Genomic DNA, 568745 nt, shown 5'->3' on the forward strand with positions numbered 1-568745 from the left:
TTTATAACTCTGTGATTCTGGGCTAGTGATAAAAAGCTTTATTTGTGTCTGGTTAATAATATGTGTCAGGAAAGACAGCCTCCAGGACAAAAGAAAAAGTATTCTCTATAATGTGAATTTTACAAAAGATAAAACCTTCCGTTAACATACACTTAAGCTGCAAACAAGTAACTATGGCAAACCAATATTCTCTGACTACGGAGTCAGGCATTCAGGACAGACAGTAAATCTAGGTAGGAAAGAAGGGCTCAATTGTCTTTGAATTCAAGGAGACAAAGCATTTGGCTCAACCAAACTGCCCCAAAGCAAAACTGTGAGCCCCGTGGACATTGCAGAGATGTCTAAGCTTCACTTGAGTCTGCCGCCTTCTTGCTCATATTTGCAGTTGCTAGCATGTCTGTGATCCATGGAGAACACACAATAAATACTTCCTTAATAAGCACATGAATAAAAGATGATAACAAAAGGAGATAGTAGAGATTCCAGTTATGTTATAGTAATTATATGATCTACATGAAAGAAATCTCAATGGCCCAATACAGTATACTTTATTTATTATAGCTCACAAAAAATGTCAACGTATGACAATGTCTAGGGTCTGTGCTATGCAGCAATTCACAGACCAAGTCTAATATAAATTCTGGCTTCTTCTTCCATGGCAGTCCACCTCTAACCAAGAGCAGGAGGAGTAAGAATGGGGAAAAACATGAGAAGTTTGGTTTGGACACGGCATGCCATACTTCCACCTACCTGTCGTCAGACGGTCAGTTCTCCATCACATGATTCCACTTACCTACAAGAGACTGGGAAAAGTGTAAGAGCTGTGTACTCAGGAGGAAAAAAATAATGAGTTCTCATTGACGATGAGCTTGTCTCTGCCATGCCAGAGTAGGGCCAACTCTTTCCTTAGATAGTAAGAACCCATATAAATAATTCCAATCAACTCATAAACAACTCTAAGTTTCTTACACACATAGTAGTCTCTGCAATGAGATTTTTTTCACCACCTCTATCCTAAGTAGTAAAATCAACCTAGTTGTAATCTTGAGTAACTAAGATGCCTACTAGCCAACTGCAAAAAGGAGGGACTTTCATAAAATTTGTTAGAAACTACTAACTCAATGACTTGGCATTTTTAATCACTAAGGGAACAAGCTGTTTGTTATTAAATTGTTTCTGATTAAGACTGCCACCCCAGTTTTGGAGCTCTTTCTAAAGAGACCTAGATATTCTAATACAAACCCTCCTAACTCCCCTCCTCTTCCCAGGAGGATTCATTAAGCAATGAACCTTCTCTTCACACTGTTTGACAGGCACAACGTATGAAAAACGTGAACTAATGGAGTTACCCGCTTCAATCTCATATATCCACCTTTTTGACCCTGTGGGGCCATTACTTAATGAGATCATCAGCCATACATATCAATAAGATTTGGATTTATGCAACTACCTCTCAAATTTCAGGTACTTATTAGCAACCACCTCTTCAGCAGTTAAATGAATTAACCATTTATCTAAGGAGAGCCTTCATTGCTTTATCCATTTTTATCTATAATTTTAATTATATCATAATAATATGCCCCATATTCACTACTGCTCACTGATTATGAGCAAGACTTTTTTTTAAAGAGATGCTAAAATTCATTTTTTGATTAATTGTAAAGTCTTTCCTATTTGCCTCCCACTCTCCTCCCCTCATTCCATTTTTCTGTATTTCTCCAATGTATGTGCTCTGTGACAACAAAAAGTAGTTAGCCCCAAGCTCATTAACAAACCTGAAGATACATTTTATCTTTCTTTAGTAAAGGATCGCATCTCTGGCAACCCACATGCATTGGCTTACAAACTTGTTATCAGAGAAAAAAATCTTGAATTGGAATATTTACGTGTTTGAGAGTATTTATATTAACATTACTGAGGAAAAAGTGGGGAGAGGCTAGCATATTCTACCGTAGGGAAGAGCTGTGCATGAAGAGTGTTGAAAATGAAAGCATCAAAAAAATTGAAAGATCTTATTTTTGAAAAGTTTATGTATAGGAATTACATTACAAGATATAATACTCCTGAAATATGTTATCCGTGTAAAACAGTTTTAAAAATGCTTGGTTGCTTCAACTACCATATGTTTCAGCAAATGACTTTTGTTATTCCTCTGTGATATGTTGCTCCTGCAAACATGTTGGATTTATACATAATTGGGTCAAAACAGGAAAAATTTCCATTTTTCCACAAAGCCCCATACCTTGACAAATGCCTTATATGCTAATATCAAAAAACAAACAAACAAAAACTATGGATTGCAATGACAACCTTCTTTCTAAGAAATTTCTTTAAATTGCAATGAGAGAGATGTTTTTGTAACTGGCATCTTTTTATTTCCTCTCTCCTTACTCCTGCTGAAAGTGTAGTCTTTATTTTAAAATGTTATTGACTGTATCCTATGAAAAACATTAAACACTGACAAAGGAAAGCTTGCCTTAGATGCTCCATTCTGGACAATCTACTATCATAGAAGTTTGAGATGATTGTTGTCCAAAGTGGTCCACCGTTGCCATCCCCAGACACAGCCGGCAGGAAGAACCGTTTTCAGGATGGAGCTGAGACTCCAGGGAACTGGGAAATACATAGAGGAACTATAAAAGGGAAATTGTGGGAGGCTGGAGAATAAAGAACCCAGAAATTCACCCAAGGCGACTCTGCATGCACTGTAACATTGCCACTGAAAGAGCAAAAACATATTTGATACCAATCATTAAAAATTCTTGCATGTTTATAACTGACTTCTAATAAAATTATTTTCATTCAGGGCAATAAACTGTACCTGCCCACCCTTCCAGACACTGCATTAGCCAAATAATTGATGTTATTTGCAATGACCAGTAACAATACCTATCAGTGGTAAATGTAAATTGGACATAATGTATACACGTATATGACAAAATTAATTAGTGGAGAAAGTATTCAGGAATCTCCTGGATGAGCTTATACTCCCTAATGGGATGATCGGTTTTGATCTTCTAGTGACCCTGAGAGCAAACAGATTTAAGATACTTTTTATACATCTAAAACCCAATCATTCTCATTACAAGCCATTTTCCCAAAGAAGGATACTTTGGTCACACATGCTCCCCAAAATCATCCAGAAAATAACAGTGTGAATTCCAGATGGCAGCTGCTACTTATTCCCAGGGACAGCATTAATATTCCCCTCAAGCTTTCTCAAGTTGATGGCTCTATGATTCAGAGGATGATTTTAGTGGTTTCTTGTATCAGCCTTTCCCGCATGCCCTATTTTGCAGCTTCCTCTAATCATACTTACTTCATAATCAACAGACCTGGCACAGGAAAAATGGACAGGATTTTGGTTCTCTCTCTTCCTGTGACTTGCCCATTAAATCAGCATTGGTAAAGTGATCAAGTGAACCTGACCTTAGAACAGTTCTACAAGGAAATTATCTCATAACATTTTTTCCTTAAGTAAACATAGCTCTCACTTCTTGAATAGAATAAAGATCTAAATCCTAAGGAGTTTCGCCTAAGGAGAACAAAATGTAGCTAATGAATTTTCATTCCATTTTTTCAAGTAGTACATTTCAATCAAATCTTACATCATCATCTAGAATCTTAGTGAGATACACATAGTGCTGGTAATACATGGAGAAAATGTTTCTCTTTGCATTAAATGGTTTACCTATATTTATGTTATTACTAAGTCAAAACTATAGACACACACACTACACAAACTCATATATATATCACTAGTTGAAAATAATTTATATTATTTTGATTATTTTATGATTATTTTATTCTAAATCAAAATTCCAGCAAGTCATTTGTGGATATCAACTGACGTTCAAGTTTATAAAGAAAACTAAAAGACCAAGAATAGTCAACACAATACTGAAGAAGAACAAAATCAGAGGGCTGATGCTGACCAACTTCAAGACTTACAAAATTGCCCTGGCTGGCGTAGCTCAGTGGATTGAGCGCGGGCTGAGAACCAAAGCATCACAGGTTTGATTCCCAGTCAGGACACATGCCTGGGTTGCAGGCCACGGCCCCCAGCAACCACACATTGATGTTTCTCTCTCTCTTTCTCCTTCCCTTCCCTCTCTAAAAATAAATCAATAAAATCTCTTTTAAAAAAATTAAAAAAGAGAACAGAAAAAAAAGACTTACGAAATTGTGTTAGGTGGGGTTGGCAAAAGAATAGACACGTAGATAAGTGGAACATAATATTAGATAGCCCATAAATAGAGCTACATAAATGCAGTCAAATGATCTTTGACAAAGGAGCAAAAGCATTTCACTGGAGCCAGAGCTGTTTTTTCCACAAATGGGTGCTGCAACAATGGCATATGCGTATGCAAAGAAATTAAAATCTACACACAGACTACAAGTTTCACGCAAATTTAGTCAAAATGAATCATAGACATAAATGTAAAATGCAAAACTGCAAACTTTCCAGAAGATAACATAAGATAAAACCGTGATGACCTTGGTGTTGATAACTCTTTAGATATATCATCAAAAGTATGATCCATGAAATAAAACAATGATACGTTGGACGTTATAAAATTTAAAATGTCTGCTCTGTAAATGAACAGACAAACCACAGGCTCAGAGAAAATATTTGCAAGACAAATATCTTATAAAAAACTTGTATCCTAAATGTACAAAGAACACTTATAACTCAATGATAAGAAAACAAACAACCCAATGGGAAAAAATCAAAATTATGAAAAGATAATCAACATTATATACTATTAGGGGATTGCAAATGAAAACAAGATAACATTATCCACATATTTAAAAAAAAAAACCCTGACAATCCCAAACGTGGATGAGGATGCAGAGCAATAGGAAATCTCATCTATTGCTGGTGGGAATGCACAACGGTACAGTCACTTTATGTTGGGGACCACCCTGCCTGGTCTCGGGAAACTGTAAACCCCTGTGACTTAGGCTGAGTGAAAGACCTCCGGACCAGGAGCTAATAAGGAGACAAAACTTATTTCCCTGGCATGAATGCTGCTTTTTCTAATGCCTGGCTTCCCTTTTGCTTGGTCAGTAGTCAATGATGGGTAATAATTCTCTAAGAAAGAGAATGAATCTAAGACAGACGCAATCACATGGGAATGCCCTGAGGGAAGCGGCTGTGAAAATGAAGGAGTAATGGACATCAACTCCTGCCCCCTCGGCTTTGTCAAAGCCTGAGTCTTTGTTCTTAGATGTGAGAAATCCAAGTCTCCTGGCTGCCTCTGTCTTCTGCCCTTCTCAGGCCGGCAGGGGCGGTGCAGCCCAGACCAGAACAGTGGGCCCCCGGGGTAATCAGTCCTGAGACATAGCATATGCAAGATCCTGTGAGATCTGTTTGCTGGAGGATGTTATTAACTTGGAATTTTAAGGCACAGGCAGGAAACCTTTGGAACCTGTAGTCCTTTCATATTTTAAAACCCCAAACTTTGCCCAGAATCACAGCAGGAGTTCTGTCTGCACATTTGTAAGGCACCTACATCTTTTGATCTTTTCTGCCAGACTGTGAATCCTCAAACTAAGTCTGTTTTCTCAATAAAAATCTGCTTGGGGATGGATACAGGGCACTCCCCACTAGAGGGAGTGGCCATGGCGCTCTCCACGAGAGAGAGTGGCCCTTCTGTCCCTATTCCCCCACAGGACCTGGTTGTCTCTGTGTATGTTTTTCTCATGTTTCGACGAACATCGCAGCCGAGATGGATACTGCTGGACGGTATCCTCCACAACTTTGGAAGATGGTTTTGAATTGCTTAGGAAGTTAAACATAGCCCCTACCATAAAGTCCAGCAATCACACTCTTAGATGTTTGTTTTCACAATCAAGTTGAAAACTTTTGTACACACCAAAACTTGCACATGAATGTTCACAGCATTTCATAGGTGAATTAATAAATAAACTACATGTTTATGCATACAATGGAGTATCTTTCAGTATTAATGGGAAATGAGCTATTGAGACATGAAATGACATAGAGTAACATTAAATGCATATTGCTAAGTGAAAAAGTTACATGTCATATGATTCCAACCATACGACATTCTTTAAAAAGGCAAAATTATAGAAACAGTGAAAGGGTCCATGACTGCCACAGGTTCAGTGGCTCCGGTGGAGGGAAGAAAGGGTGACGTACAGGGGATTTTTAGGGCAGTGAATCTTCTTTTTGCTACAGTTTGGGAATATATGGGAATTTCCTGTATTCTCAATTTTTCTGTAAATCCAGTATAAAGTAAGTACCGTATCTAAAACTGACTAAAGAGAGTTACAACAATTATATAAGGAATATCCAAAAATAAAGCTGAAAGACCAAAACATGTAATAGAAAAATAGAGCAACTCACATAATTCACAAACATTTTATTTACTAGATCACCGGTTCATTATAAATGAACAGAACTCAGGAAGAACCAGAGGGAAGGGATGCACAGGGAAAAGCCCCCCAACTCCCTGGACTTCCTCAGTCTCCCCTAACCTCGCTGTGCTCACCAACCCAGAAACCCTCTGCACCTCATCCTGTCCTCTGGGGGCTCCAGCGAGGCATCATGACATAGACATGGTTGATTACTATTGATCACTGGTGCTTGAATTCAATCTCCAGCCCATCTCTCCTCCCCAGAGGTCAGGGGGATGGAACTGATCATTCCAACCCTCTAATCACAGGGTAGGTTCCACTGGCCACTAGCCCCCATCCTTAGGCAGTGCTCAAAAGCCACCTCATCAACATGATAAAAGACACCTGTATGCTCTCATTATTTGGGAAACCCCTAGGATTCCAGGAGCTCTGTGCCAGAAACAGGGATCCAATATGTTTCCATATATTTCCATAATATTTCATATTATGAATCACAATATCACAATACCAAATAGTGTTGAATTATTTAACTGATTCTCAATTTTTTGTATGTTCTATTTGCATGCAAAAGTAACTTATTGAGTGCCAAGTATGTGTCCAGAACAATCTTACAACATAAACAGCATTATTTTGAGTTGACATATAAGAAAATAGAGGCTTGAAAAAAAATTTTAAATTTACCCAAAGCCTCACAGTTTACCAGCAGATCAAGGATTATTCAATTTCAAGTTGAGAGCTCTTCCAACCACATAAAACACATTTTACCATTCGGTGTTATTGTTTGAAATTGCTCCTCATGAGCGTTTTGTAGGATGAAGTCTGTCAGGATGCGGGGAGCAAGGCTGCCTGAAGGAGAAGTTCGCCAGGAGCACCAAGATTACTCACATTTGGATGCGTGGCCGGGAGCAACATCTGCTGCCCCTCCACGGCCCAGTGCACAGAGCTATACACATGCAAAATGTTCTTCCTCCCTCTCCCTTTTTTTTAAAAAAAAAAATGAACACCCAGTCCCAGAGGAATCCCTGAAGGGAGAAAGCAGACTTGAAATGTGTACCTCAGAATCATTTCAAAGCTAATTAGAAGCCACAAACGAGGAAAAGAAAATTTCAATGCAGTGCATTTAGAGCAAGGAAAGAATGAATCGGCAGACTGTGTTCCATCTATGGCCAAACTATGTTTTCCAACCCAGCGCTACTCACCCTTTTGTTCGACAGTCTGACTAGCAGGGCCTCTACAGCACTCATGAAGTGACGTGAGGAAACGACCATGCCTCTTCTCCCTAATCGTTGCAAAATGCCCCTTTGGATGAGGCAGTCATTACATGAAAAGCGGTTTCCAAAGGCCGAAACAGGTGGTGAGACCGCAGCTGAGTCCTTGCTGTGGACAACGGGCACCACACAGTGAGAGGAGCCCCAGTCAGAATCACACATCAGCATCTCTTTTCGGTCCAGCCGCTACTATTCCAGAACACAGAGCCACACAGAGTTATGAGAGAAGAAGGCTGGATAGGAGGAGAAATAAGTGAAAAGTGGACACGAAAGTAGAAGCTCAGGATATCTCTGTGGGGCCACAGGCTCCGCTCACAGTCCACGGTTTTATGCCCCGTCTGCAAGAGCTGATTGTTGCCCACCACACTGCATCTACGGAAAGCTGCACAGGAGCACTGAGGGCTTGGGAAACCACAGGACCTGCCATAGTGAGACCTCTTCCGATGCTTCCTCAGTGAATTTGCTTCCGCTACGGGTCCAAGAAAACAATCATTATTTAGTTGTCCTCTTACTCCTGTGTGCCTAAACCAGAACTGCCTTCGCTTAACTTGACCCACATTATCTGTACTTAAAGGATTAAGGAAGAGGACATTTTCTTTGAAGAAAATAAGTAATTATATTAAAGGGTGTACAGTTAAATTACAGGTGACCAACTGATATATGCAAATTTAAATAAATAAAATTACTAGCAAAAATAGCTTATGCCAAAAAATGCAAATTGGAATCCTGAAGTTGCAAAAGCCACAAACGCTTACCCAAAGGTCAACCTTGGTTCTCTGTAGCATAATCAGAGGTCATTTGTTTAATCTTTGGACATAATACTCATCACTAAACACTTCACAGACAACTCTGTATTCATCACAAATTTACTGATACTGGGGAGAACATGTTTAATAAGATTGTAGCAGAGCCTGTGTTTGCTTACTATAGCATCTTTCCAACTCTTCCCCCTAACCAGCCCTTAGCTGGGCATGTTGCTGGGCATGGTGCTGATCATAAAAAAAGACTACATTTCCCAGGTTCCCTTGCTGCTTGGGGTGGTCCGGAGACTGAATTCTGGCCAATAATATTTAAGAGGAGTATGGTCTAGAACTTCTGAGAAATGTTATCAAAAGGAGAAGCTAGGCCTTTCTCCATTTACTTCCTTTTTCCTGGTATCAATTATATGAAAAAAAGTGACTGAAGTTACAATAGCTATTTTAGAATATGAAGTGGCATTAAAGCCATTAGTGCCATATAGCTTTAGACTCTGTGGGTCATAAGGCCTCCATCATAACTACTTAACTGTACCATTATAGCAAGAAATGCCTGAAAAAAGGACATGTTCCAGTAAAACCTCATTTACGAAACAGGTAGCCACCCCACGGGCAACTAGTTTACCAACCCACGAAAAAGAGAGTAAAGTAGGAAGGTGGAAGAAGTGTGTGTCTTGACAACAGAAAAGATATTGTATAACCCTTAGGTTTCCTATCCTCCATGTATTTATATAAAGAGAAATCCATTCTGTTTAAACTACGTTTATTTGGGTGTTTCTCCATTACAAAGAGTGAGAACTAAAGCTAATGATTACAAAAATAAGGTTCCTATATCAAAATGTTATAATTTTGTGGGTCAGTCAGACAGTTAAATATTACATTTCTAAATAGTATGAAAGTTTTCATGATAATGAAATCAAAGAATAGAGAGGAGAACTGTCCGGTCTCGATGACAGTAGGCAAGATTAGGAAAGGCCTTCCACAGCAGGAGATATTGCACATAAGTTTAAAGAATGGTGGGGAGCTATTCAAATGAAGAACAGGGAAGAGAGAGCTCCAGAAAGCACCAGCAATGTGTATGTAAAAATGTCCCACGTGGTAGACCCAGATCATGAAAAGCCTTCTATGCCAAATAAAAACTGTATCCTAAAGGTGTCAGCTCACTGAAGTGTGTTTAGGAGGAAGTGACTCCATCAGGTTTGCATTGTAGGAGGATCAGTTTAGGGGCATGTATCAGATGGTTGGGGATGGGAAGATAAAAGGTGGTGAGAGCATCGTGAAGCTTCTGCAATAACCCACAGGTTATTGGAAAAGGAAAAGGGTGGGCCTGGTTAAGGTGACAGCAACAGGTCTGGGAAAATGGGTTTGACTGGAGAGAGAATTAGAAGGTAAAATTTCTGCAGTGGGGACGGATTGGATTGAAGCAGGAGGGTGGTAAGCGACAGAAAGAAGTTCAAAATGAGGCTGAGGGTAGTGGCTTGACCGACTGGAAGACTTGGTACCATTCACAGAGGTCCTGACAAATGGCAAAACAAGAGACAGATACGGAGTGGAAATTTCCAGATTGAATTCCCAGCCTTGACACAAACAAGCTCTCTAAACTTCCACAAGCCCTCTCCTTTCTGAGTCTCGTCTGAGTGTACAGATAGCAATGCCTGAATTATACAGGACTAATGTAAAACTTGTGTGAGGTAACAAGGTATTATGGACTGAATAATTGCATTTCCCTCAAACTCACATGTTGAAACCCCAGCCTCCAATGTGACTGTATTTGGACATAGGGCCTTTAGAGAAGTCATTGAAATTAAATGAGCTCATAAGGGTGGGGCTTCGATCCAGTAGGACTGGTGTCCGTATAAGAAGAAACACCAGAGAGTGCATTCGCTCTCTTTGCCTTTGGAGAATAAGAAGCCATGGGGAGTCAGAAAGGGAGATTTCACTGACCTTGATGGACCTTGACTGGGACTTCTAGCCACCAGCACTGTGAAAAAGGCGTATCCATTAAGTGGCCCAGCCCACGGTATTTCGTTATGACAGCCTGAGCAAATTAAGACACAAGATAAGAACCAAACACAAAACCTGCCGCATATTAGACACCCAATGAATGTTTGTTCATCTCTCCAAAAGTTAGACCTTTTAACCTAGCACCAAATATTAAAGGCTTAAAATTAATGGTTTACCTAGCACTGCAACTACACAGCAGATCAGAAGCAGCTAACTGCAAGGGGTGTTAAAAGTGCTGTTGGCAGCTGCTAACCCAACAGAAGTAGAGACAGATAATGGTTTGCTGTTCAGAGAAGGGCCAAAGCTGGATCAGGGGTAGGGAACTGACTGGAATTCTTCATTAGGATCCTGGGAGAGCCACAGATGCTAAAAATGCCTTCAATTATCTTCTACTTAACCAGGCAGGAAATCAAGCTATACATTTTAAAAATACATCATAATAAATATGCTTAGATTTCAAAAGTGTTGCTGTTGCAAAGGGCAGTGTTGGTTTAATTGGAAATTTCACTTTTATGGGATCTCTTATTCTCCAAAGATGTTAGCTAAATGAGGCGCCTATCTATTAATAGCCTCCTGCTAATTTAGGTTTTGAGTTCTCTAGCCATTAAGTGATTTTTTCCCCAATTTTCTTATTAAGTAGTAGAACTTTGGGGAAATAGTGAAGCGACTTAATTATATTGATGTGCTTAGCAGTGCAGGGTCAGAGAGGACCTTTGGAGGTCAAACCACCGGGAAGGGCCTCCTCCCCCTTGCTGCCATTACTCTCCTTAGTCCGGATGCTTGGTACTTAATCTTTTAATCACAGTTCTGCCGTTACTTGCCTTAGCACTACCTTAATGCTCTGTGCTAACATCTCACATCGCATTTGTCCCTTCATGTGGTAGTTAGTTGGTAATGAGCCGATTCCTTCCACTACACTGTGAGTTCTTTGACAGCACAACAGAGTCTTAACTGTCCTCTAAGTCCAGCACAGCAGCAATACTGGGCACAGAACAAATGCTCAGTAAATGTGCATTCAGTAAAGGCATGAATTAAACCCAGCTTTTGCCCTCAGCTACAATATTCTCTCAAACCATTGATGAAAAATTTGTACGCAGCCTATTTTGAAGGAATGGAATATCATCCCGTTTACACTTTGTGTCAGTGTCAACTGCTAAAAAGCCAGCTACATGAATGCTTAAAACAGAAAGCACACACTTGCATTCTCAAAACCTTTCATGGGACTCCAGGGGTCTGATCCCACAGTACTTTCCAGTTGGGAAATCAGGGGGAAAACCCTGTGGCCTGTGAACTACAAAAAGACAGATTATATACTAATTTCTGGTGTTGGGTGGTTGGGGGCTTGTTTGTTTGGGGCCGTTTTTGCCCTGCGTACTTGTCTTGTTTTTATTTAGAAGCAATGGGCAGTCAGCACTTTTTACCTTACATTGTGTTCTTGTCGAGAAAAATAATCTCGGCAATCTTTATAAAGATATTAATTCACTGACCATTCCATACAGATACTTCTTTTCCAGAAATATATGAGTGATATAGTTGACTCAGCCTTTTCTTGACAAAACTAAAATAAACATCCCAGGATTCTGCAACCTTCTGCTATTTCTTTAATGAGGGTACTTAAAAAATACATCTGCTCACCTTAATTGGTTCTGTGCCTTCCAAAGAGTCCCTTCAGAAATGCATCTCGGAGCTGACCCTGCAGGTCTACTCTGCCATTCTGTTTGTTCTTTCTAAAATCCACACAGAAAGAATTGTTCCCTGGAGGAATAAGAAAGGCAACATTTTGTAGAATGTAATTATCCAAATAGGACACATTTCTTAGTAGGGAGATACATGTGATTCCTCCCTGAACACTGGACATTGTTAACAATGGGTGAACTGTCCACAATAATAAGCATTGCAATGTCCCCTGGTTCCCCTAACATATTGGGTCGTCCAAAAAGTTTGTTTTGTTTTTTTCCATACCATGGCTCCAGTAGTACTTAGTTGTCTTTAACTGCATTTAAAATGATTTCGTTAGACTGTATTGTGACAGCTGTCATGTCAGTGTGCATTTTTAAAAAATCAAAATTGGTGAATTTTTGTGCAGCCAATTTAGTATTGAAGATGCAGGAAAACACACAACGTTTTCTGCATGTCATGCATTATTATTTCAAGAAAGGAAAAAATGCAACCCAAAAGCAAAAATGAAAAGATTTGTGCAGTGTATGGAGAAGGTGCTGTGACTGATGGAGCGTGTCAAAAGTGGTTTGCAAAGTTTCTTGGTACTATTGACATTTTGGCCAAATAATTCTTTGCTGCGGGGCTGTCTTATGCATTGGAAGATGTTTAGCAACATCCCTGGTTTCTCCGCACTAGAAGCCAATAGCGGGAGACAGCTGACATTCTCAAAATATCCAAATCAATAAAGTTGTTGGTAAAAATGAAAACTGTGTCTTTTATTTTACAGAAAAAACTAAACAGACTTTTTGGCCAACCCACTATGTTCTCTCTCGGTTCTGCCTAGGGCTCGCCCTAGCCATGCCTTTTGTCCTCACTTCATAGATTCTGACCCTCATTCTTCGTTTCTTCTTTTCTCTGGATCTAACACAAGACCAGACTGAGGAGCATCTGTACAGCCCCTACTGAATGTATTACATTCTAAAAAGATAAGGGGTGGGGGATATCTTTCTGCCCCTTCTTCCAGGTAAATCATTCACTTAGAGAACTATTAAATTGACATTTTGGAGCAGTTTCACATTTTCATTAGTTATTAAAAAAGACATTGTTGACTACTCAGTGGAGTCAGTTCAGAGAGACCTAAACTTGGTCAACGTATGTTAGCTTTGGAAAAGAAGAAAAAGAAAAAGACAATTTAATTAATAGGTCCTATCATATGAATGCAATAGTTTCTTGCACAAAGTGTCATTTTCACAAGTGCCGCACATGACTTTTTTGCATGCCTTTAAGTCAGTTTGTTCCAGTAGTATTTAAGAATCAGTGCTGTATTCACAAAAGATGCTCATGGAAGCTGAAGTTGGTCCAGAAGTGATACAACTGATGCTTAATATTATTTCCATTACTGGATGGATCTACTTATTGCTTTAAGAGGTGACAAAGAATTTTCATATAAATTATGACCTCCTTACATATTTCCTTTTTTCTGCTTCTGAAAATCAGAATAGCTGTGTAATGTTCTTTCTCATCATTTTATCCACATCTCTTAACTTCTTTTATTTTCAATCTCACTATCTCTATGGGCTGAATTCTGGCCAAGCATTTTTAGTCGTGTCTTTTACTTAATTATTTCTCTCTTCAGCTCTGCCTATTATGCTATGAAATACATCCATAAAGTTCTTAACTTCAGTAATCATATTTTGTTTTTCTAAAAGTACATATTTATAAGTATTTTTATTTTTAAAAAGTCTGTGGTCTTCTTTTGGGTGGTTTGTTATTTCCTGATTGTTTTTATTTTTTTATTTTTACTTTTTAAATATTATCTGTCAGCCCTGGCTGGCATAGCTCAGTGGATTGAGCGTGGGCTGCGAACCAAAGTGTCGCAGGTTTGATTCCCAGTCAGGATACATGCCTGGGTTGCAGGCCATGACCCCCAGCAACTGCACATTGATGTTTCTCTCTCTCTCTCTTTCCCCCTCCCTTCCCTCTCTAAAAATAAATAAATAAAATATTTTTAGAAAACTTACAGAACAAACAGGAAAGCAAACTAATATTAAACTGAGAGTATTAAAGTGATAAAATAAAGGTTCAAAATTACAAATTAAAAAAATTATCTGTCCATATTTTATATCTGTATCTGGTATAACTGCTTTTATTTGAGCTCCTAAACTACTGCTTGTTTCTTCTACTGAATTTTACTCATGTTTATACTTTCCTCATTTGTTTCTAATGTTTAGAACAACTTGAGATTTATAAAAACATTGTGAAGCATGGGACATGGTCCCCACGTACCTCACACCGGTTATTCCTACTATGAATACCTTGCATTAGTTGGGTTATTTGTCACAAATAATGGAAAAACATATTATCATTAACTGAAGTCCATACTCAGTTCAGACTTTCTCAGTATTTTTCTGGTGTCCTTTTCTTGCCCAGTGTTCCATCCTGGATAGCACATCACTTTTAGTGGTCATGTCTCCTTAGGTTCTTCTTGACTGTGACAGTTTCTAAGAATCTCCTGAGTTTTGATGACCTGGCTGTGTTAGGAGCACTTGTCAGGTGTTTTTGTTTGCCTGATATTTTTCTTGTGACTAGACTAAGATTATGATTCTGAAGAGTGAGACCACACAGATAGAGTGACATGCTCATCACATCACATCACATCACATCACATCACAGGTCCATGCTCTTCCCATGATTTAACATTGTTGATGGCAATCTCAGTCACCCGGCTCAGACAGCATTTGTTGGGTTTCTCCACTAGAAAGTTACTCTTTCTTCCCACTTTTCATACTGAAGTCTTTGAACTCAGTTTTATGTCCAAGAAAAGTCATTGATTTTAAGTATGTACAGTTTTTCTTCCTGTACAAGTGAAAGCGATGACTTCCAAACTTTGTTTCTCATTTCCTCCTGCGTTGTCGTTACACTGCATAGCGAGAGCAGAGCGAAGCCCGTTGAGCGGCACGCCAGCCTCCGATGCAGGCAGGCAGGCACCTCTGCTGTCTGACCGCCGCCCGCCAGTTCTGCCACCGAAGTCCCTGCACATCACCTCCCAGGTCTCCAGCATGAATTCTAGGCGTTGCTTGTGCATGAGGAACATACCAGTGACACAGCTAAGAATAACTAAAGGAAGTTCAGAGACCACTTTGAATTTCAAATACTTTTTTGCTATAAATATACCTCTAAAATTGCATGTGTGAGATATATGTATACTAAAAAAAAGGATCTTTGTTTATAAAAAATTCAAATTGAACTATGTTTCCTGTGTTTTACCTGGCAGCCCTATCAATAGAGTAATGATTATCTCCAAGTTGCAGTTGAGGAAATGGAAGTTAAAAATTGTCACTGAGCCATTAAAGGGAAAGCAATGTGCATTAAGGACACAGCATTGATTCTATTTGCCTGGCAGCTGAAACCAGAGCCATGGAGAAATGACACAGTGTTACTTTTAGTTGTGCTTAAACTTCATGAGGAGAAAATGGCTGTAACTCCATAGCCCCCTGCCCACCTGAGTTGTCTCAGAGCTGCAGACGCTTAGCTTTATGAGATTTCCCTTCACAAAGGTCTATTCTCTCGGCGTCTCTTTCTCTCTGCCTGAGCATCCTCTCCAGCACCTCAGGGGCATGCTAGCCTGCACTCAGGTGCAGCCTGCGAGTGCCAGGAAGCTAACACCCCTATAAGCCATGCTCAGGCAATGGAAGAGGGAAAAGGGGAGAGAGACGCTCAGCCTCCCCATCCTTCTGGAAGGTCGCCAGAAGAATCGATGCCCTGGGGCCCACACACTGGTGCATGGATGGCTTCTGTTCTAACCTCCCTGTCTCACTCTCTCCTTTCACTTGAGCCTTCTGAGTGCACCCAGCCAAAACCTGTGTCAAATTCTTGCCCCAAAGGCTGTTTTTATAGGAACCCAAGCCAAGATGTTGGCCTAGTACATAAATTGCTGAGAGGGGATGGAGAAGGCTGTATTTTAACTAACAAATCTATGTCAACATGACCTTGAAGAATTGAAAGATTCTCGTTGCTCTCTTCATAAGGAAGTATAGTTTGTAGCAAACCACCTTCAGATGGAACTGGGAGAGCAGTAAAAGCAGGCCTTCCACAAGCAGAATATTGGAGAATTAGGTTCAAAGCACGAGCAATTGATCAAAATAAAGCTTATGCCTGGCGGTCTCCTTCAGACTCACCCTTTGTGTTTTCACGACTACTTTCTTCCCCAGGCCACAGACACCTGCCGCCCTGTCTCCTGCTCTGGCTTTCTTTTATAACAGGTTCAGTCTTTAGTTTCAATGAAATATTGATGTGCTCTCCTGCAAGGGCAGCTCAGGCTCTCATACTTTCTTTGAATTATGTGCCGGCCACTGTAGAGCTGCAGCTCCCAGGATGACCTCTCTTGTACCTCCTCGAGGAAAGCAGTTAATGTGCCTTCCGATTTCATGGGTCCGTTCTTTCATTGACATTTACCCTGGAAGCCGAGGAAAGTTACATGATCTCACTAATGACATAGTCACCCCATGAGATTGTGCGGGACATAAATATTCATTAGAACCAAGCCCTGTGTCTCCCTGAAAGTGGACTCGATGAGGTCAGTCAGAATTCATGTTCGAAATGTGTTCATCTGAGCTAAACAATGAATTCATTTGTCCTAATGATTAACTTGGTGAGAGCAATTTTATAGGAGAGAAATGTTTTCTTTTTATCAAACTTTTATTTGCTTATAGTTTATCCTGCCGATCAGCCACAGAACTCATTTGTATGATAATTACCAGAAATGCAGTTTTCTGCAGAAGGAATTTTATACTTTTTCATAATTTATAATCCCTTAAGCTTTTTGATAGCCAACCCCCTACTTATCATTCAAAAATCCCCATCCTTTAGAAAGTGGTGAAGGGAGAAGTGATTTCCTTTATTGGAAATTTCCTAGTTTTCCCAAGATGGAAAGGAGTCATTTTCATAGTCTTTTAAGTAAATTCCACGGGAGAACAAGGTGATGCAAAATGCCCTGTGGAGAGCATTGCAGTAGCATTACAACATCTAATCAATAAACCGATGTTCAAACTATGTCCTTTTCATGGAAGAAATATTTTTCTACTTGAGGCATTTATACATTTCTGTTGTGATATTTCTAAACAATTTTTAAAAGGTTTTAAAGTTTCTTAAATAGCTCTCTCTCTCTCTCTCTCTCTGGAGCAAAACATGCATCTGACAATAGTGAATACTATGTCATGCCATTTAAAAAGATTATATAGTTCTGCTATTAAATGTGTGTGTGTGTATATATATATATATATATATTCATAACCAAACTGTTTTAAGGATCTGAAATATGAACTAAAGCTTTTTAAGATAAACTTAGTCCTGTTTCAAAGAAAAAAATATGTTTTTGGAAGAAGTAAACATTTTCAGTTGATTTTTAAGAAGCTATGATTCCCAAACTTACCACATATAGAATCAAGATTTATAGTTACCATGTACAAAATCAAGTAGAGATTATAGAGAGAAACAGAAGATATCCTAATGATAGATATTTATTATCTATATATGGTTCCAGATTTTTCTCTCTTTTCCCATCTTATAGCATCTGAATTTCACTATCCCTGAAGGAAATTCTAGGGGCCATTTTGATCTACATTCTCTGTGAAATATGTGACTAAATTTCTGGAAGAGAATGGACAAGTCTGATTTAAACTTTTATTCTCCCCAAACTGTATCCATTTAACTATTGTTCATACTCTGTCACATGGACTAGCAGATTGAAACTTCAATTTTTAATGTCATAAAAATCAGTTACTCTTTCTTCACTTTACAGTGTACAAGGTGCTTGTGGCATATATTAATATGGATATTAATTTCCCTCTAGGCAATGTAGTATTCATGACATTGTAAAAGCTGTTGGATTTTTCTCTCATTTAATATAATGAACCAGTGAGATATTCTTAGATCAGGTAGATGCTGCCAGTGCACCAGGGAATTTTACTCTTTGTTCTAAGTCATTAGCGGTCTGCCCCTCTGTTCTGCATCAATATATCTACACCAATATTGTTGATATGGATATAGAGAAATACATCAATATTGCTAGAGATGTAAGAGGTCTGTCCAGAAGGTTTCCAGCTATGTAATATGAAAAACAGAGACATTTATTGAAAAAGATAGAAAATACAAGAAACACTGTACATAGGACAAGGATGTCTCAGTCCCATTTGAAGTGGGCACCTTGGGACCTCACACAGTTCTCCCAAAGCCGTCAGCTGTCCCATCATATTTTCCTGAATCTCATCCATGGTCTGAAAGGAAATCTCTTCCCCTTCAAAGGTGATTTTAGTTTTGGGAAAAGCCAGAACTCACAAGGCACCACATCTGGGTTGTATGGGGAGCTGAGTCACCTGGGTGATTTGATGTTTCGCTGACAAACTCTGTACAAGACGTGAGGCTTGAGTGGACACATTGTCCTGATGAAGCTGCCAATTTCCAGTTGCCCATAGGTGTGGCCTTCTGAATCATCCCAATAACTTCTACAGAGGAATGTTGAAGCTTAATGCAAATCTGATGCAGATTCTTTGTTCTACTCGCTCAGTCATTTTGAATATGACAACCACACAGTACGCATGCTCGTTCAATGGCACCTACAGCCCCCACTGACTAGTACAGTGAAGTCATCACTATTAACACATTGCACATTCCAGTCCACTCTCCTTGGCTGTCAGGTTACTTCAATGTCATGCAAAGCATTCTTGTTACATTAACAATGGCTGGACTTTTTTCCAGATGGACCGTGTACATTGGCAAGAAGACCAATTTAAAAATATAAGGATTTTATGTACAACATTTTTGTAAATATTTGCATTCTATGAAATACTATGACACTAGAGTTTCAGTAAGAACATATATCATATATTTTTGCTATCAACTACAGTACTATGGGGGTTTAAATATTGATTATGCAATATTTTATTAAATTACAGCTTTTCTTCTTCTACAAGCTAAGTGATTATTCTGTCAATAGAAATGGCTGCCATTACAAATTAGCCTAAATTATAAGACTTCTTTATTCCAAAAACAGTAATTCACATGCCACAGCAAACTACCCCCTAGTGACCTGTGTGACCTACCTTTCCCAGGGTGTGGCACTGAAGTCTCATGAGGTTTGGTGTTCTATTTTCTAGCTCTTAATTTAGGTAAATGATAATAACTGAGTAACATTCACTTCTAAATATGTTTGTTGAGATGAAATGTGAATGGTAAAGTTTGCCATTATATTTTAGAGGGTAAGTAAAATACATTTTACTTCTTAGAAAGTCATTTATATAGCCCTGGCTGGTGTGGCTCAATGGTTGAGTGCTGACCTTCGAATCAAAGGGTCACTGGTTCGATTCTCAGTCTAGGGCACGTGCCTGGGTTGCAGGCCAGGTCCCCAGTAGGGGGCCAATGGCAGGCAACCACACATTGATGTTTCTCTCCCTCTCTTTCTCCTTCCTTTCCCCTCTCTAAAAAATAAATGAATAAAATTTTTTTAAAAAAGAAAGTCATTCATGTATATATATACATTTTGAACCATACGTTAAATGATTTTACAAGGAAAAAATGTTTATGATCAAGATTACACATTAAAACAAAAGGAATATAGTGCTATGTTCAATTTGGACTCTAGAAAAATGATGAAATAGCTGAGAACTCTCTTTGAAACCTCTCTGCCTCCTTCTCCCATCCATTTCCAGCTTCCAGAGTCCTTTCCCCTCCACCCTGGGGACATTCATGGTGCTCCCCAGCTGCCCACAGTCAACCTCATGCAACAATGTTGAGTGACCTCCGCTGTCTAGCCTACTCTAAACCCGACTTCAGATTGAGAGAGAAGGCAGCTACTCCATATTACAACTTCCCAAATGTGCCAGGAAGATGCTAACATATTGATGTCTAGAAAACAATACCAAGCTTCTCATCATTTTTTCATTCAATAAAATAAGTCATTACATTCTACAAAATGATATCTAACTTGTAACAATATCCATTTTTCCCTGTTAGATTCAGTATGACTATTTTTATTTGTAATGGGAAAAATGTTGCTCATAAAAATGGTTATATTTTTAAATGGACTTTCATCCAAATACATATAGAGACAAAAAGAGACACAAAAGCCTGTAAGTATAGGTATAAATATAGTTAAAGGCATACGCATAAGTCACAATCACCCTATAGTATTTTATATAAGAACTTGTCTCTACCCTTTTTCCAAAGTAAAACCCTCCTTTTCATAGATATCTGCTGTCAGCTAGTAGTATCAGGAAAAAAAAAAAAAGAGAAGTTCATTTTAAAAGCAGCTTTAGGAAAAAAAATGATATTTTGACTAAAGGAATTTGAAACAGCATGACAAAATTAAGTCAGTATGTAGATTGATGGGCAGTGGTAAGCAGGTATTTGGGTAATGGGACAGGTGTCTTGTTTAAATCAAACTTGACACCACAACTTTGAGCACTGAAGTGTTACATAAGTGCTCAACCAAGCACCAGAATTCTATCACTCTTAGCTGTCTACTCATTACAGCTCCTAAAATTCTAAAAGATTGAAAAGGATAAGGTATTAATATGCCTACATTAAGAAGAAAACATTTTTCTTACATGTTTTAAAATACCAATTCACCCACTCTCTCTCGTCAGGAGATATCATTTGCAAAACATGTGGTTGAAATTGAGATTTTCATTTTCTACTTCTTTGTGGAAATGCAAATGGATTAACATTCATGGTCACTGAGTTTTGTTTCCATAGATACAGTTTCAGTTGTAGCAACCGGGGACAGATTGTGTATTTTATGACTTTGTTTAAAATATCAAATATTTTTAAAATATCAGCACTACACAACATCACATGAACATCATGATAATATTTCATCTACTTAAAGCCATTTGAAGGTCCCTGTGGCATTTAAATAAAAATGTGTACCTAGATGGTAATGCTGAAAGCCTATTACTTTAAGTCAGCATTTGGCTGAGCCTCCAGGGAGCTCCTTAAGAAGCGAGAATTAAATGAATTTGTGATCCCATTAGAGAAGAGTTAACCAGGTAACCAGATGTTTCATTTACTACAATTCTAAAATGCCATAGAAAAGATAAGGAGAACAAATGTTTTTGCCTGAACTCCTGAAAATAGATGCTATTTTATTAGTTTTCACAATGGAGAACTACAGCTAGAAAGAAGAAATATACCAGTCTGATAAATGTGAACATTACGATATTCTTCCCTACTAGACCAATACATTTTAGAGACCATATTTTTATATTATTATAGTCCTCAGGATACAGAGGTTTGAATCTACTAAATACTTAATATGTCATTTCAACTTTAATGGCATCAACTCTTAAATAACAACAACAGTGAATTCTGAACCCGTATTGAATATGCACAGTATTTGGGGGAAGGGCTGAGGTACACCCAGTGGCATAAAAATTTTGTGTGTGAGGTCTGTCCAGAAGGTATCCAGCTATGTAATATGAAAAATAGAGACATTTATTGAAAAAGATAGAGGGTACAAGAAACATTATACATAGGACAATGATGTCTCAGTCCCCTTTGAAGTGGGCACCTTGGGACCTCACATAGTTCTCCCAATCGCCATCCGCTGCCCCATAGTATTTTCCTGAATCTCATACACAGTGTGAAATCTCTTCCCTTTCAAAAGTGATTTTAGTTTGGGGTAAAGCCAGAAGTCACGGGGCACCAAATCTGGGCTGTAGCCAGTCTGAGTCACCTGGGTGAGTTGATGTCTGACCAAAAAACTCTGCGTGAGGTGTGATGCATGAGCGAGCACATTGTGGTGATGAAGCTGCCAATCACCAGTTGCCCTTAGCTGTGGCCTTCAGAATCATCTGAATAGTTTCATGGGAGGAACATTCAAGCTTAATGTAAAATTTGATGCAGATTCATTGATCTACTCATATTGAATGCAGCGGCCACACAGCACATATGCTCAGTCAATGGTGTCCACCACCACCACCGACTAGCACAGTGAAGTCATCATTGCTCATGCATGCACATTCCAGTCCACTCTCCTTGGCTGCCAGGCGACATCGATGCCATGTGAACCATTCTCATTATGTTAATAATGGCTGGACTTTTTCCAGACAGACCTTGTACAGATCATAACCCAAAAGTTCATTATATAATGATAAACTTATTTAATAATAATTCCATCCTGTGCATTTTGAGTACATTAGGAAACAAAACAGTCAAAAACATATACTCTCATGGATTTCATATCCTAGCAAGAAGATACAACCAATAAAAAACTGATAATAAGTGATGATATGGTGTTTTAGAAAGTTACAAATGCCATGAAACAAATGAAAAAGGAGAGCAAAGTAGGGGGATTTGAAATCCTGAATGGCAGGGGTGTGGACTCTTGTCAGGTTGCAATATTGAAAGAGGTGGTCAAGGTAAGCCTTCTCAAGGTGAGATTTGAGCAAGTATTTGAGAAGTTGAGGAAGTTGGCCAAGCAGATGTCTGAGGGAAGAGCATTCCTGGGAGAACAACATCCAGAGCAAAGGTCCCAGGGTGAGAGTGAGCCTGATGTGCTCATGGAAAAGCAGGGGGCAAATGTGGCTCTCTGGGGTAGTGGCAGCAGGGAAGAGTTGGAGAGAAAAAGGTCAGAGAGATAGACAACAGGGGAGCAGACTAGGTCATGTGGAGCCTGGCAGATGATTGCATGAACTTCGGCTTTTACTGAGGAAACAGAGAGTTATTGCAGAAAATTCTGAACAGAGAAATAATCTACTTAGATGTGGGGTTTGAATGGATCACTCTGCTGCTGCATAGTGGACAGATTGTAGGAAGACAAGGGTAAGTGCAGGGTGACCAGCTAGGATACTGCTGCAGTAATCCAGTGACTGTCGATGGTGTGTCAGATCAGTGTGGTAATGGTGAAGAAGTGCTTCAAGTTTTTGAATTTTATTTATTGATGAGAGAGAGAGAGAGAGAGAAAGAAAGATTTGTTGTTCCACTTATTTATGCTTTCATTGATTGCTTCTTGTATGTGCCCTGACTGGGGATCAAACCTGCAACCTCGGCATATTAGGATGATGCTGTAGCCAACTGAGCTACCCAGCAGGGCAAGAAGTGCTTAAAAGTGGTCAAATTCTAGATATAGTTTGAAAATAGAGCAAAAGGTCCCCTCAATGGATTTAATATTGGGTATGCTGTAAAAAGGAGGAGCAAGAATAACTCCAAAGTTTTGGTCTGGGTAATTCCAAGGATGAAATTTCTCATAATTGGTATGAGGAAAATTACATGAAGGAGGTCAGAGGTCTCTCCCTCCTAAGGAAGATTAGAAGTTCAGTTTGGACATTAGGTCTATCTAGAAATATTGGGCAGTAGGGTATATGAGTGTAAAGTTCATATGAAAGATCTAGAATGGAGATTTAAATTTGGAAGTTGTTAGCCTGTAGGTGATATTGATATTCGTCAACCTGGGTGACACCAAGAGGTAGTGTGTGGACCAAGGACTAAGCTTTGGGCACTCCAACATTAAGTCAGCATGAAGAGGAGGAAAAAGAGCAAAGAGAGCACCTGTGAAGGAGCATCTAGAGAGCAGAGAGAGAAGCAAAGAGTGTGTGGGGTTCCTGGAATCCAAGAGAAGAAAGTGCATCAAAGCTGCGTGATCAGCTTGGTCAAAACCTGTAACAGGTCAAATGAAATGAGGACGTAAAATCGCCTATTGGATTTAGTGCCATGGGTTTGTCTGTAGATGTAAACACGCATCTGACAATGCTCACTATTTTCTGTACCATTGCCATTTTGCTTTTTACATAGATATTTCCTCCACCCAAGACTTCTTTCCCTGACTTCAACAACATCTTTCTTTACTCTTCATAACTGTGCTTCTCTTTGGTGTGTGGGTCATATGGGCTTTGTCTTACATCTTTTAATTTCTTGCATTCATTTTATATGCTTTCTCTGCACATGCTGTTTAATGCCCCCAATTTTTTTCATTTTAATTTCACATCATGCTATAGGACTATGTTTGAATTCACCTTTTACTTTTTTTATTTCTTAATGTACCTTAACTTTTTTTAGGATTCTTGACATTCATGTTTAATTTAGCTGCTAAATTTTGCAGATCATCTAACATTTTTTAAATTTTATGTTCATTAAGGATCATAGGCACTGAATTATAACTGCCATTGGCAACACCGTTCTACTTCTCCCTAACTGTTTCCCTGTTAGCTTGACAGCAGCTATACTTTTTCCTGCTGCCTTCATTTAGTCTTTCTAAGGAAATAATGTGATCCATACCAAGACTTTGTTTATTCCTCCTCACCATCAATAACCTCCACATGATGTGCATTTCTCAATCCTTTTATTTGTATTGAAAATTGCATTTTTTGCTTTCTTTTATTAGTGGGAATTACTGTGTTTTATTTACCAGTTCTGACTTTCATTCTGGCTGATCTTTGTAATTTCTTATATATCCAGACTTCTGACATCCTGCTACTGCAGGTACCTTTATACATATTGGAGTTGCAGTCCAATTTAGTCAGCATTCTTAAGCCGATAAATGTCATATCCCACTGTGAAAGTGAAACCAATATAAAATGACTCCACAATATTGATTGCAAGAGGTTGCAAGATATAGGTTACATGTGAATTGATAATTAAGAATATTAAAAGTAGAGTTTAAAGGGGGAAATTTATGAGCTAGCTGACAATGAAAGTCTGGAAAAGCCAATTCAAAATCATTTTACATATGCTAGTCCAAGGCACTACATAGCCAAACCATATTTCTATAGAGTTCTCAAATCTTTCCTATTTGAATAGACAAATATGCACAAAACACACACATGTCACTTAAACATCATGAAACAATAATGAAGCACAGAGGCATAAATTAATAGATAGTCATCGTGCTCTTATTCTTTCATGCTGCCTACGTTTATGTACATGGACATTCGCTTTTGATAGACCATTTATGTCAACAGATTGAATTAGCAAGTTACTCCAGGCAGTCAGATTGGTTTGGAAAAGATGTGAATGCCACTGAACACTTCTCTGAACAAACTGTCTTCAAGTGGTTTTTATTTTTCAAATAAATAACGACCTATGTGGTATACTCCATGATAGTATTTTCTGTATTTTAAAATATTAATGAAGGGGAAATATCACTCAGAAATTATTAATGCCTTGGAGATTCTTCTAAGGATTTAAAACATTTAAGTGACCCCTCTCTTTTTAAGAAAATAAAATAACAATATTAAATTTTACTTAAATAATTACTCTCTGATAAACTCAAAAGCATTCTAACTATCGTAGAAACTCAAAACAGATAAAATTCAGCTAAATTTGTATGTTATTTTCAATTATCATCACATTCTTGAAGAATTTTCTGGAGGCCCCAAATGTGCTAGATCACAAAACATGACCAATTAAATGTGAAATTGTTCCAAGTATTTTCATAGGATGTGCTAATTGCTTCAGGGTTTATAGAATTTTCTCTGGAATAACAGTAAGGCAAAGTGCACAGCATTAAACTGAGTTTTGAGACATAAATTCTACCCATAGTCGGTGCAACTGGCTGATTATTTTGGAGCTCCTCTATTATCCATTTACCCATCTCCTGAGAGCCACTTCCTGCTTTCCCTGTGGGGAAAGACTCCTCCACACTGAATTTCATAATACGCAGCATTCTTTATGTTGCAAGTGAATAAATATCCAAACTTACCTTCCCCCTGATGCTGACAGGTGCCATCAGGTACTTGCTGCTTAGAAAAAGGGATGTTCTGGGTGGGATAGTCCAGGTTATAAGACTTATTACATTGGAATTTGTGTCCCCAGTCTGGAAATTAATGAAGCATTCCCTCTGCGTTCTTTGCTCATTGTTTCTTGTGCATGCATTTCCTTGTGGCTTGGCCAGACACAGCATATTTCTGAATGCAAATTTATAAGACCATCTTAATAACAAAACAAAAATTTTACCTTTTTCTAAAAACTGCACGTAAGGCTGACTTCCAACTTTTGGATATTGATATATACAGTCTTAACTAAAAGGGCATTTATCCAGGAATTGATTTCTAACCCAAATAGGTTAGGGATATTTTTGAGAATTCAGTTTTGGAAGAATATCGTATTTGGGTTACACTCGCCCTGAAGAGACTGAGGGTATCTATGCAGCACTGACATGATACTGAAATATCTGAATGTCTTTGTAGAAATTAGCTTTGACCTTGAAACTTGTTCTTTAAAGCCAGAAAATCCACATTTAGAACATTATAGAGAGATAAAAGGAGAGGCAGATAGAAAAGCCTAGCGAGTGTATTATAGAGAGAAGATAGCATGTTTTAGAAATGTGAATCATTGAAAATAAATTAAAAGTGAAATGTCTATCACTCAAGTTTCAACTTTAGTCTCTGCGTGATTAATAAGACTTTGCATTTTACCAAGACTTAAAAAATATTTTATGGTGTTTCACTCTCTATTTCCTGTGCTATACAGAACAATGAATTGTTTAAATCAATGCCATGAGTTGTATTTTTGTGAAAAGAATCCATCACTGATGGCTAATGCAGATAATAAAAACTTATGATTTGGAGGTAGAATTCATTAATTAGCTAATGAGAATGAAATTCAATCAATAGTAGAGAGGAGAAATATCTTTGGATGTTGAAGAAACTCATTTAAAAAAAACATATTCTTTTTAAATATTTACATTCCATTCACTATGATAGCTATTGTTTCCCATTTAAAGAATAAAATTAATAGTAATGGAAAAAATACAATAAATATTTTTAAAATTAAAAAAATAAAAATAAGCTTTAACTGAAAAAAGAGACTTACATACAGCCTTGAAGGAGCAATTAACCCTTTATGACTCTTTCCAGGAATGACATATTAGAATTTGCTTCCCCTGAGGTATGAATCCAATTACTTCCATTTAAAATCCATTTTTGTAATCTAGGAATACTAGGAATGTTCTTATGATTCTAAAAATACTTTTACCTCAGCAAAAGCCTTGGGATAAGAGCAAACTGAAAATTTTAGTGTGATTTCAGTCCATAATGAAATGATGGTTACCAGGTGAAAAATATCTAAAAAGTTGGTTATTTTGTGATAAGGAAAACATTTTAGAGGCTGATAGGTTTTGAACTATAAAACTCTCCTTAAATGTTTTGAATAAATCAAATATTCATCAAGTTTCTTTACATTTTCTTAAGGACCTTCCTAAGCATAGATATCAAATGCTTCTCTGAATTGTTAGATCCTTTGAAAACTGCTACATTTTGCTACTATGGTATCACCTTTTGGTGTAATGATGTTGGCTTAAATTAAAGAGTTTTATAAGGAATTGGAATGTGAAAATATTTTATTTACTTTGGATATATTGTTGAGGATACTTCTGACTTTATTAAATAGTTTTCTATTTTTTTATTTCTGCCAAAACTTGGCAATCAAATGATACCAAGAAAACACCTATAATCACATAAAGTATAAAGTACTTTGGTAAAAATAAAAAGTACAGAATTGTTTTATTTAGTCTGCTATAGCAAGGGAGAAGACACCCAGAGGACCATGGGGAGCATCTTAGCAAAGGAAAGTTAAAAGGGTCTTCTTATGGAGTTTGGGTAGGTGCTGGGCAATCCTGAGCACAGATTAGGAAAGTGGGTTGCATTTATCTGGAAGTAGGGGCAATTCAGTGACTAGGTATCTTAATGGTTTTTTTTCTCCAGAAAAGGCATAATTAAAATAAAGATCATGTTGATATTGTAAGAATGCAGAGATCACTTAAAAAGGGGCACATGCATCATTTTGTGGTTTTGGGGTACAGCCTTGCCTACTTTTGGTTAGAGTTTCCTCTGGCCTTGTCTGGCTCCACCAAAAGGGCACTTGATTTTGGTTAGGACCACCACTGATGGAAGCAGGGAACCTTCTTATTTCCTCACATCCACAGGAAATTTTTTGTTGTTGTTCTTACTACCAGAGATACCTGTGTTTCTTCCCAACTGCCAGTTTATTCTCATTTTATGCATGCTGGAAATAAGGTTCAATGGCTCAATCTTCTCACTAATTTCTAGAAAGCTCAGCAACTGATTTTCAACCCTAACTCTGTCAAGTTCATGAGACAGCACAGCAGTAACACATACATTTTAGAGCAATGTAACCACTAGCTTTATCTGATTTTTCCTACTACTTTTTTCTCTTTATCCAATTGTCTAGCTTACTTCTATTTTTTATTTTACATACTTTGAAAATCATGCCAAATATTTTTATTTGGAGGTAGGATATAAGTATCAAGCTTGGACCGCCTAGTTTACTAACACATGAGAAGCAGGAAGGACACAGGAAGCCACTATGGATGTAGGCGGGGTCAGTGAAGAACATGCTAAGCCTGCACCTCGGGCTCTCCACCTGGTTCTAGTATAGACTCGGTCATTAACTGGCCTTGTGATCTACAGTGTCATTGACCTTCATCAAGTGTTATTTTCCTCAACTTTGAAATAGAGATCGTGATACCAATACATTTAAGGTAAAATGAGAAAAGCCATCTGAAAAACTTCTAGTAATTTGACATGATGTTACATGAAATTTTGTTAATAATTTAGTGCCAAATGCTTTGTGCATAGAAGGCATATTGTTTAACAAATTTGTATTCACTTATTTTAAATATGTTACTTATTAATTAACATCTTTAAAACCAATTTTATTATAATATACAAAAGTAGAAAGAGATTGAGCTTCTAAATATTCTGAAAATAGTTATACCCAGAAGTTCTTAAGACAAATGAAAGACCATTGAGTTTGTGATGGCTTTGAAAATAGTAAAAAAGAAGGAATAAAAAAATGTATTTTTCCTTGATGGTGACTATAATAAAATCTTTTACATTTCCTTCATTTTAGAAAGCAAGAATCACAATTATAGAGCAATTATGTAAAACATCACAGGCTCATAAATGTTAATTTAGTGAGCCCTGATTCAGATTCTAAATCACCCAATTATGTGGTAATTTACTCATTCTCTTTAAAAGAGTTTACACTATTCTATCCATTTTTTGACATATGGAGTACCGTTTTCTTGATAAAATGGAATACTGCTAGATTGTGTGAGCTCCTAATGAGAAAGTACACAGATAAACTACCACAGAATTCTGTGGCCAATGTAGCACAGCAGTGTCTACAAAGGAATGAAATATACTTTTTAGCATATACACCTGGATTAGGCATTAAGATACAAGAAAGTATCCAGTGTGTCACTGGAGACACACTGTGCTCATCGCTATACTGCCATCACTGATCAAAATTTATATGCAGTTCATCTTTGGTAATTGCCTTTTTAGGCAATTGAGAAGCAAAATATAATAATCATTTTCATATCAAAATCTCCTCTCTGTATCAACCACACATTGTGATCTTTCCTCCCCATGGTGATGGACACCTATCTCATTCCATTAAAATGGCTCTGAATGAATGACCTTGAACACATTAAGATTTTCCACCATTAAAGACATGCAGAACTGAGCTCTGAAACACTGCGGTTGAGTTTCCCATGGTTCATCCCACGGCAGGATCCTTGGGAAAGGGATGACTCTCCCACAGGGCATCACTCCCCGGGAAACGAACATGCCCCCCTGGCTGGTAAACAGCCCCCTGGCTCCAGAGTCGCGCTTTGAATATACTATGTACAGTGTGCACCGAAAGTGAATATAAAGCATTTGCAAAGACACCAGATAGTTTCTGTTCTTTGACTCGAGAATTTAGCCCACTTTATATTATTAAGCAATTTTAAAGTGTTAAGTTTGCTGAAGCTTAGTATTACAAAAGACTAATAGTCAACAGAAGCAGAGTGAATTGCGACTAGAAAGTTGCTTCTATTCCTATTCTCTGTAAAGCCAAGATTTTGCAGGCCTAGCTAGAAGACTTCATTTTTCCCCAGTTCATCACTTTTGAAGGTGATTTACACTAGCGTTTAGGGCTGTGTTTATCTTTCTGTCCAGCCAACTTCAGCTTCTGTGGGCAAAGTGAAGCTAAGGAAGGGGGAAGACTCTTTCACGAACCTGGCACATAACATTGAGGTCATTTAGACTGTATAAAGAGATGAGAGACAGTGGAGTCTGGGTGTGGCCTATCTAGTTGTTGTAAAGCCCAGAATGAAACAAAGGTCCTGGGCAACATACATTTTAAAAATCACTCTTTTTGGCTCATGTTTCAGTAGGTATTGTCACAGTGATGGGAAGAGGGAGAATTGGGAGGACACTCTAAAAGATAATAAAATGCTGGGTTTCATGAAATCTTTGTGAGATTTTTCTAACTAAGTCAGGCCTTGACAGGACCTTGCCAGATGCTCCTGGCTCGATAGATGCCCGGTGGTTACAAAAACTCTCAAAGTGCCTGTGAGCCACACCAGCATCCTCCTACGAGAAACACTGGTTTTTCTAGGGCCATGGCTTCTAGGTTGATGGGTCCTGGTGTCCTGATGCCACTGATGTATTTTAAGGCCAAGGCCATTTTGAGTATATGCCTATAGGTGTGTGCATATATGGTTGAAATTGCCATTTTTATTTTATCTTCTATAATATGCTCAATAAACATAAAAGCAACTCTTAAAATGTGAGCCCAGAGTATTAACTAGGTTTATCAGAACATAATTAGAAAAAAAAGAGGACATATCTATTTATAGCCATATCAGTAACTATACCTGGAAGGTGATTTTTATACATCTATATCTATCCCTTTCTCACTTCTCTAGTGAAAAGAGACTAAGGATTGTTTTTTGTTGTTGTTTGTTTGTTTAGTTTGGTTTTTGGTGGTTATGGTTTTGTTGTCATTGTTGTTTTCTTTGTTCATTTCTGTTCAAACATTAAACCATGTGCATGGACTACAATGCTACACCGCTCTCTAGAGAATCTATGGAGACACAAAGAACAGAAGCACTGAATCACTCAGCCTTGCTCCCCTTTGCCCTGCCACAGGGATGTGTCTGAGAGACAGGTCTGATCTTGTGTCCCAGCCCAGCCACTCCACCCTGCTCACCAGCCCAAAGTCGCTACTTAGCATGACACACACGTCTTGTTGCATACAACAAATAGACGAATCTTAGAATTATAAGTTATATTATATTTGTTACATATAGAAGAGGGAATATGAAATATGTATCAAATATATCCTAACATATGTCAGAAAGGAAAGGACACTTCTATTATCAATCAATCAATAGGTGCTGGGTTATTATTTTCACCATCAATACTGCTATCACTACCATTACTCTTATGAGCAGCTATTGTTATGGAGCATTCATTCCATGCTCACACCACTAGATAAGCACTTTGTATGCATGGTCTCATTTGATTTTATTTTTGAATTCTTCTCTCCACTTTATAAATAAATAAACTAAGATACAGAGATAGTAAATGTCTTACCCAAGGGCACACAGCTAGTTAGTGCTGAAGCCAAGTTTCAATCCTGGCCCTAGCTGGTTCCAAAGCCCGTATTTTCCCAATGGACTATAATCATCTACAATATCCCTTAGCACAGATGCACTGTGTGGTAAATAGACTTTAAGGTGGGCCCTCATGATTCCTGCCACCTGGAGTTTATACTTTTGTATAATCCTCTCACTTTGAATCTGGGCAGGATTTATCACTAACTCATAGGATACATTCTACAAGATTATGTGGGACTATATTATATAGGATTCCCACTTGCTAGCAGAATTTCTCTAGAGACTTCTTTATTTCTAGATTTAATGAGGTCCACATGACATCCTCTAGGAGTCGGGGGTAGACTCTAGCCGACTACCAACAAGAATCCAGGGCTCTTAGTACTACAGATACATGGAAATGAATCCCGACAACAACCAAAGTGCATTTGGAAGGGCATTCTTCCCAGTTAGTTGGGTTCTCAGATGAGAACCCAGCCCATCCATCCTCTTAATTATAGCCTGGTAAGACTCAGGTTCCAGCTAAGAAGAGGTTCTAGCTAAGCTGTTCCTGGACCACTGCCCCAAGAAGCCATTAGATAACAAATGTGCATTACTCTCAGCTACTATGCTTGTGGTAATTTATTATGCAGCAATAGAAAACTAATTTATTATTTTTAATTGTTTCCTTGAAGATAAGTTGTGCAGCTTGTTTGTTGAATATTTGTTCTATAAGTTTATAGAAAGCCTAGCCTACAGAGTTTGGAACTGAACTGTCTAACCAATTATGCAATTATACTAATCATATCAAAACATGGTTAGTAATCTTATTAAACATCTGAGGGTAATGGAAAAATAATTAAGAATTCAAAATACCGCCTTTCTACCTGGTGCCCATCTTGAAACTCGGCTTAGTGGTACTTTGACCAGGCATGGTATTATTGAAACTTGAAATGTCATACCCCCCTGGAAGAAAAGCATCCACTGGTCTGCATTAGAAAGCGCAGCAGTTTTACATCCTACTGTCTTCAAAAGCCAAGATCTATGCATCCCTACATGAATAGCTTTTAAAGGTTAATTAAAAGCAGAGAGTGATAAAAATTTATAAGCTTTTGCTTATAATTTTTTAATAGTATCCGTTCTGACCTTTCGATTGTCACCCTGTGTTGTGTCTTCGAGACCCCAGCTGTTCACCACTCCCATCAGCTTGAAGAGCAAACTCAACAGACCAAAGTGTCCTTAGTGTTTTTAGGACAAATTTTCTCACGATCCGCACTGGCGTGCACCACTTCCTCACGCTGTTAGTGGGCTTTCTGCTGTCGATGAAATACCTCTTCTTGGAGGTGCATAACCTACATTAGCATTTTATAAACACCTAAAAGTTTCACAGCTAAGAAAAATAATTAACTTCCTTAAAACTCAGCTTCACATATGCTTCTTTACCCTCAGAAGCTTTTCTTTTTTTCAAGTATCTTCCAATCTGAATAACTTCTTCAGGGCAAAAAGTGTATAGGAAAAATAATTAATTTTCAAATCCTTCTTCAAAGCAATACTTTGAGTAGCCTTGGTAGTTGAAATTTGAAGCATCAACTCCATGACATAACAAAATAATGTCGACACCTAAAACTAAATGTTCGCATGGAATACTTTTATAATAAAACATAATTAGAGACTAAATAGTGATGTGTGAACCCAACTGGCGCAGACATAAACTTGGACATCCTATTGTTGTTACATGTAGCTTCTTATGTTTCAAATTTAGGCTAAGAAAGAATGAGATCAAATATTAGAAAAAGGCAATGAATACATACCAGTATACTTGTATTGTCAATTTGAATATTTTACTGGAATACCACTAAATGATATCCCTTTGAATGTGTAATAGCATTAAATTGTCTTCTGTCTTCAATTTTTATTTGCATTCATTAACCCGGATATTGGAGGGGTATGTTCCCACACACTAACCCAGCTATAGTGATCTCTTTGCAGCTTCATAAACATGTTAACCATCCCCCACCTTAGCACTAACTCTTTCTCCCAACCGAATTTTTCTTCCTCCAGATGTCTAAATGTCACTTGCTCTTTCATTTCATCTGGATATTTGCCCACATGTCACATTTTCAGGAAGCTCTTTCGTGGCTACCATCTATAAAAAGAGCACTCCACCTGCCTTACTTGTAACACACTCATGAATACACCCTCCTATATTTTTCTTAATAACACTTAGCAGTACTTGATATAGTGTATATCTGTTTACTTACTTATTGGCTATTTATCCAACTAGAATATGGTCTCCCTGACAACAAACTTTGTTCTGTGCTATTCACTGTGAATCTCAACATCTAGAATAGCACATTATTCTCAGAAGGCACAAAGTAAATAGTACATGAATTAATGAAATAACAGATGTTCATCCTTTAGCAAAAAACTGCAAGCAGTTGTCTAAGGCAAGATTAACATATGGGGATCAATGTTACTCACTGCACAAAAAGACTACCCCAAAACCATGTGTTATTATCTCAATAGATTCTGAAGAGCTTTGATGAATCCAACATCCATTCTCAATGAGAACTCTCAGCAAGGACATTTCTCAACCTGACATTTGTACCTACAAAAAAAATATCATGCTAATGTCACACTAATGGTGAAAAGACTGGGTGCTTTTCCCTAAGGCTGGGAGCCAGGCAAGGATGTCCACTGCCAACACATACTCAAAATTCTGGTCAGCACAATAAGGCCAGAAAAGTTAATAAAAGGCATATAAATTGGAAAGAGAGCAAGTAAACCATCTTTATTTACAGATGCCATAATTGTCCATATAGGGCATTATATGAAATCTATTAAAATGCTACTAGAACAAAGATGTGAGCTTAGCAAGATTGCCAGGGTAAAGATTCAAATACACAAAATCAACTGTATTTCTATAAGCTAGTAGTGAACAGTCAGAAATTCTGGGTATGGTGAATACATTCATTATTTTCACCATGGTGGCAGTTTCACTGGTATGTAACATATTCCCAAACTTGTCAAACTGTGCACTTTGGACATGTACGGTTTATTATATATCTTTTGTATTTCCAGAAGGTTGTTAAAAGAGAAAGGGAGAGCAAATTCAAACAGACAGGAGAAAGAATTAAATTGCTTCCTGCTTGCTTCTACCAAGTCGACCTCGTTCGATACGCTGGTTCTATTTCCTCACGGGTTTGTGTGGGATAGAATGAGAATATATATAAAGTGGTAGCACATGTCTCCTTTTTCTTACTCTCTTGGCTGGTTCACGAACATGTCTCTTTGCTTTAAATTATTCCCAGCCTGAAATAGTTTATAGTTTTAGGATTTCTTAGCCTTAACTCTCTTCTCCTCAAAGAAACTTATTTATAAAGTCTGTGGCTTATTAATAGTAATTTCAAAGGAGAGTCGCCTAGTAATGTCAATCATGATTCTCGTTTCTAGGCAACTAGTCACTGAATTCAAGAAGCAAAGGTAGACGATCTCAACTCTCAGTTTATCTTAATCAGTTACCCATGAATAAAGCCTAGTTATAGTGCTATTTTTTTCTGACATATATTTCAGAATTGATTAAGAGCCAGTCATGTTTTCTGTAATGATCTTTAAGTGCTAATGAGCAATGATACTCAAAACCAGTATATCAGGACCCTCGCTTTCAACAGCCTTCTACACATAGGCACTTAGATGTTTTCTAAAACAGGAGATGTTTTCTAAATCAGGAGATGTTTTAAAAACAGTGATTACGTTCTCCTTCCAAAATTTTGTTCTCCTCTCACTTCCCTGCTTTGAAGTGATTAATTATAAAGCCAGAACATATCCCAAGTGCAGAGAGATGAAAAAGAGAAATGATGACATTATGTTCAGGGCATCAAAGGAAACTTCAATGAAGATGCCTGAACTGTGTCTTGCAGGAAGAGGAATTGTTGTCCAGGTGGACAGAAAGATGCATCTAAAACCAGAGAAAACTACATGAACCCCTAAAATAGAAGCAGAGGCATGGAGCCCTGGGGCACTGCAAGGAATTCCATATGGCTGTTGCACGGCTTACGGTCTGTAAGTAGGAGGAGGGCACAGAGTCATGGGGAGGGTAGGCAGTATAGCTTTGTAGTCTACTTAAATAATAGAGCGTAGATAGTGATCATATATATATTGTATGCAAATATATATATATTTGCATACAATTTACTGTATAGCTACACTGTTGGGTAGTTTGTTAACATTTGAAAGTACCACTCTTAATAATGCAGGAAACGGACCCTGAGGCTGTGAGACTGCACGCAGGAGATGATTGCCAAGCTTTCTCAGGATGCACAGCTGAGGGAGGTGAGGAAAGCACCCCTGTGATGCACCACCACAGAGGCCTTACTCTGCTCTACGGGTGTCTCCGAGGCTGGGACAGTATTTCAGAGTTACATAACAGAAGCAAGCGGGCTGGGCCAGCTCTTTGTGCTGCCAGCATTGAGCAGTCATTGAGCAGTGTAGGGGGACAGATTTGGTCTTTTGTCATATGCTACTATTGCACTTTGTTGCAGCTTGATTTCTCCAAGAAACAGACGCTGAGACCTAGTTAGGGGAGTACAAAATTGGATAGGGAGTAACCCCTGTGGGAGAAAAGAGGCAGGAGGAGCCAGTAGACCACCATGCAGAGCTGACTTGGTCTCTGCCGGCCCATCAGAGAGTATCAGGGCAAAGATTATTTATCACAAGAATCCCATGATGGGCGGAAATGGCCATTATACCACTACCTTGTTCAGCCATCGTCCCAGAGCTACCATTGAGGGGTGTGACCTTGGTCCAAAAACTGAGGCAGGAGCAAGCTGAAAGAGCCAGCAGTGGGAGGCCATCCACAAACCACACTGCTCGCAGCTGCACAGCAAGCACTGTACTGATGAAAGATCTGAGCCGCACGCCTCCTGTGTGCTCTATCTTTCTGTAGACATTTACCACGGCTGCCTCATTAGCTTCTAAGATCCATGGTTTGGTTATGAAGCCTCATCCTTCTGTGTCATCTCTAAGGCTGGTGCACGGGGACATACAAAAACACTCATCGTTTGCTAACCATTCCTTGAAATTTCTTCCAGGGCAGGGATTCTATTCTTTGCTTCGGTTGCCCTGAGACGCGGCTAATGCATATATGCCAAATAAACACACAACGAAGTCACTAATTTTGATCTCTAAATACTGCACCTACTGGTACCTCTGAGGTTGTTTGAACTGCTGAGTAGAACTAACTTTTATGTTTGCAAATCTTGCTAATGAAGAGAAACAATTGCCTCTATATTAATGTTGGATTTTAAAATATTTATAGTTGACCCTCAAGCAATGCCAAATTTAGGGGTGCTGACCCCCACAGTCTAAAGTCTATGTATAACTTATGAATCTCCTACAACTTACCTACAGTCAGTCCTTAGGCTCTTCGTACAGGGTGTTCAACCAACCACAGATGGAGAAGAGTATATTTTCCACCCATGGTTGTGAATCCGCAGTTAGGAATGCAAAAGTACTGTTTTCCATCTGCGGTTGGTTGAATCTGCGGATGCTGAAAAGAGGATACAAAAGCTGGCCTTATTTATTGAAAACAATGGGCATGTGAGCATGATGGTGCAGTTCATACCCTGGTCAAAGGGTCAGTTGCGCTTGTTTTAAAATACCATTCAGTATGTTTCAGGTTTGAAATTATATTTTATTTATCTTTTCTATTAGGATGAAAAGAAATAAGGAAATCATTCTCAATTTTTTTTTCTTTTCCAGTTCATTTCCATTGAAAACAAAGATGACTACATCATTGGGAAGAAAAAGGAATCCAGTATGGATTCTGCACCATTTTATGGAGTACTCATTAAGTCCAAGGCACACAGGGACACATTGAAGACCTCACTTCTGCTCTTAGGAACCCAGTCCCATAAGGAATACCGGCCACATACATCAGTCAATCACTGTCATTTAAGGTAAGCTATTGCAATAGCAGTATGAACCAGATGTTGTGGGAATGGAGGAAAGGAAGGATTCAGTTGGACTGGGCAGTGCTGGAGTATTTCAGGACAGAGGAATAATTTGGAAATATTGACAGAAAGGCCATTTTGATTTAGAGGCAGCAGATAGAAAGGATGACACCATCTAGCAACCTGCTCTGAAAGGACAAAGGGCCGTTAAACATGCAGCGAGCATCCTTCATTGCAGAAAGCCGCACGTAGCCTAGTTTACTTCTTTCCTGTCTATTTGTCAGCCCCCAGGTGTCTCAGATCATGTACAAGGTCAGACCCACAGGTCTACTACACAGGAGGAATATCAGACCTGTTCAGGGTTGCCACATCTCTGATGTTATCTGATATTAGTATTCGTGAATCATGCTTAATCTAAGATACTTGCTGCAAATAATGCTTTGAATCGATAAATGTGTTGAACTCCAGAAAAAATATAAAGACCCAAGAGCCAAATCCAGGAATGAGAGATCAGGGAAATTGAGAGAACATATACTATTTAGGAGATATCCAGGCAGGCCTCTAGTGGAAAGGACAGTTATGAAATCCTGCCAGCTTCTTGAAATTAGCTCAGTTATAATAATCTCAAGAAAGACATTAAATAATTAAATCCTGCTAATTGTTATTTAAAGAGAATTTTCCTCAAGTTTAAAAAGGTACTGGATTTGTTGAATCACTGTGTCTAATTACTTTAAAGCACCCAGAGGGTCAAATCTTAAGAGTCAGTCTCCAAGTGTGGGATGCAAAGGGAAGTAACATTCATACATGCTATCCGGTACGTGTCAAAAATAACTTATTTGATGACTCTGAAGTTCCAAGAGCTTCATACAATACAGAGTCATAAAACTGTGTTCTTAACACATGTGAGAATCTATTAAAATGCTGGGAAAGTTATATTTGTATAATTCCAACTCCAAAATGAAATATATCTGCTGTTGAAATCAAGTGACAGAAAAAGTAATTAATAATTCAGTTTTTCTTTCTGTTAGCCCTAACAAATGTGAAATAATATATTTGATCAGTTGTTTTACTAAAATGTGGAACTGGTAGAAGCAAAATCTGAATTTATATGGAAAGAAGTGGAAGGAAATGATGTAACTGTTCTGCTCTAAGATGATTTAAGCCTTTGGATTATGAAAGTTTAAGATGATGCCCTTGTGGTTATGCGGTGTTTTAACTTGAGGGCTGTTGTGAACATCAATTTTCCCTTGTGAAACAGAGCACTGGCCAACCGAAACCTCTATTACTTCAATATTTCCCGAAGGTGTCTTCCATTCCCAAATTGAGTAGATAAATTGCAGCCTCATAAAGGTACTAGAGAAGTGTAACAGTCTCATTTGGAGACACATCTTATGAAAGAAATAGGTCTTTGGGTGGTGACTCAACCCCACAGATCACTGAGAGGGGGAAATGACAGAGACATTGGACACCATGCACCCCAGTGTCAGATTGAAAAAGCAGTTCATTGTCAATTGCCTGTACAGGAAAGCAGTAAAACTCAGAACTAACAGATAAAGACTAATAACAGATTTCAGAAAGAGTTTCTGAATTTCACATTTTCCAAAAGCTAGTTAAAAGCTTAATATTTTATGTGTTCAATCTCTTTTTTGTATGTTTATTTGTGTGTTTGTTTATTGAACTGAATGTGTTAACTGGCATTTAAAGTTATGCTCTTTAGTTCGTTTAAAGTTATGTTCTTATAGGACAGAAAGTCACTAACTAGTAGTAGCTATTATACAGTGCAATGGAATCAAATTTATAACCAATTTAACTAATATATTAGTGAAAATGTATGCTTATCCTACAGTCTCATGTTATTCTCTGTCTCGTCAGTGCCTAGTACCGTGCTTAACATGCTTCAAATATTTGAGCAAAACATAAATGAGCAGTCTAAAAGCTCACAGAACATTGACTGATGTTATTATCAGATCCCAGAATATGACTATGACCTGTATTAGAGCATGGTTTAAATATTATTGTGCCATACACTGTTATAACTTACCCAGTATCTATTTCCCCACCTTACTTTATTAGTAAAACCTAGATTTTGACTGGGACAGCAATCAAAATTGGGACAGCAATTTGTCCAGATGGAAACCTCACTTCTTTAATCAATGAAGTGCAATTCCAGTCCATAAAGAGGGCACCCCTCTAAATAAAAAGGCAGACTCTTTGGCCTTTTATTCTTCCCTTTTTTTCTGCTTGTAAAACAGGTGCAATATCTGGTGATGGGGCAACCATATTGCAACCATGAGGATGAGAGGTCCATGCTTGGGATGGTGCAGTGAGAATTAGGAAGAGAATGTAAATCCTCGATAATATTGCAGAACTACTGCTCCAGTCACTGACATCTTACTTCTAGACTGCTCTTTGAATGAGATGGATGCATCGTTTAAGCTATTGCTTCTGTTTGCTTGAAGTCTAATGTATTCCCTCTTTGTGTGAGCCTTTGACAATGCCTTTAAGCCAACAAATGTCATAAAAGCATAGCTTTTCACCTTTACTCTATTGTTACATCACCTCAGTGCCAGAATATTGAATTAGAGTGAATGAATGGTTAATATTTGTAAACTTCCAAAAGTTTCTTGCCTCTAACAAGGGCTAGAAGAAAGAATTATTTACATATTATTTGTGTCTTGAACCAGATTTCCAATTCCTCCAGACCTAATTCATTACCTTATGGTTATTGATATTCAGTTTCTGAAAATGAATATACCACAGGTTCCATCTTGCTAATCATACGTCAACTTAAAAGTCACCACCTCCTGGCTGGCGTAGCTCAGTAGATTGAGTGCGGACTGGGAACCAAAGTGTCCCAGGTTCGATTCCCAGCCAGGGTACATGCCTGGGTTGCAGGCCATGACCCCCAGCAACCGCACATTGATGTTTCTCTCTCTGTCTGTCTGTCTCCCTCCCTTTCCCTCTAAAAATAAACAAATAAAATCTTAAAAAAAAAAAAAAGTCACCACCTCATAGGGCCCTTCATTCAGACTAAAAGCCACCCAATTATTCTCAACCAGGTCTTATTTTAGTAAGAATAATTAGCCCTTATAGCTCTCTGGTATTTTTCTAATTTGTTTATGTGTTTTTGTATGTATGTACATATTTACTTTTAATATCCTCCACCTCACACTAGGAAAAGAGCAGAAAATTTGCTGTCATCAGAAATATATGTAAGGGACAAGTAGACATGTTCGATGGGTATTTTCTTGGCTGACTGAATGGATGAATCAGTAGGTACTCTGAGAGAATCAAGGAACTGTTAGAGACAGTCACTGACCTGAGGAAGTTTCATGTATAAATAAGGAGATGAGAGACTCACTGGAAAATATAAAAATGTGGAAACTGATCAAGTAATCAGGTGGTCGGGACAAAGGTACAATCAGGGCTCAGTGAAAACAGGCAACGACTTGGATTCCTTACTAGCTCTGTGGACCGCGCCTTCCACCTGGAGGGAGGTAACGGTGAGAGGAAAAGCCCGAGAGGGGAGCTAGAGCAAAGCACACTGGAGCACAACATCTATGGGACTTTAACCAGGAAAGGTTTGGAATTTCTTTTAGGATGTTTGTGTTGTAGTAAAAAAAAATGCAAGATTTAGTTCCAATACAGGTTTTAGGAATGGCTGTGTTGAATTAGTTGCTCCCTCACATTGCTGAGCCTCAGGTTTCTTATTTGAAAAATGAGGATGAGAATGCCTAGCCTGCGAATAAATAAGGATTAAATTCGGGCCTGGATGAAACAGTTTGGGAAGCAGGAGTCATTAAAAAATGGCTAAAAATTCTTGAGTTCTTATCATGTGTCAGACAGCGGAGTAATCACTTCACTCAGATGATAGCTTTTAATTCTCAGAACAACCTGGAGGAAAAGGTATTAGTCCAGGTTTTAACATCAAAGAGAGAGACCTTAGCAGGGACTGGGGCTCTGGTGGAGGTAGAAGCAGCTTTTACTGAAAACACGCCTTTTCTTCCACCACCTGCTCCAACAATTGTGCCCCAGTTACCTTGGCTCATTTCACACTTGAACTAGGATGATGACACCAAAATGTGTGGTCACCTTGTGAGATGTGCGTACCTCCCATTCACACCAAGCACCTCCTGTTGTGCTTTAACAAAGAATATACGTGCAAGACCTCAGAGGAATTTCCCAATGTCCTTGATGAGGGTAGTGAGCCTCTTCGAATTCACTTTATGTATTTGACTTTTCATATGAAAAGTAGTTTCTTCAACTGCCATCACATGTAGGGTTCTAAGGAAATTACAATGCCAAACATTACAGTGTTCCCAAAGACTTGGGTAACTCTAGCACAGAGAGAATGCATATTATAAATTATAAAAAATGCTAAATTGAGCTGCAAATATTCCAATCAGGGTGGACCTAAACAGTACAGTATAGGGAACAGGAGTACAGGTTCCAAGACTGGCACATCTGTTTATAGCCTCACTCTGCCACACGTACATTGTGTGAACCTGGGGATCTTTATTCACCGCATAGAACCTTTTTTATCATGAATGAAATGGAAAACGTAAATGTGTCGCTCAGGTACTGTGACAATTAAATGAGATGATGTATATGAATCAAGGCATAGTTAGTTGGATGCTCAGAGAAAGAATTGGGAATGGGAATTTTAATCATTAACTTGTTAAGTCTTATCATTTTATGTCTTCTCACTTGGTACTGAGAAATTACAATTGTTATTACACACAACTAGTGACAAAAATCTGAAACATATTACCTTTTTGGTAACTGTCCTTTCAGTGTGAGTTGTCAGTCAGTTCACATCAAAATGGGGGAAGGGCCATCAGGGACCTTGTACAAAAGACACATGGACAAAGCCAAACGGGGTAGGTTCAAGTGTGGGAGCTGGGGGTAGGTGGGGCAGGAGGGCATTGTGGGGGGAAAATGGGCAACTGTACTTGAACAACAATAAAAAAAATTAGGTCTTATTTTACTATACAGAAACAAAATATAAAAGTTATAAAAATTTTAAAAAATTATAAAAACAGTAAATGCTAGAATGGGTTTCTTTAAAAATTAGCTTCCTGTGAACTATGTGATATTTCTCATGGTTTGGTAATAAGTCCCCAAAAAGAGATATTGCCTGTGTGATCTCCTTACTCAGAAAATCTCAGCAAAACCTATTATTTAATAATAAATAGTAAATATGTACATTCCATACATTTAAGTAGTTCTAATCAGCATGGAATCATGAAGCTTTGATTTTCTCTGTTCTTCATGTAAATTGTGTTGTACCTCTCAATTAGGATTTTTAAAAAATTAACTGGATTCATTTCCTCATTTTCTTAAATCAATATATGCCAAAGAAATTTCTTTATCAGAAAATTTGCGTAACATATTATTCTTCTAATTTATGGATCTCAGTGCCTGTGGGAAAATGTGAAGGAAATTTTGATTTAATTGTCGTTCTAAGGAAATGACATTCATGTTCATTACTGATGCTTTCCTGTGGATAATTTTAAAAGTGAAATTGGTCCTTTACTTAAGATCCAAGATTTATTTACTCTGTCTTAAAGAGATAGATGACACCTAATTGAAAACTAAACTTGCAACCTAGTTACTCATTCAAATATTTAATAGGCTCTGCAGTGTTCATTTTGAAACTTCACTCTAGCAATGGCATTTTATATCTTATCTTAATTGTAATCACAATATCTGAATTTTATATCTTATCTTAATTGTAATCACACCCTATGTGATTAAATAACACACCTGTGTTATTTATTACATATTTAGTAACTCATGCTTGTTTCCCCAACTAGGCTGTGAACACTTTGATCATGCGCCGTTTGAGTAATCTTGGGAATATCCACCTCTACTCACAGGTCATTGGTAACACAGCCGATCTCCACATACACTTAGAGCAGGTGAACGGACTTGACGGTGTGTAAGTTACACCCTACCGAAGCCATTTAAAAGGAAACGTTCAGTTTAATCCAGTTGTTCTCCACGAGTGTGCTCCTGCACACAGTGCAGGCGCTGTCTGCAGGGGATGTGGTCAGCACAGCGCTGTGATTCCAGCTGCAGTCCTGGGTGTCGTCAGGCTCAGCTGCATTCCCGCTCATGGCGCTCGGGCACAGTGACCCGAGCAGGTCACTCGTCCCCTCGCCTGTGACACAGAGGTGTTGTCCAGATTAATTGCAGTCATCCACAGGAAGCTCTTCACACAAAGCAAGGCACATAGCACACAACAAATGTTAAGGTGAAAAGTATGATTATTGGGTAAAATAAAAAAATAAATAAAAAAAAAAAGAAAAAAGTATGATTGTTATTAGAGCATCATATATCTATATTTAACCTTAGGGAAAATTAAATGAGAAAGTGAGCTTTCATCAGAAAAAAATTCTATTATTTATTCTAACATGTTACCATTATGAAGAATATTGTTTTGAACTTTAATTACAAGATGATAGCACATCAATTTATCTCTCTTTTTGCACCCACATGAACTCATCCACAAAGCTAAAAAAAGAAATTAAATGGAAGAGCTTATAACAAATGTCAGTGGTCTTCCACCCACCCTTCTCCTCCTCATCTATAGAGTGGATCTAATTTTTTTAATTTCCAGTTCTTCTGAGGGACACTATTTTACTGCTACCTAGGAAACCTGCTTTCTTTTGTTTTATTTATTTTAGATGCTACTACCCACATCCCACTGTGAAAGATGAAGGATCAGTTCACAGATACCACCACCGTACCCCAGTCTCTCACACCCCTTTTCCCTCAAGCTAGTGGTGGTGGTGAGCCGACAATGTTTCATTTCTACTTCCAATGGTTTCTCCCATGGGCTTGGGGCTCCGCTGACTTTCCTGGACCCTCTCTGCGTTTTCACTCCACACCAGAGGAGGCAAAGAGAGAGGTCTGGTTGGCAAAATCGAGAAGAGCCAAGCCAACTTGGAAGCGTCAAGATGAACTCTCTAATTTTTACTTCTCATCTCGGTGAACTTTCCAGATTACATGATATACTTAATCCCCTATTTCATTCCAAGAACTTTCATTACTTTAAGGGCCTTCTGTTGAGCCCTCACCTATGTGCTCCCTTTACATACTGCCTTTCATCAGCAACATCTCTCTCTACTTTGACATTTTAAGGCTTGTTAACATTTTGGTTCTGTTCTATATTCATAAGTAAACCTTCATGCTTTGTCTAGGGAGGTGTTCCAGGAGTTGAAAGCTAATGGAGCAGCTGCAGTGTAATGACTACACAATCAGGGGATAGCTCACTAGTGTGCTAAGATCTGCTGCCTTCACTTTAGGGCCGATATTTCCACCCTTGCGCTAATTAGTGTGCAATGATCCAAGTGTCTGGGTCAAATGGATTCTCTGTAACTATACTTCACTATTTGTTCAAAATAATGCCTATGTAGCATTTCTCAGATTTGGGTAATGACTTTCTTAGGCACAGTTAGTTGATATTTTTCCAGGAGGTTCTATTTGTCTCACTTATTCTTTTTTTTCTCCACTGTGTCACTACCATCATTCAGCTCATTTGTCATTCTGTTTCGGCTTAGAATTCCCATTCATCTTCCTGAGGGCATCCTTGGAGGCTATTGAGTTCCAGTTCCAATTTGGCATGGATTGCTTTCTTCACCTGCTATCCACCTGTTAGCTGGAATTTTTTTCCCACTGAAGTCCTAGGCTATTTCAGCTGGTCTTAGTAGCCTGTAATTCTCTGGTATTAAAACACAAGCATTATTTTCCCCTATGCCTTTACCGAGCACTTTCTTGTATAAAGCATAGGGTTATAACCTATGAAAATTCAAGACAAATCAAGAGTTTATCTTGCACCAGAACAGTTTATAAGCTGGAGTTTAGACACACATAAATAACCACATTAAAATAAAAACTGCAATTAGGAGAAGAAAGAACAGAGAAGAATCAGAGGGAGAGAGGTAGAAGGGAAGTGGGCATGGTGAGAGAAGGCCAGGGCAGTTCAGAGGCTTCATGAGAAAGGAAGAAGGGTCTCACCATGTGAAGCAACAGTAGTACCAAAACATAGGCACTCTGATAGAGAAAACGGTAATCCAAGTTGTGAATAAAAAGTTACAAAACTCAAGCCCTGGCTGGCATAGCTTAGTGGATTGAGCACAGGCTGGGAACCAAAGCATCGCAGGTTCGATTCCCAGTCAGGGCACATGCCTGGGTTGCAGGTCACGGCCCCCAGCAACCACACATTGATGTTTCTCTCTCTCTCTCTTTCTCCCTCCCTTCCCTCTCTAAAAATAAATAAATAAAATCTTTTTAAAAAAGTTACAAAACTCTTAGACCAAAGAGGAACTAACACCAAATTTGTCTACTTAAAAACAACAAACTAATTGTCAAAACCTATGGGACACAGCCAGGTCCTTCTCAAAAGAAAAGCCATAGCAATATATGTTGCATTATTAAATGGCAGTAAAAACTGGGGAAATGAACTTAGCAGTCACCTCAAGAACATTGAAATATATATTTACCAAATATGTGGGAGTGATAAATTAATAAAGATCAAAGTAAAATATAATAAATTAAAAATAAAATTGAACACCAAGTCAAGAGTGGTTCTTTCATCTTACTGGGATTGTCAGATTATTTATACACACATACACACACACACACACATATATATATATACACACACATACACACATATATATATATTTAAGTATAGGATACACCTAGGCTGAAAACAAAGGGCTACAAAAAGATATTACATGGAAATAGAAGCCAAAAGAAAGTATAGGTAGCTATTCTTATATCAAACAAAATAGACTTTAAGCTAAAAACTGTAATGAGAGACTAAAAAAGGTCATCATATGATGATAAAGTGGTCCATTCACACAGAGGATATAACAGTTATGAATACTTATGCACCTGACATTAGGACACTGAAATTTGCAAAGCAATTGCTAACACATTTGAAGGGAGAGATAGGCAGCAATATAATAATAATAGCAGATTCAATATCCCACTTTTAACAATACATTATCCAGACATAAAATCAATAAGGAAACATCAGACTTAAACTATAGCCCAGATGGACCTCACGGAGGTATGTGAAACATGCCATGCAGCAGCAGCAGAACATACATTCTGAAGTGTACATGGGTCATTCTGCAAGATAGATCATATGTTTAGCCTGAAATATCTTTTCTGACTATAATGATATAAATCTAGAAATGAATTACAAAAAGAAAACTGGAAAACTCACAGATTATGCGGAGATTAAACAACATCCTGCTGAACAACCAAGTCAAAGAAAAAAGTAAAAAAATATCTTGAGGTAAATGAAAGTGGAAACACAAAATATGAAACTTAGGGGAAGCAGCAAATACAGCTCTAAGAGGGAAGTTGATAGAGATAAATGCCTATATTCTATAATTCTCAGCCCCTTTGCCATGAGTTAACTGATTATATAAGCATGGGTTTATTCCTGGGCTCTCTGTTCTGCTCCATTGACCTATGTGCCTGGTTTGTACGCCAGTACCACACTATTTGGGTTACTGTAGCTTTGTAGTACAGTTTGAAATCAGGGCACATGATACCTCCAACTTTATTTTTCTTTTTTGAGATTGCTTGGCCTAGTTAGGGTCCTCTGTGGCTTCATACAAATTTTATGATTGTTCTGTTTCTAAAGTGTCAAAACTATTCAACTATGGAGTAAGTATTGGTTTGATTTTAGATAAAACCCAGAGAGTAAAATGTATTGAAATGTACTATGTTCTTTATATGCTCTAAAGCTTTATATGCTTTATATGGTCTCAGGTAGTTATCAAAACATCAGTGAAACAACTGTTTTTCCTATGTTGCCGATGCAAAGATCAAATCAGAGAGAGCTAAATCACACACCAACTCCAGGGAGTGTCCCAGCTGAGAGGAAATCGAATTTGACGCTAAAACCCCTGACCGATCCTGACTTCACCAAGCTACCTCCTTCCCCTGCTCTCATTTATTGAGTTATTCCATGAGAACCTTTCATCCACAGAAGATTTTTCTAAACTGTTGACAGTACAAATTTAGATTGGAAATACCATAGTACATACAGCTGAGATCCCCAAGCTCAGGAAAATGTCAGTTATGTTTCCCAGAGATTAAAATTTCTGTATAAAACATGGTCAGTATTGTACCTCTTCAAACTGTCTCTCTCCCTGGGATTCCAGAAGTCCCCCCAGATCTCAACCATCTGAGTCAGTTGACCACTCCCACCCTTGCCTTAAAATTCTGACAGGTGGACTAGAAGATATTTAGGTAAAGACTATCTAATTTCTTTAACATTTATGAGGAAAGTATCCTGCCCTTTTTTTAATGTGATAAATTAAGTAACCATTCTAACGATAATGTCGTTCATATGAATCTAACTTTTCTGACATTGCACCTGACACAAAGGACTCTTGAGAAACCTCACTGCCCAGATGGCCCCAGAGACATTAAGTAAGTAATTACAGTGCAATGGATTACATGTGCATATCTGTGAAGAGAGGTGTGCAAAGGGATGAACTCTGTTTGGGGAAGCGGTGAATGACTACTTCACAGAGAAAAGATGTTTACACTAAAAGATATACCCCAGCAGAGAAACAAAGGCCATTCCAAGAAGGAGAATAGCATTATTTAGACAGAGACTTACAATTATATAGTGCTTGCCCCTTAAGTATCCTCCTCTATCTTCTTTGCCTAGCCTATCAGGGACCCAGATAAGTGATTTGACCTGTTGTCTGGCTCTTTAGCATTTTTCTTTTAGCCTTTATTGTATTTTTTTACAATAAAGTTAGTCCCCTTATACCCCTTCTCCCCAGGAATCACTACACTGTTGTCTGTGTCCATGAGTTCTTTTTCCTTTTTGCTCAGTCCTCCACTTCCTCACCCGCCTCCACTAGCTGTCATCCTGCTCTCCATCTGTGAGCCTGTCCCCATTTTCCTTGTTAGTTCAGTTTGTTTAATAGATTCCACATATGAGTAAATCATGTGCTTCTTGTCTTTCTCTGACTGGCTTATTTCACTTAGCATAATGTTCCCCAGGTCTATCCATATTGTTGCAAAGGGTAAAATTTTCTTCTTTTTTAGGGTCAAGTAGTATGCCATTGTGTAAATGTCCCATAGCTGTTTTATCCACTCATCTACTGACGGACACTTGGGCTGCATCCATATCTTGGCTATTGTAAATAATACCTCAGTGAACGTTGGGGTGCTTATTTCTTTCAAACTAGTGTTTTGGGTTTCTTTGGATATATTCCCAGAAGTGGGATTGATGGGTCAAAAGGCAGATCCATTTTTAATTTTTTGAGGTATCTCCATACTGCTTTCCACAGTGGCTGCACCAGTCTGCATTCCCACCAACAGTGCAAAAGGTTCCCTTTTCCCATATCCTCGCCAGCACTTGTTTGTTGATTTATTGATGATAGCCATTCTCACACGTGTGAGGTGATATCTCTTTGTGGTTTTGATTTGCATTTCTGTGATCATTAGTGATGTTGAGTATCTGTTCATATGCCTGTTGGCCATCTGTATGTCCTCCCTGGAGAAGCATCTATTCAAGTCCTTTGCCCATTTTTAAATTGGATTGTTTGTTTTTTTGGTGTTGAGTTTTGTGGGTACTTTATAAATTTTGGATATTAACCCCTTATCAGATGTATCAGTGAGTATGTTCCCCCATTCTGTGGGTTGCCTTTTTATTTTGTTGATGATTTTCTTAGCTGTGCAAAAACTTTTCAGTTTATTTCTTCTTTTGTTTTTCTTGCCTGAGGAAATATACTGTATTTTGCCATGTATAATGTGCACTTTTTTGCCCAAATTTTTGAGAGAAAAATAAGGATGCACATTATACATGAGTATACTGATTACATGCCATGGATATAGTAATGGGCATAATAATCCCATTAATGCACACAAAAACATGGGTGCACAATATACATGGCAAATACAGTATGTGATAAAATATTATAGGAGCACTATCTGAGATTTTGCTACCTATGTTTTCTTCTACAATTTTTATAGTTTTGAGTCTAACATTTAAGTATTTGATCCATTTTGAATTTATTCTTGTGTGTTATATAAAAAGGTGGTCTAGTTTCATTTTTCTACACATATCCAGTTTTCCCAACACCATTTATTGAATAAACTATCTTTAGCCCATTGTATGTTCTTGCCTCCTCTGTCAAATATTAATTGACTATAAAGGTGTGGGTTTATTTCTGGGCTCTCTATTCTGTTCCAGTGCCATTTTATTGTTAGACTATTTTCCTCTGGTTTTTTTCTTTCTCCTTTTCTTCTTTTTATTCTTAAAGCGAGCCCTTTAATGTTTGCTGCAGTCCTGGTTTGGTGCTAACCAACTCCTTTAGCTATTTCTTGTCTGGGAAGATTATTTCTCCTTCGATTTTAAATGATAACTTTGCTGGGGAAAGTAGCCTTGGTTTTAGGTCATTGCTTTTCATCACCTTGAATATTTTACACCACTCTCTCCTGGCCTGAAGTGTTTCTGTTGAAAAATGAGATGACAGTCTAATCAGTTCTCCCTTGTATATAACTACCCACTTTTCTCTTGTGGCTTTCAGGATTCTCTCCTTGCCTTTACGCCTTGTCATTTTAATTATGATGTGTCTCAGTGTAGGCCTCTTTGTGTCCAGCTTGTTTGGGAGCTTCCTGGACTTGTGCGTCTTTTTTCTTCACTCTATCAGGGAAGTTTTTGCTCATTATTTCTTCAAGTAGGTTCTCAATCCTTTGCTCACTCTCTTCTTCCTCTGGTGTTCCCATGATGTGGGAGTTATTATGCTCCATGTTGTCTGAGATCTTTCTTAAACTCTTCTCATTTTTTAATTTTTTCATTTTGCCACTCTCCCTGGATGTTTGTGTGTTTGTTTTTTTTAACTCATTTCCAAATCACTGATTCGATCCTCTGCTTCATCTAACCTCCTGTTTATTCCTTCCAGTGTATTACTTATTTCAGATATTACAGTCTGTATTTCTGACTGGTTCTTTTTTATGGGTTCTATGTCTTTTTTTCATGCTATTGAGAATCCTTATAATTATTATTTTAAATTCTCTATCTGATAAATTGCCTTCCTCCATTTCATCTAGTTCTTCTGGAGAATTGTCTTGTTCTTTCATTTGTAGTCCATTTCTTTGTCTCCCCGTTTTGGCTGCTTCTTTGTATTTCCTACATTAGTTGTTAAACTAGTCAATGTTATAGTTTCAAGCTGGAATCAGCAGCCTAAGCTCCATGGGGTAAGGCAGTGTAATTCCTGCAGGGAGGGCTGTTGCTTCCCCTCAGGCTGATGCTACTTTGAGAGGAGAGCTCTGCCTGCAAAAGATGGTTTCTGCAGTATGGGGAATGGCTAGGCACAGCATTCCTGTAGCTCTTCCTTCAGTTCTCTCCCCAGGGCCACGGACCCCAGGCTGTCCTCAAGCATCTCTAGTCCACTCTGCCCTCCCTCTGCCAGAGCCCAGGGTAAGTGGCTACAAACAAAATTTTGTGTGTTGGCCCCTCAAGAGAGCTCTCTGCAACGCCAGCTGTGTGTCCCTGGCAGACAGAAACCCTGCTGCTTTTCACAGCTGGATGTGATCTGGGTTCCTTTGTGGTCCGTTGCTGTAGGCTGGGGAGCAAAGCTTGGGGTTTAGATTCCACATTTCTCAGGGGCAATTCCACCAAAATATCCCTACAGATGTATGTGTCTATACCTCTGTTTCTATTTTGTTTGTCAGTTTATTTTCTTTATTAGATTCCACATGTAAGTGAGATCATACGGTATTTGTCTTTCACCAACTGGCTTATTTCACTTAGCATAATAATCTCCAGGTCCTTCTGTGCTGTTTCAAAGAGCAACAGTTTCTTCTTTTTATGGTCATGTAGTATTCCATTGTGTAAATGCACCACAGCTTTTTTATGCATTCAGCTACTGATGGACACTTGGGCTGTTTCCAGATCTTGGCTATTATAATAATATAATGCTGCTATGAACATAGGGGTGCATATATTCTTTTTAATTGGTGTTTTGGGATATTTAGGATGTATTCCCAAAACTGGAATTACTGGGTCAAAAGGTAGTTCCATTTTTAATTTTTTGAGGAAACTCCATATGGTTTTCTCACTTAAGATTTTTAATTCCAGAAAATAATTGGGTTATAATTTAGGGGTTGCCTGTTTTGGGTGCTTTACAACCTTCTTTCAAATCAGACTCTCTTTTTCATTCAGTCAAAACATCTGAATCAGTTAACATTTGTTGTGGCAACAGGGGTCATATTAACACCTGGCCAATTGGAACGGACACCATATAAAAAATGTCAGCTGTTCAAAACAGCCAGTATCAGCTTTTGTTGCCAGCAATAGGAGACAATTTCAGAAAGGGGAGAGGAGGAGGCAAAACAAAAGAAAATTAAGGGAAAATAAGGTAGCTCTCAACAAATGACAAAGCCTTTGGACGGACAAGAATAAGGGCAGGTCTAGGAATCTTAGCAGCAAAAGATCTTCAAACTTCTCTCAGGGCACTGCCATCAAACAACTTAGTTCTAATTACTTTCTGCCTCTGTGTATCTTGTTTCAAAACTAAAATTTCCCAGGAAGAAGAATCTGATTAACACAGGCTCTTCATGCTCCTCTGACCAACACTCAATGAATGAATCACTATGGCCAGAAAGACTATTCTGATGATTGACCAAAGCTCAGTCATCCATCTACCCACCCACACAGGCAGGTGGAGGGATTTCCATAAGGAAAAGAGGTAGGCAGACCAAATGGAGAACATCCTTTGCTGTCACAGAAAATTCGTGTCCTGACTTAAAGAGCCCTTTCCTTAGCGTTGTAAAAGGAGAGAATATCTGTTTCAGTCACAGAGTGCAAACAAAACTGTGGACCAAAAACTCTTTGATTTTTCTCCTTCAATTACTTTATAAATTCACTTTGTCCTGGTTCTTTGAGCTCTCTGGCCTTCCCAGTGCCTGTCTGTCTTCCTGTTATTGTTGTTATTACTGCCATTATTACCATTACTCTGAAACCCTCCCCTTACAATCTCATCCACGCCCTTGGCTTCGGCCTCCATCTATCTGCTGACCCCTCAAACTGCAGCACAGTGGATCCGTTGAGTTCCAGATTCCTAAATTCAGCTAACTATCTGACAGCTCCCCTTTTTGTAATGTGAGGAAATCTCCCGCAGACAACACTAAAGTTTCCAAATGAAATCCACCATCTCTCCCCCCTCCATGTCACTCTGCCTCTCTGTCATTCTGGCCTCCTGCCTGACATCACCATCTTCTAGGAAATCCAGGTCTGAAATCCTGGAATTTTCCTAGTCTTAACCCCTCTCCCAAATTTTCACATATAATCTACTACAAGTCATGGAAGTTCTCATGACTAATGCTATGGTAAAAACATTCAATATTCTTTCTTTTGAATTTTTAATTAATTAATTTATTTTTAGAGAGAGGGAAAGGGAGGGAGAAAGAGAGGGAGAGAAACACCGATGTGAGAGAGAAACATGGATCAGTTGCCTCTCGTATGCACTCTGCCCATGGACTGAACCACAACCCAGGCATGTGCCTTCACTGGGAATCAAACCACTGACCTTTGGCTTTGCAGAGCAACACCCAACCAACTGAACCACACTGGTCAGGACTCATCACACTTTCTTAACATATACTCCTGTTTCCTGCACCAGCTTTCTCCAATATAGCTTCCAAAATGTTGCTAAAACTAATTGAATACAAATTTGGTTATGTCCTTTTAAAGACTACCTACAGAATAACATCCAAACTTCTTGGTCTGCCAGATAAGAGCCTCCAAAGTCTATGATCTTCTTCCCTATCTAACCTTTGCTTGCCACCCGGATAGTCAACCTACACACCAGCTGTACCAAATAGTTCTGTTTCTAGAACTGGTGAGTCATGTGGACAGACAAACCATCCTTGCTCTGCCTTGTGCAAGTATCTGCCCCAAGTATGTAATAAAAATGCATGCAGTTTTACACTACTGAGTTTGAGTTTATGTAATGCACAACAATATATAACCAAATAGGTAGTTTTCTGACATATGATCTTTGCATGATGAACATATCCTGATGAAAGCATTAGGTAGAAAATAGTCTACCTTTTTACTGAATCTGATATTTTCTTTTGGAATTATATGCTATCCTAAAAAAAACACATGAAATTGGAGAACAAATCTGGGTTCAAAAAATATTTCCTTTAGTAACCTTAGGTGATTTTCCCTTTGTGAAATGTGGATAGTAATCCCATTTTGTAAGGAGTTCGGGGGCTCACTTCAGAAAACGGGATTAAAGCTCCAAACATTTCATGTTGACTCAGAAGTTAGAAACCAGGTACTCTCTTTCCCCATGGTGATTAGCTGTAAACCTCTAAAAAGAAATAGGTAAGAGAATAAAATATGAAGCATAAATATTTGAAGATCATACTATGTACTTTGAGAACCCAAGGGAACTGAGTGAAAAATTATTTAAGACAGTAAGAGAGAGTATGTGGTAGCTGGCTACAAATTAATATAAAAATGTCAATGGCTGTCTTATATTCCAAGAATAATTAAAATGAAAATATAATGGAAAAAAAAACCTTAATTACTAAACATAAAATACTCAAAATATGATTAATAAGAAATATGTATGATTATTTAAGACAACAATACAATTATTCTGAAGCATATCAAATAAGACTTTAATTGATGGTATCCAGCAAAGAGTAATTGTTTCAATATTAGTTCCCTTCCTGGTCATTTCAGGGATAATAGGGTGAGAGAAGGTGGTATTTGCCACCTCAAACCTTTTATTCTAAATATATATTCCACCTCAATATTCCAAGTCTACCTTTGGAATATTGATTATTTTAAGGTGGTTATTTTCAAGAAACAAAAGACTCAGGAAAAACTTTGACCTTTCCCCTAACTGCCTAAACACACCCAGTAGAGGACCAGCTCCAGGAAGGGAGATACCATCACAGATAACTAGGGTTTGATATCAACGAGTGATAGGGAGGAACCTAGTAAGGCTTTTTAAAAATATAGTTTATTGATTATGCTATTATAGTTGTCCCATTTCCCCTCTTCATTCCCCTCCACCCTGCACACCACCTCCCACCCATATTCCCCCCTTTTAGTTCATGTCCATGTGTCATAAGTTCTTTAGCTTCTACATTTCCCATATTATTCTTGCCCTCCCCCTGTCTATTTTCTACCTACCATTTATGCTACTTATTCTACGTACCTTTTCCCCTTCTCTCCTCTTCCCACTCCCCTGTTGCTAATCCTCCTTGTGATCTCCATTTCTGTGGTTCTGTTCCTGTTCTAGCTGTTTGCTTAGTTTGCTCTTGTTTTAGGTGTGGTTGTTAATAACTGTGAGTTTGCTGTCATTTTAAGACTTTTTGATCAAAGTCTTCTCTGTGTCATATTGTTAAAGATGACCCAGCAAACATTTGTTTTACCAAACATTTGCTTTTTTCATCTCCATGTGAATTGCCTTCCTCCCCTTTGAAGTCTCAAACCGCATCACCCACCCAACCTCTATTTTTCCTTAGTTCAAGATGCTATGTAAGCTTTAACCACCAGATCCATCCTCAGATCCCATATTCTTAAGGAACCCCATATATGCATGCATAATAAATCTGTTTACTTTCTTTTTGGAATTTGTCTCATATTAACTTGATTATTAGTCCAGCCAGGAGAACTTAAGTAGGAGGAAAGTTATTTATCCTCCCTACAAAGGCAAAATAAAGACAGCATTACAATCCCCAACAGTCTTTCTCCCAAAGCAGGTAGGGTAGATATCAATTGAGAGGCTGGAAAGTGCCAGAAATACTGTTTGTAGGGAAATTTCAATGAACGAAAGTTCCATGTGGAAGTCAACTACAAGGTTCCCGTTGGCCATTTCTTATTAAAGAAGATCAAAGGAAATCTAGAGACTGACCACCTCAAATTGACTAGAGCTCATGATTAGTTGAGAAATGTATAACACTCTGGCTTTTGGCAAATTACCCAGCCCAGGTTTAAAGACAGAGAAGTAGTTTACCTTTCTGGAAATGTCAAGTTCAGGAGGAAAACCCAAGCAAATAGAAAAGGATAATGTTCTTTAGACTTACAGAGGAAAAGCATGCACCTGTTCAGGGAGTATTGGGTTCATTTTTAATTGTTTTCAAAGGTTTACATTTGGTTTAATGATATAATCTTGATATTATTATGGTAATAGGATGCATTTGCTAAGTATGCTGCACAAGATAATTATTGGTTGTTTTTAGAAAAATGCTTAATCATATGCTAACTGGATCATAATTATGTACTTTTTAGGAGGAGTTGTAATATGAATTTGGGTTTACACTGAGTTTTGGATTAGAAAGAAAATGACAGGCTTCCCACAGAGAGGTGGGACATTTGTCCTACTTACAGGTCACTCACATTTTTACACTTTAGTGAAAATTTTGTTTTGCTCATCTTTTATGACAGAACTTGATATTTTTCTTTCAATACATATCTTTTCATCCTAAACCTGAGTTTTAGCTGGACACATGGCCAAGGGAAAAAAAGACACTTTCCAGCTTCCTTTGAATTGGGTGTGGTCATATGACTAAATTCTAGCTCATAACTCACAAATAAACTTTCTACAAGGGGCTTTGCCCTCCTTTCTTCATCCCTCATTCCCGCTAGCTGAAAAATCTCTTTCACACAGGTGACAGAGAAAGTTCTTTTGAGTATTTACTGTCACTCAGGCTAACTTAGTAGCAGCTAAAACAAAATTAAAGAAATAGGTATAAAATAATAATAAGGCCACCTTTATGTCAGGGAAGAGAAATTACATAAAAGCAAATACTTTTCAAATCTTATTAAAAGGGTATTTTTGGACTCTACATTTCTCCTTTTTTGCTTATCTAAACTGCTTAAGTTTATTAGTCTCGCTGATATGACTCAGTTAATAATTATAATAATGTGATCAGAAGCCTCATTTTGAACAACTACTGCAGTGCACACTTGCTGAGTTTTTTAAGAAACCTCAATTCTCGCACAGGATAAGAACAGCAAATGGGCTAGATGGAATTCATGATATGCTTAGTAGCTCATAAAGACAGGAAATACTGATGTGTTGGGTATATAATGTCAAATACGTTAGGAACCTAATAAACATGTAAGACAAATAGAAAGGAAAAGAAGTTCTTAATTTTCATGACAGGTGAAGAAAAGCCTTGGAAGGATTATTGGGATGTTATTTAACCCCTCACATGCTCTACTTCCTGGAAAGAAAACAGTAAGAGCTTCAAATATACCCAAGAGTGGGCATCCTGAGATCATCGTTACGCACTGACTAGTCACACGGTCAGAACTGTCTTTTCAATCTGCTCAGCTTTCCTTTTGGAAAGTCTCCCTCATGCTCTCACATCCATGCCCAGGTTCCAGAATTGGTTTATACAGTGTGTGCCAATCTTCTTTGCTTGCTCAAGGGCTTACCGATGAATTTTATTATAAAAACAGTTTAACGTTCAATCGATGCATCCGTGCTCCCGCTTAACACAGCTCTCCGCTGCAAACTTCAGCATAGGCGTCTGATGAGGTTACTGATCCTTGAGCTGAAGGAAACATTGTAGGATTTATGGGCTGCTTATAATGAATGTGGCTGTGTACCATCAACAGAACAATGAAATATTAGAGCTCTAGATTCACTACTTTGGAGCAAATAAAATGGATTAACTCCTCAGAAGAAAATAATAGGATGGCCTGATATTTCGTTCTTCCATCATGCCATCAATTGAAATGGCAGATAATCTAAAAACAAATTTATCAGTAGCTTGGTAGAAGAGATTAATGTCCTATACGTTAATGAATTAAAAATAAAAGTCACCCATTCTAATGATTCATGGATAGAAACAAACAAAAAAATTCTAAATAGGTCCAACACAGAGATGTGAATATTTGTTACTTTTTAAACACGTATGTGCTTTTTTACTTCGAGGGAGAATCTATTGAATAGCTTTCCTATAATTATTATTTATTTAATGCAGAAAATTCAGTCAAGTATTTAGGAACTGGCTGCCACTGTCTACCTTAGGTTTGTAACAATGGCTCCATTTTCCCTGTCTCTGGTCTTCCTTTTCTCCAAACTGTTCTCCAACCTGCCCCTGATAACTATTTTTTCTCAACTTTATTGAGATATAATTGGAAAATAAAGGTTGCATAGATTTAAGGTATACACACTACTTGGTATTTTGATATTTGTACACCTTGTGAATTACCACAGTCAAGCAAATTAACATAGTCATCACCACCAGATCATTTTTTAAATTAATGATGTGATTGTTTCTGTCATTCCTCTGCTTAAAACTCTTCAGTGACTCCCTACAGGATAAAAGCCAAAGTCCTTTACATGACAAATAGTCCCTTATTGCCCCTCTCTCTTTCCCAGGTTCTCCACGCTCCACTCCCGTGGCGCCACCATCCGTCAGCAGACCTGGCCTCTAGCTGGTGCGCACTCCCAGCCGGCATGACCTCTGATGGCCCGTACACCCTTTCCTCCGCAGGGGCTTTCGCCCCGCACTTCCCAGACAACAGCCTCATTCTCTGGCGACACTTGCAGCTTTGGGAACTCTGGTGTTCTTGCTCCTCCTTCTTTCCTATCCCAATTTTTCCAGCATTCCCTCCACTGCCCTTTCACCAGTTACCACAAGAAAATAAAAAAATACTTTAAGCAAGTCATTGGAATCACATATGTTCTTCTTCCTTAATGACTGAGCCTTTCTAAAAAATAAATAAATAGGTGTAATGATAACACACATCCACACAGTTCCTCGCTCTTCAGTCCCTTGCCGTCGGTGAGGCTGATGCAGCAGAATATGCCTGCCTTGTAAATCAGCAAAGGCTGACATATACACTACATATATACTATACATACATATACACACATATATTTGTGTTTATACTGAACATTTATATCTTGTTACGGAGGTAAATATTGTCACATAATGAGAAATAAACAGCCAGGGAATGAATTTATAGGAACATGCAACTTTCTCTCTCTCTCTCATTTATTCACTTGGTAAACATTGTTCCAGCAATAAACAAAAGACAAAGTCCAGGCTGAATTTATGAACATAGAATTTATGTTTTAGAGGAGAACAAACAATACACATAAACAAATATAGAAAGTTGGTGCTAAATGCCAAGCAGATAAATAAAGCAGGGTAAAGTGACAGGCAATGACCACAGCGGGGAGCAGGGAGGGCACGGCTATTGTGAGTATATTTCTCAGGAGGCGCCCCAGACTGTGGTGCTGAATAAAATCTGAAAGTTGCCTCTGACTTTTGGAGGACAAACCTAGTGCCTTACTTTATTTCCTTTTATGTTTATTAATCTGTAGTGCAACTGTTTTCAACGTGCTGAGGCAGTTTGCCATTTCACTCCCCAAATGTTCCACAAAACATTGAAGCCCATTAATATAGACCTGGAACATGAAGAGGAAAAAATAAGGAAGGAGGTAGGACGTTAAGGGGAGACACTGTCACGTGTTCTGGCCAACGTAGGCCGAAGAGGGTTGTTGCAACTAATTTGGCTCTAAAGAGTCAAGGCCAAGGAGAGAACCGAAGGCTGCATGGTCCTGCACATTCAAGTGGATGAAATCTCACCACTTTATTATGTTTTTCCTTAGTAAAGCTTTTCCCTAACCAAGTTTGTTCTTTATTCTGCACTCAGAGAAATTCATAAATGGTTTGTGTGTGTGTTTTACATTAAACAACAGAATAAATAATATTTTAAAAATCATCTCCTTAATCCTCTGTAAAAGCTACAGATGTAATATTTAGTTGGAGCTGTGTAAGTGGCTGGCTTGCTTTATTAAATTATTGGACTTCGTCATTTTATAAATGTGAATGCACATTTAGGAAAATTACATATTTTAAACTTTTTACTTGGAAATAATTTTGAACATGCAGGAAAGTTACAAAAATAGTACAAAAAACACTTGGAACACTGTGTTTTACACAGATTCACTCTTTGTTAGTATTTTGCCCCATTTACTTTATCTTTATTTGTTATGTATCTAGAGTTTTTCTGAACCTCTTGAGTATAAGTTATGTATAATACGAAATTTTACCCCTCAGTGTTTTGGTGTACAAGGTCTGTCTGGAAGAAGTCCAACCATTGTCCATATGATGACAGTGGTTTGTGCAACATTGATATAAACTGGAAGTCAAGGAGAGTGGACTAGAATGCACATGCGTGAACAATGATGACTTCACTGTACTAGTCAGTGGGGGTGGTAGATGCTGTTGAGTGAGCATGTGCACTGTGTGGCCATTGCATTCAAAATGACTAAGCAAGTAGAGCAATAAATATGTATCAAGTTTTGTGTTAAGCTGGAACATTCCTTCACAGAAACTATTCAGATGATTCAGAAGGCTGCAGATATGGGCAACTGTGATGGGCAGTTTCATTACTTCAATGCTCCTGCTCACACATCACATCTTGTACAGCATTTTTTGGTGAAACATCAAATCACCCAGGTGACTCAGGTCCCCTACAACCCAGATTTGGCCTCTCCAACTTCTGGCTTTTCCCAAAACTAAAATCACCTTTGAAAGGGAAGAGATTTCAGACCCTCAGTGAGATTCAGGAAAATATGATGGGGTAGCTGATGGCACTGGGAGAACTGTGTGAGGTCCCAAAGTGCCTACTTTGAAGGGGACTGAGGCATCACTGCCCTGTGTACAAAGTTTCTTGTATCTTGTATCTTTTTCAACAAATGTCTCTATTTTTCATATTACGTGGCTGGATTCACTCTGGACAGACTTCGCACATTTCCTGAAAATTAGGATAATCTCTTACAAAATTATTATATAGTTTTTAACTTTTAGTGATTTACCAACCATGCTGCTAGTTTATCAATAGATGAAACAAAAACCCAAGTAGCATTTTTTCTTCAGTGCAAGATCCAGTCTGGGATCACATAGTACACTGCTTTTCAGGCTCTTGAATCTTCTCTAAACTGGACTCATTCTCCTTTTCTATCTTTTATGACATTGACATGTTTGAAGAATACATACTTTCCCCTTCCCCTTCTTAATAAAAGGATCATCAGCTGGAGTTTGCTGATGATTCCTGATGAATAAATTAACATTTTTAGTATTATGAATATTATATAAGTAACTTTCTGTCCTTCTTAGGATATCACATGTGGAGGAGGCACATGGTGTCCATCTGCCCCTCATCACTGATGTTTACTTCAGTCACCTGGTCAAGGTATGGTCCATTTATTCCACTGGGTAGTTACTATTTTTAGTCTTGCAATTAGCAAGCAATCTGTAGAGAGATACTTTAAGACCATGCGTATATTCTGGTCTCCATAAAAATTTTCCCCTTTGATTTATCATTCATTGATGATTCTTGCATGAGCTAATCTTTACTGTGATTGTTGCAAAATACCTATTTCCAAACTCCAGCATTCTCTGCACATTTATCCATAATCGCTTGGTTTTCATTTTTAATCAAGAGCCCTCCCTTCTCCACGACTATTATTTATGTATAACCAGAATGTACTCATGGATTTTCATTTTGTTCACTATCTGAGTTTATTGTTATAATTAATTATTTTGTCATTCAAAATGTTCAAGATTTGGCCTTTGTGAACCTTTGAAACTGACTGCTAAGCCTTTTTGACTTAGCCTAATGGTGTTACTCAGACCCTAATATTTGAGTCTGTCTGCTGGTGTGTACTGGCCCAAAAGGAATGCATGAGCAGGAGTTTGCTGTATAGAAAGTAAAACAGTTTAATACTGAATTGGCTACTCTGGGATAAGGGGAGCTAATGCTCTAAAGAGCTGACTTTCAATGGCACGTGGGTTACAGATTACATAGGGCAAAATCACAAGACACTGGGTTAAGGGTTTTGGGGTTGTGCTGAGAGCTCATTGGTTGCAAGTGAAGTCAGGGTAATAGATCACTTCCTCAGGTCTTCAGGACAGCTCTGATGTCTGCTCTGGCATCCCTCTGTCTGGTTTCATGGGAAGTAGCCAGGGGATAGTTCTACCTTAGGGCTTAGGAGCTGAAAGATAACTTATGTCAAGATGTTACCTTAAGCCTGCCAGAGGTCCAGACCTTGTGACCATTAGTCAGGTCTGAGCTATTGTCTTCTGCTGCCGTGGGGTTGCTGACTGGGGCGGGGGTGGGGCTGGGGCACGGAGGCTAGGTCTATGAGGGAGATATATATATATATATATATATATATATATATATATACTGAGAGAGAGAGAGAGAGAGCTAGGGCTTAAAGCTAAGTTTAATCAGAGTCATAAGGACTTTTGGTTTCAACAGTATACTCCTTAATGCGATGTGTGATGGGACCATGGGCACCAATGTTTCTCCATGTCTGGTCTCTATATTTTGCTCATCTCATTCAGGTGCACAGATTCCTTGTTTATTCAGAAATCTACTGAATTAGCCAACTCAAGTGAACTTTATGAACAATAAAAGTCAAAATTGATGACATGGGTAATGTCAAGGAAGACTTTATCAAGACTATTGAAGTAGGGGCCAAGACTGAGGTCATAACCTCAGGGGTGGAGGTTGAACTCAGTTCTGCTAAAATAGAAAGCAGGAGGTTTTCAAATCCCGGGGCGAGCTCATGCAAAGGAGCTGCAGGCTGTTAGGGAGGAGGTTGGTCAGTGGGGCCAGGTCATCTGTGTGTGCTCACTGGGCTTTACCCTGGGTAGCCCTCTGTCATCCTGCGGAAACCGGCAGAGAGGGGCCCTGTCCTTCTTGCTGATTTTCCTGCAAAGTGATGGCTCCCAGCTCCTTCAGAAAGAGATTCCAGGGTTTCAGAATATTTATGCCCCAAAGGGGCAGAAAAATAATTTGTAATTATCCATTTTCTGAAGTAAATGCTGTAAGACAAGGGAGGCCAGGGGCCTATAGTCAGGAAGAAATCCGTTTCAAGTTTAGTCAAGTCAAGGAACTGATAAGGCCATCTTGATCAGTAACAGTCTCCGTGAGGGAAGAGACCAGAGCTGCTTTGCTCCCCACTTGTTCTCCGCCTGTGAGTAACTCAGGTCTGCAGTAGACTCTCAAGAAGTGTATGTACAATGAATGGATCAATTAATTGCTCACTTTATAATCAGCATCACTGAGGAAATTGCATTTCATTTACAGAAGCTGACTTGAGTTCCATAAGTATTCCACCATTTCTTTAGGCAGTATCTTCCAGATCTGTGTGAAAAGCTGAAATCTGGAAGTCTCCTGGGGAGCTTCACAAAAACCTAATTCCAGAGCTAGAGCTTAGATATTATGGAATCAAAATGTCAAGAGTGGGGGTTTAGTAGAGCGGTCCTCCTTATCTGTGGCTTGGCTTTCCATAATTTTAGTTACAAATGGTCAGCTGGGGTCTGAAAATAGGAAACGGAAAACTTCAGAAGTGAACCATGTCATAAGTTTTCGAATGCACTGTTGTTCTCAGGAGCGCGATGTAGTCTCTCACTGCCATCCCGGCCCGGCCCACTCCTCCCTGCCCAGGACACACAAATCATCCCTTTGCCCATCTACCACCCGCCCATCAGTCACTGAGTAGCCCCCTGGGTGATCGGCTTGCCTGTCCTGGTATCACAGCATTTCTGTTCCTGTAACCCTTATTCTACTTAATAATGGCCCAACACCATTCACGTAACTTTTGTGAAGTTATGTTGTTATAATTGTTCTGTTTTATTACTACATGTTGTTAATCTCTTCCTCTGTCTAATTTATAAATGACACTGTATCATAAGCGTGTCTGTGTAAGATAAAACAGTATACGTGGGATCTGATACTACGGGAAGTTCCAGGTATCCACTGAGGGTCTTGAAATGTATCCTTTGTATCTTAATGCTATACCTGTATTTTAATGCAATTTAAAAGGCTTCCAAGGGAGATGATTTAAGTATCTATTTCTTTAACAGCACCACAGAACCATATTTTTAAAAGCCCCAACCTGTCTTTATTTTAATGCCAAGTGACTCTTCTAGGCTGAAATTGAAGGAAAGGATTCAATTGCCATTTCCTAACGTGAAGGTGCCTGTGGTGTTACTGAGCACAGGTCTTAATCATACCCTTTCTAGGGAGGCCCTCAGGTTTATGGGGAGCGAGCGAGCAGGGCCTGCTGAGATTTTAAATGCAGCCTCAGCTACCGCTGTGTTCTAAAACCTAAAGGCTTTGAGCTATTAGCATTTGCATTAATTACTATTAAAGTGAAACTTTGGCCCAAATAGACTTTCTTGACTAAACCTGTGATTAAAAAAAATTCACAAAATGCTCTCCTTTGAACCCATGGCAGACCCTGTCCCTGCATCGGTGGGCACTGTACCATCCCAGGGAGGCTTGCAGCATGTGTTCCTTCTTGAAAATTAGTTGGAGAAATTAATTGTCTCTGTAATTATTTTAACTGAGATTAAAAAGAAAAAAGTACCCACTCATTAGTATCAGTTATATAACTCAGTGGTTGTAGAGAAAACCTTTAAACCTTGCATCACTGTGACAATTAAAGTTTTATTCCAAGGCTATGGGGATTAGAATGGAAATAATTTACAATGCTTTACAATAATTTACAAAGGGTTTACTATATTCCAGGCACTCTTCTAAGTGAATTTTCTACGTCAATTCATTAAATCCTGATAATGGCCCAGTGATGATGAGTAATTATTACCCTTATCTTACAAATAAGAGGAGCAGAACTTCAAATGTGTCTGTGCCAGGCTGGGGGGTGAGGTGGGGCCCACCTGCCGAGTGAGCACTGGTGCGATACTTCAAAATGGTGGTTCTCCCCTGGGGACAACTTTGCCCCCTCCCTCCAGGGGACATTGAGAATGTCTGGAGACATTTTTCTGGTCACTCTGAGGAGCAGAGGATGTGTGTGCTACTGACAACTAGTGTACAGAGGCTAGGGATGCTGCTCAACATCCTTCAACGATACAGAGAACCACTGACTCCTACAGGAAAGAATCATCCAGACCAAAGTGTCGGTGGTGCCAAGGTTGAGAATGCCTTTAACAAAACCCTACAGTTAGTTTCAGTAGTCAGCTATACTGGGATGTTTGACATCCTGTTATAGAGCAACAAGGGGGGGGCCTCAAAGGACAATATACTATTCCCCGAAGGAACCCCCCAGGTTCGTTATGTCTGCCGCCAAAGGAAAGATATCTCTCAATGCCTGAGATTCAGTGAAAAGGGAAGGAATGTATTATTCACTTGAAATAACACAAACTAAAGTTCCCCACAAATGCACACAGTCCTCCCAGCACCCTTCATGTGGCAAAAGGAAGCACTTCCAAAGCCTCGTGGTCCTGACTCTCAGCCAAGCCGCATGGTCCCAACCAAGACACCAAAGCCATGTGGTCCTAAACAGACATGTGGTCCCAAAAGAGACACCCAGTCCCAAAGAGAGACGCCAAATGGCTGCCTCTCTGGGTTTAAATCCCAGCGCCACTCTTCCTCTGCAGCCCCATTTCCAGCTCCTCCCACAATTGGCCACAGCTGCCAGCATTCTGGGCAGGTGTGGCCCTGTGGTGTGGAGCCCATTATCTCCAAGCTCTTCTGGATCCTATTACAAATCCCTATTTGGGGCTCCCCTCTTGGCTGCACCCTGTTACAATCCTCAAGAATCCTTCAGGTCTAATGGGTTAGTGAGGATCTCTCCCCATCGAAGTCTAAAGAGCTGTGACACCTCTCTGGTTGTTCGTGGGGGATGAGGGTGAATCTGAGTATACCATAGCAATTGTTCTCCTTTTTGAGAGAAGTGGATTGTTTTTGAGACGGATTTTTTTCATGTAAACTGAAGCAATAAACTTAGCTCATTACTTAGCTCATTAGAAATAAAACCTCTCGAGTTTTACACTTAATGAAAAGCACACATATACACATCTGTATTTCACTTTATGAGAATGTCTCATGTCATGGAAGAGGAAACTCTGTATTGCCAATCTTGAGCTCTTTGTAGTAATAAGAGCCTGGAGAAAACGTTGAAAGCAACTAAATCTCTCTGGAATATTAAAGATCTTTATTTTAGTTGAGTATTTCATCAAAACTGCTTGCTAGAACTGTTCATTATAAAGACATCTTTTCCCACAAAGAATCACTGAGTGGACTCTACCATGATTCACTTAATGAATAATTGTTTTCTTTGAAGACATTTTCATTTCAGGGCAAGACATATTGAGATATTAATTTCTGTGAAATTGAGGTGATTTAGGTACCATACCTTTAAAGTTATATTCGTTAAAAGCTAAGATTCCATTTAATTGCAATTCAGATGACTTCTCTGAATTAAAATTAAATTTGGATAGAAGTAAGCAATTCAAATATGGCAAAATCTTAACACATTATTTTTAAAAAATCAACATAATTTTATATTTTCTTGCTTGATTTTTTAAACACATAAATTAAAATATATTCCAACTGGAAAAGGAATAAAAGTGAATTAAGAGGTTTTCAAAAATTAAATTTAATCTTTCTTTTTGAGGAATAACTGGGAAAATATCAAAGAAATATTTTAGATTCCCTTAAATTATAGAACTACATGAGTAGTTTCCCCAGACGTATTTCAAAGTCAATAAACCTAAGTTACAGGCATTTAATATATATTTTAAATTTGAGTGATTTCTTTCTAAACCAGTGTCTGAGGTCTTCTGATACTTCTGATAACTAAATTTTTTGTAAGGAACCCAGATATTTTTAAATATATCTTTCTAGTTGCTAACAATAATTTTCTGTCAAATGTAAAATGCCACCTATAAAATATTTCTCAAATTTAAAAATGATTGTGGATAAACAATAGGATGTCATTACCAAGTAAAGCAATTTTAAAGCATAAGGAGTATTAAAAGTTCACCTAGTGAATTCCATTCCTTTCAGAGCGGAGAGCACCTATCAGAGAGGGTGACTTCTCCAAAGTAACACAAAGTGGAGCTGGAATTGGATGCCAGCTCTGGATTCCATGCCAACCCTTCCACCACTGAGGCCACTATTTCCAAGGAATGAAAACTAGGTTCATCCCCATGCAGCACCTAGAATGCCAGGTATGGTGTAACGTACTGAACTAGCTATCGGGGCCAGCAAATGCGAAAGAGCCTACAATCTGATTGGAGAAGTAACAAATAGAACAGACGGGGTATGGTGAGTCATACGTGGCACAAACAATAGTAAAAAAAAAGATCTTTTCCAGTCGGGAGGAACAGGAACATCTTTAAGGAGATGGTTTATTTGAGCCAGCTCTTCAAGTAGGTAGTGTGATTGTGGGAGAAAGAGCTGAAGAAGGACTTTCTATGTGAACAAACATACCGAAGTAGGTAGGACATCATAGGCATCGTTGGAAAAAAATAAGAAAGACTAATTTTCACAAGGCATACGAGTTGCACGCAGGATGCAGGGGTGAAGTTAGTCAAGGAAGACGACGGCTGGAGCACGGTGATTCTGGTGCACTACCACCACTAGTCCACAGCTGCCGCTAGCAGCAAGGGATGAACAGGATTCACGAGGCTGGCTCCTTACGCGTCGTCCTCTCTCAGGCTGCTTTGTCACCAGAGTATAAGCCAATGATATAAAACATGAAATAAATCTCTCTATTTAGTGTAAGAGGAATTTTTGTTTGTATATTTCTAGGGGTTTTTTAGTCAGATATTGTGGTACCCGGGCAACAAGATGAAACTTACGGACCTACTCAATATTGATCCACATGAACTTTCGAAGTAAAGATTTTTAAAGCTTCTGATGATTCTTGATGTTAATTTTGTAGTATTTTTGACATTTGTAAATAACTTTTGGAAAATCAAATTGGAAAACTACAGAAATAATGAATTATGGTTAGAATTCAAGTAACTTCGAGTTGTTAAATATTTGAAGTTCAACAGAGAGCATTTTGTTGTAGAAGATAAAGGAGAAAAAGAATAATTAAACATCCAAGAAAATAATTTAAATGAATATATTAAAATCCTAAGAGAGCACATTTGTTATTGTTCTGTCTTTTGTTAGTGTTCTTATAATAACCCAGGGGCTCTAGTACTTTGCAGTTTATATGCCACCTTCTAAAAAACTTAAGACCCCTTTCTCATGTTAAACCCCTATTCTTTTGACACTATGGTGGCAAAGGAAATCATCTACATCAACACATGTTTTTTTCTCTAGTTCAACTTTATTGAGATATAATTAACTTATAAAATTGTAAGATATTTAAAGTGTGCACTGTGGTGATTTTTAAAAATTGGGGTAACATTACTTAATATCATTACGTAAATTACAAGTGTACAACTTTATATGTCAATATGACATCTGACCCAGGAACACATTTTTTAACCACTGTTTCATGTTTCATTTTGGGGTATGGTAGGAGAGAAAGCAAGGGAAATTCCAGCCCAAAGAAAAAAAATGGGGAGAGAGCAGGAAGGATTATTAGATTAATGAGCCATTGATCTAAAACAAGGTCAAAAGAAACTTAAACTTAACAAAGATAGAAGTTGATTAGAATTCATGACATGAAGGTAACTTTGTCACTCCCCCTGGAAGTCATTAGGACTCCTAGGAGAGTAACTGACTCTATTTGGGGCAGAAAATCTCAGAGTTAGTCTATATTTTGTTATGGAAAAAGCAAGCAAACAGACCAAACACAAGGATGCCTCTGAAACTGTCTGTGGCCAAGTGAAGGAAGCCAGGCTCACGGGCTTCCATTGCCCCACTGTTATGATGGGAACCCAGGGTGGCACTGTGAGAAAAGCCAGCCAGGTTAATTATTGGAACCAGTTCAGACAGAGAACAGCTATTAACTCATGATGGTGCTCAAAGTGTATAAACAACATAAAGCATGCCAGAAAAACATCATGTACAAGTGAGAGCTGTTTTACGAGTCGAAAATCACCTGTAACATAAGTGTGTGACCAGCAGTGGTGGGAGTGATGATCACGTGACCTTTCCATCAACGTTTAGAGGATGTACGAAAGACGGGAGCACCTGTCACAATAATGAAAGTGCTTCTCACGTTTGCACAGTATGTGCCATCTAAACAGTCCCGTCAGCAGATTTTAATTTTGTCTTCGTTCATACTGTTCAATCAGTTTTCATCAGGGTGCCACACTACCGAGTACGCACATTCTACTTACTGGAAAATGACAATGATTTTTTGATCCACTGTTATTACGACCTGCCTCATGCAGTGACTTTGGAAATACTCTATTGTCCTGTCATCCCCAATTTTACAGCCGTGGTGTCCTCCGTAAATGTGTGGCCAAGGAAGACTGGCAGAACTGGAGAGTGAGTCTGGCCTGGGCGAAAAGCTAAGCAGGGTAGGGAAGCTACCCCTGAGTGGCCCCTCCCCGGCAAGGAAACATACTACTTTAAAGATTAAAGGCAGCTTTAGCAACCCAAATCACATATCAGATGAATGTGTTAATGACTTGTCAACAATTTCTTTAAAATTCCACTTCGTCTCTTCTGCAGGGAAAAAAAAATAAGTTGGGACACTCTTCATTGGCACGGTCATTAGGTGTCCCTTCATGGAAAACACTCAACTGGCTTCCGTGAAGTGAAGTGAAGCAAGACTCGGCCCCCCACTTAACGAGCTAAGCATCTGTTGAGAGTCACATGAAAGCGAGATCAGGGATAAATGCAGCATCGCCATCAGGAATGTGGAAGACAGATGTGTGTGTACTTGCATTCTCATATTGCAGAAAAATATGGGTTAAGGGTTTGGGCTAAAAAATGACTAGGGATATATTTACATATATTGTGCTGAAACTCTAAAATTGACTTTATAGATATGTGCTTAAAAGCAGGAATTCAATTCAAAATATTTACCAACTAGCACGATTTGGGTGCCAATTCAGCACACAGTACAGGGTCCTAAGTCCAAGGAACTGATCTGGCTTTACCAATGACTGCCAGCAGGGGGCGCCCTGCTCAAGAGGTAAATTGAATACAGATTGTGTCAAGAGAAGGCTGGGCTGAAACAGAGCCTACAAGAGGCTACGTAGACAGACGACTGGATGAGAAAAAGAACCAAAAACTTGAAGATAATGTGTTGCCTTTGCTCTGCAAGACCAACCCTATTGCTGAATCAGGAGATAGGGGCCGGGTAAAATATAGCCACTAGCCACCACCTAGATGGCCATGCTGTGATTTCCTAGGCCGTCGGGATGCTCCATGTCATCTCATGGTGGTCGGGGTATTTTTAAAACACTGGGGTGTCGATTGTAACTGAATTCCTGGAATGTTGAGAAAAATGGTTGTAATGGGTTATTTTAAAAGAGTACAGAAATTGAAACAAGGAAAAATGCTGAATTCTGCAGGATGAAATATTTTCACGTGAAGTGGGCAGTGTCCGGTTCGCACGGTCATCCAGCTGTTCTGTGCAAATGAAGCAGCGCGGTTAAGGTGCTGGCCTTACACTCCCCCCACCCTCCCGCTGCACACACTCAGCTACCTTTCCCCCCGACTTCCTTCCAGTCTCTCTCATTGTCTCTCTTTTTTCCAGAATGTATGTTATTGTCCAAAATTGTACAGTTTCTTAATTATTTTCTCCCTCACTAAAATATCAGCTTTATGAGATCAGGGTGTCATTTTATCATCATCGTTATTACTTACCGCTGCACAACTCTCCCCCAACCCATGCCGAGAACAGTGTTTGGCACATAGCACATGCTCAACATAAATAATTAATAACCGTAGTTGTCATTCAGTCAAGGGTCAACCTGAATTTCAGTAGTAGGCATTTTATAGACATTAATTCATTTAATTAGTTTTAGCATGAAGGCTCTTACAAGTTTTTGGACTGAAACAGGGTGGCACCAACAATAGTAACCTAACTTCCGTCACCTCCCCCCTACAGCTGGTATTTTCACCACCCATTTACCCACAGTTTGGTCCTAATCTCTGACGCATTCTGAGGCAGATTTCTCCCGTGTTTTCTGCCTCACACCCCTTCTCCGTCTGGGCAACGCCCACTTTCCTCTAAGCCTGTGATTTCCATCTCCTGGCACACATAAACTAATTACTAAAATTCGGTGGCATACCAAAAAATATATTTTTTTGCCAATCTGATGAAAAAAATAGGCATCATTTCGATTCATTCACACTGGACAGCTATTGTGTTGGCTGTTGGCATTTTTTTTTAATTTGACAATCTAAGGAAGGTCAGTGCCCCTGACGAAATAAATAGTCAGGTACTGCATGTTTTAAAAAGTCTTGTGCCACACTGGTTGAAAATCGCTACTCTAAGCCATGAGGGAAGGACTCCAGTTCCCACATCAGGTTGTTCACCAGGAAAACACCTTCCTAGCGCTATCTCCTGCTTCTCTCAGAGCCAGCGGTCTTCAAGGTGCCCCAGCGGCACGGAGGCCCACGCAGGAGGAGGCTGTCCCATCCCCCAAATAGTGTCCTGCTGCAACCTGGGCTCCAGGTAGTGCTCTCTGTTGCCTTCCGGCTCCACGCTCTCTGTCCACAGCGACCAAGATCAAATCAAGGGACTGGGAAGGTGACACAGAGCATGGCACCTTCTCCATCCGCCTCATCCAGCCCATCTCTTCTTCCACCTGCTAATTAGGCATTCCCTGGAATGTTCTTTTTGCTCCTTTTGGCAAAACCAAGTCTCATTTACAGGGGTCAGTAACTCACCATTTCCTTATTCAGATACCTTACCACCCTACAAATAACACTATCAGGTAAACATTATTCCCTTTTGAAAGATTAAAAAATTGGCATTTATTCACCTAGAGTAACTTGCTTGAAGTCACATAGGAGGTGATAAAGATCAAAGTGAAATTCAGTCTCAGAATTCAACCTCAAGTCTGTGTGCTGAATGGCAAAACCTTCTCTGGTTAAATAAACATGCTGAGCAGCAGGGCTTTTTTTCGTGAAACATGCTAATAGGGAAGGAAGGAAGCAAACTACTCTTGCGGGGCTGGAAGAGAGAGGTCAAGGCACCGGAAGAACAAGGTTCCTATGGAAGAGGGGCTAAACTGGAATCTCATTTCATTTGGGACAAGGCGGACTCTGATTTCAGTTTCAGTCCTAGCCTCTCATTGTTGCTAGGCTGTTATCAAAGCCACAGGACAGACTCCCACCGGCTGTGCTTCAGAAGGACCTGCCACCTCAACCCTCCTGCAGCCCTCTTCCTGTTCAAAACATCTGGTCCCATTGTCAGGCTAATTAAAAGCTGTTATGCCTCATTATGTGCAGGATCTTATAAGCATGAAAAAGCCTAAACGGATCCCACGTTGTTGTTTTTCAGTTCTGTAAACTGTGTAATCTGGTCCTTTGACAGTGTGGAACTGACTAGTGATTGCTGAAGGAGGGGACTAAGGCAAAAGCTGTGAAGCTGTTAACCTAATCAGAACGAATAGTTGGACCTTGCATCCCAGAGAGGCATTCCTTCTCAGCCCAGGGGCTTGGAGGCGTCACACCTAGTTATCCAATGCACATATTTACCTAAGTTAGAGTCTTAGCCCAGTACTTTCAATGGTAACTCATGTTTTGAATTAATTTAGAAATGACCTGTACTCATTGCATCCATCTTTTCGTCAGTAAAAGATAGTCTCTGGGTTATGGTTCTTTTTGTTTTATAACTTTAAATTTCTCAGATTACGGGCAGTTCAACAATTTCTTTAGAAATTAAAATAGAGAAAGAAACACATGTATATGAAGTAGCAACGAAGCCTAACTCCAACCCAGTTCTTCATAGGTCTCCCCAAATACCTTGCAAATGCTGTATTTCAGGCAAATTTAGAAAGCTGCTTGTACCAGTGCATGTTGAGAGTGTCAAGGGAAAAAATGCAAATGTGTGTGCCTGAGGCAGAAACGGTGCCAGCATGTATGGAGGCTACAGAGAGATGCTAAAGCCGGAACAGATGCTAGCTGGGGCGCATTAGCACAGAGCGGCTCCAGTGCCTGGAGAGAGGAGGGGGAGGAGTTAGGACGGCCCTTTTCCTAGTCACCCTTCAGGGACTGGCCACGTCCTTCCCTCTTCCCTCTGGTTGGTGCCTGCACTGGCCTCTGATTGGTCTCCATCCTCTTCTCTTTTCTCCTCCTCCCCTTGCTTTTGGCTTCCTACTCTCAACCCACAAAACATTACAAGCACAGGTAGCCGTGGGAAAAGGTAACGAGCTTCAAGTCCCATTCCTGCCCCAAACCCTGAGCAGTGCTCAGGATTGCCAAGTTAGATCTGATAAGGCTGAGCCTTAAAATGTAAGATGCAGACAGAAATAAGAATCGATATGTGGGAGATATATACATATATATTAGGCCCTCCGTGTTAAGGTATTGCCATTTGCTTTTGTTTCCAAAGATGGTCCCTGAGAATTCAGTCTAAAGCTTTCTAATTCCTTTATTATGATGACATCACATAACAATCTGTAACATTTTTGGAAATAGGATTTGTTATAAAATGTAACTGCTGTGTGAAATGTCATTCCTCGGAGTTTAGGGTTGTTGAAGAACATCCCTACATCAGTTAGCAATGCACCAATAGCCTTAAAATGCGGCCTCAGGCATACTGAGAGGGCCTTAGGAGGCCCGACCCTAGCGTTGTACACATATGGTTTCATTCAGGCCATACAGCAACCTTGAGAGATAGGTTATGTGTTGTCCTTGATTTTGGTGAAAAAAAAAATTGGAGCCTAGAATGATTAAGTAATTTATTTATGTCAGATAATCAGTGCCAGAGCTGGGATTCAAACCCTTGTCTGCTGAAACCTTTTTAGAATGAAGCCATATAATTAATAATCATCCAAAATTTTTCTCCCCATCATCTATCACTAGCTTCCCTATTGTTCTTTATTTCTAACACCCCAGAGCAGGGCTGTCAAACCCCTTTCATGAGAGGCCACATCAGCCTCATGGTCACCTTCAAAGGGCCAAATGTAATTTCAACTCCTTAACAGTCAAAGAGTAGTTACATTTATCCAGTCCTAAAAGTATTTCAGCCCTTTGAAGGCAACCTTGAGGCTGATGTGGCCCCCTGGTGAAAATGAGTTTGACATCACTGCCCTAGAGTTACCAGTCACTCAAGTCCCATAGATTTTTCTACCCTTCCCCCTCTTTCTCTTAAGGTTGCTACTATCTAGTCTCCCTGGATGACCTACTCTGTGAGAGACAGAGGTAGCCACCCAGTGCCTTGCCTAAGGCAAGAGGCCCATGAAGCCAATCGCTAAGGAGGTTCTGACGTGTGGTCCAGGATTTTTAATCAGAATTTGAGTCTCTTCAGTTCCATCATTTTAAATCAATCTCCAGCAAAAAAAATGTAGATAGACTAGACACAGTAACCAAGTGACCAATGGGAAGAATGACTCATCTTAATAGTTGGAGATATACATCGGTTAGTCCAACTGCCATTCAGCAAGGACGAGAGAGAGGTGAGCCTTGGGAATAGAGCAGAAAACAACAATATCTGACTAGTGACCTCCGCACGAGAAGCGTGGAGTTCACTTTCAGGGATTACAGAGGTGGAGGTAAACGCAGCTGGCTTTGTGGAGGCAAGGGCTCCTAGCCCGGCTCCCCACTTCTCCTCCCCTTACTCCACTAGTGATAGAGGCAGTAACACCACCTATAGAGGATGTGTAACCCCAACTGCACAGATTCTATCGTGTTTACATCCACCCCACCAACTATCACACAGAGTTCACACCTGCTGTGGACTGAAACTTGGGTCCACTCCCAACATTCACATGTAGAAGCCATATCCCCAATGTGATGGTATTTGGAAGTGGGATCTTTGAAAGTTAGTTAGGTTTAGATTTGGCCATGAAGGGGGAGCCCCATGATGGGACTGGTATCCTTATCCGAAGAGCTTGGATTTCCCAGCCACCAGACTGTGGGGGGTAAAGAACTGTTAGGCAAGCTGCCAAGTGTATGGTGTTCTATTAGAGCAACATGAGAGCCTATAACAGCATCCAAAGTCTCAGGTAAGAAGTAGCTCCAGGCACGGAACCTGGTGGATACTCAGAGACATAATGACCCAGGCATCCTGATATGATGGGGTTAACACAAGAAAACATCTGGATAGGGAAGAGAAAAAATGGTTGGAGGGAGGCCCATTAGGGAAAAGCTCTGAGTGAGCTGAGTCCCTAGTGTCCCTGGATTGTAATAGGATAAAGTAATCCTGTCCTAGAAACACAAGGATGGCTGCAGTTGAGAACCATCCCTAGAAGGGCAGCTCACATACCCAGCAGGCATCGGCAATGGCCTCAGACTGCTGGACCACTGATGAGTCTCTGCAAACACAACGGCAGGTAGGCTTCCCAATGTTCTCTCCTCCTGGTGACAAGGACCTGTACCGGCTGGTTCTCAGGTGGAAAAGTCCCAAGATTCATGGAGTCCTCAAAAGACCAGAGCCCAGACTGAGGGAAGAAAAGCTACTTTTGCAGTTGCATTTTGCAGTTGTGGAGCCAGCATCATTTGGATTGACTGGCTTACATGAGTAATGGCTCATTTGTACCCCAAGCTAGAGAAGCTCATGCTCTCCTGCCCAGGACTATTTCAAAGCTTTTAGGTTAGGATTCTAGGGTCCCACCCATAAATGTATCTCCATTAATTTATGATAAATGTAGCAGACAGTATATTATGTATATAGCAGGACCAAATTCACAAGTGTCTTGATGATAAGTTTACCATTTGTTTATTCTTTTCCCACCTTCTTCTAAGGTATACACAGGCAGAAAGCCTCTCTTTTACTGATCTTAATTATCTCTTTTTTTTTTCTTTTCTTTCCTGGAACCCAAGAGATGCCAAGCGAGTCCTTTTTTCTCCACTAGATGAGGGTGCCAAAAACCTCGGGTGGGCTTTCCCAGTGCTCATGCTGCCCCCAGTGGCATAGGTTGGTACAACAGCCTTGGAGCTAGCATCCCAGAGTCCTCTAGTTCCTTACACCATGTACACAGAAAGCCTCACCAAATACAGGGCTGAACAAATGCCGCATTTACACACTTCACTTAAACCCCCTAAGAATAAAGCATTTCCACACTGGTTCATAATAAATCTCTTTATTTGTTAGATCTCATAGAAGTAAAGGCCCAAGCACCCAAAAGGCCCTGAGAACACAGGCCTCCTTCTTGGAACCAGTCAAGCCCCACTTTCTAGATGCTGCTTTGCCACTAAATAGTTGTGTTTCTTTCAGCACGTTTACCCTCATTTTTTTCTTCTGTAAGGTGGAAATAATAATAAGAGTATTTTCAAATGCCAGGATTTTTCTTAGGATTGTTATGAAGATGATAGGAAACATCAAGCACTGGTCACAGGTATCCAGTATCTGGTGACACCTCAGTCAACGACACTGATGAAGACAGCCTAAGGGGCCTACCTGCCAGGACCCCAGCCCTGGTACCAGGGTGGGCGGAGGGAGGCGAGGGTCTGGGCAGCATGACCTCTTGTCTCCCGGTGAGGTCCAACCCCTGTGCGTCCCTGGCTAACGGGTGATAAAGGTCCACGTAGATGAGGGAAACCGGAAAATCCAGAGCAAAGGGACATCCCTCGTCAATGGCCCCCTTCCCCCCCCACCCTTAGGAGAGTAGGCGTGGTGCTGGAAACTCCTGCTGTGACACAGGTAGAGGGCTCTTTATTTAAAAGTTAACAAAAGGAAAAAGATCTCTTTCAGAATTGTGCTTATCAGCCAAAATAAAAATAGCCCAGCTATGCCAGCGCTAAGTTTGGATTTCTTTCTCTATCCTGCCTCTCTCTCTATTGTTTACCCAGTCCGCAGCCATCCTTAGCTCCACCTTCAACATTTCACGGAGAATTGAAACTTTTACTTTAGAACTGGACTTCAGCATTGCTTACAAAGACAACCAGAGCTGCTGTGAGCAACTTTAGACACTGGAGGGAAGGATGGCCTTGATGGAGACAGAGCTGGTCAGGGTTTGGGGACCAGCTGTGACTCAGGCCCCCCCGCCCTAGCCCCTAGCACAGCGCTTTCCTTAGTTCCTTTGGTTAAGACTCTCTACACTATCTGACTTCTCTATGATCACTCATAGTGCACAGGTCATTGCCCCTTTTTAACTACACACTGGCAGTCAGGAAGGCGGCGGCTGCTGCCACCGATAAGGCACTCCTCTGCCAATCAGGGAAAAGCAGCGGCTGACGTCAGTGCAGTGCCGCCGCTGGGCCCGTGCCTTAGCCTGCAAAACAGTCTGTATTTCACCTCCCATGTGCTCGCTCTCTCCCAGGCACCTGTGTGCAAACCAGAAAAAAAAAAGATATCACCCTCACACCCTCATATCAGTCCTGGTGCTCGACAAATAGTTCTAAGATGTGATACGCTGCTCGACTAATCTTTTTCCCCAACTGTTTATGTCTCAAGTAGGCTGTGATTATAACAAGCATCTCAATGAAATCTTGAGTGGGGTGGGGAAGGCACAATTTTATAACTACAGTTACAAATCCTGGTGTTCGCAACAACAACAAAATAGAGTGCAGAGAACCTAGTGATAAGAGGTTCGTTTTTCCCCTGAACGTTTACTGACGGGTTTGTTCAGGGCTTTTCATTGTACTATCACATTTAATATTCACAACAACAGGAGGTACATTTCCATTTTACAAGTGAGAAAACATTGGGAGAAGTTCATTAACTTGAATCTGTTGGAGCAAAGACTTGAACTCATGTCAGTCTGTTATTTACCAAATTTCTAGATCAGTAAAATATGATATATTTTAGGTTTTACTGATGCACAGGTGCAGCCTTGAACACCGTGGAATCACCTGGTGAGACTAATTCTCTTTTCCATTTTCTCTCGATCCTCTGGCTGTGACTCGGCCAAGAACTGTTGTGCCTTGAACACATACCCTCGCTGGTGTTCCTCTTTCGATTGATAAGAACAGCTCTCGGTCTCAGAGCCTTCCACAAGCAGTAGTTAAGGTAAAATTAATTACAGTTTCAATCATAATATTACCTTCCACTTATGGCAAGGGATACTAGTTCTTTCTTTTCCACCTACTATTCAAATTTTTCTTTTAAAATAAAAATAAGAAACATTTAAAGAAAACGACTTAAGTCAATAACAAAGTGATACATTCACCATGACAGAAATCATTAGAATGGTAGTCAGGGATGCTTAGATATGGCCAAAAATCTGGGAGATGTTTCTAAGAATTGGGAAACAGTGCCATGTACCGCTGGGCTGAGTGCCTGGGCTCTGATGTCTAGAAACATGTGCTTGCATTCCAGGTTGGCTGATTACTAGTTGTGCAGTCTTGGAAAAGCACTCAATCTAAGTTTCAGTTTTCTCATTAAAAAAGATTCTTTATACCCAAGTTAAAGGTATTACCGTGACAGGTAAGTGAAATAACTTTTGTAGCCATACCTTGGTAGTGCCTGGCAGATAGTAAGTGCTCAGGAAACACTAGATTTTCCTGATCTCTCCCTTCTCTCTAGTTACCAGAGTTGATGTAAGAAATGCTAATCATCCTCCTCATCTGTTGCCAAAAGCTCTTTTTAACTTCTTTTTTTTTACTCCAGATAGTTTTTATTAAATAATGAGTAAAGTATTTATGAAATGTATGTTTGGCGTAAAGCAGAACAAGTCAACTAACTAGAACCTGACGTGTCATACCTATATGGCTCCTAGAGGGCCCTTCCCTCCCCCTCCCCCCACTCAGAGCTAAGCAGTTTTCCAAATCTTGGGTTCTTGTCCCTTGTTTTCTTTATAGTTTGACTGTCCTTGAATGACCACTCGAGAGCACCATTCTCTTAATGGCTCCCCTCAGCACTATTACATCAGAGAGAAATGACCTTGAATTTGCTTTAAGCTGTATATTTTGTGCGTACACCAATTCACACTTAAGTTTAAATACTATACTCTTGGCATTTCCCAAAGTAAGATCATGCCACATAGATTGTAACTGAAATACTTATAAAGCATCAGTAACCTGCACATGGAGGTGTCCTAGGGAGGCTCAGGGCCTCACAACTAGAATGAAAAGGTCCATACAGACATAGTACTTTAGGGATCAAACATATCCCCATATTTGTCTTTTTTCACCATCCCTGGGACTTTGTCCTTGCTTGTATGGCCAAAGTTGCCTTCTGGGCACATCCATATTTTAGCATGCAGAAAGGGGAAAGAGAGTAAGTCCAGAACAAGCAACGGAAAGTAAGCCTCCAGTTCTGAAGGAATAACCGTGGAGGTATGATTTAAGGAGAATCAAGTCCCTGCTCCTTAATGGAAGGGGTTAAATCAGGAGTTGAATGAGGGATACACCTTGGGAACCTCAGTCAGAGAGTGGCTTAGGTTGCTGCAAATCTGGCATCTTTAACGGACACACTGAGACCGCATTCACCTGTGACTCCCCTGTAAGCAAACAACTAAAGATGGAGTCTAGGAGTTACTGCCTAGCTGGAATGCGAGAGCTTTCCTCACTGCCATCTCTGTTCTGGCCACGTATAATCAGAGGGAAAATGCCAAATAATTATTAATAAATATACCAGTCTAAGCCTGAGAGGGGGAAATTAAAACAAAAAGTGCTTGGATTCACTATTTCTTATTTCTTTTCCTAACCAAATTAGAAGTTTTATTTTATTTCTAAGAGACTGGTATTTGTCTGTAAGTACTGAGTGTACTTTCTAGAACTTAGAAATTCCTTTGGAATTTTTATTTAATGCAAATTACACTGAATGTTGCCCAGTACCCTGGGTGCTTACAAAGCATTTATTTTTCCTAATATACCCCTTGTATGAAACTTGATAATGGTTCATATAGGAAAAAGTTACTTGCAGAAAACATTGTAGCAATTTCTTATGTGAAACTGTCAGAGGATTTTTGTTTGTTTTTGCCTCCATTGTCAGCACCACAAGTTGAAAATAACTTTCTAGGCAAAACGTTGGCACATGACTAATCATGAGATTACTTTAAAAATTGAATGATGGAGAGCAGCTATGTGAATTGATTGAAATATTCGTGTTGTCAGAATATTATGGTGCTAACAACTGGCACTTAGTTCACTTGGCATGTGGGTTACCGAGAAGAGTAAGGGGAGCAGGGCATAACGGATTATTGTTAACCTGTCCACACGGACTGATCACGTCGTTTTAGTGGTGGGTTACAACAACGAACAGAACGGACTGCGCCTGTGCCCTTGTGGTGCTTCTGCAGTTGGACGAGGTCAAGGGCTGGGCTCTCTGCTTGGGCGGGGCTTCCAAATGTACTTCACAGAAGGCAGTGCCGAAAATGTTCTGGAATTAGATAATAATGGTGTTTACTTAAGCTTTTGAATGTATTAAAATTAGTGAATTGTACACTTTAAAATGGTGAAGTTTTGGGTGGGTGAATTGTATCTCAATAAAAATAAGAGAAAAAAGAAATCCTTTGGTAAAGTAGCATTTGGACAGAAGTTTGAAGGAAGAAAGGGATCAGTTTGCTAGACATCTAGGGGAAATGAAGGTAATGCAATTGCCAAGCAATGTAAATGGCAGAACTTATTCCAGATTTCAATATTCAGCATTCCTGTTCTGACTGTTAAATCTTTGTTACTGTCGCGGCATGGTTTAATGTAACCACCTTTTGTGTGAATAATGAGGAGAGTGAGTAAAGGTTAAGAGGCTTAAGAAGGGGAGATTTAATTATTGAGTCATATAAAAAGGAAAATGGAAATTTGAAAAAATATGAGAGCAATTAGAATAAATTCAAAGGAGCTGCAAAGAACAGGAAAAGGGAAGGTGAGAAGCAATGATAAAGTAATAAAGAAATTAAGCACTGGAATTGACAGATACGGGTTGTACCTCATCTCTGCATCAGCTAGCAGTTTCCTTGGGAAATCTTCCTTATTCTCTGTTCCTCAGTCTCCCAGGCCCTATATAAGGCATAAGAACTGTAGCATCTACCTTAGTGGCTTGAGTTAGGTAATTTGTAAAACACTGAATTGACACGTGGTAGACTCTTAAATATATATTAATTATTCACAATAATCATTGTAATGGATAGTGTATAATTCTGAGGGGTTCTAATTTTTGAAAAGTACAGCTATGTGTTCAAATATATATTCAAGTCAATGCATGAGATATATAAAATGTATATAGCTAAAAAGTCTTAACTCTCTAGTTACTTAAATATTAATTTCATCTTAAAAGTTTTTATTTTAATGAAACTGCATTAAAGATGACACAAAGAATCATTACCTACATTCACAAGGTGTTAATTGGTTAGAAACAGACCTTTGTTAGGGAGGTAAGAATGTGCTGAAACTAAACTAGATGTTTTTCACATGCACTCAATATTTTTAGAAAACAAGCATGTTAAGGCTTAAAACTACGTTTAAGAGGATAACACATGGGTGAAAAATAATACTAAAAGAAATGCTGTGCTAATTAAAGCCTATGAAACCAAACAAGCGTTTTTGGGAATTGATCTTGTTGGTTTGCGTGCTAAAAAGAAGTACTTTCCATGCTTCCTTCAAGTGAGATAAAGTTAGTGAAAAATCTGGCTAGGGGAGGATGAGCAGAAGTTGACATATTTGCATAGTTTTTTTGGCATATGCAAAAACCTTTAAAAAATGCTAGGGAGGTTGGAGTCTTCTGGGAATTAAAGGCAACTATAAATCAAAAAAGTAGCATGGGATTAGGGGTCAGGGTCAAGGGCCAATTGCTGACCCTGAACCTGCTGCAGCCAGAAGATCTTGACAGGTTAACTCTGTGTTTCTCAATTTCCTCTTTTCTAAGAGGGTTTTACTTGGTGGACTATGTAGTCCTTCTCATTTCTAATATTGTATGGTTCTGTGTAATATTTCCTCTTGCAGAAAGAAGTTACAAGGCTGAGTGCAGCTTTTTCCCTAAATATCATTAATAAGTTAACTGTGGGTTCCAAAGTTTGGATCAACTTTACCTTAGTGGGTTCGTTGGCTACTTCTCTCTCCAGCTTCTTTTTCTTCCTGTTGTGGTTCCTCCTGTCATTGAGAAAATGCAGCTAGAACTCCTGCTATGAGCCTCTTACTACACCTAGAGCCAGAGAGAGATTCAAAACCAATACAGCACGAACTTAAAACAATAAAAAATCAGGACATGGGCCATACAGACACATATTAGCCCTGCCTAAAGCTGAGGCAAAACCTGATCAGTTTAGATGCGTTACATAAGTATTTATCATTCTTTAATATATGTGTACATGTATATACATACATTTATTAAAGCGGACTATATTCATTTCAAAATACACTTATTTTATCAATTGAATTCTATTTAAGATGCTCAAAGAGGTGAATAAAGGAATAATACTAACACTGAACAAAAAGGTATTTACTAGAAAAGGAGATCAATGAAACACAAAGAGGTAAATAGAAAAAAACAAAATTTAGAAATAAGAAAATTATCATTGAAAAAATCAAATATTTATTAGATAGGATAAACTCTAAACTGAAAACAAAAAATGAATTAATGAATTGGAAAGTATTGGTAGTAATTTTACCCCTCAAAAATACATCAAAAGATGAACCAATGAAAAATATGAGTGGTATGAGGTAACAGGGAGGACAGGTAGGAAATTATAATATAAATCTAATGTCAAATTTTGAGGAGAATGGAGCAGAAAAAAACACAATGTTTAAAAACATAAAAACAAGAGATTTTACACTTAAAAAAAGACATGAGTCCTCAGATCAAAAGTACAGTATGATTACAGAGCAGGAAAAATAAAAGAAGGAAAACACCAAATCTATACCTAGATCTATTTTATTGATCTATCTCACTGGCAATACAGAACATTAAGGAAATAGGTTGAGTTGAGGAAGGCAAGAGTCTTTCTGTACATTTATTTTTTTTAATGGTTTCCCATCACCATTTAACTTCCCTATACCCCTTCTACTTCCATCCATCCTTCCCCCCAGCCCGCAATCACCACCCTGTTGTCCCTCTTCATGGGGTCTTTCTCTATTTTCTTATTTTGTCCTATCTCTCTGCACTCCAGTCCCCCACCATAGCTGCCAACCTGCTCTCTAACTTGAGTCTGTCTCTATTTTGCTTCTTCGTTCAGTTTGTTCATTAGATCCCACATATGAGTGAAATCGTATGGTATGTGTCTTTCTCTGACTGGTTTATTTCACTTAGCACCATGTTCTCCAGGTTCATCTATGCTGTCACGAAGGGTAAAATTTCCTTCTTCTTTATGATTGAGTAGTACTCCATTGTCTAGATGTAGCACAGCTGTTTTATCTATTCATCTACTGATGGACACTTGGGCTACTTCCAAATCTTGGCTATTGTAAATTATAGTGCAACGAACATAAGGGTCCATATATTCTTTCGAATTAATGTTTCAGGTTTCTTTGGATAAATTCCCAGAAGTGGAATCACTACGTGATAGGCAGTTCCATTTCTAATTTTTTTAGATATCTCCATACTGCTTTCTGCAGCGGTTGCATGAATCTGCATGCCCACCAACAGCGCACAAGGGTCCCCTTTCTCTGCACCCTCGCCAACACTTGTTTGTTCATTTATTGATGACAGCCATTCTGACAGGTGTGAGATTGTATCTTACTGTGGTTCTAATTTGCTTTCCTCTGATGATTAATGGTGTTGAGCATCTTTTCATATGCCTGTTGGACGTCTATAAGTCCTCTTTGGAGAAGTATCTGTTCGGGTCCTTTGCCCATTTTTTAATTGTTTGTTTTTTTGGTGTTGAATTTTATAAATTCTTCATACACCTTAGATATTAACCCCTTATCAGATGTATCAGCAAATATGTTTTCCCATTCAGTGGGTTGTCTTTTATTTTGCTGATGGTTTCCTTTGATGTGCAAAACCTTTTTAGTTTTATGTAGACCCATTTGTTTCTTATTCTTGTTTCCCCTGCCTGAGAATATATATCAGAAAAAAAATATTGCTACAGTGATGTCTGAGATTTTACTGCCTAAGTTTTCTTCTAGGACTTTTATGGTTTCAAGTCTTACTTCTAAGTCTTTAATCCATTTTGAGTTTATTCTTGTGGGGGAAGAGGGTAAGAAGATGTTCTAGTTTTAATTTTTTTTTGCACATATCTGTCCAATTTTTCCAGTATCATTTACTGAATAGGTTATCTTTAGCCCATTGTATGTTTTTGGCTTCTCTGTCAATATTAATTGACTAAAAAGACATGGGTTTATTTCTGGGCTTTCTATTCTGTTCCACTGATCTGTATGTTTTTGTGCCAGTACCGTGATGTTTTGCTTACTATGGCCTTGTAGTATAGTTCAATATTAGCTTGCATTATTCCTCCAACTTCGTCCTTCTTTCTCAAGATCTCTGTTGCTATTCAGGGTTTTTTTGTGGTTCCATATAAATTTTTGGATCTGGCACAAATAACACCCTTTTTTACTACAAAATCTTTTATTGTAAAATCATAATCATGTCATTCTGTAACATAATAATATCACATTCAAGCACAACATATGACATTTTAGGTGAAATGTCCAAATTAAAACTATAAATTACTGCATCCATATTATTACCCTACCAACCACAGTCAAACAGGCCTTACTTCTGCCAGACCCTGTGTGTTCTCGTTCTGTGAAATACACCATTGGAATCTTGATAGGAATTGTGTTGAATCTTACAGATCCCTTCGGGAAGCATAGACATTTTAATGGTGTTAGTCATTCCTATCCATCAAGGTTACAAAGTGAGAAGAGAAATTAACTACAAAAAGTGACGGTCAGATTGACACTGGACTTTTCATCAGCAGCAATAGATGCCAACAGGCAAAGGAGAAATGTCTTCAATGTGCTGAGGAAGAAATAACTCCCAATCTTGAGTTTTATATCCAACCCAATGTTATTCAACAGTAAGAGCAAAATAAGGACATATTCAGGCACGCAAAGAGAATTTACCTACCAAACACCTTTGTTAAAGGAATTAATGAAGGAAATATTCTATTAAGAAGAAAACTGACCGAGAATGAGGAATAAAATCTAATCAGAGATCACTGTAGTCAGTAAAATAGGCAGTGAGTTTAATTTTAAAAATCTTTTTGTCATCTGATCTCAGAAGCTAAAATCTTACTTTTTTGTGTTAAAAAGATAATGACTAAAACTCTAGAAAACAATAACATTAGAAGATATTGAATGAGCAGTTAAGGTGTGCTGGGTCGTTGACAAAAATGCAACATTATGATATAGTATACATTTTAAAAACAAGGCTATTGCCAAGAGAATGGAAATATTAAAAAATACAATCTGTGAATTACAAACCATAAGAAGGAAGAAAAAGTACTATAAAATTATTTACCACCCTACAGAAAACATAAAGGAGATTTTTAAAAATAGTAAAGACAAAGGCTGGTATATAAAGTGCTTATGTTAATATGGTAGAAAAAACATAGAAACATTTTTCACATAAAGTGAATATCTGGTCCATAAAATCAGATATGCCACATAAAATGTCACCCACGAGTCTATCTTGCTTTAGTTTAAGGGGAAAAAGAATGTAAAGTAGTGCAGTTCAATTGAAAACTTCTCAACCAATTTACAACTTTTTAAAAATGAACCTAACACAATAAAATGCCTATTTGTATAAGTAACAAATTATAATGATAGGACATGAAATGCTTAAAATATGCCTGCTCATTGTCAGTTGATATGATTATTAGCAAACAGCCCCCTTACATCCGGTGAGAGAGTCTCCCTCGGAGCCGGGAACTCGAGTTGTGACTCCCATTTGCTGACACTGGTACACATCAAGATGCCCACCAGTGATTCCAAAGTTCTACTTACTGCATTTGGAATATAACACATGACTCTTCTCATACATCAAGTTATAAAACTTTTGGTATTGGACTAAATATAATCACAAATTTTTCATATGTAGACATCATCCACAAAGCATAACATTGAGAAATATGAACATTTTAAAAAGGCACTGTTAAGAATATTTTTGTGGGAAAACATCCATAGGAAAAATGCTCTGTGGAATACAATTCACATAAATTATAATAATTAAACATACCAATTAAAAGATAGAAGTTATCAGAGTGTAAATGAAACAAAATCTAGTTATATATTGCAGAAAAAATACACCTAAAACAATCACACATATGGTAGAAAATAGAGAAGATACATGTGTTAGATGGGATTCTGCTGTGAGTGACCATAAAACCAAACTGGTGGTGATTAGCCAAGTTTGAGGTTGATTTTTCACTCCTAGAAATACAGCCTGGAGGCTGGTTTCTAGGGCTGGCAAGGCAGTTTCATTCATGGAATCTCAGCGACCCAGGATCCTCCCTGTTCACAGCTCCCTCATCCCTGGACCTGGGTCCTCACTCTTCTCATCCCTGGTGATAGAAACGACACCCATCTAGGTGACAAGATGAAGAAAAGGATGAAGAGACAAAGGGAATACGCCAGCTGTTTTAAAGAGCGCTCCTCATGCTTTAGGCATAGTGATTCGTTTCATCCTCCTAGAAACAACTGCTCTTACCACAGCACACAAGAGGCAGCCGAGGCCCAGAGAGCTGACGTGAGTTGCCCAGGTTGCATGACTATGAGGTGGTGTAGGCAGGAGTGGAACCCAGGGTGTCTGACTCCAGAGCTTGTGTTCTCAAATGATACGCAACATTGATAAAGAACTTCTCTGGGCCTGTATTCCCCCATCAGTACAATAAAAAAAAAAATTATCTAGATCAGGGGTCCAAAACTGATGTCAAGTGAGTCAAATAACATTTACAAAAGAGTTTTCTTTGGACACATTAGATTTTTAGTTATTTTTATTAGAATGCCTCCAGGTAGGATATGCATTGCCCAGAGGTCCAAGGCCCTACCACCTCCCCTTGCTTTCTCTAATACTAGTTTTTCACATCATTAACCTCCTGATGCCAGAAGACATTGAAATTGGGGGCCTCTAGGTAAGATGCTTTCCTTTCCAGCTCCGTAGTGCTGTCATCAAGAGAGGGAACACTTTTCTGAGGGATGTTCACCAAAACGACCCATAGAGCATGCGGGATTCAGGCATACATCACTAAAAGAGCTCAGAGAATAATCAGACACCTCATTAAAACAAAATGGAATGAACAAGATATAAGCCACTTGAGCATACTTTACTAAATTTATGTATACTAAATATACATGGCAAACTCCAAACTCTAGAGATTAATACAACATGATTCTATTATTGGTTTTCAATCCACAGTCACTATGATATGGGGGACCCTTGGGACAGAACAGATTAGCAAAGAGTCCCTTTGATTCGTTTGTTTGTTTTAATTTTTTTATTGACTTTATTTTTTAAAGCAGTTTTAGATTCATGGCAAAATTGAAGAAAAGGTACAGGATTTTCCATTACACCTTTGTGCCCCCCACCCACCCACATTCACAGCCTCCCCCATTATCAACAGCTCCCACCAGAGTGGTACATTAGTTACAATTGATGAACCTACACTGACACACCATTATCACCCAAAGTTCACATGGTTTCCTCTGGTCCACCTCATTTTACATTCACCTCCTACTGCATTACCTTGATTTCATGCCTCTGGCCTGAGCCACCTGAGTCTGCTTCCTAATTAAGGTTATGCTGGTCCAATTGGCTGCTTGTTTCAGGAGCAATATGCTAATCGAGGGCAGTTCCCAGTATCTGTATCTGCAATTGCTTGAGCTTGAGCAGGGCTACCAGGTCATGGCTCATGTGTTCACTGTTTTGACACCGGTCGTTTCCTGTCCTAATGGCTAGTGCGATCCATTTCACAAGCTATTTGGCTGCAGATACAGATAAAGAAGAGGGTTAAGTTTATAAAGGTGGTGGCTTAGCTATACAGTGTGACAGAAAGGACAAAGGAGCAAAGGGGCATTGCAAGAGCATCCTTCTCAGGACAAAGGTTAAGTCTATGTTGGCAAAGGGGGAAGCAAAATCCTCCCCAAAAAGGCTAATGGACAGGAAAAGTTCGGGAAGCATCCTCTGGGACTGAATAGGTTATGCGGTACTTCTAAAAATCACTCAGTTAAGGAAATTAGGGTGAGAGTATCGGAAGGTAACCTCTCACAAGGAGAAATTATTTGAGTTGATGTTATCTTTGCTTTCTGTAGAACTGTTGCAGTTGATTAATCCATAAATCAATAAAATGCTAAGAAGGATGAAAATCACATTGGAAATAAATTAATTAATTAGAAGATTTAGATAATCTAAAAATTGAATTATCACAAGGAAGTAGGTTGTCATTTCTCATTAAGCCTTTCAACAATTTTCTTTTAAAAATGTGCTTCTGTGTTTTTGGAGACAAGAATGTGCTGCAAGAATTTCATCCAGAGATGGGCGTGGAAGTGAGCAGCTGAAAAGAAAATGAATGTTTTCCCTCCTTTAATCTGCCCTAAATGGAGTCATATAATGATGGATCATTCAATTCACTCAGCAGGCTCCACATAGCAGAAGCCAGGTTAATTTCCTTGGATATTTACACCTTTAGAAATCTTTGGTCCATCACTTAAAGAAATAACACATCACCAAGTATTTACTTCTTCTACAGAAATGTGGCTCCTGACTCGTGTTATATGATGTGAAAGGGGGAGAATAAACATCAAAGGAAGTCTAATGTGTTCTAAAACTTTTTACAAGAAACACACCTAAGTATCAGGGACATGTGTAACAAAAGCATGTGCGTCTTTATTACAGTTAACAGTTTAAAATATGGTCCAACTTTTATTACAGAGTAACAGTTTAAAATATGAATGAGTGTGTCCTACTCCCCCCCAGCCACTTCCTAAGGCACTTTCTTGGACCATCTGGCCCTTCCCCATTCAAGCTAGATTGACACATCTCTTGCCACAAGGTAGGTTATAACAATTGAACACATCACATGGGAGTCGACTCCATGATGTTTGAAAAATCTGAAGTCTCCCAACATTTACGACAAAGGCACTAGTTTGAAAGAAAAGATGTTCTGAGAATCACAGCAAAACCCTGATGGATTTGAGACATAAAGTTTATACCATAAAAAATATACATTTGGGAGGAGAGACGAAAGCCAGGATAACCTTGCCCTGACTGAAGATTCCTTAACCTGGCAGAGGAGGAAGAGCTGGCAAGGGAAAGTAGAGAGAACATCAGTGCGAGAACATCAGTGCGTCCCCCATGCGGACTGAGGATGCTGTGTGTTACCCCCTCACCTGAGGTCCAGAAGCAATTGACGAGTTTCTGAAACATTTATGCAAATACAGACAGGTCTGTAATTTATTATAATTACATGTTACAGGCACCAAAAGTGTTAGGTTTTTTAAATCCTCAATTTTATGAGGATACAGTTTTGAAAAATTGAAAGCAGAGGTTTGGCACCTGTACCTTACTTTGCAGGGGAAAACAAAAGTCCCTTTGTTCCTCGAGACTGAGGAAGAGTCAAGTGAAAATGGCTACAAAATGCAGCCAGGCAAACACACCTAAGGCAACCCCCACAGAGTTCTCCGGCTTCCCAGTGTGGCGAAGGAGCTTTACCAAATGTGACGGGAGCATGTCCTGGAGAGCGGAGCACCCCGATCCCAGGACACCCTGGTGATTGAGAGGGCGAGAGCTGACGTCATCTACGTGGTCTGACCAGGGAAGAAGGGAGGGTGTGTCCTCAGTGTGGATGCCTGAGGGCCAGATGTCCCTCACTCCCTGCGTGCCACGCCTCATCCCCATACACGGCCACTAGATCAGATCCTCAGGAACTGGGTGATCTGTTGGCAACGCGGTGAGTAAAGCTGATTCACCGAGAGAACCAGGAATTGACGATCAAAACCCAGAAGTGGAATTAGGGGACATGAGATACAAATTAAAATCTTCCCTAGTAACCATAAGGTAGGCTTTTTTTTTCTATTCTGCAGTTTGTTCTCAAGAAGTTAGCAGTACCTTTGGGTACACGCTAAATCCAGATCAATAGGAGAGCTGTATTATGGAACAAATATTCATTTTTATGAAAGAATTCTTCACTGTATAAAATAATGCTATCAGAGAACACTTGTAAAAATCCAGCAGTCAGTGCATATAATATATCATTGGAATTACAGAGATGTAATTGACACAAACTTTTTTTAAAATCCTCACCCAAGGATATGTTTAATTTTAGAGAGAGAGAGGAAGGGGTGGGGGGAGAGACGAACATTGATGTAAGAGAGAAATAGTGATCAGCTGCCTGCTCTATGTGCCCCGACCAGGGATCGAAGCCACAACCTAGGTAGGTGCCCTGACCAGGCATCTAACCTGTATCATTTTGGTGTCTGGGACAATGCTCCAACCAATTGGGCCACCTAGCCAGGACTCCATAAACTTTTGAGGAAATCATCAATTATCCAAAACAAGCCCATCTGAGACCTGCTATCCTTTTGGAGTATTAACAAAACTCAAGTATTCTCATTCCTGTACAACAGAGGGTACAGGTACCTTTCAGTTAGCACACGGATGAGCAAATGGATGGGCCCGTGTGTACAGGAAAGGGGACAGCCTGCTGAGAGGTGATGGCAGTTCTGAGCCCTCCACTGGTGGCATCTGGAAAGAAGTTCAGTTGAGGATGGGGAGGATTCACTTCTGGATGAAAACGTAACCACATGTAATACAGCGGGGGTATGTTCCGTGACAGGGAAACCCAGGCTTCTATGTGACTGTGTTGGAGAAGAATGTGATTCTTCTCCCCCAGTGTTTAGATGGTCAGAGGAGGCTTCTCTGGGGAAATAGCACTGAAACCGAGGCTGGAAGAACGTAAAGAAATTAGCTAGACAAATAGGGTCATAGCAAAGGGTGTTCCGGGCAGCCAGAATGTGGGCAAGCACAGAGGCAACAGGAAAAATCACCAATATGTTTTAATATGCTAGGCCATATGCTTTCCATACAACTTCATTCCATCCTCATAACCACCCAGTGGGGTGCACATTGTTACTCATTCCATTTCCACACAGGAAAACTGGGCAACAGTATGTATATGGATCTTGCTCAAGATGATGGAGCTGGTAAGGAGTTGATCGTAGACTGCCTTGAACCCCAGGTCAGTCTGGTCTTAGAGCTCCCATGCTTAACCACTATTCTGCACTGCCTCTTACTGAGTTCTAAGCAAGCAATCCAATGGCTCATTCCAGGATCTGAAGTAAGTTCCTTATGCTAGGAGCTGAGAATGGGAAGGACAAGGGAATTGGACTCAGCAATGGCAGGACATGAAGCAGGAGATAGTATTTATGACCAGATCAAAGTCATGTACTCTCATATACGCCTAGTACTGAGGATTTCACCAGTCTTTGCCGAGGATCTGGAAGCCGTGGGATTTGGTGGAATGGGCATAGGCTTCAGTGCCGAACAGATGTGAGTTCCAGTCCTCTCACTCCTGCTTAGAAGCTAAGCAATTTAACTTAAGCAACTTCTTTAAACTCCCCACATAGTTTCTCCTCTGCTACCATCTGTGCCTCGGAGATTATAATAGCGACTTTGAAGAGTTGTTGTGAGGATGCATGGTGCGGAGGACAAAAGTGTCTGGCATATAGTTAGTAGGAACTCAGACGTTCAGTTTTCCCCTTCCTTTCTCCTGTTGTGAGGAGCAGAGCAGGCCATCTATCTGAATATCTCCGCACGGTTCAGCCAACCCAGAGCAAGAATGTGAACAAAAGTGGATACTGACCCACAAATTTTAAAATATGACACTTGATTCAGAGTCCAAACCTCAAACTTTATTGAACCACAACGGGAACACGGAGGACAGTGGGGCATGGAGCACGGCCACCGGAGGGGAAGTCAGGAAATGTGAGCGTCTGCCCCACCATTGGCGCTGCGGCGCCCCCTCACTGAGCCGCAGCTTCCCCGCCCCCCGCCCCGCCACCCCAACGAACAGCAGGCTAGGCCTCCTGACCTGTCTACTGCTCAGAGCTCCTAGTTAGAGATGCATCCTAATTTATTTTTACTATTAATCATTACTTCTTTAAATTTGTCTCTTCATCTATAAAATAAAAATAGTAACCTTCTTTCAAAGAGTTGTATTAAAATGAAAGGCCATTTACAAGTTCCAGTATACTCTTCATCCACCAAGAGAAAAATAAAATTTCTATTTTTCACAATCCTCCAAGAAAAGTTAAGCACTCCCGTTTCGTTCCCAGCACTTAGGGTCCACATTTATTTAGCCCGCTGCCTCCTGCACGAGCGCTGTCCTCTATTTCGAGCCCCTGAGAACAGATTGTCATAGTCACATTTGTGTCTAACTAGAGCCTAGACTAGTGCCCAGCACATGGCACTGGTATTTCCATGAATGCTGGTTGTTTAAACTAATCAAGAAATAAAATTAAAACAATAAAATTGCATTTTTCATGTAGTAGATGGGTGAAGATTTTTAAAAGATTTACACTTAATGCAGGCACGTTCAGATGAATTGATGCAACTTTCTTTGAAGTAAATTTGGTAATATGTTTCAAGATTCTTAAAATCTCTGGACCCTTGGACCCAGTAATTCCACTCTGCAGACTTCATCCAGTGGGGCAGACGGGCTACTTGCCAAGGGAAAAGGAAATGCATGGGGGGAGGGGGGGCATGGCGGGGGAAAGACTGTAAGTAAATGCGCCAAAACATTACAAGTGGTTTCACTTTTCCATTTTATGCTTTTCTGTGTTTTCCAAAATGTGTTTAGTGATCATATAAAATTATATAGCAGATAATATGGTACTTTTATTGTTATATGAGAGACTTTTACAGATTTAAATATGTAATCCTAAGTACATTAAAAATGTCAATGTTCCTCAAATACATAGTTTCTTTTATTGACCCCAATATCCAATGTAACTTAACATCTCACATGTTATAAGAATGTTATAAATTCATATACACATATTATATATGTATATAATTTTACATAAGTATCTACGTGGGTCCTTAACTAATCTTGCTTCACTCTCTAAATTTAGAAGGGTCACATATATTTCTTCTGGTCATTTAATTTCCAGAGACATGTAAGTGTCAGCAGATTTATTTTTCTCCGAAACAGAGTATTGCTCCAGTTAACTGCTGTCCAGATAGTTTTCATTAAAAAGTAGCACAGCTCCCCCTGTGAGATTTCAACGTCACGTGCCAGGAGGAACGGAGAAGTTAACTAGGTTACAAGGGTTCGTTGGAGTGTCTGCTCAGTGCTGTGTTATTGCTGAGGCAGACACAAATGAAGTTCTCAAGTAAAAATAAATTGTTTTTGTGGCTCTTCCTTCTTAATGGAGTTCTTTTAGGTGGAAAATTTACATCATAATGTTTTTCCTTGTTAAAAACACCAGTGTTCACTTGGCCAAGTTTATTTTTACTGGGTGAAGATTTCATCCCTTAACCCTTGCATCTTTTAAAATAGACACGCTTGAAAACTTTTTCCCTGTCACCTCAAGGCCTTCTCCTGGAGTTTGTCACATCACATACCCAACTTCTTGTATTTTCATGAGATTTCCACTATATTCCTACTTCCCTCAGGCCCCCACATGAGAAAGTCTCTCCTCCAATAAAAATAATGTTCTTCTCTATTATTCTTGTGAGCTGTGATTCTGCTTATCTCATAGCCTGAGTATCAATGTCTTTTTAAAATAGTTTATACTCAGCTGAATAAATACAACAATCTTTACGCCATACTTACTTAAACTTCTGATTTCTACTCTTGCCATGGTACTGAAAATCTTTTTTTCTCCTTTTAAAGTCACCAGTCAACTCATTACCAAAGCAATGGATCCTTTCCATTCTTCGGCTTCCTTCAGTTCTCTGTTTAATGTTGTTAGCTCTTCTGTCTCACGGGAAGTGATCTCTTTTCACTTAGATGCTTGCAAGGGTAGGATGTCAATGACCAAGGAGTGGAATTTCCCCCTTGCCCCCCCATTCTCTGTGAGTAGCAAGCAATAGATTAAAAGTGCATGTAGTTTTGTAAAATGTTCACACAAGTTAAGCATGGGTGTGTTTTTACTGTAATGTGAAAAATAAAATATGTACCTAGAAGTCTGTTTTTATAACCTACCCTCTACACCAATGCCTCTCACTCCTTCTCTGGTCCTAACCTGGTGAATATTCTTCCAGTGCTGTTTCTGTGTATCCGTATGAATACACTGGCATGTGTTTAGAAATAGATACTTCACAGACATTAATGGTGCATGCATGGACACATGAGCTCATTTTTTTCTTAAATCTGTGTATTACTTTAAAACTAAACGGAAGAGCTACTAAGGGTAGGAAGGAAAATAGCATGAAGAAGGGGGAGACACAAAGACGGGCAGATGGCTTGCCTTTATGCTGAGAATATCTCGTGAACACACAGGCATACTTAATGTTCATGCCACACAAAGCTGCTTAAATTTAGCAGCGGGTGATGAAGTGCAGAATTTTGGATTTTGATTTCTTTTTTAATAGTCTTTTTGTTGCTGTTGAAATGAAACTACTAATTTCAAGAGCATAAACTACATTCAGTTCCAGTGTTTATGAGACACTTGAAGAAGAGAACTTGTAGCTATCTGCCTTTATTTGAGCAGTAGGCTTTGATTTTCAAAAGGTATGAAGGTAAAAGTAGTTACAGTCAAGGAATTGAAAGAGAACATCTTAATTTTAGTACTTTTTTTTTACATTCTGCCAATGTTGCCCAAGACGATTGGATTTCACAGCCCACTCAAGCTGTAAATATCTTTACATGTGGTAAGTCTCACCTAGCACTGTAGTAACGTGCCTTAAACAGAGAATTAAAAGCTTTGGACAAGATGATATCTCAGTAAAAGGAGGTTTACTAGTCTTCTAGAAAAATGAAACATCTTTTGAAATGACTTTCAGACGATGAAGGAAGCCTTGTACTACAAAGGAGAGGATTTCAGTGCTCAGGTTAAAAAGAAACGCATGTTGACAAGACTTTGGGGGATTTATTTTCTATGAACTAAATGACTAGATATTGACATCTTGTCAAACACTTGGTTGAAAAAAGGAAAAGATTATAGAAGGACAGATACTAAAAATGGCAAGGGAATTTAAAATAAAGATAAGCAACATTCTATTATTACAGAAATAGTAGTTACCAAAGAACTAGAGTTACTATTAATCATGTTACATTGAAATAAATGAACAATTGATTTGAAAATGATCATTTGTTATTACCTGTAGAGATTAGAAAAGATTTAAATAAAACATTTTACAAAAAAAGACACAAAAGTGAATAATACTTTAGAATTTAGGGACCATGAAAGAAGAGACAAATAATGCATTAATACATGTTTAATGAAGTATTGAGGAAACTGGTACCTTTTCCTAAGGGCTTGAAGACTTATAAGGGCCTAATCCTCAGATGCATTTAGTGAAAAGATTACTTTTTTTAAAGATTTTATTTATTTATTTTTAGAGAGGGAAGGGAGGGAGATAGAGAGAGAGAGAGAAACATCAATGTGCGGTTGCTGGGGGTTATGGCCTGCAACCCAGGCATGTACCCTGGCTGGGAATCGAACCTGGGACACTTTGGTTCCCAGCCCGAGCTCAATCCACTGAGCTACACCAGCCAGGGCTAAGATTACTTAAGCAAGATAGCATTTGTTGATATTTTTCTCTCATTTATTTCTACAAATGTGGCTAGAAAGACCTAGCAATTAATAACCTCAAGATTATTAATTCTCATTTCACTCATTAATGTTCATCATTTTTAAAAAATGTGGCAAACAATTTATTTGAGTTTTAACGATGTGTTACTTGCAAGATTTTGCAAGACAAGTGCTAAGAGGCTATTTATTTTTTCCTATGTGAGGCCCTACCATGCTAACAGGAATCCTTAATCTGCATAGACAGGCTTTCTAAGGCATGGTTATCTAAAACAGGAGTGTGACACACATATATTTTCTTCAAAATAAAAAGACAACATTATTAAAACCAAGAAGCCTTATATTTACCCATAATTTATCACTGTCCAATTAAGATGCAATTTAGAGAACATTTTGAATAAATTAAATGCTAAGTACAGATAGGTATCTCTTGAAACTTGGAATGTAATCTTATACTGTCAACACAAGGTTCTAATTATGGCAGTTCAGTCAGTGCTTATGCAGGTGAATGTGTGCTTAAATATCCCTCCAGGAGATTTCCATATGGACACATCCCATCACCACAACCAGACAAAAATTACCACTTTGGTAAAGTGTGATTGAGAAGAGAAATATCATTGTGTAGTTGCATCTCCTATGCCCCCAACTGGGGACCAGGACCACAACCCAGGCATGTGTCCTGACTGGGAATCAAACCAGTGACCCTTTGGTTCACAGGCCAGTGCTCAATCCACTGAGCCACACCAGCCAGAGCTTGAATTGAGTTTTTAATCTCTGGCAAATGAAAAGGCCTAACATGCACATTGCACTATATTGGGTAATTGCTTAAATTATTTGGCTTACTTTTTTCAACGATAACATTTGGATAATAGCATCTACCATGCCCATGCACCACAGAAATAATGATCAGACCTAACATTTAAGATGCTAAACATCTATTGTTTTATAATAGGCTATCCAAATGATAAATGCCATATGCATTCCTCCCTAGTAAGTATTTTGTCCAGACTATAACCGTAATCCAAACGGACCACTTAGCATTATATAAAAATATCTTTTGCTACATTTCTTAATCCTTAATGAGTTATTTTGTTCCCATGTAAATTAATCCTTAATGAGTTATTTTGTTCTCATGTATCAGCCAAGCAAAAACTTCAATTTATTTATAAACCAATAATTAATAACAATGAATAATTATTTACTTATTCTCTTTGTTTAATCACATAATAGTTATATTCATAACTCTTTCCTTTGATACTGAAATTATATTTTAAATTTCTAATTTCCTGATACGATATGTATCAGTGCCTCTCAAACTTGCCAGTCACCTGGGGATCATGTTAAAAATGCAGAACCCAATTCAGTAGATCTGGGGTGGGACCTGACCTATGGCATTTCTCTACTTTTTACCCTTCATTTTTTTCAGCTTTATTATAATTCGCATATAACACTGTGTAAGTTTAAGGTATATAGTGTGATGACTTGATATGCATATATATTGAGAAATGAATACCATGATAGGGTTAGTTAATTGTTCCATCATCTCACATAATTATGTGTGTGTGTTGAACACATTGAAGACTTACTACCTTAGCAGCTTTCAAGTATACAATGCAGTATTTTTCACTGGAGTCACTGCGCTGTAATGAGATCCCCAGAACTTCATGGTTCTGCTCTCTGCTTCTAGGAGTCTGGCATTTGCAGGTTACACACGTTTTTCTTTCTCTGTCTGACTTATTTCACTGAGCATGTTTGTTGCCTTCAAGGTCCATCCGTGTTGTCACAAATGGCAGAATTTCCTTTTCTAAAGGCTGAATAATATATGTGTGTATGTGTGTGTGTGTATGCATGTGCTTAAACTTTGGGATGTATTCACATTTCTTTATCTATTCATCTATTAATAGACAACTTAGGTTATTTCCATGTCTTAGCCATTGTGAATAACTCTGCAGTGAACACGTGGTGCAGCTATCTCTTCAAAGTAGTGATTTAATTTATATTCCCACAACTGGAATTGCTAGGTCATATAGTAGTTGTATTTTTGATTTTTTAAAGAACCTCCATACTTTTTTTCATTTCCTTGATGATTGGTAATGTTGAGCATCTATTATGTACCTCTTAGAAATGTACGTGTCTTCTTTGGGAAAACGTCTATTCAGGCCCTCTTCTCATTTTAAAATCAGATCATCTGGAGGTTTTGCTATTGAGTTACATAAGTTCCATATATATTTTGACTATTAACTCCTTATCCAATTGCTGGTTTTCAAGTGTTTCTAACAAGCTCCAGGTGACAGATGCATATTTGGGCTACAGACCAGCTTTGAGCATCAGGGGGTATAGAAGAAAACCTTCCAAATCATACAGACACAAAACAAATGAGGTGTGAGTTGAAAGATTTAAGATATAGTCTTAGTTAGCTCTTTTTAAAAACTGTGTGATTATTAGAAATGGCTCCCCGGGCTTTTGTTTCCTTATCTAAGATGAAAATATTAGTAAGTTATTGGCTGACTGACCTCGGAAAATACCATAGAACCTATTGTCTTAGGATATTTTAGGGCTAAGTGGAAAAAAAGAATTTTTTTATTGGGTAACTGCACTAGAGCTTCCAGATTTACATTCGATCTTCATTTTCACATAATGGACAATTTGACAAATAAATGTATAAGATCCCATCATTTTCAATGAAGAATTGAGCCTATAATTGAATGTTGTTCACAGCTGAGTGGCCTAGAGTTCATACTGAAAAGACAAGTTGAAACGGTAGGTGACTAATGAAACACATTTCTGACCAAGTGACTTTATAAAAATATGCACTGGACTGTGATGGTCCATTAAAGAGGTGTCTTAAAGACAGCCTACAGCAGAGGGGTTTGCACATTTCCTGTCTGTTCCTTGCAGTGCCTCTTCAGAACAGTAAACATAGCATTTTAATGTGAAATAGGCTTAACAGTTCAAAAGTCGTAGTATGTAGGTGACTTTTCAGCTAAAAGACATTGAATTAGACTGACAGACAACATTATTTCACCAAAAAATACACACAATTCATTAGAATTCAGCTATGAAATTTCAGCTTAGGAGTATTCATTCCTTCATGGCATAGAAGATTTTGACATTTTCTGTTTAAGAAACTGTTAAAGTAATAGTAATTCAGTGTATTTCTCATAATGTCACAGTGATTGATGAATGAGGTTTTCTTGTTCAAGGTACACTACCAAGGGTTTAGTTGAATTGTTGGTGAATTGATCTGATGCAGCCTTAAGGACATGCCTGAAAAAACAAAATTATAAGATCAACATTTTTGAGGGTTGGTTTGTTTGGTTTTGTTTGTCCCTTGATCAACTGAGTCATTTTGACTTTTAGCCACTAATCAGTGTTCCCACTAACGCCTGTCAGAACAATTCAAAAAGACTTAACAGAACCTCATAAGTATTAATATGTTTGATTTTTCCCTTACATAAGTAAATGAGATCAAATGTATTTTCCCTTAGTGGAACCTGAGGTGGTTTTGGATTTTTGCAGTTTGTGGGCAGGTTTTTTATGAACCTGAGTGAGCATTTTGTGCTGTCTGCAACATTTCCATGAAGTATATCTCTAAACAAAAGAAAAATCTGACAGTTGATTTGAGATCAGTAAACCATGCTAAATTTAATACAAATTCCAGCACAAAGTTGTATGCCATTTGAAGGATACAGATGACCAGTCTCAAAAGAATTGCCCGCGTGGTACAGATGAGCATTTGTCCGTTCAGCTTTAAGTGGTCATGATTTCCAAGGTAGCCCCACAGAAATCACTATTCTCACTGGCGGTTTTGGAAACTGAAAAAGAAAATGCAGTTTTCAAAATGTGAATAGCAATTCGAAAAAAGACCATCAACTATCAACATGGCACAATTATTGGTGACGTTTTTAGGACTCCTATTATTTTTGCTCTATGTTGCCTCTTTCTTAATCAGGGTTTTGAAAGTGGGCTGTTGAGTTGAAAGGGAAGAAAAGCTGCAGGAATGACATCACGAGTTTAGCTCTGTGTGAAAACCTCCCCTAGGTATCTCAGCACATGCCCTGGACAGCAATGATTTAATTTAGAATAAATGGGATAATTGGTATTGAAATACAAGGATAAATAATGAATATTACCGTATTTCCCAATCCACAAAAACTCAGCCCTTTAAAGTAGCTAAATATCAGGTAAAAGCATTTTTATGTTCCTTTCTCTGTCCTTTAACTACTGTGTTGTTGTCTGAAGATTTAAAGTAAACTGCTGAATCTCTTGGAAGTTTCTCAGTCGGGGTAATCCCATGGGGCATTTTTGCCAGTTTCTCATTATCTTGACTGGGAAGTAAATATGAGGCAAGAAACATGCGAGGCATTTAGCATGACACCTGGCACATAGCATCCATTTGGCATTTGCAAAATTATGCATGCCATACTCTATAATTTCTACATTCAATATTACACAAATCAGAGACATTTTGCATGTAAAATAAAATGTCTATAATTCCCAGCATAGAAAATTGGTCTGCAGTCCAAACTTCATGGTTGCAAAATATTTAGATTTTTTTTAAACCACTGATGAAGAAGCACAATCTTTCGCCCTTTTAGCAGATGTGAGTAATTTTCAAGACAGCTATAGTGGTAAGAACTAGGAACTTACTCCTTCAACGCACATGTGATGAAACGTTCTGTTTCCCAGCTTTATAATTAGAGATTATTTCACAGTGGTTTTCAGCACGATAAAATTTAGCTCACTTAAGCTATGACAGCCATCATCTCTTATTTTCATTAAACATGCTCTAGAGCGAGTGGTTATAGAAATAAGATAGGAATTAGCATATGAAAGTTTAAAGATGAGTGCAAAAGCTCTTCCTTAGAAAATTATGGGTTTCCCTTGGCTTAGCTTTCCTAAAATAAATCAGCATTGCTCCAAGTGGCAGCCTCTCCCGCCTGATGTTATCACATGTAAGTGTTCATCTACGTTCACAAAAAAAAGGTCTTGATTTCAGTAGTTCCAAAATATGAGATGTTTCTGCTCTCGAGATGTGAGGACAATTGGCTGAGTGTGTTGCCAGAGCTCCCATTCCCATGCATAATTTGCCCACTTTTCCCTTTTTGAATATGCCTTGGCTTAAATACATCTGCTTCACCACACAGCTCTTCAATGGCTTATAATTTCCTATGCCTGGTAGCAAGCTTTCACAGTGAAATAAAATATTTTAAGAAATTACTTTTACTTTTGTTTAAAAAATAAATAATGTGTTATCTATACAGGACCATCAAACAAATCAAGTTAGTTCTTTCACTGAGGATCATTTCCTGCAGGGGCCACTTATCAAGAGAAAGGGTCAGGCCGTGTTGGCTGGCTGCCACATTCAGTGGTGGTACATCGGCATTTGGAGATTCTGAGAGTTCTTGGCTTTGCCTCCTTGGAACCAGACACTGATCCTCTGTGGAGGAACTGAGGTGCTTAGGCAAATTCTCCTAGGTCTCTGTCTCCCACTTCATACTTGAATTATTTCCATGCCTCATTGCTGTGATATTCAAGGCCACTCCAAGGATATTCCTACCAGGCATGTTTCTGATGGAGTGGTCCAATAAAGGACCTTAAACCAGAGACATTAAGATTAAGAACAAACTGACAGTAGCCAGAGGGGAGTTGGGAGGGAATAATGGGGGGGAGGAGGAAGGGTTTTCAGAAACATGTATAAAGGACACATGGACAAAACCAAAGGGGGGTAGGATCAAGGGTGGGAAGTGGGGATGGCTGGGATTGGGGGGGGGTGGAAATGGAGACAACTGTACCTGAACAACAATAAAAAATGTGAAAAAAAACATAAATGATTCTATATTTTATCTGAGTGTCACAGCTCCTTCTATTGGCTTCTGGAAATTCAAAGGGGTAGCCATAGAAACAAAGGCATACATCTCATTGTTTTCTTCTTCACTAATTTCAATATATGGGGCCACAGAATTGTTCACTAATGTGTCTTTATCAATAGAAAGATAGTTGGGGGGTGTAAAATGAATAGGATTTAGTGATTAAACAGAGTGTTCAGGAAGAAAAAAGGAGGGAAGAAATAAGGAAGAAAAAAGATTGACTCTTGGGTTTCTGGCCTGAGCAATTAATTGGTGGCTAGTGACACCATGACTTGGTTTAGGGAAGAATGTCAGAAGAGCAGGCTTTAGAAGGAGTGCCGTGGGAAAGGTGAATGCCACATTGAACATCTTGTTCTTGAGATGCCTGCACGACACTGAATTGTCTAAGCAGTTCTGGGGCTTAGGAGAAAACATAGGGTGATGTTAAACACTTAAAAGTTGTTATGGGAAATAAATGAGATACATCACATAAGGAGCTTAGTACTGTGCCTAGAACATTGTAATAATTTGATAAATGCCTTATTATTGATAGTGCTGGCATGTAGACAAGTGTATCGTGGAACAAGGTGGGGGGAGTTTCTGGGAGAGCTGGTGGTCAATATCTGATGCTGCTCTCAGTTAAAGTAGATTGGGAATTAATTTTCTTCAAATGAATTTGGAAATGAGAAGGTCATTGGTGACCTTGGGAAATGCTGGTTTCATAAAGCAGAGGGGAGAGATTGGAGTGGGTTGGGGAACAGAGAAACGAAATGTAACTTCAATGACTCTTAAGAAGCTTCATTGCAAAAGGGAAGAGAAAAGAACTACAGCCTGAGCAATGCATGTATGCTTTATTATTATCATTATTGCCTAAGTTAAAAGGTAGTTGGTATGTTTAAATATTAATGCCATGGTTAAACATCAATGGAGGAAGGGTGAAGATACAGAGAAAAAGAAAATAAGAATGAGGGCAAGGTCTCCAAGAGGGAAGAAAGAGAAAATGACAAAAAGTAGGTAGCTGCCATAGCCCACAGAAGAGCTCACTAATTCGGTGAGTCATTTCCTTTCTGTAAGTGGAGACAGATGGGAGAGTCAAGTTTCTAAGGACTTAGAAGTGAGGGCCCTGCTGAAGGGAGGGCTTGCTTGTTTGCTTTTCTCAGTTTAATGCATTTACACATTTAGGGACATTAGAAGTCTCTCTTTAGTATCTCTCCACAGCTGTTTGTTTTATTTCATTTTATGAACTGAGGGGATAATAACATGTTCTAATTCATTATCTTGCCTGTGGCCATGAAAATGAGAAATGGTGACTCCTGCTCAGAACTGCTAATATATTCCCAAATTTGGACTTTAAGAGGAGCATAATAACTTTGAAACCTTTTTAATGCAATAAAGGGCTTTATAAGGTGTATGAGAGGGAGTACGTGGAGAGAGGGAGAAACCGTGGATACATATTTTTACATTCCCTTGTGAGGTTAGTGATGGTGGAGCAGGTTGGAAGACAGGGTGTAGCATGTGAGGAGGATGCCACTGACCAGCTACACAATCTTGACCAAGGTATGTGATGTCTATTTTCATATGGGTTACCCAGAGGATTAAATTAGGCAATGCATGTTTGGTCCTTGGGAAATATTACTATTCTTAGAATGGACTATTTGTCCTTGCTAAGTCTGTGATATGAACATGCTCTTTATTTTTGTAGTCACAAATGTATATAAGTTTCTTAAGAGAATGTATATAACTTTCATTCTCTTAAATACCTAACACTTCCAAAATCATGGAAAGTGGCTTTAATACCTCGAATAACTGAGCAGTAAAGCATGTTCCCTTTTGTTCCATACGGTATTGTCCATCTAAAAGCATCTACCTAGATCCTAAAGATGAAAGGGAAGTCACACCGTCTGTTTGCAAGCCTTTTGTTGTCCATCTTGGTGAGCTGCCCTCTCGATTGTTATCTCTCTGCCACGAAAAAAGGACAAAGAGAAGCAAACAAAAGTGCTCTCAGTAGAAATACTTGACAATAAGAAAACGCTAGCTCAGTCATCAGTGCCATATATTGAATGGCCACTGTCTTTTGGTCACTCACTTTGGCATTTTATGCTTTCATTTAAGACACTCAGAAAAGAAACAAAACTCAGAAGCAATAATGGCAGAATTGTGAGATCTGTGTTTGGAAGAGCAGGAACAGGGCAAACGCCATGATCCTACATTGCTCCAGAACCAAAAACTAAGGAGTCATATTCACCTCTTTGCTTCAAACATGCATTGTCTGAAGGTTAACCACATTAATTCCTGTGAGTCAACATAATCATTATTCTGCCAGAGCAGAAAAAATGCCAACAAATGCCATAGTTATAGCCCCATGTGATAATGTTCAAATGTTCTTGAATTATCAGGACCTCACCAATTTTATATTTCTTTTGGGCTGTTTGTTTTTCTGGGATTCTGAGGGTCTAGAAACTATTGATTTTGCAAATCAGGGATTTTAAATGAAGGAGCATGGGAAATTGCAGAAGAATAAAGGAAAGCCAGAGTGTGACTGCAAAGAAGACTAAAGACAGTGGAGATGAGAATTGTGAATGAATGCTTTCACATCTACTAAACTAAACTAAAATGAGACCCCCGGTCTTTTTCCCCATTTTCCTCTCAGACTAGCATTTTACCTAAAAAATATCAGGGATCACATATGATCAACTCATCTCTAAACCAAAATCAGAAAACCCAATGCATGTTTTATGTGAGCTCACGTCTCAATCCATCATAAGACTTAATTTCTATAATGATGACCTAGACCAGCACTTCTCAGACTGTAATGTACATACAAATTCCCTTAGGGTCTTATTAACATGCAGATTCTGATTCAGTATATTTGGAATGGGGCCCATGATTCCATATTTCTAACAATTCTATAGCCTTTGGTCAAGATCCACATTAATAAGTTCAAAGTCAGATCATTTCTTAGGATTCATCTCATTGCTTAACTATGTCAAAATGTTGTGATTCAAATACAATCTGCAATTTCAGTCCATCAGACCCATAATAAAAGTAAGTTTTTTACACAGTATATTGATGATTAGCTAGTGTTCAATTAATCACAAAGATTGTTCAGAGCTGTCCAATTACCCAAGTCATAATTATTAAAGGTTTCCTGGGATGGGTCACTATGGTGTATACAGAATTTTTGTTTGAGTCTGCTTTTGATTTTTTTTTCAGATGCCAATTTTAACTTTTTAAATTATAAAACAAAATTGGAGATATAAATTTAGGGTCTGTTCAAATTATTAGAGCACTAACATTTTTTTTATTATGGAGTTGCATAAGCGACATAAAAGAAATCTGAAAATAATCAGTAATTGGACCTTCTAAACCAAGACAGAGTAAATAGGTAGGCCAGAGCAAAGGCACTTAAATATCCGATACACTGCTTTCAGACAAAATCTCTGGCACCACTGGCATGAGTAGTAGATAAACATCAAAGCCCTAGTTCAAAATGCCTGTCACATAGCAGAGGCTAGTGTATACTAAATTTTTTATAACCGTGTGTTGAACTTAGCTGAATTGTAAGTCTCTGCTCTGTTCACCAAAGGCCTTTGCCAGGAAAGGCCAGCGAAAGAAAAAAATACTACCCTCACAGAAAGAGCTTTTTCTCAAAAGGAAAAGACTCCCCTAAGCTTCTTCCCCTGTAGAATATTGCAGCCACCCTCACTCTCCGTTGCCTTTTTGTCACTCTGCCACACCCGGTAAGTCCTAACCTTAGAAAAACCCAACAATCCGTCTTCTCTGTGCCCACGTTCAAGTAGATTCTCTGGAGCAAATCACAGCACCAGGTTGATTGACAGCACTTGCAGTTTGTAATTCCCAGCCTCAGCTGAGCTCTCTCCATCCCTTATGATCTTACCCCATGATTACAATCAGTTTCTGCAGAGACTCTTTCTGCCTTTCACTCCCCTTAAACATCGGCGGATGGCCTTAGCTAAATATGGCTTGTATTTCGATTCTCGGCTCTAAAAGCCAACTGTCTAGGTTTGCATTCAGGTTCCAGAAATTTGTCTACAAGCAACTTTAGGAACAGTTCTGCATCTTAGCTCCCTATGGGTAAAATAGAGAAGAATAGTTCCTGCCTCATAAGGTTATTGTATGTAATAAATGAGTAAGTTTTACACTTACATTGTGTAAAACAGTGCCTGCTGCCAATAAACCATCAATAAAAGTTTACTATTGTTCTAGTTAAATTTTCACACACACAGAAAAATAGAAGCCACTGAAGAGAAATTCCTTGAACCACCCAACACCATATCAACAAATTCATCTACACTGTCACAGCCTCATCTAAACCTACTTTCCTCCAAAAGGCCCCACCTCCTAATTAGCATCACATTGGAGCTTAGAGTTTCAACATATGAATTGGGGGAAAGATACAAATATTTAGTCTATAACTGAATCAACCTATGACTCACTGGCTCCCAAAAGTCCTCTAAGTAACATTACAAATAATTTCTGTATTCTTAATTTCAGTGATCACATCACTTGAGCTTTTCTCAGCATTCAACATTGACTGCGTTTTTCTTTGAATTCTCTATTGTCACACTGTCCTGGTTTTCTTCTTAACTTCTTACCTCCTCTACCATCTACTTCATAGCTCGTGCCAGAAGCGCCGCAATATTCAGTCACCAGATCTGATGATTCTCCATTCTAGATGTTGAAATGCATCCACTTTCCCTAATAGCTAATGATGCCATTATAGATGAAATAATGTTCTTCCACCTCTCCTTCTGAAATCCCCTTTATTTCCATCAGTTTTTCTCTCTAAATGACAACCAATGATAATCTTAAAACTTCATATAGATCTTAAAATCTTTCTGTTCATAGTTTTAAGTTAAAATTACACTTTTTTCCATTTATTTTAACTTTATTCTAAAAAAATCAAATATACTTCAAAGTGGGGAGACTACTATAGTAAATTACCATGTACCTGTCACCTAGACTTAAAGATTATTATAATCATAGTCCCTTTATCTCTTTTCTCTTTGGTCAATTATTTTTTATTGTGGGAAAGTACACATAACAAAGTTTACCGTTTCAAGTGTATCATTCTGTGGCATTAAGTAAACATTGCTGTTCATCTCTTACCACCTCCATCTCCTGAAGCTTAATTTTTGTTGCATGACAAGTATGAGGAGCATGAACTGTTCTCCCCGCTGGGTTGTTATAGTCAAGTCATTTTGGCCTTTACGTAGTTCCTTGTATGTGCCAACTCATGCCTTACTCAAACCCTTCAGGCATGCTTTTTAATTCTGCCTGCAATGCTCTTTCCCACCCACTCTACTAGCCATATTCTACTCATTACTGAAGACTCAGCTTAAACGTTAGTTCCTGCCATAATAACGCATACTAGGCAAGCTCTGCAGCTACAGTTCTTGCAATACTCCCTACTTACGTACTTAGAGGCAGCAGAGCATAGGGCAAACTCTAGAGCCAGGCCTCCCGGGTTTGAATCTTGGCTCTGTGTGACTTGGGGTAAGTATCTCTCTGTGTCTCAATTTCTCTCTGTAAAATGGGGATAATTAGACCTGCCACTAGGTTATTTTGAAAATCACTGAAGTATTTAGAACATGGCCTGAAACGTAGTCAATGTTGCAAAAGTACTCACTGCTCTTATCTCCAAGTACCTACGGATTTTGAGGAAGTTTTATTAAATGTCTGTCTGCCCTGTGGGACTTTTCTTGGTTTCCACTGAATTTGCAGAGCTTAGGTTGGTGCCTAAATCACCAACCTAATTTTGCCAAATCAATATTGGTTGAAAAATTATATGAAGCCTTCAGGTCTTATCTTATATATTACCAGCTCAGGATATTGTTGTTGTGAAGATCAAATGAAAGAATTCATGGAAATTTTCCTTCTAAGCTTTAAATCTCAATGTACATCAAGATACTGTTGTTGAGATGATCAGGCAGAAACAAATGAAAGTAAAGAGCATTTGAGATGACAAGGAAGCACATAAAAATGTGCCATAGTGTACAGTGCATATTACTGTAGCCCAGAATGAATTCTCTGAAATACTAGTTTATGAAGTAGTCTACAGAAAAAGAATAGGGATTTTTTATTTAGACTAATAAATTTGGAAAATGTTTAAAATAATTGTTTCCCTCCACCTTTGAAGCTTCACCATATATTTTACACTATGGAACATTGGAAAATTAAGTGATCTAACATTTTTGGACCCAGAAATTCACCAATTTATTTTTTATGTTCATCGAACACCTTTTTTTTTAAAAGAATACCTATTAGCCGTTGGGACTAAGCTTTACAGAATCTAGCTGGGTAAATGCTGGGGTAAAAATGATATGATTTCAGCAAGAGCAAGATCACTGTAGACTCAAGTGATCTAAGAATGCTTCAAGTGCAAGTTGGCATGTGAGCCAGGAACTAGAGAGACTAGAATTTGGACGTGCAAAGAGAAAGAGGAAAAGCATGCCACAGATAGATAATGAAATGTGAGCCACAGAAATGGGATTGATTTGGTAAATAGGCCGCTGAACTTGGTTTTGATAATAGATTTCCTGGCCTTGTCATTTTTTTCAGGATGTTCAGGAAGCACTGTAGAATTACTTTTCAAAGTTTCGCACAAAAGATGAGAATTGAATTAGCACTTAAGGAGGGGTGGGTTGGATAAGTGGCGTGGAGAAGAGAAGGAAAAATGTAAAGGTTTCTGAGAGGGAGAGAAAGACACAGACAGGCAGATTTGCATTCACTGAGAGCCCTCCACTCAGTGCTTTTCTGTAATTTGATCATTACATTCCTCAACAGCAATCCTCTGAAGTGCTTATTACTAACTCCCTTTTTACAAATAAGCAATCTGCAGCTCAGAGAGCTTATGTAATGTGTTCAATAATACACAGCAGAGTTTCACTCGTAACCTAAATTACATACTCTTTCTATTACTCCACTGTGCCTCTTAAATTCAATTAGGAATTAAACATACACACACTTTCCGATCCTTTGTTGCCACCGAGACTGTCATCTCATTAAACTCTCCGTAATGTCCCTCACACACACATACCGCCCCCTTCTGCTGTATCTCCACACAGGCACACCAAAAATGTGCTCATTTTTCTGAATACAATTGTGCTGTCCTATACAGTATGTGGCTATTGAGCACTTGAACTGTGGCTAGTCCAAACTGGTATGCACTGGGGGTATAAAATACACACCAGATTTCAAAAACTTAGAATAAAGTGAAAGTAAATTACCTCACTAATAATTTTTATGTTGATTGCCTATTTAAAGGATAATATTTTGACTATTTTGGGTTTAAAATGTCATTAAATTTCATTTCACCTGCTTCTTTTTCCTTTTTCAGGTAACTACTAGAAAAATTTTAAATTACCTATGCAGATTATAATTATGGCTGACATATTTCTGTTGTATACTTTTGGTACATAATAAAAAAACTTTTTATTCTTTTACATAGTATGCTTGAAATTCCCAAGATTCCTCCCATCACTTGGATTAGTCCCTTAAAATATAAGTCTTCTTAAATGTCTAACACATTGTCATTATCTTTTTTGAACAGATTTATTATTTTAAAAATATTTTATTTATTTATTTATTTATTCTTAGAGAAAAGGGAAAGGAGGGAGAAAGAATGGGAGAAAAACACTGATGTGTGAAACATCGATCAACTGCCTCTTGCATGCACCCAACCAGGGAGCAGGCTACAGCCCAGGCATATGCCCTGACCAGGAATTGAACCAGTAACCTTTTGCTTTGTGGGCTGATGCCCAACCACCTGAACTATACCAATCAGGGCTTGAATAAATGTATTAGATATTAGTGCAATTACCTGGAAAATCCCTGAATGAAAGGGAATGAGACTGGGGGGAAAAGGATTTGATTTCGATCGAGTCAAGTTCAGGCAGAGAAGAGAGGAGGCAGTGAATGGGTGCTGGGTGCGGTGCTGCAGAAAGGCACCTTGGTTGGCAGCCTGCCCCAGGACGAGGAGCTTGAGGATGTTCAGAGGGAACTGCAAAGTAAAATTACTGCCAACCTGCCCATGTATCCAGGATGGCATCCAGGATGGGCCCTGGACACTCATTTTCAGGACTTCTCTTCAAAGGACCAAATTTTGTTTTGTAAAAGTTATGATCTTAATGCCCAAGATGGACTCTGGTCCCATGACCAAGTCAGGCTTCAGCTCTGTGGTCTGACCAGGGCTTTCAGGCAGGCCTCAGACTCACCAAAGACCATTTTCGGTGGGTGTTTGGCTCAACAGAGAGTTGCAATGGTCACACCTCTGACAAACAGTTATGAAGGCCCAGTGAAGCTATTGTTTCAGCATCTCAGGGCTTGGAAAAGAAAAAATAATAACAAGCAGTACCCTCTTACATTAGCCATTTTGAGGAAAATTATTACTATTCCTAGTATAGGGAGCTCCCTTTCCATCAGTTTTCAATGAGCTGTTTCCTTGTACCTACCCATCTGTCCCGGGTGTGGAAACATTTTCTCGGGACATGTTACAGCCACGTGTTCATCTGGGGCGACTTGAGCACTGTTCTGATTGAAGCTGAGAGATTCAGCGTGTGCTTTCATTGCAATGTCAAAACATACAGCAAGTAGTGAAGAAAATGGCACTATTTTAGGCTCTTCTGTTTTATGTAATTTAGGATTTTTATACCATTGCATGTGACTTCCCAAACAGGGGCATTTAAAGGACAACATGTGATTTTAAAAGAGGGGGCCTAGAATCTTACCTTTGGAAATATTGTGTCTACATAAATGACAATATGTTTTAAGTGTTGTAAAAATGAAATGAATTTAACTCCTTAAGCTATGGGAAAATAATGGGATAAGTGTTTCAACCCTGCATTACTAACTGTGCATCTTGGGTCAATTATTTTATGAAGCTTGTTTCTCTTTTGTATAATGAGAATAATTCAATCCCCCTTCTGGGGTTGGAGTGAGGAAAAAAACTGATGCACTACAAGTTAGAACCCCTACACCACCTGGAACAGAGTAGACTTTAACTTAGTGGTGTTCTCACTTCATTTTTAAACTAAAAGGCATTAATTCCTTCACCCAAATGTCTTCGTTCATGAATTGGAACGTCCTAGAGCCATTCAAAATCTTGTGGATGAATTCCCAACTCTGTTCTTGCAGCCACAGAGCTTCCCTCTCTGGGCAAACCTGTCACAGGGTGCTGCATCCCCGTTCCTCGGATGCACTCCTTTTGTCTCTCTTGCTTGCAAAAGAAGAAACTGGCAATGTTTCCTATTCCAAATGAGCTGTCAGCTTTGCTCTTTCAACATTTGCATTTCTCTCTATCTAGTAGCCCTTCTTTAAGAAAGCAATCTTCATTTTGCACTTGAGTCGTTAACTAGGGAGCCTCTCCACAACTGGGATATGAGGGCAGGAGCAGAGATCTTGTCTCAGCTTCAAAGACTGTGAGCCATTCTGTCCTGGAAAGTTACAGGACTGCTGATTGCAGCTCATTAATCAGGAAGAGCTTTCCAATGAGTAGAATCTTCCAAAAGGGATCTGGCAGCCTCAGGAGGGAGTAAGTTTCCCATCACTGGAGGTGCTCCAGCAGATGCTAGAAGAAGACTTACTTATCTACTGAGTAAATATTCAGTGAGTTTCTGCTTTGTTACCGTAATGGCAGATGGGGGAGAGAAAGTGAACGAGAGGATGGAGTCAAGGTGCTGCTGGTGCAGTAAGGGAGACAAATACAAAGGCAAATAACATCATATTTTCCTAAATGTGTGAGAACAATAACCATCAGGTTCTAGAAACACATCAAAGGGCAACGAATACCTGGTAAAGACTTCCCATAGGAAAGTACATCCAAGTGAGATCTAAAAACAGTATGAGGATGGAAATGGCAGAAGAAAATGTGTCTAGACAGAGAGACAGCGTAAGGAAACTGGAATAGAGGAAGATAAAGCTCTAACAGCAACAACAAAAACCTGATATAAAGGGGCTAAAAGAGATGGGAGTGGCGGAAAAAGGAACCTTAAAAGATCAGCAGAGACCCAGGCGAGGAAATCTGAAGAGTCCTATGCCCTCGTGGAAGAGCTGAGATTTTATCCCACCTGAAGCCGGATCTGCTGGAGCTTTTCATCTGACCCTGGGCTGGGCTCCTGCTCTACACTTCAGTCCAGGGGAGGGCTCTCTCTGGCAGAGGGATGCTGGCATGTCTGGCGTGGGTGAGGGAGGGAACAAGAAGGCTGTTCTAAACTTTCCGAGAATTGTTTCTTCATTATCATTTCTCTTAAAAAGCCAGAGGGAAGGAATTTTTCCCAGCAGCCCTCACAGAGTCTATAGAGAAGGGAGTGCCCCTCAGCCAGAGATCCAGTGAGTGTTTATTGCTGTGAAAGGAATGCCCTCCCACAGAACTCACTGGCACCCCAAGGATAAATTTACACCACCAGCACAAAATTTTCAGAACAATAAATCCTGATTTGAGTAAAGAAGTATACCACTAGCAAAAAAAAAAAAAAAAAAAAAAAGAACACATAAGAAAGATACACCAAAGCGGGGTGGGGGAAAAGCCTGTATTACTGACCTTTCCAGGAATAGGTTAATTCTTTCCCTCACCCCCACTTTCATAGCCACAAAGATGTAAAAATTTTTCTAGTCAAGAGAATAATTATTTTTTTCTCTAAGCATCTAACTTCTCATTAGTATAATGATAGTTAATGTTAACTGAGCATTTACTTTGTGCCAGAAACACATTAAATTTTACACAAATGGTTTTATTTAGTCCTGACATGACTGAGAAGTAGGTAGGTGTCATCATTATGCCCATTTTATAGATATGTAAACTGAGGCTAAGAGAAGTGGAGTAGCTTGTTCACTTAAAGCTAGTAGGACAGAGCCAGGGATTCAGACTCAGAATTTCAACCTCTACACATAGGTTTCAAGGGGCAGAACTTAAACTACTTGCATCAGCAACATCTGGAGTCCCCCATGAAGATGAAAATTCTTCCGGCCCACTCTAAGCCTACAGAGTCAGAATTTCTAGGCTTAGGGTCCAGGAATCATATAATCAGGTACCCAGGGTGATTCTTATCAACATTGAATTTTGAGAAACACTCCACTCCCTCTACCATTCAAAAAGACACTAATTGATTAAATTAACTGTTTCAGTCCTCTAAGGGGAAAAATGACCTAAGGTAGGAACATTAGCTTTTGTTATCTTTGAATGATTGCTTAGAGCAGCAAAACTGTCCATCTGATAAGGTGAAATCTGGGACTTCACCTCCATGTTCTGTATAGGTCTAATTAAAGCAGGGGCTGCCCCCCACAGTTGGCACCCCACAACACCCCAGCTTTCAGACCTGGGTAGCCCTGTGGTGATGTTTGAGGAGCAATATCTATGGGGCCTGGCCCCCCACCTCTGTCCCTTACTACCTCTGTCAAAATGGAAGAGTCATTTAAATTCTCTGGGCCTCGGTTTTATTTGTGAAACGAGGATAATAATTCTCAGGAAACAACTTTACAGCAAAGAGTAGATTAAATTTTATCTGGTATTTTATGTGAAACTGATCTAGCCTAAAGCCTAATGCTTAAGAGGCATTTAATAAATGGTGATGGCAATTTTAATAAATAGTCCAGCACCCTGGGATATTTCTTCTACTTTCTGCTCAAGTTCAAAGGCCCTTGGCTTTTTAGTTGGACAGATGGGGGTTCAAGTCCTTACTTACTCTGTCAATCACTCACTGTAAGACCTTGGGCACCTTACTTAAGCTGTCTTTTACCTTCTCATTCATGACACGGGGACAAACATCTACTTCTTCTAGTTCTTTTAAGAATTAAAAGAGAATATAGTACAGTCAATGATATTGTAAAAACTATGTGTGATACCAGCCAGGTGGGTACTAGTCTTACTGGGGGAATCACTTCATAAGTTATATAAATATACACCTGAAATTAATATAACATTGAATGTCAACTGTAACTAAAAAATAAGTAAAACAACTGCCCTAAAGCACCCAGGAAAATGTAATACAAAAGAATGAAAAGAAATGAAGTACATAACGTTCCTCCCACGACGCAAGCTCTCCACATCTGTTGTTTCCCTCTCATTTTAGAGCCAAATCACCTCAAAAGCACTTTGTTATAATTTTAGCATTGCATATTTTGTTGACTTATAAATCTTTTTAAGTCAGTAATATAGTAATTCGGTACTTTCTTATTAACTTATTGGCCAAAACTCAAACATTATGTAGATATTCGATATGAAGCATTTTCTATGCACCAATTTCTAGTCCTTCCTTATTAGCCTAGTGATAATTTGGCCAGAATCTGTTCCCTTGGCGACCGTGTAGCTCAAGCCGCATCCTTTCCAGGCAAGATCTTGGCAGCCAAAAGAGGTGAGGTGACAGAAAATCCAGGTCAGCCACAAAGATGATTAAATAGTTGGAAAATGAGATTTGTGGGGGGCAAGGTAATTATAAAAAATAGAAATTGTTTCTTCTGGAGATAGTGAGGACAACACAGTGATGATCAGCAAACACTCCGACGTTTGTGCCACCAGACAGGTGCTGCAGCGTCCTTCCACTCCGCAGAAAACAGGGGCTCTGGGCCTAATCGCAGCATGAGGGGTTTAGAGTAAACAAACACATGAAAGATGATGGCGGGGACAGAGCTGGCAGGGTTCTCTGATTTATTTTCTATTATCCCTTATAAATCTCCCAGAATCATAATTCAAATGTCAGGCTTTGGCCACATGTAATTACTTCTCTAAGCTTCAGTCATTCACTCAACACGCAATGGGGGCGTGTTGCTGTGTGGGCTCTGGAGACACGAGAACCAGGCGGGCGTGGTCCCTGTCTTGGTGGCATTACATGGTATGTATGGGGTCCTAGAAAAGGTGGTTCCACAGTGTGATAATCATGTCCTTATTCAGGAACTTTGGAACTTTTTACATCATCCTATTTGGTAAAGATAGTGTTTCAAATTCCCTAGTATGTCATTCTAGTCCTTTCAAAGATTTTACTTTCCTTCCTAATCTCATCACTCAACATTTCTGTGACAGGCCCCAGTGCCACACAGTTCCTCTTGGACCTTAGGGTTTGGGCCTCAGCTGTTTCTCCATTTGGCATGCTCTGATCCCACCACCACTGAGCCCCAGGGAGTACAGCGGTCCTCCTATTAAGTAATGGACACATTGCAAATTCTGCATATAAGCATCACTGATACGTTGTGAGCCCTGAGAAGGTAGGAAGCATGGAACATCATAGAGGTCTAATGATTAGCAAAGAGTGTAGCTCCTATTATGTGATCAACATGTGGATAATCAATATAGGAAAGGAGGAAGGGGAGGAAGGGAGAGAAGGAAGGAGGAGCAGAAAGGGGGGACATGAAGGAAAGAGTCTCATGTGGTAGGATATTTCTAAGTCTTAACTGTATTTCTTTCCCAAAGGCCTCTTCCCATTCTCTGCACAAACTATCCACCCCTACATCTGCCCTCAGCTTGTAACCCACTAGAGAAATTAAAACAAAAATAATATCAGATTGAGTCGAAAAGACTCAGACACATGCCTACACAGCAAGTTGTTATACTAGCAGATTTAGGTAAATGAGCCTGGCTGAGAAAAAAGGAAAAGGCATAGCTCTCAGATCAGAGAGGAAGTCACCGAAGAACCTTAAGGTGGGTAGGACTAGGGTTTAGAATGGGAGGGAGAGGCAAGCCTTGGAGTGCACCTGGGAGCTGTGGCCAGACTGGCTTAGTTCTAAGTTGTCACGCTTTCTCACATCCAAGAAGGACCCATTGTCCACAGTCAGTCTCCTGCCCAGAGAGCATGTGTTTGGACAGTAATCAGTAAGGGTAGAGGAGATGCCCCTAGCTTCTGCCCACCGAGAGCATCCTGGACTTTTGCAACCCAGAATCTTGCATAAGGGACATGGTAGGGTAAACCCTGACAGTTAGCTTTTCTTTTGGTAATGTAGTGCCTGATATAAGCTTTGATTGTGAGGCATCCTCTTCAAAGAGGCATTCACTTCAAAGATGATTATCTGGAATGAACACAAAGACAAGATCAAGGCCAGGTTCCTTTGTTTTAGAGATCTTTGTTGATTTTCATAACTGAGCAGCCCTACCTAAAATTCTCACTCTTTTAAATTCACCAATAAAGAGTGAGCTCATGAAACCCTAGGCCTCCACCCTTGACCCCAATAGAAGCAGAACGCCAGGCCTATACTGTGCCTGCAACCTTACAATGTGACCCCAGGTCTGCCATGTAAACACCAGGACCTGTAAGTAATAAACCTTTTTTTCCCAAAAATTTCCCAATGGTTATTGCTAAGGGCATCTTGCAGTCCTAAGAAGAAACACAAGGGCTGGTCCAGACCCGATATGGGTTATCAGTAGGCTGAAATCAGGACAAAGCAGGCATGGACACCTAGGCATGAGAGTGGCATGAAATAACCCAGAACTGTCTATCCCGGGTTGAGTTCAAAATACTTCCTCATAGGAGCTCAATTACTGAGACTTTCTGGGTAGTCCCCTAGGTCCCTTTTAGCATCGTCCTGCAATGGATTTTATGAAATGTGAGAGGTCACACCTATGGCCACCAGAACAGCCATCAAGAAAATTAGTTTAGAACTTGTATTAGTTTTCTAGAGATGCATTAACAAATTGTCACAAACTGGGTGGCTTAAAACAATAGTAATGTATCATCACAGTTTTGAAGCCTAGAAATCTGAAATCAGGGGACAGCAAAGCTGTGCTCCAACGGAAGGCTCTGGGAAGAATGTCTCCTTGCCTCTTTTACCTTCTGCTGGTTGCTGGTCATTCTTGAGGTTTGTTGGTTCTGGCAGCAGAACTCCAATCTCTGCCTCTCTGGTCACGTGCCCACTTTCTCTCTGTGTGCGAGGGCACCGGTAATTGTGCTCAGGGCCCACCCTGATCCAGTGTGACCTCATCGTAACTTGCATCTTAATTCCATCTGCAAGACCTCATTTCCAAAGTCACATTCACAGGTGCCAGGGTTTAGGACTCGAACATATCTTTTTGGAGAACATAATTCAACCCACAGCAGAACCCTAAATGCTGTTTCTTCTTATAGCTTACAGTGAAGTGGCAAATGAGATGCCACTACGTGATAACTTACTCTAACACAACCATCAGGAAAATCCCATCCAAATAAAAGTGACTCAACTACGTTAGAATTTTCTAATTAGTGTTAGGCAGAGTGCTATTTCTAAAGATGTAATTAGCTGTGCCATGACTCAAGGGTTATGTATCTGTTAGGGTCTCAATTAGAGAAGTAGAAACAATTGGTGAGATATGCTATGTTTAATGTTATATATATTATTTTTATTAATTGCACATAATATATTATATGACACATATATCATAAGTTGATATACAAGGGATTTTATCTTATGTAATCATGGGAACTGTTTAAGAAATCTCTGTAGCCCTGGCTGGTGTGGCTGAGTGGATACAGCACAGGCCTGCAAACCAAAGGGTCACCAGTTCAATTCCTGGTCAGGGCACATGCCTGGGTTGTGGGCCAGGTCTCCAGTTGGGGGCGTGCATGAGGCAGTTGATCAATGTATCTCTCTCACATCCGTGTTCCCCTCTCTCTCTTTCTCCCTCCCTTCCCCTCTTTCTAAAAATAAATAAATAAAACCTTTTAAAATAAAAAAAATATCTCTGTAAAGTTGCTGTCTGTTGTTGAAGCTCAAATTCCACAGCACAGGTAATCAAGAAGGAAAGCCCGGTGTAGGTGGGGAGAACAAGGGTGAGCGGACATCCCTTAGCACAGCTGAAACCCATGTTTGTGCTTACTGCCTCTGACCTTGATGGCATGGGCGTCTCCTAGGAGAAGCCGGTGCCCTTTGTCCAGGAGCTAAACAAACACCTGGCGGGTTCACATCCATGACGTGAGCCAGCAGGGAGCTACAAAACGCTGCTGCTTCGTTTCCTTCTTCCACATCTTCCACGAGAATGTCTCTTGTGGCCTACCCTGACCAGAAGCAGACAGAGAAGGGAATTCTGAGATACGCAGTTTGGCCTGGTCAAGCTGGCACATGATGAAGCCGCCATAAGTTCCATAGCCAACAAGTTAAAAACCATATGCTCATAGAACATTAGTATATTAAAGGCTCAGCGATGTCTAAAATAAATGAACTATTCAATATTTATCTAGGATTTAACACATTTATTAAAGTCCCTGATTTTGAAGATTATGATTACGAACTTATTATGGAAACTTAGTGTTTGTGTGGTGGTGCGATGTCTATTTTTGGTATATTTCAATGATTAAATCCCAGAAACACTCTGTAATGAGATGCTGTGTTTCTTCAGAATGTCAATGTAAGCACTGGGTACTAAGTAGAAAACAGTTTCTTCAACTCGCAAAGCAGTATATCCAACCCTTCTCAGCTTCAAGGAATTTCTCAGACCATCCTTAAGTAACTTATTTGAAACGTGGCTGTTTTATTTTTATTAAAGGCCTAATAATAAGTAAAGCTTATTTGATTTCCTGTATGAAAGTGACTTAGTTAAACCGCCTACACAGTCAATGTACACACAGTCACATCTTGTGACATACAATCATTGTGTTCAACATTTTAAAACTAGATGATAAAAATAGCTACCATTTGAGGCAGCCTAATAACAGTTAAGAGTATGGACTTTGGAACCAGACTGCCTGAACTTAAAACTGTCATTGTATTTGGGCCACTAGAATGGCGTACCAGAGACGGGTGGCTTATAAACAACAACTTCATTTCCCCCGGTTCTAGAGACCGGGAAGTCCAAGACAAGGCACCAGCAGGTTTGCTGTCTGGTGAGAGTCCTCTCCCTGTTTCATAGACCACACTCTCTCCTCGCTGTGTTATCCCACGGCGGAAGGGGTGAGGGAACGGAGGTCTTTTTTATAAGGTGTTAATCCCACTTATGAGGGTGCCACGCTCCTACCCTAATCACCACTCAGGGGCCTCAGTTTCTACAGCAGGCACAGACCCTGCAACCAGGCTGCTTAAACTTGAAATTCAGTTCTAGCCCTTACTAGCTCTATGACATTGGATGAGTTACTTAACTGCTCCAGACCTCCGTTTTCCCATATGTAAAATGGAGTATTAATCTTTTGCCCTTCATAAAGTTATAATGAGTATTAAAGGATATAATATTTGTAAAATGTTTTAAACAGTGCTTGGCACATTGCAAATGGGGTGTGTGTATGTGTGTGTGTGTGTGTGTGTGTGTGTCCAGCTCCTCACAGCAACCCTTGCAGAGCCTCTGCTATTTATTATTCCAATTTTATAGATGAGGAAACTGAGTCAGACAGAAGCAAAGCATTCTCTGGGGTTCCGTGGTATGAGGCAGAGTCAGGACAAATGCCCAGACGGCTCTGACTCTGAAACCTGGTCTCACTCCACAGAGCCACGCACCTCCCAAGCCCTTCTACCGCATTCTGAGATTTCTTCCCCAAAGTCTCAAAAGACACGATCAAATTCTAGGTCCAGAAATGGAATTAGTCCCTCTCCCCAGGGACACTAAAGTTACTGCTGTCACTCATGCCTGACCTAGACTAGATGTGAGCGCGGAACTCAGAATGAGAGGCTCCATGGGTTTGTTTTGTCCTGAGCTTCGATGGTCCCCGGAAAGTTCTTTAAATACTTTCAATTAAGGGCTCAGAAAATTTTTTAAAAATAACCTTGTACATATAATTAGAAACTGGCATGTGGGGAATTAAATATTAAAGGCGAGATTGGCTATGATTATCAGGGACTACTGGAAGGGAGGTGCTTTGAACAAAGTACTACCTCAGACTCTCAGACCCCCTCAAAGGGGTCTCACATGACTTGTTGACGACAGAGCTCACGGGAGCCCAAGGACAGAGGCTGAGCCAAGAGACCCCCCTCTTCTAGCAGGTCAGAGACAGGGAGACACCGGGCTACACGGGCCTGGGACAGGCGTAGCTGTGTTCTTATGATTACAGTATGACTATTACAGAAACCAAAGTCAGGAATATAGTTTAAAAGCAACTATGAATTTATCCCTTTTACATAAAAATCATGCATCTGTGTGAGTGTATTTGAAAGACAGATCAAAAATAAATATTCACCCATGTCTATAAGAGTCCAAGTAATTCAAAGGATGCCTTCGGGACACCAGACCATACTGTCTGGTGTCACAGGAGGTGAAACAGTGGAGAGGAGACAGGGCTTTTGCTCCCACTTCTCCAGGAGGCTCTTCTGTTCCTGCTGGCCCCTCACACCTCTGTGCTCCCTGCTAGTGCAGTCAGTGCTGCGTGTTTCGAATCTGCGTTTCTTCTACTTGTTAACTGAGTGACCTAAAGCCATTTACCTAGCTTCTTCCATCCTCTTTCCTCAGTGTCAAGATGAGAAAACTAATACCAGCCTCACAGGGTTGCAATGAGAAGGCACTTCCACAATTGCAAAGGCACTCGAAACAGCGTGGCATGTGATAAGCACCCAATAAGTGGTTCTCAGGCTCTCTGCCTCCCTCCCTCCCGTTCCCTACCCCCATCTCCCTACCTCCTGACCGTGGAACTCAATATGCCAATTGGTTAATATTGTAAGGACCACAATAACTTGGAAACATCTATTTTTGATATTCTACCTGTAAAATGATCACAACATGGGTCAAATCACAGATATTCAAAGTCAGCCTGGACAGAGAAAATAACTCTCGAGGCAGAATAAAGTCCTGATTTATGATGCTAATTTTAAGCATCCATGGAAAGCAAGTCAGTGGCTTCATTCAAACTCATTTGGATGCAGGTGACAGAAGCCCAACTCCAGTAATAGTAATAATAATAATAATAATCTTTCATCTTATTTGGCTAAAAATCAGGGCAATCTCACTTTAGGTACTTAAAAAACCAAGTGCTCAAACAGTGTTGTCAGAAATGTTTCCCTCTCCATTTCTGTTTTGCTTTCTTCTGTATTGGCATCAGTCTAAGGCAAATCTTAGTTCACATGGCTTTGGCTAGCAAAGTTATTACCTAAGTATTTCTAGTGTTTGATCTTCTGACATGGAAGCCCTTATGATATCTCTAAGGAGGCCACTTTATAATAAAGCTGGCAATGCTGCGAAACATGGTAATGAGATGCCATGTGGTAACCATGGTGCAGCTGGTCTGATAAGCAGTGACACGACCATTGGAAGGCAGTGCTGAGGCACTGGCTTGGGATAACAGCTTGCAAGGATGAAGAACCACCTAACTACACTGCAGTACACCTTGTATGTACTGAATTGATGACCACTATGGGTGCTGGTGCTATGTCCCTTGTCAGTAGAATATGTGAATCTAGGAGCCAAGGGGTCGAAATAGAAATGGCCTCACTCAATATCACTCCAAAAGACCCATTTGAGGAAATTTTGCTTCCCGCCCTTCCATCCAAAGGATCTGGTTCCCAAGTAGTATTTGTGCTTCCTGTTTCCATACCTTCATGCTCTATGGGTCTCTAGGTCCTGGTTTCTAGAAGGCGATGCCCCCACCAGAGGCTAGAGTAAGGGCCTCATTAAACTTTAAGCTACAGCTTCTGCCAAGTCACTTCAAGTCACTCATGACAAAAGACTGGAAGTCAAAGAAAGAAGCTGCCATCATGGCAGGTCTGGGATCCTAATCATTAGGAGGAAGCTGTCACATAGAAGAGGTGGGGAAGGATGCACTTAGCACCCGGTGGCCACACAAGGGTGTTTCTTGGCATTCTTCCGCCCTGTCTTGATGTTAAATGGACTAGAAGAGCAGCCATGGCCCAGTGGGCATGGAGACAAGGCATGAGGGCCTGGGTTGCCACCAGGTGTGCCATCCAGACCAGGAGAGATGTGAACTGAGGGTGAGGGAACTCTGAAATGTGTGGCAGAGGGGGCAGTGAGGACAGCTGCACTGGTGAGAACTGTGGCGGGGGCGGGTACCCAGCTCCCCCAGGACTCGTGCTCAATCCCAGTGCTGCTGGGAGAGTTGGCTGCTTATTCCTCCCACTGAACTACTTTCTGGGAATTTCCTCTCAACAGAGAGAGTTATAAAAATGGTCTGATTCCCTTGCTTCATTCAGGACCATCTAAGTGGCCATCTCAACACCAGACATCCCTCCCTGGGCCTCTGTCACATCCACACATCTGACTCCTTCCTCGACCCAGTTGTGCCTTCCTCATTTGCTCAGAGATGATGTTCCTGAGAGCATGGCCCCAAACAGCTCCTGCATCTGGGGATAAGATATGCCCCTGACTTCAGACAATGGCTAACATCTATGGAGAATGCTTCTCATGTGCTAAGTACTTAGTACATGTGAACTCATTTGGTGCTCACCAAAAAGTAATATTACCCTATATGACACATGAGAATTTTTAGGTTTAGAGAGGGTTAAATGACTTATGTAAAGCCTAATAGGACGATTTGAAAATTAGTTTGGGGACAAGGTTGATCTCTTATGGAAATTTGGAATTCCTCCAAGGTTTTCCTTCTCTGCAGGTGTGTCTGGTAATCTGTGATGTTGTAAGTTGTGATGGCCTAGGCTCCATTTCTGTCACACATGCTCTGGGCATCTGGCAGCAGTGCTGGGGACACTGTCCAGTGGCCACTTCTCAATGGGACTTTATGGTGCCCTTATACATACCAAGGATCAGCTGTCCTTATTGTGACCAAATTCCAGTATACATGCCTAGTAAAAGGCAAAATAAGCAAGGAAAAGAAATGTGTTGATATTTATTGGCTATAATCTTTGCCCTGTACTAGTTTTCTTCAAACTTTTTTTACCCCAACCCGTAATAAGAACTACATTTTTTATAGCGACCTGGTATATACAGGTGTGTATATGTATGTGTGTGTGTGTATTAGAAACTGAAGCAAAAACCCGAGCTATCCAATACACACCCTCAGCGATGTGACACACTCTGATAGTTTCTATTCTACATGCTTGTTTTTAAGTTGGCTACTACCCACGATATTAATTTCATACTAAGGGACGATGAAGAACTGTTTGATAAACACTGCCCGCTGCTCCAACTCTTGAAGTTGTAGGATCTTAGAATAAATATCAGAGCTTGGATTTTTTTTTATTGTTGTTCAAGTTCAGTTGTCTCCATTTCCCCCCACCGCTGCCCGTCCCCCAGCCATCCCCACCTCCCACCCTCAATCTTATCCCCTTTGGGCTTTAAACAGATTAAACTACTAATTTGTTTAATACATGTTTCAATGTCCTAGTCAGCATGCAAAATGCTTAAAAAGAAGAGAACAGAAGGGAAAAATGAAGAAATATAGGTGTTCTCTCCATCTATTTCTTTGGCCTTTGTATCAGCTTCACTATTGGCTCTAGGAGGGGGGTCAGGGCTGGAAAAGCCCCACTCTCCGTGGGGGCGTGAGTGGCTGACAGCAATGGCAGCCACCTTGCCATCTCTGGTGAGGATTTGCAGAATTGCGGATTCAGCTCAAGAACTTTCATCTTCCTATCGAGTAAATGTTTTCTAATCTCTGTGCAGCAAGACACAGAGGTAAGAATGGTATTGTTTCTCATCATTCCAGTTTTTTTATCTTTATTGTATTTTCCCCATTACCATTCCATCCCCCTACACCCCCCTCCATCATTCTAGTTTTAAGCACCATTTCTTTTGCTTCTTCAGAAGTAAAAGAACTGTCAAGTCAATCAGTCCTGCTATCGACTTTTTCCTGGAAATCAATAAAGTGAGAACATTTGCTCTGATGTAACTTGATGGAACTTAAACACTCTATTCACTCTGGAGTCTTACAGATAAATTCAGGTGAATCGTGATATATTCTCTGAGCATGCTCCAGTTTGAGTTTTTATTAGCATTTATGGAAAGGATGAATTTGAAGGACAAAATCCCCTTATCAGTCCTCAGCTTCTTTAGCAACACGATGCTCATAGCCAACACACTGATGTAAGACGCACAGAGCATCGTCCTCTCTTTTTGTTTCTACTGTTCCTCAAATGTGTATTGACAACGAAAATGTATATACCATGTATAAGAGAGCTATAATTTATGTTTCTGCCAGTAGAGTAGTGGGGCAAAAACCAATTTATAAGGGATCATGTCAGGAAAAAGAAATTTTAGACACATGTTCTTACAAAATAACCTATAGATTTAACATTACCCCAAGTAAGTCCCAACAGAATTCATATAAAATGGGCTGTTTTTAAAAATTAATTAATAAAGTAAAAGGCAAGAATAGCCAAGTCATTCCTAAAGACTAAAAGATGCCCGCGTGTGTTGGGGAAGGGTGGGCCGCGGCCGCAGAACAGCTGCTCTCGAATGCTGGTGTGCATTGATCACCCGACGAGCTCATGAAGAACACAGAGGCCTGGGGTGTGGGCGTGAGTTGAGACCCACACCTCTTATCTTTACTAAAACATCCACGTGATGTCCATACCCATCAAAGTTTGAAAACTATGCGATATCCTTTTGCCCAAGGCAGCAGTTTATGGAGAGGTTATTGCTCCCCGAGTAAAGAGTCATAACCTCTCTAGAACCTATTGCACCACTGAGCTGCTTGCCCCTTTGTCCGCCCCTTCTCAAGAATGCGGAAGAGAAGCCAGGGAGAGTAGCAGCCTTTGTGCATTTGTGAGGACACAGGGTGAAATTCTGCATCTGTGGATGACAGAGTAGAAATATGCAAAAAGATGGGTTTCCTGATACTATCCTTGAGCAACCTTACACGGCCTCCCTCCCAATCACATGAGACAAATAAATTGCAATCTGTTTAGGCCATTGCTGAGACAGGCTATGACAGAAGAATGCCTCGTGTCCTATAAAACACAAAGGAAGGGGCAAAAGAAAGTTTTCACAAGACACATTGGCATTTGAAATTTGAATATCAGCTACGTGGAAGGAAGGAGGAGGCAGTAGAGCCTATTGGGGGTTAAAGGGAACTGGGGTCAGAATGCTTCGGCTCATGAGTTTCTGCCATGTGCCAGCACTTGTGCGTATGGAGACCAATTGTTTAATCCTTCCACACCTCAGTTTCTTCATCTATTGAGAAGAGGTAATTATTGCATCTACGGCGCAGCATAGTTGTAATTACAAAAGTTACTGCTGGTGATGGTGTTAGAACAATACGGCAGGTGCGTGTGGGCGTACAGGGGGCTGTCCTAATAGCTACCGTCCCAGAGGCAGCTGCACATCGTGTGTAACTGGCTGCCTATTATGGAATTTTTCTAGACAGATCTGTATTATCAGTTAATTCTCTCAGAATTAAGACAAATTGATCCAAAAAAACCCCACTTTCTTTAGAGATATGCAGGTTGCAGATTTTTGCAGCTGTCATATATGGGCCATACATGGATGCCTGAGTGGACCTGGCTTTAACTTTGGTGATGCCTTGTCATCCACACGTGCCTTTCCTCTCCCACGCCCATTCTGTTACCAGACAGTCCCTGTTGGGTCGCTCCCTGTTCAGTGACTTCCTCTGTCTGACCACAGGTGTTTCTGACTTATTCTACTTCCCCCTGAGACCACACCTGAAATCCCGTGACTGTGTTTTAAATGTACACAGGATGTTTTGTACTCAGGTATGGTGAGGCCGGCAGGTCAGGATACCATTGCCACTGAAAAGTGTTAATTACAATTCTCAAGGGGAGGGGGCGTGCCACAGGATTTAGGGCCACGTGCCAAAGCGCCAGCCAGGCAGGATGCAGAGGGGGTGAGGGGCAAGCATGGGCAGAAGCCGTTCCTGTGGTTCTGTGGGAAGGAGTGGGTGAGGCAGGCCTGGCAAGAGCTTACGTTTGGCCAGTTTGAATCATTTCTGTGGACTCTGCCATCCCTTGTCTTTGTCTGGCGCCTGGCCAGGGATGCTCAGGGCAGAAAAGATTGCCTCCTGGACCAGAGAGGTCAGACAAGGAGGTGGTTTGGAGTGTGGCTCTGGGCTGGTTGGTTTGCATAGCAAAGGTGTGCTCACAATCAAGTCATTTATTATTTCTAGGAATTCACTTACCCTGGGAGGGGCAGTCTCTTCTTGGTCAGTGAGCCCCTCAAGATGTCAAAGTATCCTAAGACACAGAAAATAAAACACTGACCCAGACTTAGTCTTCAGTTTGTTGATTTACAGTATTTGAATTGTGGGTGTTTTAAATTTCCTTCTGTGCTATGTAAGGGTCTGATTCTAATACTCTTACAAATGAATAAGCTATACACTTAAAAACATGTTTTTTTTTTTCAAAGTGAAATTACTCCAGTACTCAAGTTGTTTTGGCTAGACTGTTTAGGGTTCTTTATTTTCCAGGTAATTGCTAAGACTTCCTCCTGCGAAGAGGCAGGCTTAGTCAATGAAGCCTTTGAACAGAGAGATACTTTCCAGTTTGTGTTTAAATAAGATTAATTGTAGTGCTTACACAGTCACAACCATTAGTCTAATATCTATAATTATTCTGTATCACACACACCCCCAAATTCTGATCATCTTACCATCTTGCTCCAAATAACTCCACCTTTTTTAGAAACTATAATGTATTTTAGTAGGGGAAAAGGTACAGCAAATCTGAAGAAATGTGTTTCTTCAGTAAAATGCCATAATCCTTTAAAATGCCCTTAACCTTCACTTTCCCCAGACTTGTAAGCACCCTGTAAATATAAAGCATGTCTCCCTCATGTCCTAGTACATAACTCAATAAGTACTTCATGAAAGAATGAATAGTGAAGTAATGCAAATAATACATTAATTAATGAATGAAAATATGAACATTAGCATATTTTCAGTCTGTGAAGAAGAAATTTCTCCAGAATTCTGTTAAATAAGTCACTAAAACTTATATCACCATTTCTCGCAAGCACGGGAAAATATGTCAAGAACTGTCACTCTAACCAATATAACGCTACACAAATCACTGCTCTGAGGGTTAACCTACAAAAACTCCCCAAACTTCCAGATCACAACCCAGCCAAAACTCTCCAGGCACAAACACATATTAATTTGACCTTAGTTTGTATGACTGCGTGGTTTGTAAAGCTCTGAACCCTCATGCGCTGTTGGTGGGACTGCAGATTGGTACAGCCACTGTGGAGAGCAGTATGGAGATTCCTCAAAAAATTAAAAATAGAACTGACTGAGGACCCAGTGATTTCGCTTCTGGGTATTTATCTGAAGAAAATGGTCCTGGCTGGTGTGGCTCAGTGGATTAAGCACCAGCCTGTGAACCAAAGGGTCACGAGTTCAATTCCCATCAGGGCCCATGCCTGGGTTGTGGGCCAAGTCCCCAGTGGGGGGCATGTAAGATACCCACACATTTATATTTCTCTCCCTCTCCTTCTCCCTCCCTTCCCCTCTCTCTAAAAATAAATGAATAAAAAACCTTTAAAAAAAAGATTTGTTTTTAAAAAATAAAAACACTAATTTGAAAGGATATATGCAGCCCTATGTTCATTGAAGCATTATTTATAATAGCCGTGACATAGAAGCAATCTGGATGCCTACTGATAGATGAATGGACAAAGAAGATATACATATGTGTGATGGAATGTCACTCAGCAATAAAAAAGAATGAAATCTTGGCATTTATGACAACATGGATGGACCTAGAGGGGATTATGCCAAGTAAAGTAAATTAGACAAACAGAAATAAATACTGTAAAAACAAAAACAAAAACAGACTCATTGAAAAGAGACCAAGGAAGGGATGGTTGCCCGAGGGGAGCAGGGGGCTGGGTAAAGAAGGGGAAGGGGAATATATTCAATCATATTGGGGTAAGTTTGCACGGTAACACATGGGTACTGGAATTAGAGAGGGGTGATCATATTGTAGTGCATAAAAATTCCAAATCACTATACTGTACACCTGAAACTAATATAATGAGTAACACATGGTATACCAACTATGCTAACACACAAAACATCTTTAATCTTCACGACCATCTCTGAAAGACGATTAGGACAGCCCCATGTTTCTCCATCAGCTCTGGCATTTACACAATCGTGAGTCCCAACATTTTCAGCCTCAAAAATAGTATCATCTTAAAGTGAGTGAAATTAGGTACTTCATTATGCTATTGCACTCAGAAATCTCAAAATTTAAGAAGCAGCTCAAATTATCCTATCTACATCTTATGTTTAAAAAAAAGATTTTTTTTCAGGTAAGGTGATTAAGCAAACAAACAAAAAACTCATGGATATAGATAACAGTATGGTGATTACCGGAGGGAATGGGGGAGGGGGGAGGTACCAAAGGTACAAGTGGGATAAGTGGTGATGGAAAGAGACTTTACTTGGCGTGGTGAAAACACGATACACTATACAGATGATGTATTATAGAACTGTGCACCTAAAACCTACATATGTATTTTTTTACTACAGGGTCATTTATTGAACATGAATGAACAGATTCATTGCCTCTGTTTTTTTTTTTTTTAGTTTGTCCAATGTCACCTCACTAAATTCAATTAAAAATAAAATATAAATTTAAAAAGAGGACTTTTGCTCTAAAGTTTAAATAATACTCACAAACAGCCAGAGCACCAGGGAAGTGATTGAAGTTCAAATTGCCTGCTTTTTCTAACCTACCTGGTAGAAAGAGATCTGTTAGAACTATTAATACAGTAATACATGTGCTGACTTTAGGTTCTTTGAAGTCACTGATATAAGAGTTTAGCCATTTTGTGTCCTCACTCCCGCTGTGTTTCTTACCTGGTGGTGGGGGTTGGGGGGGGGGGGGCTCGTTCCCTATGGGATCCTGCCCTCAACCTTTCTCTACCTTCCCTCTTCTGTAACTTTTGTAAAGCAAACTAATAAAATCATTCATTGGCTTTCCAGTAACAAGAGCCTTGTTTGGTAGCATTTGCCAGTTTCTGTGATGTAAACACTCCTTCCATTGCCAATTTCAAGGATTTATATCTTTAACAATGGGATTACAAAGTTCCTGAAAGACTAGCCACTAGTGACTGAATCAACCAGGAAGGTATTCATTACCCTCTGAAAGGCATGTGTATTTACAAAGGCAATGCTACTCCCCAAAGCATCGCTCCACTGGGAGCATCACACCACCTGCAAAATGACTCGCAATGTAGATTCTTGTGCTTCACTCCACACTTAACTCAGAAACTCGGGAATCTCTATTTTAACTTCCAGGTACTTCTTGTGCACACCAGTGTTAGAGAATCACCATACTACATGATAGCACAATACCTAACATATAACTGGTGTCTGTATCAGTTTGTTAAAAGTCTATCATAACAAAACACCAGAGATGGGATGGCTTAAACAACAGAAATGTATTTCCTTACAGTTCTGGACTCTAGCAGTCCATAATCAAGTTTGTCAGCCGCTTTGGTTTCATTGGGATGTATCTTTTCCTGGCTTGAAATCCTTGTAGATGCTCCCTTTATCTTTACATGGTCTTTTCTCTACATGTGTCTGTTTGCTAATCTTCTCTTCTTAGAAGGACAATAGTCATATTGAATTATGGCTTGTGCCAATGACCTTATTTAACTTTAATTACTTCTCACATTCTTAGGCACTGGTGGTTAGGACCACAGCATACCATTCTTCTTGGGGTACACAATTCAGCCCATAAGAGTATCCAATAAATATCCATTATATAAATGAACAAAAATAAGATAGGAGGGAGAAACAGAACCAATTCATTGGAAGACAAAGACCACAATGCTAATCAAACTTCTGAATATGGGCTTCATCTACCGACTTAGTGGACAGAGAATGGTAGCTATTATCGAAAGCATTCAGTATTATATGAAACATTTCGTATCATCATGTGACTTTAGTTTTTATTAACTAATCTGTTATTCTATTTTAAAATGATAGAGTTTATTAAATGATCAAATATTCTCTCCAATACAAATATACAGTGACAGCCATTCTATAGTGAAATTGAAAATATCAATCATATGAGGTAGCCATGTAAATTAGAATTTTCCAGTTAGAAAGCTATTTGGATGTACAAATAAGGAGTTTAAGAATATTCAAACATTTGAGCCAATGAATCAACTTTTGAAATAAATCTAAGGCAGTACCCCTAAATGCAGAAAATACATAAAGAACATATATGTTTATTTCGGAGTTATTGACAATACACTAGAAGCAACTCAAATGTCAACTAAAATCACAATTCCAGACACATAGGCAAGACTTGACATGTAGACCCAATTTCAAAAGGAAAAAAAAAGTTGAAAACATATAGTACCTACAGAGTTGCCTCATATCTAAATTCCGATTTAGTAAAGAAGCCTGTACTGACAATGATTTATGCTGAAGTGGTAGCAAGCAGACCGTGAATAAGGAAGGGAAACTTGGTTCCCCCCGTCTAAATTCTCGAAGAACTGGTTATTCTTATGAAATCTAGAGTTACATATACCACCTGGAGATCCTTGCACTGAGCACATCTAATTGATAGTCGACATCACCATTTGGGCATCATTTGGTGCCCAAATTCAGCAGACCAAGTGAGCCAGCCCTGTGGCAGAATGGGGGCCACAGAGGACCTCTTTCTGTCTGGTATCGTTCCTATCACCATGTCAGGCACTAGGAGCTGTTTCACAAGGATGATATACACCCAGAAACACAGACACAAAAAATAAAAGTGTGAAGATAATATATTATTTCTTTTTGATACAATGAAGTCTGCTATGTAGGGTCACCACTGAATTATTAAACTCTGTTTTTGAAATATTTAATAATCCTTTTTTGTCAATTCACTGAGATTGAATTTGTCAGATAGAGGCATTTTGGGTACTTTATTCTAAAAGTAACAATGCTATAAACATATATTTATTTTTGCTAGTGCCATCTCACATTCTGAAATTGTGCGAAAATAACCACTTGTTTTTAAAAGTTCAGGTAAAAGTAGCAAATATCACTCTATGATCTCAAAATTTGATCCCAGATGGCTTCAAAGACAGAAAATAACATCGTAATTAGCATATTCCCCAGGCAGAAGCTCTGACATAATCACCTTTGATTAAACTCAGTGCATCACATGTTGTTTGAAACTAGATGTGACAGGCAGTTCCCATGGCATATCAACCCCAGACTATCCAAACACTGCTTGCAGTGCAACTCGCCTTTCTGAATTTAGGGCACCAATTTCCTCAAACGAGAAGGACAAAAGCTTTTCTGATTCTCCCTAGGATTTCCTGAAAGAAAAAAGAAAAAAAGAACCATAGCATCCCAGAGGTGAAAGGGACACTGATGTTCACGTGTCACTTAATTGGGAGCTCCCTCTCCACCGCCCCTAATGAGCTGCTCCCACTCTGTGCTCGCACGCTTCCCGTGACTGAACAATTCCCGCCTTAGCAGGATCCCCGTGGAAGCTGCTCGGCACTGCAGGGCAGCACCGAGTCACTGACTCTCTCACAAATTACAAATCAGACACTTGAACCCCACTGTCAGAACATTTTACGTCTTCTCTCCTAAGTTAAGACAAAGAAATCCCTAAGTACTCCTCAAGTCACTGTTCATGCCTCTCTACCGTTGATACAGAAACATATTTATGATACAGCAATAAAAAAATTAAAATAAAAAAAAATGCTTGCCTTGAACCTATGCCTTCGCATGCTATTGTTTTTACTCTCTTCTTCCATAGCATCCAGTTTCAGGAAGAGAATGCGGTACACTTAATGTTACTTCCTCACTTGTTAATTTTGGAGGCAATTGAGCTTCCACCCCTACAGTGTCACTCCACTATTCTAAAACATCTGAACGCTCCTGATTGCTCATTTCTTTTCAGAATTCTCTCCTGTCTTGTTTGTTTTTCTTCTGATGCAATTCTTTAGTCTCACTCACTATCTCTGGTTAATATACTAAAGTATCCTTTTTAGACTGAGCTTGCTCATGTATTTCTTTGTACTTACCCAAGTTTATCTCCTCTGTTTTCTTACTATTTTTAAGCAAAAAAATGGCTTTCAAAATATCTGTGAACCCCTTAAAGTTGTATTCAAAATTTTCTGTCTATACATGTGTGCATACTCCTAGAACTAGGAGAGTTCACTGAACACCCAAAGGAGTCTTGCATGAAGTTCTACATCTCTTTTTGCACACATGCAGCCACTCCTATGACACACGCTGCCTCTGGCACCCATCGCTAGGCAGATCCTCTGATATTTTTCAAGTGCCTCAAACACCACGCTACAAAAGCTTATCGCAATGTTACCACCACCATGAAATGTGTCTTCTTGTATTCTATCTCCTGACTTCAGGAATTCCAACACTATTCCATCCAGTTGTCTAAAGTATAAATCAAGGACCAGTCCACAGCCCCTCCCTTCTATTTTCCAAATTTAATTGGCGATGAAGTGCTCTCAATTAGACCCCTTTAACATCTTCAGAATCCGTCTCTCATTCATATACACCTGCTGTAGTCCAGGCTGCCATCATTTCTCAAGCCAGTTGGTCTAACAGATTTCTAATTGGTCTCCCTATCCCAAAACTTGCTTCTCTCCAATCCATTCTCTATACTTCTCTGCTAAGTATTTTATGCCCAAGCCCAGATCTGATCCAGACACAATGGGGAGCAGTAGTGGGGGGTGAGCAGGGTGGAGGAGAGCAACAGGGGAAAAATTGGGACAACTATAACTGAACAACAATAAAAAAAAGGAGTGACAACACCAAATGCTGGAGAGGATGAGGGGAAACTGGATAATTCACACTTCACTGGTGGGGATGTAAAATGGTTGTTACCAGTACTCCAAAGAATAGTTTGGCGCTTTTTTATAAAAGTAAATGTGCAGCTACTGAATGACCCAGCAATTGTTCTCTTGGGCACTTATCCCAGAAAAATTAAACTTATGTTCACACATACACCTATATGCAAATGTTTATAAAAGCTTTATTCAGAATAGGCAAAAGCTGGAAATAACCCAGATATTCTTCAGTGGGTGAATAGTCGAACAAACTATGGTATGTCTGTATCATGCAATACTCAGCAATAAAAAGGAATAAGCTATTAAAATAAAATAAAATAAATTTCTTTTATAGCTTTCAACTGTCTTCAGGGTAAAATCCACATGTCTCAGAGTGGCATGCAATGCTTTTCATTACTTCTGCACAAGTCTCAACCTAACCTCTCACAATTGTCATCTCCCTACATCTTGCATTCCTCTTTCTAGTGCCCCCTTACCTTCAGCATTCCCTGCTACCGTCTGCAACTCTAGACACATGACTACCTTCTCTATGTTCTTCAACACTCAAGTCGGTTATCACATCATCCATTCCTTTACTCACCATTGAGCAAATGTTTATTAGGAGTCATCTCTTTGCTGGACATCATGTAGATGCTTGAAACATAGCATGAATAAGACAGACATAATCCCTGCCCTCCTAAAACCTAGCTTTTGTCTGGAAAAGCATATATGCCAATAAAATTAAATCAATACATGCATAATTAACTGTTTTGTTAAAACTGTAATAAGTTATTTTGGAATTAAATATAAACTATACTGAGAATAAGAATATGGCCCTGATAAGGGAAATTTTCCAGTGGAGATCACATTTTAGCGGAGACCTGGAAGATTCATGGATGTTTCTGAGAGAAGGAGGAGAAGGATTCCAGGTGAAAGGAATAGCACACTGTGCAGAGGTCCTGAATCAAAACTATTTGTGTTGTATGGGAGGAAATGAAAGAGGGCCAGTGTGGCTGTTGCCCAGAGTATAAGACATAGATTGAAAGAAGTTGACCCTGAAGACATAGGAAGGGGGCCAGATTACCGTGAGATATTTGGAATGTTGTTAATAACTTAAATATCATCATAAGAATCATAGGTAACCCCCAAGGGTTTCAGGTAGGCAAGTGACATGATTAGATGTGCCTTTGCATTGTTCTGACTTCTGCTCACAAAACGGAGGGGCTAAGCAGGAAGAGCAGATGCAGAGAGAGATTTTGGGAAATTAGTGCAATCAGGAAAGATGTGACAGTGGCTGATACCAAAATAGTGATGTTGTAGTTAGGAAACAGAAAATTATTAAAGTTTTTGGAAGGCAAAACTAACAAAACTTGATGAAGGACATATATGGCACTTAAAGGAAAAGGACATTAAGGGTGACACCAATGTTGCTAGCTTGTCCTAGTAGGTGGATGATTATGCCGTTCATTAATATGAGCAACACTGGCAGAAGCAAGTTCAGGGAACAGTCCTAAGTGCAGTTACAATACGTTAAACTTGGAGGTGATATTAAGTGAGCAAATCTGGAGGGCAAAAATGGTAATATCAAAGTAAAAGGTGTTAATTAGAGTCAGTATATGGGTAGTAATTAAATTCAGAGATGTCGTCATCCCAGAATATAAAAATAATGGTGACAAAATTAATAATAATGGCCAACATTTATCAAGGTTTTACTATACGTCTATCACTTTCTTAATGGCCTAACAGATACTAAATTCTGACAAAAGCCTATTGATAGATGTCCCTATTATCCCCATTTTATAGATAATAAATGTGAGGCTTAGAAAGGCTGGGTGAATTGATTCAAGTCACAGAGTAAGTTCAGTGACAGAGCATGGATTCAAGCACAGGCAATGTCAGTCATTTAGGTCAACAAGATATTCAAATAAGAAGATCCAGCTCTCCTTCCCCAACACAAACACTGACGTAACAATGACATATAGACCAAAATACCTTTATAAGAGGTCCAGAATCCAGTTGAGAAGTTGTAGTACTCCAGACAAAACCAACCCAGAAACAGCCACATTCATGTGGGTAAAAAGGGCAACTTATATCAGCACCTCCTCCAAGCCAGCACAGCTCAGAGCTGAACAAGATTGCTGCAGCTGGCAGAGTTCGGATTGACTGGGGGAAGGTAAAGAACTTGGGGCTTCTCCCCTTGTAGGGAGAGAGGAGTGGAGCTTACTTCCAAAGTCCCAACCTTTTCCTGCACTGCCTGAGGGACTGATCTCTGTCTCCCCTCACTCAGGGTGCTGACATACATGCAGTGAACTTGCACAACACAAAAACAATGTCCCAAAATAAGGCGTGTTTCCTTGTGATTACAATGAACTATCTGAACAGGATGTTAAGAAAATAATCCCATTTACAATGCCACCAAAAGGATAAAATACTTAGGAATGAATTTAACCAAAGCCGTGAGACACTCGTATACTGAAAACCATAAAATATTAAAAGAAATTTTCAAAGACATCATACATTGAAATACATCCCCTCTTCATGGATTAAAAGACTTAATATTGCTTGGAAATCCATATTACCCAAAACAATCTACATATTTAATACAATCCTTATCAAAATTCCCATTGTATTTTTCACAGAAGTAGAAAAAGCTATCCTAAAATTCATGCAGAAATGCAAAAGATTTGAAATAGCCAAAAAATCTTAAGCAAGAAGAACAAATATGGAGGCATCATGCCTCATGACTTCAAAATATATAGCAAAGCTACAGTAATTAAAACATTATGACACTGGCATAAAAGCAGATATATATGGAACAGAATGGAGAATCCAGAAATAAGCCATGCTTATACAATATAAGCCCATGCTTATACAATATACTGATCCTCAACAAAGATATCAAGAATACACAATTGGGAAAGGATAGTCTCCTTAATAAATCGTGTGAAGAAAATGGATATTCACAAAGGAATGAAATTGGACTCTTACCTGACTACATACCAAAAAATCAACTCACAGTGGAGTACTGACTCAAACATAAGACCTAACAATTTAAAACTCCTAAGAAAACATAGAGGAATATCTTTATGATGTTGTTCTTAATGGTTTTCTCTGATAGAACAACAAAAGCATCAGCAACAAGAGCAAAACTAGACAAGTGAGACTACATTAAAGTAAAAAGTTTCAGCACAGCAAAGAAAATAATCAACAGAGTAAAAACACAACCTATGGAATTATAGAGATATTTAAAAACCATATGTAAGATAAAGAATTAATATTTTAAAATGTAAGGAACTCCTACGACTTAATAGAAAAAACAAGGAAACAACCCAATTAAAAAATGGACCAAGGACTTTAATAGACATTTCTCCAAAGAAGGCATAAAATGGACAGCAGGTTATTAAAATATGCTCAATATGACTAATCATCAGGCAAATGTAAATCAAACCACAATGAGATTACCTCATACCTGTTAAGATGGCTACTAAATAATAATAATAATAACTTGGCAAAGGTATGGAGAAATTGTAACACTTGTACAAGGTTGGTGTGAATATAAAATGCTGCAGCCACTACTTTTAATTTTGAGAAAAATTATTGCTACCATATGACCCAGCAATCCCAGTTCTGAAACATAGCCAAAGAGCTAAAATCAAGACTCCAAGAGATATCTGCACTCCCATGCTCACAGTAGTCAAGATATGGCAGCAGGCTGAAATATCCATGACAAATGGTTAATAAAAATGAGGTAGATACACGAGTTCTATCTGGAAAAAGTCCAACCATTGGTAATATAACTAGGACAGTGTACAGACATCAATGTAACCCAGCAGCCAAAGACAGTGGACTCAAATGCACATGTGTGAACAATGACGACTTCACTGTACTCATGAGCAGGGGGTGGCAGACACCACTGAGTGAGCATGTATACTGTGTGGATGTCACATTCAAAATGACTGAGCAAGTAGAACAACAAATATGCATCAAATTTTGCATTAAGCCTGAACATTCCTCTGCAGAAACTATTCAGGTGATTTAGAAGGCCACAGCTATGGGCAACTGGTGATTGGCAACTTCATCATGACAACATGCCTGCTTTTGCATCACATCTCACGCAGAGTTTTTTGGCTAAACATCAAATCACTTAGGTGATTCATCCATTCTACAGCCCAGATTTGGTACCCTGTGACTTCTGGCTTTTCCCAAAACTAAAATCACCTTTGAAAGGGAAGAGAGTCCCCTTTCAGACAGTCAAGGAAATTCAGGAAAATAGGTTGGAGCAGCTGATGGCAGTTAGAACTGTGTGAGATCCCAAAGTGTCTGCTTCAAAGGGCACAGGGGCTTCATTGTACTATGTACATTGTTTCTCGTATCTTGTATCTTGTATCTTTTTCAATAAATGTCTCTGTTTTTCATAGTCTGTGGCTGGATACCTTTTGGACAGACCTTGTATACAGTAAGCTACTAGTAAGCCTTAAAAAAGAAGGAAATTCTGTCATAGGCAACATGATAAACCTGTAGGATGCTATGCTAAGTGAAATAAGCCAGTCACAGAAGGAGAAACACGACGTGACTCACTTACAGAAGGTACTGAAGTAGTCAAACTCACAGGAACGGAGAAGAGTATGGTGGTTTCCAGGGGCTCAGAGAGAGGGAAATGGGGAGCCATTGTCCATGGATATGGTTTCAGTCAAGTGTACTGTGGTTTACAATAATTTGTGTGAAAAATTACATAAGGGTTTGATTTTTATCAATAAATACAGGGATTGGAAACTACTGCAGGATTCTGAGGGTGTGTAACTGGCATGTTGAATGGCTTGTAAGAAATATTACTTCACCCAGCCAATCAGAAAATGGTACTCTAGTGTCTTGCTCTGTGCCAGGACTGGGTTAGCATTTTTGAGCTTGGGCTTTGGAATGACACTGCCTCTGTGTGTGCCTGTGCCTGTGTGTGTGTCTTAAGAACACAATGTGAGAGATCCTTTAAAACATTTTAGAGTGTACAATGGAGTAACATTCACTGTAATTAGTGTTGTAGAGCAGACCTCTAGAACTCGATCATCATGTACAAGGTGCCAATCGAATGAGAATATTATCATTTGATGATTACAGATCCCCTCCTGAGTTTCACTGAAATGGGTGTAAACAAAGACGGCACAAACCAATGTGTGCACACGTCTTTGTTCACCTTTGCAATGATTTCTTCGTAATAAATTTCTAGAAAAACATCAATTTAAAGAGGTATTAGGATCAGTCTTATAAGTTTTACATTTTTGATGCCTCCCATTAATACACATATATACTAAAAATATCTTACATTTTTTTTCAAAGCCCAACTGGGGTTTCTATCCTTTTGTGAAACTTTCTGACTATGACTCACAGCTATCCTTTTTTGAACTAAGCCATGGAGCTCTGGGTTATAGCTTCTATTTGTTGTTCTGTTCCTTATGTAATAGGTGTAGGGGACCGTTGCTCATGGCAGTGGGGAATGTAGCCCCTGACTTGGAAAACCAGTGGCACACAGGACCCAGGCCCATGGATAGGTTCTCCTGTGGGGAATCAGGCCTGTATTGTACCTAGGCTGCTTTGAGGCTTGCTTTTTGCTAAAACTCCCTCACCCTGAATTGAGGCAGCAAATGTTTACTGCCTATCTTTAAAGTAACTTCCTAAAAACTATGCTAAACCTCCCAAGGATGGAGTGTAACCAGTTCAACCACTTTTTCCTTTGCATTTGCAAATATCCTTTTTCTTTATAATAATTAGCAATCCTCTCCTTTGTTACCTGTAAAAGGTAGACACCTAAAGCGAATCTGTGCATAGTAAATAAGGGCCATCCTCGTTGTAATATGCCCAGAAAAGCAATAAAAGCCTGTCCAGGCAAGAGTCAGGGCCCTCTCCCTCACTCAGAGAGTGGCCATGCCGTGCCTTTTTCTCCACAGGATTTCTGCAGTCCGTGTGAATTTGTTCGTTACAGGCACAATACATAGACCCACTGGCCAGAGTCTGCATCACATAGGTTTCATTTTCCAACTATTTTGTAAACCTCTAGAAATTACAAATATAAACATATTTTCCTTGATGTGATCCAAACACAGTAAAGAGATTAGACAAAGTTAGCCCAATTAGAAAGAAAACAAAATTAGTCTAAAATTGTCTTCCCAGATTCATGTCATTTGCTTCTCTGCCCTTTTACCTGGCTTATTAATGCATTTCCTGGCAAAGGAAAGGTAAAAAAAAATTTAAACCTCTAAGACAAAAGGTTATTTTAAAGGTTACCCAATCAATAATAGGCTGAAGTGTATTCTCTACAAGTTTACTCTCAGCTCTTTGGGAGAGATCTGCACACACACACACCGTGGGTTTGAAGAGAGCCGGGCAGCCCATGCAACCCTGCAGGAGGCCACTGGCAACTGTTGGCCAGATCTGCAGCCGGACAAATGAGCTCCTTACAGACTGGGGGACTGCGATGAGAGTGCCCCTGCACTGTCAGAGGAGTGCCCTTCATTCACTTAGCCTTTTTCTGAACATACTTAATTTTCTTCCCTGTGAATACTTTTAAACATTGTGCAGGACCACAGGCTCTCAAATTTTACTAAAGTTCAAGAGGCTAGGAGTCATGCTCCCACATTGGACATGGTGTTCCGATTAATTTACATGTGGGATTAAAATATTATGTCATAAAGTTTCAAACACAATCTTTTGGAAAAAACATATCTTGCTTACAAGATATGCTTACAAGATAATGCTATGATTCAGGAGAAATATATAATATTCAAATATTGTGTTTAAACTAGATTATTCAATTTTTAAGAGTGTTACGCACAGTTCCTTCATTTGTATTGAAAAGGCAGGAATCTCAATTATATAATTTTTATTGGACCTATCTTTCAAATTAAGAAGATTGTGAAATGCCTTTATTTTTGTCTGTAGTTAGTTTAAATAAGATTTGTGGGCTTTTCAGTGGTACAAGTATCCTAGCTGATTGCTTCTACATCCAGGAAATGGTGTATTTAAAGTCTGTGGAGACAACTGCTGATAAGCAAAGCTGTTTCCCTGGAAACGTCTAAGCAGCATCTGACAGCTTGCGGAACGTCTGAAATTCACAGCAATTGATCTTGGTAGCCTGTACCCAGGCAAGCCGACTTGTGAGGAGGAGTGGTAAGCCGAGGTGAAGAGCCAAATCGGAACATTAATTGGGCAATAAATTTCTGTCCGTTTTCTTCAAAACTTTATTTTAGCTCATTTTATTATCTTGGAACACATTTCAGTGACTGAAAAGTTATATGCAAAATCACAACATTTTAATTTGGGAAATGATATTTTCTGGTTTGCACTTATTAAGTGTGAATTGTTGTGATGCCTACTGAGGGCCTAGGCTCCCTTAAGTGTGGAAGCCAGTCAGAGGGCAGACAGGGCAGACCTTGGGCATCACTGAAAGGGACGACAGGTCCCACGGTTGCCTGTCTGCCCTAGAATAAAAACTGGGGCAGAGAAAGATTGTAACTAACCCCCAAGCAAGTATTATGCATCAACACAGTGTCATTTTAAATAAGCAAAAAATGCGTACTAAAATATGCTCATCATATGTTCTCATTTACCTAAACTGTACCGAACACTGCCCATTTGTGTCACTGAGAGACGGCCTTCAACCTTGGGTAGACTCGGGCGTGGCAATAGGGAGAACACCAGGCTGAGCGATGACTTGACCCTGTGTTCTGGCCGAATGGTCCTCAGTATATTGTCCCTAGACTACCAGCATCACCACCCCCCAGTGCAAACTTTCAGGCCGCAGCCGACACCCACTAAATCAGAAACTCTGGATTAGTATCCAGCAATTTGTGTTCTGAAAAGCCCTCCAGGGAATTCTGATGTGGACTCAGTTTTGAGAACAACTACCTTAACATAAAAATTGTGGGGTGGTTTCCTGTACCTGACTATTATTTTCATGTGCCTCTGGGATGACTGCCTACAGGTCGTTGGCCATGATGATGACCTATGCTAAATGTTATGAGAGGTCAGAACTGTCTTGGCAGAGTATTGAAAAAGAGATCAGTAGGCTGGGAGCAGTGAGCAAACAAAAGCATATTATTAGGTGAGACCAGAGAACCTACAGGCTGTATGATCCTGAGTGAGAAAAAACAACAGTTACTTCATGAGTCAGTGAGGAATGCATTAATGAGGGGAACGGTGGCATTGCTGAAAACCTGAGTAATGCCTGTCCTGTGTAGCCCAGGTTGATGATAGGGCATGTTGCTATGAAACTGGGTCCCCACTCTCAAAAGGGCAATGCAGAGGATGGTATTCTGAAACAGCATAGGCCAGATACTGCACTTACTCATCTGAGGCAAGGTGGATATAATTACTATAATAGGCAGAAGCTAGGATGGAGCTAATAGACCACTGGGTTCCTAAGGGCAATGTAAGTTGAGCAGTCAACGAGAACGTAGCATGACTTACACAAACAAATTGGTTCAGAGCTGATGAGTTACTGCTGCATGGAAAAATCATGATCCCTCTTCCACTTCCCAGCCCTGAGCCAGTTTTTAGTTCCAGAGACCATGGGTTGAAGGGGAATCTGGAACCCACTTAAAGGACCATGCAACTCCACAGAAGGTATGTATGATTAAGATTCCCCAAATCTTTCCCCAAAGCTATACATATATAGCCACTCACTAGACGAACAAAATTAGGGAGAGAAAAATAAGTAGTTATTTCTAGGACTATTGTATACACAGAGTGGTAACACTGGGGAATTAAATTGCCGTCATGACTTATTTGTTAAAAATGGAGACCAGCAGAGACAGGCTATGAATAGCGTCTTAGCCCATGTCCGTGTCATAATAGGTCCAATAGTTGCAAGGAATCATCCTGTTGTCATATTCCTAGTCCATGCATGAACTAAGGTTGTATATAACTGAGTTGGATACTTGTAGCTGCAATGCGACTCTCCCAGTAAATCCCTGATCTGCAAAGCAATACTCATCACAATAAAAATGGTCAAACCCTCAGCCAACGTAGTAAATCTGAAGCAATGCCAAATGTGAGGTAAATTATCATAGATTAGTAGCACTCTCAAAAATATAAAGGATATGCCATGTAGCCTCTGCATTAACCCAGGAAAGCATGACAGATGATTGGAGACTACCTGTGGCAGCCCTTACTGCAACTGTCACACCAGATGTGATGTCTTCACTAGAACAAGCCAACTGGGTCTTTGGTGCTGGTGTATGCCAACTGATCTGGTAAACACATAATTTTCAGTACCATCAGGAAGAAGATCAAAAAGAAGTTCTCATCAGCACAGGCCCATAGCAGTCCACGTTTGTTCTCTTTCCTCAGTTGCGGTCCTCCCTCATTGTCAAACTAGAGTCTGAAGAGAATGCCATCATCTCAGTCCTGGAGAAAACATCACACTGATCGACTATAATACATGTTCATTGACTAAAATGTAATCCAACTACAGTACTTGGGCCCTAAGTTCTGTGACAATAAAAAAATAACTGATTCAACAGACATAAATGGGTGAGGATATTCTAAAGGGACAGCTGTGATTGATTCCCCAATATTGGCTGCCCTTCCCCGGGTGAGGAGTCTCATTCTAGTGAACTTAGACGAGAACATTGGAGCTATAACTTTTCCACTAGAAACTTCAAGAGCCAGTATGGGCTTCTCTGTGTGCTCTCCCCCCTCTCCTGCCCTTACCACCACAATGGGTATTATTCCAGATAGAGGCTGATCCATCAGGCTGGGTCCCAGAGTGAAGATGAGGGGCAGCAGAGCCATAATGGACATCGACCATGATGGACATTGTTGTCACCAACCAGAGAAATTATTTGGTATAATTTCTTATGCTATGTAACCTAACCCCTTCTGGCCAAACCAACATCCTCTTGGGATTAAGTTGACAAAGACCAGTAGGAATGAAATGAGGTGCCTGCAGGAAACCTTCCCAACTGTAGCCACCATGCAATATGATTGGTTCTGAGAAAATTAAGGACTTTCCCTATATCCCCACTAAAGAGATGATCAATGTAAAAATTATAGTGCGCCATGAAAGTCTACTGAAATGTTACATGATGCTGCAAAGCCTTTATAAACAAAATGGGGCAGCACTCCTGGAATCTGCAAAGAGCAGAGTTTAGTGGAGATATTGTTACTTCTGCCAAAAACATGCCTTGGGAGGAAGTTGCTCTATTTGACTGAGAAAGAACATATACCAAATAAGCTTTTTTTCATTTAGTAGGAAACTGATTCACTGGGCTCCCATACTCCGGTAAAAACAATCCTTAACGCCATCCAATTCTGTTTTGTCTGATTATATATCTTTAGTATTACTTTCTAAATTAATATCTATGTTTCCTGTTGCTTATTAGAGAGAATACATTGGTGAGCCAACGAGAACATTTTGACCACTTGGCAATCACATCTCATTATTAATTTATGATTGGCATTCTGGCCATAATGGAGGCAAAGCCTCTTTAAAAATAGTAAAATACCCTCTGAGGGGAGAAGAGAGGGAATTTCAGGGGAATTTCAGGGGGAAAGGGGAAGGGTTTATAGGAACAAGTATAAAGGACACATGGATAAAAACTAGGGGCTGGGTGGGTGGGTTGGGATGGGAGTAAAAGATAGAAAATTGTACTGCAACAACAATTAAAATAAAATTTAAAAAAATAGTAAAACACTTTATATATTTGGCTTCAATTTATTCAGTATCTTAGGTTTTGGCAATCTCACTGCAAACAATTGATCATGTGAGGGAACTCTCATAGTTGTGTCTCCAACACTGATAACTTTTGCATATTCTAGTCCTGATTAATGTCTTGTCAATATCTCAAATGCATATAAAGAAATTCCATATAAGGTAAATAGAATTCATTATCCCCCACCCAAAACCAATCCTACACTTTTTTCTGTCATTGGTACCAACTAGATGATAATCCTCCTCTCCTCTCCCTCCCTCGTTTCCTCCGATACAAACTGGCAATGCCTCTTTTCCCACCTCAACTGTCTGCTTTTGTTCTCCCTAGATTTTTACTCCTGCATCCACAGATGTCCTCACCAATTTTTTCATCAGTTTCAAAAGAATTCAGAAACATGTTAAAAGTCTCTAGCTCCCGCTCCTTCTATAATATATTGGGTCTTAAAATCAATGTTCTTTCAACATGTAGGAATAGTACCCAGGCATAATTGCTGAATGTTTAGATTTCTGCCAACCAGACCTAGGACTCAAATATGCAATGCCAAGCTATGGACATGCATGTGACCTACAAGTCAAGTCAGAGCACTTTTAGGTTTCACAATGATCTACCTTGCAGGAGTAGAGCCCATCGGAACCCCAGTTCCCGTGAAATTGGTTTGCATACATTCCTTGTCTTCTTAGTGCCTTCCATGGACCTCAGTTCATTCCCGATTCCTCTACTATGTGTTGTTGGATATGCCACAGTCTCACCATTATCCTAGCTATATCTGAATTCCATATTATTAAGCTCAGTCCACAGGCTTTGATGCTCCAACAACAGCTGCTACTTCTAAAGTCAGTTCTAAGGTCAGTGTTTCATAGGTACTTAGTGTATCAGTGAGTTTATAAAGATGAGATCCATAAAGACAGAGATTTTATGTTATCTTCAGTCCTACGCCCCAGAACCTGAACTGGTGCACTTTGTAAATATTTATTAATAGTTTGAATAAATAGTCATACAATTAGAAATAACATTAGTAAATATCACCTTCGCTTAAATCAACACTGGAGAAATTTGCCATCAAGTTTCTAGATATTTTAAAGTGAGAAGTATGCTCTTGAAGTCCACAGCATCACACCAAGTATTCTCAGACACTCAGAATAAACCTGTAGAAGTGAAGTGTGCCAGTTCTTAGCCAACTTGGTTCAGCTTTCTAGGGAGATGGTAAGCTTTGGACCACAGAATCACCTTCCTACTGTAGTTGTGATAAACATACCCACGAGGAAGTTTTACATGCACATATATTACAGGATGGATAGTAAAACAATTACCTGATAATTCAGACAGAATGAAAAATCCTTTGCCTCAAATATAGTGATTTCCGAAGTAAAAGTCTTTTTATTATCTTTTAAAATTATTTGATTATTTTATCATTCTTTATTTGCTATGTGTATACAAGAGCCCAGGCTGGAGATATTTCCCCACTCAGGGTCCCTTCCTTCTCTGTGTCACCACCTCCCATGCAGGTGATAACTGTTTGACTTCATGGTCCCTGCAGCTTCTGCACTTGATCTTTTCTCATTATTCCCATAGAAGGGATCCGACCTCTACCCCATGTCTACTGGATATTGGTGTCGTGTCCCTCTCTATCCTGTTTCTGCTCTTTGAGTGTTACAGTAATAGAATATGATTCTTATGATGCACTAAAATGTACCTAATCAAATAGGGCATCTGTTCCACAACACAAGCAATAGATGCATGCCATTACCTCACCCTTCAGGGAATCATCTTTTATGCAATGCTCCCTAGCTTCTCCATCAAAACAGCGTTCTCCATTCAGCAGCACATTGGGAGAGAATGGCCACGTGTCTTGTATTGTTAAACTTACTCTAGCATCTTACGCCCTCTCACCTAGAGCAGATTCTTGACATGACAAGCTGTTAGCAGGCTGCATGGCTAAGATAAATTGTGGAGGCTTAGTCGCTAACCTTGATCCCTTTCTCTCATGATCTAGTCTTACCACAAAATGCTTTTAACTGATAGACAATATGTATCTAAAATTTTCAACAGATGTCTAATTTGGTTATTTTCTGTTATGGAAATGCAAATACAAAACTTTAAATATCACAGCCAATTATATGTGTTTAATTTCTCAACAATGCATGTTCTTCAGAGGCAAGCAATAAATACCTGTCAGAATATTTTTGTATTCATTTATTCTTACTAACGGAAAGGGAAAGAACTACATGGTGTCCTTTTCTCTCCCAAATGGAAACGTGATGCTCAAGTAACGAAGCAATCATTCTGCAAAAAGAAAAAGTCTGTATCAGAAGCTCAGCTAAAATTTAAAGTTCACTGAAGAGCTCACATTATTTTTTAAAATCTTATTGATAAAAGTGGGGAGTAAATCTAACAAAGAAACTCTTACCTACTCTTAAACCTTAATATTTGTTCTGTTCAACTTAATCATTTTGCTTGTCTTTTATAGGGGACATTGGCTATTTCCAGTTTATATTTAAATATGTGGAGGGAATAGAATTCAAAGCACAGAGCTCTTAGATATATTTCTTCTCTCATTTCTCACAGTTTTCCCACAGGTAAAATAACAAGGAAGGCCTATAAATTTTGAAAAGCATGACATCACCAGAAAAACAGACCTTCACCCTGTTCCTGAAGAATCAGCTTAGCTTCCTGCCAGATGCTAGGTTGAGCTCTAGGGATGTAATCCAAGTGCAACATGGTCCCCGCTCATGGTCTCATGGAAAAGACACAACTCAGCTCTGACACAGGTGATGTATATACTAGCATCATTCCCAAAGTCCTGTAGGAGCAGGAAAGGAGAAGCTTCTATTATTCCTAGAGGGTTGAGAAGCATAAAGCAGTGAAGCTTTTTGCCTTGAAGAATGAGTGTAATTTTACCAAGCAGTGGGACAGCCCTTCTCAAATCCAAATGCAAAAGAAAAAAGACTTAAGAAGGAATGAGGAAAGGGAAGAAGGAATGGAGGGAGAGGAAAGAAGAGAAGGAGGAAGGGAGAGGGAGGGGATAAAGAGAAGGAGGGGTGGAGGAAGATCTTTGATTTCAACTGAGTTGTTTACTCATTGAAGACTGATTTTCTCATAATAAAATCACATGATTGGAACTTGGAAAAAGGGTCTGTTAAACTCATCATTTGGCAGTACCTAATCAACAGAAAATGATGCTGAAAAAATATTTTAAGCAAAATCTTATTTTTATTTTGACTGGATGCTATCCACCTAATGTTCGGTACAGTTTTCATAAAGCTTCCCTTTCAGAATGATCTGGCAAAGTATTCCCATGGGTCACGAGATTAGTGGCCCCAGTGAAACGGCGGATGACAGTCAGAGCTGCTCTTCCCACCCCAGATGCGCTGCCTCTGATGATTCTCTCATGGTTCCTCAGACTTACCAAAATAATATCAAGCATCAATATTTACTTATAACTTCAAAAATACCTTGAAGACTCCTAACCCAAACTACTTTATGATTCTTATAATTAGGGCAATCAGAAGGAACCTCAAATGACAAGCATAGCACAGCATCTTAAAACTTTGATAGCTACAAGGGTGGGAAAAGAAATGTCCTAAGATTATATCAAAAAAAGAACCAGGCAAGTTTGGCTCTTCACCATTCCCGATTATGCCACTATCTCAGTTACTTCTCTTGATATCAGTGAGTAGAAGGGGAGAAAAAGAAAAGTCAGTCTTACAGTGGCCTGGTTAACGCCCATTCATCCAGGTTGAATGAGGCCCTTGTGCGTAGTGGCGATGTCCGCCTTTGCACTAACGTTCTGATTTCATTATTCGAGGACACAGGAACAAGGGTCCTGCATGCTAATTATTGACATAACAATTTTGGTAACTAAAACTAATATATGGTCATTGAAGAAATTTTGGAAAAATATGTAAAACAAAGCAGAAACAAAACAAATATCCAAAAATACTAGAGGAAACTTTACAAAAAGATTGGGCTCCTGCTTTTTATCTTACAGGGAATTATTATTTGGAAATGTAATTTTAATGACTTAACTATATTCCTTCCCACGATATTCCATAATCCAATTTCTTCTATAATAATTTGTGTTAAAACAAATGTCTTCATGGTAACCTAATATATTGGCCATTTTTCTGCATCTCTGCTTATTTCTTTGTAACAAATTCCTAGAAGTGAAGTTATTGAGTAAAAAAGTAGAAAATTTTACTCTTCTTGATGGACATGGACAAATTACTTTTCAGAAAGCATGTGCCAGTTAATACTTCAGCTGGTATAAAATAACATCAGTCTCAGCAAATACTGATCAACATCAAATAACACTATGTTTTGATCTTTGACAATTTGATAAGTAAAAATTTATAATGATACATTTATATTTCCATAATTAATAGTGAATTAAAAATTTTATTTTAGTTATTCTCCACTAATATTTTAATCATTTTTTTGCCCACTTTTTAGCCTCTTTGTACTTTATTTATATTGGGGGGTCTTTATATTTTAATCATTGATTTATAAGAATTTCACATATTAGGAGTTATAACATTCATGTTTGTTATAGATATCTCAACTTGTAATTTGTCTTTAATTTTGGTTATTGTGTAGTATAGGATAAATTCATATAAATGATCAAATATGTTGATGGTTTAGGGTAAATCAATTTTTCTGAATGGAAAAACCGTGCCTATATTGAAATCAGGCTAAAAGTTAGAAAAAATATATAAGTGGCAATCTTTTTACATTTAACTCTTTGATATAGTGAGGCTGAGAATCAGCCACTTAATAGGATTTTAATATATTACTACCATAATTTAAATATTTGGTCATATGATATCTTCTTTCATGCTTTTATTTTCAATGCTTCCCTACTATTCTTTTGTCATTACAGGATTTTTTCTTCTCCAATCTTTTGAAAGTTACAAACTATGTTTGTTTTTTTGCCTACAGATTTTTACCATTAAGGTATTCCCAAACTTTCCTTAACTAATATTTGAAGTTTAAGATTCTAAAGAATGAAATACTATTTTTCACTATCCACTACATAAAGTAAGGATTTTAGCCTACTTTAATTTCCCTCCCAGCCCACCTCAGTTTCCCATTTACCTTAAAACAACCTAGGGTTGAAACTATTTTTCTGATACTACATAACTTCAGTTTCAAGAATATATTTGCATTCAGTTTTGCAACCTTACCTTGACCGCGAGACTCACTGGATGATTATAACAAGGGGTGACACTGATATAATTCCATGTCTTTAAGTATCATTTATTTACATTAATAGAGATTTCTTTTTAAATCTAGCTTTTTATTTTTTTTATCTCCTTGACTCACTAGCAGTTCTCAGCTGATAACCCGGCTTAGAGGGGTGCTCTGCTACTGAGGGTTTGGAGTACATTCTTTGAGCCGTCGGGACAAAGAAGGGCTCAGCACCAACGCAGGGGCTGTCAGAGTGCTGCCTGTCACTCCATTCAGGAGTCTGAGACTCGGAACACCCCCGACAGCACCGTCCTTTCCTCAGATTTAACACCAGCCATTTTAAGGAATTATTTAAAGTTATGTCTTTATTGTGCTTTCGCTGAATTAACTCTCTTAGCTCTATATATCTCCGCTTCTCAGTAAAAGATGCTAGCAGTCTAAAATCATAACCATTTATTTCATTGTCCCCTCAGGGGGAAAACAGTTTGCTGTTATTAAATAAAAGGCATGTTATGAAAAGAGTGGCTGGCCAGCAGTGTGAATTGATTTTTTAATAAATCAAGTCATATACACACACACACATACACACACACACACACACACACACACACATATATACATATATCACTAAAGAAGTTTGTTATTTTTGATTTGTCACATAATGAATCCCTTTGGAAAAGAATCATCAGTCATTATTAGACCTGTTTTATACATGTGAACTTTCTTTTTTAAATTAGTTTATTTTCCAGTTACAGTTGACATACAATGTTATATTCGTCTCAGGCATGCAACATAGTGATTAGACATTTATATACCTTACAACTAGTACCCATCTGACACCATACATACTTATTACAATATTATTGACTGTATTCCCTATGCCGTACTTTATGTCTCAGTGGCTATTTTTATAACTGGCCATCTGTACTTAATTCTTTTCACCTTTATCACCCATCTCCCAAACCCCCTTCCATCTGGCAACCACCAGTTTGTTCTCTACATCTATGAGTTTGTTTCTATTTTGTTTGCTCATTTATTTTCAAGGTAACGTACCACCAAACCAGTGTGTTCTTCCTCCTTTATAATATGTTACCTTTTATGAATGAAAAGCATAGTCATCCCGCAAACAAAAGGAAAAAAAGCAATTACATTACATCTTCTCTCAACTAGGTAAGTTTTTTACTATTAAGGTAGGGATAAAGTAGATATTGGCTTAAATCCATGAAGGAAAAAGCGTCCAGAAGATGGGACCTTGGAGATGAGGGGTGGGATGGCACATCTTACCCGAGGAATTCCAGGGACAAATATTACAAGTCTTGAAGAGGTGCCAAGGGCACAGTTACGGAAACTATTGCAAATCACATGTCACATGTGTCCAACAAGAAAGCTAGGTGAAAGGCAGAAGATAAAATACAGAGCCAAAGTGACACTGAGACCAAGAACCCAGGCAAGAGGAAGCTGGAGAGTCATAAACAACAGAAGAACAGGAGGTAGGTTTGGAAGAGTCAGTGAGAAAAGCTCAGCACAGGAGCCTTATACAGAATGGCTCCATCGATATGTGCAAAATATACAAAATTAAGAATTGACTGTTTTGAGACAAAATCATGACTCATGGGAAAACTTAAATAAATGCAAGTGTGATGGGAATGTTGCCTCCAGTAACAACATATTAAGTAATGACATATTAGTTATATCCCTCATAAGGATAATGGGGAAAACTAGACAAAATATATAAAAGTTCAGCTTCAAAATATTGCCACGCTAATGAGTGAATTAAGTGTTACTGTGAGAAGATAGAAATTTGGTCAGAAAATCTCAGCATTTGGGACATACGTTGATAAGGGACCAGAAAGACACACGTGGAAAGTTTAGGTGGCATAATTGATGAGTGGTCTGTGGAGATACAATTTACACGGGTGTGGGTCGGGTTAAGGGAAACCAGGGAGAGACAGGAGGGTAGCTCAGAACTTGCAGCGGGTTCTCAGGCTGCCGCCATCAGCGGTGACCCTGTAGAGGCTCAGGAAAAGGAAGTCACCACGGAACCTGGAGAGAGCTGTAGAACTTTGTGGCTTCAACAGAATGTAGCCACTGCTCATTCAGGAGCCAGCAGAGAAGAGGCTGAGAGATTACACCTCCCGATCTCATACTCCCTCCTCCCTCCTTTCTCCTGATGGTGCCTCCATTGTCTAAACCCAACCCATATCCAGAGGGAAAGGAAGCCCACTGATGCCACTTGTAGAGGACCAGTCTTTAAGAATGCAAAGTGGGGCAGAAAGGAGTGTGGAGTAAGTCTAGAAGGGCGAACCCAGAATACAGAGCACAGTAGATCTGGAAGAGGTGATGGATGGACTGAGAGCTTGAACAAGGCTTTCCCTCACAGGGCTAGAAGGACAAAGGTAGAGTCCAGGACCTGCTGGGGAGTTTGTGATAACTAACTCCCATGTGTTGGGAGTTCTTTCTAGAATGGTTGCATTCTAGAAATGAAGGTGAAACAAAAGTAAAGCCATCTCAGCCCTGGCTGGCGTAGCTCAGTGGATTGAGTGCGGGCTGCAAACCAAAGTGTCGCAGGTTCGATTCCCAGTCAGGGTACATGCCTGGGTTGCAGACCATGACCCCCAGCAACCACACATTGATGTTTCTCTCTCTCTCTTTCTCCCTCCCTTCCCTCTCTAAAAATAAATAAATAAAATCTTTTAAAAAAATAAAGCCATCTCTTGCATGTTTTGTATACTAGCTTTGCGTCAGCTGAGTGGCCTTGAAAATCTAAGTCGCTGAAGTTGAATTAAGTTCCAGAGTGATCATTTTCTAGGCACTGAGGAAAGGATGGATAAGTGCCTTCTAGTGTAAGATCACATTACACTAGGCCCCAAATTACTTCTGTAAAGTATTCTTCAACCCTTAGTTCAGATACTCCCCTGCTGGCAAATGCCAACTTATCATTTAAACATCAGTGCAATGCCACTTTTTCTGTGAAGTGTTCACTGACATTTCACTCTGACTTAATGGCATCTTCCTTTTTCTTCTGACATTCTTTATTCATGTCACCATTTAGGAGACACAGGACACTAATCCGAGGATCCTTCTCTTTCCAGCTGCCTCTGTTGAAGGAATCTGATTGCCAATGGACAACCCTCTCCCAAAGAAAGGGCACACAATATTAGAATTCTATATTGCTTATGGCACAATCTAAGCTCTTACAGCAAGGAGGATACAAAATACATAGGTTTAATAAGACAGAAGTTCATTTCTTTTCCATGCCGCAGCCCAGGAATTATAGGGAAGGTCTAGGAGAGTAACTCCACCATTGTCAACCTTGCTGTCTCCATCTCTGCCTCTCTGTCATCATCACATCGGCAGCCAGCAAGTGGAAGGCAAGAAGTCCGAGCACACTAGCTTCTTTTTTTTTACAGGGCATTTGGTAGAAGTTGCACAGATCACATGCATTCGCACTTCATTGTCCGGAACTCAGCCAGATGGCCTCAGCTAATCACAGGAGAGCCTCAGGAGTTCAGTCATTACCTGGTCAGCAATGTGCCAGTAAATTCTGAGAGGCTGCATCACGAAGGGAAAATGGGGAGAAATGGATTGTGGACATAAGTTACCAGTTGGTGCCTCAAACAGAAGACACACATTTCTCTGTTTTACCTACATTTTAGGCATGAAGATCAAAGGTTTTATGGGGAAACTGTTGAATTGTTGGTCACAGTAAAGTTTCTGGTTACTCTGCTAGTTTAGTCACGTATGGCCTCCTTTATTATCGTTAGTGCTGCAGTTTCTTCTATAAAACCAGGCATATATATTATAATAGTCCACACATAAATCCTGCTGCTTTATGGGACCTCTGAACTTGGGTCAGCTTGTGTACATGCTTTATTTATATGGATGGGAAAGTAAATGAAGTCAACCTTATTTTTCTTATTTTTCACACCAATATTATGTATCTTGCTTCTTCCTACAAATAAGCCCTCTTCCAAAAATACAGTTATCGCATTGCTTTTTAAAACCATGTACATAGCTCTAGAATTATCTACAAGCTCTTACCTTAAAATGTTTAGCTGAGTCTTAACTTTTTGCAACTTGACTCCATTACAGAAAACGATGCAATAAATCTGAGCAGGAAAGTATTGCAATCAAAGTACCCATTCAATTTGCTAAGCATATTTTCCAAACAGTGCTCTGTTGGGCATAATAGTAAAATCTATCAAGCTTTCCATCTGGCCTCAAATTAGGCCTTGGGCCCTTGCTGGCCTACCGCCCTCAGCAAGACGGTAGCAAAGCTAGGGTTAAGCAATCATAATGAGATACAATCATAAACTGTAGGTGTTTGGCTCAAAGCAATAATATATTTTGGTTTTGTATGGGAGAAAGATACCTTCATTTTTCCCACTGGGGGGTTCTTCTGTCTGGACTGCTGAGTATGAATTACTTTAGAGGCCAAACCTGTCCCTTAGCGAATATCTGAGCATGACTGAGAGCTGCCTTGGTGAGCCCGCTTACATTAAGAGCATTCTCCAGTGCAAAATTAAATTAAAACTAATAGCCTTTGATGATTCTCTGGATAATGAGAAACGGAGGGCCTGTGTGTCAAAGATATGTAATACTGGAGTGAAAAATAAGATGGCCAACTGGTGTCCAAGTGCCACCACAACTCTGTCTGTGCCATGTGTGGGGACAGCTGCCCTTCCTACCCTCAACCCCCCACCCATACTTCATGGGCTGGAGGTCAGCAAATGCTTGTGTTGTCAGAAAAAAGGTATTAATACAAGAGTTTTTCCAGGAATTTTCTTGAGCGGCCTACTAAGGAGGATTTGACCTTGACCCTCTCATTCTATTTGCATCTTCCACCAAGAAAGGAGGAGCCCTGCGATGCAGAAAAGGGGTTAAGAGGGAATGGACAAGCATATGTAGACTTAGGCTAGGAGGCCCAGAGAGAATTTGGAAGAAGAAAACATGGCAACAGCTGTAGTATATGAAGGCAACGTGTGGGACAGGAAATTGCAGATGCTTAAAATCAAGTGGGGATTCTAAAAATCATGAGGCTTAGGAAATGGAAGAATACATATAAAACACTTGAATTGCTTTGAAATTGATTTTGTTGGCTAAAAATATGATGGACTGTGAGACTGCTCTGGCACTGAATAGTATAAGGACTAGTTTTAAGGCAATAACCTCTTTTCCCTCAGCACCCTATATTACAGGATGAAAGAGAAGGACGAACTTTAACATCATAAATTTAAATTCCTGATCTCATCATTCACCACTTTTGAAAATCACATTTATAGGTAACTAAAAGAACGAACTTGGTTACATTGTGTATGGTGGCAGTATCCACACTCAATAAGAGTAGTCAAACAGAAAGCAAAGAGCCAGGACCAGGAAAGAGCTAGAGGTGCTCCATGTTGATGGATGAAATCAGACACAGCCACAGGACAATTTTACCTTCCTCACATAATCTAGTGGAACTCTCTGATACTTATGCATTCCCTTAACTGTTCCAGTTTCATTTCTTTCCTGTCTTATGTCTGATCTCTGTGGCTGTTTTGAAAAATCCAAGGACTCTTGCAACCTCATCAATATGGAGACAGTATAGCAAAGGGAGGGAGAAGGAACAGAATTCATAATCAAGCAGAGCTTAGTTCACATTGTAACTTTACCATTTACAAGGTCTGCCCAGAAGGTATCGAGCCACATAATATGAAAAATAGAGACATTTATTGAAGATACAAGATACAAGAAATATTGTACACAGGACAATGATGCCTCAGTCCCCTTCAAAGTAGGCACCTTGAGAGCTCACGCAGTTTTCCCAATCATCATCAGCTACCCCATCACATTTTTCTGAATCTTATCAATGGTCTGAAATCACCTCCTGTTCAAAGGTGATTTTAGTTTTGGGAAAAGCCAAAAGTCACAGGGCACCAAATCTGGGCTGCAGGGGGACTGAATCACCTGGGTGATTTGATGTTTCACCAAAAAACTGCATAAGATGTGATGCATGAGCAGGAGCACTGTTGTAATGAAGGGGCCAATCACCAGTTGCTCATAGCTGTGATCTTCTGAGTCATCTGAATGGTTTCCATGGAGGATGTTCAAGCTTCATGCAAAATCTGACACAGATTCATGACTCTACTCTCTCAGTCATTTTGAATGTGATGGCCACACGGTACACATGCTCACTCAATGGTGTCCACCATCCCCACTAACTAATACAGTGAAGTCGTCATTGCTTGCACTTGTGCATTCCAATCCACTCTCTTTGGCTGCCAGGTTTGATGTTGCACAAACCATCGTCATTGTATTAACAATGGCTGGACTTTTTCTGGACAGACCTAGTACTCCCTTGGACTGACTTGAAATTGAGGAGCTGGAGTTTTCTTGTCTATAAAGTGGGGCTAATAATAGAAACTGTCACATGGGGTTATTTTGAAGATTAAATGAGATAGCAGTTATAAAGCACTTAGTATGTCACCCAATGCATAATGTATCCTAAATAAATGCTAGCTAGCCATTTTTATTGTCATTAGCACATTATCATATGGTAGCTCTGTATTTATTTACTGTAATTATTATCATTATTGTCTTTCTAAATCACCTTCTAATACTTCTGTCTCTCTGCACATTTTCTTTCTTCAAGACCATGTCCTGAACCTAATCCTCCCGGCCAAAATTTGTGCTACTGTATTTTGGCATGGCCAGAATTCATCTCAACTACCATCTGAGGCCTTTAGTGCATCACCCCTGATGTCCATGTCCTGCCCAGCCAAAGTTCCTCACCTGCCTCTCCCCGATCAGTGTCTGGTCTGAACTCACAGCTCTTCCCTGATACCACTGAGTCTAGCCTCCAACAGTATGAGTTCAGATTTTAATCAGAACATCTTTTTTTTACATTTAACCCTGCATTTGGACCCCCCAAAAGAAAAAGTAATCAAATGTTACCTTTAATCATATAATTTCTAAGGACTTCTAAGGAGAAAGAAACTAGATTTTTCCCTTAAGTCTGAAATATTTTAATGAGGCATAAAATTTTAAAAGAAGAACTTTTAGAGAAGAATTTTAGAAGAATTATTCCCTTCTTCAAAAAATTAAGAATGAAACTTTTGACCCAGCAACTCCACTGCTATGAATATACCCAAAGAATCCCAAAACACCAATTCAGAAGAACCTATGCACCCCTATGTTCATAGCAGTGCTACTTACAAGAGCCAAGTGTTGGAAGCAACCTAAGTACCCATCAGTACACTGGTGGATCAAAATACTGTGGTACATTTATACAATGGGATACTATGCAGAAGAAAGAAGGAACTCCTACCTTTTGTGACAACATTGATGGAACTTGAGAGTATTGTGCTAAGTGAAAGACAAATACCATATGACCTCCCCTATAAGTGGAACCTAATCAACACAACAAACAAGCAAGCAAAAGATGACTACAGATATTGAAATTAAGAACAAACTGACAGTATCCAGAAGGGGGGTGGGAGGGGATAACAGGGGGAGAGGGTGGAGGGCTTTTCAGGAATATCTATAAAGGACACATGGACAAAACCAAGGGAGGGTGGGATCAGCTGTGGGAGGTGGGGATGGCTGCGGTTGGGGGAAGTGGTGGGGTGAAAATGGAGACCACTGTAGTGGAGCAACAATAAAAAAAAATAAAAACATAGAGGAGAAAAAAAGAGAGTAATAAAGCAAATAAATCTCAAATTCTCACAATTTTTTATCCTCACAGAAATCTCATGGGATCCGTTATACCACCTCCACTGCACAGGTGAGGAAACAAATGTTGAAGGAGGGGAGGTGACTGAGCCACCCGACTAGGAAGTGTTGAGGCTGACACAGAAGCCCCAGGTGTCTTCAAAGATTATTATAGGGCAAAACATTGTACCCAGCATCAGACCCAACCCTGTGAAAGGGGGTTTTTCCCACAAGCCTCCTCACTTCCTTGTTACACTCACTGAATGTCCATAGCAACCCAATAACCACACAGAGGAAGTCACATTTCATTGGCTGCTACTTGCAGATTGAGCCATTTATTCACCCCCCTAGTGTACCAACAACTTGTGCCTTGAGTCCACACAAAAGCCTGGTGTTCTGAGTCACAGCTCAACTCAATTCTATTACTCGACTCCCAGAGACTTTTAAAAATCATGTTACTGGAATTGCAGTGATGAGAAAACAAGTTACACGGAAGGGCCTGCTGAGAGGGCAGCTGGAGAGGATCCCGAGCAATTGCAGATCAGCAGCATGTCTTCCCATTTCATCTTTGGAATCAAAGCAGATCCGAAGTTTAGAGGAAAATCACCAGTGGGTGAGTGAGAATGTCTCCAAGTTCCAGTGTGTCATGTCACTCAGCCACCTCACACCTGCTTTTATGCCAATTACTAGCAAATTCTGCTCTGAAATAGCACCATTAGGACAGATAAGAAGATGGAACTGGAAGATTTTGCTTTTAGCATACCTGTTTTATCAAATTATCTTAACACCTTTGCCTGACCATGTTTTCAATAACATCATTCCCTTAGTTTTCACCAGCCAAAGACCTGTGATGTGTGGGAGACATTAGTGCTGCCCACCCAGCCTCCTCTTTCCAGGTCTAGAAGGACACTGTTCTTCCTACACTCTTTTGGTTAGTCCTGGCCCGCTGATCTGGCTTGGCCCCTGTAGGGTGTGCAGACAGGAAGTGGGTTACTTCCAGCCAGATCATTTAACTGTATTTGATTGAATCTCTGACTCTGTGTCTTTCCCCGGCCGCAGTGATCAGGGGCACGTGTTAACGTGGAACTGCCATCACTAAGCCTGGGAGGCTTAGCTAACACACGGATATCAGCCCCTTCGAGAGTCACCTGAAACCATAGGAGATGCACAGTGAGCAAGAGCTAAACTTTCGTGGTGTAGCCACTGAGATTTCCAGGTTGTTTGTGTGCATTAAAGTGTAAGACAGCCTGTTTCCATGTGAGATGTTGCTTTGGTTCTGTTTGTCTTTGGCTGAGAAGAGCAGAAAATTCCACTGCATTGGCTTAAACAAGTAAGAAGCCTATTTGGCCCACATCCTAGGAAGGCCCAAGGAAAGCAATCATGACCAGAAGGACAATTCACTGGTATCTTCCATGGCCCGGTCTCCTTCACCTTCCTCCTCTGCATCTCCGATGTGGCCTTCGTCCAGGTGTCATGTGGCTCCTGCTCCTGCAGGCATCACACCCACGATCCACGCAGGAAGGAGAGGCAAGGCTTATTCTTCTCCGTGAGAAGGGAAACCCTCCTCAGAGGTTTCTGCCTTTGACTCATTGGCTAGAAATGTGTGATATGGAAGAAAAGGGAAAAGAGGTTTGGGGAGCAGAGGGGGGACCCCGTCCGCAGTTTCCGTCACTATGTGATTATGAATACTGTTGGGCCTTTTCAGGTAGTACCTAAATGTGAATTGTTTCTATAGAGCTAACAGCTCACAAAATCAAGTTACAGATGCCATATGAAGATACTTTATGCAATAATACATGTTATAGCAAAATATATACATACCTTCTATTTTTGTGTGGCTCACTCTGCATCCATTATCCTGGGCTCAAGGGACAGTATCACAGAATCACAGAGATGCAGAATATGAAGACTTTTCAAATATTCTAGTCATATCCAATTAAGTTACAAATGGTAAAAACAGGCCTTTTCCCACTGCAACTATATACATTATATATATTTACACCAAGTATGAGTCTTGGCTTCATATCCTTCATGTGAGTGAAAGTTCTGAATAAGACAAGTGCCTTGTAAACTCCATGAAAACATAAGCCACGTTCTCTCTGCCCTTGTGCACTCCTGTAACTAATCTAAGACATGCACCTGTGGCATCACAAGAGCTGATTGGCTAATTGGTTGAATGAGTTCATAAATGGCATTAGAGGCTGTAGAGTTTAAGATAAAATAGCAGACAGTCATTTATTCCAATGATTTGTATTATTGCAAAATCTTACAGAAATTATTCATGGGCAAAGAAAATACAGTTGTTTCTTTGGTATCTATGGGGGATTTGTTCCAGGACCCCTGCAGACACCCAAACCTGCAGATGCTCTAGTCCCTTATATGAAATGGTATCGTATCTTCACATAACCTGTGAATACATCCCCTTGTATGCTTCAAATTGTCTGAATTATTTATAGTACAATCTAACCGCCACATAAATAATTTTATATACTGTAATAATTGGCATACTGTATTGTATACAGAACAGTGACAAGAGGCAACCATCATAGGCCTACCTAATAGTACATGTCAACAACAATGTAACATTTGTTTTTCCAATATTTTCAACCTGCAGTTGGTTGAATCTGCAGAACCATCAGATGCAGAGGACTTACTGTAACAGATTCAACGACACACATTAAGTGCCAGGCAGGCAATGTTCTAAGTGATTTACATATCCTTACACTAACTCACTCAGTCTTCCCAACACCTCTGACCAAGTGTTTATGGGTAGGATTAATTACCCAATCCCATGTCTGAGAACAAGGGAATTTTTATTTCCTGAAGGGAAATTGGAACTCTGAGTAATAGATGCTCAGCGCGAGGAACGTCACCAAGACCGAGCCCACGTCTTCTGTCTCAGGCTCACAAGCCCTCACTACAAGCTGGGATCTGCTTCCCAGAACAAAAACATACATGATGAGTCACTAATACATTAGTGTTCTTTCTCATTCATACAATAACTGTATCATTCAACTAACATTTATTGAGCAAAATTACTATTGTTTTTTTAACGTAGGTTAAGAAATCATGCCCCAAAGGCGTTTCTCACATGAAACAGAGAAGCTTTTAGAAAAAATTCCTCAATATGCTGGAAGCCTCATCTTTTCTCCGTGCAGCTCCTTTGGAGTGACCCCACTTCAAGCTCAGGGGTCCGGGGAACGTAACGTCCACAGATGTGGCATCGATGTTTGCCAGCGGTGTTAGGGAAAGACCACCACTCCTGGAGACTCATTTTCAGTCACATGTTAGGTTCCATTCAGCCTAGGGGATAAGAGCCTCCCAAATTCTAGCTGAAGGTGAAGCGGCTTCAGAGACTTGCTCTTAGCGTTTCCACAGCAAGCAGCCCTTCCTGTGAAGGGTGTTTGTGGGTTATCGCCACCTGCCATACCAGCTGGGGAGGGGGAGGGCGGAGGGGTCCTTCAAGCTCAAGCCATGCGCATGGAGACATGGTCCTATGCCCTCTCTTTCATCAACTTTATACACCTTTTAAAATTCTATTTTAGGGTAAGGAAAAGTCCAGTGGGACAATGAGAAAAGGGGCTGGGTGGGGGAAGCCCAATAAATGTCTCACCTCATCCTTTTATTTCTAGACCCTGTTCTTCCAACACGTATGCATCATGCCCCTAGCACGTAGCCGGCCCTGTTCTGCCTTGGCATACAAAATATACATGCAAGTCCCTGTCCCTGTGAAATCTGAGTTCTCATGGACCTCATATTCCAGTAATATTTGAGGAAACTGGCTGAGGTACAGAAAACAATTGAAAAGCTTCATTAATACTTTCATAAAGTCGAACTCAAATTGCCGACGGTGAGTCTTCTCTATCCGCACACCAACCAGCATCAGCAACATGATGATATTCTAAGATGGAAACCGCACATCGTAGGTGCCAGCGTAAAGGTGGGCCTGGAATGTCGGAAATTCCACATTTGGGTGAAGAAAAAACTGGGAAGAAGCTTTTCAATCAACACTAGCCTAACTCAAGAATTAGGTTAAAAAAAAAATAGTCCAGAGCCAGCAAGTCGGACTGGAAGAGTTTTGGAGGAGAAAAAGATCATGTCTGAGACCCCGGTGGAAAGACGTCACCCGAGGAAGGGAAGCTGAATTCGGAATTATATCATGTGCAAGTAACACTGATGAATTAGATTGAGGGGACATTCTGGCTCGCTCCCTGTCAGCCTCTGTCTAGACCTGGAGGGCTGATGAATTGTCCAGACCCTGTCAGAACCCTATTCTTATTTTGAGCAGATGCCTCATTATACAGGGTAATTTGTTTAACATTATCAGTGGAGGAATCAACCAGGTAACTCATGGAATGTGTAATGAGCTCAGGAACTCTTGCCTGTAACACCGACAAATACAGCATCAAGTTGGGGTACGAGTTTGCTAATGATCGTGTGTTATTAATCACAAGGGACATACTTCCCAGATTTCCCAGATAGAAGATCAAAAAAACCCTTTGATTTCTGTGAAACCAAAGGGTAATTCGTGCTGCAGCTCACTGAATACAGGCTCAGAGTCGCAGCGGCAGTTCAGTCGTGCAACGTCTCACTCTGGTCCCAGTGACCATCACATCACCCCCAGTGTCACCATCGCTACCAGGTCACTGTTTCAAAAACATCATTAGTGAAATCTGTCATTTGATAACACATATTAGCACCAAGATGATTTTTTATTATTTGATATTTTAATTTTATCTATTTATTTCTAATGTTCATTTTTATTGTATTTCCCCTTGCCATTTATCCCCCCATACCCTCTTCCACCCCCACCCCCTTGCAGCCACGACACGGTTGTCCATGTTCACGAGTTCTTTCTCTCTTTTGCTTGATTCCTCCACCCCCCCAATCCACCCCCAGAGCTGTCAGCCTGCTCTCTACTGATGAGTCTGATTTTCTTCTACTTGTAGATAATTTGCAAGTTTTAATGATTAAAAAAATCATATCTCATCAATGACTTGAAAAATATGGTTTCATTTAGTCTGAAAAAGAGAAAAAGAAATGAAGACTCAAGTGGTTCGCTACTCAGTGATTACATAAGTAACCTAACAAGAAAACAAGAAGGGTGGGAATTAGAGGAAGAAGTATCATGCTTAACCAAACCACGCCAGCACGACCCCTGCCAGCGTTTCTGTGTAAGCCCTTTCTGTACTTTATACCCATGTCCATATGGATGGCTACACTCAGTGTGCCTGTAAAATGCAGATCCTGTTCTTAATTCACAACCCTATACCATCATCACTTCATAACCTTTGTTATGGGCTGCACTGCATGTTATTTAACAACAGCTTTATTAGTAAGTTCTAATTTTTCATAATTACTTAATGACACGATAAATTGTGTCATTTAACAAAAATACTTTGCAGATATACTCTGTCATTTGAATTTTTTAGGAGACACCAGCAAAAAACTCTATACAAGAACAAATTTGTGGTTTCAAGCTCATTCCAACAAATATTTTTCCCAAAAGTCTATACTAATAGGCAGTGCCACCAACAATAATTAGAATGCTGATTTCACTGCATATTTGTTAGTTATTATACTACTATTTAAACATTTTTACTAATTAGCAAGAGAAAAATAGTGCTTCTTTATTCTAAAATACATATCTTTGCTATTAATGGAAATAGATGTTTCCCATATGTTTATTAGTTGTAGTTGCTCCTTTTTAAAAGTTGAGATGGAATTGAAATATAATACTGTATGAGTTTAGGTTTACAACACATTGGTTTGGTACATCGCAATATGATTACCACCTTCCCATTAGCTAACACCCCCATCACGTGCAACGATGATCATCTCTTCTCTACAGTCAGAACATCTGATGAAACCTCCCCTTAAGCCCCTGACCCGCTGACCTGTGCTGTCCTTAGTGGTTTCACCTTAGCGATTCGTACAAGCTCTTTTTCTAAAGGCTGCGTTTTCCTGACCATAAACACTTGGAAACATTTCCCTCCATTGGATGCTTGCCTTTTTGTTTTGATTGCTTTAACAGTCAAAAGATTTAGTTCTACCATTATGTAAATCTCTGTGTTACAGTGTTTGGTTTTTTGTTTTGATTTGTTTTGTTGGGTTCTTTTTGTTTGTTTGTTTGCCATTACTAAGCTTAGAAACCTAGAGCCTCTGCAGAGGCTTAATAAATATTTGTTTATTCCTTTCTGCACATTTCTGTAAAGTATAATTTTAAAATCTAATTACCTGGTCAGGTACAACTGATAGTTCAGGGATATAAATCTCTCAGGTTGCATCACATCAACTTGGCTCACCTTCCCTAGGCTTTCTCCCAAGTTTCTCGTCCTTCTTCTTGCTCTGTCCGCCCCTTCAATGCTGGTGCTTCTCAGGGACCTGCCTTGGCGCTCCTCTCTTTTCCCGTGTCCCATGCCCATTTCTTCAGTTACTCCCAGTACAACCTTGACCTCCACTTCTGTATCTCCAGGCCCAGGTGTCTATGTCAGAAACCTAGACATCACCTGTGGCTCCTTTCTCCCATACATCCTTGACAATCAGGTTCTGTGGGCTCTGCCTCCTTATTTAGCTCCTCCTCCTGTGTCTCCTCCCCATTCCCATCACCATTTTCTTAGTGCCTCCTTTTGTCTGTACCATTGCCTCCTTACCAGTCTTCTTGCCTCCATTCTTGTTCCTTCTGAGACCTCCTCGTCACATCTACAGGTGATCTTATTATCAAGCACATCCCATGCTGTAATCTTCCTGTCCCAAGTTGAATGTTTATCAGCAGACCAATGAATAATTATTACCACTGATTATAATAAAGCCATGTGAAGGAGGTAGCTAACCAAGACTGAGATGAGGGACACAAGTGAAAGGGTTGATGGTAACTGTGGATAAAAAAAGAAGCCAGAAGGAGTGAAAGCAAAGAATTAGTCACAGAGGAAGATATCAGGATAGGTTCTTCTATCTAACATGTATTTAGGGCCTTACTATAGAGTAAGAGTAAGGCCCTAAATAAGAGTAAGAATGCCTAGCATTACCTATAATTACCTATTTCTTCTTCATAACAGCCATTGAAGTAGGTACTATTATTAGCCCCACCAGAGAGATGAGGAAACTTTGGAACATGTTATCAAAGGTTGTGCCTTTAGTCACACTGCCAAGGAATGGGAGGGCCAGGAATTCTAATTCCAAGAAGGGACCTCTTAGGTCATTGGAATGACCTCTTAGCCATTAACAAAAACTGCCTCTTTTTGGGTGGGGGTGATGTGGAAGGTCAGGGGAGGAGAGAGATTGAAGATGGACAGAGATATGATATTAGGTATCCTGTTTAGGTGGGCCATGAGACCAACAATCAGGAATCCTGTGTTATGATCCTACACTATTGTGTTAACTTTGGAACAGTGACTAAAATTTACATGCCTAAATTTCAATGTTGGTAGAATGAAGTAATTGGCACTTATCTCTTCTAGTCTCACACGAGTGAAAAATCATTGCATACCTTCATGGCATTACTAGAACTAAGTGCTACCAGATCTACTAGCATGGGTATAGAGAATGAGAGAAATTCATCATCTTCACAAACATTTCGAATATTGTCCAATCTCCAAACACGTGGAGGAAGCTTCATTTCCAGAGCCTGTGAGCTCTGCCGTTCTTAGCATCTTCTGCAATGTTGCCTGAACGTGGAGTCCGCTGTCCTCCTTCCCAGTTTTCGGACCTGCTGGAGAACTTCTCAAAGCTTCTGAGTCTCATTGTCAAATACTCTACCCAACATTAAAAAGAAGCTTTGGGGACTACAGTACAGGTTCCTAAAAGCAAGGGCAAGCATCTAAAAAAAAAAGGTCTTTTAATTAACATTTTTAAAATCCTCACCTGAGAATATATTTATTGATTTTAGAGAAGGGAAGAGAGAGAGATAAAAACATTGATGTGAGAGAGAAACATCAATGGGCTGACTCCTATTTGCACCCGACCAGGGATTGAACCCGCAGACTTTTAGAGTACAGGGTGATGCTCCAGCCAACCAAGCCACCAGGCCAGGGATCTAACAGGCACCATTGTTCACTCAGTTTAAGGTTTGGCTCTGGACCCTACTGGGAACAAATGCTACCCATGATTTATTCTGAAATACAGAGGGCCTCTGTCTCCAAGGGTACCCGTTTAATGCAATTTGCCTCCCAAACATTAAACATGTTTCTTTAAATTGAAAGAAAAGTTTGTTGAGAAACTTAGGTTTAGTGACAAAGTTAAAGGTGTGAGGATTTTCTTTCCTTCAGAAAGGTACTGTTTTAACTAAATTGATATTCCATCACCTACACTGTGTCTACACTAATCCCTTATTAACGAAGATCTCTTAAAGCCAAGAAGTAAAAAGCCTAAATCATCAGCTACAAGAAAAATAAGAAATTCACACATTATATGTGAAGCTGTACTTTTCCTGGTTCCTTTGCTTCAGTGACTTAAAATAATCGTCGAGTGATTCCGGGCCTCTCTTTCTCAACCTGCTTGCCGGAAAGAACCGCAGCAAAGGCTGTGGCTCCGGATACTGTATCAACCTTTGAGAAGAAGGCAATTACAGATCTGGCAATCTCTCCTCCCATTTGGGGATCCATGTGTTGATCTATGGAACAGTAATTTAACCTACCCCTCTATCTCATTAGACTTTTATTTTCCATTGAGTGCTATATACCAAAGAGGCCAGAGCAATCTGCAGAAAGATAGTGTCAATATTCTAAAAAGAAAATGTTGTCAAACCATTAAATGAAAATTAGTGCCTTATATAATGGATCAATATGAATGATAAAAACAAAATAAATCTGAGCATTTGGACAAGAAGTTAAAATATTTTAAGGGTGAGAACATAATTTTTCACCCTAAAACCAATATATAGTTAGGTTCTTAAAAGTGTAAGGGAAAAAAATACAAGGAACAAGTTTTAGTGAAATTAATCTTTCAGGGTGAGATGATCTACAAAGAGGGAGGAAATGAGTCTTTGGAAATCTGTTTGTCATTATTTACCTTCCAACCCATTTTAAAGAAACTGCCCAGTATGCGCACTCCAAATGGCCTTAGCTACCTACAGGCAGGAAGGCAGAAGAGTATCTCTACAAGGTTGCAGTTGATTGGAGGTGGTTGCCTGTGGAGCTGGGTTGAAAAGAATTACAAGGCTAAGCCTGCATTTGCTGGGAAAGACCACTGGGGTCACTTAGTGGTGTCTGCCATAGATACTTAGGGGTTGGGGAGGAGATGATAGAAAACATGCAAAATAGGTGCCCATGTTACATGGTCAAGGCACGTGCGTGGGACATGAGTGGGATGTGTGAACATTCTCATGCATGTCTCCTAGCTGACATCAGTATGTCATCACTGGGTTGTCGACAATGCAGATGTTCAACTTTACAACAAAACACCCAAGTGCTTTTCAAAGTGCTTATCTAGTTCACATTTCCACTCACAATGAGAACTCTCCAACATGGAGAGATTTGTCCAAGGTCCCACAGCTGGAGTGATGGAGACAGAGGTGGACACAGGCATATTGCCTCCAGAACCTTCTCTGTTCACAGGTGGATTAACCACAGACAGATATATGTTTACCTCACAAAGCCTAAGGAAAAGAAACTTGCTAAAGAGGTGTTGAGTAGACTTGAGGATGTAAAACAAGTCCAAGTAAAGTTCTAATGGCAACAGGCAGAACAATTTTGACCAAAACTGAGGTTTACATCTAAAGGATAGCACAGAAAGAATGAGAAGGAAAATAAGGAGATAAACATCCAGTTGGTTGAACGAATCTAGCTTTAGAGAACAAATTATATACTTTGTAAGAGTACAGTAAATACTAGTTCCCAGCTTAAAGATTATTTGCCTTCAATAAAGGGGACTTGGCAGGCCTGAGTGTTTTGTGGGTACAATGAAGTTCAACAGTCCTCAGAAGAGAGAGGTAAGCATGTTTTCAGAATCCTGTTCCAGGAGGATGTTTCTGAGCCATTGGCTGGGTAGAGAGTTGCCCTGCCCAGGGGGACATGCTGATTGGTTTGGTTGTAGTGTGGAGCCACATCAGCTTAGATTTATTAGAAATGGTTCTCATCTAGGTCTGCAATTAGCAAGTGAAGTGAGAACATCAAAGAAATGTTTTAACCTGAAATATAGTAAAAACAGATGAAAATGAGAAGGCTATAGGTTAAGTTCATTGCCTCTAATTTATGGCTTACATTTATAAATATCAACCTCTGCACACTTAAGCAGGACTTTAACATCGCTCGACATTGGAATAAAAATAAAAGCAGAGTTTTCCCAAGCCACAGTATGTGAAGCATATTCTAAGTTGCTTCTTTTGTATTGGTTTGCTTTCTTAAATATTATAACATAGGATATAAAATATAAAGAATTAAAACTAACGTATATTCACTTCTCAGATACATTATTCTTGCATCTTAAAATGAGTTCTAAATTTTGAAAGGAAATTGCCACTCTTTCTTAATCTTAGGGCAACTGTTTAAAATCTGTAATCTCACTGAATTTATTTTATTTCAATTTTTAACTTTAGCGTAACTTAGCTTTACATTTGAATTTGATTTCAATGAAATATGCTAGAATTCTTAACCTCTTGCATAGTTTGTCAGATTTTAGAGTACAAAAATTGCAACAGATCCTTAGTAAATTCTCCTTAAAAGGTAATATCAGACTGAGAGCTACTATTTAAAGATATGTTTCAAAAGTAGCATCCATAATTTCTCTGACTTTTATGGTATCATATTCCCTTGATGTTCAGCCAATAACATATTGTTTGGTCTAGGATTGCATTTGTTTTGCTTTAAATGGCATCATTTGGTTTCTTCTCTATTTAAGCTAGCATCAACAGCTCTTAGAGCCCCACAATGACTCCTGTATTCTTAGTGTGAGTGTGTGTGTGTGTGTGTGAGAGAGAGAGAGAAAGGATGTAAGTCACCTCTTTCATATTTCAAGTCACTGTTGAAGACAGGGCACTCATTATTCCCATGTCTAAATCGCTAACAAGACCCAGAATGTCGGGGCAGGGTTCCTATAGGCTGTTATGAAGCAGGTCCTCCATCCTAGCCTGTCCAATGCCCACCTCCCATTCAGGCATCGCGACTCTGCCTCCCTCTTCCCACTGCTTTTGCACAGATTAATCTGCCCCCACCCTTCTGAGTCTGCAGTGTCATTTGGTCTGGGTTTCACAGGATTGTCTAGATCAGTTCGTTAAAGTTCTTTAATCAGTGGAGCGCCTTCTTCTCACACATCTCTTGCCCACTGCCCCAGTGCCACCAGCCACACGACATCTTCTCATCTGTTACAAAGAGAAAAAAAAAAGATGTGGAGAAATCAGGAGTAAATCCGAAGTGTAGACCTATTCAGTCGCTTTCATTCTGATTCCAGAGGTGCTCTCCTCGGGAGCCGATGGTAAAGGAGATAGGGTGCCTGTGTGGTGTGTGCCATTTGTCACTCCATAGGCAGGACCTCTGCCACAGCTGTTATCACGCAAGGTTTCTGTATGGGAATGTGCAGCTCTGTCCAGCCTCCCTCTCCAACCTCGCAGGAGGTCGTATACTAGGGTTCTGAGCCAATAAGGGTTGCTTACCAATTAGCAAAGCAAACCACACTCTGAAATGTGTAAATGATCCTTTAAACTGGGCAGATAGCCCAGGAATAAAGCTTCTCTGACCTCTTACAACTAATGTTACCACCGTTAGCTCTTCCCTTCAATTATTCAGACTTCCCCCAGGCCTGGACTGGATTCCTGACGACAGTAATGTGGAACACACTCATTAATCACTTTCTTGTCACTGAACTCTGGCCAGGGGGGAGAGAGGGATGCTACTACCAAATATGGAATGCCTTCTCTCTCTCTTCCTGATAAACAGAAGAAAACTCTATGATGAACATGTTATCTCGTCATGGGAAATTCCTTCTTTAACTGTCTTGACAAGAAGCATGTAACACTGGTGATGTGTATCTGTATATCATAGACATACAATACTGAAGACCTGAATAGATACTAAATTAAAATAAATGCTTTCTAAGAATAACTATGTAATCATAAACTCTCAGTTTTGCTAATAATTTCCATGTCATAGAACACTGAAGGGGTGTCCCACCCACAGCCTGTGGGCTGCTTGCAGCCTAGGACAGCTGTGAATGCGGTCTAACACAAAATCAGAAATTTACTTAAAACCCTTTTATTTATTTATTTTTGTTGTTCATCAGTTATCATTAGTGTTTGTGTACTTAATGTGTGGCCCAAGACAAGTCTTCTTCCAGTGTGGCCCAGAGATGCCAAAAGGTTGGACACTCCTAGGGGGAGTGTTTGGTACATGAAGGTGGACATTTGTTTTTATCACGTATGTATGTGACAATGACCCACCCATTCATGCATGTGTATAGACAACAGGAAAGAGTTCCATCTTCCTATATGTGTTTGCAAATTGTATCATGCCGGGTCACAACTTTCAAGGGTTTCTAGAAGGTTGTGGTTGCAAACAAGGCCAACATCATCAAGTGTAACATATTTGAGAACTAAAATTGCTGGTAAGAGCCATCGAGTCCCATGTCTTCATTTCACAAATGAGGAGGTCGAAGCTCAGAAAACTGTTATTCGAGAGCTGGAAGTCCTTCCTGACCCTTGCTCCCTGAAAGGATTAGTTCCGAGCCCTTTGTCTCAGTCCATGGTGTGTAATGTGAGGTCTGGAGGGGCAAGGAGGGGAGGTAGTGAATGCGCCCCGATCACTCTTTCAGATTCTGCTCCACTGCACTTTCGGTTTAATGAATGAGCATTGCCTCATTTTTCAGCTGAGAGAGCAGAGTTAGAAAAGTTAATTAGAGGCAGACCGGTGCGTTAGAGTTAGGCAGAGGAGGGACTGGCATGCAAGCTCCCTGACATCTAACATCTAAAGCAAGCAATATTGTCTGCTTTAGCTTTAGATGCCTAAGATTTAACTCCACTTCTTTTCTTTCATTCAGAAAAACAAAGCATTTCTTTTTGGCTGACCTGTCTACGTGACTGTGCTTGCCTTCCTACGGCTGAAAGATGAGGGCTAAGTGAGCGTGGGAGAGGCGTGAGTTGGAGCGCTCTCCCGAACGTCCTGTTCCCAGGCTCCGGGAAGGTCTCTGAGAGTCAGCCTGGGGCCGTGTGCTTGGTGGAAGGATCATTCTAGCACTAGTCCAATTATCCAGTGTAACTAATCCATCCATCACCATCTCTCATCTCTACAAAATAACAGAGTAAAATCAAACAATACTTGTGGTTTTCAACATAATTGGCCCATGGATAAAGAGTGTCAGCTCATTGATTTAGTGCAGTGAGGACGGCCTGAGAGAGGTCAGCCCTGCCCACTGGGCCACACAGCAGCCAGTGTGGGTGAGGGCGGGCGTGGGGAGACTGGACAATCACCTGCTGTTTAACAGGCACTGTTGTTCTGCAAGTTATTTTTTTCTTTCGTCCTTCTTTCATCCACCCTTCCTTTCCTTTTTCATCTTTCATGGCTTTTCTTCTCCTGCACACAGTATCCTCTTTCACAAAGCAGAGAAACCAAAATCTATTCTGTAAATTAGCCTATCATGTTCCCTAAGTTAATAAAGTCCCACAGATTGACAAACCTGGGATTATAGTTTGAGTCCTGATTCTGCCCCAAATAAGGATAAGCTGGGCTATTTGGCTAAGTCACTTGACCCCTCTGAGCCTATTTTTGTTACCTATAAAACTGACGTCCTCAACTAGAATAATTACAAAATAAAAAAAAGACCACATGCAACAGTGCTTTAGTAAATTAAGTCCATATAAAAATGATTTTTGACACTATCAGATTTTAATTAGTTTCTAACCTTGTTTTACTTGAAAAGCTAGAACCCATGACAATTGCTGTAGATTGTACTATGAAGTTTGTATACTCAAATTTTTGCAACAATATAACTTAAGATAGGAAATTCTGGCCCAAGTCATGAGAAATGATTTCAGTATTTGATCCCTAAAACATGTTAATAAAATAAATCACTGTAGCCTGCAACTCAGTTCACATCTTCGCTGATTGCTTTGACACGGAGTTGCTGTGACTATGGACAGAAGATCTGTTTGCTGAATTGAAGTGAAGATTAGGGGGAAATGGGCCCAAGTGTGAATTGTATTTATAAAGTTTATCTGCCATCAAAAGCTGTCTAAACTTCAACTAAAATGCGTAACACTTGAGGTTACTCCATCTCATCACATCCCACATTGGGTATTCTTATCTTTGGGTGTCTTATCTGATCCGCCGGAGCAGAGAGAGAAATTGTGTTCTACTTCCTGCTGTCCTGCCTTTCTGAGCTCAAAGACTCTGGCCCAGGGGTGTCACCATCCGTGAGCCCAGACATTTCTCAAGCCATTAAAGTGCCTTTACAATATGAGGTATCATCAAGTGATACAGCATTTGAAAAAGTGTGGTAAGAGACGTGGCGCAGGGGAAAGTGAAGTTTGTGAAGAGGGGAGGCATTGTTCATGTTAAATAAAGCTCTCCACGTGTTTTTATAACTTGCAGTGACTCTCCCTGGCTCTGACGATGAAATTCAAACCCCTGCACAAAGTATGAGTCACCTGACAAGTAACTGCGGAATACTTTCCGCCAGGAAGTGGAGAGGCCACGGCAAGCCCCGAGCTTCTGGGCGTGGTTCCCTACACCTTTCCTACTTCTCGCCCAACATAAAAATTCCATACATCTCTAAAGTCCCACGAGAGTCCACTCATCCTTCTGATTCCTTACCTTTGAAATCCTTCTTATCTTTCAAGGCTCAGGTCAAGGCACTGCCTTCATAAAGCCAGGGCTAATCCATGAGGCCCATTTCCAAAGCACTTGATGATACCTCTGTCTTACCCCATTGGGACTACAGCAAAAATACCATAGACTGGGTGGCTAACAAAGAACAGAAATTTGGCTCTCACAATTTTGGAGGCTGAGAACTCTAAGATCACGGAGCTGGCAAATTTAGTGTCTGGTGAGAACCCCTATTGGGCTGTCTTCCCACGGACACCTCACAATGCACAAGGAAAGGGAACTCTCTGGAGCGTTTTCCGTAAGGTCACTAATCCCACATATGAGGGCTACACCCTCCCAAAGACCTCATCTCCTAAAACCATCGCACTGCGGGTTAGGTGTGAACTTGTGACTCTGGGGTGGACCTCAACCTTCTGTCTAGAGCAAACTCTAGGATCATTTCATTCATCATCAGTTAGTAAACACATTAATTCTTTGAAAGCATGTCACAAATGGAGGGAAAGTACACTTTGGAGACATGGAGGATCCATGGAGGATCACAGAGGATCCAACGCTTAGCTCCTTCTTCCCCAGCCCTGGCCCTCCGAGGGAGGGATGACAGCCCCGAAGTCTGCCAGCTGGGTCAGCGAGGCGGAGCCCACAGCCCCTCTGGCATTTGAGGCAGAGGAATAAGGAAAGTGAAGGCACAGTGATGGCACCCCAGTTCTATTCACAATCGGTTATGAAGCCAGACGGATAGAATAAATATCTCATCAATCAATGGGTGTGGATTTCTGAAAAGCTTTACACAGAAGGCAGTTTTACTATGGTGGGCACTACTTCTTACAAACGGCACCAAGAGGAAGCGTCTGCTCCGTGGTGACTGCCGAGGCGCATTTGTCGCCTGTGTCCTTTCGTGGCCAAAGGGAAATCCTGTCCTGGAGCCTTCAAGAATCATCGGCTCAAACACAGACCCCAGGGAGAAAGCCAGCCATGAAAGAGATGTAACCTGCATTGGAGACTCGGATTTATCATGCCTCTTCAACTTTCTCTTGAGAGACATCTGTATGTAAATAATTAAAATTAATATTTCAAAGGCATATTCTTAAATCTTGTTGGATGTCTCCATTTTTCTCTACTATTTCTTTATATTTATGATAAGCAACTACCCTGGACCCGGGGAATGGGAAGCTCATGGTACATATTAATTTATTCTTACTCTCTAGGACTCCTCAAAAGAGGAAGTTGGTGTTTTTTTTTTTTAATTCATTCATTTCTGATTTTCAGTTGTAGTGGGGAAATACTTACAAATAATGCTGATGAACCAGAAGCTGCACGTTCTCTGGTGACGTCAGTAAGAAGCCAAGTCTGGCGTGAACACCACCATTGGCAAAATAATTTCTGTGGAAGAGCCCGAAACGGCGGTTACATGTTTTCACTTTGCCCTCTATTTGGTGAGAAATTGCTTCCAGTAACAGGCAGGGCTGTCTGCCCAGTGTGTAGCCCACTGACAAATTTCACTCTGCCTCCTTTTCCAAAAAGTATGTTAGGCAGGCTAGGCAGCTCTCGGGTTCTATTTTGAAGTGGGAAGAGGGAACTTTTGCAGAACCTCCGGGCAAGTTGGGACTCGGGAGACAGTCTGCTGAAGCCACAGCGTTTACCCTAGACAAGGAGCCTCTCTCCCTGGCATCTCCAGCCCCACAACTGCATTCCGGAAGAGAACAGAGGGTTCAGTTATGGTTCATAAGGAGTCGACAAAACAGAACCAATTGATTGAAGCAGAAAAGGGACGTGTTATAGACTCCGGGCAGCTTTGGCAACTCTGGGAGAACAGAGAACCAGGCGCAGAGCCTTTGTGACCAAATACAATGTCCACTTTACTGAGCAGCATGGCCCTAACAGACAGACACTCAGCGTATGGGCATCGCCGCCCTGGGCCCTGGACACACCTTCAGAACCTCCCCCTCTGCTGGTCTGGAAGCCACGCATTGCTGGGGCCGTCTTCCCCACAATAGGTTCTGCTCAACACCTGCTTTTCCCCATGATACCTGCCAGATGGGCGACTCACATGCAAATCTCTGGTTGCAGCACCTTGGTCATTGCTTATACCAGAACCACACACACAAAAAAACCCCTGGAAAAAATAGTTTCTAATATTTTCCATAGGGAATGTAGATCCTTAGAGAATTGTCCAAAGTAGGCATGTTCAAAGGCGCCAGACTGCTAAAAACAATGACAAATGGCCACGCCCTTGGTGTCTAGGCAGAGTTGGAGTACCAGTCAATGTTCTAGGTCAGGAACACCATGAGAGTCCAGAGGGGAGGGTGTGTTTCCACTCCTCTGCTTCCACTGACCCTATGCCCTGGTTTTGGACATTCTTTGAGTGTCTTCAAGCAAGTTGTTTCCCGTGTCTAGTCCAAGCCATTCACCCACTGGGGTCCCTGGTTCATGCTTGCCCTCCACCACCAACTCATTCCCATGTCCAGCTGAGGTTTTTTCCAACATACACTTGATGATGTTATTTCCAAGCTTAAAGCTCTCCAGTGGCTGCCTTAACACCTTACTCAACCTGCAAGACCCCATAGGAACTGGTCTTTGTCTTTGTCTAGATTCCCTTCAAGGCATCTAGGACCATCCTCTGCCCCACTGACCTTCCACCACAGTCAGGCCTGTCTCAGCACAGGGCTCCTCCACCAGTGCTTTTCTCTGCCTGTAATGTTCCCCCCCCCAGATCACTGCATGGGTGGGTCCTTTCCATCATTCTAGTGGCTCAGATGTCCCTTCTTCAAAGGCAGCTTCCCTGACCGCCCTGTCTAAATTGAACACCCCTCCCAAAGTCTTCATATAATACCCTCTTTAAAAAATCACAGTTCTTGTCAATACCTAGGTCATCTTACTAATCTATTTATCAACTGCTTTCTGTTTGCTCCACTGAAAAACAAAGTTCATCTTCATCTCAGTATCCCCAGTGCCTAGAACAGCACCTAGATAATTCCCAAGTCTTAGTCTGTGACAAATTTCTGAGCTTCTGGCTCAATACCTCCCACACCCTGCCCAACTCCAGTCTTCCCTTTGCCCCTCTTCTTTGTACCCTAACTGGGTTTCCTGTCATGTGTTTGAGCAGATGGGACCTCCCACTTCCCCTGAAGCAGCCGGTGTCCTTCATGGCTAATGTAGGCAGAGTATCAGTAGACTGGGAGTTGATCAGTGTGTACAGAGGGCCGTAGAGTTTGGAAGAAACTGAGTGGGTGTGTGGGGAAGAACACTGGAGACATCAGGCCGGCTGGAAGTCAGATGGGCAAAGGTGTGACAAAGGTGGCTATGAATACAGGGTTGGTAGCAAAAGCTGCAGACTGTTTTTCCTGGATGAGTACAACAGAGAGAACCAGACAGGGCCAGCCACACAAGTCACGTATCTCATCAAAGATCAGTTTCTTAGAGACACAAAGGTAGCAGGATTAGCTAAAATATCCAAAGGCTTGTCAGTGCCTCTTGTTATAGTCTGAAGTGCTGAGGTAATCCAAATGCAAGAGGGTTGCATTGAGACATGAATTACTCCAGTGATGTCTGAGTTATCTGCTTCCTCAGCTATAGCTTCAAAACAAGGAGAGTATCCCTTTTCCCTTCAAGCAAAGTTCTATTCTAATTGTTTCCTCTTAATATTTAGCTACATTGGCTCAACTCCAAGTATACCAGCAAACGAGCATGTCCTCAAACAGAAGACAGGCATCCACTAAGAATCCCTACATCATGGACCTTGACCTGAATTTTGTGATGAGTTGGGTAATAGTTTTCAGTCTTAACTACTTTCCTTTTAATTATCTGAAGTACCTAGATAATCACTTGCATTTTACTCTGCTAATGAAAAAAAAATAGCCTTAATGTTGTGAACTGTGGTTTGTATTAGTTATGATCCTTTGCAGTTGTATTAGTCCAGCCCAACCCTACACAGAATTTCAGTTCTACTCTCTAGCCAAAGGACTTACCAGGACTCAGGACCATTGAATGACAGGAGATGAGAAAGCAGACATGGGGAGTATTCAACCTCTTATTTCTTCCATTCTGCTTTCAGTCCTCCAGACTAAATGCTTTCGCTCTCCATCCTCCAAACCATCCTTCCTCTCTCACTGATTGTCCGATAAGTGTCTATGTCCTCTCTCCCTTTCCTGGGGGGCAGTCATATCTAATCACTACCCACTTGGAGACAAAAGGACCTTCAGACAAACTTCTTCCCTGTTACTTTGGTAGAAGACTTGTTTACATCATTGTTCCTACTTTTGTGTGAGGTGGTAAAGAGAGATAGTGTCTTCTGGATTAAGTGAGAGAGAAGGGGAGCTAAATACCCAGGCACAACCACATTATAGCTTGGAGATACAACATCGATGTGGTTGCAGATAACAGAAACCATTTGAGGTACTCAGACAAATAAGAGAAGATTAATTGTAGAAAAAGGTTTTCCCATGGGATCATTAGGCTGGGGTGCAAGCAGAGCTCAAGAGGAACTGTGACTTAGGGATCCAAGCCCTGTCTGAACCCATTTTCTACCTCTTGTGTCTTGCCCATGTGTTGTTGCATTTCTTTCCTTCTCTCTCAATCTCTCCTGCTTCCCAGTATTTCGCGCCTTCTGTGCTTACTGTAGTTCTTGACTTCATCTGATTCTGTCTAAACCAGCTTCTTGTGCTTCTCTGGTGCGTATAGAAGAAACATGATCACTGATGCCTCCTGGATTTACCTGCTGTAGATCCACCCACAGAGATTCCCAGGGAAAGTTCTTCGATGAGTCTACCCTTGAACTGGTCAATAGGGAACGCATTGAGTTAATGTTATATCAACATGGCAGCCTGTGCCAGTCCTACAGCCACATGAAAGGAAATCTCAGAGTGGTGGAGCAAGGGATGAAAGATGAGGGGCACAAATAATGAGTATCCACTGCATTACTTACTTGTCGTGCATGGCAAATGGTCTTCCGAATTTATGAGTATTACACCAGTTGACTAGTGTATTTCATCTCACTTAAAAACAGAAAAGGGCACTAGTCCCTTAGAAATATTTGCAACTCTATCTAGGAGAGATCCTCTAGAAATCTGTATCAGCTATGTACAAGTAAAGAGGGGATCCTACTCTTACCATTTCAATTGTGAGGCATTTCTTGGGGCTCTGCATGGTTACCCACAAGACTAAGTGCCTTATTCTACATCCCTAACAGATGGAGAGCTCTCTCCACTTACTGTAATTCTCATGTCACCGAGCCAGATGGGATTAAGGGAGTTAGCAAAAGAACGATGCATAAAGTAAATATTAATTTCTGCTCCTTCTCTTTTTTTAGGATTAAAATTTCAATGTCATTTTTCCTCTCTCTGTCTCTCCTCAATGTTCTAATTCAAACGTCTATCCCTGTGGTGACGTGTGTGCATTTCCTAGTGCAAAGAAGGTGTGTTTGCTGAAGTGAGCCGTGTTTACCAGGTAGTTGCGAAATGTCACGTGACTGATTTTGCCCTCTCTCCTCTGATGGGACCCGCAAAAGGGTAGAGATAAATGTTTAAGTACACATCAATATACTTGAGAGGTCCTTTATGAATATTTCTGGGGTATTATTCATTCTTGTCTTCGCAACTCTAGGCTGTGAAGGTTTTTTTCTTTTCTTTTGTTCAGAATTAGCAGTGGATGTGGTTCCCTTGGGGAGGTACCAGAAATATTCTGCTCCACATATGGCTTTCTCAGTGTTCCCCAGGTACGTGTGCTGGTGCGGGATGCGACAGCCTACCTGCTATTTTGAAGATATTCTAAGATCATTGGACAGGTTATGAGCAATTCATTCTAGAAGTGTTTTTAAAGAAGTGTGTTCCTCTGTGCTAAGTGCTGTGTAATTCCAGTAAATACAAAGCTAAGATAAATGGTTATGGTAAGAAAAGAGTTTTGATTTTTGCTCCCAAAGGACATTCTACGTCTTTCCAAAAACCATAACTACTAAGACAGGCTGTATACATTTTAATTTATGACTTGTTCACTGTTTGTCTCCAAATGATTCATATTCCCTTATTCTGTCCAAAACCCTAAGAGTTTTTGAAAATTGAAATCTTGTCCCATATTCCTTAGTTATTTTTTCTCATTAAGCAAAAAGGAAAAAGGACTCATGGACATGGACAACAGTGTGGTGATTGCTGGGGGGAGGGGTTATAAGGAGACTAAATGGTAATGGAAAAAGTATAATAAAGATTAAAGTAAAAATAATACCAGTGATAAATAAAATAGCTTAAACTAAAATTTACATGTACTAGTGGTAAGTGGTTTGCTTTTGTGTGCGTATTTTATTTTCTCCCCATGACTTTTTAACGGATATTCTTCTTTTGTAAACAAGTTAATACTTTTATTTTAGTCTCTAGACAGTTTAATATGACTTTGTATAACTTCAGTGCAACAAGCATCTTAAAATATATCTCATCACATGACTTTTAACTAGTATTCTTACTATTCTTTTCTTGTGGTAGAAAAAAACAAATATTTTTAACAAAATCTTTTTTTAAAAATAAGGACTATTTTCTAAGAATCTGTTAACTGTTCTCTCCATGCTTAGAACTGTCCACAAACAAGGTAGGGAAATGTGGCCACAGTCTCAGGTTAAAGTGGTCACTGTTACAACCTGAACTAGTAATGAAAACATAAATACCTTCCTGGAGGGAAAAGGTCCTTTCCTGAGGAACAGAAATTAGTGAAGATGTATGTCAAACAGAACCATAAACGGAGCAGAGATTTATGAGGCCTGTCCATAAAGTATCCAGCCATGCACTATGAAAAATAAAGGCATTTATTGAAGAAGATAAAAGATACAAAACACATGGTACATAGGACAATGACACCTCAATTCCCTTCAGAGTAGGCACCTTGGGACCTCACATAGTTCTCTCAATCGCCATCAGCTGCCCCATCATATTTTCCTGAATTTCATCCACAGTCTGAACTCCCTTCCCTTTCAAAAGTGATTTTAGTTTTGGGAAAAGCCAAAAGTTGCAGGGCACCAAATATGATCTGTAGTGGGACTGAGTCACCTGAGTGATTTGATGTTTTACAGAAAAACTCTGCAAGAGACGTGATGCATGAGCAAGTGCATTGTTGTGATGAAGCTGCCGGTCACCAGTTGCCCATAGCTGTGGCCTTCTGAATCATCTGAATAGTTTCCATAAAGGATGTTCAAGCTTAATGCAAATTCGATTTCAGTTTGTTGCTCTACTCGTACAGTCATTTTGAATGCGATGCCACACAGTACACATGCTCATTCAATGGTGTCTACTGCCCACAGTGACTAGTACAGTGGAGTCATCATTGGTCACGCATGCGCACTCCAGTCTGCTCTCCTTGGCTGCCAGTTTACATCCATGTAAACTGTTCTCATTATGTCAACAATGGTAGGACTTTTTCCGGACAGACCTTGTAGGTATCTGCCAGCGAAGACAACAGTAAACTTTTGCTTGAGAGTCCACGTGTAATGGAAAACTGGCAATGCCTTGAAAGCACTCTCAGCATTCCTTTCAACTTAACAACCTCTCCATAATGTAAAAATGACTCCAGTGTATGTATAATTGAATGACCTAAGGAGTTTCTGGAAAGAAGGGGGTCTTCATTAAAGCATTCATGTAAAAGCTCTGAATTCAGCAGAATACAGGGTTGCCTCCAGACTGATTATTAAGGCTTTGACATATTCAGCAATTCCATATCCATGAAGTACCATTTTGCTCTCTGATAGATTTTACACAAAATGCTAATAGCCTCTTTTATCACAAGTCTTTAGGTGCTATACAGCCACCTTTTATGATCTTGGTTTGCAAATGGGGATTCAGGAAGGTTAAGTGATTATGGATGCTATTCTTTTCTGCCCTCATTAAGTTTGCAGGACTCTGCCCAAGACATACCTGGGAAGAAAACAAACTGTGACACAGATAACACGGTCCATCTGGGTCACTGCAGCAGTTCTCCGTGATCCATCTGTACTGACACCAGAGATACAGGAGAACACCGATTGCTGCTCCGCTGCCGCCTCGGCTCACCTTGATCTCCTCTTTCCTGAACTCCTGCTGTACTCACCCTTAATTCACACAATGGGCTCTTCATCATTCATGATTCTGCTCTGTGGCTTCATCAGTTCATGTTCATTTATTCAACTGGCACACAATTATGAAACATTTCCTGTAAAGAAAGTACTATTCTAGGTTGATGTGTGTGTTTTTCTTTTCTTTTTAACCTTACATATATATATACATATACATATGTATATGTTAATATCTCCATCTTGTTCAAGAAGAAAACGAAAGAACTTAAGGAAACTTGGTTTATTATTGCAGTGAGGGGGCATTGTTCTCAGGAATTAAAACCTAGGAAAGAAGACAGGACTTATGTGTTCATTAGGACTCTCCACAAATATTCTAGTTCTTTTCTCTTATGTACATAGTTGAGTTGAAATTACTCGTCCTCTCTGAAGTTAGGTGTGATCACATGACATCTTTTGGCCAATGAAATGAGTTCAAATGATGTATATAATTTCCAGGTAGAAGTTCTAAAGGTCAATAGGCAATACGCCACATGCCTTTTGTCCTACCTTGCCTATTTCTGTGAATATATAAATATGTGTGTGTGCATATATATATATGTATATATATATGTATATATATATGTATATGTATGTATATGTATATATATGCTCAAGTATAGCTTCTATCAGCCAGGGTGTTAGAGTCCACCACAGGCAGAGCCCCTCCCCCAACCTCCAGTGATTATGTAGCATGAATGAAAAATAAACTTTTGCAGTATTAAACCACTGTGATTTTTAATAGCTTTATTGAGAGGGAATTTACACCTCACAAAATTCCCCTGTTTAAAGAGTACAGTTCAATGATTTTTAGTATATAAAGTTGTGTAGCCATCACCATAATCTAATTTTAGAACACTTCCATCAGAACACAGTTTAGAAGATTTCATCAACGAGAAATCTGACACCCATTAGCAGTCACTCCCCACCTCTCCCTCATTCTCTCAGCCCTAGGCAATCACCATGAACTTCTACTTCAATCTCTATAAATTTACATATTTTGGGCATTTCCCATAGCCTGATGTAAGACAGTATGTGTTCTTTTGTGACTGTTTTTTAACACTAGCCATAATGTTGTGAGAGTTGGTCCCTGTTGTCACATCTCCCAGTGATGTATTCCTTTTCCTTGCGCAGGGCTGTAAGTTGTATGTATGTACCACGTTGTGTTTGTTTATTCATCATGTGGCGAACATTTACATTGTTTCCACTTTTGGCATTTATGAATAATGCTGTTACAAACATTTGTGTGCAAGTTTTCTGTGGATATGCATTTTTTGTTTTGGAATTTCTCTAGAATTGAGATGGCTGAATGATATGGTAATTGTATTTAACAATTTCAGAAACTGCCAGACTATTTTCCATCATAACGTTCATACATTCATATCACCAATACAGAAAGATTCCAATTTCTTTACATTTACCCATTGTTCCTGTCTGACTTCTCTATTATACTCATTCAGGTAGGATGCAGTGATATCTTAGCATGGAGCTGATTTGCATTTCTCTAATGAAGAGTAATGTTGCACATTGTTTTATGTACTTAGTCCTCATTTGCAAATATTTTTTGGAGAAAATAAATTCTTTACTAAATTTTTTTTATCATTTATAATTGGGTTATAAAGAGTTCACTATGTAATATATATACAAGTCCCCTATTAGATATATAATTTGCAAATATTTTTCTTAGCCTGTGGATTGTCTTTTCACTTTCCTGATGACATGTATGCAAGACAAAGGTTTTTAATTTTGGCGAAGTCAGTGTTTCAATTTTTTTAGCACTTGTGCTTTTGGTGTTATATCTAAGAAACCACTGGCTAAAACAAGGTCACGAAGATTTACGGCTATGACTTCTTGTAAGGGTTTTATAGTATTAGCTCTTAAATTAAATCTAGGATACATTTCAAGTACATTTTTGTGCATAGTGTGAGGGAAGGCTCCATATTTATTCTTTTGCATGTAGTTGTCCCAGAACCATTTGTTGAAAAGATTCTTTTTTTCTCCCATTGAACTCTCTTGGCAACTTTGTCACAAAGCAATAGACCATAAACACAAGGGGTTATTTTTGGTCTCTTAATCCTATTTTTCCCATTCTATTCTACAAGTGTATGCCTTATGTCAGTACCACAACATATTAGCTTTGTAACAGGTTTTGAAATCTGGCTGTGTAAATCCCTCAACCTTTCCATTCTTTTTTCAGGATTAATTTGGCTCATCTAGGTTTTTGCATTTCCATAAATTTTAGGGGTCAGCTGGTCAATTTTCTCAAAAAGAAATTTAAAAGGCCAAGCTGGAATTGTGCTGGGGACTGAATTAAAATGGTAGATCAGTTCGGGGAGTATTGCCACCCTGACAACATTGAGTCTTCTGACCCATGAGCATAGGGTATCCTTTTTATTTAAGTCTTCTTTCATTTTTTCAACAATTTTTTTAGATTTTATTTATTTTATATTTAGAGAGGGGAAGGGAGGGAGGAAGAGAGAGAGAGAAACATCAATGTGTGCTTGCCTCTCATGTGGCCCTCACTGGGGACCTGGATCACAACCCAGGCATGTGTGCTGTCTGGGAATCGAACCTGCGATGCTTTGATTCACAGCCTGCACTCAATCCACTAAGCTATGCCAGCTAGGTTTTTCAACAATGTTTTGTAGCTTTTAGTACATATGTCTTGCACTTCTTTAGCTAAGTTTACTTTTAATAAGGTTTTAATTTTGGGATACTATTATGAATGAAGTTGTTTTCTTAATTGTGTTATTCATTGTTAGTGTATAGAAATGCATTTTTTAATATTGAGCTTGTACCTTGCAAGCTTGCTGAATTCATTTTTTAGTGGATTCTTTGGGATTATTAAATAGAAGGTAATATCTGAAAATAAAGATAGTTTTACTTTTTAATTTCCAATTTAGTGCCCTTTATTTATTTATTTTTCTCTTAATTGCTCTGTCTAGAGCCTCTGGTAGAATACTCAAGAAGGGAATCCCTGAGATTTTGAGGTTGGTTGTTATTGCAACATAATGTTGCTTTTATATCCATATGCAAGTGTTAAGAGGAAAGAAATAGAGAAGATTCCGTCTAGTTGGCAAAATCAGGAAAGGCTTTTGTAAGACTGATTGCAAGGGGTAAGTCTTGAAGGATGGAAGTCGGGTCATGCAGTATGAAAAAAATATAGAGTTCTATACCTTGACTTAAAGACTAAATCTGTAAAGGAAGAGTGGAGAGAAGCCGGGAAAGACAAGTTAGGAACAGAGTGTTTGTGAAAAGCTGCGGTGGAGAAGTGAGACTGCAGATAGCACCATCCATCAGGAGGCTCTCGCAAAAGCCTAGAGAGGAAAGAGCAAGGTCCAGAGCTAGAGAGTAGTTCGTGCGTCCTGTTCCCCGCTCTCTGCTGTGTCTGCATGCACAGCATTAGTAGCACCTATATGCAACTGAGGCTTCCAGGGTGCTCCAACTCTAAGCTAGAGGATATTAATTAGCTACTGAGCATTAATTTAACGGTGAGCCTTGTTCCTGGCTCCATATTGATCTTGGCCCCTGACATGAGGAACAGTATGGTTTTTCTGCCTTCAGACTGCAAGACTGCCTTTGAGATTCTGTGGTCTCCTTTCTGCCTTTTTCATGTTGCTCTAGCTCGTTCCTTCCTCGATGTTCATCATCTCAGCTAGGCGGGCCATGGAGTGAAACCCAAAGTCTTCAGCTCTGCCTGGCAGCCATGCAACCCTTGTCCCAACCACACCAAAAGGCCAGATTCCCTTAAATAGAGTTGTGTTCATTGGTTTGTGTGTGTTTCTATGTTTTCACAAGATCCCATGGATATAAAAAGGAAAAAACAAAAACTACAGAGTTTTGATCACCGGACATAGTTTTTCTGTCATGATCCCCTTTTGAGTTAAGAACGGTGAGTAGCAAGGTCTCTCCTCCTAACAGCAGTTACTGGCACTGAGTACCCAGCACTGTGCCAGGTCCCTTAACATGTTTGCCATTTGCCCTGGCACAGTAAGCATCTTACGTCCATTTCTCAGAGGAGGACACTGAAGCTTAGAGATTTACTAGCCAGCAGCGAGTCAATTAAGTGTTGGCGCAAATACTGGAACCCACATTTATCAGTTGGTCTCCAAACCCCACATCCTGCTTGTATGGCCTACTACCTCTTTAAGTAGAGCTCATCAAACCCCTGCTCTTGTGTCGTTGGTCATTGTGACCTTCTGCTTCCATCAGCCCTTTTCTCTAGAGTGTCAACTAATCTCTTCAGTTATGTACTTATCTTATTGGGCTTATGTGTGCTTGAAAAATCTCTAAACCGACTGATCACTTTATTAGAGCTTGCCCCACACAGGCACCATCTTTTTGGAATCCTGTATAGGATTACACATCCTGAAAACAAGGTTTGTCCTTGGCACCCATACGTGCTTAACGAATGCTTGATGAAGGAATGAACAAGTAAGTGAAATGGATGCATATATGAATGGACACACTTAATAGCTTGTTCTTACAATCGTCATTTGCACAGTTTACTGGCAATGTCACCGTGTAGCAGAAAGTGCATGGAGTCAGGCCTGGAAATTGAGTCTCAGTTTCATTGCTTATAAGATCTGCAAGGATAGATACATCACCTAGCCTCTCTAAGGCTGAGATTGTTCGTCTGTAGAATGAGCAATAGTATCAGAGAGCATACAGGAAGCCATGAAAGACAGTGAAGGAAATAAATGCAACACAGAGTGAGTCTTCATTGAATTTTACTTCCCTTCCCTTTCCTCCTAGTTTCCTTGTCTTGAGCAGGTTCTCTCCACCTGGGTAATTGTATTGGTATGCCACCTAGCACCTAGGGATGGAATGAGTATACCATAATGTTTGAAACTCAAATTCTGGAACCAGACTGCCTGCATTAAAGTCCAGGTCACACCACATCCTAACTGTGTGGTGGAGGCAAGTACCTTGACATTACCTTGCCTTCATCTCCTCATCTGGAAAATGGGAATAATAATAGTGCCTTCTTTTCAGGAATGACAGCTTAGAATTGAATAAATTGATCTCTATAAAGCTCATTGAACCACATCAAGCCTAAGGAAAGTCTTTTAATGTTTACTGTATTATTGTTGTTGTTGTTATTGATATTATTACTATTACTACTACTACAACTATTACCATTACTTCGGGGACTTAAAAGAGTCCTACAATGTTCTCCTTGGAGGTACGATTCTATCTGAATGTCCACCTACTTGATGTTTACTACTAGATATAATGAGTGCCAATTGTCTCTTGGTCTAAATTCTGAACTATTTGCTGCTGAAAATTGTCCCAAGTACAGTGGTATCTCAGTACTCGTTAATTCATTCCAACAAGTGGCAAGCAAGTGACAATGGATGAAACACGTTTTCTTGCAGGGTGGTGTCATGACCCACACAAATTCTAGCAAGTGGGACAAGAGGAGAGCAAGCACCAAGTGCTGAAACATTTTTTCTACTCAAAATGCGATGAATACCAGGTTTGACGAGTTCTGAAGCTGACGAGTACCAAGGTGTGACTGTACTTGCAGTATGCAATAGCCTGAAGTTAGTCTGTCTCAGCATCAGGATCTGCTCATTCTTTGTCTGACCCACTCTGAGATATGCAGAGTCCTGTTGCTTCCAAGTTAAGTGGGCCCTAGATCACTGAAGTGTGTGTGTGTGTGTGTGTGTGTGTGTGTCTAATACCCATCACCCCTGCTGTCATATGTTTTCTGACTCTTTTCGGTGAGCGGTAATTTCTCATTTCCACATGGCAACCCTCTCCTTCTGATTCATTATCTAATCTGCTGTAGTTTTGCCAAACAGGAAAACCCAGCTTGTCGGAATTGTGTATAAAGTAAATTCGAGGAGACCAGACAGAACGCCTCTGAGGATCTCATGTGAGTCCAGGGAACGAGTGTCAGCATGTGAACATTGTAACGCATAGTCTGGCTGCTTAGAAGATTCTTTTTAGATCACATTCATATTCTCATCTGTGGTCCAAGAGAAGTGAGTTTTGCCAGGCATCTAAGACTTAGAGATGTGGAATATCATTATTCTAATTTTATCACCAGGAAATCAAAAAGCATCCAATTCATTTCTTATCCATAGCATCAAGTGTTCTAAGCCGTATCAGAACAGGAGAAGTGTATTACACATTTGCTGGTTGGAGGTATGTGAGGGTTTTGACACTCTAATGACCTCTGGACCTCTTTGCAGTGTTTAGAAGGTTCTGCTCAGCCCAGGTCTAGATGGAGACAGTCACACACCCTGGCTCCCTGATCCAGAAGCCACAGTGAAGCACTGTGCAGGGCAGTAACGATGGCAGTATCCAGTGCCCAGTGGTGCCAATGATGGCATCCGTCAAGGTTGTGGTGACAACAGGGTCGTACTGCGATGTCCAGGCTTCAGCAGCAGGGTCCACATTCTCCTGGGTGTCTGTTCCTGTGACAGTGGGTGTGGGTCCAATGGGCTGACCTCTTCTGGTCCCTTCCCATCTTCCAAGTCTGATTCTCCATCCCTCCGACAATACTGTTAATAACTAAGAATTTTCCAGTCAATTGCTTTTATGCTTACATCAATCAGCACGTTTCACTGTTTTTAGCTAAGAACTCTGCGTAGGACAGATGTGAAATTTCTTATTTTTCTATCTAAATCATATATAAGCCAAGCACTTGATTTCAAAGGATAGTTTATCCATAGAGTGGATACACACAGTAAATTTTATTCTCATATCCTTATTAACACTATCATTCCAAGAAGGTGGCAAAATTCTATTTTGACCTACTACTTTCTATTTACTTTTAATCCCCAGAGTATCTTATAACCTAGCAAATCATGTTTAAATCATCTTTAAAAACACTTACTTTCCATCCTAGGAATTTTATGGTTTCAGGTCTTATATTTAAGTCTTTAATCCATTTTGAGTTGATTCTTGTGTATTGTATAAGGAACAAATTTCATCCTTTTGCATACGGAGAGCTGATTTTCCTAACAATATTTTTGAAGCAGCTACCTTTTTCACTTTTTGTATTCTTGGTACCCTTGTTGAAAATTAGATGACCATATATGGGTGGATTTATTTTTCGGCTCTCCACCCTGTCCCATTAGTCTGTGTGTCTTTTTTTTTCCCCAGTATCATACTGTTTTGATTACTATAGTTTGTAATAAAATTTAAAATCAGGAAGTGTGATAATTCCAGCCTTGTTCTTCTTGTTTAAGATTGTTTTGACTATTTGAGTTCTTTTGTGGATCTACATGAATTTCAGGATTGTTTCTTCTATTAGTCTTGGCAATAATTTTGGGGGTATGTCACCAGGCAAGTAAAGCAAAAATTAACAACTGACATTACGTCAAGCTAAAAAAATCTTCACAGAAAAGAAAATAATCAACAAACCTCCAGAATGGGGAAAAACACTTGTAAACCATGTATCTGACAAGGGATTAATATTCAAAATATAAGGAACTCATGTGACTTAATAATAATAGCCCAGTTAAAACATGTGCAAAGGATCTGAACAGATGTTTCTTCAAAGATGACATACAAATGGCCAACAAGTAAGCGAAAAGATGTTTAACATCACTAATCATCAGGGAAATGAAATCAAAACCACAGTGAGATATTACTTCACTTGGATTAGGAAGGTTACTATCTAAAAAACAAAAAAGATAACAAGTGTTGGCAAACACATGAAGAAAAGGGAATGACCTATACACAGTTGGTAGAGCCTATGTCACTAGGTTAGAATCAAAATGAGTTTACATGTATGAAAGCGCTTTGTAAAAAGCAATGCTCCACTTAAGTATCAGATGACAGAACAAGAAAAGAGGGTGTTTAAGGTGCTATAGTTGGATTAATGTCATGACATGAAAGGGACACAAACTTGGCCATCATACAACAAAACAAAACATTAAATTTAGAAATATGAAATAATCTACAAATCCAAAAACTTCCCTTCCCTTCTTCCACTTTGTGTGGTATGCATAGTGCTCTCATAACAATGGGAGTGTTGGAAGGTTGTGAGAAATAGACTGATCAAAAAATACATTAAACAGATTTGGAAGGGGGTGGATATAAAGTTAGCATTTCTGAGTCACGGAAACATCAGATAGCAATTTCAGAAAGGTGTAACTTTATTTAAATCCGAGCTGCTGTGAATTCTATCCTGCTGCAGACACCTCTGACTCAACAGTCTCTGTGGGCACATTGTTATGCTGGCAAATTCTCACGTAAACTGAAAATTCCCATTTTGTAAACAAGTAAGTGGGTTCCTGATGGTCTAGCTTATATCCTGACGGAGACGGAGCTTTGGAAAGTGAAGTCCTCCCTTGACTGACCCTGTACAGCCCACTTTTCACATTTGCAAAGCAGATTCGAATATTTTTCATCCGGGGAGTCACTATGAACATGAGTATCAAAGGAAGTCCGGTACTCTTCTTCATGGTTGGGTAACACAAAACACATTACTGGCTTCCTTGACTAGATGTCCTGAGGCAGAGTAGTGTAATGTATTAATTTGGTCGTCTTTATAGTACTAGGGGCTCTATTTCCCCTTCTGTCCACAATGGGACAAATAGGGGATACTGGGCCAGAAGCATCCGGGCCAAGATACTAGATGTACACAAATGCGAGTGCACCTGCAGGCAAATACAGGTTAGGCGATGGATCTTCCTTCTGCTGGGGCAGAGACGGTCACATGGGCTCTGGTTATATACTTTATGATCACCACTCGGTCACCTAAGCAGAATCAACTAGATAGGTGATACAGCCATGCAGATCGATGAAAAGTCATCAGCCATTGGAGGGAAGGGAGTGAATGAGATACATTTGCACATCATGGACTTTGGCTGAGGCAGCCTGCCCGTACATCACAAAAAGTGACAAGAGGTGTTGGGCCCCCACACCAGATCCAGCAGGATTAAATGTGATACCTATTGAAGGCCTAATACAGTACCCAGCTTATGGATGCTCAGTATGTCATTGTTACCAGACATTTGTTTTCCTTCCTTCTAGATTTAAAATTTACTTTGTGGGAGGGGCGTTATCAATATGTCAGGGGGAGCTGCATTCTAAGATCACAATGTTCCTTCTAGCTCAACGAATAGGATGAACCTGGCAGTACTTCTACCTCTGAGCAGCACTGATTTATCGAGGGCTGGCAGCACTGTTCTATAAAGACAGGACACCTCTCTGTGGCTCTCTGGCCTGCTAGTGGGGGAGGGAGAGGATGGAGAAGGGAACGCCTGGTTTTGATCATAATCATGGTCCCAACCCTATTCCAGGTGCTTTAAATTGCCCAACCCACTTCGGGGATGAGACACATCTGCCTGCGGTGCTACAGGGAAGGAACAGGACCTGGAGAAAACAAGGCTTTGTCACCCAACCAACTTCGACGAGTCTGAAGAGTCTCATCCTGTGTGATCCTGTGGACATAGACCTTTACTATTTGGAAAGTAGAAGTGATCATTGGACTTCCACACCTGAATACAGGCTTAAACATCTATTTTCCGGGTGACTAAAGATGTCAGCCAGGGCCCGACCCAGGAAAAATTAGAAAGGAGAGGGAGTGTATCGCAAAGAGTGTTGGGATGGGCCACCATACCTGGGTCCTGGCTCTAGCATTCATTGGTTGTATGACCTTGGATAAGTCATTTATGGGTTTTTGGGGGCCTTGGTTTTCCCAGGTGGGAATCGTAATAAGAATGGGAATCATAATAAGACATTCAGTGTTTACTGAAGGGAACATGTAAAGTGTTTTAAACAGATATAAAAACAAAGCCATAGGTCTGGGTCTGCCTTCCTGATTCACACTTGCTCCTTCCCTTCCCTTCCAAGTTTCTTCCCCCAGCCCCCCTTCCCTTAGCCAACAGTTCCCCAGGGTGGAAAATAAATCTAGTTAGTTCATAACGAAGTGTGAGCGCCATGGGCGACTCTTGCCTATTCCACCTGCATGCAAATGAATCTCTGGCTTTAGGACAGCACATGTTAGTAAGAGACAGGATGAAAGAAGGTAGGAGAAGCCGGTATGGATGTGTGCAGGGGGTAGGTGAGTGGTCAGGTATCCGTAGGTAGAAACTTCCCTGACAACCCAAAGAACACAGCCTGCTCTACCTGATGCAAAGCTCCCTGCACATTATCTGGCCCCACAGATAGTGTGAAATTCTCTCTGCATCCTTGGTCTGCAGTGACACTGGCAGATGCTAAACTTCGGCCTGTCTAGAACAGTTAATTAGGTTATAGAGGCTGCCAAAAATCCCAAAGTCATCCTAAGAAAGGGCAACACTTTCAGATCCAAAGCAAAGGTCAGAAGACACAAATACTAATCTGAGTTTTAAGAGAGAAGCCACCCTAATAAACAGGGGGCAGGGAAGAAAGCAAGGAAGGGGGGAGCTCAGCAACATAGCAATGCCTTATCAGTCTCTTTCAGACATTGAGATCAGGCATAAAGGGGTCCTGTCTGCCTTCTCCAGTGATAAGTACAGTATATTCACACAGGATGCTACTGTAACAGATACTGTATGCTCAGAACCTGTTCCAGAATTCTCAGTCCACACCTCCTGGGACAGCAGGAGGGCTTTTGGAGACCTCCCTCCTGCTGGAGACCATTCCCACCTGAGAGTTATGAGGCTGGAGAGCAGAAGGAGTTAATCTGCTAAACGGAATCGGTTGAACAAATGCCTGGGGAAGTTCAGGGCTTCTTCATTGCTTGCATTAAATTATTACAAAGAACGGCTGTCTGACCCCTGGTTCTCAGCAGTGAAGGTGCAGCCTTAAAAACACAGAGACCCAATTCCTGCAAAAAGATTACCCCAGGAAGTGCGTGTTGGGGGTGTGGTAGCAAAATAAACAGCAGTGCCTAGGACTTCACTGCCACCAGCAGGGCCCAGAAGAAGTGCAGGCCTGGAGGGAGCTGGGAGCTGCCTACGGAAGCCCCGGGTGAGAGGATGACACTTGCAGCTAAGCTGCTTCTGACCTGCGCCCACCCACCTTCCCCCCAGTTTCAAAGATTTGTAAGAGCCACTCTTCCTCTCTCAAAGGTAAGAGTTCCTGCCCTAAAGCTCAAAATGAGGGGTTTGGCGGACAAACTCCAATTAAGAGACAAAACAATCCCTCCTCCCTTCCCCCCAGGCGTCATTTCTGTTCTGGGATTTGCAGTATTTCCATGGGTGCAGTGGAGTGTGACCCGGAGATGGCAATTTTACGGCTGTGTCCATCTGCATCTTACTTCACCCAGGGCGTGGGTCAGACCCCTCCAGCCGGCCACCTCGTGCCACCAAACCAGGTAGCACTGTCCTGCATCCACTGTGGCCACACCTGGTAGAGCCAATTCAAGCTTTGCATGGACTTGGAACAGTGGCCAATCGCCAACTCTGATCTCCAGCACCTCGCCCTAATCCGTGGTCACCTGCATATTGCCGGACCTTGCGCGGGGCGGCGTGCATCGTCAAGGCCCGTGGGGGCCTGAGAGAGGGTGGGCCTGCGGAATGGCCCAGGAAAGCTCCGACGCTGGAGCAGGATGGACCCCATGGAGGCTGAGAGACCTTGGGAGGGCTCCCGGCGGATTTCCGCTCTTGGAAAGGTTCCACAACCACGCGACAGAGAGCACGTGAGTCGCACCGCCTCCCTATAAAAACCCCCGCTTTGCTGAGCGTGAGGAGCGGAGCGAAAGGAGCAGCAGAGTAGGGCCACCTGCTCCACAAGAGACAGGTTGGCGGTGACACTCCTTCCAAGACGCCCCAAACGGCGCCACGTTTTGATGCTTCAGACTCGCGGGGTTCAGGCCCAGTGCGTGTGTCTAACTTTGATGCCGTATTCCCGGCACTTAGGCAAAGACGTGCAGACGCCGGCACCCGTGTATTCCCGAAAATGCTCAGGGCTTCTTTGACCTTTAGGATAGGTGGCGGAGTAGCAGGGACCTCGGGCTAATTTCTTTCCTGCCCTCCACCAAGGAGGCAGCCGCCTGCGCTCGGGATCGTCTTTAGTGAAGCCCAGAAGTCCCTGAGTAGTCGGAGGCCCCAGCCCCTGCCGCCCTTTAAACCGCGGGAGGCAGCTTCCGATAAACTCCGGACGCCTTTCGTAGACAAAGTTTGGTCTCCATCCCACGCCCTCTCGGTCCCACCTCCTGGGCAGCCCCCTCCTCCCGCGGCGGGCACAGGCGGGGAGATGGCCGTGGACTCGGCGACAGGCGCGGGCGCTTCCTGGCGCAAAGGGGCGCCGCGCGCGTAGCCGCCGGCACGCTGACCTCCCGCTACCACCAGCTGCTGCGCCGAGCCCCGGCAGTGAGCGAGGGCGGACGCCCAGTGGGGCAGGAGGAGGCGGCGGCGACAAAGGCCGGAGGGTCCGTATGGCCACTCCCCGCCGGCCCCTAGCGTGCGCCACGGAGCTCGCCGGCGGCACCTCGGGCTCGGAGCGGCTCTGAGCCGCGCAGCCTGCGGGGATCGACCTCGCCGTTCCGCGGAGCCGCCGGCTGGAACCCCAGAAGCGGAAGGCGGCGGCGCCTATTCCTCCAAAAGGCGATGTGGTCGGCCGGTGCGGGCACCAAGCTGCCCTGCCCCCGGGACTCTGCGCTTCGGCGAGCGGCTTTCTCCGGAAACCTCACCGCCCTGCCTTCTCACCTCGTGCCCGCCGGCCGCAGCGTCCGGGTCTTCATCAGCGCCAACCCTGAAGGTAAGTCGCTCGGATTTGTCTGTCCTTCTGTCCGTCCTCGTGGCGGGATCGGCGGAGAGTCACCGCAGCATCGCCGGGTGTGGCGTGCGTCCGCCGCGCTCCCTTCCTCCAGCTAATTTAGCCTCGGCTGCCCTGAGCGCTTGGGAATTTCATTTGAGTCACTTTTACTCACCTCGCTCATCCCCTCCGCCTGCTGACTGCCCCTAGGACACCCATTCTCACCCCTGGGGTTACTCCTCCGGGCTGCGCTAAGAAACGTCCCAACCATTAGCAGATGCTTCTGGAAGCTCCAACCTGGCCCCGCCGCCCCTTTTCCCTTTCCTTTAGCGGTTTCTTCTCCGAGGTTGTCACAGACCGGTACCTCTCCGCGGCCGGTTCCGGAGTAGGGCACCCTCCTTCGCTACTTGCTCAGGCCGAGGCGAAGTGTTCCCCAAGACTCGCGTCCTTGGGGGACCCAGAAGACCCCTGTCAACTAAAGGCCCGCAGAGGTCGACGGGAACCAGCCGTGGGGTCCTGGGATCGACTGGAGCGCAGCCGAGAGTTGGTTTTGTAGTGGAGCGCTCCCCGGCTTGATCTCCCGGGTCCAGAACTCGGCCTTCCCAGTCCTGTACCCGCTTTAGGCTGCTGAACACCTGGTCCGCGGGCGCTACGTGAAACTTGTTGATTTATTACATTCACAAATCACAGCGGCTGAGCGCCGGCTGGTTAATCCCTTGCTCGTCACTGCATTTTAGTTCCCACCCTGAAAGTTAACTTTCATTCCTAATAAGTGAAGAAAAGTTGGGTGCATCTGACGTGAGCTGGATAAAACTGCAGGAATTGCCTTTTCCAGAACAATAGATGTTCAGCTGTAAGATGAGTTTTTAGGAGATTGATGTAAGACGTGCGAGGTCCGAAACGAACTTCTTCTGTGCGGTGATAAGCCTGGGGTCTGACAGAAAAGTAAAAGGACAAAAAGAAAGTTGACCAGCAATCATTGGATAGAGTCATTTGAAAACCCAAGGCTCTGGTTGCCAGTAGAAAGTATGCAAAAAGGACCACCACCACCAACAAAACTTTCTTTAAAAATTGCTTTTAAAAAAGCACTAGCAGAAACTAATTCTAATTAGTGTCAGAAGGACTTTGTACTTTTTAGGTGGGGGCACCGACTGGACTTCTATCAGTTTACAACTCACTTGCACAGAACTTAACAGCCAAGGAGGTTTTTAGAAAGCTACAGTACACCCCCAAAATCTTGTTATGTCCAATATGTCTTCCAGGATTTTTACTTTAATCTGGATAAAGAAAACCATGGAGATTTGCAGCCTGTTTATGGGTTACGAAAACTGCTCAAATATATTTGTAGTGTTTGAGAGAATCGTGTTAGAAAATGGTTAGTCTTAAAATTTTCGGTTCTCCTGAGTTTGAAAAAAAAAATCTCATGAAGTATTTAAATCTGCTGATGTAAAACTAGCTAAATGACTGTTTTTCTTTAGATAAGTTGCTTCTAAAATACAGTGAAAATTGTTAGTATCATCAAAAGTTAATTGTTTTCGTTAAATCCGTAATTTCTGGGATAAAAACCAACAATAAATTTAAATTGAATCAGCTAAATATTGGATTATTCTTCAAGATTAATGTCATTTTTCTTAAGCCTGTCCACGTGATTCTTTAAATTCTCTAGTTTTTTAAAATAAAAACTTGAACACATGTTGAGCTTAGGAAAGCGAAGAGGAGAGAGTTGCCGATCATGTCTTCTGTCCCCTGAGCTGGGCAGCTTGCACGTCAGCCTTTTAAATCACATCAGAAATGTGGTGCTTACCTGAGAAGTTTCTGTAGGGCAGGGACCCAGGGACCGCAGATTGTATCCCAGAGAGCCAAGGGCGTGTTAAATAGGAAAGACAGAGATGGGCATTTTTTAGAACCCGAACGTGAAGACTTGCAATCCTGGTAAATGCTCTGTCAGAGGCAGCATTTTACTGTGAGACCTTTATGGATACAACTCAGGAAGCAAATGGTGTGTTTTGGTACAATCCAATATTAGCTTCTTGGCCAATACTCAAGAGCCTCTCCACTGTCAAATTAAGACGAAGAACATTATCTCATGCTTTCCTTTACAAGTTGAAATCCAATTTATGCTCTAAATAAAAGCTGCTTTGTGTTGAACTCAGAGCAATACTTTTAAGGATGCAGCTAGGATCCCTCTCACAGAGATGATGGTTTTTGTAGGTGTTGTTTCACAAGGCTGTGTGGAATTTCCCATCAGTAATAAAGAAAACACATGTCTTTAGAATGGAAAACTTACCTTTCTATAGATTAGCTCATTCAATGATTCAATTTTGACTTCCATCAAACCCTGTGAGGAGGGTGGATCAGAGAGTGTTCTCCCTGTTTTACAGATGAGGAAACTGAGGCTGCCTGGGGTAAGCGCTTGCCTGAACTCACATGGCAGAATGAAACAAGTGTAGAGCTTGCAGGAGACTCAGAACATCTCTCTTGGTACTCTCTGGCCAGGGCTACGTTCATGCCAGATTTCTATAACATATCTTACATCTGTATAGACAAGAAAATAAGCCGGATGCAGCAGATAAGTGCTGTCCTTACTCTCGAAGCCTCACAACCAGGAGAAGCTGCGTAGCGGGAAGGGCACATGGCTGTCCCAACCCACCTGACCTGCACGAAGAGGTAGCCTTAGGGGCATTTCAAGATAAGTTCAGTACATTCTGAACAGTAATGGCAGGTAAGGGCTGTGGACCTGCATTGAGGAACGTGGGCTTTAACTCTTGGATTGCACAATCTTGCCCTCCCAGTCACTATCAGCAGTAGACAGGCAGGGCACAGACCTGCCCCACCCCACCAGTTGACAGGGTTGCCCCTTTAACATTTAAGATGTGGAGGAGCAGAGAAGAATGACAGGTTTACTTACAAGAGAGAACAAAAGGGCTGGTCTCTTTGTGCTCAGATTTTCCTTCCAGATGCATCCCTCAGATTAAGACACGTCTCCAGGGAGGAGTCGCGGGTGACCCCGCCCAGGGCTGCTATACTGGTGGATCTCCCTCTGTGTGTCAGCAGACATCTGGCGTGGAGGAGGAGATACTCAGACACTTATTTTTGTACGTTCCACTCCCCACACAGATTTATGCATCTTTGAGGGTGGTGTACTTTGTCCACAGTAACGATGATCAGATGCTCAGTCAATGCCCAAGTAGGTTTTTTTACTTTGCATGCCTTTGCATCTTCCCTGAACACTCCATGTCGTTGGAGTCTCAGTAGAAAAGCTTGCTCTCCATTTTGGCAGAAGCCACCGTGAATAGAGAAATGTTTTCCCGGCAGTTGCTGCAACCAGTGGCCATTTGCTTTAGCAGATGCTCCCAGACAAGAGGTAGAAGGATGTGCTGAAGAAATTCATATGAAACCTATGAGTGCTCTTCACCATGGTTCTTCTTACCATTCCTACAATGTTACTTCCAAGTATCCCTGGCTTTTTTTTTTCATTTTGATGAGTAATCAGAAAAGAAAATACAGTTGAGCACAGCAAAAAAAATATGAGTATGTGTGTATATACACATACAACTGTTTTCATGTCCCAGGAACATCTTAAAAAGGTACGAGTCTTGAAGGAAAATATCCTAAAGTGCTATTTTATGATAAATGCAAGTAAAATTATATACGAACTGAGTTCTAAAATTGTAGGGGTTGTATTTTCAAGCCCTTCAGCAAACTTTTTTCAGGCAGGAAGTGGGTACTAGATAGAAATACAGACCCGAGAGCAGACTGCCGGGGTTTGACATCTTGGTCCATCATTTAATGCTGTGATTTCTCAAGGGTTTGTTTAGCTCTCCTGTTCTCAGTTTCCTGATCTGTGAAAGAGAGCAATAACCGCACCTACCTCGCAGGGTTATCGGGTGGATTAAATAAGTGAGTGGATGTAAGGCACTTAGAACAGTGCTGGCCACTTAGTAAACATGAAGTAGATATTTATTATTGTCCTTATTATCTTTATTGTTATTAGTTTCCACTGTGATCTAGAGACTGTGCAGGGTTGGGTGTGCAAACATGAATAAGGCATTTCCTGCACTCGTGGGAGGCGGTCCCTAGAACCCTGTCAGTTAGAACTCAATGGTAAAACAGAAACCACTCAAGATACTTTGAGGAACTAGATGCTCATTGTAAAAAAAATATTGTAAGGGTCTGCAGAGTGAAGGGGCATCACCAGGCATTTAGGTAAATTGCCAAAGCCATCTCTCAGAGGACAGGAAACTACAGAAGCTAGTATCACAGTTGGTACTGGGTAGCTGGCCAGCTTCTACAAACTCGCGCATCAGCTGAGACCACGGGACACCCAACACAACTGGTGGCCAAGGAACTTCCCCATCTCTCTTGGCCTTCATGTCCCACGCAGCTATTGAGTACAGCCCTCTGGCAGAACCAGAATTGCATTGGGACCCTGGCAATTTTTTTAAGACTGGGACTTCAGTCTTCCAGCCCATGTATCACAAAGGAGAGAATGAGTGGAAGTGCTCATGGATGCTCAAAACGAAGAAACAGTGGCCAACCCCGGGGGAAGCCGGGACATTCCCTCGGTCACTGGTTTAACAAGTAAATCTGCATGAAGCACCTCCTCCATATGCAGTGCTGTTTAGGGCTTAGAAAACAGGCAGGGCCCTGCTTTCACGGGGTTTATGTAAATAAGGTAATATGTGTGATGAGCACTGTGCTAAAATATGAATAGAACATTAAGGAGACGCTGAAGAGGAGTTAAGCCCCTTAGGAGCTCAGAGTGAGGGCCTGGGAGGACTCCTCAGGGGAACACATGGAGAGCCAGGGCGTAGAAACTGTTCTACATCACGATCAAACAAGAAGCAAAGTGAGGAAGGAGGAGATCTCTGCCGGCAGTAGGAAAAGGTTACCATTCAATGAAGAGCTTTTATCTCTTTGAGTAGGGGTGGAGCTGATGTCTTGAGGTGATACTGTCATTTGTCCTCTGAAGGTGGCTCATTTAGAATGACATTTTAAAAAAAGCATGACTAGGACCATACAGGTATGCTACATACCAATAGGCCGTGATTTTATGGTTTAATAAATCATCAGCAGATCTTTCAAGGTTCTTGTCACACCATGGCAGTGACACACACACCATTTGCCATTTTAAAGGGCATCTGTAAGTTTGTATTTTATTTCTGTTGTCTTTTGCTGGATATCAACCCACCCCAAAACTTAGTGGCTTAAAAGAATGATTTATCATTTCTCACAGTTGAATGTCTGGGAATCTGGGCCAGGCTTGGTCTGCAGAAGCAGGGAGTTTCCTCTCTTCCCCGAGGCATCGGCAGGAGTCGCTCAGCATTCGGCCAAGCCCGGGAGGGCTGGACAGTCAGGGCTCACTCGTGAGTCTGGCTCCTCAGGGCTTCTCCACAAGGGCTCGCTCTCCCCAGTTTTTCTCTCCTCACGGAGGAACCTAGCCAAGGATTCATCATAGGGGACTGGCTTCCAGGGAAAGGGAGCTGGCAACTGCTGGGCCTCTTAAGGTCGGGGCTGGGAAGCCCAAGAATGTCCCTTTGGCTGCTTTCTGTCTGTGTAAATCATAGGCTAGCCTAGATTCCAAAGCAAGAGAGAGAGCCCCCCAGCTCTGGATGTGGGGAGAGGCATGTGCATGCTGGGAAGGGCAAGGATTAATGGAGGCGGATTTCAATAGCAGCAAAACCCCAGGATATACAGTATGTACTTTCTTTGACCTTTGTTGTAATTCGATTAAGTGGTAGAATGCACGGAAAGTGAGTAATCCAGTAGCCTGGCACAGCGCTAACCCAGTACCAGTAATCATGGTTGATGATGATGATGATACGCTGTTGAGGATGGTCGTTGGCTTTGTGAATGGCACCCTTCCAGAACCTCCCAAATTCTAAGCTAAGAAAAAATACCAGAGGGTCTTTGGACAGGAGATCAAAACATCCTGTCTGGACTGATAGATAACAATGGAGAATGCTTTGGGGCCTCCTAATACTAAACACCAGAATTAGACATTCTTCCACGCCCACATTGGGGGACCTCCAGAGGGCCTGCCCCATGGAGCATGCGGCCAGGGGGAGAGAGTGTACCCGCACTCCTGTGGACAGATCAGTCCCTGGGGGAACCAGGGAACAGGCGAGTCAAGCTTGCTGGTTTACTCTTCCCACATTTTCTCATCAAATCGATTGCCCCTTATGCCCTTCACTCCAGGTCTGGAAAGAGCAAGTGGGGAGGTAAAGAAAAGTCCCAGGAGTCTTATGTTCTAGGAGAGACCTCCAGTTAGAGGAAGCCAGGCTTCTCAACACTGACATGAATATTTCAGTTTTAACATTTGTGTACAGTGGATCCTTGAATTACTCAGGGTCCTTTCAATTAGATATCTAGGTTGACATAACCCAAATCATATCATAGCCAAGTGTCTTAATACAAAGAAGAGAATACAGTAAGGTATAAGATATGATAATAACCTTATGAATAAAAGTTAGACCTGTATCAAATGCCAGCATCAGAATACTTTTATAGGAGAAATGCTTGGCACAGCCTTGGGAAAAGTCAGCTCATTTCTCTAGAAATAATACATTGTTTTAAACCACTAGGTTTTGGGGTAGAGTGATGTGCAGCAATAGACAATTGAAAAAATTAAGTGCAGACTCACACACTCCTTTGAAAATGTGAAATGACTCAATTCCTACTGAGTAACAGGAATTCGTCTACCCAGTAATGGGGTTTGATAAGCTTAACGTTTTTTCAACTCAAAAATTCTTTTAAGTTTTGTTCTTAATGGTCATATGATTTAAATAAATGTAACACTTGTAGTAGGTGTCTCAAAAGGATACACAGGTGCTGAGTTATGTACAATCAATTGAGAAGAAAGTCTGGTGTTACTAAAAGGTAGACACCTTTGTATTGCTTCTTCAAGGCTTTAGCTTCCCTTGTGTTTTTTGTTGAAATCAAAGAAGACTCATTCAAGAAATTAAAGTTGGCTGACGTATAATTAGAAAAAGGAGTTATGTGATAGAAAGTTAATAAAAGAATAAATTACAGCTTTGGATGCCATTCAAATGGAGTAATACCCACTTCTAATGAAATACTTCCTTGAAATCTCATTTTCAATCCAAACTAGATCAAAGACTTTGACATGGATAACACTCAAAAGAGCAAAGCCCAGATGTCAGGTGTCTTATTCCTAGAGTGATTACAGAATCTAATTCAGAAATGAAGCCACAGAATTGAAAGTATCATAATGCTTAATCTGATCCATTATGCGCAATGTCATTCAGAGAGATTCTGGCCACCGAGTATATTTCCTTTAGATTTTATTCTAAGCGTCAGCTGCCATATTTATTAGATACCTGTTGTATACAACCAGACTCCTGACCGGTTGGTGTGGAGCGTTACAAAGGAAGTAAGAGATACGCACTGCTGTCTTGAGTCGTTAGACTCACCCATCCGTAAGGCGGGGCAAACAACAGCTACTGAAAGTCCAGGCATTGTGGCTGTGAGGAGGATGTCTACATGAAAGGCCAGTTAGAATAACTGGAATCAAGCCATCCAGTCTGATCCCCAGTAAGGCATGAGGTGGCCAAACTCAGTCCAGAGGCAAAGACCAAGATGTGTCCAGCCTGAGAAACAGACCATTCTACGGTAATGGCTGGAGGGAGCTGGTCCAGCTGCATGTGATGAGAACAAGTCCAGCCCCAAGAGAGGAACACAGTTTTGGGGCTTCCAGTCAAGCTGGTGGCGTAGGCAGACGTGGCTCGCCTCCTTGCACAGCCACCTCAAAATGACAACTACATTATAGAACCACCATCACTCAGAAACGTCGGAGATCCAGTTCAATGGAAGGCTGAGAGCGACAGATTTAAGAAGCCACCTCCATCAAGACTTGGCAGGAGGGGCACAGAAGGGAACACAGTTTTTGAAGAGAAAGCGTTTGTTACCAGAAGATCTGGTATCAGAGAGTACTGAGCAAATGAGCAAAGCATATGCTGACATTTAGCTTCCTGGAGTGTCAGAGGAATAACTCAGGAATTTACTCAGATAGTGATTGGAGGAGTTCAGGGAGGTACACAGAATGAAGGTAAAGCAAGGGTGTGGCCCCAGACCCCCGCCCTGAGGTGGAGAATGTGGGGGTGCAGACAGGAAAGGGAGTATCTGGTAGAATTCCAGCAAAACCCAGGCCCCTAGTCACAAGGTGGGACTGAGGTCCTGGGGCAAGATATGTATGTTGCCAGGACTAGAACAAGGCCAGGGTCAGAACTGCTGCCTGAGGGATCTGTGCCTGAGTCCCAGGGGCTTGGGGGAGAAGTGACGAGACATTTCCTGGCTGAGGTCACTGTTGGGTCCAGGGACGAGGAGCAGCCAGCACTGCAGATGGTGTGAAGTATGACTTCAGGTTTCTCGGAGAAGAGATGCAGGGGCTGGGCAGCAGGAGGGGTGATTGAATAAAAATGAGGAATTCAAACAATATTTGAGAGATCAGAAAGACTTGATTATCCTAACAGAAGGTGTTCTAAAGAGAGAGGGAATACTATATATCCCAGAAGTCTCATTGCTGGATCAGTAGTGGCTGACTAAAATGTTTCGCAGCCACAAATGCTTTGGGGCCACACCCGGGCTTGGTGGGAAGGAGAGCAGTGATTGGTCGGGGATGTCTGCCGGGTGAGGACTGGTGCACCTGTGTCTTGTTTACACAGTGCCTTTGTGCAGTAGAGGAATGAATGGGCCAATGTCAGCAACAAAGAGCAGGAAGGCTCGAGTTATGTTTTATTTTGGCAAAGGTAGCGAGGGCAAGCCTGTGTGAAAGGAAAGATTTTCCCAAGAAATAACTGGTGAGGAATTTTCTTGCCCCAGCGACAGAACTGGTAGAATGAATCGTCACTTCTAAAGGAGGAAGACGTGTTGAACCTGTTACACAGACTGGCAGTCTACTGGCGTGTGGTAGACCCTGCGCACTAGTTAGCTGCCAAGCCGAGTGTAGCTTCAGTAGATCGCACTCAGATGACAGTATTCCAGAAAGTTCTCTAATTAAAATGCAGTTCAGAGAGTGCTGAGTTCCCTGTGTGATAAAAAGTGATCGAGTTGGCCAAAGATATCCCTTGTTAAAGAAAAACAGAAACTCCTCCTGAGAACACTGGAAAGAAGACACGGAGAGACAGAGTTCCCTGAAGCCCAGGGTCTCCATGCACAAGCCCAAGTTGTCTGTATAGAAAAGGAATTGCAAAAACAATGGGGAGAATTTGTAGGGAAATTGAAAAAAGATCCAGACCTTCCCACCTCCAAGAAGCTGCCTACCGTTTGGAGGTTTTCATCTGAGAAGTTACGGGGGGGGTGAGAGCATTTATAAAATAGCAATTTCACAGGTTGATGAAACCGCTGCTGAACGGGAAATCCTACCAGGTGTGGGGAATTTGTCACATGGCCCCACGTTGTTGGTGCGCTGGCCACGGAAAGGTGGAATCCATGACTTTTCTCTTTGAATCTGGGCTCTGTGACTGTGCTTGGCCAAAGAGGTGGTACAGTACTGTTTCTGGGTTCAGACTCTTAGAAATGGGCCACTTTCACTTTTGGTCTTTTGAAACACTTGTTCTTTAGAACCCACCCACGCCACAGAGAGACCCCAGCCAGGAGACTGAGCCCTCTTGGAAATGGATCTCTAATACACATGCACATGTGCGCACACACATGCACACACACATGCACACATGTGTACCGCCCCACCCACGGAGTCTGTATGGGCAGACACTCGCCTTCTGCAGGGAGCCCCACCCAAGTTGCAGATTCAAGAGAAAAATGAATGATGGCTGTTGTTTTAAGCCAATGGTTTTTCTTTGTTATGCAGTAATAAATTACCAAATTAGTAAAATAAAACATGCATTGTAGTGTATTAATAGCTAAGAGTAAAGAATTTGGGGGTTAGATCTGGATTTGAATCCCACGACTTGTTAATTGGGTAAGTTATTTACGTAAGCTCCACTATCTCTGAATATTGGGCATGATGATGACTACCTCGCAGGGGTACTGGGAGAAATAAATGAAATACTAAGCCCTACATCAATACCTAAGCCCTACATCAATATCTGAAAGGCAAGAACCCAGAAATTATAGATCAGTTTGTTAACAGCCATGGGAAATAAAGAAAAGAAAAGGTATAGTGGTTATGAAGGAATGACAGTTACTTAAATAACTTCAATTTTTTGTAAGTTGTGGCATGAAATAGGTCATTATTTCCAAGTTATGACACCTATACGATCATGTGTACTTTTCAGCCGGAGGGGACTCCATAAAAACATCTTATGAAGGGGACTCAAAAAAACACGGGATTTTCTTCTGGAGAGTGGGCCCCTTGTAGTACAGGCTTCCCCCACTAGTTGAGTGTGCTACGACCCCACCTGTATCAGTGTACCAGCTGGGGTTGTTGTGAGAGGCTGCATTCGGCTTCACTAAATTGTTTTCTGGAGCCTCTTTCAACATGTTGGTCCATTTCATGATGGGTGCTGTACGAGTGCACCTGCCCACCCCATGTTGAATGTTCAGCAGTTTTTGACCAGAAAGGGCATGACCCCCATCTGTGCCCCACTCTCCCTACTTCCCCCGATCTTCCCTCGAGTCGCTTTTTTTGTTTGTTTCCTCAGATGAAAAAAGTTCTCCAAGGGACACATTTTTCCAATAAGGAAGAGGTAAAACAAAAAATGGCAGAAGCACTAAAACGCATCAAAATCGACCAGTTCAGAAACTTTTGAGGAAGGGAAAAAATATCTTGATAGGTGCATTGTATCAAATGGAGAGTACTTTGAAGGTGACAAATTCAAACATGTAGGAACTTGTATAAACAAGTTTTATAAATAGATCGTATACACAATTTTTTATGAGCAAACTTTGGGGGGGGTTTGATCCCCCATATGAGTATTTTTAGAAGTTGATTTAACACATAAATACAATTTCATCTCTAAATAATAGAGCAGAAGCTACTGTTAACTTTTTTTAAAAAATTAGTCCCAAACCCCTTTTAAAACCATAGAGCACAAATTGATTTAAATAAAATGACATTCAGTGAGAATAAAAAGATAGCACTTTCACCTTTTAATGTAAAAAAGTGCTAAAGTCATGTACTAAAAATCGTAATTTCTCTCACACAGAAAGAACCCCTTTAATAATGCTGTAAATCTACAGAGACTCATATATCACTTTTCCAACTGCTGTTAATCTCCTAGACCTCAGTGGCCAGTTTGCTGGCCACAAACAATCCAAAGAGCCTGTGGCACTCACGTGGACATGGGAGGGGCCACTCTTGGTAAAAACACGCAGCCCCCTTTTACCCAGGACGGATTTTAATAGAAATCTCATGTATGATTAAGAACTCTTTCATTCCTAGTGGCTATTACGGTGGAGTGACCCAACTCACGTAAGTTGCTTGTAGGGTACCTGCAATGGTTGTTGTAACCCCACCTTCTGTTGGGGAACAATGCGGGTGTTCCCGTAGATGTTGGTGTTCGGGCTGGAGCCCGGAGGGATGTGAAGGGAGGGGAGGAGATGGGTCTCTTGAGTGAATGAGTGCATGGACCAGGGATAGATGGATGATAAGTCGAATGTGAAAGGCTTCATCATTCATTTGTTCATTGATTCCGCCCTGCACATCTGAGAGTGGAATCGAGTCAGAGGGAAGGCCCAGGAATCTATGACTTTGGAAACAGAAGGTGTTTGATTCTTAAGTTTGGAGTTTGGTGCTACTTGGGGCTGCATTCATGGAGTGTGGTCTGTTGGGAGAGCTAGCTTCAGGGGGTGAGGTCTCTAGGGCTGGGTCTCTACAGCCATTCCCTCTGGGGAGCCAGTGGCCCTCTGGGTGAGGCCCTGTCAACCTGGGGGTAAGGGAGTTGAGCAACCATGCAGGCAGGAGGAGTTTGGGCATACTGGTGGGCAGTGGGACTGGGAGATGACAGGGGCAGGGCGTAGGGGATGGGTTTTGTGGACTAGAGTGGATCCTGGCAGTAGTAGGACCTGCAGGAATGCCTGGGAAGGAAAGAAAGGCCAGCTCAGGAGGAAGACTGCCCCCTGCCCATGTCCCCGTCCACTTTTGTTTCTCTTCGGCACCCTTAGATTCAGCAGGCATCTCTGAAGACTCTGGTTTGTAGGAGTGCTGACTGTTAATTACTTTCTTATACAGTACTGTAATATGATAACTTAGTACTGCCTGAGAAGTCAGTTTAAGACTCAGGTATTGGGAAGAGTTAAGAAAAAAATAATGCTTTGTTTCTACAGGGTGGGGCAAAAGTAGGTTTATAGTTGTGAGTACACAAAGCAGGGTTTATTCTTTTATTACTATTTCATAATAATTGTATTATTTTCCATACGCACAACTCTAAACGTACTTTTGCCCCACCCTGTACGTGTGTAGAGCTCACAGTAACTACATCGGAATTTAATCCTCAGAATCCCTGAGATATACAATACGGGGGCGGGGGGGGGGGGGTTGTTTTTGTTTTGACAGAAGGGAGGAGTGAGACGCAGGGCTCTAGAACCTGCTCCCGGCCACACGTGTGGTAAACAACTGGGCAGTGCCAAGTCCGGAATTCTGCTGGTGTGGGTCTGGGATGCCCCGGTAGCAAACAAAGCCCCGGGCCCAGGAACCTGCAGGCTGTCCCCCGGCCCACCCAGGTGCAGGCAGGGGAGGGAATTTACACCCACAGTGTTAGGTCGGCAGAGTGTTCCAAGGGAGGTCCTCCTCGCCTGCTGACACACCCACCCCAGCTGACCCACGGGCATGGGTGGCTCTGCTTACATCCTACTCCCGATATCAGCCAAAGTGACACCTTTTGATCAGTCTTGGACATAGTCGAGATAAACTGTCATCTTCTAAAGGAAGAAAGGTAAGGAAAAACAGAAAGAAAAGATTATATACATTAAGTACCACATTCAAAAATGAGTTTCAAACACTTTTTTTTAAATCTCAGGGGAAAAACAAAGCCTTGAGCATTTGGCCGAGCCCTCCATTTGCTGGCCTTCAGGTCGTCGTAGTGAGCTCCTGCAGGATGGCAGCCCCACCGCTCTACTCTGCCCAGCTGATGCTCGCCTGCTGGCACCCCCGCCTCCCCGGGGGCTCCCAGTAAGCCGTGCTCCGGGAACACAGCTTCCCATTTTCTGCTGAAGCCACCAAGGGAGGGGACAGTGGGAAGCTAATGCTGTGTCACTCCCAGGAAAGCAGGGACTGGAGAAGGAGGTCAGAAGAGATTTCTGCCATGAAACCAGGCGACAGCGACGCGGTTTTTCACGTCCTCGGCTTTCTCAGAAAAGCGAGAAGAAATGAAATACTGCTAGCATTATGGACCAGCTTATGAGTCCGGGGACCAGTTAGGAACCCTGTCATTCGCAGTAACATTATTTTTATGGCAAGTTTCATTTTTCCATTTCAGTCACATCCAATCAGGCCATGTAACAGTCATATGGATGAGTGTTCTCCTAAGAGATCTTCCTCCCGTTCTCTGATGGCGTGGTGCGTGCGCTCCCTGGTTCTCCAGGCACCCGAGGTGGTGGTGGTGGTGGTGCGGGGGCGTGCAGCAGCCCAGATGGCCTGGCTTACATGTCTGGCTCCGAGCCTGGGCTCCCTCTCTGGGGCTCCCTGTCCTCACCTGTAGAATGAGGTGGATGAAAAACTAGGCTTCTGGGGCCTCTTCCAACTCCAGTGTTACCTTATTTCATTTCTTTGAAACTCCCCAGCAGTTCCATTTCAGTTTATTTCTTTCCGAGGAGAGGAAGCCTGGGCTCTAGGTCTGTATCCTGGCTCTGTGAACGTGTCTGCACCATCGTCTGAAAAATATCACCTGTCCTCTTGGCGCAGAAGTTTGTTACGATAATGGATGTACTAGGTAAATGGACACTGTTGAATATTTGAATGTAGCAGGTATAAGAGAGTACAACAAATTCCGTGGGAAGCTTCAGGAGTTAGAAACCCTTCCCAGGTGTTCAGTATTAAAATCGGACAGTATGAGCCGGGTGGAACAAACACAAAGGACCACTCTAGGTCCACGTGTGAGACTTTTAGGTCGTCAAGGTCACTGGGCTGTTGGGTACGGTGGCTGCAGGTGACCTCTGGGACAGAGAGCACTGACTGTCTCCCGTGCACTGTGCGGTGCAGTCCACTCTGCGGGCACACACAGCCCGCGACACACACAGCCCGCGACACACACAGGGACAGTGAGTGAGAGAGCCGAAGGGCTCAGAATCTGGAGCTGCAAACAGTTGAGTTTTCGACCTCGCTCTGTGCCGTTTTGTGACTCAGTGACCGTAAGCAAATTACTTCAGTTTTCTAATCCTAGATTTGCTTACTCTAAAATTGAAAATATCGTTGTCGTCTTAGGGAGCTTAAATGAGACGAAGTTTGTGAAATGTTTATTACACGCCTGGCACAGAGTAAGCTCTGATTAACTGTAACTAGGATTACTATCATTATTATTAGCTGCATTGCCTCCTTACCTGGAAGATGCTGACAACTCAGCTGGTAAAGAAAGCGACATCATCCTGGCCGGTTGGAGCATCATCCAGTAGACCGGAGGGTGGGAGGTTTGATTCCCTGTTGGGGCATGTGTGAGAGGCAACCAGTCGGTGTTTCTTTCTCATATCAATGTTTCTCTCCCTCTCCCCCTCTCTCCCTTCCCCTCTCTCTAAAATCAATAAGCATGTCCTTGGGTGGGGCTAAAAAAAAGTGGCACCAAACCTGGCTCAACTAACTGGCAATCATTTAAAACAAGAAATAGCCCTGGCTGGTGTGGCTTAGTAGACTGAGTGCTGGCCTGTTGAACCAAAGGGTCACTGGTTCAATTCCTAGTCAGGGCACATTCCTGGGTTGTGAGCCAGGTACCCAGTGGGGGATGTGCAAGAGGCAACCACCCATTGATGTTTCTCTCCCTCTCTTTCCCTCTCTCTAAAAATAAATAAAACCTTTAAAAATAAATAAATAAAACAAGAAATACTCATCTGCCAGTATTGTCTTTGTTGCCCATTCAGTAGGACAGGGAAAGATGAGTGATGTGATACTACAATTAGAAAACATTTATATTCTGTTTATTATATTAAGCCAGAATGTTTATTTCCAACTGCCTGTCAAGGTCGACATCTTAAAAGGACACAATTGCAAAACAGTTTCAAAAGCGCCTTTGTAGAATTATCATCAGAAGTAAGTTTACAAGCCACGAGAATAGGCATGCTTTATTACATTACAGTCAGAACCCACTTTTAGTCAGGAATTCACAATAGTCATTTAACAAATATTTATTGAAGGCTTTCAACAAGCGACACATTGTTCTAAGCCCTGAGAGCTGGACCGTGTTAAATGACTGTGTTTATTTAACACACACATTGCCCGTACCATCCCCGCACCACATCTGATGGAGGAACCATAATGTAAAAAAGCAAATAAAATAAATTTTGTGTGTAAAGTTTATGGAAGTAATGATATGTTTTGTGAAGAAAAGTACAAGGTAAGGAGAAAGAATAACGGGCAAGAGTGTCGCTCTCACAGTAATAATAAGTGGCCAGCGGAGGGATGTCTGGTGAACAGTATTTGAAAACAGACACAGAGTGAGGAAGGGAGCCACACATTCGCGCCAAGAAGTAAGTACAGAGAAGCAGCAGGAAGTGCAAAGGCCCTGAGGCAGATCATGTCTCGGGTGTCCAGGGACCTCTGCAAGGTCAGCGTGGTAGAGAATAGATGGAGAGAGAGCAGTTTGTACAAAATTTTGACCCACGTGGCAACCAGCCAGCACAGATGCCACGTATAAGCAGCCAGTGGAGTGTGTCTCTGCTGGGCACCAGCCTTGGCAGGAATGAGATCCCGGGACTCACAGAAGCCGGATCCTGTGGGGCCGGTGTGTCCTCTCTCTCACTGTGATTTCTAGGCTTCGCTCCAGAAACCCACTTTACCCACAAAGGATGGGGGTTATCACTATTTATTTTGAGAGTATATTCATTCATTGATTCAGTGTATTTTTAACAGTGAGACTTAAAAATTATTTCCAGGGGGAAGACGGCAAAGGAGTGAATGGAAGTCACACTGACCTCTTCCCAGGACCAATCTGGAATCACAACTCAATTCTAAAAATTATTTCCAGTGTTGTTGGGAAAAAGGGCATGTCCACATCCACTTGGGTGTGTGTGTGCTGGTAGGTCTTTGAGCAGAAGCCTGACCTGTGTTTCTGGGCGGCTCAGCAGTTCCTCAGCGCCCTGGCCGGGCAGGAGCATGGGGAGCCTAACCTGCACTCCCGGCCCCCAGCCCCCAGGAACCAAGGTGGCAGGGAACAGAGAATGGGAATTGGATCTTTCAAGTTGGCAGGTGGCAAACTGCCCTAAACTGTGGGAGTGAGTTATACAGGAGAGGAAAAGCCACCTCACCTGTGACCCGAGTAGACAGGAAATCCTCTCTGAGGTGGCAGAGGATAGGACCAGTCTTCGTCCCTGGGTCCTGAAAAGTGGCCCAGGCTGCTGCTTGGTATAGCTCCAGGGGGATTCCCTGCCACATCCTTTAACCAAAGCTCCTAGAAACCTGTTAAACCTTCTTTGAGAGGTGAAAGTAAGGCGACGATTCAGGAGCCCAGGATGAAGTTGACAGGGCTAGGACCGCCAGCACTGCCATATCTGTGTCAGCGAGGGTGCAGTGTCAGCGAGGGTGCAGTGTCAGTGAGGCTGACGGGGATGCGCATCAGGCCTAAGGGAACGTCCCCTGGGGCATCTTGCAGCCCAGCAGCAGCAGCAGGAGCAGCTGAGATGTGACTCCCATCAGGGACAACCGGGAGCTCCATGGTACAGTTTTTGCTGTTGCTAAGATCCCAGGGCACTCTGGATGCCTTAGATGCCATAATAGCAGCAGGAAAATGCAATGCGCCTCGAGGAGAACACGTAAGCCACGTGTTTCGTAGCAGGTTCCCGAGGTGACCAAGAGTCTTGTGGTCCCTGTGACTTTTTCAGTCATTCATGACTCCATTCACTCAGGAAACACTTCTGTGTGGCTGGAGCTGTCCATCACTCTCCCTGCACCCACCCCTCCACCCCGGGGCTGGTTTGGAAGCAGAGGGAGCATGGGTGACAAAAGCTTTCTGGATGTTCACAATAACAAAGAATTGTGTAACCTCTGCCTCAGGACTCGGAAAGTGCTAGGTCTGGTCTCGGGGCTCCCCCATGTTGTAGCAGTGTGTCTTCTTCCTTAACTCCTCTCTGAGCCCTGCTTTCTTCAGTGTCGTAAGGGGGGCAATAATAGTATTTGACTTGTAAGGTTCCTATGAGGATTCATGAGATAATGTATGGACTGCACCTACTGCGGGGCCCGTGTAATAGATACATTCATACTACTTGTTGTGATGATTCAGAATGAAAGTGGAATTATAGTGTGGGTGGCGGGGGGGGGGGGAGTTGGGGGGAGGAGGAGTAAAAGGAGGAAGGAGGGAGGAGAGGAGAGTATCCAGGAAAAATACAGCAGGGGAAAAAATTGAATGAGTGTGCCACGCTGTGCAAAGACAAAACATTCAGGTTCCTTCCAAATTTTCATAGAGAAATTATGACAAGAGAATGATAGACTGGAATGAACCTGAAGTTACTTAAAACAAAAGAAGAAGTAATGTTAGCAGCAGGGTTCTGGATGGACATTGAGCAATTGCGGATTGCCTTCCTTCCTGACCATGGGCTGTGCTCCTGTAGACAGAGGGGAAGGGGGCTGCCTGAGCACCCCTGGAACAAAGCAGCAGCGGAGGAGAGTGCCAGGGTTGTATCTGATGGCTGTTAAGATGCAGATTCTCGAATGGGGCAACAGGGCAGTTAGTAGCCATTCCATTGGTTTCAGTTTGAACTAAAACCATTTCCAACCAAGAGATTTTAGACCTTGACTTCTTTAATCTGTCCACTCCCAATCCTAACAGATAACTGTAAGCTTAATTTAGTGCCCGTCTGAATCCAAATGTGATAAGTGACTTTTTTTTTTTAAATCAGCCCTTTCCTGAATAATAGGAAGAATTTGAGTGGCTTGCTGAAGGTTGAGTAGCTGGCATAAATAAACCACAGAGGTCCCTAGCATTTCAGAAGAGCTTGCTTTACTTTTGTTGGATGTGTGATTTGGATAGTTTCTCTCCCTTAGGTCAAGTGACGTGTCTTTAGCCCCCCCTCATCCTGGAGTCGGTTTTATCATTTTTATTTTTAGAGCCAGCTGACCTTTTCCCTAAATAGGTCATTCTGTATACAATACAGCCAGTAAGCTCAGCGTTCTGCAGCTTTTCGCCCAAGGAGGTGGAACGTGTTTCCGTCTGGACGTGCCCATATGTCAAACAGATCCTTCAGCCTGCATTTCAAAGCTGTCAAGGTTGTAGCGCCATGGAATTCTCCGCTCCACACAGTGAAGCGAAAACAAACGCCCTTAACACGGAACCAGATGTTTGCGAAGGTTCACAAGGTGTAAAAACGAAGCTTTGTTCTATTGGATAAGCAGTAAAATCAGAAGCAAAAGTATATACAGGATCTAGCCCTTTCCTTACGAATACAGTTATATTCTACATATACATGTAAATATTTAGTTTCTCATTTAAGTTCTATAAAAGATTGTTTATATTTAGATTTCTATAGTATGTTTTTAATGTTTTAGACATTTTGTACTCTTTTCTAACCAAAATAATATCTGCAGGATAACAAAATAAAATGCAGAGCATCTGTTTTTGGCATAACTCTTCTGCCATAACAGTTATATTATCAAAATATGCTGGAGGGCGTTCACTGCAGAATCTATAAGGTTGAAGGAACCACAAAGTAGGTCTCCCAGCCATTTAATGCTTAAATTTACATACATTTCAATGTTAAAATCAGACCAAAAGAAACCACTGCATTTCGAGCCCAAGTCCAGCTCATCTGTGACTTGCCTGTAAAGTTTTCGATCCCCCAGAAAAGCGGAGAGGCAGAAGGAAAAGAAGGAATACCTTGTGATGGTCGTGGCAATAGTGAGTAAGTCTTTTCAAGGAAAAGGTAAGACCTCTTTTATGTTGAGATAGCCAAGGATACACTTCTAATAAGGTAGCTTGAGACGAGTTGTATGAGCTGGTGAGATTTAACTGGCCCTCCCCTGCACAGTCTCTGGAAAGACCCACAGGAGCGTGAGACATGGGGTGTGTGCCCAGGAACCTGAAATGTAGCTGACTGACACTGACATCTGAAAAACCAGAAAGCATCTACCAAACATAAAGCATTTGTAGTGGTTTCCTACTGCTTCTGTAACAAGTCACCACAACTAGCGGCTTGCAACCACACACATTTATTATGTTACAGCTCTGGAGCTCAGAAGACTGAATTCAGTTTCACTGGGCTGACGTCAAGGTGCCAGCAGGCTTGCCTTCTTTCTGGAAGCTCTAGGGAGAATCTGTTGCCTTACCTTTTCCAGCTTCTAGAGTCTGCCTGCATGTTTTGGCTCACGACCCCCTCTTTCACCCTCCAAGCCAGTAGCAAGCGTCTTATCTCCTTCGCTGATTCGGCTTTCGTACTCCCATTTCCTCCTGTCACTCTGACCCCTCTGCCTTCCTCTTATAAGGACCTTTGTGATTATACTGGGCCCTCCCAGGTAATCCTGAATACTTTCTCCATCTCGGGATTCTTATTTTAATCTCATATGCGAAGTCCCATTTGCCATGTAAGGTAACATTCACAGGTTGTCGGGGTGTAGGATGCAGACATCTTTGGGGTTCATTATTTAGCCTACCACAGCATTGGAGGCTTTAAGAAGAAAATGTCTTTGCAGCCTCGATTTCAAGATTCTACAGTAATGCCACAGTTTCTTCCTCTAAGTTTCATCTTCCACCAAACCTCTAAGGGCATCCTTTCTGGCTACAGGCCTGCCCTTTCCCTCCTTCCAGCCTTTGTTTGTGGACGCTCTTGTATCCTGTTCACTTCTCAGAATCCTGGCCATCTTCCAAGGTCAGTCTCAAGTGCTCTGCTCTCCTTTCAGTATTTCTGATTTTCCCAAATGAGCCAGGACACTTTGTGTACAGGTGACAGAAACCCAGCTCAAACTCATTTAAGCAAGAACTGGAGACCTGATTAATTCAAGTAATTGAATTGTGTAAGGGCACAGCAGGGTGGATCTGGCCTAGAAACCGCTGGGATCAGTGACCGGTGTCTTAGTCAGCTCAAGCTGCTATAACAAAATACCATCGACTGGGTGTCTTAGGCAACATTTACTTCTCAATGTTCCAGAGGCTTGAAAGCCTAAGGTCAAGGTTCTAGGAGATTTGGTTCCTGGTGAGAGCCTACTTCTCCTATTAGAGATGGACCTTTTCTCTCCGTGTTCTTACGTGGCAGAGAAAGGGGACTCTGGTCTCTGCTTCTTTTCCTAAACGGGCACTAATCCCATCATGGGATTACCTCCCAAAGGCCCCACCTCCACATACTACCACACTGGGGACCAGGGCTTTAGCCTATGGATTTTGGGGGGACAAAAAGTTCAGTCCATAGCAGTCAGGAACTTGAGCACCATCAGGACTGGCCACTTGTTTCTGCCTCTCTCCCCCGGCCTCCCAGATTCTCTCAGACCATCTTTTCTTGCCTGGGCAGACGTGGGTGTGGCCACAGGTTACTTCAAGCTTAGAATTTGAGAGCTGTGACCAGATTTTGAAAAAAACTTCTGAGTGAACGACTCCGCCTGGCTTGGATTAGGTCACGTGCCCAGCCCTTCGACAGGTCACTGTGGCCAGACAGTCCTGTATTAAAGCTGGAGAGTGGAAATGGGGAAAATAATCCTTTAACAGACGAAAGGAAGGGAAGGGGGTTGGATACAATACATAGTACTTGCTGCAGCTACCAATCCAGTATGACGTCGTCTCAAACCCCATTATAGTCTATTTATAGCCATCTTAACTTGGCATGAGGATTGCGTCTTTATTTTATCTTCCCTGGTTCTCTTCCATGGCATCGATCATTTCTTACATGCCTCGGATCATTATACTGGCATGCTGAGTCCTGACGGGAAGTGTTACATCTTCCTCGTTTTCCCCCACCTGGCACCTAGCACTGTGCAATCCTGATAGTGAATGTGTTAAATTGGGTTGAAAATAACACTGTAAGAGAAGAGATGTCTTAAGACAGCTTAAGGTTAATTGAAATAAGGGCTAAAACTTCAGAGAAATGGAATGCGCTATGGAGCTTAATAACTTGAGAAAGTGTCAGAGCTTGCGCTGGGGCTTCAACAATGAGTAGAGCTCAGGTAGAAAAGAGAAGACAGATAGCAGAGTATGAGGTCGTTACAGAACGCATGCGACCATAAAGAAAATACGGGGAAGCGGATAACTAAATTCCAGGTAGAATGGTCTCCTGGCTCTAGCACCTCCTTCTCTGACTCTGTTGCTCTAAATCATAAATATTTCATGTTCATATTAATTAGAATTTGTCATTGCAGAATAACAGTTTTACCATATCTTGCGATGGTTCATTTAACCAGTCATTCATTTAATTAGTTATTGGGGGCTTGCTGTTATTATTTATGCATACTGAGAACTGTCACTCATACTAAGGAACCTACTAGGGCTTCAAGGAGGGAGGTAGGATGAACTGGAGGAAAACAGTGTCATCTCTGGCGGTATCACATCTATGAGAGCCTACAGCTTTAAGAATTCCTGAGAACCTGTCAGTCTGGTAAGAATCTGTCGGATAAAACTATCTGTAACCTTCCCCGCAGACCCCAGAGGGCCCTGTGTATTCTTGGATGTGGCTGATCTCTAGGAAATGTGGTGCCCCTGAGGATGAGGCTGAGGCCTCTGAGCTGAGGGCTAGACATTGGGAGTGATAAAAATTCTGGCACCACAGTCTTGAACTACCTCTTGGTCATGACATGTTTTGCTTTGTTTTGTTTTGTTTTGTTTATTACATTGTTAAAAACATTTTTATTGGAAGAGCATTATAGATTCAGTACAAATATTAAATTTATAGGGGAGGGGGATGCCAGCTGGATGATGGCCCCCCAAAACATCTAGATCCTCATTCCTGGGACCTATGAATGTTACCTTATATGGAAAAATAGGCTTTGCCTAAGTGATTAAATAAAGGATCTTTTCCCCCCATTTTGTTGAATTTATTGGGGTGACCCTAGCTAACAAAATTGTACCGGTTTCAGGTGCACAGTTCCTTCAAATATCACCTGCACATTGTGCTGTGTTCATGGCCCCAGGTCAGGTCTCTGTCTGTCACCTTGTATCCCCCTTTCTCCTCTGTCCCCTCTCCCCATCCCCCACCCCACCCCCGCCCTGGGCAGTCAGCACACTGTTGATTGTGTCCGTGAGTTTTTTCTTTTTTCTTTCTTCTTTCATACCCAATCTCTCCACCTTAATGTATTTTTTTAAAAAACAAACATTCGAGTCCCTATCATACACCAGGAATTAATAGTAATTATCATTAGAACATAATTAAAAATAATAATTGGTAAAGGTAAAACAATGAATAATAAATAGGTTCTGCCTGTAAGGACTTTGTGTCTGATGAGCAGGAGAAGCACAGAATAGAAGACAATCGGCTGTGGTGAGAACTGCGAGCCCAGTGTCGTGAGCCCCCTGAGTGGCTGCCTCCCATCCTGATTCCTCCCTGTTCACTCTCCTCAGTCTGCTCCACCCTTGCCTGCTCCCCTGGCCTGTCTCCTTTCCTCCAGGAGCCCCCTATGTAAGGAAGATAGCTTTGTATTCAGAAAACAGTTTCCCTGCACTCCTCCTCAACCCAGAGACATCTGAGCTACCCCTCACGTGACACCTGTGGGGTGAAGTGTGAACTCAAGAGTGACTTGCCAGAACTTCCACATCTGGGCATCGTCAGCCAGCTGACTTCTCTCTGTACACCACCTGCCCTCACACGTTCACATGCTTCTGTTTTCAGGTCTGCCTCCTGCAGGAAGCTGTCTGTCTTGAATGCACTCCTAGGGAAATCATTGCTTAAAGAGTGATTTTTAATGAGAGACTTTTCACATCATTTCTTCCATTATTGAATGTCTACTCTATGCCTTGCTTCCCAAATTCATTGTTAGCTAATAAAAAAACTCTGTTACAGTCCTCGATCGATTCCGAGCAGCTTCGGCCAGTGCCTGTGCAGAATTCCAATACCTAGCTTCAGTGCTGAAATTACAAATGTGGATGGACACTTGGTACTTTTCTTCAATAAGATTAGTCATTGGCATTAGAAATGGCTAACAGCTTTGAAAAGGCTACTTAGTGATATTTAGGGAAAACAGACTGTTGACCTGAGAAAGTCAGTTTTTAATAAAATTACCCTGGGAGCCATAAGCATGGTGGGCTGAGAAGGTGGGGGAGACTGGAGATAGGTGGGCAAGCAGGTAGACAAGGCAGGTGCAGTAATGAAGCTTAAGAGGCAAGGGAGTGTCTGGCCCAGGGTTATCCCAGACTCCTGGCTTTGCCCATCAGGATCCATAGTTGCTCGTTTGACAAAGCATAATACATCATCAGGCTTTGTTTCCATTAACTCATGAGAGAAGAGTCCATTTTTAGCTACTCAAGTCAGAGTGGATTCCTGATTTGCCAAAGCAGTGACTTTTAAGCCCAGCGTTTAAAGAATTCCTTTGCCATTATGAGATGTATTTCATTAGTATCACATAGATGTGTGTACTGATGTTTTCATAGGAATTAAATACCTTGTATCTTTGGCTAGAGTAAAAAACACATAACTGTGTTACAGTCACAAATAAGATTTTTAAAATGAAACTACACGTACTGAAAATAGCGATGCCAGTCACAACTTGGTTTGATTCAGGACGCCCAGATTCTTGTCTCCATGCTACTCTCAGTAGTTGTACTTTTAGTTACAGAGAGTGTGTGCCGTGCAAAACTGCGGTCTAGAATATTAAAGTGAGAAATGGAAGGTTAACCCACAATCTTATTGCTCCCAGTCCTTTGTGAGCAGTGAAATGCATGGATCTTATTTGCATAATTTGAGGAGCTGATTTTAGAGAGAGAGGAAGGGGCAGAGAGAGGGAGGGGAGGAGAGAGAGAGAGAGAGAAAGAGAGAAACATTGATTTGTTATTGTACTTATTTATGCATTCGCTGGTTGATTCTTGTTTGTGCCCTGACTGGGGATGGAACAAACCTATAACCTTGGCATACGGGGACAACACTCTAACTACTTAAGCTACCCATCGGGGGCGACAGTTTGATGAGTTTTGACAACATACTCACTTGTTTAACCACACACTGATCTAACTATAGAACACGTCCATTAACCCAGTGGTGCCCAACCTCTTTGGCACCAGGGACCGGTTTCATGAGGACAGTTTTTCCGTGGACTGAGGTTGGGGGGATGGTTTTGGATGATTCAAGCACAGCACATTCAAGCTCACCTCCTGCTGTGCACCCCCCATCCCGGTACCGGACTGGTACCAATCTATGACCTGGAGGTTGGGGACCCCTGCATTGACCCATACCTGTGTTCCCCACCTGTCAGTCTCCACCTACGTAAGCATCCCCGTTCTGATTTCCATCACCAATGATTGGTTTTATCTTTGAACTTCATTCAGATGGAACCACACAGTAGGTACTTTTTCACTGGGGTTCTGTCCCTCAGCATAAGGCTTTGGAGATTTATCAGTGATTCTTTCACAGATTCCTTAGCATTTCCTAGATGTGGCACACAATCATGTCCTCTGGAAGTAAAAAATTGTATTTCTTCTTATTTCTTGACTTAATTGCACTAATTGTAATCCAGAATAAGTTGTTGAGCAGAAGTGATGAGAGAAGATGTTTTCCTTGTTCCCAATCTTAAGGAGAGAGTGTTTAGTATTTCACTATAAAGTGTGATGTTAGCTTTTGGTATTTTTGCCGTTTCTCTTTATCAGATTTAGAATGTTCCAGTTTATTTCTGATTTTCTGAGGGCTTTTATTATGAGGGCTTTGAATTTATCAAAGGCTTTTTTGTATCATTTGAAATAATCATACAGGTTTTTTTCTTTTTAATTCTGTTATTGTGGCAAATTACATTTTTTTCAAATGTTAAACTACTCTTTCCTTCCTGGGATAAACCTAACGTGGTCATGATGTATTACCATTTTATGTATTGATGAATTTGATTGGCTCATATTTTAAATACTGTCAGTCAGTGCTCACAGAGGATATTGATCCGTAGTTGTCTTTGGTTTGAGTATCAGTACGGCTGGCTTCATGAATTGAGTTGAGATTGTTACTGTCACCGCCATTTTTTAAAAGAGTTTGTGTAAGATTAATATTATTTCCTCATTAAATGGTTGACAGAGCATACTGATGTGCAATGGGCCAATGTTATCTTTGAGGGAACATTTTATAATTCAGTTCTTAAAACAGATGCAAGTGTTCTATTTTATCTTGCATCAATTCTGGTAGACTGAGGTTTTTGAGGAATTTGTCTATTTCATTGATGTTATTGAATTTATTAGCATAAAATTTTACATAATATTTTGTTATTTTATTGATAACTGTAGGGGCCCCAATGGTAACCCTTTTATTTCTGATATTGTAAATTTGCATTTTATCTCCTTTTTTCTTAATTGCTCTAATGGTAATCGTCATCAGTATTATTAATCTTATTAATCTTTAAACATCTATCTTTTGGCTCTGTTAATTTTCTCTCTATTTCATTGCTTTCCATGCTTATTTCCTATACTCTACTTACTGTATTTTGGGTTTAATTTACATTTTTTGAACATCTTACAGCAAAACTTAAATTACTGATTTAAGCCTCTCTTCTTGTCTAATATAAGCATTTTTGGGATAGCATGGTCTGTCCTGGGGAGCGCTCCACACAAGCTTGAAGAGAATGTGTAGTCTGCAAAGACTGGGTGAAGGGTTCTCTAAGTGTGGGCTTGAGCTAGTTGATAGTTTTATATCCTTGCTGCTGGCCTGTCAGTTATTGAAACCTCCAGCTCAAGTATTAGTATTTCACTAATATTACCTGTTTTCCTTTTGTCAGCTTTTGCTCTGTTGTTAGGCTCATGTATTTATTACTATTAAATCCTGGGACTGTATTGACCCTTTTATTTAAAACATCTCACTTGGTATCTAGTAATAATTTTCGACATGGAGTCTGTTGTTCTTGATGTCAATATAGCCGCTCTAGCTCTCTCATTGCTAATGCTAGCATTCACACCTACTTCCACGCTTTCACGTTCAGTTGAGTTATTTCCTCGAGTCTGCAGTGGATCTCTTGTGGATAGCGTGGAGCTGGCCTTGCTTTTTTTTTCACTCAAGTCTGGTAACCGCTGCCGTTCGATTTAGACCGTTCACATAAAATGCAACAATATAGTTGGATTTAACGTAGTGTATATTTCCCATTTTGCTGTTTGTTTCCCGTGTTCCTCCTGTCTTTTTTGTGCCTGTTTCTCCTTGACTGCCTTCTTTTGTCTTAAGTCAATATTTTAATTCCTCTGTGGATTTTTTAACTATATTGTAAAAATTATTTTCTTAGTGGTTCTAGAGATCATAACATGCCTTTTATTTTTTCCACAATCTCTTTCAGATTAGCACTAACTTAATTCTAGTAAAACATAGAATGTTTGTTCCAAAATGGCTTCACTCCCTCTCCATTAATCTTAATGTTATCATATATAGTTACATCTATTTAATAGATAAAATAGTCTTACGATTATAGCTTTATATAACATATGTCTTTTAAAGAATTTAAATGGGAAATGAGAAAAACATACAGAGTTGTGTATTAACATACAGTTACCATGTCTCGTGTTCTGTGTTTTACCCGGTGCACTTGAGTCAGTGTCTACAGTCAGCTCCTTTCAGCCGGAAGGACTGTCTGTAGTATTTCTTACAAGGCAGGTCTACTAGCAACAAATTCACTCAGTCTTCATGAACTTTGCTTCCATTTTTGAAGGATAGTTTTTGTAGATATAGAATTTTGGGTTAATAGGGTTTAAAATTTTTTTTCAGCATTTTGATTTTGTTATTCCCCTGCCTTCTGGCCTTTATTGTTTCTGATGAGGAGTCAGCCAAGAATTGTATCGATCGTCTGCTGTATGGGATGACCTGTTTTCCTCTTTCTGTATTCAGGATTTTCTGTTTTTGGCTTTTCATAGGCTTACTATGATGTGTCCAGGTGTGAATTTTTTTGTATGTATCTTACTTGTGGTCATTGAAGTCATAGATGCATTTATTAATACTCTTCATCAAAGTCGGGAAGTTTTGTCCATTATTTCTTCAAGAAGTCTTCTGCCCTTGCCTCCTCCTCTCCCTCTGGGACTGTCCTGTGGGTTAGTGTGCTTGATGCCCCACAGACCTCTAAGGCTCTGTCTTCATTTGTCTTTACTGTCAGCTCTTCAGATTGGATTGTTTCTGTTACACAATATTAAATTTCATCGATTCTATGTTTTTCCATTTGAAATCTGCTATTGCATTTTCTACTGGATATTTATTTCAATTATTGTAGGTTTCAACTCCAGAATTCTTTTTTATAATTTCTGCCTCCTTCTTGGTGGGGTCTATTTGTTCATTCATTGTTGTCATACTTTTCTGTAAGTTATTAGAAAATGATTTCTTTTTTTTTAAAGATTTTGTTTATTTTTAGAGAGAGGGGAAGAGAGGGAGGAAGAGAGGGAAATATCAATGTGTGGTTGCCTCTCTTGCACCCCCTACTGGGAACCTAGCCTGCAACCCCGGCAGGTGCCCTGACTGGGAATCAAACTGGCAGCCTTTTGCTTCGCAGTCTGGCACTCAATCCACTGAGCCACACCAGCCAGGAGAAAATGGTTTCTTCTACTTCTTGGAACATAATTATAACATGAGCAGGGAATGGGCACCACCCACCATTCCAAATCAAGTGAGCCCCTGTGCCTGCAGCGGAGGAAGCGCCAGTCCCGTGGTCTGCTGGCCCTGGCTTTCCCTGTCCTGGTGGTACCTCCGTGTCCGCCCTGCTGGCCAGCCGCAATTGTGAGACACCCATAATTTTAAGTGACATTTTCCTTCAAATATGCAACTAGAAACTGATGAAATGTGATTATATCAGTTGAGAAAGAAGCACTTAAATGATTCCTGAAATACTTCGCTGCCTTTGCATACTTTGCTCATTCTGCCATTCCCTGACCCTTGGTGAAAGCCAGCGTTCACGTCCTTGGCCATTTATCAGTTTAGTGCAGCTTACTCAGCCCCCGATAAAGGTCTTCTGACTACTATTGTCAGTTCTGTCAAAACATTAGGACAAGGGGGACAAACCTGACTGACATTATATAGACATTTACCCCATTGCACTTGTTTTTTTAAAAAGATTTTATTTATTTTTAGAGAAAGGGAAGGAAGGGAGAAAGAGAGGGAGAAAAGCATCTATGTGTGAGAGAAACATCAATTGCTTGTGTCTCACAGGCCCCCCAACAGGAGACCTGGCCCACAACCCAGGCCTGCACCCTGACGGTGAATTGAACCTACAGCCTTCCAGTTTGCAGGACGATGCCCAGTCCACTGAGCCACACCAGTTGGGGCACTCTTGACTCTTTTGCATAATATCAAGAATCATGGCTCCCAAAAGAAGAAAGCATGCAAAGGGAAATGAAAATAAGATAGAGAAATATACAGGGTTAATATCAAACCGTAACTTTTAAATAGCAAAGATGCAGAATTCACTACTAGTTTTTTCATGCTTTAGGTCTGCTTGTGGCAAGGAGCTTTATTACCCACCTACTTCCCGTTTGAGCATCAGTCCTTTTGGAAGCCAAAATAAATAGAAATGGACGAAAACTTTTCTGGAAAATCCTCCTCACCATATGGAAGGGTTATTTACAAACACTGAAGAGTTGTGTGACAATAAGACTACACCTACGGAAGAAAAAAATGGGCATAGTGATTTGCTGTTCATTTTCATACTCCATAGTGAAATCTCCAGAAATACTGGCAATCTGTAGGAATGGAAGTACCTGGCAAATGAATATCAGTTTATTTCCAAATGTGTTTTAAAATTGTTTTAACATCTGGACTAGAATGCAAGAAATACACTGTGAAAAGTAGAAGCATTTCTATTATATCCATATTATCTCAAAAATAATTTATTTTACATTGTATTTCCTGTTAGTGGCATGTTTATAAGTGTATCTAAAACACTTATTCACTGAAAAAAATCAGCTAAGAGCAAGGTTTCATCTGAAAAATTTACTGCTTTACACTCAGATTATATTGTCACCTATGGCTGAATTTCAACATGGACAGTAGAATATAACGACATCAAACAAAAAAAAATAAAAACAAGAAATAGAACATTATCCCTAAGTTTTGGCAGAGATTCGTTTTCTTAAAATAATTCCCTGAAGGAGAAGAATGAGAGGAGAGGCCTTTATCATTTCAGAATTCACGGAGAGATTTATGGGAATCATTTGGGAGCAGGGAGGGGAAAGCATTTGGGTGCCAATTGGGCATAAAAGAGGAGAATTAGTTGCTATCTGGCCTTGTAGCCAAGGAAATGTGACAATTGTTTAATGGTCTCCCCTTTTTAGAGCCAAAGTACTGTATTCATCAGAGCTCCTGCAGGAAGCAGATGGCACTTTCAAACTAGATTATTTCTACAGGGTCTAAGAAAGGGACTTTCAACAAAACTGGGAGGAAAGTGGGGAAATCACAAGTGATAGTGCAGCGCCCTGGTGCCAATAATAATAGATTTGTTACCACCCCAGGTCCAAAGGACCCAGAAAAAAAACACAATTTACAGTCATACTGTGAAGGCCCTTGCGGGGGCGGGGGGAGCGGGGGGGGACCTTACAGGTCAGAACCCTGGGGATGTAAAGACCCTAACTTCTCTCTGTTTTCCTCTAGCCTGATGCAGTGGATCCCAGTGTCCACACACCTCAGGAAGCTGGAGGACTAGGGGCCCTTTGCTGTAGTTTCTACAGATCAGCCTCCTGCTTGGGGAGAGAACAGGTGCAGAAGGGTGGGGAATGCATTTCGAGGAGCAACTGGAAGAAAGCTGACCCATTCGTTATTTTAGAATGCTGCTCTTACGGAGCCTACAGTCCAGAGGAGAGACCTCTGTGAAAACAACTACAACAAAATTAAGTGTGAGCACCAGTGAGGAAGGCATAAATGCCAATTGCAGGACTCTGATCCAGACTTTTTTAATGAAGGATCCCTGACACCCGCCACCTGTCCCCCATCTCAGATAAACGACCCACAGGGTATCCTCACGGGGGCAGTGTGTGGCCCCCTCTCATTTGAACCATACCGGTATTCCTGGGTCCAGCTGAAGAGTTTAGTAGAATTCTACAGTTTTGAAAGCTACCATGTGCCAGACATTTTGTTAATAGTGTTATTGGACCAAAGGGGTCCTTCACTTGCTTGCATCAAAGCCCAGTCAAGTGCCAGCAGGATTTTGCAGCTAAGAAAGTTGAGGTTTTTTAGTTGGGAAAATGGCGCCAAGCCCGGAGTCACAGGTGAGCTGCTGGTGCACAGAGGCCTGACTCCCCGAGGGCTTCCAGGGGGTGGGTCCTGTGGGGCAGAAACTAGTAATCCTCGTGGTTAGAGGGGTGGAGGTGGGGGCAAGGGCTGTGCTGATTGGTCTGGGTCAGGACAGGGGCAGCTGACCATTGTGTCAGGTCCTGATGTCAGCCACTGAGTTGCTCTGTCTGGTTTCCTGAGGGTGTGGTGTGTCGGGTCTTCCCCTTCCGCAGGCTGGGACTGAAACACAGCCGAAGTCAAGACTGTGTTCAGCTTGGCCAGAACTCTCTTTCTGCGGGCAGCAGGCCTGAGGCTTGGTTCTGAAGACAGTTTGATGCTGACTGGAATCTGATGTCCTAAGGGCTTACTGGTTAAGGAAGGGAGTGGCTGGATAGAGAACAGAAAAAAGCTCGTGTTAAGGAATGAAGTTTCTGTGTGGCTACAAAAGTTGCTAAAATAAAGGCTCAATTCCAGCCCTGAAGAGCCCCCAAGGATGAGACAGGCATCGTTAGACAATGTCCGGAAGGACCTATCAAGGGAGAGCAGAGCACACAGGCATGGGGGACGCAGAGGCCTGGGACCCGTTTCTTCTCTTACGTGTTTTATGTGTATTAAATCACTCTTTCTCCAACTAACCCAGTGGGATTCATTCTGTTATAGTTCCATTAGCATTCCCATTTTACATAGGGGAAGACTGAGGCACAACAAGTTTAAATAGCATGCCCACTGTCCCAGAGTGAGCAGGAAGTGAAGTGAGGACTTGAGCTAGGTGGGGTCACGTTAGCCCCACTCCCACCCTAACTCGTCCAGGCCCTTCCGGCCCTCTTCTCAGCTCTGAAAGTAACAAAAAGAGGAAGAATGGGAAGAAGGAGATTTTTAGTGATAAAAGCAGTCACTTAAAGAGGAACTTCTGGGTCCCTTCCTTGTGTTAACCACTTTTAGAATATCCAGTCCTAAATGATCAGCTAATGTTTATTTAATGTCATCAGACTTCCTGTGCTGTGAAGGGGTCAGAAGCGTGGAGTAATGATTCTAGTCTCACACTGAGTCTCCATGAATGCTTTGCAGTGGGCACCTTACATCCCCTATATGTGATCGTATAATAAGATTCGTCATGGTTGAGAATAGATGTTAGTAATACCAATATAAACTTCTATCTTCTTATATATTTTTATTCTATTCTGTTATCCAATATTGTAATCTTCATGGGTCGTGTTAAAATATTTTCATTTTAAACTAATGTATGTATATAAAAATCTTAGTTAACTTGAACTCTCTCCTTTACACACGCACAGTAACACCCTAGTAGCTAGCTGAAAGCAGTGCGACTATTTCTATTGTTTATTTATTTTGCTCTTTAGATTCTACATTTAAGTAAAATCCTGTGGTATTCGTTTTTCTCTGTCTGACTTATTTCACTTAGCAAAATACCCTCTGTGTCCACCCATGCTGCTGGAAATGGTAAGATTTCATTATTTCTTTTACAGTTGAATGTGTTTCAATAGCAGACTTGACAGGAACAGCACAGAAGACAGACACCATTAAACCCGTACGTGCACGGAGGACGACTCAGTTAGAAGAGTACAGTGAGTGGATGGGGTCTGCTGTGTGATAAAAGTGCTGTCAACACCACTTAGTTGCCATCAGTAAGAAATTTACTTGTTTAGGAAAAAAAATCCAAATGCTGGCATTGTCCAGAAAAATTTAGCAGGTTTACTTATATTGTTACAAAGTTGAACTGCTGAAACTTGACCGAAACTTCTGGACTTTTATTAATGTTTTATGTCTCCGCATTTATATTTTAAAAATTCATACACAAGTGAAAATGGAAAAACTTCCAGTACCTGATTTCTGTCCCCTATTTTCCACTTGCAATCATACACTTAGGTGCCTTTTGACCCCACGGGGAAAAAGTAACTAATATTCAGAACTACCATAACAGGAGGAAGAGAATTTCTTTTAAAAGAATGAAATGTTTCCCATCATAGTGGATTCTTAAGCACGTTCTCCAAGTATGCGGCTTGCAGCTGGATGTCTTTTGGCATGACTGTTACGTGTTTGGCGTGGGCAGCATGCGGGTCGGTGTCTGCAAAAAGGCCAACCAGACAGGCTTCTCTTGCCTCCTGCTAATCACCAGCAGCTGCACTCTGGCAGCACAGGTCTGTTTTGAAGCCCTGAGCAATTTCTCACACCAGACACTGGAAGGGAAGTTTGTGAGTCAGAAGTTCAGTAGACTTCTGATAACATCTAACTTCCAGAAGTGCCACAGTATCAGGCCTGTAACAGTGAGGTTTCTTCACCCCTCCAGGAGAGGGCGCACTCTTACAAGCGGCTTTGGTAGCCAGTTGCTCCCTCAATGCTTTACCACCAGTGGATTTGCGGGCAGACCGCTCTGTACGAGCCATGTCATAGAGACCTCTTTACTTACCCGCCTTCTGTAGCTGGAGCTCGATGAGCCGGAGGAGAGAGAGCAACAGTGGCTGCAAACACAACTGAGATTTTGTTATTTTAATGGCCAAGTAATATTCTATTGTATATACATACTACTTTTTTATCCACTTATCCACTGATGGGCACTTGGGCTGCTTCTGTATCTTAGCCATTGTCAGTGATGCTACAAAGAACACAGGGGTATGTACAGTACATTTTTTTGCATTGATCTTTTGGATTTCCTCAGATATATAACCTAGAAGTGAAATCACTGCCAGGGGAGTGGGGCTGAGTGAAAAATGTGAAGGGATTAAGAAGTGAAAATCGGTAGTCACAGGGTTGTAAAGTACGGCCTAGGGGATACAGTCAATAATATTGTATTGGAATAACTGTGTATGGTGGCAGGTGGGTACGTAAGTATTGGGGGGGCACTTTGTAAAGTGTGTGATTTTCTAACCACTGTGGTACACCTGAAACTGATACGAAACAGCACTGAGCCTAAACTGCAATTGAAAAATAAAATTGTTTAAGCAGGGAAAGAAAAGAATCTGCTAGAAAGCATGCATTTGCATAATTATAATCCTACTTTTTTAAAAAACTTCCTACCGAAGCAGACAACTGAAAATTCTGACAACTTGCACGTTACCAGAGCCTATGTCTGTCTGGTATGTCTGTCTGTCTGTCAGAGAGGCTCTGATGTCGCAGGCATTGTCCTTCCTGATCTGTGCCACTGTGTCTGTATCAGGTGATTGGGATTCTGCGACACATCACTTCAGCCAAAAAAAAAAAAAAGTCTGGCTAAACTCAGCTTGGTAAAGTCTTTACAACATTTGTGATTGCCTGGAGGGAAACGGAGAGAGCTGGCCTGTCCACACACACACTGTCTTCAGGACTCTTCTTCAGCACACTGAGGAAATGCCGCTCGTCTCAGGCAGAGCGTCGAGCAGCTCTGCATAGACCTTTAGTGTTCGATGATGTAAGTTAATAGCCTCTCAGTTTAAAATCACCAGCATATTTCTTTTAGAAGCCACAGCTCCTTTAAGGGAAGGCTGTTAAAAATGAAAAACAAACAAAACAAAGAAAACAAAACATCTCCAAGATCTTAAGCTTAGAGTGTGTAATCTACCTTCAGACTGAAAAAAATATCTGTGTGTATATTGCTTATAAACTAAATACATGATCGCTCTATTTGTAAGCGGGGGGAGGGGTAATGCAGAACAACACTGGTTTTTCTCCATCGAGCCTGCTTTATAGCCCGGCTCTGAGATCATTTCGGTGGTTAGGAAAGCATGTTAAGACTTTGTCTACTCGGACCTATTTCTTTGCAGTGAACGCAGCTTTTGGACGCAGAAATAGTAAACCCTCTCCTAATTGAGTGAGACCCATCGACATTTCAGTCATTCTGAATCCTTGTACAATGTGAGTTGTGGAAATAGTCAGATGCAGTTCCATCACACTTAGGCGCCATTGACGAGTTTTGTATTTGGCTGCAGCTTTTATGCGCGGCGTGCTTGCATTATATATCCCTATTGTAGGTTTGAGCTATTGTCTTCTCCTTCCCTGAGTTCTGCTTGTACAGCATGTACTGAGCATTGTGGGTAGAGTTACACCGTGAGGACCCTTGGAGAAACTACTTAACCTCTCAGTGCTCTCACTCTCATAACTCTAAAAGTTGTGTCATAGCTCCTCCTTTTAGGGTTGTTGTGACAAAGAAAGAAATTGACAAATGTCGACAGTGTAATTATAATACTTTTAATTAACTCAAGATTTTGCATGATTACTAAGTCACTTACATACTATTGCAGATTATTAGGAAGTCTCTACTAATGAGGAAACTGAAGTTCAGAGAGGTTTAGTAACTCGCCCAAGATCACACAGCTAGTGTGTGGAACAGGCAGAACTTATGTCCTCATCTGCCCGACTCTCAAACTCCAAGCCACTTGCTGTTCACTTACTGAACTTGCCTCAGATGCAGCCTTCTGCAGTCAATGACAAGCCTTCCCCCACCCACAGTGAATAAATTAGCATTCATATCAGGAATATTTTAATATGCAACAATCTGTTCTATCCAACTGTGGACACATGTTAGGCTCAATACATATGGTCTTAGGAGAAATTCTCTGTGAGGACCACCCATCTTTTTTGACAGAATAACTTCTAAAAGGTAGCACTCACATTCTCTTTAATGTGTGTGCTTCGTTTTTAATTCAGTGTGCTTAGGTGTGTCCTCTAAGAGTTCTTAGTGATGCTGGAAGATACCAGTTCTGTCTTACGGTAACTGTAGGTGAGGTTCACATCCCTCTCTGCCCACACCAGTGAGTCCCTGGTGCTCAGGGCACACTGATTGCCCTTGTGGTGGATTTACCCCCAGAACAAAGGCTGCACATTTCTGTCTTTGCCATTACTCACTTTGTGTCTGTAGGAGACCGTTCTGCATGGTGTGGGCCCAGCTCCCACTCAGAGATGCACAGGACCCAGGCCCATGAATAGGTTCTCCCGTGGGGAATCAGGCCTGCAATGTGCCTAGGCTGCTTTGAGTCTTGCTTTTGCCAAAACTCTCTCACCCTGAATTGAGACTGTAAGTGTTTGCTGTAACTTCCTAAAATCCATGCTAAACCTTCCAAGGACAAGTATAGAGTGTAACCGGTTCAACTACTTTTCCTTTTTCATTTGCAAGTATCACTCTTCAGTGATGTGATTAGCATTGTCGGCTCCTTTATTTTCTGTAAAAGGTAACCACCTAAAGGGAACCTGTGCATAGTAAATGAGGACCATGATGTAATATGCCAAGAAACCCAATAAAGGCCGGTCATGGCAAGGGCCAAGGTTTTTTCTTCCCTTGAAAGAAAAACCATGCTCGCCCTTTTCCTCCACAGGACTCGGTAGTCTGTTTGAGTGAATGTCTCATGTCTCATCCATAATGATGCGGACACTGCGGGCCAGTGTCCGCGTCAGTGTCCTTCAGGGACTGGAGACCTGTGGTTGGGGGTTGCAGACAGAAATGCTGGGAGCCTGTCAGCCTTCAGGAATGGCTCTCCATCACTCTCAGTAGTTGTTTCGCCAGGGAAGTGCCTCTCTCCACCAACTCCACGCTTACACATTTACTTCCATGTCTAGGGATGGGTAGGACTGGTTTTTAAAAAGCCAGGTAACTGTGTATGCACTTGGGTACCATATAATTTGACACTCCTTCCCTTACATAGCACCACCCAGCCCCGCCCACCAGTACACTCATTTACCGGTGGGTAACAGAAGCCTAGTGAAGCTACAGTAATTATTGGCAAAACTTCAATTTAGTCCATGTGTCTCCCTTTTCAGCCAACTTTACAGCAGATTTTGTAACTTTTAAGGAAGTAGATTTTTATTTTGTGGGGTTTTTTTAATGATTTCTGATACGTGCTCCCTGTCCTTCAGTAATACTTGGTTATTTTTCCAAAGCTCTGGAATTGTTAGGGGGGAAAACACTAGGGTTGCCAAAACAAATTGGTGAATAATTAACCTTTAGGTTAACGACTATGCTGTGCAAGACCTTCTGGAAATGCACAGTATAATAGTATATTTATACTAATATGGATGAGTGCAGTAAAGCTATCCTGATTTATGATTTGTATAACTTAGCCAAGAATCAAATGAAAAAGATAATATAGGCATTGTTTTTATAAATTCATTTTTATTATAGTAGCTGATGCTATTGGCATGAAAGATGGCATTTTCTAACATTTAATTAATATTCTTTGAGAAAGCATACATGTTTTGGTTTCATTTGAACTGGATAGCATTTTCCAACTGATCTTTAGTTAATTTATTTTTACTTTATTTGGAATTCCAATATCTCTGTATTTTATCTTCACATTAGCCTCTGGAAAGTTTTATGTAGAAGTTTACAGTAAGTTGCTTTTTCTCATCGAAAATTTTATGTGCAGAAAATTCTCTCCTCCTTAATGCTCATAATATAGGGTATTTCTGTTCAATAGTATCAATTATGCATGCCGCTCCAGTGATGGCATTTTGTATAAATTACTTTAGCATCAAACCTATTCTGAAGAGAATTTCACTCAGATTTCGTGAAGACTGGTCAGACGCGTGAGGACTGAAAGCACTTGTGTTGGAATCACGGCATCACCGGCCTGCAGCCTGTGTGTGTTGGGGGCAGGGGGTGTGAGTCACTGACCGCTGCCACGAGCAGAAATCTGTGGAGACAATGTCCCTGCATTTAGTTGGCCTGACAAAAAGGATATAGCATCACAGAGTATCATTTAATGCGTAACGGTTATTTTCAAATAAAACTTTTATTGCCATCTGTAAAAAAATGTTAACGTTCTGCTGTGATTGGGTAAGTTTATCATTTTTACGAGCTGTTGTGTCTTATCTGGCATCAGCTTTGGAGACTCCTGTATCCTCAGCACTTTTGTTAACAGTGGCAACCGTGAGAATGAAGTCCCCATGATCTCCTAGTGGTGAAGTATCGGCCCAATTACACTTGCCCTCGCTGGGTCAGGAGTCCCTGACGTCTGGGCTGGAAAACACATTTAACTCTTTCTCGCCATGTTACATGACTGAACCAGCCCTTACGTCCCGGAATGGGAAAGTACCTTCAGAAGATACTAACTTGGATATCAGTCAGATAGAAGCCCAGTTTGCATTGAAGGAGGCATGTGCAGTGACAACTACACGGGGTAGAGAAGGCAAAGCTTTAGATTCAGTGTTTTGGGCAGTTGGAAGAATGTGGACTCTGGTGTGCAGAGCCCAGGATTAAATGATGAACTGACCAGTAGAATGTGTGGGCACCTGGGCAGGTCACTCAACAACTTTGAGTGTCCTCCCGTGTGAAGTAGAGGTCATGGTGGTCATGGTGCATTCACACGACTGTGGGGAGGTTTAGTGCAACCAGGTCAGAGTACCTGGAGCACTCCTGGGAGGTCTCCATAGCTGTTAGTTGAACATGAATCTCTACTGCCTGTATCCTCACAAAGCTGAGCTTAGTTTCATGATGCTGAAAGAAAAAAATCAATGTAAAGAAGATGGGGTATTTTCTGGTGTGAAATGTTCTGTGTGGATCCTTTGTGTCGACACGAATAAAGCCAGTGAGGGGAAGGAAAATTAATTTCGCACATGAGCCTTCTGCAAATGCCTCCCGTTCCGGGATCACTTTAGCCAGTATCACTTAACCCCGAGGTGAAAATGAACATAGCAAGAGGGAGAAACAGTTGTTAAATTTATTACAGTGGCCAGGCTATCAAATCAAACGTGTTATTTACAGTGTTTCTAATTACCGACCTAATTTATGTATTAATTTTTCAAGATAGCATGTGCAGAAATTTAATCAGCCTGCTGTTATGTCTGTGGAGCCGTAGTGGTTCTCGTCTGGCACAGAATCCAGGCATCAGAATCTCTTCTGCCTCCTCTGGCCCAGTCCATATGCACAGCAGCAGGGCTGGTGGGAGAGCAGAAAGTGCCGGGAGCTGCCCATTGTCATCTGTTACACAATGCTAAACAAAGGAGCCGCATCGGTGGTTAGTTTTCACAGGATTAACTGAACCCTGCTGTTTGGAACATAAAGAAACAGACATGGTCACATTGGATCAATCATGTTTGTTAGCTGTTTCCATAAAACCAAGCTCTAGGAAAAAAGGGTTATGAAATGGTGCTGAGTTATTAGGCATTGGTTGTTTATATTGTGTTTCTGTCCATTGCACATGTGCTTTACATTGGTATTTTAGTCTTGCCTTATTTTCTGTTTAATCCCTGAGGTGATCAGTGACTTTTCGTAATGAATCTCTTCAACCAGAATTCAAGCTGTTGAGCAGGTATTGATGGATTTTGGGACAAATACCTTCAACGTGGTTGCAATATTCCTGCTTTATCACCCCATATAATCTGGTTGGAGGGATGACATACAGTGGAAATTTCCGCATAACATCTGTATTTTTTCATGAGTCATCATCAGCAGTTCTCATTTGTGATGTGCTTAAACCACATATTTGCATAGAAGAACCATTTTTCAAAAATAAGCAACTTACTGACTAATAAATGAATTAAATCAAAGTGTTAATTTATGTCAGGAATTGCAATACCAGTGAGTTTTGGTTCCTGATTAATAGTGTCATTTCACCTATTTTCCCCCGGTATATTGTTTTGTAGGTAGGAACACTTTTGTAATGAATCTATTATGGAAAGACTTTTTACTTGGGAGATACATTTTTATTTTTAAGGTTGCATTTGCCTTTCATGCTTTCCTTTCCTGTTAAGTGCATTGCAGAGAACCCCATTTTGTCTGTGGTTAAGTGACATCATTGGGATGCCCATTGTAATTTCTCTGCATTTTTCTTGTAATTATGAAATTTGTAATTCTGAAAAAATTGTAACATGCAGAAAATGCACTACCCAGATATAGCAAATGTTTTGCTATATAGGCTTCAGATTTCTTCTTGAAAAAAAAAAAAAAAGCCATTCATGTGGTGAAAATCCTGACCGCCTCTTCGCTTGAAGGAGCAGAGCGTGAGTTTGTATGTGGTGTCGTTACGTCTGTTTTAAAGGCTGCCGCGTGTAGGTGTTCCACGTGACACAGTCTGCCGGCACAGACTGTAACGTAAGTTAAGAAAACCAGGCCCTGGCTGGCGTAGCTCAGTGGATTGAGCGCGGGCTGGGAACCAAAGTGTCCCAGGTTTGATTCCCAGCCAGGGTACATTCCTGGGTTGCAGGCCATAACCCCCAGCAACTGCACATTGATGTTTCTCTCTCTCTCCCTCTCTCTCTCTCTCTTTTTCTCTCTCTCTCTCCCTCCCTTCCCTCTCTAAAAATAAATAAATAAAATCTTAAAAAAAAAAAAAGAAAACCAAAGACAGTGATTCTTTCTCCCTTTGGAGGGCAAGCTAATTCACCACTATAGACGAAAAGGGTCTCTGCTGAAGGTGCCGGTACCCTCCGTGCATTGCCAGTACATTCCAGATCACAGTGCCTTCACCCACGTTATAGCCACCTGAGGGATTATTCCTTTCAAAGCAGTCTTAGACCTGAGCAGAGTCACCACCTGGTCACCTCTACCCCCCCGTCACCCCACACCGCCTGTCTTCTCATCTTTGGAGGAACCTTTTGGAAATCATGATGGAAATCTGATCTCCAAGAAGGCCAGACTTTCTGTCTATTTTCTTTAGAATCTCTAAGTGGTTTCGTTGCTGGTAGAAATAGGGTCCTTCCATGGGTTCCCAAGAAAAGCATCCCAGGGACCTACACATAGGAGGATGAGATGTAGTGGCAAGGTTTATTGGAGTGAAAAAAAAGGGACTGTCCCCAGGTGCCTGGTACCTCATTCATGACTAGGTGTCCCGTCTCCGTCTGGCTGTGGAGGAAGCCCAGTCTCTGCAGCCTGCACCCCGTCAGGCCCAGGAGGGCCGGGACCAGAGGCAGAGCTTCTCTGCACCTCGTTTTCCCACCCGCGTGTCTGCCGCCAAGGCAGCGCTTGGGCCACAACCAGCCCTGCACTTGGGCACAAGAACAAACAAGTTACCAGATGAACCCTGGGCCTTTGTGAAGCTCTGATTATATTATCTCAGGCTTGGGAAAGAGTGAGCTTTTTTTCAAACTACCCAGTGTCTTTCCTGGCTCCTTCTGGGCTGGTGCAGGGCCCACCCCCTGCATCATCTTGGCTTTGACCGTGCAGGCCTCAGCACAGGAATTCCCCTTTACTGGTCCTCTCTCCCCCTCAGTAATCTGGGGGAATGAACTGGTTGTTGCCGGGAGAGATTGGAAAGCCGGTCCTTCCTGCCTGCTCCCCTCTGGGGAATGGAGGGATGTTAATCCCGCCTTGGCAAGGCAATGCAGCTTTCCCCTGGAGTGTCTGGAAGCTACAGCTTCCTAGTTAATCCTGCTTAATTAGATGTTGTCTGGCTCCATTTGTTCCCCTTCTTCATCAACAACTAACTAGCCGCCTAGGCTAACGGTTTCTGGTACAAACTAGAGTTCCAAAAATATTTATTGAATGAATGAATGAGTTGACCAGTAGTACATAATGAAAACTCATATCATTTTCCTGAGAGTTTTAGAATTTCTTCATTACTCTATCCCAACCTTTGGTCCATGATTTTAATTTCTGATTTTGCATAGTTCAAGGGCTCCCTGGAGATCAGCACTCAACTTTTGGTTGCTAATACCCTTGCATCTAAATGAGGCCAAGCAACCATTTTCCCCAAGATTCTTAATGAAAATTTTCAAACATACAGGAATGTCGAGAGAAAGGGATAGTAAACAATCATCTACCTACCGCCTCTATTCCATGGTTAATATTTTACACTTTTGCTTTATTGTGTTTCTTTCTCGATCAATTGTTTTTATTATATGCATTTCAAAGTAAATTTCGATCATCAGTATACTCTACACTTAATATATCATGTCATGCATATCATTTAACAAAGTTCAATATTTATTGATGGGTCTTTCATTTGCATTTTGAGGTGAAGTTTACATGCTGTGAAATGCACAGCTCCTGAGTGCGCCATCCACCGAGGTTCGAACTGTCCGTGTCAGTGGAATAAACTGTCAGCCAAGTGTAGAACAGTCTTATCTCCTGAGAGTTCCCTCATGGCCCTTCCACTTGGTCCCTGTCCCCAACTCCAAAGGCAACCGCTGTTCTGATTTTTTCCACCATAGATTAGTTCCACGTAGCCAGTTACTAGCAAATGCTTTTTTCCTCTTAAAAAAAAAAGAAGCAATGGTTGTATTTGGCCATGTGCATAGGTGCCCTGCCTGAAGGTTGAGTGAGCAGTCCATTTTTCGTTTTCGCATCAGTATAATTTTCCAAGGATGTTATTTTATTTCTGCTTCTCTTCCAGCCATTGTCTGATTTCTCTTTTACAGTTACAGGTAAGCTAAGGGAGGAGGAAACTGCCCTTGGTAAGTTAGTTACACACCATTTCAGAAATAAATTCAGCCAGCATTTATTAAGGGCTTATGTTGTAGCAACTCCTGGGCTAGATGTACAGGGTACCAAGATGAATCAAGCACGTAGAAGTCACGTACATATTAGCCAATAACTATTAATCATTCATTTATTATGCTCAAAAAATGTTTCCTGAGCCTCTTCTATGTGTCAGGCAATGAGGACACAGCTCTCACAAGATTAACAGGGTCCCTGTCCTTAGGAGTGTCAGCCCAGAGTTGAAAGCCACCCTCAGTGGTTACAGGTATGCCGAGTATCGCAAAGCACAAGTGCAAGGTATTACAGGAATATACAGTGGGAAGGTGTAAGTTAGGTCTTTAAGGAGAATGTAGGTAGTCAGAGAAGGCTTCCTGGAAGAAACTGCCTTTAAGCTGATTAACCTAAAGGACAGGCAGGGGTGAGCCAGGGTAAAGGGAATATGCAGGAGTTAGCGTTCAGGCATGTGGACACAGCATGAGGCAATGTCTGGTATGTCGGAAAGTTGGAAGCAGAGCAAGGAGGAAAAGGACAGTGAGGGCTGGAGGGAGATACGGGGCAAATCCAGTAGGTTCTGACCGTGAGACGGTAAGGGTATTAGTATGTAGGGCCGTCATCATTTCCACTCTTCACACCCCAGATAAATGATGGATGTATTGGATTTGCTGTATGAGTGTAATCTAGAATTGGCTGTGCTGCTGTTTCAAAAAGAAACAATTCTAAGAGCAAGACTTAAGGAGCCCTAGAATTAAAAATGACATGAGAAGGTTTGGGTCTGATCAGACGTGTCTGAAAATAGGCAGGTCTGTCTAGTCTGGAAACCCCGGGAGCAAGCCTGAAAGGGATCACAGGGCTTTCTCGACCAAAGGCCTGAGTTCAGCCGCCTCCTTCAGAAGCTCCAGACAGCCCGGAGGCGCCGCAGCGGCGGTACCCAGACTCGCTCAACAGCCTTCTCCAAGCAGTCAGTTCAGCAATGTCTAAGTCACTAACTGTGGCCCAGTTCTTACGTATTGCTTTGATTTTCTTGCATTATTTAGTACTTTATAATCAAATGAAGTCTCTGTAACAAAAAAAGTCCAATCTAAGGATTGCTCTAAGACGTGAAAAACTGCAACATTATTTTTATACCATGTAAGATTGTATAGGCAAAAAAATCCCGTGAATCACCTGATGCATTTGATTATATGCTGTTGCTGATAAAATCTCCAATACCTTTTTGTAAATTTCATTTTAATTACATCAACCTAGTGGGCTCCTCGCAGATACTTACTTTTAGTGTAATGGATTTTTAAAGGGAAAATGTTCCATGAAGGCATTGAGTATTGAATATTTTATTTGAAAGCAATTGTTGAAAGGATTTTGATAACATACAATATTGACACTTTCGGAAAAAGTAAAGTGAAAAGATCCTCTAATGGATTACAAGAAAACTTTTACAACCTTTAGCTGTGAGTAGCGTTTAGAAGTTCACACTAATAATAATATATTATTCATGACAGCATTAGCGCGAGAAGGTAATTTTGCTAATACTTTGTTTTGCTGTTTTCTTCTATGTAAACTATATTAATGTTCTTCATTTGATGTGATAGCACTAAGATAGTTCTCCCCTGTAGTGATGCAACCAGGTAACCACATCCTAAATATATAATGATCAAGATATTTAAACTTATATCAAAACATTAAAATTAAGACACCATCAAATTATACCTTTGGTGTAGGTAGCACCTTAAGCTCTGCTGGAATTATGTTATTTCTTGAAAATATGGGAAATGTTCTCTGAACGTGAGCTTACTTCATGCACACGGATGCCTCAAACTGAACACTTATTTTACTGAGCTATTTATCTGAACGGGATCACACAGCATTAGTTTGTTTCCTGTTTATTTTTGTTGTTGTTGTTGTTGTTTGTTTGTTTAATGTTGCTAAAGCTTAGATCTAAGACTCCTCAATTACACCAAAGGGAATACATTGTACATACCTTAGCGTGCTTTAACAAAGGGAATACATTGTACATACCTTAGCACATTGATGACTTCTCCCTGTAGCCCCACCCAGGAGGTGCATTCCCTTCAGGGGTTTCCAACCCATGGCCCTCGGGCCGCATGCGTCCCAGGGTGGCTATGAATGCGGCCCAACACAAAATCATAAATTTACTTAAAACATTCAAATTTTGTTTTTGTTTTTGTTAGTGTTTGTGTATTTAATGTATGGCCCAAGACAACTCTTCTTCTTCCAGTGTGGCCCAGAGATGCCAGAAGGTCAGACAGCCCTGCTTAGAAAAGGTCAGCACAGAGGAGCAGGGCCAGTGAGTCAGTCGTACCTGCTCACCCCACCCTCTGACCCCCGAGGCCCCCGAGCTCCTGACGGAGCAGGTATCAAGACTCTGAGGTGTCCCAACAGACGCGGAGACCCAGACTGCCTTGTCTAAAGTCGCTGTGCTTATGAAACAGATTCAGTCCGTTTCTGAACTATTTTTTCAAATGACTACTTGAGACTGGTCAGTGTCTAATCAGTCGTCAACAGGCTAGCCCTGGGACTAATGTTAACACTATTTCTCCCTCCCCCTTCCTCTCTGAAACCGTAACAAAGATTATTGTTCACATTTACCACCACCTGCTCTCTAGATTATAGCTGTTTGTACCAGCGTCAGTTCAGACGTTTGGGGGAGGGCAGATTTCCCACACCCTCCACACCCGCAGGACAGTGCTCTCCACGGGGCAAGGCTGCAACACGTATTTGCTGATAATTTAACTCGTTAGCAGCATCTAACAAATCAATGTTTGTTCCAAAAAGCGGCCATTATGGGAACTACTGCAATACCTAACTGATATCTTCGTAAGGATTTTTTAGATCAAAGATGTCAACTTAAATATGGTCTTCCAGTTTGCCGGTTGTTAATGAGACATATGAATATATGAATGCTTCTTACTTCGGTATTTCATATGTGGCCAAAATGGATTAATCCCCTTCCTCTCCATCTCAGATGTCTCTACATTTAGTTGATTTTGTAACCGTGTGGTGAATTGTATGTTTATTTGGAGGATTGTGTTGACAGTGTACTGTGAAGGAAATTTATATAAAGAAATGAACATTTGCTTTTGCTAATAACGGTGTTAAGGACTTTAAGTGCTTTCTTATTAATGTGGAAGAAGCCTTCATCTATTATTTCTACCAGCTGTTGCAAACCATGTACTATTGGTTAATACTTGCCAAATGTCAAGTCTAGGACACTGCATTTTTTAAAAAAGAGAGAAATTTGGACTTCAGAAACCAGAGGAGGCTTGTCAGTGAACGTGCTTCCCTATTCTAAGCTACTCAGATGCACAGCTGAGGTTTATAGGACTGTCAGAAGGCAGGTCACAGGAAGCCTCTTATTCCCCTTGACAGGAAGCAAGGCTCTCTGTGTTGTCAGGTGAGGGAATGTAATGAGGGAAACCGCAGAGCTGGCGCAGTGAGACAGGTGTGCCATGCACAGGCAGGGATGCTCGGCTGTTTCAGAGAAATCCGTGGTACCCAAGACCATCACCTAGGATGGAATTTTCAGGACTGTCCTTTTTTGCCCCACTCCCTGCCTCAAGGCCAAGCACTTATTTATGCTGCTGGAGTGCTCGTTTCATGCTGGCTTTCCATAAGGAGCATCTATGAGGGGTGTGTCCCAGGCTCCAAAAGTCCACCTCACGTGTTGATTATTCGAGAAATAACAAAGCAAACTAGGGAGGAGGATGGACAAGGGTGGTGAAGATGTGGCTTCTGCCCTTTTCTCTGTGTTCCAGACATTCCAGGGATGTGGACCATGGCTTTTTTCTGTGACAAAAATTGGCTCAATTTGATAGCCAGATTTGACTGTGTTTATGGATGTCGGACCTGCTTCATGATTGGTGAAATGCATGGCAATCATTTGTCACCAAAGAAGAGTCTGGCAAAATCAGCCATAGAATGTTAGAATTATGCAGGTCTTAAAGGATCATCCAGCCGAAGGATTTCAGAGATGCCGCCACTGGTAACTGACCCAGCAGCCTGTGTTGGAATGCCTCCAACAGCAGAGAATCCACCTTTTAGTGCAGTTGGTTCGATCTGGAAAGCTCTGACTCGTCAAATTTGCTTCTCATTTTGGAATGAAACTCTCACTGACTCCCGCCTGCTACTGCTTACTCAGCTCATGTGTTCAGTAACCTTTGCCAAGACGAAGGCAGGTCCCACTGTGTGTCCCATTCCCATTCCGTTAGCCCTGACTCTGCCTGTCTTCCTCCCCATGAGCTGACCCTCGTGTGGGCTGCGGGTCAGGCACCAAGCCTGGCTCCTGTGTGCTCAGCCGGGAGTCTGTCTGCTGGTGGCACCGGCTAGCTCTGTCATCAGTAAATCCCATGACCGCGTTCCCTGCCCTGCCCTGACCTTCATCAGCTCCTGGATTTCCAAATGTCTTTAAGGCGTTTCTGGGACAACCTTTCAAACCTGTAATATCCTGAATTAGATGGCATCTCCCCTCCCAGAATGACTCCCCTGCCCAGTGATCGCAGTTCATTTGTTGTGCCACTGTTTCCTAGTCTTCCAGGTCCAAAGTATAGTTTCTTCACTGTTTATTTTGATGTACAAGCAGTCCTCATTATTCACAGATCCCATGTTTGTGAACTCATCCACTCAGTAAAACTTACGTGGAACCCTCAAATCAACACCCCCCAGGGCCGTCACGGTCATTCATGGGCTTGCACAGGGAGGAGAACCTCGAGCCGCCCCGCAGTGCAGTTGTTGAGGTTGAACAGGTGATGGCGCTCTGCCCTTGCGTTTCCACTCTCACACTGGGAACAAGTGTGGTCTTTTGCACAGTCTGTGCTGGATCAGCTTCGTTCAGGCATGACTTACAGTGCTGTTGGCCAGCATTAATGAACCAATACAGCAATGTATTTTAAATAAGGTGTCTTTAAACAGAACACACGTGAAACAAAGTTTTGCATTGATCTGTTCATAAAAATACGGTGACCAGAGGCCACCAAGAGTCTTAACTGTGTATTTCTTTCAGGAGCAATGCTTCAGAATTCACTAATCCTGTACTCGCAACAACGTGGTGGAACGTAACTACTGAGAATCATGAGAATCAGCTGTAATTTCAGACTTACAGAAAATCGACAAGAAAAGTATAATAATTTCTGTAGACCGCTCACCTAGGTTCTGCAGATGTTAATACTTTGCCACATTTGCTTTGTCCCTCTGTGTGTACATGTGTATGTATACACACATATACAATTCCAACATGTATGTCTATCCTTTGCACCTAAATGTTTTAGTGTATATTCAGTAAATAAGGACACTCGCTTCTGTAACCACAATACAGTTACCGAAATGAGACCAGTACGAGTTCCGTGGTCACCTAAGCGGTGGATATCGTAAGGGCTCACCAGTTGCTGCAGTAACACTGGACCACGTGTTGCATCTGGCTCCCACGTCCCTCTAGCCATCTCTTCCTTCAGTGCATTTCCTTCGTGGTTGACTTCCAGGTTTTCTAAGTGTCCCTCAGTTATTTCGTAGAAGGTCTTCAGTGTGGTTTGATGTTTCTTCATGGTTATGTTTGTATTATGCATTTTTGGTAGGAGTAAAAGTGATGTGCTCTCCTCAGTACATTTTATTGGGAGGAATACGATGTTGATTTGTTCCATTTCTGGTCATGCTAATTGATTGCTTGGTTAAGGTGGTGTCTGCCAGGTATCTCCACTACAGAATTATCATCGCTGTCCTCCAGCCAGCGACCCGCCCCAGGAGTCCCGCAGGGGCTGACCAAAGTTGGGTGAGCTGGCTCGCTGCGACGAGGCAGAGCCTGCACCGGGAGGGCTGTGCAGCCTCTCAGCAATGACTGGTCGTGACCTGGTTTGGACTTGTGTTCCTGCGTCTGGGGGAGATGTGCGGCTTTGTTCTAGAGGGTTGCTGTCAGAAAGCAGTTTCATTATTGACTGTGCTTGTAATTTGTATCTAGGAGGCAAAAGGAATGGAGCAAAGCTAAGTCTGTATTCGATGAAGAAGCAACAGTCACTCGTGGTGGCCTTCTGATGAGAAATCAGCCATTAATTGTGTTGCTCCCCTGTGTGTGATGAGTCGTTTCTCTCCCTCTATTGGGTTTCAGCTATTTGACTGTGTGTCTAGGTGTGACTGTGTGTCTTAGTGTTTATTTTACTTGGTTCCTTCGAACATTTTGAACTTGACTTTTAAAAAATTTTTAAAGAGAGGAAAAAAACATTAATGTGAGGGAGAAACATCAATTGGCTGCTTCCTCTACATCCTCAACTGGGGACCAAACCCGCAACCCAGGCATGTGCCCTGACTGGGAATCGAACTGGTGACCTCTCAGTTTGCGGGACACCACCCAACCTACTGAGCCGTACCAGCAAGGGCTAAACATTTTGAATTTGTACATTAATGTTTTCCAATAAATTTGGGATATTTGGAAGTTATTTCTTTAAAATATTTTCCCTCCTTTCTCTATCTCTTATCCTTCTGGGACTCCCTTTATACATGTATCACTGCCCTTAATGTCCCACAGGTATGTGGAGCCCCGTTCATTTTTCTTTAATCTCTAAACACAGCGACCTTAAGTTCTTTGAATATATTTATAATAGGTATTTTGAAGTCTTCATCAACTGAATCCAATATATAAACTCACTCAGGGACAGCTTATTTCCCCTGAATGGGTGTCCCACTTTTCTACTTCTTTGTATATATCATCGTTTTATTTGAAAACTAGACATCTTAAGGTAATACATCATAACAAATATGAAGTCTGACTTTTACCTCAGAGTGCTGTTTTTTAATTTGTTCTTTTCTTTGTGGTTTGTTTTTTTTTTTCTTTTTTTTCTTTTTGGTTTGTTTAGTACCTGGCTTGGACTAAGTCTGTGGAATCAGTTTTCCCACTGTGTGGGCTGCTGATGTCTCTGTGCAATTATTTGGTGATGATGATGATGAAGGTGATGAGGATGAGGGTGCCTGGTTTCTTAGCAGTCACCCACTTATCCGCATAGTTTGGTGTTAGTCAGCGATTTATCAGAATTTCTTTTCAAATACGGCACCTCAAGCCAGCAAGGCCCCCGCCCCTCCGCCAGTGGGTCCGTGTGGGTGGGGAACAAATGCAAAGTTTAGTCAGCACTGAAACCTGCCACAGCTCTTACTTTCCACCAGGCCTCCTCGTGTTTCCACCGGCCATGAGTCAATACAGAGTCTCCAAGGCCGCCAGGAATATATGGATACGCCGTACGTTTTCAGTGTCTATTACATTTGCGGGTAGCCTTCCCATCAGCCAGGAATTTCCCTGTGGGTAGCCTTCCCATCAGCCAGGAATTTCCCTGTGGGTAGCCTTCCCATCGGCCAGGAATTTTCCTGTGGGTAGCCTTCCCATCAGCCAGGAATCTGTGGAGAGCTTGTCAAGGTCCTTGATGGCTGTTTATTTCCTTGATCTCCTGATGAAATATGGATGACGCCGCAGGCTAGCAGAGCCACCACACCTCCCCATTGTCTACCTCTGCGACTGCTACTGCTGCTAACCACACCGATGGGCAGGGAGATTCCCACGCTCCGCCCTGAATCAGGATAAGTCCTCTCTGTTAATAAGCTGTTTCTGTTCACAGCGTGACCTTCTCTAAGATGGGGCTGTGTAGCGTGGTTAGGGGGTGGTGGGAGAAGCCCAGGCAAGAATCCCATAAGACTTCACTGTTGTTATCCAAAATTCAGTTGTTTTCCATGAATAATCACTTCCTGATTTGGTTTATGCTGCTGGTCCCAGGTTGATTTACATTGCATTTAAAACCTTATTTTGACAGTTTTGTTCAGTTTTATTACTGCTTATTGGGAAGAGGACCTCCTAAACTCTTTACTGCGTCACACTCTGTCATGTATTTTGTAACATCGCCCCAGAGTCACACATGACTGTTAATGCTGTCAACATAAATATTTGAAAATGACATTGGATTTTGATTTTTTCTTTTTCACAAACTTTTAAAAGTTTTCTTATTTATATATAATATTTATTATATTTCTTTCCATTACCATTTATTTAGTCCCCTTAGTCTCCCCTCCCCCCAGCAATCACCACACTGTTGTCCATGTCCGTGAGTCCTTTTTCCTTTTTGCTCAGTCCCTCCACCTCCTAACTTCCCCTCCACCCCCACCCTTAGCTGTCATCCATTCTCCATCTATGAGTCTGTCTCTGTTTTGCTTGTTAGTTCAGTTTGTTCACTAGATTCCACATCTGAGTAAAATCATAAGGTATTTGTCTTTCTCTGACTGGCTTATTTCACTTAGCATAATGTTCTCCAAGTCCATCCATACTGTTGCAAAGGGTAACATTTTCTTCTTTTTATGGCCAAGTAGAATTCCATTGTGTAAATGTCCCATAGTTTTATCCACTCATCTATTGATGGACACTTGGGCTGCTTCCATATCTTGGTGATTGTAAATAACACTGAAGTGAACATAGGGATGCTTATGTTCTCTTGAATTAGTGATTTGGGTACCTTCAGATATATTCCCAGAAGTGGGATTGCTGGGTCAAAAGACAGATCCATTTTTAATTCTTTGAGATATCTACACACTGCTTTCCACAGTGGCTGCACCAGTCTGCATTCCCACCACCAGTGCAAAAGGGTTCCCCTTTCTCCACATCCTCACCAGCACTTGTTTGTTGATTTGTTGATGATGGCCATTCTGACAGGTGAAAGATGGTATCTCATTGTGGTTTTTATTTGCATCTCTCTGATGATTAGTGAGGTTGAGCATCTTTTCATGTGTCTGTTGGCCATCTGTATGTCCTCTTTGGGGAAGCCCCCTATTCAGGTGCTTTACCCATTTTTTAATTGGGTTTTTTGGTTTTTGGGTGTTGAGTTTTGTGAGTACTTTATACATTTTGGATGTTAACCCCTTATCAGATGTATCAGTGAATACGTTCTCCCATTCTGTGAGTTGTCTTTCTATTTTGACAATGGAGGCAAATTAATTCTTTATTTGGATTTAATTAATGTTTTCATTATAACAGAATCTTTTTGCTCATTCCCTTATTGAGTTCTAATTGTTTTCTGGGGTCTGCTCTAATTGTTGTGATGCAAAGATGTAGAAGGAAGTCCCTGCCTTCCCTGAATTCACAGGTCTAATGGGAAAACAAAATTAAAATAGTTATAATAAAGTGCAATGCATGATGTTATATAGGGGTGCACAGAATGCTGTGGGGTCACCCAGGGAGAGTATATGTGTCCTGACTAGTAAGAATTCATAAAATGTGCTGCTTTTGATTGGGACTCAGGAGGGTGAGAGTCTGCTAAGCAAAGGGAATGCAACAGATAGGGAATTTGGAACCCAGTAAGTAGTATGTGTTGAGACGTAGTTCAGGTCTAATTCACATCTGAAAAATACTCTGGAGGGTAGGTACATGGTGAAGAGCAGAAGGGGGAACTTCACTAGGATACACATGTGCATCTGCTGAGCATTCTGGCCTTCATCCTCTAGGCCACCAGATACCAGCCAGCGTCTTTAATGCACATGAGACTTTGCTTTTGTCTTGTCTGTGATGAGGAGGGACAGATATATGGTCGGTCAAATAGGAGACTGTTGGGCTCTCAGGGTTCAGAGAGAGTGAGTGCAAAAATAGTGGCCACATTCAAAAGATGTTTATGATAACGTTGACGGAATTTGGTGATACTGACATAAGGAAGGGGGACTGTGGGTGGTTGGGCACAAAGGACTGAGATAGCACTTCGAGGGAGAAGAGACAGCCTCTGGGAAGCCACCAAACAAGAAATCAACCCAAACGATAAAAGCCAGGTTGATGTGCACATGAGTGACTGACTGGCTCAGCGGACCAGGTAAAGGGAGAATCCAGGCAAGAGCAAATATATAGAACTCTGGAGACCAGGCTGCAACAACAGTCGTAAGCAGATGGTGTGTGGTGGATCCAAAATAAATTTTCTGAGCTGCCAAGAAGAAAAAGACTTAATCTACCGTTCATGGCCTTAACTGTGGGTGAGGGAAGGGGCAGTAAGAGGTTCCAGTCCAACACGATCATTTTGGCTCCCTTATTTTTCATGAAATTTTGTAATCTAAACCCTTCTTGAAGTTGGGTAAGGGTATTGATTAACAATTCCGCCCCTCCCCAGCTAATGTTCTTCCTGTGGGTAACTCACACGCTTCAGAGAGACCTTCATTAACTCTGCAGTCATTGAGGGATTATTTAGAAAGCCACACCTTAAAGACCCAACAGTGCTGCCAAAGTGTTAATGTACCTTTTCCCGAAGCATGAAGGAGCAGATACAAATGGATGCATTGGCTGCATATAAAGAGTAAATGACGACCGACCTTGTCTCTGAACCACACTTTTTTAAGAGGTCCCTTTTTATGTGTGACATTCTGTGACTTAATTTTTCCTGTTCATGACGTTCTAATGTTTTTTAATTGCCAACATCCGGATTTGCTGTCAGTATGAATCAGGCTTTTTTACATAATGAAGCCAGCTTATCTGTCAGCCATCATAATTAATCCATTCTATCTTAATTACCGTTCTATTTCCAGAGCCGATCCTTCTCTCCTAAAAACGCGAGGGAAAGTCTGAGTCATTTTTGTGATGATGATCACACAGAATGCCTTTCAGACATGCACAGAGGCTCCCTTCGCATTCTTAGGAAGGTTCACAGAGACTTGGTGAAATGTATTAGTGTTCTCCCAGGAACACAGAAGCCAGAAACAAAATCAGTATGTCAGTTTATTCACTTACCTCATGCAACCACCTTGTCCCATGGTTTTATTTCCCAGAGTTTCACCTCGTCTTGATTCTGTGTCTGTCCAAGGACACGCTGCAGTGTAGGGTGCCTGCATCTCTCTGGAGTAATTACAGGGAAGCACTCACTGCCTGTCAGCTCATCTTGGTCACTGGTGCCTGTGTGTGTTGGGGGGGGGGGGCTCTCATTCATTCATTCCTTAATGGAGCAAACTCTAATCACTGGGGGCGTAGCAGTGAGTGAGACAAAAGAAAGTTCTGGCTCCCGCTGAGCTCATAAGGCAGTGGGGGAGATAGTAAACAAACGCCAACAGTAGTGATGAGTAATGTGCAGAGAATTGAAAGAATATGGTGTAAGAGGTGGCGGTGCTGTAGACGGAGGGCTCAGGAGGGCTCTCTGAGAAGGTGGCGTTCAAGCTGACCCTTGAATGGCTGGAAACACCATCAGATGGTCACAGGACTAAGCATTGCAGGAGGAAGGCACGGGCAGAGCAAAGGCCCTGAGTGAGAGCGTCATCTGGAACCACGTGAACTGGGCACGCGGTGAGAGATGCACTCAGGGGGAGGGAGAACACTTGAGACGGGGAGTGTGGGTTTCATTGAGTTCCCTGGAGAGCTGCAGGACGGTGTTAAACAACACAGTGATGTGTTCTGATTGACGTGTTGTACACACTCTGCATGTGTAGAATGGACGGGAGGGGGCAGGTGTGGCACCAGGGAGACAGAGGCCCGCTGAGAGATGAGTTTGGCTTGCACCAGAGGTGCAGAGAGGTAGACGGATTCGAGATTTGTTTAGAGACAGATGGAGAAAGTCCGTTTACTGGTGAGCTGGCTGTTGAAGGTGTATTATCGAAAGGGATGAGTCCATGAAGGGCAACCCAGGTTTGTTTTGTTTCATAAATATTAGAACTCCAACATCTTTTAACCATTCCCTGAGGTTACTGCATTTATCATCATTTTCAAGGATTGATTCCTTGCACAGTTGCATATTTTCCGTGGTTAGAGCAAACTATGACATAGGACTTTCTAGATTCGAATCTACAATCTCTAACTTACTGGTCATACGACCTCAAGTAAGTCTCCTTATGTAGCTTCTCAATGTTTTAATTTCCTCTTATAAAATTAAGGAATAATACTTTTACCTGTATCGTAGGGCTGTGGTCAGAGGGACTGAGGAATTCACATAGCAATACTCAGCACACAGCTAGACCGAGGCAAGCACTCGGTGCCTGCTAGTGTTGGTGAGGGCGCTGTGTTCTGCAGGCCACCTTGCTAGTGCACGGTCAGTACCTAGTTACCAGGCTCCCAATAAAAACGTTAAGCAACAAATAATTTCTGCTCCTTGATTCGTAATTTTTCATGTATTATTTTGATACTCTTAAAAAGACTACCTTAACAATAATCCTGGCTTAATAGAGCCCTGACTTCCACATCTGATCATATTTGTTTATTTTTGAAGTAAATTTTTTTATAGATTTTATTTATTTTTATTTTTAGGGAGGGAAGGGAGAGAGGGGGGAGAGAGAGAGAGAGAGAGAGAGAGAGAGAGATCAATGTGTGGTTGCTGGGGTTATGGCCTGCAACCCAGGAATGTACCCTGGCTGGGAATCGAACCTGGGACACTTTGGTTCCTAGCCCTCGCTCAATCCACTGAGCTACGCCAACCAGGGCTTGAAGTAAATTTTTAATTATTTTGGGTTTAAACATCTGAAGCCTGTTAGAGAGAGTGTTTGAACACTGTCAGCTTTATTATAAAGTTAGTGTTTTCAACCCTTAAAATGGAGTGAGAGGGGATCAGAGTCTGATTCTAAGATTGTATAAATTATATGAAATAATAAAAGCTTCATAGACTACTTCCACCAGCGCCATGACAGCCTGTGGGCACTGCTCGGTTGCCCCGCTCCTCCACATGGTCCACCTGCTTCCCTTCAGACGTAGGTCCAGGTTGGATCTGCTGTGGGAAGAGGCGCTGTTTGTTTGGATCACAGGGTAATCCAGAAGCCCTTGTACCGAGTCTTTGGTTTCCATGTAAACACCAGTTCCTGTCACTCTGACAGGCTGCAGCTGCATTTCAGACTCTGGAGATTGGTTATTTACATCTCCAAATAGGCTGCTGAGCAGTGGGGAAGTAGAGCAGGTCAGCGCAGCATATGTTTGAATTTGCATGGGCAGATGCGCTTGAAAATAATGAGGACATTCTTTTAAATTGGTTCCTCAGTTATCAATGTGGCAGGCAAATGTTTCCTAGTTTGGGCTGGGACTGACGTATATGGAGCAAATGGTACTTTTCATGAACAAATGGTACTTTTCATGAGATAACACATTAACCTGATTTTTCAAAGCTCTGCGTTTCATCTTCCACGGAAGGTGGCGGGGCAGGGCGCAGCCTGTCTTCGCTGGAGGAATCTCTGTGTCGTCACCGACGCGCAGCTCTGCCCAGCACGGGTGGCTTTGCTTTGGAGTCCCTTTCTGCGCAAAACGTTCAACGTTGAGTGCACGCATAGCCCCTGGTTCTTCTGGTCTCAGATTCTTTGTTTCTTCTTGCATTTTTGATGATGTGAAAAATGAACTTAATTCAAAGCTTTTTATACAGTGTGGCAGCTGTAAACTACCCCCTCTTTGATACAACAGGAGTCCCTACGCGCAGGGCAGAGATGGTACTCTGTCAAACCACTGGCCAGTTGAATATACAGTGTGTAGAATCTGCTCATTTGGGGTGTTGGCTCCCACAATTTGCCTCTCCTAATCATTGTGCTGACTGCTTGGATGCTGTACTAAATTTTTTAAAAGTCATAGTATTTCTAAGTACTGTATAAAATTGGGATAGAGTGTGGACTTTCTGGAAGTCAAAAACTAAGTTTGTGTGTGTGTGTGTTTTGAAACTTACACTTGTTGGGGTGGGGAAAATCAACTGATAACCCTACAGTTGTCCTTCTACATTGTCCAAAGACAGGGGGGTCGTGGATATTTCAAAGCTCCATGCAAGGGTCTCCACGGACATAAAGAAAGAATCAGCTGTGGGTTCTCAGCTCTGTTGGCGTGCTGACCAGTGACTGTCGGGCTCCCGTCCACCCTCAGGGCTTCCTGTGCGTGCCCGGTGGGGATCTCTGCCCCCCACTGCTGGTTTAGGAGCAGGTCTCCCGGTGAGCAAAAAAGGGAAAAAAGAGAGGAAAAACTCAAACAGGCACAGAAACAGTGTGATGATCCCTGGAAGGAGGTAGAAGAAGGTATGGGGGGATAAATGGTGATGGACAGAGACTTGACTCGGGGCAGTGAACACACAACACGGTGTACAGATGATGTGTTGTGGACTTGTGCACCTGAAACCTGTATAATTTTGTTATTAGTGTCACACTGATAAAGTCAGTAAAAAGGAAAGAGAGAGCAGGTCTACCCCTGTGGTAAAATATCTTATTGTTTTAAAATGCAGCCCCCCAACTTGATTATACTAATGTTAATGTTTATTTGTAAGTTTTTATTTTTTCCCAATATATATATATATTGACATAATTCACTTTGTTTGTGTTGTTTTTTTCTACCACAGACACGGGGGCAGAAAGACAGACACTAAGAGAAAATGTGTATCCTAAATTGAGAGAATTCTGCAGAGAAAATTATGGATTAGAATTTCAGGTAAGCCTGATACTTATTTCATTTTTCATTATGTCAGCTAAATAACTAATATTTGTTGTTTGTTTCTGGTTACAACTTGGGTGCTATAAATGACAAATTTTAAGCCCTGGGAAATGTCAGTCCTATAAGAACAGGTAAGAAAAAGCACTGGAAAATCTAGATAAAATATTTATTTAGTCACTTTGCATGATTTTGCACTTTTATGCTCTTTCTTGGACCTTGCCTTTTATTGGCTTGTCTCTTTCTTTGAACCATGTTTATTTGCTTTTTTGACGATTTCCACCCTTATCAAGACAGGGCTGTTGAGCACCTGTCTGTGAGCCGCAGTCTCCAGAGATGATTTGCACCTGACGGTCGGGGCCAGCTTCCTCACAGGCATCTCCTTGCAGCAGTCCGGCAGCTCTCGCCTTCTTTCTTGCCTTTTATTTTACTCACATTGCAGACTGAGCTTTTCCCCAAGCATTTCAGGGATCTACCATTTACCAAAAAAAAAATTATATCAGCCTTCCAAGAGAGAGTTTTAGCCGTTACTAAAGTTTATAAACGCTTTAGTAGACACCATTGATTTTGCCACCTAATAGAAAAATACTTAAGAATGTGGATATATCTTGGACATCCAAAAATTGAGTGTAAGAGTGCAGAACGCACACTCACACCAGTGGTAGTGGAAGAAAATGCCACCCTTCATTTGTTTCCTCCTGCATATACGTTTCGTCTTGGCACACCTCAGGATGCCTGCTACTGTAATGCATAAGATAGTAGTCTCAAATGACTCCTGTCTCAGTGCATCGTGTCGGTCAGCAGCGGGGCATTGACGTACTTGCTGAACAGTCACTCATAAGGTACTGACTGTGTGCTTGATAACTTAAGAACCAAAATTAAATTTCTTGTTGTGAATTTAGCATTATCTTTTTCGAGGAATCTACTGGTGGTTCTACTGATAACAGGGTCTCAACTGTTAACCAGAGTGTCCATCTGTCAAGATTCCCAAAGACTCAGACAAACAACCTTGGGGACCCAGTTACTGGGGAAATGTGCCCAAGCATGTTAATCCCACTTAGAGGGAGTTTGGGTTTGCATCTTTGTTGTTAATGGTCATTTCCCCTGGTCACCTCTAGGCAGGGAGTCTTTGGACTATAGAACAGAGTCCATAACACATGGTATTGATTAGGACTAGCTGAGGAGAGATATAGAGAAAGTGTATTTTCTGAATGACAGGCAGGCACAGGAGAGGACAGATGAAGCTAAGAGAAAACTATGGCAAGCAAGGGGCGTAGAAGGAACTGATGGCAAGGATCCTTCTAGGCAGGTTCAGTGAATCGGCTGATGAGACGTGCTGGGCAGCAGTGAAAACGGCGGTGAGCAAAGCAGATGTGAGACTGAGCCCTGGCTGTGTACTGCAGGTGACTTAACCTGCCAGTCCTTCAGCTTGGCGTCTAAAATGGGGGTGGTAACGGCTTACAGGTCTGAGGTTGTGTTCAGAATAAAATATACAAGGTTGCATTTGCTTTCCAGCTTCTCAGCTCAACAGGAGCTCAGTGAGATAACTGAACCTTCTAAGAATACACTTTTTGATGTGTTCTTTTCTGGTAGGTCGATTATAGATTTCCATGAAGATATGTTTTCTAGAGAGACAGTTCTCTTTTCAACTGCGACAAAATATGGTGCCAGAAACCTCATGAAAAAAACCACTTTACCCATATGGTAGCTTGGATTCTACCCGTGGTTGTGCTGTGAACCCCGGAAAAACGAATTTCCTAGAGTGTTTTGAACATCCCAGTCATGCCTCTTGCCTTTGCTTATGTCGTCCTCTCCACCTACAACGTGCATTTTCCACTCTGGCTCTTCCCCGGCATCACCTCCTGAGTCCTACTCATTTCTGAAACTCTTCCTATCTGATCTTAAGTCATGCCCTCTCCCCTTTGCTCACTGCCCTTCGGCTGCATGTCCTCCATCTGCCTGCTTGAACGCTTCTAGCCCGTTCCTGTTTAAGGATTCCCCCTGGATGTTCTCTCTCTGTAGCAATGGCTCGCCTCCCCATCTTCTGATTGTCCTCCAGATCGCCACTGAAATGCTACTTCCCCAGTGGCCCAGTCCAGAGGAACCACTCAGGCACTCCTTTCCATCGCCCCGGTCTAGTTGTTTGCATTGCATGTGTCCATATTGGACACTTCTGTTTGCTCATGTGTTGGCTTGCTTTTTGTCTTTCCCCCTGTAGAGTGTGAGTTCAAAGGCAGGGACTTGTCTGCCTTTGTGACAACTATATTCCTGGTCCTGGAATAGTTCCTGTCACATAGGAAAACTCTGTAAAAATGAGTTGAATGAATAAATGAATGCCTGGATGAGCATGTGAATGAAGAAAGTCTCAGGCCAAACACTAGTTGCTTAGGGAATCCTTCTCTGATCCCCCATCTCTCCCAAGATGTACCTTGTACCCTTCTCTTTACCCCCCTGAAATCCTACATATAACTCCCAACCATTCATTGAGAATGATTCAAGATATATTAATTGAACCTTGGCCATCTTCCAGTCAGTGTCCCAGGTATTGGGGATACAAGAGCAAACCAAATAACTGACTCCCAAATATCTACCCCTTTCTACTTCCTGAATTCTTACAAATCTACCCCACCCAGCCCCCACCGGTCCCCTGAGCCCCCAGTAAACCTGCTTAGGGCAGAGACCTCTAACAGGGTTCTGGACTGATCTGGGCACTAGGATAGCTCCATTTCAAAAGCAGTTTTCATTTGAGTCCAACCACTCAACTTAGTGTCATTTCTTAAGGCTACCTTCTGATGCCAACTTCTTTAGTGGTCATCTAGTAATTGTCTCACTTCATCTCAGTCACCGGAGCTCATACACCTGTTCCTTTCTCTTCACCTTTGACATCCCGTGAATCCCGAAGACCTGTGGATTCCACCTCCCTAAACATTTCTCCAGTCTGTCCCATTCATTCCAATCTGCACTCTTATCATCTTGACTGTCACAACAGACACTGTGCTGGTCTGTTCACCTTCACCTCTTCCTCCTTCTCTCCAGCACCAGCCTCCCACCCACCTTGACCACCTGGCCCAGCCCCCATAACATTGCTGCAGTGGGGATTCTGAAATGCACACCTGACTCTGTCATCTCCAAGACACTTCTTGGCACTTCTGCACTTCTTAGCACAGCACGCAAAGTTCTCTTTTCCACCCTAGCCTACAAGTGAGGTCTCACCTGTCGCCTCCCCACAGGCAGGCTAGTTTAGCCTTTTGGAACTGCATTCATTTTTTTTAAACAGGTTCTGTCTTTTTCCTGAGTTTTAATACTCGCCTTGTCCTCATTGCAGGGTGACCTTGAATTGCCCACCATACAAGTGACTAGAAAAAGTTCTACTTATTCTTTAGTAAACAGTGGACTTCCTACTTTAAGATTCCATGGTGCTTTATTTCTAATATTTAATAGCATTTGTCATATTGTTTTTAATTACTGTTATTTTTATTATATTTTATTGATTATGGTATTACAGTTGTCCCAATTTTTCCCCCTTTTTCCCCTCTCCACCCAGCCCCTCCCACTCCCTGGGGCAATCCCCACACCATTGTTCATGTCCAGGGGTCATGCGTATGGGTTCTTCAGCTGCTCCCTTTCCTACACTGTGCTTTACATCCCCATGGCTGTTCTTTAACCATCTATTCATACTTCTTAGTCCCCTCACCCCTTCACCCATTCCCAGACCCCCTCCTCCCATCGGGCAACCATGAACAACTCTATGTAGCCATGATTCCGTCTCTGTTCTTCTTGTTTGCCTAGTTTGTTTTTTAGATTCAATTGTTGACAGGTATGTATTTATTGCCATTTTATTGTTCATAGCTTTGGTCTTCTTTTTCTAAATAAGTCCCTTTAACGTTTCATATAATAATGGTTTGATGATGAACTCCTTTAGTTTTTTCTTGTATGAGGAGCTCTTTATCTGCCCCTCCATTCTAAATGATAGCTTTGCTGGGTAGAGCAAGCAATCTTGACTGTAGGTCCCTGCTTTTCATGACTTTGAATATTCCTTGCCAATCCCTTCTAGCCTACAAAGTTTCTTTTGAGAAATCAGCTGACAGTCTGATGGGAACTCCCCTGTAAGTAACTAACTTCTTTTTTCCTGCTGTTTTTAAGATTCTCTCTTTATCTTTAACCTTTGGCATTTTAATTATGATGCATCTTGGAGCGGGCCTCTATGATTCCATCTTGCCTGGGTCTTTCTGTGCTTCCTGGACTTTCATGTCTATTTCCTTCACCAAATTAGGGAATTTTTCTTTCATTATTTTTTCAAATAGATTTCCAATGTCCTGCTCTTTCTCTTCTCCTTCTAGCAATCTATGATGCAAATGTTGGACCTCTTGAAATTATCCCAGAGGCTGCTTACACTATCCTCATTTTTTAAGATTCTCTTTCCTTCTTGTTCTGACTGGTTGTTTGTTTGTTTTTTGCATCCTTATGTTCCAAATTATTGATTTGATTCTCAGCTTCATCCACTTTATTGTTGTTTCCCTATAAATTATTCTTTATTTCAACTAGTATATCCTTCATTTCTGACTGGATCTGTTGAGGTCCTGACTAAGTTCCTTGAGCATCCTTATAACCAGGGTTTTGAACTCTGCCTCTGATAGATTGCTTATCTCTACTTTGTTTGATCTGTTCTTTCATTTGAGCTGTGTTTCTTTGTCTCCTCATTTTGGCAGCCTCCCTATGTTTGGTTCCATGTATTAGGTAGAGCTGCTATGACTTACTGTTATAGTAGCATGGCCTGATGTAGTAGGTGGCCTGTAGGGTCCAGTGTCACAGCCTCCCCTATCACTCAGCCTGGGTGCTCAAGGTATGCCCTCCATGTGGGCTCCATGTGAGTACCCCCTCCTCTTGTAGTCGAGCCTTGATGGCTGTTGGCCAGTCAGTGGGAGGGATTTACCTAGGCTAGTCATCACTATGACTGGATGTGACCACTGACCACCAACCTCTGCCTTCTGGAGGATCAGCTGCATAGGGGCAGGGTGGTGGTGCTCCAGCGTAGTCTGTAACTGTCCACTGGGTGTGCATGCTCTGGGCCATGGTCAGCCCCCAGGGTGAGCCCCCACTTGTGTTCTGCCCAGGGCTACCCTGCATGAGCTATAAAGCAATCTTAGGTGGCTGCTACTTGTGCTGGGCTTGGAGATTCCCAGGCTCTGAATCCAGGCTGGCTGCTGCTGGTGCTGTACCTAGGGCCACATAGCAAGAGGTATGGAGGCTAGGGACTCACTGAGGCTGGCTATTGCTTGTTTGACAGGATTTAGGAAGTTGTGAAGCATGAGCCAAGACCAGTCATTCATATGGAAAAGCCACTGTTAAAACTTTGGTGGGCCCATAAGTTTGATGGAACAGAGTCTCAGGGGATCTCCAGGTAGGGCAAGCAGTGTTAGCCAGGTTGATGGAGTCTCAGATATGACACTTATCTGCCAGCTCTGTGGTTCTGTTGGGGGAGGGTTCAGAAAAGGAACAATGGCCTTTGTCCACCTTTCTGTCTGAGAGAAAGCTGCCCTGCAGCTCTTGCCTTGATACCAGACACTTCAGTTCCCCAGTCTATGCAACTGCTGCTCTTCAAGCTGCTACCTGGCACTGGGGCTCAGAGGGAGTGAGTCTGAGTCAGTCTGTGTGTGGGTTCTTTAAGAGGAACTGCTTGGGACTCCAGCAGTTTCTTCCACTGACTCAATCCACGCTGGTTTTTGCAACCATAAGTAGTGGGGACTTACCTTCCTGGCCCTGGAACCCTGGTCTGGGCGGCCTGGTGTGGGGCTAGGACTCCTTGTTCCCAAGATATCCCTCCTGAATTTTCATCTACCGCCCATGGATATGGGACCAGCCCGTTCCACCTCTCTGCCCCACCTACCAGTCTGGATGAATGTGATTTCTTTAATTCTGTAGTTGTCAGACTTCCATTCAACTTGATTTCTGTGAGTTCAGAGTGATGGTTGTTCTATATTTTAGTTGTAATTTTGATGTGGTTGTGCAAGGAGGCAAGCTGTGTTCACCTATGCCTCCATCTTGACCAGAAGTCCTCCTTGTCTTTTAATTACTTTTAAAATGCCCTCACTCCACTAACTAAAACTCTCAGAGGTCAGAAATGATATTACTTCTATCTTCATATCACCAGCACTTTTTTACAGTACCTGGCTCATACTGTACACATAATGAATGCTGGCTGATTGAAGTGAATTTAGTGATTAAATGAATTAGACCCAGAAGCTGAAATTCTAAAACGGTGCTGCACAGAAATATAATATGACTCACAGATAAGCCACAAATGTAATTTTAAATTTTCTACTAATTACATATTTTAAAAGAAAAAGAAAAATGTATGAATAAACTTATTAATATATTTCATTAATAAATTTGTGCCTAATATACTTTATTTACTTAAGCCATTATATCCATAACATTATCATTTCAACACATAAGCCAAGTAAAGATTATTAAGGAGGTTACTCTCCATTCTCTTCTCATACCAAGCCTTCAAGTGCAGTGCGCATCGGCACACCCCCCACACATCCCCATTCTGACCGGCTACATTTCGGGTGCCCAACGACCAGATGTGGCCAGGGCCTCCTGTGCTGCGCAGAGCAGCCCTGAGCGGGAGTGGCAGCAAGGTCGTGCCATTCTGACAGGGAGAATGAGAGCCTGACTGCCCAGTGACAGGTGCCCAGCTGCGAGTGACAGAGAGACAAGTAGAGGAGTTACAGTGGGAACGGAAATTCATTCATGCATTTAAAAAAAAAATCCAGGTAATGATTAAGAAAATGTTTCCACTTATTGAACTAGGAACTTTTTCTTTTCGTTGATCATTTCCAGACATTTGATAGGGCACATAACCTCAGATAGTTAGTGCAACTTCCAGAAGTGCTGTGAAATTGTGACTGATGGCTCTGATATGTGAGGCAACAGACTAGAAGGGGTGGTCAGCAGTTATTTGCCAGCTGTCTTAACACTGAAGCTGTATTTGAAATCAGAAGAGGCAAGTGATGGAAGCGCTTACTTCCCAATCCTACATGACCAGTCCTTGTCATGGTGGGTGCCATCTGTTACCTTTTTGCAATTCTGTTAAATATAACTTCTAAAAAATGTTCTTCTGTATACCCTTGCCATTATGTGTATCAGCTTGGCCTCCTAGCAAGTTCTCTGGCCCCCAGCCCCTTTCCTTCTCTCTGCCAGGCTCATCTTGGGATCCTAGGTGTGTAGGGAAGTGGGAATGTGAAACCTGCAGCTTCTGCCCTTGGGAGGACCTTGCAAACCTGCTTTCTGCCTCACAGTGACATTGTGATGCCACCCAAAGACACCACAGGGATGGGTGCTCCTTCCAAAGATGTGTCCTCCTGTCTGGAATTCATTCTCTCCTTCACTTCAGAGTTTCATCTCTCCGTGTTGGCTTTGGTAGCAGAAACCCACACCAGCCCACCTGGGTTTTTTCCTACCCATACCCCCAGCAAGAGCTTTCTCATCTCCTTAGCGGGTGTCTACAAGCAAGTGGGCCCATACCCGCATCTCCAGCTCTCTCTCCTCCACCGTGAGGCAGATAAGTCTCCGGTTTTTGAATGTTAATATATCTAAAACAGAACCCACCTTTCTTTCCCCTTTTCCTAGCTTCTCACTTGCTACTATTTCGCTGTTTTCCAGACTTTAAAATCTTGGCATATAATTCATTCTTCACCCTTTACAACCTAGATCTAAACTGCCACTGTTCCTTTGGATTTACCTGCCAACGTGTGTCTTACAATTTTGCCTTTCCTCTCCATCTCACTAGGCTCTGTGTTTACTCGGGCTTCCTTTCTCAACAGCTGAGTGACAATTGGTGACCTGTTCCCAGTCTTTCCTTAGGCTGGGCGTTTTTGTGTTCTGTACACAGCTGCTCAAATAATCTTCCTTAAACAGTATTTACCAGATTTCATTCATTCTGAGATGCACGGGTTTGTTTTCTTTTTTTTTACATCTCAGAAATTAAGATTCATCTTACCAATAATTGGTGTGTCTGTGTTTGCTTCGGCAGCACATACACAAATAAGCAGTGTGTCATATGTCATGATGTCATTGGCAATATTGTACAATATAGGAGCAGGCTGCAACTGATATTTTAGAGTCAATACATTGCAGCACACTATGTCATTTATGGGGTCTTGTGGAAACAGCGTAAATTTTTTTTTGTTGGATTAGGATTCAAATTCTGGGTCCACCAATACCAGTCCTGTGACACTGGGCAGAGTGCCTGATCTCTGACCCATAGTTGGCCTGTCTGTTAAATGAATGGGACAGTGGTTATTTTCCAGGATTGTTATGAGAGTTCAGTGCACACGGAAGGCCCTCGACCAGAGAGGATGGATGGAGACCCGGGCAGGAGGCCCGTACCCGTTTCAGACCACAGAAAGTAGCTCCATCCTCTGTGCCCGTCAGTCGTAGGTGAAGGCAAATTACGTGGGTTCCGCATTAGCCTGACCTTCCTGACACTTACTGAACAGTTGCTTCGCCTCACACTGAAGCTGCTTCATTCACTGTTTCCACCTACATTTCCTCCAGTGCTTCTTTCTTCGCCCACCACAGCCCTCCCGCTCTAAGAGGAGCCCGGTCTCCTTCTTTGTACGCACTTTTTCCTCCCACCTGTCTGCCTACTCAGGAATTTCAAACTGCATTTTGCCTCCTGAGTTGCCAGAATACATCGTGGGCCTCATAATTGACAGGGTATGTTGCGGTGCCCTTGGCCTTTTCTCCACGTTGTCAGGGAACCAGCACCTTCCCACTTCCTAGTGGTCCTTGTGCGCCTCCTTCTGCGGAGAAAGGCAGGTCCCTCCTTGAGTCACTCATGGTGTCACTCAGGCCAGCACTTCAGTTTGTCCGGCTCTCCTCACATTCCGGTTCTGTCTGCCAAAGCCTGAGCGGGTCTTACCCAGTTAGTATCATGTAAAAATGTTAGAAGCACGTGCCATCCTCTTTCTCCCATCCACGAGCCAGTTCATAAAAAAGGGGGAGGAAGATGAACAGGGATGGCAAAAGGGAAGGGAAACGCCGTCATGACTGACCAGCAGCCGCTCCAGTTCCACTGCGAACAGCGGCCCTCCATTCGCAGCAGGGAGTGGCTCTTCTGGAATTCTCGTGCCTGGCCCCCCCAGACAGCATGGTTGTTCAGCCTTCACTTTGTGTATATAGACGATTTGCTGCCTAACATGTATCCGAAATGTAGAGCAGTGGCATTGCGGGGAGGTCCAGAAGCTACCAGAGGAGCTGTACTTCGCTGTACGTTTAATTCTGCGGAATTGTGGCTGTCTGATTGCCCCAGCACTGGAAACCACCCAGTAGGATGACTCCCTCAATAAAGAGGAGGAGGGATCCCATTTGCAGTGGCACTGAAGTGTCCCATTGGGTGCAATCACCATGAGGCTTTTCTCAGATTCTGAACACAGAGTAGCAATATTTCCCCCATTCTCACTTTTTATTTCTTATAGGAGGGAGAGGAGACCTTTTGTTAAGTCTTTGCACAGGAAAAAGAGCACTCATTTAAGAGGTTGACTTTGTCAATAATTAGTTATCCACCGTTGAAAAGTAACTGGAACTTGGTTTTCTTCTACCTGATGTTTCCTTTCGCCTTCCACAGCGATGACGCTATGACCCTGTCTCTCTATGGGCAGGCCCTGTCACGTGTGTGGTGCTGTTCTGTCTAGAACCCCTCTCACCCTCACTGAAGAACGCTCTCCTCTGTGTGCATCCTTCAAGTGCAGACTCCTTTCTTCCTCACCGATGCCTGTCCACCCCAATTCCCCTGGGTCAGGGGCAGGTGCTCGGTGCCATGGGCTTTATCCATTTATCCACTGACTTTCTCAAGCTCCTGCTCTGCACTGGGCAGAGCTGTGGGTGCGGCGGGTGCGTGGTGTTGGAAACAAACGTGGTTCCTGCCCTGATGGAGAGACAGTCTTCCGGAGAAGACAGTCATAAACAGCAGTGACCAGGGTGGTGCTGGCGGCAAAGGAAGTTTGGATTTTCACTCAGTCACATACTTTGCTGGAGGTCAGCTGCCCCGCCACTAAGGGAAACTGGTACCTAGTCACAGCCTGGCTGAGGTTCCTTTGTGCACTGAGCTCCTCCAGCTTATTACATGCCACACAGATGATACACTGTGTCTTCTGGCTCGTGGCTCCTTCTCTGCCCCCAGCTCCTGGTACCGTCTCTCTACTCTGTGTTCATTAAACCTTGATAGTCAGAGGTCCTGCCTTAGTTGGTGGCTTAGTTCTTCCTTACCACCACATCTTCCAAGACAGAGAGACATCAGGCCTGAGCAGTTTGTTGTTTTGGTGAGGTTTTGGAGGAAGCATTATCCTAACTCATGCTATGGGGCCCTGTTTCTTTCTGGTGATGGTGTATGACTGCTGGGGCCAGCCAGTCCTTCCTGGGCTTAATGTAAGATATGATTTTCCCAGAAATGCGTGTCTTCGTCAGGCTCCCATATAGCTCATGACCAACAGATAATTGCAGGAGACCTAAAGTCAGTATTTGCAATAGCTCTAGTAAAAGTGTAGATATGGATGACATGGACCTGAAGTGGGTTTTTTTTCCCCTTGTGTCGCATTAACCTGGGGAAAGTCATTCTAACTAGTGCAAGAATTACCATATCTATAAAGTATAACTCACCAGTGGTAAACGGTATCTGACAAACCTAGTCTGAGGTTTAAGACTCCTTCCTGTGAGTCTTCCTTACCTTCTTCTCCTGTGAGGTGAACATTCTAGTAACGGGACACAGCTACTGAAACAGATCCAAATGAGTGCTATTGTCACCTCTGCATTGACCTTGAAGGTCATGCCCGTAGCACACTAATGTTGTTTCTGTTCAGGTCTTTCTGATCCTGTCCTATGTTCTTCTGAATTTTTTCTTATAGTGGCAGATGTAATCCCTTTAAGAATAGACTTGATTTTAAAAAGAGCTAAAGGTCTCTTCAAAGCCATGTCTTATCAATATAAAGGCCAAGAAAGTAGGAGAAATAACTCACAGTAATAGAAACAAACTCCACCTCTGAAGTGACAGAAGTTTTTTCCATTCAAAGTGTGATGATTCCTGCAGAGGAAGGGCCCCTGGCAGTGGCAGAATCTTGGAAGGAGGGTGCGGCTTCCCCTGGTAATAACTTTGAGGAGCAGCCTTCTCCGCAGCACTTACTGCCTTGGTTTGAAAGCGAAGTCAGTCCTGTTGTCTCTCTGGTCACATTTTTGTTCCACGCTTGGCAGTGTCATGTGGCGCGGGAACATCGAGAAGGAAACTACTTTGGAAAATATGTAAATGTAAAAGCTCTTTGAAGAAATGATGGTGTGAAGATATTATGCGCTCACATTTGGGTTTTGTTTCGTCTCCTGGGAAAGCGTGAGGTTCGTGTTTGTTTCTTACAGTTTGCTTTATCGCTTGGACGATAATCTTGGTATTTAAACGGTTATGTCTGATTTCAAGTGGTTAAAATCCGTGAGGGCTTTCATTGGCTGCCTTTTTGTTTTCAGGCCAACTCAGCACATTAAAATAAGCATGATAAATTAGCTCCCCTAAGAAAATTTTAAAACAAGTTAGATGGTTTTAAGTAGAAAGAGATCAAATCAAAGCACTTTCCTGCGCTTTTGTGCTCGATGATTAATTAAGTCCAGGCACATAAAACGTGCTGTCAACAGGTTCGTATTCCAATAAATAGTGAATTAGATCGCAGCGTCTGCAGGGCCTGGACATGAGGCTAAAAGCTAAACTTAATTTTTTAAGTATATAATAAATCTCGTCTCGTTGAGCACTTTGGGTCCCCACTGTGCTTTCCAGCTATCGATCACTCGGGTAGATGGGATGTCTGTTTGCCCAGATGGTGTTTCGGTTGCATAAGTTAGACGTTTCGTTTATTTATTTCCTCCATGTCTTCACGGTAGCTTGATTTTATCTTTTTTCATCATTCCCTGCCCATAAAGTTGTTTGAGAAAAAAGTAGTTTGAGGGGAAAAAGCTGGAAACGGGACACTGTGTAAACCCAGCTCCTGAAGTGAGGAGACGTGGGGATGGAGGCCTGGGGGAGGGCGGTGATGGCCAAACCTAAAGGCATAGCAGATGCAATAGCTATTACAGAAGACTCCCGTGTGTAGCAAGTAAGTGAGGTGACACTCAGGCTCTTATATAACATATAAGGGAAGGCCTTGTTTCAACTCTGACCCTGGTCGTTTGGTCTGCATATAGGAGTATAAAGCTAGCTCTCACTGTTTAGCTCTTTGTTAAAAGTTTTGTTTATTTTATTTTTAAAGTATATTTTTGTTGATTATGCTATTACAGTTGTCCCAGTATTTCCCCCTTTGCCCCCTCTAGCCAGTACCCCCCTTCCCTCCAGCAATCCCCCTCTTAATTCATGTCCATGGGTCATGCATATGAGTTCTTTGACTTCTCCATTTCCTATACTGTTCTTAACCTCCCCCTGTCTATTTTGTGCCCACCATTTATGCTTCTTATCCCCTGTACGTTTCCCCCCCATTCTCCCCTTCCCCCCATTCTCCCCTTCCCCCTCCCTGTTGATAACCCTCCTCATAGTTTTGATCTTCTTTTTCTAAATAAGTCCGTTTAATATTTCATATAATAATGGCTTGGTGATGATGAACTCCTTTAACTTGACCTTATCTGGGAAGCACTTAATCTGCCCTTCAAACCTAAATGATAGCTTTGCTGGATAGAGGAATCTTGGATGTAGGTGCCTGCTTTTCATCCCTTTGAATACTTCCTACCAGCCCCTTCTTGCCTCTAAGGTTTCCTTTGAGAAATCAGTTGATAGTCTTCTGGGAACTCCTTTGTAGGTAACTGTCTTCTTTTCTGTTGCTGCTTTTTTAATATACCAGGTGCTTGATTACACTGTTCTTGCACTCAGCTCTATGAGTAGCAGATGGAAGGCCTATAGACAATCACAATACAGATGAGATGTGCAGTGTCATTGAGATATAATTCAGTCCACATACCATAAAATTTTCCCATTTAAAGGGTACAATTTTTAGCAGATTCGCAGTTGTGTGAGCATTACCCAAATCAGTTGTAGGATGTGTCATCGCCCCTCAAAGAAGCACTCTGCCTTTCACTGTGACTCCCTCCTTGCCTTATTGCCCTTCCTCCCAGCCCCAGGCAACTGCTAATCTACCTTTTGCCTATGTAGATTTGCCTGTTCTAGACATTTTATGTAAATGGAATGATAGGACAAGTGGTCTTTTGTGACTGGCTTCTAGCACGTCGCAAAATGTTTTCAAGGCCCATCCTTGCTGTAGCATGAGCATTTCACTACCTTTTATTTCCAAATAATATTCCATTGTATGACTATGCCATTTTATTTATCCATTGGTCCCTCGATAGACATTTAGATTTTTCCCACTTTTTGGCTGTTATAAATAATGTTGCTATCAACACTCAAATTCAAGTTTTGTGTGGGCATGTGTTTTCATCTCTGTTGGGTATGTACCCAGGAGACTTGCTGGACCATGCAGTAACTGTGTGTCTACCCATTTGAGGAGCTGCCAGACTGGCTGCCAGACTGGCCGCGCCACTGTGTGTTTTCACAGCAGCGTATGAAGGTTGCAGTTGCTCCATATCCTCATCAACACTCGTTATGTCTTTCTGATGATCGCCATCCTAGTGGGTGTGAAGGGCTGTCTCGTCGTAGCTTCAGTTTGCATGTCCCTGATGACCCATGATACGAGCCTCTTTCATGTGTGCTGTTGGCAGTCTGAGTATGCTCTGTGATGATATGTCTGCTCATCAAATGTATGATTTGCAGGTATTTCCTTCCCCTCCAAAGGTGCATGCTCTTTTTGCTTTCTTTATGTCTCCTTTGATGCACAAAACTTTTTTTCACTTTGAGGAAATTCAATTTACCTTTTTTGTTTTAATTACTTGTACTTTGCTCTCATGTCTGAGAAACCACTGCCAGATCCAGGGTCACAAAGATTTACTCTATGTTTTAAAAAAACTAGAGTTTTATAGTTTTAACTCTTTATGTCTATGATCTATTTTGAGTTAATTTTTGTATATGGAGTGAAGAAGGGGTCAGACTTCACTCTTTCACTTGTAGCTATCCAGCTGTCCTTGTACCATTTGTTGAAAAAAAAAAAACTATTCCTCGTTGAATTGTTTTGGCACCTGTGATTAAATCAGTTGGCTGTAAGTGTGAGGATTTATTTTTGGATTCTCAGTTTTATTCTATTGACCATCCTAATGCCAGTACTACACTCTCTTAATTACTGTAAGTTTGAATGCTTTCTAGTGTAACATTTTAATTCCTCTAATGATTTTTCCATTTTTTTTGAGTTTTGTCTTTGTAGTTATTTAAGGCATATATCTCTTATCAGAATCTCCTTATAATTTATGCTAACTTAATTCCAGTAAGCTATAAAAAGATTACTCTGATGTAGCTCCATTCCCTTTTCTTCCTTTTGTGTTATTATTGTTATGTGTGTGACATCAATGTATGTTACTCACCCAGTGACATACTGTGATAATCATTACTTGATACAGTTTTGTCATTAAAAGAAGATGTGAGCAGAGCAGGTATGTATGTATAGCTTCTGTTATAAAATCTTCATATCTACCATTTCTCTTCCTCTTCATTAGTTGTAAATCAGACCTTCCGTCAGATAGACCCAACGGTGCCAGCCGACAGGATGGAGACCCGGTTCTGTGTATAGTGTTAGTCTATGCGTGGCACAACTAAGCATCACCATTAACATTGCAGTAGATGTGGACTCGTTTTGACAGCTTATTGGCAAATGGTCGGAATGGCTTTTAATGATTACAGTGTACGAATCTCAGTACTTTATAGTTCTGTCCAATTAAACTGTCTGTGATGGTGAGGTATTCTGTATCTCTGCTTTCCAACACGGGGGTCATAGCCACATGTTACTAATGAGCATTTGAAAAACTGGATTTTTTAATTTTAACTGATTTATATTTCATTTTAAATAGCCACAGCTAAAGGCTCTCATATTGGACAGTGACATTATCATCTCAGATGTCCCCTTCTTTAATATTGTGATTAAACCTTGTAAGGCAGATTAAAGGGAGTATTTTTTAAAAGAAGCTTGTATATCTCTGCTTGCTGTCTAAAATCTTAAACGCAGACAGATAAAGACACCTGTGTGGTACAAGCACACCTGTGCGGGGCCATAGCCTGGGGAGTGCACAGCGCCCCCGGGATCTGCTCGGGGTCCAGGGGAGGACCACGCTCTGTGCTTCCGTCTCACTGGATGCCATGCAGACGGTCAGTAAGGAGCAGAGGGGTTTTTTTTCCTGCTTGTGGGAAACAAGGGAAGGAAAGGAAAAGAAATCTTCAAAGCTGCAATTAGAAACATTTGCCTTATGCAAATAGCGGTTGAGTAAAGGGGACAGCGAAACCCATACTGCTCTCCATAGCGAATTTTTCAAAGAGCACACTTGTAAAAGTTTTTACAGACTCTCAGAGTCTCCCCTGCAGTCTTTGAAGTCAGGAGATAGAAGCTCCCATTATCCTCCCTTCTTAGGGAGGCATACCTTTCACTGCTTTCCAATACCTGTTCTTCAGATACGTATTGATGAAAGCCAAATGCGTATAGATAACACAGACATAAACACAATGGCTGTTCCCTTACAACAAACCACAATAATAATGGTTTGGGGGTTTCTTTTCTTTTTAAAAAAAAGGCAGAAAGAAAGAAAGGAATGTAGATGTTTAAGTTCAAGTCAGTATCTGTTAACGCCTATTGTGGTTTTCCCTCCTCGTCTTCATTCAGTAGCATACATTCTCATTCCGTCATCTCAGGTGATGTGTGAGCGCCTCCCAGCTGCTTTCAAACTTTGTTTCGAAGCCTTGTTACCACTTCAGTATAATGAAAGCCTGCACTGCAAAGCCTCTGACATTTAACGTTTCATTTTCTCTGGGCCCATGTCAACAGCATAATCAGGAACATACGAAATCATAATGTTCATTCCAGCCCATCACAGGATGGAAAAATAAATCTTGTTTGGTGGAACTTAAAAATCACGTTCCCTCTCTAAGTGAAAAAAAAGTGCTGCAAAGAGAAAAGCGAAAAGTCATGTTAGGTTAACATCTCGAATAAGAATAAGGCCCCCAGGTACCTACAGATGGCCCCCAGTGGATTAACGCTGCCTCCTGCGTTGTTCCCAGGTGATAGACCTGTACTGGGGAGTGGACGAGGACGAGTGGGACAGCCCGGAGCTGCAGAAGACGCGCATGAGGCTGCTGGAGGACTGTCTGAAAACTTCTGCAGGTCCATGTTTTGTTGTGGGTATAAAACACTAATGCTTTCTATTACATTCTAGAATGTGAGAATTCTTGCTGACTCGTGCTCCCTCAAGGGCTTTTAAAATAGGGAGAAAATACTTGCTTTTCTACTTCTGTTTAAAACTTTAAACTGTCTCCTTGCCCTCAGTGTGTGAGAACAGAACGCTCAGGTTCCCTGTAAAGAAAGCACTGCAGATTAACAGGGAATGATATGAAATGGTAATTAAAAAAAAAAAGAAATGGTAATCAAAGAGATGGCATGGATTTGACAGTTCCCACAACGCCAGTGATCGACAATCAAGATTACTGAATGGAGTCCTAAACTAATTATCCTAAATTTTCTTATATTGTATAATGTATTTAATCATAGTGTCTCTATTTACCAACATTAGAATTTCTGGCATTTTTTTTAAGCATGGAGGCTGAAATGTTGTAAAAGTAAACCAAATATACTATGTCAAATCTGCCAATAGGAAATGATGCCCTGTAAAAATTTTATGCAGTGATTTCCAGCTAGAGGCTCATTATAAGCTACAAATTCAAGTGGAACATTGCTACTAGTTTGTCATTATTTTCTAAACAATACCCACTCCTCTGTGTAAACACAATGGTAATAAATTAAGAAGGTCAGTCTATGGCAGGGGATTGTGCAGAAACTGTCTTAATTTAGGCCCTTATCTTAAATCCAAACTGATCCTGCCAGTTGATGGGAAAGTCACCCCTTTGAACACAGGAAGTTTTGAGTCTGACAGATGAGGGGTAACATTACTAGTGAATGCTATGAAGAAAATGCCGAATCATGCCAGTAAAAGCTAGGTTCAGCATATGAACAAAGGTGCTTTTAATACTTACTAACTTGCATATCCATCTATACGCAGCTCCACATAGGATTAAGATGACAAAGACCATATCAGAAATCTGACCAGTTAATCAAGTCCTTACCAAAGATAACAAAGTACTTGGGAGCTCTACAATATGGTATTTTTAGTATCAGTACATGGATCAATTATTCATTTATTCCCCAAGTACTCACTGACGCTACTCTCAGTGCTGGGGGTGTGCTCCGGGGGAACCATATGAAACAATCACTTTGTAGTACTGTTTCCGATGATTTAACCTTAGAACCGAACTTAGGAAATAAAGCTCTCTGCCTGCATGGAGCTTCCATTCCAGTATGGGGGCGGGGGTGAGAGCAAGCAGAAATCAGAGGGTTAAGTGGAAGCAGCACACCAGGTGGCGAGCAATGCTGTGGGGGAAAACACAGAAAGGAAGGAGGAGAAGGGGTAGCAGTGAGGTGAGAGGCTTGTTTCTTTCCGTCACATAGCTGGGCAAGGCCTTACGGAGAAGGTGACCTTGGAGGGGAGATCGGAAGCGGGGTGGGAAATACCCAGATCAGAGCCGTCCAGGGAGAGGAGTTGGGAATGTGATTGGCAGTTCAGGGGGCACTAAGAACAAAGGGTGGCGGGGGAAGGATGGGGATGCAGATGCAGGCCATACCTCGGGCTTTATCATCTCAAAGTTGTCTGTAAAGGTTTTACTTTTACTTTGAATGACGTGAGAAGCCACAGAGTGTTTTAAGCAGAGCGCTAAGGTGATCTGATGTAGTTTAAGGCCTTACGGTGGCGGCTGGGGGTGTGGCAGAAGGCGGAGCAGGGAGACCCATTAGAAAGCTGTTGTATCAAGCCAAACAAGACAAATACATGGTTTGGACGGTGGGTGAACAATGGACATGTAAAACCAGCATCCTGTGGTCTGAACAGAATATAAAAAGTCCCGAAAGCCATGTTAGATTTCTGAAGAGCAGGTGTGGCAGAGGAATGAAGACTTTTCCCATGCATCTTCAGAAAATAGAGCTAGGCCCAGTGGATGGAAACACAAGGAGACAGATTTTAGCCCTAGCTGGAGAAATTGGAAGATGCAGCTCTGTCTGGTTTTAGGGTCATGTATCCCTGGGTCCTAACATGTCATAGCTGGTGTGACATTGGAGGACTTTCTTTACTACCCAAAGCCTTGGTTTCTTTATCTGTGAAATGGAGGTATTGATAATAGTTATCTACCTTCTGGGGTCATTTTGAAGATGCACTGAAGTTACAGGGTGCTTACAGTGTCTCACGCAGCAAAACCCACAATAGCGTTGGTTGTTATTTGTTGTGATGATTTTGATTATCTCTCAAAGCTGTCTAAAGGCGAAATCATCTGCCTCAAATTGTAATGACTTTGTCACCAACAAGATTGTCATTAAAGTAAAGGATGCAAACCTCTGTGGTGGAGAGTGGTGCTGTGGAAGAGATCCAAACACTGGAAGGCAAGCTCGAGCAGATTTCATTATGCTTAGGAAGCCGGATTTGGGAGGTGTGCGGTGCTGTGGGTGTGCCTGGGAGTCGCGGCTGCTGTGATCTCCACAGCTCTGTCCTGATCCAGCCTCAGACACTCAGGGGTGAGAGAGACATTCTCCCCCATCTATCGCTCCAGAGTGCCATACTCAAACCAACCAAAATTAGTCATGGCCATTAATTTCCAACCACTTGCAGGTTCTGAGAGTAAAGGTTAACTGATAGAACATCAGTAACAACTTTATTGAGCGTAAACAATTAATTTATCCCTCCTCTTCTCCCTGTTACTTGTTGAAACTCAGGGCACCCATGATCCCATCCTATGGGTAGAGCTGGGATTATTCACCCCAGTGATCCTAAATCACACAGGGCTTATCTCACTGCTTGTAGGAGAACATAGTGCTCTTTATGGCCTTTCTTGTTGTAACTATGGTAACAGTGGGCATACACGTGTCGTTTTTGAGCTCCAGTTCCTTTGCCCAGTGCTTCCTTGTGATATTTTTGGAAGTCATGATGACCCCTGTGGGCTGCAAGGCATGACATGTTAGCTCACCTGATGGAGAGAAAATTCACCGTTGCTGGATGAAAAAATGTTTTTGTGTCTTCAAAGTCTTCACAGATACTAGATCTTCCGTTAGATACAAATAAATTCAGAAGCAAGCAAACTTTCCTTTTAAGTACCCAGGGAATTAGGGCCCAAGGGGAACTGGGACTTAAATGTTGGATGCATTTGGCTCTTTTTAACTTCGTTTCCTGAAAGTTGTGCTTTGGGATATGGCTCAAGCTGCTGGAGACACGCGGGCTGTGCCTGCTGACCCTGCACAGCTGCTTAAACACAAACGTGCTTTTTGGTGACGAGGACGAGAGGGTGATGGAGTAAGGTGCCCAGACCTGTGTCCAGGTTTCACTTTCAGAGAATTAACTCAAGAAACATTACATATGGAGAATACATCATCGCTACGAAGGAAGAACAGAACCTGTAGACACAGGTAGGGGAACAAACATATAGTGGGAAAAACCCCAGCATTTTTATTTTACAGCCTGAGTTAGAGGCCTGGTTCTGATAGGACACCAGGTCGCTATCCTTACCGTGCTTAACGGTCACAGCTGCAAAGAGGGGACATAATAACAGTTAAACTACAAGGAAAAGTAAATGTTTAATAAATATCAAAAGTTTGTTGTGGGACTTATGTGGGAGTTCTCTGTAAACTATAAAGGGCTTCGCAATCATTAGTTATTGTTAACTTATGATTTAAGGTATTTCAAATGAGAATAATATGTTTTTATTGATAACTGGAAATTTTTCCCTTTGAAAATGTTGATAGTATAACTGTAGAAAGTATTAACACTTGATTCAGACAGTCAAGAATTAAAGTCAGATGAAGGGTTTTAACTTCATTCTTGACCAGCATCATAAATGTAGAGTATGGATTTGCTAGATAAGAATTTTCTGGGACTTACTTTGTAAAACCTTTATCGTTTTTAAGGAAGAATCTTGACCAAGATTTGGACTCACACTTGAGTCCAAGTCACGATCTGCTTCTCCTCGTAAGTGCAGAGAACTGCCTCGGCCTTCACAGTGTGTGGAGAGTTCAGCAGACTCTTCCCCACTGACCGCGTAGACCATAAAAAATATCCTTATGAAAGGGGAGAGGAGCGTTGCCTTTGGAGACATCAGGGTCCGTGTGAATGCTAACCATTCACACCCCTGTCCTCCTTTTGTTATAAGAGGGACACGCTTCTGTTATAACTAACACACAGGACAGTGTGTCAGGGGGAGAGAGGCTATTCTTCTGAACCATTCCTTCAAACTTAGAGTGTCCCAAAAGAATTGCTTGTGGAGTTTGAGCATTGACCATGGGCCTTGAGCAAAGTTCTGCCTCTTGGAAGGAGTTGATAAAAGCAAGCAATTGGTTGGTTTCAAGAACTAGAGTTTAAAAAGCTTAGTTATATGTAGCATTGCGGGGCTGCCCCTAGGTGCATGGGAGCTCTGGGGGATCCAGACAGTATATCCCACCACATCCCCTCACTCCACAGTGTGGGTGTGTGGAGATTCACTGAGGGCAAGGCCCTGGCAAGCCAAGCCAGGCCCATGCACCCAAAAATGGGGCACTGGTTACTACTGTTGGAGATGGGTGAGAGGTTCAGTGACTTCATACTCAGAGGGACATTCACCATGTCTCAGAGTCAGGACTAAGAATGCTGCCTGCCATGTGTTTTGACAATTTCCAGAAGGCTTAGAGAGCCAAAACCTGTATAGCATCCTCCTTGGGGCTACTGGATCACACAGACGTAAACAGACCTAATTTATCCGCATCCGATAGAGAAGCGGCCAAGACCAAGAGTGAGGCTGCTGCCATCCTCCTTACCGGAGTGTCAGCAGACACCAAAGCTGACCTGCAGCCCTGCCCCCACGTGCATGCACACACACTGTGCCGACAGTGGCACAGATGGCTCGGGACAAAGAGCGGGCCAGGCTCCAGCCCAGCACAGGCAGCTCCCGGCGGCTGCACTGCAGACCAGTGTGCGAAGTGGGAAGAAGGAAGCTTAGGATCCATACATCCATATTTTGGACAGAGCTAGATTTTAGACCACAAATACGAGAATTTTAAAGGGGTGGGACTGAGAAATGTATTGTTACTGAGGAAGTTTAAAATTTTCCACTAGGCACAAGAGTAAAGACAAAACAAAGTCCATAGCAGTTCCTGGTAAAAGAAAAGAAAAAAAAAAACATCTATTTGTACATCACTATATGACACTACTGAATTACACCCACAGCACAGAGATCAGTTTTATATCACCCATCTGGGCCACCACTCTCCAGAGTTAAGTTATGCCTCTTTGAAGTTAAGACTCAATTTAGGTTAAAGAAAATTGTACAGTGAGAGTTCTCAAATCACTGAATTTAAGGAAAGAATTACAGGGTTTTTATAACAGTTGAGCTTTGGAAAATATTTCATTTTATCCGCAGCCCAATATATAGTTGGTTAAATATACCAAGTAAGTATGCATGTTAAGTATACTAAGTAAATGCACCTATGAAAAAGTAATACAAGTGTTTAATCTTGGTTAGACCTTAACAAAATGTCAAAGTATTTTTCTATGATTTAATTCTCACATTCAGAAATACAGTTTTACTAACCAAAAGGTACTAAAATGGGAAAGTAGTCATTGATTTGAACTGATAATTGTCTAAATTAAAAAACAATCTATATTTTTAACATCCTTATTTAAAAATCTAAATAAAAATTAATCTAAAACCTCAGATTTTCCAGTTACAATTTGCTTGTAATATCAAGAGAAGCAGAGACTTTTTTACATGTCAAATTAAGCATGTCCAATTGAAATCAACTAATCATCCATCGTAGTTCTAAAATAGGTTCCAAGTAGGTTCCCAATATAAGTTGGTTCCAGTAATAACTTACTTATCACTAGCAGAGGGTAGAATGGATAAATATTGAAAACTGTTGTTGAAGAGAAAGCTACTTATCACTGGTAAGAGCCAAAGAGGGCCATTTAGTTAATGGTTGCTAGTATATAAAGTATTTCCACAGTAAGTTTTGATAAATATATAAGCTCCTTCCACAGTTTAAGGCATTCTTTCTCATAACACAGTATATTTTTGTGTGGTGAAATGAATTATGGAGGAAAATTGAACTGGAGAGTAATTAACTCTTTATAACTTAATTTGTAAGAAAAATGTTCACTTAAGACTATAGTCCTAAGGACTTCCCCTTCTGAATAGAACTGCAACAACTTAAAAAGTTAAATTGAAACATCCTATTTTTAAACAAAATAATAGAGCTATAAAGACAAAGATGATGAGACAAATTTAATTTGCAGAGACAAGAGTTCTGTGTTGGTATTCTGACTTTGCAGACAGAGGAGCCCCAAAGGCACCAACAGTTTTCTCCATCAGGTATTTGCGAGCATGGGGTGATGGAAAGCTGGGCTAGAAAAGCAGAGCAAAGTCTTCCACAATCTCTTTGATATTTAGGAGACAAAGTTCACTGGAACCCAACGTGGATATTTAACAAGTCTTACCTTTGAAACATCGTAGTTCAAAGTAAACTGAATCCAACCAAAACTACAACCACGCTGTAGCCAGTTCAAATACTGAGGGAATTAGCCTCTTGTACTATCAGTCAACAAAGGAAAAGGAACCCCTAAGTAACAGCTCTTTTAAGTACATAGCCCACTATAAGTGGAACCTAATCAACAAAATAAATAAGCAAGCAAAATATAACCAGACATTGAAATTAAGAACAAACTCTAATCAATAAAATAACAAAAAAATAAATACAATGCCTAGAATACAATAAAAATTATAATACATGCAAAGAATCAAGAAAGTATATTTAATAAATAAGAGAAAAAGTACAAAACAGAAGTCAACCCCCCAGATGACCAAGATGATGAAATCAGCCGTCAGAAACTGTTAAATATGTTAACGAAAACACAGGAAAAGATGGGTAAAATGAATGAGAACATGGATTTCAACAAAGAAATGGTAAAAAAAAAAAAGGATCACATGGATATTTTAGAACTAAAAGATACAATATATAAAATTAAAAATTTATCTTATGAGCTTCATAGTAGACTAAACAAAGTCTACTATTGAATTAGTGAACTGAAAAGAAGATTTCTAAATTTCAGCACAGATTTCTTTTAAATAGGAGAAACAGAATAAAGTAGAAGAAACTTGAGGTGTTGTCAAACAGCCTCACATAAGTGCAACTGCAGTTCTAGAAGAAGAGACAGAAAAGGATAGGAGAAAAGTAACAAGTGAGAACTTTCCAAAACTGTTGAAAGACATCAGCCCACCGAGAGTCAAGAAGCCCAGCCAAGTCCAAGCAAGAAAATTGCACCTGAGCACATGACAGTAGACTGCTTAAAACCAAAACTACAGAGAAAAGAACCTTAAAATTTAAAATTAATCAGAAGGGAAAAATCATTACCTTCAGAAACACAACAGAGAGACTGTCACGTGACTGTTTTAGTGGAGAAGCTCTAGAATGCAGAGACAATGGAGTGACTTAAAGTGCCGAACAGAAAACCACAGCCAAGCTCCAGCATTATACCCAGTGAAAGCATCCTACAAAAGGAAGAGGAACTAAAGACGTTTTCAGGCAAAACCAGGAAGACTTTGTCATCAGCTAACCCGCATTTAAAGAAAAACAAAAAGATTTTTTTTTTGCCTTGGGGAAAATGACCACAGGTAGAAGCTCAGATTCATAGGCAGGAGTTAAGAACACTGGAAAGGCTAATGTGAGAGAATATTGACTGTGGATAGTTATGTAATAATGCTTTGTAGGGCTTATAACATATAACATACAACTTTTCACTTTATTATGCTACACAGATGTTGCTTTATTCTGTGTTTGTTTGTTTTTTAACACAAACTGGAGGCAAGGCCCTCCACTAGCAGAATGATTATGCCTCATGTTTGTTGTGATATTTGCTTTGTTGCTGTGGTCTGGGACTGCTCCAAGGGCAAGAGGGGCCAGTGTAGTTAGCCACTTTTAAAGGTAGTCTTGCCTTATTTGGAAAGTGATAAAAGTACAAATTTAAGCTGAACTCTTAAGTCATGGGTAAATTTTGTCATACTACATATAGGAAAACCACTAAAGAGGAATACATACATACATACATACATACATATCTCATTGAACAGATAAAATAGAATAAAATAATTTTTCTGAAAGAAGGCTGGAAAAGAAGAAAAAAGAATAGATGGAACAAAAAAAAAGGTAATGGCCTTGAACCCAACTATTTCATCAAATGTAAATAGAGTAAACACTCCAATTAAAATAGAAATTCAACTATATGCTGTACACTAACCAAAACAAGTGACATCAGTATCACATAGTAGGCGTTAATAAGATAATTGGATATTTCATTAATAATGAAAGGGTCAGTTGAGTGGGAAGATAAAATATTCCTGCATTTAAAAGTATCTAATAACATGGCTTCAAATTATATAAAGCAAAACTTGTCTGAACTAAAATAGAGACACACAAATCCACACTAAATACAAGATTTTTAGAAGTTTATTTTAGTATTTGAGTGAATAAGCAGATAACAAAAATCACTAAATACATAGCTTTAAATAACATGATTTATTGGCAGTGACCTAATCGACATTTATACAATGCTACAACCAGTAACCACAGAACATACCATTTTTCAGTGATACATAGAACATTTGCTAAAGTATAAAGAATGATTCATCCATATGGTGGGTAATAACGCAGGTCTCAACAAATTTCAAAGGACTGAAATCATATTAAATTTTTGAGCTGTCCTCAGTGGGATTAAAAACTGAAAAACAACTGAAAGACAGCACAATCACTAAATATGCGGAAGTTAAGCAACACACTTCTCAATAAACCATGGGTCAGTGATATATCATGGGAAATTTTTCTGAAAAATTTTGAACTGAACTAAAGTAAAAATACAACATATCAGAATGTGTGGGATTCAGTGAAAGCAGTGCTTGGAGAAAAACAGAAGGAACTGCACAGTGTTAAATGTGTGCTAGACGAGAGATTTTGGAAATCAATGACTTAATTGTCTATCTCAAGAGACTAGAAAAAGAAGAGAAAATTAAACTTAAAGAAGTTAGGAGAAAAGGGCACATTCATCAGAAGCAACAGATTTTAAAACACGTTCAAAGATCCTGAGCATTATTTGTACCTCTCAGGATAAAGGAGGGTGGGACTTGAGCCTGGGAAAGAGCCTCAAGATCATGAAGCCATTGAGTAGTTGAAAGCCCTGCATTTTACAAGGTAAAACTTGAGACCCACAGAAGTGAAGGAATCCAGTGTTTCCCGAACTCTCGAACACGGCAGGTGCTGTGCTGAGCACTTTTCACATGCGACTCCTTATACCCCTCTCTGAGGCCAACGGTCTTCCCGCTCCATCAGTGAGGATGCTGTGGCATTAGTGGTTTCTGTCATTGGCCCAAAGTCTTAAAATAAGTAGCAGTTGGAGGCAGGATTCCAACCAAGGTCTTTTTCATTCCAAAGCCCATAATCTTCCTACAACACCACCCTAAAGGGTTTAACAAGAGGCCATTGTGAGGTCCAAAACCAAAGTTCCTTTTTCCCAATCTAGTTCCTCTTCCACTACAAAAGTACAGAAATTGTACGATAATGTCCTGTTTCAGTTTTGTGGAGTTCTTTCATGTACAGTTGAATGAATCAGCTAAAATAGTCGTTGGTCTGCTGTGCAATGTACTTATCCCCAGTGGGGAGAGAAGCTGTGTTGCCCTAAGCTTTACTAAGATTCCTTAGGCTAGCCATTAAATTCTATGATAAACTTCAACTTTTTTGAAAAATTTTATTTATTTTTAGAGAGAGGGGAAGGGAGGGAGAAAGAGATGGAGAGAAACATCATTGCATGGTTGCCTCTCATGTGCCCTCTACTGGGGACCTGGCCTGAAACCCAAGCATGTGCCCTGACTGGGAATCAAACCAGTGACCCTTTGGTTTGCAGGCTAGCAGTCAATCCACTGAGCCACACCAGCCAGGACTAAAAACTTCAAATTTTAATCTAATCTCCCTAGACAGACAAACTCAAAGCTGCCAAAATCTGTGCTTGGAAATACCACACAGACAAATTGTTTTTCCCCTCATGCTTACCCTGTATCTACTCACACCAAAACCTAAAGCCTCCCTGTGGGTCTGCAACTGCACATTGTACAGTGTTGTTCAATAAAACAACCAGCAAATTGAAGCGATGCCTGTCATGTATAAGACTCTCTGCTAAGTTCCCGAGCAATGCCTGAGTACTCTGTGCTCATAGGGTACAAAATTAAGTAACATCTATCTCTGTTGTCTTAAGCACCCACCTAAATAGACAGATGTATATGCAGTTAGATGTGATACATCGTAACCAACACAGTAACACAGTGTTATGCAAGCGCCAGAAAAGACCTCCAGAAGAAGTGATGCTTGCACTGAACTTAAAAGAACTAAGAGCTTTGATCCAGGGCAAGGGATGTGCAGGTGCAGTGAATGTCCAGAGACCAACAGAGCCTGAGTGTAGTTAGAACACAGGGCATTGAGGAACAAGAGGCAAGAAGAGTGGCTTGAGGACAGACCTCACAAGTTTCAGCTCACACTTGTCAGCAGTGAGGAGGACACTGTCAGATCTGGAACTCTGGAGGTAGCGCTGTGAAGAGGCCAGAGGTGGGGGCCTGTCTAGGAGCCCAGCTAATGCCATGATCCAGGCAGAAACTAATCTGGTGAGAGAGAAAATAGAGACGTGGGCATAGGTTATAGACAGGTAAGAGAGAGAGTTGGTGTTGACTAAGACAATGTGGGGGTAAGGAATAGGGTGAGTCAAAGGTGATGTTAATACCCAGGGTATGAGCTCCTCCATCCATCCTTCTATGCACCTGAAAACACCTGTTACAGAGGAACCTACAATCCAGAGTTACAAAACACAATTATTTGCTCAAAATGAAATCTATATTAACCCATAACAATGTGTAATATTCTTCATAACTAACAATCTCTGTGTTTTCTTTCTCATTCTTTCTGCTGGGCCGTATGGGAGGAGACTGAAACCAGTAACCAAGAATGAATAAGGACCAAAATCAGTGTGGACCATTCTAATTCCATGAACATGTACTTCTCTTACTGGTTTTTACTTTTCTTCTTTAAAGTATCAGGCACAGATCAAATTTGTGTCTGTCGTGGGCCGAATGCAGATTCAGTGCTGAGAGCAGAGATCCCAGTTGGGAACTATGCACGGATATGGGAGAGTTTTGTAGGACTTCCCTGTTTTATGGCCCCTTCTATATTCTCAGCGGCCCGTACCACCCCCAGAAGGAGCAGGAGGTCCTTCTCTTCTTCCTGCTCTTTCTCTCCCTTCTGTAGCACCTGAGATGCAGGGGGATGTACAGACCTAGTTGTGGGGTTACCTTTGCTCCTGATCCTTTTCTCGCTTTGCTGTAAGTTGCAAAACCATTTTCCCAGCCATTCTTCAGATATCAACCGAATGGTCCAGAGCAATTTAAATTTTTCAGCATTTCTATTTATATACAAATAAATCTCTGATTATAGAAGAGGTAATAGCTTTAATTATTTAATTTTAAATTGGGGAAAGGGCATCTGCTTATTTTTACTTAGTTCGGCATTTATACATTGTCTGTTATACAAAAACATATTATTAATAATGAATGTTCCAGGTTTCCCCAGCCTATCATTAAAATTAGTGTTTCTAGTCTAGAATTAAATACTCCTACACCACCAGCAATATTACACATAATTTAAAATGTATCTCTTTATGCAAATGGGTTAATCAGTATGCTTTCCCTTGACCATAAAATTATTTTCTCACCCCCACATGGGTGCAGGCTTCTGTGTGGATTTTCACCTGGCCTTGGGTGAGGTGGCTGAGTGAGCACTTGAAAGAGGCCTTAAATTGTGTCCCTGTGAAAATGGATATTAATTGGTCTCCGAGTTGAATCAGAAATATAGAGGTGACCCTGATTAACCAGCAGCAGGAAGCTGTGACACCTTCATTACCTGTAGCAGTCTTGGTGAAGTACTGGACTCAACTTTCTCCAAAGAGCAGCAGATGAGATAAGGGTAAAAAGAATCCAGATGAGTCATTAAATCTGTCTCTAAACCTCATTTCTTCAAGACAGGAAGAATAATGAGACTAAAGCTTAATTATACCATGTTCAGCTTAGCCTTAGTTTTTAACCAGCTTTGTAACTACGTTATCTGGCACGAACAACCTACAGATTAATTTCTTCATCTACCTGTGGGACCCCACACAGGGTAAACCCAGGGTCCAGCTACCCCTCCCCCATGGGCCATCACACTTACCTTTCTTGACTTTCGCACTAGCCATAATCACTGCATTTTCTTTTCTACCTTCCTCTTAATAGGTGACCAAAATAGACTGTCAGTTTTTTAAATAAAGTTTCAGATGGGAAGCTGTTCCTATTTATTGTTATCAATAATGGGATCATGATTTCTGCTTTTATTCTTACTAAATGGGGAAGGAATGTTGATGGACACAAATCGACAGAGATCAGGGCCGGAGAGCAAGCCAGGCATCCGGTGTTTTCACCAGCATATGGGAGGAAGGCTTTTGAAAACCATTTTACAGATTAAGAAAAAGGAAATGAGGGGAAAGTAATGTATCTGATTTGCTACAGGAAACAAAATAGAGAACATGTTGGCATCTCAGTAGCATGCAGAACATTCTTTTGAGGCTAAAACTCATATGGTGGGAATAAACTAATGTGAAAAAAAATGACCAAATGGTAGGGGTGGGTGACTTACAAGGGAAACCAACAATAGAATTAACATAGTAAAAATCAAGGCATTGCTGCAGAGAATACATATAATACAGTTCCTTGGCATGCAGGAAAAAAGAGAAAGATGAAAAATAAAAGGGAAAATAGAGATAGAAGGCAGCGAACAGAATCCAACCCTAGAATTACAGGTATTTCCAAGGAAGGTACCAGGGTCTGAAGCAATCATCAAAAATTCTGGACAAATGATTTTACTAACAATAAAAACATAGATCTTTGATGACTCTAATAAAATAGGGAAAATACATAGAAGCAAAATTGGGAATAAAAGATGACTTAGCCACAGATACAGGAGTAATACCAGTAACAGCACTGACACGTGGCCCCGACGAGGTACCATGTGTCTAAGTTACACAAGTTTTAAACATGTATAAGTAAACTTTTAAAATGAAAAAAAACACTACGTAAAACTTGATGCTGACAAAGTTTCAAAGCTGAATGATATGAATACTTTCCTGAGACATGTTAAATACAAAAATAGATGGAAGAAGATCTGGATACGTTGGTAGTTGTAAAAGAACTTGAAAGTTCACCAAAGCATAACTTCTAAAAATAAGCTTCCTCTTGCTTTCAAAAAGTAGACAAAGTGCTATTATCTATGTCTTCTTCCAGACTTCCAAGAAACATGGTCTAGTGCTGAATAAATCATTCCATCGTAAAGACAGACAAAGGTGTAAAAGCCATCTTATTCATTTTTTAAACTAGCATAATCCTGACGCCAAACCCGAGACAGCACAAAATTAATGCTCTTTATTGACTTTAACATAGATTCAAAATCATTATGAAATTACTAAATCAAATTCAAAAGTAGGTTTAAAAAGATCTACCAACCCTAACCAATGTGACCCAGTTGGTTGGGCATCACCCCACAAAGTGAAAGGTCGCCAGTTCGATTCCCATTTCGGGCACATTCCTGGGTTGTTGCTTCTGATCCCGGTTGGGGTGTGTACAAGAGGCAACTGATGATGTTTCTCTCTCACATTGATGTTTCTGGCCCTGTTTCTCCCTCCCTCCCCCGCTAAAAATAAGTGAAATCTTTAAAAATATAAAATAAAATGCCCTGGCTGGCGTAGCTCAGTGGATTGAGTGCGGACTGGGAACCAAAGTGTCCCAGGTTCGATTCCCAGCCAGGGTACATTCCTGGGTTGCAGGCCAGAACCCCCAGCAACCGCACATTGATGTTTCTCTCTCTCTCTCTCTCTCCCCCTTCCCTCCCTAAAAATAAATAAATAAAATCTTTAAAAAAAAAAAATAAAATAAAATAAAATAAATAAAAATAAATAAAAATATAAAATAAAAAGTATCCACCATACTTACTTATCCTGGAAATGTAACAAAGATTTATTATTACACAGTCCATTAATACGTAAATCAATGTGAAAAATATGTTAATCTCAATCGATGCCAAAAACTCACTCAAGATCCATTTCTAACCAGTAATGAATAATGTAATAAATCTAGCAATAGATTCTTTATAGTTTAAGAATATCTATCCTGTGTTGATAACCAACTTTATGAATACTATTAGCGTGCCTATTATAAGACTAAAGCTTATTGACAAAAATTTGGAAATTACAGATGATTATAAAAAAATTTAAAAATCACCTATAATCTCACCACTAATATTTTAACTACTATTTTAAACACGTGCCTATGCTAAGGGCTTATATGTATGTTTTATTTAGTTTCATTAAGGATCTTATGCTACAGGAATTACTGTTGTGGTCCCAATTTCCTGATGAGACTGATGCATACAATGACAGGTGGTCATACAGGTGAGCTGCACACTCGGGCTGTGTCCCCCTAGAATTCACTCCCTTAAACCGCTGTGTTCTGCCATCTCTTGGGAGAACTTGTCTCCAGTATTTCATCCTGAGCATTTTCCAGTGATGCCTATTTTAAAATGATTTTAATGATATCCTAGTAGATGAATGAGCTCACATAAACATTGCCTATTTTTAAATATGTAGGCCATTTCTGATTATTTTATAAATCCTAATACATTTAAAATCTTTACATTTTTCCAATTTTTTTCTTGAAGGATACATTCCAAGATGCAGCATTAGTAGGTCAAACTTGTGAATGTTTGTGAACTGTCCCAATTTTATCCTTGTTCAGTGGAAAGATTTTGTGATTTGCATTTCTAACGCAATGAGAATGCAGATGAAGATGGCTGTCTCTTCAGCTCTGCATAGACCTCTGTTGAAAACATTTGTAAATTTGACAGGTGAGAAAGGCTGTCTCGCCTCACCTCTCTGGCCAGTAGTGGTGTCTGAGGACATTCTCACGTGTTCATCAGCCTTAGCCGTCGGAGTATTGGTGTGTGACTTCCCTGTTAATCCCTGCCTCAGAGAAAGCAGCGTTGCTAGTGGTTAAGAATTGTCTTTTTATTTCAGATGCTCTGGACCTTTCAACTTTTAAGAAATAGAACATTAAAAAAAATAGAGCATCACTATACTTAGATGCATTGTTGTTGCACAAAGGTACTCCTAGAAATCCAGGCTAATCCTGATCCCGCACACCTTGACCTCACTGAGCCTTAATCTTCCCATCTTAAAGTGGTAATAATGATAATGATACTTCATTAGTTTATTGTCAGTAGGAAATAAGATAATAGATGCAAAGTGTTTCTGTAGAACAAAAGTGTTTAGTCTCCTTATAGTACCTATTTTTAAATATTGCTCAATGCTCTCTTGCCATTTACTTGGGGTTCTATTTAGACTTGTCTTATAGTTTGGTGTGTACTCACCATTGTCCCACAATAGGCTGTGAATTCTCAGGAGGAATTTGTGTCCTTGCCCTCTGTCTGCGGTCCCTAGCAACAAAGCCTGAGAGGAATTAGGACGATGTAGCTCCTACCTAGGGCTGAAAGTGAGATTTCTCTACTTCCACAGGGCACTTTGTGATCAGATGCCATGATTCCATCTGACTAGCCTCTACAACATCTTACCCTTTTCCTTCTGTAGAGTTTCTTTTAAAAGAAATAAAATTTACATTCTCAAAGGCAGCTTTTAGAGGTTTAATTATTTTCTAGCCACTCTCTTCAAGGCACACTGAATTAGAGGCTGGTGCCACCCAGGCCCAGCACAGGAGTAAATGCCAGGGCAGGGACAACCTGGTGAGTGGGATTGGATGGGCAAAGATGCAGTGACCAAAGCGGGGGCCCGGGCAAGTGGAGAAAGTACTCATGCTCTTCCTTGTTTTTCCATTGAAGGAGAAATGCTTTCAAAAATATCTCCCAGTGTTTGGTGTAGTAAAACAAAAAGTGAAACTCACTGACTTCGTTTCTTAAATGATTGTTATCATCAGACCAAAGTTATTACAAAAGATTGGGGAGAAAATATTTTCCAAATAAAATAAAGCACATGTTAGGTTAGAGAATCTTTGTATAATAAAAATATACACTTGTAAACCTGATTTTAGTTATGATTAAGCAGATAATTTTTGCCTGTCTCTCTAAGTTCTTTATCCACCCTTAACTCACCCTCCAAAACAACGTGCCTGAGTTGGCACCCTATCCTCGTTAATGATCATTTCACAAAACACTGACAGCAGTGACTTTGGTTTGGAGAATGTTAATGTTCTGTTATTATGCTCTTCTGTACCACTGCCTGAATTGAAATAAAGGCCACAGACAACAGTTATCTTTATGGGAGTATTTGAGTTTACATTTATTATGTAAGCTTTCTCAAAGAGAAAAGTGAAACACAGGCCAAATAATAATAGCAACAAGGCTCTTGGTTAAGGACGTGGGCAGTGTGACAGGGTGCCATTTAGTTCATTTAGCTGCCACTCACTTGGGGAGACAGCGTACGGTTTCAAGCACGTTAGCAGGGAACTTCATTTTCCCTTGAGCTGTGGCTGATGCCAGACAGACTCTGCCCTGGTTCTGCCAGGATCTTAGGACAATTCCTTGGCTTGTTATGCAGTTACCTTTCTGCTGGCTCTTATGTGTTGCCTTATTTCCCTGAACATGTATTTTGTTTTTAATTTGAGTGACCTTTAAGTCAGAGGGACTTATAATTTGGTAACTCTTGTGAAAGTGTTTCTCTCAAAACACCCCTCTGTGTCCTCTCTAAATGTAATCTTAGAGATTTTTAAAAACCCTTCTTTCCTTGTAATGCTGTGCTTTACAATCGATTTCTTTAAAAACTGGGAAATTTAAAGAATTGGACATTTTGCTCACATTCACAAGGACTTATTTGTTGTTTTAAAGCAAAGAGAATAGACATGTATTTTTATAGTTTTTCCATTAGAAACTATAGAACTAATAGAATAGATTGATTTCATTTACATTGAGGCTACAAATCTGACAACTTTAATTCACATTTTATAACTCTCAGACTGATTGTATAAGGGAGCGCTGAGGTTTGCACGTGCTTGCTAATTAGACTCCTCTGTGCCGTCCCCCCTCCCCCCAAACACTGCTTTACTCCACTTGTCTGGGTAATTCAGTGGGAAAACCACGTGTTGGTGAACTTGCCCAGCATTTTGGCGCAGTTAATGTTCAGAAAAGGGCGGCGCTTTCTGGTCTGTCCTGCAGGGTTTTCACAGGAAGAACTGTGGCGGACAACTAACAGAGTCAAGCCAACCCAAGAATAAATACTGTCACAAAAACACGTAGGGAGCGGTGTTCCCATATTTTCCACCACTTAGGCCTGCACACGGTGTGATGAAGACAGTACTGTTATCTCCGCTCCACAGAACAAAGCAAGGCACAGACAGAGAGGTTGAGCGGATTGCCCAGCGTCACCCACTGGGAGAGGCATTGGGAAGCACAAACGCCGACATTCCAGCTCTGGGGTACATGCACGCCGGTGCCAGGCTTTTGTGCCGCACAGAGCGCAGTTCACAGTACATGTTACCACTTAGTCCTCTTCATAGCCACAGGAGATACTGAGGCTTGATTGTTCTGTTTGTTCACTAGAGCAAACACACAAAGAAGCAGGAAGCAGAAGCGACCAAGGCTACTAATAATCGGTGAACTCGTCTCAACCCCAGACCTCCTGCCCGCAAGCCTCCTACTCTCCGCTCAGGCCTGTCTGTGTCTCTCCGGGGAGTCTGGTTTGGTTTAGTTTTGCCAGGCAACAGCCTGACTCGGTGCAAACTTAAACTGTCCCTCATAAGATAAATGAAGGCAGAGACTGTCCTAGCTGAACCTGGTAAACAAGATTCTTAGACTCTATGCCCACGGTTTCCATTTCACCCCCAGAAGCCCCTAAAACGACTCCACGGAACACAAGTGGGAATCCCTCACCTCATCCTGTGGTAGCTTTCAAAAAGGTAATGATTTTGTTTCAGTTGGAAGAACGGAGTGGTCTAAGGGAAATTAGCTTGCAGAGGCCAGAAGTTACTGGAACAGGAATAGCACAGAAGAAAAAGCACGCTTTGGTAGTTACGTAAGTCAGGACTTGAACTTGGCTTTGGCACATTGTGAGCTTCGGTCTGTTGTTTATCTGTGAAATGGAGTAAGAATTGATAGATTTCATGGAGTGCATCTAGTGGGGCAAATACTAAGCATTCCCTCATTTAATCTTTATGGCAAACCAGTGAGATGTAGCTATTGGGTATCCTCAATTTACAGATGGAAAAAAAAAAACGAGGCTTTGAGAGATTAGCTAACCACCAACCACTGCTCCTTTGGGTTTCCTTGCTGGACCACCAGTAGGCAGCAATCATCCTGTCCCCAGGAAGTTCAAACACAGGTCAGGGATATATAATTATGAAATTAATACCAAGGCTACTCTGAGCCTAAACCTGAAGTTCAGTCTGTGTTCTGTGTCCCATCCCAAATCACATGCAGCTACATTAGCCAGCAGAGCCCTCCGGAAGTTCTGTAATGAGATGGAGAGACAGCTTATGTTCCAGTAATGAAGTGCCGATTGTGTAAACCAGTTCTGTATTTGAATATAAATCTCATCCCATCATTAATTACATGGGGAGAAATTAAAATTTAAATATTAACATCTAAAAATATTGAAAGTACAAACTGGCCAAATCAAATCTCAGCATATTAAAAAGAAAATTCCCTTGCTTTTGTTGGACAAAATAGTAAAACGTAAAGTTGAAAATTGGTCTTTCATATCTTATTCTGTTCCGTCTCCTGCAGAGACGTTCTTGATACCTGGGACAAGCCTGAGCTGTCCTCCTCGGGTGGGTGTTGTTACTTCAGCCTCCTGGAAATGCACTGTTATTCCTCATAGTTCTGTGTTTCCAGAGATGATGAAACTCAACTATCATGTCAGAGTGCTAGCCACACACACACGGAATTTAGAAAGCAAGCCAATCCCAGGCCCCAGAGAGGAAGTTAGCTCAGGCACCCTTATGTTTCCCAAACCCATACTGCATGTTGCCAGAAAAGAGCAGAGACCCAGGAGAAGCAAATGAAAGAGAATCAGCAGGGAAAGTCCCGGATGCCAGCTGGTCCGTGTGCGCACAGCCTATCTAGAGGGACGCATCCTCCTGAGTGTGGTCAGCAGAGTGCCAGAGTTAATCACTTGATGGGCATTTTCTTCCAGGCACACCTAGGTTCACAGGTCACAGTCACTGCACTTGCCACATTATAGTCCTGCCTGTTCCGTGTAGCCTGTCTCAGCTCGACTCTGTCTTCCAGTTCTGAAGGCATCAGTTTCCCCAGGAAGTCCCTCAGGGCACGGGAAATATTGGCATGCCTCCCGCAATGGCTCTGTCACCTGAAAACTCGCCTAGGAATTCTTTGATGCCTTCCCCAGCCTTTTCATATCAAATCTGTCCACCTCCGTAACTCCCTTCTACACTGACCCAGTCATCAGAATGTGGCTTCCAGTGGCTCTCACTGTGGGCTCTCCTGGTTTTTGTGGTGTTTGCTAAAGTGTTCTGGATTCCAGCCCCTTCTAGGGTAGTAATTTCAAGGTGTTTTCTGGGCCCAAGTCATTCTTTCTGATGAAATATCCACTTAAAAATCTCTGCTTTTCTGGGAGCACACAGACTGAGGTACACCTTTTGTTTCCAAGCTATCTTTTAGGGCTTTCAGAGATTTCCTATCTGTTTAACTTGGCTTCTAAGGTGTCTGCCTTTCCCTCAGGGAAACCTTCCTTTAGCTTTTAATCAGTGTGTGTTCTTTATTTTGTTTTGAGTCTTTCACTGCTCCTGATAGGACTGTCAAACTGAAGCGCGTTTGTCAAAGCACCTGAGTTCTCCCTCCATTCCCTGATTCCTGGTAACAGGCCTTTGGGTTTGCAATGATTTTATTGCATTGTTCTCCACTTTAACCCAAGGAGGTGGCCAATTCGGTTTATTCTGAATATGTTACCTTTCACAGGTGACTCTTGAGAGCCTTTGGCAAGCCTGTACTTACAAGAGGTGAGCCGTATTAATTCCCTCTGTGGCCGTGAACGGCATTAATAGTTTAAAGCTAGAACCTGCCAGTGTTCTGCAGTGCACTTGGCCCTCAGCTCTGTGAGCTCTTGCGATTCCTTGGTAAGAAATAGCAGCAAAAAAGTCGTTTAGCTCCTGAATATCTAAGAGGCCTATACCCAAACAAACCCTTTCCCATCTTGGCTTCTTTATGACTGCTTTCCAAGGCTGGCACCTGCAGTTCTGCTTCCATATAAATGTCTTTCTTGCCCATATAAAAATAGTCATCTACCTGTAGATAAAGCCACCTTCACCCAGAGTATGAATCCTAAGGACCCACAGTTGCCGAAGCCTAAGCCTTCTGCTCAACCACAACAACTAAAAGCCAGTTGTGAGAACCAGCTGAGTGGCACCCACCAGCTACCAAGATTAACACACAGGACCCCACCCCTTGACCCTAAAGGTCCAAAGCCATGTGCCCTGGACCCACTCAGTCCCCTCTACTGTTGGTTTATTTCTCAAAGTTTCTAGCCGAACACAGTAGGCGTTGGAAATTTAAGAAGATCAGTAAATAAGACCTCTCACCCCTGCTTAAATTCTGAACCAATGGAAAGATAAACACAGGAATCAGGTGACGATTTAAAAACTCACTTTTTCTGAGACTCAAGTCATTAGGAATTTCCAGGCAAATGGGTTTGTAAATGTTTACAGTCATTGCTTACCACCCACAGCTGGACAGCCTCAAGCCTCCCCCAGGGGGTGCTGTCCCTGTGCGAGGAGCTGCCCGGAGCAGAGTACGTACTCTCTGCCAGCAGGTAGACGGCAAAAGGAGAAGCCCAGCCCCATCTCCCAAAGCCTCTGAGAGTCCCTGGCCTACCCTGGAGAGGTGATTGAAGGAGGGTGAGAAATGGAAAGCGTTACCCTAATAGGGGTCCCACCAGCAGGAAACACCAGGAGCACAAAGGAAGTTCCCCCCAACACCAAGCTGAGGAGGAAGTCCCCCGGGAAAGCTTATCAGAACAAGGGCAGGGAACACACAAACTGGTTTAATATGATGTTATATCATAAGATATATCATATGATGTATACACACACACCCTTATTATGTGGTAGAAATTAATTGGGGGAACAAGAAGGAATTTCTGATATTATTAACAACAATAATAATAGCACCACGAGCTCACTGCAGGCCAGGAACTCTTCTGAATGCATTCATGAGCTCAGAGGTTCCTGACCACACAGCTTGATGAATTCACTGCAGGACCTTTCATTAATTGTTCTCTAAGGTGGAGTTCTCTAAAGAAATAATCTGGGGATTAAAGGAAGTTTTTAAATCTCCAAAAACATGTCCCTGTCTCAGGGGTCACATCACCCTCCAAGGCAGGTGCCACGAAGAAGTTGCCCCTTGAGAGCTCTGGCGGCGACATTCCACCTGAGCCGTGGAGAGCTGGGGGTTTTGTGAGATTGATCTCCAGCACTTGTTCATCATAATGAGTTTTGTTCCGTCTGCATAAGGGAAGCTTTCAAGGGACCTCTGCAGCTAAACTGTACAAACGTCTAGAAAATAAAAAGCAATCCTAAACTGAATTGGAGTTCACACATACACACAAATCCAAACAAAAATATATTGACATGAAACTATAATGAATTTGGAGGCAGTTTCTTAGCTAGAGTATTAAACATAAAAGAATATATGCAGGGCAGGGCAAAAGTAGGCTTACAGTTGCTTGTAAGGAAAATAATACAAGAATTAATAATATACAGGAGTAAACACTGTTTTGCATACTCACAACTGTAAACCTGCTCTTGCCCCACCATGTGTTATCCGTTCTATAGTATCTGGCCTCCCGTCTCCACGGAACCCCTAAATGTCAGAGTGTCTCAGGCTTGGCACTGGGTGCTCACTGGGCTCGCCCTACACAGACTGTCCAGACAGAAGGGGTCTCACATTCGAACTCCGCTCCCGGCGTCATCGACAGGCCACTGGCTCCCAAACGTGCCCTACCAGCTCCGCCCCTGCTCTGAGCTCTGCGTGCCCCATCTGCACCCGCAGAGCCTGCAAACTTTGTGTGTCAGGAGCAGAGTTTTCATTTACTTTCAGCCTTAAGCCTCCCTCTCCCTGTTTTTTTATAGTTCCATAAACATACCAGCGATAATGACATTGTGCAAGAAAAAAAATGACCTTATCCCATTATAGATTAGCATCTTCCAGTAGAAATACAGGGTCTGGCATGAACAATGTTCCTTTTTTATTACAAACTCTTTTATTACAAAACCATAAGCATGTAGTTCTGTAACATAACAATATCGCACTCAAGCACACCACATGACATTTTAGGTGAGGTGTTCAAATGAAAACTATAAATTATTACACCCACATCACTACCCTACCAACCATACCCAAGCAGGCCTTACTTCTGCCGGACCCTGTGTAATGTGAACCACGTATGCCAGTTTACATTTTCTAGTAATCACATTTAAAAAATTTAAAACAGATGATACTTATACTATAGGGGATTTGTTAATATTATATTATACATTAATCCAACATATCAAAAATATTGGCCTTTCTACATCGATGTCAAAAGTATTTTACCTTTTGCGCTCTTCGGACCGCAGGCTGTATTTCACATCTCATTTCCTATGGCCACATTGCAAGTGCTCAGTAGGTACATGTGGCTGACCACCACCCTATTGGACGGTCCCATCTTAGACCTCAGCTTCATCTCTCGTTCCTCCAATCAGATCCATCAGCTGGTCCTGTTATCTGTATCTTGAAATATACACCACCCATCAGCTTGGCTGTATGACCATGACCTTCGCGTCTTTCTCCTGCTACTCCAACTAGCTCCTCTCTCCCCTCCAGTCTTTTCTCCATCCAGCAGCCAAAGTAACCATTTTTGAAATATTCTTGTAACAAATATTTATTAAAGTGGGTACATGCCAGGCTTTATTGCAGGCGTGAGATGCAGCAGGAGTATAATGGGTAATAGCAGCTTATCCAAGTACTAGTCTTGCCTCTACTTACTAACTGAATGACCGTGGGCAAGTTGCTAAAAGAACCTGTGCCTTAGTTTTCCCATCTGTCAAATGGGAAAAATAATAGTATCTACCTTATGGAGTTGCTGTGATGATCCACTTAGTTAATAGATGTAAAGTGCCTGGTACAGAGAAAATGACATTTTTTCAAGTCATTCTGCAGGATTGAATTTTGGGTGACTGACTTTTTAAACAATTTTTATATTTTTTACTATGGCAAAATATATATAACAGGTTTGCCACTTTAACCATTGTATGATTCCACGACATTAATTACATTTGCAGTCCTCTGCATCCATCCCCATTAGCTATTCCCGGAAGTTTTTCACCTTGTCCGTGTTAGACATTAACTCCCCATGTCTCTCTTCCCCCGGCCCCCGGTGTGGATTACTGACTTTTCAGCTTGCATTATGGACTCCACACCTAGCTGAGCAGAAACAGAGAGTACATAGACAAGATAGTTAACATAATGTCTGCCACTGCCAAAGCTAAATGCTGGTGAGAAGAGAAAACCACAGAAAGAGATGGAGGACGGGGATGCTGTTACTGACGGTCAAGACAGACCTCTGCAGAAGAAGAGAGGCACGAATTGAAGACATTGGCCATGCAGAAATCCCACCCAGCCCCTCTCCTGTTGAAAACCCTTCCTTGGGAACCCCCTGCACTTTGAATAAAACCAAAATTCATCCCCCAGCCCAGGAGGCCGGTCACCAGAGCCTCTGCCCCAGGCCCGTCTGCCTCTCCCTGCGTGCTGCTCATTCTCCTTTTCTTGAAATGTGCGCACTTGAAAGCCTGGATTCAGGAAGAAAAACGACTCCAGTGTGCTTCCGTGCTGTGCAGGTGCAGTCCGTGTGTGCACGGTGCACCCTTAAATCTCTGACACCTTGTCATTGTTAGTAGCCAGAGCCCAGCCGTGGAGACTTGATTCCGCTTCTGTCTCTGTGACCAGCTTTCAGACCCTGTCTCCCCTGCACTGGCTGCACGGTGATGGGCTCCGTTGGTGGAGTGCCCATCCTGTCACTTCAGCTCTGCGGCTGTCAGTTCCTGCAACTGAATAAAGGAGGAACCACAGGCCTCATCAGGTGGTGGTGGCCGTGAAGGAGTCGGAGGGACACACTCTGTACTCAGGGTCGTGTCTTTCACCGGCGTTTGGCACTGTTCATGCAGCCATCATTTCCAACAGCCTCATGCCTTTTCTTACAAGACAAGTTTTTGTCACAATGTAAGTGAATATTAAATCGTAATACATACTTGTTTTTACTTTGCTCTGTAGAGTTTAGAATCTGGAGTTGTGCTTTCCATTCTTCAAATGTGAGGGTTCCATCTAGTGGCCAAGTTGTCACATACAGCCTGTGGCAAGAGCAGCGTTTTCCAATCTGTGGGTGGTGATTTTTTTTTTTTTTTTACTTTATAGAGTAAAATAGAGTAGAAAATATCAGAGTGCATAAAATTCTTTTATAAAAATTAACAACTACATTCCAAAGAATAATCTTATTAAAATATTAAAACATACTTATGTGTAGACTCAGACATAATCTGAAATGCTTTGTCTGGCAGTGGGCCGTTTTAAAAGCGTTTAGAAAGTTGCTGGTCTGGGAAACTCGATTTACTGTAAGTCAGGGGTGAACGCAGGGCTTACCCTGGGTTGAACAGGGAAACTGCCTGCGTAGTTTAAAAAAACTGCTGTGGCTTTGTCTTTCCTCCTAAAATTCTGATTGATTTGGTCTGGGATGGGGGAGAGGAGGGGGTGCTTACAGTCTTACATCCGTGGGAGACGAGACCTGGGACAACCCTTGGCGAGGATGGGCAAGCCCCCGAGACGCGTGCATCGAGGTGTGAGTGACTTGCCCAGAGTCATGCTGGTGGTGAGGAGAGAAGCTTCATGGAGGATGTTGGGGGACGTGTTGGAACCTGTCGGAAGCTCAGGGAATGTCCTGCTTCAGTGTTTGGAGGACTTTAAATACGGAAGGGGCGATAAATGGGGAATGTATCTCTGTCTAGTCTGTTTACCAAGTTATAAACTGATTTTTGCACTTTGACAAAACAAGTTTGTGGAAATTATCTGTTAGAGTTTTATTTACAAAGTTAATCTGAACGAGACAATCTGTGCCAACACAATCTACGTCCCTGACTTTCTGTTTCCGCAACATCCAGTTCGAACCCACACCCCTGAACACAATAACCCAGGTTCACCTTCCTGCCAGCCGCTCTTCACCACCGTGCTTGCCTGCCCACGCTGCTTCGTCTCCCTCCAACAGCTGATGGGAAAGCACTTGTAACCGTCCGTCGAAACTCCACAGTCTATACAGCATGATGATTAAATGCTGGCGTGCTCATAATCAGAAAGTCCTTCATCCACAGAGAGAGAAGACACACCTGTAGTTTTTTAGGATTAAAAGGGCATAGAAACAGAGCAGCAGAACGTGAGCACGATCGTGTCGTGAAAAGGGCCCATAGCCAGCGGGAAGGATAACACGAGAGTCCTGGAGACTGGGTGCGTTGGGACCAGGGGAGGCTTTCCGAAGATGAGTTTTGAGTGGGGAGAAAGCGAAGGATTTAGATTTCAGTGAAAGCTTGAAACAACATTAATTATCTCAAGTCAGAGTAGAAAAATCGCTTATAGTGGGAAAGCAGCCGCTTTGGGAAACGGTTCTGGAAGGTATGGAAGAGGGAGAGAGGACTGTGTGGTGCGGACATATGAGGACGTGAAATGGGTGTGTGGGTTTCCATCACCAGCAGTTTTTAATGATAGGATGTCAGAGCCCCACCAGAACTGCGGGATGAAGCCATCGTCCTCACCGCCCACAGGAGGAAGCGGAGGTGCGGAGACCTCGCCCAGGTGGTGCCACCGCCCACCCCCACATCCTCTCCCTGCCCTGCGCTCTGGTGGGCCACGGTGGGCAGCCTCACCACACCGAAACTGAGAGATAATTGGGAATCAGTGTATTCTGTACATGTCTTCGTCAGCTTTAAACTACTCATTGGATAAATTAAAATAAGGTTGTATATAAAGACAACGTCTTTAATCCATATGCCCAAAAGTATAATTACATAGATTTGAGCCTAATTAGTTTCTATAAAAACTAAAGACTAGTGCATAGATAGTAAAACATAATCATTAAATAGCTCAAACCAAGTCACTCAGGTCAGGATTTCTGCACCCCGGTTCCATGGACGTTTTAGGTCAGGGGTCTGCCGTGTGCATTACAGGCTGTTAGCCAGCATTCCTGGCCTCTACCCATTAGAGACCTGTAGCAGCTTTTGTACCTCCACCTCTCAGTTGGGACCATCAAAAATGTCTCCTGGGGGACAGAACCCCAGCCCCCCTCACTGAGCACCATTAGTGCAGGTGAAGCTAGACTGTTTGGGAGTACAGGTAGTTAATGTAGGATTCGCCGGATAGAATTGGGCAGGGAGTAGCCTGCCTGAACTCTGGTATCTCCGTTTCATACAGCTTGAGCTTTAGCCTTTGCTAATTGCTCCTGCAGAGCTCTGGGCTCAGCAGGGCGCCCTATGAACACCTCGGGCACCAAGACTGAGTCCGCAGTTGACAGTTTATTCACCTTGACGTTGTCTCCACCAGTCTGAGTGCTCTGACCTGTCTGGAGTCTCCCCCTTGCAGAGTCTCCAAGTCCCAGCGAATTCTCTCGTTCACACTGGGTTGTCTGAGTGTTGTGGACACTTCGGAATTCTCCTGACCCCAGTGTCGGTCCGACATAAAAATCATTTCTGGCCACACTCAAGTAAACAGCAGACCCAAAGCAGGCTGCCGCGCAGCCCCCTCTCCGAATGCACTGGCTCTGACCCCCGAGCCACAGGAAGTGTAGCAGCGGGCAGTGAGGCTGGGCCTGCCTGTTGGGCCTTTTTCTTAGAAAACAAAGAATCCACTTCAGGCTGGCAGGAAACATCCGGAAAAAAAAAACCTCTGACCTTGATTATAATCAAATAAAAGATGGGATTCAGAGCAAACGGTCTTTTATGCTATGAATAATCGTCATTTTGTCAAGCTTTTTATATCTTTTCTCTGCCAGAACCATCTACATTACCTAACGCACAAGAGAAGCCGTTGACCCTCAACGCAAAGTTTCGGAAGAGGTTCTCCAGGAATTTTAGCTGTTATTCTTTTTAATCAGTACTTCTTATTATTTCCTGGGCTCTGCATTGTCGTGAGAAGAAATGTGTGAATGGGGTAATGAGTGGAGAAAATTTATAATTAACCAGTGTAACTTGAAAATGTCCAGAGAAGATGGCCCAGGCATGTTTTTTAGATGCACAGTGGACGCAAACCTGAGCGCAGACCCCACCATGGAGCCTAGTATCTGTGAACAGGGAATGCTGTCGTAAGTCTTCCTGCCAAGATGCTTCGAGAAGGCAAACTCTGCACAGCAGCTCGCAGTCTGCCCACCTGAACGTGGGCTCACTGACTCCCTCACTTCCCATCCGCCCGCACTCGTCACAGCTGCTGATGTAACCTGGACTGGGTCAGTCCCTGCCCCTTCTGTGGTATCCTCCTAGCCAACCTCTCTCTCAGAACATTGTCGTCCTTGAGGCTTAAAGCCATGAGCCACTTGACTTGGTCTCTTCCCTTAGTTGTCGGGCTAGAAGGACAGGGATAACCTTTGAAAAATAGTTCTTTACTTGGGTAAAGAATCAAGCAAAGAATGGCCCTCCAAACATGAGTTTTACTCCTCCAGGTGTCTTCTAGGAAAGAAGAAAAATGAGTGGGGGAAGAAAAACATTTGATAAGAATGTGGAAGCCTTTGCGGGTCCAATCTGCGGAATAGTTATCACTCTTTAACAAAGCACACTAAGCACTGGAGTAAATGCACAATGTCACCTCCTTACCTGTTTACCACCACCGGTTTTCATGCTGAAATGTTAAGTTGTCGGTACGTTTCTTCTGTATTCCCCTGTGTTCTTTTCACATGATGGAAGCAGAAGTCTTGGTGGAGGAGGGAGGAGATACCAAGGCTCTGCAGGGGAGAGAGTAAAATTGGTTGAAACCAGAGTGGCTGGACATCAGTAACAGAGTTATCAGTTCAGACAAGCTGAAGACCATGTGTCGCTTTGTGTAGCATGTACCACAGCAAGTGGCGGAGAGACCCCCAGAAAGAGGCATTAAGTACTTTTGATGATACCCATACATTAAGCGCAGACTTTACCCAGTGAATTAGAAGAGAAGCTGCACATAACCATAGCACCGGTATTCTGTATATTCTGCCGCTGTCATTGCCAATTTCTTTTTCTATTTCACTTACCTGAAAGCTAGTCGAACTTTGGAGGAACAGGAAGGTTGTAAGCTAGTGTTGGCAGTGGAGACACAGCTTACACTATAACAGGAGCCTAGGGAGGCTTCTCCCTGGATGGGGATGGGATGGGCGCAGGAAAGCAGCATTCATTCCGGGAAGGGGAGAAAGCAAAGCAGACCCTTAATTTCCTCCAAGAAATCTCTGTCTAGCCTCCCTAGGCTCCTGTTATATAGACTGGAGGTGGGTGATGGGGAGGCTCCTGTTATATAGACTGGAGGTGGGTGATGGGGACGAGGGTCACAGCCATGCACCTGGGGACCGTTCCGTCTGTCCTTGATTGGCGCATTTAGTTGGAGGGCTGTACAGATTGGCCCATGCTCCTCTGTTGGGAACCTTTGCTTAAATTCCTGACCCCAACCTCACCTGCCTCCTAGTCCTCAACTGACAGAGATATAGTGCCCCTGGTACCTTAAGCAGATAACTAGTTATCAATAAGAAAGAGACAAAGGGAATGAGACATTGAGCTTAATAAACTGGGGAGCACGAGCCTGTTTGCCTCACCAGGAAGCCGCAGCTGCACACTCCAGGGGGCTGCGGCTGCTGGAGAGACCTAGTCCCAGGGCACAGGAAGTCTCCCAGGGGCACTGTCGGCCCTCTGGTGCTGGGTTGTGGTGGGGTGCGGGGAGAGGTGCTTGATCACAGATGCCTGTCTGTCTAACCTGGGAAAAGGATCCTTGGTCATCAGAAGCCCACAAAAGCTTGGGGCACTAAGCTTGGGGAGTGGATTGGTTATTTTGAAAAAGCTCCGTTCATAACCCCAGGGGAACAAGGAAGCCCCAGCCTCTCTGTCTGTCTCCTCTGTCTCCCTCTGTGCGTTCTCCCTCTGGCCTAGGAGCACACACAGCTGTGCGGGCCTACAGGACTAAGCTTGACTATGAAACAGAAACTCCGGACAGTGGCCTTTGCTCTGGCCTTGCTGAGGCCGTGGTTGGACCTGTTCCACAGTGGGAGGGGTGGACATGGGACCCTGGAGCAGCCCTTGACCTGAATAAACCTTGTCACACTACAACCTCCCAGGTGTGGGCCGGAGAAATCCTTTTCTTCCGATCCCACGAAGGAGCAAGAGCCAGACATGTATCCGGGCCACAGAGCATCCCGGGTGTGTGCTCAATCAGGGCAGCGGTGACACCTACTAAAGTCAGATGGGGCTGAGTCATCTTCAGTTTGCGTGACCGAGGTACCAAGAGGGCTGGACTCCATCGGGGACACATTAGGAAAGAGACTTTGTTTTCTTGCATCACCGCCTTCAAACACGCTCTGCTGGATTCTTTCCCCACCCCAAAAGCTCTCTCAGAGAGACACTGTCAAGACTCACTTTCAAGTATTAAAACAACCAGGTGACTCTACATCAAAGTGTCCACTTCGAGACAAGTGTGAAGTGTCTGCCTCTCCTTGTTTCAGGTTCTCGGGTCTAGAATAGGGAAGGTGCCTGCCTGGTCAGTTCTTGTCCCATTCCTCCTCATGCTGCCTTCCTCCCACACCCAGCCTTGTGGCCCTCAAAGCGCTGCTTCCGGATCCCTGAGGTCATTCAAAGGGACAAAAGCTAAGGGAAACTTGCCCAGCCTGTCTGCCATCTTGCACCATCTCGTGTCCGGTGTGCAGGTGCCGGCTCTTTCATGGCGCTCATTGTGAGGCCCCTTTCAGTGGCCCCTCTGCCCTGACATAAGTGATGGGATCGGAGTGTCCTCTTGGGACGTCAGCCCAATTCCTGCCCCTGCAATCCACCTCACTTCTTCTTCCTGGTGGGATCCCCACCTTGGCATGAAGCCCTCTGAGAGGAAGTCTCGTCAAGATGTCTGCAGCCTGGCTCTTGGCCGTGACCCCAGTTAGTGCGTGAGAAACTTGCACCTCCTTACCCCTTACCATGCGAGTCTCTGGAGGCACGGGCTGCCCTCAGCTTCCTCCGCCTGCTTGGGCAGCTCCCGTAAGGTGTTCCATCTCTGCTCTCTAGGAGGGAAGCAAGAACCAGTCTCGGTATTTGTAAACAAGCTCCTGGGGCCACCTCTTGGATTCTCTCGAGAAATCTCTAAGTGTGCTCCACCCCCAGTGTTCACTGGAGAGGGTTCTGTGGGCTTCTGCAGCTCAGCAGATCTCAGTCAGCAGGTGGAGTGTGGTCCCCCAGTGTCTACAGAGAGCACGGCCCTCCCTGGTTGGGGATGGGGTGGGGGCAGGGAAGCAGCATTCATTCCGGGAAGGAGAGAAAGCAAAGCAGGCCCTTAATTTCCTCCAAGAAATCTCTGTCTAGCCTCCCTAGGCTCCTGTTATATAGACTGGAAGTGGGTGATGGGGACGAGGTTCACAGGAACAAGGTGACCATCTAGCCACTCCCCTTTATACAGCGTTGCCATGGCCTGTTGCCTTTGCTCTGGGTTTCAGCGAAAATTCTGAGATTTCAGGAAGAACCCTTGGGATGGTTTGTTTTATGTGTCAGACTGATGTGACTATAGTGCCCAGATACTTGGCTGGACACCAATCTGGGTGTCACTGTGAAGGTAATTTTAGAGGAGATCAGCATTTACATCAGCAGACCTTGAGTAAAGCAGATTAGCCATCCCGATGTGAGTGGGCTTCATCCAGATGGTTAAAGGCATGAAGACAAAAAGCCTGAGGTCCCCCAACGAAAGGGAACTCTACCTGTGGACAGCCTTGAGACAAGAGCTACAATATCAACTCTTCCTGGATCTCTGCCTGCCCTGCAGACTTCAGACTCGCCAGCCACCACAACCACACCAGCCAATTCCTTAAAATAGAGACACGCACACATACACACCCTCCCTCCCTGTTGGTGATGATTCCCTGGGGAACCCTAATTAACGCAACCCTCTTTGTCATTTAACATCAGCCCTGCAAAGACTCACAACTTGTTTCCTTCACTCTGGACACCATAATCTCATCTCCAGTAGTCAGTGGATTTTATCCACTACAAACATTTATTACCAGAACCTAGAACGGTTCTCCCGCTCAGAGCTTTAGGAAGAAATCAGAAGGATTACCGGAGGGTGACAACACATAGGATGACATGAGAACAGTGTATAATTGTCTGCCGTGAAACTTTACACATGCACTGTCCATCCAATGGTGACATCAGTTTCCAAATTGTTTCCCTCAAAACAGGGGTTAAATCTGTCACGCTCAACTCTGGATTTCCCCTTGTGTCTCTCACGCTCCTTCCTTGCGTGCCCGTATTGTTCTCGCCCTAAAGCAGCCCGTGTTAGAGTGAGGGTGACTTCAGAGTGAGGGTGATTTCAGAGTGCGTATTTCTAATTCCCCAGCATTCCCAGGTTGTTCCTCCCACTTACTTAAAGTTCACTGTGAGTACACAGTATTTTCATTAGATGTAGTTCAAGGAAATTGCTTTTTTTTTTCAGTGCCCTTGGCCAAATGCTTGCTCGTAGCAACCCGTTTCCCTGGGAACGGTCTCTCCCTTTCTCTGCAGCTTTCTGTTGCTCTCTGTCCACAGCCTCTGGGCTCTGCACCAGCCTCGCCATGGCCACAGGAGGTTCTCATTGTGCACACACATTTGGTAGGAGTGCATCTTTCAAATTAAATACGAATGAAAACCAGAGGTCCCATCACCCGGGAATTCGGACCTGTGATTGAAATGGTACCATTTACCTCCACAATTGAGTTGCACAATCTCATCACCACTGTTTCTAACTGAAATAGCTAACATTTACTAAACACTTCATGTGGTCCAGGTGCTGTTCAGAGCACTTTGTTCAAAGCATGAATTAGTCCTCGACGCTGTAAACAAGGCCATTTCACAGATGAGAGACTGAGGCCCACAGAGATTAAATAGCATATCTGACGTCACACGGCCAGTGTGGCAGGGACAAGATCCCAGTTCCAGCAGTCTGGCCTGAAAGCCCGTGTTCTTTACTGCAGCGCTGTGGGCCCCCGAAAGCATGCCCTGCCTGAGTGTCAGTCCTGGTCTCCACAAACAGAGAGCCTTTTGCACATTTTACAAATACTTCTTTGTGACCGAATAGGATGATATATTATGATTCATTATAGGTAACCACACCTACACCAGAAAGGTTTTGACAGGAATGTATATGAAAAGAAACAAAGGTTTTGTTCTTGCTCCTTTTTTCCCGTTGAGGAAGACAAAAACCGAAGCTGGGGAGGGGCAACTCTGTCAGGGGGGGACTGTGAGGGGAGCTGCGGTGGCCCCAGGAGGAGCATCGTAAACGTCACACCCTTTATCCTGTGGCAGAGAAGACGCAGCATGGCAGTTCGTGAAGCAAGGGACTGAATTGTGAAAGGAACTTGTCCTGTGTGTGAATGTTTTTAAACGATGGCTTGTGTCTTCGTTTGCAATTTTAAAACAAAGCGAACGATGTGCACATGTGAAGAAGTTGATGTCTTTTGTCATGTTCCCACCCAAACCCCTCAAGAAAAATTCAGATCAAGAGTTTCTTCCCTGACCATCATGGCTCGGTGGGTGGGGCGTCACCCCACACAGCAAACGGTCACAGGTTGGATTCCGGTCAGGGCACATGCCTGAGCTGTGGGTTCGGTGCCCAGTCGGGACATACGCAAGAGGCAACCAATCGATGTGTCTCTCCCTCTCTTTCATCCCTCCTCTCCCCTCCCTCTAAAAATACATGAATGAAATCTGTATTTTTAAAAAAGCGTTTCTCTCCCAGGCAGGGCCAGTCACTCAGTGTCATTGAGCAGGTGGCCCCACATCAGGACGCACTGGGGAGGCCTCTCCGGCGGCCGCCGAGCTCAGAACGCAGCAGGAGGAGGGGAGCTGCAGTCGGCAACATGCACTCCTTACACTGGGCTCTGTTTTTCTAATTCCAGATATCTTGAATAATGTAAATGTTTTTGAAACAATTTCTATTTTTGCTTGTTCCAAATACACTTAATTTCATGAGCTACAAGTTCTAAAGTTAGTACCTTTGAACTAAAATGGTGGATGGTTTCCCATTTATATCATTCATATAAAGAATCCGTCATGAACTTTGGTGGCCAAATATTTCCCTGATGCCTCCCCTTATAATCACTCTCCTTGTCACTTAAAATCACTTTCTCCAAATCTGCCTGTTGCCGATATGAAGTGAATTTCTGACCCAGTCCTCCAGGTCGCCAGCATGGTTCACCTTTTTGGTCTCTTTCTCCAGAATTAACTTAGTTCCTTTAGCCTCTCAGTAAACTTGTCTCCATGCTTTCACCCAGGAATGTAACTTCGCTGCTGCTCTCTTTGTGGGTGGTCCCCATACCAGCAGCAAGTTTATTACCTGGGAGATGCTTGGAAACACCGTGGTTCCTTCCCCCTTATCCACTGGGAACACATTTTAAGACACACACACCCCCAGTGGATGCCTGAAACCACACACAGTAATGAACACTGTACATACCGTTTTTCCTATATGTACATACCAGTGATAAAGATTAACTTACAAATTAGGCACAGTAAGAGATTAACAACAATAACTAATGGTAAAATAGAACAATTTTAACCATGTACTGTAATAAAAGTTATGTGAATGTGGTCTCTCCCACAATATCTTATTTTACTGTGTTAACTTTTTCACTGAAAGGAAGGACTCGATGGCTTCCCTTCGGCATGTCCAAATTGCCAACATCACTATTCTTGTGCTTTGGGGCCATTAGTACGTAAAGCAAGGGTGACTTGAACACAAGGAGTGGGGGACCAGGACAGCCCATCAGATGACCCAGATGGCTACTGGAGGACCAGTAGATGGGTGGCTGAACAGTTTGGATCCGCAGGACAAAGGGATGATGGTTCGTGCCCCGGGCAGGCCGATGCAGGATGGCAAGAGATTTCTTCAGGAGACTCAAAATGACACACAATGTAAAACGTATGGATTATTTCTGGAATTTTCCATTTAGTAGTTTTGGACCACAGGTGGCTGCAGGTAACTGAAACTGCAGAAAGCAAAATTGAGGATAAAGGGGGGCCACTGTACAGGTTCTCTGGCCCCACCCCAGACCTGCAGAATCAGACGCTCTGGGGTGGCGGCCAGTAGTGTGAACAGGCCCTCCAGGCTGAGCACTGCTGCCCTGGGCTTTCCTTTCTCGAGCTTTCGGGCCCTTTCCCGTCGACCATGTTTTCTGAATCAGTAAATAGCACGTAACCGGAGCTAAGGCAGATTGTAGACTCTGCATCCCCTGCCGTCTCAAAACTACCTTAGAAATCAACTGAATCTAAACAGATAGGGCAAATTGCTTCTTTTAAAATCCCTTATCGTTAGTCCGCCTTCCCATCCACTGTAATACTCGTGGTGTTCGCCTCCAAATGCGTTTCTCTCTGCCCTATCTAAGTAATGAAGAAGCACAAAGCTTACAGCTCAATTTCCCCCAGCAATCTTTCCAGTGGGAAAATAAAAAGAAATTACCTTCCTAGATTGTATTTGGGGGCATGAGGCTTCCTGCTCAGCACAGAGTTTTCCGTTTGCCTGTGGCTGTTCCCCAGACTGCAGTGGGGAGGAATTGCCCAGCCTGGGTCAGAAAATTGGAGAGGTGGCAGGTGTTTCTGCCTCCCCTGAGACAGAGTTCCCCGCCACCATCAATTCACTCAGGAGGGCCCTTTTTTAGGAATACAATGGTCCTGACATTTGCCAAGTTTTAGAAAACTGCCTAAAAACTCTGACACTTCAACTTTGTGACTAATTGCTTTGTGTACTTGCTGTTGACAGTGGCTGACAAATGGGCATTTTATGGAAGCCGGGATGGAGTGTTTTGCTTTGATTGTGACTATCTGAGCATTATAAACAGAATGCTAAGTGCCTACGTTTTAATCTCAATCAATCTGCACTGCTTGAAATGAGGTTTGGTAAAGTCTGATGGCCTTTCCCTGAAGAATGATGTTTATACTTCTTTTGTTGCAGTTGCTGCAGTTAAATTATACTGAAAAGTGAACTTAAACGGGATTTATTTGGCAATGAAGGAGCATTAGAGCTCAGCGGTATGGGCTATCATTAACTGCTGTTGTTAGTCATTTTGCCAAGAACAAGTGAGAAATATAGATACATATATAATTATACGTTTAGTATATATATATAAACCACTCATGAAATTAGGGACCATGTCCCCTGGAAGAGCTCACTCATCATGTACATTTGTGGAGCTCTTTGTCACTTACCCAACCACAAAATCTGTCTGTTCTTTCTCTCGCCTCCTTGGCAAGAAATCTCATTTCCCCCTTTCTTGCAAAACAAAGGACATTCACCCTGAACCCCCTGACTGCCTACACTCACCTCGACTTGGCCCAGTTTGCCATGTGTCTTGGCAAGAAAAACTGTTCTTCAAAGATACCACCTTGGCCTCGGCTGCCCCAGGATCCTCTCCGCCAGTTTTCTCTTCCTCTCTTGTGTCTGCACCTCCTCTCTGTCCACTGGCATCTCTGTGTGGTTGACAAACTCAGAGTCTCTCCCCTCATTTCATCCCTGTGGACAGCACTGACATCCAGACCCTCATCTTCCCTCACCTGCACTCTTAACTAGTCCCTCCAATGGCAGCTTCTTTCCTCTCCTTGTTTTATACCAGCATTACCTTATTAAAAGACATAAAGGCTTTACATAGTCCCAGACTCAGAAACTCAGTAATATCCAAAAGAATTAGGAAAAAAATTCTTCGTGGGTCTCAAGGTTCTCCACAACCCACCCCGAGGCCCTCCGCTTTCCTTTCCAGACTGACCTCTTCCCCCCACCTCTTTGCAGCTCGCACGTCTTCCCGTGCTCCTCGGAATATCATTGCCCACCCCCAGGCCTCTGAACTTCTGCTCTTGCCATTGCTCCGTCTGCAGCGTCTTCGCTCTGCTTGTTGACGTGCTTGACTTTAATGTGTTTTCAGTCCAAATGCAGCATGCCCATCTCTGTGCCCACATGTTAGACTTTTACTACAACACTGCCTTCCTTTGTGGGTAGCTGTCCGTGCCTGAGCCCAGGGAAGCCATGCCTTTTTTTTTTAACCTTTCCCAGAGACAAACAGGGTGACTTACCAAAGGTAGATATTTAGGCACTGAATTAAATTGTGTGCTGTTAACCAAATGGATAATCCCAGAGGCAAAACAGGGAAGGCAAGAATGTTAGCTTATTTTTATCAGACATTTTCTTCTGCAATATCATTCAGTGCAATGGACTTCACCCATATCTAGAATATGGGCCTACTGATCAATTAAATCCTCATCTGAAGAAATCATTGCTGAGTAAACTCAAAAAGAGTCTGGAGGCTTTGCTAGAAATGAATGACGGGTTTATTGAAGTATCTTGGAGTTTGCACACTGGGAACACAGCTAGGCAAAAACACAGAAGTGATTCAGAGAAGAAAGAAAAGTTAGAAGTTATTGTAGTGAAAAGCACATTCTTGAGAATTATCAGTGCTGCATTCTTAGCCCCGGGACTGGTCCAGGACTGTTACTGGTCAGAGTCAGGCAGACAGGATGACGGAAGCCAGGAGGTACGGTTACGTCCTGACGGTCCGGATGATGGAGGTTGGGTGACCTGGAAACACGAGTCTTCCCTGGGATAATTAGAGGGTAGCCTAGGATTTCAAATGCACATCCAGGCATTGACTGGGAAGTTCAGAAAAAGCTTGAGTCCCGAGGGTGGTTAGAAGAAGGCAGACTGTCCCCACACCTCAGCCTTTGCAGTGTAAAGAATTCTAGCAGCTTGGTTAAACTGACTCCGTTTGATACATTCCCTGCCTTCACTCTCTTCTCACCATTATGGAGGCCTTTGTGTGGAGCAGAAAGAGAAGGCTGGAATGAGAAATTCCAGGTTCTAGTCCTGGCCCTGCATCACTAATTCAGCCCCATTGGTGCTGGCTGGTCACTAACCTGTTGGGAGACTCAGTTTCTTCATCTGTAAAGTGAAGGGTTGGCACCACATTTCTCCTAAGGTTTCTACCGAATCTAAGATTCTATTATTTTAGCCATCACCATTGTTCTTTGTCAGCTCTCATTATACAAAATCTGCTCATTGTTAAGTCTGAAGAACCGTTTCCATAGCATACTGACTGCTGAGGATTTCTTGATGGGAAGGGCGTCTCAGCCCAAGTCATGAACCCTTGACTTGGGATCAGGCCGTTTACTTCTTCCTCATATTTCCTTGGACTCACCAAGAACAAAGTCTACTGAGAGAAGCAGCCCTGGAAAGATGGCCCAGCCACAGATGCCACTCCCATAGGCCGCGTATATTCACCCAACAATATATATTTTCCAAACCTTGTATTATGTGCCAGGCACTCTTCTAGGCACGAGAATATAGTAATGGGCAAGACAGGTGAGGACCCTGCATTCTTGCAGCTTATAGTAAAGAAGAAAACAGATAATGAGCAAGAAAATACATGAATTTTTAAGCTCATTTTAGTGTAATAACACAAGAAGAAAGAAACACATAAGGCACAGCAATAAACAGTAAAACAAAGTGTTGTAATAAGCCCTTGAACGGCTAATACAGTTCGAGTGGACAGAGAAAGCTTAGCTAAGAAGGTGACACCCAGGCTGAGACTGCAATGACACAAGCAAATCTGGGGGCACCAGGCAAGCTACCCAACCATAAGGCAGGATTTCAGTGGACCTATTCCAGGAAGAAACTCACTCCTAGGAGACAGGTGCTTTTTCCCCAATGGAGATGACTTCTCTATAGTTGAGGCAATTCCAGACCCAGTTCAAAGTTCAGGTCCTGTCTAAGGCAACACTAAATTGCGTAGGTCATCTCTGATCTCCTGGAGCAGCCAGGCCCCTCTTGGTGGTTCAGTTCAAGAAGGGCTTCGCATGGTGCAGCTCCCCTGCCGGTGCACTGAGACCCTTGCATGACCCACGGCACCAGGTACGGGCTTCAGGTCGTGAGCAATTTGTGCTCCTCTGCCCCGTTCAGCCCCGTTCAGGAACATAGAACAGAACAGAAATGAGAATGTCAGTTCGTAGCCCTAATAAGTTTTCATTACAAATTACAGTAATTCTTTTTTAGTAACATCCAACACCTCCCAGCTGATCAAGTCATGGTAAGCAGAGGCCTGTGGAATTAGATCCCCATTCCTCAGCCAGCCCTACTTGAGCCCCCCTTCCCTAAATGCCATTAAGACCGAGACTTTTTATTTCTAACAGAGAATGTGACAGTGTGTGTGTGTCCACCATATAAAACGGGTTTCTTATTATGGGTTGCTGCCAAAAAAGTTGGAGAAGCACTGCGCTATATCATAAAGAGTCAGGTCTGAGAGACACAGAATATGGTGTCAGAGTACATTCAAATGTTTATCCGGCGGGTAGGGATATGAGAGATTGTCGTCACAGAGTCCAGGAGGCCAAGGCATGTTCAAACACAGACCTGGTGAGCAGGAGACCTGGAAGGGGCAGGCGCTTTGCCTCCGCACAGATACACCTATAGACAGGAGCTGATTCAAAACCAGGACCCAGGTTCACACTGCTCAACTGTCATTTCTCTACTGACTAAATGAGTGGCTTCTGAGCAAATGCAAATCATGCCAATCAGGGATTTGTGATTATGGTTAATCAAAAAATTCTCTAAAGTTTTTTTTTAATTTGTAAACAGGGTCACATTAATTCATGCTACTTTTGTCCCGTAAGTGTGCCGTGGAGATTATCACAGTCCCAAGTAAGCGGCGACAACAACACAGGGCTGAAATGATTAATTACTGCCAAATGGAGGACACTAGAAACCAGCCTGCGATCCCAAAGGAAATAGTAGGTCTAGACAACCCTCATCAGTGGTCGGTAGACCTCCGGTGAAGCAGGTATCGGCGGACGCCACCATGGCCCTGTCAGGCTCAGCGTTACTCACGTTGGGTCACATAGATCCCACAGCCTCGTGACTGGTGCAGTAGGAAACCACAGCATCATCTGTGAACTGTTCTCACAAAAAAACACCCTACACCTGAATATAAGCAGGGTTCTTAATCAAATTGCCAGTTTCTAGGACACGAGGAGGCAACGGGTGTGGCAATTAGCCCAGTCTACACGGTGGGAGAGACAGGAGCTGTGGTCCCCCATCGGGATCCTGGAGGCTCTTCAAAACACAAATCACTGGGTCTCGGTGCCAGGGTTCCTGCCTCAGTAGGACTGGATGGGGTCTGAGAAGGGACTATTCATTTCTCCCACGTTTCCAGGAGATGCCACAGCTGCTGCTGGCCCAGGGCCCACACTTTGAAAACCGTATTCCTCCTCCTCGTGTGGAAAAGCAAACGGTGCTGAATAAATGAGTTGTTACTTTATCGTAGGCACCACCACCAAAGTTACAGGAAGACAAGTCCTAGAGTGCACCTAAATAAACTGCCCTTATCCCAGAGTTCAGACAAGTTAGCAGATGACAGGAATGGTGAGGGGCCCTTTCAAAAGATGTTTGTGTGAAAAGGCTACGGAAATTTCTTATCCCCAGGAAAGGTAAACTAAGACGTGAGTGTGGTCCCCAAAAAATGAGCCAGCATGGAAGGGAGGGGTGGGTCTGAGTACAGCCTGCTTCCTAAGATCAGGAGGTGGGAAGGGGGCAGCTCCGAGCGAACTGGAGCTGTGCACAGCAAAGACCTTGGGACCTGAGCAGGGCAAGAGCCCGAGCCCCTGCAGGCAGAGAGCAGGCAGCGCCAGCACCTGGGAAGCTGTGGCGGGTGCCAGCAGAGAGACAGCCTGCCTCGTGAACACCCGGCTTTGACATCCGTCAGTCTGCAGGCATCAGCTCAAGTGTCTCTGTCTGTGGTGGGGACTGACGGCAGCTGCTGCACTTTTTAGGCCTCGACAACCCAGCAGCTGCTTTTGGCCACCACGTCCGGACACGGTGCCTTAGACAAGGAGGGCTTTACAAAAGTGCAATGGCAGAGGACACACACCAAGACCCCGGAGCATACCTGAGGTCCCCCCTCAAACCTCCCAGAGCTCTTCCAGAGGAATTCAAGGGCTTCTGAACTCTACAGAAGGCAGATACAAAGCCAGGTAAATCCTAGTCTGAGGCAGTGACCCTCGTGAACCTGAAGTGACCCTAGTTCGTGACCAGCTGCTAGAGCTAAGAAACATGGATGAGGAACACATCTATGTACTCAGTGTTTTCCATCAGGAAAGAAAGATGGTAATAGTCCAATGTATGTCCCTTTTCATTAAAACCACTTATATACATTTTTAAAATCTGGGTCAATTCACTATCATCTAAGGAGACAGAATATTAGGCAAGACATTAGAAAGACTTGAGAATGTGAAATCCCACTTACAGATGAGGCATATGCTGAAGGGGACCGCCATAAGCCCAGGCCTCATTAGCGGGTGCCCCTTGATAATGCTGCTGGCGTCGTGTAGACAGTAATGTTTAACAAGCCAGCGTTCCTTCTGCCCTGTTCCCAGGCCCACGGTGCACATGCCAGGCCTGCCTGCTCCGTCCCCAGTGCCAGAGAAGAAACTTTCCTTCAAACTGTGGACCGGCAGTATGCATGGACAATTCAGCTTTTTCTGTAAGGCTTTCAGAGCTGTGCCGAGAGGTCTCAGCAGGATCTGCGCGCGCACAGGCCTTTCTGAAAGGACCTGAGCCACACTTACCCGGGCTGACCCTGCCAGGCAGCCTGATGAGAAGTGAGAGCCTGTAAGAGCCAGGCATTGGGTGATGTATCCAAGCCTGGATAGGGACCCAGCCAGCTGGCCAGGAGCTGCAAGAAGCAGGCTCCACAGACACTGAAACAGGACTGGAATCTGTATTTAAGTATGGAGTTAGAAATCAGGTCCAAGCATGGGACTTTTTATATGTTCAATATACATTGATGCCATTTCCACTGGCGTAATGACCTCAATGTTTGCTGGCCTCCTGATGGGATATTTTGTATGGTATTAGTTGTAAGAGAAAAAAAGAAGTTGGAAGAATCTAAATATCAGTAAGAAAAATGGTGAAGAAAATGTGGAATATTCTTAGGGTGGGATAGTGTAACTATGCAAAGGAATAAACCAAATCTAAATGTATCAACAGAGTCATCACAAAAATATAAGACTGGGAAAAAAAGGTGAGGAATACATTCCATATATGCTTCATGTAAATTTTTAAAAATAGAAAAGTACATTGAAAGGATATGTAGCAAATTAATTTTGTGCATCTGGGGAAGGAAAAGGGGGACAGCAGCCTGGATTTGCAGGTCAAAGAGGCATTCGACATAATCTGTTATGTTTTATTTATTTTATTTAAAAACTGTATGTCGAAAATGAATGGCACCCGTAAGACTAAAGGCAAAAGGAACTGTGCTTAAGGACAGCACTCTTGTCACTAAAACAATTCCCCGGGAGGCGGAGGCTGACAGCCCGGTACTGCTGCATGTGCGTCAGGGAATGGAGCAATCGGAATGAAGGGCCCATGGCAGGATCCAGGTTTCTCCCGGTCGGAGTTGACCTGCACTGATGAGTTAGAAGGAGAGCCTAGATGGATCCACCCAATGGTGATGGGTTAGAGGTGGAGACACCTGATGGAGTTTATAGAGAACGCCTCTTTAACTTAGGAGAGATCGAGCGTAAGAAGATTAATGTAGAACGCAAATGGTTACCTACAGAAATATTTACAGATATGTGTGTATACATGGTTAGTATCTGCACATGTAATTCTTCGTTCTGCCAGCTAAGAAGGCCTAAAGGAAATGACACTGGAGTAGCAACAAGCGCATCTAGCATGCCCAGGCCTCGGTGCCGTTCTCCAGTGGAAGGAACGAGGAGGGGCTCCTTGGACAAAGGAGTGGTGCTGGGGCTGAAGCAGGAAACACGCAGGGAGAACGGGGAGCCTGGTGTAGTGGCAGAACGTAAGTAACTCTTTTTAAAAAGTTGCCACCAAAGCCAGAATAATTTCAGCAACAAAATAAATTAGCATTGGATCATAACCCAAAATATAAAATAAATATGTATGAGTCACTACTGATATAAATGATTGAATAGTAAATGAGGGGAGAAAAGACCAATCTCCTATGCCAAATAATTCCAAATAATGTAGGTACACCACCCTAAAAGAGGGGAGCCTAACTCCCGCCCCTTAAATGTGGGCTGGGCACAGTGACTTCCTTCTGATGAGTACCGTATGCAAGTGGGGAGGGGCGGGGGAGCAGCTTCACAGGGGAGAAACACCACAAATGCTCACTACCTCAGCCAGGTGATCAAGGTCAATGTCAACATTCATACGCTCTGTTGACGGTAAGTACCCTTGACATGATGAAAGTGCATTTTACCTTTACAATATTCTCCCCAGAAACCCACTAACTCCAGTATAAGAATGAGAAAAATATCAGGCAAATTCCAATGGGGGCATCCTACACAACACAAAAATGGTCAAAGTCATCAAAAACAAAGAAAATTATCTACTTTGTACCTACCAATTATGATTTTTAAATAGACAGGGGGAGGTTAAGAATAGTGTGGGAAATGGAAAAGCCAGAGAACTTACCTGTAGGACCCATGGATGTGAACTAAGGAGGGGGATGCTGGAGGGGATGGGGGGTACCGGGCAGAGGGAGAGAAAGAAGAGAAAAAAATAGGACAGTATCAATAAAATATACTTAAAAAAGAAAAGAGGAAAAAATGTCATAGCTAAGAGGAACCCTGAGGGGTCCTGGATGGCATCCTAGAACAGGAGGAGGGCATTAAGGACAAACCGTGGCAACCTGAATAAACTCTAGGCTGCAGCGCAGAAAAATGGACCAGTACTGGTTCAATAATGGAGACAAATGTTCATTACCGATGTAGGATGTTAAAAACAGGGAAACTTGGCAGAGGAGGGGTGGTGAATGGGAACTTCAGTACTCTCTGCTCAATTTTTCTGTAAGTCTAAAATTGTTTTTAAAACAGTCTATTAATTTTAAAAAAATCACTTTGAAAACATGACCAAATGGTGACTTGTCAAGCTGGGATGTGGGGATGTAGTTGTTTATTTTATGCTTTGTGTGTTCTCCATTTTTAGTTCAAAAAACAAAAATTTGAACAGAATTCCTCCCCACACATGTGAATTAGTAATTATGTTGGATAATTTTACATTCAGTTTTCTTGTTTATAGTAACACTAGGAAAAGCCTCTCATGGAATAAGGCAAGGATTTAAGCTAAAAATTGCCAAGCTTCTGTACACAAATCTTTAGGCAAAAAGCAGAGTAAATTTTTACAAGTGGTATTTTATACCTGCTGCCAGTTACAATCTCAGCAAGGTTCTCCCCGCTTTTCTTGGGACTCCATGTCTGTGGGTGCTCATTTGCTTGCTGCCTAAGCACCACTGGGTATTGCTTTCCTTTATAAGATCCATAAGCAAAAAGACCTTACCACACGTGTTTCCATTTGCAGTCCTATGATTGCTAATCGAGTTGAGCATTATTATTTTTCATGCTCACTGGCATTTGTGTTTTGCTTCCCTGAGTTACAGATTCATGTCCTTTGTCCATTTTTCCACTGCTGTATGAGAGCACTGTATAAATGTTTTGAATAGCATTCTCTTCTCTCTGGACTCCTAGGACACCATTCTACCCTTCCTTCTTGTGCTCTGTACCCACGGGAAGGTCGGCGCATCAGCCCTCTCTCTTTCCACCCTGTAACTCCCACATAAACCCTAACCCATGCAGATACAGGCACACCTTGGAGACGTTGCAGGTTCAGCTCCAGACCACCACAATAAAGCACGTACCACAATAAAGTGAGCTGCAATCCTTTGCCTGGTGAAAGCTCTTGCCTTCTGTTTTTAAAAAACTCAATACCTATGAAACAAGTTATGCCCATATCTGAGGGCCTCCCCCCCAGAACAGAAGCCCAAACAGGACATGGACCATGCCTGTCTTGTTAGTGTCACAACTGCCCCAGCTTGCCTGGGGACGAAGGGGCTTCTGGGACTTTCAGTGCTCACACTGAGACAGCCCCGATGGAATCGAATGGGTGGTCATCCTACAAGTTAAGTCAGGTATTGTAAATAAGTATATGTTGAGTGAATGCATGTGACTTCCAGGGCAACTTTTCCAGCCAGGTGACTCTTGACCTGCAGACCCCTATTTTTCATGCCTTCATGGAGAACATCGTGTGGATAGGAGATACCTACTTCTAGTATGTCCAAAACTCCCTGCCGACTCCTCATCCAACACACACACACACACACACACACACACACCCTGCTCTTCTGTATCCACTTTCTCAGTGAATTTTCCTCTAGCATTTGAGAATTCCACTAATCCTGACACATTTTTCTCAGTTCTCTGTTTTGTAAGGTAACTGGTCAGGGTTAGGGTCATCTTCTGTACTTTGGAACTGATGTGAATTCACTGCAAACTTCAGAGTGGCTCCATCCTCTGTGGTCTGGTGTGTAATCCTTTCACTCCTGTGGTAGTTTCCTTAGTTTTGATGTCTCTAAAGAATGATATATGTTATCAATATTTTGCAGGTAATGAAATTTTCTGACAGGCACAAGTAGCTTATAAGCAGTGAAAATAGCAGAATTATTATTGATACAAGTTTAAGTTCAGCAGTGGGATTAAGTATGTGAATTTTATAACCATAGTTAAACCATGAATATCCACTTTAAGGAAAGGTAGCATTGTAATTTGATTATGAGAAAGCTGAGCCTTTCAAGCTAGTCTGAAGCATCAACTCAGTTATTTATACAGCAGAATAACTGGCAAATCGTGTCATCTGTGACTTTACCCCTTAATACATTTTATGATGAATTGCCAAAGATACCAGATCTTATGTTGACAAAATCTGCTTCATTTTGTTTTTTATCTGTGCTTGTATTTGTCAGCTAAGGCTGCCATAACAACATATAATGTGTTGGCTAAAAAGTCCATTACATTTTTGCTGTACCATAGCTCTAGTAGTGCTTAGCTATCTTTAACTTCATTTGAAAAAATGTTGTCAGATTGTATTGTGACAGCTGTCACATCAGCATGCATTTTTAAAAAACATCAAAATTGGTGAATTTCTGTGTGGCCATTTTAATATTGCAGATGGAAGAAGATACACAGCATTTTCCATGTATTATGCTATATTATTTCAAGAAAGATAAAAATGCAACTGAAATGCAAAAAAAAAGATTGTGCAGCGTATGGAGAAGGTAGTATGATGGATCAAATGTGTCAAAAGTGGTTTATCAAATGTCTTGGTACTATTGACACTTTGGCCAAATAATTTTTTGCTGCAGGCCTGTCTTAGCACTGGCAGACGTTTAGCAGCACCCTTGGCCTCTAGCCACTAGAATCCAATAGCAAGAGATAGCTGACATCCTCAAAATATTCATATCAATAAAGTTATCAGTGAAAATGAAAAGTGCGTCTTTTATTTAATGGAAAAAACATAATGGACTTTTTGATCAACCCAACAGAATATGTGGCTTCAACAACAGAAATCTGTGTTCTCACAGTTCTGGAGTCCAGGAGTCCGAGCCAGGGGGCAGCATGGTCAGGTGCTGGCGAGAACTCTCTCTGTGCCACCTTCTCGCTGTGCTCTCTCTAGGCAAAAACAGGCCCAGCATCTCTTGTCTCTTCCTCTTCTTCTAAGGGCACCAGTGCTGTGACATCAAGCCTCCACCCTATGACCTCATTTAACCTCAGTCCCTTCCTTAAAGGACCAGTCTTCAGGACAGTCACATGGAGGACGTAGGGCTTCATGCATATATTCTGGGGGGGATGCGGTTCAGTGCATACTAAATTCATACTAATGCTGGTCTTTTTCAGAAGAGTCGAATTTATAACTTGATTCCTGCATGCATGGTTATTAATACACCATTAATACAAATTGCTTCATTTTTCAAAACTTCTGTTTCACACATAGGCTGTCAGCTGTCCTGAAAGCGCACACCCATGTTCTCTATAAAGGCTTACTCCATACATCTGTTGCTGTTGTCGCAACCAGCTGATGCAGTCAACTGAACACAGTTCTTTCAGGCCTTTTTCTCCACCCACAGAGAGCGGAGTCTGTCCTCATCTGACCATACATTTTATCACCCTGGACCAACCTGTACGCACCTATCTACACATACTTTACCTCCCTTCTGTCTTCCATTTCTCTTTTTTTCCTTCAAGAGGTATTTCATTCCCTTACCTATCTATCCGGCAGCACTTCTCAGCATTTATTTCACTTGTATGTACAAATGGTGAGTATGCTGAATATGCGGTTTCTCTATAAATTATGTTTCAGTAAAGTAGTGGTGCCTTATATCTTGCCAAGTGCTTCACATTTCACAAAGTGCTTTTGCCTAGAGTAACTATTTAATCCTCACAATAAGTCAAAGTAGATATGTGGCCAGATAAATTTCCAGGGCTAAAGTAATACCTCCCCTTACAGACAGGAAGGCTGAGAATCAGAGGTGAAGCGATTTGCCAGGGTTACTCCCAATATCTTGCTGTTTCCTAACCTCAGAACAGCCTTTGTTTATCAGGTGATTAGTGGTGTGAATGAACGTATCTCTGTATCTATGTATCCTATTTCAGAGCCTCATTTTTGTGGCCTGTGAAACACAGGCTCACTGTGTGTGAATTGTGGGAAATGGACGTTGGTTGCCCACAGGCAGATGCCGGTAAATGACTGATCTTTATCTACTGTGAATTCCGTCCTGGGTAGCTGGATAATTGAATGCACTGAAATGAAAACTACTAAACCGTATATGCTAAATATGTCTGCTAACATCCACTCTTGGCAACCCTGCAAGCAGGAGTGTGTCTCTAGTGCTTGAGAGATGAACACTTTTCTAAGATACTCCCCTTATGTCTGTTGGTGCCAAAGATATGACCTTCCTTAAATAGCTTATCAGATCATCTTTATTGTGGACATTACCTAGTTCTAACAGATTGTGTTTTAGTCACTTGTCATTATTTCCCAATTTATTTATTTCCATATCATCCCCTGTATTAGCCACAGTTCTCCAGAGAAACAGAACCAATACGAGATATGTACATAAACAGATATATATGCATATACACAATTAATATTATATGTGTGTATATATAAGGTATGTTTATATATAAAGGATATATATTACAGATATATATACACACACACAAAGGATATGTACATATGAAGATTTATTATAAAGAATTGGCTCATATGATTATGGAGGCTGAGAAGTCCCGTGATCTGCCCTCTGCATCTGGAAACCCAGGCAAGTCAGAGGTGTCGTCCCAGCCCAAGTCGAAGGCCCCAGACCCAGCAATGAGTGCCAGTGGTGGGGTCCAGGCCGAGTGCAGGGGACCCGTGTCCCAGCTCGTGCTGTCAGTCAGGGAGAGTGTGTTCTCCCTTCCTCTGCCTTTGCGTCGTGTTCAGGTCCACAGTGGAGTGGATGATGTGCACCCACGCGTCACTCGGTCTGCTGACTCTGGGTGCTCCTCTCATCCTGAGTCACTTTACAGACATACCCAGAGATAACGTTCAGCCAGATACCTGAGCATTCATTCCATGGTCATCAGGCTGACGCATAAAGTTAACCGTCTCGTCCCCTTTTCTCCATTTACTCTTTCACCTGGTGACACGTGGAATGCAGCTTGAGTTGCAATTCACTTCTAAATTACCCTAGATTGTATTTAAAAACCGACTAGTTGTGAAGGTGATTGGTGACTTTGAAAGATACTAAGAACAGAATGCTGTGAGTGAGGCAGGAGCCGCTGACTCTCTGGCGCGGTTCAGTTGGTATTGCTCCACAGTCGAGCTCTGACTACGAAGATTGGCTCTGAATGCTAGGGAATACACCACAGCCATCTTTGTCCCCCCACCCAGCAACACGTCAGATGAGATGAAAGGAACGCCACCACCCAGCGCCGTGGCATTGAACTTGCTGTGTTCCGTGTGAACAGTGCGTCTGGAGGTGGGCAGAGCTCAGACTGCATGGCCACACGTGGTGGTCCTCCCCGGGGCCCTGCCTGCAAGAGCCATCACAAGCAAACAAGGCATCTGAAGCCACCCTCAGAAGGGAGCGGAGCAAGAAGCATTTGAATCCAACACCCTGTGTTCAAGCGCTGGTGATTCTGTGTCTTCTTCGAGAAGTGGCCTTGGGCAAGCCCGCTGATGTCTGTGAGCCTGGATGTCCCCTTCTGCAGTCCACCCTACTTCACAGCATCCTGAACACAAAATGAGATTATGTATGAGGCAAAGGTGTATATATAAATGTGGGTTTTATTTTGAATGTGAAGGGGAGCTTATAGACAGGAAGGAACAGTCCCACCTGCCTTACTGTAGTGACTGCGTTAGAAGGAATAGGGCACTTACTACAGAGCACGGGCTTCGACTCATTGTAGCACCAGTTGGGGGAGGGGAATTTCTCCTTTCCCTTCCAACTGGCCCTGTGGGGGCAGTCACCCACCTCTCTGCAAAGAATGGCACTCATAACCCCCAAAACCCTCTTCCCTCACCTCTTCCCTGACAGGCCACCGCAGAGTAAAGGTAAGGCCACACTGAGGTCACCAAGACAGGATACAGCACTTAGCCCTTCTGTTTGCTGCAGGAAAGCTGCCACCGTCAGACTCGGACCCCGGAGGCTCAGGCTGCAAGCCCAGGCAGAACTACCTGCACAAAGAGAGCAGCGTGGGGGCAGGGGGTCACTGTTTGCTGAATGGAAAAGAAGAGTCACTGGAGGGGTTAGAAAATGTTATCTGTGAGCCTTTAAAGCAGTGGCTTAGATGTATCTGTATCGGCATATAAAGAAGAAAAGGAAGATAAATGTAAAAGATAAATGTAAAAGGACTCTACTTCTTACAAGTTCCCAGTTATAATGATGCCAGTAGCTCATAAAATATTTCACTTTCTAAATTGAAGTGAAATGCATATAACAAAATAAACCATTTTAAACTAAACAATCCAGTGGCATTTAGTACATTTATAATGTTGATCAACTGCCACCTCTCTGTACTTGCACAACATCTGGAAGTATTTCTTATGCTAGAGTTAAAACTCATGCAGAAACCACAGTTTAAAATGTTAGAAAATTTTCTTAAACTTTTAATCCATTTGGACATAACTCCCAGATTATATTTGAGCACTCAGCTGGATTACTGCTTTTTACCTAACTGATAGGACATATCTTCAGTGTTTTAAGAAAGGGCCAATTTAAATATGTTCTCACGCTTGACTAGGTGGATGGGAGAGGTAGTTGTGGATTTCTATAGGCAGGTGAAATCCTATACATTTGTGTGCATAGGTGTTGACAGAGCCCTTAAACCATTCAACAAAAAGTTGAAAGCTGTTTCAGACACATGCATTTCTTCTTCCACACAGGGTCACGCAGGCAGACTGACCGAGGACCTAACTCCAAAATCCAATATAATCCCTTCGCTCTCCACTCAGTTTCTCCTACAAACTGACAAAATTCGTTCAACTAAGCAAAAAAATGAGCTTCTTGAACACTGAGGTCAGCAGGATGTGGAAAATCTGATTCTCTCTTGGTGGGGGGAGAGAATGCCCCATTGCCCGTGAACAGAGAAGGCTGCCTTCTCGTTCACAGCTTCTGCGGCTGCGCCAGGCTCATCCGTGCCTGCTTCCTGCAGCCACAGAGCTAGGAAATAGGCGGATTAGGAAACCAACACTGGACTGCATCTTGGCCCTCCACTCTTGCTTCTAGCCACTTAGACTCGGTCCCCCATCTCTACTCCTGCTCTGAGCCCTTGGCCAAGTGAACTGGACTTTGCACCTGAGCTGGACGGACTCTGTAAGTTGACTGGCTCTGTTGAATTGTAGACATGCTTTGTGTGTTACCTTATAACCAGAAACACACAGCACCCAGAAAAGTCTTCCTGAAAAATGTAGCAGCAAACTCCTCTTTCGCTATTTCCCTTTTTGCTGTTTCTCAAAGAGTACGATAAAACTGAGGCAAGCTCCTGTCTTTGATGCCTGAAAAGTTACAGCTTCATGATTTATGAGCATTCCACCTAAAGGAAGAATCAATAGAGAGAAGAGAGAAGGCTTGGGGAGAACAATCCAATAAGTAAATTCAGGCCTAAAGCACAATATTACTTTTCTGGGGTTCTATATTACCACTTTATATATAGTGGGCACTCAATATATGTTTGTTATTTGAATTGGATGAGGATATTTTTTCTTCTTTGGTAATCTCTACTCTGAGAAACATTTTGCCTGCTATATCGATCAAGTAACTAATAATAGTCGGTGGCAGCTGCTCAACTCAAATAAATAATTATTTTTAAATAGACTTCGATTTTGTAGTGACCTGCTATGTTCTGCACCCTGCCCCTCAGTGCTTGCTGACCATTACTCCTGAGACCACATATGCATTGCCCACCCAGAGCAGTAGTTTTCTGATTCTACATTCATCGATAACCTCATTTTAAAGTCCAGATTCTCACCTGGCTAGTGTGGCTCAGTGGGTTGAGCGCCAGCCTGCAAACCAAAGGGTTGCTGGTTCAATTCCCAGTCAGGGCACATGCCTGGGTTTCAGACCACATCCCCAGTAGGAGGCTCACGAGAGACAATAACACATGGATATTCCTTTCCCTTTCTTCCTCCCTCCCTTCCCCTCTCTCTAAAAATAAATAAATAAAATCTTAAAATAAATAAAATCCAGATTCCTATGCTCCCTAACCAGTGTCCTTTAAGTCTAAAAAGGGATCTAGTGATCTATATTTTAACCCCCGTGGGTTATCCAGGGAGCATATTTTAGAAACTGATCCATAGACTTTAACCTGCCCTCAACGTGAGCCCCCTGAGAACAGAGAGAAGATGAAGGAGCAACAGTGTGTAAATTGCTAGTGCAGTGAGGACGCTCATGCCCTGGGATGTGATCTTATGTGACTCGTCACTATTTTGCCTTTGTTTCCACTTCATGTCCCAAACCCAGCCTTGCATCTTGGTAGCTGAGACCAGACTGCCCTTCCTGGTCTCCACTGGCTGCTAAATGGAGAACTGTCCATTACTAAATCCCATACTTAATGCTCTGCCTGTCCACCAGGTCCTCCAACCATGGCCAAGCTCCAAGTATGCCTTTTTGGATTCCTCCTCTGGCTACTGTTTAGAAATCTTCTTTTTTCCTACTGACCCGTGTGGCTTTGTTGTACAGCTTCTCCCAGCACCAACACCTCACTCCTTGTGACAGTCAGCCCCGCCTGAGGATGCTGACGACCCTTATCCAGAATTAGTCATGGGTGATAGGATGGTCTCTAGACTGGCTGCCCTAAAAAGGCTACCTCCATCTTATTCATGGCAGAATGAGAGGTTGTGCATGCTCATTTACACAACTTCAACGTCAGAGATTTTAGAAGAGACACTGATAAAAGTAAGAAACAACTCGAATTGACATTATTTTTGTTGCCTACCACATTTTGTCAAGAAGAGCCCAAAACAAAGGAAGATTGAAATAAAAATGTTTTTAAGTGGTCTTCAGGCTGCTATATTGAGTTGGGAGTTAGAACACCCTTATCTCAGAAGATCCCTCTGTAAGCCCTCCTTTACCATGCTGGAACAGTGGAGACCAGTGATGAGAAGTTCTTCCATTCAGGTTTCTTCCAAAAGGATTTCTGCAGGTAAAGAGAACAGTCAGGTTGTCCTCCCCTCCTGCCTGGTCTCTGGGGTTCCACTGAGGAGACCTGAGCTCAAAACAGTGAGTTCAGTTGGCCACCGTCACCTTCAGTGGGCCAGCTAGATGAGCTAGATTACATCCCAAGGAGACAAAGAGGCCATGGCCCAACCACAAATGTGTTCAGACAGCACCTGCTAAAACACGATGGGCTAAAGTGAGGGTTGCTGACAAAACTGGTACTTTCCCAGCTCTGGCCAGTGTGGTTCAGCTGCTTGGAACGTCATCGCATAGACTGAAGGGTCACAGGTTTGATTCCCAATCAAGGCACATACCCAGTGTGTGTGATTGTGGGTTCAATCCCCAGTTGGGGCACATATGAGAAGGCAACCAACTAGTGTTTCTCACTTTTCTCTCTCTCTCTCCCCCTTCCTCAATCTAAAAGCAATGAAAAAGATGTCCTCAAGTGAGGGGAAGAAAAAAAAGCTGGAAACTAGTATCTTCCCAAATTGTTACTTTACCTGTGAATACAAGAAAAAGCTTCAAATAAGAATAGTACAAATTCTAATGACTTCTTTCTTGATTTCTTCATTCAACAAACGTTTTTAATATTTTTTATGTGCTAGGCATAAACAGCTCTGGTTTCTGCCCTAAAGAGGTTTACTACCTTGTAGCTGACTGTAGGGCATGGATTTATTTGGGACACAGACCTACCCAGGACTCTTCTTCTCTCGCCTGCCTGCTGGAGACACAGAGAACCCCATGGCTGTTGCAGGGACAGGCGGTAGTGACAAGTGCACAGGAAGCCAACCCCAACTCACATTCCAATCACATTCCCTGGATAAACAAGGCTTGAAGTTCATGGTAAAGGTGCTAGTCAACAGGAGGAGAAAGGATGAAGATGCCCACAAATTAAATAGAAGCCTCCCCACAGGTCCTCTAAAGCAAGCAAACTGGCCCTTCATAGTACAGATTTATGTCAGAGTTCCTCTCTGTTCCTCCTTCCTTGTTTCTACTGTACATGTTGTTGAAGATTAAGTGAAATACTGAATGCTATGAAGCATATTTATTCCCCCAAATTTACATAATATAGCAAAATTTGTTCTACTCTTGAGATTTTTTGGTTTCTTCATAACACAGAAAAATGATGTGCTTGTACCTACAAAATATCAAACATATGAACTCTCAAACAAAAGAAATACCTAAGTACAGACAGCATATCACTGGGTTTTAAAATTTTAATACCTGCTCTTTTCCTCACCACAAAATAATACATGTATCGCCCCCCAAAAATGTTTTTTAATAAAAAGCAATAAATTCATAAAACAACCTAAGTAAATGCAAAACCACCTACTTAAAGCCATCAACTGTGCTGTGTAGTCTTATAAAAGCTCTCCTGTGTGCACACACGTATGTGATATTCATACATATGAGAATATATGTGTGAACCATTGGAATCACCTTGTACAAACTGCGTTGTAACATCTTTTCATTTAATAGCATGTTATGAATACCTTTGTATGTCAGTACAGGTCTGGAGCAGAACTTGGTTCATTCTCTGCATAGTTCTCAGGGAACGTTTTCAGTGATGCCCTCAGCTGGGCACTTAGGTTGTTATGTCAGCTCTTTACTGTTAAAACAGCTTCAGCATAAATATTCTGTTAAATGTTATGTACATCCTTAATTATTTTCTAAGGACAAATTCCCCAAACTTTCTGAGTCAAAATTTATATATATATTTAAAGCTTTTGATATACATTGCCGGAATATCCTTCAAAGAAATATCGGGTCAGTTTGCACACTCATCAGTGCCAGCTGGGTGTGTTCACACACCTTCACACAACAATGGGCATGTATTTCTTGGACAATTCAATAGGGAGAAAGTGCTATCTTGTTCATATTTTGAAATGTTTTCAGTTACCGGTGGGGTGGATAGTAACACGACATCAAAGATGTCATACTTTTTTCATTTGTAGCTGGGTAAATCTGGGGCTTTAAAAAATCATACTATTAACTCTGTTAAAAGCATCTCTTTCCTATGAGAGTTGACCTGTTTGGTATTTCACAGGGTACAGCAAGTTGTTTTTCTGTGACATGGACAAACCAAAAAATCTCAAGAGTAGGACTTGTGTTGTATTATGTAAACTTTGGGAAAATAAATTTGCTACAAAATTCTGTTTTGAACTTGAACTATAATATGCAACCTCATTTCTCAATATGTGAAGAACTTCTTACAATTACAATATAATTGATCTAAATTTACTTATAAAATAATCCATGGGGGGAGGAAAGGATCCACTGTCATTAAAAGAGGAAGCCAATGGTACAAGGTGCGTAGTAATATTTATTGAGTGACCACACGATGTGAGTGCTGAAATGGACTTTCCTGGGGATACACTAAACTGAACATTCTTGTTGATACACAGGGACTGTTAGGGGAGAAATACGGGAACATCCGAATCCCCGGAGAAGTGGAAGCCTCAGAGTTCGAGATGATTTTGGACGCTGCCGTCGAGGCCAAGCTGGAGACGCAGCTCCTGGAAGAGTGGTACTGTCGGGACGAGAACTCCGTGCCAGCGGCTTATTACCTCAGACCCAAATCAGAAATGCTGAAGAGCAATAAAAATGGAGTAAGTTTCCTCTCTCTGCCAAGTACATATCTGTGTGTTCCTGTAACTGTTTACGTCATCTGGGAGTGGCAGGCTGGAAGTTCTTCTGCCCAGAGCCCTAAATGTCCTTTGAACAACAAATTCCAAACTAAGGAACCTTCCACTTTGTGACTTACCTTTCTTTGAGCCCCTCAGACTTTCCTTTAGGGGTCATTTCCTTCTTCCCAAAGTACATCTTTTGGAAGTTCCACTGATGAACTAGAGATCATCTCTTCTCAGTGTTTATTCTTAAAATGTGCTTATTTTTCCCATTTTGCAAAATGTCTATTTACTTATTCTGGTTAATATATGTCCTGCTTCTTATGTTTGTAAATACATGTGTTCTGTCAGTTGTGGAAAGTTCTCGCCATCATCTCATCAAATAATCTCTCCTTTATTTTCTCTGTCCTTCTTTTTTGCTCTTTAGTTAGATGCCCATCAGGCCAGCTCAGTCCACCTTTCCTATCACTTAATCCTCTTTCACATTATCAATTTCCTTATCTCCCTGTGCTTCTCTCCAGAAGATTATTTTAGGTTTTTTCCAGTTCATGAATTTTTTTCTTCAGCTGTGTTCACTCTGTCCATACATTGAGTTTTCAAGTTCAAGAGCTGTACTTTTAATTTGTGAAAGGTATTTTTTGTTTGTGTGTTTGTTTGGTGGAGTGGTCTTTTTAAACCTACCTACCTTTTTATAGTTTAATTTTTTTTAATTCAGTATTTTTCCTTTAGCATTTCATACATACTTAATCCTGTGCAGAATCTGGGAGTGAAGCTCATTCATGCATGAGTATGATGGAAAACATTGTCGCCCCTCTCTGACTTGGTTCCTAAATAGATCTACTGTGTGTCCCCTGAGACTGAATGAAAGAGGAAGAGAGAAATGGGTGGGCCTATTCATTGCACAGATAATTTAGAAATTGAAAAGGAACCACAGAGTCCTTCCCTCTTCAACTAGAACAAGCTTTGGTCCATTTAGCACCAGGCAGTTCTCAAGAGCACCCTGAGTGAGCAATAGTTCTTCATTTAAGGACCTTATATATTTGTTGTTCTGATAGTTAACATAAAGCATTTTCTCCATGCAATAGGAAACCATGTTAGAATCCTTGGCTTTTCTTCTTTGCCCTCTCATGCATTTTTTCAAAGTAATTATCTGCAAGAATATTGCTCCTACAGAGAGGAATATTGGAGTACACCCAAACCATTCTCCAGTTAAATGTGCCAAGAGTAAATGTAGTAGCTAGTAAATGTAGCTATCAAAACACACAAAGGGTCCTCGCTGGTGTGGCTTGATGAATTGAGTGCTAGCCTGCAAACCAAAGGGTCAGCAGTTCGATTCCCAGTCAGGGCACATGCCTGGGTTGCGGGCCAGGTTCCCATTGGGGGGCACGTGAGAGGCAACCACACATAGATGTTTCTCTCCCTCTTTCTCCCTCCCTTCCCCTCTCTCTAAAAAATAAATTAATAAATCTTTTTTAAAAACCACACAAATACACAATCCCTCAAGAAACTAGGTTTACACAGTGGCCTGGGAGCACTCACTTATATGTTACTATTTCATTGGCTTTACTTGTTCCTTCTTCATTTGATTCTATGGTCCTCTAGGGAAATTTAACTTATTCTCTAAACCCCACATGCTACTTCTGCATAAACTCTTGTTCAATAAGTGAATGTATGTTGTATGTGTGTGTCAAACTAATATTACAATTTTCAGGTGTGTTAATTTTGAATTGTATGACTGGGAAAATGTCTGATTCTCCCTGTTCATTTAATTTTCTAGAAAAACAGTATTAATTCATCCCCTTAAAATGTTTGCCTGAAGTGATCACATATGTTGGATAACATGCCTTTTAAAATATCTAACATGTCATGTCATCCATCCAAACTTTAGGTTTATTCCATTTCATAATTATTGTCCATTGATTATGGGCATAAAACATTTCTGAGCACTTTGGAGGAGCAGGAAGGCAAATTTGTTAACGGCTTGGAGAAGATAAGGGCAATGTGGAGAAGGCTGCTGTGTGCCGAGCAACCTCTCTGGAGCCAGGGAGGGGCCTGCATGGATCCACTAAAACTCACCTAAGAGCAAATCCAGAGGCAGTGCGGTTGCAGGGGCCGCGAAGGAGCTTCAAAGGCGGGGTTGCCTTATGTGGGGCGGAGCCCTGGACTTGGTACAGCAGACTCAGGCTGAGAGCTCGCTCTCTGCAGTTCCTGCAAAATCAGATGTTACTGAGCTTGCCCTGGAAATACCATAAAATGCCTATGATCTTTACCTTTGCTTTCCATTTTGGGAACATATTGCAGGTTTTATGCAAATTGCATTAAAATGTGCTCTTTAGACCAAAAATAAAGAGTGTGTGAGTAAGATTATCGTCGAGACTCTACACATGTTACTTTCGTGGTAGGCAAGCCTCCTGGTTTCTTTCCTAGAAGATCGTAGAAACAAAGAAAGAAATAACGAAAGACAATTAAATAGTAACATATGAGCACTTCCACTTTAAAACTCTCTCTCCTCTCTAGAGAATGTTAAGAAGATGATTTTGTTATGACATTTGTATCAGAAGTCAAGAGGGAAACACGTGGTATAAGAAAGCGCAGCAAAGAAACCCTGCTTGGATTCACACCGCTCTGTGACTTGGACAAATTCACGTATAACATGGAAATTATCTCTAACTTTCAGGGCTAATGGGAGTATTAAGTGAGAAACAGTCTGTTAACCACCTGTCATAGTGTTGGCACATAGTAAACCTTCAAACGATAATAGTTCTTTTGCTCTTAAATATCAGCTTTTCTTTGATGACTTAAAGACAAATGTCTCACTTGCACATTTCCACAGATGCAGCCATCTGCCAACGCTGAGAATGGGAAGACCTGGCAAGAGATATCTGACGAGATCAAAAAGATATTTAAGGCTGCGGTGAAACTGTTGCATGAAAAGGGGAAAATGAAGCACGGCCAAGCTAAGAGGTACCTGTTCTCAGGTAATTTTTGTACATCCTCGGTACACGAACGGATAGATAACTAATGGATGCATTCACTGGTTCCCTTGGATGGCTCTGCAGATTTGGTTTTATTTACTGCCTGGTGAAACGGAATTTTTCTAAACTCTTCCACCTCCTGCAGAGACCAGCATTCTTTTGTTTTAACTCATAGAAAAGGCTTTACTTGCCGTGAGGAGTGCTCCAGGAAATGTGGTTTTTGAAAGCAGTCAGAGGAGGCTGGATATCACAGACCAGACTCTGCCGGTGTTTCCCGGTCAGACTGGTCATTCCTTCACACACTCGCCCCCTCAGCGAACACTCGTTGAGCTCATAGTATGTGCCAGGCACCGAGGATACAACAAAATGAATAGGAAGGCAAAGTCCTGCTCTCCCGGGACCTGTTCTTCAGTGGAGGAAAGTGAAGGATGGGCAGATGACCAAATAGAGGAACAAGACCATTGCAGAAGGGATCAGTGCCACGTGCACAACACAACAGCCGTGGGGTAGCAGGAGCTGGCGGAGGGCACACCGTCCAGGCTGGGAGAGAGTGGGCAGTGAGGAGGTGTCCTCTGGGCTGAGTGACAGAAGGCATCAGAGCCAGCAGTGCAGCATTTATTTTAGAAGTGGATAGTACATTATCGAAGAAAAAGTAACAGTACTTGCATCTTCAGATTGGTCTTGTGAATGGTGTGGCAAAGCGTTGGTGAAAACCTAAAGGGTGTTCGGTACCACTCTCCCTGGATGCGTGTATTCCAACTCAGAGAGATTACAAATAATTCTGACAAATTCATTCTTTGGAAGCTGTCAGAAATTGGGTCTTATTTTCAGTCTTCCTGAAAGCACTAACATTGGCAGGAATAAGTAGCCTCTTTAGAATAACAAATTAACAAACATCCTTGTTCCTTTGGGGTCTTTTTTTGATCCATCTCTTTGTGAGACTCTGGTCCTTCATCTTCATCAAAGGCAACATCTCCCTGTTTTAAAAACATGCTCTCTTAAAACAATAAATGATGCCCAGAGCAAAAGCTTTCCTGTTCTCCATAAAAGACAGCCATTTGAGGAAAGCGTCCGCTCATTTAGAATCATACAGCTCAAGTGTTCAAACACTTTGTCCCAATTTCCCCACACTAAAGCACCCCGTTCACATGCATACATGTGAAGATAAATAATTTCATACTGTGTAGCGTGAACCACTACAAGTGGTCTGTTTCCTGCTTGGGGTTACATCTCTTAAAGACCTACATGGTCGGAACAGTTTATTTTACATTTCAAACTCATTTAAGACCCTGTCTGCACAATAAAAACTGCTGGAGAGGTGCCCACTCTTTGAAATGGATGCACAGCTGACCTTGAGCCATGTGTGGGTTTGGGGCACCAACCGCCCCGTGCAGTCAAAAATCAAGTATACCTTGACGCCTCCAAAATGTAAATACCATCACGTATTTTGTATGTTATACATATTATATGTTGTCATCTTACAAAAAAGTAAGCTAGGGAAAATAAAATGTTAATAAGATCATAAGGATGAGCAAAATTCATGTACAGTACTGTACGTATTTATTGAAAAAATTCTCATGTGAGTGGACCTGCTCAGTCCAGACCCACATTGTTCAAGGCTCAACTGAAGTATATTTTTTTATTTCCGGACATCTTGAAAATATGAACACTAGATTGAATCTGGAAAGTTGTACTAGTTTTATTTAAATGTAAGTCTCACAACACTTCCAGTTTTACCTTTTGAAACCATAAGAGAGGAAGGGAAATCAATTAGACCTCAGAATGGTTCCCTGCAGTGCACATCAGAACTGAGTGGTTTCTGGGTAGCAGAGGGGCTGATGGCTCCTGAATGACGGTTGCCCCGGTGGGGCATCGCCTCCGAACGCCATCTTTTCCAGGTGCTGTGACCAGGTCAACTTTGGGATAGTAACAAAAATGCAAAGAGAGAAAACAAAAACTGTATAGTATTCTAGTAAGCAGGGGGGGGAGTTTATAGTATTTATAGTCAAGTAAATAACAGAAGTTATTCATAAAAGTCCCCTAAAATCATGAGGATGCACTTTGCTTCCAAAAATAACTTTATAGAATTGACTTAATATGTGATAACGCGTTTATTCAGGTATTAAGCTCATACCATCAAGTAGGCATGCTTCTGTACAGCCTCTTTTTTTCTTATTTTATTTTCCAATTGCAGCTTACATTCAATATTGTCTCATACTAGTTTCAGGTGTACAGCATAGCGGTTAGACAATCATATACTCCACAAAGTGATTCCCCAATGTCGTATCTACTTTAGAATCATTACATGAAGTAGGTTCCCTGTAAGCCTTATTTCTTTTCTTTTTCTTAATTGTTGGCACAATTACAGATGCCCCCCATTTTCCCCACACTTTTGATTCCCTCCCTCCGGCCCCCCCGGCCTTCACCACATTGTTGTCTGTGTCCCTGGGCTATGCACATATGCCTCTGAGCCACGTTTAGGTGGGTCTGTGAACTTGCTTTGTCTGTATCTCTTTATATGTTACATTTATTGTCACCACTCCTGGCTGACACACTTTTCCACAGAGGGGATACTCACCATATCAGTTAGGTAGAGTGGACTTACATCCTAGGAATCAGAGGTGACAGTGCATATCTCTGATCATCATTATTGTCGTCTGGCCACTGTCTCTCTCTCCAGGATGCTCAGAATGTAGCACCAGCTAGTCCAGCGTGCCCCTACCAGTTTACACAGACGCCTGCAGAAGTTGTCGGCCAGAGTCTGCTGGCTGCAGGAGCTCATGAGGTCAAGGTTTCTTGCACCTTTCCTGGTCTACTTTGTAAGAAGTTAGCACTCTTCTGTAAAAAGACTGGACCTTCGTTGTCCCGCCTCCTTTAACTGGCCTGATAAAACCCTTTGTAAAACATACCGATGCAAACGACACACAACTCACTCAACCCTGGTGGCGACAAATGTCCCTTTTTCACTCAAGTCACAAACTTTGATCAGTTATTACCATCACTGAAGAAATGTTATCATGGGAGTCCCACTAAAAGACATAATTTTAAAATAAAATTCCCACCTTCCTTAATAGTTACTTTATAGAATGCATGTGTGTTTTAGGTTTTGCTAAGCCTTGGGTGGAGCTGTGGCCGGCACATGGAAATGCTTTCAGCTGATGGCCAGCCCTGTGTGTTCAGAGCATCACCCCTCACCCCTCGCTTCCATCAGATGCCAGCTCAGTAGGCACCTCATTTGGAGGTCCTTCCCTGGCCTCCGCCAGGGGATCAGGCCCCACCCCCTGCATCATCCACACACACACACACACACACACACACACTCTCTCTCTCTCTCTCTCTCTCACAATTGTTTGCCATCCGTGCACCATGTTATTCTCCTGCCTGGAACAGAAAACAATCATAATACATTTATCTGTGGGACTCTGGGGTTCATGTCTGCTGTCCTCCGCTGGATGGGAAGCTCCATAAAGGTTTTCTCTCTGCATTGTCTGTTTTCTCTCACCGCTGCATCCTGAGCAGCCAGCCCCCTGCCTGACACATAGCAGGTGCTCAGTAAGACTAACTGGATGAAGGAAGGCAAAAGGGAAGGGAGAGAAGAGAGAAGAAAGGGAGGGCAGGCAGCCAGCTTTAAAAGCCTGCTTGCCTCAAAATTAATTTCCCTTGGTTTAATTCTTTTGTTCATTTTTATTTTTCTTCCCTAAAATCATGCACAAGTGTTTCTGTTATGACGGAGCCAATCTTAAGTGTTCCCATGGGGCCTTGAGTGATTTATAAAACACAAGTATATTTACTTGTACATAAACGTATATATTATAAGCATTACCTTAGAAGAAATAAAGTTATATACTGAGTCATTTTCCTGTACCTGTGCTGGTGGATATAATGGGATGTAACAGTGACATGGATAGTTCGTATCGATCAATGCTCAGAACATGATTATATTTTGAACATGCTTTTATATGTATATTTACGTGTTACCTGTCTGGGGTGCGATGCACTTCACACAGAACGGTGACGCTGCGTGTAAAAGGGAGACTGAACAGCAGCAGCAAATGAGCTTTCTTTCCCCTCTGGCCCCTTCCTCATTCCTTCCTGGCCCCAGCTGGTCCCTGCTCTTCACCCTCCGAACCCTGGGGTCTGAGAGGAAAGCTGAGGAGTCGCTGAAATAAAAATTTGGTTTGCTTTCTCATGCCTATGTTCAGCCTCTCCCTCCCACTGGTGGGAATTAAAGGATTGTATTTAAAACCCATTGTTCTGGGTTCTAGGCCGTCTCAGAAAACACAAATAGGAAATTAAGGAGTTAAGGAGTTATACTGTAGACATCTCTGCTCCACACTGTCAGCAAACTAACCCACCACCAGGACCAGGGAGGTACGGGCTGGGAGTGTGAGGTGTTGCTCCTTTGCTTCAGGCATTGAACTTGTCGCACTTTCTTTCAGCCATAGAGGACGAGTTCGACTTCGCTCTCGGGAAGCAGACGCCAGCATTCCTGAAGAAGTGCGTCTGCTACATCAGGAAAATTGCCAACATTGAGCGTTTTGTCAAAATCCCAGAGATGGGAAAATACATGGACGTAACTGGAACAGAACCAAGGATCATTCGGGACCCAGAAGCCCAAGAGAAGCTGATAAAACTCAGGGATGAATTTATTCCGACTATTGTCGCGTCATCTAATCTCCGGGTGTACACATCGGTCACTCACTGTGACATGAAGCTCGGCTATTCCCAGGAAATAGAAAATCATTACATCGAAGGACTGGGCAAACAGTTTTATGAGGACATGATTGATATAATTCAGGCAACGGTACAGCAGAACTTTGACACTGAAACCGATACGCTCTACGACGAAATCCTCCAGCATTCGTCGTTATGTAAAACATACGCCTCTTTCTACGAGTACAAATGTGAATCTCTAAACATAGTTCATAAATACATCCTCCCGAGCAAAACCGGGCACATCCACCCGCTCATTGTGTACGGCGGGCCATGCACGGGGAAGACGCTTCTGCTAGCCGAAGTAGCAAAGAAGGTAGAGCCTGTTCTTTTATGTGTCTATTTATAAAAAACGTTTACTTCTGGGAAAAGATAAAATGATCACATTCATTTCATTTTCTGTGTTTATTCTCTGAATTATAATTAGGTTTTTGGATAGACACTTTGGTGTTTTTGTTTTGCTGGTATAACTAGTACGCTGGAAATTGAGACTCCTGGGGCGCGATTATAGGACAGCTTTACGTCCTCTCCCGCTGTTCAAAGCCGTGTTGCGGGGCCAGCTTCCCTCCGAATGGAAGCTAGTGCAGGTCTCGCCACTCCTCTCCTCCCTCAGCAAAGACAAGCCCTGCCGTTGCTCCTGGACATGACGTCAGTCTCAGTTCAGCAGTTCGTAGTCCCAGTCTAAGAGGATCATTAAAATTTCAGGCTACATTTCTCTCCTCCAGCTGAGGCTTACCATAAACAAGGGATCTACAGCGGTAGATAGGGACGTAACCATCTTCTCTCCTCCTCCTCCATCCCTGATCCCAGACCCCAACCACACTGATGCACCCACAGGGTTGCAGTGTAGGGGATGGAGGAAAGGTGAGGTGGCCGGGAAGTCCTCACATGCCAGCACAGCCCTGGAGTGGGCTCTGCACTCTCTGGTCTTGGCAGGTGTCTAAAGCTGCTGCCTGCCTCTTCCAAGGCCTCCTCATGGTTTCCTGGAGGCTCTTCCCCTCCCACGCCCACGGTCCTTGCTCAGCATCTCTCAGCTAGAGTCCCCTAGACACAGAGGGTTGCCTCTTTTTCTAGCCTGTCACTTCCCTGGCTCTCGATATTCAGGACCACGCTTCTAGTAGCTTTCTACCAAGGTCCTCTCCACAGCCCCACAAACTCCCTTAGACAGGACCTGGGAAAAACAGGATGAGCAAAAACCATGTCAGCTCACCCTTTCCAGTGGCTCACAGCTGGTACATGGGACACACACTCAGGTCGTTTTTTCCCAGAGAAATTCCAGCTCAAATACTGCAGCTCTTCACACTCAACCCTCCCAGCAGCCTCTGTCACTCGGCCTCCCTGGTTCCCAGGTGTCATCAGACAAAGAGGGCCGCAACCCTGCGCTCTAGGGGACACCCTGTACGTGGTCCGATTCCCTAGGCAGGAAGTGAGGAGTTGTGCATCTCTCAGGCTTCCCCTGGGGGAGCAGGGTGGCCATAGATATAACCTGCAGCACCCTAACCTCCAGCTTTTCTCTTGGCCTCTCAAATCCCTCTTTCAGGCTGGAGGTGGGTAGTCTACTAAAGGGAGCAGACTGCTTCTCACAACTCCCTTTCAAGTCCTGCAGGAGGGTCTGGAACCTCCCCCTGGGGTGTGGTACCTGTGGTTGTGGCTCCTCAGTCTAAACTGACCTAAACTAGTTCCATTTTGTAAAAATGGTTAACTTCTCTTACACTAGGTATCGGAGTCTGAGGGTTTCTATTATCCTGGTGTTACTTCAGATCTGTGTGTTGCTGTTCCCATGGTTTATCTCTTATGACCAGAGCTTTCTTCCACTTCATGAACATTATCACGACCTGCCACATGCTGCACAGCCTCAAGGAGGTCATCTTAAGGACAAGAATAGGGACGGTTGTGCGGTGCGGTGCCCCTGCAGGGATTAGGTTCCAAAGTAAACTCACAGGTGAAAACCAGGTATTTCAAGTTTACTCTTAAAAAGTCCTTAAGAAGACCATTTTGCCATTTCTTTTTTTATTATTAAATTTATTTATTTATTTTTAGAGAGAGGGGAAGGGACGGAGAGAGAGGGAGAGAAACATCAATGTGTGGTTGCCTCTCGCGTGCCCCACCTCTAGGGACCTGGCCTGCAACCCAGGCATGTGCCCTGACTGGGAATTGAACCACAACCCTCTGGTTCGAAGGCCTGCGCTCAGTCCACTGAGCTATACCAGCCAGGGCTCACCGTTTTTTAATACACCGAGTCCAGCTTCTGGTATCCCGTCTCATGTTAGTAGATGCAGCTTGGACACCAGATGAAGTGGCTGGCTCATGTTGCATCAAAATGAATGTGTGCACATGTGTGTACATGCATGTGCATGGGTATCTGAACACTAATTTGTATGTGAATCTTCAAGCTTTAGAATAATCTAGGTAAGCAAGATAGTAATATTCTGAGGGGGCACATGGGAACTGAAATCAAATGGGAAAGCATTCATGGGTGCCATTTCCCACTCGCTCTAGGTCTTTTCCCTTGTGGAGGGAGAAGGGGAAAGGTGGTCGGAGGAGCAGACATTGTTGAATTTGGCTAACTTAAATGTGCGTGTGATACAACTCCACACGCTCCAGCACAGGATGGTCACGTGGGATGTGCTGATAGGCCTGTCTATACACGCAGTCCAGGTGGGGCAATGTGGTAACAGTGAAGTTTGTCAACTTAAAAGTGGCTCTCCAGGTCCATCCACACTGTTGCAAAGGGTAACATTTTCTTCTTTTTATGGCTGAGTGGTATTCCACTGTGTGAATGTCCCATGGGTGTTTTATCCACTCATCTGCTGGTGGACACTTGGGCGGCTTCCATATCTTGGTGATTGTAAATAATGCTGCAGTGAACACAGGGGTGCCTATGTTCTTTTGAATTAGTGTTTTGGGTTCCTTCAGATACATTCCCAGAAGTGGGATGGCTGGGCATTATGCTGAGTGAAGTGAGCCAGTCAGAGAAAGACAAACACCACGTGATTGTTCATTAGACTCCACCACTCATATGTGGAGTCTAATGAACAAACTGAACTAACAAGGAAAATGGGGACAGACCCATACATGGAGAGCAGGCTGACAGCTAGTGGGAGGATTAGGGGGTGGAGAGACTGAGCAAAAAGGAAAAAGGACTCATGGACATGGACGACAGTGTGGTGATTGCTGGTGGGGAGGAGGATATAAGGGGACTAAAAGGTTGATGCAGCATGGCCCCTAATGTAAAAAAAAAATTAAAGATTAAATTTAAAAAAAAAGAAAATGGCTTCCTGAGCTCTCACTGCTGGGGATGTTCTGTCCACTGCCAGCGTACATCTGTTCAGGGTCCAGGACCCTGGTCCCCCAAGGAGCCTCACCTGCATCTTCGTCCCCTGCCTGTGTTTCTCTTGCCTTTCTCCTGAGGCACATGCTCCCACCCACCCACCAACAACAACAGTGTCCTCTCTTGTGGCTTTGTGTCCTTGTGAAGATGCAAAGAGGCATCTCATGTTAATTTCATGGTTATCTCCTGCGTACCCAACATTTCCATGGATGTGAGCTTACGAGCAGAAGGGCCCTCTCTGCAGACACCACACAGTCAACAACACGTGACTCAGAGGAGGGAAGACGATGCATATAAGCATCATAAGCAACCCATAGTGACCACGAATGGTGTTGTTTCTGATTTGCCACCAAGGGCAGCTGCAGGATGGCAGGATTATCTTCCTCCTCATCAGCATCAAAGGCGAGGCCTCAGCAATGACATAAATGCTTATTTCCCCTAATAGCTCATTCTGAAGCTGGCAGCCATATGTTGTCTCTGAACTATTCATACCTGAACCCAAACTATCTCATGAGGAACCAAGTTTCATAAACTTCCTAACATTTTAAATAATATTTTCTTTTCTAAGGAGTATCCTTGGTGAATTCCAGTGATTGCTGAGAGACATTATATTCCTAAAAATACACGTTGGAGTGTTTTATACTTTGATCACGTCCCTTCTTATTCCAAACAGAAAAATGCTAAGCCTCGCAGCCCCCTCATATATTCTCTTTCATTCTACAAGTGAGAGAGAGTGTGCACATACTAGAGTCAAAGTCAAATTCACTTCTCCAACTTTGGCTGTCGGCAACCATTTAACTTTAAGCAAGTCATGTATCCAACCTGGACTTCACTTTGATGTGACTATGGTATCCACATGCCCTGAAGAGAGATAATGTGAGAACATTAACTTCATGTTTATATGGTAAACCGTTATAAAGCACAAGTGTAGCAAAACTCTTTTAACCAGCACTGTATAGTTTTTTATGACAATGATAATAATCATGATGATGACCCTAGAGCATCACAGTATAGTGAAATGTCTCTGAATCGTAACAGATTATATTCAGTCTCATTTTAGTACTTTTTTATTGCAGTCTAATTAATTGGAAATTTGTTCAGCCATGTATGGTGTTATTGATCCAACAATGAAAATATATAATGTGTAAATTATTATTTAATCTATTCATTAAACAGATACTAAGTACCTACTATGTGCCAACAACCATACCAGGAAATGGGATTCAGCATTAAAAAACTGATCATACTAGATATTCAGATTTACTGTTTATGAAATACTTTGTAAATTTTCTAATACAAGAGAAATGCTGCCCTATGGTTGAATAGTACTCCTATCACTATTTTATTACCTTCAGTAGAGTAATCCGGAGGGTCTCGCCTAGATTATAGTGCATGAGCTTTGTGACAGCTCTTTCACCTTTCAGGGTTTCGAGTTTCCTGGCTATAGACTACTCTCCGCATGGCCCGGTACACCCGAAGTCTGGCCTCTGGGGAGAGGAGATGTTGTAGTACGTGACCACGTGACTACGTATTGCCATTCTAAACACCCCTCTTATGTTTTAGGCTTATGGCTGGCTACATGAAGACACAGGACCAGAATCTGACCCAGTAATCGTTGTGCGATTTCTAGGAAGCACAGACATCAGTACTGACCTCAGGACTGTCCTCCTAAGTGTTTGCGAACAATTGGCAGTGAACTACCGGTGTCTGGTCCAGAGCTACCCTAAGAAGATTCATGACCTCCGTGACTTGTTCATAAACCTTTTGAATGAGTCTTCATTGCAGAGGCCTCTAGTAATAATATTCGATGCCCTAGAGCAGCTCTCAGAGAGCGACGAGGCCAGGAAGCTTTGGTGGCTCCCTGCTCACCTGCCCCGCTTCGTACGGATAGTCCTGTCCACACTGCCCAACAAACACGGGATCCTGCAGAAACTACGGTGCCTTATCCACGAAGAAAACAATTACATCGAGTTGATTCCCCGCGACAGGAAGATGTGCAGCCAGGTCCTCAAACACCAGCTGCTGCGAGTCAAAAGGAAGGTCACATCAGGCCAGCAGATTTACGTGAACAATGCGTTCTCCAAGTGCACGCTGCCCATGTTTGTGAACCTGACCTTCAGGGAGGTGAGACATTGGCGATCTCACAAAGACGTCGATGAATCCTCCCTCTGTGTCACTGTTCATGAAAGCATAGAGCAGCTATTCTCGTCCTTAGAGAAGAAGTGTGGTCAGAAACTGGTCTCCAGGGCTCTTGGCTACATCACCATGGCCAAAATGGGCCTGAGTGAAATGGAACTGGAGGATGTGTTGGCCCTAGACAACAGTGTTATGAATGAGATCACGGAGAACTCCAGGCCCAGCAACCCCCTGAGGGTACCTTATTTGTACATCGCGAGACTCAAGGAGGGTCTCAGTGGGTACTTAATAGAAAGACACGTGAAGAACATCACCCTCCTGGTCTGGGCCAACAGACACCTGCAGCTCATAGCCCAGAAGCTGTACCTGAAGGACGACAGTGACCTGCATGAAATGCACACCATCCTGGCAGATTATTTTCTGGGGGTCTGGTCAGGGGGCAGGAGGAAAGCTTTCTGCCTCGAAGACCCCTACTTGAATGGCTGCCTCGACTTGGAAAGCAGGAGCCTGCTTGAGGAAGAAAAGCACTTCATGGAACAGGCTTCTTTTGACAGGCAGGCCCCAGACCAGCCTTGGGTTTTCCAGTGTAACCCACTGGAGCCTGACATCTTCTTCGTCAATCACCGGAAAATGTCCGAGCTCTTGCACCACCTGACGCGGTGCGGGAAAACCGACGACCTGCTTTATGGCATCATCATGAACTTCAGCTGGCTTTACACCATGGTCAAAATCGGCCAGTTCGACAAAGTGCTCTCGGACATCGAGCTGGCTTACAACTACACGCAAGAGAAGGAGCTGAAGTTCCTGGCCAGCACCCTCCGCGGCATCAAGAACAAGATCGTGGCCTTCCCTGGCTCCCTGTCAGCAGAGCTGCAGCAGAGGCTGCTGCCTGTCGTCAGTTCCCTGCCCAAGCTGAGACACCTTCTTCTGGAGTGCGACAAAGACGGGCCCAAATACTGCTCCATTGTGCCGTTACACTCATCCATGGACGTGACGTACAGCCCAGAGCGTCTTCCCTTGTCGTCTAGTCACCTGCATGTCACTGAGATTCTGCCAACTTCTAACCCCAGCACGGTCCTCGCTGCTTTAGAAAATGGCTCTATCAGCACATGGGACGTGGAAACTCGTCAGTTACTCAGGCAAATCACAACAGCCCAGTCTGTCATCCTGGGCATGAAACTCACCAGCGACGAAAAGTATCTTGTGGTGGCGACCACCAATAACACCTTGCTGATTTACGACAATGTCAACTCCTGTCTCCTGTCCGAAGTGGAAATCAAAGGGACCAGGCACGGAAGTGGCTCCCCCTACATCAATGGATTTACCCTGTCTGTCAACCATGCCCTTGCATGGCTGGAAGCCAGCAAAGATGTCACCGTCATCGATCTGCTCTACGGCTGGCCCCTGTACCAGTTCCACTGCTGGTATGAAGTGACGTGCGTCCAGTGCTCTCTGGACGGGAGCTACGCTTTCTGTGGGCAGTACCTGAACACCACCACCATATTTCACTTAGGGAGTGGAGAAAAGGTGTGTACCGTGACATCTGAGTTTTCAGGTGGCTTTGTGCAGTTTCTTCTTATCTTGGACACGGCTCAAGAAATGGTCATGGTTGACAGTGAAGGAAGCCTTTCTGTCTGGAATACGGAGGACATTGCCAGCCCCCAGCTGACGGATGACTTCGACTGCCGGAGAGAAGGCAGCGAGGTGGTCAGCATTGAACTTTCGGAGGACCAAAGTGCAATTCTGATCTGCAAAGCCCTCAGCATTGAGCTCTTAGATACCGGCATGTGGAAGGTGGCGGAAAAGTTCAGGGCTAAGCACAACGAACGCTTCATATCCGCCGTGCTGTCCAAAAATGGAGACTGCATCATCGCGACCATGGAAAATACCTCAGCCGTGTTTTTCTGGAGGCGGGACACGGGACAGTGTATGGCAAGCCTGCAGGAAATCTCAGGTACCATAGTTAAGCTGGTGAAGTCCAGTCACCACAATATGCTGCTCTCTTTATCAACCAGCGGCGTCCTGTCCGTGTGGGACATCGACATCATCACAGCCATGTCCAACATAGACAAGACTGGAAAGCCCATCCAGAGCCTGGTGTTGCCTGCTAGAGGGGAAATCATTTACTCCCTGGATGGCTCTGACTGTGTTCACAAGTGGAACTTCAGCAGCGGGTTCATCGAAGCCGTGTTTAAGCACGAAGGGATCGTTGAACACTGCGTGTTGACATCCTCTGGAGACATCATGGTGACAGCAGATGACAAAAGCAGCCAGTACGTCTGGCACACCAACAGCGGTGACAACCTCTTCCGAATCAATGGGCAGAGAATCTCTCAGCTGCTCATCACACACAACGACCAGTTCGTGGTCTCTCTGTGCGAGGAAAACGCCTCGCGGGTGTGGAGACTGGCCACGGGCCACAGGGTCTGCAACATCCTGACCACGCTGCAGAACGCCTTCATAACCTCCGCGAACACCTTCGTGGTGGGGATGACCAAGAGCAAGGTGCTGGCGGTCAGCCTGTGGACGGGAAGCATCACCAAGAAGTTTTGCTGTGAGGATGGCACCTCCATTGTGAGTTTCAAGCTGATCCCCGACTGCCCCGACGTCGTCGTGTTCATCACGTCGGCCGAGACGGTGAACGTCTGGAGTCTGACGGACGAAGTGATCTGCCGCCGGGTGCAGCTCCCCAGCAACTTCCTGAAAAGCCTAGAGGATTTTGAAATTTCTCCCAATGGGAAGTTAGGCATTCTATCCCGGGGAGATGAAAATATCAACGTGCTAGACTTACACAACGGCAAACTGCGGGTGGTTCACGCCTCCGGGGTCATCTGGCGGCAGAGGCTGTCTCGGGACGGCCGGTACCTGGTATACATCTGTTTCCGAGGCGGGGAGGAGGAGGAGGAGGAAAACGGGGCCACGTCCAGTTTAATTGTCATGAGACTGGCCGACGGCAAAAACATCGGTGCTTGTTCCCTGTACAAAACACCCACTTTCCTCGCGCTCTCCCAGAGGCACCTGAACATCGTCGTGGGCTTTGACGACGGGAGCATAGGGATATACACGGTGGTGGACCGCGTGGATGCCGCGCTGAAGATTAAAATCGCCACTTCAAACAGCAGACAGATATTCAACAACGCGGCACAGACGTCCAGGCCAAAGTGCAGCAGTCACTGTTTCAAAGTGTCTGTGGACTGCTTGTGGAGGGAGTCGACGGAGGTCTTCGCACGAGACAGCCCCATCACAGTGAGTGACTCGGCGGAGTCGAACGAGGCGACGCCCTCCAAGAAACACAACTCTTGCTATGAGCGGATGTGCTCTGTCCTGGAGCCCAGGGGCCACAGCTATGGCCCTGACAACTGACGGGAGTGTTCGTCCTGCTCAGCGGAAATGCGAGATACATGCAAAAAAGAGTGGGGTCGGGGCGTGTCTTCTGTGTTCCGAATGATAAACTCCTCGTTTCTGAAAAACGCAAGAAAGGGGATGGAGCTCCAGCGTTAGTCATTAACATGTCCATGAAGTGTACGGAAATGTGAAATTGGTTTTGGGTTTGTTTTGTTTTTTTGTCAAAGTCTTTCCAGGAATGAAGTCTTGAGACTTTTCTAGAGAATTTGTAGAAACCATATTTAAATGGCTACATCAGTCAGGGGACAGGGGGGTTAGAAGTTTTAAAATTGTGGGGGGAAGAAACAACATAACACATCCCACTGGTTCAGACGAGAGAGGCTAGAGACCATTTGGACCAGAACTGATTTTATAGACATCGGTGGAAATCGTGAACACAAAGAGCTGTTTGACTTCAAGTGGTGGTGTGGCCATAAGTAAACCCAGCCTTAATCTCCTTACATTTTACAGTCCTGACAACTGTGTAAATCCAGTCTGCTGACGGAAGGGCAAATGGTGCAAAATCATGTAACAAAAATGCCCAGACGTACTCCCTGTCTCCCAAGGGAACAGGCGTGAACTGTGTGGCCACGAGCTGGACTGGGACAGGAACTACCCACCCCGTCACTGGGCTACTGAGCACATAGAGAAAATACAGCCGTGGCGATTGCATGCCGGGGTTTCCGTATAGCAGAACACATGGTTTAAAATAACTGTTTCCTGGGCTACAAAAGAACACATTGAATAAGAAACCACAATCTTTTTGTGTCTTTTTTCAATGCCTGCCTGTGCCGGGCATAAGGAAGACTTACAGGAAGGGCATTACAGGTTTGATCCGAACACCTGCTCACTTTTGTCATTGTGCTAACAAAAGTCTGTGCTGTTCAGTCCGCTGTACGGAAGCGTAAATGGTTTCCTAAATCCCTGCAGTAAATCCCAGTGGAAGGACAGCTTTCTCGACATGCCATCTACGGAACGCTGACGACACCTGCCTTACTCTCATGCCTCTCTTTCCCTGGGTGAAAAGCAGACAGATGACCAAATGCTCTGAGACACACTGAAGATGCCTGTGTTGTGCTAAAACATGCCATCCGTCTCTGGGGCTTCCCAGGGTCCTTTACTGTCCCTGTTTGTAAGCACTTTCTTACTTCTGTACACTGGATGTATGCTTCTTTTTCTGTCACCCTTCCCGCTTGAGGACTCTTTGGAGACTTTTCTAGTCTTCTCTGTTTCAAAGCAGAAGCTGTGAAATGTACTAAATCTTTTTTTTAAAAAAAAAACTACTTCACCTATTTAAAAGAAAATATTACATCCCGAAAGGGGCACGTGATTTTCTTCACATGGTATGTCCTTGTATAACTTTCCAAAGGATGTCGGTAGTTGTGGTTCGGTGTGGTTTTATTTGAAAGTGGCTGTTGTGACTTACGTAGGCAGAACAATGAACAAGGAACTGACTCGCTTTCGGTCCAGCTCTGCCATGGACTCATCACATATCCGTAGACAGATCTTTAACCTCCCTGCTGTATTGTTCTTGTAAAGTGCCAGATAAAGATCATGGTAGTACCTGCTATAGTCCTCACGGGGATGATGGGGAACAAAGGAAGAAAAAGATACAGTGACTCATGATTGAAGCTAATGGGAGAAACAAAGTGATCGAACCTATAGGGTATCCAAGTCTGCTGTATTTCACTCTGGAAAGAGATGTGATTTGGATGGGAACACCCAACTCCGTGGTGACTTTCTGGGGGGTTTTTTTAGCATGTTCCTCCTGGTCTGGCTACTAGCCGGGTAGGTGGGAGTCCAGAGAAGGACCAGCCCACATGCAGATCAGCTGGAGTTTATTGTGTGAGTCAGTGCTTTTCTTAGCGCTTCACAGGCCACACATCTTATTCCTGTCATTACCAGTGGGACCTCCATGCCACACGATTCTGAGAAGTAAATGCTTAGATGGAGTACATGTAGTGTGTGAACGTTCTGTGTAACAGCCAGTAGAGTTTAACAAGTGACTTGATTTTTCCTAACTTGTTTGCACCTGATAGCTCACATTGAATGTTTTTATGTAAACTTTGTATTGTTGGGAAGAACTACCCAATCAGAGATTTATATTTTCATAAATGTTACATTTAGTTAAATTTTGTTACAGAGTTGTTACACTAGAAAATTACTGCGGTCTTCGAACAATATACAGTCTCGTGTGTGTATTGTTTCTATGAATAAAAGATAAACTGTATAGATCTGTGTGGTGGTGGTTTTTTCTCCCAGCCTCCGCAGATGTCGTTAGCTTGCTGGTAGCAGTCACTGTTCGTGCTTGCTGTACAATAGGCAGTATTTTCGGAGTTCCGCGTGTACAAAGCCATGTAATCCTCACAACAGCTTTGATGAGTTACGTACTGGTGGCATTCCAAGTTTACAGGTGAAGAAACCTAGACATAGAGGTCCAGGGAGAAGAGCTGAACAGGACTTCAACACGCAATCAGTGTCATCTTTGTCAACTTTCTCAAAGCATAGAAAAATACAGCATTGAGTATCCAGGGGGCACTTTCTGATAATGACCTGTATTTTCTAACTGTCAGATCAAAGACCCTGCTGGGCTCTGTCAATCACGGGGGTGTCTTTGCAGTCTCTCAGGATTTTCAGGTGTACTGCAACGGTTGATATACTATTCATTTAGCAAATATTTATTTGGGCATTTATTTTGCCAAGAATGCCTTCTAGGATTTCATACTCTTAACAAGAAAACAGACAGGAAACGAGTTCTCCGCATAAGTTCAAGGACAGTGTGCTTCCCTTGCGGCAGGGGGTGGAAGTGGGAAGGATGATAACCAAGGGGTCATCCCTCTCATGAATTTCCTACAGGTGAGAGACTAGGGGAGCCTTTCCCATGTACACTTGTTCTTCTTATCACCTCTCAGATGTGAGAATCTCTCTCTCTCACACACACACACACACACACACACTATGTTTTTAAAAAACAAGGCAGCAACGGAGGGCTTAAATGATGATAACTAGGAAATTACCAGGTGAAACCTTGTATCTAGTTTCATGAAACAATTATTCTCAGAGAAACTTAAGATGTTGCACTATCCGTCAGGCTTATTGCCTCCGTCTTCGCGTGGCTGAGGCTGACCGCTGTTTAACATTGACCCCTCCTGAAAATGGTTCCCCTACCCACACCGGGGAATTCCCTCTTGGATACTAATCTAAATCCTTTACATGGAAGTTTAAACCCTCTTCTCTTTTTCAGTTCTCAGAGAAAATATAGGAGTTGACCATTAATATCTGCATTAAAGCACTTCCCAGACATGGAATTGGTTGTTTAACTTGACATCTTCTGTCCTAGGGTCAAAGACAGAGCAAAGACTGCGTGCTTGCCATGTACAAAGCACTACACTACGCCCTAGGGCGATTTGAAAGCTAGCCACACACAACTCCTGCCCTCCAGAATCTGACAGTCTAAAGAAAACACAACTAAATCAGATGTGAGACAGATGGTGATACAAAGTTGTTAATAACAGTGAAAGCCAAGTGCAGAGTATGCACCACAGAGGAGCAATGAACTCTGGGAATCAGAAAGAGTGGCCCAGAGGAGGTGACAAAGAGCTGAGGCCTGAACGAGATGTGGGACAGCCGTCAGCAGGTCCGAAAGACATCTCAGGTGGCGGAACTGGTAGGAGCAAAAACAGAGTCGGGGTATGCTCTGGATGAGTTCGAATGCTGTGTCGGGGTTTTAGACTTTATTTGGTAGTGAACAGGCAATCATGAAAAATGTTTTGAGGAGGAGAATGGCCTGGTTGGAACAGTGTTTTTGGATGACTCAGGCAGTGCTGTGTCGGGTGGATCAGAGATGGGTGAGAGCGGTAAAGAGACTATTGCAATGACCTGAGTGAGAAAGGAGGAGAAGTGGATCTTAGGACAGTCGCAGGGAGAATGCTAAGGGGAGGGACAATGCAAGAGCGATTTTAGGGTTTAACTGACAGAAGTGAGTGATGGAGAGAGAAAACAAATTCCAGTTTCAGTTGAAACTGGGTGGATAGCAGAGTGGCAAATATAAAAATAAACAGTTTAGGAGATGGAAGTTGAAGAAATAATAAAATAAAGTTGGACCTAGGGAGCCAAAGGTTAAGCCATCTCTGTAGGCAATTGGAAATACACTGTTCATCCACTGGAGAAACCAATGAGCTAAAGATGGAGAAGCCACCCTGGCCAGTGTGGCTCAGTTGGTTGGAGCATCCTCCAGTGACCCGGTCAGGGCATATAACCAGGCTGCGGGTTCGATCCATGGCCTGGGTGCCTATGATCCCCAGCACAGACAGGCACATAGGAGAGGCAACCAGTCGATCTTTCTCTCTCATATTGGTGTTTCTCTTTCTCCCTCCCTCTCTCTCTCTAAAAGCAATGGAAAAAAATGTCCTTGGGTGAGGAAAATAATTTTTAAAAATCAATCCGACCATTTATCTTTCTTAAAAATCTAAAATGCTGCCTCATGTGGTGCTTTTTTTGTTACAGTGTAAGCCAACAGTATGCACTTAAAGTTTTTGTCTGTCTTTTAGAACTATATTGACAAATTTAAAACTATATTAACAGATCTACTCACATGAGCTTTCCTTCTTCCACGACTCATCATCAGTTGGAAACAATCAATATGCCAACAAATACACACACACTAAAAACTAAGTGAATTACGCTGTTTTCACTTCCACATGCCTCAAGAAACCACAGGTTTTTCTTCCGTGTTTTGCACAAGGACCCCTCGGGTCTCCATTCGGCACTCCGTGTGATCTGCAGGAAGTCCAGGTCCCATTCCGCGTAGACTCATCAGAGGGTTCAGTTTCAGTGTATCAGCATCACGTTATGTAACCCTGGTAATCTGAAGTTACCAAAACACCACCACCTCCGCCATTATAGAATCCCAGCCTTTACTACGTGAAGGTAACTTAACCAGCCGCTCGACCATACTAAGAGCAGTGATTCAAAAACTGGACTGTGCATTACCTTCCCTATCCCCCGCTATTTTGGAATCAGTGTGTCTGGGGTGAGGCCCAAGAATTTGTGTTTTTACTAAATTCCCCAAGATGGTGCTCATTCTGCTGGTCCGGGAACCACAATTTAAAACGTAAGATAAATACCAAAGTCTTTATGGTTGGAATCACCTAGTTCATAAACATGCCAATATCCTGTGGACATTTCTAAAACATCAACTAGAAGTTAGACATGAGATCCTTTATTGTAGCCAAGGATTTTACCAGAAAATGATGTAAAAGAGAGTATAGCTTCATAAATCTATCACTTTAAAGCCCGTAGCTACTACACGACTGGGAAGATTCAGAAAATGAGTTTTATTCCATAAAGGAAAATGTGTAAATGGCGCTGGAGTCACTTAAGTGGACACATTAAAAACTAAGGGCAGTATGTCCATCTTTAAATAGTATTCTGCGCGGTTTCTTCGCCAGCATCCTGTTTACCCCCCGGATGAGCTGAACGCGGGGAGAGAAGAAGGTAAGCTAGGTGGCGCCGTTGCTTCATACGTTTTCCGTCTCACCCCACGTTTACTCGGGAGCGCAGGTGAAGACTGTCCCATACCTAAGTAGTACTTTGGGTGCATAGATTACGTGTACTAGCGTGGAGCTCAGTAGGTTGGACGACGAGTTGCAGCTGAGGCTCCCACCCCTGGAAAAGAGAGGAGAGGTGGGGCAGAGACGCATGATTTCACTGAACTCGCACTGTGGTCTAGAGGGTGCGGGCGAGCGTGCGCAGCCTCCCCGGGAATTATCATGGCAGCGTCTTCGGGGCTCCTCAGACCATCTGTGTCACAAAAGCATGCGACAGTGCACACACCAGCTCTAAGCGGCTAGTGCCATAACTGCGGAGGAAACAGAAACACTCGGGGGTGAAGGGTACACATCTACTTGCAAGGGGTGCATTTATTTATCTCCCCGCTAGCGTCCAGAGTCACGGGACAGCAGACAGAAAAAGTTTCCCAACACGGGAAAAAGTCCGGCCTGGGTGTGGATGCCAGAGGCCGAGCTCTTGGGGTGTTTTGTTTGTTTGTTTGTTTGTCTGTTTTTCGCTCCAGTACGTCTGGAAGGCCAGCCCCCGCTGCCAGGGGTCGGAAGTCGGGTTCCAGGGGCTCGGGCGCGGGCCCGGGGTGCAGCCAGGGGCCCTCCAGGGGAACCCCGCGGCGCGCGGCGCGCAGGTAAAGGGTTACACGTGCTGGGGAGGCTCGCCTAGGGCCGGGCCACGTGATGCGCCGGCCCAATGACCGCACCGGAGCGGCAGCTGCGAGCGCCGCGGGCTCTGGGCAGCGCGGAGCCGCTAGTGTTTCCCGGCGCGGCCGCCCGAGGCCCGCCGAGCATGGGCGCCGCGACCCCGACTCCGCCGCCGCCACCGCCGCCGCCACCCGGCCCCAGGTAGGACCGTCTCCCCCCCTGCACGTGGGTCCCGCCGCGGGGAGGGCAAAGTCTTGACCGCTGCGGAACTCGGCTTGGTGGCATTATTTCCCCGACTTCTTTCGCGAGTTATTTTTATTTCTTTATTTCTTTTTGCCGTGGGGTGAGGCAAAAAAGTGGGATGAGGCGATGGTCAACTTGATTACTTCGCACAAGTCATACCATTCATACCACTCACGAAAAGAGAGGCAAAATCCAGGATACAGGGCGGGAGGGGGGCTTTTGCAAATTCCCCAAAGATCTAAACAGTTTGTAAAGCTTGGTATCTAATTGGTGTATGAAACACTTTGTTTTTAAATCCTTAATTAATGAACTTTCAACAGTGCTCGAGAACTTGAATTGGAAAAAGTGTAAGAGATTTTCCCTTATTTCTAAGTCCCCCCTCCCACATTTAAAACGGAAATAGAACGTGACCGCGGTTTCTTTGAAACGTCCTTGGGTCCCAGGGCTTGCCTCCTTAGGGTGGTGGCGCCTGGGTGGCAGTGGGCAAGTGTGGAGGGCACAGGGTGCAGTGCCGGGTGAGAGCAGGTGTTGAAAGAGGGTGGTAGGTGCAAAGGGTTAAATGGTCACAAACTGTTTGCTGAATATTTAATAATGAGGCAAGTTCCTCCTGGTGGGTTACTTGAGTCTCCTTGACCTTGGCCGCCCTGATGAGGTGAGAGTTTCACAAACTACCCCTGAAGAACTTTTCCAGTGATGTAAGACAGAAGTCAGTGTTTTGGTTTCTTTTCTCCAGCACTGTAATTAAATGTAAAAACAATAAAGACTCCCTTTAGTAACTTAGCACATTGTATTTTGCATTGCAGTATAGATGTTTGCCCAGTGAATGGAGAAGAGATCAGTGGTGCTCCATGCAGGGGTTCAAAATCATTAAGGACAGGCATTTTCTACCCGTCACTACGAAGAGGGAGTTACTGGTGACGCGTCTCACCGTGACTCGCGGATGTCCTGGGTGGTTGTAACCGAGCCATTGAAAGGAGCAGCAGCTGGGGAAAGAGGAGCAACAGTGGAGAGTTGAGTGAGAAAGAAATGGACATCCGTGGCTGCTTTTAAAGACAAGGGGATGTATATTTGCCACTTATTCCCACATTTAACCCTTCAGCTATCACTGTTTTGAGGAGGAGACAGAGGTTAAACCCTTTCAAGGCTAAACAGCAGCAGTGCCTGTAGAACACCATAGCAGTCACCAGGCAGCTCAGGGACATGGTGATGTGAGGCGCTGGAGGTGGGGTTCCAGGGTTCCTTGCGTTGATCTCAAGTGCGAAGAATCTGTTATAGGGAGCTGCCTTGACCTCAGAGGAGGAATGGAATAGACACTGATAAAAGGAGGCACGGTTCACCTTAGTTACTTTTGTCTGTGCATTCTGATCCTGTCCTTCCTCAGAAGCTCTGAGGTAAGCGCCTGTCTCGTGGCGCCTGCCCCAGGCCCTGGTCCTCCCCAATGGCTGAAGATTTAGGTGGGTAATGACATGGAGAGATCAATGTGAGCAATCTTGGCTATGTACTAGGAGTTTTGGCATATCTGGAATTGAAAACAAAAACATGTATACCAATGAAATACGTTCATGAGCCTAAAAAATGGAAGGATTCCCCTGACTTCTTACCTGGTGCCCCTGTGAGCCCAGAATCACTGCCTGGCTCAGCTCTGGCCAGAATCCAGTCCCAGCCCATGGGCAGAGCAGGCACTGCCCTCTGGCTCTGGGAACTGCCCTGCCCTGGTGCCCCAGAGCCCACTGACTGTGCTTCTTGGAATGGACTCCGGTTTCCGAATAACAGGAGACTAGCCTCCCTGTCGCTGGCTTTCCTCCACCGGGAATGTTTCAGACTCCCCTAGCTTAACAGTTTTTCCAATCACCCTGAATCTTGGACTCTTTGGGGGAATTCTTGGTTAAATAGTACCTGTCACGCCTTGTTTTCCTTCCCTGTTTGGTCTTTAGATGGATTATCTGGTTGCAGATAAAATTTCTAGATATTGGGAAAAGAGGAGTTGATAAGGGAGGGCAGACTCAGCCTTCAGCCCTCCGCAGGTGGGTGAGTCACCCAGCTGCAGCTTGCTTTCGGTCTGCTTACCAGGTGGATGCTGTTGAGAAACATAAAACAAAATCTTTTATCTCTTTGTACCCTGAGCATGTCCCACGGAGTTTGGAATCCTCAGAAGGAATGTATGTCATCAAAATGACCCTATCATAAAACATGCTTGTAACACACCCATCGGATGAACATGTGCCCCGAAGCAGACACTTAAAAGAACTTGAAATACTGACTCAGAGCCATCGAGCATCTTAGAAAAGACACTCCCGAGTTGCGTAAGACAAAAAGAATATCATGTCGCAAATTTCAGCCCCAGCACTGAGGGTTCAGAGGACAGGTGGCTCTCTAGAATTAAATGGAACCCTGATCTGGCCTTGGAGACCGCGCGTGCGTAGACCCAGAGACTCCAGCCCCGGGGTGAGGTGCTGGGGACATAGTCCCCGCCTTCGTCTGGCAGACAGTCTTCAGAGAGGCCATGGGGGACTTGGAGCAGAGCAGACCTGTATTTTAGACAGTCCCAGGCTGCAGTGAGAAGAATTAAGGGGGGAAGATACCAGCAAAGTCGCTTCTGTAAAAACCCACATGAGAGGAGAGAGAGAAGTGAATTGATTCAAAAAATAATTAGGAAAGGTATTGAGGATATGAACTCAGAGAAAATGTTAGGTGGCTCAAGTCTCTGAAGTCACGATAATTTACATATCGTTTCTGAATGCGTTTGTTCCCCGTAGATAACCATAAACCGTGTTTTATTGCGGTGCTTTCCTTACTAACTGAAATCACTGTGGGGTTCCACGTACTGCGTTTCCATCACAGAAAAAAGTTTTGGGGAAAGAATGAGCCAAATATATTTCACATTTTGAACAACCTAGTGCTTCTTTATATAGACTTAAATGTATACACCTGAAGGCAAAGTTAAGATAATGTGTCACCCCCGTATTTTATACTCGTTCTCTGATTTAGCTTCTCATAATAAAAAATACCCGAGTTTTGATTGTGTAACAGTAGTGAAAGTGGGCAGTAGAGCAGCCTCTTCTTTTCAGTTGGTCACAACATGGCCTGCTGTCTGTCATGGAGAAGACTGTGTTGTTATTATTACTGCGGGAGCATAGTGTCACAGTGGTGACTCCAAGTGGTGACACGAGTGGTGTGCAAGAGTCACTGAATGCCTATCAGAGAAGAAAGGTCTCCTTGGTTATTGACTCATGGCCATATGTATAGTTTTTTAATAGAACAGGTATTTGGACATATTTGTAATTCACTTGTTCATTCATCCCAGAGTTGAATCTCTACACACACAGGTTTTGAAATGTCCTTTAATTTTGGTGTTAAATCTCCCACCCATTTGGTGACTGAGGACCTGTCTTGGGTTACGGATGTGTGGTAGAGGCAGATTTGATGCGTACTGGATGGTCGTAGAACAGTATCCTTCTTACTTGGTGAGCAGACTACACACCCTCAGTGCTCCAGAGTATTTACTGCAGCCTAGACGGGAGTGAAAGAAGCCTGCTTGCGCCTGCACACAGTGCAGAGCTGCATACTTAGATCCTCACCAGGACTTCCGTGGCCTTGCATATTCATCTCTTGATTCCCAATGAGCTTGGCTGTCTAAGTTTCTGGTCCGCAGCAAGGAAGCCCACCTTGCAGGTTCAGTGTACGGCTAGTATGATGCAGTGTGAAATGCAGCCATAACCAGCTGCCGGATGGAGAGGGCAATGCTGGGACGGTTGTCTGTGATTAAAACCTAAGTCTGCAAGAAAAGAAAACTGGGTTCAGGACTATGTGTTAGCAAGGAAACAAGTATTGCATTTTGGGAAAATGCACCTTCAAACGTTTTTAGAGCTAGAAAAAGAAAAATGAGGTTCAAAAAGCTTAAACGATATGTCCATGGTATTGAAGCCGCCCATTGGAAAATCCACTGGAACCAGAAGCTCAGAAATCCCAATTCCCAGTTCAGTTATCTTCCTACACTAACCAAAAAGTACAAATTTTAGTGGTATGGAAAATTCTTTTTCTGTTAAGTGCCTTTTTCTTAAAATAGAATAGCCATGGTTTATGGAGAAATTGTTTACATATATAGTATCATTTACCTAACAAACTACTCTAAACCCTAAGAGCTTAAAGCAACCACCATTTATTTAGTTTATGACTCTGTGGATCAGCAGTTTGGGGCTGGTCTTTCCCAGGCTTCCTTGTGTCCCCGAGGTCACCAGGGTGGCTCTGCCCCTGTGTATTGGCTGACTGCTGGCTGAGTCAGCTGGGCAGAGGGGCCTCCTGCCCCCCAACATTGGGCAGCCGTAGTGTAGTTGTAAGAGTGGCCATGGAAGCAGGGAGCCCTGGGGCCTGGGCTGACACGGACACAAGTTGCTTCTCTACCGATCTATTTCAAGAGCAAGTGGAAAGAATTGTGAGCATTCAGGAGGGGTGGAGAATTGTGGCCATTTTTGCAATCTACCACCCCTTGCCAGAGCACTTTACCTAACTTAAGTCTTACCTCAACTCCAGAAGTGCAGGCAGAATTCCTGTGTTTTGCAGGTGAAGAAACTGAGACCCAAGCACGGCAGTGGGACTGAGGGGATGCAGCAGGTGAGGGGCGGAACCCACAGGGTGCGCACCTGGGAACTGGTCACAGGTGCAGTCTTGACTCCACCTCAGATCCGTTGGATCAGAACCGGCATTCGAGCAGGATCCCGGGTTACTCCTAAGCACAGTGGAGTCTGAGGAGCAGGCACTGTAGGGAGCAAGGGCATGGGAGTAAGAGGGGCCAGTGGAAGGACACTCCAGGCAGGGAGAACAGCCAGAGCACAGGCCCTGAGGCTGGACTCTGCAGTCTGCAGTCAGGGGAAGGAATTCCCGGACTACACAGGGCCTCTGCAAGGGCAGGTTCGTTCCTGGTGTAGAAGGAAGTCTGCTTTTTCCTAGAAAGGCTAATCAGAAGGCCCCGAGGAGGCCCTGGAGGGGAGAAGGATGAGGCCTTACTGTCATCCCGGCATGCCATGAGGACAGCTCAGACGGAGGCAGAGATGGTGAGAAGTAAGGGACCAATGGTCCGATCTGGGAGGCATTCCAAAGCTCACCCCACCCAACTGGCTGCCAAACTGGATTCTAAGGAAAGTAAGAGAGGAAGCGAAGATGGTTCTGGACTGCCAATTTCTGCGTTTGTTTCCCAGCCTTCAGCTTGGCTTAGAACCTTTGCCTGTATTTCTTTACCACTGAAAAAGAAGGTTCGTTTTGGTGATGATGGTGGTTTTGCCAAGAGGCAGTTCAAACACCGAAGTTCCAAATCTGCATCTCAGATAAATTTTCCAAATATAAGTGAGAATTTTTTGGCAGGCAATTAGTTATTATGAAACGGTTCTTTATGTAGTTATTCTGTCTATTGAACCTCCCAACGGCCCCACAGACATCTCTACAGGTGGGGTTATTGTGCCCTTTCCACAGGTAAGGACACTGAGATTTAGTGATGTCACTCAGTCGGGATTTGAACCCAGGTCTGCTGACCCCAAGCCCAGTCTTCTGTCTGTGCGCTGAAGCACTACAGGTTTTATACTTGGTCTTCGGGGAATTTTTGATCTGATCAATTTTGGGTCTTATTTTGTTTTCCATATACACTGTACCAAACTCAGAAAGGTGCTTGAAAGTGTATAGGGATGATTTTGAAGTACCTATTTCATAGACACTTGGAAATGCCTCAGGAAAAAAATGTTTCTTTCCTGGCTTTCTTATGTTCTCTTTCTGTATATGGGTCCCGATGGCAACTAATTAAACTTTATATTTCGAATGATGTGAGCTCTTTTGAAGCTTTCCATTTGATTCTTTGCATGATAAAAAGATTTTGATTTTTTCCAAAGACATTTCTAGGCCTGTTCTTAAACTGAGGCAAAAAAAAAATGTCCATAGATTACAGCATCATGACCCCATAGGGGTCAAAACACCTGGTTGTGAGGATAAGAAGACTGAGACCTCGAGAGGAGGGGTTCAAGGGCACCCCACAATTTGCAAACAAAACTAGAGCAGGACCTCTTGTTTCTAAATCCGAGCCCTACACCCAATCCGAAAGTACTTCAGGGAAATTCCCCTCCCTGTTTCCCAGCCTCTGTCCGCCTGTGAGGAGTTGGGAATGTCTAGATGACCTGGGATTGGACCCCGGTCTGCTAGCTACCTAGTGTGCAACCAAATGCATTTACTACTGCAGTCATTGCTGAAGAGAGCCATAAAACAGAATTCATTGGCGAGACAGTGAAGATGTAGTTTACAAAGTACGATTTATCTGCATTCCCTTTTAAACTTGACCTGGCAGGTTTTATGATTCTCGCTGGGATTTGGTTTTGGTGAGGGAAGCCAAGTGTTCTAGGAGCAGACGGAATGAAAGCTTCAGAAATACACTGCAGCCCAGGCAGAGGCCCAGCCTCAGAAGACCACGGCTGGAGGCCTGACCCCCGCCCCCCAGGGCCCACCGTACAATGAATCCGTCTCTGTTATAGAGTCTATTAAAGATGCAACGCCTTCTGGTGCCAAAGCACAGGGCTAACTAACTTGTGGTGCTGGGCAGGTGAGCCGGCCCCCAAAGGAAGGCAGAGCAGTCACAGCCCACTGGTGTGGAGAAAGCTAGAGGCTTGTTTTTTAATTTAATACCCTGCCTAAATGTAAAGATTTAATGGGACAAAGGAGTGTGACTTTTACGTAAGAATAATAATAAAGCTAAAGTGGGTTTGCGATTTCTGCTAAAGTAGGTTCTGCTGAATAATTGATATTATTTAGCAGAAATTGCAACCCTTGAGAGGCAGTTGTCCTGCAAGAGTTAATTAGACAAACAAGAAGCAAAACAAGCGAACAAATAAAAACTCAAGAATTCGCCACCCTAGCACTTTGCAGGGCCCCTAATGGCAGGTGCAACTGGGTGCGGCCCACGTACGCACACGCCCGTAAGTCAGAAATCACCAGGATCATCCTCCCAAACACAGATGACAGCATCATATGCGTGTTTGGTACCATTAAATCTCTTTACTCCCTGTGTTTGCCATGCTCACCACCTGCATGGTTTCTGAGAGCCCTTTGGAAAGAAACCCGGGGCAGGGGTAGTGTCTTTGACCCTCCCTGAGCCATGGGGGCCACTGCACTTCCGCAGGGCGTCTGGGAGGAATGAACAGGTGAGCCGCTCTCCCAGAGGAGACTGGAATGAGGGACAGGCCCTCCTCGGGTGCGAATCCCGACTCTGCTGATGGTTGTGGGGCCTCGAGAGGAATTTCCCATAGTCGCCCTGGGTTTCCGCTTCCTTCTCCATAAAACTAGGAAGCTGCCTAACCGCTTCCCCTGGAGTGTGCCTGCACTTAGCAAATGTTTACCAAATCGGGTTCTTGGCCTCTGTAGCTTTTGGTTTTCTCGAATGAGAGGTTTGGACCGCAGGGAGTTGTAAAGGCTCCCTGCACCTCCAGCAGGAGAGGACTCGGGGGTGAAATGTAGTGTTTGCACCAGTGGCAGGTGGGAGGGCGCCCATGGCTCAGTCTGGGGGAAACAAAGCAGGAGCCGGCCGTCTGGGAGAGCAGAACTTCCTGGCCTGCCGCAGTGATCATGCTGCGAGTCCAGGTGAAAAGAAACTCTAACATATGGAGAAATGAGAGGTGAGGAAGGTGACGTTCTCCTGGCCCTCATCTCTATGAAGGACTTTCAAAATAAGTAAGGTGGCATTTATCACATTTAAAAGAGAGGACCCTTGCCTTGCCTGTGGTCTTTTATGTAGTCTTCATCCGCCACCCTTTAAGCTTGGTTGGATTTAAATATCTATACATCAGAAAGAGTTTTCACCGTGGAGGACCCACGCCACTGAGTGAACTTTGTGACATAAAAAGCTTCCTCCCTTCCCCCACGTTGCCGTATAGGCTGAAATCTAAATAGTGTCTCCTGTGGAACCAACGGAGCTATGCAGCTGGTGGGGGTACAAAGGTGAACATAGTGGACCTGGACACCGTCCTGTAGGTGTTGACACATGAATCACCCAGACATGGCACTGCATTCCCGCATGGACAGCAGGGAGGGGTCCCGGGCACTGTGCTGCGTGGCCCGGGAGCTGTCACCTGTCTGGGAGGCAGCAAGGGTTCCCCTGAGGACAGATGAGAGGGATCTAACTGGGTGGAAGGGGTCAAGGGTTGTGGGAATACGAGCAGTTTGCTCACACTCCTGAGGCGGCCACGTTCCTGGAAGGAGACAGAGATGGAGACAGAGATGGTGATGGTGATGGAGATGGTAGGCGGAAGTGAGATCAAGCAGGCCTTCATCAGACACGTGCAGCACTCTGACCTCAACCCGTCTGGCCCTTCTTCTTTATGTCGGGTTTTTGAGGGGTGGATGTGGAAACTTCGGGGATTTAGACATGGGTGAGGGTAAAGGTCTCCTCTTCCTCACAGCCTTGCACTTGGTCCAGAAGCAAATCTCAGGCTCCATTCAACACATTAATTAGTAAGCAGGAATCAAAAAATCAGACATGCTGTTCTGTAAGCTTAATGGAGTCCCTTTTTCTGTTCTTTTAGTTTCTGCAATTATATATGGGGTTGGCCAAAAAGTTTGCTTGGTTTTTTCCAATATGATGGCTCTAGTAGTTGTCTTTAATTTCATTTGAAACAATTTTGTTAGATTGTATTGTGACACCTATCATTATCAGTGTGCATTTTTTAAAAACTCATCAAAATTGGTGAGTTTTGTGTAGCCATTTTAATATTGAAGATGGAAGAAGATATGCAATGTTTTCAGTATGTTATTTCAAGAAAGGTAAAGATACAACTGAAATGCAAAAAAAAAAAGATTTGTGTAGTCTATGGAGAAGGTGCTATGACCGACTGAACATATCTTTGCTTTGCAAAGTTTTGTGCTGGAGATTTCTCACTGCACGGTGCTCCACAGTTCAGTAGACCAGTTGAAGTTGGTAGCGATCAAATAGAGACATTAATCGAGAACAATCAATGTTACGCCACATGGGAGATAGTCGACATACTCAAAACAGCCAAATCAATAAAGTTATTGGTAAAGATGAAAAAATATCTCTTTTACTTTACAGAAAAAACGAAACAGACTTTTTGGCCAACCCAGTATCTCACAGATAGTTCTGCAGAGGCAGTGTGGCACTCTCTGGAGGCAGGACTGAGCTAATCTAAGCATTTCAGCAGAGAAGCCTTGGAGCTAACCGCTGGACAAGGCATGTTTAGCAACGAGCATTGGGAACTGTTGTGACCGCAGGTTACTGGGCTCTGGCTTCTACAGGACGATACAAGGGTGGGAATGCCTCCAGGGGTGTCTGACCTTTGGGCATGTCTGGGCCACACTGGAGGAAGAAGAATTGTCTTGGGCCACACATTAAATACACAGTAACGGAAACTGATGAGCCAAAAAACAGTCTTAAGTAAATTTACAATTTTGTGTCAGGCTGCATTCATAGCCATCCTGGGCCACGTGCGGCCCTCGAAGGGGTTGGACACCCCTGCACACCACCTCTAGACAGTCCACACACCTTATACAAAACCGACTTTGCCAAGGAAAAATAACTTCTTTTTTCCTTTTTACTGAATTTATTTGGTGACACTGGTTAGCAAAATTATACAGGCTTCAGGTGCACAGTTCTACAGTGCATCATCTGTACACTGTATTGCATGTTCAGCATCCCAAGTCAAGTCTCCTTCCATCACCATTTATCTTTGTGAAACCCTTCTCCACCTCCTTCCACTGCCTCCCACCTCCCCCCACCCCCGAAAAAAAAAATAACCTCCAACATCCATTTGCTAATTAACAAAGTCCTCCATGCTGGTTTGAGATAAAGAAGCTAACATAACTGCGGAGACCACCTCTGGACTGCACGCAGCCCTCAGATAATAACCTGCTTACCAGTCATCTCTGAAGTGCCTGTGCTTGATCAGGGCAGCTCCTTTAATTGACAATCCACGGTGAAGATTCAAATCACACTCATAAAACTCAGACCGTCTATCCTGACGTATTAGAGTGAATGACAGATAATACAAGCTTTATACGGCAATGGTCCTTATCTTAAGAACAGGGAGAAGCTATTGAAGGTTTTAAACTGGAAAGTGATAAGATTTTCATCTCTGGCTGCAGTCTGATCAACCAAAAGGCAGACCTGGGTGGGGGAGAGGGAACCAAGTCAGGAGCTGTCGTGTGGATGGTGCTGACTCCCACCTGAATAAAGGGGAGGTAACTGGGGAGAAGTAGACGGGTTCCTGAGAAGTAGATGGGTTCCTGCATTTGGCCTCAGTGAATTTTTTTTTTTGAAGACTCTTTCAACACATTTGCCCTTTTCATGATGGGTGATTTCTGAGCACACCTGCCCACACTGTGCGGAGTGTTCAGCAGTCTTTGACCAAAAACGGCATGATCCTTGTGCCCCACCCTCCCTATTCACCCAGTCATGCCCAGAGCAACTTTTTTTTTTTTTTGGCTTTCCTGGAGGAAAAAAGTCCTCAAAGGGAAACATTTTGCTAATGTGAAAGAGGTGAAACAAACAAACAAACAAAAAAAAACAAAACAACAAAAGCACTGAAAGACATCAAAATCAATGAGTTCAAAAACTTTTGAGCAATGGGAAAAAGTCTTGACAGGTGTATTACATCAAATGGAGAGTACTTTGAAGGTGACCAAAGTTTAAACATGTAAGAATGAATACACAATTTTTAATATAAATAAATTCCAAGAGGTTTTGGGGCCCCCCTCATAACTTAGCAATAGTAATGATTATAATTAGCACTTACAAGGAAAATATCTGGAAGAAAAAACTTCCAACAGTGATTATCTATGAGGCAGAGGTTACCAGGGACATTCTCCATGTACATTAGACATGTCTGTACTCTGGGTTCAGTTTGCAACAGGGAAATTTGACTTGCCAGGAAGTGCACACACCGCCCTATTTCTATCATGAAAACTGCTGATCACCCGGTCCCACGGTGATTTCTCCCTCCTCCGAACACACAGACCACGTTCATTCCCGAGTGTTAGATCCAAAAAGGGGTCAGTTGGTTCAGCATCTCCATTTCCCATCTGAGGAAACTGAGGCCCAGGGAGGTTAATGGCTTGGCCAAAGTCACATGACTCTGAATTAATAGCAAGGCCAGGGTGAGAATCCAGGGACATGCTGACTCTTAGCCTAGCATCCTTTCTACTATACGCTAAATCTTCCCTAGCACTTACCACCATACCTATGAATAACTTGGCTTTCATTGGACTGCAAAGTGAACAAATCTGTCTTTCTCCTTCTATAAAGTCGTGCTCAGACTGAGACAGGCAGGGTCCAGTATCAAAGTTAACCTACTGTAAAACGGTCATTAAAGCAGTCAACAGACCTTCCTTAGACTTCAGGTCCAAGACGCAGAACTGGAATTCGGGGAGCAGAGAGACTCCTACACGTGAGTGGCACTCACACAGCCCCCCTACCCAGCCCCTCACGCAGAAATGCATGCACCAGGCACGGGAAGGATGAGCCGGGGGCACTGGGCTGCCCTGCCTAATGGGTTATGCTGGGGAAACGGACTTTGGCTGTGAGGGAGGGTCAGCGAGTACCCCTCCACTGCAGCAATATGCCGGTACCCTAAACTTCCTGAAGCAAATGGCATGCTATTCAAGGATTCTTTCAATTAGTTGATAATCTCAGCGATTCCCCTCCCCACCCCCACCCCCACTGTCTTCAGAACTCTCACTTATAGGACTCAACAAAGGCCCTTTCCACCAAATACATTTCAGGGACTGTTTCTTATCTCACAGAATCACAGCCACCCCTGGCCTGATTGTGGGCCCCGAGCAGTGTCTCAGATTGTCCACCTTCATGTGCTGGTGGCCGCCCCCAAACTGGACTCTTCTGGACCAGGACTCACTGGCAGAAATGGGTAGAGAACTATTCTTGTCCTGAGACCAGGAGTGCCAGGGAGTTGCATGCCCCAATCTGTTGCGGGCCCTTCGGCTTCCCTGCCTTTGGAGCCTGATCCTTTTCTCCTTCTCCCCTGAAGCTAATCAGAACACCATTGTCTATGCCGAACTACCCTTGACATCTGCTGTTCATCACCTAAATGGGCCGCTGTCTTTCGGAAACTATTCTGCTTCCATTTTGCAAATGTGGTGACCTTTTTCCAGCATTTTATTAATTTATCTCAGCGCAGCATTTTCCATATCTTAAACTTTTCCATTTTTTAAAATTACCATGTTTGATTTTTTAGGCTCACACACACACACACACGTTTATATAAAGTTTAGTTTTACACTCTTTCACACCAGTTTCTCCTATTGCTATTGTGTGTGTTCACAATGCTTTAAGTATTTACATTACCCATTATATATTTTATCTTAAAATTTGGAAAAAACAAAAGTAATTAAGTATTACAACTGCGATATGCCTTTAAATTATATTCAGAAACCTAGTACTATGCTGTGATAAAAAAATAAATTTAAAATGCTAATAATTATTTCCCCCTGGGTCAGCAATATGTCTGCCTTTAGAAAGCTCACATTATATTTTTCCCAAATGCAAAAGTTTAGCTTCTTGAATACCAGCCTCACACAGAGGCTGAGAGTATATGGTAAGGGGGGAGTAAGGGGGGAATGTGTGCCCTTCCATGAGGGAGTAACCAGGGGGCCTTCGTTACAGATGGGACAGGAAGGAATATGAGTGAACCACAGCTCAACAGATCTTAGAGTCAGAAGTTCCTAGAAACAGGAGTGGTGAGCCCTGGAGGAGTTATTAGAGAATTGGTATGGTACCCTTCCAGCCCAGTCCTGGACCGTGCGTGTGCCGTCCAAAATGCCTGGAAAAGGTTACGTTTCCTGTTGTGCTTTTCCTCCGTGGCCAGGCTGAGCAATAACCTGCCTGACTGATAGTGATCTTGGTATGAGCTGTAGCTACCAAACTTTCTATTAAAATGCAAAACATGTTAGATGGACAACAGGATAGATTGAAAATAGTCTGCACTGAAAACTCAGGGATTAATGTTCCCCGAAATTTGCCCAAATGATTATTAACAAAGCATTCTTATGCTAACACTGTGACATTTGGGGAGATACATTTGTATGTCTAAACAGTGGGACACTTGGGTTGGTAATGGGGATTATGGTAGCCTCCATTGGAAGTTAAAATTTCCAGGAAAGCATTAGAATGTAAGGGTGTGTAGATATAATTAAGGGCTAGACAAGGTGGGTTCGGTGATGTCTCTTAATATCTGTAATTAACAAACATCTGAGCACCTTCTATGCAGTTTTCTTTTGCTTCATAACGTAAAAATATATAAGGAAAAAATTAATTCCATCACAATCAGAATGTTTTCCTGCTAGAACTTCTCACTTGGGACTGATTGAAGAATATTTATTTCTGATGAAAGTATAGAGGGAAACCAAAGCAGAAAAGGATACTGTGTCTTTAAATTTGGAGATATTTTGTAATTGTCCTTGAAGTTTCTATTTTCATATGTTTGCTTTGGGTGGGACATGGAAAAATATTTGCCTACTGTATGCTACTAATCTTAATTCACATGTTCATGAATTTCCTTTCCTGAGAAAGGTGGTAAGCAGTTCCTTGGGGATGTCTTTCTAAATGTTTTCACATGCATGAATTTTGCACTAAAAATTGGTAAACTTCTTTAGTATCTGAGAGTCAGATCTAAGAGATGTCTCTGAGGTATTCAAAAGTATGAACCTTTAGGATTTAAACATTGGATTTTCTAGTTATGTGATCTCTAAAGCTACCCTAGTCATAGGATCAGTTTTTTCACTATAAATCAGTTTTTCAGACAGTACTGATGAAGTCTAATATTTATTCTAAATAACATTGCTTGGAAAATCTTAATTTTGCTTGTTTAAATAGGGTTTTTTTAATCTTTCAGTAATATCTTTAATCTTTCAATAATAGCTTGGTGGCAAGGTATTTTTTTCCCTTAGGGAAATTAAAATTTCAATAGTACAGAAATTCTTACTCAACAAATGCGTATTAAGCATTTTCCATATATATATGCCTGACCTATAGAATCAGTGTAAGTCACCTTTCTGGAACCCCACAGTGGACATTTTTCACAAATGCAAAACTTGAATTTGCAAATAAAATGCCTGACTACTGTTCTCCCACACCATGTGCTTGCTGTATACATCCATATATACCTGTATGGAGGTAGGCATGGAGCTGTGTGCTGACCTGCGTACAGGCGTAAACACAAAAAGTCCTTGTCTGCATGTGGCTTATAGTATCTACTGGGAAAAGGGACACTTAATAATCACATAAATACAAATAGATTTTCCAATTGTAGTGCCACAAAAGAAAGATAAATGGTGCACAGCAGCCCTTATGGGGTCTGACTTAGATGAGAAGGGAAGAGAGGTCCGGGAAGAATTTTCAGGGCAGAGAGTAGATGAATGAGGGAACCTCAGCCAGCTGGAGGGAGGTGGGGGGGTGGGGGGGAGGGTGTGTGTGAGAGAGAGAGAGAGAGAGAGAGAGAGAGATTAAGGGGGTGGGAAGTGTGGTCCTGGAGTCCAGGAGACCCGGTTTCTACTTTAAGAGATGCCAGCACTGCTCTTGAGCATGTCTTCACCCCACCTCACTTTCTTAAGCTGAGTTGAGTAGAAACCTCTAGGATCTCTTCTCTGATCTGTGATTCTTAGGAACTGCTACCCCACTGGGAAGCTGTGGTGGCTTCTTGTGGGCCATTTCTGAAGCTGTGATCATCCCAGCCCAGGTTTCATCTGCATGCCGAGTCCCTGCCAGACTGGAGCACCCCTGCCCCCGCCCCCTCACCCCACCTCCCCGGGGCCAGCCAGATTCAGGCAGTTCTAGGCTGTTACCTCAACTTCCTGCTCCGCCTGCATCCACATAGTTTATCTACCTCCCTATCAGCCCCTTCCTCATTCCCTCCATTCTTCGAGGGTAAGGTGTTCCGTTTCCTCTTCAAGGTCAACCTTGTCACCGGAGATCCTTAGCTGTCAGCCCCAGTCCTCCGCACAAGGCTGCAAGGGTGCGCCCTGCCTCTGTCCTGCCTCGCCCACCCTCAGCACTCCTCCCTCCCCCGAAAAAGGAGTCAGTTCTCCTCGGGAAACACACTCATCATTGTTGTTTCGTTTTGCTTTTTTTTTTTCATAAAATACAGAACAAATATTTCTTCATTTGAGCCTCCTTCTTCTGCTTTATGGCTCTCTGCCTCTCCCTCTCTCGGTCTCTGTCTCTCTCTTTCTGTGTCTCTCCCCTTCCCTCCCCCTCTCTCTCCCTACCACTGTTTTCCTTATTAAAATATTAAGTTGAGAAGTCATAGTCATTCCTGCCTTTAGTTGAAATTACCAGTTTTTCACTCCCTGTTCACCCCTAATATGTAGCCATTTGTTTTCCACTCACCTCATGACATGAAAATTTCAGCGATGAAATCTGGATCCCAAATTTAAATGTAGGACCATTAAAGCTAATAGTCCTATTTCATCCTTTTATCTTACGAACTTCCCTGCTGCATATCAAACTACCGACACTGCCGAAGCCTTCCTTTTTTGAAACCCCTCCTTTGACCCCTAGGGAGCTACCGCACTTCCCACCCCAGTGCCTACTCCTCCGCCACCCGCCACCTCTGTCGGAGGGAGCTGGGGAAGCCCAGCCCAGGCGCCGCAGGTCCGATGAGTCGTGACTCTGTCATCCAGGAAGGTGGACAAAGAATTCAGAGTAGAATGAAAGAAAAGGTGACTGGATCCGTTGTTTCCGGTCAGCTGGCAAGGCAGCCTGTGCGGGAGGTGAAGAGCCGGAAAGGACTGGAGGGTTAGGTGGCTGGTCATTTGAACCTGGGGACGGAGGGGAGAGGACCTCCTTTGCCCTGTGCCCTCCGAAGCCCTTTGTCAGATTTGCATTCCACGTTAAAGCAAGTTCCTTGCAAGATAGTGTTTTAACCCTGGACGGTTTAGAATGAAGTATAAATATGATGCACTACATAAAATTCAAAGTATTTAAAATTTCAGATAAGTCTGTGTAAATGTCTGTATTTAATTCTTAAAATATATACAATATTCACCTTTTTTTCTTTTTACAATATTCATAGTTTCTAAGATCATTTATTAATTAATATGATTTAGCCTTGTGGTTCTACTTTAAAATATGGCACTTGGTGATTGGTTTAGACTTTGGATCGTTAAGTTGAAACTTTTGAGGTAATTTTGGATTAAAATGTTTAAGGGAATTGAAACCACCTTATTTATGAGTTTATTAGTTTTACAAAATGACTTAAGTACTGGGGGAGGATTTGTTTATTAGTCAGAAAACTGAAGTACTTAAAATGTTTTTTTACTTTAATCAAGTTGAAAATCACTCTTAAAAAGATTGACAACATTTAGAGAATTTTAAATAGAATATAAGATTTGTGGTTGATCCCAACTCAAGAGAAAGCTACATTTTTGGATTGTAGTTTAATTTATTTAGTAAGTTAAATAGTAGCCAAAAACCTAAATAGTCATACATTCTATTTTGGGGGGCCCTGAGGGATACCCCAAAACCCCTGACACCAGCTTCTGCTCTCAAGCATCGGTACCTCTGGGGTCCCGCTTCTCCCTCAGCCCTTCCCACTCCTCCCCCTTCTTGCCCCCGCCCCACTCTGGCAGGGTCCAGTGTGTACACTCCTCCAGCCCTGCTCTCCTGACAAAGCTACAGGGCCCTTGAAAGCAGCTCCCTGCGGAGCAGATCCACTCGCATCTCCCAGGACCCCTCTCAACCCATCCAGAATTGGATTCATCCCTGCCCCGCCCCACCCCCACCAATTTCCTCTCCCTCTTGTTGCTGTTTCAGCTATGGATAGCACCTAGGTGTCCTTGCCCCCACGGGCCAGGACTGTGGTATGGGCAGCTTTGACTCCTGGTGCCCACTCCCTGGCAACACACAGCAGGCACTGAGAACCCCATCAGTGAATGCGGAGGCCACATACGATATGGGATGACATGAAGACAGGTTTTTGGATGAGCAGAGGGCGAAGGCCCCAGATCACATGTTGGTGTTTCTTAACATCTCTTTGTCCGAAGAGCAGGAAGAACTGCCATTTACTGAGCACCTACTATCTGCCCAGCATTCAAAGTGATTTATACACGCTCTTTAGCTTAAAGGAGTGGGGGTCAGAGAGGGTAAGCCAGCGGTTCAAAGCGACGGAGCCTGTGAGTGACAAAGCTGGGACTCGGTCAAGTGGTGTGACTCCAGAGCCCACCCCCTTGGCCAGCAGACTGCCTCCTCAGTGTTACCCACGGCCCCAGAGCTGCTGCTTTCACACGAGCCCCACCTCCTCTGACCACCTTTCACGCAGCGGCTTCGCTGATGGGACAGTGAAGACAGAGAGAGACTTAGAAATTCGGAAATCAGTCTATCAGCACTTAGTAGATTTCCTTTCACTTCCTTACAAAAGAACTCACTTCACCTTTTTGTTTAAATTTTTTTTTATTTTAATCATTGTTCAAGCACAGTTTTCTCCCTTTCACTCCCATTCCAGCCCACCCACCCAACCCTCCCCACTTCCCTCCCCCTAGTTTTTGTCCCTGTGTCCTTTACATCTGTTCCTGTAAACCCTACCCATTCTCCCCTGAAATTCCCTCTTCTCTCCCCCTGGTCACTTCACCTTTTTACACAGGTCAAAATACCAAGGCTTAATGACTTCAAAGATCAGTACTGTCTCTCGTTAAAGATGCATCAGCAGTCAGTTCTCCCAGCCCTCCTGCTTGGCTTACTGCCAGTTGAGGGGAGAATATTCACTGTCTTCCCATATACCACCAGAGCAAGAAGGATGCGTGTCGATCGCACTGGGCACAGAACGTTGGGTTTAAAGGAAATGCAGTCACAACAGCGCCTTTTAAGAAATAAAATTGAGAAATCCTCCTCCTCACATTTCCTCATTCCCGCTACTTTATACAGTTCATAGAAACAATGTGTCTATTTTCTGCTGAGCACTTGAACCCTAGCACAAAATTACCATATTTTCCGTGTATAGTGCACCCCCACATTTTTGCCCCAAATTTTCAAGGAAAAAAAAAACTTCTGTTTTAATTTTTATTTCAGTGTCGTATTTATTTATATTTAAAAACAAAACCAGTTATTTTATTCCAGGGAATTATTTTGCATATGGATATCATTATTGCTTTCTAGAATGACACTTGAACACATAAGCATAAATAAAAGAATTAAAAACATTTATATAGATACAGAATTAGTACTACCCATGTACAATGCACATCCTCATTTTCCCCTAAAAAATCTAGGCAAAAAAGTGTGCATTAAACATGACAAAATCCGGTCGTAAGAGCGGGAAAACTGGAACTGCTACCTTCTCCACCCCCACCCGACCCCCGGCCCCACCTCCTCACCCCGCTGGAGGGCGAGCCCTTGAAGCAGAGCTGCCGAGCGCAAGCCAGATTGTACTAGCTAGATTGTAAAGATTGAGACAGCCACATCCTTTTCTCAAAATAAGCTTTTTTAAAATAATCAGCATTTGAGTCTATTTTCCTCATTCCCAAATAAACTCTATCCCACCCCAACATAGAATGCTGTTTTTGTTGGGATTCTTGGAGGTGGAGAATGTTAGCATAGTTTCTCTTCAGGAAATGATGTATAAAAATATAACAAACACCTTTGAGTGGGGAGCACACAATGCAATATATAGATAATGTATTAGAGAATCGTACACTTGAAATGTATATAATGTCACTAACCAATGTCGTGTCAATAAATTTAATTAAAAAATAGAACTACCCTAATAATGGAAGTATCCTAGAAATATATTTTAACCACCTTTAGCAATGTTTATGAATAATTTAGAAGATCGGCATCCTCGAGCTCTCCTAGTTAATGGAGTCACGTATACGAGTTTGGAAATTGGGAAGAGCCTACGTAAAGACGCAATAATTACGTATGCCGTGCCACAGAATAGCTCTCTAGAAAGGGGTTGCAGTGAATGGGACCTTTTTACAAACAGGGTTTAATTTCCAGAATTGCTCATGATTGTGGCCAAAATTCAAAATAGTTTTTATTGCAAAATAATGTTTCCTCAACTACAAGGAGTAAAAGAAAGGCACCATATTATACACCAGCGAGAATAGTCACAAAACCAAAATAACTTACCTGACCACATTCAGAGAATGTAGTAATTCAAGAGAAACTGGCCTCATTCTTTCAAGTGCACAGGCCAAAAGGCACATGTTTCAATGCTTCTTATCACCATACACCTCGGACAGCTAACATTCTCATCTTCCAGGTGGGGTGATAGAGACAGTAATTCACCCCATGTGATGTGGGACTGCTCAGCCTTGAGCATTCCTTTAAATTGCTCTGCGGCCGCAGAAATCACTTCCCAGTTCCTTCATCTCTTAACTGACACCAGCATAATCCAAAACCCAAGTCCTTCAACGTCTCACTCATCATTACTAGATGCTTTAATTGTGTAAATTTCAGTTACTTCATTACCCACATTGATCCTGATGGGTTTATGTATGCACAGAGTAGCCATTCGAATCCCAGTTCTAGGGCTTCCTGGCCTGGGTGAGCTTCGATTGCTTTGTAAAATTGGGATAACAGCGTTCTGACACATACATGGGATTGCTGTTGGCCTAGAACCTAGGTGTCAACCCAGTGCGTGCATATGAAGAAATTTTGTATGTGAACTTGTCGGATTTCTGTAAGCAGAGAATTCTTAAAGGCATGCCACCACGTGAAAGCCACCCTGAGAGTGGCTGTGATGGAAAAGATGGGCAATAATAATGGGAGACAAGGACGTGGACAAGTGGAACCCCTGTCCACGGCTGGTAGGAGTGTAGCAGGGTGCATCCGCTCTGGAAAATAGTCTGGGTGTTTCTGCAAAGGTTAAATAAACATACAGTTACTATATTACTCAGCAATCTGGCTCCTAGAAAAGTTCTGCTCCAAGAAAAGATAAAAACATATGTTTACACAAAAACTTGTACACAAATGTTCATAGCAGCATTATTCATAGTAGGCAGAGATTGAAAAGAATTCAGATGTCCACTGACTGGTGAATGGGCAAATGAAATGTGAAACATCCATACATATTATATGGCCATAGAAAGGGATGATACATGCTGCAACATGGGTGAACCTTGAAAATATCATGCTAAGTGAAAGCAGCCAGGTAGAAAAGGCCACATATTATATGATTCCATTTACATGAAAGGTCCAGAATAGGCAAACGCAGAGAGGAAAAGTAGGTTGGTGATGGTTTAGGGCTGAGGGTGATGGGGGATTAGGAACTTGTGGCTAAAGGGTACAGTATTTCGTGGAGGGGATGATGAAAATGTTCTGAAATTGATTGTGGTGGTGGTGGCACAACTCTGTGGATGTATGAAACACCATTGACTTGAAACACCATTGGCTGAATAGTAAGGTATGTGAATTATATCTCGATAAAACTGTTACAAAATAACAAAGGGGCAGACTTCTAAGAAACTTCGGTAACCTTCCACGCTTTCAAGTTTTTAGAGACGAGGTCGGTAAACTGCAGACATCTGTTAATTACCCATCACAGATGTGCCCCCAGATCCCCGGGCTTTGACTTGCCAGTAGCGTTCAAGTATCTTCCCTGCCCACAGCTGCAGTTTTCCCATGCACAAAAGCAAAAAAGTTTCAGCTCCAATCTTTGTTTAATAGTTTCATTGTTTTTCACACAGGTAATCCTGTGACTCTGAGAGCAATGTCCCTTCCTGACTCCTTTCCAGGTGGGAAAATCTGAGCTAGAGCTGAGGTTTTAACGAACCAAGCTCTCACTCCAAGTGCATACGTGAACTGCACTTTAACAGAACCGCCTCTCAAATGACCCCTGAGACCTGAAGATCTGTCTTTGTAAAGGCCTAATGTGGGTTAGGTAGTACCCAAAGCGGTCACAGCCTGTGTGAAATGAAAAACCCACTGCCACTAATTTTGCATATTAGTAACCTCACCCACCCTACCCCACCATTTACACGATGTTTTTCTTCCTGTAATTTTCACATTTGTATCAGGTTGTGATCTGATTCATGATTTACCTCTTCCGATGCCTCTGAGCTTAGATGCAGGACCCGGAAACAATGGGTGATAAAGGAGGCGCTGCCCAGATCCCCAGGCCGAGGAGCCAGGTCACCGGGAACCGCATTCTCCCCGGGGCAGGTCTTAGTGTGCGGCTGACTTAATACTTCAGTTGAATATAATAGCCTATTCTTTGTGAAGGGGGAAAAATGGATTAATTATTTGGCTTCAGTCCACCAAGCTAAGGCAGGCCCGTAAAGGAACACACATGTCCCCTAGCTTTTGACTGTCCTTCTAGTAAAGAACTAACATAATTATAAATATTGCTTTGAAAAGAATCATCCTGCTTATACCATTTGGTTTGTTTGCAATGCTTGCTTGTAATTGATCTCATAAAATTATTTTCCCAAATTGGACTCCTAGTACCAGGAGAAGGGTAGGTAGCAAGCTGTGCTACTTTGAACGGGGACTCCTTTTCCATGAAGAAGCACAACTAGAAACAGTCTCATTCCCTGAATGAGCTCTCAGCTCCTTGTCCCCCCTTCACTCAGCCCTTATCTAGTGTTTTTTTTATTGCTGGTTATTCTTTCATGTGAAAGTGTTATTTTCCCAAATGGTTATACATTTTTTGAGTGTGTCCCATAAACATCTTTTTAGCTCCCACAGTGCCTCATTTCAGATGAAGCCCTAAATAGTCCGTGATTAAGATTATTTGCCGGTGAGCACGGGGAGCCTTCCTGAAGCACAGGCATTTGTGATCTAGTTACGTAGCCTTGTAGCTTTCTGAAGGCGTGACCAGAATGACTGTCCACAGAAAACCAAAAAATAACAGCTTTGTGGGAGACAATAAAAACATTAAAAGTGTGCCTCTTCATCATACTAGTCTTTCAAGTTGTTGAAAGGTTTGAAAATTTGCAAAATCAAAAGTTAAAGAAAGCTTAAGCATCCACATATACCTCCAGCACCGAGACCCAGTATCATATCCTGTCTTTATTCAACTTCTCACGTGGGCTGTTTATTTCAAATGGGTGCTATGTGGCAGCAAATAACACGAAACCTTCCTCCTTCAACCCTGCTCACTTTCTTTCTTCCTGAAAATTCTTCACATTGTGCTCCAAACATGCCCTCCCAAAACCTTAATCAATAAATTAATTGGGTATTTCACAAAAGATATCCTATAAATTCAGAGTTTTCAGTATAGAAGGAGATTCAGGTATTAACCAAAGAGTCACACAAATATAAATTTCCTGTAGTGACAAGTGCAATGTTAATCAATACTAGAGGGATTTGAACCAAGGGAAGGAAGTAAAGGAAGAAAGGAGTTCACCAGGAAGAGGGGCCCGCATGAGCACAGACCGTTTGGCGGGTGGGAGCAAAACGAAGTGGGACTGAAAGAAGACGGTGAAGCAGCCGCCCCAAGAGGAAGGTGGTTTGCAGTAAGTTTGAAAACCCGGATAGGAATCTGTCTGCTCATCTCAGGAGCAATGGAAAGCCACTGAAGTGTCTTTAAAATCTGGGAGCCGGCGTGATTCCACCCGTGTTGTGGAACACTGGTTGGAGAGCACAGCGTGGGCGACACACCCCCCAGAAAGGCTCTGCAGTTCATCTGGCGGCGGTTTCAATGGCAGCTCGGTAGAGGGAAGTGAACTAATTCAAGACACATTCAGGAAATAAAATTGTCAGGTACTGTTGGTGTAGTCCCGGTTTCAGTGAGGGCTCAAATGCACGGAAACTGATAGTTAAAAAAACATCAGAAAGATAAATTCATCAGGTGATGGATTGGAAATGAAACACAAGGAAAGGGAAGGTGTCGTGGGTGACGCCCACATCCGGTGACTCAGCTGCTGACACGCTGAGAGGTTCTACAGCACAGAAGGCTCCCTGCCTGACCCTGACCAGCGCAGCCCCAGACCATCCGAGCCCCAAGTTCACCTTTTCTGTTTCTGGCAGCAGTCAGGGGAGCATACTTCAAACAACCCTGAGGTAACCTAAGTGAGCTTTGACTTTAGACAATTCCAAATAGTCTTCACATTTTTAAAAAAGACTTTATTCATTTATTTTTAGAGAGCAGGAAAGGGAGGGAGAGAAACATCGATATGAGAGAGAAACATTGATCAGTTGCCTCTTGTGCACACCCTGACCAAGGACCTAACCCCACAACCCAGGTGGGTGCCCTGACTGGGAATCGAACCGGTGACCCTTCGCTTTGCAGGGTGATGCACAACCAATTCAGCCACACCAGTCAGGGCTCTTCACATTTTTTTAGACTCCTGTGTTAGACTGCTAGGGCTGCTATAATGAAATGCCAGAGTGTGTAGCTTAAGCAACAGAAATATATTTTCTCACTGTACCAGAGGCTAGAAGCCCAAGGTCAAGGTGTCAGGATTGCCCTCTCCTGCACATGGCCACCACCTTGCCGACTCTTCGCATGGTCATCCTGAAGTCTGAGTGCTGTGTGTGTGCCCTGACCTTCTCTCTAATAGGGACACTAGTCAGACTGGACTAGCCCCTCCCCCTCCCCAAGGGCCTCATTTTCCCTCAGTCACCCCTTTGGAGGTTCTCTCTTCAAATACAGCCACATTCTGAGGTGCTGAGGGTTACAACTTCAAATACATGAGTTTCAGAGGGACACAGTTCAGCCTCGAACTACCCCAGAAGCATAAACTGCTCTTCAGCAGCTGGTGCCACCCCTGAGCATCCACATCCAAGGTCTGGCAGTCCTTTGTCATGAAGAGTCACCCTAAAATGTCTCCATCGTCAGCACACTCCATAGCAAAGTCCCTGAACACACTGGAAAGATTTGTTACTCACATTTTTTTATTAGTAACCCCATAAAATGCTTACAAAGGACAAGAAAAATGCAGCAAGCAGTATTCCTGTCATCAACCCCATATCCAGATCAAAGGCCATGTTCGTGGAGGAAAGAGCATGTACCAGGATTTTCCTTCCAACCAGGTGAGAACAGCATCTCACCTGGAAGCAGCAGAGCACCTAAGCACAGGTGAACACCGGCCTGCTCCGCGCTGCCGGGCCGCCGTCCATGGCACCAGGTCTGTTCCATGTGGGGCAGGGCGTGTGGAGGGAGCAGTTTATGAGGGACAGGGGGACTGGTATTTAAATCCTGATTTCACTCTCTGCCCAGAAAGCGAGTCATTCAACGTTTCTGTTTCTTATCCTGGGAAAATGGCTGAGAAGATCACGTTGATAGATTCTCTCTTTAAAACAAAACAAAACAAAGCAAAACACTGTGCACGAGAGACCGTCGCTTTCCCATACCATCAGGCTGGGACAGTAGTCGGAGGGTGGAAACAACGTGGGTGCAGTGAATCGGCAGCTCATAAAGCAACCCCCCCCAGAAGTGAATGGCATTTTGCGTGTCATTTCATCTTCTGTGTTCTCCACCAAAGGCCCCTTCGGTCATTCCAGTGTTTCTAGTTTCAGCCAAGCTTTTAAATGTCATCACATCATCTTTACTGGAATTAAGTCTCAAGTGAATCACAAACCAATAAAAACCGCCTGCTCATTTGCTGATTATATACAATTTAGGTGAAGAACGGAGCCGTGCTTTTTTTTTTTCCTCCATCCTATTCAGTCTCCAAGTTTGCCTGCTGCTTTTCGGAACCTGGACACCATTGACTGGGTGATTGCCCAGTGTATGCAAAGACCGTGTAACTGGATGTTTTCCTTCCAGTCGGGTAAGGCCAGCATCTCACCTTGACGCAGCACAGCACCTGAGCCCTGGTTTGCACATCAGTCAGCTACTTCCCAAGGAGAGATTGTTTGACCTGGCTTTACAAAAGAACATTCTTCTCTCCCTAAAAGCAGGATGGTGTGTTGGGGAGGGCGGGAGGAGGTCTGTAAAAATAGATAGAAACGAACAGATCTCCCTGAACTTGTTCTGCCACCAGAAAGGGACCAGGCCTGGAGCAGGTCAGCCTCAGGCCAGCCAGCAGGGCCGGGTGCAAGTTCTTGACTTTGTGCGGGAAAGATTTCACAACACGGGCCCAGGCAATTCTGAGAGCATGTGTACTCTCCTCATCAGCTGGGGAGAGTCAAGCAAAGGAAGGGCTCAGAAGGAGCAGCAGGACAGAGCTCAGGCGCTGCTTCCCTTTGGCCCTCTAGAAAAGTTACAGGAGAGAAGTGAGACACGGCAGGGTCCCTGGGAGCCCGCTGGCGAGTCAGAGGGAAGGGGGCCCCGGAGACAGGTTCAGGGGTAAGCCGGGACCAACTGCCACTGCCCGTTGCTCCCCTGGTTGCAAGTCTCACGGGAACCCTAGAGTTTAGGAGAGAAAAGTACAGACGCGCACCCAAGAGGGAAGAAAGATGGGGCTGTGCTCTGGAGAGAGCCTATGCTGGGTCTGTGACTTGAGGGTTCTAGTTCCTAAAGGCAGGAATGGTAGGGGAGGGTCTCGATAGACTACTCATCAGTTTTATGCTGATGCACCAAAACGAGATACATTCCCCTGACTTCATTGGTCCTGGGGTGTGGTTGGTGCCAAGGGCGCTGATTGGATTTCTGTTATCTGCCCATCTCCCTGAGCAGGGCGATTTAAAGCTGTTTGCCCTCTGGCTGGGGAGAAGTGTAGCCATTCACTCTTAAATTTCCTTGGTTATGGGAAGGTAGGATTTTTCAGTTTGCTAGATGGCTGCAAACTGCTTGGCCGTTTAACTATCTGCCTCAGTTTCCCTGTTCCACTTGTCTTGGCGCACTAACCTGTCTCAGTTCAACAGGGGGTTGCTCTAACCAGTTCATTCTGGTGCATTTCCCCTGTGCACAGCCAGTGCTATCAGGCACTGTTTCATGAACTAGGTTTGGATTTGTATCAGTACCTCAGTATAAGGTTAATCAGGAACACATATGTCTTTGTTCAAGGCTGGCTCGTCCTTCTTTTTCCTAGTAGTTATGTACGTAGCTCATATATTCTTTCTAGTGCTGCCACAGCTGCCCCAGCGCTCCGGAGATCTCTTTAATTCAAATCTGGCTTCTGCACTTCTGCGCCTTGGTATTTTGTCAGTGAGGTTCAGGTTCAGAGCCTCTGACTCCTGGTTTTAGATGAAGAATATTTTACCCTGTTTTCTTGTCACCTGTGTGGCTCTGCAGGTATCAGGAGTCATGGGGACTAGGCAGCCTGGTAATTACACTGTTTATTTACTGGTTTCAAACAAAACCAAACCAATCCCAGGCATGCCACCAAGCAGCCTTTAGGGAAATATACTCCAAAAAGCTACACTGAAACCATTTATTTATTGACACTCGGGGACATTTAATCATTCTTAGCAAGAAATACTGAGATCACACACGGAAAAAGCCAACCTTTGAAACACCTGGCCTTTGTCAAAGGGTTATTGAGAAAGGAAAGCCACAAAAGAGCTGGAGGTGCCAAGTCTGGGCAGCCGTTGTCACACCCCTTTGTCAGGTGACACTATCGTATGGCACTGGACGTGAGCTCGAGAAAAAAAGAGAACAGGAAGAAGGTTCCTCCCTCTATAGAAACTGGACTGAAGTTACTCTTCCTCTTTACGGCTTATAGTATGTATCGTCTTTCTAAAATGTATTTTCCTTCTCCCAGTTCAGCTGACTATCCCTAAAAATACACGGCACACACACGCTGTCCCATACCTTCCTACCCTATTTAAATAATGCATCTTGCTAAAAATACCCAGCATCACAGACATGGCCTTCCTCTTGGACATCTGTTTGCTCTCATGCAGGGCTGTCTGGGAGTTCTGAAGATGGGACTCAGCCTAGAGCTGTTTGCTAAACAATAAAGAAAGCTATTGATTTCTCTACATGAGGATAGCATGCATAAAGTGATTGGCGAAGTGCCTGGGACAGCCCCAGTGACCCTGAAACGGTGGTGGGGGCGGTGGTAATGACTGATGGTCCTCACTCCTGGAATAGAGATGCTATGTGTGACATTCTAAGATCCATTTATTTTATTTTTTAAGATTTTTATTTATTTATTTATTTTTAGAGAGGGAAGGGAGGGAGAGAGAGAGAGAGGGAGAAACATCAATGTGCAGTTGCTGGGCGTCATGGCCTGCAACCCAGGCATGTACCCTGACTGGGAATCGAACCTGCGACACTTTGGTTCACAGCCCGCACTCAATCCACTGAGCTACACCAGCCAGGGCAAGATCCACTTATTAAAATAGGGCGAGAACCACATGAAGTATGTTTTGAAGTAACTTTCTTTGCCCAAAGGTTAATGAAATCTTTCAAAAAGGCGAGAGGACATTCCTGTACACCCTCACATTTCTTAGCACAAAAAATTTCAAGGTACAGGAAAGCTGAAATAATTGCTCATGGAGGACACTAACCACGCAGAGTCCACACCTCACATTCTGTAACTTTAGCGCATGTCTGACCACCTCACTATCCCTCAGTCATCCCGCGTTTCTGACTCCAGTTGTTTCAGCTGCCTCTTAGCGTGTGTTGCAGACTCCAGTTTGCTTCAAATGTTTCAGCATGTATTTTGTTAACTATAAGTTCAGTTGTTATTTACAATTCTTCTTCTTCTTTTCCCCCTCCCCTTGCTCTGGTATAATTTGCATGCAGCGAAATGCACAAATCTAAGTGTGTGATTGGTGAGTTTGGGCAACTGCACACAACTATGTGACCCAACTCCCCCTCAAGACAGAGAGAGAGAATATTATCACCCCAGGAAAACTCCCAGGCCCCTGCCCGATCAATGCTTGCCCCCCAACTGTGGAGTCAGTCACTATTCTGACTTCTTTTTATCACCACAGACTAATTGAGCCTGTTCAGAGCTTCACGTAAATGATCACCCGGTCTGGCAGTATCTCCTCTTTTTGTGTAAGGCTTCTTTTATTCAGCATGTGTTTTAATTTCTTCCATGCCATTGCATGTATCAGTAGTTCATTTTTTCTATTGCTCATAAGTATTTCGTTTTAAGACTATACCGCAGGGATCATGCTGTTGATGAACATTTGGGTTGTGTCCAAGATGGGGCTTTTACATGGACGTACATTTTCATTTCTCTTGGGTAAATATCTAGGGGTCGAATTGCTGGATCGTAGGGTTGCTGCACAGCATTCACACCCATGCCTGTGTAGCTCAGCTGTTCTTGGAGCAGCAACCCCCAAGTCCATTCCAGTTCACAGTATTTTTCTCATTGTGCTTCTGCTTGGAGAGAGTGTACTTCTCTCTGCTGTGTGTTGAGACGTGTTGGCCTAGGGATTGGTGGGAGAACAGCACTTAGGACGTTGTAGGAAACCCCAGCCCGTCTCATGTGTGCAGCAGCCCCTGCTGCACACGAGCCGTTGACGGTAGACCATCCATGATTTGACAGTTGTTCCTCATGTACATCGAGCAGAAGAAGAAATTGAGATCCTCTTCTCCATGGGCTGCTGTATTGTTGTCGATTTCAGCTGGTCCCTCAACCTTGTTCCACCGCCCATTGCTTTTGTCACTTCTCTCTGCCACCCACTGTTGTATTCACTTTAAACTCTCTGCTCTCATCAGATCTCAAACCCAGTCACCTTCCACCCCTCATGCTTAGCATGGCTTCACCGTAGCAGCTCTCCACCAGGGCTGCATTTGCCTGCACTTGCCCTTGGGTGTCCTGCAGTCGGGAAGGGGCGCTGCTAGTATACAGTGGGTCAGAGCTGCTCAACACCCAGCAGTGCAAAACACAGGTCCCCACAAAAAAAAAACAAAAACAAAAACAATTGTTTCTAAAATGTCAGTAGTGCTGAAGTTTAGAAACCCCACTTTCCAGGGAAATAGAAGACATTAGAACTGGCTTCTTAGTGTGTTTTGTGCTGTGGACTACTCTGTCAGTCTGTTGAAGCCCATGGACCCTTTCTCAGAATAACATTTTTGAATGCATAAAGTAACATACACAGGATTACCAAGGAAATAGAGGGATCAGTTTTTTTTAATGATAAAATTGTGCTTCTTTATATATGCATTACAGAACAGGATCTAGCAGGAGTCTAATAATTACCATAGTTATGAGCATAACGGCATCCGAGGTCTACAACAACTGATGTAATGTGAAAATACCTGTGATTTCTCCAAGACAAAGTTGCAGCAACTATTAAAGATGCTATAGTTTGATGCCTCCATTCAGGATCAAAATAAATACTAAATTTTAGCTAGAGGTTAGTACAGAAGGCAATGCGACTTTTTCTCATTTAAGTTCACAGAAGCCCTGACTTCTCTCCAGGAACCCTTTGGAGCTCTGCACACCCCAACTTTTAAAAAACTCTGCATTTAAGAATGTTGCCATCTCCAAAAGAAATTATTTATCTGTTCCTCCCCTCAACCTTTCTTCCTTCCCTCCTGCTACAAGAATAGATGTCCCCCTCCATCAGAATTCACTTGCAGAAAACAGAAATTACATTAGCTGTTTCAAACAAAATGAAATTTAATACCTAGAATTCAATGCTTCCAACATCCCTGGAAAGGCTAGAGCAGCAGGTTTGATAACACAAACACAGCTGGAACTAGCGGTGCTGCCTCTCACACAACCAAAACAAAGGGGAACTGCCAGTGGTCCTTGGAGCCCTTGAGTCCAGGAGCCCTGTCCTAACTGCGGTTCGCTGCAGAGCTGCTGCAAATGATGGCCCTGGAGTCACACCTTGCCTAATGCAGCTGCAAGGTGTGGATGTTCAGCGTATGGACATCCACAAAGCACCTGGACACCAGGACACTGCTAAGGAAAAGTAGCCAAAGTCCAGCCTCTGTCTCACTTCCTGTCTCCCTTCTCATCCAAGTCTGTATGGGAGCCCTACTGCTGCGAGAGAGTCTGGGAAATCTTTTAGCTTTCTAGTCTCTGCAAAACAGGAAGATGCATAAGATGAAGACCCTGAGCACAAAGACGCCTATTCAGTACCATCCCCGGTCTGAGGCTCATGAATCCTTCACCGTCCCCTGCTGCCTGCACACCCAAGTGATCGTCCTGTCTCTCTCTTCTCTCTGCGGCTCCTCCCTTTTTTCCAGCTGACTCCTCTCAGTACATCTCAGCAACTCAAAAACTTCCCCAAGTTAACCAACACACTTTTAATCATACCTCCTTCTTCCTCACTATCTCAGACCTTCCATGCGAAGCCAGTTTCTTCTAAGGTTTATGTATGTTTAGTGTTTCTCCTTCCTCACCTTCTGCTGCTGGGCAACTCATAGCAGTCTGGCTTCCAGATTCACCACATGACCAAAACTGCAACTTACCACCTTGGTGCTAAGTCTGAGAGGCATTTACAGTCCTTTGCTTAGACCTTTGAAAAGCATTTAACACAACTGGCTGATCCTTACCCCTAAAACACTTTGCCCTTTTCCATTACCACCCTCACTACTCTTTATTTGTTTGTTTTCAAATAAAAGTCTCATGCATTTATTCCGGAACCAACCTACTAATACAAAAACATAGAAACAAAGAGAAAAATAGTTTTCCTGATAAGACTCGTTTGACGGTTCAGGTAGTAGTGATGTTTTCAGCCGCATATGGAAGATGCTGTGACCTTGGTGAAGTGTAAACATGGTGCCATCTCATGCGTGACTCCCTGTAGACCCAGCGTGGCTCCGCTCCAAAGTCTCGTTTTGGAGTTTTACCTGGTTACTAATTCTCATCCAAACCCAGGGCGGAATGGGACAATTCTGCTCTTGTTTCTTGGCCAGAAGTCATTTCATCCTGCTAGTCTTGTGAAAAGACATGGCAAGGAATGAAGTCAACCCTCCACATTTTTTTCCCTACTCTTCTGGCTGCAATTTATGAATCTCCTTTGTAATCTTTTTTTTCCTCACTAAGCAGTGTTCTTCAGAATTTGGTCTTTAACACTACATATTCATTGTCTCTATGTTTTTATTCAGTCTTAGGGCTTTATTTATTAGGTATATTGTTGATGACTCTGAAATCTTTATATTGAGCCCAGAGCTCTCTCCTAAGTCTCTAGGCAATGTGTGCAGTTGCTGACTGAACACCTCTGTTTGGATGTTTATTAAGCACCTTAGATGTAGAATTCATCAAAGTGAAACTGCACCCCCGCATCCCTGTCACCCAGAGATAGGGTAACCATTCATCCCCATTTACCCGAGGTGCTTCCAGTTGACGCCTGCAATCTGCTGGAAAATCTCATTTGGGTACCGCTCTATGGAAGTATGCTTTTTAAAGAGGAGGATAAAAGACAACATTTTCTCCTACAACAAAATTTTTTAAAAATTAAATATGCTACAGAAAATTAAAAATGAGGGCAAAATTAAAAGCAGAAGTCTGAAACCCTGGCCCGTGTAGCTCAGTTGGTTGGAGCATCATCCCATGCACCAAAAAGGTCATGAATTCAATTCCTGGTCAGGGCACATAACCCAGGTTGTGGGTTCAATCCTCCATTGGGGCACGAACATGAAGACCACCAATCAGTGTTTCTTTCTCACATCAATGTTTCTCTCTCTCTGATTCTCCCTCCCTCCCTTCTTCTCTCTCTAGAAGCAATGAAAAAAGTGTCCCTGAATGAGGATTAAAAAAGAAAAAGCAAAAGTCTGAAAATAAAGGGAACAATCAGGAGTCATTAAGAAAATAGTAAAATAAGAAAACAGAAGAGAAAGTCAGCATACAGCACAAGTGTAAACGGTTTAAAGTTCTTTATTAAGAGTCAGAGACAGAAGGTTGGGTCAGAAAAAAATAAAATTACTTGCCGTTTACCCAGAATAATGTGACACGGAAAATAAACAATCAAAAGAGGAACACTTTGACCGGTGTGGCTCAGTTGGTTGGTCATTCCACAAAGGGAAAGGCCACTGGTTCGATTCCCGGTCAGCACACATACCTGGGTTTTGGGTTCAGTCCCCAGGAGGCAGCTGATCGATGTTTTTCTCTCACATCAGTGTTCCTCTCGCTCTCTTTCTCCCTTCCTCCCCGCTCTCTTTAAAAATAAATACATAAAATCTTTATTTTAAAAAAGAGAGAGACAAATAAGGCAAACAAATGCAACTCAGAGAAGTCAGGGGCTGATACTAACAGAAAAAAATGCATTCAAAGATAAATAAAACATAAGATAATAAATAAGGTCTTTGACTTTTAATAAAGGGTATAGTTTCTAAGAAAAAATAAAATTATGATTTTGTATATGTCAAATAACTCAGATGCAAATACAAGCAAAAACCAAAAGGTAATGGATAAAGAAGAAATTGAAAAAGGACAAATGTGGAAGGAGAATTGAACACAACTCTCCTGATATTCCAAGTTTTTCCCTGAATCTGTAAGATAGACTTTTTTTTAAGAAAATTCATGCTTATTAGTTCTTTTCAAATGTGCTTTAGAAGAATATTCCCATCCAGTATCATATGACCTACTATGTTTATGTAGCAAATCATTGAAGTCTAACATTCTATGAAGAGACCGTGTGTGTGTGTGTGTGTGTGTATTTTGTTGTTAAAATCTGATCCACTCTGAACAAAAAAAATATAAGCTCATCCTACTACCTACCAGAAGATGACCTTTGTTCTCATTTGGGTATATTTCCTTTGATTATATATGTGGTGGTTTGTTTATGCTAAAAGTAAAATGACACTTTATAAACAGGCCCTGCTTTTTTTCAGTTGGTCTCATACTCTGCTTTTTTTTTTTTTCACTTAAGTGTTATCTTCCCTTTTTCTAATTTATGGATATATCATAATTTATTTAAAGATACTTCTATTTTTAAGCACTAAACTTGCTTACAGAACTCTACAGTATTAAAAATAAAAACAATGAAGTTGGACACACTTTTTTAAAACTAATCTTTGTTTATACCTCTGTGATTCTCTCATAACATTTATGGTTAGGCTTCAGGAACTGGAATTTTTGGAGCAAAAGTTATTGATATTTTAGCCCTAGCTGGTGTGGCTCAGTGGATTGAGCATCGGCCTGTGAATCAAAGGATCACCAGTTCAATTCCCAGTCAGGGCACATGCCTGGGTTGTGGGCCAAGTTCCCAGTGGGGGCCATGTGGGAGGCAACCACACAATGATGTTTCTCACCCTTTCTTTCTCCCTCTTTAACCCTTTGTCTAAAAATAAATAAATCTTTTTAAAAGTTATTGATATTTTAAAGGCTTTTTAATGCTGTTATCATAAAAACAAAAAGGTCACTTTATTAGGTGAAAGTGTTATCCAGTTATTTGCACTTATTTAGTTCTATAGCCAAATAATTTTTCATGTTAATTTGTTGTATTTATTCTTTTCTTAATTGGTTGATCATGTCCTTTCTTATTTTTTATTGGTGTCTTTTTAAAGTTAAGAATAGTAACCCATCTTTTTCACAAGTACTGTTCCATTTGGCCTTTGTATTTTTGTTGATGGCGTCTTATAAGGTGAAAAATGTTATGTATTTTTTTTAGTATTTATTTATCTTTAGAGAAGGGGGAAGAAAAGGGGAGAAACATCAATGTGCAGGAGAAACATCGATCAGTTGCCTCTTGCATGTCCCCAGCCACGGACCAGACCTGCAACCCAGGCACATGCCCGGACTGGGAATCAACTGGCCACCTTTTGGTTTGTGACAGGAAGCCCAACCCACTGAGCCACACCAATCAGGGCAAAACGTTTATTTCTTATGTTTTCTCTTAATCTTTTACTTCATGCTTCTTCCAGGCCTTTAGCAGCTGAAAAGACCTTCCTCGTTTCTTATTTAGAGAAATACTCATCTATATTTCCCTTCAAATATTTATTCTCATTTAATCTAATTCAGAATATAACTTTTTCCTAGTAATGTGTTGTCCAACACCATTTATGAAATAATTATAAAAATTCACAGAATCTTATATGTAGAAAAGCCTAAAGATTCCACACAAACAAAGAACTAAATGAATTTGGTAAAGTTGCAAGATACAAAATCGACGCACAAAATCAGTTGCATTTCTATATCCTAACAACTAACTATCCAAAAAAGGAATTAAGAAAACAATCTTGTTTATAATTACATCAAAAATAATGAAATATTGAGAAATAAATTTAATCAAGGAGGTGAAATACATACACTGAAAATTATAAAACACTAATAAAAAATAAAGACAGACATAAATAAAAAGATGTGTCTGTGGATTGGGAGACTTAATATTATTAAAATGTCCATATTACTCAAGCAATCTACAGCTTCATTGCAATACCTGTCAAAAATCTCAATGGAATTTTTTACAAAAAAAAAATCCTAAAATTTATATGAAACCACAAAAGACTCAGAGTCATCTAAAACCATCTTGAAAAGGGAAGACAAAGCTAGCAGCGTCACACTTCTTGATTTTAAAATATATTACAAAGCTACAGTAATTAAAACCAGTATGGCACTACTATAAACAGAATATAGACCAATGGAACAGAATAGAGAGCCCAGAAGACCCCAGAAATAAACTCATGTGTACATGATATCTTAGTTCATCCAGGCTGCTATAACAGAATATGGTAGACTGGATTAAACAACAGAAATATACTTCTCACAGTTCCGGAGATCAGAAAGTCTAAGATCAAAGTGTCAAGAGGTGTTGGATGAGATCCAACTTTCTGGTTCATATAAAGCTTTCTTGTTGCTATAGCCTCACGTGGCACAGAAGTGAAGAAATCCTCTGGGGCCTTTTTATAAGGGGCTGATCCCACTCGTCAGAGCTCTGCCAAAGGTGCCGTGAATACATAATGGGCAAAGGATAGTCTCTTCAACAAATTGTGTTGGGAAAACTGGATATCTACATGCAAAAGAATGAAATTGGACCCTTATCTTACACCACACACAAAAAATCAACTCATAATGAATTAAAGACCTGAGACTAAAACTCCAAAGAAAGCAACAGAGCAGAAAACCTTTGTGACACCGATCTTGGCAGTGATTTCTTAGCTATGACCACGAAAACAAAAATAAACAAGTAGAACAACATCAAGCTAAAAAGCTTCTGCACAGCCAAGGAAGCCGTGGATAGAGTGAAAAGGCAATCTATGGAATGGGAGGAAATATTTACAAACCATGTATCGGACAGGGGTTAAATTCTTTGGGAGGTTTTTAAGCAAAAACAGTTCACCACTAAAGAGTACCGCTTCCCTAGGATGACAGTCTTCTTTATTAATTTTTTAGTATAAATTGTACATACTGTAATATGACATGGCAACATTTCACTTAGTATAGTATTTTGAACTAGAAAAATTTTAGTATAAACAGAAACATGAGAAAACCAAAACTGCACTTCCTAGATGAGAGAATTGTGAGTGACCGGAAAGTATGGTTACATAACTTTTGACGACGAAAAACCATACCCACTGTATTTTCCCCTTTTTTAATTTAACAAACATTTACTGAGCTCTTTTTCTGTGTGCCAGGTATTGTTGAGGGCCTGGCATCACAAAAAAAGAGAAAGAGTGTCCCTGAATCAGCCGCTGGGCTCCTCGACTGGGCACCAGCACAGTGTGCTAAAATGCATCCGGAGTGCCAAGTATCAAAGGAGAGTGCAAGTGTCAGACCCACAGTGTCCCTGCCAATGACTGTAACCTGAGATTTTACTGAACGGGATTACTATGGTCAGTGAGCGATCGCTTCCTTGACTTTTTGTGATTTACTTAACCAGATTTGTCATGGGAAATTCTCTCCTCTCAGGTCTCTGAAGACCAGGTTACGTATCTGGGAAAAAGAGTCAGGGAGAGAGGGAGAGAGAGGAATCCATGGCCCCTGCAGATCGGTTATGTTCTTTGCATCTATTTTTAGAGACAGTGTATCAAGACACCGTTTTCAGTGTTCAACAGGTGTTAACACATATAATTCTCCTAACCACCACGTGGAATGGGTATTATTATCCTCAATTTACAGAGAAAGAACTCAGGGCATGGAGCAATTGTGATCTGCCCTGGAGTCACGAAGCTAGGAAGCAATGGGAGGTTCGAAGTGGACAATCTTTAATTTTCTCTTTAATTCAAAGTGCGACACCAGCCCTCCGCACTTTAGTGTTGGTATTGTTACAGGACTAGCCGTGTTCTTCCTGGGCATCTGCTAGAGAGGGTGCAAGTGACTTGCTATGCTACCAAGATTAACATTGACTTTCGTACAAATTTTCTACCCGAGTTTATAGCACTTTCCTTCCTTTTCCCCCCACCACGTCCTCATGCCAGCTTAACTCACTGAGGTGGCTAAATATTAACTTGTAGGTCAGCATAACCATGCGTCACAGGCCAGAGTCTAAACAACAGGGGACTTCAGGGCTCTTCCCGTGCCTTCTCACAGAGGAAGACAGAAATGCAGCCTCACGTGTCTCTCTGCAGGCCGGTGGACGGGTGTGCCGCCTTCTCTCGGTAGGATCAGATTGTGTCTTTGTAGATATGTGGGTAATGCCTATTAGTTTTTATTGATCAAAATAATCGGGGGATTCCGCTGTTGATTTTCAGCTCTCCGTGTGTTTATGTTCATAAGCTCAGATGCTCACACAAAGAAATACCAAAAATAAACACATGCAGAGAGTGGGCAAAGGACCTTAGACATTGTGTAGCCCAAGCCTCTCCGTTTGTAAAAAAGGAAAGTGAACACCCCAGCTAGTATTTATCAAAATTACATAGATGTCATTCTGCAACCCAGTCGCAGGTTAGCTCTCCATATACTGTTACACTGTAAATTGTTCTGTAGTGTTTCATCCAAGTTGTATATGTAGTCGGGAACCGTTTAAAGGACCTGCCGGCTCCGCAAGGTTTCTAAGGAAAACAACAGGCCCTAGCTGCCCTGCTTCTCTGCTCCTCTGCCCCAGAGAAACACTTTCAGTTCTCTGCTTGGCATTTACCGCCGTGTACATTAATGGCAAGTAAGTATTGCCACCTCCAGTTTTTCGTTTGGGGCATTCATTGTACATTGACTTTCCCCGCAGGAGATGAGACTTAGCTCTTCATGCTCTTCACTCACACCACAGACTGTCAGTTGTCATCTGCACGATATGCTTAAACCTCAGTTTTGATTAGAAAACTCTCCAAGGTTTACATTATTATGACTGTATGTGCTATTCACAAATGGATCATGTACTAAACGGTTTGTTTCTTCACCAGCACAACTTATTCCTGGAGTTCATAGTTTTCTTTTTTCTTGCTTATTTATTTTTACCTGTTTGTTTTTCATGTGTATGTTTTAGGTATTTGCCATTCTTTCAATATTTAAATATGTTTCCAGCTGGTCTAAATGTTCTCTCAAGGCGTTCCGTGGTTCTGTCGGTTTCCTATCAGGTGTTGTATCGATGACATCAACTTCATGCTTCTGCAGAAGTCACGCTGAGAGACTGCTGGCCTGCTCATCTGGGCTGGTCGCCCTCTCTGCTGGGTCACACCAGTGCTCCCCCATCATCACCGCCTGCAAGGGTCCCTTCACTCCCCTCCTGTGTTGCAGTTCCTATTTCCCAGACCTCGTGTCTCTGTTTTTCTTGTTTTATCCCCTCATTTTCATGGACCGCATCCCCCAGTAGTGTTTAAGAAGAGGTTCATGGAACTAAAAAAATGTTAAGTGCGTATTCTTCTCTCTAAAAATGTTTCTGTATCCTGTCTCCTGACTTGGTTGTTACAGGGATTAAATGGAGAGTTCGATGTTGGAAATCATTTTCATGCAGAACTTTTTTCTTTGTTTTTCCTTCAGAATTTTGGAGACATTGTCTACTTCACTGTGTGCTTATTCACAATACGATTGCTGGAAAATATTCCACTATGTCAGTTTCCCATCCCTTATATATAATTGTATTCTCTGGAAGTTGTTTAAATGTTCTTATCCCAGTGTTGTGAAATTTCAGGGATGTACCTTATCTTTTAAATCCATTGTGCTGGGCACTCAGGGGCCATTTAAATCTAGAAAATCTACCTTCCAGTTTTGGGGAATTTTCTTCAATTATTTCATGAATGTTTTCTTCTGCTGAGGTGTTTTGTGCTGTTTTCTTGATCTTCTTGGACTTTCTGGATTATTCATCTGTTTTTCTTTCCTATTATTTATTTCTTTGTCTCCTTGCTGTAGCTTCTTCAGTTTAACATGGATTCTTTCCACTGAGGTTCTCATTTATGCTGTCATGCTTTTAATTTCTAAGAGATCTTTTTTTGTTCTCTGAATGCCCTTTTTTTCCCCCTAACAGCATCACTTTCTTGCTTCAAGACATGTTGTATTTCCCTTATCTCTGACTTTCTAATAACAATTTTGGGCACTTTCTTTTTGCTTCATAGGTCTTGATCCTTCCAGATTGTTTTTGGTTTTCCTTGGCTACTTGGTAGCGTTGGTGTCCTTCTCATGTACAAGAGTAGGGAACTGAAAAGTAAAATTCTGAACACAAACTGGCGGTGCGTGCGGGGGCCGGGGGCAGGGGAGGTGGGAGGGAGCCCTGATGGGTGTGGTGACTTTTGCTGTGACGATCAGGCTGAACCACTTGTTAGGGAACTTCGATGTCCGGATCTTCCAGGCTTTCCCCCTGGGTTGGTCAGGTGCCCAGGGTGGTAAGGGCCTGGCTGCCAGTGTTTGGGAGGTGAGGTTGAGGAGCAGACAAGAGGAATCTCGGTATGCTCTGTCCGTCTCACTTTATCTTCCTCCTATGTATACATAGCATCTTGCCCCCAATATCGCCTGTATACCCCCTAATTCAGAGGCCTCTGGCTTGCCCTCACCACAGGGTAAACGTTCAGGCTGCTGCTCAGATGGAGGAGGTGCTGTCACCAGGTGCTTGCAGGAGGGGAAAGGAGGAGGGTGTTAACTCTTCTTAATTATGTTTCTGCCCCTCGCCAAACCATTCAGGCAGCAGTTCCCCCATCTGCCGGAAGCACCTGCTGCTTGGCACCTTTTGAGGACCCTGCATGTGAAACGTGGGACTCCTCCACCTTCAGCCTCTCCTTCAGTTTTCTCGGGGCCACTGAGGGAGTGGCCACCAACCATCCACCTTCTAGCTTCCAAAATGCTGTTACCGTCGCTTCTCCCACTTCTGTTATTAAAAAGATATAGATGTTGCCCTGGCCAGTTGGCTCAGTTGGTTGAGTGTCTTCCTGTAAACCAAAAGGTCATGGTTCAGTCCCCAGTCGGGAGGGCTAGTACGTACAGCAGGCAATCAATGTTTCTCTCTCTCTCCCCCTTCCTCTCTCTCTGAAATCAATAAGTATATCCTCTGGTGAGGATTTCAAAAAAAAGAAAGAGAAGATATAGATGTATGTATATGTATGTGTATATGTATATATGTATACTTATATAATTACTTTAGTTTTAATAAGATTCAGGTGTGGGCCAAAATTGATGAGTATGTTCATTCCACTGTCTTTACCTGATATTCTACCAATACACATTTAAAAAAGTGGACTTATGAACATATGACCACACAGAGGTCCAAGAACATGTAATTATTTATTCTAATTAGTGATCAGTTAGAGGATTCCAAAAGGAGATTTTTTAATTTATCAAAATAAATAACCTAATGCACCTGTGAGCATAAATTTTCCATAACTCTCTCTTCTTGGCATCTATCAGTTTAATGATCATTCTAGGCTTAATCAACAAATATTTATTGCTTATCTGCTTGGACCATAGCACAGTAGTAGATTCTACAGCGCTTACTCATCATAGCATAGACAATTTTCATGATACAAGTGTAAGCAGGAAAAAAGGCTAGAAGTACGTAATCACAAATGGCATTCATTACATTTTTGCTTCATCTGCATGTTCTAAATCTTCTGCAGTGGCCATATATTATGTGTGCAATAAAACAGTCACTAACGGTGACTTCACTGACACACCTTCATTCAGCCTTATGTGCCTAACAGGACAGGAGTCCGTTCTTGGCCGTTATTGGAGTTCGCCACGCAGTCTTCTTATGTAACTGTGTCGGTGCATTCAGGATCCCCAGACAGCGTACCCAGCCCCGGTGGCTTATCAACAGCACACGCTCATTCCTCACAGTGCTGCAGGCTGAGGAGTCCCGGATGAGGACTCGGGGAGAGTCCGTCTCTGGTGGGGGCCAGCTTCCTGATTGGTAGACAGAGATCTTTTCCCTGTGGTCTCACTTGGTGGGAGGCGCAGGGAGCCCCCTGGGAACTCTTTTATGAGGACACTAATCCCATCCCTGAGGGCTCTACCCTTTATGACCCATTCACCTCCCAAAGGCCTCACTCCCTAATACCATAATATTGGGGTTTCGGTTTGAATATATGAATTTGAGGGGAACAAACACTCCATGTATAGCAAAGACTAAAGGGAGTGTTATGTGCTGTGTGTGTTTTTCTCCTAAGTGAACAGAAAGTAATACTCTTGTGTATTATATAGGAATCATGCCTGTCTTAGTTCTGGCTGCCATGCCAAGTCACCATAGACCAGGTAGCTTAAAGAACAAACATGTATTCCTCGCAGTCTGGAGACTGAAAGTCTAAGGCCAGGGTTCCAACTTAGGTTCACAGTGAGGGCCGTCTTCCTGGGTCTGTGCGCACACAGCGCTGCCTTGGTGCAGGCACACGGAGAGAGCCAGAGAGCAAGCGGGATCTCAGCCTCTTACGAGACCACTCATCCCACCATGACCCCATCTGAACCCATTGCCTCCCAGTGCCTCACCTCCACCTACCATCGCAGTGGGGGCCGGGGCTTCCACATGAATGCTGGGAGGCACAGTCAAGCAGTAGTCCCCTCACAGCCCTAGTAGCATGCACATTTCAGAAAGAGAAAGTGACAGTTAATGAATAGACTATAAAGTGGGTTTCCTCTTTAAAAGACTTTGCCTGCATTAAGTGATCTCCACCAGGAAGCCAACTGAGAACAGGAAATGCATTCTTAACATATTAGTTATCTGTTGCTGCATAACAAGTTGCCCCAAAACTCAGGTGGCTTAAAACCACAGTAAACATTTATCATCCGGAAGTTCCTGTGAGTCAGGAATTTGAGAGTGGCCTACTGGGGCCTTTCTGGCTTGTGGTCTCTCACCAGGTTGCAGTGCCATGTCCGCCGCGGCTTTAGTCGCTGGGGCTTGGCTGGGACTGGCAGGCACACTTCCAAGGTAGCTCATCCCCAGGGGCCTCTCCACTCTAGAGTGTCCACACAGCACGGCCCCAGGCTCCCCCCAGAGTGAACAGCTGAGAAGGCTGTTGCAGAAGCTGTAGTGCCTTTCCTTACCTAGCCTCGACGGTCACACTTCGTGACCTTTGCCATATTCCATCAGTCGCACAGACCAGCCCTGAGCCAGGGCACGAAGAACGCTAGCTACACAAGGACGTGATCCCAGGAGGCAAGGATCACTGGGAACCATCTGGGACGCTGGCCACCACACTTCCTAAGCATTCTGCAGTAGTTTCTCATTTATTTACTACTTAGTGAAGAAAGGGGTTTTGTTGTTGTTGTTGTTCTCAATAAAATGAAGGTTAAAGAGGTGTACTCTTCCTAAGTGTATCTAAGGCAATGACTCAGGTGATATTGAGAGTGCAAAGCAGTCATTGCCCATGGAGAGCCCTAGAAGTGTGAATGGGCACAAAGGCTTCCGAAAGATGGGGAAGAAGAGCTCTGGGTGCTAGAAAAGGGAAGGGAAGGGAAAGGATTCCAGCCTCTGATGGTTCACGACACCCAGATTTATGACAGGGTCATATAGGCACCAACTTTGCAATCCCTAAATTTGTTCAGTCCCAAGAAACTAAAATGGAAAATAGAGAGAAAGAGGCCACACTTTTCAATTCTGCAGGCACCTGTGTGTTTCCTCTGGGACAGGAAAAGTATAACAACAGGACAGTAATGCAGGGGAGGGAAACCGGCAGTGAATGAGCAGCTAGCTACCTGGGCTTTGTACGTAATTGTCTTTAATTTTTATAGTGACCCCAGGAGAAAGTGTTGTTATCCTCATTTCATGGGACTAAAATGGAACCTAGAGGATTTATGGTTAGCCACACAACCCGTTAGTAAGGGCTGACTGCCCTTAACTCTACAACACGTCTTCCCAGCATGTAAGAATATCAAACCAAAATGGATCAAGGATAGATATCCATAGCCACAGGAAAGCTTGAGGTGGGTGAGAATTAGCCGTTCTAAATGTCATCCCTGACAGGATATAATGAAAGCAAGTCTCAGACCAAAGATTCCACAGATATGTTTCTAATCTGCATTTATTAGTGAGCAGGCACAAGGTAGTACATCAATATGTTTTGTAAACTTGAAATTCCAATCCTCTATTCTTCTGAGCTTTCCTACCACCACCCTACAGAAAAGATGCTTACGTCAGATCTGACAACATTCCACACATAGGTTTCTGCTATTTTTTTTAATATTTATTTATTTTTAGAGAGGGAAGGGAAGGAGAGAGAGAGATATCAATGTGTGGTTGCTGGGGACCGTGGCCTGCAACCTAGGCATGTGCCCTGACTGGGAATCGAACCTGGGATGCCTGGTTTGCAGCCTACACTCAATCCACTGAGCTACACCAGCCAGGATGGTTTCTGCTATTTTTATAGACAGCATCGAGCACCAGAAATCACGTAGGTCACTGAAACAGGAATGCAGATCCATGTAACATGCCTGAGAGTGTGCACAGTGGATTCTTATTCTCTGTTCACACAGGGCCAGGGAAGCCACTTACACATACCTCAAATCCCACAAGTGGTGTCTGCTTCTAACATTTATTTTCCTAATAAGCCACTGAGTTCACCAATGAAAACCTATTTATGCCATTCATTAATTTACACATTAATGAATGAAGCTGCCATTGCATTTAGTAACCACTTCAACCACTTCGATTTATGATCTTCCCAACTAGATCCTAGTCGATCACTAGTATAAATTTCTAACTACCCCCGGAGTTTCCCACACCAAACATTTGTGTCATGACGTTTCTGATGGCGTGAATGAAGGACATCACCGTAAAGGAGACCTGTGCATTCCAGCCCAGAGAGTGGGCGCAGCGGAGCTCGGCTGAAGACTGACAGCTGCCATCACGCGGGCATCCAGCACCACGGTGTTTATGTTCGCGGTTATCGTCAAATTGCTTCATGTGTTGGATTTAGCTTTTTAGTTAAACTATTAAAATTCTTGGAGAGGGCGAGTCATATACTTTTTAACTTTTTCCATAATGGCTAGCACAATGCTAGGTATATATAGGTACATATAGATGTACAATAAATACTTTTTAATTATTAAAATTTATAGCAATATTTTATAAAATATTTGGGCTTGAGAGTTTTTGTATTTGCTTTGAACTTCTAAAATGCCTCAGTGGACTAATGACATTCAAAAACTGCCTAGCTCACTTGGAATGATTCATGGCCATTTGCAATGAGTGATGGAAATGGGATACATTTTGTAGAGTTAGAGATTTTTTTAATGTCAGTTCACAGCCTTGCTCCTAATATGTATTAAGCTTCATCAGGGAAGCATAATATGAAGCATAATATACCAATATAAATAGTGACATTTGGCTTCATTTCAGAATTTTTAAAATTGAATGTTTCCATTTCCACCCATTTTAATTATGTCAAGTATCAACTTTAGGAAGTAAACAGTGGGTTTGTTTTTACTCTGGGTAGTGCTCGAATACTAATGGCTGAAAAGCACTGTAATATTGAACCCTGAGGAGCTCTGACTAAAGGGATTTCAGGTTTCCATTCACGTCTTCAGCAAGGAAAAGTATATAGCTCCTTCTATTTAATATGTAATCACTGGGCCTGGTCAGCGGTTAGTGCTGAGTGTTTGGTTATGTTAAGCAATAGCCCTTAGCCACACAGCCAACCTGCAGCCACACCCCAGCCAGGAGGGCCCAGGGCTGGGCTTTCTGTTTGGTTTTTAACTGTTGCACAACTGTGTAAAGTTCTGAGAACCTGCTAGGGTTTTAGTGTTGGGATGTAAGCTTTTGGGGCACCTCTTTGGGGAAAAAGAAGAACCAACAGAACAGCTCCATTGTAGGTCTGATGACATCACAAGCCTAATGAGTTAAGAAAATGCTTCAGAAAAAATACAAACAAAAATCTCAGTTCCTTCTGCAATTGCCCAGAGAGAGAAAGGAGTCTGTATTGATTCGCCACAGTGTTTTTCTAGGCAGGAAATCCACTCACTAGAGTCCAGGAAAGGAAGGCCTTGTGATTGAATTCGAAAGACTGATGATACTGTAAGTTTGCTTTGCATTCCTTCCAAATTGACATAGAACACAGAGCAATGCGTTTTCAAATTTGAAAACACTATAGTTTAAGGAACTGTTCTCATCAACAGGTCTAGCCCTAGTGTACATTATGTAAACTCTACCAGGAGAGAAAAACTTCTTTGTTCCAGCTTAAGTTTGCACGACGGCATGTGTACACACACACATACACACACGCACACACTTTATAATTACTTTTAAAACTTCAGTTTAGGCAACCTGGTTCACTGTTCATGGTTTGAGGTTTTAATTATGACAACTAGTCACATTTGCTGTATCATATTTTGTGCATTTTTTCAATTTAGAGTGTTTCCTGCCCAGAAATCTAGCTTGAGTTTTTATGGAACATGCGTGGCAACTAGAACTCAAATCTCAGATTTGACTGAGGCTACATTTCACAGTGTTACCTACAGTTCTTACATTTTCACGTGTTTCTAGGCTAAATTCTTGATTTCCCCAGGAACATATCAAACTGTTTTCCATAATGTGCTACATAAATATATTCATGATGATGTAGGTACTTTAGACTAGTGCCAATAACTCTTTTCTTTTCATATTTCTAGCTTTAAGACTCCTATGTATTCTTCCCTTGTGTTTGCTCCCTAGCCATATATGCTTTGTATTATTGATGCTATAAATATCTTATGACATAAGGCGAGGCTGACTCCTGGCGACCCTGTCACACCTTCTGTGCTTGAAATGCTTAGTATTTGCCAAAATCGCCCATGGCTCGACAATTAATCCTTGGTGTTCCTAAAATCCAGAATAAAGAATAGCATTTACAAATGTATGTAACATAAAAGGACAAGCGAGGTCTTAGAATCTCTGACTTCCTTGAGATTTGATGTGGTTAATAACTACCACAAGCAGACTGCTGTTCTGTTCATTTTTGGAAGAAAATACAGTCTTCTCGGAGGGGGAAATTGGATCAATGCAGCCTGTTTACCGGGCCATTGAGTAGACAGGAGGAATCTGGCCTCTGCTTGGTGTTGTGTCTGTGCGCCCCTCCCCCAGGTAACCTTGAGCTGATTTGAAAGGAGGGGAGAGTGCCGTGTGCCGCATACGACAGCTGCCATTAGGTGTGTACCCCGGCGGCCGTGTGCTGGACGCATTCCAGGGGCTGGGTTCTTTAGTCCTTTTAATACCGCTAAGCCCGTGAGGTAGGAATCATTACCCCTATTCCACATATTTTAAAAAAATGTAACCTGCTTTGTATTTGTGTTGTTTAACATTACTCTTTTTTAAATGTGTGCTTTAAAAAAAAAATTAAAAGAGATGTTATAGAAAGGATCTTAAAGAGGCATGGAATCCCAGAAGTAATGATAAATATTCTAGGGCAACATATTTTTGAAAGCGTCCAAAACTCTAAAAGATTTTGTCTTTCATCCAAACAGGATGCCCCCCAAATTGTTGGCTGTGCCCATTTCACAGGTGTCAGAGGAATCTCCCTAAATTCTAGCCCATGATTCCGACATAAAAATATTTATTTTTGGAGGTTACCTTTTGGGTCAGTGTTCTAACACTTCAGTTACAAACTTCCTTCTTCCCTTTTCTTTCTTTCTCCTCTTCTCTTCTCGTCTCTTCTCTTCTCTTTTCTTCTCACCCCGCCCCTCCCCTCCCCTCCCCTCCCTTTCCTGAGAAGAGATGACAGCAGTGACCCTTGGAAGCCAGATAGCAGCCTTCTGTGCACTCCAGAAATCGGACTGTGACTGGCCTTGCTCTCAAACATGCTCTGCAGTCGGTCACCCTTGGTGCTGCTTCTCTGTTGGCGAGGAGGCAGCTCCCCTGACTGACCCATATGTATGCAAAGAAGGAATGCTTCACAGTAATTCTGCCGTCATCTTAATGATAAATAGTTATTCCACATCTGCTGTATTGGAGGCATTATCCCATCATTCCAGGAGCTTTGCTGCATTAGCTCTAATCTCCATGACAGCACGAGAAAAAGTATCGTCCCCATTCTACAGGTGAGGAAACTGAGGATTGCCTCCAAGTCACATGACCGTGCTGAAGTCATTTTTTTCTCTCATTAAATGTTAATACTCCACTGGGAACTTGATGCCAGACATCCCACTCCTGGAGACTGATTAACTCATAGCAGGGGAAGTTGGGCTGTAGGGTCACTTAGTTGGAGGTTCGTGGTATGCGGCCGAGGGAAAATTGTCCGGGAAATGCATTTGCCCTTCAGGTTCAGAGCCCTGAGATCTTGTGATGGAGCCTGCGTCAGGGCTGGCTAGGGAATTTTGGAATTTCGGAGATTTTGTGAGGTGATATCAAAAAGCTAAATTCTATTAAAGTATAAGCAAACAAATTATATTAAAAACAAAGTTCATAAATACTGAAAACTCATCATTTCCTAATTGCCTTAGTCTTCTGTTGTTTTTTTTTCTATTTACATCTATTTTATCTGTATGGTAGAAATGCTATCTAATGTAGAAATGCCTCTTTTCAGCTTTGCGTTCAGTGACCTGAAATTGCAAGCCTGAAGTCAGCCATGACAGGAGCATTGACACCATGGCAATTGGCAGAGGCTATAAGTCGGGTTCAACTTAATGTTTTGATGCTTGACCACAGAATGTGATGAAGAGAACCTTAATGAGAATTAAAAATAAAAGTTTGCTGTCCATAGCCATTACATGGGAATAACACACAAAAAATTCCTGAGGAAATTTTTCTCCCTGTATTCAAAAAGTATTATCTGCTTCAGCAAAGAGTATGTTCCTGTCGGTAACAAACAAGTGAAATTCCAGCATTTGCGCTCATGTTTCACTTTCATCTAAGTACTTAATGTAAATGAAATATCAACTGATATTCATGTCAGAACTAGTTGTGTCGGTTGCAACTGTAGATTCACTATGGGTAGAAGAGCCTGGAAAAGCATCCTGTGAAAACCAATTTGTCTAAATGGAATTGATAATAAAAACAAAGTATTGTTTATTTTTATTCGTACACCGTGTATTACACATCCTTGATTATAATAATAAACGTTTTGGTTGCTGTAGAGCCAGTTGTTAAACATTTGCTAGCACGCCATTGCCTATGAGGTACATGACTTGTCTGCAAACTTTTCATCTGATAGAACCACAGTCACATCCATGCCTTCCCCAGAACATCAGCGCCATTTTGGGGTGTGGTTGAAATAGGGATATAGATCTTTGTCTCACTGTCAAAAACAGAAAATCAAAAGAACATGCCAACTTCTAATGATACTGAATTTTCTGCATTAGTCCACCGGCAAGAGAGAATACTGTCAAGAGGCCTTTAAACTACCCAAAAGTGGGTTACAGATAAGTTTCTCCTGAAATGTCATGCATTGTGTCGCCATATGTACATGTGCCCTTTCATTGCTAATGAAGATCATAGGCTCCATCCCCAGCTACCTCTGGCTTAAGCAGTAGGGGTTTTTCCCTCCAAAGAACAGTAAGTTAATACACTTTATGTGTTAGTATGTCAAGCTAAGAAAACCTCAATGATTGAAGATTTGGGGATTTAAACCAGTCTCATATTTATTTAGTTGAGTGACTTAAAAGTAGGTTAGGAGCTTATCAATTTCTGGTTTTGTTTTACTTCTACCCTGTACCACTCTCTAGAAATACTGTGTGATCTGTGGATCGTCACGTGCATTTTTATTTGCTTAGTCACTTCTCCTGGACTGATTTTGGACTGTTTCTGTTGTACAGCACTCTGCTTCCGCATTACATTCCACCTGGTGCAGAAGGTGAGGCTGTTCTGTCGATTGTAGCTTACAAATTAGCAAACTTTCTGTAACCCAATTTTTTACTTTCTCTGAGCAAATTTTAATACACAAATTTTGAGAACTGCCCTCCTCTCCATCTTACTCAGATGGACAGCTAATGTTTTTTAATGGAAAAAAAGAATGAACGAATGAATGAATGAATGAGAGAAGGAAGGAAGGAAGGAAGGAAGGGAGGGAAGGAAGGAGGGAAGGAAGGAAGGAAGGAAGGGGAAGGGAGGGAAGGGAGGGAAGGAAGGAAAGGAGGGAGGGAGAAAAGCAATTAGGGACCCTTTCCGTGTCTTCCGGAAAGGTGCTCATGTAGGATTAGGGGTGCTTGAGTGGAAGAGGTGAAAATAATAACTGGGCAAGTTATTTTAGACCCAGGTCTGAACTTAATGGAGACAAATCACATCTGCCAAGTTCCTGGCTCCCTGAGAAAAGTGGGCAGATTGCCAAGTAATGGTGGGAACCACTCGCGAAGCACATTTTCCTGGTGATGACTAGGCAGAATTTTTTGTTCTGGTTTTACATTAGGCACATGTCAGGTTCTCCATTTTCTTGAGATGTCCGTTTTACCTCCTTTACCAGAAATGATGCTGAGAGGAAACCCTGGTGAAGTATTTGGTCTCTTGGCATTTTTCTGGACTTAGAGAGGAGCAATGCTGTTTTTTATTTTGTTTTTTTCAGTGACATTAAAGAGGCAAGATGAGCCAGGTAGTCCATACAGAAGTAGAAACTTTTTTTTTTAACTTTTGAAAATCGCTACTCCAGGAAACATACAATTTAAATCCAAAGCCATAGGCTACAGTCTGATCAGAATAAGTAGATAATACTTTTCTTAGAGGCTGGATACCAACATTGAATGTACAAAACCCACATTGGGGGAGGCCCTAGGAGTTCAACTTGGCCACAGCTGGGCCCTTGGCCAGACCCAGGTGTCTTCTCAACCCTGAAGCCACTCTTTGAACTCTACTTTCTTTTTTTTTTTACATGCAATATGATTTTACAGTAGTTTAAGGTGTACAGCACAGTGGTGAGACAATCATATACTTTGTGTTATGATATTCCTAGTACCCACCTGACACCATACACGGTTAGTACAATATTAGTGACTGCATTCCCTACACTGTACTTTACATCGCCGTGACTGTTTTGTAACTTCCAATTTGTACTTCTCAACCCCTTTGCCTTTCAGTCTATTCTTAAACCAGACTCTGCTGTCTTGAATCAACAGTACGAGGTCAGAGTCTTAGGCTCAGCCTGTTGACATGTATTTACCGAGCACCTATACTGGTTGAACACTACACAGCTTCCTTTATGGAAGTTATGTTCTAACACACAGCAGCCAGAAATGGGTGAAAGTTCTTTTCTTCATTCAGCTAAACTTGATGGAATGAGAGATAGGGAAGTGGCATCATTGCCGCCACTTGATGGGTGAGGAAATTGGTTCCCTTTGTGTGAGTGACTTTGCCAAGTCCACAGTTAAAGGCGGAATTGCCAAGACAGAAGCCACACGTATCCTGGGACTCTGGGTCCCAAGCAGTCGAGTGTGGCAGCCCCAGGGTCAGTCAAAGCTCAGATCCTGGCCCCACCACTTGCTGGCTGCACAATGAAAGGCACGCTCCCCAACTTCTGTTTCCTCCCCTTTTAAACGGACTCAGAAGCACTATATATCTCATAAGGTTGTCCAGAGGGTTAAATGAGGTAATGCACATAAATGCCTAACATACATAAGCACTCAATAAATATTTACTGCTAGTATTCCATTATGAATAATAGGCACTAGATGAGATTCTGTGGTCACAAAGCTGAGTAAGCAACAGCCGGGGAGACAGACATCTATATAACTGACCCCATGGCCATTGGATCGACTCTGAGTGAGCAGGTGGTGCAGTGCTTTGATTGTTGGGATCACTCAAATGGTTGGCACCATTTGGAGCTGGGGACCAGGGGACCTAAAGGCTCCACAGAGCAGATCACAGTGGAGGCAGAAGTTCACTCACGTTGAAAGAGCGAGCCCAGCTGAAGAGACACCATTGTTTTAGTTACCTATGGCTACATAAAAAATGACACTAAATTTAGCAGTTTGAAAGGACAAATATTTCTTGTCTTACTGTTTCCCTGGGTCAGGAACCCAGGCACAGCCTCCTGGGGCGCCTGGGGCTCACGGTCTCTGTGAAGTTGCAGTCACGCTGTTGGCCAGGGCTGCGGTCAGTCGTCTGCAGACTTGGAGCTGGAGAGTCTGCCTCCAAGCACACGCGGGGGCACGTGGGCAGGCCTCCAGATGTCCGCTCGCACGGTTCCTGGCGTGTCTTAGTGTCTCCTCCCACACTGTGTTTATCCTCTAGAGCTGTAGTCAACGCTTTCCGTAGAGGGCTAGATGGTAAACATTGTAGGCCTTGCAGGTCGTACTGTGTCTGTCGCAACTACTCAGCTCTGCCGTGGAGCAGGAAAGCAGTCGTAGACAACACATCAATGAGTGGGCAAAGCCGTGTTCCAATAAAACTTTATTTACAAAAGAAGGTAGCCTAGCCCAGGCTCTCGATCTCTACCAGAACTGCAGCAGTTTAGCGAAAGTGATCCTGGTAGTCCCTTACCTTCCCAGGGCTTCAGTCCCCAATCTCGAATACATGTGGGTTAGAATAATATTTTTTAGGGACTTCCCGCCCCACAAATGCCGTGTCTTCACTCACAAAAGTTTAATAGCCATTTATTTGTTCTGTCTCTCTCTGCTAAAACTGGTAGATTAACCACAGTGTCAAAACACATTACAAATCTCATTGTAGAATGGGAAAAATTTAGTCAGGGACAATGTAATTAATGTTTTCAAGTCCCTCCTGTTAATTTAACCTGTGGTCTCAGCCACTTGGGCATGATTGGCCAGCTTTGGACAGAGAGTGATGGGCTCATGACAGCAGGGACCTTGCCTGCCTGCATGACAAAGGACGGGTCCAGGAGTTGGAGGACCGGGGCATCATAATATAGCTACGGGTGATTGATTACTTACATGCCAATACAAAGTACGTAATCCATTAAGAGAGCATCTCAAGATGCTTAAGGAATCACAAATAATGGAATCTCTACAAAAGGTGTGTGAGAGTAGACCCCACCTCAAGAATTTCCCCTTAACTGCACAGAAGTCTGTCCCTAATACTTCCTTTTGCATGACACTTCTGGCGAACACGCAGCCCGGTTTGTCTAGAGCAACCGCAGTATCAGATAAAGGTCTCTCCGAGGTTGAAAGAGGCTTGGATTATATTTCTGTTGTTGTTTTTGAGGCTCTCAGTACATTGCAGTCCTGGAATAATGACAAAACAGGATTATAAAAACTGAAGAGCATTTTTAATGCTTCCATGTGCAAATTGCAATATTGTACCCATGCACAAAGGTGACAAAATGTTCCTATTTTCAAGATAAAGAGTTAGACCATGGGAAACTGCAGGTGATTTATTATGGGAAAATGGGGCTGAAGTTCAATGCCATGTGACGAGTGCTGACTTCAGTCAGTCCTGTCAGAATAGCTCTGGGCACGTATTTGTCAAGCGTCTGCATTCGAGGCCCTTTGTAAAGGGGAAGGCCTGTTAAAGACCGCGGCATCCCGTGTGCCCTGCCTGCCCAACAAGGAGTGGCATAAGTCCTGTCATTCTGAACACTCCATGATGTAAATGAAAAGGCTCAAACCTGAATGGTTGTTCCGCCCTTTACTCATGGAGCTGGGAATGCTTATTTCACAGAGAGGCTGGGAAGCAAATGAAATAGTGAGTGTAAAGCATCAGTCACATAATGTTCAGGTGTCAGACACTGTCACTACGCACACACACGCACTCTCACACTCACACTCATGCGTCAGGTCTAGAGTCCCAGGTTTTGGTTCTGAAAAGCTGTTGAGCATAAATAACTCCACCGCCTGCTCCCAGTGAGGGTCAGCCTGGGGCTGCCACCTCCCGGGGCCCCGCTATGTGCAAACAGGCCGATGGCACCGCAGTGGCCGTGCTCTGGCCCTGGGTTCAGCCTCTCCCCATCCTCCCCCGTTCTCCCTCCCCAGCCCCTGGTACATGAAGAGAGTGTGCACGTCTGAGGTGAATCTCATATGCTGCCTATGTGAGAAAACCATGACACAAGAAGGACTGTATAAATAGTAAAGATGATATCCAAAGGGCGTCAGCGCACCTTCTGGTTACAGGATGTCATCAGCCACTGTTCCCGGGCCCTGGTTCCTGGGCCCTGCTGCTGGGACAGAGACAGCTTGCTGCCTCCGCCTGGGCAGAGCTTGAGCTGCGGGGAAAGACAGACTAACTCACTAGGAGTTCAGAATGAAAGTGTGATTCCCTGTGGTCCCTTGTGCAGAGTCTTCAATTGGTTGGGGCAGGATAACTTCTATGTTTTCCTGGCTTTTTCACCCGGAGGCCTGAACGTGAATAGTGAGGTGCCTCCTGAACCCAGCGTTTCCTCGTCTGTGATGGGGGAGCAGCCTCCTGGCTGGCCTCTGCTCGCCAGGTCCCACAGGCCATCTGCACTGCATGTCAGCAGAAAATGAAAAAACGGAAAGGCAAGGAAAACCAACATCATCACGCACATTACAGTTATGTAATGTTTGTAGCTGGCCACCTAGACTTTGAACTTGGAAGGTGCAAGGAGGTGACTTGAACCAGAAACGGCAAGTTCCAAAAATGTTAAGCTATAGAAAGAAGCGGTCAGTTAACTTGCAGGGGGTCACTCTTGGAATAAGTTGCATCATTTAAATCAGTCATTACGGACACTTTGTATTGTCATGGAAGAGGCTAGAGACAGAATGTTAAGTAGAGGAAAGCAGGGTGTGAAGCTGTTTATATATTGTGTGAAACTGGCAGGTAGATGGACACAAAGGAAAACAAGTCCGGGAGAAAGATGTGAGACCTAACGCAGGGTTGGGTTGCTGTGGTGATGGCTGACCTTTTCCCCCCTTTTCCCCAAACTCCATGTGCTTATATGTTTATGTGTATGTGTGTATGTGTTTTTGTATATGGATATTATAGATAAATATGTATACATGCAAATACATACAACATATTGTCTTCAATGAAAGAAGTGATTTGCTTTAAGCCATTTGGAAAAGTTTGGAGACGTTTGTGAGCAGGCACGCAAAGGAATTTTATACTTTAAAAAAAGACTCAGAATTTGGCGCTTGCTAAGGACTAAACTTTAAAATCCATCAATACTGAGTGGATTTTATACCCTACACTGCAGATATCTGTGCTTCACTGAAGTAATGAGGATCTTTTTTTTTCTCTGTAGAGATTCTAGATGTAAATTACGGTTTTGTTTTCCTTGGTTTAAGTGGCATTCCTCTTTGATCCTTTCTTCACACAAGGAAAAGATATTTCCTTGTGCGGAGCCGTGGTTAACTTCTCATAACCTCGGACAACAAAGGGGCCCTGTGTGCGAGGCAGGAATTCCTCCTGGAGCACAGGGAAGGCCCCCAGCTGAACCGTCTCCAAGGAAGATGTTGCGGAGCTTGCAAAGCTTGTTCTGAGAAAGGAGCCCAGCTGGACAGCTTTTCTTTCTATTCAGAGACGGGCCCTGCCCGCGGTGGGGGTGGGGGAAACCCATAAAAGAAAACCCCGAAAACAAGCCTCAATGCATTCACAAATTACAAGGGAAAGTTAATTCTTGCAGCCACTGTTGGTGCCAACTCAGGCTTATCGTGTTTAGAACTTAACTCCACTTGGAAAGAAACTTTGTTTTTCTTCTCATGGAGGTTAAAGAAGGGAACCGAGGTGGACTGTCCGCTGGATAGTAAAATCTCTGAGTAAAAACCTGTCTGAGGAGAAGTCATGGGCGGGCTGAAATTCCCGCTGGCTTCCACTCCGGCCCGGAGTGGGCCGGACACGTTGCCACCAGTTGTTATTGTGAACTAGGAGTCTCAACACGTTGGGCCCTTGGCCTGGCATCCACAGCCCCTTCCCACCTAATCTGCCCCATCCCTGTGGGTTTCTGTCCCACCCCGCTTTCTTCTTTGCCACCCACAAACCTTCCTCTCCAGCCACCTTCACTGAATCCTTCGGGTCTCCTTAGACATTCGGAGGATTTCTAGAACCTTATTCAGTCCCTGCTGGTGGGTCTGGCCTGTCGTAGCCGCTGAGAGGTACATGCCAGCGCCCTTCCCCCTTCTTTCCTTTCCCTTCTTTGGACAGAAATTCCCTTTTCTGTGATAGGCCCTTATGTCGCTGGTCAGTGATAGTTCCTTTAAGAAAACAGACATGATGAGAAGAAATGAGAAATGACGAGAGCCAGCTTTCATCATTGGGGGCGCAGTGGGGGGGGGGGGGGTGCTCTTCACCAGCCATTTCTTGAATGTGGGAGATTAAGAACAGTGAGAAGCCCTGGCTGGCATAGCTCAGTGGATTGAGCGTGGGCTGGGAACCAAAGTGTCCCAGGTTCGATTCCCAGCCAGGGTAAATGCCTGGGTTGCAGGCCATAACCCCCAGCAACCGCACATTGATGTTTCTCTCTCTCTCTCTCTCTCTCTCTCTCTCTCTCAAAATAAATACATAAAATCTTAAAAAAAAAAAAGAACAGTAAGAAGAATGGCAGCTGCCATTTGGTGCTGCTTCCACCACCTGTGTATCCTGATTCGTGCATTATCAGTACACTGCACATCTCAAAAAACAAAGGCCCAGAGAGGTTGAGAGACTTGCTCCAGGCCACACAGCCAGGAAGTAGTGGAGCTAACATTTCAAACTGAGGCATTTCTGAGTTCCCCAGGACTCTCCCACGAGGCAAACCTGCTTGCCCAAAGTCTCACAGACTCCCGGTCGCCAGCAGCACGTGCCCCCAGTGTCTCTGGGTGGCCAGTCAGTATCAGGAGACGTAAGAAATCCCCTTCCCAGCTCCAGGGGTGGCTCCCCTCGAAAGCTAAATTTCTAGCAGAGTAAAAAATTCCGCTCCTTGTACAGGTAACTTAGCCGGTTAAATATCAAGCTCTGTAAAGGCTCTATTTACTAATAGACCCAAAAGAATGTGATCCCCTCAGGGTTTTAATGTACTTGAATAGCTTGTAAAAACAAATCACCATTTAAGAACCTCTCTGCGGGGGGGCTGGGTGAAAAAGGTGAAGGGGCTGAGAAGTACAGATTAGTAGTAACAAAACAGTTTCGGGGATGTGAAGTGCAGCGTAGGGAATATAGTCAGTAATATTACAATGACTCCATGGACTGCGTGTGGTGGGTCCTGGAAATACCGGGGGAATGTTTTGTAAAGTATGTGATTCAGGTATGTGTACCTGAAGCTGACACAAAATAATATTGAATGTAAACTGGAATGGAAAAATGAAGTTTAAAAAATGTTTTTAAAGAAACCGTAAGCCAGCACCATCCAGTAGAACTTTCTGCAGTCCAGGAAATGCCCTACATCTACACTGTCCAATACGGTAGCCACTAGCCACATGTGGCCTTGGGGCATTTGAAATGGAGCTGGCTAGTGTAACAAGGGAACTGAACTTTTAATGTATTTAATTTTCAGTAATTTAAATTTAAATAGCCACTTGTGGCTAGTTGGCTAGTAGTTAATGTACTGGACCTTGCAGCTCTAGAGTGCTCTGAGAGGCTGCTGGTGGCCACATTTTCATAGTGCTTTGCCTACCGACTCAATTATATCACTGGACCACAGTGATTTGTTTATGTTTTGACTGCCTCGCTCGGCTGTAAACTTTATACGTCTTAGTCATCCTGTCATAATCATTTATGAGCACGTGGCCTGGCCCACAGTACTAGAAGGTGAGCAGTTAACGTGGGTTGAATAAATGGATGGCAGTTGACCTTTTCAAAAGCATTATTGCTTTGGCTTCCTGTCCTCGGGTTCACCTTCTCTTGGGACCGTGCCAGCATGACTAGAGTGACTCCCAGATCTTCAGGGGATGCTCAGCCCGATCAGCACATTTTTCTCTCCTCGAAGGAGATGACTTTGGAGCTGATTGGTTTGGTTACTTGCCTCTAAATATCCCTTCTCTAAATGAATCCTTCTTACGACTTCTTGATTTTTTTCAGTGTTAGACATCATCTTCCACAACAGGCGATGGTTCAGCTTCTCCATCCCCTGCCCCCCCACATATCAGGAAGGTTCCCACTCCCAACTGAACACCCCACCTCCAGCTTTAGTTAGATGAATGTCTGCATTTATTATAACTCTGTAAATGCTCTTCACAGGTAAGATAGGTAGAGAATGATGTTTCTTTTCTTGCACAGATTTTTTTCTGAAGGCAATAAAGGGTTCTTTTTTATATTTGTTCAGTGCTCTGCATACTCACCGCTAATTCAACCCCCAATTCTTTCCTTATTGTGCACATCCTGCTCTTAGGACATTTCAGTTACTCCACCAATGTCATGCCTTATGGGAGAACTGCCCAGAGCCTCCTCGCCTTCTCCAGCCTGAGCAAGCTGTGCTTTTTTGGGGCACACTGCTGGCGTTCTGAGATAGCTGGTCATCATCATCTTGGGGAACACTGTCTCTCTCTCTCTTGTGTTTAGGGCTCGGTTTCCTTTATCTCCTACCTCCCCCTCGTGGTTTCTTCCCCTATTTGGTTGTTACATCTTCAAACAGCCTCCTCCCAGGAAGAAAAGGTATATGGATGGTGAATGTTTTATATCTGAAAATATCTTTAGCCGACTCTCTCACCTAATGGGTAGTTTGGCCAGGTTTAGATTGCTTTGTGTGTGTGCATAAGAAGTTCAAGACAATTCTGATCCCCAGCTCTTTGTTCATGTATGATCTGACATTTTGCTTTTGTTTTCTTCTGGTAGCCTATAAAATCTTCATTTTCCTCTGAAGGTAACAAATGGCCCTTTTTTTTTTTTTCATTTGTTCGGTGTTCTGTATACTTACTACTGAAATACCACAATGATGTATCTTAACATTGAGTCTATTTTTACCCATTGCATTGGTCACTTGGTGAGTGCATTCATCTAAACACTGTCCTTCAGTTATGCGGAATTTTCGCAAATCATTCTGTTGGCAGAGTTCCCCCCACCTTCTGTCTGTGCTCCCTTTATGGAGCTCCTCTGACGCGGACGCGGGAACTCCTGGCTGGTCTCCAGTTGATCTTCTATGTCTCTGTCTCTTTCGTGACTTTATGTGAGATTTCCTCACCTTTTTCTCTGGGTTCTCTATTTAAGTGTTCAGTTTTGCTCTCTTGTTTTCATTTCCGAGAGCTTTTTTTCATTGCTGTTCTCTAATTTTTCTTTATAGCCCGTGGTTCTTTTGGGGAGCACATGTTTCATATTCACACGTGCACTTCATCACCTGGGTTTGGGTTCAGAACCCCTTCCCTTTGCCGTGTATTTCCTGCTGTGTTCCTGGCCCAAAAACCCTTTCCAAACACTGTACTTACATCCTTCCGTTGAGATGGACGGGGGAAACCACCCGAAGCCTGCAGTGCTGAAAGGGATTTAGGAACTAACTGCTTCTTAAACACCTTCCAAACTGTCCTGATTTTAGTTCTTCCCTCTTCCTTCCGACCTTCATCATGCCTTAAGGATTCTACAGTCTATATTGAGCCGGCTGTTGGTTATCTACACTGCTGATTACTAGGTCTGTTACTTCGCATTCGTGGACTTTCTGTTTTACAGTATCTCCTCTTTTGCTCTCTCTGTAAGTGTGTGCCCATTTATTCCTGTAGTGGACGGTGCTGGACACATTTGTCTTGTCTGCCACCTTTCTCTTACCATCCCGCCATCCATCACGTCAGCTCGCTAGGCTAAATACGGAGTTCAGGATCTTCCCAATACTGCACACGGCTCTCCTTCCAGCTTCCCTGTTTAGGGAAATGCCTTTCTTCCTGTCTGTCAGCCTCAAAAATAAGAATAATTTTAATAATACCTTCTTTATGTCACAGAGATTCCTGCTTTCTTGGATTTCTGGCATTTCCCCTCTTAAAATTCAGTACATCTTAACAAAAATCCTACCTTGTATTACTTTTTGGAGAAACAAAGATAATGAGATGTGATCATTGGAATCAAGGGACTTCCAGGGCAGTGGCAGGAAAAAAGATAGGGATCTGACTAAGAGATGATGCTGATGATGCTGATGCTGATGCTGCTGATGATGATCTAAGAGAGGATGATGATCATGACCATGATGAAAATGATAATGAATGAAAAAATCATAGCTAATCCTGTTGAGATTGTAGTTTGCACCAACCACTATGCTTGATACTCTTCTGTGTTCTTGCACTTAACCCTAATGCCTCTCTGAAAAAAGGTACTGTTATAATTGTCATTTTACACATAAGGAAACTGGTAGTGAGGCAACAAAATTTTTCCAGGACACTGTATATAAGAAATATCTAAACCAATGTGCAATGAGAAACCAGAGACAGTAGAAAGTCATGTTTAACTTGAAAATCAGTGAGAACTTGACAAACTAGATTTCCAAGTTTGCCTTTTCCTCTGGATTCCCTTTGATACCAGCATACACCAGGCTCTTTTCATCTTGTCGCTGAATTCAAAGTACCAGCCTTCTCAAGTCTCTCTGTACCCACCCCTTTCAATTTGCCCTGCGTACTACCAGCAGGCGAGGCTTTCCAATACACGCCACCGTACTGTCCTTCACCGCTCAAGAACCTGCTCTTTGCCAGTCATGTCATGTGTGGGCTTCTGGGCCTGTTTTCAAGGAGCCTCAGTAACCTGGTCCCATATGCCACATCCATCCCCAAAATCTACAACATGGGTCCCTCCGTTGTCATTCTGTATAAGTCGTATTTTTTACTACCTTTTTGCTTTTACTAAAACTGTCCCCTTTGCCTAACTAATGTCTACCCGTCTCTCATGATCCCATTCTTTCTGTAAACGTTTTCCTGGTACCCGGACCCCACTGGGATGGCTCTTTCTCCCCGACTCCTGTGATGCTCAGCACGGATCAGCTGTGCCCGTGTTAGGTCCCCAGTATGTTCAAGCCCATGGAATGTGGGTGCTCACTCGCCCAACAAATTAGTCATGTACCTAAGGCACCAGCAAAGCAAGTGTGCCAGAAATATTTTCTTTTGAAAGAATTTATTATTTCAAAAAGTCACCCTAGGAAAAAATAGAATTTCTTTGAAGCGTCTTTTTTTTATGGTTATTGTCTTTATTTTGATACCTGATCTTTATAGGGCTTAGAGCTTATAAAATTCTTACTGTATCTCTGGGTATTGTTAGTTTTTATCTTGGAAGGTTCTTGAGTAAACAGATCATGATGTACACTTGTTTTGTAGAGTTGTACCCGAGGTAGACACTCATTTAACATATGATAGTTTTAATAAGACTTATGCATAATGTGCATTCTGAGATAAAACTATAGAATTAAAATACCATATTTTGTTGAATAGTGTCATCAATGATAACGTGTACCATTTATCTTATACACCAAAAAAAAATAGAAAACAGTGCTGTCAATTTAACCATGATATGCTAATGATTGTAAGATACACAACAGTCCCAGAGATGTTAAAAGGTAAATGAATACACATGCATATTGGATTTGGTGAAATATGTACATCGTTGTTTTATAATATTGTACATTGGTATTAAGCATCTTACAATTGTCAATGTCCTTTTAAAAGACATGCAATGTACCACCTAAATGTGAGTCACCACATGAAGAACTGCCACAGGTAGATAAACAGTGATGGAGCCATGACCCTTCCCTTGGAAGAGATTACAGTCTAATGGACGGAATGTTATATAAATGAATTACCGTCCTCCAAGGCACAAAGTGAGCAGAGCCATCCAAGAGGTTGAAGATCCAATAGAAAATAAAAGAATGGAGCAATTACCTTTAGTTGGGATTATTTAAAAATCTTCATGGAGGAAGTGTGTGTGAAATAAGTATTGAAGAATCAGTAGAATTTTGCAAAATATCAATGGGCATGGATGCAAGCCAGCTGGAGGAAATAATATGTGCAAAGGTGCTGAAACAGAAAAATGTAGACATGTTTAGAAAATAGTGAAACCTCTAGATTGGCTAGAAATAGGAGTGTCTCGAGGAGTTTCAGAGAGAATCTTGGAAGGCCATTGGCGCCACACTGTGAAAGACCTTGAATGCTTCGCTGAGTTCACAAAAGCTTGGTAGGCAATGCATAACTATGTAAGACTTCTTAACAGAAGAGTGGCTTGTGGAATAAGAGCATTGTTCAAAAAGTTTGTGTTTGTAGATAGTGAACTACTTGTCTGAAACAGAGAACTATTGATGGGGGAGAGAAACATTGGTCAGTTGCCTCCTGTATGTGCCCTTCACCAGGGATCAAACTTGCAACTTGGGTATGCACCCTGACCAGGAATCGAACCTGTAGACTTTTGGTGTATGGCATGATACTCCAACCAATTGAGCCACCCAACTAGGGCGATAGTAAATTATTCTAATAATTATAGAGAAGTTGGTAAAAATCTAAATATTTGTTTTACTTTCAAATTCTATATACCATTTTCATTATAAGGCAAAGCTATTTGAAACCATGTATTCTGTTTACATATTATACATGTGTTCATTGAAACTTTATCTGATATGTCTCCAAGAAGCAAATAAATGCCTTGAATTTCTTTCTGCTTAATTGAAACATTACCCATCACAGATGAGACATATTATCAAAGTAATGTTTGTCAACAGTAATAAAAAGCAATAGCTTTCGGTTATTGAACAATCCCAACAAGCCCAGCATGTGATGAACAGCTCACATGTTGTGCCATTTAAGTCTCACTGCAATCTCATTTTACAGAAGAAACACTGAAATACGGGTAAATTGCTAATATAATGCTGAGTGTCAGGAGCTGGGCTGCAAACCAAGGCCTAGTGAACTTCAAAGAGCTTGTCTGCCTGTGCTGACTGGTCCGGGCCAGGACCTCCATCCCCCCATCCCACTGCCCAGCGCCCCCACAGAAAGGCTCTCCCCTGTCACTTGGTTGATGCAGCTTGGCTGTGACACGGAGACAACTTGCAGACCTCAATTTTCCACTTTTTTGTGGTTACAGGAAGAGAAGTTAAACTTCTAGAGAGACCTAATGGACAGTCTCCACAACAGGTAAGCTATTTTCTTTTCTTAATGCAGTGGGGAAAAGTTGATTCTACTTTCTATTAAACTTTCTATTACTCAGTCTTCCACTATAGTTTTTATTACCTAAAACATTAAAGCCGATAGAGCCATCCACGAAGTCTGTTTCTTTCTGGTGCATTCAGGTTTGAGTAGAACTCTGTTTCTTTGTACTTTTGTCATTTGGGAAAACCGTTCTCAAACACGTGAGGTGAGGCATGGCCCAGCTAAATCTTCACACTGAAAGGTTTCCAATTCATCTATCTCCCCAGGCAGTTTGGGGTTTCTCCAACGCCGCCCACCTCTCCCAAACAGTGATTCCTGAACTGTAGTCTCGGGACCCACAGCATCAGCCTCACCTGAGAACTTGTTAGAAATGCAGATTCTTGGGCCCCACCCCAGACTGCTCAGGCAGAAACGTGGGGTGGCGCCCAGCCCTGCAGGATATTCTGGTACACTCTCAGGGTTAGGAACCAGGCCTTAGGATTCATTCCTTCCTTTTATTTCTCTCTGGGTCTTCTCTCAGCTCCCTTACCATGTCCATCTCCTGCCAGTCATAGGATATGGTCTGCTGCGTATCTTACTCCAGTGGAACTCTGGTCCTGAAAGTAGTGTCTGTCTTGTCCTTGCTCTCCTTTGCAAATTCTAGATGGTCAAGCTGCCTCCTTGGTACAAAAAAGACTTACCTACATTTAAGGCTCAAATTTCTATCTATTCCATCCTTTCCCCTACTTGTTGCTATCATCTGGGAACTTTCCAGCTCTTGTGGATCATTCAGTGCCATAGGCTCAAGACCTTCTTGACTCGCCGCACCTCAGTTATCCCCACTGACACTACATTTTCATTCCCTTCCCTGACCACATCCTAGGCCATGTCATTAACCATGAACTTTAATATACCAATGTACCTTTTAGCTCTTCAAATTCCTCATACTCAAGAACACAGGTCACTGGCTTTTGATAAACCTAGTTAGGACCTTTAGCCCCCAGGACTCCTCCTCCTCTAACCAGACTCTCAGCAGACGGCTCTACCTACTTACTGCAGACCCCGTGGCCCGTTGCTTGAGCCACTCTTGCCAGCACCCTCAGAATCCAAGCCCTGTGGTCCTTTACCTCGACCTGGGACAGTGTAAGAACCCGCACTTGTGGACCTTTACCCAGGGCACTGGCCATTGCTGGGAGAGGAAGACCTTGCGAGAATGCACTTACTGCCTTCACTCAAGTCTTTGGTTGCTGACTGCAGTCAGCCGTCTTTCCAGGGTTGCTCCTTTTCTCCACCACACGTCACCCCAAACCTCTGGCATTCGAGCTTTGACTCTTACCTCCTATGACAGACAGTCTTGCCTAGCATATCCATAAGAAACTCAAGTCTTGCCACCCCAGCATCGAGAACTGTATCTCCACTTGCCCTGGCCCCTTTCCTTCTGGGTTCTGAGGAAGAAGTGAGTATCCTCACTTCCCTCGAAAGGTTATGCTTTCATGGGTGACCTTTGTCTTTCTAGTAACAAGTTGTATTATGTGCATCATAAGCAAAACAGGCCATTTGAAGCTCTCATTCTAGATCAAAAGGTTTCCACAAGTAAATTGACGTGGTTGAAAAATAAGAATCAGGGCAGGGAATTAACCTTTACAGGTCGTCCTGGCTTGATATCCTATATTTTCCCTCACTGTCTCGGCTGTCTTCAGTTTCCTTCAGTCATCTGTTTTCTCCTCAGCATGTAGAATATATTTACTCTCTCTCCCTGCAAAACCATCCCACGGTCCTGTATCCTCCTACAGTGTAACTGGTCCCTTCTCCGTCCCCATCCCAGAGGAGCTCAGTAAGAGCCCCCACACACCTTTTCATCTGTCCCAGTCATTCCCCAACCCACTGCACCCCAACGCCCATGTCTGTCATTCTGTAACCTTCCCTCCCTTCTTACCATTAACCCCCTTATTACTAAAACCCACATGTGCTTTTCTTTCCCTCCCTTTCCTCTGAGGCACTTGGCACTTGTAGCGGCCAACTTCCTCACTTCTAACTCCCTCCTCTCTTCTTGGTACAATGCCTGACGTCCCTCCTCCTTCCCTGAACACACTTCCCGGCCTCCACCTGGTCAGAGCAGACATTTGGGGAAGGGCAGTAACCAGGAGACTCACGGGCTCCACGTGGCTGAAAAGGCAAGAAAGACACAGCAACAATTAGAGAGACAGAAGTATTAACGTTGCGCTGAGGAGGCAAGGTGAAAGGCGAGATGGTGTGGGATGGCCGGGTCTCAGTGGGCTGGAGGTGCAGTGAGACAGCGAAGGAAATAGCCTACGACAAGGCCGTTGGACCAGGAAAGAAGCATCAACTGAAAAGAATTTAAAAAGAAACCTTAAGTTCAAAGATTTGAAAGAAGGTTAGCATGGCCAGGGAGAAAAAGAGAGGTGATACACTAATGGGTTGTATGTTACAGAAAAGACTCTGTCCCTTATTTTATAAGGTTCTTATTGGTTTCCAGTGAGTTATTGGTGTTGATTCCCATTAGCTGCTGTAGTGTTTCTATCCAGTCCCTTCCTGCAAGGAGTTAGTGAATGAAGAACCGTCGCTCCCAGGGGAACAGCGGGGTTAGGGTCCTGCAAGCCTTTGGTCGCCACGTTTTCATCCATCAGTCAGTACATAACCGGGTTTCATGTGTGTTTCTGCTTCAAGGCACCCTACTCTATATACATATTTAATCTGTCAACATGGAACTCAGGGCTGACATCGTGGAACTCACTCCTGGGTGAGTTTTCTCTGTAAAGCACCTCATAGCCCTGCAGAACACTAGACAGCACTTGAGCGCTATGCTTGGGGGCCATTGTAAACAGCAACATTACAAACAAGAAGCATAAACATGTAAAAAAAGCATGACACTAAATGAATCCCAGAAAAGCTGCTCGCTTACAATATGAGAGCTGGAACGAGAAGGCAGAGCGTCGCCTTCTTTGAGCTCAGCCGGAGAAGCACAGGCGTTAGACGACTCAATTGCCTTTGCCACTTTTTGCAAGTCCACGAATGATCTCAAAAGCACCCCAGGTATCCATTTGGGTTACAAATAAATTTTAGCAAGTAGGTGAATTCACAAATACAGAATCCACAAAGAAGGAGGATCAATTAGTTATGCACATTAAGTGTGTGGATTATCACTTGATATATAGGAAGCTCTATGTAAGTTTGATATCTTTATCATTTTCTTCATTATTTTATGTTAGTAAATATCCTGAGGGCAGTGGACACCTCTGAAAAATTTTAGGCTAGGGAAGTGAATTCAGATTTGTGTCCTGAAAAGATCATGTGACTTCTGTGTGGAAGATGCAGAAGAAGACAGGAGTGCAGGCAGAGACAGGAACCTATTGCAGTAACCCAGGTGGGAAAGCGGTGGCAGGGCGATGGCAGTGCACATGGAAAGGGTGACTTTAAAGGAGATGGGGTCGGGAGGCAGTGGCATCCCCGCCTCCCCACAGCAGCATTCCTGCATGCCCGAGCTGGCCTCGCTCCCCTGGAACGTGCTCTGGAATTCCACCAGCACCACTGGCTGCTCCCCTTCGCCCACAGGCCTTTCCAACCTTCCCAAGGTCACTCAGGCACTCCTCACCTTATGTAACATTCGATGTGACATGTCCGTGTAACACCACATTAGTCATCTCTTTATGTATCTGTCTCCCTTGGTGGACCATGAACTCCTTCCAGATCCCTGGAATCAAGTTCAGTACTTGGCACGTAACAGGTGCTCCAGAAATATTGGTTTGCATGAACGGGTGATGATTCCTTTAACCGACAGGAGAGATCTCTTGCCTCTTCCTGTCCTAGTAACTGGCAGAGTGTCTTGCTTCCGATAGGTGCTCAATGACCCTTACTCAGCCTTTCCAAGTAAGAAACTATTTTTTACTATAATTCGAGGAAACTTTGGGATCCTAGTTCCATACACAGAGGGCCATCTACAAATATGGGACGATCTGTTTTTTCTTGTCCTCTATTTTATGCTTCCAGCCTTGAGACTCCTTTTATAAAATGAGGCGATTAGGTGTGGTGTTCTCTGAGATTCTTTGTTGCTTGGGCACTCTGGAATTCTGGGAATTACCCAGAACTGGTTCATTCCAAGCATCGAACTATGAGCTATGCTTGATTGTAAAGCTGTCATTATCTGGAGCCTTATAAGGCTGTATTGTATAAACTTTTCTCCATGTCATCTCCTGCAAAACTTCCTTATCATTTCCAGGACTTAAGTTTTTCTAAATGCTGCAGGTTTCTCCCAGACTTTTCCAACTTCCCAGGTAGGAGCACTTGCCCACATTGGACACATACCACAAATGGAAGGCATGCCCTGATTCCCATGGGGTTGCAGTGGCGGAGCGGGGGGGCGGGGCTTGATCAGAAATTACTCATTTTTATCGAGTGCCTAAGAGTGACTAGTGCCCAGTGGTTCTGTTCTTAGAGATGATGACCATGAACATGACAGCAGCCAACATTATTAAGAACTTGCTACTTAGCAGGCACACTTTGCCAGGCCTATCACGTTTAAATCATGTGATCCTCATAGCAACCCCGCACGATTCAGTGCTACTATCTTCCCCACCCAGGAGGGGTTTAGAAGCTTGGGAAGGAATCTAGGCTTGTCCAGAACAGTTACACCTCACGGCAAATGGGCTCATTTTGGGTGGGAAAAGGGAGAGAACTGGATAGAGGTGATGGAGGGGCTAAAGTCCCTTCCCCAACCACAGTGACCTGCCCTATGGCAGGCACACAGCAAGCTGCAACACGTATGCAGCTCATATGTTAAACAGTATCAGTTTTTGCAGAGTTCAAACTGTTGTTGTGTGTTGTTTGGTAACTTAGCCAGAAAGTCTAGCCAGGAAGAGGCACGCCTCCTCTCTCACAGAGAGGAGTTATGCAGTCACTGGTTTACACAGGTATTGGAAGAGCCGGTGCGGCAACACAAAGACAGTCAAGCCAAAAAGACGTTACTAGCCCAGGGTGAGACACAGAACCAGAGGCTGGGGCAGTAGTTGGAACCCAGGTGAGGAGGCGCTGTGGTCCTCAGTGCCTCCGAGGAGGGCGGGGCTGTTGGACGTCCAGGCTGTGGCAAAGACGTGCCTGTTGCTGTGATGAACAGCATAGTTTCCAAAGCAAAGAGAACAGTGAGGGAGGGAAACCTCGATATCTCCCATCTTCCCCTTCTAGTCTTCCACCAGCACCTTCCTTTGGTGGGACCTGTGCAGATCCAGAGGGCAACAGTCGCTTGGCATGGCGGCGCCCGGAGACACTGGGTGAGGGCGGGGAGGCAGGGGCGGAGCTCAGCGCAGGCAGGCGGTGGACCGGCAGTGTCTGCTTTGTTCCAGCTCTTCCCCCACTGCGAAACGGTTCGGGTTGTTCGAATTCATTCTGGATTATTCGACACTTGGTTTATTTTAACTTTTCCCCAGACAGAAGACTAAAAGACCAAACATAAATCACAAAGGTTTGAAAGCAAACTCTGTAAAACAGACACAATTTTTAGCAATGTAAGAGGATCGTAAAACAGTGCCAGTTGGGGATGGGATCAGCAACAGCAACTACACAAGTTTGCCTCGGACCAGAATAATGTCCTAACCAAATGGTCATGTCGGCCAGCTTGGTTTGGGCCATATATTTTGTCACCAAAGGGGGCCAATGTGATGGTAGGTAGCTTCCTCACTGTTTGCCCAGAACTCCCTAAGCCAACCAGGGTTCTTAGGATGTGAGTCCCGCCTGTCCCACCTTTCAGTAAAGCTCCCCCAGACCGGCCAGCAACACAGCCAAGCAGAGTGGCCCGGACTGCCCTGCCTTACAGCAGTACGGGTGTGGCCCCAGACTGGGGGGCTGGTTAGAAACGCAGGTCATCAGCCCGCTTCAGACCCAGGTGGATTCCATACGGGCCCTGTGCCCTCTCCTCCTCTGTGTGTCCAGCAGGACCCCCACCTTCTCTCTCTCTCTCTCTCTCTCTCTCTCTCTCTCTCTCTCTCTCTCTCACACACACACACACACACACACACACCAGACACACACCCCAGTCTTCATTCACTAATGGGTCACCTCTCTCGTCTGCTCCAGACGGGACCTCGCTCCCAGGAACTCCAGTACAGAGAAGAGGGGCCGGGCTGCTCCATCTCTTTCCTTGAAACACCTCCCACCAAGGGCACAGGAGGGCCCAAGGGGACTGGCAAGGCATCTAGGGGGCCCACCATCAGCTACTAGCAGGGTGGGACCAGTTCTATATGCCTTCTGTTTAATTTTAATAGCTCATGCAAATTCAACCTGTTCAAACACAATATTGTGAAGTTATTTTAAGTAAAAATAATGGGCTTCTTTCCCCAGAACCTTCAAATTGGGCCACATTTATTTTGAGGCTTATCTTTACCTCCTAGTTCACGCCCACACACCTCATCTGGAAGATGGAGCCCCAGGACCAGCTCCCACCACGGGTAGCCCGGGGGTGGGATCCAGAGGGAGGAACTGGACCCTTGCACACCCCCAGGCTCTGTCCTCCCTCATCCTCTCCCACAGAAGTTTTGTCCAGACATACAGGTGGGAGAGGGAAACCCAGACTCTCCCATTGGGGGTTTGAGGAGCAGTCATTGCGTCAGAAGTGGCCTCTGTAGAATTCAGTGGTCTGGCCCGACTACTGAATAAGCCTCCTGCCAGCCGGAGCTGGAGAAGGAAGGCCCTGCTTATGGTGGGGCCGTGGCCACCACGACTTAAAGGTGACACTAAGTGTCTGACATTTTTACCACGTCCCTCACTCTGTAACTTTGCTTCCCGGCAAGACACCGGCAAGACACCGACATTGTTTGTGCCTGTTTCTGAGACCTTTCCCCTAGCAAGTCCCTCTCTTAAAATTAGCTTAAATAACCACTCTGCACTGCCATCTGGTGATGAAAAGATAAAACCACACCTATGAAATTCTGTCAACATTTCAAGAGAATACAGTTCCCTTTTGCAAAAGCTACTGGATCACAAGTTGCTGCTCATTGTGTAAGCCAGTGGACTCCAAAAACAACAGAAGACAGATTATATTGATACAATATGAAATACTATGTAATGCCCATAACTATATAAATATTGTATAATTATAATTATATAATCAGGGAAACAATAGCAACAGTGCTAATAATAACCAAACTGTACCACTTGATAACCTTTACCATATTTTTCAGACTATATGATGCACTTTTTTTACCGTATTTTTTGCTTCAAATTTTTTTTTCCTATTTTCCTACTCTAAAACCTAGGTGTGTCTTATGGTGCGGACCCCAGATGCACCTAGGTTTTATTTTATTTTTATTTTATTTTATTATTTTATTTTATTTTATATTTATTTTTGCACCTAGGTTTTAAAGGAGGAAAATAGAAAATTTTTTTGAAGCAAAAAATGTAAAAAAGCACACCTTATAGTCCAAAAAATATGATATATCCATTTACTTATCTATAGAATACTGGTTTCTACCTAAAAGGGTTATTGTAAAGTCGAATGAATACCTGAAAATCTTTAAAACAGTGCTTGATAAACACGAAACACCCAGATGTTAACTACTTACAATTATGAGTAAGTACTGGGAGTATGCCATACATCGTGGTGAATGCCTTACATACTTTTATCTCATTTAATTTTTCCGAGTGACCCTGACGAACAGGAACAGTTACTGGTCCCATTTTGCAGATTAGACATCCGATGCTCTCAGAGGCTGAGGAATGTGCCGGAGGCCACAAAGCTAGCAAACGATGATGGTGGAACTGGAGCCCCCAGCTCTAAATTGTCGTTTAACCACTCCGTGGAACTGCCGAGGTGGTGTGATGAATCTTCCCAAATGTCTGTATAAATTCCATCCCACCCCACACACTTACCCCCACACACACGCGCATGCACACGTATGCACGCGGTTACTCGCTCAGAAAGCCACCGGGATGCCATGCACTGCTTCCCCAGAAACCAGCCCCGTGCCCCGGGCAGGGGAGTTGGCTGGAGAGGTGTGGACTCAGTGAAAACGCTGCGTAGCAGCTGTGCCTGTTCGAGAAACATCTGTCTTACGAAGCACGGACTAAGTCCTACATCAGAAAAGGGGAAAACTGGCCCCTGGCCCAGAAAGAGCTGTGTGGAATGTCTTTAAGATGCACCGACAGGACTGTGATGTCCCGGTAGAAGGCCCCGGGCAGAAAAGAGGAGCGGCGTTTTCACTGTTGTACCAGAGGTGCTCCTCCCCTGCTCAGCACGGACCTCCGGGATCCTGTGAGCCCAGCAGTGAGCTGGTCCCGGGGCCAGGACCCAGCTTGCTCCCCAGAGTCAATCCGTGGAAGGGCACAGGCACCCTGTAGACAGACAGACAGACAGACGCCCTCCCGGTGAGCAGTGCCAGCCCCGGGAAGGGCCAGCAAGGCAGCACCTCACATGGTGCCATCTGAGTGGGGCCCGGGCAACCTTTCATTGAGGAACCCCAATCTCTACCCTGACGTCCTCAGAGACCGATTCTTTTTGCTCCTAAAAACAGACTTCTGACATGGTTTCCTATGAAAACATACCAGGAGGCCAAGGGTTGCCAGGCGGTGCTCTGAGACCCACTGGGAGCCCTCCCGCCCAGGAGCCTGCCCCTCCCCCAGCCCATTCCAGTGGAGAAGGGGGTCCTGCAGACACTCTTGCACCCTTACAGGGTCCCCCTGATCTGAGTCCTCACCCCTCCCAGGACTGCGCTGTGACGCACTCTCTCACCCCATCTCAAGGCTCCGGGGTGCTGGGCGCCGTTCTTCCTGGTGAAGAGAGGAGCACACCTCTACCAGAGGCCTGCAGGCCGCAGGGAATGAGACGGAGGGAGACCTTAGGTCCTCCTGAAGGCAGGCAACGGGATCGTGCGTGGGGTGAGTGTGGACCCGGCCCCAAACACACCCTAACGGCAGGGTGATGGGGTAGTTGACAAACGGTTGAGCGCGGCTGCCCACCTATGAAAGGGTCATGCTGGTGCCCTCCTGGCAGGGGAGACCTCAGGGCTCAGGGAGGGAGCGGTGTGCTCCAATGTCGTGGCCTCCTTTTGCAGAAACGGAGGAAAGAAGAGACTCGGCATCTTTCCCACATCTCAGGGGCCGGTGACGGAGCCCTTGCCAGGACGTGTCTTACACTGCGCACAGGCATTGCCCAGCCGTGTTCGCCGAACACCACGTGACATGATTAGTTTAGGGCACAAACCTCCCCCAGGTGACTAGGACCCTCATTTCAGCCGTCATTTCTCCCAACATGTCACACAAAATACAAGTTTTGTTGGTTGTTAATAGTCTCTTATGAAAAAAGAAAAGTTCTGTGGTCAAGTAATTTTGGCGATTTCTAGGTTCAACCAAGTAAAACAGTTCCTTTCGTCAACTACGAATGTGCTCATCTTTACTCTCTGCCATTCCCAAAGCTATTTGGGCAAGGAACCCAGTTTTTAGCAGAGTGCTTCTTACAAACACCCCTCCCTGCACACAAAGACCCCATGAAACCCAGTTTGAGGGGATGCCAACACCTACCTCACGGCACCTCGACTATTGGGAAGGCATAAAACGGGCTGTTAGATGGTGCTGGTAAGAAAGGTCTTCTGAGAGTCTTTGGGGTTTCCGCAATCAGTGAAGCGCAGCCTCTTTAGGAAAGAAGGAAACACGCCAGAAAAATGGGTCCCAGAGAGTTTCCAAGGCCTGCCCAGAAAGGAAGGAACTGTGTGAGGGAATAGATGGGGTCATCCAGAGCTTGTCTCCTTGTCCTCATTCAACTGCAGACTCCATGCCGTCCGTGAGGTCGGGCTGGCCGTCTTTAGCCTCCTTGATAAAGTGCCTGGGAGCCGTGTTCCTTCATCCCCCTTCAGCCCGGGAGCTCAGCACCCGGAGGCAACTCAGCTAAATACCTGTCGGCTTCGCCTGCCCACCAGGTTACCTGAATTCCCTGCCGTTTTCTGTAAACATCGGCAAGTTGGCTTTTCAAAACGGAGCTGTAATTTTAAATGTTTAATTTTATTATGTCTCTCTCCCAAGGACTTCATCTCTGATAAACTCAAACCACATCCCAGCAGGTGCTTTAAAAGCTCGGTGACCGGAACCCCCGAAGCAGAGCATCCTTCACTCTGGCACTGCACCCGGGAGGTTTCGCTGTTTCCCAAACGGGGGAAGGAGGAACCCAGGTCCCTCCCCTCTCTCCCAGCTCCTGCCCTTGGCTTTTCCTTTGGGACCACGGGGGAGTGAGAGATTTGATCAAGGAAAGGGGTAAACCTTCTGTAGGAACTTCTAAAATCCCACATGGGTCCCCCACTTCTTCAACACCTATCAGTTAGCGCCAGTCATTCCTTCGTTTGAGTAACAGTGTGAGGTGTTCCGAGGGAGCTGGCCTAGGGGCTGGCCTAGGTTAGGCCTCGCCAGTGAGGAAGGAGCTCACGTTCACGGGCCAGCAGACAGCAAGTCCGCTGCAGCACCTGCCTGACCGTGAGGCCCTCTCTCAGCCAGGGCAGTGGGCAGGACAGGAAGTGTGCATGCATGGGGCCGCCTGTGGGGCAGAGGCCTTCAGTAAATAAATACTCAGGGTGACAGCTGAATGCACAAAGCTCGGTGAGATTTTGATCAGTTCCTGCACACTTCTTTTTTCTTCTCTTGTTTCATTTTGACATCATTTCAGGCTTACAGAAAAATTGCAAGAAAAATACAAAGAATCCCCATATACCTCGAGTTTGAGAATCTGTCTTTTAAAAATAATATTTAATATTTCATAGCCTAATTAAGTATGATGGAAATAGCTATTATAAATCTAAGAAAGTGTTTAGCTAGAATATGAATAATTTCAAGCAAGCTGATAGGTTTTTGCTACTACTTTTTCATTTGAAATGTTTTCTCTATTGTCTTAGTTCTGTTTAAGTTTTATTTTTAACTGTCATGTTTATGGTTTATTTTATATAAACTTTATAACAAAATGACTAAATTAGAAAAAAGAATCCTCACTTACCCTCTACCCAGAGTCCCCAGATGTTAATGTTTACCACTTTGGGTTTATTTTCCTTCTCTGAATGCACATGCACACACACACAATTTTTTTCCTAAATCATTTTAATAAGGTACAGATTCTATGCTCTTGACCCTTAAATACTCCACTGTGTATTTCCTAAAAACAAGGGCGTTTTTTTATATAGCCCCCAGAATACTGATTAAAATTGGAAAATGAACATCGATTTAATGCTATTACCCAATCTGCAAAGGCAGCCCTTTCCTGCCGGGCGAAGCCTTTTCCTATATTCCCTTCACTTCCTGATGAGTGTTCAGCCACTTTCCCCACCTGGTTAGCAAACTCCTGGCTCTCCCCAGTCCTGCCCCTTCTTCCCACCTCCACCCTTCTCCCCCTTACGAAACAGGACTTTTCCAGCAAGGAGACCTGACTCGTAACTGATGGGACACTGCCATGTCCATCCTCAAACACGCGACTGTTTAACGTCAACACCGAGCCCAGGGCAGAGCCAACCCCCAACACGAAACCCCGGGCCGCAGCGGGCAGGCGCCAGCGGTGATGGACACCCGCCCTAATGGTATTTGCTTTTCCCCTGTGCAAACAAGATGATGGCTATAAAGGGTATTTGCCCTTTGCCTTGCAGTTGCTTTCCTGTACTCCAAAGAGAAAGCAAATTTTGACTGTGCCCCGTAATAAAGGGCACCTGACAACCGATTTCTCACCTCCATGCTGGCTGTCGTCAACGTGAGCAGGAGGACAGGGGAAGCAGAGAGGTGGCCCATCTCGAACTCAGTCTTACTCCACAACAATGTGTGTTCTCCCCGAGTCCAGGTCTCACCCCGGACCAAGAGCACTTCCTTTCTGCACCCACCAATGGGGGACCGCCTCCCTAAAAGCAGGATGTAGGTGTGGGAGTGACATATGGAAAGAGGAAAAAAATGAACTGGATATATTCGCCATCATCAAATAAGGAGGAATAATTGTAGATACGGGCAGGCAGGGGTTGGCTGAAATACGTTAGCCCCCGCCCTTTCCACCAGCGGTCACACCGCCTTGGACATCAGCGCTGGGCTCCTGGAGAGAAGGAGTGTCGCTGGGGAAGGCAAACACCGGGGGAGGTGAGAGAGGGCAGAACCTCTACCCAGGCAGAAGCTGTGACCAGAGCCCGGGAGAGGGGCGGAGCATGGCACTCAGGTGTGGGCCCCGGTCTGTGGGAACCCACGTGGTGTGCCCTAAAGGGAGGCAGGGGGTGGGCGGGGGGGGGGTGCTGGGGAGACTGGAAACTTGATTCTGCAAGGGGACAACCATGAAAACATCCTTCACAGTCACGTGGCTTTGAAGAAAAATATAGATCCTGTGGTTTTCCTGGGGCAGAGGCAGGGAACCCTAAAAGCCACAGGTGACGTGTAAATTCTGTAAGAAACAGGAAGTGGTGGCTGTTAAATCTTAGCAGTCATTGTGTCTTGGGTGCACGTTGCTTATGTGGCCTCAGTGGCAGAGGGAGGGGACAGATCCAGCCTGGCCGGGCTTCCTCAAGGTCGACTCAGCCTCTGCGTCACTGTCACCGACAACACCAGGTGGCACTCCAGACATGCCTGTCTTCCTTCCTTCCTTTCAGAAGGAACCCTTCCCCCTGTGCGATGCTTCAACTCACCATCCTGAAGGTGGCTGATCTCTTTCAATGATTAATATTTTACATCTGTTCCAATTATGTTTTATCGCTCGCATTCCACCCTCTCTCAAACACTTAAAAGCCTTTTCTTTCATTCTTTTTTTTTTTTGGCCTCCTATCCTCCTGGCTGATTGTTTTGTTTTGTTTTTTGGTAGAGTCCTAGGTAAGCAGAGGTGCTTCCAGTGTGGCAGGGGTAGGGTTTGAGAGCAGGGGATGGAGGGAAAGCGGGCAAGAGGGGAGGACGGGGTTAGTGGAGGGAAAGAGGTACATGTGGTGCATTGTATCCTGTTTATCCAGCTGACTTGTGGATTATTAGCAGAAAATGGACATAAATGGGGAGCAGAGGCTGGACACACGGTCCTGGGTTTGTGAAATGGTTAATTTAATTGAGAGTGCTTTGAAGAAGGAAAAAAGTTGTACGCACGTATCGTGGGCTAAGCCCGAATGACTCCTGTCTGCGGAACTTCTGTCGCACTTGGGGTTTGTGTCTTTCAATTGGTGCCACAGTTGGTAGAAATACACCATTTGGCCCATATGCCAGAACAAGTATCACTTGGTATTAGTGCTCTTGTTTGTATGCGTTTGTCATGCAAGTAGGCTACATCTTTTTCAAGTGCAAGGCCACCATCTTTTTTTAAGCGTGCTGTATCCAAACAAAGCTGAGTAATAAGTATATGCTTAGTATGAATATTAACTCATATGATCCCCAACAAACATCATGTGTAGGTATGTCATTATCCCCATTTGAAGATGAAATGGCTGAGGCCCAGAGTCATGTAACCAGGAAGAGGCTGAGCTGGGCTCTGAACTAGATAATCCAGGCAAGTCTTCCCATCGCAAATCTGTAATCACGTCGGCAAAGATCTTCTCCTCTTGTTTGTTTTTGGTCATATGAGGTCGCACTCACCAGTTGCAGACATGAGGATGTGGATATCTTTTGGGGGTGGGCTTTTTTCACCCCTGCATAGGAGGTTATTTGTGGATTTGATTTATCTATGTAAACCTCGTCTCCCGTAACCAACCAACCGGTCCACACTTCTTGGAAAACACCAGGCATCTTCTTGGTGGGTGAAGGCTTGTGAGGCAGCTTCCTGGGAAATTCATCCACGACTGAGAGGAGGAAAGAGCGAGCAGGGCAGGTGGTGACCCAGCCAGGGATCGTTCTCTGTTCCGAGCGCCCATGTCTAGCGGAGACGGAGGGACTGGGGCTTTCTGTTCTTTCATTGGATTGTCTGTCTAAAGGTCATATGTATTAGAGATGGAGAGTGACTTAAAGGTTTTTCCACACTCATTTGTAGGATTTTCAAAGGAAAGACCAGAACAATATGGTCAATTTTACATGAAGAAAGGGTTTTATTCAGAGGCCAATTACCAGGAGGAGGGGGATGCAACCTTGGGAAAGGGCGGGAGACAGTGGGCTGTTGAGAAATGAAAGAGGCACAGACATGAGTCCGTCTGCCACCTGGAAGCCCAAGTAGAGTCCATGAAGTACATCCAGAATCATTCCTGGGAAGGGAAAGGGAAAGCAGGAGCAGTTTAGCCCTGGTGAAGGTTGTGCTGATGACCCTGGCTGTCACCGCCTCAGGTCTCTACCATGGAACACACACAGCAGCTGCCATATATATGCTGATGTCCTTAAATACTTGAGTAACTACTCCTCTGATAAGGACACCTCTCCTCTCTCTTATACGTCTGCTCCCAGGTCCCCCGAAGAAGGCAGTGGAATAGGAAACACACTGGTCCTTTTCAGCCCCACCTTGCTCTCCCTAGCATTCTCCAACTTGTATTAATTTGCTCAGTTGCAACATGGAGGAGACATTCGAAACTGCCAGCGCTGGGGGAGGGCCTGACACAGAGACAAGGGTCAGTGAGCGTGCGGGAGCTCTGAACTGGCGATTTTCGATACAGAAAGGCATTCCTGTGCCTCCCTGGCCCACACGTTATCTTTCTGCCAAAAACCCGGACTCCACTCACTTGTGAGTATCTGGGAAAGAAAAAGCAAACTTAATCTATATTACAGTGTCATTCACTGTGTTTTCTCCTTTTCTATGTTTTCTTTTTCCAGATGGTAACAGAAAATAATCCAGATGGGGTGCAGGTGCTGTAAAATGATACACAGGTAAAGTTGAGAAAAAACACAGCTCACTGGAATGGAGGAATGCATGATTCCCACGGAGGCATTTCTCTGGCTCGGGGCAGGACTGGCATGGCCAGGAAATTAAGAACTTGGAACTGCATTGATGTCATTTAAGAGGACAAGTGGCCTAGATTTTTAAACTGTTTGGGTTTTTTTGCTCCCTTCTCAGAGACGTTGGGACCCCCATCCTTCTCTGAGACTGAGTTTGGTTGGGACTGAATTTACATTTCTCCAGAGAATTTCCATGCAGAGAAAAGCTTGGGGTTCAGAGGATGCCCGGCATGGCATCACTGGAAATAAATCGTCCCCGTCATATATGTACACCCAGTGTTTTCCAGATTCCGTTCCGGAACGAGGACAATAGAACAGAATTCTCCGTAAAATAAAAGGAAAATTGACGATTTTGCTTCCTTAACAAATACATCTTTATTATTATTATAGTTCTATGCCATACCTTTATACATATACGTATGTATTTTTATCCATACATATGCAGACACATACATGCATATACAACTGTCACTCCACTGCAATCATAATGGGATGTTAGACTTTACAAAAAAATTTATTTTATAAGTGTCTTTCATGCCAGTCCAGACTTTATATTTATCGTTTTGATGACTGTATGATATTCCATTGGGGGTGTGCCATCAGTACTTACCCAGTTATTTCCCTGTGTTTGGGCATTTACTTTTTTTTCTTTTTTTGGTTTGTTTTCAAATTGTATGAACTGCTTTGTTCTGTGCCGTCTTCCCACCCTCTTTTGGATCCCCTCCTAAGACCTAGTTCTGGTAGTAAGACATTTTTACACCAACTGTGTCTACTTGATTTAGACACACATATAGGCTTAAATGAGTAACTAATCATAGAAATGAACAGGAAGAGAAGGAATTGTTAATAGTAGAAATTAACAATTAATAGTCATAAATAAATAAAGCTGATAGTGAGCCTGACTGCTCTTCATTGTTCTCACCCCAGCTATCTCTTCGACCCAGTGCAAGTGCCCTCACCTGGCTACGTCAACGAAGTGAACAGCTGCAAGTTCGATGAAGAGGACACGGTTAAATTAAAAGGCAAGCAGAGCGGCGAAGTCCAGGTGCACAACCATGACCTTCAGGATGAGAGCTTGAGGAGGACTGTGAGCAGAGGCAGAACAGCTGGCCCACAGGAGCCCTGCTGGGCTCCCCAGGGACCGCACCCTCAAGGGGACAGAGGAGGGGGACACTGTGCAGAGAAGACTGGTGGGGCCGTCAATGGCATCGGGCCCACTGCAGTCCTGCAGCCCCCTGGGGATCCCAGGCCCCAGCAGGGTGGCACAGTTTCCTGGGCCGGTACGGGGACCCGTGTGCACCTGACTCCACCCTTCCTCGAGGGAGGGGACGCCAGGGAAACAGACTGGGCGCTGCAGTCCTCGGAAGAGACCCGAGTCATCGGACGTGGAGACTCCAGGGTCCCTTCCAAGGCAGAATGCCCTGCCGTGGGAGTGCAAGACCACGTCCTCCAGATACCAGCCCCAGACTACCCCCGATGTTGGGGCTTAGCTGGAGGCACCGTGGATCACGAGGAAAAAGATCACCTTTTCAGGAGCCATCCTGAGGAGCCGCCCCTGGAGGAAATGCGCTCTGACGTGGTAGGGCGGGGTTTGAACGTGCCCTTCTCCGTGAAGAGAAGCTGGGATTCACTAAACGAGGCTGTGGCGGCAGAAGCCCTGAGCGTCTACTTTAAAGAAGAGGATCCTGCCCAGGCCGTGCCTGTGGCCCATCCGACCAATGGGTGGGAGGATGCCCCCGGCTGTGGGGCAGATGGGATTGGGGGGACAGAGGACGAGGACGCTGCAGTGGCGGAAGCCCTGGCAGCTCTAGAAGCAGCTACTGCAGGAGAAGACTTGGACGAGGCGAATTAGGGTAGGGGCTTTGCGCCATGCAAACAAGCTAGGGTCGTGAGGGGATGAGGGGCATCTGGGGACATGATTGCTCCACAGACACCCAGCTGTATCCCTGCCCGCAGCGAGTGGTGCAGCCTCACCCATTGTTTACAGCCAGCATCTGTTCTGATGATTTGAGTTCCCGTGCCACGTTCCGATCGAGAGCATCCCTGCGCAGATGGCCCATCACTCAGGACACTGGAACAAAAGTCAGAGTGGGCCAGGGTGCCCGGGTCTAGAAACAGCCTGCCCACCGCTCCCCACAGCTCCCCACAGCATCTGGTGCAGATGCTCTGAGATCCCGGCACTTCAGCCCAGGAGCACGGACTCACGGGACATTCTCCTCGTTAATTCTTTATCTTGCTTTCAAGAGCCAAACATTGGACCCTGCCTGGAGGGGGTAACTTCCCCACTATAAGTGCCTGTTGTGTCCCCGCGCCAGAGCACGGCCCACGTTCAGGCACAGTCACCCAGGGAAGTAATCACTAACCAGTTGTCTGACAGCCAGTGAAGCTCAGCAGCACTCAGGGTGGCGCGGAAGCCACGAGTAAACAAATGGTTAGTCATTAGCTGTGCCATTACGACACCTTGACCTTAACTTTTTTACATTATTAGTTTTTAATCTCCTTTGGGATTGGGGAGGCCAGTCAAAATAATTCTTGAAACTGTGTCATGTTTGTGTTTGAAGTTGATGAAATTTGGAACAGTGAAGGGACATATAGAGTGTTTTATGCCATTTAATGCCTGATTCTGATTAAAATATAACAACATCATGCAGCTGCCTGTATTGACCCAATGGTGCTTCTAATACTCCTAGACTGATGTCAGTGACCTTTGATGGTTTTGGTTTTTGGTTTTTGGTTTTTTAATTTAAAGAGCCAGACTTCTCCATCACACTTGAGGAGATCAGGTCACTTTTCAGAGAAGGACTTTGGCTCCCTGCCCTTGGGATCCAAAACCTTGACAATGTGACTACCTGGGCCTTAAGGGTAAACAGGCCACCACCTGTGGGTGTCAGCCTCTAACTTATAAAAACAGGGACGGCCATTCTGACACGAATCAATGGAGAATTTATAGGATTGTCAAGACTAGGAAAATATAAACACGGAAGATGCTTTAATATGGTGTTTCATAACCAGTTCTGAAACCTGGTTGACCGTGGTTTGACTTCCAGCTTTGCCATGCAACCTTGGGCAAGTGGTCAACTCCCTTCTGTCCACCCACCTGTTAATTAAGAACAAGAACAGCGTGCACTTGTAAAGAGCAAATGAGACTGCTCAAGTGTGGAGCACGAGGCCTGTCCCACAGTAGGCACTCAGTACAATAAGTCTTCCTAGTTAGAAACACCCTTTAAATTATTGTTTACATCCTCACAATGGAAGATGCTGATACTGTGAAGTATATATAATGTCATTGGGCATTTTAGTAATTATTCAACATAAAACATGATTTCTGAGCCTCCCAGCATCTTCAAGGATAATACCCTAAGAAATGCTTAACTGACATACATTACCCTGGGTTTGCCTGGTGACAGGTCACCCGTACACACAAGGTCACTCAGAACCGTTAAAAGACAAACTGTTGGCATCATTAATTGCACTGGAGATGTGTTTGCTATTGTATTTGGTACACCGAATACTTAATGTTTCAGAGCAGTTCCTTCAACAGTTTCCCCAAGTGTATGTGCTGGGATTAGGTCGCAGCTGCGTGTGATAAATGGCTCATAAAAATAGGTATTTGCTTGCCTCTTCCGTAGAAAAGTCTGGAGGGTGCATTTTGGGCTGGTAGAGCATTCCATGGTATGAGTGACACATGCCCCTTCTGTAATCTTGGCTTCCTTCTCAAGGTCACCACGTCGTCCACAGCAGCTGCTGGGGCTCCAGTCGTTCCATCTGCTTTCCATGTAGGAAAAAGAATAAAGAGTCACAAGATGTCACTTCCTCTCTACCAAGGGCCTCCAAGAAGTATAATTCAGCCCTTCTGCATATACCTCGTTGGTCAGTTGGTCAATATCTGGCCATATCTAGATGGCTAAGAAAACTTACCTTTCTAGCTGTGTGCGTGGCTTTTCAAATAAATTCAGGACTCGGTTACTGAGAAGGAGAAATGGGCATCACATTTTGAGGTGGGCAGCTTATAGTCTTTGAACATCAGGTCTTCACAACACAACAGCCTGGGAAAGAGCCGGTTGGCAAGAGGTTGAAATTGTGAAATTGTATTTATATTTAGTGTAACACAGAAGGGGTTTAAACCTTTGGTCCAGGGGAAGCAGAACTGGACTGTAGTCCCCACTGATATCTCCGAAACAGAAGGATTAAAGAAGGAAGTTCAGACAAGAGAGGGGTGAGGTGAGCTCTTAACACAGACAGATCTCTTTCCCTGGCCCAGAGCCACTTCTGCATTTACATACGCACATAATTTCACATTTGAGGACTGCTGCAAATAGTTTACCATGATTAACAACTCTCCCAAGTGTTAAAGGTTCTTTTTCGGGCAAATGACTGCTTCAAACAGTAAACAGATGACCAAGAATTTCAAGTTTGTTTTTTTTTCTTAAAGTAATCCTGGCCCCTTGTGTCTTTATCCCAAAGTCCAGACTCCACCAAAGAATGTCAGAGGAAAGTCAAAATCTTGAGGTTGAAAAGAAACTCCAGACCTAGCTCTGTCCACGAGGGTGTCTAGCAGCTGCCTGAGCATCCTGCTCCGCACGGTGCTTGCTCTCCGGAGCCTGCCGACAACAGTGAGCCTTCCCAAAACATTCTGGAGAACTGGAGAGCTCAGATGCACTCTCGGTGTAAGGCACTGGCTGTGATTAGGAGTGGACATCACACGCAGTTCACAATCTTAGCAAATTGCACCAACTGGGTATTTACCAGGTCAAATCTTGATCTTAAGGCTTTTTTCTATATTACATGTATGCTTCTTGAGCTAAGAAGTTAGATTTCATTTTTTACTAGAGGAAGTTGAATTAGTACAATACGATGACAGTAAATCTTTTCCCCTGGCTTTTAAGGTAGATAGTAGCAAGTTGTTACAGCTGTCAGACCAGATCCCCGGAAGAATGAAGGGAATTTGAGGTTTCTTAGCGCGTGCCTGTTTGTGTATGCTCGGGAGTTGTGGGCCATTCGCCTTTCCCTCTTTCTGCCTCACACCGCCTTTGGTCCGAAGGGTGAGAGTCTCTGCCCTGGCCGGGTGGCTCAGTTTCTTCCACACACAAAAGGCCATGGGTGTGATTCCTGGTCAGGGTGTGTATAGGAGGCAACTGATTGATGTTTCTCTCTCATCTCTCTCTGAAATCAATTTAAAAAAACATATCCTCAGGTATGGATAAAAAAAACACAAAGGGTAACATTCTTTCTTCTCTTCCGAACTCTCCCGTCCGTATCCCCCAGCTGGAGGGGCCCCGGGAAGAATGCACGAGGCAGCAGGTGCCAGCGCGTGGGCGGAGAGCCCCTGACTGCCTGTGTGCTGTCGTCTGCATGCAGACACGGGCACGTGGCCTCCAGTCTTAGATTTGAACCTTATTTTCCACCGAGGGGACTCCTATTTGCACCAGTCTTTATGATACAAATGTGGGAGTTCTTCCTTTCTGTTTATTTTTGTCCCTCAAGTGGAAACCTCCTTCACTGTGAAATCCTCTGTTTTAGAAGTAGAGCTAATTAAACAGACAAGCTGAACTGTTCTTCATAGTCCATCCTCTGCCTGTTAATTTTGGGGGAAAATTACTCCTTTATTTACTAACTTTGTAAGTTTCTCCAACGCATCAGGTTATGGTGGACACATCGAAACAGTGTGACTTTTGAAGCGGCCTCAGCTACGGTAAGAAACAACAGTTTAGACAAACCTATTAAACACGCTGGTAACAGATGATTCTCACCTACACGCTGAAGTCAGTTGCTTGGAGTTGACTTAGCAATTTTTGTTTTTGTTTTGTAATTTTTTATGGAATGCATTGGGCTGACACTGACTGATGAAGTTATACAGGCAGCAGCAGGGGCACAGTTCTGTAACACATCATCTGTGCACCGCGCTGTGTGTGCCCCGCCCCGAGGCACGTTTCCTCCCACCGCCATTGGTCGCCCTCGCACTAGCAACTGTTTCGGCTTTTTCTTGTTTCTCACTGAAGTGACTATAATAAGCAAGTGCCTTTGCCTCGGTCCAGGGTGGTGTACGGCAGGAGGGGGAACTCAGTGTCACTTGTTGAGTGAAAGAACAAAAGCTCTTCACAGTATGATTGGAGAAACACCATGCAACTGAGACTCTGAATACTCATTGTGAGGCTGTGCTGTGTTGTCATAGAGGCATAAATGCAAGCCCGCTGGAGCACAGTCTGTATAACTTTGAGAGAAATTACATTTATCATTCACGGTCCACATTCTCCAACTTCCTTGCTCCATTTGAACATCCAGGCTTTGACGGGTGGGGGAGGGGCAGTCTGTAGACAGAGAATAGAATTTGAGCATCCAGTGAAGGTTTAGTGTCTATGATTACACCATGTTACCTTGAGGACCCATATTGAAACAGAAACCTTGAGAAAATCATGGTTTGAGGCCAAGCAGTGGGAAGCTTTGCTGACCATGTTTTCTAGTCATCTTGAAATCAATCTTTAAAATCCTGGGAGAAAAAGAACAAAAGGACGTGCATTTGTGTGGTGAGACCCAGAAGTTGCTTTTCTCTTGGCTCCTGATGGTAGATTGTCTCTATAGTAACACCTGCATGCACCATAAACATGTCATCTACTTCATAGAGCAATATTAAGATGAGAGAATTAAATATTAGAGTTTTAACATTCTCTTTCCACATCCCGTGGAACCTTTGAAGACCACTGATACAGAAGCTCACTTAGACTATCTGCCAAAGTGCCTTCCTTGTAAACAGACGAAACCAGACTCACGGTTTTGACATGCACAGCATCCGTGTGCGTGCGAGCCGCACACTGAGAATACAAGCAAACGTGAAAATGCGTACCCCAGCGCTGCTCCTCTGTCGGCCCCCACCCCGCCCTGTGAGCCCGATTCCTAGGAGACTGCTGCATTTTCTGTTTTTAAGCATTTTTGGAATAGTTAATAAGAAACTAGGGTAAAATATGACCAAGAGTCAGGAAAGTAGCCAAAGAATTTTACCTACCTGCCTTATCAAAACTGCACATTCCAGACTCACATAAGTAAGTGAGACAGTTGGTGGACAGGCTCAGTGAGATATTTGTTTAGATCCTGCTATCTTAAAAGCAAAACTATAAAATTTTCTTTTGACCTCACCTACCAACCTTTAAAAAAACTACAAAAAATAATTTCATTCCCAACATGAAAAAAAATATTATCCTTTTCCGTTTTCCAAAATAGTCCTAAGGCTATGGAGGCGGCACGTGTAAACCTCGGTACTCATATAAACAAGGAAGATCTCACAGGTCAAAGAGGGTGGAAGGTCCCATTAACAAACATGCTCCTCTGTCTTAAATGTTGCTGCTTACAAAGGAAAGCTTTAAATTACCCATTTATGAGGCCCTAAGAGCGTAGCTCTAAGATTTCCGTGACACCAGCCATTATCCAAGGGACGAACCAAGAGCTGTCACAGAATTTAAAGAAGTTTATGGTGAAGAAAGTGGTAACAAAAATATCTGCAGAGACACTATATCAAAGTAATTTGCCAAATAATGTACTTGCTGCTATAGAAATCTTATTCAGTAGTAATTTCTGGGAGTCACCAAGTCATAGTTTTTTGTTTTTAATAGTATAAATGTAGCTTCAACCTTTTTTAAACTTTTATACTTGTTTAAACTTTTAACAACTTTTTGTTAAGCAGTGAGTACAGCGCATCATCTCACATAGGTCCACCAGGCCCCCGCGAGGTGGGGTATGATCATCCCATTCCACAGATGGGGAAGTGGGGGCTCACAGGCTATATTCCTCCTTTACACAGTCACGCAGCCAGCCAGCGGCAGAATCTCCGCTGACCCCAGGCTGAACAACGAAGGCACCCTTTTAAGGAATACGTAATACAGCCCGTCTGTGGACAGCCACGTTGCCATCAGACGAAACGGGGCTGAATCAAATGTGAAGCGTCTAAGAAGAGAAACCTCTGGTCTTGGTTATCTCAGGGGATGCGACCATCGGAACAATAGAATGAATTCTGAGATCTGGAAGGGGAGGGAACTTAAAACACTACAGATCAGAGCGATTCGATTTTGGGAAAGTGAAGTTACTCGTCAGTTGGGGAAGAAAGATTTTGTTGTTTTTCTGGTTCTGAGGAAGACTTTAACGAAGATTTGAAAAGTTACAGTCAAGAACTTATCTGTAAAATCTCTGAGACTGTTCCTATCAATAATGATAGCTGAGTTTTTACGATGATCATGGGACCACGAATTTCTTACCCTACAAAGCACGAGGTGGGCCCCAGGGCCACACCTGTTTGCCACGTGAACAGCCAGTATGACGTAGCTCGATATTTTCCCCCTCGGTTTTGTCACCTGTAAAGCACCAGTGACGGCTGTGCCCCCGTCCAGGCTCTCAGAGACTTACCTAAGATACAGAGTGTAAAGTGGTTAGCACACACCCAGCAGGAGGTAAATAATTAACACTGGATGTCCTTTTGTTACCCAGCGAAAATCATCTCACATTGGACCACTTCTTATGAGCAGTACTCACCACTTTTTTGAATAACTAAATTTTGATGGCTGTGACCACCAAAGCTCTCTGAACCACTTCTAATAATATTAAACAATTTCTAAACTAGATGAGTCCCTTTCTACCTGCATCATTAATAATCATCTCAAGGCAAAAATCTTGGGACAGCTTTAAATTTATTTAAAAATTCTCATTATTTATTTTCATTATTTTTAATCATGTAACCATTGTAGGACACACAGCCATTTATGTTCAGTCATCCTGCATTTGAAATGAATATTTATGTGGTCTACTTCTTTTATCCTTCCTTGCCCCAAATAACCTTTTAGAAATAAAATGCATTGTTAATGCAAGACCGAACCCTTGGATTTGGCAGGCTTGGTTTTCTCCAGAGGGGTGGTTCTGTTTGGTGTCCGTTTGTGTTGGGCAACGTGAAGATATTCATCCATAATAAGCAAACCCATAATGTTACAATTCCAAGAGCATTTTATCCCAGTTTCTGAGCTAGATTAACTTGCAGATAAAAAGTAATCAAGTTCTTTTTAAACTCACTGAGATGACTATACTGAATTCATGTTTTATATGATCAGGAAATGACAGCCTGAACAAACAAAGAGCTTGCCCCTTACCTTGTGACCTGGGTCCACTCAACACCAGGACAATGAGGTCCTTCTCTCACTTAAGGTATGTGGCCTGGCACCAGGAGAGCCTCAGGCTCAGTAGATATCACAGTTCCCTTTCTACCTGTTTCCTCCCACACCCCTACTCCCCACCCCTGCCCCAGGTCCATCTTCTAACATGAAGCAGTGTGAACGTGGCAGAAACATCAAGCATCAATGCTCAAATGGCCAGACTCCCATCATTCTATCATTTGTTTTGCCAAAGAGGGTCTGAACTTGGCAGTGCTGAGGCAGCTCACTGAATGAATGCTGAGCGTACCTGGCCGTAGCTGGCCCTGTGCCCAAGCTCATGGAATCGTCACGACCACCCCGAAAGGCACGTGTCATTGTCATGCTATAGTTAGAAGATTGAGATCCAAAGAATTTAGGGTTACAGGAGGCCAAAAAGCATCTGAATATCGAAGCTGTGCTCTTATGGGAGATACAAGCATAAGCTTAATGGCAAATCAAGGGGAGATGGAGAGCAGTGCAGGAGAGAGGGTTTGTGCGTGTGAGGCAGGAGCTAGTCGGGAAGGAGGTGCCCCGGGGCTAAGATAAAGGACATCCAGACAGGACAGAGACCCTGTTCTAAGACCGGTTGCTCCTGCTTTCTGGAAAAGCGCTGAATCATGGTGAACCATGAATGCACCTGCGCAGAAAATGCTACATGATCCCTGCTTCACTATAATAACATTATAATAAATTAACATTGTGGGGCCCCCTGCCCCTATGGCCAATGAAGGAATATCATGGGAGACCACATGCACAGTAGCATTAAAGTAATATAACTACTTACACATGCGCAATTAAAAGCCCACCAAAACTAAGCAGGATATAACCGCCCTGTAAGAATAGAATCCCTCCAGCCCCTGAGGTCAGTCTCTGCTTGGAGTTGGCCTGCTCCCATGTTCTGTGGAGTATACTATTGCTCGATAAAGCTGCTTTCTCTTTCTGCTATAAACTCTGTGTGTTTGCTTCAATTCTTTGTCTTCAATCACCAAGAACCCGGTTACCTGTGCCCACCTGTGACACGAGCACTTCAGAGCAGAAGCCACGCCATGGCCAGGGCCCCTGGCTGCAGGTCCAAGGCAGTTCCGGGCGATGCCAGGGCTTCACTGCCCACGCGCCCCTGTATGACCTCACGTGTCCCCTTTTCTCTGAGTCATCGCATTCGTCATGGGTTTTGTTGTTATTGTTATTGTTGTTGCAAGTGATAGAAACTCAACCCAAACTAGGTAAGACAAACAGAAATGTCCTTGGCACATTTTTAAAACTCAGAAGGGCAGCCCGGCCTGAGGGACAACCGAGCCTTGGGGCTTGAAAGCACCTCTGACTGCCTCTCTTCCCTCTGTGCCCTCCCCTCCTTCTCCAGACCAGCTTCCGGCCACTTAACAGGAAACGTGGCCTCCACCAGCCACTGAGCCTGTAGCTCTAGCCTCCAGAGACATAAAACCCCTTTTCCAGCTCTAGTTGGCAAATATTTGAAGGAGGGGCTCCATCAGGCCAGGCCACAGGAGGGTCACGTGCCCACTTCGGCGGTGCCCTGCTAGTCAGGGCAGAAAGGCACACGCTGGGTTTGAAGAGGGAGGAAGAGTTCTCCGAAGGAAGTAGGCGTCATTTCCAGAAGGGACAGATGCTGGGCTGGTGGGCTGTCAGCTGCCACCTGCACACGCACTCCCTCTTCATGCTCAGATCTTTTTTCTCTCTTACTTTTTAAAATTTTTTCGACTGCACTTTACACTCAGCATTATTTTGTATTGGTTTCAGGTGTGTAGCAGAATGGCTAGTCAATCATGTTTCCAGTACCACCTGACACCATACAACGTTATCTCAAGATTATCGATCACTACATGCCTCTGCTGTACTTTACATTACCTTTTTTATCTTACCCCAGTACTCCTACCTCCTCAAAACTTGAATCCTCCTCTACTCTGTGGCGCTTCTGCGAAGGTTATGAATCCTGAGGTTCATCGTCAGAACGAAGGGTTTTCTGGCTCATCTCCACCCTTGGATAAAGCCGCGTGTGCTGGGCCACGTCACAGGCCCCACTGATCTGCCGTGGCGGGACAGATCCACAGCAATCTTCACCGCTGAGACACCAAGCCCGCTGCTGACCATGGCAATGCCCTCGGCCGGGGTGGGGGTGGGGAGGGGCACGCAGGTCACCGCAGGCACAGTAACTTTGCGTGCAGTTTTCTAATCCTTAAAACCCCTGCGAGCTAGGTCATCTTACAGATGAGCAACCTGCGGCTCAGAAAGGTGACGTCATGTTCCCAGCATTGCGCAGCGGTGAGTGGCGGAGCCAGTTCAAACTCAAAGGCATAGGTCGGCTCCTTCTCAAAGATCGTACTCCGTCTCTGAGTCACACCACTTCTGCGACAGGCTTCAGGGCATGGAGTTTCCTCTAAAACGGGGCTCAGTCAGCCTTATCGGCATCCCAGGTATCACAGGCGAGGACCTGAGCCTCCCAGGTAGGAAACCAGGGTTTGTGATGAGAAACACTGTAGAGACAATCTGCCAGGGTTAGAAAATGGGTTGGGAGAAACCCAAACTTGAATTTCTACTTGCATAAAATAGCTAATGATAATCCTTCATTTTTTAAAGGTAGACTTTTGTTTATTTATTTATTCCGAAAATAATCACGAGCACTTTCGGAGCGCCAGATCCTCAGAAAGCACACAGCAAAGGGCCAAGAAGCCATGCAGTTCTCACATTCCGCCAGCAGAGGGAGGTAGCGCCAGCTCTGCAAAGCACAGGACCTCCTGCCTGGTCACCAGCGGAATCCCCGGGACAGCACACCAGCTGGGCCGCCACGGAGTTCAGGACACAAAGAAGTCCCAGGTGTCCCTTACAGGTGTTTACAGCTACACCTGTAAGGTCCCTTACAGCTACAATGAGGGACCTTCAAGGAGAACCCAAGAACAGTCCTGAGGTGCAATCCCAGAAAGATGAGGAATGAACAAAGGAAGCTCTGGGTAGAACCAACCTGCCCCACAGACAAAAAGTCCAAGAACAGGTGAAAACCTTGGGTGCAGAACACACTCCACTTCGACCACAGCCAAGCCCTTGGCAAGCAGAACTGCGTCGTGGGACCCCACTTCCCAGCCCCAACATTCCACTGTGCTCAGTGGGAAGGGAGGAAGGGTTCCTCCAAGTCACAGCTACATAGGGGTGGAGGGAGCTCCATACCGAGATAGATTTGGGAAGAAAGTGCAGGCACATACACGGCCAAGGACAGTCTCCCTAGTAAATCCACCTACGACCTGCTGGTGCAGAGAGAGGGAATAATGGTTCAAGCGGGCATTGCGAGTCTGGCGTTCCGTCTCCACGGGGAACAGAATGGCCGCAGGTGCTTCCTGACCAGCTGCTCGCTGCTCCCCTCACAAGCTGAGAAAGGCAGAGGCAGAGCAGTGACCCGGCCCCACCCACCCCGCATCACCCCTGTGCTGGGGACGATGTCAAAAGGCTGATGAAGAATAAAAGGTGTCAACTTTGACTCCTCTTGACTATAAACGGTGGGGGGGGGGGTGGGGAAGTGGGGCCAGAAATTCTAACATGCACCCTGGTACATATATTCTGGGTATCTTCATTTTCATAAAGTGAAAATTATAAAAATCAGTTTTTCCACTTCCTTAGCATAAGCTGGTATTGATAATCTTGTTTTCGAGGCAAAAGTAAAAAAATAAAATAAAATAAAATAAAATAAAATAAAATAAAATAAAATAAAATAAAATAATTTCAGTCAAAAATCCAATGAGGCACTACAAGGAGTGAAGTTTGCTGTATACACATTTTTACATGTTTAACCAGGGTATGAATGAAAGACAGAATGCAGTTGGGGACAAATGGGTGTGTTAAAACGGGATCACATGACCACCTGAAGGGGTGGGGAACAGAGGAGCCGACCCCATAACTCTGGCGAACAGCATTACCCCTGAATACGCTGAGGCTAAAAACGAAGAGAACAGAGCACATTGTGCTCTAGTTGGCAAATCTGTTTCTCTGAAGGGCATATCTATATACTTCAGCTGTTTTATATGTATGCTGGGTGTGGGTGAATATATTAAAATTCTAGATAAAAGGCAGGTTCTTCACTGCAGGACAGAAAAGTTACAAAGAAGTGGAAAGTTAGGATGAGCCCTCTGGAGCTGGACTGGAGTCAGAGGTATCAGTCTGGACTCATGCTTCTGTTTTAAAAATAGACACAGAAATAAATAAAAATGCATGTATGCACAGGGGTTCGTACTGTGTGTGTGTGTTTATTCCTATGGGGAGGCTGGAAGCGGTGACAGCCCAGCATCAGTGAGCACACCTAGTGCCCTGACCTTTATTTCTAAACATTCATTCTTCAAAAAGAGCAACCAGGGCTCCTCAATTAGTGGTCAGTTCCAGGGCTGAGGCAAGGAAAAGGTCCCAGAAAATAAAGGGCAAAAGGGAGAGAGAAAGGAAAGGAAGGAGGGAAGGAGGGAGGCACAAGGGAAGGAGACACAAGGGGAGGAGGGAGAGAATGGAGCCGAATCAAAAGAACACAGGCACCAACCTGGAAGAGCCATTCCAAGGTCAAACAGCCTGAGGCACGACCTCCTAGTGGATAGTATAGTGAGTTGTAGCCCCTAACAGGAGTGTCTAACCTTTTGGTGTCTCTGAGCCACACTGGAAGAAGAGTTGTCTTGGGCCACACGTAAACACTCTGTGACACATAATCACAAAAAAAAATCTCAGTGTTTTAAGTAAATTTATGATTTTGTGTTGGGCCATATTCATAGCCATCCTGGACTGAGGGTCAGACACCCCTGCCCTAAAATGAAATGCTGATGTCCTAACTCCAGGCTCCTGTGACGGTGACCTTACTTGGAAGCAGTGTCTTTGCAAATGTGATCAAGTTCAAATGCAGTCATGCGAGATTCCGGTGGGCCCTACACCCACCGACAGGCGTCCACAGGAGAAGAGGAGCAGACAGAGGCACACACGCAGGGGGGAGGTCCGTGGGAGGTCGGAGGCAGCCACTGGAGTGAAGCCGCCACAAAGCAAGGACCACCGAGGGTGGCCAGTGACCACCAGGAGCTCGGAGAGAGGCATGGACAGATTCTCTCCTGGGGGCTCCAGAAGGAACCCACTCTGCAGACACCTCCATTTGACTTCTGACTTCCAAAACTTCTGAAAGAATAAAAACCTAATATTTTGTGGTAATTTGTTACAGGGGCCCTAAGCAACCAATACAGATGGTAAAAATTAATGGGTGAAAGTTTAAGCAGAGATAGAATATTTGCCTAATCTCAAAGCACCTCACCTTACAAAAGAAAAATAATGACATCACCCAAATGAAACCCGGTGGCCACCACCTCAGCCAACCGCCAAGGTCGACATCACCAGTCACACACATTTACATCATGTCCCCCAGATGCGATGCAACGAGGAAGGCCTCGATGGATGCCTTCCATAACGCGAAACCTTGATACAATCGGATGGGCTGGGCTGGCAAACTTCAGTGGAAGGGCACTTCACAAAGAAACTGACCAGTACACTCTCAAGTGCCAAGACCATGAAACAGAAGACAGAAGGGGAACCACACGTCAGAGGAGACGAAAGAGACCAACAACCACGTGCAGCGGGGGGTCCCGGAACAGAGAAAGGGCGTCAGCGGGACAGCTGGCGAGGTCAGAATAAAGTTGTGTCTTCATGAGCTATAATACACCTACGGGAAGTGTCTTAGTTTTGATCAATGTTTTGTGGTTACATGTTAACACGAGGGGAAAGGGCATACGAGAACTCTTGGTGCTGCTTTTGCAATTCTTCTATATATCCAAAATTACCTTCCAATTTCAAAAATCGTGATGGCGGGGCTGAGCAATGGTGTTGCCATGGGGGGAAACTCCGATGAGCAGAGTCAGCCAGGTGATTACTTGCCAAGTCAGACATAAGAAACACACTGCATTTGACATTTTTATTTTTAACTCTGCTTTGGTAGTACAAAAGTCGTAAAAGTACAAACCAGACAGTTAAAAATACACTTCACACTCAAAGGGTGAAAATTTTCCTTTACAAATTTTTACATCCAGGTGGCAGCCAGCTCATTCTCGACCCCCGGGGTCAGGCCGTCATTAGTGTTTGGGTGAGCGCCTGCGGGGGCGGGGCCCGACCCCTGGGTGGGGAGAAGGGAAAACATGAGGCCTGTAAACATCGGTTGCTTTGGGAACACTTAGGAGTATTTATTAGATCATAGAAACCAGTAGAAAGCTGATGTGTTGAAAATATTGAATGCTTAACATTTGGCATATTTGGAAGACAGACAAAAACTGCTCAAGTATTAGAAAATATTTAAAACGTACTACTGGTATATATACAACTTTAAATATTTTTGGGTATTCTCTTGCCTGTTGTATTGCTATTAAAAAAGTTCTCTGACCTGAATAAAGTTACAAAATACTTAAAGCTGAAGAATATCTTACATGTTAACCCTCACCATTTTGAGGGCATACTCTTTAAACAACAACAAAATAAGTGTTCTTCTTTTAAAACTGAAAATATTGGTCTAGACCGCACATATATTATTTACATTAATTCACATCCCCCAAATTCCTACATTGCTACTTCTTGGACCTCAGTGATATTTGTGTCCATACTGACCTCCTCTAGTCCCCTGTGCAAACATGAACTAAACCTCCCATTCATGTAAAAGGTTAGGAATGAGCATATGTCCAGTAAATACTACTTTCTGATACATTTTAATGGAAATCACCTTCCTGGAGCCAAACGAGAAATGTGCCTTCCCTCTCTGAAATAAAAGGAGCGTGAAGCGGGCAGGTCTCAGAGATCTCCCTGCACGTAGGCCCTCCCAGCCTGCGGCCCAGACCTGCCACCAACGTCCTCTGCATTCTGTCAGGAGTTTCATAAACTCTAAGGCAAAAAAAAAAAAAAAGAGTAGGGTTTTCCAAGCCCAGAGGGGAAGTAACCACCAAGGTTCTTGTAAATGACCAGCATTAGTTACCAGATGCAAAACAGCAAGTGCACCGGGGAAAAGAAGCCAGAGGGAGGGGCGGGCCCACCTGCCAGAAACAGTGGAGATTTTTTGTTTTGTTTTGACCTTGGGTTGTCAAAACAAGTATTTTTGGGGTTTTGTAACTTTAACCCATTTTCCCCTTTCTTGCGTGGGCTAAACAAGAATTGCTTAGCTCAAGTTAAAAAGAAAAAAAAAGAACTCTCGATATTTTATACGTGACCTAAGAGAACGGCATGGTGGGTCCTTGGTCCACCGGCCAGTTCCATCTGACTCCGTGACCTCTGCCGAGGTCAGTGTCTCAGGACTAGACTGGGTTATCTTCAAGGACCTTCCACCACCCAAGAGTCATCTTTATCTTTTGTAACAGTTAAACTGTAGATCTTCTTACAAACAGTGTAAAATTGGAAGTAAGGGTTGTGGGAACAGAAGCACTTGCACGCATACACACACACACACACACACGTGGACTCTCTCTCACACACACAGAGCATCAGCTCAGACTGTACACAAGTAATTCCGCTGTACACAGTGATCATTCTGGAAGAACAGTACACACGAAGGCCAGGGGTGGAGGACTGGAAGGGGTAGTGGCTGAAGGTAGCTGGGAAGATAAAAAATCAGTTCTTCTCTTCCCTGGACATATAATAATAAATTTTTTGTCAGGTTTTTTTTTTAAACCAAAACTTGTTTCAAAGCCAGCTGAATTCTGTATCCAGCAGAGCAGAAAGATTTCCTTTCAGCTTTTCCCGTAGGCCTGCAGACTCCAGAATAGCAGTCATGTAAAAGATAAAAAATATTTCTTGGGCAACTTCATCTCTCGTTACGTTTTCAGTCTTTTAGAACTCTTCAAATAAAGTCATTCCTGAAAAAGAAATCAAGACAGGTAAAGCTTTATAAAAGGCAAGCATAGTATCACACACTGATCTGCCCACATATTTAAAAACACAGAGAAATTGTAATCCATCCCTACCCTGTCCCACCCCATCCCACGGTGTTCCTTCCCCCATTGCACAGTTCTTCTAGAAGGCAGGCTAAAGAAATGTAAGCACCACAGTTTCAAAAAAGAGCTCATTATCAAGGTTTTAGAAACGCAGAAAGACGAGACGTTGAGAACCACAGTGGATGCAGGGTATCGGTCTGCTCTAACACGAGTTTCTAGGGCGGGCCTCCACCCCCCCCCCCCCCCGCCACCACCCCCACCGTGCGTCCGGTGTCACTCCTCGGGCCTCTTCTTTAACTCCTCAGCCACACTGTGTCACGTGAACACGCTCAGTCCCGAGGAGCCTTAGCTATCCGGTGTCTAAGCCACACCAAACAGAGGTAACTCAGAGTCCCTAGAGCACGCAGGGCAGCTGGGCTGGGATTTCACTAGCAAGTCAGAGCACAGGACTGCTCGGTCCTAGGTTCTCGCTGTACATACCCCCAGGGCTCCGTGTTGTGTTAGTAAGCTCTGCTATCAACTCTTCCCAGGCGTGTCTGCATTTATATTGCAAACGAAGTCCCCTGTACACTTGTAACACAGTGTTCCCTTTTCCAAAGGGTATCTTTCCCCCACCCCTCAAGATCTCTTCTAAGTGACAGATGGTTATGCACCCTTCACTTTCCCTGTTTCCAAGACTGGGCTAACCCAGGATGGGGCTGTGAATGCTGGAACACACACGCCAGGCAGGCCAACCTACTCCAGGCTGAGGAACAGGACGTCCTCTCGTCTGCCAGAAGTGTGTTTGCCTGTAATGCCAAACAAAGCCAGAGATGACACCGGCCTGCAGACATACGGAAAAATAGCAAGAGGTTGATAGACATGTCTTAATGTAAGCATTACTTCATACTTATTTCTAATTCACCCTTCAAAATATAGTCCATTATTATCATAAGATTCTTTTCTGTCACTCTGTAATTTATAATTTTCAGAGTGGTTATCCGAGAGAGAGAGAGAGAGAGAGAGACAGACAGAAAGAGACAAAGACAGATACTGATTTACTAAACTAAATAGGCTCATGAAGGACCCGTATCCCCTTAACTAAAAAGGAAATGAAACATTGTCCCTAAAACAGCACACACTGAGTCATTCATTATAAACATAATAATTCCCTGCACTTTGTTGCCACAACCTAGCATGGCTAAACCATGGATTTGAACCCTAAAACTGTACAAAGTCAAGTCTGGGAATATTTTCAGTTGAGAATTGATTAATATGGAAAAGGCTAGCAAGAAAAAAAGGTAGAAAGGCCAGAGGTGGGGAAATAGAAAAATGGTCCTAAAAGGACAAAAAGAGAGGAAGAGAATTTTCCCAGTAAAAATTCAAACTAGGCCATTATCTAGAAAATTGGTATTTGACTATTTTTATTACTCCTTTCACCATCTGCTCCCTTTGAACTAGACTTTCGTGCATCAAGGAAAACAGGGCCAAGGGTGAAGGATGTGAGGCATAGAAGGGAACGTTTCATCACAGCAAGAGCTTTCATTCCAACGTAGGAGCCATTCCCACCTCCAGCTCTTCGCGCGGATCTGACCCCCGTTAGGGAGTGGGCGTGCGCGACGGAGGGCAGACCGGCAAGGAGGGGTCTGCGGTGGGACCCCGTGACCTGCTCCCGCGCTGGCACACTCGCACTCCCTCGTGGTCGTGGCGGGACAGTGGGGTTTCACACGGAGCAGTCAGCGTACCCGCCGGAAGGGGCACTCTTAGGGTCAGGACCATCCTGCCTTCTCCACCCTGAACCGTGGCGTTTGCTAACAGGGGCCCTCTGTGGGCCTGTAAGTATCCATTCGATACCACTGGACCATGGTGGATGAGGGCTCCTTGAAACTGGGGAAAGTAAAACTTGGAATAATGGGAGTGGGAAGGGGAACCGCTGTATCTTTTTAATGAAGACATGGAGATCCCTGGTTAAAAAGTGTTCACTAGAAAAAAGGATCTGGTCCCTTTAAAAATTTCACGCATGATTTAACACGTTAAGTATAAAGGCCTCACAGGACACGTGTCAAGGAAGGAAAGGGCCGCCTGATCAATAACAACAGGAGCTGGCATTTACAGAGCGCCTCCTCTGTGCCAGGTACTGGCGTGCTAAGCACTGGAGGTTCAGTGACTCAGTCGTCCCAACGGCCCCACGTGTCAGCGACAATTGCCATCTTCACAGGAGGAAGCCAAGGCTCACAGGCTCAATAACACGCCCAAGGTCACACTATAAGGGTCACCCCAGACGGCACTGTCACACCAGCTACTCCAGACACACCGTGGCGCCGCTGAGATCGGCCGGGTCCCTCCCTTCTCTGCTCCCCACCTGCGTGGAGTGACGGACAGGAAGTGCAGAGCCCAGAACCGCGGGCAGGGCCACTCTCCGGGGACGTCGCCGTGGCTGCACAGCACTAGCTGCACCAAAGGGTGCTGAAGACCTGCGCCCGAAGAGGGACTGAATCAAAGGTGCACCTGTGTGGCAGTGAGGAGACACACAAGCCTACAGGACCGCAGGGCCGGCTTCAGAATTATCGAGAGCACTTTTAAATACAACCGATGGGGAAAGTTATCGATGGGAACAGAGTTAAAATTGCAACAGTAATATTCACACTCTAGTCCTATAGCAACAGGTATGTGATCCTTCACCAGTGACCTCTAACCCTTCAGGATCAAATGTTCTAGTTAGAGGACTGTCTGGAACCAGGCTTAGTCGACACTCCGGTTACGTGCTGGCCACGTCTAGTGGAAAACACGTGACCACGTGACCACACCATCTTGCCACAGCGCTGCCTGCATGGACGGGCACCTGGCCGGGTGCAGATTAACAGGAAGATAGCAGAAGGTGCCTGGTGCCTCTGGTCCTTTAACTCTTGTTCTGGTCTAAAGTCTGTGGTAAAGTTTATAACTTAATATTAATACTGTTGTATTTTAATGAAGGCTCCATGTTTATTTAGAAAGCACAGCAGACGCATGCTCGTCTGGGCCAACCCATGCAGAATCTTTAAGTCAGCATTCTTGGAATCATCAGGGGTGCACGCTTTAGAATGGGCTCGAGTATCATTAAAAGCGGCAGGTTCTTTGGGCCAGACCCACGACCTACTCAATCAGAATCTGTGGAGCTGGAGCCCCGGACTCTGCTTCCGAGGTGCCCTGGGGATTATGCCCGAATAAGGCTTGAGTCAAAGGGAAACCCTGCGCTGTTTGTCAACTGGTAACAACCAGAAGAACTAAATTTAACCCTGAAAGGCAAACCCTGCAAATGCAACACTGCAAAGTCAGCCGAGGTCAAAAACTCTATCACAGAAATGGAAGAGGAAACAGGTAGGACAGAAGCATTTAGAGACTGAAATGTAAATAAAAAAACTTAGCAACTCAATCTGAACTACAAAATTTTTGAAACTAAAATTCAGCTAATCGGCAGAGGTCTGTTTTAACGAGCACATGAGTGAGCTATCATCACACCTGTTATAAGTTATCACTGGGGGCCAGCTGCATACAAAGCGCCACCTGAAGGCACAGCCTTAGCCTTCAAAGAGCCTGGAGCTTGCAGAGAGAGAACTTAAATAATCAGCTTCGAGCTAAGACAAAATGTGACCCAAAACAAACTTGGTTATTTCAAAACTTGCTTTTTCATCTAGTAGTGCATAGTAGGTGCTCTGTGTCTGTACCTATAGCTCTGCTCACCAGCGTGGCCTCCCTGCTCAGGTGTGTGACCACGCCCATCTCCCTGCACCCTCTTCAGCACGGAGCTAACCCGGGAGACCATGGAACTGGGCTGGCTGCGGGGTCTCGGTTTACATATGTTTATTCTGTGATTAAAATTTGACTCTCAGAAAAGTCTCATTCTGGATGGATGTTATACCGTCATGCTAGTGTTAACATTCATCTTCACCAACAAAAAGGCAAACAGTGATCTCATTTCAGTGTGCATTTATTTGATCGTTAGTAAGGCTGGGCATTTTTCATATTTATTGAACATTGCGTCTTCCGTGCATTGATTGTAAGGGTTCTGCACCCAATTCCAGCATGTGTGTGTGTGTGTGTGTGTGTGTGTGAGAGAGAGAGAGAGAGAGAGAGAGAGTGGGGATGGAGGAGGGACACACAGGACAGCAAGTTCCAACCCTCCGATCACATGGCTGGCTGGCTGGCTCCCCTGGCAACCAGCTCCCAACCTTGGTTACTAGGGGCTTTCCAAGTGACCTCTGTGGCACAACAAAAGTCACTTTTGGCTCTCACCACTTAGGAAATGTCAAGCGTTCTATCAGCTCTGTGCCAGAACTGGGTGTGAAGACCAAGTATATATTTCTTATTATAAATCACAATATCACAGACTGCCACATCATAGCTCCCCTACTTTGGAAAGGAGTTTCAGAATTAAAAATTTAGTTTTTTTTTAATTAAAATGTTTATAGGTATTTTTTCCATTCCAAATGGAAACAGCTTTTTAAAGTCGCATTGGAATAAAATGGATATTCCCACACATGATATTGCCCTCTTCATGGAATAATGCCAAGGTCAGATTTTGCGTCCGTCAGAGTTTGACTCTTCTGACAGCAGATCTGGCCCTTACTGGGGCATCTAAAGCTTGCCCCTCACTGAGTTATAGCCTCACAGCAATTTAAACATGTTCATATATTTGGCAAAAATGGATTTCCTGAGAGACAGTGACTGAACACTTGTGATTTACGAGCCCTTTGACAGCAAGAGTCAGAGCACTCTGTTCCAAGTAAAATGTAATTGGCATAAAAAAATGGATTGTTCTGTATCCGGAGAAACAGGGTTCGCCTGGGAAATTTTTAAATGCAATTCAGCAGCATTCGTCTCTATGCTAGGATTCAATGTCTACATTAAGCTACAGGTAGAATAACTTAACTTCTCTGGGCCGTACCACGCCTTTCTGATGAGGCAAAGCAAACGTGGTAGAAACTGCCTCTCTATTGGCTCATGAGCTGGAGTGCAGCTAACCAGCCGTCAGTCAGCCTCTCACGCTGGCCCAGGCATCAGATGAATAACACTGTACCGCCTTACAGGTTATGCCAACCTTGGCCTCTCTGAGGGGCAGAAAAATTAAGAAATACAGACACAACATTAATTGCTCACAGCTTATTTGCAAAACGTATACATAGGGCTTGATATAACATCTAGAATTTGCCCGCTTAGCACTAAGTGCCCACGAACAACATCCCTAAGAGGTAGGTGATATTACTGTTATCCCCACTTTTCAGATGGAGAAGCTGAGGCAGGAGAGGCTAAGTTACTTGCCCAAGATTACACAGCTAAAAGGTGACAGACCAGGACGTGAGCACCAAGGACCTGTACTGTGGACCCACTGCAGGGTCCTACATCCTGCTGCTGGAGAAAAAAGGCACCCTTCTTTACTAAGCTAGTTAATGTTAGTAGAGATCAAAGCCTCGTGTTACAAATTCAGAAAAATAAAAATCCTAATTATAACTATTAATGCCTTCTTCTTTCTAGTCCTGGGTGAAAATGTCACCACAAACATTCCCCGCGCCACCTCCCTCGAGCCCCTGCAGGTCTGTTTTAGGTCCGGCCAAGCCTCCATGAGCGTCCGGCGCTGCAGTCTCTCCGGTGAAAGGGGCAGATGTCGCGGCCTCTCTTTCTGAAGTTCCGATCAAACGACAGGGCTCCCAAGGGAGCAAAGAAAAGCTCTCTGAGGGGTCGTGGGTCAGTCTCTGGGCAGCACCAGGGCGGGGCCCTGCAGCGGACCCTGCCTAGGGAGATGCGCGTGGAGAGGAGATGGCTTGCTTTGCTGGCGATTCAGAACAAAACAAAAACCTCTGGTTCTCATGCTGCCTAAATTCTGGGAATACTGATACTATGTTTTAGTCTCTTCTGTACGCAGAACAAGGAGGAATAACTTAGAACATCATAGTGATGACAGCAAAGTATGTTTTTAGGTCCACCCAAAACTCTCAGATTGTGTCCATAAATGTTTGGGAGCTGCTCCCAACAACAAAGAATGAATAGGGCCCAGAACTTTTAAAGTGCATCCAGCATTTTTACTATTCATGGCTCAAGCAATGCGGGAGGGTAAAACTCAACCGCCCAAGGAACCTGTAGCCATCAGCTTCAACAAAGAGGGGGAACTGTATATACACACGTATGATGTGTGAGCATGTATTTACACAGGGAATAACCCCGAAAGGATACAGAGGACGCCAGTGTCCTCTGTGTCACCTCTGGGAAAGGGGCCTGGGAGATGGTATGTGTGGGCTGGGGAGGGGGGTGCAGATAGGGGGAAGACTTCCATTTTTAAAGACTTGATTATTGTGTGAACTTCCAACACCCAATACCTCAGAGGCAGTGAAGGGACTAAACCATTGGGAAGGCCCAGTCCAGGCTCTGGAACTATCAGCGTGACCTTGAGCAACATACATGACCTCCTGGGGCCTCCCTACTCTAAAACGAGGGTGCTGGGGGCCTGGAGAAAACGTCTGCTATAGACACTAGAACAGAAACTCCACGGGAGCGTGGCCCTCGCCTGTCCGTCTTCCACAATGCCTCATCCCTGAGGCCAGGCACAGCACCTGACTCGTACGGAGTAGGGGCGCGATAAATATTTTAATAGGTACACTTACACCTGAATTGGCCTGAACTGGCAATCACTGCCCCCCTGAAATCTCATCGTCCATGTCTACCTGGGAGAAAAGAAGATAGCTCGCAAACCTGGGCCTGACCCAGGCCCGGCACAAACAGACAGACAAGCGGCGTCAGGAGGTCCCCGTGGGGACGGGACAGCAGAGGAGGCCCTGCCTGGTGCAGGCCGACAACGCCTACATGATCACTACTGTGTGTTCCTCGGCTAAGCTGAGTAAGGATTCTCCCCTCTTGTTGGAGAAAGCAGCGCTCCCTGGCACTTCAAAGCCACGGAGCATGTGAGCTCCAAAGTGTGGGTTTCTTCCCGTACAAGCCCTCTCCCTGCCTCACCCGGGGAGCTGGGAAAAATTAATTGCTCCGAGCCCGGGTCCTCATCTGTAACATAGAAAGATTATCACCCATAACTCACAAGAGTACAGTTTCTTTTTATACATTTGTATACCACAGTCCCCTTCAACACCAGCGAATGGAATAAAGGAGCTTCCACCAAACCTGAGATCCTTTTGTTTTTTAAAAAAAAAAAATGTACTCTGAAAAAATTATATGCCATGGAGGAAAATGTGCACTTATTTGGAGCACCTGAAGTTTCCCATCCTCTCCTTCCCTGGGGAATTAACAAAGGAACTGCAATAGCAAATACAGCAGCATGACTGCAGGGAGCCTCCGCCACAACCCCTGGCACAGAGTTCAAAGGAAAGGAGAAATGCTCATCCTTCCCCATTGTTAGAGGAGACAGAAAGACACCAAAGGTCAGAAAAGCTGGCCTTGTGATTGGCCACCATGCTCAGGAGGGAGGGAGCATGGCCTATGGCACAGTCTTGTCAGAAAGGGGCAGAGCAGAGCCCAGCAGAGCCAGCACTGTTAGGTGCAGAGAACTTCCCAGCAATCACTGTCATCCTCTGATGTTTATCATAAAAGGAACTTAAGTTAGCAAAGCCTTTCCATTGCCAGCCCAGGCCAGGTAGCTCAGTTGGTTAGAGCAATGACCCAATACACCAAGGTTGCTGGTTTGATCCCCAGTCAGGGCACATACAAGAATCAACCAATGAATGCATGAGTAAATGAAACAACAAATCGATGTCTCACATGTTTTCTCCCTCTCTCCCATCCTTTTTTTCCCTCAAATCAATCAGTTTAAAAAATCTTCAAAAAACTTTTCTATCACCTTATAACCAATTCTGATTCACCTCCACAAAGAGAGGAATGGTTATTTCTCAGGTCCTCTTAACACAAACAAGACAATAGCTCAAATTCCTAAGAGACTTGCCAAATTTCTATGTTGAGATGTCATACAATTCCAAAGATCTAATGTTCCTAAGAAGGAAAAAGGGATGCCCTGGTCAGTGGGGTTCAGTGGTTGAGTGCTGGCCTGCAAACCAAAGGGTTGCCAGTTCGACTCCCGGTCAGGGCACATGCCTGGATTGCAGGCCAGGTCCCCAGCTGGGAATGCGTGAGAGGCAACCACACATTGATGTTTCTCTCACTCTCTTCCTTCCTCCCTTTCTCTCTCTAAATATAAATAAGTAAAAAAAAATCTTTCTTAAAAAAGAAAAAGGGATTCACAGAACCTAAAGATGATGAAGAATTGGCTAATAAATAACTAAGGCCACCAAGAACGGGATGAAAAGTATTAATAATAGTGAATTTTAATACATATGAATACCAAGATCTGACTGCAGAATTCTCCACAGACATTATAACATTCAAGTCCAGCAACAGCCCCATTTTAAAGATGAAGAACGCGAGTCTTGGAGAGGTTAAGTGATTTGTTTAAAATCACTGGTAGTTACTGGCAGAGTTAAAATTAAACCTAACCCGTTTAAACCTTGACTTTTACTCACTAAAATAAACTACTTACATCACAATTAATAGAAGAGTTTCAATAATAAAACAATTTAAAATGAAGAGATGCCTACTATTACAAATTTGTGTTTTGATAAAAAATACTGTTATGTGAACTTTCCAAATCGAGGTTTTCAATGAGACCCCCCACAAAAGGCAGAGGGCACACACTCCAGAAACGTGCGACACGGACGGCCCGCCACAGTGTCATCTGGAGGAGGGAAGGACCCGTGACAATGCACACAGGCGGTGGCATCTGTAGGCTGAAAGCAATTTGATTTAACTTTGAAGAACAAAAGCTTATTCTTCTAAGAAGAAACCAAAACATTCTGGAAAAAAGGAACCATTTTAACCGCATTGCCAAAATAAATCAGGCAGAGGACACGTTAGTGCTGGCTGCCCAGGCCGAGGAGACAGGGCGGGGAGAACAGGGCGAGGAGGGAGGGGTGCCAGCGAATTGATTTTGTTTGTTAAGAAGAGAAGGAAAGAGGGAGAAACGCTGCCCCGGTCTCCATACCGCTGTGTTCAGAACACTAAGTCCAGTTTCTAGTATCAACCGCCTCACGAAAAAAGAGACACCTAACCGATGAGCAGATATATTCTGAATATCTGAATCAAGTCTACAGTAAAACAAGGTACTACAGTAAAAAAATTTTGGCCAAAAATTTAAATTTAAACAAAGATATTTTTCAGGAAAAAAACACAACTCTAAACACTGTATTAGACGGTACAAGAAACATAAATGCTCCCATCCTCGGGCAAATCCTTCCCTTCAGTCCAGAACCAGAGGTTTGGGCCTAGGAGGGAAAGTTTCAGGATCTCTCCACTTGGAAAATCAAGTCATGTTAAATATCCCAAACGTACTCTTTCTGGGGCTGAGAAATAAATATTTTTTAAAAATAGCAAAAAATGTTGATGAATACACACATTTTTTTAAAGATCAATCACTGTCCCTTCCCCCCTTTTCAGAATCCGTTCTGCCCTGGGGTCACCAGATATGGCCCCTCAACAGGTCCCAGCCCCGGCAGACTGACCACAGGACCTGCTTTCGCTGGACCAGGCTGAGTGGTGAAGTCTGTGGCTCCAGATGCCAGGCTTGGAGTCGAAACCCCACCACAGCCTTGCTGGGAACTCTGAACAAGTCCTTTTAATGTTCTTCATCTGCAAATCGGTACTGAGTAGCACCTGCCTCTTGTTGGCTTTGTGAGGATGAAATCCGTCAATGTACGGAACATGCCCTTCAGAGCACACCAGGTATGTAGCAAACACTCAGTAAATGGTAGGTATTAGAATCAATCACTCCATGACTCACGAGCATTCATAGTATTCGCTCTACTCGTGAGCTTGTTTGAAAATTTCCATAATAAAAAATTTTAGTTTTAATTCCAAAGTTGATTCCAAGTGGAAGGCTAGGAAAACACATCCCGTTCCTGCCTCCTCCGCGGGCTGACTTGGACTGCGCGGCACCGCGAGACTACCCTCTGCTGAGAGCCAGCTGCACACCAGACACTCTCTGGGCGCTGGCCCTCGTCAGTAAGCTTCACATTCCAGGGAACAGGGAAGAGGGCAGTTAAGTACGACTGCCAAGTGGGGGAGCTGGGAGATGAGCATACATCTTCTGATCCAATTCAATGCTCTCTCACAAAATCCTTGTGGTTTGCAGGAAATATCGAATTTAAAACGGTTAAATGTGGTCAGAACTTCAGAGGATGAGATCAAATTCTTGCAGTCAGATATGGGCAGAATTTGGAACAAGAAAACCAGCTGAACTATCCTAATTCTTTCAATGGCCCCAAACCTTGAGGTCCTCCTCCAGGCAGCAGTGCAATCCAGGCCCCGGGACCTGAGCGAGGCTCTAATCGGGCTGAGGCACATTTCCGCGTGGTCTGCGCCAGCTCTCAGCACACGGCCAGGCTGAAGGTTCATGTGCAGACTCTCCCTGCAACCCGTGCTCCCTTTGCTGCTAAACTGGCTGGGCCTTCCTCACTCAAGGAATGGCCAGACACCTCTCCTCCCAGCCAGGGAGGTAAGTCCTTGTGACTTCAATCAGAATGCTTCTCTGGTTCACCGAAGTCACTCGGGATTTCAGGTCTAACATCTGAGCCACCACCTACTCTGTCCGATAAAACTTTCTGCAATAATAGAAACGTTCCGCGTCTGCACTGCCCTGTGCGGCGCACCCTAAATTTTTAATTTTCATTAATTTGAATTTAAGGAGCCACAGCCCAGGAGGTATCTAGATCATTGATGGAAACATTCCTCATTCATGGGTCTAGGGCTGTGTCTGCATGAGCACCCTAGGGTGGCGGGACAGCTGGTCTTGTAACCACAGACCCAGGTTCACATCAGCTCCTCTTCCCAGCTCTGCGCCCCTGAGCGTGCAGCCTATCACTTCTATTCATTGGTTTCTTGTCTGTAGAACTGAGATGCTCGTATCCACCCCATTGGGAGATGTTTATAATGGAAACATGTGAGATACATACCACATGTCCAGAAGACAAGAATACTGAGCTCCTTTCATTATCTTCTTCATCATCCTCCTCCTTTTCCTAAATTCCTCCTGGTTGCTTTCCCAAGGCACCAGTAACTGGCTGAGAAGCCAAAGACAGATTTCTGCACTGTTTCCCGTCTTTAAAGGAAGTCCCTATTCAGCTCCTAAACTCTGGGGAAGAAGCAGACCCCCACCCCCGCCAAGGCAAGACTGTAAGAACCAGCACTGGGAAGCGCTCAGAGACCCTGTGTCTACAGACCTTAGGAGCAACCCTTCCAGGTTACTTCCAGGCCATCCCCAACCCCCCGGAGCCTGGGCAGATTACCAGGCTTCACTCAAAAGCCACTTCCTTCCCCTTCTCAGCCACATCAACCAAAAGTGAATGAACAAATAATAATCAACAGCCCTGACCGAGCATTTCCTATGTGCTGGGCCCTGGGCTCACGTGTTATTTCACAGAAATCTCACTGCCACCCTGAGGAAGGTAACATCATTTCGGTTTTCCAGTGCGGTTAGTGAGGCATAAAAATGCCAAGTACCTTGCCCAGATCCCAGTGCTAGTGACTGAAAAACTTCAAAAACTGGGATTTGAACCTGGCTGCCTGACTCCACCAGTCCACTCCCCCATGTCCCACCCGCCCTCCCTTTGCCTGAGTGTTCAGGCTCAAGTCACAGCTTCTGGACCATGACCTTGCCTGTGTCCTCACGGTCACCCCTTCGTGTAGAATAAGAAAACAAAAAGGATGAATGCTACTCAAAGCAGAACAGAAAGGAAAGAGTAAGGTAAAAGCTAAGCCAATATCAAATTATTATGGGCATTTTTTTAAAGCAATAGCTCCCAAAATTAAAATTGCCAAACCAAGAAGCTTTTACTTTTGTTTTTAAATTGCTTCAAAAATATTTGGTGGAAGTAGTAGTATTCCTACCTGGAGCATTTTAGAACAATGACATATTTAAAAAAAACTGGTTTCCAACTCAACTAATGGAAGAAGCTTGCCCTAGCCTCTTAAAAATCATGATTTACCTAGAAATGATTAAACGATTATACTTCATTTGTCCTGCCTTGTTTTTTAAAGGAAATTGAATATGCTGTTAATGTTTAAAAACCTGTGGTGATTTCACATTTAATAAATCCAGGTTCCCACCTTCCTTTTTTGCATAAGATCTAGCAACATTAAGTGCCTTCTGCCTTGTGGCAATGTAAACTCATAGATGGGTTATGTGATTTCTGGTTTGCTGCAAGCCCCACCACTCCACATTGCCTCATAAGTAATCCTCTCTCCTCTGCATCATGCAGGCCAAGTCCCTGGAGGCAACAAAGTTGGCAGCCTCTTTATAAGAACCTCTGGACAGACACGGAATCATATTCAGTCCTCTCCAGTCCAAGCAGCTGCCAGAAAGCATCCTCACCTCCCTGCCCAGTCATTCCTTCCCCCCGCCCCCGTGCCCAGGAGAGGCTCTCAGTACCCTCTCCCCACCATGCACCGCCCCACCTCCAAAGTCACCAAACCACAACTCACCTACTCCTCTGTGCCGCTCGGATCTCTCTTCACAGGAGTCGCTGGCACCTCCCCATTAAGGCTTTCGGTCCCACTCATCGACATCAAACTCCTCCGCTCCTTTTGGTTTGACTTGTGCTCCACTTTTGTAACTCTAAACCTGAGGGGGTAAAGAGGAGATCTGAGGGGTTTTGCTTTTCCAGTGAGCAAGGATTAGGAGTGAATCAAAAATCACCCATGGAGAGGATCCCAAAGGAACTCAGCCAAAAATTAGGACGTCAACAGAAACCACCGAGGCAGCAGGAGGGGTTCCTGCCGGCAAATGCCCTGCCCCCTGCCAAACTTCCCAGCTGATTTTCACTCCACACGTCACAGGCTGTGCCGGGTACTTCACAGAGCATGGGAAAGGTATTACACACGTGGCACTTGGCTGCTACACAGCCTCGGGGTTGTGGTTTCAGGGATGCGGGCTTTAACATCAGACTGGGCAAAAGCATAACCAGACTAATGGAATGATGTGACCAAAACGCTCACTCAGACTCCACCTTCGTCAAAGATACACCTGGGGGAGGGTCCGCACACACAGCCGGGGGTGCCCTACTGTGTATTTCATCGGTATCAGTTGGTAGTAGGGGTTTTTCGTGTCTAGTTTTTGTCTGTTATTTTGGAAAGCAAATTTGGGTTAATTTTCATTGAGAATTAAAGGAAAATAAGGAAATTTAGGAAGACATTTTCATTCAGGTGAAGAGAGAAGTTAAAGGAATTTACTTAATGTGACTGTTTTTCTAGTCCGCCCTCACCAAACCCTGAAGTCTTTCGTAACAGTGTCTCTCCCATTCTGGCCTCAAAGTCCTTTAAAAGTATCTCAAATAAACTCTTCTTTGTCCAAAATGAGATCACCCATCACCATGAAGGTGGAGACTGAGAAAGTGGAAGGAGGATCCAGGAAAGTTGTCACCGAAAAGCTGTTCTGTCAAACCACAACCCTCTCTAAGTAACACGTGCTGGAAGGCAGCCCACAGTGATTAAACACCCCTCGTCCTGCACAGCTGAGAAAGAAGGTGGTATCTGGGGCATTCAGGAGGGCCATGTTGAATCTGAGTTGAAAATTTCAGCAGAAATTTCCTTTGAAGCAAAGAAAACACGCTTTGCCTAAACAAGCTATAGGTTTTCACTGCATTCCACATTCATAAATTCCCATGACTCTGCTTCTTAATAAAGCAGCTCAGTCATGAGATGCACCGTTTCGCTGGAAGTGGCACACAGCCCAGCGGTCTTCCCTTCGTGGCTTGTGTAACACAGGGAGAAATCCAACCAAATTAAAATAACAACAGCCAGTATTTCCTGAGTGCATTATAAACACCAGCAACCGGCCTGCGTCTGTCACAGCAATCACCTATAGAGTCTTTACTGTGACTCAATGAGGTGTTATCGTCATCCCCATTTTATGAAGGGGGAGACTGAGGCACAGAGTTTATAGTAGTGGCACCAAGATGCAAATGCAGGAGAGGCACTGAGTCCAGGCTGCCCTTCCCAGAGTCTGTCAGTACAGAAAGGAGGGTTGTGTACGCGCTACTGCCAGCTTTTGCTTGGCGTTCGCCCAGTCTGGTCCAGCACGCATGCTCGTAACAGATGCAGCGTTAGCAACACAGTTCCTGCGTGAGGCTCAACCACCCAAACAGCAGACACTGCAAAAATGCTCTCTATGGAGTCAAACTGACTCATGACTTGAACTGTAAGATCTCTACATCACATGTGGGTCCCAGGTAAATGGTCCTTTGGACAGGGACACCCAGGACGCCGGTGCGGTGAGCTAGAAGAAGGCAGCCACAGGAACCCATGGGGAGCTGTCATGCTACAGACTGGACAGCAGTGGACCAGCTCCACTGCTCTTCTCCCTGGCACGTGGCTGGACATTTCCCAGGGCCTGGCAGGTAGGCGTGGCCCAGGGATTGAGCTCCAGACAGTGGAGTGTGAGTGAAATGACATGTGCCCCTTCCAAGCCCGCCTAACTCCAGCCTCCCGTGAACCACGCTCTGGGCAACCCCCCCTCCAGCGAGCACGCCTGGCAGAGTTGCCGATGAAAGGAACCTGGGATGCCACAGGACCACTCGAAGAGCCACCCACTGATCTTTCCATCTCCACACACGAAATGTAAACTTCTACTCCCTAAACAGCTGAGATTTGGGCTTCCGCTGTTACAGCAAGTGTGGTGGTCAGTGTTATCTGTCAGCTCGACTGGTGACACGTTGTTTCTGGGCGTGTCTGTGAGGGTGTTTCTGGAAGAGATTAGCACTTGAACCCGTAGTCTGAGTGAGGTAGATCACCCCCCACCCAACATAGGTGGGCAGCATCCTGGCCCTTGAGGGCCCGAATGCAACAACAAGGAGGAGGAAGGGTGGTTTTGCCCTTTTTGCTGGAGCTGGGACGTATGTCTTCTCCTGCCCTCAGGCCTCAGGCTGGGATTGGGACTTACACCGTCGGCTCCCCTAGTTCTCAGGCCTTTGGACGTGGACTGAACTACATACACCACCAGCGTTCCTGGGCCCCCAGCTCACAGCCAGCCAATCTCGGGAGCTCGTAGCCTCCATAATCCCATGAGCAATTCTTACAATAAATCTCCTCTTGCGTGTACCTCTATCTGTCTATCTTGTTGGTTATGCTTCTCTGGAGAACATTAATACACAAAGTAATTAATATTTTACCTCAACTCATACATCTGACATCTGATCTAGCTATAGCCACCTCTTGGGATTCCTCTGCTGTTGGGAAAATGCAGAACTCAGACCAGAAAGTCCAGACATACGACCTGAGCCCAGCTAAGGAGAGCACACTTTGCATTTCACAGGTCGGTACCCAGCACAGCAACCCACCCAGCACAGCAACCATGTGACACAAACCCAGAGCACCCACAGGACTCTTACCTGCCCACAGAGAGGACGGTGACCTCCCCTTGACGCCTTGGGCGGCCTTCTTTGGACTTGTTGGCGGGTTTTATGAAGTGCCACCGCTTGTGCCTACATCGACTACACACGTCCCTCTCGACAGGACCGCCTACTGTGTGCAGATGGTGGCCACAGATGTGCTTCCCTGGGGTGCCACCTGGTGACAAGGGCCCAGGGCTCACAGGTGGGCTCCCAGGAGTGCTGGGGGTCACAGGGCTAAGGTGGGAAGGAAAAAAAAAGATAGAACAAGTTACTTAAAAGAAACACCAGCCAAGGCAATCTCTCCCCCTGCCACGAAAGAGGCAGGTTTAAATCAAAAGAAAAATAATGCCTCTTCCAATTACACCAATGGGCTTTGTGAACTCGTTTAGGCAGCAATTACTCAGCTCTTAAAACTATGCAATGAGAGCTCATTTTAAACAGCAATAATGTGATTTATCACTTCTAGAGGGCAACTAACTGGATGGATAGAAACCGCTGCTACTAATGAAGATGCACTCTTTGTCTTTAAAGTATTAGGTTTCTTTCGAAACAACTACTCTCCATTCTCGTGCAATCATACTAATTTCTCACACATAGCAAAGTGTTTCCTATGTAGAAATCCTACCTAGATTTCTAAGCAAGGAGATGCCCTGGAGGATTTAAATTCCAATCAAATTATCCAATGACTTAAGGAACAATATTTGATCCAATTGACTATTGCATTAAAAAAAAGAAAGCTTTTATGTTAAGATATGCAAAGTGATGTTCAGTGCTGATAAAGCTGAAAATGGTAATAGTAGAAATAGTTAACATAGTGTTCTAAGCATTTGACATATGTTAATTTAATTCACTTTACAGAACCTAATGAGGTAGGCATTAATTTCCTCATTTAAAAAATTTGAGGCTCAGAGAAGTTTAATAAACTGCCCAATGTCACACAGCTAGTAAGTAATGGGTCTGCATTACAAATCTAGGAAGTCTGATTCTAGAAACCCTGATCCTAATCATCACGTAATGTGTCAGAAACAGGGGCATCACTGTGATAATCTGGAAGAAATCCAGTTAGACCATCCAAAAATATTACAAAGCAGAAGTGTACAGGCCAGGGACTGGCTCCTTTCAAAAGGCACGTGTCAAGGTGCTGGGCCACTAGAAAAGGAGGAATTAAAACAGGACAGGGCCAGCCTGACAGGAAGTCAGCCCTCTGACGTGGGATAAGTGAGTGCAGGTGGGTACCGACGAGGTAACAGGTCACGGCGGAGCCTGACACCTGGGACTGTGCCGAGAGCCCCAAAGGCACATGGGAGCCTCACCACTGCGTAAACCGTGCCCCGCACGGTGGAACCAGCCTGCTGCACATCAAACAGAAGTGTAGCCCGTGGCTGAAAAGATATTCTCAGATATCACAGATGACCAACAGCTTCCTGGCACTCTTTAGGGATGCTCTTTGTATCATTCAAATAAAAACACACAGCCTCAGCTTTCTGGGGCAAAACCATGTTAAATGAACACTATATAGTAAAAGGCTGAATTCAAAAGTTCAACAACACTCATCCAACAAACACATACCAAGTACCCAGGGAAGACACTACATGTGGCCCAAAGACGACCGAGGCAAACACACCACGAGCTAGCCCGTCCCGGACACCAGATGTCTGTGCTCAGGGCTGCAATGTGACAGGAATCACAGCTCACGTGTCTCTATGAACTACACCACCCGAGCTTCCCAAGCTGACCTTCCTGCCCCGAGTTACCTCGTTAAAGTGCAAAGCTAACGTGGCCAGTTTGACAAGCACACATTACATATTTGCAATACGCTGGCTGCCCCACCCACAGAGTAAGCAGAAGAAGGCCCAGTCCCCTTGCCATGTCACTCAGTCCCAGCCTGCCTCGCTGGCCCTTCTCGCTACTGTCCGCAACACGTTCCCTGGCCTCCCCACACCGAACCTCTCCAGGTACATCCTGCACTTTCCCGCTCCAGGGCCATTTCTCCTCCACTTTCTCTGCCTACAGGCAGCCCATGCGTCTTGCCTCTGCTTGTCACACACCTGACTCAGATGGCACCCCTTTGGAAACTGTCAGCCTCCCGCTGGCCCCAGAGAGCTCCTAGGGCACCTGGTCTCTACTTGTCCTACCGCACTCACGGGCTCTCCCCGTGAGGGCTCACACTGGACCGGGCATGTGAATGCCCCCTGCCCGCAGGCACTCGATAAACGCTCCTCACTAGAGAAATGACAATGTGTGTAGAAATAAAGTTCTGTAATTAAGTAGGAAGGACCAGGATGCTCAACAACCATAACTAAAAACTGGTAATACAAAAATAGAACCTGGCAGGTGCCCGCAAACCAGCCAGTTTTTCACTCATCGTCATCATGGGTGGAGATCTTTCAATGCCCGAGGTATTTTGTATTCCTTATAATAACCCAATTAAGTTGGTACAGTGATTATCTCCTTCTTTTTTTTTAAACTATGCCATTTTTTAAAAAGATTTATTTATTTATTTTCAGAGAGGGAAGGGAGGGAGATAGAGAGAGAGAAACATCAATGTGTGGTTGCTGGGGGTCATAGCCTGCAACCCAGGCATGTGCCCTGACTGGGAATCAAACCTGCGACACTTTGGTTCGCAGCCTGTGCTCAATCCACTGAGCTGTGCCAGCCAGGGCTGATTATCTCCTTCTTGTAGGAGATGGAACTGGAGCTCAGAGTGGTCAGTTAACTTCCCCAAGAAGAGACGCTCAGTAAGTGTTGGAGCTAAGACTCAGCCCAGGTCCCTGTAAGCAAGGCTGTTGCTTTCTCCCATCACCGTTCCCTAACACAGCAGTTCTGGCCCAGGAATGATTTGCATGGGACAGGTCCCCACAGCAAATCATTATCTGGCCCAAATGTCAACAGTGTCAAAGCTGAGAAACCTGCTCTAGCAGACCATGAAAAAAAAAAGTCCCATTAAATGAGGGGAAGAACACTCACCTTTCAGGGTCAGACACGGTGTTATCTGCTACCATTGCCTTTAAAACATCGGCGTTTGCTAAGGGGAAAAAACATAAAGAATTAAAATAGCATGAGAAAGACGAGTAATCACAGAATCATCACATCAGAGAAGCTGTTGGAGAAAACACCTGATTGCATTCCTTCAGTTCATAGAGGAGGCCCTGGGGTCCTGGGGAAAGGAGGGTCTTTCCCAAGGCAGCCTCACAGTATGGCGCCAGCTGCCAATAACTTGCGCCAGGCAGGAGTTCAGTACTGAGTGGCAGAGAATCCGCACAGAGGAAAGCAGGTCCGACACGGAGCTCTGCTTCCTGCACATCATTCCACTGTGACATTGGAGACACTTCTTCCTCCTCTCAAATGCTTCAAGGCATTCAGCTCACTTGACTAAGTATGTAATAAAAGCTATGTCTTAAGAGACTTGGATGCCAATGATTTCTGTGTGCCCAAGTAATAACCTCCACACTCTGGATACCCATGTGGTATCAAGTGCCTCCCACATGTAATATTCCATGTGGGCTATTTGGCTTCCCTGTGCTTCCTGGCCACACAAAACTTTAACTCAGGCCAGATGATTTAAGATTCCAAGTGTTGGTCACACATACAAGTTACCTAATACGGACCAAGTTAAATTATACTCCTAATGTTTTTTTTTAATCTATTTTGTATATGGCTGTCAACAAAAGCAAACTGAATCTAAGCTTCTGAGGTCCCCACCTCAGCCACACTCCCAGGATACTGTTCTCTCGCCTCTTCCAGAGCAAGTGGCCAACCTCCCAAGGATAAAAGACTGAAAGGGATGTTCAAGTTTCTCTTGGATACTTAACTGGCAAGGCCACGCATTATGACTGAGTCCTAACCTTTCCAGTGATTTTAAAGCACTGTTCTCATGATGAGCCACAACAAATGCTCTAGGGGTAAAAGAATAAAAAGTCACCATTCACCATGTGAGCTAACAATACCAACACTTAATGGTTAACACCTCGAATGACCCCCGCTACTGGGGAAAATTTACTCTGGTTCCAACTGCTTTTACACATTAACAGCGAAGGGTTTAGACGGTGTTTCTCAACCTTTTTTTTTCCACTGTTGCCTCACCTGAGAATCTTTTTTGACATTTTTTCCCTAGTCACCTTCCCATGAAATTACAGCACTACAGATATCGCTTTTAATGTACTATATGTATATCTGTGTTTTATATACAAATGTTAAGCTTTTTGCCCCTACAATCTAATTTTCACCCCATCAGAACCCTTGCGAATGCATGGGTTTTTAAAAAATATGTATGTATTAACACAACATACCATTCTTTTCTACAAGAAACATTTTTTTTTGCCCTTCATGACTATCTGTAAGGGTGTCCTAGTGCATTCCAAACACAATTTTGCTCTAAATAAGTCTCCTGTCCTGACAAAAAAGTCCTAAACTATATCATCGGTATCTTCTCCCACACGACAAAGATGGCACGTTACCCTCTGAGAGACAAATTTAAGTATATTTTAGTGATGTCACTCATTTTACCCTCTGACTAATATTAAAGATTCAGAAAATCAATTTTCTTTCCAATAAAGAGTGTAGTGAATACACTATAATTTGCCAGTTGACACTTCTCCTCTGGCATAATTCACCAAACTTAAACTATAAACAGAAAAGAGGAAAAACCACCACAAAAAAGGCATGAAGACAAAAGCAGCACTAATAGCACTCACTTACAAGAGTGAGGTTTTCAAAACAAAAGTTTAAATAGTCTCCTGAGAAAATGAATCACCTGTATAATGATAACCTTCTTTAAAAACACGAAATTACTTTTTATAGATTTGTGTTGTGGAGGACATGTACTCATGTACTCCAGTACCTCACCCGTAACTCCTAGAAATAATTAAGAAACAGCCTCTCTGTTCACCATGAGTGAAATCTTTCAGAGTAGACACAAGCTTCTGTGCAAAATCATCCACGCCCAGCCTGTGTGAGGAGGTCTGGTGTGTGGGATGAACACACACACACACACACACACACACACACGCACACACGCTCTCTCTCTCCTGTCTCTAGTCTAACTTCTAGTCTACACCAGGCAGTAAACTTCAGCAATCTGTGCCTTAGAAACATTTTTGGTTTCCTGTGATGAGGAAACTCTCTAATGCCACCACTAGGACTTGCACACATGATTTAGTTTGGTTGTAAAATTACTATGAAAGAGCAATAATCTAATTAAATCCTGTTGAATATACCTCTCCTCCTTGAACAGTACTCACAACCCCGACGAGCCACAAAGGATGGCTTCTCCTAGACTTGCCGACATTCTGTCCGTCACCCCAGCCCCCCTTCGTGGGCCTCCAGACAGCAGGGGGAGTGCGTTACCGGGAAGAGAAGGCCAGTCGAGAACACGGGGAAATTTTCTCACGGACAGTAATTTCCAGGAAAACCTCCCTCTCTTCTTTCCTGACTTTCTGCCTGATAATATGCATAAAGCAATCAAAATCAGGCAAGAAAAAAAAGCCCTGTTTTCTCTCCCACCACTATTCTCTACAAAGTGTTTCCTTACAATCAAGGCAGATTTCCTGAACAAGAACTACTGTGGCCATCAGCAAAGTCAGAGCGCCTGGATGTGCCCAGCACTGGCCGGAAGCTTTCCAGGCCTCACCACATGGGACCTCCCAACAACGCCAGCAGCAGGTAGAATTGTGACCCCCATTTTATAAATACCGAGCCTGAAGCCTGAAGGCTATCACTGGCTGGCCAGAGTCACATAGGTAGTGAGTGACAGACGTGGACACAACCCTGGTCTCTGACTCTATTTCACCCTGATGTTCTTCCTACTCCTCCAGGTCTCCACCCCAATGAGGAATAGTTCAGTAGTGGACAGGGTGTTTACAGAATCGTTACAGCAAGTTCCAGAGGCCTACGAGAGTTTATAAAGGAATCCCTTTTGCCATAATACACATTGCAGTAAGAACTTCTTACGGAGGTCCCTCCGCCTGGTGTGAATAACCAGGGGCACCTGAAGAACAACTGCGATGCTCTTAGTACTACAGCAGACGGTGGAAGGGCCTGGAAGGGAAGGGAAGCTATGGAGTTGCAGGTATTTTCCAAACTCCATACAATGTAAAAAAAAAAACAGCAAACAAACAAACAAAAACAATGCACTTGCACACACTCATCAATTCAGCTTCACTTAGAAAGAAAAGTTAAAGGTGGCACTGTAGTTAGTGCAAGACCTGAGATTAAGAGGCAAATAATCAGTGCTCAGGTCAGCTAATAAATTCATCCTTCCAGAGATACTTATCTAAACTAACCTGATTTGCAACACTCAAGACATGTTATGTTTAAACCATAAACATCAGACTGTTGCCATGAGTACAGGTGAAATATGACCCTGTGAGCCAAATTAAAAATGCAAAGCAGCAAACTAGTCATACATCACAATTGCAAATGTTTTAAAATATGTAAATATAGACAAAGAAACCTAAAAAACATGGGAAAATGGTAATGTATGAGTTGTCCTTAATTTTATTCCTTTTTTTTCCATTTTAAAAGGTTATACTATGGTGTGCTTATAATTTAAAAAGAATTATAACATTAAATTAACACCAACAGGGAGGCCTAAACTGATAGTAAGTTCAACGTCTCTTAAGGACAGAGATAAAGGAAAAGTTATTAGATTTGTTCTATAGAATATTTACATCTCAAAGGCAAACTGAAAAAGCTAGGTTATAAGTGGTAAGACACCAGGGTATGTAACCAATCTACCCAGCTGTGGTTTGGGCGCAGGCTGGAAGCTAGAGTGGGCCACAGCTGGAAAAGGGCTGTGCGGGGACCAGATGTCTCCTGGTGGCCAAGGAGGACCAAGGGCTACACAGAGGATCAGAATCCCCACCCTTGCTCACAAGTCCCCGGCCAAATCCCAGGCAGACAGATGGAGGCACGGACAGGAGAAGAGGGTAAAGAATCAGACAGAACGGAGCAGAGGAGAAAGAGTGGACACAGCACCTTGGGTATCGCTCTAACAGGCCTACTGGGAATCAGTGCAGCTGAAACACAAAGGCTGCTCTTCTACAGGGAAAGGACGTGATTAAAAAAGAAAAGAACAGGCCCATTTGCCCGTGAGTGTGGGAGGTGTGGAAATTATATAGGATGCTTGCTTCAGGGACCCAAGTGCTCCCTGGCTGTGCTGGCACCATCCTGCCACCCACTGGCTGTGAGACCTTGGGCAAGTTTCTGACTCGGCTGCCCCATCTGCAAAATGAGGTGGTAACAGGGCCTGCTTCATAAGGCCGTTCTGAGAAATTTAATGTGTTAATGTTTCTAGAGTTTTATAAACTACCCCAGCTGTATACTTTAACCCCTGGAAGGAGGAAGTTTACCATCCCTCTCTCCCGCTCCACAAAAGAGGCGGTAACTTCAAGTGGTGAAATGTGAGCTCAGGAGTCAGGTGCTAGAGCCCCTTTCTCAGCTCCCCTCTTATCAGCAAGTTAGTTAAGCAGCGTGGGCCTCAGTCTCTCAACCTTAAAATGGGAAGGATGTATCTGAATCATAGGGATGTGAATCCCTGCAAAGCCCTCAGAACATCCCAACACCTAGCAAACACTCAGGGCGCACCGTGAACTCATACCTAAGCTTTCAGCCCCTGGCAAAGCCTCCACAGGTGACCTCCTTTGCTCGATTCAGCCCCTCATCCAGCTCTCTCTAACTTAGGAGCTGCTCGGCTCTCAGAAGCCCAGGTCCCAAAGGCCACCAAGCTCCCCAGAGCCACGGGAGGCAGCTGGGAAGTGCAGGCACGGGAGTGACAAAGGACCGTCCCCACCTTACTCTGTGCACTCTGTCAAGGCTGGAGCTCCTCCGCCAAGCGCGTATTTGTGCATTGCTTGTGCAAGTTAAAAACCACTTTTCTCCGTGAAAGAAACAAGCTCAAAAAGAGCATCGTCAAATATTGCTCCCCAAAGGAAGATTTCTGGAAGACAGATCAAAATCCAAGTGTTCTGGGGTTTTTGTTCTTAGTTTAAAAACCGCTCTATTAAATTCAGTTATCTGGTTTTATATCCTGTAGAAACTGAAAGTTACAAGTGAGAAGAAAGCAGAGGCAACGTGGTTCATTTGAGAGCAGCCCAGAGAGACCGCGGCTGCTCACCAACCACGTGAACTCAACACCTGGAGCCTTTGTTTCTTCCTCTCGGAGATGGAGATAACACTAAGTTTAGAGATATTTTGAGGATTCAATGAAATTATGTACATGAAGCACCTAGATCTATGACAGATACATAAAGTACACTGTGGAAAGAACAATAAAAATTATGCTGAACCCTATGAAATGGCTGTTTCTCCAAGTCAAAAAAGTGGACCAACAGCCTGGGCCAGGCGGATGCTCTTGTTGATAGTGAGGATTAGGGGGTGGCGACCCCCAGGGAAGGGCCGGGGCAGAAGAGCAGGCATGTACTGAGCAATACCGAGGTATTTCAGCTTCTGGACAAACGGCTCCGCCACCTCACACCACGTGAGTAAGCACTGACAAGCAAAGACAGCGCCCAAGGAAAACATTTTCTTTTCAATTCTCATGAGAATTCGAAGTATCTGCAGCAATCCAGTACGTGGACCAGGGGCCACACAAACCTCAAAAGTCACTGCAGGCCCGAAATCACCCTATGGTGACAATAACCAGTGTTCAGAACGATGACCGTAATGCTTCTAATCCAGATTAAATGAATCCTCTGTTAAGAAGATGGGGAGTTTAGAATAGATTTCAGAGGGGGAAATGCTTAAATCGATAAAGGTTAAACTTTTGAAAAGTTTCTACATGTAAGCATGGATCATGGGACACACAACTCCATGGAGACAGAAAGCAGAGTGGCGGCAGCCAGCGGACGGTTGGGGAAGGGGACGGAGATCAGGCAGTGACTGCCTAAAGGGCCCAGAGTTCCAGCTGGGGATGCCGACAACATTCTAGAGCCAGTGAGTGGGACCATGGTACAAAACTGTGAACGTCCTTACGGCCAATAAGTCATGCACGTTACAGTGGATAGAAGAGTAAATTCCACATTGTGTGTATTTTACCATCACTTTTTTAAAGCGCAACAAAGGAACAGATGCTATCTGAGAGCCATCCTACTAAGGACCTGTGTTCAGTACGTCACAACAGTGTGATGGGGTAGATGATACTATCATCACTTCATTTCACAGACCAGGAGCTGAAGTAATGCAACTTTCCCCCAACTGAGGCGAGGCCAGGATTCGAAGGCAAGCCGTCACCTCCAGGGCTGACTCCGCACCCCTCAGACCGACAGACCCTTAGAAAACTCACTGGTTTGAAACGCCCGTGGTGGGACAAGGCTGCAAGCGGAGCTAGGTAACAGGTGCTACCAACCACTTCAGAAAATCGACAGGAGAGTCCATACGAATCCTGACTCTCCCAAGCAGGTTGCTAATAAGACCTATGAAGAGTGAATTATTCTGGAACACTAAAACAGCCATACCTTCATTTTTCATGATGTAGTGGACAATTTGCCCAACGGTGTCGCTGTTTTCATTTATGCTGTCATTCAACTCTGAAAGAGAAAGGGGAGGGCCGGAGGGGTTACATGTGGGCACCTGCATCAAGTCAATGAGACATTAGTTTCAGAGCCCGAGACCTCACTGAACAGTCTCCAGAAGGCTCAGCCAATCGCCCCTCATGCTAAGAAACCCAGCTTCCTTCCTTCAGCCTTCAGCCCCAAACTGCCTGGTGCACAGCCCAGCCCGTGAGACTTCCTTGCCCCAACAGTCACAGAAAGTGTCAGAGCTGTCCGTCCGTCTCTTCTCAAGTCCCAACAGCGCTCACTCTCCAAGACTCAGTCCATAGCCCTAATATCTCTCTCAGCACTTCATTAGACCTTTGGGGGTAATGGGAGAAAGCTACTTGAAAGAAAAAAAATTCTTCTGTAACTATTTTAATTGCAGACGAATTATATAAACATAGGGCATTAATTTCTTGTTTAAATTGGGTAACATAATACTCATCCATGTTTAAAAGGCTCTCTTTTAAATGTCTCCCCATAGGATCTAAATTTTGGCCATGGTTATTTGCTCACAGAGTCCGTTTACTTTGGGAGACTCTGTATACGTGGTAGTCTTTGAAAAAAAATAATTATACCTGTACTCTGAAACCTGTCTGTATAATTTGTTTCAGTCAAACAAGAAGGGCCCTGAATGGTGTGGCTCAGTGGGTTGGGCGTCATCTTGCAGCCCAAAAGGTCACCGGTTCAACTCCCGGTCAGGGCACATGCCTGGGTTGTGGGCCAGGTCCTTGGCTAGGGGTGTGCAAGACACAGCCAATCAATGCTTCTCTAAACATCGATGTTTTTCTTCCTCTCTTTCTTCCTTCCTCCCCTCTCTCTTAAATAAATAAGTAGATAAATTAAAAAAAAAAAGAAAGAGGGAGGGTTGAAACACTCCATTCTAGTTCACAGAGAAGGAATCAAGGTGTGTGACGTTCTACCTGTGTATCTGGAAAAGTGTCTTCTCCATCATAGATGTTTCCTCCTCCATGAACATGCGTGTTTGCTCGGACAGTGCAAATGCTGACTGCTAAGCCAACCTACAGAGTCTAGAAAGGAGAGGGGGAGGCTCCACTTTCTGTTGACAAACACTTAGCTTTGGTTTGCTCATAAGCTGCACATGACTCATCCTGCAACCGTGTTCTCTCTCTGCCTCAAAGGTCAGTGGGGGTGGGAAAAGCCAACAAGCCAGCAAGCTGGCAAGAAATGAGGAAGCTCCCTCCACTCCACTCTTGGAGTTGGCTTGAAGGGTGACCTACTTTATGCCAAATGTCACCTTCTGCAAAAACTGCCCTTTGAGAAGCTGAAAGGGATATGGAGAGGTATCTACAACTCCCCAAGACCCAAGTCAGGACGGTTACAAAGAACATGCATGAAGAAAACAGAATGTCATCTCTTAGGTTTTTCGAAACACTATCCAGCAACCTCATGTTCAGAGTAAAAAGTGAGTCATCCTAAAGTTATTACTAAGGCAGTTTTTTTGCCATTCTTAGACTGCACTGTTCACAAATCATTAATTTAAAAAACATCAGCTCCAATCTCACAGATGTAAGGAGAACTCCCTTAGCAAAAGTAATAGCCTCATAATGGTGAGATCTGTTGACTTTTCCCATCATTTTAATTAGAATATAATTCAATAATAGTAGTAAAAATTGATATTTACTGAGTGACCATCTATGCCAAACATTACATGTATCTTCTCTCCAAATTTCATAGTAATCTGATGAGGTAGAGATTACTATACTCATATAAATGAAATAAAAATTTAATTAAATCAGCATTAAGTTAATTAAAATTAAATTTCAGTTAAATTATACATAGCAGAGATTCAAAGTACATGTAACTTGCCCAGGGTCCCCAGGCAAGTAAGAGTAACTACCTGGTAGGTATTTAATAAGTGAAAGCCAGGTTTCAGACACTGGGTGTGGTTACCGTGCAATCCATACTGACCCTCTACCACACCACCTGCTGTTAACATGGATTATTCTGCTTCACAGAGATGGAAAAAAAAAATATATATATATATATATAAAACTGGTTTCCTGTTTAAAAATCATCCCCACTCACACTCTCATAAAAAGAATCCAGCCCTGGCTGGTGTAGCTCAGTGGACTGAGTACCAGCCTGTGAACCAAAAGGTTGATGGTTCGATTCCCAGTCAGGGCACATGCCTGGGTTGCAGGGCAGGTCCCCATTTGGGGGCATGAGAGAGGCAACCAATCGCTGTTTCTCTCACACATCATGTCGCCCACCTCTTTCTTCCTCCTTTCCCCTCTCTCTAAAAATAAATAAATAAAATCTTAATAATAAAAAAGTGGACACAAGACCCTTTAAAAGAGAAGGAATCTCGATTACTCACCTATCTTCTCAACTTTTTCCTCTTCCACATCTTGCTCGGCTTCTGTCGTACAACGATAGCCTTTCTTCTTAAGCAGGTGGCAGATGAGGACACCAAAGAGACCCATGATGAAGAACACAGGGACAAGCGCATACGCAATATACTCGGGGTGTCCGCTCTTAGTGTTGTCCGTGGGCGACGCTGTCGTCTCTGCTCTGGAGTGCAGTGTGCGGCTGCCACCATGGTCTGTGGAAGAAACACGCATGGCGGCCTTAGATGTCTGCAGGAAGCAGGGAAAACCCAACAGCCCGGGGAAATGTTCGCGTCAAATCCCAGTCTGCTCCCCAACCCACGGGCCGTGCAGACGCTGGTGGGTCTGGAAGTTCAGGCCCACAGAGGGAAGGCCCAGGTTTGTTTGGGCTAACAGTGCCATCCTGTCCCCGCTACTCATTAAATGCGTCCCAACCTGGATAATTTTTCTAAAACCTCTCCAAAGCCATCCTCTGCTCCTTCAGCACGGAATAGAAGTAGTAAAGCGCCCAGCACAGAGTAAACACACAATCACTGAGTAGCATCAGTAGCACAGACTCAGAAGACGTGGATTCAAGTTCTGATCCCACCTCTTAGCAGTTGTGTGACACTGAACGATGACAAAAACGATGCCTCGCTTTCAGTGTGAAATAGGCATCCTAACAGCACCTACCCGCCCTCCCAGGGTTGTCATGAACAGGAAATAAATTAATACACGTGAAACATTTAGAACCATTTCTGTAACAAAGTAAATGCCATTGGGCCCACTTGTGATATGTCACTGGGCAAGAAGAACAAAGAACCTTGTGTCAGGGAGCTTCCTAGGAGGATTTAGTCAACTGGCAGATGGAGAGGAAGAAAAACGGGAAAGCCCAGGATGGCGTTAAGATTTTGACCCAGGGGTACAAAGGCATAACAATGAAAGCACATGCACTTGTTTATTCATTCAGTGATCCAAATGGACATTATGGCATGCCCTTTATTTGAAAAGCTCCATGCTGGGAGCTGGAGAGAGAGAGTGATAAATAAATAACATAACTTGGGCAGCACCATCTCGGGACTTGTCGGGTAGCGGCAAAAACAGTCACTAAACAAGTCCACACATGGGCAGATCATGAGAGTGGGAGAAATGCTGTGGAAGATACACATGGGGCACCAGGAGGAAGAATGACAGTGGGGACCTGTATTATGACTTCAGAAAAGGGCAGCTGAGAAGGGGGCATCTTTTGGAGAAAAGAATAAATTTGCTTTTAGACATAACAAAGCATCTCATGGACATACACCAGAGGCAGTCGGATATCTGGGCAGGCCAATGGGATGCAAGTTAGGCTCCTACCTAAGAAACTAAGTAACCTAGGTAAGATATAGCCAATTAAGATAACAGAGAAGAGCCCCGGCTGCTGTGGCTCAGTGGATTGAGTGCTGGCCTGCGAACCAAAGGGTGGCTGGTTTGATTCCCAATCAGGGCACATGCCTGGGTTGTAGGCCAGGCCCCCAGTAAGGGTTGCGTGAAAGGCAAACACACATTGATGTTTCTCTCCCTCTCTTTCTCCTTCTCTTCCCCTCTAAAAATAAATAAATAAATCCTTAAAAAACATAACACAACAGAGAAAGAACTGACTATGTAGAAAATCAGCAAAGTACCAGTTCACAGATACCAAATGCAGAGGGCATCAGGTAGGATGAGAACTAAAGAAAAATATGGGCTTTGATTGAAATGAGGTCTCATTATCTGTAATACTGAGAGGATGAAATGAAAACAATGAGGTTTTCTACATCAAAAAGATTCATACATCTTGCTTAAGAAACCCAGACATTAGAAAGCTAGAGACATTTAATTCCAAGCCCTCTCGAGAGTATTTTGGTGAAAAAGAATCTGTACTGTAAGGATTACATGGAGGACAGAATCCGGTGTGGAATGACCACATTTTATCACTGTGGCAAACAGTATCACACAGCAGCCTGATTTGCAAACCAGGGAGCATAGAACAAAGGGCTATCTCTCTCACATAGAACTATCCATTATCTTTGAACTTGAACATGAAAGGAAATTGCTGGTTTCCTAGGTTTGTATATAGCCGCATTCATTATCAGGCAACCTCTAGAATTTCAGATAACCAATATATTTTTAACCTGTATTTTCAACCTATATTTTTTCCTGATTTCTCTTCTGAGAATCAAAAGAATTATAATTCTAAATAAGTTTTATATATTGATTCCTTTTCATTGACACTCATTCCACACACTAGGCATAGGTGAAGCAGGCAGCTTGCTAACACTGGGAGGATCTTACTCAGGGTCACACTCTGTTTCAGTCCGGAAGTGAGGACAAACGCCTGGGGAACAGGAGGAAGCAGGGAGGAAAGCAGAGGTGCTGAGGAGTGGAGCCAAACAGCTCCTCCTGAATCAGCTGGTTGAGAGTGGGTCTTCATCGCTAATTTGTCATCCAGCAAACCCTTGCAGATGCTACATGTTTACAGTGCTTGTGATGAACGTGTGTCAGCCATAATATCAAAATTATTCTACCATGAAAAAACTGGAGAAGACATAAACCTAAATGAGTGAAACATGAATTACAGAGAGATGCAATAGAGGCACTGAGGTTACAAGGTCAAGACTGCTTGGCATAAATAACAGCTTGGCCACTCACTGGGCTTGTCACCTCGGACAAGTTATTTAAATGCTCTGTGTTCTATTTCCTTATATGTAAAATGGAGTCAAAATGATTGTACCTTTCTATGATGATTGTATTTATTTTTTAAAGATTTTATTCATTTTTTAGAGAGAGGGAAGGAAGGAAGAAAGAGTGAGAAAAACATTGATGTGCGAGAGAAGCATAGGTCAGTTGCCTTTTACATGCCCCCAACTGGGGACCTGGCCTGCAACCTGGGCATGTGCCCTGACCGGGAATTGAACCAGCGCCCTTTTGGTTCACAGACCCATGCTCAATCCACCGAGCCACACCAGCCAGGGCCTTTCTACGATGATTTTAAAACATGGCTCCATTGTTAGCTACAGCTCCCATGGAGGTGTAGGGTCTGTATCTCCTCCTCTTGAATATATACTGTGTGTTGCCTGACCAACAGAGTATGTTGGAAGCCACCCTTTGTCAGTTTCAGTCATCAATTTGCCAGTCAGGTACTTGAACCATCTTAGAAGGAGATCTTATAGCCCCAGCTGATGCTCCATGGAACAAAGATAAGCTGTTTCTGATGAAACCAGCCCAAATGATAGACTCCTAAGCAAAATAAGTGACTGCCATTGTTTTAAGCCACTAAGCTTAAGGGTAATTTGTTCTAAAGCACTAGTAACTGGAAGACTACCCCATGGAGTCATTGTGAGGATTAAATATATTAATAAGGTAAGCACTTAGAGTAATGTGTAGGAAAAGACAAAGCACTATGAAAGTGTTTAGTCATCGTCTTGATAGAATGGAACTATCCAATATGGTAACCACCAGCCACAAATAGTTATTTAAACTTAACTAAAATCAGATATAATTAAAAATTCAGTTCCTTGGTTACACTAACCACATTTCAAGCATTTGATAGTCATATGTGGCTAATTGGCTACCATAGGCGACAGATCAGATGAAGAGTATTTCCATCCACCCAAAAGTTCTATTAGACAGCCCATTACAGATGATATATAAAGAATCACTAAAAAGCAAATGTTGACTAGAGAACTACTGTGATCTACCTCAGCAATTCAATGAAGAATAAATTTTAAATCACAAAGTATCTGTATTTTGCCATGTATAACATACACTTTTTTGCCCAAATTTTTGAGGGAAAAATAAGGGTGTGCATTATACATGGGTAATTATGATATATGATAGGTATTGTAAATGGTCCGAAAACGTGGGCGCACATTATACATGGCAAAACGCTATAACTAGCCACAGGTAACGCCTAAGTCATTCGTTAACTTAGGGAAGTTTAGCTTTCCTTCAGTTCACACTCATGATTTGCCTAAAGACACTGTGTCTACCATTCTCCTTCACCCCCAACTGAATCATACCTGAATTATGAACAAATTCATTATTTGAGTACAAATTAATAGCAAAGATTGTTGCAGCATTATTTATAAAAGTCAAAAATGGCAGTACCTTCATGTTTGACAATGGAATTACAAGACTATCCAAGTCAATCATAGTCTACCATTAAAATGGTGCAAAAATGCACCATTTAAACCTACTTGTGAAGGTGGTGGGAAGATATGGGGAAACATGTGAGATCAAATGTTGAATTCTGTAAGTTAGACTCAAAATCTCACATACAGTATGACCTAACTAGTAAAAAAAATACGCTTAAAGGTATTAAATATACAAAAAATAACCAAAATATTAAGTGATTCTGGGTATTCGAATAATAGGATAATTTTACATTTTAATTGTATACTTTTCTGTAGTTTTCTATAATTTGTACAAATGTGTTATTTTTGTACCAAGGTGGTTGACACTTAAAAAAAGAAGATATAGAGATGAAGTTGTCAGACCTTTGGGAGTAAATGTCTCTACCTTTTTGTAAACATATTGGAGGCTATGGTCCCTATTCCAAAATTTTGCTTCCAATTTTTGTGAGCTCTGACCCCCAGTTAATGTAAGGGCACGACGATAAAGACAATGCCCACACTTCTGCCTGAGCACAGTGGACATTGGTTCCATTCACTGAGATGAGCAACATCTGGAAAAAAGTTTGCTTGGTGTCCTAGGCTGAATTGTGCCTCCCTCCCAATTCGTATGTTGAAGTCCTAATCCCAAGCATCTCGGAATGTGACCTCATTAGGAGATAGGATCTTTACCACGGTAATCAAGTTAAGATGAGGTCACTACAGTGGACCCTAATCCCATATGATTGGTGTCATTATAAAAAGGAGAGATTTGAGACAGACGTCCACACAGGGAAAAACTCCACATGAACATAAAAGGCAGAAATCAGGGTGATGCTTCTACAAGCCAAAAAATGCCAAAGATTGCCCGCAGACCATGAAAGGCTAGGAGAGAGGCATGAAAGAGATCCCTGCTCACAGCCCTCACAAGGAAACAACTCTGCCAGCCCTGATCTTGGATTTCTAGCCTCCAGAACTGAGACAATACATTTCTCTATTTTAAGCCACCCACTCTCTAGTACTTCGTTACAGCAGCTCTAGCAAACTAATATGCTTGGCATGGAGAAGACGGCATCACGAGTTCGGTTTTGGGCATGTGGAGATAGGGGTAAACAGGGGACATTCAGATGGAAATATCTGTTGAGCAACTGGATCTACTGCATACGGAAGCAGAAGAGAAGCCAGGGCGCCTCCCTAGGGCACAAAGGAAGGACTTTCCAGAAGGAATGAGCAGTCGGCTAGGTCAAATGCTGCAAGAGAGTGCAACTAAAATAGGAAGGAAATGTAAAATGGTGCAGCCACGATGGAAAAAAGAGCATAAAGGTTCCTCAAAAATTAAAAAAAGAATGACCATATGATCTAACAGTCTCATGTCTGGGTAGTTATCCAAAGGAACTGAAATCAGGACACCTTCAAAGACAGCCGCAATCCCAAGTTCCGTGCAGCATTCTTCAAGATAGTCAAGTTACAGAAAGAACCTAAATGCTCATCCGTGAATAAATGGATTTTAAAAATGTGCTGTATGCTTACAATCAAATCCTACTGTGCCTGAAAAAAGAAAGGAATACTGTCACAGGGGACAGCAGGATGGACCTGGAGGACACTGTGCTGAGTGAAACACCCCAGTCACAGGAGGACATGCCCCGCCTGACTCCACTCACGTGAGGAAGGAAAACGGGCAGGCTTTTAGAAGCAGAGGATATCCTACTGGCTGCCAGGTGCAGGGGGGAAGGAAACAGGAAGTTGCCGTTCCTCTGGGCACAGGGTTCCTGCTGTGCAAGACGAGGAGTTTCTAGGGACCCACTGGACCACACGGTCCACAGCTAACGGTACCGTGCTTTGCACTGCAAAACTTGTGAAGAGGGTAAATCCCACATCAAGTGTTCTTACCAGGATGAAAAGGAAAAAGAAAGAACCTAAGAAGTACCTTTACAGAAAACGAACGGAGAGCTCAGACAAATGAGGCCACCGAGATGATTCTGAGAACACGTGAGAAACCTGTGGTTTCCAATCCAGGAGGCAGCTTGTGAGTTTTTTAACTCTCCCCTTGCGTTTTACTCCCTCTCTGTTTCTCTGTCGTTTCCTGAAGTAAACTTCAAATCCTAAAACACATACATACCTACATACATACATATGTAAAATGAATAAACAAATTTTTTAAATAAAATAGGAAGGGAAAACAATTCACAGGAATCCTTGTGGCCTCGGAGGGAGCAGTTTTTCGATACAAGGGAAGGTGAGACTGGCGTCCCTGGGTTCGGGAACAGAGATGGGGCTCAGTCCGCTCTTTTCTGGAAGTCAAGGATGAGCAAAGAGGGTAGAGGGGTTCGCCCTCAGATTGGGGGAAAGAGTTTGGTTTGGAGCTCTGCTGTTGTTGTGGAAGTGACTGAAACCAAAGGATTCATATGCAGAAAGAGCAAAGGGGAGTGTCCGAGAGGGAACAGGGAGTGACAATAACCCTGAGAAAGCCAGAGGAGATGATCATGGATGAAACACTTAATTAAAAAAAAGAAAAAAGACACTTGTTCCTAAAGCAGGGGTGACCCGTTAGAGTCCTGGGCAGTAGCCAGAAGGAAAGTGGGGGAACAGGGGCCCATATCCCCTATTTTCTCTTAACTTACAAGAGATGGCCTCTGTTGAGAGCGAGGCAGCCAGGGCAGAAGAGGCTTACGGACCCAGTGCGGCTCCACAGAGACTGACGGCATGGGAGAGGCCAGTGGAAGGACTGTGCAAAGGCACCGGGGCACAGGTGAGCTGTGCACCCCAAATCTCCAGGTGAGCTAACGCATGCAGAGAGGGCCATGGGAGCTGGAAAGCCCAGGACAATAAGGGACCAAGTATAAGGGTCAGGTGAAAGCAGGCCAAGCCAGTGGTAAGAAAGGGAACAGTTCGGGGTGAGATGGTTCCAGAAGTGAGTGAAATATGAGGTGAGAGTTCGTTACTCTTATGGAGTTGATGGAGCATCCACGAGCCAGCACTACACGAAGCACTGAGTCTTCACAATAAACCTATGACAGGGCGGTATCATTCCCACCTCACAGACAGGGAACTGGAGACACAGAAAGGTGAAGCAAGCTTCCCAAGGTAGCCATGCTTGGAGTCATACCAGGCAGTCTGGGTTCTGCCTGCTCGTACACCATTTCCTCTCACCTTCTCAAAGCCTAGGTGTCTGCATATTGACAAGAAAAATTCTGCAATGTCCTCAATTAAATTACAGCAGGAGGGTCGGAGGAAGAGTTCAGGCAAATGAATTAATAGAGCCAACAAAAAGCTGGTCACATTTCTGAATGTATGTTGAACCTTTGACTCAACTTCCAGGCAACTATCTCAGCTCTTATCTGAAATGAACGGTTGCCACCAGATGCCACCGCATCTTCCTTAGGCATGAACTTTCCAGGCTGTTGCCAACAACAAATCCATAAGCATTAAACACTTCTTTTGAAACCAGAAAGGTCAGCATTCATGCTTCCTGTCACTACCAGAGACAGGGATTGAATCTTTATGGGAGCTTTATCCAGATGCCAACAATCTGAGAAAATGGTGTGTTATACACCCTCAAAAACCATCTCAACACCTCATCTCAAGCCGACATTTTTTTTTAAGGATAAGATATGGTAAATAAGAGGTTTGGGTGGGGGGGGGGGAGTTAATTGAGTAAGAATTGCAGTCCAGCTGCAATTTCCCTAGTGCTTCTTTATCTGTTGCTCAACAATTCTTTCTCTGTTGCAGGAGGTTCCCTCCCTAGAACACAGTGGCTCAGATACCATCTCCATCCCTTGCAGGTCCCCCTGGGGCACAAAGCTGAATTGCTTATTGACCTCCTGGAGTCTTGTGGTCAAGCATTCCTGTTCCTGGAATAACAGCTTTCCACTTGCATTACTCACTTAAACCTATCAACTGTAACTGAAGCTAAAATCTTTAACTCTTGCGTTCCTCTACCAGGTCCTTATGGACTATTCATCTGTCCCAGAACTTTCTCTGCTTCGCCTTCTCCCACCTACCCTCTCCTCAATCTATAGCCAATGGAAATTCTTTCAAAACAACCTACATCTTTCTTCCCCAAGCTCATCGATAAATGCGTCAACCTCAGAACGCTGGGCACATTTGTCTTCTCCACTGAGCCCTGCTGCTGAGCGTTTAGACTGCATGCCCCAGGACCTGGTCCCATTTCTGTCTCAATAAACCCCTTCTTTCAGAAAACCTTTCAGCTATGAAGGTTTTGGTTCTACGATATGTAAAACAGGGCTTGTAACAGAACACTACCCAACTACAGATGCCTGTTTAAGGTATATTTCAATTATTTTTTCCAACAATTATGTCAACATTTAGCTACTTTTTTATTAAAATGTAATGCTCATGTGCCCTCATATTTCACAGCTTAAATGATCTCAAATTTCAAAACAATGGGTTCCAATTAGAAGAGTAAGAAGTAAAGTACGTTTTGAAAAATGCCCAATACCAGAATCCAAAGCAGCATACGGGATGAACTAAAAAACTCTACCATTTGTCTACCATCTTTGACCTCCCTCCCAACTCCCAAACCACAGCTCACCTATGCAGACTGCAGCCTGGGTCACCTCGGCCTCTTCTAACACAAGCCATCACTGTATCTCCGGTACCTTGTGCCTGCAGCAAGAGCCTTGGAAACAGGAGTTCTCAGCTCTCACTGATGAGGATTCCCTTCCACAACTTTATTAGGGAAAAAAGTGTCCAACAAGAGCCTGTGTTTATCAAAATCCACTGGGTTTTTCTTTGCCCCAAACAGGTTTCTTTATTTAATTACCTGCACCAGGTTTAGTTGATTAATTCACTGTATTTTGAGGACTCACTATATATGTGAGTTTTGCCAAGGTGCCATTGAGATGGTCACAAAAGGAGACATGAGATTAAAAAGACTGAAGACAGCAAAGAGCTGAGGAAGAAGTATAAGGAATGGCTAAAAGTCAAAAGCCATTTTCTAGCTTGTAACTATTACTTATATTTCCAACTGACTCCAATGGTGTGAGTGTAGCAGAGTGAAATGTTCAGTGTCCCTGCCTCCATCCTGTTCAAGCCTGCATTTTTCCCACGACCTTCAGGCAAATAGTTCCTGCTATAGATATGTTAATTATTGGAGGAATTCTGCTAGACCCTTGAATTTTTGGAAAAAACTCAAGCCAGCCCCTTGCCAGACAGAAGGTGGTTCTCCAAAAGAGGCGGGGTTACAGGTACAAAATAACGATTGTTTATCAAAAATTTTCAGGAACCCCAAGACCAGACTCACATCAGCAGGGGTCAATGGACCACGAACAAGGAGATGTAAAGATTGCTCACTCTTCCTTGGATCCTGCTGACACCCGGATGGATGACTGAGTTCGTCTATCACCTCTTGCCCCTCCCACTCTCCTTGCCCTTGACAGAAAAGAACCTGAATTCTGTACTCTCTGAAGATGGAACTGAGGAACCTCTAAGGCCCCCATCTTCTCAACTGGGTATCTTCTCAATCAATAAACCTTTCCATACTCCAGACTCAGACATTTTGAATATTGGCCTTTTGAAGCACTGGGCACATGGGCTTTGGACTGGTCACAAGAGGAGCTGAGATGAAATGCTGCAGAAATGGCATTCCTCAAACCCTGTGTGCATCGCTGGAGGGTTGTTAAAATAATGGGGAAAACGATGGCAATAACCAGAGACTCCAGATAAGGAGACCTTGTGACTTCTCCCAAGCAGCTCTGTTCCAACCAAGGCCAAGGGCACTTTGATGATTCTGATAGCTTTTCTTCCCTTTTTATCTGGAAAGGGTTTGCATTCTCAGAAGCTAGGGTTTCCCAGCAGAGCGACCCAACAACTCTATGATGGGAAAGGAGCTTGCTTAGTAAGTTGATAACACACATCAAGTTTGGCTGGAAAAAAACTTTTAAACACAAACATACACACACACCCTTTTTTTTTGAATTTTTAAACATTCAAATCACAGTACCCAAGGGCAGTCTATTTTTGGTCTAGATTACTCAGATCACTCAACGTGCATTCTCTAAAAGTTTTTTTCTTTCTCCAGCTTTGCCACCTGCTACCTCCACAATATTGAACAAGTCACTTTACCTCTCTAGGCTACAATTTGCTCAGCTAAAAATTATGAGCTAGTACCAATGTCTTTTGTGGTTCTCAAAATGCCACAACTTTCCCAACAGTCTATAGCTCCATCTACAATTCACTCTGGGCTGATGCAACTGGAGACAAAAACTGAAGCCCACCCTTCTGTGTCCCCAAGGCAAGATCCAAATCTATCTAAAAACAAACTCATTTTCATAGCAAAACTGTAACAAAGTGAAATGCTCAGTCTTTCTGACCCCATCCTGTCCAGCACTGCATTGTTCCCATGGCCCTCAGGCTAATAGCTCCAGCTTTAAACATGCAAATCTCTAGAGGAATTCTGCTTGGGGCTGGAGTTTTTACATAAACAGCCCCTCCCATTTTCCCTTCCCTCGGCATAAAAGAAGCCTGAACTCTGTGCTTTCTTAAGGTGGATTTGAGGAAGCTCTAAGGCATACACCTATGAATAAACCTTTCCTTCCTCCAGACTCTGACGTTTCCAGTTTTGGCATTTTTGAAGCGTCGGGCACACGGCCTTTGGACTGGTAACAAAATCAAATCTGACAGACTCATGGGCAGCAGGGCCTGTCCTGATCTAATGTGAGACTGTTTACAACCTCTATTCCACTGAGTTTGCTGCATAAACATTTAATATATTTGCCTAGACTCCCTCAGAGTTTAAGCCAAGACCACAAGGGTTTCAGATGGTCACAACTATGAGCCGGCTACTATCAGTTTAAATAACAGGAAACGGAAGTCCATGAAGATGTCCACTTGCTCAGGGTCACACAGTTAAAAGCTGTAAGGGCCAGGATGAAACTCAGGCAGACCTTGTTTCAGGACAGTACCCACAACCAGCCGCACCAGCTCCTGCAGAATGACCTCCTTTAGTAAGTTAGCATTTAGATCGATTACCTACACTAACAAAAGAAGAGAAACCAAAGCAAATTCTACAAAAAAAAAATTTTACCCAAATTATTCCTATTTTTCACCATACAGATTACCAAAGCCATGGAGCTTTTAAGATCATCCCCCACAGTGCCCGTTACTGAGACACAGCATTTGCCCAGAGAAATTTTAAAAGCTTAAAATATATGAAGAGAACAAATGAACTTACACAAAAATTGGAAAATAATGAAAGTCAGTATATGAGTAAGTACTAAATTTTGTAGTGAAGCTTCAGGCAGCTGCCAACTTCCAAACCCCTCTGAGATAAACAGCTGCTGCAGCCCCACCCTCCCCCACTCCACCACTGTGACGGGGCAGGGAGGCGGCACCCGCGCGGGACCTGTCCGCTCAGCGTCTACCCACCCCTGACACAAAAGCCCTCCCAATGCATATGGCCATTTACCTTTATGCTGTCACAGTCCTTGAAATGTGACCACGATCCAGGAGCACAGAACTCTGATTCTGGGCAGCAGAGATCACTTTGGGAAGAGATGGAGGCCTAAACAGCTGTCCCAGCAAAACATGCATAAATCAGCCAAGCCTGGCCCTGAACCCCTGACTGACAGATGCGTCTGGCTAGGAGGCCCTGTGAAAATGCAGCTGTCTGAGGTTTCTGCTAATACCTGGACAAGTTCCACTGAACCTTGAGTGGTGCCAAAATGGGGAGCTCGGCACACAAGGAGCACCCCCTAGACCTGAAGACAGGCCTTAAGAGTCAGACAGGAAAACTGGGAGGTAGCAAGTAGCTAAAGAGATCAAAATACTGCGTGTACCCAGGATAGTTCCTTCCCTTCCCCCATACCTAGCTCAACGTGCATTCGGCCAGCTGTTGTTAGAACTAATATAACCAAATGCAGTAAGTAAACCTCGATCGGAGTCTGACTCAAAATTTTAAACAATAACAAAAATTTTAAGCAGCTACAAAGGATATTGAGGACAATTGAGGAAACTGGGTTAGACAGAATCAAAGACTTGTTTATTTTCTCAGGTGTAATAACGGCATTGTGGTTATGTAGCGGAAGTCAACCCCACGAGATGCACAGTAGACATACTTACGGGCGAAATGCCTGCAACTTGATTTCAGCTAGTCCAGCAAAGAAAGTAGGTGGACAGGCAAACAGGTGGGGTGAGAAAGCGAATACGGCAAAATGCTGCACTCTAAGCGGTTAACATACAGGTGTCCGTTTTACTATTCTTCCAACTTTTCTGTATTAGAAGTTCACGAAGTCTTACCTTATCATTCTTTTTAAATACCCTTTGTGGGAGCCTAATCATCATTTTTAATGGGAAAGCGCATTTTAATTTCCAAAGCAATTACTCAGTAAGGAATGTCTGAAGCACAACCCATACTTAGGCTGTGGCTTCTCTGTGTTCCTTTGGAGTTGGGAAGGGAAGTAGCTAATGTGATCTGGGGGAAAAAAGGGCACTTCACATTAGGTCTCAAAAGAAAAGTCGAAATATTTTTGTTGTTGTCGTTGTTCTTAAGAGAACGAACATTCTTGAGAGACAGGAAACTGGGGAACAACGGGAACGGCTCCTGATAACTACCAGAACAAAGGACTGAAATTAGGGTGATGTCGAAGATACTTAAAAATAATGATGGAAACTTTCAAGATTTACCATCATAGGTGGGTCGAACCAACTTTGCGGAGTCAGGGGAAGTTCCCGGCATTCTCCACCACTGTCTCCGACCCGCCACTTGAAGTGATGTCTTACGTACAGCCACAGCTCCCTGACCGAACACCGTCCCGCAGGGCACCGAAGGACTGCACACAGACCGCAGCTGCGGCCTCACAGCTGCTCCTTGGGAGGGGGCCGATTAACTTTCGGATCCCTGTGTTCTGAGAAGCCAAGGATCTCAACTTCTGGACCCATCCTGAACCTTCCAGAGGACCTCAAACAATGGTTTCCTTTCAGAAGAAAACAGAAGGTTCATCTGACCGGCCTCACCCCAACCAGAGAAAGGTCAGCTCACCAGTATCTGCACTGGGACACAGCCAGGAAGCCACCAACCGCGCCTGTACGGCAAAAAAGGCTGAGAAGCCCCCCCCCAGTAGACTCCACGCAGGAAGACACATCGTGGGGTCCTCAGAGAGGGGTGTCTGCCAGGGGCTGCAGGGACCAGGAGAGCTCAGAACCCACCTGAATCTCCCCCTTTCCCTTTTCCCATTCTCCTTCCCCTTCTTCTGCCCACCCCAATTCTCTTGTTATTTTCAGTGTGGTCCATTTGAGGAATTTTTTTTTTAAATCTTCACTTACTGACCACGCTAAGTCTCTAGGGGAGGGGCTGGGTAGCTGGAGAACAGAAGTGGAGTGAGACTTGGACTGTGGACCTTTCTGTACCTCGCAAATGGAAAGTTATGGCTATTCAAGAAAGAAATGTGACTTTTAAAAAGTCATTTGTTTGAAATGACCTTAAAGCAACAGAACTTCAGTAATCTAATATTCACTTTAGATTCTTTTCAAAAGGTGGTGCATTGTGCAGAATGAGTTGCTACATTAAAATAATTGTAAGGGACAATGAAGGACCCGGGGTTCAGTGACAAGCCCTATGTGTGAGGCGGGGCAGGATCTAAGCCAGGCAAAGTAACCCCAAGCCTCGCCCTCTTAGCCACGGTATCTAAGCAGTGAATGTAAGAGCAGAGGTAGCCCTCAATTCAATCTAGCGAGTGACGCATGCCTCACAGTAAACAGGTGGGTCAAACCATCACCCACTGGCCACAGGGCTGGGCTGGAGCCCGGGTCTATATCTACCCACTCTCGTGCCTTTAAACCCTAAAAAGCTGCCTCTCTTCCTATGACCCTAGTATGTATGATAAACATTTTAAGTGTAAAAATCATCACAAAAAATGATTCAAGTCAGGTAGAGCAAGATGAACTTTGTATTCACTTCATTTTTAAAAATAAAAATCCTCAGCAGGATAAGCTTTCCCATTATTAATTTAACTGCATAAAGCAAAAGCTCACTCGAAAGTATAACTTTATTTAACCCCTCCAAAATTATTATAAAGATAAAAGGAAGACATTTTTCTATCTATGGACAAAGCATCTCATCCACAAATATGTTCTCACGTGATTACTCCCAAAATGCGGTACTTGAGTCGTAGCCACAAACATAATTTGTTCTCATCATGTTAATTATATGATATCTGAAAATCGCTCAGCAGGAAGGAAAGACAAGGAAAGGGAGGAAAAAGATGACGAAAATCCTCAATCACACACATTATCTGGAGACACCATGCAAGAGACAAAAGTTCCCACCTAAATGCCATCTGATACTTTCACATTCATTATTTTGTCTGAAACCTCTTAATCCCCAGGAAGTAGCCAAGAGGGTGGATGAGGTCTCACTTTGGCAAATAAATCAGTGGCCGGGCAGAAGAACCAAAACTCAGAGCCGCTGACCTCTTCCCCACCCACGTCTCCACAACACACGTCAATCGCGCATTCTGTGGGCAACCAAACGCAACCTGGAACTCACAGGAAAGTCCCTGCTTATGCCAACCTGCCCGTTTCCCCAAGCGGAGGGGAGGATGTCCTGTGTTTGTGCCTCTAATCCCTGTCACAGTTCCCGGAACACAGTGGGGGCACCTTAGGTGTTTGCTATTTTGACCCCGTGAAAGCAGATTCCAACCTTCCAGAAGGACCCCAGTTTTATTGATCAGGTGTCCACTCTTGCTGTGACTTGATAAACAGTTTCAAGATACTGTTTGGTAGCACAGAATGTCCAGTGTACTTACATGCCCATATGCCAAATGCCAACAGTTTTTAAAAGCACTTTAAATTTTTTTCCAAAGCTGATGTACCCCACAGCTCTTACACACTTGTTAGGGAAGCCCTGTCCAAACAATGTAAGTGTACCAACAAGCCCCTGTGCTCATCGAGATCGACAGCAGATGTCAGTTAGCGAAGGTGCGTGCGAGGACCACACACATCAGCACATGCCTGAAGCCGGCTTTGGGGACGGCCCTCCACTGGATCTGCACGGGACGCCAACACACTCCAGACTGCCAAGTCCTAAAGGAGCAAAGCTGGCCTAGCCTCACCGAAAGCACTGCCCTCTTTCCATGGGGTTGACTCCTAACATCTGTTTGTGCACATTCCTTGCAAGAAGAGGTCAAGGAGGGAGTAGGTTAGAAATTATTTAAACTATGGGAGGAAGCTAAACGGCAGGTGCCAGAATAAAACCACCAAATGGGAAAGGGGCCGGGCCCAGGTGGCCTGTTTCAGGCAGAAACCGCAAGACTGGGTGCTGGCGTGGCAGGGTTCCCTTAGAAACCAGTGACTGCCTGGAGCGTCACAGAGAGAGAGAGCTGACGCAGAGGACCCGACCTCAGGGAGCTAGGTCCCTAGTTTCTGGGTACAACCCACCCCCGCCAGAGTTGGAGTCCAGCCAAGTCATTTCCACAGGGTAGAAGACAACACAAATCAACCCCATGGGACAAAGATGGGGCGTTACTGAGCCAGCTAGAGCTGGGCAAGGCCTTCCGGCCCTGGCCCCCAAAGGGTTCTGGGAAGTTCAGCTAACTACTGTACCACCAACTGCTAATAGCAGCGAACCTGCACTGAGTGCTTATTTCTGTGCCTGGCATTTTCACTGGCATTCTTTTTTAAAATCGCCACAACTCTGACATAGGTGCTATTACTAAACCCATTTTAAAAATGCGAGACATCAAAGAACTAAGTACTGAAGCCAAGGTCGCTCATCCGGGGAACAGCCAGCAGTTGAACCCAGGCCTGTTGCAATCAGGGCTCAAGCTCTGAACCAAAGCTGCGCCCTAGAAAGGAGAGGAGGCCGAAGCAGAAGCCAGCTTTCTTTGGGCCGCACTGTGTTCATTTAACTTGGCTCCCAGCTGTGAGACCTCCAGCAAGTCAATGGACTTCCCTGGGCCTCAGTTTCCTCGCCTCTAAAATGAAGGTAACAGTGGAATTGTTTCTGAGCCTGAAGGGAGAGGACCTGGGGTCTACCTGAGTGTCTAGCATGCAGCGGGTATGCAGTCAATGTTGGCTGTGATTGCCACAGTGATGGATGACCATTGTCAGTGTCAACACTGGTCTCCTCACGGAGCACACAGCTCAGCTGCGGATGCCTCGCCAACAAGCAGGAAAGGACGGGGAGCCACGTGGGCCACACTGGAGGGGGCAGTGTTAAACGTCGAGGACAGAACAGTTACACAAGCCTGGAGGTGAGGGGGCAGCTGCCACAACCACGCTCGCACACCGGGACTCAGGCCAGCAGTTTCTCTTTCTTCCAGGAACAGGAAATGGATGCAGATTCAACAAAACCTGCGAAAGTCCTGAACGCGGAGCTTCCCCATTAGTCACAGGTGAAGTCAGGCAGGGTTCCTGCACGGCAGGCACGCGGGGCGCCTCCTGGGAATATGGGAACTGGAAAACAAGGATGACTCAGTGCGGAGCGCCACGGTTCTTCGCGCCCCGCCCCCAACCCCGTGAAGTCCTCTAATGTCAAGTCCCCACTAGCGCTGTTAGAGAAAGAGCAAAGTAAAGGAGGGGCCGGGACAGGAAATAAGGAATCCCTTCAGAACAGGCAAGCAAAGAAACGATTAAACGGAATTAGGAAAACCCTAGACATTGCAGAGTTGATTTTAAGGGGAAGAAATGAAGGTGGAAGTCACTAGCATAAAACGCGGCGAACAGTGTTGACCTTCAGTCAAGTTCCATGAGATAGGATTATCTATAGCTCATCTCCAGTTGGGTTACAGTCTTGAGCAGAAAATCTATGAGTGATCAATGCTCATCGAATTCAGTATCTAGAATGACGGAGTGGTTTTTCCCAGTGAGTCAATTATTGGAAAGAGAGGGTGCATTGAAGTTATCTTTTCTCCAAGTCTATTTATCTATTTTTTGGTGTCAAGAACAAATTAAAAAAAGAAAATCTCACTAGCATTTAAAAAGGAGCAAAATCAAAAGGCCATCCTGATTTGCATTTAACACTGCTGAAACTGTTCATTACTTCTTGGAAACCCCAAACTTTCCTTTGACTTTTACAAAAATAGAAACAATATGTATGAAGGGATCAGTTTGCCATATCCCTTTGTCCAAAATGATCTCACTTGTTAATGAAAAATGGTAAGTGAATAGATAAATATAAAACAGGAATTTGAGCTAACATAATCTCAGTTTTGTTGGAAAATAAGATACCAAAATGATTACACTAGTTATCTCTGAGCGGTAAGATTATAAATTGCGGTTCAACCTAATAGTAATATCAACGCTGTAGAGGCAAACCAGAATACTGGAAATCCCTTGGTAAGGAGACTGCCTCTGACTGCAATCCACAATATTTTCACACCAGATACGTCCACTGACGAGAGGCAGGGTCAGTGCTATGAAACCTTTGGAGCACACCACAGAAGACAAGAGTCAAAGAAAACCACACAGTGGTAAGCTTCTGCTTTATTACACTACACAACACAATGTAAATGCATAGACAATAAGGCACTAACCTGACAATTTCTTTTCTTTCCCACTATAATTTTTAAATGCCTTTGAGTCTTTATCGAAATAGTAAACCACTATCATTTCAAAGAGATTATTTCAGGCACAAGTTTTAATGTTGTGAGTTGCTTTTTTTCCCCAGTAGGAAATGCTCGACTGTTCATTTTTCCAAGAACCAATCCTCTATCACCCACTGGGTATCCCCCAGTTCAATTCAATTCCGACACTAACTCCCAGTACGAACCCCACAGGTTGAAGGACTCAGCCCCACAAGACTGCCCCTACTTCAGATGCCAGCTGCAAAGAGGGTCCCAGGCTGACCAACAGAAATTCAGGGTTTCCCACATCTCCCTCAGGCTGGACATTGTGCTATAATGACTCACAGAACCCAGGGAAGTGCTATACTCAGGAGCACTGTTTTATTATAAAGAGTACAAGTCAAGAGAGGCCAAATAGAAGAGACGCATAGGGTGAAGTAAGGGGCAGGCACAGAGCTTCCACGCTCTCTCTAGACACACCGCCCTCCCAGCACACCCACGTGTTCACCAATCCAGCTCCCTCCACCTCCTTGTTCCAGAGTTTTTACGGAAGTTTCATTAGGCAGGCATGCGTGACTAAGTCATTGGTCATTGGCAATTAACCCAGTCTCCAGCCCCTCTCCCTTTCCCAAGCAACAGGGCTGGGCTGAAAGTGCAAACCCTCTAATCATGTAGTTGGTTCCTCCAGCAACCGGCCCCATCCTGAAGCTATCTGGAGGCCCACCCAGGGTCATCCGTTAGCACTGAACTCAGCCATGGTCTAAACAGGCTCCCAGTGAATAACATATAATCCTATCACTCAGGAAACACTAAGGGCTGCTGGAGTTCTGTTCCAGGAAGCACGGACAAAGACAAAATACATACACTCTTTATTACACCACATGGACTCAAAGTCAAGAGTCTTGACTAATTTATGTGTCAAGATGCATGCTGGACAGTGTGGGAAAGATCAGCCGTTTTATCACAGGGTTCAAGCAAAAGAATTCTCTTTCCCTCCTTTAAATCTCCCCATCCAGTCCTGACCCCTCCCCCTCACACAGACATGAGGACACACCAAATCTACTTTCTACGTAATTATTTCCATAATATGTAGGCACCTAATGTTACCAAATTATTTTCAAGGGGGTTATTTTTCCTCCCCCAGATAGGGTCACATTATAAGAAATCCAGGGACTAAGAAAACAGACGTGCCAGAAATGAGAGATGGAGCCCTCACCCAAGCAGGGTTTTATAAGTTGCCTCAGGGCTGATCTGCATGTTTTATTTAAAGACACTGCACTGGACATTGATGGTGCCGGGGTTCACAGCCAGTCACCCCAAGAGGTGCTTCCGTTGTATGTGATTGTTCTGAGCTATGGGCAACTTTAGCAAAGGGCTCAGGAGAAACTTCTGCCTCTCCTTTGACTACCTGGAAAAACTTGGAATTAGGGGCCTTGCCCATAATAAGAGAATATCAGAAATAACTTCTTTTGACCTGTCTGTAGGGCGGGGCAAATGCCTGTTCACTGAACACCTGCCCTTCTCAACACTCTGCAGTGACCCTTTGAAGCCTCCAAGGTGCATTAACACTCCCCTCATTCAGGATGTCTTATGTACCTCAGCCCCACTTTCTGATCTGAACTCCTCGTGAGCATGGGGTCTCTGACTCTCTCGTGCATGAGGAGACATGTGTCTGTATTAAACACATGCATACGTATTGGATTTGGTTATTTTTCTCTTGTTAATCTGTCTCACGTCTATTTGATTATAAGACCAGCCACAAGAACCTTGAGGGCAGAGGAAAATTTTCTTCCTCTCCACAATGGCCAACACTGCCCTTGTGGATGAAAGAGAAAGGGATTCTATGAAGAATAACCTCTCAGGGAGGTCTGATCATAAATTCCTAACTGGGCATGTCATGGTGGGTAGTCACACTCCAAGTCTATAACTTCTCTAAAGAAAGGTTTTAAGCCAGCCCTATCTACTGTCCTTGTGCCTCTAGGTTGACACACTTTGGAAATAACTGCAGTAATGCTGCTCAAAAGGGGTCGTAACCCTCAAGAGAGCACATAACCTTGTCAACTATCCTGTAAGGCAATCCCCACTTTGCTTTCTCCAATCATCATGACATCCGTCCCCGCTTTGATTTCGAATGCACAAAAGAAGCTGAAAAACTGTTATTCTACCAAGCATTTGAGATCTTGCTCCCCAGCAAACGTCCTCAGTTTAGCTCAAATAAACTAAAAAAAGTCCTCTGCAGATTTGAACCTTTCATACGTCGACACCCTGCCTACCAGGAGAGAGAAGAACTTGAACAACAATGAGGCTAAAAAATGGAAATATATAAGTCTTCTAAAAATAAATGTTTAGCGATGAATTCAGGAATCAAGTTGATTTGAACAATTCCAAAGAATTTACTCTAACATAAGAAAAATGCACAGTTAGCTAGCTTTTCCCATTAATGAACACTTCTTGGCCTTCACACCATCAAGATTATATACTATACCTCCTTCATGACTCCCATTTCCCAGCATTTCTTAAACTTTGAAAAATTATTTATAGCTACATACTACAGGTGTTATATTAAGCCTATATACTTACACAGGTCAGATTTGTATTACTTACAAAGGGTTGTATTATTTGTTTGATCCTCTAAACAACTGAAGTATTACAAAGAACGGCTCTTATCTTCCTTCTTGCCTTCTCCAGTGGAGAAAATAGGAAGAGTATCTCAACTGCTTTGCTGAAATTATGAGGCCAGGTCTCAAACCCAGGTCTTCCTGAGCTCACGTTGGGGGCTCTTCCATCACATCACAAAGCCTGAGTACCTCTTCTGGCCCCCGATCCCCCACTCCACTCCGTCCTTGGCCCCCACACCCACACAGTGAAGTGCATTGTGCCAGGAGCTCCCCAGCGGAGCCTCAGCATCTGCCTTGTAGTCTGTACTGGGTCTGCAATGACTTCGCCTTTCTTGCCTCCCGGCACACCTTTGCATAGGCTGTTCCCTTTCCCTGTGCTCACTTTAAGGTCCATTCAAAATGCCAAGTCTCCCCAGTCAGGGGTGTCCAACACGTGGCCCACAGGCCATATGGGGCCCAGGATGGCTATGGAGGCAGCCCAACACAAAATCTTAAATTTACTTAAAACATTATGAGATTCTGTTTGTTTGTTTGTTTGTTTGTTTTCATTAGTATGTGTGTATTTAATGTGTGGCCCAAGACAACTCTTATTCCAGTGTGCCCAGAGACACCAAAAGGCTGGACACCCCTGTAGGCTGTTAAGTCTTCAGTGTCTTCCCTGTAATCCCACACAGCACTTTGCCTACACACCCCTGATGATACCAGACACATTCTCCATTATTATTCCATAATGATTTGTATTCCTAGTTTACCTCCCCCTTCTCAATCACAGGTTTGTGAGGACAGAAACCAAGTCTGCTGTTCATTTTACATACCCTACACAACACCCAACAGTGGCTCACGTAAGGCCCTCATTTTTAAATAAATTATACATTGTGTGTAAGAAATATCTGTAAGTTTAATCTGCAAAGACTCTTAAGACACCAACTTGGCGTTTACGCATGGAAAATGAGCTTCACCTTCCAAATCTGACTTTCTGGCTCCATCGCCTAGCTATAAGCAATGTCCGAGGCCTCTTTTTTCCTGTCAGTAGTTGCTTTGTGTGTTGCCTTTAACAGAGGGGGGAGGAGGATGGAAAGAATTAAGGAAGCAGCAAAAACATTCAGGCCGTACAAGCATATAGCACAAACACGCAAGGAAAAGTGAAGGAATGCCTGTTCATTAACCATCTGCCACTTCACCAATGCCAGGAAATTCCACACTGCTGTTTTTTATAATGCGAATAATTCACATGATTGTGTTGAAGACTTCCAGCTATGAGGAGCTGCTAGGACATTTGAAAGTGATTGTTACTGGGTTCTACTGTGAGACTGAAAGAAAGCCCAGTGAATTCTTCAAATCTCCACCCCTGACAGGAATCTCAGAAAACCACTTTCTGTTTGTACACATACATGGGGAAGAAGGTCTGGCATGTTATGGGTACTGAAAAGAATTTGTTTGTTTGTAACCTTACCTATCTGACACTTAACCTTCCTTACCTGTGTGACACTTCACGTACAGGCTCTTTATAAATCTTCAACCACTCGGCTAAACTCATCTGGCCAGTCAAGAAGAGTAGTATCATAAGCCGTCTTATTTGTGTCTTTTCAAGAAACTGAAATCTATTTTCCCCTAATATCTACCTTATGCCAAAATTTTATAAAACCCATTTCTAAAGCTAATGGCATGTAAATTGAATTACTCCCCTCAAGTATTTACTCGAAAAGCAAATAAACAGTCCATGAAGAATTCCTTGGACAACTGACCATTTTCAACTTAGAACAAAATCTACATTCCATTGATAAGATGCCTTGGTTTTCTCCTTAGGTAGGTGGACCTGCAATTTGTTTTCAATTTTTTTTAAGTAAAAAAAATAATAAATATAAAACTTTCCTTTTATTGGTGGCGCTGAGCACAGATGACATGCAATTTCACATAACATAAAGGATACTTGAGAGCAATGAACACACACCTAGCCTTGGCTTCCCCCATCTGTGACTTGAGTGAGACATGTCACTTCCCTTCACCTTGGCTATTTTTCTGTAAGTCTCAGTTTCCTCATCTCTGCAGAGAATACGGCAACCTGCTCCTTGCAGTGGCTGCAAGAGGTAAATCTGATCAAGCAACCACATATCCGAGCGTGTCTTCTGCGTGCCGTGTGTGGTGGCCGCAGGAGCTCTAGTTAAACCCAACACAGTGGAAACGATGGCCTATAACTATCCGTTAAATAACATGGAATGGGTGTAACATATATTCAAGGACTCGGACGGGATGAAATCAGTGAAAATACCTCGGAACGGTTTCCTGGAAGTGTTACCCTCGATTTCAACTTGAAGGACAGGTGGAGAACAAAATGTGGACAGCCCACAAGGAGGGCAGGGATTTCCAGGTTAAAATAGCCCTCCTATTTCTTCCATCTCTCCTATCACATCCTGATACTTAGGCAGTATCATGTGGGCCTGTATTAGACCAAAGCAAATAGGCCAGTCCCTTCCCCGACCTAATGACTCAAACACACACGGGTAGGGCCCCGTGACCTGTGTTTTAACCGCCCTCCAGTGAATTCTGATGCACGCTCAAGTCTGGGAACCGCCGCTGGAGTTTCGCTTGCTCTCAGGTCCTCTCCTCTATGACCTCGGGTTCTCTTTAGCTGACTAACAACAACATTTTTACAAGTTTAACCTTCATTTCCTCCAGAAAGTCTTGCTCGGCTGGACTCTCATCCTGCCTCCGGCTACAGGTAAGGTACTCTGGCCCTGGGCCACGCTTTCCTAATCGAGGAGCCAAGGACACTTTATCAGGATTGCTTGTTTAATCGTCTTCCCTGATAACCTGTTGCCTCCTTTAAAGGCAGGACTGAGTCTGTTTGGTTCACATCCCTTTTCCCCAGGGTCTTGCACACAGTCAGGCAGCTTTACTAATATTTGCTGAAGTAATAAATAAATAAGAAACTTAGCCCACGAAACAAAGGTATAAAAGAAATGTATGAAATATTATGAAATATGATATATACACAATTAATAGGTACTGGTGGTAGAAACACAACTGAATTTAGTTTGTCTTTGGAAAGAGCTTCATGAATGAATTTAGGTTTTGAACACCTCTGCACTGAAAATTTTCACGAGTACTTCCAAATGTATCCATGTCCCTGCACACTCACCCGATAAAGGCAGTACTTGCTTACTTTTTTATTGTCATTGTTTCTATCCCTGTGACCAGGTTTTTCCACCCCGGGTTCGGAGCGATGTGGCCCATAGGCTGGCAGACAAGGCAGACTCTCATCACCTTGGGAAGTGAGGAGGAGAAGAGGCTACAGCGTAGATTTGTGGGTGAACCTTGGAAAGCCTAACTCTTTGCTTCATTATAAAGAAACAGCCTCGGGCCGAGTCAGAACACCTGGATTCCAGCTCTGGCTTCCTTCCTTCCTCCCAACATTTAAATATCTGCTCTGTTCTGGGTCCTGTGCTTGGATCTGAGCCTTGGACAGTGACCAAAACACATAATGTGGCCCTCCCCCACCAAACCTAACGGTCTGTCCCACTGCTTCTGCTGCTGCAGACAATGGCCTTGCCCACCTTCCGAGGCCACTGAACCTCTTGGGCTCAGTTTCCCCATCTGCAAAGACAGAGATTAACTGCAAATTGACCCCAAAGCCCCCTCTGACTCTAAAAGTATACAATTAACACAATTAGTCTCAGAAATGAGTCAGCCATGGCCATTCTTCTCAGGGCCTGCACGCCCCAGATGCAGAGCTGAGAAAGCGGACCCTGGAGCACAGGGACCAAGGGCAAACGGTGACCCAGGAGCTTTGCCAGAAAGCTGGGTCCACCTCAGAGAAGGTGTCCAGCTCGGTCACAAAGGGAAGAGTCCTATGCAGAATAAGGAAACCGGCTGGAATCCAGGCTTTGCTAACTTAGCTTCCCCACCTACTGAGTAAGAAGCTTTGGGGAGATTATGTAGGTTCCTTCCAGCCCTAAGGCTACAGGATTCTACTTCTCAGTCTAATTTGTTGTTTTTTTTTTTCAAGGACTACCAAACAATTAACTCAATTCTGCCGCTCTCCCTGGGGAGACAGCATCAGACCCCCAACCCCAGGTTAAAAGCTTCGATCTATAAGGCTGTCCCCCATTGCACCGGCTTCAGATGCTGCCTGTCCTTCTGACCAACGGGCTATATAGATCACAGGCTCCAAAGACCCCCCTCTTCGGGTTTGATTAATTTGCTAAAGGGCCTCACAGAACTCAAAGGAACAGCTCACATATTAAACTGCTGGTCCATTATAAAACGCTATAACTCAGGAACAGCCAGACGGGAGAGATGCATAGGTATGAGAAAAGGGCAAGGAGCTTCTACGCTCTCCTGGGCGCGGGCACCGCTTTCCCTCAGCTCCACGTGCTCACCATCCTGGGAGCATGTCAAGTCTCATTCAAGCGTTTTTCCAGAGCTCAGTTTGCAGCCTCCCGCCCCTCCCTCTTTCCCTATGCAGAAGTCAGTGGGGGTGCGGGGGCCAGGCTGAAAGGGCCCACCCTCTATTCACTTTCAGGTACCACCCTAAGTCACTCCTTAGCATAGTCAAAAATCATGCCAATACAGTAATTACATCAGACCTTAGGGGGAAACTGTCGAAATTGTATAGCTAAACCTATACACGAACTGGCTAGAGATAAACCAATCAGTGAAGCTTCCAAAATTCTTTCCCCAAAAAGTGTCCCATAAAAGTAATGGTTCCTTTCCTTTTTTCTTTCTCTCCGTTCTTGCCTAATTTCAGTAGCTAAATGGCTCAGCCCTACATACCCCCTGCGTCCCAAGAGAGTTAGTTCCCTGCTAAGCCCACCGGTCCCTATTGCTCCCCCTCCCCCTGTGGCCTGGGGCAACTACCCAACAAAGCCTTCTCAAAGCCCCCTGCCCGATACATACTACCCTTAGCATCCAAGACTCCAGAGCAAGATGACAGAGGGTATCAAAAAGGAAAATCCCATCTGACAGCTGTGGCAGGTCAGTAAAGGGTTAGCATTTGGCTAAAGACAGAATGCTAATAATATTCTTTTTTAACACTTATTACATGCCAAACACTGTGCTGTGCATGTTTTATCTCCGTCCAAGTACTAACCAGGCCCGACCCTGCTTAACTGCTGAGATCAGACAAGATCAGGCACATTCAGGGCACTATGGCAGTAGCCATGCATATGTTACCTCGAAACAATAATCCATGAGGCAACTCTGCCGTATTTCTCCATAATATAGATAAGGAAAGTAGTTTAAAGATTTTTCCCCTCTGTATCATAGGCACTTTACTAGTGGTTCTACACAGAGATGGGTGAACAAAATAGGGGTAGGAGAGTCGGGGAGAGCTGGCAGCTGCTTGGGATCCTGGGATGCACCAAGGCGAGAGAACGGGGCCTTGGGATATCTCAAAGGGGTTACAGAAAACCAGTTCCCCAAGTTCAAATCGTTTGGCAAAAGAATCCTCAAGGTGAGATGGCTGGGCACAGAAACTCAGTTTGCCTGGGGCATCTGCCACCCTCTTCCCATTCCTCCCTCCCCGAAAAGTCCCGTGGGTGGATTCCATTTCTTTTCTCCCTCACAGAGACAACTGTGTCAACAACCGGCAGAAGAGAAATCTGGCCTAATTCCTCCATCAAGTGTCCATTACAATGGCCACCCATCCCTAGAGCCACCAAGAATAAACAAAACTTCAGCTTTTCCCACATAGCTTACTTCATTAGATTCTCCACTAAGACACCAAAATAGCGCTTCTTTTTGTGAAGCGCCACTCATTTAAGGAGTCATTTTCTCCATAGGGTATTTTTACTATTTTGAGCAGTTTTACATTTGGCTGCCCACAGATAAGAAAATATGAGTCATAAAAGAGGAAACGCAGGACCGTGATCCCGTATCTGAAAACCTGGAGTTCAGATGTGCCTCGAAATTCCGACTGTGATTCTAGAAAAGTAATGCCATGTGTTTAGCACACATTATGTAACACTCAGAAATGAAACTCATTCACATGACTGCAGCAAAAGTTAGCAATGCTCATGCAGAGATAAATACATACTATGGAATCTCACATTGGTTCACATTAGGGTTTACCACCAACAGAGCATGCAAAGAGCCTCCAAACAATTTTTTGATTTTCAGATTTCAGAATTGTCCATAGAGGATCATAGACATATACAAATGGCTCAGATATTTTTTTTTAGAAACTAGTCATCACACTACTAATCAAAACCATACAAGTTAAAACAATCAAGGCACCAATTTTTACACTACAAAGTAGCAAATACACTTTTCAAAGAAAACACCAAACGCGAAAAGTGAGTCCCTTGATTGTTGCTGTGAGAATGTGAACTGGGACACCCCGCAGGTCCCCAGCACTGACGTCCTCAGTGCCCCAATCACATGAACACCTTTGACCCCCAAATGCCTTTTCAGGAACTCCTTTCCTGGGAAGTTATCCATATCTAGAGAAAGATAGATGGTCACTGAAATAATGAGTTTTAAAAGTCATTTGAAAATAATTAGCAACAACTGAAATATCCTAAAATGGAGGCACAATGAGGTAAAATGCAGTGAATCCAAAAATAGAATATGATGCAGCCATTTTTCGAGTATAGGAAAATGGAGAAAGCTTCATGTAGAACATTAAGTGAAAAATGCAAGACACAAAATTTCATTTGCATGATCCTATCCAAATAAAATAGAGAGAGAGAAAGAGAGAGAGACAGAAGACCAGAATGAAACAGACTAACAGCGGCGAGTAACAGTACCTTAGAGTAATGAGATCTCCTTTTCCTCGAACTTTAAATCTTGTGGGGAATTTTCCAAAAATACCAAGAGCACTGTAGTTTAGCTGGGGGAAAATGGGAAAAGAAGATTTGGAGGCTTGCCTCCCAGTCGATGGCAGCAAACTCATGAATCTGAGGTGTCACTCTGGGCTTTTATATATTCATAATGAACCCATCATTGCAAGGCCATCCCCTCCTCCAGAATGAAAACCTTACACTGTTAGTGGTATACATTTATTAGACAGTTCGGTTCACATTATAATATCATCCCAACCTGATGGACACCTTGGGGAAGAAATTCAAAAAAAAAAATACACAGGATAAAAAGATATATGCCACTTTGCCATTTGCTAAGACCTTTCAAAGACAATAGTTCATTTGATCCCTACTGGCAGCCAGTAAGGCAGGCAAAGACGGGAGCTGGCACACGCCCATTTTCCAGGGAGAGAATGGAGGCAGACAGCCACACTCCCAAAAGTGGCAGGGCCTCCTCTTCACTTTTGACTCAAGTCCAGGACTCGGCGGATTCAAAGCTCTTTCTGCTATATCTTGCCATTACCCTTTGTGATTCTTTATAAATATCTTAGAATAAAAAGAAATTTCTCACTTGAAAGGAAAAAAAAAGTGATTTACTAATATAATAAGAACAGGCTTTAGAATTAAATAGATCTGACCAAGGTCAAAACCCAAATATGAGTGACCTTTTCTTTTTTTTAATTTTATTTTTAAAGTACAGTTTACCCTCAATATTATTTTGTATTAGTTTAAAGTGTACAGCATAGGGGATAGACAATTATATACTTGACTGAGCGACTTTTTCAAGCTAACTTCTCAGAGACTCAATTTTTCATCTAGTAGGGAAAAAGAATATTTAAATTATTCCAGTATTTATTACAGGACAGAGTGACCTGTAATAAATGACCTGAGTACATAGACCAGAGCCAGCCACTAAGCAGGTATAATAAACATTGCATTCTTCCTTCAAAAAGAGTAGAGTGTCTATTACGAACTCACTCCAAATTCCAGTTATAGTCCTTGGTGGCCACACCACACTCCTTATTCCACCTGCTTTCCGCAGACCATCAAACCTTTACCGGTTACTGATGTAAGTGCCCTAAAATAATTAGAAACCACTCAACATAACAGTTTTAAACAAAGACAATTTAAATTATTTTGTCAGTTTTAAATAATTTCTCAATATATAATTAAACTTCAACTTCAGAGCCAAACAATTCTTTAAAAAGTAACAATAATTTTGTTTACTCCCATCACCTTGGCCTTTGACCTCTCTCATTCAAATTCAACTGCTGAAACTCCCAAACAGACTGTTTGATTAATTTCTTTGGGGTGGGGTAGGGGGGGTAGGGGAGAAGAGAGGGAATGACAAGTACTTCTCAAATTTTTCATTTCCTCTTTAAATTAAACTTGGACTTGGAAACCCAAGCTCCAAGTGGTGCTTTCTCAAAATATCCTGTCTACTGATTATGTTTGATGTGATGTACATCTGAGTAGCTATCTGGCCAAAGGAGAACCAGAATTTAATAAAGCTTATCTTTGGCATCTAAATGAGGAGTCAGGAGGCTGGACGGCAGCCCACAGAGCCCAGGGAGAGGGCACTTCTTATTCACCAGCCCCTGGACCTTTGCTGCCCACTCCTTCCTCAAAGGCCATGCCCACTGTCACACAGAGAAACAAATAAGCCCAAAGGTTGAGTAACCAGAGAACTTAAGGACACACATAAGCCAAGATGTGAAAAACCATCCCTTCTGCTGCTTGTTGGGATAGAGTTGCAAATGCTGTTACTGAGAGACAGCAATTTAATGAGCTTCTCCTACTAAGCAGGAAGCGAGAGACTGGCCACTACCCACTGTGCAGTTATCTGTTCTACTTTCTCCTGCTGCCCACCTTCTCATAGCCTCCTGCTTACAATTTTTCATCTTGAACTCCCTGTCTTAGAATCTCAACAGGACTGCCCAGGCTGATTTCTGCTCTGTTTTCTCACTCAGGAGCAGTGGGTATAGCAGAAAGAGAATGAATGAACTTTGGAATTAAGCTGCCTAGGTTATCAAAGATAAAGATATATATAAAGATACACACACACACACACATACACACACACACATACCTGCTAGTGGTTCTGCTTCTCCGATTAAATAAATGCTGGCTGATAGACTAACTATGTGATGTTGGACTAATTGTTTAACTGCTCTGGGCCTCAGCGGCCTCACTGGAAGTAAGAAGTTCCTAGCATTATGAGAAATAAGTGTAAAAATGCACATGAAGTGCCCAACTCGAAACTTGGCCCATACCAGGTACTCAACATCACTTCCCATTTCTTTCTCTCTACCTCCCTAACACTGTCTACAAACATGCACACTGTCTTAGATTCCACTGGGTAACCAATGTTGACTGGTCAGGTCTCAAGCCACCCCGACACACTTATACTCTGGATTCTTTCCTTTTTAGACACCTTACTCTTCTCAAGTGTTCCATTTCATTAAAAAAGAAACAGAGAGATTATTGTGCAATTAGATGAGAGTTTTCTTCATTCTAGTCCTGAGAGCTGGTGCTGCTCAGAGGCCCAAGGAAACACAAACTTACTCTAGGGATGGTTTTCTCTGGTTGATGGAGGATTACATGCAGCATGTGCTGAATTTCACTCCCAGGTTAAGCTCTTCAATTTCTGGAGCAACTGACTTCGTATCTCTAACTACTGTCTACAGCCTCGGGTCGGGTTTGAACCTGATAACGCACTGACCTGTCTCAGCAATGACACTCAGGCTGAACACCAAAATCTCCCATCCAATAACCACGTCACTAGCTGCCATCTCCCCAGGGAGGATGGCTGAAGGAAATATGTGTCTGCTAATAAAGGCTCAGGAGATACACCGAATTTTTCAGACTGTGAGACGCACTAGACCATAAGACACACCTAGGTTTTAGAGGAGGAAAATAGCAAAAAGAACTTTGAAGCAAAAAATGTGGTAAAACATTTAATAACATAAATAACAGGCTGCTGCCCCCCCACCCCAGCAAGCCAGGTAAGCTACATTCGGACTATAAGACGCACCCCCCTTTCCTCCCAAATTTGGGGGGAAAGTGCATCTTATAGTCCAAAAAATAGGGTATGTGTCATTCTGTTTCCTTCCTAACACGTTCTGTTTTCTATGAAAAAGTGAAAGCCAAAGTGAAGAATAGTGTATGTTTTTATGGAGGAGACAGCCACCGTTGGAAGGCTTCCAGATGCTTATCATTTGGACCTGAGGAGGAGCTGCTCAAGCTAAGAAGAGCTTGCTGATCTAAAATTCCAGGTCGTGGTGACCCCAACTGGCCAAGAAGGTATATATTTATTATTATTATTTTTAAATTACTCAGTAGGTGGCAGTTAAGAGGGGGAATCCCTGGTGCCTACAGTTACAAAAACAAGAGTTTGAGACAGGACTTCCATAAAATCTACCTATCCTGTTAGATTTCAAAGAAAAATTCCTGCTCTACATTCATCATTGGAGATGACACCTTATCAGCTCGGCTGGTGGCTTCCTTCTCTGACCACATTAGGTTCCTTTTGTGGTGACAGGACTCGACTAAGAAAAAAATCTTAAGTTTACAAACGCGCCTTCCCTTTTCCAAGCCTGATTCATACAGGATATGTGAGAAGAAATCTGAAATCCCCAACCTGTTACAAGAATCCATCCTCCACTAAAATAAATTAAAACTTGGAAAGTAAAGAATTGAAACTCCCCAAGGTTTTAAACTATAAAGCGGGGGCGGGACGGTGGGGAGAGGGGGGGCGGAGCGGCGACAGCGCCAGTGCACCCGGTCCCCAGTGACACGATCTTCCGCTCGCCGGGCCTTTGAGGACAAGGGCGGCACAAAAGGGGTTGACGGGGCTTGGAGGTGCCGAGCGGAAGCGCACCTGAGGCATGCAAGACCGGGCTCGATCCCCACACCCGGGACAGCTCAGAAGTGGGGGGCGGGGGTAACAGGTCCTCCGAGAAGCCGGCGAGCAGAGCGAAGGCGGGAGCCCTGCAGGCGGGAAGGGAGGGATCAGATAGGTCGCCAGGCTCCGCCAACTCCCGGGCCACCCCCCGACAGCTCGCAGTCGAGAGCCCGCATTTCGCCACTGGCCGGGACTACAGCTGCGGGGGGCGCAGGGGGGCTGCAGTCTCTATCCTTAGCTTTCTCCAACGAGCCCCGAGCTAACGGAGAACTCACCCGGAGCCACGAGCGGCAAACTCACGGCGCCTCCCACAAAGACAGCAGCGGTGAGGACGGCAGACCCTGGGAGTCCCCGCGAAGCCATCGCCAGGTCCCTTCGTCCTCCTCCCCGCCCCGGGACGCCTCGTCCAGGGCTTGAGTAGACCGCACGGCTCTGGAAGTGGCTGGAGGACGGAGTGCTTAAGCTCTGCCCTAGTGCAGGGCAACCCCGCCCCGCTGCAAACGCTACCCCACCCTGACCCTCCCCTCCAGTCCCACCCACCTCGGCTCCGCCCCGCCTCTCCGTGCCAAGCCCCGCGCTCCGCCTGACTTCGCGTGAGGCCCATGTGGCCCCGCCCCTGGACCGCCCACCTCAGCCAGGCCCCGCCCCTTCCCTCCCAGCCTGCTTTCTTCCCAGTCTGGTCACGGCTTCAACCGCTGGGATGAGGCCATGGCCCCACCCCTCATTCCCCGCCCACAGAGGCCCGGACCCGCCTCTTCTCCTCGAGACCGCCTCCTTTCCTAGTCTGGTTTTACTGCTACTGCGAGAACAGCCCGGGACCCCGGGGCGGGAGCAGAGTGGGCTTGTCTTCCCCTGCTTTAGTACCAGGGGAACGTGGAAACAGGAAAGCAATGGGGCAGGAAGCTCTGTATGCAGACATGGCCAACGCTGGCGTGAGCACTATCTTTTTTCTCCACTGCCATCTCTTTTCGGCTGGCATTCCCCTCTGTGACTGGTCATGGAGGGCCGCTGCGCTGGGTGTCAAATTCTACTGTTCAACAATTGACAGAAGGCAAATCATTTAAATTTCGTCCTATCTCTGCTTCCACTTAAGCTAATCCTATTAGGGAAAAAAAAAACCTCCACATACCTCCAGGAATACATTGCTTTTTCAAAAAAAATCATTTGCCTACATGACACCTTGCAAATACTTTCACCCCGAAGTAACTCTTCAAGTGCCTAGTCACTTATTATCTCCTTATATCCTTACATCAGCTCTGCGACCTGAGTAGTATCCACATTTCACAGGCTGTGGAGTAAACCCAGATTGGCTGCAATAAATTGGAATTAGCTCATCTTTATTGTGTTTTGCTTCCAGCTGTGCCCTCGGTGCCTGGCATAATGAAATGACAGCACACACTAAGGAATCAGAAGTGATTTTTGAAGTTAAATCATCATTCCAAGCACTGATTGAACTCAGAGTCTTTCTCTGAGTAGTTACCTCTTTACTTCACTTTAGAGACCCTTAAAGCAGAGTGGTCAGGGTTTGAGAAAATACTAACACCAACAAGGACAGGGGATGGGGACTGGGGATGTTCAGAGAATGGCCTTGGTGTTCCAGGGCCATTCAATGGTGTTCAATGGGGGTGTTCAAGGAATGGCTGACAGCCTCCAATTTTCAAAGGAGGACTACTTTTTGCTGAGTCCTCCGTGCAATCTATTAGACTCCTACAAACATTTTCACTAATGTGGGAATTGCCACTGACAGAAGCTCCACCCCTACAGATGACTGGGCTAAGTGATGGAAGCTCTGCCCTTTGAAGTCCAGGCAGGCACTGTGTGTCCTGTGTACAGTTGTCCACCCATCCTGCAGTCTGGGTGGTGAAGCAGTTTTATACCAACATAAAAAACTGAGAATGGCTGCAGAGGAAAGAGGTCAGTGTAGGTTTCTAACTAAAAAAAAGAAAGGGTCCTGAGCCTAGAAATTACACTATAAACTGTAAGTTGCAGCCAGCTGTGTAATTTGCAGAGCCCAATATAGAACAAAAATGTGGGGTCTTTTGTTCAAACGTTAAGAATTTCCAAGTGGCAATAGCAGAGGACTAAGTTAATCGTGGAGTCCTTCTAAGCATGGGGTCTTGCGCAACTGCAGCCAAAAATCTAATTTGGGAACACAAACTGACAAAATGCTTGGACAAAGAGATCCATTCAAAATTGAAAGTATCATTTTAAAATCCAATGATGTTTCATTCTTTTCTTGCAGATTGTACTTTCTATTAAAAAGACAAGATCTGCCATGACCAGTGTGACTCAGTTGGTTGGGCGTCATCCTGCAAAGCAGAAGTACACTAGTTTGGCATACCTGGGCTTCAAGTTCAGTCCCCGGTAGGGGGATGTACAAGAGGAGACAGAGAGATGTTTCTCTCCCTCTCTTTCTCCCTCCCTTCCCCAATTTCTAAAGATAAATAAATAAAATCTTTAAAACATAATGACAAGATCATTTTAAACAACATATTTGAATTGGATGTCTGTTGTGACTCTCCAAAAATAAAAATACAATCCAATAACTAAAACGGGAGGAAACCATAGTAATCATCTACCAAGCCCCTTACTTTATAGATTAGAGATAGTTAAGTGACTTGCCTGATATCTCATACCTTATATCAGGCAGGGTTGGAACCAAAGTGTCTGAAATTTTCCTTCTCAGACTTCCACATGAAACATAAATGCTTGACACTCTCTCTGTAGATATCTTATATTGTCACACAACCCCATATACGTGCATTTGCACATCTTGTTAAAGGGAGAAAAAAAAAAGGGAAGGAAGGGAAGGTGAGAGGGAGGGAGGGAGGGAGGGAGGAAAGGAGGGAGGAAGATCAAGTTTAAATCATTTTTCAGATACTTACAACTACAGACTTGTTCACACAATTTAAAAGCCCCACATACGCATATGTAAAAGCTTTTGCTTATTGTTTTATTTTAAATTGGAAAAGGAGAGCTGGTTGGCTAATAATTCAATGTGAAAATTCCAGTGCAATGGAAGTTCTCTTCTGTGTTAGGAAGAGGATGTCATACTTCTTCTCAGGAAATAAAAATTGACATAGCAAGACTAAGTGATCTTCCCATTGTTTCAGAAGTCAAATTAAAGTACAGTAGGTGGAAATCATTGCAGCAATTGATCTCATTTATTCACGGTTTGGTTTTAGCCTGATCCCATGGCTAAAAAGTAACACTTTTCCTGTGTTCCTTCCTCAAGTCCTCACAATTTTATGTTTTGAGAAGTAGTGTTACAGATCTTCACTGTAGAGAAGCTGTGGAGACTAGGGTTTGAGGGATTAAGGCACTTCCCCAAGTCACACAGCTGCTCTGCAGCGCTGCCAGGACTCAAATCCAGGATCATCTTGCTCCAGGCCTGCACTTGAACTTCTGCTTATACTCTTCTGCCTCCAAAATGCAGAATTCTAGCCAATCAGCTCTCCTTTTCGAATTCTCTCAACAATTCCTTACATATTTTTCCTCCAAGAAGAATAATTATTTATTTATAGAAATGGGTTAGAATAAGGTTCTGTATTTTGTTGATTTTTTATTTGTTTGTTTGGGGTTGTTTTCCAGTTTCTCTCTAAGAATTCAGTTGATTATTCCCCTTAGTAAAAATCCTTCCTGTTTTCCTCTGTGCTGCTGAGGCGGTAATTTTCATCACCATCATTTAAATATGTAAGACTCAGTTGGCTGGTATTTACTCTAATTAAAGTGGACAATACTTCCGCAGAAGATCTCCATAGAATTTCCTCTTTCTGTGATTTAGATGTAGTCATCTTACCTTTTGAGAGGTTATATCCAGGAGGAGAAAAAGTCACGGTTCTTTAAGAAAATACGTTTGCAGGGAAATAAAACGATACTTTACACAATCTAGGGTTATTCTGACCTGACGAGTGTGTACCGGGTTCTTAGTGACTGACTAAGGGTAGGAGGGGAGCATCACTGCACATTTAATAAAAGATCCTACCCTTGCTTAGAGAAATGACACGGAACTGGTCGGAGGCTCAGGGGTCAGGGGTAAAGCCCCGCCCGCCAAAGGCGCTCTCAGTGACTTTTGGCAGCTTCTCTTCCGTCCGTCTTCATACCCATAAAACTCAGGAAGGCAACGACTGATTTCTTCATTTCCCCATCCAGCCCTTAGAGTTCACACCGTAATGAGTAACCTAACCACACAAGGAGGTTCATGGTGCCAAAGTCAGGCTAGACTGCGGGGTTTCTCAACATTATTGACATTGTCGGGTGACTATTCATTGCATTGCAGAATGTTTAGCAACATCCTTGGCCTCTATCAGCTAAATGCCAGTAGCACTCTCCCCCCCGGAGTTGTGACAACCCAAAACATCTCCAGATATTCCCAAATGTCCCCCGAGGGACAAAACTGACTCCAGTTGAATAATCCTGGGCTAAAGGAATTCCAAAAAGGTTGTAAGGTTTGCAACTGGAAGCTCTGAGCAAGGCTTCATGGAAAAGGTGCAATTTGAGCTGAGTCTGAAGGAAGCGCAGGGATTAATGGAGAGGTAAGCAATGTGTGCGAGCTTACAGTGAAAGAATTCGCATGGGGCAGGCTGCACAATGATGAGTTATTATTATGCCCAGTAACTGTGGGTGTAGCTGGGCATAATAGTTTCAGAGAGCTGAGAATTTCAAGTGCTCATGAATTATCATAAATGATAACAAAGGATTCTATCACCAAAAAACAGATATTTTTTAAGGATGCTGAGAAAAATGGTCATTATTCAATTAGATATTTTTCTTCATAAATTAGGAAGCTACTCATAGAGTAGTCTGATTTTGCTGGCTTGTTCAACAGACTTCAGAGGAATTTGATCCTTAGGTTCGCAATGGTGTCCGCAATCTCTCCCTCAGCTCCTGAACTACCATGTAGGGCTTTCTTTCATGAGCATATGTTCTGAAAATTTCACTTAAGGAACTGAGACCATGTGCTGGCAGGGCCTCAGAATCAGGTGTCTATATGTACGTTGATACAGTTGTTCTTAGTAAAGAACAAAAGAGGATTATAATGAAGAACCTTGTGGTTCCCGCCCAACACAACCACAAATGCACGCTTAAGAGGACAGACTACAAAGTTCAAGGTGCCTGTCTTAGACAAGCTTCCTTTGGATTGTAATTAACAGCAACCTAAACACTAGCTCAATATACAGTAAGTTTATTGTAGGGATAGAGCACTCTCATAGATATAAACGGGGCCAGGCCTCAAGCCCTCAAGCAGAACTGGGAACAGTACATACAGGAAGTGAGGCTTCTCTACCCATTTCTCTAGGCTGGTGCACTGTTCCCTCTTCTACCTCTTAGCAAGCATACGCTTTCTCTCCGTTTCTTTGTCTATTTCTTTCTATCTCTCTGTCTCTGTTTCTCTAACTCTATTTGCTCTCTCTCTCTCTCTCCTCACTTCTCTTTCTCTGTGCCATCTTCTGCTTATCTGTTGCTTATTTGTCTTGGCCAGGGCCTCCCATGACTGCTTTCTTCCCACGCCTTGCTCAGCATGATCTCCACAGATTGGCTGTAGGTAGGTTTTTTGTGTCTCAGAACACGGGGCTGCCAAGACAGGGACTCTGCATGTAGCTACTCCTCTTAGACAGGAGCATGGGACACGGTCTTCACATGACTGACAGGTTCCGTATAGCAAGGTGTCATGGAAGTTAACAGAGTCAAGAGTTTCCTGCAGAAAGAAGTGATCATCAACGTAAACTGTGTGGAATAGTCGAGTAAACTAAGAGCTGAAAAGTTACCCAGCCACTCAGGCAACATGCAGGTTCCTGGGGACCTTGTGGAAGAACATTAAGGGGAGTCCTAGAGGAGAAGGCCAGCATGTGGTAGTGAAGAAGTGAAAATGTTTATAGAGAGCTCTCTTTCCGGAAGCTTGGCTGAGAGAGAAGACTAGTAGAGGGGAATTTCAGAGTCAAGAGAAGGCTTCTATGGAATGGAACTGCTGTTATAGGACAACTGGAAAGGAAGATTGAAGAGTGGGTAACTAATGCAGCCAGGTGCAGAGTTGACCCCTGGTGGGACCAAGAGCATAGCAGGTGTTGGTTTTGCACAAAAGGCAGACATCTCATGCTCTGAAATTGAAGGGGAAAAGCAGAAGAAAGCCACACATATGTGCACATGGGAAACAGAAAGGTGAGGAGGTTTCCGTGAACAGAGGCAAAGCCATCACCTGGCAGTGGAAGGGATGGAATGATGCAGGGTTTCAAGGAGACCATGGTCAGAGCCATCAGTGCAGGTGTCCGTGTCGTGTACTCCACAAGGGCATCATGTATTCATTTGTCTCAGGATGTGAAGGCAAGAGATTATGGCCCCCTGATTAAATCTTGGAAAAGCAGAGGAGAGCTTCTTCCTGCATAGAAGATCATGTACACACTTCGAAGAGTACACATGCACACTCTCAATGGTGCTCACACACACACATGCACACCTGTGTCCTACATCCATTGTGTTCTGAGCATCCCTTGAAATTTCTTCTCTCACCCACAGAAGCCCAATTCATGCCAACCAGACTCCAACCCTGCTTCTTTTTCCCTGGGGATGGGGGCAGAGCAAGCATAAAATGTGCAGGGAGACCCAAAGTCGGGGGGTTTGCACAAGTGGTAAGAATTTGGGCACAAATATATATGCAGCCAGGGATGCTTCCCCTTGGGATGTTGGCAACCCTTTTTTCTCCCACCCCTGGGCAGAACTCTCCAGATTGTGCAATAATATCAGAATGAGCTAACTGGAGGAAGGGACACGTGGGCTGATTCACAGAGATTCTGAGAGTGGTAGAGGTTTGCAAGGTCACCAAGGGGGACGGGAGAGCTGCCCAGTGTGTGCACTGCTGTGCGTCACGAGGGTAGAGCTGGGGTTGGAGCCCATGAATTTTTCATGGGCCAATCTGCATGATGGAATGATGCTCTTTAACTGTGCCTAGCAGCACAGGGATAGAAATGAAGAAGGTAGCTTAGGGGATGGATCCGGCTTTAGGACCCTTACCTCTTTATTTTCAGTAATCTTGAAGTAAAATTTAGCATTTTCTTCAACTATGAATGTAGGCGACAAACCACAGTGCCCAAAATACTGGCACCAATAGAAATCAAGGATATTTTCATGTTAATTATAGCCATGCAGGTATTTAAAAATGTTACTTATGACATTATTACTTTGAAATTATTTTGAAACTTAAAATTGCACATTAAATGACAAGATTTTTATTTTTATTTATTTATTTTTAACATTTTATTTATTAATTTTAGAAGGAGGGGAAGGTAAGGAGGAAGACAGGGCGAGAAACATCAATGTGTGAGAGAAACATCAATTGGTCTCCTCTCGCATGCACCCCAACTAGGAACCAAGCCTGAAACCCAGGCACATGTTCTGACTGGGAATCGAACCAGCAACCTTTCACTTTGCAGGATGGTGCCCAACCAATTGACCTATGCTGGCCAGGGCAAGATTTTTATTTTAAATCTTGTCATTTCATGTGTAAAGCAGCATCCATATCACAATTTTAAAATATTTCCGCAACAATATTTCAATATCTTTGGCATTTCTTGTAATAGTATTTTGTTTAATGTATTTGAAAACAAGACTCGGAGAAGAGTCACAGCCAGGCCAGGCTGCCAGAGGCATCGAGGCCCCACATCCACACAAACATGCGGCCGCCGCTCCGGGGCCTGCCTTCAAGGGAGCACACCCTTGGAGGAATTTCCCTCCGAGAGGGTTATCCTTCCCAAGGCTGCTTTTTAAAAAACAGCTGCAGTTATAACCAAGGCTTGGGGGATGTAAGGAAGCTTAGCTAGATACCCATTTCTATAAATTTATTCCATGGAGTATATTTCTTTCCTTGCCCATGGATGAAAAATAGACCAAGCCCCATGATTTTCCGGCTACCTTTAAGGTAATAAAAGCTATTCTAGACTCTAATTAAAAGTCCAGTTGCCCCAAATGATTAAAAACTCCTTCCTGTCCCCCGCTCACACACCTGCAGACAGGAGCTGCTCTGGAAAGGTGGTGCCAACAGTGTGGTGACACTGGGAGGAGCCATCCGAGGGCGGGCCTCAGTTGTCCCCCAGCTGCTGGAGGACTGGCCCTCGAGGTGCTCAACCGAGTGGCTTTCTGGAAAGTGCCCTCAGCAAAAGAGAGCTGCCTCAAGGCCATGCCACCTCCCCAGGGAGAGCGTAGAGCACACTGTTCCAAGAAAGAACATCTGCTCGGCTGTCGTTTCTCTTCTTGCTTAGGCACCAGTGGTACCTCGAACTGCTTTGGCCTGAGGACGGCTTGCCTCTCTAGACCATCCCTGCACACAGGACCTAAGCCCCCTCACAGGCCTATGCTACAGGAACACACTCTGTGCTCACAAAAACTAGGGGAGTCACAGCCCCTCCTTCCCCTATTGAAGCCACTTCTCCTTTGCTCCTCTGTCAAATCAGCTGACCAAGCTACACCTCGCCATTTAGACTTTGCAGGCGGAAGACAGGCACTAGGAAAAGGACACACATTAAGCTCAGTGATGTTGCCAAAGGGTCTGTCTGGCCTTGAAGTAAAGGAGGAAGCCCACCTTCCCTCTCCTCCTTGGTGGTAGGGGTTGTTGGGCTTCCCAGTATGGCTGCTTGCTTTATGACAGTAAGAAAACTGAGTAGGCAACAGAGAGACTCTGTATCAACATGACAGTGACACCAATGTGCCACCCTGGTGGGGAATGTCGAGAATGGGAAAGCTATGCCTGGGTGGGGGTAGAGGGTATATGGGAAATCTCTGTACCTTCCGTTCAGCTCAGCTGTGAACTTAAAACTGCTCTAAAAAATAAAGGCTATTAAAAAATGGAAGTTATATTCTTATGGAACATAATCAGGAAAGTGACATCCCATTATCATTGTCATGCTCTTGGTTAGAAGTAAGTCACAGGTCCCACCACACTCAAAGGGAGGGAATTACACAAGTGGATAAATGCCAGGAGGCAGAAATCACTGGCAGCCCTCTCAGAGCCCACCTGCCACAGAGAGAAGAATGGGATGGGCTGCAAAGAGAGAATTTGGGCTGGTGCAACAGGCACAGCAGTGTCCACGTCCTGGTCTCTGGAACCTGTGAATATGTTGGGTAGGTGGCAAAGATGAATCAAAGCTGCAGATGGAATTAAGTTTGCTAATCAACTGACTTTAAAACAGGGAAATTATCCTGGATTATCTGGGTAGATCCAATGTAGACAGAAGGGGACTTAAAAGTGAAAGAGGGCAGCTGAACAATGACGTTAATCCGAGAGGTATGTGGCTATGGAAGGAAGTCACAGAGACGGCCCACATTGCTGGCTTTGAACATAGAGGAAGGAGGCCATGAGCCAAGGATTCTGGGAGGCCTTCTAGCAGCTAGAAAGGGCCACGAGTCACAGTCTCTGCTAGAGCCTCCAGAAAGACACGGAGCCTTGTTCACGCTTTCATTTAGCACCATTGACACCCGTTTCTTATTTCTAGTGAACAGAACTGTAAGGTAATAAGTTAGTGTTGTTTAAGTTGCTAAATTTGAGGTGATTTGGCACAGCAGCATTGAGAAAGTAACACAGCTGGGTGACTCAACCTCTACGATGGTTCTTGGAAGGTTAGTGGAGAGAGGTGAGACTGAAAACCTCTTGAACCCAGCCCCACGGGTCCTGCTCTGTAAATATGTCTGGGTGCATAAGCATGACTTGAGAGCTATTATTTTTGAACAGCACCGTTGGGGCGCTGGCATCTAGACCTTCAAGGGCTCATAAGAGTCCTGGAAAAGCATCCACAACTTTCAAAGAATCCAGTCATCACGAGCAGTGATGCAGAGACCAAAACAAAGATATAGGGGCACAGACAGACCCTCTGTCCCGCATTCTCTCTCTCCCAAGGAATTAGAAGATGGTCTCCATATTGTGTCATCCAATTTACTAGAAAAACGGCATACGGTTACAAATGCTGAAGCTGGTTCTATCGGTCGCCGCAGTCCTGGACAGTGCCGTGGACTCATTAAGCACCTGATGAACGTGTTGACAGGTGTCTTAGACTTCCTTTGTGATGTGAATCGATTCAGCAGAATCTGTGAGAAGCCATGGGAATTTAAATGACAATCGAAGCCCAGATCATTATGCCAAGATCCAGGGAACTCAAGAACAGATGAATGATGGTTTTTTCCTACTGAATCTTATATTGTCTGAATTGTAGGCACAATGAAAAATTAGTTCCAATATTCTTAACACCTGCATTCTGCTGATTAGAGCTTTGTGTTCAAAATTGACACTTGAAAATATAGTGCAGTTCATTTTTTATTCTTTCTCTTATAGTTGAACACTGTCAGAAGAGATAAAACAATCTGGTAGTGGCCAGGAAGGAGCCAAAGAGGAGACTGAAATGTCGCTTGAAGAACTCTGATCCTGGACTTCTCTTAAGCAATTGGCAGCTAAATTGGAGACAGTGGGGGAAAAGGGGTACATTGGAATGCTGTTTAGCTGCAAAATACTGTGAAATGCAACAAACACCTCCACAGGGAGATTAAAATAACAACTTAAGTTATTTAATCATCAAGTGACCTGAAGGTGATCTGGCGGGCTCTCAATGGCTGGCATACTGCAAGCAGCCGAGCATGAAGCTCCGTTGCAAACTGACTGTTAGGATCATGGCAGGGAACAGCACTCACCATGGCTGGGGGAACACTGCAGAATGGATGAAATTTGCTCGTAGGGCCTTCACAAGTCATTTAATTCACTCTCTCCCAACCGTTCCTCTGGCTATCCTCAGGGAGCATCTCAAGCCTAAAATCACCCTTTTCCCACTCTTCACTCAAAAGCCAATGCTACTGGTCCAGCCAGATAAAAGACGATTCGGTGACTGACTGTCAGTTCTCCCAAGAAGTGTTCTTATTCTCACTGGGAGTTTAACCTTTAATCCAGGTACTTAATTAACGATGTTTGCAATGGACTACTGTTTTACATTCTCTAGATAACTACAAAATGTCCCTGTGTGTGAATACAGATATTGGAAAGAAAAGGCTGAACAAAACTATACAAAGTTTGATTTATTATAATAGCTAGCATTACAGTAACCTATACAGGTGCACATTTCATTTGCCTTTATAGAAATCATATACATGGGAATATATATTATAAATAAACCCAAAACGTGGAGTGTGTGAGATCATTTATACAACTGCTAACATTTTAACAAGGCTGAATCATCTGTGAACCGGTAAGGACTGCCTGAGCAGTGAGAAAGGGCTTGAAAACGCTGATCGTATCAAAATTACTTGTAGAAAAGTTAAGATGTAAACCTTAAAGTCATCAACATTAAGTAAAGAAAATGGTTTTCTAAATGACTTGATTGTTTTTAATTCAATGAAGGTGAGATTTTGAACTAACTTCCTCTTGCTGCCGTGACACGTCCATTTCCCTGTGATTGGAACCATTTTCTTATCCTGCCCTCGGGCGGCCTGGTGTATTGCTGTTTGCTTTAGTATCACCTTCCTCAGGGCCGCCAGCCCACACACTTGTTCCCTGAATCACACGTATTAGATCCCTGATGGGTAACAAGAACGAACACAGCCTGAAGTCAGATCCTAGACCTGGACACTTCTGTCAAAATGCTTTTAATGTCACCAACCTTTCCCTTCCCTACTGAAGCAGAAAAGGGTTTCACCCTTGGAGTGCTTTGTGCTTTAGACTGTATTCATCTACCAGCTCCAAGCCTCCAATATTTGTACTTTTTAAAAAAAATTTTTTCCAGCAACTAAATAGTTCGTGCTTATTGAAAACAAATACGGAAAAGTATAAAAAGCACAATAAACTAATTGCTGAGAAATTACCATGTTGAGTATAATTTGGTACCATAATGTATTAATAGGATTTTTAAAAATTAATGTTATTAGCATTTTCTCATGTCACTAAATAGCCTCTAAAAACATGATGTTAGTACCTGTAAACTATTAACTCTTACTGTGGACATCTATATTAATTCCTATAATAGCATGACAAGTGGTTCATCAACCATTAGCTGTTTACCTACATGTTTTTTAATCCTCACCTGAAGACCTGCTTATCAGAGAGACAGAAAGAGAGGGAGAGAGAGAGGGAGAGAAACATGCATGTGAGAGAGAAGCATCTGTCAGTTGTCTCTCACGTGCACCCGGGCCAGGGACCGAACCTGCAACCCAGGCGAGTGCCCTGACCAGAAATCAAACCAGTGACCTTTCGGTTTATGGGACAATGCTCCAACCAACTGAGCCATTTTCAAGGATGTATTTCTAGAAGTAACTTTAAGTATTCCTTATGTTCCTCTAGAAACAAAAATAAAGGAAACCCCAATTCATCCAGGCTTATGCAAGGATGCTTTTTAGTTCTTTGTACTGACTAGCTTCTCCAAAGGTATTTCTGGTTGTGAGAGTATTCCATACCCGTACTGAATAATATGTAGCCACCCGTCACATGTGGCCACTGAACCCTTGACACGTGCTTGGGAGAATGAGGAACTGAACATTCAATTGTATTTGGTTTAAATTAATTTAAATTAAATTTAAATGACCAATGAGAACCACTTTGGACAGCACAATGGGAGAAAGCAGACTATATTTATTGTACCTGGAGTTTACGAGTGATATCTTTTAAATTTTGCTTCGCATGCAAAATCCCCATTCTCTGTGATTACTAGCCTTTGAAACCCTAATTTTTAAGCTGCTGCACCTCTCCTCTTCCTCTTATTGAGTTTAATAACAGGCTCTGATGGATGGTAACAGACAAATGACATGTAACAACCTATAGAAATCAGGTTGTACCTCTGCAGAAGTTCTGCTGATTTTAATGGCCACAAAAGAGCTAAAGACGCTTAAGAAATTATGTTTGGCAAAAACCAATTATGTCACTCAGATTTTCAGAAGTAGCTTGAGATGTCATAAAACATGACATGAGTCAGAACGCTTTGAGATTTGAAAGACAAATTGCCCCAGAGTATTGCCAAGTGTTCCATGTCCTGGAAAAGGAAACACACAAATCAGCCCAACTGGTGGTTGTTAGTTCACACCTAAAAATAAGTTAAATAAGATTTTTGGCTCTTGTTTATGTTTGGGAGAAAATTTACCACGTTATTTGCCTACCACATTATACACTGTCAGGAAAACACTGTCTCTAAGATACGATCTTACTTCACACACACTCACTTCAGCCCTATCTCCGGCTCCTTCACTGCTGAGTCTGCCAACACCAGTGCAGGGCTCAGCATCATCTTGTATTTTCCCACTCTGAACAGTCTCCCTGCCTCCTACTGCCTTCGTTTGAAAGAGGACTTCTACTCATCCTTTAATCCTGTGGGTTACTATTCACTCTCTGTCTTCACCTCTATAGGAGAAACTCCTTGAGGTTGGGGACCATGGTTCATGTCATCGTCTTCATTGCGTTATCTGCAGGGCCTTTTGTATATAATCTAGGGGCTCCACAAATATTCGATGAATGCATGAATGAATTTATTATTCACAACTGTCATGTGAGGAGCAGGTTTTCATCCCTCCGATGGGTGAGGAGAGTGAAGTTCAGGAACAGCTAAGAGAAGGGAGAAGCGGGATTTGAAGTCAGGCCCCTGACTCCAAGTCCACTGTTCTTTTGATTACATGAGAGCTGCCCTCTCATTTTCCTTCTCTAGGACGGCATTGAACGTTCATCTCTCTTTTTAGCCTAAGAGATGCATGAGCAGTGAGAGCAATTCCAGTCAGGACAAGACTGCAATGAAAACAACCGTGGCCACAGAAGAGATAAATGCAAAAATGGAGCCATCTCAAGAGCCAAATGCTCTTCTCATTCAGTGTGAATTACCACTCTCTCCAATCTGAAAAACCGAGACCACAGGCTGCCGCTTCCTTCCTTCAGTAACAGTTTGTAACATAACAGCTCAATTTAATCACCATAAAAAACATCCATGTAGGGTGCTGTGAAACTTTAGTAATCACCATCAACTTACTGTGGATACTACTATCCCATGGATTCTGCTTTAGTTAACCAAATTATGTAGCTCTTTATCTAACAACCTATTTTGTCAAATTACAGTGAGAATGGATTTCAGATACACTCCCTTCTCCTGCCACATCTTTTTTCAGACGTAGGAAGTGAGGTTCAGAGACATGAGGAGACTTGCCCAAGCCATGCAGTGTTGTGATGAAGACAAAGCGATCATGCTTCTCTGCCCGGTGGCCTGTCCCCTTTGCCAATGACGTCCAGCCGCAGAGGGGGGGTGCCTGTCTATGACCTGGTCCCTCCCAGCCCAGTGAAATAAGAACGCTGCCAGTGCAGAGAGCCCTGCATTATAAATACCCACGTTTGTATTCCTTATTTGCTCATCTGTTTGTTTTCCACCAATCTCCCTCATTAAAATATTAGCTTTGCACATCAAAAAGCATGGCAGTTTGGGGACCATTCTTCCTTTTGCAACAGGCAAACTCCTACCAATTCTTCAAGATCCTTCCAAATTTGGCTCAAGCATCTACCCCCAGGGAAGCCTCCACTGACCTCACCAGCCAGAGCGAGGACTGCCTTCTTGCAACGTCTCCAGTAACTTCTATTTGATCAAGGAATGAGTCTTATTTTGCTTTATTTTTTAAGACTAGACTTTACTTATAAGTTTTGTTTTTCTGGGGCTGCTGTAACAAATTACTACAAACTTGGTAGCTTAAAACAACAGGAGTTAATTCTCTCATATAATTGGCTGGCAGTCTGATATTGCGGTGTGATCAAGGTGGTCAGGGTCATGCCCCCTCTGACCCCTTCAGGGGCGGACCCAGCCTGTGGCAGCCCCAGACTTGCCTTGGTTTGTGGCAGCAGAACTGAGCCCTCTGCCTTTGTCTTCCCGTGGCTGTGTTCCCGCTGGGTCTGTTTCTCTTCTTCTAGGACACCAGCAGCAATGGATTACGTTCTCACTCTCCTCTAGTGTGACCTCATCTTCACTAATTATATTCGCAGTGACTCTATTTCCAAATCAGGTCACATTGTGAGGTAGCAGGGGTTGAACCCATCTTTTTGAGGAAGATGATTCAATTATGAACAATATATACCCAAACATGTATACTTAAGGTTCCAGTTCCAGCTCAAAGTGAACTGAGCCGTGGAACGCACACCCAGGCCAAGAAACAGAACACGATCAGCACACGGGGTCCTCTCCAGTCACTGGTCCCCACCGTCACGAGTGATCACTGCCCTGCCTGACAGAATGGATTAGGTTTTTTAGTTATAATTCATATACCATAAAATTTGTCTTGTATTTATTTTCCATATTTGTCTTTGTTTTCTTTTTAAATATATTTTATTGATTATGCTATTACAGTTGTCCCATCTTCCCCCCTTTATTCCCCTCTGCCCAGCACACGCTTTCCCACCTGCATTCCCCTCCCTTTAGTTCATGTCCATGGGTTTCGCATATAAGTTCTTTGGCTTCTACATTTCCTGTACTAGTCTTAACCTCCCCCCGTCAATTTTGTAGCTGCTATTCATGCTACTTATTCCCTGTACTTTTCCCCCTTTTCTCCCCTTCTCCTGCCCCCACTGATAACCCTCCAAGTGATCTCCATTTCTGCCATTCTGTTCCTGTTCTAGTTGTTTGCTTAGTTTGTTTTTCATTTTTTTATATTTTTTTAGGTTTGGTTGTTGATAGCTATGAGTTTGTTGTCATTTCACTGTGCATATTTTTTATCTTCTTTTTCTTAGATAAGTCCCTTTAACATTTCATATACTAAGAGCGTGGTGATGATGAACTCCTTTAACTTTACCTTATCTGGGAAACACTTTATCTGCCCTTCCATTCTGCATGATAGCTTTGCTTGATAAAGTAATCTTGGATGTAGATCCTTGCCTTTCATGACTTTGCATATTTCTTGCCAGCTCCTTCTTGCCTGTGAGATGTTTTGAGAAATTAGCTGATAGTCTTATGGGAACTCCTTTGCAGGTAACTGTCTTCTTTTCTCTTGCTGCTTTTAAGATTCTCTCCTTATCTTTAATTTTAGCTAATGTAATTATGATGTGCCTTGGTGTGTGCTTCCTTGAGTCCAACTTTTTTGGGACTCTCTGTGTTTCCTGGACTTCCTGGAAGTCTATTTTCTTTGCCAGATTGGAGAAGTTCTCCTTCATTATTTCTTCAAATAAGTTTTCAATTTCTTGCTCTTCCTCTTCTCCTTCTGGCACCCCTATGATTCAGATGTTGGAATGTTTAAAGTTGTCCTGGAGGTTCCTGAGTCTCTCCTCATTTTCTCTGAATTCTTGTTTCTTCATTCTGCTCTGGTTGAATGTTTATTTCTTCCTTCTGGTCCAAACCGTTGATTTGAGTCCTGGTTTCCTCCCCATCACTGTTGGTTCACTGTATATTTTTCTTTATTTCACTTTGCATAGCCTTCACTTTTTCCCCTATTTTTCGACCATATGCAACTAATTCTGTGAGCATCCTCATTACTAGTGTTTTGAACTGTGCATCTGACAGGTTGGCCATCTCTTCATCACTTAGTTGTATTTTTTCTGGAGCTTTGATCTGTTCTTTCATTTAGGCCTTTTTTTTTCATCTTGGCACACCTGTTACGTAGTAAGGGGTAGAGCCTTAGGTACTCACCAGGGCAGGGCAACCCATGTCACTGCATTGTGATACTATGTGGGGGGAGGAGTCCCAGAGGGAACAATGCCACTTGTTCAGCTCTCTGCTGGTTTTCAGTCATTTTTGTCACTACCCACAAGCAAATTGGGCCCTTCTGGTGCTGATTCCCAGGTAAATGGGCTTGTGTATGTTCTAGGACCTTGTGGGTCTCTCCATCGGACTTTGCTGTGAGGCAGAGAGCTTCTCCCACCACCGTAACCCCCACAGGTTTTTATAGCCAGAGGTTTGAGGCTTTATTTCCCCACACTGAAACCCTTGGTTGCACCATCTGTCTCACTCCCCAGTTGTTCTCCCAGTTTATCTGCACACGAATGTGGGATTGCCTACTCTGCCAGACACCACCTCACCGCGAATCCTCTCCACCCTAGCTGACCATCCTCTGCCCCTCCTACTGGTCCGGATGAATGTTTCTTCTTTAACTCCTTGGTTGTTGGGCTTCCACAGAGTTCAGTACTGGTTGGTTTTTTGTTTTTAGATTTGTTGTTGTCCTCCTTTGATTGTGCAAGGAAGCACAGTGTGTCTACCTATACCTCCATCTTGGCTGGAAGTCAAAACTTATCTTTTAAAGTACAAAATTTAGTCATTTTCGCTATATCCAAAAATTGTGCAACCATCATTATGATCTAATCCGAGAACATTTTCATCACCTCCAAAAGAAACCCGATGCCCATCAGCAGTCATTCCCATCACCCCCCTGGTTATGCCAGCCCCTGAAATCACTAATCTACTGTCTGTCTCTATTGATTTGTCTCTTCTGGACCTTTGTTTCATATCAGTGGCATCATGTGTGTCTGACTTCTTTCATGTTGTCTAATGTTTTCAAGTTCATCCATGTTATACCACGTAGCAGTCCTTCACTCGTCTTTATGACTGAATAATATTCAACCATATGCACATACCACTCATGGTTCATCTGCTCTTCAGTTGCTGTACATTTGGGTTGTTTCCACTTTTTAGCAATTATGAATAATGCTGCTATGCACATTTCTGTATGTGTTTGTGTGGGTATATGTTTTCAATACTCTTGGGTATGTACTTATATGTTCTTGCACCCTAATCATCCAGCACAGGTCAAGGCTTATGGTAGATATCAACTGATTGACTGCAAGTTAAAAGTAACCCTGGCCTCTAAAAAGGCGAGCCTCTCTGACATCAGGGAATAATTGGGGCGCTTGAGAGAACTGGAGCTCTCCTGTGTTTGAATTACATTGTTCCTTTACATTCGTCCTTCCTAGTAGCCCTTCATCATCATCGGCTTTTCCACATCAGTGTCTGGGCAGGAAGCAGCACTCTGCTCACGTGCCTCACGTGCTCAGAAAACCTCATCTGGAATCACAGTGAAAGCCCATGTGCTTAAAGTAACAAAATGAAATATTTTGGAAAGTGCTTTATGAGATCATGGTAAACTACTTTCCAAAATGGTTGTACTATTTTTTGCCACTAGCATGTTAGGAGTTCCCTCTGTTTATATTCTTCCTGTGTCTACCCTTCTTTTGACTATTTTTCTTTATTATAATCAATTCATTATTATTTCCTTGTGTTTTCGGTGTATGTGTATGCTCTTCTGTATTTCATTTATTACATCTTTTCATATTTCAAATTATTGGAATACTTTCTGATATTCTCTCTAATATTTTTGAAGTTTTGCTTGTGACATTTTGGTTTATTAACTATCGGGAATTAATTTTTGCATCTGATCTGAAATAGAGATTCAACTTCCATTTTTTTCCCGCATGGAAAAACACCATATCCTGGCACATTTATGGAAGGCACTCCCTGTTGCCCATTCATCTGACTTGCGATAGTGGTCACACATCCCATTTCACCTCTGTTTTATCTGTGCCTAGGCTTTCCATTCTGTTCCTTTGATCTCTTGTCAACCCCTGTGCCAGCAACATACACTCAAAATTGTAGCTCTGTATAAGTTTTAGTATCTATTAGAGCAAACTTCCACACTTTGTTCTTCTTTGGAAGTATCTTGACTATTCCTTGCAATTTGGCGGGTTGTTTTGGGGGGGGCAATATTTTTTTTCATTTAAGTTTTAGGGTCAGGTTGACATGGTCCATGAAAAGCCTATTGCAGTTTGGAGTTTCCCATAGATCAAACTTGGGGAAATTTGACATATGCCTTCTTTGACATTAATATGATGCATTTCTACCTTTATTTAGGCCTTTATGGTTTTCAATATTTTTTATAATTTTCTTTCTAAAAGGTTTTGTTCAACTTTGTTAGATATATTCAGTTATCTTAATTTTTCTTCTTTTGGTTTCCTCTAGACACAGGCTCTGAAACTGCTGGTTTGATTGGGAGCTCATCCCAGGAAGCTCTGATGGGAGAATAGGGGAGTGAGACAGGAAGTCCATCAAAGATATGTGTCCAAGCAATTTTCTCTTGTGTGTTGTTGGAGCTCATCCCACTGGAGACCCTGGGGGACAGAGAATAGCATATCTGCCGAGGGAGTTGGGCTCTGTATCCGCCATCTCCCATGGGCCACTGCTTGGGGGCAATGGGTGTGTGGGAGTGGTGATGGGGTGTCGGTGACGGGGGTGGTTAATTCTGCAGCACCTCTGGACCCTCGAGGAAGTGCTTAGCCACTGGGGTGTCCAACCTGTGGCCTGCAGGCCGCATGCAGCCCAGGATGGCTGTGAATGTGTCCCATCACAAAATCGTAAGTTTACTTAAAACGTCATGAGATTTTTTTGTGATTATGTGTCACAATGTATTTAATGTGTGGCCCAAGACAACTCTTCTTCCAGTGTGCTGCAGAGACGCCAGAAGGTTGGACACCCCTGCTAGCTAGGGCTTAGACAAATAGTTGTGAGTTCTTGCAGTTGAAAAGTGTGGTAAGAAATAAACGCTCCAAGGGAATAGGAGTGGAGCTACATATACATCTACCATAACTGATATACTGTCCAGTTCCGAGGTTCAATCCAGGTTTTCTAAGTTAAAAAATGGGAGGACCTTTTCATCAGATGTGGTTGAAGTCTTGCCTTCCTTCCCCTTTCAGCACTGTGTGCTACATCATTTGCCAACTTCCTTTGGGGTCTCGTTGCCATTCGGGTGCCACTTGCCTTGGAGTGGTAACACATTGCGTCACCTCGTAATGGCAGTGTGTAGAATTTCCGTCTGCAGTGTTGCAGCGTCTCCGCTGGCCAGGTCTGAGGAAGATTGTTTTCCTCCGATGAACACTCTCTCTGAAAGGCCTGCACTCACCAGTTTGCCCACTGTCGTTTGACCTGAGTTGCTCTTGGAGTGGCCTGAAGAACAAAGTTATTACCCCCATCCTGATTTAGGGGAGGCAGAGAGTGGCTTTGGGAGCGGGGAAGGTTTGGAGTTGGCTCCTCCTCTCTTGAGAAGTGGTTGGTTCTCAGACTTTTCCACTTTGGCACTAAAAACCATCCATCTTCCCCCGCTTTAGAACCAGAAGGTTTCCTGTTTAACTGTTTCAGGGTATCAGCCATAGGTAAGCTGTCTCTAGGTTGATATTTTTAATGATCAGTTTTAACATTTAACCCTATACTATATAGAAATGTGGTATAAGATTCTGAGAGCAGGCTCTGGCGTCCAACCCCACGGGTTAAAATTCTGGATTTCCACACCTCCCTGTGCCTCGTTTTCCATATCTGTAGACAACAGGAGGTGATCATACCTCATTCACGGAGCTCTGCTGGGAACTGAACCGGCTAATGCTGTGAGGCACTCAGAAAACTGCCTGGCACAGAGCTAGCACTGAATAAATATTAGCCGTTTTTCCATTTGGTTCTGATCAGAGCTTTCATTTTCTTTTGATGTCAGGACTTTTTTTAGTCTGCCATTAAGCAACCAGAGAGTAAATAAAATGATTCTATTATATAATGCCGTCCCTTTAAATAAAGCCAGAAGTTAAAAGAAGTGATGTTGCGTTTGTCACGGGCCATTCCCAATTCAGGACCAAAATGGTTCTCAATCAGCAAAGAATGATTGTCTTATAAAGCATCATCCTACCCTCACCTCTCACCTGTATTGACAGGAAACCCACGAAACGAACCAGCACAGTGCTGAGCTGCCTCTTCCCTCTGCCAATGAGTCACGTAGATACCCAGCAGTTCATGTGAGGAGAGGAACAACTGCGAAACGCTGGCAGGCTTCCAGTGCCTGGTAACACACCTGAGATAAAAATACAGGTGATGTGTGATGGCATTGCCAATATCACAAAGTTTTCCTAAGATATGCTCTGGCTTGTGAGAGGCTTTTTCTCCACTCGGCCCGCGGGCCTGCCTCCAGGGAGGGGTTTTCTGCTCCTCCTGTGTGTGAAGAAGCGTTACAGTCACGCTCTTAGAATGATTTCTGTCCATTAGCTAACCTATACTCACCACAATTAGGTCAAGCACATGTAACAGATAGTTGTAGACTCATGCCTTACACACCTGTTCATTGTTAGGGTTAAGCTTGTACAGTCACTTAGATTCAATCCTGAAAACAGAACCCACTTGAAGGGCCATTTGGGCTAAAACCATGCATGCAGTTCACCTAAACTGAACCAAACGACACTAACAGCAAAAATACAAGACAAGACAAAAGCCCTTTGAGTGACTTCTCCTTTATGGCCTCTTATAAAACCATCTGGGACTTGAGTTTGCTTCCAAGGACTGTCTGTTCCAGAGGCGTGGAGGGAAAATACAGATAAGCGGACAGGCTTCTGGGAGAAGGGTCAGCTCTGAGATGCGCTTAGGATACCAGGCCTGGTCAGAGTGGGTTCGGCAGGAATAGGGGGCACTCCACATGTTAGGGTGACAAGAATTATCAGGGCAAGAGACAAAAACGTGAACTTTGACATCAGGCCTTGAGCAAGTTTTTAACTCTCTGTGCTTCAGTTTTTTCCTTCTGTAAAAACTGAGGCCCATAATATATTGTACCACAAGTACCTACCTTATAAGATAGTGAGGAGGATGAAGCACAATCATGCAACTTTAATATAGGCAAAGATTCCTTAACTACTGCACACAAGGAATTAGCCATAAAAGAAAGATTGACACATTGTACCTTATTAGAACAAAGAACTTTTATTAATTGTAAGATACCACTAGTGCAGGAAAAGAAAAAGCATGCCAGGTTGCATTTTCCAGAAATGTCTGTGATATTTCCAACCTCATATGCTCATGCAGAACCTTGCCACTGTCCCATTAAGGTTTGTGCCCCAGGTTTATGTCCCAGGTTTATGTCCCTCCCTCCCCTGAACCTGGGTGGACATTTGTGACTTCTTGAGTAATATAATATAGCAGATGCAATGCCAAGGGGCTTCCTAGGCTAGATCATAAAAACCCATACAGTTCCCACCTCTCTTGGAACATTCGCCATTGGAACTCAGCCGCCATATTTTGAGGAAATATAAGCCATATAGAGAAGCCTATATAGATAGAAACTGGGGCAAATAGTCCACATCAACTTGCCAGCCACGTGAGTGAGCAACTTGGGAGCAAAAGTTCCTGTGCATTTGAGCTGCCCCTGCTAATGCTGATGGAACAGAGAAAAGCCTTCCCCGTGGAGCCTCGCCCACATTGCAACCGCCCGTAATTAGGAGCATTATCCAGAGCCTTGACACTTCCATCAGGCCTGAGTAGTGGCTATACTGCAGGCTGTGGATCTGCAGAGTTACTCTAGGCTCAGTAGGTTGCAATGCCTGCCTGCCGTGTGCCAATGCTCTTGCCCCTAATTCTCCATTCTAAGCATGAATGCTCTTTTAAAATTCAGGATTCAAAATGTTACCAAGGGGACCTCCAGTGCCTCTGGTGGTATAGTAGTTCCTGGTTCCAAGGCCTGTAACTCTATCATAAAATGGGTAGAATAGGATCACCCACAGATCCCAGTCAGTCTCACCTCTTTCTAGTATCAGTTATTGATGAGAAGCTCTTGGGAACAAGGTCACACTGATAGAACAGCCAATAATGATGGGGACATGCTGAGCTACTGAATTTACTGTACTTGAATCAGAAAAATACACGATTCAAAAGTGCACTTGGCATGTCTCCAAAATGCCTGGTGTAGGGCACTTTTCAGTGTTATTGATAAGGCTCTTCTTATGTGCTCTAAAAACACGCATTATGTGAGGGTAGGCACAAAATTATGTTGCCACCAAAATCTGTATACACTGTAATCACACCACACATTTCATTTTCTAGAGTTGCAGTGAGCCACTCCAAGGTTTACAAGATAAGAAAAACAACTTTAAATAATTTTAGTATACACTAGAGATTTGTTCAGAGTCAGATGAATCTATGTTTGATTATTATACTCTCAAATTAAACAATATGTGGAAATTATTTTTACCTACTAATATTCTGGTTTTCCATGGTCAATTCAAATATAAACTGTTTAACTCAGCAAAAACTAGGGACTTGGAACACAACAATTATAATTACTATCAAGAAAAATGCTCTATAATTAAGGGCTCAAATAAATGATTCTTTGCTTGCCATATCATACATAGGAAATCAAGTTTGTATCTAGTATTTTTAAAATGTTATGATCATAGGAAACTTTTAAAATTTTAATATAGGATATCTCTGTTAGAAATAGTGATGTAATAATATATTGCAACCTGGGGAGTGGGGGGAAGAAAAAAAATAATATATTGCAACCTGGATATTGGGTTGGCCAAAAAGTACATTAAGCTTTTTCCATAAAATAAAAGACATTTTTCAGCCCTGGCTGGCGTAGCTCAGTGGATTGAGTGTGGACTGCGAACCAAAGTGTCGCAGGTTCAACTCCCAGTAAGGGTACATGCCTGGATTGCAGGCCATGCAACCCCAGCAACTGCACATTGATGTCTCTCTCTCTTTCTGTCTCTCTCTCTTTCTCACTCCCTTCCCTCTCTAAAAATAAATAAATGAAATCTTTAAAAAAATAAAAAAAGATATTTTTCATTTACATCAATAACTTTGATTTGGATATTTTGAGCATGTTGGCTATCTCCCACAATTGGCTTCTAGTGGGTAGAGGCTGGGGTGCTGCTATACCTCTTCCAATGCATAAGGCAGCCCCACAGCAAAGAGTTATTTGGCCAAAATGTCAATAGTACCAAGAAACTTGGCAAACCACTTCTGACACATTCAATCAGCCACAGCACCTTCTCCATACCCTGCACAAATCTTTTTGTGTGTTTGAATTGTGTTTTTACCTTTCTTGAAATAATAAAGCATAGTATGCCAAAAATGTGTGTCTTTTCTTCCATCTTCAGTATTAAAATGGCTGCACAAAAATTCACCAATTTTGAAAAGCTTTTTAATGAATGCTGATATGACAGCTGTCACCATACAATCTAACAAAATTGTTTTGAATGAAGTTAAAGACAACTAAGCACTACTAGAGCCATCATATAGAAAAAAACATAACAGATCTTTTGGCCAACCCAATACGAAGGGGCTCTTTTATGCACTGTACTAACCACAAATAAATTGGTGGCTTTTCTCACAAATTAATGTAATCATATATTAAAAGCAAGAAAAATATTTTTGAACAACTTGTCACTTGCATTTGAGCTTCAACCATTTCCCTGTAAAAAGTCACACATTCTACTGCAAATGTCAGTATTTGTTGACTGGCTGTCTCTAAGTCACCACTTTACACTGATCTTGACATTCTGGATACCAGGTCTAGACATCTGCTTATTCAACTAAAACTTGGGGCTTCTTGGGCCTTGTCCCAGCTTACGTATTCTCCGCTGAGCCCTGGATGAGTCACGGCTGGTCCCCAGAGCCACATTTTTCAGTCAATCAAGTAGAATACAATCTGCCAGCCTTTCCATCTTCTGTTCTATATAGCACTCAGTGCTGGGAAGAAATACCATCTAGAATTCTTAAAAGGTCTAAATAGATGACGTTGAAGCTCCTCAGAAGAAAGATGCTGTGCCAGTAGATATAAGGCACTTATTATGATGTCATTGAAAATCCCTGAAAAAGTAATGTAAACAAGACAGAATATATAACTGCCCAGATAAAGGTTGAATGTTCAGCATAGCATCACTTTTTCTGATTGCAAAATTAATACATGTCGGGTTTGGAAAAGACAATAATATAAAGAAGACAACAAACTATCATGCCTATAAATCGCTAAAACTATAACAAAAAGTTTACGATTACCCCCTTGTCCCTATGAGAATAATACCAAAGTAATTTACTGGTTGTCAAAAGAGCATGTTTGTTAAATTAAATGCATCAGTGTAAATATTTACAGTGTTTTTCCTCCCTGTATCTCTTAAGAAATGCATTTTTTAAAAATTACATCACGCCTTCCAGCGAAGCTTAATCATACTCCCCTGTTAACTCGCTGCTCGCTCCAGACGCCTACCTCCTTCTGTGTCCCCCCAGCCAGGCCTCCAGCCTCTCTGTTCACTGCCCCTGGGAGATCTACGCCCGCTCCGACATAAGCAGCTTCTAGACATCTGCGAGCAGTTCAGTTTTCGTCCTCGGCCTGCACAGTCGACTCAGCAGAACAAATCCCCATATTTAACCGGACAGTGTTCAAACCTTGTTCCTCAGCACGGTGTTCAGACGGATGAGCTCTCCCGCCACGTTCCGTCCAGGGAGGTACTCTAAAATGGTTTCATTCTGACTCAGAGTGTGGTTTCCAGAGAAATTCCAAAACAACTTCTAACACAAACAATGAACGTGGGAGAAGCTCCTAAACCTGACCTCAAACAGAGAGACAATGTCCAAAAGCCTACAGGACTGGAAGAGATTTTATGAAGCTCCATTATAATGACCATTAAAATGACAGAGTGAAAAAGGAAGACTCTGAGTGCAGGTGCTTAACAAGCTGGGGGGCAACACTGGTGCGCGCCAAGAGGACGCACAAAAGCAAAGCTAAGGGAAAAGTTCCCATTGAATTCTGGGCTCGCCACTGCCAATTCTCTCCTGACCACAGATGCTGGTTTCTCAGGGGCTGAGTCGGTCCTCTGATGTGGTGATGGTTTGTGCAGACTTGCCCCATCAATTTCCTGATTCTTCTGGCTAAACTATAGTCACCTGAAAGGCAGCCAAGCCTGGCCAGGAGTGCCCAAGGTGACCAAGACGCAGCAGTGCCAAATGCCTGTGACCTTGTCCACATTCCCAGTATCCTCTCCTCACAGTGAGTTCAGTAGGCAGAGAGGGAAATACCTTAACTCTTTGAAACTACTCAGCCTTTTAATAAAGCATAACAGAAATGTCCTTTCATGGTTAACTAGCTAGCTGTATAAGTGAGTGATGCCTACCAGGAAGATGAAAAATATTAGAGTGACATTCTTCTTGAAGGAACTATTATACAGTATATGAAGGTATGTGAGTGTGCACGTGCAACATGATAGCACTCTACATTTAAAGTCTTCAGTGTCTGCAAGCTACTTTTGTTTAAAGAAACAAACACACCAGTTCACTTAGTGCTAGCCTTATAGTCATCATTACAGCAGTCTCTACTCACGTCATCCTTCTTTGCATTTATACGGCTTACCTGTGTTTTCTGGCCTCCTGTTATCACAGCCTCAGAAGAAAGCAGACAGCCTGGACTGAAGGCAGAGAAGGGGTCAGAGCAGTAGCCAAGAAGGCTTTCGGATCAGGAAATATATAGTTGGGGGTGGCCAGGAGAGGCTGGAACAGACGTATCCAAGAGTCACTATGAGCCAAGGATCTTCGGAACCAGACCAAAATCTTTAAATCCCAAGTTTTTACATTGCCCATGTCAGAAATTCAAATAATTTATTCCATTACTCCTCCTCCTATGTCATTACTCAGGTAGTAAATGGCAGACTTCTGGAGGCACTATGCATGGACGCATTCCTTTCTTCAAAGGCTCATCAGAGGTTCTTTTGATGTAAGAAGTCTCTTGAATTTGAGGCCGTGTCTTAAAACTGTCACAGTGGTTTTTGATAACAGCTCTGAGCTGCCAGCAAGAAGTTTGACTACACTGAGGGTGACACGCACTAGGAAAGCCTAAAGCACGTGGGGAGGAGTCATGTAAACAGTCCAGGAACAATTGTAGCTGGCACCATTCTTTAGCAGCCCTGTCCAGGCATCAGATGCATAAGTGAAGATGCTGTCTTGGAAGTGGACCCTTCAGTCCCACCTATGCCAACCTCCACCCATTTGAGTTACCCCTAGCCATTGCAGTCGCTCCAAATGAGACTCCAGATACTGTGGGGGATGGAAGAGTTGCTCCCGATGTGCCCCTTTTGAATTCCTGGTCCACAGAATCCATGAGCTTAATGAAAAGGCTGCTGTACACCACAAAGTCTGGTGTGGTTTGTTACTCAGCAACAGACAACTGGAGCAGCTACTCTCCATTAAGTGCTTACTTTGCACTAACATTCTACATGTGGGCAGTTTTATAGCAATGAGAAATCTGAGGCTGAGAGAAGCAAAGAATATTTTACAGATCACAGCTCTGGGAGTGACAGTAGCACATAATTGGCCTTGCTCATTCAAATCCGAAACCAAAGCTGTTAACCCTTCTTGGGGGCCACAGGAAATACCTCCAACCAGAAGGGAGAGAGAGGTGGAGAAGAGGCGGAGGTGTGCCTGTCACTCTACATTAGCATATGAACACTTAGTGCTTCGCTCTCCTGAACATTTATCTTCTTATTTCTAAATTTTCCCAAGAAAGAGAGATGTCTCTGTTGTTCTTCACAATTTGCAAGGGAAGGGTGGTTACCTTTTAAATTTTTTTGTTTTCCCATTAGAGCTGACATTCAATATTGTATTAGTTGCAGGTGTACAGCATAGTGGTTCGACGATCTTATACTTTACAAAGTGCCCCTGTCCTCCGTAAGTCTAGCTCCATACATAGTTACTACATACTACACTATTGACTGTGTTCCCTATGCTGTGCTTTGCATCCCTGGGACTGTTTTGTAACTGCCAGTTTGTACTTTATCCCTTCCACCTTTTTCACCCTGCTGCCCCCTCTGCCCGCTGGCAGTCCTCAGTAAGCTCTCTGTATCTAGGAGCCTGTTGAGAGTGGTCATCTTTATATGTAATTTTTGAAGTTGCTTTCTTGCTTGCTCGATCTTATAAAATGGCACAACTTATCTGTTGATTGGGTTTTTGTTGGTGACTTAGGTGGAACATTCATTTTCTCTCTCTTTTCTTTTCCAGAACCTGTTTGAAGTTCCTGGGCCAGTGACTCCTCAGACTTCAAGGTAGGAAAACTGTTACATGGCTCACTTGGCTGGAATCAGTTTATATATCACCCAACCCTTCTTTCTACTCCCAAAAGTCTGCAGCCCACCCCACGCACACACACCTGCTCACAGCAATCAGAGTCAGAAAGAGTTATAAAGGAAAGAATAATTTCTCCTGTTAAACGCCTTGTGCAAAGGGACAAACATTTTGAACAAACACTTACGTGCATATATTTAAAGTTTTCAATGGGAAAGATAAGCTGCTTCTTGTTATTTTAGCTAATATGTAGGTGAGATTAGTGGAAGCACTGCTTGCTAAGGATAAGCCTAAAGCACTTTGATATTTTGTCTTTCTAACACTCATAGCAGACACACCAGTGGCACAGTGTGTTGACAGAAAGGGACTAGAGATGTCAAAGCGGTTTGAGCACACTCAGATATTCGCTAACTGTCATCCAAAACGATTCATCGTCAGTCCTTCATTAGCAGCCAGTTTTGATAACTTCTATATCCAGGAATTTCCCATATGCAAATACAAAATTTAAAATTTGCTACTGAATTTCAAAATTATCTGATGACAAGTTTCACAGATGTGAAGTATCTATCTCGTCACCTAAAGGGAAATGTCATAACTTATGCAAACTTGTTATCCCAAGTTTCTAACCTGGATCTATACTATGCCTTCATCTGAAGATCTGAAAATGCTTTATTTTGAGCATCTCATTCATTGTTGTAATACAGATATGCATTTTATACACAGTCATAATCAGCTACCAAGGCAACATATCAAACAATTACTTTTCTACACAGCCAATCGCCAGTGTCACATTGAGTAGAAATGCTGCCATTGCTGCTGCATGGGAGACAGGACCCACAAACTCACGGGGTTACTTTGCCATTTCAGTTCAGGTCAACACAAATCCACTGAGCTCCTACTAAGTGCTAGGTGTTGCATTAGATCCTGGGGGCCCCAAAACAAACTGAACAAATGCAATTCCTACCGTTAAGATGGAAAATGCTGGGTGTGTTTGAGAATAGAGCCTGGAGTAGGCAGAATGCCAAGGTTCTGACTAATATGTGAGAGTTCTCAGAATGAGAGATTTTAGAGATTTACTGGTGGAGGGTTTGCAGGGTTGGCAGTGTTTCTGTCTGGGTGTCACCCTGGTGACGGACTACAATACACTCTTCTCATTTTCAACTGTGGCTTCACAATAGACATCATTATTAATGTGCTTCCAATGTTTAAGCCCTGAAAATATACATCTAACTTCAGAGGCAGATGTTAGAATTGGGTTTTTGGAACTTACCTCATAGAACCCTTTCTGACAGAGGAGCCCCCCAGTGCCAGAGGAACTGCATGGGAAGTCACCGACAGATGGCAATACCAGGAGCTCTAGGGAGCACATAATGATATTCCATATGGCATATGGCATGGGGCTGATAAAAGCGGTTCTAATATCCAGAAGTGAATTAACCAGGAGTCACAGAGGAATTAAATCTTCTCTTTTAAAACAGCACACAATGCAGCTAGAGTAAGCGTGACAGAGGGCCAGTGAACAAACACAAAGTTAAAGCAAAACGCGATGCAAATCAAGCCATCAGCAACAAAACGATAAAGCTTCGATAGGCCCATACAACTAGCCCACAGTGCCAGCTACTGTTCAGAGGGGTGTTGTGATTTTACACGAATGGAGTTGGAATTTTAACATGGGAGCAATATTCTAACTTTGGGGTGATCATATCACAGCCTGCAGGTGAAATGGGGCCTGCTGCCTATTTCTGTTTAGCCTGCAAGTTAGGGGGTTAGAAAAAATCAAAAGGAAAATAATATTTCATAACACATACAAGTTATATGACATACACAGTTCCATTGGGACCTACAGCAGACTTGGAAAGCTCCCAGTGGCTTTACGGGCCCACAGCCATGCTCATTTGCTTAGGGATTGGCTATGGCTGCTCCGTGCTGCAACAGAGTGGAGTGGTTGTGACAGAGACTGCCTGGCTGGTGAAGCCTGGAATGTTTACGGTCTGCCCTTCACAGAAAAAGTGTGTGCACCCCTGTCATACCTCAACACCAATGATTTAAAAATGAGGCACTGAGGCCTGCTATGTTTTTCCACACAAAAAAACTTCTCTACACTAAGGATTGTGCACTCAGAGCAAGGATTTGTCGTCTTCACTTGGTTAGGGCTCCAAAGCCCACATAGCCACCGCCACACTTGACTAATTGTGCTTTCGTTTTGATCATAAACTCTGTCCAGGTAGCAGGAGGGTCTGCCACATTTATTTTAGTATCTACCCTACTATCCTGATGCTCATACATATTTGCTGAGTTAAATGATCTTCATGACCTGACTGGTGTGGCTCCGCAGATTGAGCACAGGCCTGTGAATGGAAAGGTTGCTGGTTCTATTCTCAGTCAGGGCACATGCCTAGTTTGTGGGCCAGGTCCCTGGTTAGGGGTGTGCAAGAGGCAGCCAATTGATGTATCTCTCCCTCTCTTTCTTCCTCCCTTCCCCTCTCTCTGAAAATAAATAAATAAAATATTTTTTAAAAATGATCTTCAAATTCTTCTTTTCTACTGTCAGTGTTATCCTCCTAGTATTAATAATGGTTTTCCCAGGATAATGTGCATTTTTACGTTAATAAATAATAGTTTGGCATGGTACAAACTTAGAAATGCCCAAAAACTGTATGGTAAACAGTGACTTTCCCTCTTATTCATTCCCCAAACCACTCAATTGGTCTCCCCAAAGACAAACAATGTGATTGTTTCCTAGTGTCTCCTTCCAGAGGAATTATTACAGAAATAAGCATACAAATACTCTTTATTTTACCCAGCATTAGTGTATTGTACATTCATTTGTACCTTTTTTTTTTTCATTTAGAGCCCATTTTGGAGCTTGCCTGATTATACCAAAATATAGGTGGACATCAAGTCTAGAAACATAACGAATACATTTTTAAAAGTAGAGCTTGCACTGACCATTGTGGCTCAGTGGGTCGGGTGTCATCCTGCAAAGCAAAAGGTCACCAGCCCGATTCCCAGTCAGGGCACAGGCCTAGGTTGTGGGTTCAGTCCCTGGCTGGGGCATGGGGGAGAGGCAACTGATCTATGTTTCTCTCTCATATCACTGCTTCTCTCCCTCTTTTACTCCCCCCTTTTCCATCTTTCTGAAAATAAATAATAAATAAAATCTTTAAAATATATATAGCTTATTAATATAAATAGATGATAAGATAATGTGTCCAGATTTTATAGCCTGGCAGCATATACATATGAGGATAAAAATCTTTATATGCTTCTTAAAATCTCCTCAGCAGGCTCCTCCTTTCTCTCCTAATCAGTCCTCCTCCTGAGCCTGGCTGCCCCATCGCTCTGGGACCTGGACAAAACACCACACTGCAAGTGTCAGTCACAGCTTTGTGTGTGCTACTAAGGACCAAGGGACACAGCCAAGAAGAGAGAAGCTCCACCGCTTGGAAAGCAGAGTCAGGAGGAGCCCAGCAGTTGACTTCTCCCTCCTTTTTTTTCCTCTGTGGACTGCTCTGAGATGATGATTCCTACTTAGAGCCTGTATGAAACTCTCTTCACAGTTCATTGATTTAATCAGCATGGTAACACATTGCATCACATCGCATTTCTCTCAGTTCACTTCTCTTCTGCCTCACCCTCACCTTTCTGAGCTTGTACCTCCCAAGTAAATTACTAGTTTTGCTTTTTAGAGAACCTGATCTAGGACACCATAAATCTGCCTCATTCCTTTTTATGAGCTGCATCATTTCTCACTTATGTACATACAAATTTATTTAACCAACCCTCTATTAGTGGACATTAATTCATCTCCATTCATTTGCAGGCATGAATATTTAAAATATGAATTGCTTTTGTATTTCTATGCTTCCATATCATCTCTTCTTGGGTGATATCACATTGCTACATAATTAGTATTTTTATCCTTAAAAAATAATGAAAGCTATTCCTCCTAAGATCAGCCACAACACAAGGATGTCCACTTTCACCACTTCTATTCAAAATAGTATTTGAAGTTGTAGCCACAGCGATCAGACAAGAAAAAGAAATAAAATGCATCCAAATTGGAAAGGAGAAAGTAAATCTGTCACTGTTTGTAGACGACAGGATAGTGTACATAGAAAACTCTACAGACTCCACCAAAAGACTATCTGACCTAATAAATGAATTTGGCAAAATGGCAGGGTACAGAGTTAACATTCAGAAATCGAAAACATTTTTGTATACCAACAGTGAAATATCAGAAGCAGAAATTAGGAAAAATATCTCATTTACTATAGCAACATGAAAAAGAAAATATTTAAGAATAAACTTAGCCAAGAAGGTAAATGATCTGTACTCAGAAAACTACACAACATTGAAGAAAGAAATTAAGGAAGACACAAATAAATGGAAGCCTATACTGTGTTCATTGACTGGAAGAATTAACATTATTAAAACATCCATACTGCCCAAAGCAATCTATAGATTCAATGCAATCCCCATCAAAATACCAATGATATATTTCACAGATATAGAACAAATATTTCAAAAATTTATATGGAACCATAAATGACCCCAAATAGCCTCAGCAATTTTGAGGAAGAAGAACAAAGTAGGAGGGATCACAATACCTAATATCAAATCATATTACAAGGCCACTGCAATCAAAACAGTCTGGTACTGGTATAAGAACAGACACATAGACCAATGGAAAAGAATAGAGAGCCCAGCAATAAACCCATGTCAATATAGTTAGTTAATATTAGACAAAGGGGAAAGTAACATAAAACACAGTAAGAATAACCTCTTCAATAAATGGTGTTAGGAGGGCTGGACAAGTACATGCAAAAAAATGAAACTAGACCACCAACTTATACCACACACCAAAATAAACTTAAGATGGATAAAAGACTTGGATGTAAGTCGTGACACCATAAAAGTCCTGGAGGAAAACAGAGGCAGGAAAAATTCAGATATCCCATGCAACAATATTTTCACTGATACATCCCCTAGGGCAAGGAAAATAAAGGAAAGAATAAACACATGGGATTACATCAAACTAAAAAGCTTCTGCATGGTTAAGAAAACATCACCAAAATGACAAGGAAACCAACCGTCTGGGAAAACATATTCGCCAATGATACCCCAGACAAGGGTTTGGTATTCAAATTATAAAGAACTCACATGACTCCACTCCAGGAAGACAAACAATCCAATTCAAACATGGGCAAAGGGCCTGAACAGACACTTCTCTAAGGAGGACATACATTGGGCCCATAGATACATGAAAAGATGCTCAACCTCACTAGCTATCAGAGAGATGAAAATTAAAACCACAATGAGATACCACTTCACACCAGTCAGAATGGCCATCGTTAATAAATCAACAAAAAACAAGTCCTGGTGAGGATGTGGAGAAAAGGGAACCCTAGTGCACTGCTGGTGGGAATGCAGATTGGTGCAGCCACTGTGGGAAACAGGACGGAATTTCCTCACAAAACTAAAAATGGATCTGCCTTTTGACCCAGCAATTCCACTGCTGGGACTATAACCTAAGAATCCTGAATCACCAATTCAAAAGAACCTATGCATCCCAATGTTCATGGCAGCATTATTTACAATAGCCAATTGTTGGAAACAGCCTAAGTGCCCATCAGGAAATGAATGGATCAAAAAACTGGTACATTTACACAATGAAATTCTATGTAGTGGAAAGAAAGAAGGAACTCCTACCTTCTGCAACTGCATGGATGGAACTAGAGAGCATTATGCCAAGTTAAATAAGCCAGACAGTGAAAAACAAATACCATATGATCTCAACTATAAGTGGAACCGAATCAACAAAACAAACAAGTGAGCAAAATAGAACGAGAGACATGGAAATAAAGAACCAACTGACAGTGACCAGAGGGAAGAGGGCAGGGGGATAACAAGGAAAGAAGGGGAAGGGGCATGCAAAGGAAGAGTAATAGAGGACTCATGGGCATTGACAATACAGAGGGATTGACTGTGGGAGTGGGGAGGGGACAGGGTTGTGGTGAGCAAGGGGGAAAAGGGCAGGACAACTGTAACTGAACAACAATACATTTTTAAAAAACATAAAATAAAAAAGAAAGAAAGCTAAACACTTAGAGGGATTGGGCATTTACTTTCCCCTGGAGACTCATTTCTTGCCGCTCTTGTCTTTAAATTCTATAAGCCATCAATGCTGAAATACTACTTGTAATCCCCAGAGCTCTCTTCTACCTCCCGGCCTTTCCACAGACTGCCCTCTCTGCCTGGAGCGCCTTCCCACAGACCAGCTGCCTGGCAGACTCCTGCTTGTCCTTAAGCCAGTGGTTTGCACCAAAATTATCTCTAATCCTCTTTCTCTAACCCCCTTCAGGTAGGAACATCTTTTTCCATGATCTACCTTTATTGTGAGTGTGTGACCATTGTAGCTCTCATCGTGCTGAATATTACTCACTTCTTTGCATTTCTGTTTCTCCACTTATCTCTAAATTCTCTGAGGACAGTAATCCCACTTCTTACATTTGGAACTCCAAGGCTATAAATGATCAACAATATTTATCCAAAAAAGCTATTCCATATTTGTCTCTAAGGGCATCAACAGCAATCCAGCTTAAGTGGATTGGTGCTCTTGTTTTATAAACACCTAACACTTTTTATCTATGTACCAACTATTTTGTCCTATGAATCTATCAAAACAAAAAGCAAGCATGTTTTCTTAAGAAAAGCATGACTCTTGAGACAGGGTGGAGTTAGATTCGCTGCTCACTAACTTGTTATCTTGCACAAGTCACTCCAACTTTCTGAGCTCCAGTTTCCTCACTGGTCAGGTGACTATAGTAAGACTTACCTCGTGGGGCTGGCTGTAAGGATTAAATGTAGTAACACGTGTGTATGGTATCTTTCCTACACCCGGAATAGATAGGGAGGATGATCTAAAAGTGTTATAGTTCTCTTACCCTTCCCTTCTTTCCATTGCTCTCTCTTTAGCAGGCTTTCTTTGTGTAAAGTGTGCCGTCTCTCTTAATTTCAACAGTTTTGAAATCTATAATAACAATGACAAAAACTTTACATGGAATTCACTATGAGTCAAGCGGTATTTTGTGTGCTTTATATATGTTGACATAGCTACTGAAGTCGATTAGTGTCTTGCCTTGACAATGTGACCCTTTGATGGTTTGAATTAACTCTGCGATGGTAAACTATTTTTTTAAATATTATCTTGGGTTCCAAGCATGACATACAAGGCTACAGAACTCCCATGAATAATGCTGTTTTATCTAAAATACAGAGCAGGCATGTCCGTTAGGGTACCAAAAAAGTTACAGTCGCCAAAAATGTGTGTGTGTGTGTGTGTTTGTTTCTGAAAAAGTTGATATTGTTTAAAAACAAGCAAACAAAACCATTGAAGTGAGTGGTAGTCATGGGGGAAACTTTGGTAGATATGGGTTGGACTTTGTGTTTAGTTTGAATTACTTAGGATGGGGTGAGAGGAAGAAAGAAGAGCCACAAAATCTGTTAACTGTCATTTACGCCTGACAGGAATTTCTCAAAAAGCATTTGAAGAGCTGAGAGTAAATCCCAGGCAAGGCCTTCAACCCAGAACATGGAAGATGCCTTCAGAATCCAGGAAAAATGCATTTTGAATGTGGCTCCAGCAGCCTCAGCCAGAGCTGCCGTAATAGGCATCGCTTGAACTCCTTTATTGCAAAACCCAGGCATTTGTAGTTTCCTGAGTCCTATCTCTCATCTTCTTCCTCCTTTCAGCCATATCATATTTTGCTTGTTGCAGACAGTTTGCTGTCTACCCAACAACCAGCCACCCCACTTCTTCCCTGCCAAGAACATATCTCCCGGTGGAAATCCATTCAACTCAAAAAGGGAGGCACCTATTCCAGTCACAGGCAATTAATCATGTTTGGTCTAAACCATCATGTTGTCCCTTTGGAAGTGTTGGGTTAGATGTGAATGTCTGAGCCATTCTGGCCAAAGAGAAGTAGGGGGAGTTGGCTGGGAAATTCCCATCTCAGCTGAAATGACTGAACCCCAGAGGGATAAAGTCTTTATGTACTACCCCCACCTTCACTCTGCCTTGGAAAGGTGACGTGAAGCCAGACCACCTAATGCTGCAGCAGCCATCTTGTGACCGTGAGACACGGAAAACAAGAATGGGAAGCCCATAGCTGAGAATGTCCTTCAGGCAGGAGTTTTGATGACATCAAGAAGGCTCCAAACACTCTCTAGAGTTACATCCAGATTTCCTGTTAAGTGAAATTAAATGCTCTTTGAGTTTAGCTGCCATAAACTGATTTTGCTGCTAATTTCTGCCAAAAACATTTCTAACTGATATACTTGCCCTCACGATAGAATTTTCTATGTTGTTATCTGTAAAAAATAGAAGATCAGGAACATTAGTATGATGAGATTTTGAGACTATTTTTTATTTTATTTTCTCTATTTTCCCTGTTACAAGGATAAGAGAAAACTGTGATGACTTCATAAAAATTTTCAGGATTAATTTAATTCTCTTTGTTGTCACAAGTTCTACTTTATAACATTTTATGCAAAATGTTATTTCCAAAAATATAGCCAAAGCTATAGGAACAGGAAGTTTCTAAAAATGGAAGCATCTCCCTTTGCGGGGCTGAAAAATCACGCATCTCAGCTTCTCTCCCGACACGTGCTCGGCTGCCCTGCAGACCTCTTCCCCCTGCATGTGCTCTGGCTCTTCCTCCCCTCAAACTCTGACTGGCACATGACATTGAATTACAATAATGCCAATTTCAGTTCTAATTCTACAATCCTTTTTGGCTCCGGAGTGCAGCAACAACTAATCAGAATCATCTGTTGTTCTTCCCTCACTCTCTTAAGAAAAAGTGTAATGAGGTGTGAGGTGTTGACAAGCCAATTCACTGACTCCCTGTGGGTCACAGGGCCACACCTGGTCACATCTGCTGTGGGCTGTGCACAAGGATCATGTGACACAAACATGGGCACCTAAGCCTGGCCCTCCGATACAGCAGCAGGGAAGGGACATCTTTGTAGGACAAATAGTGAAGCGAGGCCTGTGGGAGGTATCCGTTAGTTGGCATCATGTTAATAGAACACTAACAGAGTCTCATGTATTCATAAGATATCGACTGACATAAAACCTATAATTACATTTTGTATCTTGCTCAGAGACAAGCTATTGAGGGTGTGCTAGACAAAAAAAGAGCCTGCAAAAGATGACCACATTTTAAGGCCCAGAACCTGTGAATCTGTCACATTATACTGCAAAGGGAAATGAAGATTCTAAGCAACTATTTTACAGTAAGATTATCTTGGGTTATCTGGATGGGCCCAGTGCAACCACCAGGGTCATTAAATGTGGAAGAGAGAGGCAGAAGGGTCTGAGTAATGCCAGTGAGAGAATTCCTGGCCATTGCTGGCCTTGAAGAAGAAAGGGGATACAAGCCACGGAAAGCAGATGGCTTCCAGAAGCCGGAAAGTGCAAGAAAACATGCTCCCCTGGAGCCTCCAGAGAGGAATGCAGCCCTGCCGATATCTTGGATTGTAGCCCAGTGAGGCCCTTGTGGATTCCTGGCCGCCAAAACTGTAAGCTAATAAACTTGTGTGGCTTTAAGCCACTAAATTAGTGGTAACTTGGTACAATAGCCGTAGAAGACTAGGACAAGGATAAGATGGGTAGTAACTTTTGTGTGCTAGCTCATATGTTCTCATTCAACCCCGACAACAAAACTGTGAGTGGGCACTATTAGTCCTGTTTTCCTAACAAGGAAATTCAGGAGAGGAGACTACCCAGGTAGCTAGTGGCAGAACTATCCCATTCCCGCGTCCATGTTCTTTCAAGCAAACCACAGCTGCCTCTTGGGAAGGCAGGCACTGGTTCCAGAACTTCTCTGCAAAACAGAATCACCTGGCATCTTCAGAACTCCTGACACCTGGTTCCCATGCCCAGACATTCCCATTTAATTGGTATCGGGTGTAACCTGGCCATTAGTTTCAAAGTGCAGCAGAGTTTGGCAACCACCGTTCATTCTGGAGGGAGGTCTTCAGAGCAGGTCCTCAAATGCCTTCATTTCGTTCAATGTTATTTCATTACAATGTTGATGAGATACCATGGGAACTTAACTCGTGTTTATATCAATTGGACTATGGTAAAACTGTTTTTTTTTTTCTTTCAAAGAACCTGTTGACAGTTAGTAAGCACTTACTGTAGTGTCTTATGTTAAATGGTGACATTATAATTACTTTTCCTTTTCAAAGTGACTTCTTTTTCAGGGATTCTCCACCAGGGTTGTCCAACACACCCCTCTGGAAAGCTTCTAGAATATACTTCGGCTTGGCCTCGCCCTCAGAGATTCTGATCCGAATGGTCTGGAGGAGGGCCAGGCACAGTTGAAGCTGCCCAGATGACTGGAATGGATAGTTAGGGTTGAAACCCCTGTATCAGGAGAACACATTGGCGAGCATGCTAGCCAGAAGCCTATCTCCATTGTGAATCATTGTGAAAACTCCGGGTGCTGGTGGAGGGGAAAGGAAGTTTTCATAGCAGAGTGGATTCCTCCACCCCCCCATGGGGTGTTCAAGGGCACATGTTCCCAGCTGTCCCTGACAGGAAGTGTGCACACATATTTGCGGAACTGCTCTATCGGTATTGAGCAAGAACTCACTGTTTTTGAAGAAGAGCCAAATAAACACTTGCAACCTAGAATTTATAAGTACAAATTTTCAAAAAGTCTGTTGAAGGTTTCTTAGAGATGGCTCCGTGAAGCTGCCCTGGTTCACTCTCAAGCACGCTGGGTAGATAAGGCTGTTATTTCTGTGGACCAAACCCGTTGGCAAGAGACAGCTGCTGCCAAGCCACCTGCAGGGGCTAGGTTAGTGCCTCATGATATTTAGCCATGAAGGAGAAAAATAGCACTTCAATAGAAAGTTCCAGCAGTTAACACCCAAGCCTAGTGGTCACATTTAGTGGCAGTCAGAGAAGGACGCCTGGACATGATGTGACTCCTGATGAGATGCAATGTGAAGTGCACAGGGCCATCTATGCAGTAGTCATGCTAAAGGTGTGTCACCTGAATCATGTGAAACCTCTGGACCTGCCTTCCAGCTGTCAGGAGATACCTGGGCAAAAAGAACAAGGTCAATGGCTTCATGGGGAAACAAGCAGGTGAAGCCAGACTCTGAAACATTTTGCAAGACAGCTGGCCTGTTCTCTTCAAAAGTGCAATTAAAAAAAAAGGACACAATTTTTAAGCAATATATATATTTTGCTTAAAAATATATGTACAAACACACCCATACAAAGTGAAATGTCAAAATGTTAACATCGTTGAATAAAGGTAAAGGCAGTAGGTATATGCTGTACTCTTCTTTCAACTTTTTTGAGTGTTTTCAACAATTTCCATAACATTTGGGAAATATCTCTATTCTTAATCTCTCCATGCTAGAAAATGCCTCTTCGAGACTTGGTCTCCAGGAGTAGGAGAGGTGGAAGTCGTTCCTGCCACTAGTTCTCCGAGTTTCTTCTGTTAGACTCCTGGGAGTGTTCAGCCGCGTGCAGGCCACATCCGTGGGCCATTTCTTTCCCAGTCTTGACCTTATGTTTCTGGAGTTAAATAATCTCTCTCAGACTCATCTGTAGAGGTGACTCACCTTCCAGACACCGGTTAGAGTGACCAGACTTCCTAATGCAAATGCCATGATGCCTTGCTTCTGTTAGATACAGACTTAAAAGAAAGAATAATAAGGTGTGAGCACAATGTGCTGTGACTGACCTTTCTGGAAATCAGTACGCTGTAACTGATGTCCTTTTCAGAAGCAAACCGTGCACAAAACAGGTCTGGAAGTTTGCCTTTTCGAATCACACACTTCACATTCTCACTGGTCACATACTTTCATCCCTGAAGGGTGGATTTCATTTGTGTGAATAGCTAAATATCCTTGAGAGTCACAGGAAGTAAATAAAGTAATTAAGCAAATGCAAAAATGCCCTTCTGGCCAAACACAGCACCTGATTATGTGCAGTAATATTTCTTTTCTGAAATAAACTGGCTTTAGTAATACTTCTTTTTAAATGCAGTTCAAAAATGTTTAGGTATGTTAGCATTATTAGCAAAACATTACAAGCTAAGCTTTTTGGATTGTCCATTGCCCCTGTGAATGTGTAAGTTTGAATCCTGACCCTGAAATCACTACCCAAGAAACCTTTCTGTAGCTCAGTTTTCCCATCGGTAAAACAGAAGTAACAGTGCCTGCCTCAAACAGTAGTAAGGCCTAAATGAAGTGACACATGCAAAGCACTTGATACAGTGCCTGGCATCTAGTAAATCTCAATAAATGTTGTCTCTACTATAAGTATAGTTACTACTCTGTATCAGACATTCAGTCATATCATTTTCCAGTTACTTTTATGTATAGAACCTTGAGTAAGGTGGTTCTTTCACTTCCAAGTAAGAAAAACTCAAGTCAAAATAGCTTCAGTAAAATAATACAGAATAGGGTCATCTAGCTGGGAGGTTCAAGTACTAAAGAAGCTTCAGGTATGGCTCAATCCAGGATTAAAACAATGATGTTAAGACTCTGTGACTCCCCTCTACCTCTCAGCTCTGCTTCTTCTTCAGCAACAGGTTTTGACAGCCTCTCTCCATAAGGTGGGCAAATACCTTATTTTGCAGTGTATAATGCACACCCACATTTTTGTGTGCATTATATATCGGATTAATATGCCCATTATTATACTCATGGTATATCATCATTATACCCATGTATAATGCACATCCTTATTTTTCACTCAAAAATTTGGGCAGAAAAGTACACATTATACGTGGCAAAATATGGTACATGTCATCATTCAAAAGTGACTCCAAGTGGCCCCAGTTGGTCCTAGCCACTTCTGTGCAAATCGCTGCACTCATACATGAGACACCCAGACTGGCTAGTGTGGGGGCCAAGGCCACCCTTGGGGCAGGAGCTTGAGAGGAAACCTAGGCCCCCAGGGAGCCAGGGGGGAAGATTACCAAATGAAGCAGGGAAAAGCAAGGCTGCTCTCTCAGAAGTGAAGAACCTGCTTCAGCTCATTCCACATTCGTATAGTTATACTCTGACAGGTTTTTCATTTTGATCACTTGCTGTATGTTAGGAACTTTCCATAAAAAAGTAAAATGCAATCACAGCTAATATTGATTGAGTGGTTGATATGGGCCACACTCTAGTTTATGTATTCCAGATGTATTATCTTATTTAATCTTCCTAATGAACTAAGCACTATTACTCTTCCCTGTTGAGGAAGGCGAGGCTCAGAGGATTTAGTAACCCACCCAAAGCCACGCCCCTTAGTAAAGCAGAGTCAGGGTTTGGACCTGATGCGATCTGACAACCAAGACCTTCCTTTCCATGTTCTGTCACTCTGATCCCCATAAAAATACTGAGCTGATGCCTTGTTAAAACCGCTGTATTACACAGGAAGAAATAAGACTCAAAGAGGTTAAGTAAATTTCTCAAGGGCTGCTGTGTGTGGTTGCACAGCTCGAGTGCCTGGCCCATTCAAGGAAGAGGAGGGCAGGGGATGAAATTCAGCCAGAGTCCTGCTCACAATTTATGGCCCTGACCCTGCTACGCCCCCAGCGCCGCCTTCTACTGACTAAGCTGTATGTACGAAGCTGCAACTAACCAGAGGGGGAAGTATTTCACTAGCTGAGCAAAATCTGCAGATGGTTCAACAGGAGAGTAGACCCAAAACCTCAAAGGCAGCCCGAGAAACAGACAATTACAACAGAACATAGTGGTACTGAGGAAGAGGCTTCGGCAGAGAGCTAAGTGACGCAGAGCAGGGGCAGTTTGGCTGCTCACTCTGCCCCATTCAGACTTGCATCAGCCCAGGAGCCCATCTGCTCTGGCCTGAGGACTCGCAGGGCTGCCCAGCAAATGGGTTTTATCCAAGTGGGAGCATGGGGCCCGTTCAACACTTGCTCTCTGATTCACTCTCCGACCAGCAGACCTAGTGACCATTCCAACAGTCTCAGCTTGGCAGAAGTATCATCAATGTCCCCCCAAAATTGCAAAATGTAAGAAAGATGTCTTCAGAAGTGTGGGAACAGCTAGCTACTCATTCATCAGAATGTAGAAAACCAGACTTGGCTAAAGACACATGGGGTGGTCATGGCTACGTGCCCACCCAACAATGTCTCCCCTCTCCCTAGCTATCAGAGCCCTGATGTTCTGTAATATTGGGCACTCACATGTTACACAGGTCTCTCCCCAGCCCCAAGGGGTAAATAATAATTAATCTAAGATGACAATTATAGTTCGGGTTCCTTCCAGAGTAAGGAACAAGGATTTGGGAAGCGATCCCAGAATCTGCTTAGACATACAGGTTAAGAGAATACATTAAAGAAAATGTAGGTAGAGCACCAATCCCAAAGCCCTAGTCATAGCTGGCACTGATGCACAATAGTCATCATTATTACCTTGCTGGAACTCCTTTCTGGCTTAGCCTAGAGGTCTGGAAAGCCAGGTGGGAGCTGAGCGATCTGTGTGCTGGAATCAGAGGTTTCCTGATGTCTAATCATTCAATGGTGGGCTCACGTTCAACATGTGCTAGAGTATGCCACGCCTGGGGCCAACCAGCATGTTTGAAACCCATAGCAACGATGTTTGAATCCTTGCAACAATGAACCAGTGTGCCAAGGAAGAAAGCAGTTAATAACAGGACTGGACTCGCTCTGTAAGTGGTGGGGCAACCGCCTCTTTGGCAGTGAGGAGGAAGCATGGAGACTCTTCTCTGTGTGAGTAATCTTGCTGTGCTTAACAGAAACTTTAAATCCTAACTGTATCTCTAAAGGGCGGGAAAATGAGAAAGGAGTTTGGTGGAGCGCTAAAATTCCACACCATAGTGAGGAATTGCTCCACCAAAATCTTTTCTCACTTTCTCGAATCGTGTAATCAAGTTTCAGCTCAGCACAGGCCGGACAGCTAGACTACATTTCCCAGCATCCCTTGCAGCTTGGTATGGCCATGTGATCATGTTCTCCACATTGCGGAGTGAATACACAAAATCCACCTATTTTAGAGGGTATTACTTTCTTGGACCATTTCTTTTCCTCTTCTGGAAGCTGAACCTTCTCTTGACTCAGATTTGACCACGCAGAAGAGGGCTGGCTTACTCCGAGTATTAATTTAGAAAACCACACGCCTCCTAAGGTAAAACCCAGAGCCTCAGGGTGTCAAGGGGCAGTCGACACCAAAGAAAAGCTACTGATCACTCACACACACAGTGAATGCCGTATTTACATTTATTCACTCCAACAAGACAAGTAGGGAGAGAGTTGGTGGGGATGGGTGATAGGCGCGTACAATGTTATTGCCAGTCTACTCAGCCTCCCTCTGCCTCCTCCACTGCCGACACCCAGTCAGGGTCCTTGGTGTCAGGGACCTTGGCGAGCAAGATTTCTTTCTCTTATCTACAGGAAGGGGTCAGAATCTCTTCCAGGTTGTGTGCCACAGTCTACAAAACCCAGTCCAGAGTTCTCCAGAGAGACACACGAGATGGATGCTCAATGTTCAATGCAGATCAGGCAGGCTGGGCTTTTATGCAAACACCTTCCACTAGGGGATTGGGGGCTAGAGCCCGAGGAGTATTAGCTTAAATACTCACCAGTTCCTCCACAGGCTTTCTGTCCAAAGCAAACAACTAGGTTGCACTGCTTGCTTTGGGGGCAGAAACATGTTTTCCTTTGCTAAACTTTTCTCAAAAACAACACATGCAGTAACAAATTTCATGTAAACATTATGACATCTCTTAATGTCAACATGTTTATAGTTTGTCCAAGTGGAGTGTAAGCACTGTCAAAAGAGGTTCCCTTTGGTAGAAAGGGTGAGTGAGGCAGCCTTCATGTATTTGCATATATGCAAACCACATACACCCCAGGGACAGAGTCTGGGGGGTGGAGGGGCAGCAAGATTGACAAGTGACCATCTGTAGCCCAGCTCTCCCGCCAGCCCAGCCCGCCTAGACTGGGACCATGGAGAACACGGCCTCCTTTCTTTCTCACACCATTGCCTTTTTTATGCCTCCGTTGTAGCTGCTTACCTTTGTCCTGGCAAACACACCGAGTAAGACAGAGTAAGCAGACAATCAACATTCACTGAATAAATGAATGAATGCATGAGTGAAGTACAAGAGAGTACATATTTCCTCACACGTCTTTCCTCATACTACAGAGTAATGCAGTATTCTGTACTGTGTTGTTTTATCGGTTTCTGGGACAGCGTGTCTCCAAAGACAGTTCAAACCTGAAGAGGGTCACCCTGAGTCACATGGTGTCTGCAAGGGGGTGCCCCGTGCAGAGGGAGGAGAAAGGTCCACCGCAGCATCGTGCAGCTGCTGGTGAGCCTGTGAGAAACAGGGGCAGGAACTCTGATCTCCAGGTGCTCTGGGGAATGAGTGCAACGGCATCTAACCCCAGGCAGAAATGCTCGTTGTCAGAGATTTTGGAGTGACACGTTAAAGAACAGATGGCAAAATAAGGACTCTCTATAAATATGAAGCCTGTGCTTCCTCTCTATGCACATGACACTTTTGGGGGCACAGTCAGCATTGTTGCCACTTCTTCTGGATGATGAGTTCATTTTGCCAGCTCTCTTTATAGCCAGTAACAACTGACAGTCACAACTATTGACGTTCTCTTCGCTGCCACCTCCCACCACATGCACAGTTATTGTCAACTCTAACAGGCAGGAAAGAAAATTGTTGCAGAGAGATACCAAACCAGGCCTTGGCATGAAAATAGTCTCTTTTTGACTGTCAGCACTTTGATAAAACCGCTGCAAAAAAACACATCACAGTGGTGGGTTTCTAGAAGGAATCTGTTGCTAAGGTGAAGGGGGAAGGGAGCCAGCAGGGTCCCTGTGGGATATACCAGTGAGAACTGTTTACAGGCTCTAGGTTCCTGAGAGCCCGGACGATGTCTAAATAGTGTCTGAGGTCCAGAGTTCATGTAAATGAGCCCCGTTCCCTGCATGTGATAAGGCAGCTGGCCCACGGCTACCTTAACAAGAGAAGGCAGCAGAAAGATACTCTGAGAGCAGAGGTCCTCTTCATCTGCTCCGAAACAGTGACTGCTGCTAACTCTAAATTGTAAACTTCTATCTTCTTTAAACCACTGCAGTTCTAGGTTTCTTTGCGTCAACAGCTGAGCTTTTATCTTAACAAATACACTCAGCAAGGCAGATGAAGGTTTCAACTATGTGTGAGGCACAGGTGCAGGCAAGCCTGGTGCCTACATGAATTCTCTGGTGTCATGTGGCGTCTGCGAGGGAGAAGTATCAGCGAGGATATTTCTAGAATGGCAGAGGGAAAGGTGGGTAAAAATAGGCCTGGGGCCTGGGATCAGAAGGAGAGAGCACTGGGGACCCTGTTCCTTCCCAGTAGCCGGGTTTGCAGCTCTGCGACAATCACGCCGACTCACGCTCGTACGGTCGTTAGTATGACTGGGAACCCTTCCAACCTGTACGTGTGCTAAATTGTTGCATCCTCATGAGAACGTTTGAAAAAGGCGTCGTGATTCTCCCCAAGTTACAGGTAATGAACCCATGTTGCAAAGAAGGTAAGTCAGTTGCCTGAGGTCATGTGATCTGAACCCAGCCACTGCAATCTCACCCACCCTGCCGCAGTGCCAAGGCCCAGGAGGCAAGTGGTGGGGGAAATGCAACCAGCATTCCGCCTTGGCATGGAACTATGCCTATGCCAGGGAAGGGGTGCCTTTTTCTAATTGGTTCAAAGAGACTTCTGATGGTCAAGGTTGCCTCTCTCCAGAGGGGACACTTTTCTTTCTAGTCATGAAGGTGAGATATAGCCTTGCAGCCACCTGTGACCTGCCTGTCGTTAGCATAGTAGGAACGAGCTACCACAAGCAGGCCCTCAGAGCTATGGTCTGGCCACCCACCAGCACTGTGAGTGGGACGAGGGGATCTTTGTGTCACCTGCCACGTGGCGTGTGGCAGGAACTGAGCAGCTCTTGGCTAATGGTTGTGGGCACTCAGAACAAAACCAAGGACTACACCCAAAGTTGAAAACTCCACCACAGAAGACTCTTGCATCATAAGAAGAAAAAAAAAAACAAGCAAATGGTCTGTTTTATTTTTGAAAATAAATAGCAAGAAATTCACATTGTAATCTACCAACCATGAAATGCACACTCCAGCTCTATGCCGTGGCCGGTGTGGAGTCAGAAGACACGAGCCAGAGTCACAGCTCAGCCACCTCCTTGCACATGGACTTGGTAAATCACCTCAACTCTCTGCATCTCATTGGGCCCATCTGTGACATAATGAGAAATACATATTGGTCCTCTCCCCCTGGTTCCTGACGCAGATTTCCTATCACCTGAGTGATGGAGTACTAGGAGCACCTTTCGTTCTAACATTAGGTCTTCCCTGGCTCTTGACACGCAGCTCCTAAATCCTTTGTAATTTCCTGAGTGATGGGTGTGATAGGAGTATCTTACACAGAGATGCCAAATCCCTTAAAGTTCCTCCTTTGTTGTAATGAGCTGACTCTTGGTGGCTGCTAGAGAGCTTCAGGGTGATCACAAGAAAGACCAAGTCGTGATCTGAAGCTCAGAATTTTCAGCCCCACCAGCTAACCTCCAGGGAGTGGAGAGAGACTAGAAGTTTAATTAATAAATCAGTCATGCCTGTGTGATGAGGCTTCCATAAAAATCCTTAAACTGTGGGATTCAGAGAGCTTCTACTTTGGTAAACACACTTGCATGCTGGGAGAGTGGAGCACCCCAACTCCACAGGGGTGGGAGCTCTGTGCTCAGGATCCTTCCAGACCTCATCCTGTGAACCTTTTCATCTGTTGGTTTGTCTGTGTTCTTTATTTGACCCTCTCCAATAAACCAGCAAATGTGTTTCCCTGAGTTCTGTGAGCCATTGCAGCAAATCATTGAACCTGATGTGGGGGCGTGGGAGCCCCCAGTTTATAGCCAAGTAAGACACAAATGTGGGTAACCTGGAAACTCATGACTTGTGACTGATGTCTGACGTGGGGGGTCAGCTTTGGGGGACTGAACCCTCAACTTGTGGGGTCTGCTCTAACTCTGGGTAGTTAGTATCAGAACTGATTTGGTGTCCAGAGAGTTGAAGAATTGATTGGTGTGAGAAAAATTCCCACCTATTTAGTGGCAGGAGTGTTGTAAATAGAGGAAGAAACAAATTTTTTCTTCACCATCAAAACAGGGACCTAAATCTGCCCTGGAAGATTGTTGTGAGAAATAAATGTGACAGTATGAGTGGACATGCCTGGAAAAATGGCTGGTCCAGCGGAGGTGCTCAAGCAAGGCTTGCTGAACTCGAAAAGCTGGGAAGGCTGGGAGATTAGGAAAGACAGAGGAAAACTAGCATCGATATGAGTCAGGTGTTTTCCTCAAAGATCGTCTCATATGTTTTGCAAGCCCCCCTTAGGTCATTGACACTATACCTGTTCTAATAAATAAGGTATTTCAGATTCAGAGAGGCTAAGTGATGGGACCAAGGTCTCAAAGTTTGGAAATGACTGAGCCAAAGTTTAAAAATCAGGTCCACAGGGCAGCGAGTCTCATTCTGTTTCTTAACGCAAAGAGGAAGGAAAGGAATGGGGGAGAGCATGGGTGTGGGACAGGCACACAACACGGTGAGAACAGGAATGAGAGACACCAAGGAAGGTGATGAGGTCAAGTTAACCAACCTGCTTCTTTACCTGTGAGGGGCCACTGGGACTGGACTCAGGCAAACATCCTGTCAACTCATCACTCACCTTTGTTATGTTTCTAACTCTTCAGTAGCTACTACCTGCAACTATATAGCTTTCCCAATGTTCAAGATTCTCCTTCTTGGAAATTCCTTTTTCCTTCCCTAGGTGCCTGTGGTAGCCTGAATAATGTCTGCCCAAAGATGGTCACGCTCTAATTCCTGCAACTTGTGAACAGGTTACCTCATCTGGGAATAGCAAACAATCAATATTTGCAAAGGTGATTATGTGAAGGATCTTGGGATGGAGAGTTTACCCTGGATTATCCAGGCGGGCCCAGTGCAATCTCAAGCATCTTGAAAAGAGGGAAGGAGTCGAGTCAGGGCCAGAGAGAGAATTCTAAAGGATGGTAGCAGAGGTCAGAGAGGGAAGAAGGTTCTCTGGTTCTGGCTTGGAAGGTGGATGAGAAGCCCACGGCAGTAAAAGGCCAGGGAACACACCCTGCTCCAGAGCTTCCAGAAGGAACTAACCCTGCTGACCCCTTGACGTTAGCCCAGGGAAACAGAGTTCAGACTTCCGACCTCCAGAACTGTATGAGTGTAACTTTCTGTTGTTCGTGGTCATTTCTTACAGCGGTAACAAGAACCTAACACGCTGCCTCACCCTGACGCCCTGTGTAGTTTTACCTTTACGGCTTCATACTGTTAGGCCTTAGTCAGAATTATTGCAAAAATAATAATAGCCACTTGCATGGCGTTTCAAGCTGTGCAAAAAGAGTCTAATAGCACCTGAGCATTTAGCCTGTGCCAGGTGGGTGTAAGTGCTCTACGTGCACTGGCCATTGGTTCCCACGAATATCCTGTTGTGTGCCCGTGGGCACACCCAGCCACGCCGCAAACCTGTGTGCGTCTAACCTCACAACCCACACTGTCGACTGAAACTCTCAACTGCTTCTTCATAGTATGCATTCAGTATCTCGTTCGATCCTTATGTGAAGCCTTTAAGGGGGTATTTTTTAAAAATTAACCTTCATTTATAGGTGAGGAAGTTGAGGCTCATAGGCTTGAAGTGTTTTTGCCATGATGGTCCACTCACTAGGAGTCAAAGCCAGCCCTCAACTAGATCCACGGCTCCCTTCCCTCGGACCCATTCATGGGAAAGAACTGCCCCTTCCTTGAGCCCCGTAGGACTGTGAATGCCTCCGCCACCACAGTGCACTCCAGTCATGCGTGTGCGGAACGTGAGCCTCAGGAATGCCCAACCCTCATGGTCCAGCCTTGCTGTGATACCATGATTACAGAGGCACAGGCGGCCAAAACCATTCAGGATGGAATTCTTTACTCCTTAACTTATCTCTCAAAAATAAAGTGTGTGTTGCCGGGGGGAATGTCCACTTCAAAATGTCCAGTTACATTTTTATGTCCCCTCCCCCCTTCTCCCCAATTCTCTTACCCCCCCCAGCTCCAGAGCCTAGCATTCATCACCCCCTCCCCCTATTCCTCCTGCTCCCTGGCCTCCAGAGGCAATTTTCTTTCAGTTCTCATCAACTCTCCTCTCTCTGAATTCGCTGTCACTAGATCTGCTGAGCCTCTCCCCCAAGTCTTTCACCTCCTCCTGTCAGCTATTTTTATTCCTGCATCACAGCCTGCTTCACCTCAGAGAGTGTTTCACACCCACTGGCGAGGAGCCCAAGAAAGAAGTCTCTTCGTTCAGGGCAGGACAGGGGGGTGAGCGAGGGAGGGAAACATTTTCACTTGGTAATCTTTTACCAGTCACACTAGGAATGGCAGCCAGCCATTGTGTGAGTACCACTTCTGTTCGGGATGCTCTTCTGGTCAGTTTATCAATGTTCTTTCTAATTTCCCAACAGCCCCGAGAAGCAGGAATTTCATCTGAAGAAACCAACTCAGATTATGTGGTTTACCCAAGGTTCCACAGGACTCACCCCCAAAGCCCCCTTCCTCTCCCATCCCACACTACTGCTCACCAAGTCTTCTAACCAAACGGCGAGTTTCTCAAGTTTGGGTACCATGTCTTACTCATCATTTTATTTCCAAAGCCTAAAGTGGAGCTGGGCACATAAAAAGGGTCTGAGCAAAATGCAATGCTTCCATCACACCTTTGGTACAGCTCTACAAGGAGTCACCCCTGGCGCCTTCCCACCCTCACCTGCAAAACAGTCATTTCTTTGCCCTCTGTTACTGAAGCCTCAGTGTCCACATTTATCTGGATCCTTAAAATCCTCACACATAGTGTTGGGTGGACTTTTGGATACATCTCAAAAGATGTATGTTTTGCATACATTTCATCCAAATTTTTTATTGTATCCCCAAGGAAACCGCCCTGGGAGGTCGCGTATCTGGTAGATAGCCGTATCCAGCACTTTTTCTACGGTAGTGCATGGTTTGTCCTTGCTGAAGGGTAATTGCAAATACAGGCTGGCACTCGGCACTGGCATTCTTTAGGTGGTTTCCTAGGTGCCAGCCCAGACCTGTTCCCAGCAAGCTACATAGCAAATAGGTTATCTTTTTACATGATTTTCCAGGAAGTTTTATGTTCTATTACTGGACTCAGAATAGGCTGAACAAAGATTCTCCATTTCTGGGAAAGCCATTTGACTACCTCATGGTTTTATTTGCTCATTTTAAAAAAGATGGGGTTGGCGGCAGGAACAGTACTGACCTGAGAATAAAGAAGGGGATTCAAGTTCTAGTCCTCATTCTGATATTCAGTCTTGGCCAATTTCCAAAACCTCTGACAGCTGACTTTGTCTGATGGGTTCCCTGGTGGCCCCTCAGAGACGGCATGAAACCCTAGGATACATCTACCCACCCTCCTTTTCTCTCCTTTATCCACGGTCTGATGACTGGCTTGCTTTGCCTGGACCCCTCTCCGTTTTATCTCAGGTGCTTCCCTTGATAAATGCCTTGCACACTTCATCCCATCTTGGCATCTGCTTCTCGGAGGGTGCCGGCCTACCTTTTCAAACACATTCCTTCATTATTCAAATTGGCCTTCCTAGAATACCTCAATCATGCAACTACCCCCCCTTCCAGACCCAGAATTCATTTTCATTCAAGCAATATTTACAGAAATAGTAAGCTTTTTTTTTTTAGATGCTACATATAAGTGATACCATACAGTATTTGTCTTTCTCTGTGTGGCTTATTCCCCTTAACCAGTGTTCTTCCGGTTCATCCACATTGTCATAAATGATAGAATTTTTTCTTTTTCTTGATTTTTAGTACACTTTATATTCCTTTTGTTCTTATGAATATTCTCCAGTTAAAAATATTTCTTTCTTTTAGTTTGCATGAAATTTTTATTTTAGTTTCCCTTTTCTTTCTTAAGCCTATAACTTATAAAATGTGTCTACCTGTACTGCTTTTTCTCAGCTTGTATATCCCTTGTTTGATTTCCCTCGTGTCTATTTCTTGCATGTGGTCACCCCTCTTTCACATCTAAATTATCATAATTCAAGCACTGTTTTTCTGTTCTATTCGCTGTTTATATATGGGGTTTTGTCCAACCTCATCTTGTTTGCAATAACTCTTTCCTGCAGACATAGAAACATTCTTGGATGGAGTTCGCCTATCTTAATTTCAATCAATCAATAAAGCCCATGAAATAATAATAATGTTACTTTAAGTTTCCAAAGTATGCTTGTGTATTAAATGTCAAGTCGCTTCATTTAAATATACGAACTATAGGACTGACTCTTTCTGAGTTCCATGTACAAAACAGAATGTCATACAGTAAGGTCAGTAAAATCACACAGCGGTTTCCTGGAAATACATTCTAAGCAATGACGTCATGGGTCACAAGAAAGAAAGGTCAGAAAGGTGAACTTGAAAGTATAAGGGCCAACTTGAAGCAGCACCTCCACCTCCTGGCTTTCACTCTGTAACCTCTCACTATATTTGGGCTTTATCCTAAGGCAATGTTTACATAAATGAATTAGATTAATAAAGGGAAAATCTATTGGATTTTGAGCTTACTATTTTCAAGAGAATATTTTAACTAATATGGGAAAATTTAAATTATTTTTCTGTTACAAATAGATCTGTGTGGGCATTGTCCTAAACCTTCAATAGTGTATGAAGTCAAAAAATTGAATACTATTTAATCCCCCAATATAATAAGTACTTTCTTATACTTTTAATGTTCTAATAATCATGGGATATGGATTATGCTTTTTTGTTTCAAACAGTAACAAGAGTAACAATAACAGATTAATGATACTCATCTAAGCATCAGTTAAGAAGCACACGTGGATAACCTGTGTGGCCGTGGACAGTGGGAAATCCACCTGTACGAGTCAGGGGAGGCTAGCTGCTGTAATGAGCAGCACCAGCATGCTAGCGCTTGACACCGGAAGTTTGTTTTCACTCATGAAATAGTCCGAAGTGGATGTCCCAGTCCGGCAGCTCTCTTCCAGAAAACGACTCATGCCCCAGGCCCTTCAACCTTCTGTCTCCACCATCCCCTAAGGCATTTGAATCCTCTGATCTTCAGCTTCCCAGAAAAAGAGAAACCTAAGAATGGATTGTGTGCGAGGGCAGTTACTAGACCGTAGACCCACGGGGGACACTGGGAAGTGTCGTCTGGCTCCGTGCCCTGGAGGGAAAGGAAACAGTCAGGCGAACACATGGGATCCCCGCTGTACTGCTTACCAACCTAGCTCTTCCTCACTGTCCATCGCTGTACAACGGGGATAATAACAGCACTAGTCTCATCAAGTTGTCAGGACTTCATGGTTTTGTTTGCTCCAAATAGGATGTGAGAACGTAATGTGAGGAGTGTGTATGCATGTGTGTGTGTGTGTGTGTGTGTGCGCGCGCGCATTTTACTCTTCAATTCATTTTCATGCTCCCGGGCACAGCAGCCCTGCCCTGTCTCTCTCTGTGCATTTCTGTAACAGCTTGCACCATGCCAAGAACATGGTGAGCACTTATTAATATTAATTCCTCCCCCTCTTTCTCTGGAGAATACACACTCGGCATGCCAGGACCTCTTTACTCCTACCGCGATAAGCACCATGCTAGGCTCGATGGTAAATGTGTGTTGATGGGTTGGCTGGAATGTAATTCATTGCTTCCAGCAGCCATACCCTTCAAATGTGCCCCAAGCCTGGATGGAGCTTCTGACCCATTCAACAGGGTTGCAACAAGCCTGGTCACCATCCTGCCTGTAGATTGGGTGAGCAGTGATGATGAGCTCTTCCAAAACAGGAAATAACAGGCTCATACTAGCAATTTTAAATAACTCTCTATTCTCAGTAGCCAAAAGCTAGAATTAGAGGGAAATACAGTGCTTATAAAGAAAATCATGGCTGGACTCTGTTTAAAATGTGCCTTACATTTGAAGGTCCATAAGTCTGAATGACTGCAATGAGCACAATGACTCTGAAGAGTCAACTAAACAATTTCCACTGCCAGAAAAAAGAAGGCTGCCCTGGGAAAGACCTTCTGCTCTATACTTTCTTGAAATATATTTCATGGATGCTTAATGAGGAGTGAAAGCCTCACAGAAACCTGGTTAGGGGATTCAGGTATGAAAGGAGGTTTGCGTGTGGTCCTTCGTGGCCTTCATTAGTAGCTTCCTAAAGCGAGTTATCTACACCATCCACTGGGGCCACAGGATGCTTTGTCCTCTGTGGACTCCTGTGTGGCCCAACCCCTGGGGAAGCAAGCTCTCGCTCAGAGAAAAAATCTGCACAGCGCAAATGCGGTGATTTCACTTGCAAAGAGAAGATATTTTGTTAGGCTGAATGAAAACAAAACACAACAAAAGCCTGCACCGAAGCTCATAGGTTTAGACATTAAAATAAACTCTAGAACGCTATGGTCTCTTCAGTGGGTCAGCCATCCCTTACATGCTTGAATTATCCTCTGAAAAAGAATAGAATTCAAACCCTCCACCATTTGGATGGATCTTAAGTGATGAGCTTTTGCTCCTCCCCACAGTTTTGTGGTGGCTCCTGAGGAGGAGCCAGGGAAGAAAGATAAAGGCAAAGAAGGACATAAAAATTAATGACCTGCTTTTCACCGTGCCCCCTTTCTCAGTGGAATGTGCAAACTTCCTGCAGAGGTCCTTTTGTGGCTGCCTCTGGACTTTCAAAGCTGTCTAAGCTGAGCCACACAGGTAAAGAGCAGGAAGGGGCTGGGTCAAGACCACAGCGAGTTCCTGAGGGGAGAGTGGCCCTGGGTGGCCCGCTGATCTTCATTGTTTCCTGCTGGACAAATAGACTGTTCAGCCTCAAATAAATGGAGCACAACAAAGGCTTGTTTGGGAGGATGCTTTGAATATATTTCTTTAGCCTTTTAAAAATACTACCTGCGGTTTCTGAGCATATGCGCCAAGATGAAAGGGCTTTGCAAGCACAGAGATGGGGCATCTTGGCTCCACACCCTCAAGAGGCATGAAAAAGGCTCCGAAAAAATCTGGGAACACAAACCCGTTTGCATTCTAGCTGAACAGCACAGAGTAGCTAGACTGGTTGAGTTTCTACATACTTTTTAAAAGACAGCGTTACTGATTGGTCCTGCCAAATTGTCAGCGTGATAAGTCTAAGCCAAATTCTCCTATTACACAAAGTACTTTCTCTTACGAATCAATTAAGCATGGGGAAATTTGGAATTCTTAGCTCTGTGACAGCAACCAAACCACATGGTTAGCCGATACCAGAACTGTGCAGAGTAAAGGGATCACAAAACTGATGGTCCATGAAACGAAGGTGGTGCAGAGTTTACAACCCAGCACTGTTGCAACCCATTTTGCACAGCGTGTTGATAGGTTTGTCCCTAAATGTGGCCGAACTGGTTTATCCCCAATACTGTCACCCTATTGGAAATAACCACAGGAGACCCTTGCTGGTACCTGTCTTGAAGTGAAAGACAGCAGATCCGTGGGCCCTGGAGCTGACTCAGGGTGGCGTCAGCTCCTGGGATCCCCCTGGTAGCTTTTCTAGCAGCCTCTACCCTCTAACTGCTGAAACGCTCCTGGGGGACATGCGAAAAGAGCAGTGCTGATGAACGTTTCACTCTTTGGTTATTTTTAAATAACTTTGTCTGATTAGAAGTACTATGGCTTCATTGTAGAAAATGAGAAACTGTAGATGAAAATAAAGTAAAATTGTTTCACAATCCCATTATCAAATAAATACTATCCATTTTCTCATATATATTATATGTATTTGAACCTTTTTTATTTTTACTTTTTATTTATTTTTTAGAGAGAAGGGAAGGAAGGGGATGCAAGAGGGAGAGAAATATCAATTGGGTGCTTCTTGCATGCTCCCAACTGGGCACTGGCCTGCAACCCAGGCATGTGCCCTGACTGGGAATCAAACCAGTGACATATTGATTCACAGGCCAGCACTCAACCCACCGAGCCACACCAGCCACGACTGAACCTTTCTTTAATGTAAATACAGTGAAGTAGCAAGTGATTCAAGGTTTAATTCTCCAGTCACTTCATACAGTGAAGTAACTGGCAAACTTTGCCTACACTGTCTTCAAATCACTCATAAGGTGCAGTCTATATGGTTTTATGTTCACAGCCCTGTGAAGTGCTCCTTAAGCTTCTGAGCAGTTTGAGAACTGCTCATCTAGGCTAAAAGAGAAACAAAAGCTATATATTAAAATAACCCAGCGAGGGGGGTGGAGAATTCTACAGTTGTCCTGCCTGCTGAGCAGTATCTACTCGGTTATATTTTAGTCTTAAACAGCTGTGACCTTGATACATATTAACAGATTTGATTTATTGTGTAGATTAAACATGATAATGAAGCGACATCTTCCTGGAGATTAAATTTTAAACTTCGTGCCTAAGATACACAAATGGTGCGATGTGTGTGTGGGGGCGTGTAAAAACTCAGATCACACATGCTGTTTTGGAGCCCATTTCTTCCATTTAGCTGGGTAGGTTAAGCATTTTCCCAAGGTAATCTAATATTCCAAAACATTTTCTAATAATGGCTATCATTCAACACTTGCTTTAATGTAATTACATTTCTGTTGCTCGTTATGGAGAAAGGTAACATCGAGCTGTACAGATCATTTTCACCACAAATTATTGGCGTGGGCCTTCTCTGTACCCAGGAATCCAGAGGTTTCCTCTCCGGCTGCCCCCATCAGGACGGAAGAACAGAGGGAGCTCTCGGAGACAGAAGACGCGACCACAACCCCGCCTTAGGGTGGACCCTTCTGTTGTGAAATTCCTGCCAGCATCTGAGACATTCTGTTTTCTAGCTGTTTACTCATTATGCTATTTCTCCCTAAAAACAAGTTTGCAGCTTTTTCCGTGTGGGAAACAGCTAGCCGCCAACAAGCTGTGTGAGGCTGGACTAGGAGGAAAAGACTGAAGGCAGTGAAAAAAGCAGTGATGGAAATTCCAGGACTGGCACGGAACGTGTCAGCGACGATGTTAAAGAAAAAGGGACTGTGTGAACATGGCCAATGGGAAGGCCACAGAGAAGAATAGTTACTAGACATTGGTGGTCGGCTAGAGGTGACTATAACCCAGATCCCAGCCACGAGATCTGATTGTTGAGATTACTCCGCCCCTCTAAACCACAGCCTGGGGAGACCCAAAGCCTCCCCTTGACTTCTGCTCGTTCTGAGGGGCTGCGTTCTCCGGGCTTCCCTGCTCTGTGGCCCCTGACTGTCCGGTGGACGGATCGCAGTCACACCAGGTCTATGGGCAACACGAAACCCACCACCCTCTTTCAGGTCCCGAACTGGCTTGCACACAGCCCACGCCGACTAGCTCAGTGGATGCAGCAGCCCGTTTTGGAGGCCGGCAGACCCAGCCCCGGTCCTTCTCCCCTACCTGCCTCTGTGAAAGAGGGTGTAAAGGCTCCCTGTTTCCCGCCACCCCTGGAGTTCAAGGAAACCATGTGATATCATTAGAAACTTGCTGGGACTGTTTCTGAGAAAGATTTTACTTCGTTAAAAGAACATTGTTATCATCTGTAGCTTTTTCCTCCACTTCCTTATTGCTGCCCTGAATTTGGAGTCGCGTGGGAGACCACAGCAGCTACCTAAGGCCGTAAGGCCGCTGGGCGTGAGCACCAAGGCCAGCAGAACGAGGATGAGGAAGTGGAAAAGCAGAGAGTGCCTGCATCCCCGATGGCATCATTGAATACCTAAATTCATGCCAACAGCTACGTAACTCTGATTCTAAATTTGTCTAAGCCACCGGGAAGCTGGTATCCTATTACTTGCTGCCAGTGATGTCCCTAACAGAGAAAGAAGATTTTGCTGAGATATTTTGGGGGCCTCAGTGAGGGTGAAAATTATACAAACTTTTGCCATCTTGCTTGTCCTTCGCTCTCTCCATTTTTCTTCCCTCTTCGCTCCTTCCCTTCGCCATCTCCCCGGAAAGGCGAAGCAGAATTACCCCTTTATTTTACATAGAGCATTTGTCAGCAGAATGACCGTTTTCACATAAAAGTGACTTAGACATCTCTTCCCCCATGCCACGTGTTCACCATTTTTTTTTTCTAGTAAAGTCAGCACTCTCCTCCAAAGGAATTCTGGTGCCAGATGGTCAGATAAAAATATCTTCTTAATAAGATAGTAATGCTTAGCGCCCCAGAGCTGGACAAGAGGACAGCATTGCCAGTGTCGATGAGGTAATTCTGCAGAGCGACGGGAATCGATCACAGTTGGGCTCCATCTGACGGGAGAGCACTGCTGGGCGCAGGCTGAGCCACTTGGCTTGCTCTCTCCAGATAGGGAAAGTCATCCCATGAGGCTCAGGCAACTGAGCATGCTCCACGCCTCTTGCTCAACCACTTTGAGATGGCCTTGTAAACCCAAGGGAAAAGCCATCTGCCTCAACCAGCTTTGCCTACGACCCTCCCCAGTTGGTTGCTCAGTCATGGAATGCTCCCCAGATGACAACATGGAATCTGCACCAGATCAACCTCAGAAAGTTCCTGCACCCAGCCAGCAGAGGTCGGCTGCCAAGAACATCCAAGCCTTGGCTTGGAGAGCTCAAGGCAGCTGGTGGCTTTTTCAGAAATATTATTTTGTGTGTTTTCTATCAGAAGTAACTGAGACTGCTAGAAATAAATGAGAGCGTACTTCCTTGCACAAATGTTTTAAAATATCTTCTTTTTTTCTTTTCTGTCTGTGCTAACCCCATACTCTACCCTTATGTATGTAATCTCGTTAAACCTATCCAGAACTACTTTAAAAACATGCACTCATTGTCTAAACCAGTGGTTCTCAACAGGAGTGACTTTCTCCACCCCCCCAGGGGACATTTGGCAATATCTGCAGACATCTTTGGTTATCACAACGAGGGGGGGCAGTTGTACAACTGGGGCATTGTCACAGCTGGGGATACAAAAGGATGCTCTTGTAATTGGAGGATAGGCACGCTGCTAGGCATCCTTCAATGCCACAGAAAGCCCCAAACATCAAGAATTATCCTGCCCAAAAATGTCACTAGTGCCATGGTTGAGCAACCCCAATCAGACTCCGGAGCCAGTAAAAATGAGGGAGAGAGTGCACACTTTAAGTCTTCTTAGTCATGTTTAATTTGTTAAAAGAACATAGTTGTCATTGAATTTTTAATTTACTTGCTTTGTCACTTGTTGTCATTGCCTCCAGACACATCCATTGCATCCTGACATACTAAATATATTTTTACAATTTAGAAACAGTAACTGGATACTTAGAATCATTTGCCAATACTGGTTTCCTTGCCTGCTTTTTTTTTTGTATTACATTTTTCTTTTCTTAGTCTTGAAGCAAAACAACCTCTTAGCATCTTTTCTAAAGTAAAATAATTACCCAGTTTTTTTTTTCCTCCATCACAATCTGAGCATTTTACCTAGGAAAGATTTCACACAATTAATTAGGGCACACAATTGTTTGGCCACAACAGTTAGAGGGCCCACGAAGATACTTCTACAACTAAACTATTTCCTTGGGGCTTACATATTGACCAATTCCATGTCTCCCAGAGAAATCAAGTTCACAGGGATAAGTAACAAATCCCCAGAACCTTTGCTCATATCAGTTCCTCCACTGATGCTTGTTATTTCAAATTCTATCCAATATCTTTTCCTTTTCCCCTTAAAAGCTTCTCTAACTGTCTTCAATCAGCTTTTTCCACTCAAATAATGTTTAATCAAATACATTTTTGAGGTGGCTCTCACTTTTTGGTCTGAGAGTTATTAAACACGAATTTCTCTCCAACTAGACAAGCTCTTGGGGGCAAGAACTATGTCTCACTTTTCATTCAATCCCTGGAATACCTGGCATGGGGCTCAAACAAAAAGTCACCCAATAAACAGTAAATTCACAAATAAAACATAGGTCATGAATGTGTATGTTTAAGACAATGTAGACATACTATGGTATGTCCTCAGACCCCTAATGTGGCTGAGCCAATGACAGAACATTTCGTCCTCTGAGGAAATCTCTCCTGCAGTAAGTGATAGGTAAGCTTGGCCATAGTTCACATGACTAAGTCACGACCAAGAAGAAACTTGACCGGTGACCTTCAGTGACACGTCCAACACAGCAAATATGAATGGGCTTCATGATTAGTGCTGGTTGTTAAAGATCAAATCATTAGAAAATCTACTTATGCGAACACTAAGGCTGCACATGCCTGGAGGGAATAAGTGATATCCTTCTGTCCAAATTTCTATTTCTAACATTTTTCTTCTAATGGCCTTCAGAGCAAATAGAGCAACTAAGCTCATTCCAGAGAAATGACTGGAAACACGTTTTCTATATAACTATCATGTACTTCCCTTTCAGATGTGATCCTTAGACAAAAGACCTGTCCAAAATAAATTGATTTCAAATGTACAGAACCCTCATTTGTATGAAGTTTCATAATAAAACTATGTCTACTATTTATACAGTATGAGTATTTCTCCTTTGTCAGCAAATGCATATTCTACGTACTGCATTCCTGGAGTAGTGCTGATTAATCATACACTGTTCGTCTCCAAATTATTTCTCTGAACACTAGATGAAAAAGCCCTTCATGTGGAACAGGACACCATTAAGGACAGAAGTCCAGTGGACTGTCCAGTACGTCCCCCCCTACAACAGGTGAGAGCTGCTGTCACACCCTGAGGTGAGATGTCCTGAAATAAGCATTGCTTCTCGGTTGTACCCTCTCTTTTAGGCGGTACGTCTAACAGTCTCTTTATCCGCTGGCTGGCAAAACTTGAGCACGTGATAGTGTTGGACCTGCAGTACAAGGAAGAAGATCAGCCTGGATGCTCCAATACAGATCTTTGTGCAACACACGAGCAAGGGAAAAAGTCAAGGAAATCTAGGGTGAGGAGAGACAGGCATCTGGACACTAATGGATGCCTCCGCCTTCACGAAGGGCTTCAGAAGCAGCTCTACAGCCTGGGGAGGCGGGAGGACACCGAGGCCACAGGCAAGGAGTGGCCTCAGGGGAGGAGAGCACCTGCTAGTGCCTGGTGAAGGGAGGGTCCCAAGGACCGGGGCGGACATGGGCTCACGAAGCACTGACACCCTAATCCAGTTAGAGCCCTCATTTCCAGGAGGGATTTCATCATTTCTGGTAGAAATTCAGAATATGGGGACATTATATATTTTTCTTCAAATGAAATACAGGTGTCTTTATTCTTCACATTCAGTTATTCAGCCCCAATCCATTAAATGTCCTTTGGGGAGCACTGGAGATGCAAAGGCAGTAAGACAAAGACTGTAAGAAGCTCGAGGTGCCCTAGGGGCAGAGTACTGGACATTTTCCTTTGCTTCTCTGGATCCACACTCCCCTTTTCTCCAGCCGCCCAGTGCCCCTTGACCTCTGGCTTTGTTCAGACTGGGCTCAGTCAATGGGAGGCACAGCAGGAGATCAAGGGAGAGAGAAGAGATGGGCGAAGGCTTTCATGGCCCTGCCCTGCTGAGGCTTGACGGAGGCTGCATCCCCATCCCCGCCCTCGCCCCCAACAGCTACCAAGGAGCAGCCTTCTCCCAGAGCCGCAGGTGCACCCCGGCTCCAGGCACCATCGCTTCCCATCGCTCCTTCAAGCCCAGGACTCACAGCGGCTTCCCACTGCTGTAGCCCGGGAGTGCTTCGTTACCCCTTCTTCACCCTCCGTGACCTGTATACGCCAGCTGTCGTTAAATTTTCTTTCATTCATTTCCAGTATGCTGATACAGGGGGCGAGTAAATGTCATACAGTGTCAAACGTCATTGAAGACCCGAAGGATAGAGTCATCAGTCCTGACCCGGGGGCGTGGGAAGGTCAGGTGAGGCTGTGGTTTATAAAGCCATGTTCCAATGTCCCCTTTTCAACTGCACATTAACGTTTCCCTAGGAACATGGAATCTGCCACATTATTTTCCAGCAACTGCGGTGGAAAAATCTAATGACAACACCAGGAAGAAAGTTCAATGGCCATGTGATTCACTGTATAATAAAGTTCCATTTATTTATGAAAATGGTACTGTACTTACACCGATGCACCCTGAGGTTATGTGAGAGACACATAGAATAAGAGAAGCTGTTTTTAAGATCTAATCTGTTTTCTAGCTGACTAATAACAAAAGGGCTAACAGTTACTGAATTCTCACTAGTTATGCACAACATAGTATAACACAGTAATTACTTAAGGAATTACACAGATATACTACATACAGTAATTTTTTACTGCATTACTATGGGACCGTGATATTATTATTCCCATTTCACAGTGAGGAAGCTGAGGCTTGGAGAGAGCTAGCGCTCACTCAAAGTCAGACAGTTAGTAAGTGGCAGAGTAGGGATTCCAAGCTCACCCACCTCCATTCTTAATGCCCATGGGCCCGAATAAAACACTTCTCAGGTCACGTGTTAGTTAAGGCTGCATCAAACGTCCTAATGTGCAAGCTCCCAAACCTCAGTGACTACCCATTGTAGAACTTGGCTTCCCACCCGTGTCCCACCCATCTCACAGCCACCTGGCAGTGGCCTGTGCGAAGGGGGTCTGCTCCAGGCCGACAGTTGGCGCCGAGCCGGTGGATCTCATCACACTGCTCTCCCACAGTTTCCCTGAATGTTGACGTCCAGTCCCCAGAAAGCGGAAGAGAGAGAGAAGGGAGGTTTTTATGCCTCAGGCCCAGAAATGCCAGACGGGTCTTCTGTCCGTGTTCCATTTGCCAGCACTCCCTTGTGTGGCTGGGAAGCAGAGTCCAGCTGAGAGTCTGAGAGGGCAGAGAAAGGATTTGGGGGGTGGCTGAGCACGCTCTGCTGCAGATGAGAGCTCCCCACTTGAACTTCGGGTTCTCGGGTGTCAGGAAGCTCTGTCTGAATCTGATGACTTCTTGTCAGGAGAATAGAAAACACTTTAGGTCTTTCTGGCAATGAGAGTTTAATACAATAAATTTGTAAAAGAATTTGAGTAGCCAACTAGGGGACAGAGAGCCTACCCACAGGTTAGCAGTATCGGAAGGCACTACCACCCCCAGGAGGAGAAGGTCAACAGCAGAGATGGTATTATCAGAGCTCCAAAGCTTGGTGGGGCTTTCCAGGGGGAGATGCCCAGGAGGAGAGAGGCGCTGAAGGACCGAGGTGGGGACGCAGTGTTTAATATAATGAGAATGGTTTGTGCAACATCAATGTAACCTGGCAGCCAAGGAGAGTGGATTGGAATGAGCATGTGTGAACAATGATGACTTCACTGTACTAGTCAGTGGGGGGCAGTTAGACACCATTGAGTGAGCATGTGTACTGTGCGGTCATCACATTCAAAATGACTGAGCAAGTAGAGCAATGAATCTACATCAATTTTGTGTTAAGCTTGAACATTCCTCTGCAGAAACTCTTTGGATGACTCAGAAGGGCACAGCTATGGGCAACTGGTGACTGGCAGCTTCCTCATTACAACACGCCTGCTCATGTATCACGTCTCATGCAGAGATTTTTGGCAAAACAATCAAATCAACCCAGGTGACTCAACCCCACTACAGCCCAGATTTGGAGCCCTGCAACTTCTGGCTTTTCCCAAAACTAAAATCACCTTTGAAAGGGAAGAGATTTCAGACCATTGATGAGATTCAGGAAAATACAATGGGACAGCTGATGGGGACTGGGAGAAGGGTGTGAGGTCCTGTAGGGTTAGTGGAAGCAGGCTGGCTTCCTCACACAGGTGTCCAGGTAGCTAAGAGAAGCAGTGTCCCCATAGCCTTGGAGGGGCCCAATAACTAATGTTCTCATAGCCTTGAGGCTGGGTTCTGATAAACTGTTTCCGTAACGTGAAGTGAGCTCGCATGCGCAGAATTACGTTATGTCATGTCATGTCATGTCATGTTCTGGCAGTTTTCCGGCTTTGTTCCCCTCTAGTAGGTAAGCAGGTAGGGACTCCCTGCTGGGGGTGATGATGAGATACATGCAAGGGGACAGGTGCCACGATGGGTGCCATGCTGGGTAGCAAAGGCCATGACATGAGACATGCAAGTAGACACAAGTTTGCAGCATGCACAGCTCGCCCACCCATGAATAAAAGCATGCCAGACACCGTGAACATTTTTCCATCTGCACGAATACCATGAACCTGCCTGGCCTTGAAGGGTGGCAACACAGGTCCCAAGGTGCCTCCTTTGAAAGGGACTGAGGCTTCATTTTTCTAGGTCCGATGTTTCTTGTTTCTTGTATTTCTTTAATAAATGTCTCTCTTTTTCATATTATACAGCCAGATACTTTCTGGGCAGGCCCCGTATAGTTACCAGTACTCCAATTCCCTCGTTCCTTTGTCGTCCTTTCGCTGCTCTGCAGCCACTACCCTCTGTTTGTTGGCTCTATCCCGGGGTTTGCGTCCATAGTCTGACTTTGGATCAGTGCCAGGAAAAAAATCACCCTTTAGACTGGAACAAGTTTACTCTCTGTAACCTCAGCCGTAACCCTTCTAAGAATGCTTGGCTCCTTAACCCATTCCCCAAAGCCGCTACTTCAGTTCTTAGGTTCAAGTTCCCACTCCATCATCTCTTACCTTCCTCCTTCCTAAGTGCTGCTTTCAACAAACAACTTAGTCATCCGCTTCACAGAGGAAGTGGAGAGCAGGAGACATAAACTCCACTAAGTAAACAATCATTACATGAATGGGTACAGGTATAATCAACATGGGACTACTACCTTGTGCTTCTCTTTTTCACCTTAAGATTATTTTTGTAAGAGCCGTTCCAAGCCTTTACACAGACGGTGTAAACTTTTCCTGCCCAGAGAACAGGTCACTGTGTGTGGGGTATGTGCATGTGTGTCTTGTAGTTTTTCTTTTTGTTGAAATAAACTCTTCCTTTTCTGTTTATTTATTTTGTATTATAAATAGAGCAGCTATATCTGTGCTTCTACAACAGATGTTTCCTTTAAGTTTATTTCCTTAGGGTATATTTCCATAATAGAACCAGAGGGTTAAAGGGTACAAATAGTTTTTAAAGAGCCTGCTACATATGGAAACTTACTCTCCAGAGATGCGTGCCCCTTCTGCAGTGAGAAGGCACGTTTCCTTTCCCCGTGGTGACTGCGTAGCCCTGGTTCCACTGAACATGATGCTTCTTACTAGTTCTTGCTACCTCATTTTGAGTTCCTTCTTTCTATCGGTTCATAGACTCTTTCCATGAGACAATGCACTATATCCTGTTTTGGATTACCTTTCACACCTACTAACTGAATTCTACCTGTTGATGTTTATGCTGGTGTACTTACCACGTTTGAACAGAAAAGCTCTTATCAGGTGCTACTGTCACATTTGTCTCCTCTGTCCTGTTAGTGGCCTTCACTATTTGTTTCATTACATTGTGTGTGCACAAGTTTTAGTTTGACTTCACATATTGGACCAGATGTGTTGCATCTCTGCTTGTAGCCTGTACTTTTCGAGCATCAAATATTTATCTCTCCTCCACAGCTGAATTAAATCTGACATTTTGTTTTTCTAAGGATTTTTTCCCTTTAATAGATCAGCATTAAATATTTAACTCTTTGACCCATCTGAAGTTTATTTCAATAAATAATAAGAAGTACAGATCCAAGTTAATCCAAATCAGTTTTTATCCATACTCTTCTGCCTGCCCGTCAGCATTTATTAAACAATGACCGATCGCCTGCTCCCACCACCACTTTCTTTAAACTCCTGACAATGGTTTTAAATCCAATATTTTTCACTGGGCACTCGGAGGAATTAATTATTTTGGATGCTGATATAAATTATTTGAACCTGAAAACCCTCTGAGAATCAGAAGTTTGGGGTTTCAAAAAACCAACTGGTGAAGCCCTGGCTGGCCGTAGCTCAGTGGATTGGGTGCAGGCTGCGAACCAAAGGGTCGCAGGTTCAATTCCCAGTGAGGGTACATGCCTGGGTTGCAGGTCATGACCCCCAGCAACCACACATTGATGTTTCTCTCCTCTCTTTCTTTCTCCCTCCATTCCCTCTCTAAAATAAATAAAAATAAAATCTTTTAAAAAAAACCTGGTGAACACATGGAAAGTTAGGGCAAAAAAAGGGATCTTAAAATTATTTGGTTCAACCCCTCTTCCTAATACAAATTGAGGAAACCAAGGGTACCAATGAATTAAATATGGTATCAGTTACCTGCTAGGGGATGTGGGAAAATAAAAAAAATTAAGGCACATAACTAGACATTAGTAAGATGGATTTCAGGTGAAAAATGAATAGAAAGCATAAAATATGGCTAATAAAAACACAGCTAAATAATGCATACAAATACACAGCTAATAATATAATATACATTGGATGAAAATACACAGTTTGTAATAATGGCTACTACCATTCATTAAAAAATCCATTGTTTTCCAAGCTCTGTTCATCTCTTTTAACCCCTATGACCACCCTGTAGGGTATGTGTTATCTTTCCCATTTAGATCCCTAGTAATTTGCTCAAGGTCTGCCACCAAGTGGCAGGAGCTCCCAGACTCTCTCTGTGCTGTCGAAGTTTTTCCACTACACAGCACTGCCTCCCAGCTACCCAATGGTAAAAGCCTGGGCAGCCACGTGCTCGTGAAAGAACCTATTCCACTAAAAATGAAAACCACCCTGCTGCTTATGTTCATTTGAAACTGGTTTGAAGAGTTATTGGGTGATTTGGGACCAACCAAGGGACCACTGTAGCACCCAGTTTACTGAGCTGAGGACAGTTGCCTCAGTAGGGTGCGACAGACAAGGCCATCTCTACAACTGTCTAGGATTTTACTTTCTGCTCTCCATTTTTTAATCTTCCACACATAATTAAAGTAGTGCAAATTTTTAAAAGCAGGGGCAACCCATTTTTTACTCAATTGAGATGTTTTTCTTTAACTTCAGAGCCAATAAAACCTTCAATGCAAATTAAATTTATGCTAGCCATGGAAAAAAAACCCAAAATAATAAATTAACAAATATTTGAAACATTGTCAAACCGGTATGCAATTTTAAAAAAGGATTTTTTAAAAGATCATTTTAATATAGATGTACTATATGACCTAAAAGAATATATACTATGTTTATGGTTAGAATAATAATAATCATAAATGTCAGTGAGTTAACAATGGAATGAATTTTATTTAACTAAATTGTAACAGCTGGTCAAAAATAGACTTATTAATTCCAAGCTACTAATGCTACACTTCAACTATATTTTTAGTAATTACTGACCAAATGCCAATTTTTGTCTAGATTCTTCTTTCCATAGATGATAGTATAAATAACATATTAATGGAACCGTGTGTTAGATATTCTGACAGTCCAGTGTAGTTCCCACAAGATCTAAGACCTGAATACATTTTTCTCCTGAGTAAAAATATAATTCTGAAATACTTGCAAGAATGTACAAACAGTTTGCCAATGACGAGAGAGCCAGCCCGCTCCCCCCTCCCGTTGTTAATGCAGGTTAAAGGAGGCGTCTCCCGAAAGGCATGGCTGCAGTCGTGCCGTAAATCTTCCCAGAAAAGATTCTAGTGGATTTCATATAGTGTAAGAAAATAGGAACTTGGGGGTGGGGGAGAGGGAATGAGGCTTTTAAAACTAACTAAACCAAGCCAGTATTACTAAGTGAAAATAGAAAAAAAAGTGCTTCCCCCCGAGATTCCTAAAAATAAAACACTTTGGGCTGGTTAAGAATACACACAGACCTGGCTGGCGTAGCTCAGTGGATGGAGCGCGGGCTGCGAACCAGGCATCGCAGGTTCGATTCCCAGTCAGGGTACATGCCTAGGTTGCAGGCCACAGCCTCCAGCAACCGCACGTTGATGTCTCTCTCTCTCTCTCTCTCTCTCAATAAATAAAATCTTTAAAAAAAAAAAAAAAAAAAAAAAAAGAATACACACAGAAACCTCGCAAAGTGCCATTTAGTCATGGGATTCTAAGAGTTTCTGGTAGTTTTCGGCCCACATTTCCTGTTCAAAAGCTTTGCCGACTTCCAACATACGGCCTGAAGAGGGCACCCTTTCCCACAAAACCAAGATCCACCGGCAGAACCTGTAACTTGTAAGCCTGTGAAATAAAGCACCATACCACCTTCAGTGAAGCAGTACACCAGCATCGTCAGTGAATATGATTTCTTTTTTTTTAAGATTTTATTTATTCATTTTTAGAGAGGGAAGGGAGGGAGATAGAGAGAGAGAGAGAGAGAGAGACATCAATGTGCACTTGCTGGGGGTCATGGCCTGCAACCCAGGCATTTACCCTGACTGGGAATCCAACCTACGACACTTTCGTTGGCAGAGTGAATATGCTTTCTTAAAAATTAGATTACACATTCATATGCATACTTACAGTTTAAGGCATGAGAAGGAAAGGAACTCCTGCATGAGTTCTGTATCCTTTTCCCAACAAACCTTCATCTCCCTAGTCCCTAAGGTAAACCACTTTCTTGAGTTATGAATTTATTGTTCCCTTGCCTTTTTTCATAGTTTTATCACCTATGAATTGTTTCATTTTGCCCTCCCCCCTTCTTTTTACCCTTAATGTTAAGTGTTTGGGACCATCCATGCTGGTACAAGTAGCTGCAGTTCATCCATCTTCAGTGCTAGGTTGCATTCCATCCTACAAGTTTGTTGCAACCTCCTGCTCATTGTCCATGCCTTCGGGTGGACTTTTCGTTTTGTTTGCTGTTACCAGCCCCACTGCAGGAAACTTCTCACAGGAGCCTCTCCCTACACATGTACCATGGCTCCTCCAGGGCAGTCTGCCGACTGTTTTGTGTGATCCACAAGCTAGAATAACTTTTACATTTTAAAGAGTTGAAAAAACAAAGGAAGAGAAGATTATTTTTTGTGACATGTGAAAATTAATATGAAATTCAAATTTTGGTGTCTACAAACAAAGCTTTATTGGAACACAAACACGTCCGTTCGGTTCCATGCGGTCTATGGCTGCTTTCCAAGGGGACCAGCAGAGTGGCCGCGACAGGGGTCTTCTGGCCCACAAAGCGCCAATATTTATCATCTGGCTCTTTACAGCAAAGATGTATAGACCCTTGCTCGAGGTTATATACCTAGGATGGAAATGCTGAAGCAAAGAATACGTACATTTTCAGTTTCACTTGTTTTTTATGGTGGCTCGACCAATACACAATCTCATTACAAGTGTACGAGCATTAGCGTCTTATGGTGAGGACAAGAAAAATAAATGGGCTACAGAAATACAAAGGCTATATTTCTGTGGATGTATGAATTGTGGTAGTAATTTGCAACACTTTTGCTATAACTTAATCTATTAATAATAATTTTGACTGCATCTTCACTCACCTTGGATAGCCTTTCTTAGTTTACACGGGTCCACAGATAAGATTCTGGGGAGCTGATATTTTCTACACCACATCTTCCTGTCCTATCTTGACCAAGACCATGCTCTGGGGTTCCTAGCTCCTCCATCTGCAGGGATTCCATCTGGCCGAGACCACTCACAGACCCCCTCTAAAACCTGATAAAATTCAACACTGTGGGTTGAGTGTAATCGGCATAACTGCCATGTGTGTGTGCGTTCATCCTGCAATTATTTCTGGTGAGATGCAAAAGGGTAAGGGTAATGTTAGGGTAAGCTCCAAAAGGCCCCGGTCCCGCCAGCAGGCCTCATCGTCATGGTGACTACAAGTCGAGATGTGCCTTCACGCAGCAAGTCAGAGAATGCAAGGCTGCAGGGCACCTGACATGAGGCCAGTCCACACTGAGAGGCAAAGACGGTGTAATACACCCCTCAGGTTCCAATGGCTTAATATAATAGAAAGAATGTAAAACATTGCTTGTTTTTAGCTGCTGACCTCCAGTAACTTGTTATCCAGCAACAGAAAACTAATACAGTAGAAAAAAAGAGGAAAATGAAATAGTTACCATATCTCTTTTGTTATTTCATTAATATGCTTCTAATATTTGTATTCGTTTTAATCAGCTTCCTTGACACTTTCTTTTTTAATGGATATTAAGCATGTAAAACAATTCTCTTTAGGCACTTTAAAAAGAGTTGTTTCAGGCCTGGAGATGAATGGTGGTGATAGTAGCAAAATAACATGAATGTACTTAACATCACAGAACTGTGCACTTAAAAAATGGTCAAAATGGCAAACAGTATTTTATATTTTACCACAATTAGAAGACCTTTTTAGTTACTTTCACTTTCAGAGAAGAGTATTACTAGACTGCATAATAAAAATAAGTAACAATTAATGCAAGAAACAGTATTATTCAGTTTTACTGAAAGCTGGTATGGCTTAAAAAGCAGCTGCAGGATTAGTAACTGAAACATAAACTGTATTTTTTGTTTGTTGTTTGTTTTTTACAAAAGCCACAGAAAGAACAGTTTTGCCTCTCTGTCTCAATGCCTGACACTCATTAAAAAGAAACAGCCTTCAGTATTGAATGACAAGTGTGCTTATGGGTGGGAGTAGGCATCACCTGTGATGTGAAACTGTAGAAGAAAAATCCCTACAAAGAAAGCAAAACGAATATTTTTTAAAGATTTTATTTATTTATTTTAGAGAGGGAAGGGAGGGAGAAAGAGAGAGAGAGAGAAACATCAATGTGCAGTTGCTGGGGGCCGTGGCCTGCAACCCAGGTATGTGTTTCTGACTGGGAATTGAACCTGCGACACTTTGGTTAGAAGCCCACGCTCAATTCACTTAGCTAAGCCAGCCAGGGCTCAAATGAATATTTTAAAACAAATGCTCAGACTCACACTAGACAGGAAGCCAACATGAATGAAAGCTTCAAGCAGTGAATGGTTGGGAGAGATGTATCTGAAGTCTGAGAAGGGATTTGTAGGTGAGGCCAATGCCCAGCTACCAGCTACTGTTCTGGATGAAGTGGAGCCAGGCCAAGCCTGCTGACCACCAGAAGCAGAACCCGCGACTCCATGAAAGTATGGTGGGTTTGATTTTCATATCAAATCATGAGGCATGGAGAAATACCTTTTAGGGAGTGTTAAAAATAAATGTTCCTACTGTATCAAAAAAAAAAAAAAAAAGAAATGCAAATTCCTAACTCCCACGCGTAATACACAGGTCTTAGTATAGCTTAGGTTTTCAGTGTGTGTGCGTGTGTGTGTGTGAATGAGAGCTTTCTTTTGAGGTCCCAGGTAATTTTGGTTTGGGAATCACTGAACTCAGGGACTAATGGCTTCTTTCTGTAGGTTGGAAATCTCAAGCAAACCCCTGAAGTCTGGGTTTTCTGCATTCCAGTGGCAGTTTCTGAGATTCCCTTCTTTCTCCTCGGCCGCAGTTCGTGAAAACTGAGCCGTCCTCCTTGAGACCAGCGTGGCTTCCAGGACTCCACACCGCGGGTTTTCTTCTGACTCTCTTGCTTTACCTTCTTAGGGGGTGCTGAAGACTAGGGTCCCCCAGGGCTCAGTCCTTGAAAGGAAAGTTTACAGGTTCAGACTTTTTCTTTTGAGTTAAACACAGTGGTACTCTAAGGAATTTAGAGCTGGCTTAATCCACCTTAGATTATGATTTGTGGGTTATCTTTGCAATATAATTTTATTGGGGCTAGTATTTGTTTTAGCAATGCATTATTCATCTCTTTTCCAAACTGTTCACTCCAGGAAGGGCAAACTAAATTCCATGTAATGCAGAGAGAACCAGAAATGACTGAGGTGAGAAAGTGGTAGGTCAAAATAATCCTGGAGAACCCAGCGTTGCCAGGCAGCTTCCTCTGTAGCACAGGAACTTACTTACCCCAGTGGCCACCCAAACGGAAACTGGATTTTCTAGGCTTTGACTTAAAATGCAAGACTGAATATTCAGTTGCCAAAACAGAGGTGATTCAGAAACATCAGAAATGTTGGGGTGCTCAGAAAAAAATAATCAAATAATCTTTCGCTTCCTGTTAAGTCTCTTAACTCTTTGCAGTAGTGTATTTTTTTTTTAAATACAGGGTTGGTTCTAAGCTGGAATGAATATGGACTCACACTTCAGAGGGCTTTGAAGTTCTCATGCACACATCTCTCGGAGAGTTTTATCCTCACACATTCTGAGGATGTGGTCAGGATATCTCCTCTGTAACTCAGACAGAAACCAAGGCACATAGCTCTTCCATGACAGCACATCCTTGAGTGTACCCGCTCATTAGCGCCTGGTCAAATGCCCAAACACCTCAGGCAAAAGTTCACAGCCATGCCTAACTGGTCACCAACCGTCCAATGAGAGTGGATGACTCACTCCCTGAGATCTGGTTGTGACAGGTCAGAAGGGGAGGGGAGGGGTGCAGGAAGGTGGGCTAGACGACTGGGCACCATGAAGAAGGAACAGAGACGTGGAAAGAGGAAGCTGGAAGAAAGGAACCCTATCCACCCTGGTGTTCAATTTTTAATGAGCAGAGGCTTAGTGGGAGTTCAAGTGCAAAGAACTATTAAAATGAATGATGAGAGAAAACTAGCCAATTATATGAACTTATTTAATGAAAATAGACATAAATAATAGGTATCTAAGTTTTTTCACTGAGAAAGAACTTTAAACTCCAGCTGATCTGCAGAAATGTTTGCTGTAAGTGTACTTTGTGTTTATGGCCATTAATGGGCAAACAGATCAAGTCTGTTGACACATTATTTACTCTTTCTCTCATCAGCCTGGAAATTGCCACTAGAGAATAGTGATAAACAGTTCATTTTTTTCTTGTTTGAATTCAGAAATGCTGGCTTGTTTGGGAGAAAATGTTTGCATGTTATACCTGTATCTTATACAGGTATACCTCGTTTTACTACATTTTATTCAGCTTTGCAAATGTTTCATATTTTACAAATTGAAAGCAAAACTCACTTTATTGTGGTGGTCTGGAACCAGACCCACAATATCTCTGAGGTGTGCCTGTATTATTATTATTATTATTATTATTACTACTACTATTGCAATGGCTAAAAAGTCCATTTAGTTTTTTTAAAATAAAAGACGCCTTTTTCATTTTCACCAATAACTTTATTGATGCAGATGCATTGAGTATGTTGGCTGTCTCCAATGTAGTATAATTTTGATTGTTCTCAATTAATGTCTCAATTCGATTGCTATCAACTTCAATTGGTCTACCCAACTGTGAAACATCGTCAGGGAGAAATTTCCAGCATGAAACTTCACAAACCACTTTTTCCACATTAGATCAGTCACAGCACCTTCTGCATACAGTGCACAAATCTTTTCTTGTGTTTCAGTTGCATTTTTATCTTCCTTGAAATAATAAAGTATAATATGCTGAAAATGTTGCATATTTTCTCCCATCTTCAATATTAAAATGGCTGCACAAAAATTCACCAATTTTGATGTTTTTTAAGTGCATACTGATATGACAGCTGTCACAATGCACTCTCATGAAATTGTTTCGAATGAAGTTGAAGACAACTAAGTGCTACTAGAGCCACCGTATGGAAAAAAACCACTTTGTTGGCCAACCCAATACGTTCCACCTTCCTTTTTCTCCTTCATGGGAGCCAATGACTCTTTCCTTGACAAATTCTTGTTGAACAGCTGCTATAATCCAAGCACGGTTCTAGGTGCTGGGAATAAAGAGTTTACATTATAGCACTGTAGTAGTTTGAAAATCAAAGTTGTAGTGTCACAGAAGGTACCAACAAACACTTTGAAGAAAATGAACGTGAGGTTAGAAGGTGGTACAGGCCCCATCTCAGGAGAGGCAAGAGTGTGTTGGAGACAGTTCATCAGAGCCGCCTGTTAAATTTGTGCTTTGCAAGTAAATGCTTTATAATAAAAGCAAAGGTAACCACTCATCGTTTGCTGATTCTATTACTACACGTCACTATAACCTGCGCTCTTTGAGTCATTTACATCCAGTATATCTGTGCGTTGGAACTATTGCAGAACGGCGCGCGCCTGCGCATCTCTGTCCAACTCCGTGTTCAGTGACGTCACATCGGTAGCTTCAAGTCGGCCTTGGGGGATGTCTTTACACCAAGCAAACTGACAGATACTAAAAATCAGGGCCTTTTCTCCCAGAGAGCTAGTCGTTAAACATTTATCACCATGTAAAGAAGAGAGTCTCCTGACGAGGTGGTATTTGAGCAGACGCCTGTATTAAATGTGGGCATTTTTCATTGGGATCGCTGGGGGACAGGGAAGGCGAGGGCCTCACGCCAGCACTTGCTTGACCCGTTTGAGAAGCCGCACAGCACAGCAGGGCTGATCAGAGTGAGTGAGGAAGGTGGCAGGAAATCAGAGCCGGGACATTTAAGTTGGACTTTGAAGCCCATCGTAAAAGATACGAGTTTTTATTCCAAGTACATTGTGAAGTCAATGGGAGGACTGGGAACACGAGGCACATGATCTGATTTCTATTACAAAGGGTCACTCGAGTATACAAAGCATAGATCTTTGTGTCAGGTGGTGGTTCTACACTACAACTGAGTGGTTTCCAAGCATCACTCCTTGCTTGTTAGAAATGTACCAGAACCACTGACACTTGCAATCATTATTCTACAGTTTAATCATAGGCAACACAGGACGTGTGGCAGCAACAATGAGGGCTCATCCCCATCACATTCTCTTCTCCCTAGGCACACGGGTAGTTCTGCACTTCCCAGGACTCTTGCAGCTAAGTGGGTCCATACGATCAGAGTTCTAGCTAATGAAGTATGAGCAGAGGTGGCGCGTGCCACTCCCAGGCAGAAGTGTTTAAGAGCCATTGTGTGACCTCTGCACTTTCCTCTTGGCCTTCCCTGGTGAGCCGTCTGGTCCCTGAGTGACTGCATGGCACACAGCATTCACTGGCTTACCTTGGACAGGTAACATGAGCAGAAAAAAAATTTCTTTGTTGCACTAAACCCTGAGATTTAGGATTAATTTATTACTTCAGTGGGGCTTAGCCCGTGCTAATTAGGACAAAACGTCAATCTAGCAGAATTTGCATAACAACAGCTACCATTTACTGAGTGCTTACAGTATGCCAGGAAGTAAGGCTAAGTGTTTTACATGTATTTCCTCATTTAAGCCCCACATCACACCTAGGAGGTGAACAATACTGCTGGTTCCATTCTAGAAATAAGGGAACTGAGCTTGAGAGAGGTTGAGTGACTTGGGCAACATCCAGTCCTGACTCTAGAACCTTCCATTTTCCCACATGAGAAAACAATGCACAGCCTCCCAGCTTCATGTATTGCTTTCCCCATTTATTTTGTGAGTGCAGGGCTAGGCTCTGGGTAAGCACAGGGAAATGAAACACCATCGCTGCCTTCAAGGAGCTCACAGTCTGGTGAGGGGGAGACCATGAAGAGAAAGTTATAGTAAAAATACAATAACAAGAGACAGAGACACGTGCTAACACACACCGTGGAGATGCAGTCAGCAAAACCCAGGTTGTGGGAAACCCACACGACAAATGACTTAGTATCTTCAACAGAGAATTTGTGAGAAAATTGAAGCAGAACCTGCAGATTAAAAGAGATTTATCAGCCAACAGCAAAACTCTTTGGCTTCTGATTCAAGAAAATTACAGGGAAAAAAGATAGATACTTCCTAGATATTTGAGAATTTGGACACTAAATGAACATTTAATTATATTAAAGGAATTACTAGGAATTAAAGACACTTAATTTAGGAATTATTAACTTCAGCTTTAAAAATTCTAGGTGATATAATGCTTTATGGTTATTTTTAAAGTGCCGTTACTTTTTAGACATACATGCTAGAATATTTATAGATGAAATGATATAATGTCTGGAATCTTCTTCCAAGTGTACAAGAGTGGGAAGTAGGTTGATAAAACAAGAAGGATCATGGATATTCACAGTTGGGCTGGGTGATAATTACATGGGGATCAATTTTAGGAAATGTTTAAAACATTCCAAATAAATGTTTAAGAAAAACTGTTCTGGGCTAGATACAAGGGAACTGGTAGGATTGGGGGAGCTGGGAAAGCTCCCAGGAAAATGAAAGAGTTCTTGGGGAGCAGGGGAGCACGTGCAAATAAGTCAGCTAAGTTTGAGCATCACCTATCATTATCCATGCCAGAGGTGGTTAATGTTTGTTTCTCATCAGGAGTCGGCTGCTATCACATGGAAACAGGTCACCAGAGTTCATGGAAATTTCTTCCATGGATGTGTGTAGAGATGTGCCCAGTGGAACAGGACATTGCACACTGGATTTGAAAGTCAGGAGACTGGACATGAGAATCTTGGCTCTGTCACCGACCAGCTGTGTATCTTGGAGAAGGGTTCTGAAATTCTGTGTGTCTTGGTCCCTTCATCTACGAAACAAGGAGGTCTGAATGGTTCCCTGAGAACCCTTCCAATGTTCTGTTCTTCTACACGGGCTTCTGTGGACACGAAATGTTAATTGGGGGTTGTGTGTGGGAATCGGGTCACTGCGGCATCACTGTCAGAACCAAAAAGACCTCCAGTGGTAGAATCTTAGCTACAGGAGACCCTAGAGAGGTCTCCTGCATATAGAGACCCCCTGACACAACCTTAGAGAGGCCAGTTTCTACCTCTCAGGGGAAGCAGAAGACAGTAAGAGAAAATACTGTGCCTTGTTTTCAGCACAGTACCGAGACCCGGTGCCCTTTGAAGGTCAAGGGAGGAGAATTTATTCACAACATGGCAATTCCTTGTGAAAAGTTTCTCTGGGCTTGAAAAATCCTACTTGCTTTATTTCCTTGAATATTGAATATCAAGAAACCTGCCCCTTGGTGTCCCAAAGGGAGCTTAAAGTAGTTCTGATATGATGTCACCATGGGCCTGTAATTTCTGCAGAGAGGAAAGTAATGCAAGTGTCAAAATGCCACCCCACTCCCCACACCTCGAACTAGAGCAAATACTCAGCTACATCACACCCATCCATCATGGAGGGAGATAGGAACTCCAAGCCCCTACCTCCCCACCCACACCCCACCGTCACCCTCCAGATGGCTGGCAGCCACACAGGCCCATCTGGGAGCGCTCAGGCATGGAAACAAAAGCAAGCAAGACCAGCCTGACCTCCGGCTCTCTGTGTCCTGCAGTTTCAGTCCCAGTGAGACTGAAAAGAAAGCTGGTCTGGTGCAGAGAGAGGAGACAACTCCGAGTGTGGCAGACCTGCAGACAACCTGACAGATGCGGAGACCGAGGCTGCCCATCCTTCTTTTCTTCTTGGAAGGACCCCACTTGTGGTTCTTTATATCTGGAAGGCGGTTTTCATGCCTCTCCCAATCTTAACGGCATTTGGCATCCTTCCCTGGTATCTATCTCCACACAAGCCTCAAGTGGTCAGGGATGTTCCCCACGCTAGGACAGCCCCTAACATGCACCCGTGTGGAATCTCCTGGCTTCCCTTCCAACATTTTCATCAGTTTGTAATTATGTATTAACTGGTGTGATTATGTGATTAATATGCCTATCTCATTATACTTAAGCAGATATCACAGATCCTGGATATATGTTGTTTTCTTATTAAAATTGGAATAGAATACACAGAAAATGCATAATTTGAAGTGCAGCCCAGTGAATTATTGCAAAGTGAGCACATCCGAGCAACCACTACCCAGGTCAAGGAATAGAATGGTCCCGGCCTCCCAGAAGGCACTCTTCTCCTTCCCCAAATTACTACTCTCCTGATGTCCACATATAAGTTTTGCCTCCTTTCAAAGTTTTAAATCTTAAGACTTTAAAAAATTGAAATATGATTTACATATAAACATATGAACATATTTACATATTTACATAAGGTATGTCCAGAAAAAGTCCAGCCACTGTCACTATAACAAGGACAGTTTGTGCGGCATCGATATAACCTGGCGGTCAAGGAGAGTGGACTGGAATGTGCAGTCAGTGGGTGGTAGACTCCATTGAGTGAGCATGTGAACTACATGGCATCCCACTCAAAATGACTGAGCAAGGAGAATAATGAATCTGCACCGTATTTTGGGTTAAGCTGGAACATTCCTCCATGGAAACTATTTGGATGATTCAGAAGGCAGTGTGGATATTCCATAATTTGTTTATATCACCGTGTGAATATACCACAGTGTATTTATCCATTGTATTGTTAATGGGCATTTGGGTTATTTCTAGTTTGGGGCTGGTACAAATAACATGGCTAGAAACATTTTCACACATGACTTTTCATACCCACTGCATGTATCTCCTTTAAGGCTTAGTGGTCCCAAAGTCACGAAGATGGACTCCTGTCCTCGTTTCTAGAAGTTTCATTTTAGCTTTCACACTTAAATCTACAATTGACTGGGAATGCATATTTGCATGTGATATGATCTAGAGCCCAAGTTTATTTTCTTTCTTTTTCTGATATTGATATACAGTTGACCCGGTACCATTCATTGGGGAGAAAAAGGCCTGTCCCCTTGCTCCAAAATAAATAAGCTGTCCACACAAGTGCAGTTTTCTGACTCTCCATTCTGTTCCATCCTCTGCCTCCCTCTTTGTCTTTTTCACCCTCCCTCTTTGTTCTTTTTTAAAGATTTTACTTATTTATTTTTAGAGAGGGGGAGGGAGGGAGAAAGAGAGAGAGAAACATCAATGTGTGAGAGGTACATCAATCTCCCACACCCCCTACTGGGGATCTGGTCTTCAACCCAGGCATGTGCCCTGACTGGGAATCAAACCTGTGACCTTTTGGTTTGCAGGTCGGCACACAACCCACTGAGCCACACCAATCAGGGCTCTTTCTTTTTCTTTTCTAAGCATTTTCCCAGTTACTGCTGACCCTCAGAATTTTCTACTTAACTTTCAGGGTCCTGAGTGTACCCACCCTTGGACTCCAGCACCTGACCCGGTGCCTGGCGCGT

General features: G+C 43.0%; 3 protein-coding genes across 4 annotated transcripts; 2 read left to right on the top strand and 1 right to left on the bottom strand.

Annotated features, from left to right (window-relative positions):
- Positions 1–188377: 188377 nt before the first annotated feature.
- On the top strand, positions 188378–334858 carry NWD2 (NACHT and WD repeat domain containing 2). The gene is made up of 7 exons (XM_028507310.2): positions 188378–190249; positions 246257–246345; positions 262523–262639; positions 316833–317036; positions 319888–320032; positions 324469–325058; positions 329637–334858. The coding sequence occupies exons 1-7, from the start codon at positions 190099–190101 to the stop codon at positions 333570–333572; spliced, it is 5232 nt and encodes a 1743-aa protein (XP_028363111.1). The 5' UTR covers positions 188378–190098; the 3' UTR covers positions 333573–334858.
- Positions 334859–339849: 4991 nt separating this feature from the next.
- On the top strand, positions 339850–418346 carry C1H4orf19 (chromosome 1 C4orf19 homolog). 2 transcript variants are annotated; one of them, XM_028508033.2, is made up of 4 exons: positions 339850–340000; positions 400821–400870; positions 415580–415633; positions 416630–418346. In XM_028508033.2, exons 3-4 carry the CDS (start codon positions 415602–415604, stop codon positions 417552–417554), a joined length of 957 nt encoding a protein of 318 aa, XP_028363834.1. In that variant the 5' UTR covers positions 339850–340000; positions 400821–400870; positions 415580–415601; the 3' UTR covers positions 417555–418346. The 2 variants fall into 2 exon arrangements, with proteins under 2 accessions (XP_028363834.1, XP_035875578.1); XM_036019685.1 differs by lacking the exon at positions 339850–340000 and adding an exon at positions 374761–376311.
- Positions 418347–430787: 12441 nt separating this feature from the next.
- RELL1 (RELT like 1) lies at positions 430788–491508 on the bottom strand. Its single transcript, XM_028508149.1, has 7 exons — positions 491297–491508; positions 460061–460285; positions 457642–457713; positions 451157–451214; positions 448187–448423; positions 445284–445422; positions 430788–432719 (listed from the first exon to the last, which is right to left on the bottom strand). Exons 1-6 carry the CDS (start codon positions 491382–491384, stop codon positions 445284–445286), a joined length of 819 nt encoding a protein of 272 aa, XP_028363950.1. The 5' UTR covers positions 491385–491508; the 3' UTR covers positions 430788–432719.
- Positions 491509–568745: the final 77237 nt, after the last annotated feature.

The sequence above is a fragment of the Phyllostomus discolor genome, chromosome 1 (genome assembly GCF_004126475.2).
Source record: "Phyllostomus discolor isolate MPI-MPIP mPhyDis1 chromosome 1, mPhyDis1.pri.v3, whole genome shotgun sequence".
NCBI classification, from domain to species: Eukaryota; Metazoa; Chordata; class Mammalia; order Chiroptera; family Phyllostomidae; genus Phyllostomus; species Phyllostomus discolor.

Excerpts from the sequence above, each read along its gene's own strand:
- NWD2 (XM_028507310.2), top strand. The coding sequence starts at position 190,099 with ATGTGGTCGGCCGGTGCGGGCACCAAGCTGCCCTGCCCCCGGGACTCT. Across the intron at positions 262,640-316,832 it reads CTGCAGGTCCATGTTTTGTT|GGACTGTTAGGGGAGAAATA; the intron begins GTGGGTATAAAA and ends GTTGATACACAG. Across the intron at positions 320,033-324,468 it reads TAAGAGGTACCTGTTCTCAG|CCATAGAGGACGAGTTCGAC; the intron begins GTAATTTTTGTA and ends ACTTTCTTTCAG.
- C1H4orf19 (XM_028508033.2), top strand. The coding sequence starts at position 415,602 with ATGGGGTGCAGGTGCTGTAAAATGATACACAG. Across the intron at positions 415,634-416,629 it reads TGCTGTAAAATGATACACAG|CTATCTCTTCGACCCAGTGC; the intron begins GTAAAGTTGAGA and ends TTCTCACCCCAG.
- RELL1 (XM_028508149.1), bottom strand. The coding sequence starts at position 491,384 with ATGGCTTCGCGGGGACTCCCAGGGTCTGCCGTCCTCACCGCTGCTGTC. Across the intron at positions 460,286-491,296 it reads TTTGCCGCTCGTGGCTCCGG|ACCATGGTGGCAGCCGCACA; the intron begins GTGAGTTCTCCG and ends TTTCTTCCACAG. Across the intron at positions 457,714-460,060 it reads GGAAAAAGTTGAGAAGATAG|AGTTGAATGACAGCATAAAT; the intron begins GTGAGTAATCGA and ends TTTCTCTTTCAG.